Source organism: Budorcas taxicolor, chromosome 3 (assembly GCF_023091745.1).
Source record: "Budorcas taxicolor isolate Tak-1 chromosome 3, Takin1.1, whole genome shotgun sequence".
NCBI lineage: Eukaryota > Metazoa > Chordata > Mammalia > Artiodactyla > Bovidae > Budorcas > Budorcas taxicolor.
The window spans coordinates 56,586,340-57,139,707 of record NC_068912.1 but is presented as its reverse complement, the minus strand read 5'-3'; the positions used below and the strand labels follow the sequence as shown (position 1 = coordinate 57,139,707).

The following is a 553,368-nucleotide window of genomic DNA, read 5'->3' as shown; positions in this document are numbered from 1 at the left end:
GCCATTTGAAAAATATTTATGAATCCACAACAGAAATAATTTTATGATAGAATTATTTAGGTTTCATTTTTATTATGAAAGAATACTTCATATTAACAAAACCTATAATAAAAAAAGACTATAAGATAATTTTTCAATGAGCTATGATCCAAAGCAGTAAGGAGGTAAAATTTGTTTCTTATCATTGATTAAAAGTGACCTATCAAAGCTTTGATCCTAGGCATGAAACGACCATTAGATAAGAATAATTTACTTTTGTATGTATTATGGAACATCACTAAAGGCCCATTCATATTCTGAGGCCATTATTAAATCCTAAGGATATCACCAAGACACTTTATCAAGGCAGGGATTTGTTTTGACTGCTGTATCCTCAGAATCTAGAATAGTATTTGACACATAATATACATTTAATAAATATTTGTGAAACAAATTAATGAAAGCCTGACTGGTACCATCTTGTTAATTTCCCCACAGCATTTCAGGAAATTAACTGTATCCTGTCAATAGAATTTATAAACTACTTAATAAGATGTAAATTAAACTATTATTATAGTTTATTATAGCACCATTTTATTATTATAGTTTTAGTAAATAGTAAATTAAACTATTTATTATAGTTTATTATAGTGCTATAGTTTATTAATAAATAGTAAATTAAACTATTATAGTTTATTATAGCACTATAGTTTATTAATAAATAGTAAGTTAAACTATTTATTATAGTTTATTATAGCACTAGTATGATATTTTTCCTGAGGGAGAAAGAGACAAAGAGAATAACAGTTTTATTAAAGGAAAATCCTTTGTTTATAGACAAGAATATTTTAAAAACTTTGAATATCTGAAAGGAGGAAGCTATTTGATACACTGGAAAAGTCAGGAAAAATTACACTGACAAACCAAATCCACATTAATATGTAAAAAAAATAACATATATGACCAAGTTGAATTTATCCTAAGAATCCAAAGATGGTTTAATATTAGAAAATCAATGTAATTTATCACATTGATAGATTTAAAAGGAAAACTATATTATTTCAACACACATATAAAAGCATAATTCAACTACCATTCTTTTTTTTAATTAATTTAATTTGAGGCTAATTACTTTATAATATTGTAGTTTTTGCCATACATTGGCATGAATAAGCCATAGGTGTATATTTGTTGCCCATCCTGAACCCCCTCCCACCTCCTTCCCCATTCCATCCCTCAGGGTCATCCCAGTGCACCAGCCCTGAGCACCCTGTCTCATGCATCGAACTTGGACTAGCGATCCATTTCACATATGATAATATACATTCAGCCACTATTCTTCATTAAAATTAAAACTTTTGAAAACTTTATTAACCTGATTCTATGAATGGTAATGTCCAACCTGATCATTTAAAAAAATTTTTAAAGGGGCCATTAAATCTCCAGGCTTCCCAGGTGGCACAGTGGTAAAAAATCCACCTACCAATGCAGGAGACACAATAGACGCAGGTGTGGTCCTCATTCAGGAAGATCCCCTGCAGCAGGAAATGGCAACCTGATCCAGTATTCTTGCCTGGAAAATTCCAGGGACAGAGATACAGGGCATGGGGCTGCAAAGAGTCAGACAGAAATGAGCGACTGAGCACATGCACGCGCACGTTGAATGTCAAGCACGGACGAGAAAACAGACACAAAAGAGGGAGGACTCTAAACTCCAGGGAAAACACATCACTGGAGAGTCTATAAATTATAAAAAATTTTTGTTGATTGTGAAGATCTAAATGGTCAAATTATAATTTATTCTATCTACTTGGCCACTATACTGAGAAATTATTTACAGACCTTTAACAGTCACTGAGGAAAGCAAGATTCCTATGATGCAGCTGAAAAAAAAAAAAAAAAGAAGATGCAATTGGGAAGAAAGATACAAAACTGTAATTACTTTCAGGTGACACAGAAAATTCAATAGAATTAACAAATAATTAAAACTAATAGAATTCTGTTAAGTTACCAGACACAAGATCAATTATAAAAATCAAGAGCAGCAGTCTACTACCATCCTCCCAAGAAAAAAGCTGAATAACTAAAATCAACAATTGCTCTTAGGTCCATCAAAGAATTAATCACTATCTGCTATTCCATTAATTGAAAAGACACGTATACACAATGGAATATTATTCAGCTATAAAAAGGACTTCATTTGACTCCGTTCTAATAAGGTGAATGAACCTAGAGCCTATGATACAGAGTGAAGTCAGAAAGACAAATATTCCATGTATATGGAATCCAGAAAGACGGTACTGATGAAACTATCTGCAGGGTAGCAATACAGATGCAGACATAGAGAACAGACTTGTGGACACAGTGGAGGAAGAAGAAGGTGGAACAAATTGAGACAGTAGCATTGAAACATATACATTACCATGTGTGAAATTAGATAGCCAGTGGAAATTTGCTGTATAACACAGGGAGCTCAAATCCGGTGCTCTGTGAGAATCCAGAGGAGTGGGATGGGGTGGGAGGTGGGAGGGAGATTGAAAAGAGAAGGGATACAAATATACCTATGACTGATTCATGTTGATACACGGCAGAAACCAATACAATATTGTAAAGCAATTATCTTTCAATTAAAAATAAATAAATTTTTAAACCTGGAAAGACAGACAAATACAGAGAATCACAGTTAAAACAGAAACCCAGGAGTTGAACCTTGACCCTGACGGCTCAGACAGTAAAGAGTCTGCCTGCAATGTGGGAGATCCAGGTTCGATCCCTGGGTCAGGAAGATCCCCTGGAGAAGGAAATGGCAACACACTCCAGTATTCTTGCCTGGGAAATCCCATGGATGGAGGAGCCTGGCAGACTACAGTCCATGGGATCGCAAAGAGTCGGACACAACTGAGTGATTTCACTTTCTTTTTTTCACTGAAGCCAATACCAGTAAAAATACAAACTATAAATGATGATCTGACAGAGGACCAGTGTGGCTTAAGTTTAAGAGTTTAAAACTCTAAGGGGCCTTTGAGGAACCTCTACACTTTGTTGAATTTTTGCTCCAGGAGCCCCACCATGTTCTCAAACAGAGAACTGGAGAAAAATTCCTTCAGACTTTTCGCAAGGAAAGAAGGAAACTGAATCATTTTGAAACTGCCCAGAGCATTTCTGTTTTCCTTAACAAAAAGCTGTCCTCAAGGGAAACAGTGTTACCTAACTATCCAGCTTAGGTTTTACAGGATCGTAAGCAACTTTCAAGGAGACGGCAATGGCACCCCACTCCAGTACTCTTGCCTGGAAAATCCCGTGGACAGAGGAGCCTGGTAGGCTGCAGTCCAGGGAGTCAGACACGACTGAGCGACTTCACTTTCACTTTTTACTTTCATGCTTTGGAGAAGGAAACGGCAACCCACTCCAGTGTTCTTGCTTGGAGAATCACAGGGATGGAGGAGCCTAGTGGGCTGCCGTCTATGGGGTCGCACAGAGTCGAACATGACTGAAGCGACTTAGCAGCAGCAGCAGCAGCAAGCAACTTTCAGGGAGAGAAATATTTAACACCAATCTCCCATATACCACAATGCAGGGAGAAGAAAATACCCAAATCCAACCCCAACTACCCTACCACATAGAGGAAGAGAAGTACCAAACTCCAGAGCCATTTCGTTGTTTCTGTCTTATCAAAGGAAGAAAATCTATAAAACATGTGTGAACGTCACAGCTCAGAGAATAAGCACACTACAAGAATGAAACCTAATTATAAGACTATAAAGTGTTTTCCCTTCCCTACACCTTACCATCACATTAATAAGGCTGCAGTATAATAACAGAAGGTTAGAGATAAAAGAATTGGAAACCTCAAAACCAATAAAGAAAGAGTTACTGCTGCTGCTGCTGCTAAGTCGCTTCAGTCGTGTCTGACTCTGTGCGACCCCATAGACAGCAGCCCACCAGGCTCGCCCGTCCCCGGGATTCTCCAGGCAAGAACACTGGAGTGGGTTGCCATCTCCTTCTCCAATGCATGAAAGCGAAAAGTGAAAGTGAAGTCACTCAGTCATGTCTGACTCCCAGCGACCCCATGGACTGCAGCCCACCAGGCTCCTCCGTCCATGGGACTTCCCAGGCAAGAGTGCTGGAGTGGGGTGCCATCTACTCACAAACATAACAGCTATGGAAAGTCACTAATTAAAAACTAGGTAAAGAGCTGCAGGAAGTCCAAAACATTCTAGAAGAGAAAACTAGGCACTAGAGGAAATTTTTGTCTCTGACACCTAAAGCTACACCCTTAGTAGGCACACCCCACTAGTCAGATAGCACAAAACCTTTAGATGAAAGGCCTATTTACCTCAGTTCCTTCCACCCAACACATAATCTGTGATTTTCAACCAAAAATTACAAGGCATGATAAAGGCAAAAAGCACAGTCTAAAATCAACAAAAATAAACAAACAAAACATTAGACCCAGATTTAAATATAGCGGAAACTTTAGAATCATCAGATCAAGAATTTAAAGTAACTATGATTAATCTCCTAGGGCTCTAATACAAAAAGTATACAACACACAAGAAGATGTAAGCAGAGACATGTAAACCCTAAAAAAGAATCAAAATTAAATGCTAAAATCAAAAACCCCATAACAGAAATAAAGAATGCCTTTGATGGACTGATCAATAGACTGGACATGGCCAATAAAAGAATCAGTAAGTTTGAAGATGTGTCAATAGAAAGTACCCAAACTGAAAAGCAAAGAGCAAAAATGGAATAGAATATCCAACAACTATGTGACAAATATAAAAAGAGCAACATACGTTCAACAGGAGGAGCAAGAGAAAGAGAAAAGAAGAAAAGAAATGATGAATAATGGCTGACAATTTTAATTAATTTTGACAATCCAAAATTAATGACAAATATCAACCACAGATTAAGGAAACTCAGTGAACACCAAGAGTGACAAATTCCAAAAAATCTACACGTAGGCATATCATTATGCCTCATTAGACTCATCAGAAAAGACCCTGATGCTGGGAAAGATTGAAGGCAGGAGAAGAAGGCGGCAAGAGAGAATGAGATGGTTGGATGGCATCACCAACTGAATGGACATGAGTTTGAGCTCCAGGAGATGGTGAAGGACAGGGAAGCCTGGCAGGCTGCAGTCCATGGGGTCACAAAGAGTCAGACATGACTGAGCGACTGAACAACAGCCATATCATATTCAAACTGAAGAAAATAAAGACAAAAAAATCTTGAAACAAGCTGGAAATCAACAACATCTTACCTATAAAGTAACAGGATAAGAATTCTCTTCAGAAGCCCTGCAAGCAATAAGAGAGTAGAGTGATACATTTAAAAGTGTTGAAAGAGAAACCACCAACCCAGAATTCCCTGTCCAGCAAAATTATCTTTCAAAAACAAAGGATATTGTTTTGTATATGTATGTTAGAGATGTTCTAATTTTCTTCTTGTACAAGTAGCAGTCCAAAAATAAACTCAAAATGGATTAAAGACCTAAATGTAAAATTGGATAGTATAAAACTCTTAGATGAAAGCATAGGCAGAACACTCTTAGACATAAATTGAAGCAATTTTTTTTGGATCCATCTCCTAAAGCAAAAGAAAGCAAAAGCAAAAATAGACAAATGGGACCTAATTAAATTCAAAAGCTTTTGCACAGCAAAGGAAACCATGGACAAAACAACAAAAAAGACAACAACAAAAATGTACTGAATGGAAGAAGATATTTGCAAATGATATGACTGATAAGGGGTTAATAGTCAACAGATTTAAAGAGCTCACACAAGTCAACACACACACACAAAAAAACAATTCAATTAAAAAATAGGCAGAAGAACTGAATAGGCATTTTTCCAAGGAGAAAATGCAGAGGGCCAATAAATACATGGAAAGATGCTCAACATTGCTAATCAATCACAAAAATGCAAATCAAAACCACAATAAGACATCACCCCAAACTCATCAGCATGGCTATAATCAAAAAAAAAAAAAAACCCACAAATAAATGCTGGCAAGGATGTGGAGAAAGGAGAACACTCACACACTGTTGGTGGGAAAATAAATTGGAGCAGACACTGTGGAAAAAAACATGGAGGTTTCCCAAAAAACTAAAAACAGAGCCATTGTATGACACAGCAATTCTACTCCTGGGTATATATTCAAAAAAAAACAAAAACACTTATTTTAAAAGATATATGCATCCTGATGTTCACATCAGTGTTATTCACATTTGCCAAAGTATGAAAGCAACCTAAGTGTTCATCAATGGGTGAACGAAGAAAGAGGTGGTGCATACATACATACACTCCATGGAATAAACAAAGCCATAAAAGACAATGAAATTTTGCCATTTGCAGCAGCATGGATGGGCTTGGAGGGCATGATGTTAACATGAAATAAGTCAGACAAACAAAAACAAATACTGTATGATATTCATATGTGGACTCTCAAAAATACAACAAACTGGTGAATAAAACAAAAAAGAAGCAAACTCACAGACATAGAGAACAAATCAGTGGTTATTAGTGGGAGCGGGAAGAGGGTGAGGCAATATAGGAGTAGTAAGACATTAAATAAAACATATATGTAAAACTTTTGAAACTTGTAACGCATTATAGAATTTAAAGGCTCTTTCATTCCAAACAAAAAACATAAAAGTGAATAAATACTTTATCAAAAAAAAACAGAAGGAATTAGTCTCCAACAGACCTGTCTTACAATAAATGTTAAGTGAAATTTTGTGGTAGTCATCTTTAAGCTGAAGCAGGAAATGGCAACCCACTCCAGTACTCTTGCCTGGAGAATCCCATGGACGGAGGAGCCTGGTAGGCTGCAGTACATGGGGTCTCGAAGAGTCAGACATGACTGAGTGACTTCACTTTCACTTTTCACTTTCATACACTGGAGAAGGAAATGGCAACCCACTGAGTGTTCTTGCCTGGAGAATCCCAGGGATGGAGGAGCCTGGTGGGCTGCCATCTATGGGGTCGCACACAGTCAGACACGACTGAAGTGACTTAGCAGCAGCAACAGCAGCATCTTTTAAGACTGATCTTCAATGATTCTTCCTCTCTTAAGTCCACAAATCTTCAAATCAAAAGAAACTGTACTCAAAAAACTGTACTTAAGAAATATACCCAAGAAGCCTCATGACCTCTGGACCTAATTTAGATGAGATTCTGTACTTCAAGTTGATTCTGTAGTGGGATGAGGTTAGGAGAGTCTTGTGAGGAGGGTGAGTCTATTTTGCATGCTGTTGTTCAATCGCTAAATCCTCTCTGACTCTTTGCGACCCCATGGACTGCAGCATGCCAGGCTCCTCTGTCCTCTGCTGTCTCCCAGAGTTTGCTCAAATTCATGTCCATTGATTCAGTGATGCTGTCTAACCATCTCATCCTCTGCTGCCTCCTTCTCCTTTTGCCTTCCATCTTTCCCAGCATCTAGGTCTTTTCCAATGAGTCGGCTCCACACATCAGGGGCCAAAGTACTGGGGCTTCAGTTTCAGCATCAGTCCTTCCAATGAATATCCAGGGTTGATTTCCTTTAGGATTGACTGGTTTGATCTCCTTGCAGTCCAAGGGACTCTCAAGCATCTTTTCCAACATCATAACTCAAATGCATCAATTCTTCAGTGCTCAGCTTTCTTTATGGTCCAACTCACAACTGTACATGACTACTGGAAAAACCATAGCTTTGACTGGACTGACCTTTGTCAGCAAAGTGATATCTCTGCTCTTTAATACGTTGTCTAGGTTTATCATAGCTTTCCTTCCAAAGAGTATGCATCTTTTAATTTCATGACTGTAGTCACCATCCACAGTGATTTTGGAGCCCAAGAAAATAAAGTCTATCATTGTTTCCAATTTTTCCCCCTTCTATTTGCCATGAAGTGATGGGACCAGATGCCATGATCTTAGTTTTTTGGATGTTGAGTTTCAAGCCAGATTTTTTTACTGTCCTCTTTCACCTTCATCAAGAGGCTCTGGAGTTCCTCTTCACTTTCTGATATTAGAGGGGTATCATTTGCATATCTGAGGTTGTTATTTCTCCTGGCAATCTTGATTCCAGCTTGTGCTTCATCCAGCCCAGTGTTTCTCATGATGTACTCTGCATATAAGTTAAATAAGCAGGGTGACAACATACAGCCTTGTCATACTCATTTTCCAATTTGGAACCAGTCATTTGTTTCATGTCCGGTTCTAACTATTGCTTTTTGACCCACATACAGGCTTCATAGGACACAAGTAAAGTGGTCTGGTATTCCTATCTCTTTAAGAATTTTCCACAGTTCATTGTGACCCACACACTCAAAGGCTTTGGGGTAATCATTGAAGCAGAAGTAGATGTTTTCCCGGAATTCCCTTGCTTTCTCTATGATCCAACAAATGCTGGCAATTCAACTTCTGGTCCTCTACCTCTTAGAAAACCAGCTTGTACATCTGGACTTTCTCAGTTCACATACTGCTGAGGCCAAGCTTGCAGGATTTTGAGCATAACCTTGCTAGCATGTGAAATGAGTGTAACTGTATGGTTGTTTGAACATTCCTTGGCATTGCCCCTCTTTGGGACTGGAATGAAAACTGATCTTCTCCAGTCCTGAAGACACTGCTAAGTTTTCGAAATTTGCTGACACGTGTGGGGATATTAATAACTGGCAGCCAGAGGGTGGACTGTGGTACACAGCCTCCAGTATGACCTTCCTGATGTAGTCCCCTCCCACACTGAGGAGAGCTGTCTTGTGCAATCAATAGGATATTGTAGGAATGTTGTTATTTGACTTCTGAAACTAGGATACAAATAACATTGCAACTTCTACCTTGCTATCTCCTGGATTACTTGCTCTAGCATACATCAGCCTCCATGTTGTAACCATACTCAAGAAACTCTATCACAAGACTGATGTGACAAGAAGCTGATGCTGCCAACTTGTAAGCACCAACTTGACAGCTATGTGAGTGAACCTACTTGGAGAGGAATCTCCCAGCCACAAACATTTAGATGACTGTGGCCCCTGTTGACATCTTGGTTGCAATCTTATGACAGACCTCAAGCCAGAATCATTCAACTAAGCTGCTTTTGCATTCCTGATCCACAGAGCTAAGAGATTTATTTATTTAAAACTATTTTATTGTTGTTTTATCCACTAAGTTATGGAGTAATGCATTTTATGGCAATACATAACTAAATCAGATTTCAGTAAAAAATTCTAGATTTAACAAGCACATCATCCAAATTAGATGAAACAAAAGTTCATGAAAAACTAATCTAATTTTGAAAAAGTAAAATGAAAGAATTTCTGTCCTAGATATTAAAACAATTCACAAAGTTATGGTAATAAATGTAGCATTGAAATTGCACAGAAACAAATAAACAGGGACTTTGCTGGTGGTCCAGGGGTGAAGAATTCCCCTGTCCACACAGGGGACACAGGTTTGATTCCTTATCTGGAAAAATTCCACATTCTGTGGGGCAACTAAGCCCATGTTCCACAACTACTGAACCTGTGCTCCACAGCCTGTGTGCCACAATTACTGAAGCCCACATGCCATAGAGCCCATGGTATTCAACAAGAAAGCCACCACAGTGAGAAGCCCACACCCCGCAACTAGAGTAGCCCCCGCTCACTACAGCTGAGAACGCCTGCATGCTGTACTGAAGATCCAGAGCAGCCAAAAACAAATAAATATTTTTAAATTAAAAAAATACATAATGTAACAAAATGGAAAGTTCAGAACTGGAAATTGAGATCTGATAAAGGTAGTGCCATAAATCAACAGAGAAAAAATGGAGTGCATTCCAGATAGTGTTAGGAAAAATAGCTCAATACATTCAGAAGAATAAAGAAAAAATTCCCCGATTTATGCCATACATATGGAGCATGCAGTAGGCACAGAGGAATCAAATCTGGAATAAAGTCTCAAATGTAAAAGGCAAATTTTTAAAGCTAATAGAAGAAAATAAAAGGCAATATCTGAATAATTTATAGGGTTAAAAAGACATTTTAAGCAAGACCTAAAAGCACCAAACTGTTTTTTTAAATGGGATTATATACATAAAAACAGAGAACTTCTGCTCACAAAAGATGTCATAAGCAAAACTGACAGCTGACAGATCAAAAAAGGCATTTTCAATGTTTAAAACATGCTAAGGAATTAATATATGATATTTATAAGCTGCAAATGATACGAAAAAAACAGGAAACCTCAACAGAAAAACAGCCAATGTATATAAGTAGGCAATGGCAAAACCAATACAATATTGTAAAGTAAAAAAAAAAATAGTAATAAAATTAAATTAAAAGGAAGCCCAGTGGCAAATAAGTATATAAATCTGAGAAACATACTAGAATCAGAGAAATGCCAGTTGGAACACTGATATACACCTTAACATTCATCAAATTAATAAAAATCAGACAACAGCAATTGTAGGTAAGAAACTAGAGAAACAAGATTTCTCATTTTCTAATAGCAGGAGTAAAACTGAAGCAGTATTATGGGGAAAATATCTGATGGAATTTAATAAATTCAATACATAACTTATCTCATGTTCCAGCAATCACATACCCTGTATAAACATTAAAGAAACCAGCATATAAACCAAAAAGCAACCCAAGATATTTATCATAGTGCTATTTTATAGTTGCAGAAAGTTGAGAAAGTTACTTTAGGTGCTTATCTCTGAAGGAATGGATAAGTAAATGCAAATGGTTTACTGGGAAATCTGAAATATTATATATTACCAATATACTATATTACACTTAAAAACAATACAGAAGATGTATATATACAGCAACAAAATAGATCTTATACAGTGTTGAGTGAAAAAAAAGTTGAAACAAAGCAATAGCTACCTATTATATAAAACAATATCATTTATATAAATTAATACATAGATACACACACAAAATAATACTTTATTATACCAAGACATATAACAAATATATTAAGTAAAAAGAGGGGCAGGAGAAATGGAACAGAGTTGTAGATAATGAAAATAAAAATAAATAAAATGATACAGTAGGGGACTCATGGATAAAGTATCATCAACTGAGAAGAATTATTAATCAGATCGCATGTACACCCGTGGTGGATTCATGTCAATGTATGGCAAAACCAATACAGTATTGTAAAGTAAAATAAAGTAAAAATAAAAATTAAAAAAAAGAATTATTAATCAAATTTTATATCTGTTTCAAATGAAACGAACAAACTAGTCATAATAAAATGCTAGAATAATAAAGTAAAACTAATAATAATAAAAAATAAACACTTATCAATGCAATTCATCATATTAACAAATTAAAGGAGAAAAATACTAAGTATCCCAACAAATGCAGAAAACATATTTGATATATTCAACTATTAATACTTATTCATAATTTTTAAAAGCAAAAATTTGGAGAACTGGGATGTAAAAGAAACTTTACCAAGTATCTGGGCAATTCTATACCAAGCATCAAAATTTATAGAAAACATTGGAAGTATTCAGATTAAAGTCAGGAATGCAACAAGATACCTGCTAGCATCACTCCTAGTCCGTATTATACTGGAGGCCCTAACCAACACAAAAAGATAAGATAATGAATAAGTGTATTTTAAAGTGACAAAAGTATCATTATTTGAAAATAATAATTATTTTCATAGGAAGATACAACCAAAACTATAGGAACATGAGCACTCAATGTATAAAATTCAATAATTACACTTTGCCAACAAAGACCCATCTTAGTCAAAGATATGGTTTTTCCAGTAGTCATGTATGGATATGAGAGTTGGACCATAAAGAAGGCTGAGCACTGAAGAACTGATGCTTTTGAACGGTGGTGTTGGAGAAGACTCTTGAGAGTCCCTTGGACAGCAAGGAGATCAAACCAGTCAATCCTAAAGGAAATTAATCCTGAACATTCATTGGAAGGACTGACGCTAAAGCTGAAGCTCCAATACTTTGGCCACCTGATGCGTAGAGCCAACTCATTTGAAAAGACCCTGACGCTGGGAAAGATTGAACGCAGGAGGAGAAGGGGATGACAGAGGATGTGATGGTTGGATGGCATCACTGATTCAATGGACTTGAGTTCGAGCATACTCCAGGAGATGGTAAAGGATAGGGAAGCCTGGCGTGCTGCATTCCACGTAGTCGCAAAGAGTTAGATATGACATTAGAAACTTAATAACAACAAATTACTAATAATTATTAAAAAGCTGAATAAATGAAGAAATACATCACAATCATATATTAAAATATTCAATGCTAAGATTTCAATTATTTGAATTTTAATTACAAAAAATTAAGATAGTAAAAAAAACAATTTAAAGACACTGAAGGTTTATGACAAATTAAGAGGCAAGCAGATTCAATTCAAAAGAATTGAATTGAATTTCAGATTCGATTAAAAAGGGGAAAAAAAAGAAAGAAAAAAATCAACACTTCAACAATTGTACCAGAATGGGCAAAGGATATGAATTGTCAATATATGGAGAAGAAAAATTAAAAGGCCAGTAACCTTAGGAAAAGAATCTCAATCTCAAAGTCAACCAAAGAAGTGCAGATTTTAAAAATAAAAAGATACTATTTCCACCCAATAATATCCATCAAGTTTTCATGAAAAAAAAAAATGCAGACATTTATAGATAGATCTCTTAAAGAAACTTACATTTGTGTTCTAGAATACACAAAGACATTCACAACAGCATAATTTTTAAGAGTGAAAGTGGAAGCAATCTAACTGTCCCCCTGTAGCAGAATAGACAAACAAAATGTGATGTATTTGTGAGACAGGCCTATCTCACGACAGCAAAAAGGAAGTTCTTGGTTCACATACTGTTGAAGCCTAGCTTGGAGGATTTTGAGCATTACCTTGCTGGCATCTGAAATGAGCACAACTGTATGGTAGTTTGAACATTCATTTATTTAGTTGTCATACAGACAAATCCTGAATTCCAAGCAGCAACAAATGTTAAGTGAAAGTGAAGTCGCTCAGTCATGACTGACTCTTTGCAACCTCATGGACTGTAGCCTACCAGGCTCCTCCATCTATGGAATTTTCCAGGCAAGAGTACTGGAGTGGGTTGCCATTTCCTTCTCCAGGGGATCTTCCCGACCCAGGATTTGTAACCGGGTCTCCCACATTGCAGACAGATGCTTTACCATCTGAGCCACCAGGGAAGCTTAAGTCCCCCATTGTTAAAATGTCTGTTTTTTATAAATATTTATTTTTACAGCCCTGGGATTTCTTTGGAAGGAATGATGCTAAAGCTGAAACTCCAGTACTTTGGCCACCTCATGTGAAGAGTTGACTCATCGGAAAAGACTTTGATGTTGGGAGGGATTGGGGGCAGGAGGAGAAGGGGACGACAGAGGATGAGATGGCTGGATGGCATCACTGACTCGATGGACGTGAATCTGAGTGAACCCCAGGAGTTGGTGATGGACAGGGAGGCCTGGCGTGCTGCGATTCATGGGGTCGCAGAGTCGGACACGGCTGAGCGACTGAACTGAACTGAACTGATTTTTACAAATAATTATGATATGTTATTCTATGTCTTTTGGAGTTCTTAAGAATAGTTACTCGACCTCTTTAAACTCCATTTTTTGAAAGGGGTTAGTAATACTATTTATTCTGCAAGATTTTGTAATCAATTAAGATTACTTTGCCAACAAAGGTCCATCTAGTCAAGGCTATGGTTTTTCCAGTGGTCATGTATGGATGTGAGAGTTGGACTGTGAAGAAAGTTGAGTGCCGAAGAATTGATGCTTTTGAACTGTGGTGTTGGAGAATACTCTTGAGAGTCCCTTGGACTGCAAGGAGATACAACCAGTCCATCCTAAAGGAGATCAGTTCTGGGTATTCATTGGAAGGACTGATGATGAAGCTGAAATTCCCATACTTTGGCCACCTGATACAAAGAGCTGACTCATTTGAAAAGACCCTGATGCTGGGAAAGATTGAGGGCAGGAGGAGAAGGGGATGACAGAGGATAAGATGGTTGGATGGCATCACCAACTCAATGGACATGAGTTTGGGTAAACTCCGGGAGTTGGTGATGGACAGGGCGGCCTGGCATGCTGCAGTTCATGGGGTTGCAAAGAGTCGGACACGACTAAGCAATTGAACCAAACTGAACTGAACTGGCATGTAGTTGGTGCTAAAAAATATCAGGAGTTGTTATTACCTTATTATTATATTTCATAAGTATTTTATTATTGGTAGAGTTCTTTGATAAAGAATCCAAAATCTCTTTAACCCTCTACAACACAAGAGAATTATATCCTCAGTACTCAATATACAAGCATGGAGCATCCACATCTCAAATTCAAAAGTATTCACAAAATATTATCCTTCATTAAATTTAAAATATGGGACTCTAACAGCTCAGTTGAACACTGGAAGCATGCTCAATACTTGATGCTCTTAGCAATTAATATTCTGGGTTAGGCTGACATCTAGTGGACATCTGTGCATTCATGCATGCTAAGTCACTTAAATTATGTCTGACTTTGCAACCCTATAAACTGCAGCCTGCCAGACTCCTCTGTCCATGGGATTCTCCGGGCAAGAATATTGGAGTGAGTCGTCATGCACTTCTCCAAGGGATCTTCACAACCCAAGGATTGAACTTGTGTCTCCTGCACCGCAGGTGAATTCTTGACCACTGAGCCACCAGGAAAGCCCTGTGGACATCTGTGGACATCTGTAGCCATCTAAAACATTTAAAACACATAGTTTTTTAAAAACCTAACAGCATTCCATTAAATAAAATACCAACATCTAACGTGAGTGAGTCACTCAGTTGTGTCAACTCTTTGCGACCCCATGGATTATAGCCTGCCAGGCTCCTCTGTTCATGGAATTCTCCAAGCAAGAATACTGGAGTGGGTTGCCATTTCCTTCTCCTGGGGATCTTCCTGACAATGTAAATGTTTAAAATGAAAAAGGAAAATCAACTTTGGTACTGTCTGTCAGGAACTAATCTAAATGCTTCCCCAAACATCTCATTCATTTGTTCAAAATGAGTATTTATTACCTGCAATTAATATGTGCTAGACACTTATTATAAAGACTTTTTTATACCAATAGCTTATTTTATTTTACTTTTTAAAAACTTTTTATTTGTATTGGTGGATAGCCAATTAACAATGTTGTTAACAATATTGTTAAGATAATAGATGTGAAACATTTTAGGTTTCTAGCTTCAATTCTATGGTTTTTCCAGTAGTCATGTATGGATGTGAGTTGGACTATAAAAAAAAGCTTGGCGCCATAGAACTGATGCTTTTGAACTGTAGTGTTGGAGAAGACTCTTGAGAGTCCCTTGGACTGCAAGGAGACCAAACCAGTCAATCCTAAAGGAGATCAGTCCTGAACATACATTGGAAGCCCTGATGATGAAGCTGAAGCTCCAATACTTTGGCCACCTGATGTGAAGAACTGACTCATTAGAAAAGACCCTGATGCTGGAAAGATTGAAGGCAGGAGGGGAAGGGGACAACAGAGGATGAGATAGTTGGATGGCCTCACCGTCTGATTTTGAGCACGCTCCGGGAGTTTGTGATGGACAGGAAAGCCTGGCATGCTGCAGTCCATGGGGTCCCAAAGAGTTGGACACAACTGAGCGACTGAACTGAACTGAGCTTCAATTCTATTGATCTGACTGACTAGATAAACCAGGAAAAATCATGCAATATCTGCAGGATGGGTTATAGATTTTGTTCTTTATTCTAACAATACTGCTGCTGCTGCTGCTAAGTCGCGTCAGTCGTGTCCTACTCTGTGCGACCCCATAGACGGCAGCCCAACAGGCTCCTCTGTCCCTGGGATTCTCCAGGCAAGAACACTGGAGTGGGTTGCCATTTCCTTCTCCAATGCATGAAACAGAAACCACTAAAGGCTTGCAATCAAGTGAGTGACTTTTTAAAAATTATTTATTTTTATTTTTGGCTGTCCTGGGTCTTTGCTGCTGCACATTGGTTTTCTCCAGTTTCAGCAAGCGGGGGCTACTCTTTGTGGTGCACGGGCTTCTCATTGCAGTGGCTTCCCTTGTTGTACAGTGCAGACTCTAGGCACACGGGCTTCAGTAGCTGCAGCACGCAGGCTCAGTAGTTGCGGGATGTGGGCTCTAGGGCACGCACTCTTCAGGAGTTGCGGCACATGGGCCCAGTTGCTCTGCAGCATGTGGAATCTTCCCAAACGAGGGGTTGAACCTGCGTCCCCTGCACTGGTTGGTGAAGTCTTAATCACTGTACCACCGAGGAGGTCCAAGTGAGTAACATCATTAGAACCTGAATTTTATGATATTTATGAGACAACTGGGAAGTTGCCAACTGAGCAGGCATTTGCCAAGATTACGGAATTACTATTAATTTTGTTTTAGATATGATAATGGTATTGTGGTTACATTTAACAAAAAAAAAAAAGAGTTCTTATCTTTTTGAAGAACTACATGCCTAAATACTACTGGAAGAAATGAAAATAAAACTGAAAGTCATCTGTGTATATATAGATGTATATCAGTGGAAGCAATCACTATGGCATTAAGTGAGAAGAATAGAAGAATAAAGATGATGTCTTGAGGAACTTCATCTCTATTAAAGATAAAGAGATGAGGATGAGTAAGAAAACCAAAGAGTATCTACTTGAGAAGGAAAATCAGAGGAGTGTTATGTCATGGAAACCAAATGAAGAGAAGTTTCAAGAAGGCAACAATGTACATTAAGTACTTTGTGTCCAACTCTTCTTGATCCTATGCACCATAGTCCACCAGGCTCCTCTGTTCATAGGATTCTCAAGGCAAGAATACTGGAGTGGGTTGCCATTTCTTTCTCCAGGGGACCAAACCCACATCTCTTAAGTCTCCTTCATTTGCAGGCGGTTTCTTTACCACTAGCGCCACCTGGGGAGCCCTAACAATGCCTGGTATATGATAAATGTTCAAGAAATACTACATTTATTATAATGATGAATAAGAAGGAAGTAGCGTGAAATAATAAGTAATTGTAAAAGGTCAAGACAGAAATCACTGGTGACCTTGAGAAAATTGTTTGTAGAATGGGAGGAGAGGAGCTACATTAGAGTGGTTTCAGAGGTAAATAGGAGGTATAGACTTTGAGACACTACTTGGAGATAATTCTTTGAAGATGTTTGACTGAAGAAGATAATTCAGTTCAGCTCAGTTGCTCAATCACGTCTGACTATTTGGGACCCCATGGACGGCAGCACGCCAGGCTTCCCTGTCCATCACAAACTCCTGGAGCTTGCTCAAACTCAGTCAGTAATGCCATCCAAGTATCTCATCCACTGTTGTCCCCTTCCCCTCCTGCCTTCAATCTTTCCAGCATCAGGGTCTTTTCTAATGAGTCAGTTCTTTGCATCTGATGGCCAACATATTGGAGCTTTAGCATCATCATAAGTCATTCCAATGAATATTTAGGACTGATTTCTTTTACAATTGACTGGTTTGATTTCCTTGCTGTCCAAGGGACTCTCAAGAGTCTTCTTCAACACCACAGTTCAAAAGCATCAAGAGAAATAGGATTGTGAGAGTGAAAAAAGGCAGTATTTGGTTTTGAAGCAATTAGGTGGACTAGGAATTTAAAGAAGGAGAGATTTAAGCATGTTTAAATATTGGAAAGGAACTTGTAGAAACGGAGAAAATGAAAATACAGGACAGACAGGGGTAAATATATGGGCTCTAAACAGGTGGGAGAGGTAAGATCCAGAATATATAAGGAAAAGACTGAACTTCGATGGGCAGAGGAACATCTCTCACTGTAACAGGAGGGGAGAAATGACAGGAATAGATGCAAGCAGGCTGGAAAAGATGTTTTCATTCTCCTTTCTCTTAAACAATTCTCTGAAGCATATTCAAGGGGCTTCCAGTACCCAGCTCTGTGGACTTTCCTGTTCTCATTTTCTCATGCAGTATTTTATATTGTAGATCATTCATTTCTTAAAACTCCATCCTCTCTTTTAAAACATATTTCAAGTAAGCCAAAAAATGTCTAAAAAATGTAATGAATGCCCATATACACTTAAACAGATACAAATGAAACTCCAATTCCATTCTCTTCCCTTCTCTCACAGAAAAACACTAGTTTGAATTAGGTATTTTCATTCCCATGCTTGTTTTTATAATTTTACCACTTATATGTACTGCATATGATACATATATAACATATGTGAATATGTCTTTAAACAATGTACAGTTAATGTGGATATTTTAGTTTTTCAGTGACAAACCCTGAGAAGCAAATTTTCTCAATCTTTGTCTGAAAGGTTACATTACTTGGAACTATAGATAGTTTAGTTACATATTAAATTCTAAGTTTATTGGTTTTTCCTCAGCTCCTTGAAGATACTGTTTAATTAACTTCTGGCTTCCACACTATGCTTGAGAAATCTGTTGTTGTTCTACTGCTAATCCAATAGTTATTTGCAAGTAATTTATCTCTTATATCTGATTCCTTTCTAGATTTTATCTTTGTTTTTGCAGTATTCCAATTTATCACAGTGTGCCTAGAGTATACTTCTTTTTATTTTGCTTAAGGCTCGTGATTATTAGCTTTGAGACATTATTTCATCAATTCTTTGAAAGTTTTGAAATTATCAACCATTATCTCATCAAATTTGTCTCTCACTTTCTTATCTCGCTTGCTGGGAATCTTACTGAATAACATATTGAACTCTCATCCTAACTTCATTTTCCTTTTATTATTTTTTTTAGTTATTTTTGACTGTACTGGGTCTTCATTGCTGCATCAGGCTTTCTCTAGTTGTGATGAGTCGGGGCTGCTCTCTAGCTATGGTGTGCTGGCTTTTCATTGCAGTGGCTTCTCTTGTGGCAGAGGACAGACTCTAGGGCACACGGGTTTCAGTAGCTGCGATGCGCAGGCTCAGTTGTGCTATATAAGCTTAGTTGCTCCCCAGCACATGGAATCCTCCCAGACCAGGGATTGAACTGCATCTCCTGCATTGCAAGGCGGACTCTCAACCACTGGACCACAAAAGAAGTCCCTCTCATTTTTCTTAATTCATACTTTCCATTCCCTACTTCTTCATACTTCCCTTCTGTATAATTTTCTCAGAGATACCTTCATTTACTAGAGCTTCCCATCTGCCTGCAATGCAGGAGGCACATTCAATCCGTGGGTTGGGAAGATGCTCTGGAAAAGAAAACGGCAACCCACTCCAGTATTCTTACCTGAAAAATCCCATGGAACCTGATGAACGTGATGGGCTACAGTCCATGGTGTCACAAAAGAATCAGACATCACTTAGTGCCTAAAAAACAACAATCTTCATTTACTAATATATCTTCATAAGCTATTAATCAGTCCATAGGATTTTTAATGACTGCATTTTGAATTTCCAAATGTTCTATTATTTTTTAAAAATCTGTCCTTATTTCCACAGTGTCTTATTCTTTTCAAGTTTTAACCATCCTTTCCTTCTCACTATATATCCCTTAGTGGAAATCTTATCTATCACATCTATGCAAATACTCCAACAAAGGTACCTTTAAACTAGTGTGCTTACCCAAGCTTCAGTTACATATTTCCAGCTGCCTTCTAAGCATTATTAGATATCTCCTGTCTCATGCTGTGAGGTTTACCTGACTACTCCATGTGTAGTAGAGTAATAATGTATCCTTTCTGTGACTTTCTGTAACACTCACCTGTTCCATTCAATTAATAGTTGGCATCACACAGCCTCACAGTGTAGATTTCCTTTGCATGTGAACAAAACTAGACTATATGCCCTCAGAGAACAAGGATCGCATTCCCTGCCTCTGAGCAAGACTTCTGGATATCCTTAATTCTAGCACAACCACTTAAATGCATTCAAAACTAGACTTTCTTAGATTTGACTTTCCATAGGGAGGCCTGGCATGCTACAGTCCATGGACTCGCAAAGAGTCAGACATGACTTAGTGACTGAATAACAACAATATCTTATGTGTGCCTGTCCTTTGATAGAAGGTGAAAGTGAAAGTGAAGTCACTCAGTTGTGTCTGACTCCGTGGACTATAGCCTGCCAGGCTTCTTCCTTCCAGGATTTTCCAGGCAAGAATACTGGAGTGGGTTGCTGTTTCCTTCTGCAGGGTATCTTCCCAACCCAGGGATCAAACCTAGGTCTCCTGCACTTTAGGCAGACTCTACAGTCTGAGCCACCAGGGAAGCCCTGTCCTTTGTTAGAAAGCACAGTTTTGTATTGGCTGGTGTCCTCTACTGAATTTACCAAGGGATTGCTTATAATAGGTGTTCGTTAATTGATCTGATTGGTAACCAACAGGTTAGTTGCCGTTTAGTCGCTAAGTCATGTCTGACTCCTGCGACCCCATCGACTATAGCCTGCCAGGCTCCTCTGTCCCTGGAATTCTACAGGTAAGAATACTGGAGTGGGTTGCCATTTCCTTCTCCAGGGGATCTTCCCAATCCGGGAACTGAACCCGGGTCTCCTGCATTGCAGGCAGATTCTTTTTGACTGAGCTATGAGGGAAGTGTAGGAAAGGAAGCAACAGGTAAGTAGATCATTTTGAAATTTTCCTTGAGAGTTAAAGAGTTAAAACTTACACCTTTGTACTTGGTGATGTTGTCTCCTTACTCTCATATCTCAAAGCATCAGTGAATAACTGATACGTACCTTTCAGTATACAAAGCTTATTGCAAGAATGAGTCATATTAACCTAAATTACAACAACGTGGGCCAACCTGTTATTTCACTCTTTCTTTTAGTCTTTATCCCAAGTCATGAAATATTACCATTAACTAAAGTATAAAATAAAACTATAATCAAGCTTTTATTTTATAGTGGAATGAGTAGTTTTTCCAGTGAAAACATAGGCTTAAAGACCAATATATTTCTAGAAACTCTTTGAAAGAGTAACATTGCTATTAGCCTAGGACTTTCACTCAGGAACAACAACTGTGGTGAATTAAATTATTCCAAGATCCTAAGCATGATAAGAAAGAAATGTTATTTTGAACTGAGGGAGTTTTGACTTTTTGGCTAACATCCATGGCAAGTTACATGGATTGTGTCAGAAGCTAGTCTGTTTTTTTATTTCACTTGAAATATAATGCAGATTTACTCATCATATTAATCCTTAAATAGGAAATACTAGACAAAATTAATTAGGTAGCTTACTCTCACATATTAAATATTTGAGAAGAAATGAGTTATTTTCTTTTTTTCCTCCCTCTCTTTTAGACAATGTATACATTTCTGTTGTAAAACACTAAAGCAGTTTAAGTAAATACAATATAGTTTAATGTTAAAGTTCCTCTTTATCTTCCCAGTCCCTTCCTCTGTCTCTGTCTCTGTGTACCAGTCTGTACCAGTATAGGTGTATAAATTTTTATGTATATGTATATTATCTTATAATAAATAAGTGGAATCATACGGTAAGTATAATATATGACTTGCTTTTTTCTCTTAATATAATTGAGACTTTTTTCCATTTTAGTACATATTTATCATCATTCTTTCAACAAGCGCATAATATTCCAAATTATGAATGTATTATAAGTCATAAAACTATTTTTCCTTCAGTTCAGTCACTCAGTCGTGTCTGACTCTTTGCAATCCCATGAGCCACAGCCTGCCAGGCCTCCCTGTCCATCAGCAACTCCCAGAGTTCACCCAAACCCATATCCATTGAGTTGGTGATGCCATCCAACTATCTTCATCTTTTGTCGTCCCCTTCTCCTCCTGCCCTCAATCTTTCCCAGCATCAGGGTCTTTCCAAATGAGTCAGCTCTTTGCATCAGGTGGCCAAAGTACTGGAGTTTCAGCTTTAGCATCAGTCATTCCAATGAACACCCAGGACCGATCTCCTTTAGGATGGACTGGTTGGACCTCCTTGAAGTCCAAGGGACTCTCAAGAGTCTTCTCCAACACCACAGTTCAAAAAGCATCAATTCTTCTGTGCTCAGCTTTCTTTATAGTCCAACTCTCACATCCATACATGACTACTGGAAAAACCACAGCCTTGACTAGATGGATCTTTGTTGGCAAAGTAATGTCTCTGCTTAGGTTAGTCATAACTTTCAAGGAGTAAGCGTCTTTTAATTTCATGGCTGCAATCACCATCTGCAGTGATTTTGGAGCCCCCCAAAATAAAGTCAGCTACTCTTTCCACTGTTTTCCCATCTATTTGCCATGAAGTGATGGGACCGGATGCCATGATCTTAGTTTTCTGAATGTTGAGCTTTAAGCCAACTTTTTCACTCTCCTCTTTCACTTTCATCAAGAGGCTCTTTAGTTCTTCTTCACTTTCTGCTGTAAGGGTGGTGTCATCTGCATATTTTTCCTTACTGATTAATATTTAAATTGTTTCCAGCTTTTTAGTATTAAAAATAGTATTACAAAAAAAAAACTTTGTATACCTATCTCTGTACAAACATGTCTTTGGATAGATCCCTACAGGTAGAATTGCTGAGCCCAAGGGTTTACATATTTTAAATTTTGATAAATATGCAAATGATCATTCCAATGTCTTCATCATGAATGTATACTTCCTTCAACAGTATGTAAGAGGGCTTGTTTTTCTACATACTACAGTGACACTGAACTGTCCATTAGTGCTGACTTTCCATTTAACCCTCTACTGAAAAGTAGAAATAATAAAAGCAGTATAAATTTGAGGGAAACAAAGAAAAAGTGAAAAAAAAAATGAGTTCTCATTGTCTCATCATTTACATAATTAAGGTAATAGACAATGTCTAAGACTGAAACAGGTGGTCAAAGGAGGGGGAAAAAAACTCATACAAAATGACCCCAGTGACTCCAAGAGGGGTTTTTTAGGATCTAATACCTGTTGTGGAAAAAAAAAATGAAGTTTAGCTATTCATTTTTCACTACAGTTTTTTGTTTCCATTAAATTCAAGTAAATTTAATTTATTACCTTTTATAACTCTTTCTCTTTTTTTAATTTTTCCTTCAGGGTCTCTCTCAACTCACTCTACATCTATATTTATATAGAAAGAGATTTTCTCCAAATGTTGACATTGGCTATTTCTGGGTGGTTATTTTGGGTTGGTGGTTGCTTTCTTCTGTCCATTTGAATACTTTAATGAGTATGCATCACATTTATTAAATCAATAAAATACTACTCTAAAATCAAAAAATTAAAATATACACAAAATGTTATATATGTGTCTGCATACACACATACACACATGCTGAAAATCCAAGCAGTAAAGAAAGACACAAAATGAAAAGTGAAAACTATCAATCCTTCCCACTCCTTACTATACTGTACCTTTTCCCCAAAGATAACCACTGTGGAAAGTTTCTTAAAATTCTTATTATTTAAAAACTGTGCACATGCAATGTACTTATATATACATAACATTCTTTTTTTATATACAAAGACTCACACACTGCTCCACACCTTGTTCTTTTTAGTATTATATCTTAGAAATCTTTCTATATCAGCAGTTTGAGATATATGTGTTCACTGCTGGTCCTTGCAGTCACATTCACATAGTATTGACAACACTCCATGGATAAAGAATTCTGGCAGACCAATGGAAGCTTCCAACCGCTGACACTGAAAATGATGAGAGAAGGAAAGGGCAACCTACAGTTCCTCTTCCTTTCAGTCCTTCCTTATTCATCATTAACCCATTGGTAGAATGTATATAAATCAAGAAATGAATTTTAAAAATTGAGTTAGATTTGTACAGCATCTCCATGATTTCAGTAAGAATGAAACAGAAATGAACACACTTAGAAGTACAAATTGTGTAATTTCAATAATTATATGCATGTTAAATGTTCTTATATTTGCATTTTAAAACTGCCATTGTACAATATGAAGATACAAGGTAAAATTCATGCTAACAATCTAAAATTTTATTTATTCTTTGCTTAGAATGACATTAAGTAGCAAATTAAAAATACTATGAAAGTTGAAAAATCACAGAAAGAAAACCTTAATTTTACTTTAGTACCTTGGGCACTTTTCTCCTATTTCTTGAACAAGGGTTATGTTGCTGGCCCTGTTTAATAGTCTAAAAACAGAGAAAGTTGCAGTGTAGCAGAAAGAAAACAGGAGACTTTTAGTTCTTGCCCCACAGAAGCACGGCAGATATTGACAGTTGCTTGTCCTACAAATATTCTCCTCTTTTTTCTTGGTAACAGTACCCCCATCTTGTTCAGCATGACAATGTGCCTTGTATTTTTTAAAATGGGTATCTTTCAACAGCACACACTGCATTTACCAAATTCTATTGCTTTTACAAGGAATCGAATGATCCATGTCTAGTCAAAGAGATATAAATAAAGTTTACTAGATGAGGCTTATGAAAAAGAAATTTTCTTGATTTAAAAAGAGAGAGACAGAGAGAGAAAGTAGACTCCACTGGCAAGTACCTTTTGACTTCACCTTTCTTCTTTTTTCAGCCATTAGTATGATGCCTAGATATATAGGAACCATCCTGAGACATGGGGCTAAAAGCCACATGCTAAGAATAGCAAAATAGAAACACAAAAAGCTGCCAATCTCTGAATTTCTTATTAGGTGAAAAAATATATCCCTATTTTTTGTATCCAGGTTTCTGTAACTTGAGCAGAACAGTCAACCGTTAACTAATATAGGCAGATTAGATAACATGAAAGTTCTTCCATTACAAACACCCAGCAATGTTAGGTAAAGTGAAAAAAATATTTTAATATGTATTTGAGTTTACAAAAAAAGACAGAAATATTTAAGTGTCAGATAAAGAAAGAAGTGAGCACTGTAGCTGTGAGCATACAATGCGACCCTGTCTTGAGTGGGAAGGCGGTTGAGAAAGGTCCTTGAATCTTTAATTTCATGTGGTATCTGGAGAAAAGAACTGGGTACAAGCAGAAACCAGAAACTATGAGCCCCTCCTCATGCTCTCTCCCCATAAAAAGATCTGGGAAGTTCTGTACCCTCAGTGAAAAAGTCAACCCTCAGCACAGCAAGATGACAAGGAAGATTTTCTATCATGGAACGAGCTCTGAAAAGGGGGTTGGGGGAAGGTCTCCCAAGATAATTTATAATCATGATTTGTGTTCCCACTGATAGAGTTTCAAACTTAGGATATCTGAATGATCTTGGAACTTTTAAGTCCAGAAAGAAATTCAGATAAAAATTGGTCACTGCAAAATTTTTTGTAAGTTCAAAATGGTTTCATTTTTTTTAATGTTTTCAAAAAGAGGATGGGTTCAAGATGGCAATACAGACTACAGCTGCATACAGAATAATTCCCTCTTAAAAAAAAAAAAGAGGAGGCTAGCTGACGATGACTACATATCAGGCAAATGAGAAAAAAAAACACACTGAAATGGATACGAGAGGCTAGGACACAATCTCACCATAAACCTCACCCCAAGCACACAACCCAGAATCAGGAGGGAATTCAAACCCAGAGCTTCTTACTGAGGAGCAAAGGATTTAAACCCCGCATCCAGCATCCCAGTTTTTAAGACCTGTACCTGACAGATGCGCTCTCAAACATCTAGATTTGAAAACAAACTGGGCTTGCATCCACTGAAACCAGAAGACTCAGAAACGACTTTTTAAAGGCTCGAGTGCTAGGGCTCATCCTGCCCAGGGCCCAGATCAGAGATAGTTGGCAACAAAGTGAAAGAGCCTCACCCTACTTATGTTAAAACAACAGTCTGATGGATAGGAATCTAATTTAACTCTCACATATAGGAGACTGCTGAAATGTTCCCTGGGGACACAGACTGGGGCATGGTCTTTGTACTCTCCCCCTTGCTCCAGCCAATGGACACAATCTCTCTTTTTCTTTTTCCAGTGGGTACCATATCTATACTCCCCAACTCTGCCTCACTACAATCAGTGGGCACCACATTCATGTTTCTATAAAGAAAGCTGAGAGCCAAAGAATCGATGCTTTTGAACTGTGGTATTGGAGAAGACTCTTGAGAGTCCCTTGGACTGCAAGGAGATCAAACCAGTCAATCCTAAAGGAGATCAGTCCTGAATATTATTGGAAGGACTGATGCTGAAGCTGAAACTCTAATATTCTGACCAACTGATGCGAAGAACTGACTCATTAGAAAAGACCCTGATGCTGGAAAGATTGAAGGCAGGAGGAGAAGGGGACGAGGATGAGCTGGTTGGATGGCATCACCGACTTGACAGACATGAAACGAGCAAGCTCCAAGAATTGGTGATGGGCAGGGAAGCCTGGCATGCTGCAGTCCATGGGGTTGCAAAGAGTCGGACATAACTGAGTGACTGAACTGAACTGACATTCATGTTGCTCCTCTAGAGTGCTCCAGAGTATCAGTATCTCCAATGAAAGTGAAAGAAAGTGAAGTCGCTTAGTCATGTCCAGCTCTTTGCGACCCCATGGACTATAGTCTACCAGGCTTCTTCGTCCATGGGATTTCCCAGGCAAGAGTACTAGAGTGGGTTGCCATTTCCTTCTCCAGGGGATCTTCCTAACCCAGGGATCGAACCCAGGTTTCCCACATTGCAGGCAGATGCTTTACCCTCTAAGTCACCAGGGAACCCCAGAAGGGAGTGTTTATACAGTCTGTGACCCTAATACTGCCCAGGAGATGCCCCTTGATTGCTGGCTCTGGAGGACAGGGGAGTCTGTGTTCCTGGGCCTGACGGGACTATAACAATTAGAGAGACAGTTGTAGGAAGGCTACCACCCCAGTGTACTGTTCAGACAGCAGATACTCCCAGTCTGTGAAAGACTATTTGCTAGTCCAGAATCTTTATCCTGAGGGGCAGGCTTCTGGCTTGACACGTATCTAGTGACCTAAGAAAGTGTTCTCAGGGATTACAAACTGCTGGATAGAATCTTTGCATAATCCCTCTTGCCTTACTCCAAATAACCACTATCTCCCAGAATGGAATATCTACTTTTGTCAGGCACCCCAATTTTTGCAGCTTCTACACAGGACATCTCTGCGTGGCCCGGCTCTGGTGGCCAGTGAGGCATATGCTTGCAGGTCCCACAAGTACTGTTATCAACAGAAAACGAGTTCTGAAACAGATACCGCCGCCCAGAGCACAGGAAGAGACAACAGACACAGACGCTTAATCTCTCTGTGAAACAGGCCTACTAGTGAATCATCACAAATGGCGCCTTAGAAGCAGGCTTCCTCTAGTTAAACACACAGGACTGCAATCCCTTCCACAGACCTCAGAGGGCAAGTGCTATCTTTGCACTCTCCCTCCGCCGAATGCCAGACTGCTAGTATCTCCTGAAGGGGAACTCTCACACATATCTGCTCCCCTGGTTTTTATGTCTAGTACCCTCGTTTTTAAGGTTGCTGTCCAGGTGACATCCCTTGACTCCTTGCCTCTTGCGGTCAGCAGGCTTGTATTCCTAGGTCCCATAGGACTGTGACAATCAGAGACACCGTTCCTGATAGGCTACCACCCTCAAGGCACTACACAGACAACAGGCTGAAAGACATCCCCAGTCTTTGTGAAAGAGTTCTATTTTCTTATCATGGAGCTGTGGCCAGATGGGCAAGCTTCAGGTCTGGCACACACCTCAGGGCCTATGGAGCTACTCTCAGAGAACACAGGCCAGAGGATGCCATCTTTATGTCCTGCCTCCGACTCACTGTGTCTCACCAGTATCTCTTAAACAAGAGCGTATACACTTGTCTAGAGCCCTGATTTTTATGACTGCCATCCAGGGAAATGCCTAGTTCTAGTGACCTAGTTCTAGTGACCAGTGGGGCTTATGCTTGTGGTCCCACAGGACTGGATATATTTGCATACTTTAAAAGCTGCTGTCTATGACAGTCTGGCTTCCAATCCGCCTGAATCTACATGCTGACCACAATCCTCCCCTTTGGGACATTGATAAGTGCTGGCATACCCTCTTCTACTGAGAACTATTAAAAATAGGCTCCTTGGATAATTACAAAGGTTTGAGAGAAAACCAAGACTTCCAGAGGGAAGCACCCTCGAGCAGAGTTGAATGATCAAGTTCATCTCCTACACAAAGCCACTATTTCTAGAATGGGAGAGGTAGTTGTTTCAGCTGATGCATAGAAGCCAATAAAGAGATTTAATAAAGAAACAGAGAAATGTGTTCCATACCACACAACAAAATAAAACCTCAGAAGAAAATTTTAATGAAACTTACCTGATAAGTACCTTTAAGTAAACTTTAAGTAAGTTACCTTTAAGTAAGTTACCTGATAAAGCATTCACACGATGGTCATAAAGATGCTCACCAAATTTTAGAGAAGAATGGATGAACACAGTGAGAACTTCAAAAAAGATTACAAAGTTGACAGCAGAATTGACAGCACTGAAGAATACAATAACTGAACTGAAAAATAAACTGGTAGAGTTAAGCAGCAGACTAGATGAAGCAGAAGGAAAGATAAACTTGTGTCAACGTGAACACAAGTCACTCAATCAGAAGAATTCACCCCATCAGAACACGAGAAAGAAAAAAGAACGACCTAAAAAGGTGAAGAAAACGTAAGAGACTTACGAGACAACATCAAGCAGATTAACACTCACACTATAAGGGTCCTAAAGGAAGGAGAGAGAAAAAAGGGCAGAAAAATTATATGAAGAAATAATGACTAAAAACTTCCCTAACCTGGAGAAGGAACCAGATATCCAGACCTAGGAAACTCAGAGAGTTCCAAATATGATGAACCCAAAGAGACCCACACCAAGGGACATTATTATTGAAACATCAAAAGTTAAAAGACAAGGAGAGAATCTTAAAAGCAGAAAGAAAAAAATAAGTTGTTATACACAAGAGAACCCCTGTAAGACTTTGAGCTGATTTTTCAGTACTAAATTTGCAGGCCAAAGGAAGTGGCACAGGATATTCAAAGCATGGAAAGAAAAAAACTAACAACCAAGAATACTCTATTCAGAAAATGTATTATTCAGAATTAAAGGAGAGATAAAGAATTTTTCAGACAAGTAAAAGCTAAAGAAGTTCTTCATCAATAAATCAAATTCACAGAAATGTTAAAGGGACATTCTTAAGCTGGGGAAAAAAGGGTACTAACTAGTAACATGAAAACATGAAAGAATAAGTCTCAGTAGAAGAGTAAATACATAGTAAAGGTACTGTATTAACAACGTATAAAGCCATTATAAAGGTTTAAAGACAGAAGCAGTAAAAATAACTATAACTAAAATAATTAGTTATGGGAGACACAAGATAAAAAGATGGCAATTTCACATTAAAAACATAAAATGGGGAGAGAGAAGAGTAAAAATGCAGAACATTAGAATGCAATCAAGTTTAAATTACTTACTTAAGAAAGATGGCTATTGATATAAGTTGTTATATGTAAGCCTCCTGATAACTACAAAACAAAATCATATAATAGATACACAAAAGAGATAGAGAAATAAATATCACTAAAGAAACTCATCAAACCACAAAAGAAGAGAGCAAGAGAAGAATAAAGGCACAGAGAGGAACTACAAAATAGCTAGAAAACAATTAACTAAATGCAATAAGGACATCCCTATCAATAATTTCTTTAAATGTAAATTACTTAATTCTCTAGTCAAAAGACATAGAGTGGATAAATGGGTTAAAAAAAATAAAGATCCATATTATGCTGCTTGCAAGAGACTCACTTCAGATGTTAGGACACACAGACTGAAAGTGAAAACATGAAAAAAGATATTCCATGAAAATGAACACCAAATGAAACCTTCAGTAGTATACTCATAACAAACAAAACAGACTTTAAAACAAAGACTATAAAAAGAGGCAAGGTAGGATATTACATAATGATAAAGAAGTCAATCCAAAAGGAAGATATAATATTTGTAAATATTTATGTATTCAACATAGGAGCACCTAAATGTAAATTAATAGCCCTAAAGGGCTTCCCTGATAGCTCAGTTGGTAAAGAATCCACCTGCAATGCAGGAGACCTGGTTCGATTCCTGGGTGGGGAAGATCCACTAGAGAAGGGATAGGGCTACCCATCCCGGTATTCTTAGGCTTCCCTTGTGGCTCAGCTGGTAAAGAATCTGCCTGCAATGCGGGAGACCTGGGCTGGATCCCTGGGTTCGGAAGATCCTCTGGAAAAGGAAAAGGTTACCCACTCCAGTATTCTGGCCTGAAGAATTCCATGGACTATATAGTCCATGGGGTCACAAAGAGCTGGACACGACTGAGTGACTTTCACTTGTAAAGGAGAAAGAGTCAGCAATACAATGGTGGAGAACTTCAATATAATACTCCATTTACATCATTGGACAGATCATCCACACAGAAAAAAATAGAATAAAAAATCAGCCCTTCAGTTCAGTTCAGTCCTCAGTTGTGCCCGACTCTTCGCGACCCCATGAATTGCAGCATGACAGGCCTTCCTGTCCATCACCATCTCCCGGAGTTCACCCAAACTCATGTCCATCGAGTTGGTGATGCCATCCAGCCATCTCATCCTCTATCGTCCCCTTCTCCTCCTGTCCCCAATCCCTCCCGACATCGGGGTCTTTTCCAATGAGTCAACTCTTCACATCAGGTGGCCAAAGTACTGGAGTTTTAGCTTTAGCATCAGTCTTTCCAAAGAACACCCAGGGCTGATCTCCTTCAGAATGGACAGGTTGGATCTCCTTGCAGTCCAAGGAACTCTCGAGAGTCTTCTCCAACACAACAGTTCAAAAGCATCAATTCTTCGGCGCTCAGCCTTCTTCACAGTCCAACTCTCACATCCATACATGATCACTGGAAAAACCATAGCCTTGACTAGAAGGACCTTTGTTGGCAAAGTAATGCCTCTGCTTTTGAATATGCTATCTAGGTTGGTCATAACTTTTCTTCCAAGGAGTAAGCGACTTTTAATTTCATGGCTGCAGTCACCATCTGCAGTGATTTTGGAGCCAAAAAATACCGTCTGACACTGTTTCCACTATTTCCCCATCTATTTCCCATGAAGTGATGGGACTAGATGCCATGATCTTCATTTTCTGAATGTTGAGCTTTAAGCCAACTTTTTCACTCTCCTCTTTCACTTTCATCAAGAGGCTTTTTAGTTCCTCTTCACTTTCTGCTATAAGGGTGGTGTCATCTGCATATCTGAGGTTATCGATATTTCTCCCAGCAATCTTGATTCCAGCTTGTGCTTCTTCCAGCCCAGCATTTCTCATGATGTACTCTGCATATAAGTTAAATAAGCAGGGTGACAATATACAGCCTTGACGTACTCCTTTTCCTATTTGGAACCAGTCTGTTGTTCCATGTCCAGTTCTAACTGTTGCTTCCTGTATCTGCATATAGGTTTCTGAAGAGCCAGGTCACATTGTCTGGTATTCCCATCTCTTTCAGAATTTTCCACAGTTTATTGTGATCCACACAGTCAAAGGCTTTGGCATAGTCAATAAAGCAGAAATAGATGTTTTTCTGGAACTCTCTTGCTTTTTCCATGATCCAGAGGATGCTGGCAATTTGATCCCTGGTTCCTCTGCCTTTTCTAAAACCAGCTTGAACATCTGGAAGTTCACAGTTCATGTATTGCTGAAGCCTGGCTTGGAGAATTTTGAGCATTACTTCACTAGCATGTGAGATGAGTGCAATTGTGCAGTAGTTGGAGCATTCTTCGGCATTGCCTTTCTTTGGGATTGGAATGAAAACTGACCTTTTCAAGTCCTGTGGCCACTGCTGAGTTTTCCAAATTTGCTGGCATATTGAGTGCAGCACTTTCACAGCATCATCTTCCAGGCTTTGAAATAGATCAACTGGAATTCCATCACCTCCACTAGCTTTGTTCGTAGTGATGCTTTCTAAGGCCCACTTGACTTCACATTCCAGGATGTCTGGCTCTAGATGAGTGATCACACCATCATGATTATCTGGGTCGTGAAGATCTTTTTTGTACAGTTTTCTGTGTATCCTTGCCACCTCTTCTTAATATCTTCTGCTTCTGTTAGGTCTATACCATTTCTGTCCTTTATCGAGCCCATCTTTGCATGAAATGTTCCCTTGGTATCTCCAGTTTTCTTGGAAAGATCTCTAGTCTTTCCCATTCTGTTGTTTTCCTCTATTTCTTTGCATTGATCGCTGAAGAAGGCTTTCTTATCTCTCCTTGCTATTCTTTGGAACTCTGCATTCAGATGCTTATATCTTTCCTTTTCTCCTTGGCTTTTCACTTATCTTCTTTTCACAGCTATTTGTAAGGCCTCCCCAGAAAGCCATTTCGCTTTTTTGCATTTCTTTTCCATGGGGATGGTCTTGATCCCTGTCTCCTGTACAATGTCACGAACCTCCATCCATAGTTCATCAGGCACTCTATCTATCAGATCTAGTCCCTTAAATCTATTTCTCACTTCCACTGTATAATCATAAGGGATTTGATTTAGGTCATACCTGAATGGTCTAGTGGTGAAGGACACTACCTAATGCAATTTATCCAAGGATGCAAGTATAGTTCAACATCCACAAATCAATCAATGTGATATACCACATTAACAAAATAAAAAATAAAATATGATCATCTCATTAGATGCACAGAAAGCATCTGACAATATCCAATACCCATTTATGATTTAAAAAACAAAGTGGGTTAAAGAGAATATACCTTAACACAACAAAGGTCATATATAAGAAGCCCATAGCTAACTTCATACTCAATAATGAACAGCTGGAAGCATCTCCTCTAAGATCAGGAAAAAAAATAAGAATGCCCACTCTTTCCACTTTATTCAACATAGTATTAGAGGTTCTGGCCAGAGAAATTTGGCAACAAATAGAAATAAAAGGTATGCAAGTTAGAAAGTAGGAAGGAAATTATCACTATTTGCACATCACACGATATAATATGATGTGATATGATACATAAAAAAGCCTAAAGACTCCACCAAAAAAACTGTTAGAACTAAAAAAAAGTAAAATCAGAAAAGTTGCAGAGTACAAAATCACTATACAATAACCTGTTAAGTTTTTATGCAGTAATAACAAACTAGCAGAAAGAGAAATGAAGAAAGCATTGAAAATAATAAAATTCCTAGGAACAAATTTAATCAGGGAGGTGAAAGACATGTATATTTAAAACTACAAGACATTAGTGAAATAAATTGAAGGTACAAATATGTAAAAAGATATATCATGCTCAAGAATTGGATGAATCAATATTATTAAAATGTCCATACTACCCAAAACAAGCTACAGATTTAACATAATCCCTATCAAAATTCCAATCACTAGAGAAGTTCTTTCAACATTTGTTAAATAGCTGCTTTGGTGGTGCTGAATTCTCTTAATTTTTTCATATCTATAAAACTTTTGATTTCCCGAACAAATTTGAATGAGATCCTTGCTAGGTCGAGTAATCTTGGTTTTTGGTTTTTCACTTTCTTCACTTTAAGTCTATCCTGCCATTCCCTTCTAGCCTGCAGAGTTTCTGCCGAAAGATCAGCTGTTAACCTTATGGGGGTTCCCTTGTACGTTATTTATTGTTTTCCCCTTGCTGCTTTTAGTAATTTTTCCTTGTGTTTTTGTTAGTTTGACTACTATGTCTCTTGGTGTATTTTTTAATGTATGGTATTGGCAGACACATAAACCAGTAAAACAGAACACAGCACCCAGAAATAAACAGATATATATGGTCAAATAATTCATGACAAAGAAAGCAAAAATATACAATGAAGAAAAGACAGTCTCTTTTAATAAATGGTGTTTGGAAAACTGGACAGTAACATGCAAAAGAATGAAATTGGACCATTATCTTAAACTACATACAAAACTTTACTCAAATGGATTAAAGACTTGAACCTAAGACCTGAAATCATAAAACTCCTGCAAGAAAACATACATGGTAAGTTCCTTGACATAGGTCTTAGAGATTTTTTTGAATCTGTAGCCAAAAGCAAAAGCAACTAAAGCAAAAATAAACAAATGGGACTACACAAAATAATCTTTTGCACAGCAAAGGAAATCACCTCAACCTACTGGACAAATATTTGCAAATGATATATCTGATACGTAGTTAATATCTAAAATATATAAAGAATTCAAACTATGAATAGCAAAAAAACAAATAATCCAATTTTTTAAATGAGCTGAAGATATGAATAGACATTTTTTCCCTGAAAAGATGCTCAACATCACTAAACATCAAGGAAATTCAAATCAAAATCACCGTGAAATATTACCTCATACCTTCAAAATGACTATTATTAAAAAAGACAACAAATAGCAGGTACTGGTGAGAATGTGGAGAAAAGGAAACCCTCATGCACAGTTAGTGGGAATGTAAATTGATACAGCACTATGGAAAACAGTAAGGAGATTCTTCAAAACAAATTAAAAATAGAATTACCATATGACCTAACCATTTCACCTCTCAGTATTTATCCAAAGACAACAAAAACTCTAACTCAAAAAGATATCTGCACCCCATGTTCATTAGAGCACTATTTACCATAGCCAAGATACAGAAACAACCTGTGTCCATCAACGGATGAATGGAATAAAGAAAACATGGTGTGTGTGTGTGTGTGTGTGTGTGTGTGTGATGGAATATTATATAGTCACAAAAAGAATGAAATCTTACCATTTGTGACAACATGGATAGAATTGAGGATATTATGCTAAAGGAAGTGAGACAGAGAAAGACAAATGTTAGTATATGATCTCACTTATGTGTGGAATCTAAACAGAAAAAACAAACAAACAAACAAACTACCTCACAGATACTGAGCACTTATTGGTGGTTGTCAGAGAGGGAAGGGAGCAAGAAGAAATAGGTGATGGGAGTCAGAATATATAAGCTTTCTGTTATAAAATAAACACAACCTGGGAATGTAATTACAGCCTGCTGACTATAGTTACTCAATAATACTGTATTCAATATTTGAAAGTTGCTAAGACAGTAGATCTTTAAAGCTCTCATCCCAAGGAAAAAAAAAATATTTTTCACTACATAAGGTGATGATATTAAGTAGAATAATTCTGGTGACCATTTCACAATGTACACAAATAGTAACTCTTTACATTGTACACTTGAAATTAATATTTGCTGCTGTTGTTTAGTGTGCTTGTGGTTGTGCTCAGGCATGACCAACTCTTTGCGGCCCCATGGACTATAGCCCTCTATCCTCTGCCCATGGAATTTTCTAGCCAAGAAGACTAGAGTGGGGTGCACTTCCTACTCCAGAGGGTCTCCCCGACCCAGAGATCTAACACTAGTCTCCTGCATTGGCAGATGGATTCTTTACCACTAGCACCACCTGGGAAGTCCAAAATAATGTTAAATGTCAATTACACCTCAATTTTAAAAGAGAGGATAAAGACAAGAAATAGTTCAGAGGGAAAATACTGCCAGCACTCAATCAATCAGATGTGGGAAATAAGAGGAAATAAATGGGTTCAGATTTCTACCTTAGGTGATTCAGTGCATATAATTCAACTAAAGTTACAGGAAACTCAAGAAAAAAAGTAACTTTAAAAAAAGTAAACTGCAACAGGCTCAGTACTGGAAATACTGAATCTGTAGCTGGAAATTTAGATTGGGGAGAGGAGTCACAAAAGAACTGTATAAATCTTGATTTGATTACTTTATTCATTTCAGAAAGTATTTGAGAATCCACTATGCTTCCAGAAATGTAGACCATAAAAATATAAAACTGATCAAAAAATGGTTGCTGCTCAGAAGAAGAGAAACGAAATCTATCTGTAGGCAGAAGTACAAACTGCTGGACCAAGTTCTCAAAGGATGATATGTACATTCTCAACTTTGGCCACACATTTAGAATCACCTGGGGAACTTCTGATCATCCCAATGCCCAGTCCACACTCTGGGGTTGTGATCTGGGCATCAGTAGCTGCTTAAATTCTCCAGGTGATACCAATATGCAATCAAAAGTTCTCAGAAGAGAACACCTAGGATACTTCCTTTGAAATATTTGGCAGTATTTGCAGGAGGAGTGTGAAGAAGGATAAGAGGTAGAAATAAGAGAATTTTGTTGAAGGAGCTCCCTCCATATAGCTTCATGATATACAAAGTATCAAAGGCTAAAAATAAGAGTATATGAGAATAAGGCAGGCATGTTAGGAGACTGGCAAAGTTTTGCAGTAGGCTCTGCAGAATATGTGAAAAAGTTACTTAGAAAGAAGTAGAAGCGTTTAAGCAGTTATAAAAGTTCAATGGAAGTAAGTCATGAGTTGATATTAGCATTCATCTACAAGGTTGTATAATTCTTCTCCCTAATGATGCTTGGCAGTCTGTGAGCATGTACAGAGAAAACATTCATCCAGGACTGTTGATTGATAGGTTAGAAGAATAAAGGGAACTGAGAAGGCTGGTGAAAGTTAAAAATAGGACAAATAAGAATTAAGCATGTGATTGTAGGACTTGATGATGACGATTACATACTTAAATGAGTAAAGAAGTCAGAGATCAAAGGAGGAAAGGAGGGGGAGTTTTGGTCAAACCAAGATTTCCAAATGCAGGACTTCAAAATAACAGAGTACAGAGCAAATATGGCAATAGATACCTAATCAGTCTTGCTACTTGTCTTAGCCTCCTCTCCAACCCACTATCTACACTGCCTGAAACCTGGTATTTCTAAGTTTAAAGTCTGATCATCTCTCCCCACCCTCATGCCTCAATCCACCAGATGAACTCAATCAAAAGCCAGTTCAAGAAGTCTTATCACCTCTCCTATCCTGCTAAGTTAATACCCACTTCCTCTACACTTTCTCCCTTTGCTCAATCTTAAACAAGTTTTTATAGTTTTCCTTCACACACTTTTTTTATTTATAAGTCTGGTTCCCCCACTAGATTCTGAGTTCCATGAAAGCTCCAATCAAGTGTTATCATCTTTTAAGCCAAATTTCAACAATCTTACTGATAAATTCAACAAGTAGAGGTATGCTGCTGCTGCTGCTAAGTTGCTTCAGTCGTGTCCGACTCTGTGCGACCCCATAGACGGAAGCCCACCAGGCTCCCCCGACCCTGGTATTCTCCAGGCAAGAACACTGGAGTGGGTTGCCATTTCCTTCTCCAGTGCATGAAAGTGAAAAGTGAAAGTGAAGTTGCTCAGTCGTGTCCAACCCTTAGCGACCCCATGGACTGCAGCCTACCAGGCTCCTCCGTCCATGGGATTTTCCAGGCAAGAGTACTGGAGTGGGGTGCCATTGCCTTCTCCAGTAGAGGTATAGATTCTGGCATTTCTTGTTTGCTTATGCTTGTATCAACACTTTTAATGATGATGTATTTGAGGAAACTCTTTAGGCTCCTTGTCTACTACTGTGAAGTTTTATTTAAATAGATAATCTGCAAAGACATGGAACCAGTCACATGTATTATGTGACCATATTAGTAAATAAACTACTAATTACAACTCCTTCAAGTTGTGGAATTCCCACTCTTCCCGTAAGATATTTCATTTACAATTTGTGACATGTGTCTATCTGATAAATGCAAGGTGGGAACACCAGTGTCAACCCATATTTTTAAAAAAGTAATGAGACAAAATTTTCTGTTTATTAGATTAAAATATATACAAACCAAACTTCTAATGTATATTTTTGCACACCAGTGGATCATCTTGCATACCCCATGAAGTTTGGATATCATTGGTCTAAACATAAGGTAATGAACTATCTGCCAGCCACTACAAAAAAAAATTAAAATACATATCATACTACCTAAAACGTCATTTTTATAAAGATTTTTTTCATTTTCAAGCTGAAAATTTTGAGGAGAATTTCAGATATTCAGCACTTTGTATTAACTTTCAAAGACTGCTTTCCTAATACCTTGAACTATTGGAGTAAGAAGTTACTATGGGGGATAGAAAAAGAAAGCGTTAAAAGGTGATCTAAAACCCTTACAGAAAAACCAAGCCTCCAAATTAAAATTCAGGTTACTAGGTACAGCTGGAAGTGAACATTTAAAAGCACTCTGGACTCCCCTTGGCATTTCAACATACTTATAACTACTTGTTCAATTTCTGTCTCATGGGATTAGTTATAAGCTCCCATGAGAGCAAGGGCTATCTGCCTTGTTGCCCGTTATATTCCCAGTCATACGAACAGTGCCACATGCACACAGTAGACGTTCAAAAAATATTTACTAAATCAGTGAATGAAATGGTACATCTGAAGTTTCAATTAAGAAACTAATCCATGAGAACAATAACAAAAAAATAAGTGCTAAACCTTGAGATTTCAGGTATTCATTCTTATAGCAAATCCATCAGAAGTGTCAGCAAAACAGAATGAGAAAGTCCAGGAGATAGCAGAAAAACCATGAAACAATAAGGTCCTGGAAAGGGGTGTGTTTGTTATTGGGAAGGGGCTGGGTACAGTCACTGTGGAAGTTTGAGAAAAGGCTGTTTGATTTATCAGGAAGATAACTGACAACTTCAGGAATTCTGTTAAGGAATAGTTACGGAAGTGGAAACCAACTACATGGAATTAGGTAGGAAATTCTAAGATGGTAAGGAAATAGAAACACCACACTAGTCTTATAAATTCACCAGTGAAACTAGAGAAACAGTATTATAGACGGCTCAACAGGAACAAATGAAGATTGTTTTTTCAAGTCAGCATATCTACAAGTTTGAGGAAGAGAATTCAGAGTTTTTTCCTCTCATGGTGAAGGCGGGTGGTGTTGAGATCACTTTGTAGAAATAGAGAATATGACAAAACATACTTACTGGGAAGAAAGACATCTGCAAAAAGATATGGTGTTTTCCATGTAAAAGTCTAAATTGGACAATAAATAACAAAATTCCTGATTATATACTTCCTTTCCCATGTTTCTGGCAAGGTAAGTTGAGAAGAAAGAGAGATGGAGTAGATTTATTCTTTTGTAGTTATCTTAGTAAGAAGTGTCTGTTTCTGTTATCACCACAAAGAATACAACTATTTGTATGCTATCTACTCTTCCTTGTAATACTTTGGAACGAATCTTTGTGCCTTTAACACAGCCACTACTGCTCTGACTGCTGTTTCAGTAAAACACTAAGCATGAATGTGAACTCATTTCATTGCCTGCTGGGCCTGCATTTTTCCAGCTCTAATGTAACACAAGGACACTGCGACACACACAAGAACAGCCTTTTCTTCGAAATACTAACGTCTCTGCCTCCATTCTTGCACCTGTTTCAATCAGTTCAAGCATACTCTGTATCCTTAAAGCTGCTTTAGAAGATACTTGGAATTGCAGGGTTTTGAACAGATTCCACATCATATTCCCATTAGTTATTAAAATTCACATCATATTCTCATTAGTTATTAACATTCTCCTCGCTAAATCGTTAAGCAGTATTCTATCTCACTCACCATCTTCTTTGCGTCCTCTATCCCGCAGTTGGTGTCTTGGGCGCCGTATTATGCACCAAGTAGGCACCTAGTGTTGATTCTGTAGTCCAGCGTGTCCACGGTCACTCAGTCACAAAGCTCTTGTGGAAGCACATAGAAACAGAACTGGCCCCGGGGATGGGAGTTGTCCCTGAAAGTTGTCGAGTAACCGAACTGAGAGCTTTCTGAGGACAGGGACAATCTTGTTCAGCACGGTGTCTGCAGCACAGGATTCAGTTCTGGTACAAGATGGATAGTCGATAATGCTGAATAAATGAAAAACGGGTTCGGTGGCAACATTTAACTTCAACTCTATGCTGCAAACATTAGCCGCGTGCCATCCAGGCGTCAGGGAACCAGTAGGGCGCGGGTGCTTCAAGATGACAGGGAACTGTTGGTTCTAATTTCACATACTGTCATTCTATGCTACAATTTCCATATTTTCACTTAAGACAAAACGGGGAGTTTGGGTTCTCTCTGCTCGCGGTTCCCAGGGCCTTAAGTACAAACACCGAGCGCCACAGCGCCCGGAGGCGCGCCCCTAGCAACGAACGCGACCCTGCCCCCAGCGGAACTGGCGGAGCTCCGGGCGCGGTCAGCCGCGGCGCTCCTGAAGGGGTCGCTGTTCCCGCGATAACCTCTATAAAGGCCCCGCCCCGAGGCCCGCTCTCGCTTCCTCTGTTGCGGACCCGGCCCAGAGAGGCCCGGACGCTGCTCTGTCTTGCAAGCCCACCGCGAAGCCCGCCGACGTTAGCGGCATCTCTCCGGGCGGCACAGGCCCTGGGTCTCGGCCGCTGCCGCCTGGACTCGCGGCCGGCTTCGAGGCGGTTGTTCTCTCCCCTCGCCCCACCCTCTCTCTCCCCCTTCACGGAAACGACAGCTGCGGCGGCGGGGCTGGCGCCGCCTCCCTCCACCTACCACGTCTGCCCCCGCCACTCTCGCCCGGCGCCCCAGCCCGGCCGCGGCGCCTCCATCTCCCCGCTAGGTCAGCCGGCTGCTCCGCCCGGCTGACGCCCAGGATGAACATCATGGACTTCAACGTGAAGAAGCTGGCGGCCGACGCGGGCACCTTCCTCAGTCGTGCAGTGCAGGTACCGCGGCGGGAAGAAAGGGTGGCGACGCCCGGGAGGGACAGGGAGGGGTCGCCCGAGACAGCCGCGCCCTCTGCACCCGGCTTCGCCGACCGCCCGACTGGCCTGCGGCGGCCGGAGGCCCGGGTGATGGGCGCGGCCTTGTGCCCCTCTGGGCCTGGCGGCCGTTTTCCTCCCCCTTCTTGCCCAACCGCCGGTGCCGGGGAAGCGAGGCGGAGTGGGGACAGGGCCCGGAGCGTCCTCCCTTCTCCGGAGGCCACCTTGAGTTCGGCCTCGGGCCGGGGCACAGCACCGCCGGCCTTTCTGACCTCACGGCGCCGCTGCTCGTGTGCCCTCCCTCCCCGGGCGGGCGGGGGCTTTGCGAGTCCGCGGGGTGGTGGAGACCGTTCTTGCACCACCCCCACCTTTTCATTTCGTCTCCCTCTCTCCTCGCCAAGTCCAAGAAGGAAGTTTCCTTTTCCTGCCCATCAACCCAGGGAGCTGCCAACGCAGTTCCCTGCCGTCCTCTCACCCTGAGAGGAAGGTTCCCGGTCTTGGCTGTCCGTGGCAGAAATGGAGATCGCCAGTTGGCGTCCAGACTTTGCCAGAGCCACAGAGCTTGGGGGCTTTCCCACTCACTTTCGAAATGGGAAGCGCTGACCGTAGGGCGGTGAGCGAGAAGATTCATGTTGTGCTTATAGTCACAGGGACATTTTTCAAGTAACACTTTAAAGGGGAAAGTTGACTGTCTCATCGTATTCAAAAATAAAAGAAGTGTCGGTACTAGGGAACTTGGACAGTTTTCCAGTCATCACCCACATTATGCCAACTAAGTTAAATCTACGAACAGATGTAAATTTCACCACAACACGGGACATAAACAGTCTGGTGTTTTAAGTTAATGACAGTCACAGTAGCAACAAGATTCTCTTTTGTAAAGGAAAAACAAAAATAGTTTTCTTACGTAACATGCCAAGTTGAAATGTAAATCATGTGTATTGCATTATTACTTTCTTTGTCCCCTTTACTCCAGTTTTATTGACATAGTTGATCTTACATTGCACCGTTTTTGGCAAAAAATGGTAGAACTAGAGCAGGGTAATGGCTGCCTATATTGTGAGCTTTTGGTGGTGTTTTAATGCTGATTCCCTGTGATTCTAGGTGCTGAATGCAGATTTGGCACTACCTAATGCCACTCTTTTCAGTACAGCTAGAGGGACTTCCCTTGCTGTCCGGTAGCTGAGACTACATGCTTCGATTGCAGGGAGCACAGGTTAGATTCCTGGTCAGGGAACTAAGATCCCACACTCTCCAGCAGCCATACATACATATTTCTAGATATGTTTTCAGGTACATAATCTGAACTTCTTAAATAGGACATATATATTACAAATTGATTTAAATAATTGATAGACTTGATTTTAAAAATCTGGCAAAGCTCTCAAGATGTACTTTCCAAATAACGAGTTTCAGTTACTTGTTTCAGATTTTCTAGGAAGAAGTTTTAAAATTCTAATCTGTTATCAAATAATTTTCAGTCTTAAATGCTTAAGTGCTTAGTGCATGCCTGTGTGTCACTACTATTTTGGACACTAGTGTTTCATAATCAACATAATGTCTGTGCTCCTGGAGCTTATTGTCTAACAGGAAAAAACAAACTAGTAAATACATCAGGCGGTGATGTAGAAACAGGCCAATAGGTTTAGTTAGGTTAAGGGCAGGGGTAGTGGTTGTTGCCGAGATGGTAAGGGCAAGCCTTTCTATTTCTAATAGGTTCAAATGCAAAAAGACCTCAAGAAAGTGACAGATCCAATTTTTTTTGGAATAAAAACATTTCAGGCAGAGGTCGCAAGTGTAGAATCTGAGGTTGCAGGGCTATTAGGGAGACTAGTTAAGGAGCTGTGGCCATAGGACAGGCAAAAGGTGATAGAACTTAAATAAGAATGATAGCAGGGGAGATTCAAAACCTAACCAGTATTACATATTATATTGACTCTGAAGTATGAGAGAAAGATGAGTCAAGGATGACTCTGAGGTTTTGGCTTGAGCCATTTACTAAGGGAAAAATTTCAGGAGGAGCAGGCTCCTTTGATACGTCTTTTTATTTTAAGTCTGTGTCTGTTAGAGGTACATTTTTAAATGTTTATAAACTATCATGTCTGAGAATTGCTTTAAAATGTTTCAGAAGAAGGAAGGGTGGGTAGTTGAAACAACAATGGCAAACGGTTCATACTGGGTTATGGGTTCATGAGATGTTACTATACTATTATACTTCTATGTTTGACGTTTTCTGCAGTTTTTTAAAATATGTAGGAAATAAAGATGGTTCCAAAATGTAATGTGCAATTTGGAGTGCTGTGTGTAGTTTTCAACAAAACATGCTTTCTCATTTTGGTATTTAGTCAATAACTGAGTTCCTACTCTAAATTGAGTTGACATCACTGTAGTGTCAAAGTGCCAGATTTAATGCTAAGAATAGCGTAAGAGCTAGGCCAGTTACTCAGTATAAGCAATAAGAACAGTCGGGATGGAATTTAGCTTTGATATTTCTAAATAATTCTGTTTAAATCAAATTACACCTTAAGGAATAGGCCATTCTCTGGTTAGACAACTGCCATATTTCATTTTATGTACAAATTCTAACTTAACAATTAAACATGTTCCCTATTTTAAAACATAAAATCAGACTATTTAAGTATATAAATGAGTCCCATCATTCAACTCTCACTCTTTTAAAATATGTTTATATACATCAGTTCAGTTCAGTCACTCAGTCGTGTCCGACTCTGTGACCCCATGAATCGCAGTACACCAGGCCTCCCTGTCCATCAGCAACTCCCAGAGTTTACCCAAACTCATGTCCATTGAGTTGGTGATGCCATCCAGCCATCTCATCCTCTGTCGTCCCCTTCTCCTCCTGCCCTGATCCCTCCCAGCATCAAGGTCTTTTCCAATGAGTCAGCTCTTCACATGAGGTGGCCAAAGTATTGGAGTTTCAGCTTCAGCATCAGTCCTTCCAATGAACACCCAGGACTGATCTTCAGAATGGACTGGTTGGATAAGGTAAATGTATAAATGAATAGGGGTATATCATTCCCTAACAGTCCATTTGGGTGTTTTTGTTGTTCGTAATGCCTTCAGTAGAATACAAAAGGATCAGGTAATTTATCCTTGATACATTGGTAAAGTGTTTTGAAAGCCATTAAAATCCTATCTTTTCAGTCCAGATTCCTTAATTGAGAATTAAATACTTCCTTCCAGCCTTGCCTTTTCTCTTCTCATGTAAAACACTGTATTTCCATCAAATTGTTTTTTAATTTCAAAAATATCTTGTACTTTTCTAACTCTAGATTTTTGTTCATACAGTTAAATTCATCTTGAATGCCCTCCACTCCCTTTCTGTAACCTTTCCTTGCCTCAGAATACAACTTCAAGTCCATCTCAGACCGCAAGAACTTGATGTGAATACCTGTGGCAATTCCTGTGTCATTCTTAAATTTTGTATGATGTAAATTTTTTTTCTTCTAATGAATTATTATGTAGGGTCTCTAAGATGTCTAAAATTTTGTTACTCTGGCTTTCATGTCAGTAATAAGATCCTATGACCTGAGGAGTCAACTCTCCTTATTCCCCTCTCACAGTATTCAGCATGATTTGTTTTGTTTTGTTTTAATTTTTATGTCATTTTAGCCAAGCAAATAGTACCTATATGCGAAGTTTACTTTTTGAATCATTTAACATGTTAAATAATTGTTTTCATTAGTATTTTTCTAACATTATATGTGCTGACCTTGGGGTTGATTTAATGCTAATCTAAAATATTAAACTCATTAGTTGAGCCTATATTTATTGAGTACCTCCTTGCTAAGTCGCTTCAGTCGTGTCCGACTCTGTGCGGCCCCATAGACGGCAGTCCACCAAGCTCCCCCATCCCTGGGATTCTCCAGGCAAGAACACTGGAGTGGGTTGCCATTTCCTTCTCCAATGCATGAAAGTGAAAAATGAAAGTGAAGACGCTCAGTCGTGTCCGACTCTTAGCAACCCCATGGACTGCAGCCTACCAGGCTCCTCCGTCCATGGGATTTTCCAGGCAAGAGTACTGGAGTGGGTGCCATCGCCTTCTCCAGAGTATCTCCTTAGTACTTGATACTGAAGAATACAAAGATAAATGACACCCCCTGTTACTGCCCTCAAGGACTTCATAATCTACTTTCAATTTGTCATAATTATTCTTTGTAGTAAATTTCCATTTTGTAAATTATTGTTCTTAATTTGATAAATCTTTCAAATGGGTACATTTTTAATTCAGAATTGATACTGAAGCAAAAAATTTTGCTCACCATCCTTAAATGATATATATTCTTTATATCTGTATAATATTTTAATACTAAATTACTAAAGGAAGAGAGTTCATTTTCTAACTTTTTTTTAACTGCTAAAGTTGCACTATAAAATTCACAAACACCAGCTGTTTTCTGATGAGGAAAAAGTCTCTAAACTTTAGCTGTAACTCTAACCTTTATCTTCCATCTAATTTAGCAAGCACAATAGTGTATCTAAGCTGGAGATATGAAGATAAATTCTGATGCTAGTCTCCACCAACTCCTTTCAAATCCTATGTGGAAGGAATTCTACTCTCTCTCATTCCATTTCTTTTTTTTAATTAATTCTGAAATTCCATTTCTTTTTTTTAATTAATTCTGAAATTCCATTTCTTTTTTTTAAATTTATTTTAATTGGAGGCTAATTACAGTATTGTAGTGGTTTTTGCCATACATTTACATGAATCAGCCATGGGTGTACATGTGTTCCCCATCCTGAACTCCCCTCCCACCTCCCTCCCCATCCCATCCCTCTAGGTCATCCCAGTACACTGGCCCTGAGCACCCTATCTCATGCATAGAACCTGGACTGGCGATCTGTTTCACATATGATAATATACATGTTTCAATGCTATTCTCTCAAATCATCCCACCTTCGCCTTCTCCCACAGAGTCCAAAAGTCTGTTCTTTACATCTGTGTCTCTTTTGCTGTCTCGCATATATGGTCATCATTACCATCTTCCTGAATTCCATATATATGCATTACATTTCATTTATAGAATTTAAATTACAGTAACTTTATTATGTCTCTGAAATTCTACTAAATACACTGCATTCAAAGGCCATACATTTTCTCATTCTGTAAAAACTGCGTGTTTAGTGTTACCCAAAACTGTGTTCACATGCTTTGGTGCAGTTGTCACTAATTTAGTAAACAACTAGATAGAAGATGGTTTGTTAACCTGATATTAAAATAATTATGTATGAGCTTATGTATCAGCTACACTTAAAATTACCTGAGGAATCTTTAAAGGCTGCTCCTCAGTCCAGTTAAATTAGAATCCTCGGGACTCGATTTGACATCAGTGTTTTTGAGAGCTCCCTTGATTCCAAAGAGCAGCCAAAATTAAGAACCAATTGAGAAGTATCTAGTTTAAAGTTCACCACTACATTCAGAGTGTGTGTTATACACTTGCCTCCAAGAACTTTAGATTTCTTTTAAACAATTACTTTACCCAGAGAATTGATGGTTAGTGTTTATGTTAGTAGATGTCTTTGATCACACAGCATTTTTATTTGTCCTTTTTTCTCTCTAAATCGGAGCATAGAATCCAGGCTCCTTATTTCATACTGTAGGCTATTTGTCTGTGCTAGTAAAGGAAGGATCACAGTACCTGGCATAATGTGGCTGACTCAAAGACAATCCTTTTCTTAAAGCAGTGTTTAGAGAAAATATATAAAAAGAGAGGGTTGAACTTTCTCGAGTCATTTTACTGTGTTACTAATGAAATATTATGAAAGAATACTATATCATATTACATTTTAGAGAACATGATGTTTGAATTTCTATGATTCTTTTGCTTTCTGACTTTCACTGTAGCTTGTTTTTCACAGAAGTTTTTGATTATTAAATGGTACTGTTATACACTCATTGAAATATTAATACGTGCTTAAAATCAAATGTGGTTTGCAATGAACAGCTATCATCACTGACTACAAAGTCAGTAATGATTTTGGACTTAGGGATTTTGAAAACTGAAATTTTTAGGGTAAAATTTAAAATGTTTAATAATTAGGAAAGGGATCTTTCTTAAAAAAAAAAAAAAAAAAGTCCTGTCCTTCTGATAAAGATACCATCATAATTTGAATGCTGAAGCTCCAATAATTCAGCCAGCTGATGAGAAGAGCTGACTCATTGGAAAAGACCCTGATGCTGAGAAAGATTGAAGGCAAAAGAGGGCAACAGGGGGTGAGATGGTTAAATAGCATCACTAATTCAATGGACATGAATCTGACCAAACTCTGGGAGACGGTGAAGGATAGGGAAGCCCAGCTTGCTCTAGTCCATGGGGTTGCAAAGAGTCCAACACGACTTGGCGACTGAACAACAGCAACAACAAGATCATAAAATTCTTCAGGGCAAGAACCATGTTATATACTAAATACATATTTCACATACAGTCGAAGAAAAAAATATGTATCCTCCATAAATATCTTGGATTAATAATTCTTCTTAATTTAGTTGATGTGTAACTCATCATTTTCTATAGTTAATGTATTCTTTAAAATGTTTTAGAGGAAATTTTATGTACTAAATATTGTACTATTTTGTTATTGTAATGTCATACCTTGTGATTAACAATGGAAAAAAAAAATCCTTAAGTCCCCACAATGATAAAAATTAAGGGAAATATGTCTTTTACAGTTGTATGTTTAAATAATAAAATTTAAATTTTTGTAATTTCAGCTTAAATATGTGATGGCATTAGCAATGCTCTTATGTCCCTTTTCCTCCCCCTTATTTTATTTATTTTAGCTAGAGTTAAACTTATCCTTAATTTGATTATGATTGAATATTATGTAGGAAGGAGAGGTAAGCTATAGGATACGGCTCACCAGAGTGCTATGAACAAAGAAACAAACAAGGAAGCACAGAATGTGTTTAGGTAATGTGATAGAAAATATCAGTTGCTTGAAATCAAGTATTTTACTGAGAGGGTAGCTCATAGTATAATAAGACTATGATTCAAACAGATATGAGATGAAATCCCAGCTCTGACAGTTTAGGGCAAAATTATAAACCATTCTCAATTTCTTCACTTAATTTATGATTCTTCCCTGTGTAACAAGAATTTTTTTTTTTTGAGTGCTTGATTCAAAATGCAGAGCAACTGTTTTTCACTCTCAGAGAAAAGCAAGAAAACATCAGAATTTATTACTGGTAGTTAAATTCAAGGTCCTTCCCATAGAACTACTGTTTTCTAAACAGGCTTCCTATAATCAAACTGTCTGACTCATACTTAAAGGTTCCATAAATTCAGTCAGTCACTGGATCAAGAAACAATAGGACCACCTGTGTTGGTCCTCTGTCTACCATCTTTTTATCTTAGTATCCTTATTGTCAAATTATGTATGTACTTGTTAGTTGTCTTTCTTCTCTGTTAATATTTAAGTTTCTTTAAAGACAAAGCTTGTCTGTTTTCTGGCTGTTGAAACCCATGTGCTTAGAATAATGCCTAGCATATACCTGGGTGTGTAAAAAATATTTGTTGAAAGAATGAAAGGAATGAACAAATACAATATTAGATATACCTGCTTACTACGGAGCTAAGTGGAGAATTTTTTTCTACTGATAGATCATCCTTTATGAATTGATGTTCACTTGGGCGTATTCCTTTCCCTCCTATTGGTTGCTTCATCTGTGAGATAATCTATTTAACCATGGGAGGTAGATTTCTAATATGTAAAATTTTAATGTATACCTTTGGCAGATCTGTTGCTTGGAATCTTCCGGGATCTATAAAAAACACCAGCATCTCTCTTAGATTGCGTCATTACCTAGCTGACCCTGGGGTCAGGGTTTTGATTTTTTCCCAGTGCCTCTCCTATCCTCAGTTACGGTGCCCTGCAACTGTACGAGCCTAGGCAGTTGCTTTGGAATTACGGTCTGCCCTGCTGTTCTCAGTTCCACCCAGGGGCTGGCTACAGGCCAGTCTTTAAAAGACCTAAAGTTTTACAAAAGCTATTGCAGCTATTTCTAGGCCGTGAATAAGACCTTTAGCGAGGGTGTACCAGAAGTCTAAGAATAACATTCTAAAGGACCTTTGAGCTAAAAATGCTGACTGATAATCAGTTGAAATCAGTATTAGACCAAGAAGGATGCTGAAAGAAACAGATAATAAAATTCAGAAAAATGGAACTACAGAAGATATTTTGAGAAGTGAGAGGGGGGAAAAGTGAACATTAAATTTTATTGCACAGAAATGTGTGCTGTGTGCTTAGTCGCTCAGTCATGTCAAGCTCTGCAACCCCATAGACTGCAGCCCACCAGGCTTCTCTGTCCATGGGGATTCTCCAGGCAAGAATATTGGAGTGGGTTGCCATGCCCTCCTCCAGGGGATCTTCCCAACCCAGGGATCCAACCCAGACCTCCCGCATTGCAGGCACATTCTTTACTGTCTGAGCCACCAGAGAAGAGTCATGACTAATGAGTACAGAGTTAGTGATAGTGATATACTTGTGTTTTGATGGAAAACCACATATTCTAGAGAAAAACTATTCATGATAAACAGCCTGAGTCATTGCTTCTAGTATTTAATTAAATGTGTCCAGAAGTCTCCATAAAATCTACACAGAAATACTTTTTACCTCTTTGTTATTGTATGGGCAGTGCTGCCTTTCCTCAGAAACAAATATATTCAAGATAATAAAAATTGATATGTTGAGTCTATTTAACTACATTTATGATCCTAAAAAAGATGCCTCTGTAGTATGAATTGGGCTTCCCTGATAGCTCAGTTGGTAAAGAATCCACCTGCAATGTAGGATGTTCCAAGCGTTAGTCCATAAGTCAATTGCTGGAACATATCTTCAGGAAACAAGTTAAATGATGGTTTTCCAGAACATCCCATAGAAGCCTGTCTAACTAGATGTGGTTAAAATGCCAATGATACAAAGCCACATTAAACATAATAGCCCTTTTTAAATTCAAAATAATAATTACCAGGCACTGAACAACGTGATGTTACGTACATAGCCTTACTTAAATTCTTAAAGCACTTCAAGATATGTATTGTGTCTCTTTTACAATGAAAGATACCTGAGGAAAAAAATTTTCAAAAGCTTGCTTAGGTCACATAGTTAGCAGTATAGTCAGGATTTGAATTCAGATCCAGCTGGCTCAAAAATGTTTACTCATTATGATTGGTTATTCTACCTTTATATGTAAGAAATATTTATATACTTTATTTATATACAAAATAGTATGGCAAATTTTCTATCATTCACACCATACATTTTAGCAGAACTGAGAATATGTATTAACTATGAGATATGATCATCCTAAGTGCCTTAGGGTATCCTAAGAGGTATGGATATATTACCAGAGGGGCAAAAAACAGCCTTCATATGCAACAGTTTAAGAGCATTTGTATGTCCAGTATTGTTTGGATTTGAGTTTTCTTTTTAATTACTGATATAGATTCCTAAAATGTATTTGGGGTATATTTAATTTTTTTTATTATACAATCAATAACAGTTCACAGAAGAAAAGCTTGGCCAGGCAGAGAAGACAGAATTGGATGCTCACTTAGAGAACCTCCTTAGCAAAGCTGAATGTACCAAAATATGGACAGAAAAAATAATGAAACAAACTGAAGTGTTATTGCAGCCAAATCCAAGTAAGAAACTTTTTACCTTTTGTCTACATTATTGACTAATCCTATTAAAAGATACTGTTAATAGGTTTTTTAATGTGTTTTTTAAAAAAGTTTTAATGGCTATTGGAAAACATTTTCCGGTTATGGCTTTGAGGTCTATGTTATTTTGTATGTGTGTTTTTGGTAAAGAGGGTGATAAACACTTCATTGGGTATCCTCTAAGAAAGTGACAGATTATGTTTTTAAGGCCTTTGGAGAATCCTCTTGAAATTTCAGGCAGCAGCTTTGAATTTTAAGAGTTATGAAAGCCTGTGAAGATAATCTTCCTTCCTCATTCAGGGGAGAACTGCCCCTATATAATTAAGAAGAAAATGCCCCTATATAATTAAGGGAAAATTACATAGAAACTTAAGCAGTTACCAACTATTTATGTTTAAGTTTTACGTTTTAACACAAATTACTCCATTTGATTTTCAGACAACTCCGTAAGACTTTTCAGATCACCTAACTCAATAACCTGGCAAATAAAATGCACAATGATTGTTTTAACTGAAATTCACAAGTTAGCATTTTGTTCAATGTAGCATAACTAATTAAAAGTAGAACTTGAACTAGAACCAGGTGTATTGACGGGGAGCTTTACAGATCAAAACTAAAGGACAAAATCAACAGCAACAGTTCCTGCTTCCCTTTTCCCTTTCCCCAGTGTTATTGTGACCATGTTGTGAAATGCTATAAACTTTCTTTCAGATACTACCTCCAAGCTTTAAACTTTGTTGCTGTTATATAAACCTCAAGCACTATATTGCTCAGACTCTTTGCGACCCCCATGGACTGCCCACTAGGCTCCTCTATCCATGGAATTTCCCTGCCATCTCCCTCTCTGGGGCGTCTTCCAGACCCAGGGAATGAACCCACATCTCCTGCATTGCGGGTGGATTCTATAATGCTGAGCCGCTGGGGAAGCCCAAGGACTATACTAAATACTAATAATACTGTGCCATTTTAATTAAATTGGTGGTGACTTTAATCCTTTTACTCTTTGAGGCCTATTGTCTTTAGACACTGTGTGTTATATCTTCCTTACTTAAGGCTAGTTAAATAATATACCATGGCACCTAAAGCAGTAGACATTTTTCCTCTTGTTTTTTGCTCTAGCCATAGTTCCTCCAGTATATAGTCTATCCTACAGCATGTTTTTGTGGTTGGCAAATAATGTCACCAACAATGCTGGAAAGGATGTCAGTAGAAAGAATTACCGTAGCTCACATAATTTATTTCAGTGTTTAGTAACAGTTGTTTTTGTGTTTTATTTTGTGCTCTCATTATAAAGTTACACAGATTTTAAGTGGTTAGACCGAATCTTTTTTCTGTAAGCCTTGTTATTTTTAGCATATGATTTTCCAGAACCTAGGATTTTTTAGAAGTGTACATTGCATTATAGTGGAATTGCCTGCATTTCTTGTTAAGATTTTATTAGGACTTTGATACCCAAATGAAATATTTATTTATAATACACCAGTTGTTTTTGAACTGAATGAAATCAACATGGGATTCAGCTTTAAATTTTTGACCAAGTGGGTAAACAGGTGGCAAAGATATGAATCACTCTCACAGTCAGAAAATGAAATTCTGAGATTTAGTTAACATTTTCTAAGGGGTTTTGTTTTCAACTGACTCATTTTGGTTTTAACTAATTTAAAGGTTTTTAAATTCTTACTTAAAAACTCTTCTGATGCTGCACCAGAGTCTACCACAAATCCAAGTATTATTCCAACAGCATATTTTGTGTATTAAAATGAACACTTTTGCCAACTTCTGAAGTGTTTCTGTTACTGGTTCAACTCATTTTTGAAATTTTCAGTACACTGTGTGAAACTTGTGGAGGAATTATGTGAGGTGCTTAGAAGGAACCTATTTAACTTCTTTGGGGATCATAATTTTAATTTATATTTAAGCATTTTTTTCTGGAAACTTTCACTTTTTTCTGATTTTTCTCTGAAATATCTCACTGTTGTTAGCAATGTAAATGTGAATTTCTTAAATATGATAACCAAGTGTTTACTCAGATTTTAATGATATTTTTTTCCTTTTCCTTTATGCTAACTCCTATTACTGCTCTTAACCTTTTGTGTTTTAAACTTATTTTTAATGATAAAATCTTTTGAATGAATACATGCTCAGATATTTATATACTTTAAACATAATTAAATAAAATTAAGCCAAAAAATCGTATTGCTGATCTCTGTAGACTAGTCCAAGTGTGGACTATTCTACTCCTTAAACTCCTAATATTTAACCTCTAAGAGGGAGATTGAGCATATAAGCAAACTAAAGCACAGTAACAGTGGCAGAAGTATACAACTCTTCAATTTCTCTAGGTACCTTATATCCATATTTTTATAGCTGGAAATCCCTGATTTTAAAATTGTAAGCACATATTCAAAAATTAAAAGTTAGACACTATATGAATGGGTCTCAGGCAGCTTCACTAGATATTAAGTGAATACCAACCCTTTCTGAAACTTAAAATCCCATAAAATATTTATAATAGCCTTGAAAAATGAAAGCGTTAGTCACTCAGTCATGTTTGAGTCTCTGCAACCCCGTGGATTATAGCCCACCAGGCTCCTCGGTCCATGGGATTGTCCAGGCTAGAATACTGGAGTGAGTTGCCATTTCCTTCTCCTGGGGATCTTCCTGACCTAGGAAGTGAACCCAGGTTTACTGCATTATAAGCAGATTCTGTACTGTCTGAGCTACCAGGGAAACGCACTTCATTTTAAAATGTTTTTGTGCCAAAATATTTTATCATATTTTTAAAATGTAAGTTTCTTAGAGTTATATAATACTCTAAAATGCAAATGAAAAATTATATATTAAGATAGGTACTTGAAAGCATACTAATTTCTTACTTATTTTACAAAGTGATAAATGGCTAGTAGGGGAACAACAGTCTTTTAGATAGCTTTTTGAAATCATTGGTAATTTAAACTTTTTTTCTAGATGCCAGGATAGAAGAATTTGTTTATGAGAAACTGGATAGAAAAGCGCCAAGTCGTATAAACAACCCAGAACTTTTGGGACAATATATGATTGATGCAGGGACTGAGTTTGGTCCTGGAACAGCATATGGTAAGTGAAAGGCAAATGTCTGCTAAGAGATATCTTTTCTTTTAGATCTTTACTTACTTAGAGACATCATTAACATTTACCCAGTATTAGTGGAATCAGTTTTAACTTCAAATATTTTGTGTTAAAATTTTAGATGAAGTGATAAACATAACCACCAAATATATACAGTATGACTTAATATATTTAACCATATATTCTGAGAATTCACATTATCTTTTTAGGTCTGAATAGGTATTCCCATTGAATCTTACAACTCCTTTGCTATACTTCTTGTGATATATTGCAGTTTCTGTTTGTGTCTCCTCGAGTTGATTTTTCTTTTTAAAGCTTTCCTGAGGACTTATTTCTATAATGTGCATAGCACAAACTAAGTGTTTGAACTAGTGCTTTTATTACACAAGTAATGTCAATACCACAAAAATGTTAACAGTGGGTATCTCTGAATGCTTGTCAAGACTTCTGTGAGAAATTGGTCTTTATTTGGATGGTGAAATGCTAGGTAAATTAAGTGATTTTCTACATATATAGTCCTGATTTAGGCATGCATGTGTGCCAGGTCACTTCAGTCATATCTGACTCTGTGTGACCCTGTAGACTGTAGCCCACTAGACTCCTCTGTCCATAGAATTTTCCAGATGAGAATACCCCAGTGGGCCGCCAAACTGCCCTCCAGGGCATCTTCCTGACTCAGGAATCGAACCTGTCTCTTACGTCTCCTGCATTGGCAGGCAGGTTCTTTACCGCTAGCACCTCCTGAGAAAGCCGCCTGATTTATAAGAGCACATAAATTCTGAGACTAAATGAACTTAGTTTTAGTAGTCCTTATGTCAGAAGGACCTGAGTACTAAGTAATGAATGCTGGTAATCCATGAACTAGCTTGCAGATGTACAACTTTGAAATTTTTTTACACTATGTTCTTCAAAATACAGTTCTTTCAGAAGTCTGAAAATGCTTTAGATTCTATAGTTTTACTTCTAAATTTTAACTGTAAATTTCAGGAAAACTTTATATATATATATATATATATATATAGAGAGAGAGAGAGAGAGAGAGAGAGAGAGAGAGAGATCAGATTTGTTAATTGCCTTCTTATGCCAAACTCAGTTAGGTGCAGGGGTCATAAAGGTACATGGAGGACCCAGCTGTTTCCTTCACCAAGCTAAACATTCGAAAGCCTTCTAAATTTTTTTTCCCTGCTTAACCTGTTTTTACCTCTAATAATTCCATTGAATGTACCCTGATTATTGGAATTGGGCTTTTTGAATCTATTTGTTAGTAATTAATAATAGCTAGCAATTGAATAGGAATTGGGCTAAGCACTGTATAAATATTATTTTAGTAAATCCTCACTTAAATCCTACTTGTAAATTCTGTTATCTCTGTGAGAGGTTACATAATTCATCTATGATCACACAGAGCTAGTAATTCAAATGTAGATCTGTATCCAGAAATTGAGCTCTTAACTACATGTTATATTATTACCTTCCTTACAAATTAGATCTAATGTCATCCAAACAAAGGAATTAAGATCCACAGAACTAAAGCTTATTAGAGGTAGATTAGTCCTACTTCCAGTTAGAACCTACTTCCAGTTCTAACCTTCCAGTTAGAATCTTGGGGTTCTCTTTTTCTCTATTTTCCACTGAATTTGTCCTGTTTAAATACTAGGCAGTGTGTGCTGCTGAACAGATTTTTTTTTAACTTAAGATACAAATGTATACTATTATTTATAGACACTTGAAATAAGTGCATAAATATAGGAACAGAAGAATTTTTACCTGGTCTACTTATTAACATATTTTAAGAATTATACTTTTATAAGCATATCTGTACTATTTGAGCTGTGACCATAGATATTTTTAAGTGTATCTGTCCTCTTTTGTCCCATTGGTAGAGTTAGTACAATTAACTGTGATATGATAAAAAATTTATCTTTGTCATTTTCACTTACATATTTATAATCTTAAATTTACTTTCAAAATAAAACTACCTTTTATGTGTGTGTGTGTTCAGTCGCTCAGTCATGTCTGACTCTTTGTGACCCCGTGAACTGTAGCCCACCAGACTCCTTCTGTCCATGGAATTTTCCAGGCAAGAATCGTGGAGCAGGTTGCCGTTTCCTACTCCGGTGGATCTTCCTGACCCACAGTTTGAGCATGCGTCTCTTACATCTCCTGTACTGGCAGGTGGATGCTTTACCACTGCATCACCTAGGAAGTCCAAAACTATCTTACCTACAGTTAATTTTATTTGATTTTTACTTAAGTAAACAAGTAACAACTAACTTTAAGGCAGATCAAATAGCTGATTTATCTTAACGTGATTTTCTGACATTACCACACGGTATTTAAAAAAAAAAAACAAAAACAACTTTTTTTCCATTGCAGGTAACGCCCTTATTAAATGTGGAGAAACACAAAAACGAATTGGAACAGCAGACAGAGAGCTGATTCAAACTTCAGCCTTAAATTTTCTCACTCCGTTAAGAAACTTTATAGAAGGCGATTACAAAACAATTGCTGTGAGTTGGAAAATGTTCATTTTTTTAGTAAAACAATTTTGGTATATACTTACAGGTAAAAACTTACAGTTTTTAATGAGCAGTTGCACTCTTAATGACTTTGTAGATAATAGCAGATTAGAAGAATTAAATAATCAGAAGAACTAAATAATCTAGCAAGATGTATAGTCCAACAGAATACAAAACTAACCAAAATAGAGGATTATTAATGATACAGACTCCACTTCTTTGTCCCTGTAGTGTTATTGAGATGTCTTCACATCCATTCTTGTTCGTTACCAGCACTGAAATCTATATAGAAGTTCCTGGAATAATTATTAAAATGTGGCACAAATTATTGTCATAGTATAGCCATACATTTAAACTGGGAGCCAGAAAGAATCATAATGACTAGAAGCTATATTGCTGGCTATTAGACTTCCTGTCTTTTTGTATCCCTAGAAATCTATTATCTTCTTTTAACACAGGTGTGTTTTATTTCTGAAATATAAGAAAAAAATCACTTCCCAAACCTAATCTATTAGTCTAATATTTTTTTAGTTTAAGTTGTGTTTTAAATGATGGAGAGTAGTGTCCTAGGTGGATATTTTTTTCCTAAGATTGTTATTGTAAATACTACTTCAAACTTAATTTTCATATTTCTTATTATAGAAACTCAGTATGTTTACAGTGAATCTGTGTATAAAAAGTGTTTGGCCTGAGACAAAGGAAAAATCACAAAGATGAAATATGATTGAAAAGATAGTATATTGTCAACAGGATGAAATTTGATGTGTGGAATCTAAGAATTAACAAAGCAAACAGTAAATTCTTATAAACTAGTATATTATGAAGAAGCTTGACATTCCCCTGAGGAATTCTAAGATACCAGACTAACACTTGTTCATGACTCATTCTAAATAAATGTGAAATTCTGTTTTCGGAGTAGCAGAGTTGCTTTTGGTGCTACAGCACAGAGTTGCAAGGAGCCTTGCCCTAGGGCTTCTACCTTCTTCATCTTAGGCACTTCCTAGATTATCTGTAACAGGCTGAACAGTTTCTCAAGCTGAGCACTACTAACATTTTAGTTCAAATAATTCTTTGTTGTAAGAACTGTACTATGTTGTAAGATATGTAGCTGCGTCTCTTGGCTTCTACCCAGTGGATGCCAGTAACATCCGTCCCCAAATTATGACAACCAAGAAGACATTGCCAAACATTCCTCAACGAAGTGCAAAATCACAGAATATTAAAACTAATATTCCTTTGTTTCAACCATCACCTGCCGTCTTTCCCAGATATCTAGAATGTCTCTGTCGTTTTTCGATTGCAGATAGTGAGAAAATGGAGTCTGACACCTGAAAGGTCACTTAATGGCCCATTTTGTAATCATAGATCTTTGTTCATCAGATGATTGTTTAATGGGAGAATAGTCCTTTAAAAGTGTGTGCTCTTAGTGGATTTCTAACATCATTAGGCTTTATTTTCTTTCCTATATTTATAGAAAGAGAGGAAACTATTACAAAATAAGAGACTGGATTTGGATGCTGCAAAAACAAGACTAAAAAAAGCAAAAGCTGCCGAAACTAGAGCATCAGTAAGTACTGTTTTGTTTTGTTTTTAAATAAAAAAACATTTTAGGTTAATAACTTTTAAGTCTTGTAAAAGATTTCACTTATATATTATGCAAGCTATAGTCTATCATTAAGACTAGAATAGGACTTTAGGATATTATTTTTGTATTTTTTAAACTTTTCAAGACTTAATACATTAAATCAGTGACAATAATCATATCAAGAGATGTCAGTATTCTTACTTTAGCAATCCACTTGTTGCTAAAAAAAAAAATAAAAATTATAAGAGCTGCTAAAAAGCTGTGTCATATTTTGCAAATAACCAGTGGTAATGGAAATAAGTCTTTTGGAGATAGATTTATTATATTTGAAAGAGAAAAATAGATAGTAATTAAGATGAGAATGTGTCAAGTTTGAGAATGCTTATGTGTACCTTAAAAATTAGATATGACTGCCTTTCCACACGTGATTCAAACTGACTGAAGGAATTGTCACCAAGAATAGTTCCAAAAACATTCAGACAATGGCAGCATGGACTCCCAGGTGGCTGTTTTGAAGGAGAGGACTCCCATTTAGATAAATAAGTTCTGGTATATTTTTCATAAAACCAACTTCAGAGTGGTCTTTTGGGACTGAATGGATATATGTTAAATAAAATAGTTCAGTGATTTTATATATATATGTGAAGATATATAGGTAGCTATATATGTAAAACTTTCTTTAAAGATTTTATTTATAAAGCCTCTAATTTAATATTGTTTATGTCTCTTCCAGAGTTTGGAGAGATTAATCAGACTTGAATTAGAGCACCTTTAGGATAGTACAATATAAACAAGTTTGAATTTATTAGATGACGCTAACAGGCTCATTCTTAACGAGCAAAGGGATATGTTTTGTTAAGAGACGTGACATTCCCAGCACCTTCTGTTCCCAACTCCTACCACTGCTGTCATCAAGAGTCACTGCCTTAGGAGCATATTACCAAGGTGCTGGTGGAAGTCTGTTGTGGCTCTCTTGTTTTGGAAAAGACTTGGTTTAGAGTGAAATTTAAAACTAGTGACTTGGTGTTGGAGAGTGATGTCTTACAAGATTTACCCCAGCAGTTTGTATGAACAGAATAAATTATTCTTTTCTAGACAGTTGCCCTTTAAAGATTCTTAATTAGCTACTGCTGAAGAACTATCTTTGACAAGACATTAATTTCAAAATCACTGGCTAGTTCACCTCAGAATTTACATGACCTCATCATAAAGAATAGCCTAACTTCCCTGAACAAGCATTTTGCAGAATCAGAACTTTAAATACCAGAGATGGCAAGAGACTCTAAAATAGGATATTAATCTCTAAAGTTGCTGATAATAAACTTAGATAGTAAAATATGAATTGGTTTTTAAGATACTAATTTCATAATCAGAAAAAATGTTAAATAAGGATTATTTGGAATTAAATGTTTGAACAGAATATCTTTATTTGAAATGCCTTTATGTGCCTAGTGATAATGGAATAACTATTGTCAAATGTCAGCACAAAACTTTCTTTAACAAGCACCACTACAAGATAACAGTAGTCTACTTTTTACTTGCAAAAGTTCCAGAAAGTTGATTGTTTCAACAGTACACAAGGTCCTATGATTATTCTAAATTATTTTATCACTGTTATTAAACTGTATATTTCCTTTTGATATATCCAGAAAAGATGTTGATAATATCTCTCTGCATTGTATTGTTGAGAACAAAATTTTTTCAGAGAATTTAGATTTAAAAATAAGATTATACAAATGACGTTTTCAACAATTTCATTTGTACACAGCTTTTCTAGAATTTATATAATGCATGAAACAAAATTTAACTGTAGCTAAATATTTAAAATATTAGTCTAGACAAAAATTCCCATTTCCTGATTTTAGTTGTATTCTTTCCCTCTAGATAACTAACTTGCTTTTCTTCAAACTTTATTAGCAGTAAGTCTGAAATACTTTGGAAAGGAAAGGCCCTCTTAGTTTGTTATCACATAAAGCCTTAAGGCATGCCTATATTTTGTGATCTTTTTTTTTCCTTTCCCTGTATTTCTCTTCCCTTTACTTGAAGAATAGAGAAAAAATGAAACCACTAGGAGTTTGTTTTGCTTTTTTTTATTCTTTTCCTTTGACACATTTCATGCTTCCTAGTTGATGGCTGGGGAGATTACTCTAACCTCAGACTTTCTTTGATTTTACTTCCTTGTATAAATTTGCTCAGATTGTTTTGTGACCAGTTGCTCTGTAAGTAAGGTTTGAGACCTGTGCATATCAGCACTTTTTTAAAAATTTGTTTCCTAGTTTCTTGTGACCTGTTTTTAAATTCTAGATTTACTTAATGCTAATTTTGTGCAAGTTGCTTTGCTGAGAAGGAGTTAGTATATAAATAGTGCAAAATCTCTACTACCCTCAGTTTACAATCTAGCATAGTAGATTGAATTTTTTGGTCATTTAGTCTTATCAGTAAATATTTATGCCTGTATTCAATATTGTGACCTTACTAACCTGCTTTATTACTTAGTATGTTGAAGAATGGTAAAGCAATATCAAAGACATTTCTCAAAAATACACCAACAAGCAGAAAAGAGAAAACCTCCCTGAATATTTTACAGTTAACAAAAGTACAGCTTTGAAAATAGTATAAAGAGGAGCAAAAACAAATAACTTCTGCATCTAAGTGATAAGGCACTGACATTATTAATCTAATTTTAGTCTGTATAAGCTTTTAAAAAAATCATTTTAGAGTGTTGTTAATGGAAAGAAAAAAATCATCTGGTTTCAAAGCTCTCTGATACTGAGAGGTTTAGACATCTGTCTGCTACTTTTGGGTATCCAAACATGATGGAAAATACATTATCACTAACATAATATAGCAAATATGTCCCTCTGTCCATCTAACCATTTCCACAGCAGTCCAGTTCACTTCATTTGCTTAGTCGTGTCCAACTCTTTGTGACCCCATGGACTGCAGCACACCAGGCTTCCCTGTCCATCACCAACTCCCGGAGCTTGCTCAAACTCATGACCATCAAGTCGGTGATGCCATCCAACCACCTCATCCTTTGTCGTCACCTTCTCCTCCCTCCTTCAATCTTTCCCAGCATCAGGGTCTTTTCAAATGAGTCAGTTCTTCACATCAGGTGACCAAAGTAGTGGAGCTTCAGCTGCAGCATCAGTCCTTCCCATGAACATTCAGGGCTAATTTCCTTTAGGATTGACTAGTTTGATCTCCTTGAAGTCTAAGAACTCTAAAGAGTCTTCTCCAACACCACAGTTGAAAAGCATCAATTCCACAATTTCTACAGCAGTCTGTGCCTTTACTCTAAAAACCAAGTGAATTTGTAGAACCATCATATAATCTTAACTTTAATGTAAACATATTACAATTTAAAGTTTATTACAAATACAACGATTGACTTGCCTTTCATATTTCTTCAGGGTATGCCAAGACCTGGCTGAGGCTGATTGAAAGAGAATGTGATTGAAGGCATCATACACTAATAAAATAGGAATGATCTTTGAATAGGGAAATTGTGGGTAGGCAGAAGGACTTTAACAGGTGAAAATTTGATAAAACTTTAGGTGATTGTGGCAGCTTTTAAAATAATTCATCTTCGCCAAATAATTCCAATTCAAACTCAAGCATCAACCATGTTTTTTTATCTTTGGAAACTTGAATCTTTTGAAAAAAAATTGAATAGGTATCATAATATGAAAGGATGTGTTCTAATTGCCAATCCAGCTATACCAAATTCAGATTTTAGAGTCTGAATTTATACATAAATATATAGTACCTTTTATTACACAATAAAAGATGTTAATTTTATGTTAATTGACATAGATATTAAAAGATATTAATTGACAAAACAAAATTTACTTAGTTGGATATTTAAGTAGAAGACCATTTTATCAGCTCTTAATACTTGTTTGTGTGTTGTGCAGAAGTAACTTGTTTCACTTTGTTCATTGGTATAATGTGTTCTTTGTCTCTTACCTATGCACTTAAGCAACTAAACTCAGCACGCCTTGAAGGAGATAACGTTATGGTAAATTTCTCTTACATGCTCAACCTCCTGCATGTAAAATGGCTGAAGGTTTGTTGGCCTACTGTGTTTTCTACATCTTGAATAAAGTGCCTTCTCTTGCTATTGTCTACATGTAAAAGTCTAAAGTAGTTGAAGCAATGCATTCATGAGTCTAACAGAAATTACAGAGAATGCTAGCTGAAGTAATACTGGAACTTGAAGAACAGAAGTTATGTGTTCTAGTTGACAAATTCAGCTAGACAAAACTCATGTTCTAGGGTCTGAATTTATACATAAATATATATTGCCTTTTATACACAATAAAAGATGCTAATTTTTTATGTTGACTGACTTAGATATTCAAAGATATTAATTGACAAAGAAAATTAACAAAATTTACTTAACTTAGAGAAAAGTATAAGGTATACAAATTTACTTTGCTTCACAGTACCTTCAGTGTTTACTTTAATTTTCCCTCTAACTCAACACAGAATTAATTTCTTCTTTGTAATTCCAGGCCAAAACAAACCCTAGTAGTTCAGGTATTTCTGTAGTGTTGAGGACTGTGCAAGCAGGCTCAGTCACTTCCGTCGTGTCTAGCTCTCTGTGACACCATGGACTGTAGCCTGCTGTCCTTGGGATTCTCCAGGCAAGAGCACTGGAGTGGTGGGTTGCCATTTCCTCCTCCAGGGGATCTTTCTGACCCAGGGATCAAACACGTCTCCTGCAGCTCCTGCGTTGCAGGAAGATTCAAAACCGCTGAGCCATGTGTCAATTCACTTAGGAGAGTTGCTGAATAGTGATAGCTTTGAATTAGTAATGAGAATTATTCTATAGTATCCTGAATATTTTATTGAGCTTGATTTGAGGAAATTTTTGAGATGTTAAGCATATTTAATTTTTTAGCAAGAGAGAAATTAGTAAAATCTAAACATTGTCCCAAAACTCATAAATGTTAGCCAGTAAAGATTTACAGGTGCAGTGTTTGTCGTAATACTCCTGGGTATATTACTGCCATAGAAGTAGATGGAATCCACAGTTAAGTAGTAAGTAATTAGCAGTGTTTATTTGTTAAATCAGTTGACTACTTTTATTTCATTAGCACTGTACTACAAGGAGGGAGGAAAATATGTAATAGAAAAGATTATTATACAGATTTTGTTCTTTAAACTACTGCAATTATTGAAGCCCCAGCTAAATTAGGGCTCTCCTTAGATAGCAAGAGAATGCATTCATTTATTTCCATTGTCCTATTTATATGTAGGTAAATGAGAAGTATGAGACTGTTTCACTCAAAGTCATTTTAAACATTTTAAATCATGCTAAACAGTTATCAAGACTGTTTCATTTATTAGGCATTTGTTTTACTACTTGTGTCATCTACTTACAAGATATGTTTAACTCTGGTAACTTTAAGTTCATCATACCCCAAGTTTATTTTGTCTCCCCTCATGGCTCTGTCAACATTTTGTGTCCATTTATCCTTGCTTTATTTTAACTTCCTAAAATTGCAGAATTTTGAACCTAAATGAGAAATTAGAAATCATATACTCTAAATGTCTCATTTTACTGATGAGAATACTAGAACTGAGAGGCGTTAAATATTCCCAGTTTTGGAAACCTGTTATTAATTTAGAATTAGTATAAGACTCAAACATCAATACTATTAATACATACGAAGGCATACTTTCACAGTATATTAAGCTTTATTGATTTAACTATTACTGTTTAATCTGTTAATGTGACTCTGGAAAAAGTATGCCACGTGAATTAAAATATTTACATTTTTCTATACTAAGCTGTAGAAAATGTTAAATTCCAACTTTCTTTCATGCTCTATATTTTTCTCTAATTTTTAATGCTGGCTAGATTTGGGCAGAGGAAGTGACAAAAGTAAGTAAATTATTAAACTACGAAATTATGAAACAAGAGTTTAAATGTCATTCTTTCAGTAAATCTATATTGGGCAACAACTATGGGGCTAATCACAGTCTTTGTTAGTATGTCTTATAAAGTCTGAAAATTATTATGGAAAGCTCAGATCTGTTTGGCTAGTAGTAGTTCCACAGAGTAGTATAACAGTGCTTCAGAGATGTTGTTTGTACACACTCTGATAAATATCAGGTATCTGTTATATTAAGTGTAATCCTTACAGTGCCTTGCCAGAAGATAGTTCTTAAATACATGGTTTATTCATATGATAATTTTGTGAATTATAGTTTACACTATGTCTGTATCTTCAGAGAAGTGAATATATCATGTCACACAAATGAATTTTCAAGGTAACTGAAGCTTGTTTTCTTCAGCTCGAAAGATAATTTTTCTGTCATTCTAGTTGAAAATATTCATAAAAAATTAAATACAGGATAACATATATTTAACTTTGCTTACAGTTAGGCTTATTATGGACATGCTGTGTGTACTGTGCAACAGTTGGATTCTTTGTTTTTGAAGTATGTTGTCTCCTCCTTCATTGTCCGACTGTCACTTTTAGACACTGTCCATATTAGCATTATTGCCCGTCTCTCTACTTCTGCTACCATTTCTAGTCTTCTCTTGGTTAGGAAAGCAAATAAGCTAGTTTAAGGAATAAAATTATGACTCGTGCAGATTTATTTCAAGTGCTATTTGAGGTCTTCAGAAGCATTTTTCATTTCTCATGTTTAGAATGAGGACAGTCCTGGAGATAGAGCCCAGGTGTTAATTGGGCCCCTGGCTATTAAATAGTTTTATAAACTTAAACTTATTTTCTGACTTTATAGGATTGCTGACTATGCAGTCTTGTTTCAGGCATAGGTTATGGAGCATGACTTGGAAATCCAATGTGAAATTCTTGACTAACACCCATGCCCTCACTCCCTTTCATGGAATCCATTCATCAGCTTAGTTATGGTCACACCCTGGCCTCTCATCTCTTTCTGAACCTCTAGCATGAAAAGAGGACAGAATAACATGGAAGAGAAAGTAGTTTGGTCAAGAAAGGGTCTCTTCCACTTTGGTTAGCATACAGGTACATCAAAAAATTTTTGCAGATTTGATCTTGCAGTCTACAAATCTGGGAAATGGTTGATACAGTATCAAGAAACTCATGAAAAAAATATTTACATTATTATGCTTGTATATGTTTAAAAAGTTTAAAATAACATCAAAATGAATTTCCAAAAATATTATTCTTCTCACTTCTGTCATTTTTATAATTTAAAAATGTGTAATTTTAAAATTTCATATTCCTGGAATATATTAAGGTTTAAGCCCCTAGAAAAAGTAGATAACACTGACCAAGATTTCATAGCAAATGCCTTAGAAGCTTGACCAGAATTTCTGGCTTAAAATAATTAACCCAGTCCTGATATAACTAACCAACACATTCTTGCCCTATTTCCAGTTTATATCCTAAAAGAACTCTCCTTGCTTCTCTCACCCAAGCTATGCTTTAGATCAGTTAGTCCAGTAACAGTAATTCTAAGCAGTAGAAGATCTTTTCCCTAGAACTCTATCCTACTTATACAATTAAGTTGGAGAATGAGATCCTCTGGAGGATAGAATAAAAACTCTCAACTCATTGTCTCTCTCTAAACCCTTTTTCGGTCTCTTAATAATATGGATTATTTTCTTCCTAAGTAAATTATTTGTGCTAAACCTAATTTCAGTTACCTCAACCTCTCTAATTAATTATTATAATAAATTACATTTGTCAGAAGTAGAGATGGTTTGGGACGTTGGACTGTGTGCAGCTACCCCAAACATATGCTGCAACTTGTTCAAGAAACACGATTTGTTTCCTTGCTGTCATTTACCTTTTCTAAAATATAAAGTGTAGATTGTACAGAAGAATGACTTCCTAGCCTTAATAATATGGTGCTTTATTCACAAATAATTAAATTTTGTTAAAACATAGGAGACTGATTCTTTGTCCTTACTAAGATCATTTTTTTTAATTCAGTGTTTTTAGCTTTAAAACATTATTTCCATTTCAGACTCAAGCTTCCTAGTCACTTTTAATCTGCTACCTAGCTTACTTACACCTTGTATAGAAACATTACCATTTATTTAGTAGACTTTCCTGCCATTTCCACTAAAGGCTGTCAGATTGTACTTTCATAGTCAAACCTATGTGGAATAAGCCTCATTTATTTCTGAAGTGCATTTATTATTTGTTTGCTTTGGTTCTATCTGTCAAAACCTCTCGACCAAATAGAAAAGTAAATGGTGCAAATGTAACACTGAAGTAATTGGTTTTCCTTAACACTTCTTTTAGGAAGAGCATTGACTTTTTTATTCTTCTGTGACATTTTTCTGCTACATACTGGAAGCTTATTACTTCAGCCCTGTTATCAAAGTACCATGTAGTCTGGTTTTGGTCAAGTAAATTTAATTTTATCTCAACTCACTGAATAATTCAAGCTTATCTCCATAAGTCTCCTCTAGTGGTCAAGTCTTAGTCCTCTCCGCCATGTCTTTTAGCAATGGGGTAAGAATGATGGCACCAACTGATACCTCTTTTGCAGCTACTTCCTTGCTGACTGCTTCACTGGGTTAACTATTGTCACCAAAGAGGGTAAAGGGGAGGGTGTGAAAGGGAAAGAGTTTGCACCTTGTCTTTATCCTTACTACAGTCTTGGAAAATACTGTAATTATTTGGTTGGGGGAGTAAGCAATTTATCCTGGAGAGGTAGTAGAAAATATTATAATGATATTGTCACCAGTGCTAATTCCCCATGGGGAATAAGCTAACTATTTTGAATGATCTATAAGATTTTTTTTTTCCTCTTCATTCTCACTACCGACCAACTCTGACTAAAGATCTGTGAGGATTTTTTTTACCAGTACATACTATTTTTAGATTTTATTTTTTTAAGCAACTTGTTTTGTCCCAGCACTAAACCTATATTGGATAGTTAAAGCTGGTAATGGTGTGCTGTTGTACACATCTCTTTCTAGCTCTGAGGTCACTGACTTCATCTTGGTAGCTTGATATCAGCTGTGGTGGAAGTATTGATACCATTTAAACTCAGCACATTAGAGAATCTCCCCTCCCTTCCCCTCGCTTCCCTCACCCCACCCCAACCCCCCCAGTAAAGAGCCAGTTACTAGTACACCATTGATTAAAGGTCACTCATAACTTGCAAAAAAATCCTAGCATATCTTATAGATAGTATTTCTGCTTAAAACATATTTTATGCAAAGTTTGGAAAGAAAGCCGTAAAAGACATTTATGTAGGACAAAGAATCCTTTGAAGGAACCTTAGAACTATGTCCCTAGAATCAAGTATATGCTTGATAACTAAACAAAAGAAGTTAAAATCCTCATTTCATTGTGAAGTTTTTTTCATTTGAGAATGAAACCTATATTTAACTTCCAAGTAAAGTAACTATAGTAGTAACTGAGAATTTTTTGAAATATTTTATACATGTAAACTGGTAATCTTAAGGTTTCATGAAACATTAAAATTTACCAGAGTTTATACTAGAAAATGTATGAAAATATATTGACTGTCCCATAGTTTTCCTAGGCTTATATGTTTATGTCATTAACCTTTGACATTGATTCTTTTGAGTTAAGTACCAGTAAGGAATCAGTTCTTTCTAGATTAAGTAATATAGAAGAAATAAGGTCTAGAAACCAAGGGACTAGTTTAGGTACAAAGTACAATCAGGGAATTGCTAGACTTTGGGGTTTGTTTGGGGAATTTTTAACTGTCTAAATGAATGTGCATAGCATGGACTAAGCCCTCTAATGAGATTCTAAAACTGTGTTACAATTTAAGTCTGAACAGGAATTAAGAATAACTCAAAGTGAATTTGATCGTCAGGCAGAGATTACCAGACTTCTGCTGGAGGGAATCAGCAGTACACACGTGAGTGTTCATTCCTTGGAAATTCATTTAGAACAGAAAGCTTTGATAGTCTTAGGGAAATTCTTGGAGTAGAAACTGAACTTCCTTTTTAGTCACTTATCAAGATACGTAAATTGTAGCATTTTTCAAGATATATGAAGAAATATTTTAAGTTTTTTTTACACCTCATCACCTAGTTTTCTCACCATCATCAAATCCATTTGTTTTTTGGTTGTTTGTTTTATTTTTTTTTGGCTAAATAGTTTACTCTATACTGCAGCAAAATGCTAGATACTGATGATTCACCCTGAGTACAGTGGTGTACTCTGTCTCCCCTTAGCATTTGCCACTTGCAGATTATAGAGCTAAGAAGTGACTGTAAACTTTCCTTTACAGGCCCATCACCTTCGCTGTCTGAATGACTTTGTAGAAGCCCAGATGACTTACTACGCACAGTGTTACCAATACATGTTAGACCTTCAGAAACAACTGGGAAGGTGGTAATTTCCTTTTCATATGTGAAATTCCTGATAAGAGAGGAAATTTGGATTTTTTTTCATTTGAACTAATAATAGAGGTGAAAATAGTATTAAAGGCTTTTATTAGCTTACTTAAAAATCAGATTTTTTTTTTTTTTTTAAGGAAAGTGTTTATCACACTTCTGAAATAAAAACGTTTTGAACTCCTGGCACAAAAGAATGTTAACAGGGATGAGAAGATAATTTAAGAGGAATACCTTTTTATTGCTATGTAAAGAGAGCTTAAAAGCATTTGAAGTTCACTTTTCTCCTGTATACCTTTGGAGGTAGTTGAGGAAAATGAAATTATTGACTTTTAGTTGCCCTTAGAGATAAACTAATTTATATTTCATTACTTGTTCACCGTTTAAAAAGAAAAGGTTTTAGAGTGTTCTATAAGACTTCACACCCATTGATATCATTGAGTGTGGTATTATTCTTTATAGCACACATGTAAAGCACATAGCCCAATCATTTATTAAACATTTATGGAACACCTGTCATATCCAAGCACTGTTCTGTACTCTAGGATTACATCAGCAAACAAAACAGGCAAAATTGCTTATGTTCGTAGAACTCACATTATAAGGTGACACTGCAAATAAAATGGCATTCAGGACAGACATCATCTCTGCTCTCACAACAAAGTCTAGGTAGAAGTACAGGCCATAGGTGGACAGGCCATGTGATAAGTAGAAAGATAGAGAAGTTCAGATTACTGTAAGGGACATCTAACTGTGACTCAAGTGAGTCTAGCAAAGATTCACAGATAAAAGTATTTTAGTAGGAATAATCTAGATGAAGAAAAGGGCAGGGAAGAAGGTTCTAGGCAAAGGGGGAATATGTATATGGAAGAGCCAGAGGAAAGAGAGTGTGGCAAGCTCAGGGAACTGACAGTAGTTCATTGTGGGTTGGATCACAGTGTTCAAGTTAAAAATGGGGTAGGAGCTCTTCCAGGGACAGTATCAAGAGGCACTAAGAATGGTCTAGCATTTGACATACCGCATTGTAGACTGTCCTACAGTACCCCTCTAAGGAAACCAGGCTGTCCCAAATCCCTGGTAATAGAATTATCTTTATAGTAAGAAGGTTGGGAAAGCAGCAGAATCTACATGTGGAATATGTCCAGGCCAACTTCGAGGAATTTGCTGTGACCTAAAGTTCTTATCAGGTTGTCTAAAATGAAGAAATATATCAGCTGGGCTTATGGTGGTTCCCTGTATGCTATATGTATCCATGACAGGACCAAGCACACTGTCCTTATTGAGCAGAAAATCATTGTGAAAGTGTTGAAAGCACAGAGTCAGAAAGTTAAATTTTAAAATGAAGCTTTTTTGAGTAATAAAAAAATCAAGAAGCCTTAAAAAAAAATGGGGTAGTAGATGAGGCTGACAAAACATGGTCCACTAGAGAAGGAAATGGCAGACCAGTTCAGTATTCTTGCCTTGAGAACCCCATGAACAGTGTGAAAAGGCAAAAAGATAGGACACTGAAAGATGAATTCCCCAGGTCATTGAAAGTGAAGTTGCTCATTCGTGTCTGACTCTTTGTGACCCCATGGACTGTAGCCTACCAGGCTCCTCTGTCCATGGGGTTTCCAGGCGAGAATACTGGAGTGATTTGGAGAACAGTGGAGAAATAACTCCAAAAAGAATGAAGAGAAGGAGCCAAACCAAAAACACCACCCAGCTGTAGATGTGACTGGTAATGGAAGTAACATCCGGTGCTGTAAAGAATAGTATTGCACAGGAACCTGGAATGTTAGGTCCATGAATCAAGGTAAATGAGACGTGGTCAGACAGGAGCTGGCAACAGTGAACACTGACAATGACATTTTAGGAATCTGTGAACTAAAATGGACTGGAATTAGTGAATTTAACTGAGATGACCGTATATCCACTATTCTGGGTAAGAAATCCTTAGAAGAAATGGAGTAGCCCTCATAGACAACAAAAGAGTCTGAAATGCGGTACTTAGATGCAATCTGAAAAACGACAGAATGATCTCTGTTCGTTTCCAAGGCAAACCATTCAGTATCACAGTAATCCAAGTCTATGCCCCATCCAGTAATGCTGAAGAAGCTGAAGTTGAATGGTTCTATGAAGACCTACAAGGCATTCTAGAACTAACACCCCAAAAAGATGTCCTTTTCATAATAGGGGACTGAAATAAATGCAAAAGTAGGAAGACAGATTCCAAGAGTAACAGACAAATTTGGCCTTGGGGTACAAAATGAAGCAGGGCAAAGGCTAACAAGAGTTTTGCCAAGAGAATGCACTGGTCAAAGCAAGTACCCTCTTCCAACAACACAAGAGATGACTCTACACATGGACATCACCAGATGGTCAATATCAAAATCAGATTGATTATATTCTTTGCCGCCGAAGATGGAGAAGCTTTATACAGTCAGTGAAAACAAGACCGGGAGCTGACCGTGGCTCAGATCATGAACTCCTTCTTGCCAAATTCAGACTTAAATTGAAGAAAGTAGGAAAACCACTAGACCATTCAGGTATGACCTAAATCAAATCCCTTACGATTTTATACAGTGGAGGTGAGAATTAGATTCAAGGGACTAGCTCTCATAGAGTGCCTGAAGAACTATGGATGGAGGTTCATGACATTGTACAGGAGACAGGGATCAAGACCATCCCCAAGAAAAAGAAATATAAATAAGCCATATGGCTGCCTGAAGAGGCCTTACAAATAGCTATGAAAAGAAGAAAAGTAAAAGCAAAGGAGAAAAGGAAAGATATACCCATTTGAATGCAGAGTTCCAGAGAAAAGGAGAGATCAGAAAGCCTTCATCCGTGATCAGTGCAAAGAAATAGAGGAAAACAATAGAATTGGAAAGACTAGAGGTCTCTTGAAGGAAATTAGCAGTACCAAGGGAACATTTCATGCAAAGATGGGCACAATAAAGGACAGAAATGGTATGGACCTAACAGAAGCAGAAGATATTAAGAAGAGGTGGCAAGAATGCAAAGAACTATACAAAAAAGATCTTCATGACCCAGATAACCACAATGGTGTGATCACTCACCTAGAGCCAGGCATCCTGAAATGTGAGGTCAAGTGGGCCTTAGGAAGCATCACTACAAGCAAAGCTGGTGGAGGTGATGGAATTCCTGTTGAGCTATTTCAAATCCTAAAAGATGATACTGGTGACTGCAGCCATGAAATTAAAAGACACTTTCTCCTTTGAAGAAAAGCTATGACCAACCTAGACAGCATATTAAAAAGCAGAGACATTACTTTGGCAACAAAAATCTGTCTAGTCAAAGCTATGGTTTTTCCAGTGGTCATGTATGGATGTGAGAGTTGGACTATAAAGAAAGCTGAGCACCTAAGAATTGATGCTTTTGAACTGTGGTATTGGAGAAGTCTCTTGAGACTCCTCTGGACTGCAAGGAGATCCAACCAGTCAATCCTAAAGGAAATCAGTCCTGAATAGTCATTGGAAGGACTGATCTTGAAGCTGAAACTCCAATACTTTGGCCACCTGATGAGAACAACTGACTGATTTGAAAAGACCCTGATGCTGGGAAAGATTGAAGGCAGGAAGAGAAGGGGACGACAGAGGATTAGATGGATGGACGGCATCACCAACTTGATGGACATGAGCTTGAGTAAACTGGAGTTGGTAATGGACAGGGAAGCTTGGCATGCTGTAGTCCATGGCGTCACAGAGTCAGACACAGCTGAGCGACTGAACTGAGATGAGGTTAGAATGATGAAGCAGTGTCATTTCATGAACACCCTTTAAGTAATGAGGAGTTTGAGATTTACATAATGAGCAACCATGAAAGCAGGGGAGGGATATATAACATTTGAAAGACGAATATCAAGAGAAGGAATAAGGAGAAAAAATTAAAAAGCCTCATCACTTTGATTTTCCTTTCTGCATATTAATCCTTCAAAACTAGGCATAGAACAAAATTAGTCACTTCCACAGAACCAATTTTAAGCCCAAGGAGATTAGTACTTCCTGTTCATATTGTCCTGATGTTCTAGCAGTGCAGCATAGGGGTTGCGGTTAAAATCATTCATCCTTGCATTCTCCTTCAGTTCAGTCCAGTCGCTCAGTCGTGTCTGACTCTTTGCGACCCTATGAATCACAGCACGCCAGGCCTCCCTATCCATCACCAACTCCCAGAGTTCACTCAGACTCGCATCCATCGAGTCAGTGATGCCATCCAGCCATCTCATCCTCTGTCGTCCCCTTCTTCTCCTGCCCCTAATCCCTCCCAGCATCAAAGTCTTTTCCAATGAGTCAACTCTTCGCATAAGATGGCCAAAGTAGTCTTGTACGGATGTGAGAGTTGGACTGTGAAGAAGGCTGAGCGCCGAGGAATTGATGCTTTTGAACTGTGGTGTTGGAGAAGACTCTTGAGAGTCCCTTGGAATGCAGGGAGATCCAACCAGTCCATTCTGAAGGAGATGAGCCGTGGGATTTCTTTGGAAGGAATGATGCTAAAGCTGAAACTCCAGTACTTTGGCCACCTCATGCATTCTCCTTAAAGCCATTCAAATGCTTGGAACTCAGCCATTCAGACAAAATCTAGTCATTGATGCTCTGAGATAGGTACTATTATTATCCACATACAGATAAGGAATCAGAAGAACTGGTTATAAGATTAGTAAATATATTTTATTTTTAATAGTGGGAAAGTTTACGTATTGAGCTACAGTGGCAGGAGGTCTAGAGTTTTTTTTCTTTTTTCTTAATTAAGCAGTAGTAGTTCTTAGAAGGTGAAGATGGTCTTTCTGGGTTTTTCTGTTTGGTGTTTTGTTGTTTTTCTTTTTACGTTAATTCCCCAAAATTAACATCAGTAGAACTCAGTGGCTAAACAAAGGTTAGTTATTCTGGTAAGTTTGAAAGTAAAATTCCATGGTAAAACATTTTAAAAATCCTGTCTAGATATACAAACACATCTGTGTGGAGAAAGCATATCTTTTTCTTTTTCCTCCGGAAATGTATATATAGGCTGCATTCACTGAGGAACGGATGCTTGGAAATGTATTCTTAACTTCAGAGTGAAACTGAATTAGAAATTAGTTCTTTTTATCATTAGAACCCTTTTACCCATCAGAGAAACATTTGCTTGTAATTTTTAAAAGCACTATTCTAGACATCAAGGATAGAGTATAAACAAAATAGATCATATTCCTGCCTTCATGGAACCTACATTCTGTTTAGGGGTAGAGGGGCATAGAAAATCAATATGTTTTATCAGTTACATAGTATATTAGGAAGCGATAAGTGCACTGGAGAAAAATACAGCAGGGAAGTAGAGATTTACATAGTCAGGGAAGACAGATGTGAAAGATGTGAGAAAATAAAGCACACGGGCATCTTAGAGATGCTCCAGGAGAGGAAGTACAAAACTCAAGCAGGAACATAGCTGTATGTCCAGGTAGCAAAATAGAGTTTAGCTAAAGATTAATCAAGGAAACAGGGAGCTAGGCTTTGGAAACCACTCTTTGTGGACTTTGACCTTTACTTGGAGATAAAGTCTGGAGGATTTTGAGCTGAAGAGGGACACAGTTTGATTTAGCTTTTAACAAGATCATTCTTGCTGCTCTGTTGAGTATAGATGTTAGAGGGCAAGAGTGTGAGCTGACAGACCTATTGGGAGCCTATTGCAATAACTTGGTAATAATCCAATCAGAAGATGATGGAAGCTTGGATGGGGGATTGTGATAGATATGGTAGAAGTGCTCAAACCCTGGGTGTGTTTTTAAAGGTAAAGACAGCAAGGGTTTGCTGATATATGTTCTATACATGAGACCTAGAGGTGTCAAGAATTAACTGCAGGTGTTGGCCTGAGAAACTGAAAGAATTGGCGTTTTGGTTCATTAAAATGGGGAATACCCCAGGAGGAACAGGTTGGGTGTGGAGAAGGCATGTCAGGTATATCAGGAGCCCAGTTTTAGACATGTTAAGTTTGAGAAATGAAACATTCAAGTGGAGATAATCAGTTTTAGGATATGCAAGTCTGGATATTGGTGGGGGAGTGAAGTAGATAAATTAGACATTTGTCATTATATCAAGGATATTTAAATCTGTGAGACCAGATGAGATTACCAAGGGAGTAAGTAGAGAGAGGGGCTTCCTTGGTAGCTCGCTGGTAAAGAATGCACTTGCAATGCAGGAGACCCCAGTTTGATTCCTGGGTCAGAAAGATCCCCTAGAGAAGGGATAGACTACCTACTTCATTACTCATGGGCTTCCCTGGTGGCTCAGATGGTAAAGAATCTGCCTGCAGTGTGGGAGATCTGGGTTCAATGCCTGGGTTGGGAAGATCCTCTGGAGGAGGGCATGGCAATCCACTCCAATATTCTTGCCTGGAGAATCCCCATGGACAGAAGTTCCTGGCTGGCTGCAGTCCATGGGGTCGCAAAGAGTCGGACACGACTGAGGACTAAGCACAGCACAGCATGAGTAGAGAGAGAAAAAAGACCAGGGGCTGAGCCGTGCGGTACTCCAACAAAGAGCCGAGGAACAAGCTAAGGAGAATGGTAAGGAGTGAGCAGTGAGGTAAGATGTGAGCCACGTGTGTGGCCTCGGGTTAAGCTGTAAAAGGTGAGAGGAGTGTTACTGTGATCTCTAGACAGATCAAGGGAAAAGAGGGCTGTTAGTAGACCTTTGGGTTTAGAACATTGAAGTCATTGCTGACCTGGATGAGTAGCTTTAATGGAACAGTGTGGGCAAAAGCTTGTGTGTCAGTGGAAAGAAAGAAACTGTTGACATTAAGTTTAGATGAGTCTTTGAAGGAGTCCTACTGTAAAGAGGAATAGAGAAGTGAAGCACTAGCCAGAGGAGGAAGTAGAGTCTAGCCCATTTTTGTCTTGTTTTTTTAAGATAGGAGAAATAAAAGCACAGTTATAATCTGATAAGAATGATACAGTAAATGGAGAAAATACATTATTGAAAAGAAAGGGGAGAATTGGTAGTGTGATAACCTTGAGAGGCAATTTTATACACAGGTGGAAAAATTAACCTTAAAATAATCTTAGGGGCATAGATATAGCTCATCTGTAGTAGGAGGAAAGATGACCAAAAGTGTAGAAGTTTCCTGATTGTTTTTTTCTCCTCTTAGATAAAAAGGAAGCAGTTCATCAGCTGATTATAAAGGTTAAGGGAGAATTGCTGAAATTTTGCAGATGTATAAAGGGGCATGAAAAGTCATCCGGAGAATGTTAAGTGGATAGATTTTAAAGGAATGTAGTGTAGTTGCTAGGCAGTGTTGTGGACCCACTTGTTCCTACTTAACTCACTGAGTGTGAGACTAGACTATGATTTTGTATTTTTTCATGTCAGAGATACATGGATACTGAATAGATAATTAGGGAAATCTTTACCAAATGAGTAGTATGAAGTAAAGGACATGGGATTTGAAGGTACGTGCAAGGGTCGGTGATTCTGATAATTTACCTTGGACACAAATGGCATGCTGGTAGGGTAATAGATGGGAGATCTATGGTAGGACTATAGAGCTGAGATCAGTTCAGTTCAGTTCAGTCACTCAGTTGTGTCCACCTCTTTGCAACCCCATGGACTGCAGCACACCAGGCCTCTCTGTCCATCACCAACTCCAGGAGTTTACCAAACTCATGTCCATCAAGTCGGTGATGCCATCCAACCATCTCCTCCTCTGTTGTCCTCTTCTCCTCCTGCCTTCAATCTTTCCCAGCATCAGGGTCTTTTCCAGTGAGTCAGCTCTTCACATCAGGTGGCCAGAGTATTGGAGTTTCAGTTTCAACATCAGTCCTTCCAGTGAATGCTCAAGACTGATCTCCTTTAGGATGGACTGGTTGGATCTCCTTGCAGTCCAAGGGACTCTCAAGAGTCTTCTCCAACACCACAGTTCAAAAGCATCAATTCTTCTGTGCTCAGCTTTCTTTATAGTCCAACTCTCACATCCATACATGACCACTGGAAAAACCATAGCCTTGACTAGACCCTTGTTGACAAAGTAATGTCTCTGCTTTTTAACATGCTGTCTAGGTTGGTCATAACTTTCCTTCCAAGGAGTAAGTGTCTTTTAATTTCATGGCTGCAGTCACCATCTGCAGTGATTTTGGAGCCCCCAAAATAAAGTCTGACACTGTTTCCACTGTTTCCCCATCTATTTGCCATGAAGTGATGGGACTGGATGCCATGATCTTAGTTTTCTGAATGTTGAGTTCTAAGCCAACTTTTTCACTCTTCCCTTTCACTTTCATCAAGAGGCTCTTTAGTTCTTCTTTACTTTCTGCCATAAGGGTGGTGTCATTTGAATATCTGAGGTTATTGATATTTCTCCCAGCAATCTTGATTCCAGCTTGGAATCTGAGATAGGCTTGTTGAAATGAGAGTACTAGGGGAAAAGATGATGGTCAGAGAATGGAATGTTGGGAAATATGGTTATTATAAGGGTTATAGTTTTTGGAATTGATAAAAGTCTAGATGAGGCATTGGTAATGGATAGCTGAATTCGGGTCAGACACAGAATCACTAGGAGAGAAGAGCCCATGGATCTGATAGGCCCATGGATCTGATTGTTAATTAGACTAACAATTATTTGAACAAATAATATTGTTAATATTGTTCAAATAATTCTTAGAATCACCAAGAATTAAGATATACTGGCAGTGAGCCAGAAACTAAAATTTAGAGATAAAGGGCAAAAAAAAAAGACACCTGTAGATGATTGCAACAAGAGATAGTTGAATAATGTGAAATTCAAAAATTTGGTAGGAGTAATCTTGGTGAGGGAGAGGATTATAGGAATGGAAATGAGCATGCAACTCCTGCAGCTTCCACCTCTAGGCTCAATGATACATGGAGTGTGGGAGATAAACACAAGCATCAGACGGTGAAAGGAAGGTTTAGAGAAGAGGTTAAGGATAAAGAAAATTTTGCTGACTGATTTCCAGATGGCACAGGAGTCATAAAGAAGAAAACTGTATTTTATGAAGAGATTAATTTCACCTACCTTTACCGATGAAGCATTTTATATTTTAACTAGTGATACCACTTTAATGGCAAAAAGTAAAGAGAAGCTAAAGAGCCTCTTGATTAAAGTGAAAGAGGAGTGTGGAAAAGCTGGCTTACAACTCAACTCTCAAAAAATGAAGATCATGGCACCTCGTCTTATCACTTCATGGCAAATAGATGAGGAAAAAGTGGAAACTGTGTCAGATTACATATTCTTGGGCTCCAAAATCAACGTGGATGGTGACTGCAGCCACGAAATTAAAAGATGCTTGCTCCTTGGAAGAAAAGCTATAACAAACCTAGACAGTGTATTAAAAAGCACAGACATCACTTTGCTGACAAAGGTCCTTATAGTCAGATCTATGCTGTTTCTATTTGTAATGTATGGATGTGAGAGTTGGACCATAAAGAAGGCTGAGCACTGAAGAATTGATACTTTAGAACTGTGGTGTTGGAAAAGACTCTTTAGAGTCCCTTGGACAGCAAGAAGATCAAATGAGACTAATCCTGAAGGAAATCAACCCTGATTATTCATTGGAAGAACTGATGCTGAAGCTAAAGCTCCAATACTTTGGCCACCTGATGTGAAGAGCCAACTCATTTGAAAAGACCCTGATGCTGGGAAAGATTGAGGGCAAGAGGAGAAGAGGATGACAGAGGATGAGGTTGTTGGATGGCATCACTGACTCAATGGACATGAGTTTGAGCAAACTCAGGGAGATAGTGATGGAGAAGAAAATGGCAACCCACTCTAGTATTCTTGCCTGGAAAATCTCATGGAACAAGGAGTCTGGTAGGCTACAGTCCATGGGGTCGCAAGGAGTTAGATACAACTGAGCGACTTCACTTTCACTTTCAGGGAGATAGTGAAGGACAGGGACACCTGGCATGCTGCAGTTCATGGGGATCCCAAAGAATCAGACACAACTTAGCAACTGAACAACAACAATGAATTTTAATAGGATTATTTTCAACCTTACAGGTGGTTGGATTAGAATTATTATAGGCCAGCCATGTTATGTTTTTTTCTATTTAGTATTATGGAAGAACAGTAAGCTTAAAATAAACTGAAAATTCTAATTATCTTTAAAGTATTTGTAAGCACATTGATAAAAAGATTTCACTAATTTCTAATAAAACTTCCATTTTTCCCCTAAAAAACAAGAAGAATTTGTGATATCTGCCCTATTCTTCCGTTGAGTCTTCATTATGTTATCAGTCATAACATATTATTTGAATGTCTGTCCCTTCACCTGTCTACAATCCATAAAAAAATGGTATAGTTTCACGTTTATATCTCAGCTTGTTCTAGTGATGCTGGACAAGGAGATACTCAGTAAATATTCGAATGAACAGAAAAATGTGAAAATCTATTTTATGAAAAAGAGTTGTTAGTCAAATATTTCTCAAAGAATTAACTTGAAAACTTTAATCTGTGGTAGTATCTGACATTTAGGTAAGTTTTTCATTTGTTTTTTTATTTAAAAATTCGTAAAGGAAGGAAAAGGTTAATAAAACAGTAGAAAATTGAAGTATTATGAATCATTTTTCTGGAGAAAAATAGATATGTTTCTTTAAACTTTTTAAAGTTTATACTTGTAAAGATGACTTTGAAACAGACTTTCAAGGATTTTATATTTAAAAATAACCTGCATTTTCTCTAATGTAATTGACCCAAAAGGGGTAATGAGATAGCACACTTTATCATTAAAATATTAGCATCTTTTAAATCTTCAGCCAGTGGAGGTTGGTAGAAGGTAAATACTGCCACCAGGTGGTGATATACAGAAACTTTGGTCCTGTATACATAATTGGCAATTTCTTTTCAACAGTTTTCCATCCAGTTATCATTCTAACAACAACCAGACTTCTGTGGCACCTGTACCATCTGCTTCATCGAATGTGGTTGGTTCCTCTGCCTTGACTTCAACAAGTAGCCTAGTAATCACCTCTCCTTCCAACCTCACTGACCTGAAGGAGTGCAGTGGCAGCCGGAGGGCCAGGGTTCTGTATGATTATGATGCTGCAAACAGTGCTGAATTATCCCTTCTGGCAGATGAGGTGAGTAATGCGGATGTAAAAAGAAAACTATCATAGATTGACTTAACCTTCCAGTATAACAAAATGCAAATTCATCATTGCTTATTTAGAAATAGTTTATTATGAATGTTTTCATAGATTGCAGATTGTGTTAATATTCTGTAAATTTTTAACTACTATTTTTTAACAAAATAGAACATCACAGAACTATTTAAAGCTTTTAACTGCTAAATAATTAGATTTCTAAAACTGCCTCTGATAAAACCCTTTATCTTTCACATTGATGATAATGTTTATGATGTGATAATGGTGTTTGTTTATGGTAATATTTAAATTTTCATAGTGAATAATTTACAATTTAAACAAATTAAATCTGATTAGTTTTTTGTATATTTATTAATATAGTTAATAACTGGAAATGTTTTATTTTGTAGGTAATCACTGTTTTCAGTGTCGTTGGAATGGATTCAGACTGGCTGATGGGTGAAAGGGGAAACCAGAAGGGCAGGGTGCCAATTACCTACTTAGAACTGCTCAATTAAATAGGTGGACTGTGGAAAGATACCATATTTATATACAGTTAACTCTTAATAAAGCAGGTTTAAGTATCTTTCATGTTAATGTCTTAAGAAACTGAAAAGAAAATACCAACCATCAGAAACTGGCCTTTCTGCCAATAAAACTGCATGGTAAATATTTCATTACAAAAGTTATGTTAGAGCTTTCATGCCAAGAATGTTTTGTTACAAAATTCTCTTTCTACTGAGGTTTCACTAATCCATACCTTCTACTTTTGAACCCCAAGTTAAAGCAGAAGAACTGTTTTCTACTGGAATTTTCATTAATGGCAAGCTTTTTGTTTTATGTAAAATAAATTTATTGTGAATTGGTATCAGTGACTCATTTATTAGGTATAATTAATAGCCAAAGAATAAAGTTAAAATTTGTTTTTAACTTGGTTTAAAAAGAGCTCTAGGATATAAACCTCTTTTGTGAAAAATATAATGTTTCTGAATGTTTTCATAAACAAAAACTTAGTTATACTATGTTTACCTTATTTTCTAGCAGTTATTGAATGATGACAATATTCTATTTCAGTGAGTTATTTTGAGGGCTTTTTATTAAATACTACTGAATGATTTCTTCTGAGAATAACTAGTCCTCAAGAAGTTTTACCATATTTCTCTAGTACATTTGCAGTTAAGGTTCTAAATCATCTGGGACAAACTCAATTCACTGAACAATGTTTCTAAGGTTGTTCAGTTGGCACCATTTAATCCATAATCAGAATTGGATGTGTTAAGATATTGTAGTACAGTAAAGAGAATTTGTTATTCAACAACAAATCCTTATAAAAATATGGATTTGCACAGCTGTGTTTGTTATAGAGTAAATTGTATGCAAACAATATACTTTTGGTTACTTTAAGCCTACAAATAAAACTTTAAAAATTTACTAATGACCTTAGGTTATCCTAATCAGGCTCTCTAGTTCACACACTAATGAAACAATTAGTAATATACTTGGAATCAGAAAATTGCTGTGTGGGCTATTGCTATGAATCAGCAGATTGTTTCCATGTCAGGACTTCTCCTCTCATTTTCATTCATTCATCAAACATTTGTTGGGTGCTGGGCACTATGCTGATCAGCTTGGAATACGACCCTGACCAAGATGCACCAAATTCTTCCCCTTACAGATCTTAAAGACTGGTAGGGGATACAGAAAAATAAGTAAGCAATGGCCATATAACAGAGTCGGTGTCATGATAGAAGGAAAATGTGATACTGTGTTTTGGAGCTTTGGGAGTCACCTAATTCAGATTTGGATAGTGGGAGATGATTTGGAGAGGAAGTGTTCCAGGCAGAGCAAAAAGTTACGCCAGGCCTGGAGTTGAGAGAATGTAGCACATTCTGTCAGCTCAGAGTGGTTCAGTCTGGCTTACATGTTAAGTATAAAGGTGTAGTTAATTTCTTTAGGAAATGTTAATGTGTCAAAATGGTATGTTTTGGTACTTTGAAAAATGAATATTCAGCACAAAAGATGTTTTAAAATGGTATTTAAGAGTTCTTAATGAGAACTTGGTGAACATGTTGATAATTCAGTTTACAGTCCAAATTTTAACAGTAGTTGTTACATTTCTATTCTGTGAGACAAATTTCTCTGCAGTTTTATAGTTGTAAAAGATGATTTGATTCACCCTGTGAATTTCCATACTGTTAATCCACAGAGCTGCTCACGCTGGTTAGTTAGCCATAAAACCACTTGAGTGAAGCTTTCTCCCCCAGAAAGGAAGCTCGAAGGCCAGCCCAGGGCACCATCTATTATGTAAATCCAGATTTAGGCATTAGAAGATCATACAAAAAGATCAAGTCAGCTTTAATAGCAACTGTAAATTAGGCTTATGGGAAGTAGAGTAGTAAAAGGGAAAGAATATGAGCAGTGAAGGAAAATTGTCCTGGGTTCAAATCCAGTCTTCTTCACATACTATGCTCTTTGAGCTTCAGCTCAGATGTCATGTAAACTGCCATTTCCTTGGTAGTAATGTGGGGATAATAATTATGCCACCTTAAGGTTATTGTGAGGATTTTATAGCCAAAAAAAAGTTTTAAAAATAGTAATATCTATAAAATCTATACCTGTAGATTTTATAACTATCTTGTATGTTAGATAATTTGGGGGGAAAAGCTTGGCACACTGTAGAAATGTGCTGTAAAGATTTTTCCCCTTGTTAGCTTCTGTAGCTTCCTGACTGTTGGCCTTGTTTACAGCTGTGAATCAGAGATTCATCTTCTATGTCCATGCTCTGTTCTGTTCCTTACTGATTGTATCTGGCACCCTGTTTAAATCAGATCAAGATCTAGGTTTAACCTTGCCATGGTCAGTGTACATTTTTATCAGAACCTTCTGCTTTGCATCAAATGAATGTTGCTTACCGTAACCCAATAATGTACAGTAGCCTTCAGTAATGTTAGAGTTCAAAGGTTTATTTGTGCCTTTGTCCACCACAAATCCAGCACAATATGTAAATTTGTTTTTATGTTTATTGTTTTTTATTTTAATGGAGTTTTGTTTGGTTCTTTGGAGTCTTTTGGATTTGTTTTATTTTGGTTTGGGCTTTTTTTATAAGGTCATAGGTTTAATTTTTACTCAGGTAAAGGTCTGTAGGTTCTTAGGCGTGGAAGAAAACCTTGGGAAGCCTATTAATTCATGGTGCAATTGAGAATTACTTAATCTCTGTGGCCCTGAGCTTAATCTAAAGATACAGAAATGTGAAGGATGCATGTATAAATGAAACAGTAAACTTGGAAATAATCGTAGGCTCTTTTTACAAACAGAAGTAACTGATTATCTCTTTTATTTGTCCTGAAGGTAATTAACCTAAAAGGTCATTGCATTAAATTGTTTTTGTGGTGCTGATCAGAAGAATTCATATTGTAGGAGACTAGGTCCTAGAAATGGGAATGTGCCTCAGTCTGAATAATGTGAGAAGTAAGAAACCTGAGGCCAGAGTCATTAGTGGGTTAGAGTTCATCCTCATAGTCTGCTGTTCTCCACCAGAACAAAGGAACAGGATGTAAATAGAGGGGCTGGTCTTAGGAGGACATGCAGAAGATGAAGGAGCACAGGGCAAGAAGGAACAGCTTTATTTACCCAGGAAGGTCCAGCTTGCCTCCATGCTTTTTTGAAATGATTCCTTAAAAATACCTTCCCTAGCCCCGGAACACCTGAAAGTTTGAAATATGTTGCCAAAGTATGTAGCACTCTTTGCAATATGACCTACAGCCAGCTTTACCTCAGGGGCTTCCCAGGTGGCGCTAGTGGTAAAGAACCTGCCTGCCCATGCGGGAGACATCAGAGGCAAGGGTTCAATCCCGGGGTTGGGACGATTCCTTAGAGGAGTGCACGGTAACCCACTCCGGTACTTTTGCCTGACAAGCTACATTCCATATGGTTGCAAAGAGTCGCACACAACTGTAGCGACTTAGCACAGCACAACTTTGCCTCAACCCCTTCTCCAGATGATTAAGTGGCTCTTCCCTCATGGTGAGACTCAAATGGGGGTGTGGTGTTTGTCCACAGCACACCTGCCCTTTCTCCCACATTATCCTAATGGGAAACTGTTCAGTAGGGAAGTGGTTCTCAGTGTGAGACCCCCCAGGACAGGCAATATCAGCATCACCAAGGAATTTGCTAAAAATGTTAATTTGTATGTCCAAGTACCTTTTTTGATACTTGTTGTCTTCAAGGGGCTATACAACTAGTCTTAGTTCTCCATGTAACATTTTTAAATACATTTCAAGACAAAAACTGAATTCTGATCCTTCCTGTGTTCTAGTACTAATTGTAATTAGTTACTTTCAATTATTTGTTTAGTATGTATGTATCTGTCAGTCTGGAATGTAGGCTTCTGAGATTGAGACTATTAATTCTTTTGATCACAGTTAAATTCCCAACTCTCAGCATGAGACCTGGCATATAGTATATACTCAATATTTGTCAAAGAAAGGAAAAAATGCAACTCTTAAGCCTTATCCAAGTTCCACTGAAACCGACTCTAGGAGTAGGACCCAGCATTCTGTCTTTACAAGTCATTTAGGTGATTGTTACCCTCCTAAGTTTGAGACCCACTTGAGTAGAATAAAAATAATGTGCCTTTTACCTTCAGGCTTGCTAACTGACATCACTTGAAAATTCTCCCTGCTTTTTGTATACCAACAACATTTATCTCAAGTGTAGAGGAGCCTTGCTCTGGGCTGTATTACAAGTGGGTGTGAAGGTATAAGGTATGCTTCATATAAGAAAGAACAATACCACTTAGAATGCCTGTACTTGATTGATGTGAAGGGTTTCTAGGGATGGTTGTGTTTGTCTGAAGAAGGGTAAGCATTACCACCACCCACATTTCCACTCTGCACAGTCACAGTTTGACATCAAAGCATTAAAGTCATATCAGACTAACATGTACATCCTGGTGCTCGGGCTGCTAAGCTCTGCTCTCCCTATTTTAAAGGAGATCTTCTAAGAATCGTAACTGCTTTTTTTAAAAATACAAGTCATAAATGCATTGGTAAAAAAGGAGGGAAAAGGTATATAAAGATAAAAATCACTTACAATTCCATCATCCAGGGAGAGCTACTGTTATCTAGGTGTATAGACTTAGAGATTCTTCTGTGCTTTTGTAGATTTTTTTACTTGGGATCAAGTTGTACATACTGTTTTGTATCTTTTTTTTGACTTGACAGTGCCATGACTATCTTGCCATGTCAAAATATGTTTCTATATCTTTTTTAATGGCTGCATGGTATTTCATCTCCTGTGCCACATTTTATTAAACTACTGTTTTTAGGTTGTTTCCAATTTTTCAACTAATAAACTGCTTTAAAGGACATTGTGTTGTTAAATCTTTTATCTTAATATTTCCTTAAGGAGAATACCTGAAGGTGGAAATGCTATTGTAGAGTATGCCCGTTTATAAAAGCTTTTGTCACTGCCACTTTGGCCCCTAGAAACCTGTATGCAGGTCAGGAAGCAACAGTTAGAACTGGACATGGAACAACAGACTGGTTCCAAATAGGAAAAGGGATACGTCAAGGCTGTATATTGTCACCCTGCTTATTTAACTTATATGCAGAATCGTGAGAAACACTGGACTGGAAGAAGCACGAGCTGGAATCAAGATTGCCGGGAGAAATATCAATAACCTCACATATGCAGATGACACCACCCTTATGGCAGAAAGTGAAGAGGAACTAAAAAGCCTCTTGATGAAAGTGAAAGAGGAGAGTGAAAAAGTTGGCTTAAAGCGCAACATTCAGAAAACGAAGATCATGGCATCTGGTCCCATCACTTCATGGGAAATAGATGGGGAAACAGTGGAAACAGTGTCAGACTTTATTTTGGGGGGCTCCAAAATCATTGCAGATGGTGATTGCAGCCATGAAATTAAAAGACACTTACTCCTTGGAAGAAAAGTTATGACCAACCTAGATAGCATATTCAAAAGGAGAGACATTACTTTGCCGACTAAGGTCCGTCTAGTCAAGGCTATGGTTTTTCCAGTGGTCATGTATGGATATGAGAGTTGGACTGCGAAGAAGGCTGAGCGCCGAAGAATTGATGCTTTTGAACTGTGGTGTTGGAGAAGACTCTTGAGAGTCCCTTGGACTGCAAGGAGATCCAACCAGTCCATTCTGAAGGAGATCAGCCCTGGGATTTCTTTGGAAGGAATGATGCTAAAGCTGAAACTCCAGTACTTTGGCCACCTCATGCAAAGAGTTGACTCATTGGAAAAGACTTTGATGCTGGGAGGGATTGGGGGCAGGAGGAGAAGGGGATGACAGAGGATGAGATGGCTGGATGGCATCACTGACTCAATGGACGTGAGTCTGAATTCTGGGATGGACAGGGAGGCCTGGCGTGCTGCAATTCATGGGCTCGCAAGGAGTCGGACACGACTGAGCGACTGAGCTGAACTGAAGAGAACTTAAGAGGGGGTATAAGGGAGGAAGCCTCCATGGGAAGCTTCAGGTTCGTGAGAGAACAAATTAAGTGACTGTGAGGTGAAAGAAGAAAGGCTACTACTATCAGCAACTTTTCTGAAAGCCTGATGCACTAGGATTCTCGGTACATGTTCCTGCCTAATTCCATGTTCTGGTGAAGTGGTATGAAACGCTGTAAGGTTGTCCCAACAACCATATGCTTTGATGCCTCTTTGCCTTTTGTATATAGCTTCCTTTATTCAGCTCTACCTGAAGACCTTCACATTAAGAGTAATTTAAAGGCTCCCTCTGCTATGAAGATATGCTGGATTCCCTCAGGCAGAATTATTCACATTTATGAATGTAACTCAACCATAACTTAGCTGTGCTCAAGGGCAGGGACTTTGTGTCCCCTAACTCAGCACACCTAACTTTCAGCAACCTGAAGGTAGCTGCTAAAAGCATTCTAATTTCAACAAATGATCTGGTAATGACTCATACTTGGTGCTGTTACATGTTTTGCCCTAAGAAACATTGCCCTCTTTGGATAGCAGTATCATAGAAAATGCACATCTACTTTTCTCTGAAAGCAAATCGATCAATCATTATTTCCCATTGATTCAGTTTGGTTCCTTTTATACATTGTTCATCACTGCTGTATATTTAGCAAAACAACAGTTTATTAGCTATATCTATGTTAGTTGCTCAGTCATGTCCAACTCTGCAATCCCATGGACTGTAGCCTGCCAGGCTCCTCTGTCCATGGAATTCTCCAGGGATCTTCCCGGCCCAGGGATTGAACCCAGGTCTGCATTCTCTGGTGGCTCAGATGGTAAAGCTATATCATCTATATTTCATGTTAAATTGGGAGAAGTCACCTCACATTAGGACTGGATTATTTGTTAATACATCATTAAGCTTTTCTATGTAAACATCTACTGTAAAATAGGTTAATGTTCCTTTCTTTCTCCTCTCTACCTCTTTTCTACCCTCCCTTTTTTCCATTTCTGTACATGTTCCCTCTTCTTTCAAAATGGTTATATGGATAGGAAAATGTACACCAAATAACAGAAGAAAGGTATATAAATATACAAAGGAAAAATGGTAACATGCTCAATAAAGTATAATAAAAAATCTTGCTCAATTGCTATTCATGAGTGGCAAATCTGACTCAGACTCCAGCAACCAAAGAAGGATGAATCAAACTTCAAATTGTCCATTCACATATGTTGGGTTGGCCAAAAAATTCATTTTGGTTTTTCTGTAAGCTGTTACATAAAAACCTGAACAAAGTTTCTGGTCAGCACTATGGAATCACGCTGGCCGCTCAGAGCATGCCATTCATAAATGGGGTACTGAAGACAACATTAAGCACAAAGCAGAATTAACTTCAGAGGCCATAACTCTTGCCTCGTTTCAGGGATTAAACATTACATGACTTCTGTATTGCAGTCTCCATCAATCTGAAAGTGAAATAATAAATGATTCACTTTACACCCTGAAATAGAGTGATTCTAAGATTTCACTTTTCAAATTATCAGAAAGTGGAGGGTTCCCCTTCTCTACATATTTCTAGCAATCTCTGGGGATATTTATGTCCATAAATCAATCCTCTTCTATCTGCTGGTGGGGAGGGAACTCAGGGGTCACCTCCCAGCCTCATTCCAGGACAGTTTGACCCTCCACCCCATCTCATACTCCTATCCCAGTTGTCTTGAAAGTTTTCTGTGCCCACTGCAGCGAAGCTGAGTTTTAGTGGGATGATTGTAAGGTGGTAGAATTGGAAGATCACTAATGGCCTCTGAGGTAGCCTTCTACAGAAGTGGGTTTGGAATGCTGTTTTAGTTAATTCCGTTGTTAGCTGGGCTTACCCCGTAGCTCAACTGGGAAAGAGACCCTGGTTTGGTTCCTGGGTCAGCAAGAGTTTCTGGAGAAGGGACAGGCTACCCACTCCAGTATTCTTGGACTTCCCTGGTGGCTCAGTTGGTAAAGAATCCACCTGCAATGCTGGAGACCTGGGCTTGATCCCGGGGTTGGGAAGATCCCTTGGAGAAAGGAACGGCTACCCACTCTAGTATTCTGGCCTGGAGAACCCATGGACAATACTGTCCATGGGGTCATAAAGAGTCTGACATGACTAAGCGACTTTCACTTTCATGGTAGGCAGTAAAGTTGATCTTCATGACTCAAAGACTTCACCAGTTACACAATAGAGCTCTTTTCCTCACCTGTACAATCACATGCTGACAAGAATCTTCCCCAGACACCTATGCTTCTCACCAACGCCTAACCATCCCTTTCGTCAATACTGTCTACAGTCCCTAGTGCCTGATCACTGCTTTCTCAGATGGAAATGGAAGTCGGAGTACTATGACATAATGAGATGCCATTTCTCTATGTTCATTAGAGGGTATCTCAAAGCATAAGTCCCTAAGCACGAGATCACTCTCAAATTATACACAGAATCCAATTCTGTCAGAACAGCCCCAATAAAGAAGACTAATGAAGGCAAATTCCATGATTGGACACATTGTTCAGCTGGACCCAAGATTCCCCTTTGTCCCCCAGCCTAGGACATAAAGGATATGTTCACTAGTCTAGTTATTTCTGTCTTCCTGATAAATTTCCTCTAGGGGTCATGTGACTCTGCCCAACAGTCTGGTTTTAATGAGAACCATCTCACAGCTTCCACACTTTTTAATGTATCTGAACCTCAATATTGGGAGAAATCAAGTCCTATCCTACTATTCTGCCCAGAAAGAAAGTCTTACTGAAAAACCACCTGGCACAGAAATTAAGATTACAGACTTTGAAATCAAAGAGGCAAGTTTTCAAATCCCAACTCTGCCAATTATTAGCTATGTGTTAATCAAATTACATAACCTCAATTCCTGTTTCTTCATTTATCAAATACAGATTGAAACAACTACCTGCTATGTTTATGGCAAACAGTAGTTCTTGAACACCCAAACCAACAGAATCAGCATCACCTAGGAATTTATTAGAGATGTAAATTCCCAGATCCCTACCAAATTAGAAACAACTGGTATTTTAACAAGCCCTCAGGTGATGTGTTGCAAGCTGAACTTGGGGGACCACTGGTTGTGAGGATTAAATGAAACAGTGCATGACTTAAACTGAGTAAGTAGCACATGAAAGTGAAAGTCACTCAGTCGTGTCTGACTCTGCAATCCCATGGACTATTCAGTCCATGGAATTCTCCAGGTCAGAAAACTGGAGTGGAGAGCCACTCCCTTCTCCAGGGATCTTCCTAACCCAGGAATCGAAACGGGGTCTCCTGCATTGCAGGCGGATTCTTTACCAGCTGAGCTACCAGGGAAGGCACACATAGTATATTCTTAATAATTTCTATCATCATCATCATCGCTATCAGTATCTCTAAAGTAATGAGTATACATAACCTTCAGGCAAAACTCCATATATATTTCTCATTGTCAAGCTTTTCATAAGACATTGGCAGCTAAAGGTTAGAAGTTAAGTTCTCCTATGAGATTAAGAGTACAAATCCCTTTTTAGCCAATCACATAAAAAATGAGTTGAAATTGCTTTTACGAAAAATTAACCAACTGAAAATCTGTAGAGAAAGTGACTTACGGTGCAAAAAGGAGCCCTTGGAGAAAGGGTGAAGCTTTTCCTCGGAAAACAGTCCACTGTATACTTACACCTGTAAAAAAACGAGACACTGAAGCTCCATGATCATTTTGACCTGGAAGTCTTCAAAGCATCTATACCAATTGCATGTTATGGTTATGAAACAGTTTCAATAATGCACTTATAAAATGGCTATTTTATTCCATGAAACTTTCTGAGGAGTGAAATTTGTTTCATAGTGTAACCCTGAGAAACTAAATGAATTTACCTTCTTGTAGGGTGTGTTCAGTTCAGTTCAGTCGCTCAGTCATGTCCGACTCTGCGACCCCATGAATCGCAGCATAGGGTGTGTCAGATATAAACAAATTGCCTGTTCCAGGAGACTAAAACAATTGCGGTTTTAGAATAGTTCATCATAAGCCATTCTTTCTGAGAGCATTTAGATAGCATCCAGTAGAAATTAAATTTGTGGTTATGTCCTCAGCCAAATTATCCACTTGACCTCAAAGGCTCACAATTTTCTCATCTGTCAACTGAAAGGATTAAACCAGATGATCCCTAAAGTTCTCAAGCTCTGCATCCATCCTAAAAAGCTCTAATCAAGGCAAAGTTGCTCATGGATTAATAGTAACTAATGATAAACCCCAAATTAGTCATTAAGTTATATGCATACACAGTCTATTAGCAAATAGCCAATGCGTTTATTGGTTTTTGTTTTTTTTTTGTAGAGAACAAAACTCTTCCATCTGACTTTTCTAGAAAAAAATGGAATGATAACTTGCGAGAGTTTCCTTTGGAAATCCCTCTCTAGCCAGACTCACAGACCTAACTGACCTAGACCCCAGAGAGAATGCATTCACTCATGTTCAGGCTCTCCAAAGGGTGCTATGAACAAACACGAGCAGTGACACTCACAGTCTTAAGCAGTATTGAGTTTTTCATCCCTTGGAAAAAACTGCTGACATTTATTTAAGCAGTTTATGTACATTTCCTTCTTTAAACCTGGGAGGAACATAGGTATTTTATTTTTTAATTCTTATTTTTTAATTGGTAGAAAATTGCTTTACAATGTTGTATTGTTGTTTACCATAAATACATATCAATCAATCAATATTATATTATTATTATATATTATATCCCCTTCCTCTTAAGCCTCCCCCACTTTCCCATGCCACCCAGATAGCAAGTGGGAAGTTGCTGTATAACACAGGAAGCCCCGCCTGGCACTCTGTGATAAACATAGGTATTTTTCACCCCATTTCACAGATGAGAAAACAGTGTGGAGAGCCACTGAGCCAGAAAGGGGCAGATCTTGGTCTCATTCCTTGTCTTCTCAACTCCGAAGCCCAAGCTCTTAATCAGTGTGTAACACAGACATCAATTTTTTTATATGTGCCCCAAAATATGGTCAATGGTCCATTATTTCCTACACTCCTTCCGAGTAACTTTTCTTGAGGTAGAAAAAAAAATGTTCCTAAAATAAAGTACCTATAAATTACTGCTTGAACAACTTAAGAAAAAAATCTACAAAGTTTATCATAAGCCAAGTAGGGATTTTTCAGCCCCACTACTATCACAGCTGTAAGTGCAGAGAAATCAGCCTTGGCTTAAACCAGATGTTCTCAAAGTGTGGTCGCCAGCATCTCTGGGAGTGGGACCCAGCCCTCTTGAGCTTCAACAAACTCTCTAGGGGATTGTGAGGCACCTGTTTCAATAAAGCAGAGAAATTAAAACTACTTTGTTGTCTTTCACTTTAAAGCTTACTTAACTGCAGAAACAATAAATGACGGTCCTCAAAATATTACTGCAAGCTACTAAATTAAGCTGAAATGCAATACCATTTTACTGACTCTTTCCAGTTAAATAGGCCATTACTAACGAGTAATCTGATGAGGAAGTGAAACTTTTTAGAGCACCATGTTGCCAAGGATAGGAGGAAAGAGCCTACAGATTGGAAGAGGCTGTTCCAAAATTCAGCCATAAGGGAATATGCTCTACAAATTTGTCTCTTATCAAGGTAACAAATCTATAAAATGCTTTTTGTTCTTTCTAGTCAGAGTCTTCGTTTCCTCCAAAAAGATTATACACCCTGTTTGGCAGGACAAGAGCACGCCATTTTAAAAAAAACAAAAAAGTGTCATTCTTTGCTGTTTACAGTAAGCCAGTCACTGTATAGAGCATTTTATACACATTCTCTAAGTTCACTCTTGCAATAACACTATAAGGTGGAGCTGGTTGTCTTCACTCTGCAGATGAGAAAACCAAAGTTTAGGTAAAGATATTAAGTTGTGAATGTGCTATGCTCTTTCCAAGGTCTCCTAGTCACTGCTGCGGCTGCTGCTAAGTCGCTTCAGTCGTGTCTGACTCTGAGCAACCCCATAGACGGCAGCCCACCAGGCTCCCCCATCCCTGGAATTCTCTAGGCAAGAACACTGGAGTGGGTTGCCATTTCCTTTTCCAATGCATGAAAGTGAAAGGTCAAAGTGAAGTTGCTCAGTCGTGTCCGACTCTTAGCAGCGACCCCATGGACTGCAGCCTACCAGGCTCCTCCGTCCATGGGATTTTCCAGGCAAGAGTACTGGAGTGGGGAGACAGTAAATTCCCTAAGCTGCATCTCCTTTTTCCTCTCCTTTCCCTAGCACTAATCCTTTCTTAAGGGTTAAATAAAGGAAAAATATTAGTACTAACTCGGAAACTTGGTCAACTCTTAACAACCAGGTGTCTACCTTAGAAACCCACCTAGCGGGACTTCCCTGTTGGGCCAATGATTAAGATGTCTCCTTCCAGAGGGTGTGAAGAGAAGAGAACCATCTTGCACTGTTGTTGGGAATATAAATTGGTACAACCACTATGGAAAACAGTATGGCAGTTCCTTAAAAACCCCAAAATAGAGCTACCAAATGACCGTGCAATTCTACTCCTGGGCATATACCCAGAGAAAAGCATGATCTGAAAGGATGTATGCACCCTGATATTCATCGCAGTGCCATTTACAATAGCCAAGATATATAAGCAACCTAAATGTCCATTGACAGAGGAATGGGTAAAGATGTGGTACATATAAATAATAGAATATTACTCAGCCATTAAAATAATGAAATAATGCCATTTGCAGCAACATGGATGGGCCTAGAGAGTATCACACTGAGTGAACTAAATCAGACAGAGAAGGAGAAATATCATGACATACCTTATACGTGGAAATGACTTTCCCTTGTAGCTCAGTCAGTAAAGAATCTGCCTGCAGTGCAGGAGACCCGAGTTCAATCCCTGGGTTGGGAAGATCCCCTGGAGAAGGAAATGGCAACCCACTCCAGTATCCTTGCCTGGAAAATCTCATGGACAGTAGAGCCTGGGGGGCTGCAGTCATGGGGTCGCAAAGAGTCGGGCACGACTGGGCTGCTAACACATACTTACTTATACTGGAATCTAAAAAGAAACGATGCAAATGAATTTACAAAACAGAAAGAGACTCACAGACTTAGAAAATGATCTTATGGTTTTCGGGGGAGAAGGAGTAGTTAGGGACTTTGGGAAGGTCATGTACACACTGCTGTATTTGAAATGGATAACAGAGATCTATGGTGTAGCACATGGAACTCTGCTCAATGTTATGTGCCAGCCTGGATGGGAGGGGTGGTTTGGTGGAGAACAGATACATGTATATATATGACTGAGTCCCTTCACTGTTCACCTGAAACTACCAAAACATTGTTAATTAGCCATAACCCATTACAAAATAAAAAGTTTTTTAAAAAAAAGATTTATCCTTCCAACACAAGGGGTGCAGAGGGTATGGGTTTGATTACTGGTCAGAGAGCTAAGATCAGGTATGCCTCCAGGTCAAAAAACAATAAAACAGCAGCAATATTGTAACAAACTCAATAAAGACTTTAAAAATGGTCCACGTCAAAAAAAAAAATCTTAAAAAAAATTGAAGAAACCCACTTGGCTGCAGCAGAAAGACCCCTGTCCATCTGTAGTCACTTGCTTCATTGCAGTAGCTTCATGTCACTGATCACACGGACCATAGTCATGGGCAGGTGGCCGGCAGCAATATCTTTCTTGGCCTTCATCATCCCTTTCCCAGCTTCCCCTCTTCCAGAAGTCCTATCAGCAGAGACCTTGCAACTTCACCAAAAAAAATGATATAAGGAAGTTTGTAAATCTTCCTCCATGTTAGGCACTATGCTGAAAGCAACTTACACCTGTATCTCACTTGAACAACCTGTGAGATAGGTACCACTCTTATCTCCATTTTACAAAAGGGGAAATGCAGGCTTTTCCATCACATGGCTGATGGAGTGGCAGAGCCTGGTCTTTCGCCCAGGGCTCCCTAATTCCAAAAGTCTTACTCTTGACTTCCACTGTGTTCACTTCTCACTTCACACTGAGTGTTCGCCCAGTGAACAACGACACTGCTGCGTCTAACCAATATTTAAAATGGATAGGAATCAAGGTTTATCCTTTCTGTAACCCAGGCAGAATGCAGCTTTTCAAACGCAGCCAAACAAACTAATGAAGCACAGTTTGGTGGTTCCTACTCAGCAAATGCTTTCCCTTCCTTCCTGCTCCTTAACCTGTTGTGGTGCCACCGTTTTGACATCTCCAATGGGCTGAGAAGCCCCCACTCTCAGGGTTTGTAGGAGCCTTGCTAGTCTCATTAGGTGGAAGAAATGAGTCCCTCTCTTATTCAGTCCCCAGACTACTCAGCTCACCTCAGTAACTGGGCTTTCCAAAAAGTCTCTGAAACGCAGAACACAGTATATATTATAAACAGTGATGAGAGTCCCAAATTAGTGTACCCTTTAGCCTAAATATAATGTGCCTGAAATAGTATGAATGGTTAGAGCAGCCCAGAGAAACATAAGGTTGCTGGAGACCCCCAAATTATTTGATCCCAGAGTTTTTCAAGCCCCTTAAGTCCCAGGACAGTGGCAAGTACACAACAGGAAGGAATAATAGCTAGTACTTATTGAGCATTTACCAAGTATCTGAGGCTGCTCCAAGTGCATTATTTCATTTGACCTTCTCAGCACATTTAGACAGGAGGCTGGTTATTAACCTCAGGAAACTGAGGCACAGAGAACCCGAGTGACTTTCCAAGGCTACAGAGGACAGAAGCTGTAGCAGCAAGACTACAGTCCAGACAGTCTGGATCCAAAACCAGTGTGACCTACCGGTGTGCCGTGCTACTGGGGAGAGGCTGAGCCAGGGCTCTGCTGTGGAGGCAGCTGCCCTGACGCACACGGGAAATCACACAAGCAAGCAGGGCGGGAGGGGCTGGCAGGGAGCGAGTCCCTCCACGGAGGTGGGAAACGGTGATCAGAACAAGCACATGAGCTTCTGTGCTTCAGGGAAAGAAGGGGTTGGCAATGCAGCCCCAAGAGGGGTGGAGAACAGGTGGCTCTTCTCTCCACAGTGTCTGCTGCTGCTCTGCGCCATCAGTTCAGTTCAGTCGCTCAGTCATGTCTGACTCTTTGCGACCCCATGAATCGCAGCACACGAGGCCTTCCTGTCCATCACCAACTCCCGGAGTTCACTCAAACTCACGTCCATCCAGTCGGTGATGCCATTCAGCCATCTCATCCTCTGTCGTCCCCTTCTCCTCCTGCCCCCAATCCCTCCCAGCATCAGAGTCTTTTCCAATGAGTCAGCTCTTTGCGTGAGGTGGCCAGAGTACTGGAGTTTCAGCTTTACCATCATTCCTTCCAAAGAACACCCAGGGCTGATCTCCTTCAGAATGGACTGGTTGGATCTCCTCGCAGTGGGCAAATTCAACTGTTGTGGTTATTGTTTAGTTGCTCAGTTGTATCTGACTCTTTTTCACGACCCCTTGGACTGTAGCCTACCAGGCTCCTCTATCTATGGGATTTCCGAGCAAAAATACTGGAGTGGGTTGCCATTTCCTTCTCTAGGAAATCTTCCCAACCCAGGGATACGAACTCGCATCTCCTGCATTGCTGGCAGATTCTTTACCCCTAAGCCACCAGGGAAACCCATGCAAGTTTGTTACTGATCTGTAAAATAAGCACAGTAACAGTTCCCACCTCTAGAGTCTTTGTGGAAATTAATTGAGAACATTCACCAAAGAACTCTGAACAGTGCCTAGCACCCACTCACTGAACGTGTCCTCTTCTAATTATGACCATTATCATTACAGCATAATATCATTCAACTCTGAAGAAAATCCCAAACACACTGGAAAGCCCTGCTCAGTAACATCCCAAAGTCAGGCTTGAGGGCAAAGAGGTTTTGCCCCTAAATGTGAGGTAGTGCTGACTGGCAGCTGCAGGCCTGGCCTCCCTCTCCCACCTCTGCTAAGAAGGTCGGAACTCCAGTCTCCTTTCCCACAGATCTCTTACCAGCATCACCACTGAGAGGCACAGTGAATTGGCTTGAGTCTGTCCTCTTGTCTCTGCCCTTGTGCTCGCAGGGGTCAGGGCTAAGAAGCTGAGGGATGGAGCAATGCCGGGTGGCGAGAGGAAGATGGCAAATAGGCTCGGGATAATCAGGCTGGAGAACAGGCCGTAATTTACCCTGAAATGGTCTCTAACGGTGATGGACTCCGGGGAGGGAAGAGAGCGGAAAAGAGAAGGGAAAACAGATGCCCCTTGAAGCACTCCATCAAAAACCTAATGAACCATACTTTATGAACACAATGGTGTTTTATGATATACCCTGGAATTCTTTAAAATGTCTCGGTCCAAAGCCAGCTCTCGCTGCTTCTTTCCTCTCCATTGTCAGGAGGAGGGTTGTTATCTTTGCCACCACTGACGTTATTTTTCAATTGGCAAATATAAAATAAAACCAAGCTGGATGAATCTCAAAATTTGGTTTTGCCATTCCCTGTTATAGATTAGTTGAGGAGGCTTTTGGAAGACACAACAGAGACATTATATGTAAATCAATAACAATTTTTCTTTTGTATTCAGACCATGAATACCAACTAGCTAATTTTCATGACATCTCTATAAGATAAGTGAGCTTTATTATACTGTTCCAACTCAGCATTTTAATCAGCCTGGGCAATTTTACTTTAATTTATCTCTTTGAAATGATTTTTGCCAGCACCCTACATTTTTATCAGATATCCTTGTCATAGGCGGATACAGCTGGCATGGGCAGTTAAGTGCTGCAGAATGGGGCAGACTGATGAGGAGGGAGAATCAAACAAGGCATTGGCATGGGATGGTTGATGGATGTGGATATTTCGAGGGACCGGATGAGAGCCAATATCACAGCTGAAAGTGTCAGGAAGAACAGTCTAGTTGATGCCAGTACCATCTACAAAGGTGCTAGCACAGATAAAAGGAGGGAGCCCAGGCCACAGTCATAATATGAAATACAGGGCATTTGACAGACATTTAGGATTGTTTGCAAAACTATGTGTACCCCTTCCTCTCAGTTCCATGGGAGGAGTGTATTTCTTTATCCCAGTGTTTAGTCTTGGTCATTTGACCTGCTTTGTCCAATGGGATGCTAGCAGGTGCACGAGCAGAAGCTTGTAATATGTTTGCACAGTGGGGCTTCTGCCAGGCAGCAGGACGGCCTGCCATGGGCACTAGTTCAGACAGGTTGAGAGACTGGTGGAGCAGACTAGGACCACACCTATGACTGAGCAAGCTGAGGCAGGCAAATACACATTGTTGAGTATATTATTCATAGCAATTTCTTTGAGGCTTCTAGGCTTTCACAAGGGCCATCTCCTGTCCCTGAATTGTTCTTACCCATGTTCTTCTGATGAAAGGCTAATGCCTTCTCATCCTTCCAGTCTCAGAGACCCCACCCTGACTCTCCTCCCATCTAAATGGTGTCCCTCTTAATTCTTCCTAAATGTACCTGGTTATTTTCCCTCATCAAACTTACCACAATTTATCAGTTGAATGTTTGTCTCCTCTTACATTCCTTATAAGCAAAGAACATACTTTAGACATTTAGTTCTAGCACAGTCCCTAGCATAGAGTAGGTACTTTGTGAATATCTGTGAGATGAAATATACCAAGCACAGTGCTGTGGGGTGATGCTATAACTGCTGCAGTGATGAATACAGGGCTTTCGCTCCCAGGGGCTTTGAATCTAGCCAGGCCATCAGCCATTGCACAGTGAGGGGCTAGAGCTACTTAATCCCTTTCTGCCTGTGGTCAGATTGAGAGATTGAGACAAGGAGTCTGCTTAGCCATTGCTGCATAACAAATTATACCAAAACCTAGTAACTTAAAGGAACAATTTTTTTTCAAGTTTCCTTTTTATTTGGAGAAAGCCTGGCTAGACAGATCTGATTTGGCCTCTCTCATGAGATTGTACTGAGATGCGTAGGTGGAGTAGCTGGGCTGGCCAGCTATCTTTGTTCATGTAGTATCAGGTTTGTTCATGTGGGACCTCTTTGTACACAAGTTTGGGCTTCCTCACAGGATGATAGCCTCAAGGTATTTGTACAACTTTCATGGTGGCTCACGGCTCTAGTGAAAGTTTTCCAGCAAGCAAGGCAGAAGCTCTGTATCAACTTTTCTTTTTAATTATGGTAAAAAATATTTAAATTTTTCATCTTAACTATTTTTGAGAATACAGTTCTGTAGTGTTAAGTATATTCACATTGTTGTACAAACCACCTCCAGAACATTTTCATCTTGCATAAGTGAAACTCCACACTCATTAAAGATTTCATGATTTTCTTCTCCCTGCAGCCCTTGACAACCATCATCCTACTTTCTATTCTATGAATTTGATTATTCTAGGTACTTCATGTAAGTCCTTCTTTTTAAGGCTAAATAATATTCCATTGTATAAAAGTACCACATTTTGTTTATCCATTCCTTAGTTGATGGACACTTGGGTTGTTCCCACTTCTTGGATATTGGGAAGAATGTTAGTGAGAACAGGGGTATGCAAATAGCTGTCAGGGTCCCAACTGGCTTCATCACCTTTTATGACTTAGCCACAGAAGTCAAATAACATCATTTTTTCCAGTGTCATAAACCCACCCATTCAGAGGGAGAGAGCACAGTCCCCAGCTCTTGATGAGAGAATGAGAGGAGTATTGACATCACATTATAAGGCGAGCATGTGGAGGGAGAAATCTTTTATAACCATCTTCGGAGACTACAACCTGCCTCACAAGACCCCAGTTAGAAATAGAAGAGTCAGAGGAGAGAGGATTGGGGAAAGGTCTTCTGTGGAGAGAGAAAAGTTGCAGAAGTTGACATGGCAGATATCTACTGCACCAGTGAAGGTCATCAGGAAAGACCCCAGCGACAACTAGCCTTCATCCTGTATGTCCCTCTCTGCTAGAATGTAAACTCCAAAAGGACAGAGACTTTGTCATTTTGTTTCCTTCTGTATACCAGAGTCTAACATGGTGCCTGACACATGGTGGGCATGCAGTACAATTTTATTAAATGAATGGTTTAAAGAAAGAGGATAATGTAACTTGAGGTCTGTGTTTTCAAGTGGAATGAGAATTGTCTGACCATGTAAAATTCTAGTCTTCCCCTTACCACCTGGGTGGCCTACTGTTTAAAAAGGGGAAGGAGTGGATTGCAAGGTGGTTGATGCTGAAACTCAGTCAGTATGACCATGGTAAATAGAAAGGGGGGGTTCAAGTCACAGAATCACTAGAGGGCTCCTCAAAACTTGTGTGGTCCAACTCCTTCATTTAACAGAGGAAGAAGCTGAGTTCCAGAAGTGTGCAGTGCCAACACTAAAAGTGTGAAGCTCAAGTCCCTCAACTCATCCTAAACTATTAGTCAGAACTCAAGGTTGCAAGTGATAGAAATGTGTCTCCACAGCAGTACATCCTCTGTGCCACAGCTGCCCTGTGATGGACAGTCTCACCTCACATGTACCCCTGCCTTTCTCTGTTTTTCTATCTCAAGACTTTCTCTAAAACCACAGGAGCCTACTCTGCCCACCTAGTTTCTCCTGGAAGAAGGAGTTTAGTTGAAGCCCCTAGAGACAACTCTCAACTAAAAGGGAATGGGAGCCATTGGACAGATGTCCCAACTTCCTATCTGGTAGATGGACAATTCTGGAAGCTGTTCTGTAGGCTTCAGTGGTCCCTGCAGAGTTGAGCCCCTATTGCCTAAAGCAGTAACTTCACAGTTCATTGCCTGTTCCCTTCTCCCAGGGCAATCTCTGTCCCCACAGGGAATTATTTAGAATCACTTCCCAAATAACTACACTCTCTACAGAAGTTCCTGGAAAAGGAAATAGCAACCCACTCCAGTACTCTCGCTGGGATAATCAACAGTAACAGACAGAGGACCATGGGGTTGCAGAATCAGACACAACTTGGCACACACGCTGTATATGTTTGACTTGGGCTGTGCTTTTGGAGAAATTTAAATTAGGAAACCAAGCTATAATTGATAATAGCCAAAAAATTGGATATGTCTTAGTTATATGACGATTGATCCTAAGTGACACTTGACTCCAGGACCATCTGCCCCCTTAAAGTTGTGGTCTGACCGTGGCCCTGAGGACAAGAAACCTTAAGAATTATGAGGTTTGGTGGTCAGAGTTGGGGCCCACCTGTGCTTTTCGCCCTTCCAGCTGGAGAGAGAGCCCTGAATTCATTTCCAAATGGCCTGTCTCCCCCTGGCCATGTAAAATGCCCTCTCCTTCCCTTCTACTATTCAGCTCCATCTTTTCTTCAGGTATATAGCATGCACATTACATACCTAGACCTACATCTCCATCTGTCCTGAGCCTGAACCCTCCGCTAGAGTGGAAGCTCCATGTGGCCAGGGACTTTGTTTTGTCTACTACTGTATAACCAACACCTGTAAGAGTGGTACCTTGCATACAGTAGGCACACAATAAATACAAATGAACTGCATACAATTCCATGAGAGGATTAAGTCCTAATGTCCCACCATCCACTCTTTGAATTAACTTCTCTCCCATGCATCAGGAATGGCACTGGCGATATATCATCCTTGGAATGAGAAAATATTTGAGAAAACAGTCATTCAAATCACTTGTGTGTTGTGGTTCAAATGAGGAAAACTGGTTGAGAAAATTTAGTTCATGACTGAATGTAAGGATGAAAAGTCTCACTTCCTCTAAGTTGCCTCCTCTGACCATCCCATTTCAGAGTTAATAGTTAATGATATGTCAGCAAAATTAACAGATCGTTGAATTTCCACACAGTTTTGGTAATTCTGCTCGCATCTATTAAGTATGTCATGGGGTAGAAATGGTTAAGATTGAAAGACCCCTGCTTAATGACCGGTGTGCACTTAGAAGACAGACACACAGCCATCCCAGTAAGGCGACGTTGGGGACCCTGTAGTTAATGGCTCTGTAAGCAGATCCAGCCTTTTAAAGGTTTCACAAAAGCCACATACACAATTGAGGCTGCAGTTTTGAGTACTGTCTGGTCCTGATAAGGCTGGCTGGGAACACCCTGTTCTATCCTTTCCCCAAATCAAATGCTCTTTGAGAGCCGGCCAAGCATTTGAGACCAACCAAGCAGTACTAAGTGCATTATCTTGTCTAAGCAAAGCATGAGAAATAAATTAAGATCCATGCTGACCTCACCAGCTTGAAAAAAATCTCTGCTTTTACCTAATGTCTGGTCAGTGCCCTAAAGAGGATCTTCTTCCTTCCCTTAAAATTGCATTTAGGTTCAGTTCTTTTGCAATAAGTCCCATTTTACAAGGACACTTGTTTCAACTTTCTTCAGTCATTTATAAACCAAGCACCAGAAAGTGCAATGGGATTATCATAATTAACTTAGGGTCCAATAGGATATTTCTGGAGAAGGCAATGGCACCCTACTCCAGTACTCTTGCCTGGAAAATCCCATGGATGGAGGAGCTTGGTGGGCTGTAGTCCATGGGGTCGCTAAGTCGGGCACTACTGAGCAACTTCACTTTCACTTTTCACTTTCATGCACTGGAGAAGGAAATGGCAACCCACTCCAGTGTTCTTGCCTGGAGAATCCCAGGGACAGAGGAGCCTGGTGGGCTGCCGTCTATGAGGTCACACGGAGTCGGACACGACTGAAGCGACTTAGCAGCAGCAGCAGCAGCAGCAATAATCGCGAGATCTCAATGCTGGATGCACTTTTGTGGACCCTTCTATCACCAGCAGTGATGAAACACATCTGTTCTTGCTCAGGCTTTATCTTCCACTGTTCCTTGAAGAGACACGCGCATTCCGATGTTGGCTGTTACAAAGGTGAATCCCCAGGGGTTGGGAGCCTGCCGAGCAGACCCCGCTTGGAGTTTTGACACTGAATGCTGCGTGACCTTACATGAGTCACTAAACTTCCCTACTACATAATTTCTTCCCAAAGAAAGGAAACATGTTACACTGATAAGGAGTCCGGTATGGGTAATGAACAACTGAGTGTTTGATGTATTGAGATTTTATGTAAGAATCAAGTGTGGCTACTCCATTGCCTTCCAGCCATAGTCCTGTTCAAAGCTTTCCTGCATCAATAATTTGAGGGCCTACAATGCCACCTGGGCTTTTCTAGTGGCTCAGAGGGTAAAGAATCTGCCTGCAATGCGAGAGACACAGGTTTGATCCCTGGGTTGGGAAGATCCCTTGGAGAAGGGAATGGCTACCCACTCCAGTATTCTTTTCCAGTGTTCTTGCCTGGACAATTTCATTGACAGAGGATCCTGGCAGGCTATAGTCCAGGGGGTCACAAAGAATTAGACACAACTGAGTGACTAAAATTTTCATGCCAGTACATGTAATGGAGAGGAAAATGACATATAAACATGAAAAGCAAAATAAATTCACGACTGTATTAGAATGGGAGTTCAAATTTCTATTCCTTATCCAAGACCCCAACAACATCCTTCCTAATTACCTCCTTAGGTATCTAAGGTAAACTGTTCATTACACAGCATGGCATCTTGTACTATCATCTGCCTTTTCAGTCCCCTCTAACTAGACTGTCACCTTCAAAAAGAAAGGGCTATACCCCATTCATTTCTTTATCTTCACTCCCTAGAGTAGCTCCTATAGGTATGCAATGTTAGTGCCTAAGTAAATGAATAGCATGAATGAATCAATGCCCAATACAGACCATACATTCTAAGAGAGATGTGTTAGCACTGTGGTGGGAGAAGTCCAGGAAGAGGATCCAAAAGCCCTAGGTGCAAATCATCAAGCTGTCTTTCTATGAATGTCTGTCTCTGGGCTCTCTGAGCCTCCATGTCCACATCTGAAAAATGAGTATGCTAATACCCAAACAAAACAGGGTTCTTTTGGTAATTAGATGGGATAACATAGGTAAAGCCCTGATCAACAAATTTTAGGTCTCTTATCCTGTGTCCCTTTTTTCTAAGTTCAAGGGAGAGAGCCAAGATGCAACTGAGATGTCAAGATTAAAAGAAGTAAGAGATTTTAAACAACAGGAGTAGATGAATTCTCAAGGAGGAAGAGGGACAAAGAGGCTGATGGCAACACTCAAAAAAATACCCACAATTATGGGGCATGGTGTTAAAGAAAAAATTATTCTGACACTTGTTAAAATGATAAGGAAGCTCAAAAAAAATAGAAAATAGATCTGTCAAAACTTTTTAAAGGTATTGATTCAGATTTCCAGCCTTCGAGTTACCACTCCCAAGTTTTTGTCACCTAAAAATTGTCATGACTTCTGTGTCTGCATACCTTTGATATTTAAAGGGATAGCACTACACTAGAAACAGGAACCCAGTTAACTCCTCATTAATACTTCCACCTTGGGACATTTTTAACTGCTCAGAATTAATCTAAACACAAATCCACTCAATTGAGCTTCCTGAGGGCAAGAACTGTGCCTATATGTCTATATAATCCTATCATCTAGCCCAGGGGTGGGCAGACAGCTGTATCCAATCCACATGTCTCTCCCAAAATCCTTCAGGAAGTCTTGCTGCTACTAAGTCGCTTCAGTTGTGTCCGACTCTATGCGACCCCATAGATGGCAGCCCACCAGGCTCCCCCGTCCCTGGGATTCTCTAGGCAAGAACACTGGAGTGGGTTGCCATTTCCTTCTCCAATGCATGAAACTGAAAAGTCAAAGTGAAGTCGCTCAGTCACGTCCAACCCTCAGCAACCCCATGGACTGCAGCCTTCCAGGCCTCTCCGTCCATGGGATTTTCCAGGCAAGAGTACTGGAGTGGGGTGCCATTGCCTTCTCCAAGTTGGGAAGTCTTACCCAACTCCAAAATCTCCATCTACTTGGAAGTCTGCACCTTCCCATGGTCTGTAGCCAATCTCTTTAACAAAGGCATCATTTGTTCCTGCCATGTTCATCCTGGCTCAGAATGGTGCCACTTTCTTCTCTTAGTCTTCACAAAACTTCTGTTTAATCATCATTCTAGGATCCTGTGAAACTTACAAGGAATCTAAGACTCATAGACATAGACACCTAAGAAATATGTTTTAAGAACTAGCTTTACTTCTAGGCATTATATAACCCAAGCTTTTCTGGGATTTCTTTGCTTTCCTTGTTTCCCCAACAGCATTCAGGATGGGCCTAATCCCGTCATTCCTCGCAGCTGCCTGCTGATCCTGAGCTTCCCCCCGTGTCTGAAGGCAAGGCAGTGGCCTGTGGGCAGCTAGAACAGGGCATGTGTAGGGAACAGAGTCCACAGTGCACATAGCATCCTTGTCAGTGGAGTCCTCAATCTGCCAAGTCCTTCCTTGGGGTCGGGTAATGTGTGCATGAGCAGGAACAGTGGTTTCACAACCCCTCCATCCCTACTTCTGGGCTCTGCCCAGCACTATCCCCACGCACTGCATAGTGACCAGGAACAGCCCTGGGTTCCACATGGACCTTCTGAATCTCACACCCTAAACAGAGCTCACAAAGCCAGGAGCTGAGGCGGGCACTTTGGCCAGTGCTCCATCAGGCCTCTTTGGGCAGGTTCTTGGGGCCTGACTTAGAATTTCAGGCTCATTCTGGAGGCCTGCTTGGTATAGTCAGGGAGTGACTTTTTTCAGGACACAGGCTCCCCCTGGTTTCTCTTTAGGAAGTATAAACAACCAACCTCCTGTTACTCATCAGGTATATAAGCCATCAGAACTGACATGTATGCAGGGCTTCAGTTCATCACACTTTTTCCACACAGATACAAAAATTTGCACAATAATTTTCATTTCAGATGCAAAAACTACTGCACTGCAAAGTCAACTGACCTCTCCACAACCACCCCATGGGTAAGGGGCCAAGGGATAAACTCTGGTCTGTTTGGCTCCTTATGCCTTGCTCTCCCCATCATCCTACCTGAATTACTGTTCATTCCTGAAATACTTCGGAGAAGGCAATGGCAACCCACTCCAGTACTCTGGCCTGGAAAATCCCATGGACGGAGGAACCTGGTAGGCTGCAGTCCATGGGGTCACTGCCCATGGGGTCGCTGCTAAGAGTCGGACACGACTGAACGACTTCACTTTGACTTTTCAGTTTCATGCATTGGAGAAGGAAATGGCAACCCACTCCAGTGTTCTTGCCTGGAGAATCCCAGGGACGGGGGAGCCTGGTGGGCTGCCATCTATGGGGTCGCACAGAGTCGGACACGACTGAAGTGACTTAGCAGCAGCAGCAACAAATACTTATTGGGCCCTATGGATACCAGGATCCAGGCTTAGTGCCAGGAAATACTAGTGAGCAACCTGTAGACATTTCAATTACACAGGGAAGATAGGGAAGTAGGAAGTAAACAAATACCTTCTACTGTTACATGTATTAAGAACAATTGCCACATAGTGGTCAAAAGTTTAAGCTCTGAACCAGATACCTGGGTTTGAATTTATAGCTGTGTGATCTTAGGGAAGTTAATTAACCTTTCTACATTTCGATTCTTTGCCATAAATTAGGGATGATATAGGCTTCCCTTGTGGCTCAGCTAGGAAAGAATCCGCCTGCAATGTGGGAGACCTGGGTTCGATCCCTGGGTTGAGAAGATCCCCTGGAGAAGGGAAAGGCTACACACTCCAGTATTCTGGCCTGGAGAGTTCCATGGACTGTATAGTTAATGGGGTCGCAAAGAGTCGGACACGACTGAGCAACTTTCACTTTCACCTCAGGGATGATATAGATCTTACAAATTTGGAGGACTAAATGAGTTTATGCATGTGAAGTGCTCATTATTTGTGCCCAATAAATATTAACCGTGATAACAGGGAACTCTGAAAAACGGGGTCTTAACCTATAGGGATGGGTATGGGGCAAGGGCCCTTGAGGGTTAATAAAAGTTTCCTGAAATAAATGGCCTTTAAAATAAAGCCTTAATGATGAGCCCGGTAGGCTATAGTCCACAGGATTCCAGACAGGCACGGCTGAAGTGACTTAGCACGCACACACACACACAAGGCTTGCAGGGCTGAGGACTTGAGAAAGAGACAGACAGACAGACAGAGAGAATGTTAGGAGACTGGGGGCAGGGGAAGGGAGGAGATGGAGCAGGCGAAGAGAACAGCACACGGGCAGGAGTCATCGGACTGCAAACTGAGCCGAGAGCCGACTTACCTCGTGACTGGCCCCAGGCCAGACATACGAAAATATTTGTCAGAGGAAAGGATGGGGAGTTATCAGGGAGAGAAATTCTAAGGCTTTTAGCCCTGTCCAATCAATCATTCAATCAATTCCTCTCTCTCACTCTCATTCTTTCAGCAACACGTAATGGAATGAGTACCAAACCCCAAGGAAAACCCTTGGCTGATGCTCTGGTTCAGCCTCCTGTACTGATCCTGGTGGTTCCACCTCACTTCCGGGCTTCAGATTCCTTCTTTATGAAAAACAGCAGCAATTTCAACCTTCAGTGCTGTGGATTCACTTTAATAAAATATAAACATTGCATGAACCTACTCAAGTTGAATTCCCAGCTTTGCTACTGTGTGACCTAGAGTAAACTCCTTAATCACTGTGAACCTCAGTTTTCTTATCTGTAAAGTGGGGATGATAAGAATAATGTCCCATAGGGTTCTCCCCCAACTTTTGATTTTGAAAATTAAACCTATAAAAAGTTTAAAGAATATTTTTATAACCTTTGTATAGGTTCACCAAGAGTCAATGTTTTGTCATAAATTTGCTCATTCGTGTTGTGTGCTGCAGACATCATAACACTTTCCTCTTAAATATTTCAACACACAACTCCTAGGAGCAAGGACATTATTCTATATACTTACCATACAATTATCACACCTAAGACATTTATCATTGATTTTATGTAAGTAGTACATAATCCAGATTTCCTCATTACACACAAAATGATTTTTATGGTTTAAAAAAAATTCAAAATCGATCAAGCTTTATGCATTTCATTGACTACCATACCTCTTTTCTTCAAGCACTCTCTCTGCTTTTTTCTTGCAGGGGCATGGGGAGGGACTTTTATGACATTACTATTTTTCAAATATTCATACTATGTGTTTTCAGATTGTCCCTGGATTTGTTTCTTTCCTCATGTTTAGATTCAGGTTAAACATTTTTTAAAATATTGCATAGGTTATGAATTGATTTAAGCAAAATGGCAGAACAGGAAGCCCCAGATTTTGTCCCTCAATAGAGATTCTGACTCAACAACAATATATAGTCAAAAAAGCCTGTATGAAAACTCTGGAAACCAGTTTGGAAGTAAGGTAAGTTCTGAGGTAAGTTCTAAACCAAGAAGAGCAACATCAAAATGACTAAGAAAAGCTAATTTAAACTGCATCAACTGGTCTAGTGATGCTAAACCCCCTCAGCTTTCATTTATCTGGGAAGCTCCCTTGTAGGTGATAAGTTGCTTCTTGAGAAAGTGACTCGTCACATAAGGGAGCTCCCTTAAAATTATGAACAGATTTCTCAGCAGAAATATTTCAGGCCAGAAGGGAGTGAAATGACATATTCAAAGGGCTGAAATTATAAACAACTGCCAACAAAGAAGGAGAAGGCAATGGCAACCCACTCCAATACTCTTGCCTGGAAAATCCCATGGGTGGAGGAGCCTGGTAGGCTGCAGTCCATGGGGTTGCTAGGAGTCGGAAACGATAGGAGCGACTTCACTTTCACTTTTCACTGTCATGCATTGGAGAAGGAAATGGCAACCCACTCCAGTATTCTTGCCTGGAGAATCCCAGGGACGGGGGAGCCTGGTGAGCTGCCGTCTATGAGGTTGCACAGAGTCGGACACGACTGAAGCGACTTAGCAGCAGCAGCAGCCAATAAAGAATACTGTATCTGGTAAAACTATCCTTTAAAATTAAAGGAGAAATATTTTCCTAGATAAACAAAAGCTAAGGTATTCACCATCACATGATCTGCCTTTACATGAATTGCTAAAGGGAGTCCTTCAAGTTGAAATAAAAGGATGCTAGATGGCAGCATGAAAGTGTAGGGAAATAGAAAGCTCTCTGGTAAAGATAAATATACGGACAAATATAGAATATTAGAGTACTATCAGGGTGGGCCATAAATCACTTTTAATCCACATCTAGAATTTAAAAGATAAATGCACACCTATTTTAGTCCATCCAAAAATTTAAAAACTGACCATACCAATTATTGATGAGGATATAGAAGAACTGGGACCTCATACACTCCTGAGGTGAGAGAGGGATGTAAATAGTACAACCCCTTTGGCAATATATTTAAAAGTTAAATATAAGCCATGTAACTCAACCATTTCACTCCTAGATATTTACTTGAGATAAAGTGTATGTCTACACTAAGACTGATACATAGATGTCCATAGTAGATTTAGTATAATAACCCCAAACTGGAAACAACCCAAATGTCTATCAATAGATGAATAGGCAAATTGTGATCTAGCCCTGAATGGAATACTACTCAGCAATAAAAAGAATGAACACCATACCACAGCATGGATAGCATGCTCAGTGCAAGAAGCTGGGTTAAAAAGAGCACTTAAGTCATAAAACTCTAGGGAATCCAAAACAATCTTTAGCGACAGAAAGCAGCTATGGTTACAGGGGGATGGGGACAATGGAGTGGGGAAGGGCTGGCCATAGAAAGGAAGGCTGACAAAGAGATTAGGAAGAAACTTTTGGAGCTGACAATCCTGATGGTGGTGATGGATTTTCACAAACATATACATATGTCAAAATTTATCAAACTGTACAGTTTAACCATGCTCAGTTTTTTTGTATGTCAATTCAGTAATGCTGTTCTTTTTTCAAAATGAAAAATTTTTAGAGGGCTTTCACTATTTCTGTTGGGCTTCACTGTGCTTTTCTTTTTGCCTGATACGTAATTTATTAGGCATCGCAGCAGGAATCAATCCACAGCTCCTTTTCTCTGCTGGTATTGCCCTCGGTAGTTAGTAACCAGAGTTCCAGAGACCTGCTTCCACCAGCAGAGTACATTTCAACAGCTGCCAGTGGGTGGAGACTGTCCAAGCCCTTTGCAACTGCTCAAACAGCTGAGGGAGTCTGGGGGAGGGGGAGGAAGGGAAGGGACAGGGCAGGAGTTGGTGAGGGGGATGGGGTGACTAGTGTACACCTGCCACAGATTGCTGGCCTGAAACCCCGCCCCTACTCAGGGTCAGATAGGGATGACTTATGCACCATAATGAGGCAGAAAACCTGTCTTTGATGGCATTCCGGCTCCTTCTGTCTCCTGTCCTATCGGCCTCTTAGACTGTATAACCTTTTGGGAAGCCCTCTGTATTTCTCTGTCTGCCATTGTCTGAAACTTACTTGCTGATAGGGGCTGGTCAGCAAGCCTGTCTCTTTGTTTCTTAAAGCTGAAGAAACAGGATCTTTGACCTCTGCTTGGAAGCACTATAAACAAAGGCCTTCTTGACTGCCAGTAAGTTCAAAATGCTCATTAAGCAAGAAGTTTGTTGGCCAGTGGTTGAAATGACATCATGCTTCCTCCTGGAATTCAACTAGAGATAAAAATCAGGTCATTCCATTTACAAAGAGAGAATGCGCCCGTCTCCTGCCAGCATTCAGAGACTCTGGCTTTCAAAGAGAACTCTGAAGAGAGGAGCCCGTTTGAGCTCAGGCTTTGAGAATGTCTCTTACACTACCTCCTCTTAATTCCTGAACCTATGCAAAGGTTTTCCACTCCAAATCCCCTGGTGTGGAAGAGCAGAGGGTGCTCCTTGCTCATTTTTTCCGAGTTTGCAAATGGAGTGTTTCAGGTGGATCTTGTTAGCTGATAATGGGACCACCGTTCAGGGCTCTCTAACAACAGAGTGGAAAGAAGAACATCTTTGTCTTTTTTACATCATTAATCACAATTTGATATGGGAAGGGAAAAAAAGTATCCTGACCTTAAAGAAGTCCATTCAGATTCTTTTAAGACAAAACCAAAAGAAGTGCAATTTTCAGAGGCTGGTGATATACACCCTGTGTTATTTATTTACTTTTAGGCCTCTATAGAGATTTTACTGGCTCATGAATGGAGTAGCATGCAAGGTAGCACAGTACAAGGTAGTACATCCAAGGAGCTGTAGAAGCTGAAACACTTTTATAGACAGAACGGAGTAGCAAGAAGGAAGTTTTACTAGTCCCCAGCCCACCCACCCCCCAAAAAAGTAGTGGATTGATTATTACCAGGTTACTTTCCTTTAGGGGAGGACAGGAATCTTTCAAGCAAATTATCTAGTGCACTGATTTGGTGGTTCCTGATTGATTGGTTTAAGATTCCATTTCTGGGAGATGCTGAAACTAAGTTTCGGTTTGGTGTCATAAGGTTTAGCATAACTGACTCCGTTTGGGTCTATTGTCTTGTTTTTAAAACTAGTATAATTGATGTTTTCACAGAGATCCTTTGCCAGTAAGGGAAATCTGGGGACAGTATATCTGTAACCAACGTCCAGATCTAGAATTTACAGATAATTTCACCAAATATGGACTTCCCTGTAGCTCAGACAGTAAACAATCCGCCTGCAATGCAGGTGACCCGAGTTCGATCCCTGGATCTGGAAGATCCTCTGGAGAAGGGAATGTCAATCCACTCTTGGTGGAGAATCCCATAGAGGACTACAGTACATGGGGTCCCAAAGAGTAGGACATGACTGAGCGACTAACACTTCTCACCAAAATATTAGATACACTTAATACAAATTAAAACAGAAAAGACCAATACCTAGAATAGGGGAAGTTTGTTTTTGATAGCCTATGTTCCATTTTTTAAACTCTATATTGAAATGTGCATTATCTCTTATTTTTAAAATGTCTTAATAACATATTTTGGTCCCAAACAAGTAAACTTAAAATTTTAAAATACATTAAAACACATATATTTTACAACTTACTGATCTAATAAGAATACTGCATTCATTAATCCATAGATCGCTTATGAAAAACCTTAAAATTCTCCTGTTGTTCAGAAAAATGATTCTAAACTTGGAAATAAGTAAAAAAAAAAAATTGAGTGACATTTTGATCATGCTCAGGCATTTTCTAATAAGTCCATCTGATGTGTAACATTATTTGACTTACTATTACTGCTGGGAAGGAAGACATTTTCCTCTACCCTCCTAGGTTCTTCTGGCTGGTCTGAGAATTAAATTGACATGAGACAGATAAACAGGAGAAAATCAAGCAAAAGTTTAATAACATGGATACATGAGAGAGACCCAGGAGAAGCTAGTAACTTGCCCAAATGGCCAAAGCCCTCACCTTAAATACCTTCTTCAGCTAAAGACAAAAGAGGATGTTAGGAGCAGAGTTTGACCATCAAAGGGGAGAAAGGCAATTTTATGGAGATTATGAAGGAGGAAACAGAGCAGGCTCTTGAAAGCAGAACTCCATCTTGGGCTAGACTGTGGACTTTCAGCTATGTGTCCAGTATCTATGAAAACGACATACCAACTAGAAAACCAGGCCCCCTGGATGGAAGAACGCCAGGGCTCATACCTAGATTCTCCATTGACTAAAAGAATACCCTAATTATCTGTGAAACCAAATGGAATCATAAATTCTATTATGCTTATTGGGGTATGACCACAGGCCTATTGAAAATTGTCCACTGTTAACTACCTAGGCTTAAGGCATATGAATCACGGGCTAGCTTTGATTGTATCTCTCTCTTCCTTTGTTCAGACTAGTTTCAGGGAATTTGGGGAGGTGGGTTTGGGCACATACACTTAGGGTATATAAAGTTTTCACAAAAACTGGTTGGGGTCCTTGGCTAAGAGGAGACTCTGCCTTGGGCCCGCCGGTGTAATAAACTGCACTCCACTATCTGCATTGTCCTTCTGAGTGAGTTTGTTTCCTGGAACGTGTGGCTACAACAATTAAAAAGCGTATGTTTGGCAAACAAATATTTGCTAGGTTATGCAGAGACAATGGGATGCAGAAAGAAATTTTAGCAAACAGACTTTGCTAGGTTCCTCCCTATAGTTATAACTATATACACAGAACCTAGTTCACACTGTAGTTACCTATGATAATAGCTTACTTCCTGGAATAGGTATTCTACCTACCTTCTTTTAGGTGGTTACGAGGAAGATCAAAGATCCCTGAGTCTTTGGGGCCTTAAAAATTATCAGCCAAAATTAATCCTCATACCAAAGAGACAGAATTTGTGATGACAAATTTTGCCTCCCTGTACAACCAATTGACTGGTGTCTCAGACCTCTTAGAAATCTGTAAAGTCAGAGTTTTCTATTTCTGTAGAAAATCTGATGCTATGATGATATTTGTTCCTCTGGTTGATAATACAACTCAAGGGTTAGGGTGTTATGGCCCTGCTGCAGGATTAACTAATTTTACATCTAATTTAGCCATCTATTCAGCATTCCTTTTTCTACTGTCGATATATCATTACACTGAGTCAGCTTTATTATTCTGCCATAAATGAATTAAATAAAACCTTGACACAAGTTATCAATTGTATGAGAGTTATCTTTCTAACAGTGTGAAAAGTATGCTTTGGTACTCAATCAGCATTTAACAGAATTTGCAATAGTGGAACAATCCCGTTTTAAACAAACTGCTTGTCTGGGTTGGGATCCCCCAGAAGTAGACCTTAGACAAGAATTTGAGCACAGTGGCTTATCTTGGAGGTACGAGGACCACTGAAAAGGAAGTGAGGAAGTGACTCAGACAATTGAAGTGAAGGGGCTCAGAACATGCCACCCTGATACATGCTGCTTTGGCAGATGGATTATTTTGAGCTGAAGGCAATCAAGACCCAGCAGACTCAATAGAAGTGTTTTAAGACCCAGCAAACTCAATAGAAGTGTTTTACCTCCTCTTAACACAGGGTTGCTTTCTTTCTTTTTTTTTTTTTCACTTAAGAGACATCTGTAAAGCCAGGCAAACTTTATTTATCATGCATTTCCTCCTCTCGCCTTCCAGAGAATTGCCTCCTGCCCCAGCAGCCCCTCACAAGTTCAAACCCCTTTCCCTACCTCAGGATGACTTGTGAAGCTCTGGTGCGAGGGTAAGTAATTTTAAAACATTCCCCTGTTAATCTGTCTTTTAAATTCTTAGACAAGCCACAGAACCTAGAAGGTTAGAAGGGGGAATTTTTCCTCCCCCACATAAGGCAGCTAACAGCAGTTTGTTGAAAGATAAGCTGCTGCTGCTGCTGCTGAGTCACGTCAGTCGTGTCCGACTCTGTGCGACCCCAGAGACAGCAGCCCACCAGGCTCTCCTGTCCCTGGGATTCTGCAGGCAAGAACATTGGAGTGGGTTGCCATTTCCTTCTCCAATGCATGAAAGTAAAAAGTGAAAGTGAAGTCGCTCAGTCGTACCCGACTCTTAGCGACCCCATGGACTGCAGCCCACCAGGCTCCTCCATCCATGGGATTTTCCAGGCAAGAGTACTGGAATGGGGTGCCATCGCCTTCTCCATGAAAGATAAGCAGAAGCATATTAAAGATTTCAAGAATTTATCTGGGCAAAAATTGATTTGAATTCAATAGTGCCAAAACAGAAGTGGTTAGGAGTACTTCACTGACAGGAACTAGGGGAAAGACTTCTACAGAGAAAAGACAAAAGCGAAGCAAAGAAATTATTTGATTTGGTATAGCTTAAATTGTATTATTTGGAAAAGCCTAATTAACTATTTGGGCTTCACTAGTGGCTCAATGCGGTAAAGAATCCACCTGCCAATGCAGGAGACTCAGGTTTGATCCCTGGGTTGGGAAGATTCCCTGGAGGAAGAAATTGCAACCCACTCCAATATTCTTGCCTGGGAAATCTCATGGACAGAAGAGCCTGGATGGCTATAGCCCGTGGAATCCCAAAAGAGTTGGACATGACTTAGCAAATATACACCTATTAACTATTTGTGATTAGTTGCCCCTAGTTTCATATTCTTGGCCTTGAGGCATTATAGACTGAGGTTTTGTTTGGCTTATATACACTTTTAAAGCCTTAGCATCACCTCAGTCTAATGGCCTACTTGTTTGATTAGTTTGAGAGTAGATCATTATGTCTGCTACCATTGTGGGTGATGTTGGAGCTTAATCCCACAAGGAAACTGTATAGAACATGGTGTCAGAAGTATCCTACCCAAAGAAGATGGAACTGGAGTATTTACACACCAATCCCTGAGTCATTTACTGAGGTCTGTTCCTGAATAGTACTAATTCTCCAGTACTTCCTGCCTGCTCAGTGGCAGCTCATCTCAGTTTTGGAGAAAGTTCTCAGGCATAAAGAGATAGATAAAGGCATTTGGAAATCTTGAAGTTTACTGAAATAGTAGAGTCCAGGGGATGTAGGCAGGGCACTCAAGGATTTTTTCTGACTTATAGAAAAAGCATTTCCACTTATCATGGAATAGAACATAAATTAAATGCACCAACTTCTTCATTCTTGTAACCTGAGTGGAAGTTTCTGATCAAATATTTTATCGTCAGTTTTTTCACAAAGTATACAGGATTTTTCGTAATTAAGCAAAGTCCTTTACAAAGTGTTATCCTAAATTACTTTTTAAAATTATTGACTTAGTGTGGCTTTTACAAAACTAATAAATATTATTTATTTTAGGAGAGTCTTTAAAAACAAATAGAAGACTATGTATCCCACCATCAGATTTATAAAAGGAAATGGTCTATGTAGCCTGATAGGTAGGAAATGTCCTTGTGAACTTAGGGAACTTTATCTGTGGTCCAGCTCAGGCATAAGGAAGATTCACACTGAGGCCACACTGGCAAGGTAGTGTGTCCTGTGGACCCAGAGAGTGAATAAAACCGCCACAATAGAGACATGGGAACAAAATAATAAAATGCTTAAATATTTGCCCAGTGTGTTTTCTATTTGTTTTCTTGACCCCAGATTGATTGATCGTCTGGTTCAATGACCATGCCTCCAGTCTAGAAAATAATGTTTCTTTACAGTTTTGCCCAAATTACAAGGACAGAAATGAACTTCCACCCCACCCTCCTTGCATTCATTCACACACATGCACACAAGCACACAGACACAGAAGCAGGAATTCAGTTCTTCCCCTTAGGTCTCCTCCTACTCTCCCCAGATATTTCTCAAAGGGGATTCCATGTGGGCTCCTGAAACACTCTAACAGCTGCATCCCCCCAACAGCAGCGCCAGGTTTTTCCTGCTTGGCTCCCACCCCATTTCCTATGAACAGCTGTCACCTGGTCCTTGTCCCCTTCTCATGCCTCACAAAGACTCACTGGAAGATAATCCTTTCTGTTTGTTTCAGTCAGAGACCAATCAGGATGGAGATCCATGCCATTCACCCCACCTCTCCCTGCTCCTCCTCTGGCCTTGCCCTGATCCATAACACTTCTCTCCTTCCTGAGTTACAATGCTGAAGTTCCCCGGCACATCAAGGAACATAAACATTTACAAATGATGATGGGAGACAATAACATTAATCTATCTCTTCTGGTACAGACCTACAGCTGGAATTTACTAGCCAGTCCTCCAATCTAGCATCACTGATTACCAAAGCAACAAGCAATATCTGAACTAGAGGTAACAGCTCCAGTTTATCTGATCTCTATGTTGCTATTACTCAGCAAACATCCTAATATAAACCAGTTTTGTTGTTTAAGCACTAAGTCATGTCCAACTCTTTTGCAATCCCATGAACTAAAGCCCACCAGGCTCCTCTGTCCATGGGATTTCCCAGACAAGAATATTGGAGTGGATTGCCATTTTCTTCTCCAGGGGATCTTCCTGACCCTGGGATCAAACCCATGTCTCCTACATTGCAGGTAGATTCTTTACTGCTGAGCCACCAGGGAAGCCCCAATATAAACCAGGCACTGTGCTCTTGTGGGTCTCCTAAATTGCACACAATTTTTTCTTCATTCTCCCAATTGCTATTTCAGTTCATACTACCATCACCCTGCTCACCTAATTATCACTCACCCAAACCTAATATATTCTCCATATTGTTGCTCAAATAATTTTCTAACATAAACATCTGATCATGTCCTTCATTTCTCTTTGAAAATCTGTAACGCTTTCCTGCTGAACTGGCAGTTAAGTCCTAAGACAGTAAAAAGCTTACAAGACTCTTGATGATCTAACTTCTGCTCGTGCAGAAGTCTCCTATCTCTGGCCTCCCTGTGATACTCCCCAGACATGCTGGGTTCCCTCTACTCAGTATTCTCTCTGCTACAAGAATATTCTCTTCCCACACCCTCTTTCCTTTTCCCATTCCCGCAAGGCATAGAAATTTCAGCCTATACATGATGTCCCCTTGGAAGCTTCCTTTGACCCAAGGCTGATTCCTGCTGCGGTTGACTCCTTTGGAGGTATCAAATCAACCCATGAGCCATGCTTTCTTTTCTGAGCACTGGCACCTCCCTCATTATTTACAGTCAGTGGCTCCTACCAGCCATGTTTCTACCCTCACCCTGCTAAATTAGACCAGGACCCTCACCTAAGTGGGTGCATAAGTTTCTCTGCCACATGAACTTGAAATAAGGACTTAGAGACAGGCATCTAGTCTCTTGGTAAGCGAGCAGTTTGCAAACTCGGGAGCAAAATATGGGGTGGTTATATTTCTCTGTGAGAACAGGAAAGCAGGAGGCCCAGCTGCAGCGAAAAAAAAGAAAGAATGCAGCCAAGCTTCAAAGTAAGAGTACTTGTGAGGCCCAGTGGTTTTCCAGCTCCTGCTTCTACTACCATCTGACATGCCTCTACACCTTATTACAAAATTCCTCTTTTGCTTAAGAAAGCACTCAGTTGTGTTTTGTTTCTCATAACCAAAGAGTATTAGCTAATCTATTCTCCCTGTGCTTATTTATCATACTCCTCAATTGCCTGTTCACTATTTTGCATCCTTCATCAAATTTGTAACCCCATTAGAGGTGAAGACTATGTTTCATTCGTTGTTATTATACTCCAAATAGAAAGCTTAATATATTAGTTTTCACAAACTTTTTTTTGAATCATGGTAATAATCAGTCCATTCTGAAGGAGATCAACCCTGGGATTTCTTTGGAAGGAATGATGCTAAAGCTGAAACTCCAGTACTTTGGCCACCTCATGCGAAGAGTTGACTCATTGGAAAAGACTGTGATGCTGGGAGGGATTGGGGGCAGGAGGAGAAGGGGACGACAGAGGATGAGATGGCTGGATGGCATCACTGACTCAATGGACGTGAGTCTGAGTGAACTCCAGGAGTTGGTGATGGACAGGGAGGCCTGGTGTGCTACGATTCATGGGCTTGCAAAGAGTCGGACACGACTGAGCGATTGAACTGAACTGAATAACTAATACTTCAGTTCAATTGCTCAGTCATGTCCGACTCTGTGACCCCATGGACTGCAGCACACCAGGCCTCCCTGTCCATCACCAACTCCCAGAGCTTGCTCAAACTCATGTCCATCAAGCTGGTGATGCCATCCAACCATCTCATTTCTGTCTTTCCCTTCTCCTCCTGCCTTCAATTTTTCCCAGCATCAGGGTCTTTTCCAATGAGTCAGTTCTTTGCATCAGGTGGCCAAAATATTGGAGTTTCAGCTTCAGCATCAGTCCTTCTAATGAATATTCAGGATTGATTTCCTTTAGGATTGACTGATTTGATCTCCTAGCTGTCCAAGGGGCTCTTAATAGTCCTCTCCAACACCACAGTTCAGACGCATCAATTCTTCGGTGCTCAGCTTTCTTTATAGTCCAACTCTCACATCCATGCATGGCCACTGGAAAAACCATAGCTCTAGGGCTTCCCAAGTGGTGCTAATGGTAGAGGACCTGGCTGCCAATGCAGGAGACATAAGAGACGTGAGTTCCATCCTTCGATCCCTTGGTCTTAAGATCCCCTGGAGGAGGGCACGGCAACCCACTCCAGTCTTCTTGCCCGGGAAATCCTATGGACAGAGGAGCCTGGCGGGCTATAGTGCATAGAGTTGCAGAGTCAGACACAACTGAAGTGACTGAGCACACACACACACACACACACAAAATAACTAATACTTATTGTGTGTTGTATGCCCTAAGAAGTAATTACTGTTTTTATACTTATTTTACAGATTAGAAAATGAAGGTATGGAAAGATTAAGTTACTAGCCCACGATCACAAAGGTGCTAAGTGGCTAACTATACAAGTCTATACAGTGTGGCTCCAGAGACCATGCTTTCAATCACTGGGTCACAAAGATCACCAGAAATAAGGCAAAGGGGAAGACAGGGCTCAGTGCCTGTGCTTCAGCAGTTTATAGAACTGTTTTCAGTCTTTCTGTGGTTTGTCACATTTTCCAGTGACACCCATTTTGTACCTACGTGGTTATTGCGTACATTCCTCTCCTGTCTACTACTATTTATCCCATAAATGTCTCCTCTCCTCAGCTATGTAGGAAGTTCTTTGAGGGCAAGGACTGAGACTTAATGTCTTATTATTGCCCCACTTTGATTAAGACTTTTATTTCCAAATTAGAGAATAACCTAACAAAAACTGGTTTAAACAATCAACGGATTTTATTTAGTCTCAACTTCAAAAGGTCCAAAGGTAGGTCTGACTTTGGTTAAGGCTTGATCCAAGATTCAGCCATGTCACCAAGGTCCCTTTCCTTCCTTCATCTTGTCTTCTGTGAAAGAGGGCTTCTGTAGTGGCCCCAAATATCTGCCAACAGCAGTTTCGACTGCTTGCTTTCCTTACTCGTGTCTAGCAGAGAAGAGAAAGCATTATTTGTTTTGCGTGAGCGAAGTTGCTCAGTTGTGTCTGACTCTTTGTGACCCCATGGACTGTAGCCTGCCAGGCTCCTCCATCCAGGTAATTTTCAAAGCAAGCATATTGGACTGGGTTGCCATTTCCTTCTCCAGGGGATCTTCCCAACCCAAGGATTGAACCCAGGTGTCCCGCACTGCAGGCAGACTCTACCATCTGAGCCACCAGGGAAGCCCCTATTTGTTTTAATATCCCTAACAAATTCTTATAATTTAATCTAAAGGGATTAAATAATTCCAATAATCACTGAATCAATTATTGTGGCTCTGAGTGTGCGTGAGAGAGAGTGAGAGAAAGGGAGAGAGAGCAAGAGAGGGCTAACTGGTTTAGCCTTGCTCACCAACTGAGTCACATGAAATGAGCTCCTAGAATCATGTGGGGTGCCCAAACCAAACTGGAGGGTGTTGAGAAGAGAAAGGCAGGGATTGAGTTTACAGCTCCTCTCTCCATTGCTCCTCAGAGAATCTCAGGGTCGGAAGGGACTTCGAAAGCTGTCCAGTACAGCCTCTCTTATGATGCTTCTTCCCGAAACAGTCCTTTTCAGACTTTGAGGACACAGGTATTTGGATCCAGACCCTGGGGGCAGATCCACGACCTGGTCCAAGTTCATTTAAGCAAACGTAACCTAGCCTCTCTTCTCCTTAGCAACGCTTTCCATATTTGCAGCCCACTGCCCTGCTTCCCTTCAGCTATTCCAAGTAGCGGAGTTTTATGATCCTTCACCACCTGTTTGGTTTGCTCAGCCCCCGGGGAAAGCTTTATGTTGGGAGGGAGATTTCCCCTCCTACTGCTCTGGGCCCAGCTCTTTTTGGCGGCAGGGAGATTGTTTCTTGTTGCTGTGGCCCATGAAGATTTGACTGGGGTGATTGGTGTTCCTAACAAAACATAACAGGGCTGGTAAGTGTCAAGTTCTCAAAAGCGTATCTGTGGCTATTTTCCCCTTGGAATCATATTTTTGCTCTCTGGAGGAAAGGGACGATGTGGTCACAGTTCTGTCTTTAGTGGATGTCCCGGAACGAACAGAAATGCCTAGCTGCTGGGGAGTGTAATCTGAGCAAGGAAATCCATGTGTGGCCTTAAGAGCCATTTGCAGAGGGCATGAGTGTAAACACATACTCCTTTAAGTTCAAAAGCCCAACGTGGTCCTCAATTTGCTTCAAAGGACTGTATCCCTTCCCATGAGATTTTCCCCAGCTGCAGGCAAAGAGAAGGGGAAATTGAAAGCTCAGATGTGAGCACAGTGCAGCCAGGGACAGCACCAGCTCACCAGGAGAGGGACAGCTGTGCTCTGTGAATCGGGGCTGCTGGGACATCCCATGAGATTCTGCTGCTGGATGCTAAACTTCTTTTGGTTCAGGCAAGAAGAGAGGAGAATGGGCACTTCATCACATGAAAGGAGACATCAGGGGAGGTTTGTTTTTTTTGAAGCACCAATGCTTCTTTGCTTTAAAAAATTGAAATATGACTGTTGAAGACAAGAGCAAGGTTCCAGTTGAAAAACTGGGCAGCAGCAGGCAGGGGCCTCTCATTTTCTGTCTGGAAAGCCGGGGAAAAGGGCCTTCTCTCCCAGCCCTGAGCATCTCTTGCTTACACTGGCTTTTTGAAGGGGACACTTAGGAATGTCAGTGTGCTGCTTGGGCTTCAAAACCCAAATTGTTCTATGTTGAAGCAAACAGAGCTCTGTTTGGGGGAGGCACTGGTGCCCAAGCTGAGCCCCTACTTTTCTTGAGAGTAGAAACTTGGAGGATCTCTGGGTTCATCAGTGATACCTTTCTCATTAGCCCCGCCTCACTTGGTTAAGACCCCCTCCTCCAAAGAACCTTCACTTACCATTCTACATACCTATTTTTCTCTCTCTGTATTTAGCATCTTAGCATCTGAATCATCTTTTCTAATTATCTCTCCCCATAAAACCTGAAGGAAAGGGCAGATATTTACTGAGCACTCTCTATGGACCAAGCATAGGGCTGGGTACTGTGCATCCACATAGCTCTGTGTGATATTTCCTCTTGTCCTGTTTCACAGATGAGGAACATTTAAGCTGCTCACCCCAATCTCAGAGCTAAAGGTATGGAGCCAGGATTTTTACTCAACCTCTAGGACATTTTTCTCCACTGCATCAGCAAGAATAGTCTCACATTTTTATATTCTCTTCAGCATGTGTTAGGTATGGAATAATACTCATCATTGCTAATTAACTACACATTTACCATGCCTATTTGAAATCTCGGATTGGTAGCTAACCAAGAGTATTTATAAATGGAAGAGGATTAGCTGTATTCTTCTTAATGGCTAATGATATTTTGTACTTCATTCCACATTATTTACCTAGATAAGTTTGTATTCCTGCCCATGATTCCTACCAACCTAGCCTATTCCAATACCATAGATTAAGATAACAAATCTTTATGACTTCCACCCCCAGTCTCTGCCTTCTCGTATGCCTTTTTTTCAGCTCTTCTCTCTGAGGGATAGAAATAATTCTCAACTATCCTACCCTGCAAAGGAAGGGTAGACAGTAATTGCGACAATGTCAATAGTCACCCACCGTGTGTGTGTGTGTGTGTGTGTGTGTGTGTGTGTAGCTGCAATATATGAAGCAGTTATTATGAGCCATACTAGGGGCCTCTCCTGATCTTTACGACTGAGGTAGGTACTCAGTCGTAAACAGTACGACTGCTCAGTTTACCAGCTGCAGAACCTGAGGCTCAGAAGATCTTATCTTACTCAAGCTCACATAGCTCGGAAAAGGCCTCACCAAGATTCAGGCCCAGGCCTGTCCCATTCCTGAGCCATGCTCTTAACCACTGTGCGTGGTGGCCTCATTTCCTGTAGGTGGTGGTGATCAACCCTTTCAGAGGAAAGACATTGAGAAGGGTCAAAGATAAAGCGAAATAAAACAAACAGGGGAGGTTGACAGACAGCATATTTGAGATGGAGAGAATGTAGGAAAACATTTCCCATGTGTAAAAATATAAAATTACTTTCTGAATATTAAGCCTTGTACAAACAGTTTCGTGACACCAGTGACTGATAGAAAATACATTAACATGGAGAACAGACAGCAAGTTAATAATCTGAATCTTAAAGAGGCTTTTTTTTTCTGACAGCTCAGAATTGTTTTATAAATTTTTAAGAAATGTTAATAGGTGTCTGACATGAACGATGAAAGGGGAACTATTTAGGATTACAAAATGAATTAAAGCTTTAAAATGTCTCTACACAACTATAAGTAGAAGTAAAACTGCTAAAATTGGAATATTGAATTGGGAAATTGCTACTTCAAAAAACAGTGAGGAAGATCTGAAAGCCACCCCTCTACAAAGAAAATGCTTTTAACTGGGCCGGGCCTGGAAGGTAGCATCTAAACTTAAGCTCAAGGCACTGAGAGATAATGCAGGCTGAGCCTCTTGAAAGACACTGGGATTTGTGCAAAGAGCGGGAAGCAGTCTCTTGGCCGGCTGCTGTGAGTTCTTCTTTCTTTCTCTCCTCCCGTCACTCCTTGGCCTCTCCCTTCCTTCTAGAAGTATGCTTTCTGCTGAGTTGCTGAGGGCATTCACTGCTTCTCACCAGCATGCTCTCTCCTTCATCATATATTTAATACTGTTTTCCAAAATTACCACCTTGTAAACTGAACTGAAATGTAGTACTTTTGAAATCATACTTCTCCATTGAAAAGTACTCATGATGGTAAGTACTTGATGATAACTTCACTCTTCAGAGAATAATGGAATGAGCTTGGGAAAATGGTTATAGCACAGGGTGTCCACTTTCTTCATCTGTAGCAAACCCCTACAATGGAGAAACACCACCAACACTGAGAACTTCATTCTGTAATTTAGACTAGGAGAAATAAACTCTTCCAACTATCCATGTTTCACAGGAAAACATCTTAGAGTAGTTTACTTTTTATTTGAGGGAAGAAGACAGGGGTTCCTCGACAGGTTTGAACTCACTGGGAGGTGCAAAAATGCAGATATTTATTAAATATTTTTATTTTTCATTCATCAAATGAGCGACAAGTAAGGAACAAAATAAAGGATTCATTTTAATCACTTGGGCCACATGAGAATGGAGGGGTTTGGTCTCTTCGTGCTCAAAGGCTCATATTTTCTTCTCCTGCACCTGGAGATGTTGCTGGTAAATAGAAAAGGATTGACTCTGGCCTGGATGCCCTTCGATGACTCCCAGCATATACAGTGGCCAACTCTACCCTCCCTCTCTTAAAAATCCAAGCCCAGTGCTGCCTTCTCTGTGGGAACTCCAGAGGCTCTTGTCACCCAGCCTCACAGGCATGGAGGGTGGGCACTTTTGGGGTGTGATATAAACCAACTGCAACTTTTTGCCACCTGAAGCCTGTTCTGCCCTTTCTTTTACTGAGTCGCCAGCACTGCCTTTTAAACTCTGACTCTTTGCCAACTTCTTTGTTGAGGCAGAACTATCTCATCTCATCGCTGTTTTCAGGGCTGTTTTTTCCCTTATTCTGATCCCCCGGCAGGCCCCAACCAAACCACATCTGTTATCTCATGGAGGGTAAGTTGACAGTGAGCTCCAAGAGTCAACAGTGCGATGGGGTCGTCACAAGAGCAGATGTCCTCATAGTTATCAAAGCACCAGTCTTGGAGTCAAAGAGCCAGACAGAAACCCCTGCTCTGCTATTTACTTTCTGTGTGAATTCTGCCAGATTACTCACTCTTTGTATTCAGGGTGTTTATTTTTAAAATGAGGATAGTAAGTAATACCTGCCTTACAGGCTTGGGGTAAGAATACAAGGAGCTCATTCAGTTAGCACAATGCTTAGCATATAAGAAAAACTCAAATGATAACAATTATTATTGTTGTTGCTGTTGTTTTGTATTATTATTACATGTACTATTTAGGTTCTAGATTCCAGAGTAAGGGAAGTGATGACAGTGGGGTGGAAAAAGCACTGGACTGGCTCAGGAGATGGTTCTAGTTGCTGTACAAGAAGGGAATCTCATCAGACAGAGTCCTGGCAAGACACAGATGGTGCACTCAAAGGCTGAATTAAAGAAGGTTTCATGGAGAGAGTACTAACAGAGGTATGGAGCAAAGTGAAGTGAATCAACAGGAGCCCGTGAAGTATCAGGGACTCACAGAGGCAGGAAGCTGTTGCCACCCACAACCTGAAGCTGTGAGAGCTGGCACCCTGGAAGAGAAACCATCCCACAAGAGCTGTGGTGGTGGAGGAATCCAGGCAATACCAAACCCCACCCAACAGGATGGAGCCAAGGAACGCATTCCAGGCTTCTCCTTCCTCCCTACCTCCAATCCCCTCTGGTGCCCCATGTTAGCTGAATCCATCAGGAACCCACAGGGCACAGGAGCCAACGTGATGGGCAGAGCAGACAGAGGAGGATGGAGAATGAGTGCAGAGGGACAAGCAGGGAATAACCAGCCCAACAGGTTTATAGTTTCATAAGGCTCAGAAAGCCCCTCTCTGCATGGGCCAGATCAACCTGGCCTAGGTGATTGGTCTAAGGAGGTGCAGTGGCCTAGTGATGATGCCCTGACTCCACCAGGAAAAGTAGGAGCCCAGCCTGCTGATCTAGAGTCAGGAGATGAGGACCCCAGATCCTTGGGGTGGGAACTATGACTCTGACAATGATCTGAGAGGCAGCTTCAAAAAAGTAAAACCGAAACTACAAATCAGGCCAATGGTCCAGCAGAGGTATCGTCCTGAAGAGCTGAGTAGAGAGTCAGAATCCTAAGAACAGGAAAAAGGAAAGCCCTTGGGTGACTGGATTGATGATGAAGTTTGAAATGGAGGTCCTTGCTGGATCTGGGGGGTTTCTGAGATGCTGAAATGCAATCTTCTAGCTCTTCCAGGGCCCCTTGGCCTGGGTTCATTTTGTTTATTGATTAATCCATCTTTTTCAATAAGTGTTTATTGATTAGCTTATCTATTCTAGGCAGGACACCAGGTACTAAGGATAGAACAGTGAGTAGGACATAAATCCTGTCTTGAAGGAATTCACATCTAGTGGGTCAACAGCCAATCACAACACAGAATGGATGATGACTGGTCCTGAGGGATCACAGAAGAGGGATCCCCACCCTAAATTGAGTGGGTGGAGAAAGTTTCCCAGGGAGGGGACATCTAGGCTGACTCTGAAGGCTGAGTTAGCCAGAGAGGACAGAGTGAGATGGAGAGGTGGGGACAGCTAGAAGAAGCTTCTGTATACACCGGGAATTGTTACTAACTCAGAGTGGACAGATGGGGAGTGACAGCCAACAGTGGTAGCCAAAGAAGTTCATAGGCAGTGAAATGACATGATTGGATTTGGATTTCAGTACTATCATTCTCGTTTCAGGGGTAAAGAGCAGGTATTCAGGTAGAGCCAGTGGGCAAGAGTGGACAGACCCCAGTCCATTTAGGGAAGACCTGGTGGGACTGGATGACTGTATACAATCTATTATATTTATCAAATCTATCTAATCCCTCCTCCCACCATACAGCATCTATCTACAGTTCCTGTAATGGTGTTCCTCAGAGCACTGTTTCTCAAAGTGTGGCCCACAGACCAGCTCAGGTTCACAAACTGTAAACAATCCCTAAGTACAGAAATGGAGACCGTTTAGAAACTTTCAAAAGCAATGCTGTGTCTTTCAATCTAATAATTAAAATATCTGGGGTTTATCTTCTATGTCTGCTTTTAAAATCTCCACTTTGCTAGTGATTTATTTTTCTTGTATTTTACAAAAGTATTAGTCAGCAAAGGATGAAAAGTTTAAAAACAAATACAAAACTCAAAGCTAGTCTTTCAGCAGTAGTTTGAGAAGCACCATCTCAGAGCATACTGGGAAAATCAGAAGAGCTCCATGGCTCTCAGATTTGGCTGCCCATTTTAATCTCCTGAGGGGTTTTAAAAAGTGCAGATCATAGAACCACTTCCAGGGATATGATAAAATTCATCTGGGGCAGTGGAATTTTAGGAAATTCCCTAGGTGATTCTAACGTGCACCAAGGTGGAGTCACTGAGCTTAGGCTCCCTGGTGTTCTTGGCTCACCCTCACAAGCCTACAGGAGGACCAAGCCTGGGGACAGTGGTTCTCAGCCCTGGCTGCACAGAGAAATCATTGGGCCAGTTGTGAATGAACTTGTGGTTGGCCCCTCCTGAACCAACTAACTTGGGGTCTTTGCAGGTGGTTCTTGGACACTAGGATTTTAATGAAATGATTCTGAGCAGCCAGGGTTGAGAACCACTGGGTTAGAAAGTCTGGTTGCAGATGAGACAGTTAATACCAGGGAGGTAGGTTCATTGCTCTCCCCAGGGCCTGGAGTCAGAAGCAGCCCTTGGATTTCAAATCTTACTTTCTCTGGGTCTATACAGCCATACAGCCATGGCTGAAGCTGGGATGTTGGGGGCTTGGTGGGTGGGCTCATCACAGAGACCAGTGGTCAACTGAGAGGTCCTGGCACAAAAAGCAACCTGAATTCTCGAGCTCATCTCCCTTCCTGCTCTCCTGGCTGATGTTATCATTTCTGGGAGGCAGCACCACTTAGGCTGTTTTCCACTGAACCAGAGTGACCCCTGAAAGGCAGGTTTTCTGAGAGACGGAAAAGCATGGCTCTTTCTGCCCAAAGTTGTAGCCCTTTGTGCTGAGCAACCACTCTGAGCACTGACAGCAGCTGTGCTTCAGCACAAACCCTCACTTTCAAGGCGCCTCTGAAAGGGTCCAGCTGTTTATTTCATCAGTCACTGAAAAGGATGCCTTTAACTTGAGGAAAGCACAAATGCATTAGAACTTCATCTCTGAGAGGAAATCAGAGGGGAGAAGCAAACACTGTGTAGTTAAGACTGTCTTTGACATTTGCTGGTAGAAGCTGGGAACAAATAATTACAGCCATTTAAAAGCTGCTAGCAGGAGAATGAAGGGACAGGCCTGGCATGAAGGAATTTGCCTCTTATGTTGGTGCAAGGCTAGGTATGACAGCAGTTATTTCTCACAACAAGACTCTGGAACATTCCATTGTTTTGCCTGTGCCAACATCCATTCTATCAAATACTTTGGGACAGTGACATTTGAAGTTGTCTTGAGATATGACTTTGTACTGAAATTCTTATTTTTGAAAATCTGTTTGAAATAACTAAATAGACTCCAAAACTAAAGAAATATTTCACAAAAGTTTAGTAAAAGAGAAGATATCTCCTTCCCCCAGGGAACTCATCCTTGGAGGGAAAAACGTTGTGCAGGGGTGGGAAGCACGTTTATTTAAGGTGTCAAATTTTAGTTTATGGTTAAAAAAAGTCGAAGATGATAAGATGATTTGAGCAACGTAGACAGTGGTAATTGCTTAGGCAATTAGAACACTTGGTTGTATTATAAATTGTTTAATAGTTATAATTTTGTTATTGTTGCTTTATATGAAAATCATTTATTCAAAAGCATATTAAGTATTTATTTATGTGCTTGCTAGGCATTGTGTTAGGCCCTGGGGATTCAGTCCATAGTGAGCAAGGCAGACATGATCGTTGTCTCAGTTCAGTTCAGTCGCTCAGTCGTGTCTGACTCCTTGCAATCCCATGAACCACAACATGCGAGGCCTACCTCTCCATCACCAACTCGCAGAGTTCACCCAAACGCATGTCCATTGAGTCGGTGATGCCATCCAGCCATCTCATCCTCTGTCGTCCCCTTCTCCTCCTGCCCTCAATCTTTCCCAGCATCAGGGTCTTTTCAAATGAGTCAGGTCTTTGCATGAGGTGGCCAAAGTACTGGAGTTTCAGCTTCAACATCAGTCCTTCCAATGAACACCCAGGACTGATTTCCTTCAGAATGGACTGGTTGGATCTCCTTGCAGTCCAAGGGACTCTCAAGAGTCTTCTCCAACACCACAGTTCAAAAGCATCAATTCTTCGGCGCTCAGCTTTCTTCACAGTCCAACTCTCACATCCATACATGACCACAGGAACAACCATAGCCTTGACTAGATGGACCTTTGTTGGCAAAGTAATGTCTCTGCTTTTCAATATGCTGTCTAGGTTGGTCATAACTTTTCTTCCAAGGAGTAAGCGTCTTTTAATTTCATGGCTGCTGTCACCATCTGCAGTGATTTTGGAGCCCAGAAAAATAAAGTCAGCCACTGTTTCCCCATCTATTTGTCATGAAGTGATGGGACCAGATGCCATGATCTTAGTTTTCTGAATGTTAAGCTTTAAGCTAACTTTTTCACTCTCCTCTTTCACTTTCATCGAGAGGCTTTTTAGTTCCTCTTCACTTTCTGCCATAAGGGTGGTGTCATCTGCATATCTGAGGTTATTGATATTTCTCCTGGCAATCTTGATTCCAGATTGTGCTTCCGCCAGCCCAGCGTTTCTCGTGATGTACTCTGCATAGAAGTTAAATTAGCAGGGTGACAATATACAGCCTTGACATACTCCTTTTCCTATTTGGAACTAGTCTGTTGTTCCATTGTCTACATGGAATTTAAATTTTAGCGGAGAAAATTACCATTAAACAAACAAATAATTACAACAGTGATAAATAGTTCTATTAAAAATGTACATGATTTTCTCTTCTTTCATTTCCTTCTTTTCCCTTAAAAAAATATAATATATATATTATATATATATTGCCTGTCTGCCTTTCTTCCCTTCTTTCTTCCTTAAAAAGCCATTCAGTTCAGTTCAGTTCAGTTCAGTCGCTCAGTCGTGTCTGACTCTTTGCAATCCCATGAATCGGAGCACACCAGGCCTCCCTGTCCATCACCAACTCCCAGAGTTCACTCAAACTCATGTCCATCGAGTGGGTGATGCTATCCAGCCATCTCATCCTCTGTCATCCCATTAGATAGGCCCAAACAAGGCAGTCAGTCAGAGTGGAGAAGGCAGCCTGAGCTGGGGTAGACAGGGACAGCACACAGCTGAATTAAAAAGCATTTACACAGGAAGATCAAGCAGATAAGTAAATGGGCTGAGGGTAAGTGAGGGATCATGCTCATGCTCAAGAATTTGCAACTGTTTATGACCCCAGAGACTGTAGTCTGCCAGGCTCCTCTGTCCATAGGATTTCCCAGGCAAGAATACTGGGGCAAGCTGCCATCTCCCTCTCCAGGGGATCTTCCTGAGCCAAGGATAGAATCCATGTCTTCTTCATCAGCGGGTGGGTTCTTTACCACTGAGCCACCTGGGAAGCCAAAGTGAGGGTTACTCAGAGGGTGATTCCAAATCAGTTTTCTCACAAAGATGGCAGCAATATAGAAAGAAGAAAACCTAAAATGAACCTGTGGTGGTAAAGTAGAGTTGCAGGTGTCTCTACAAACTCTTGGTTTTCAACACATACAGAGAAAGGAATAGAGAGGGGTGGGGGTGTGTGTGACTGTGTGTGACTCTGTGTGCATGTACACGTTTCCTAGTTCTGTCAATTGAAAGGAATTGGGAGCAGTGATTCCCTAGTAGCAATGAGCACATGTAGTGCCCAGATCTTGGTTTCCAAACACTTTTCTCCACTAAAAGGAACCAGGGCTCCTTGGAGAATGGCTGACTCCAGGAGTGAGCAAAGAAGTGAAAAGATGAGCCTAAACTATCTTCTGACACAAAGGAAGAAAGTGCTCAAAGAATGACAAGAAATATTAAAAGGGCATGAAAGGGGGCTTGAAGGAGCTTCCACTGGCCAAGTCTGAGATAATTCAACACCAAAAAAATGCCAATAGTAATGGATCATAATCTTTTGAACAAAATAAGGAACCTATGAGTCCACATTGATATAAATGAATGAATGAAAAGGATAAATAAATGGAGAGAGGAGAAAGCTCCCCTCATAGTAGAAAGCCAATTACTAAATGTAAAATGAATGATAGTAGTAGAAAACCGTCATCTGGCAATCATTAATCAGGCAAGAAACATCAAAGGATGCTAAAACTAGTTGGTGGAAGTAGGTTAAGTAACAGAAGTTTTCATGGTCTCAAAGTATCTTTCCAAGAAAAAGATTAGTAACCGTGGAAGGCAGTATAATAGTCCCTGAAAGATGCTCAGATACTATCCTGGAAGCTGTGGATACGTTTCCTTACCTGGTGAAAGGGACTTTGCAGGTGTGATGAAGGTGATGATCTTAATCTGGGGAGTTCATCCAGGTGGGCCCAGTGGAATCACAAGGGTCCTTATAAATGAAAGAGAGAGGCAGGGGAGTCAGAGAGGGGGGTGTGATGACAGAGCAGAGGTCCGAGTTAGAGGAAGGCTTGAAGATGCTAAGCTGCTAGCTTTGAGGACGGGAAGAAGGACCACAAGCCAAGGCATGCAGGTGGCCTACAAAATCTGGAAAAAGCAAGGAAACAGAGCCTCCCTTAAAGCCTCCAGAATTAACACAGCCCTGTGACACTGATTTTAACTCAGTGAGACCGGTCAGCCTTCTGACTTCTAAAACTATAACATAATACATGTGTATTGTTTTAAATCATGAAGTTTGTGGTAATTTGTTACAGAAGCAATAGAAAACTGACATAGTCACAAAGGGAAATAAAGAAACGTCATAACAGAGGAATCAGACAGATACTATCTGAATGAAAGTGATTAAAATTTACACTGTCATAAACAAATAGTGTACCATCTGTGTTCCGTCAGATATGAGACAATGAAAAAACAGCATGTGCTCTGTTTTGGCTCAAAATGCATAAGCTGGGTTTTATCATGAGACAGCATCAGACAACCCAAACTGAGGGACGTTCTACAAAATGAATGTAGATTTCACTTTTTAAAAATGCTGTATGGTCAAGCCGGTCCAGATGGCTGTTCTCTTGCTCTCTGTACTTTCCCTGCTCGACTAGTCCCTGTTTCACCTACACTCTGCTCACACGAACGTGCTTGCCCCTTGCCCCTGCGGCCAGAACAGCTCCACCTGCTTGTTTACTAAAGGGAAAGCGCTGCCCCTTGTGATGGTTGTTAACTTGAGGGGCTATGAAGCAGGTGCCCCAGCTGCTGGCCTCCCTGGAAACTTATGGGTCGACTTGATGTCAGTTCCCCCTATAAATAGTAGCCTCCTTTTCTCCCAGGTAGCACAGCTGTCACGTCCTGACTGTTTTCTGCCACACACGATGCGGTTTCACCCCAGGACTTTGCTTCAGGCATGTTAGGACCCCCATCTATTAAACCACAGATGTCTCTGTCACTGTCTTTGGGCTCTATCTTTGGTCTTGAAGCTGGGCAGCTACAAGACTTGCAGGCCTGCGGGTGCAACCTGGCCATTGGTGAGCCAGTCAAGAGGCCAAGGAAACTCCTGTGGGGGCTGAGAAGTCAGGAAATAAGGACAAGAAACAGAAAGTTGTGCAGGTCACCCTGAGGTGATTGGCCACTAGCCTGTGGGGCCTGTGGCGGTTGAACACCAGGAGAGATGTTTTCCTCTTCCGTTATATTGATGATACTCTATAAACCTTCGTCTCTTTCCAATTTAAACCATGCTCACGGCTCATCTGACGGCATGAGGGTGGCTGGTGAATACAGACAAAATGAAAGGACTTGGATTACCTACAAAATACAAGGATACCCACCACTCCTAAACAGTTACAGACTCAGGCTTTAGGGATGTTAACTCAGGGACAGGCTTGCAAATTGGACGTGGCCAGTTACTTGGTGGCTCAGACGGTAAAGAATCTGCCTGAAATGTAGGAAAGCAGTGGTTTGATCCCTGGCTCGGGAAGAAAATGGCAACCCACTTCAGCATTCTTGCCTGAAGAATCACATGAGCAGAGGAGCTTGTTGGGCTACAATCCATGGAGTCACAAAGAGTCGGGCACGATTGAGCACCTAAGCACACACACAGTTACCTGGAAGGGTTTGCTTGGGGCCTGTGGTAACTATGGTAACAGAGAAATAACAGAGTGCCCTTGGACTTCTGTCCTCAGCTCTGGAAGGTTGCAGTGTGATGGAACAGCCGCAGTTTGCACCCTACAGTGCCTTCCAACAGGCAGAAGATGTCACAACAGGAGTACCCGAGCCATCAGGCAACCAGAAGAACCAGTGTTCAGGCTCTAGTGTTAACAGCTGTGCATGACACACAGGGCACCCATCGGTACTGACAGTGACCAAGGATCCCAGTTTGCCAGCCATGAAGGCCATTCCCATTGGGAATGGGCTGATAAAAAGTCATATACTAGTGTTTCCACCTGCCTCACCACCCTGCTGCTCCCAGACTAATGGGAAGGATGAAGGGGCTACTTCAACAACAGCTGAGGCCCCCAACATATGGGCACACGCCAGGAGCAATTGTCCCAGTGCTTGCGCCATGTTAACCCAGAGGCAACCAGCCCACGCCATCAACTTCAACTGCTGCCCACCAAAGGACCACTGCCAACTGTGGGTCAGGGCAACAAGTCACTTTTACCCTGGCCACAGGGTCTACACAGAGGGGAACACACCACAGAAAGGCCCTGGGGCTGGCAGGTAAGTCCCCGTTGGTTTGGGTTTGCTTCTTCATGGGGAATAGGATTAGAAAGAGACTTAACATGTTTCACCTATATTCTACCTGGCCCGTCTGAGACTCCAAAGGTAACTAATCCGGGCCCCTACTGGAGACAGGCACCACTGTACTGTGGTCTGTTGTTAAGCCACCTCTCCTTGATTCGGCCCTGGCTGTGGGCACTGAGGGTGGACAGGCAGGACGGTGCTGCTGGCCAGGACAAAGCCCATGGGCAGGGGTGGTATGACCTAGAATGCTGTTACTGCTTGAAGTCTGGCTAATGGTTACAATCTTCCCTGTACTGTGCCTGTTAAATGTCTCCATTTCATCACTAGTCTGATCAGAGGCTTGACTAGGATTTGAGGATTCAGGGATAACAGTGGCATCACTGTGAAATGAGTTTGCGAGGTCAGTAAGACACCCTTGTTATCCTCCTCTGGGCTTCCATGAAAAAAATTGACCCAACAAGCACCTGGCTCCAAAGTTTGCCCATCTTTTTACTCTCTAGCTGTCTGTCTCTGTACTGCATTTGTGGTATCTGGGTTGCAGTGCACCTCTACATACCTGAGCCCAGGGATAGCATGGAAAAGGGGCAGACCAAGACGGCAAGGGGATGTAGGGGTGGAAAGCATGGTCAGGTCACTCGAGATGACTGTTCTCTTGCTCTCTGCTCATTTCCTGCTCTGCCAGTTCCTGCTTCACTCACATGACTATCTAGCCTCTTAATTACAGGGCTTAATCAGTAACTGGTTACATGCTTGCCCCCTGTGCTAGCTGCTGGTTTCCCCTCATAACAGATGAACCAACCTGACGTCAATTCACCTATAAATAGTAGTCCCCTTCTCCCCCAAGAAGCAGAGATTGCTGCCATGCCCTGCCTGCTGTCTGCTGACCATGGTGGGATGTTGCTCCAGCACCCTTCGCTTTGGACATGTAAGATCCCTTATCCAAAAAGCCACTGATGTCCCTGTCACTGTCTCTGGGCTCTTTCTTTGGTCTTGAGTCTGGGCAACTACAAGGATTGTAGGCCAGGGACTGCACCCCAACAGATGCCAAGGTTATAAAAGTCAAAAAGTGAGGAATGTTCCAGATTGAAAGATACCAAGAGAACACGACATGAGGAACAGCACCTGTCTTTGGATTAAGTCCATTGTTGCAGAGGAACCTCTGAGACAACTGGGAAAACTTGAACGGAGTCTCTGGGAGACCTGGGAGAAGGATATAGAAGACTTTTCTGAGTGTGGCTGTTTTACCAAACGTTCCTGTAAAGGATTGTTATGGTAATTCAAGTCTCATGGATGAAACAGTGTCAGGTTGGTGGGAGATGGAGATGGGTATAAAACATGTGGCTCTGGACAAGATGGCATACTTGTAGGATAGGAGGAGAGTTAGTGGAGGGGTTTCACCAGTACAGTGAAATGGAAACTCACTTCTACGTTCCTGAGTGGAAATCAACCACCAACAGTCTTTGCCTGAGCATCTTAGCTTTGAACCAAGGTCCACAGACTTGTCACGTTGGTCTGTCTGCTAAATTCACCTCTGGGGTAGCCCCTGAAGGTGTTTTGGGAAGCAGTTGTGAGAGACAGTTGGAGCCTCATTTGCTGCTGCTGCTGGGGCTAAGTCGCTTCAGTCATGTCTGACTCTGCGACCCCATGGACTGCAGCCCACCAGGCTCCCCCGTCCCTAGGATTCTCCAGGCAAGGACACTGGAGTGGGTTGCCATTTCCTTCTCCAATGCATGAAAGTGAAAAGTGAAAGGGAAGGCGCTCAGTCGTGTCCGACTCCCAGCGACCCCATGCACCGCACCCTCATTTGGAAACCTTGAAAACATGGGTGTGATGACTGGATTTGGCCAGCAGATGGCAGCATGCAATTTCGGGGAAAGAATGCAAGACAACCCCAGCTGGGAGGTCCAACTGCGGCTTCACTGTCAGCCAGCTGAGGGCAAAGGCCTGCCGGCTCAGTGAGTTGTTGGCCTTCTCTGAATTAAAGGGCTCCTGCCAGACAAAACCTCAGGCAAGCCAATCTCACTCTGGAAATAATGGGAGAAAGAGAAGGAAAATCAAAAGAAAGTCTTCATTGTGTTCTTAAAGAAAGAAGGCTTTATTTCATTCTAACAATGCAAAAAAGGAAAGAGAGAAGCCATAATTTAACAGACCCTGAATCAGACTCCTTGAGGGTCCCAAACCTTAAAAGGAAAGAGTTGTACTCACAAGTCATGGGGCCTAAAGTGACATCAAGTATTTAGATAATAATAAAAATGAAGCTTTGATTTTTATCTGTAAAACAGGGATGGAGAGTTGAGAATTGTATGAATATCTGTGGTGTTTAGAGCAGGGACTGGTACAAGTAAGTATTCAATAGAAATCAACTCAATTATGATTTTCTGAACACTTACTATGGGCCAGGGATTGGACTGTTTCATGCTATATCCTGATTTCTTATACTATACTTGTACTATATATTTTATCTCAATTGTTTAAATTTAAAGCTTAGGAAACTTGTCATTTAAACATTTACTGACTGCCTCCTAGGGCCACTGTGGATTCTGCAGAGATAAGGACAGACCTGTCCTTCAAGAACCAACTCTAGGGACTTCCATGGTGGTCCAGTGGTTAAGAATCCACCTTGCAACACAGGGGATCAGGGTTCAATCCCTGGTCAGAGAACTAAGATCCCACATGCCGAGGAGCAACTAAGCTGGAGTGCCACAACTACTGATCAGGAGTCCATGTGCTGCAACGAAAGATCCCACATGATGCAACTAAGATCCAGTGCAGCCACATAAATAAATATTTTAAAAACCCAGCAGATTGAAAAAGAAAAAGAACCAACTCTACAGGTGGGTGCATAGAGCTAGTTAGGAAAAGAGTGAAAATTTAAAACCAAGACTGATTCAAAAACCTGCTTCTACTACCTTCCATAATAAAGAGACCTAACTTTTACAGATGCCTATTGTAACAGACACTTTACCTGTTCAATTTTCATATTGACCCAAACGAGGTAGCAATTGTCATCACTGTTTTACAAATGCTGCTGCTGCTAAGTCGCTTCAGTCGTGTCCGACTCTGTGCGACCCCATGGACGGCAGCCCACCAGGCTCCGCCATCCCTGGGATTCTCCAGGCAAGAGCACTGGAATGGGTTGCCATTTCCTTCTCCAATGCATGAGGAAATATTAAATGAATTCCTCAGTGGCCATAGTGATAAGGAGCAGTCAAGCTTTATGTACTTGAAGCCCATCTTCTTTGCATGGCAATACACTCTAGATGATTCCAAGGATCAGAAGAGATCTATACCAGCATCACCTCATTCTGTCCAAATGTGAATTCCAACACTGACAGGTCATGAAATCAGAAAGGTATCTCGGGGGTAAGGATCCTCACGTCTTCAGATTCAGGTGTTTTTTGTTTGCTTGCTTGGCTTTTGTTTTTTCTTTTGCATGTTGGTGAAACAGCTTTGGGCTTCCCTGGTGTCTCAGACAGTGAAGAATCCACCTGTGATGCAGGAGATCTTAGCAGCACGATTCAGAATTGAAAGATCCAAAACTGACACTTTGCTCTTTCATGAGCTGCACCATTTTAAAGCAAGTCATTTAGACTTTCTGGTACTCAGTTTCCTCATGGAAGATAATATGTATGACATTGGAAAACTAAAGATTCAGTAAGATAGTTTATGTAAAACCGCTTTGTACAGCCTAAAAGGAAATTGAAGAATTACGTCAATCCTTGTCAAAAATTTTTCCTGTGAAATCTAGTTCAAGACTTGCTATTCAACATCCTTTGTCCTGGATTCAAACTATCTTCCTAGTCTTAACCCTTATGTTTTTAAGTAGACATAGGAATTCTAGTTTAAACTGGCTCAAGAGATAAAGGGAATTCATTGATGTCGTAATTAACTGGCTAATGGATTACTCACAGATTGTTTCAGCTTCAGGAGTAAATTGATCAGAAATGAGGTTTTATCTTTCTACCTTTGGGATGCCTTTCAGCTGTGCTGGCTCCATTCTTAGTCAAGCTCTGCCCTCACGGTCACGAGCTGGTTGCAGCAGCTCCTGTCTCTACATCCTCTTAATTTCAAATCCAGTGGAAAGAGACTTTACAGTTAAATTCTGGATAAAACTCTGTCACTTTCAACACAGGTCTTGCCTCTGATTCTCACTGGTCCAAATTGAGTTACATGCCCATCATTGAATCAGTCACTCTGGGGCTAGATTATGCTGACTAACTGAACCCAGTTGGGACCCGCATTAGAAGCTGAAGGTTGTCAATCTCTTACTACTAATGAGATGGAGAAGGAAATGGCAACCCACTTCAGTATTCTTGCCTGGAGAATCCCATGGACAGAGGAGCCTGGTGGGCTACAGTCCCCAGGGTTGCAAAGAGTGGGACACGACTGAGCGACTTCACTTCACTAATGAGATAACTACAGGGAGGGGTTATTCTCAAAATACAATATGTCATATTATTTCCAGTAGAAAAAGGATGAATAATTGTGGCTGAGTGGCAAAAACAGAATTCTCACATGTCTGCAGTAGTCGGATTGAACTATTATATGGTGTCTGAAGCACATCCTGTAATTTCTGGCCGACGGGCCTATGGTCATGTTGTTCTCTTCATCTAGAACATTCCTCCAAGCTCTATCAACCAATTTCTCCTTGGTTTTCACAATTCTTAGTTTCTTTTTTTAATTTTTTCTATTGATTTTTTTCTTTTTTAGTCTCTGCTTCATTTATTTCTGCTCTGATTTTTATGATTTAGTTCCTTCTACTAACTTTGGGTTTTGCTTGTTCTTTCTCTGGTTCCTTTAGGTATAAAGTTAGGTTGATGAGATTTTTCTTATTTCCTGAGGCAAGCTTGCATTGCTATAAGCTTTGCTCTTAGAACTGCTTTTGCTGTATCCTGAGAGGGTGTGGGGATGCCAGGCCACTGTTGGGAGGGGCCGGGTCCCTGGTGCTAATAGATTAAAGAGAGTATTCCTCCCTGGCGCTAATAGATTAAAGAGAGTATTCCAAAATGGCTGTTTCAAGTACCAGTGTTACTGTGATTAAATATGCTCCCCAAAAGGGCTGCCACCAGCATCTCCATCCCCAGGGGGTGTCCCAGTTGCCTCCTGTCTCCCTAGGAGGCTCCCTGAGATTAGCAAGTAGATCTGAATAAACCTCCTTTCAAACTATTGCCTCTGCTCTGAGACTTACAGCATGTGAGCTTTTGAATGAATCCTTTAAGAGTGAAATCTCTGTTTCTTTTAGCTTTCTAGATCTTCTGACTGTAAATCCCATTGGCTGTCGAAGCCAGGCATTCTCATTTGTTCCCTTTGGGGCCCCTGGGCCAGGGAGGCTGATGTGGAGCTCAATTTCTTTGCTCCTTGGAGAGGACCTCTGTGATTGTGATATTCTCCCCATATGTGGGTCACTGACTCGGGGGTATGAGTCTTGACCATGCCACATCTCTGCCCCTCCTACATGTTTCATTGTTGTTTTCTTTATATCTTTGGTCTTGGAAAATCTTTTATGCTAGTACTTTAGATGGTTTTCAAAGCATTTGTAGTCTTGGTGTGTCCATGGGAGGAAATGAGTTCTGCTTCTTCCTACTTTGCCATCCTGACCGCCTTTCCCAGTGAGGAATACTTAAAGAAGGAAATACTTACAACAGTTTCTACATAACCAGACATACTATCATTATAACAAGACTCCAAGGAATGGCAAGGTGCCCCAGGGCTAGTGACAGCAAGGAACCGTTACTGCTCTTAGATAGGATTGGGGCAGAGAATGAAACAGTTTCCCAAACCCATACAGCGCTGATGGAGGGAGTTACCCAGCAAGAGCTGTAATCTTTGAACCTAGCTACGGAAAAGACTTTGATGCTGAGAGGGATTGGGGGCAGGAGGAGAAGGGGATGACAGAGGATGAGATGGCTGGATGGCATCACCGACTCGATGGACGTGAATCTGAGTGAACTCCGGGAGTTGGTGATGGACAGGGAGGCCTGGCGTGCTGCAATTCATGGGGTCGCAAAGAGTCGGACATGACTGAGCAAATGAACTGAACTGAACTGAACTGAGCCAGGCGAATCTGTACCCCGACCTCTCTCTCCTTTCATCCCTTTTCCACTACTTTCCTACTGGCTGAACCCAACAGGAAGTCAAAGCACAGAAAACCTGTTGATGTAGTCCATCCACACAGGTCAGCCTCCCGGGACACAAGCAGGTAGAGAGAGGTACAAGAACAGGCAGAAAGTATTGACATATCTTAAAGGTCTTTTAGTCCCATGATTAATTTTTTTTTTTTTTTTGCAACAGGAATGTTTATTCTTTACAAATTAGACTTAAGAAGAAGCCAAATGAAAAGTGATGGAGATTATGAGATTGGGGAAGTGTGGAGAGACAGCTGGTCAAATGTCCCTCACTCTCTATGGCAAACTCTAGGGCACTGCCACAAAAGCCCCCCTGCCAGTAGAACATAGTTTGAAAGTCACTGATAGTATAAGCTGTTCATTTTTACAGATGAGGAAACTGAAATTCCAAAAGCTAAGTAACTTGCTAAAAGTCATCCGGCGAGTTAATGGCAGAGCTGAGTTCACTAGAACTTGGGCCCTTTGGTCGCAAGCTCAGTGCTCAAGCACTATTCCGGCACAGGGTGGGTGAGTAGGGAATTCCCAGAAAAGCAACACTATAGGGGTGGGGAGGCAGGCAGCATAATTCAAGCTCACAGTTAGACAGCTCTAGGTTCCAATCCTGACTGTGAAACTTTGAAGCCAACTTATTATTAAATCTCTTATCCTTTATTTTCCTCATTGGTAAACTGGAAATAAAAATGCCTAGTGTTTATAGCTGTTGAGAGGATAAACAAGATAATATTTAATCCTCAGTATAGTATCTGGCACTGAAACCTCATCAATAACAGCTGGTTGCTATTCATAGTAACTCCGTTTAAGGGTTTCTAAAATCATGTAGATAGCTCATTGACATACTCTAAGAAATGTCCAGGCTCAGAATGTGACCAACCAGGGAAAAGGCTCATAATGGACATTTGTAGATTTTCACCTTCCTTGGGAAGAATGCTTGGGGTGACTGATCCAACTCCAGCACCAGGATGGTGTGACTCAAGCCTACGCCAATCAGCGAAAAGTCCATCCTCGAAACCATACGGCATCAATCCAAGGATGGGTACCTTACCCAACTTGTCAGTTTAGGGTAAACCCTAGGATTTTGGCAAGAGTTACTGGGAAAGAAGTGCTCTTCTCAACTAGGACTGTTAGCAGAAAGGAATGATATCAGCATGGGGACACTGGACACATACGAAGCCATCTCAGAGTAGGGTCAAAGGGAAGACCTTAGAGAATCCTGGGGACATCGCCTGGGCTCCTAGGTAGATCAGGGGCTAGCAAACTTTTTCTAGAAAGAGCCATGTAATACTTTAGGTTTTTCTGGCTGTAAGGTCTCTCTTGTGAGTGCTCAGTACGCTGTTGTAGCTTGAAAGAACCATGAACAATATGCAAAAGAACAATCACGGCTGTACCAGTAAAACTTTATTTACAAAAACAGGCAATGAGTTACAGTTTGCCAGCTCCTACCCAAACCATACCTAAAGCCAGACAACCTTAGGACTTCTCAGTTAGGTTTGCCATTAAATTCCCTTTTTGGCTTAGTTTGAGTAGATTTCTCTCACTATAGTGGGAAAAGTCCTCATACAAATTTCCATTTGATAAAATATGATCTTTATCTAGTAGGTCACAGATGCCCTAATGGTAGAGAAACTGGTCATTTCTGTCAAGAAATAGAAGCGTTTAGGAGAAAAAAAAAATCCCTTTGTAAGTCCATTCTGCAGGGTCATGTGCTATTGCCACAGAAGTTGGATTTTAACTGGTGTTTATCTCCTCCTTGTCACAAAGGAGAAACAAGTACTCGTATGAATCTTTACCTTAGAGCATGTGGTCCACAAGAGACCAAAATACTCACTTGTCTGCAGAACAAAATGATCCCAGAGGCTGACACACACAAATACTCAAGAACCCTGTAGAAGAGCTCTTATTCAGTTCATGTAAAAATGAGAGCTAGGGTTTGTTTTGTGGAGGGGAAGAACTGGATCTTTAGAAAAGTCAGGCCCAGATGTTCCTGTTGAGGGAATTTATCACCCTTTGGAAATGACCTTAAGGAAGATCTCGTGTTTCTTGGGTCAGAGCAGCTTGTTCTATCTTTTCTGACTTCTTACTGTTACTCAGACTTTCCTGGAGGTAAGCTGACTTATTTGAAAGCTGAACCCTGCAGTCCTGATCTCAAAAGATTAAGTGGAGCTCCTTCTGGCAAGTTGCAGATATTATAAGTAAGTGTCCACTTGAGGGCTTTCAGTCTTCACTGAACAACTCAGTGTGTTAGGAATAGCAAAGAACTTAACAGTCAACTATGTCTTTTCCTGAAAATTGAATGAGTATCACCAGTGTGGGATATATTCAAACACTAAGCTGTACAGAGCAAACTTGAAATTATATAGCTGTCAGAAGAAAGAGATTAGTTTAGTCAGTCTGAGCTTCTATAACAAAGCATTGAGACTGCGTGGCCAAACAACATAAGTTTATTTCTCACGGTTCTGGAGGCTAAGAAGTTCAAGACCAGCAGATCTGGTGTCTGGTGAGAGCTGGCTTTCTGTCTCACAGATGGCCATCTTCTTGTTGTGTCTTCATGTGGTAAAAGCTCTTTCAGGGCTCTCTTCAGTTCAGTTCAGTCGCTCAGTCGTGTCCGACTCTGTGCGACCCCATGAACTGCAGCACGCCAGGCCTCCCTGTACATCACCAACTCCCAGAGTTCACTCAGACTCACGTCCATCGAGTCAGTGATGCCATCTAGCCATCTCATCCTCTGTCGTCCCCTTCTCCTCCTGCCCCCAATTCCTCCCAGCATCATTTTCCAATGAGTCAACTCTTTGCATGAGGTGGCCAAAGTACTGGAGTTTCAGCTTTAGCATCATTCCTTCCAAAGAAATCCCAGGGCTGATCTCCTTCACAATGGACTGGTTGGATCTCCTTGCAGTCCAAGGGACTCTCAAGAGTCTTCTCCAACACCACAGTTCAAAAGCATCAGTTCTTCGGCGCTCAGCCTTCTTCACAGTCCAACTTTCACATCCGTACATGACCACAGGAAAAACCATAGCCTTGACTAGACGGACCTTAGTCGGCAAAGTAATGTCTCTGCTTTTAAATATGCTGTCTAGGTTGGTCATAACTTTTCTTCCAAGGAGTAAGCATGTTTTAATTTCATGGCTGCAATCACCATCTGCAGTGATTTTGGAGCCCCCAAAAATAAAGTCTGACACTGTTTCCACTGTTTCCCCATCTATTTGTCATGAAGTGATGGGACCAGATGCCATGATCTTCGTTTTCTGAATGTTGAGCTTTAAGCCAACTTTTTCACTCTCCACTTTCCCTTTCATCAAGAGGCTTTTTAGTTCCTCTTCACTTTCTGCCATAAGGGTGGTGTCATCTGCATATCTGAGGTTATTGATATTTCTCCTTGGAAGGGCACTAATCCTATTCACCAGGGCTCTACCCTCGTCTCCTAATACCTTCATCTCCTAATACCATAACACTGGGGGACAGGATTTCAACATATGAATTTGGGGTGGGGAAACACAAACATTCAGTCCATCACAGAGATGAGTGTGGGTTTGAGAATTTTGGAGAGGAAGAGTGAGGACATACTGGGTAGAAAGTGTAGAAAGTATTACTGGGACAAAGACGTGCTCCTGTAAATGAACACTCCATTTACTTTAACAACTGTTTGTGAAGCACCTCCCTTGTGCCAGACACTCAACTCCGCTTTGTGAATACAATAGTAATAATAAGCACAGGGTCTTTGTTCTTGTGGCACTTACACTAGTGGACTGTGCAGGATACACAGTGTAAGGAGACAGAATTTATTCCTATCAATTGTTAGAGACAAAGTGGGAAGGAAACAACAGGCCAGGTGAGCTGGAGGAAGATGGAAATGGAGTGACTGTTTCAAGAGAGGACTCGATGAAAATGCGTGGCATTTTAATCTATAAGATGCAGAGAGGATTGAGGTGGGGAAATGGTGGCCAAGTGTAGGAGGGTGATGGGAAGACTGAACTTTGGCCTTGTGCTTCTTCCTGTGTCTCATTTTATCTGTTACCTTGACAACCTGGATCCTCTTTCATTTCAAACTACGAGTAGGGACTGTTTCACTTGTTCAGAATCTTGCACAATGAGGACCAGTGATTCTTGAGCTGAGTTGAACTGGCACTGCTGAGCTGATGCCAAGATACTATGGAGAAGCAACTCTCTCTTCTTAGTCTCTGCGCTCAAGAGGAATTCCTCTGGAGTCTTGGTAGCAGCTTCAACAAACATGAAAATTACTGTATAAGACTGTGTATCATTTCAAGAACTTTCTCAAGAAAATGCTGTTATTTTTAAAATGTCTGTTCTGAGTGTACAAGAAAATGTACAATAATCAGATTCTTCTTTAAAACAAGTTTTCTCATAGAAAATTGAACTTCAGTGAGAAAGAATGTTAAAGAAATAAGTATTTATGGTGCTAAGCCCAAGAGAATAGAGTTTTCCAAACCATGCAGGCAGAGCGTAAAAAACAAAGAGCTCTGGGTAGAGAAGGTGAGGGCTTCCTTTCAGCCGGGCTGTGCTATTCCCTCCTGAGTTGTGCACAAGTGTCATGTGGTGGCATAAACCCTGGGTGGATGACCCAGGCGGGAGAGAACACCTCTGTACTGTGGAGGCGACAATTCTAAGTTAGAGAAATAGAAAAGGGCCCTTTGGAAAACTTACAGTAAATGATGTCATTGTCACTTAGCAAAATGTTTGCCTCATATTAAGAAATTTGAGTGAGCCTCTGAGGAATTTTGTTTTACAGATTAAAAACAAATCAGGCTTTCTGCCTGTGTACGCCGCCGAGAAAGCATCGCTGAAGTTCCCCCATCCCGCCTCCACTGCTTTCATGTCTGAGTCAGAGTCCCCCAAAGAGCCTGAACAGCTGCGGGAGCTCTTCATCAGAGGACTGAGCTTTGAAACAACTGATGAGGGTCTGAGGAGCCATTTTGAGCAATGGGGAGGGCTCACAGGCCGTGTGGTAATGAGCGACCCAAACGCCAAGCGCCCCGGAGGCTTCGGGTTTGTCACACACGCCTCGGAGGAGGCGAAAGGAAGGCCGCACAAGGCGGACGGAAGAGCTGTGGAACCCAAGAGGGCCGTCTCGAGAGAGCATTTTCAAAGACCTGGTGCCCACTTACCTGTGAAAGAGGTTTTTGTTGGTGGCATTAAAGACGCTGAAGAGCATCACCTGAGAGATTATTTTGAGCAGTATGGGAAACTGAAGTGACTGAAAGAGCATCACCTGAGAGATTATTTGAGCAGTATGGGAAACTGAAGTGACTGAAATCACGGCTGACCGAGGCTGTGCTGTCGTGCTCTTTGATGACCGTGACTCCGTAGGCAAGACTGTCGCTCAGAAACACCGCACTGCGAACGGCCACAGCTGTGAAGTGAGAAAGGCCCTGTCTGAGCAAGCGATGGCTACTGCTTCAGCCAGCCAGAGGGGTCGAAGTGGTTCTGAAGACTTCGGTAGCGGTCGTGGAGGTGGTTTGGATGGGAGCGACAAGTTTGGTCCTGGGGGAAACGTCAGCGGTCGAGGTGGCTTTGGTGGCAGCCGTGGTGGCGGCGGATATGGTGGCAGTGGGGATGGATATAATGGATTTGGTAATGACGGAAGCAGTTTTGGAGGTGGAGGAAGCTACAATGATTTTGGCAGTTACAACAATCAATCTTCAAATTTTGGACCCATGAAAGGAGGAAACTTTGGAGGAAGAAGTTCTGGCCCCTATGGTGGTGGAGGTCAATACTTTGCCAAACCATGAAATGAAGGTGGTTATGGTGGCTCCAGCAGCGGCAGGAGCTATGGCAGTGGCGGAAGGTTTTAATTACTGCCAGGAAACAAAGCTTAGCAGGAGAGGAGAGCCAGAGAAGTGACAGGGCAGCTACAGGTTACAACAGATTTGTGAACTCAGCCAAGCACAGTGGTGGCAGGGCCTAGCTGCTACAAAGAAGACACCTTTTAGACAACACTCATGTGTATGGGCAAAAAACTCGAGGACTGTACTTGTGACTAATTGTATAACACGTTATTTTAGTTTCTGTTCTGTGGAAAGTATAAACCATTCCAACAAAAGGTTTTAATGTAGATTTTTCTTTTTGCACCCATGCTGTTGATTTCTAAATGTAATAGTCTGATCATGATGCAGAATAAATGTCTTTTTTTTTTTTAATGTGCTGTGTAAAATTAGTTTACTCTGAAGCTATTTTGGTAAACTACCCCAACAGTGTGAAGTAAGAATTCCTTCAGGGTGATGCCAGGTTCCATTTGAAATTTATTTACAACCTGCTTTCATGGAGAAGCTGTTGTCTTCAGAACCTTGGTGTTGTTGAACTGACAGTTACTGTGTTGTAACCTGTGTTGTTCACCATTAAGACAGTCACCCATGCAAAGTAATGGGTTTTTTTTTTTTTTGAATATTAATGATTGTTGGCACATCCTATGCAATATATCTAAACTGAACTATGGTACCAGATAAAGTTATAGGAATGAAGCTTGTGTATCATCCATTATGATGTGTAATCAATAGAAAATGCAATAACTTCTTGAAAAAAGAGAAAACAAATCAGGTTTGGGTGACTTATATAAGATCCCTGAACTCAAAGTCAGGAATGACTGTTGTTTTGTTATGTAAGGGTTACTGCTGCTGCTGCTAAGTTGCTTCAGTGGTGTCTGACTCTGTGTGACCCTATAGATGGCAGCCTACCAGGCTGCCCATCCCTGGGATTCTCCAGGCAAGAACACTGGAGTGGGTTGCCATTTCCTTCTCCAATGCATGAAAGTGAAAAGTGAAAGGGAAGTCGCTCAGTTGTGTCCGACTCTTCTCGACCCCATGGACTGCAGCCTACCAGGCTCCTCCATCCATGGGATTTCCCAGGCAAGAATACTGGAGTGGGGGCCATCACCTTCTCTGATATAGGGGTTAAGAGGTACACAAAACACCCTGTAAATGGGTACTATTCTCGGAGTCTTGGACAGGAAGACCTCGGTTCTGAGAACAGCTGTCATAAAACAGCTGTCCAGTCCAGTCCATGGAAAGGTTTTTGACCAAGATGGTTATTTAAAATTTTTTCAGCTGTGGGTGGTTTTATATGGAATATGCCTTTTCTCTTTGCCTGAGTTCTTATCACTTCCTGTTAATTGTATCTGACCTTGGTATTACCTGCCTAGCCTGGCCCCTAATGCCATTTAAATTACTAACACTGGGCAGAGAGAAGGGGCTGTGAGGGACAACTTGGAATTATTTGTGGGACAGGCAGAGAAGTAACTAATGAAGGAATCAAGAGAACTAAGAAAAAGTGGTGTGTTGAAAGCAAACGGTATTCTAAGACAGAAGTGAAATCAGTACAGAAAACTCAAACATTAATAGAATGAGAACAAAGGATTAGCAATTAGATTACTGTCCGAAGTGGGGCAAAACTAGATTATGATTGGCTTAAGCAATGCAAGGAATTGAACTCAGACTAGAGGCCAGTGTAGTTTTGACTAAAAAACTAATTATTCAGACTTAGAATCCAGCCTTCTCATCGATACACAGCAGTCATCACCAGACTTAGGTTTCTAGAGAACAAAATTTCATTGCATCTTGGCTACATTGTCATACTGACTGCGACTGATGGAAGGATCTTAACTAAGTCATTGGGGGAAATGAAAGAGATGCCAAGAATTAAACAGGTTAACTTCTTGGCACAAGGAAGCACCTAAGGTCTTGTAGAAGCCACTAATGCATTTTACATGATTGCTTAATTTCAGGAAATCCTGACTCATTGCCCCTATAGAGTAAGACGCAAAGGCTGATCTCAATTTACAATCCTGTAAACCAGTTTTGAGTAGAGCAGAAATTATTCTTGGCAGAAATACGTCTGTTTAGTGCCTATTTTGAGAATGTCTTGGTATGCGTGTGTTTTATTTTCTTTGAGAAAAAACAGACTTTATTTGGGATGTTCTGGGAATGATTAAGACTAAATGGGCAAGGGAATACCTCCTGGCTTAACATTTGAATGGGAAATGGGGATACCATCAACAAATCTATGCAGTCAGACAAATGAATCCTTGATAAATGGGCCAGATGAAGCTTGAATGAGAAAATGAGAAGTCAGAACCAGTTTGCTAAACCAGGGTGCCAGTGCTAGGTAATGTGAGAACCAGAATGCTACTAATAGTGTCACTGAAAGTTTAACCTCTTTCTGATTTAATCCTCATAATAATGTAGAGTATTCACAGTGGCTATTATTAACCGTTTCACAGATGAGAATAACATGAAAAAAAAAAAATTAGATAACTGAGCCAAACTCACATAGTAGGTTAGTGAAGAGGAAGGGCTAGATTCCAGGCAAGACCAGTGCCACTCTGGATCTCCTATCATCTCTTTTGCCTTCCTCAGCAACTACTCCAAACCTTCTTTACGAGTCTGTTGCTCACTCCTTCGTCTGCTCTCTGCAGTCCTGATGAATGGCCTTGGCCCCGGCATCACTGGAAGCGGAGGTCCCTGGACCGCCATCCTGTACTCCTACCGTGTAAGCCCTTGCCTTGTACGCCATCCTCATTGCTTGTCCTCCAGGCTCTCCCTTCTGCTCAAAGGCATGTCTCTCTACACATTGCCTCTCTTCATTTCACTTTTTCCCTGGCATTTTCCCCTCTGTTTATAACACACTCAATTTTCTCTCAGGCGAAAACAAACAACATATCCTTCAACTCTCAAATCCAATCTAGCTTCTTCCTCTCTCATTCAAATTTCTCCAAACAGTTAACTGTCTCTGTGTTCCGCTTCCCAATTTCTCTTCAGTGCACTTCTCCCCTCACCACCCTGAAATTTAGTTTCAGGCAGTGTTATGGGCTGAATTGAGTCCTTCCAATTATGACGAAATATGATGGAATCCTAACCCTCAGTGCCTCAGAATGCAATGAGGACCCAGAAGAGGCAAAGTTCTCTAATGTGCCCCAGTTCAGTTCAGTTCAGTCACTCAGTCGTGTCCAACTCTTTGCGACCCCATGAATCGCAGCACGCCAGGCCTCCCTGTCCATCACCAACTCCCGGAGTTCACCCAGAATCATGTCCATCGAGTCGGTGATGCCATCCAGCCATCTCATCCTCTGTTGTCCCTTTTTATCCTGCCCCCAATCCCTCCCAGCATCAGGGTCTTTTCCAATCAGTCATGTCTTTGCATGAGGTGGCCAGTGTACTCGGATTTCAGCTTTAGCATCATTCCTTCCAAAGAACACCCAGGACTGATCTCCTTTAGAATGGACTGGTGTGCCCCAGTGATCATGAAAAATCACGTGAGGCGAAAATACTCAAAAGAGAGGGCAGAGGGGCTACCTTCATAGAGAGCTGGCATCAGGGAACATGAGTCTGAAGCAAATGTATCATTTATTCCAAGAGACATCACATGAAGGGGAAACAAAAGTCAGACACCGATGGGAAAAAATGACAGGGAGTAAGAGAATCCCCAGGTGTCGATTTTCCCCTTCTTGGCTTCTCACTGAAAAGTACTATGATTCTAGTAAGTTATACATAATGGAAACCTGAAGATGCCACTTGCTTTGCTCTACATTGATACTGAGCTATTGAAAATAATTCAGAAGCAATACCTTCTCATTCTCAAATGCATCCACTTTAAAAAAAAAAAGGAGGTATTAGATGATATTTCTCCTAGTTTACAAATAACTCTGTAAAGTTAGGATAAAATGCCTGGCTACACTGAGGACAGATTATACCCATCCCTGTCCTAACAGGCAAGTAACTCTGTGGAGAAAGATTACACTGATTTGACAAGAAGTATTTCTTCCAGAGCAGGCTAATTTACTACTCCCTAACTTTCCCTTCTGTTTGCACATCAGTTACAAAACATTTTTCCCACTATTGTTTTGCCTTTCAGAAACTTCTGTACCAACTGACATCACTGTTTACACTCAAAAGATGACTTTCTTCTTCCTGACATCTGTTAAGTCTTTTCCTGTAAACAGTGTTAAATGATTCATTTAATCAACTTTGATGGTATATCCTGTATACAGTCAAACATAAACACAATCTCATGTGTTACCGCTAATGAGGAAAACACTACCACTTTGACGAAGGCGCTTTGGCTAGGTGGCTATGAGGAGGAGCCTGTCAAAATTCTGTTAAAACTGAAACGCTGTCAGTCTGACAATCTCTGAACATAGGTTGTATGTGCTTAATCGCTTCAGTTGTGTTCAGACTGTAGCCGTTTAGGCTTCTCTTGCCACGGGATTTTCCTGCTAGAATACTGGAATGGGTTGCCATGCCCTCCTCCAGGGGATCTTCTTGACCCAGGGATCGAACCTGAGTTTCCTGCATTGCAGGAGGATTCTAAAGAGCCTGTGTAGTCTAGACTTATGTTGACCCTTTCCTTGCAAATCTTTCTAAGTGAAAGTTAATCATTAATGCACAGAGAATTGCAAGAGGTATATTAGATTTCTCAAGGGAAACAATCAATGGAATCTTTTCCCTTCTCTATTTGTTTATGCACAGATATACAAATATTTAAAGCATTGAGTTTTGGGATGATTTGTAATGCAGCAATGGAAACTAGACCAAAAGAGCTTGGCTGGGATCTGGGCTGAGCTTTGGGATAAGATCGAGCTGATTCTGAATGGATAGGCAAGGGGTATAGCTGGATAAAGATTTCACTCTGTATGGGGAGAAACGGAAGAGTCCTGTATTGTTAGGCTACGATGAAGAGATATGAGTTTAAAGTAGATGAATTAGTCATTGTTCATAGGACTAGGTTAGGCAGGAAACACTGAGATCAGATCAGAGTCTGGGCTATAGGTCCAGATGTTCAAGCCAGGAAGGAATGGAAACACACTTCAGGCCCGGAGAATAGATTTCAGAATTTGGAATGGCAGCTAAAACAGTTTTGTTGAGTCATATAGGTATTTATGATGTGGGAGATCAGGTGAAACAGGAGCCACGGACATGGGTCAAAAGCTTGAATGTAGGTGAAACCGGGCACAAGACCTCTGGTACTAGTTACAGTGGAGGTGGTGACAGAAAGACTGCTATGGATATAGAGTCACATAGTTTCGAGGCTGGAGCTCCGTGTTCTTTCCTTGGAGCTAGAATTGACTTTAATGCTCAATTTAGAGGGGCAAGGTAGAACGCCGGGTGTGGTGTGGACTAATAGGACCCCCTATGAGTCTGTATAACTAGTGAATAGTCTAAGGATCCTTGAGTATAGATAACAAATAAAACATTGAAATCGCATAAAACTTAACATTTTAGCTTAGGGTTGTCTTTGTTGTTCTCAAAGCAAGTTGATGAGTGCTTTTAAAGTGTAAATTATACACCAGATGCCCCTAAAGAGGCTGTTAGTGCAGTAGGTAAAGCACTGAAGTGTTTACGTAGACATATTTTCTGAGTGTGCCCATGAGAGTTGATCTTACCAGATTCTGTCACTCCTGATTGAGGTGTTTTTCCTTTTCTGGTTTTATTCTAAAAGCAACTCAGAGTGCAACCAAAGTCGTAAGACAGCACAGACCCTCCTTGCCTACCTTCCCAACCTCACTTCCTACTATCCTCCTCTCAGGATCACGAGTTTCCAGACGTTCTGACTTCTTGCATGTGTGTGGAAGTGCCTGACTTCCTACAAAGTCTGGGTCTTGGCACGTACTCTTCCCTCTAAATGTAAGGCATTTCAAAGTATTCTTTTCTTAAATAGCTTCCATTTATATTTCAGGCCTTGGTTTAAATATCACATCCTCCGGAGGTCTCTGAACTACTCGCTAGTCTCCTTTGTAATTCTGAGTAACTTTTTTATTCATTGTTTGTACCATGATTGCAATGATATATCTGTACCTTTATTTAATGGTTGCCTCTCACACTGGAATGTGATTTCTAATAGATATGGGAACAGTTAAGTTTTTTTCATGACTGCAACTGGGGAAGAGAAAAATAAGCTAAAATCCAGTAAAGTGAGAGAAGGCACAAGAGGCAGGAAAAATTGAGAGATCTAAAGATTAAAAGAATTTCATTCTTTAATTCACTTTTAGTGGAGGGCATAGTGCTTATTAACACATCTTAATGTCCCCAGATGATAAGGGTGTAAAATGAGTACCCTTAATGAGAGATGAAGACTATAGATGTGCAATAATTAGAACTCTTGTACATTGCTGATGGGAATGTAAAATGGTGTAGCCACTTTAGAAGAGTTTGGCAGTTCCTCAAAAAGTTAAACATTGACAGTATATTACCCTACTCCCAGGTTATGTATCTAAGAAAAATGAAAACATCTCCACACCAACAGTGATACGTCAGTGTATAGAGCTGTGTTATTCATAATTACCACGAAGTGGAAACAACCCAGGTCTACCAAATAATGGATAAAATATGGTATATTCATATAAAGAACTGTTATGCAGCCACAAAAAGAACTGAAGGACTGATACATGCTGTAATATGAATGAATCTTGAAGACATACTAAATGAAAGAAATCAGACACAAAAGGCACATATTGTGATTCTGTTTATACAGAATGTCCAGAATAGGCAAATTCATAGAGAAATCCAGAGACAACCTGGATAGGTGTCTAGGACTGAGGTTGTTTGGGTGTGGGACTGACTACAGACAGGTACAGGATTTCTTTTTTGGAGTGATGAAAATCTTCTAAATTAGATTGTAGTGATGGCTGGATAACTCTGTAAATATACTAAAAAGCCAGTGAACTGCATACTCTAAGTAGGTGAATTTTAAATATGAAATATGTCTCAATAAAAATGTTAAATTAGTCAATCCTCATTACTCACAGTAGTTATTATGTGCTATAAAGTCACTGTAAGCACTTAACTGGTGAACACAAAACTATTGCTTTTAGGGGATACAGAGGGTTAGAATTCTGGAAGCCTCTGGTCACATTTTTGCTAACTTATCAGTACATTACTTTGCTTTGTGTTTTTGTTTAAAGACACCTTATTTAAAATACATTGCTTATTTAAAATATATTACTAACAATGAACTCATGGCCAACAGCACTGTAACTCAAGCCTGAACATAACTTACCTAAAACGAATTTTTTTCCCAGAAGGCACATCGCAGCTTTCTTGCACTTACTAGGAACACTAGACAGCACTTTAGTACTACGCTTGAGAGCCATTCTTGAGAGTGAAATCATCAACAAAAAGCCCCAAAATGCAAAATACGTGGCATTAAATCGACTGTGAAAAGGATGCTTGTTCACAGCATGAGCTGAAGCAAGGCAGAATGTCACTCTGTCTGACCTTGGCTGGGAATGTGTGCATTGGGGCACTCAAATTTTTCACTGCTTTCCACACATCCATGGCTGACTTCAAAAGTGCCAAGAGTATTGTGATTGGGTTACAATTAAATTTCAATGAGCAGGTGAATTTGCAAATACGGAATTTGTGAATAGGATCAACTTTAGCTTAGTCTTTCTACCAAAATGGTTTTTAAAAAACATTTTGAATTTTAAGATCTAAACTTCAGTCTTCTCATAATACTAGATAAAATGTTGTACGTATTCGTAGTCTGTTTCAAGACTAGCTAATAGGAAAGAACTAGTTTTAGAGGTCTCAGATCATTCTTAGTTTTATTCCTTTAGCATTTCTAGGTAATCATGTTTCATGCTACTGATTCCTGGGTTAAAGACCAGTTTGAAGGCAAAATGAAAATGTTTATTTTAATCAGCAAAAGTCTAATTTATCACAAACACATGCGATCTTCTCCTAGAAAAAGTTGTCTGTCACCACAGGATGTAATTAGAATATACTTTCATTGTTAAGGAAAAGAAATACTTACCTAGTTGTGCTCCTATCTGTAATCTGTACTCCTACTTTCTATATATTTGTAGACACGCTTTCACATGGTAGCTACTGCCAATTTTAATTTCCAAAGTTTTTCAGTTTGCTTTAAAAAATATTTTATGCATTTTATTAACTTTAATTTTAGATTGGCTTTCAAGTCTCAAATCCTCTTAAAACAGGAAATGTCAGCTTTTGCTCATAGCTCCTTAAGAGGCTTTTGCCAAATTCAGGAATTTAGAGACACATTTTAACTGCTTTACGTTATAAGTAACAAAATGTTGGCATGGGGAGCAAATTTATAAATATCAAGTGACTATTACATATCCATATCTGTGAACTTGAATAAGCTTAATCAAATGTCAAAATTTGGCTATAAAATGGTACTATTTTGGACCAGTATTTATATACCCTCTTCTTGGTAATCAAGATTTGTTTCTTTAAAAAGGTTTTAGCTGTTGATTGGAATTGGTGAAAAAGAGTTGGAACTGGCTAATTAACTCAAACTTCCCAATTAAAATAGTGGAGCTTGGTAGATAACACATTTATTCATCAACTCAAGAACTTAAAAGTTTTTCAAAGTTTAAGGTTCTTCAGTCTCTTTTGATCTCTAATAACAACTTGGATACAATAGAGTTTTCAGGCTTCTCAATGCCAGATAACTCATTTGACTGGCTCCTCCTGCTCAGAGAACAGTCCGATTAGGTTTCTGTGCCAACCCCAGAAGTTCTGAAGTTTCACCCTTTCTATCCAGCTATTTCTCTGTATGTGGCAGCAACTCCTCTCTTACTGGTTTTTCCCCACTTTCCACGATTGGCTTCACTTCATTTTTGTTCTGAAGTAATAACCACCATTTGTTGTTATTTACTTGTAAGTCATGTCCAACTCTTATGTGACCCCATAGACAGAAGCCCACCAGGCTCCTCTGTCCATGGGATTTCCCAGGCAACAATACTGGAGTGGGGTGCTATTTCATTCCCCAGGGCATCTTCCCGACCAGGGATTGAACTCCCGTCTCCCGCATTGGAAGACAGATTCTTTATCACTGAGCCACCAGGGAAGCCCAATAACCACCATTAGGGATTAGTATATTATCCAGGGCCTTGTACTATCAAAGTGATGGCTCTCCACATTACTATGGATGACCAAAAATAGACCACAGCTTGTATGCCAGGACTTACAGTATTTTTTCATTTTCTAGTTGGCTTTTAAAATGTGTTAAAATGACATGTCACAAAATGCCAGTAAAGATTAACAACTGACCTCTGTTAAATATTCTACAAACATTTCCTGGCAGAGCTGTCTTTAAAAGAATTTCAAATACCCTTCATTAAGACAGTTTAAGAATTTATTCTAAGATTGAGTTAATACAGTAAGATTTTAGACCACTTTAATTTAGTAAGAGGTGTAAGTGACCTGAAGTCATTTGGACGAATGCTGGTCTTAGTGAACCATCTTTAAGAAGTCACTTTCATCACACAAAAGACTAAGCAAAGTCATTTTTAATAGCTCATAAAAAAAGAGGTGGTATTTTAAGAGATATTCCTTATATAATAAGGTATTAATGAAAATGTGTTCATTTTAAGTGTTTTTTGGCTTGAAACAAAGATTTATATGAAAATAAAAATGTACTGAGAAATGTGTCATTTTTTAAACATGAAAGATTTCAAATTCAGATAGATTTTTGAAACTTTTTATTTATATTTTGGTCTTACAAATGATCATTTTTAAATTGACTTTTCCATAAGAATGTAAAGCACAAAAATCTGCTAAATATCAGGTCTACACAAATCCTCAGGAAGGTTTTCTGTGTAGTCTTCATTAATGCAAATCTTTGTGTGAATATTTCACTCTTACTGTAGATCTTGAATCTGTTTTGCAATAATGCAGCCATAAAGTTCTTATGCAGTGCATTCATTATAAACTATACATTTCTATTAAAAGGAAGGCTGGGTGATACAAAAATATGAGAGGATCTGGGGAACAGGCAATCTGTTGAGGCTCAGTATGTCTTACTTGCTTTCAAGATTTTTGTCGTTACTCTCAGAGAGCACACAGCACACGAAGCACAACAATCATCTCATTAACCTCCCTAATTTAGAAATCTGCTGTTCATGAAACTGACCAATTATCACAAACTATCACCTGCACAATTAACCACAAGTCTACTACCAGGCATTCTGTTACTAGTGGTATCAACAAAGGAAGGATGGAAACTTATAAAAAAGGGTTTTGTTAACTTCTTACCTATCATGGGCTGTGCTGCCGCTTGAACTTTTAATTAGATGTTTAATGCCTCACAGTAAAAGACTGACCAATGCAAGAAAGCAAAACTAAATTATTTTCTAGGTGCTATAGTATTTCACTGGACAAGGTAACAGAAGGATAGGACAAAATTTAAGATTTATATGCGTTCCAACTTCTCACTCAGGAATTCTTCTACACTGTCTGTGTTCCATTTGAGGATGCTTAGTTCTTCAGCAATGTTCCCACTGTCGTCCAAAAGCTTTAGCACAGGGTCTGAACCGCGAACATACTACAAAAGAGAGGAATATAATTTTCTGCTTAGGAGGAGTCTTTTCAAGCTTCAACCAAAATCCAAACCAATTCAACCTAGCTTAACTAAATGTAATAATAATAAGCTTCTAAACTCTTTTAGGGATTTCATAAAAAATAGGGGAAAAAACCCCACACTTTACTTTGAAGAGAAACACTTGCTGGTATCGAGACAGTTTTACTTGGGGTTTAAGCTTACTTTTGAATATAACAAGTGTTTATTGCATACATGAAGAGAATGATAATTAAGAGCAATGTTAAAAAAGACTGTGCCTACCAATTATCAGATAATTCTGCACTGGACTTTCATTTGATTTCTTAAACCAGAAAAAATTGATTTTGTTGTAAATAGTTTGTAATTTGGTTGAATTCCTAAAACTTCAGACCTACCTAAGTGGCGGGGTCCAATATTTCACCAGAAGGCTCTGAGGAATTCTTACTTTGGGTAAATGGGATAACAAACATGATCCCATTCATTAAGCGATCGATCTTCAATGCTAAATTAGGGACTACATAACTAGAATGTAGCAGTGATGATAAAGGGAGCTCTGAGAACTTCTCTTAGCAATTATGCTTCAGTTTTTCTAGGTTTTCTAGGGTTGTGAACTCAGGAGATGAAGACAAGCTCTGATGTGATTATTAGCATTGGGTATATTCTCAACCCATTTGTGGCCCTCTAAGCTAATGAAGCAATAACATTACTACTAAAAACTTTTGGATCAGGCTATCTACATAGACTGTGCTTAAAAACTTCATTTTTTAATTAAAAAAACCTCAGTCATAAAATTAGAAACTACATAGAACACAGCTGCAAAAATATTCAAATATTAAATCAAACCCAACAATGTATAAAGAATCATATGCCATGACCAATTTGGATTTGCTCCAAGTATACAAAGCTGGTGCAATATTTGAAAATGAATTAATGTAATCCACTATTACCAACAGGCTAAACAAGAAATCTTGTATCAACAGATGCACAGAAAGCATCCTGTCACATGCTACAACATGGATGAACCTCAAAGACATCACGCTAAAGTGAAATAAGCCAGTCATGAAAGGACAAATACTATATGATTTCATTAATATGAAGTATCTAAAGCAGTCAAAATCATAGAAACAAAGTTGGTTGCCATGGACTGGGGACAGGAGAGAGGGGAATTAGTATTTAATGGATATAGAGTTTCAGTTTGGCAAGACGAAAAAATTCTAGATCTACTGCACAACACTGTGAATATACTCAACACTACTGAACTGTACTCTTAACATTTAACTTACCATCTTAACTGCTTTTAAGTTTTTAATTTTTTGACTGAACAGCATGTGGGATCTCAGTTCCCTGACCAGAGACGAAACCTGTGTCCCCATGGGGTCTTAAGTGCTGGACCACCAGGGAAATTTCTTAAAAATTTTTTTTAACCGTAATTAAAATTTTAAACAGTGAGCAAAAGATCTCAGATTCACCACAGAAGATACACAGATGGCAAATAGCATGTGATATGATGCTCAGTTAAGAAAATGCAAATGAAAATGAGATAACAACACACTTATTAGAATGGCTAAAATTCAAACACTGACAATAACTAATGTTGATGAATGTGGATCAACAGGAACTCTCATCTATTATTAAGGGACTGCAGCATGATATAGCTACTTTGGAAAACAGTTTAGCTTTGTAAGAAGTGCCCAATAGTCTTGCTATGATTCAGTAATTGTGCTTCTAGGCAATTACTCATGTAAGATAAACTTATGTCTACATAAAAATGTACACAGCACTGTTACTTGCTAAAACCTGGAAGCGACCACCATGCCCTTCCATAGGTGAACAGAAAAACAAACCATGATATAACAGAATATTGTTCATGTTATTCAGCATTAGAAAGAAATGAGCTATCCAGCTACAGAAAAGACACAAAGGAAATGTAAATGTATATCAAGTGAAGTCTGAAATCTGAAAAAACTATCTACTGTATGATTCCAATTATATGATAACCCGGACCAGCCAAGACTACAGAGACAGTCAAAACGTCAGTGGTTGTCAGGTGTTTGGCAGGGGGTGGGATGTGGAGCACCGGGGAATTTTGGGAACAGTGAAACTTCTGTATGATACTATAATGGTGGATATATGACATTATGCATTTGGTAAAACTCCTAGAACTGTACAAAGAATTAAGTCCTAATGCAAACTATGAAATTCACTTAATAATGTATTAATATTGGTTCATCTGCAAATGTACATCAATGCAGGATGTTAATAAGGTAACTGGAAGATGGAGATGGGAGTATATGAGAACTCTAGAATAAATTTTTCTATAAACTTAAGATTGTTCTAAAAAATAAAAGTTAATTTAAAATGAGTAATTTTTTAATTAAAAAAAAAAAACGCTGGAAAAAAAGGATCACATTAAAATTACATTACCTTGATTTGCAGTCCTTTGAATAGTTTGGGTTTATCACTCCTGACGAAAGCTTAAAAGAAAAGAAAAATAGATTCAAATTGTTCACTTCCAGATACAAGTGACTATAAAGATCAATACAGAAAGGAGAAATAAATGCAACAAATAAAAAAATTAGATTCTTTTCTATATGGGAAAACCAAGGAAGTTAAAACACCTACAAGTAGAAAGACATCCCATTTTCTTCAATGGAAAGATGTCATTTCAAGTTAATAAAAATCCCAAATTACAATAGGATTTTAAGGGCTTGACAAAATGACAGCAAAACTCTGAGTATATAAGGGTAAATGTTTGAGAATAGAGCAGTTTAGAAAAAGTAAAATACGGGAGAATTTGTTCAACTGTTATTTAATATACTATGTGATACTTATTATCAGAATGGATAAGACAAAGAAACAGATTAGGAAATCTAGAGTTAAAAACACCTCTATTTTTATATATGGTAAAGCTATCAAGCCAGACAAAAAGAAAGAAAAAGATCATGTATGCATGCGTCTGGGAGTGTGTGTGTGTATTATGCAATAAATACTTTTGAATATCTATTGTATACCAGACAGCAGAGATAAAGCTATATAAAACAGACAGGACTCCTGCCCTTACGGAGTTTATAGTCTGGTGGGGAAGAAAGATGCTAAACAAGTAACCATATAACTGATAATCTGAATTGTGATTAAGTGTTAAAAAAAAGACTCGTGTTATTACCATGACATTTAACACAGACAACCTGGATAAACTAAAATTTTCCTACACATGATTCTAAAGAAAATTATTTATAGATGTGCCTCTATAAAAATGGAAACAGATATAGCAAAACACCACTGGAAACAAAGTTAAAAAAGTAAAGATGACAAATTGGGAAAAATTATTTCTGACAGTATATAAGAGGGCTCCTATTAATAATAATAGAAAATACTAGGTACTAGAATAACTAAGGACAGGAACATGTAATATACAAATACGCAAGTGGTCACTAAACATTTGAAATAAATGTTCAACCTCAGAAAATAATCCAAGAGCTGTCAAAACCATCAGGTAACCTTATTTGGAGTGGCAAAAATTAAAAAGAATATTTAAGGTTAGAGAGGGGGTAGAGAACATTTTGCTGAGGGTTAGCTGTGGGAGAAATATAAATGGATACATCCTTCCTGAAGGGTTTTTAGCAAAAAGAACCAGTCTTAAAAATGTGCCTACTCTTTTAGACCTGTAAGTATCTTTCTCAGAATTTCTTTATACTGAGGAAACAATGACACTATATAAGGCAAACACAGATACGAGGTCCTGCTAACCAAGTCTGGATCTGAAAATAATCTAAGTGTGTAAAAGGCTATTGGTTAAATAAATTAACATGGACCTCACTCACAAGTACATGTGTTTCATACACATCCAATCATTTAAAAATTGTATTAATCTATATTTAGTGATATAGACACAAATGCATATAAAGGTTTATAGATCAGTTTGTTTTCCATTGTTGAAAAAAAGACAGATACATTGTTTTTATATATTTACATTAATGTATTTATATATTTATCTGTAAATATATATTTGCAAAGGAAAAAGCTTGGAAGCATTCAAGGAAATTAAAAAAAAATTAAGTGAGAAAATAGAAAATACTTAGCAGAATACACCTAATAGTTCAAAACAATAACTACTATTTTAATAGGAGTTATATCTAGAGCACAGGGTTTGGGGAAGTTTTTAAGTAAATATCTTCCTTTTGGGGTTACTGTTGATCTACATTTTACCAAGTCTTTAGTAATGATCATATCTTAACTGTCCAAGTTAGAAAATTTTACAATATATTAAAAAATATACAAATAACCTGTTTCATTAAGATACCAGACAGTTCTTAATACCAGCTCTATAATGATTTGCATTAGTTTCCAATTAGATTTTATAGTGACAGGCATGCTTTTGAGAACTTATCTTTTTTTTTTTTTTTTAAACTTATGTGGCTGCACTGGGTCTTAGTTGTGGCGTGTGGGATCTAGTTTCCCGACCAGGGATCAAATCTGGGCCCCCTGAATTGGGAGTGCAGTTAGCCACTGGAGCGCCAGGGGAGTCCCAAGAACTTATTTTTTAAACTAAGAATCAACTAGCAATAGAACTGCAGACATGTTTCACTATGAAGATCTTTATATATGTGCATCTAGAACAACAAAACAAAAATTAATAAATACTTTTTCTTTTCAAGGTTTTGCAGAACTGTTGGAAGAGATTTAGATATCCCATCTTAATTTCCCCTACTATATTTAGTTCAAAATGAAATTGATTCTACTATTCTGGCTTATTAGAATGTCTTCTCTATTACCTTCATCCTTTCAGATTTGTCCAAATATTCCTGACTCCCCAAATGAAAATGAGCTGATGATATCCTGTGGGTTTTATACCATTCCTTTGGCAAATGGTATAATGCACACCTGTGCAAAGCATTATTTAACACGGTTTGTTCACAACTACAAAAAAAATATCTCTAGAGAAAAGAACTACTCAAATATATTTTTGTATTTATAACAAAAGCTATAACTTTGTCTTTAAGAAATTTTTAACAGGCTGGAATGAGGAATACATTTAAAAGAAATATTAAGATGAGTCACTTAATGACCCATGGAGAGTGAAATAATGACTATCGTCATCTGTTCTTTTCTCTTCTCTCTGCTACGTATAAATCCACAAGCTCCAAATTCTGAATGAAGGAAATATCCGTTAAATACACCGTAGTGGCAAAACACATTTTACAGGCGGTAAACTAAACTTTAAAAAGATAGTTGAATATTCACTATATACACACAGCACTAGGACAGACTATGTGAGAATATGAGACTTGCAAAACACATTCCAGAGTAACTTATTTTTCTACTTTACTTATTTAAAAATTTTTTTTCTTTTATTTATTTTTGGCTGCACTGGGTCTTTGCTGCTATGTACAGGCTTTCTCTAGCTGTGGAGAGCAGGGGCTCCTCTCTCCCTGTGGTGTGTGGGTTTCTCACAGTGGTGGCTACTCTTGTTGTGGAGCAAAAGCTCTTGGGTGCACATCAGAGTAGTGGCGTGTGGGCTCAGTAGTTGCTGGTGCTTGGGCTCAGTAGTTGGGGTACACAGCCTTTGTTGGCCCTGCAGCATGTAGGATGTTTCCAGACCAGGGACTGAACTGGTGTCCCCTGCACTGCACATTGATTCTTAACTATTGCATCACCAGGGAAGCCCTCTGCTGTTCCAAAAATAACTAAATTATATCAGTTTGAAGATTCCTAGAGATTAATTCAGTCACTATTTCAAGAAAATGTTCTTATGCCATTTAACTATTTGTCAATTACCAAGGCAGATTTGTAAATAACAATTTAAAGTGATCAAATATACAGAAATGATTAGAAAACAGGTTAAATGATTCAGTTTTGTTAAGATTCTTATCAGCATGGCATTTGTGCAGCTGCCTAGAAGTCAGGGTAAATATTTGCTACATACACTGCTTAGAAAGTCATAGGACTCTTCTTATAATCCAGAAGCTCTTTAAAGTTAACTGAAGAGTATTAAAAAATAAAAATCTATCTTCCAAAAGAGGTTAAGTGGGGATGAGGGGTAATAGGAAGGATATGTCTAGAAATAAAAAAAAGTTTGAACTATTATTTTTGAAATCATAAACAAGTGAAAATATAGAAACAAAATATACTTTGCTAGATATAATGATGTACCTTTGATCACATTAGAAGCAGTCATACAATGTACTCTACTGGTTTAAAGATTTAATAAATAAAGGCTTACAGCAGGTACAATTAAGATTTGTGAAGTGCCATACAAAGTTACCGGAGAAGGTGATGGCACCCCACTCCAGTACTCTTCCCTGGAAACTCCCATGGACAGAGGAGCCTGGTAGGCTGCAGTCCATGGGGTCACAAAGAGTCGGACACGACTGAGCAACTTCCCTTTCACTTTTCACTTTCATACATTGGAGACGGAAATGGCAACCCACTCCAGTGTTCTTGCCTGGAGAATCCCAGGGACGGGGGAGCCTGGTGGGCTGCCATCTATGTCTATGGGGCCGCACAGAGTCGGACACGACTGAAGTGACTTAGCAGATACAAAGTTACATGGAATGATAATTAGGTATTTTACTGTTGATTAGAAATAAGTACATTTGAATCAATATATATTCTAAATAAAAAAGTCATGTCATATCCAGAAACAACAATACAAAGAGAAGAGCACCAGCAACAACAAGAGAACTGAACTCTCAAGTGCGCTCGATGAAAACTACTGGGATCCATGTATTTCTAAAATAAGAAAATTTACTATTGTATACAAACTATCTGGAGCGCAAAATCATGACTTATTTTGGTCCTTCCAACAAGACAATTTAAAAGCATTTAAAAACATTCAGAGAATGGCAATTTAAATAATTAAAAGAATCTGAGAAGACTGGAGGTACAATAGCGAAGGCAAGACAAACTAAAAAGATTATCACTTTTCAGATCAGAATAAAAAAGTCAGAAAAGGACTACTGAAGAATATATATTCATAAAAGGTATTTAACCAACGTAAACATAGGCTTTCAACCAGATTTGTACTTGTCAAAAGTGGAACCTCCCCTGAATTGGATAACTTTAGTAAATACACTCATTCTTTCAATAAATATCTGAATTCCTCTTAATATGAGGTACAGTGTTAGGATGACTGGGAGTGTATTAGTGGTAAAAAATTTAAAAATTGAACTTTAAGGAATTCCTCCAGAAAAACCTCTATTTCTGCTTCACAGACTATGCTTAAAGCCTAGTGTGGATCACAACAAACTGAAAAATTCTTAAAGAGATGGGAATACCAGACCAACCTATTTTGCCTAGAGAAATACCAACAACCTCAGATATGCAGATGATACCACTCTAATGGCAGAAAGTGAAGAGGAACTAAAGAGCCTCTTGATGATGGTGAAATAGAAGAGCGGAAAAGCTGGCTTGAAATTCAGCATTCAAAAAACGAAGATCATGGCATCTGGTCCTGTCATTTAAAGGCAAATAGAAGGGGAAAAAGTGGAAGCAGTGATGGATTTTATTTTCTTGGGCTCCAAAATCACTGTGGATAGTGACTGAGGCTAGGAAATCCAAAGATGCTTGATCCTTGGAAGGGAAGCTATGACAAACCTAGACAGTGTAATAAAAAGCACAGACATCAGTTTACTGACAAAGGTCCGTATAGTCAAAGCTATGGCTTTTCCAGTAATTGTGTACGGATGTGAGAGTTGGACCATAAAGAAGGCTGAGTGTCGAAAAATGGAGATTTCTGAATTGTGGTGCTGGAGAAGACTCTTGAGAGTACCCTGGACTGCAAGGAGATCAAACCAGTCAAATCTAAAGGAAATCAACCCTGAACATTCACTGGAAGGACTGTTGCTAAAGCTGAGGCTCCAATACTTTGGCCACCTGATGTGAATAGCCAACTCACTAGACAGCTCCTGATGCTGGTAAAGACTGAAGACAAAAGGAGAAGGGGGTGGCAGAGGATGAAATGGCTAGATAGCATCACCAACTCAATGGGCATGAATTTGAGAAAACTCTGGGAGACAGTGGGAGATAGAGGAGCTGCAGTCCATGGGGTTGCAGAGAGTCAAACATGACTTAGCGACTGAACAACAAAGTCTGGTAGAGGCAGAAGACCAGCAAAGCAAATAAATACATTAAAATATTATGCGGGAAATGCTATGGAACACGATGCGGAGAGTGAAAAATTCTGTGCAAAAGTAATCCCCAAATAATGTTTGAACTGACTTTTGAATGAATAGGGGTTCATCACAAGAATGGGCAAAAAGCATAAGTCAGGAAGAACATACAGTGTGTGCAAAGACTTAGAGGTCAGAGTTCAGAGAACTGCAAGAGTTCTGCATATAAACTAAAGACATAAACCTAGAAAAGAGAGTCCATGTCATGATAGGTCTTGTTTATGATGCTGAGTTTGACATTTATTCTCTATGTGGTGGGGAACCACAGAGAATTTTAAATAAGAGGTTCACATAATCAAATCTGTCTTCTGGAAAAGGTCTTTTCAGTAGTTATGTAGGAGAGAGAATAGAAGTAAGAAAAGGGAAAAAAACAGGTAGGCCAGATAGGAAGTAACTAATTCTTTCAGATAAAGATGCTAAGGGCTGATTAAAATCACAGAATAGGCCAAAGGAGTAACATATGAAGGTTATTAAGGAGGAGGAAGAGACACAACTTGGTGACTAGCTGGGTATAAAGTATGCAAGAAATATTAATCATGAGTCTTGGGTTTCATGCTAATACTTTTGCTTGATGATACTGCCATTTGTGGAAATAGTGAAGACGACAGTGTAGTTTTAGAGAAGAGGATTAATTTAATTTTTGAATATGCTGGGTTTAAGGCCCCTCTACTAAAAATATAAAAAGGCAAAATGACTGTCTGAGAAGGCCTTACAAATAGCTGAGAAAAGAAGACAAGAAAAAGGCAAAGGAGAAAAGGAAAGATATATCCATTTAAATGCAGAGTTCCAAAGAATAGTACAGAGAGATAAGCAAGCCTTCCTCAGTAAACAATGTGGAAAAGATTAGGGATCTCTTTAAGAAAATTAGAGATAACCAAGGAAACACTTCATGCAAAGGTGGGCACAATAAAGGACAGAAATGGTATGGATCTAAAAGAAGCAGAAAGATATTAAGAAGAGGTGGCAAGAATACACAGAAGAGCTACAGAAAAAAGATCTTAACAACCCAGATAACCACGACGGTGTGATCACTCATCTAGTGCCAGACATCTTGGAGTGTGAAGTCAAGTGGGCCTTAGGAAGCATCACTAGGAACAAAGTTAGTGGAGATGATGGAATTCCTGCTGATCTATTTCAAATACTAAAAGATGATTCTGTGAAAGTGCTGTATTCAATATGCCAGCAAATATGGAAAACTCAGCAGTGGCCACAGGTCTGGAAAAGGTCAGTTTTCATTCCAATACCAAAGAAGGTCAATGCCAAAGATTGTTCAAACTACCACACAATTGCACTCATTTCACACGCTCACAAAGTAAGGCTCAAAATTCTCCAAATGAGGCTTCAACAGTAGGTAAACTGAGAACTTTCAGATGTACAAGCTGGATTTAGAAAAGGTAGAGGAACCATAGATTAAATTGCCGACATCCAATGGACTAAAGAAAAAGAAAGGGAATTCTAGAAAAACATCTACTTCTGCTAATTGACTACACTAAAGCCTTTGACTGTGTGGATCACAACAAACTGGAAAATTCCTCAAGAGATGGGAATACCAGACCACCTTACCTGCCTCCTGCAAAACCCACATGTAGGTGAAGAAGCAACAGAACTGGACATAGAACAGTAGACTGGTTGCCCCTTGGGAAAGGAGTATGTCAAGGCTGTATATTGTCACCTTGCTTTTTAACTTATATGCAGAGTATACAGTGTTAGTTGCACCTCAGTCGTGTCCATCTCTTTGCGACCCCACACACTACAGCCTACCAGGCTCCTCTGTGCATGGAGTTCTCCAGGCAAGAATACTGGAGTGGGTTGCCATTTCCTTCTCCAAGGGATCTACCTGACCCAGGGGTTGAACACAGCTCTCCTCCATTGCAGAAAGATTCTATACCATCTGAGCCACCAGGGAAGCCCCCAGGGTAACTGTATAATGGAATATTATTTAGCCATAAAAAGGAATGAAGTTCTGAAATACACTACAATATGATGAATCTTAAAAACACATTAAGTGAAAGAAGTCAGTCACAAAAGACCTCATATTATGATTCCATTTATCTGGAGTCAGAAAATCCACTGGAATAGAAAACAGGAATAGTGGAATAGTGGCCACCAGGGGCTGGGAAAGTGGAAATGAGAAATTTAAGTGTGTATCCTTCAAACTGTGTGCAAGACTGAATGGAGCTATCTTTCCTTGTTGAGGTCAGGATCCCTGTCTCTTCCACATGGAAGCACAAGAAAATAAACTCAAAATTTCTAAGAAATCGATCATTCTAGACCTCAATTATAAAGTAAAAAGCAGTTCTATTGTCAGCCCAGTATCTGCACCCACCAATCAGGCAGTCCTTTTCTCAGGAACCCCTTTGGATCACTTCAGCCTCTAAGATAATGAGGCTTCCAAAATATGGATTTTTAACAAATTCAAACAGTTGTACATCATGTGAAATGCTGGGTTGGATGAAGCACAAAGTGGAATCAAGACTGCTGGGAGTAATATCAATAACCTCAGATATGCAGATGACACCACCCTTTTGGCAGAAAGTGAAGAGGAACTAAAGAGCCTCTTGATGAAGGTAAAAGAGAAGAGTGAAAAGCCTGACTTAAAACTCAACATTTATAAAATGAAGAACATGGCATCCAGTCCCATCACTTCATGGCAAATAGATGGGGAAACAATGGAAACAGTGACAGACTTTATTTTCTTGGGCTCCAAAATCACTGCATATGGTGACTGTGGCTATGGAATTAAAAGATGCTTGCTCCTTGGAAGAAAAGCTATGACAAACCTAGATGATGTGTTAAAAAGCGGAGATGTTACTTTGCTGACAAGGTCTGTCTAGTCAAAGCTATGGTTTTTACAGTGATCATGTATGGATGTTGGACTATAAAGAAGGCTGAATGCTGAAGAATTGATGCTTTTGAGCTGTGGTGTTGGAGGAGACTCTTGAGAGTCCCTTGGACTGCAAGGAGATCCAACCAGTCAATCCTAAAGGAAATCAATCCTGAATATTCATTAGAAGGGCTGATGCTGAAGCACCAATCCTTTGGCCACCTTATGTGAAGAGCCAATTCATCAGAAAAGACCTTGATGCTGGGCAAGATTGAAGGCAGGAGAAGGGGATGACAGAGGACAAGATGGTTGGATGGAATCACTGACTCGATGGACGTGAATTTGAGCAAGCTCTGGGAGATGGTGAAGGACAGGGAAGCCTGGCATGGTGCAGTCCATTGGGGTGCAAAAAGTAGGACATGACTGAACAACTGAACAACAACTAAAAACGTAGGCCACAATCTATAGAACTGTTAGAAAAGCAGAATCTCAGGATACAAACCCAATTTACAGAATTATACTCTGCATTTTAACAAGACCCCTGGGTGACATATATGTATGTTGGTTTAAGATACTATGAGACCACCTAAGTGGAAATGTCAGTTCACTCTGAAGTGTGGTGATAAACAAAAGAACGGTTTGAGTTAAAGTCATAAATTGGGAGTCACCAGGTGAACACTGCAGCAGAAACCGAGGGAGTGGGACACTGTTTAAGAGAGTAAGAAAAAGGGAAAATAAGAACAAGACTGTGACTGACCCCAATATTTGAAGTTTGGGTGGTAGATGAGATGCCAAAAAAGGAGAATAAAAAAACTTGTTCACACAAGTGAAGGGAAGAGAGAGTCAAATGCTAGAAAGTCATTGTTATTCAATTCTCAAAACAGTCCAATAAGGTAGATATTAACTGATTTTATACCACCTATTAACCCATTTTATAAATGAGTAAATTGATGAAGCTAGTGCTAATCAATCGGTATTCCTTCCAGTAAACCTCAGAGATAACATAATCCTAGGCATCACTCAAGAAGTGAAAATATATTTGCTATCTCAGTTGTATATTATTTTAAAATTCCTTTCTGTATCCAAAGATTTATGAATCTAATACAGAGGCTGGCAAACTACAGTCCACAGGCCACACTGGCCTTCCTGCTTTTATAAATAAGGTTTTACTGGAACACAGCCATATGTATTCATTTAAATATTTTCTATGGCTGCTTCTGTACTACAAAAGCAAAGTTCAAAAGCTGCAATGGATATACTGTTGGCTTTAAAGCTGAAAAGTATTACTATCTGGTCTTTTAGAAAAAATGTTTGTTAAGACCTACAAAATCAGGGGAAATTTACATTTTTTGTTTTGGAGAGAGACAGACTGCAGACACAACCTTATCATGGTAAGACTCGTGCATAAGAAAGAAAACAGACTTAACATCATTGCTTTGATGCCACTTAAGTGATAAAACACAAGATCCAACATACAATGAGAAATTTGTATACATACAGACTTTCCTACTTAAACAACCATAACATGGAAAACCAGAGTATTTTAGGAGGTATATCTGGAATTAGCTAAGACATGATTTGGGACTTCTTTTCAGCCCATGAAACCTGAGTTGATTAATGTGGATAAGACATTTCAAATTTTTAATCCTTCTCTCTTCTAGAATAATTTAACATTATTTTTTCCTTCTGTTTCATGACATGGCCAATTAAAATTAAATAAACTTAAAAAATGTACTAGTTTCTCAGGGGCTCAGAAAATATTGATAATATGATTATATTAAATATGGCTATGGATTAAAGAATTATACAATCATTTTAATTTAAATTGGTTTGTACTAATTAAATATTTATACACAGAATTAAAAATTTAATGTTTCAAAAGGAAAAGACAGTATGACCACATATACCCACAAGTTTGATAATTTAACTATACATAAGAAATATATATATAATTAAGTTGTAATCCAAAGATTAATAAACTACACTCAATCTTTTAAAGACTGAACTAGCAGCTATAGAAATTATTATCATGGACATGATAAAACCTGACATCACAAATAGAAGCACTAACTGCAATCTACTCTTGACCTCATGAAAATCTGAGTCACAAAAAATTAAGACAAGTCAGTAAATATGAATAATCAATATAATTGAAAGGAAATGTCAAAATATTTTAGGAATAAGAATGATCACTTTATCATTCAGATAACTGACATTAAAAAAAGCTGAAACAACTCTGGTACAATTCTGAGTTTAAGTGTTCGAGGCAAAATTAATCCTAAGAGCAAGGAATTTTCTCCCCAAGTTGTTATATTCTGTGCTATATCAGAAGATGTTCTTATCCTATTAAAGAATGTATTTAATTAGATATGCATCTGCTCTGGGTCTCAAATAAAATATCCCCAAGTCAAATTGTTTGATTACATTTCTGTGCCAAAAGGAACAATATTTTATTATAAATAATTCTAGGCCAGCAATAAAGGGCATGTGTTAACATGGGCAATTTTACATAATACTAAACCCCAAAATTCTCTTGCTATTGAGTAAACAAGTCAAGAAACCACAGGAAAGGCAGCAAAAACAAAAACAGAATGAGGTATACAAATATAGATAGCACTTATGCATTTTCATTAAAAAAAAAAAAAAAAACTTCATTACCTTCATAAAACTGATTTTCAAGTGACATGCAAGGATGGAATAGAAAATGTCCAAGTCTTTTTGGAGATACAAATCTCCATTACTGTTTGCTGTCAACCAAAAGAATACACTTTCACAATTATCCTTTCACATACTTATCTTTAATTCCTGTGAAGATACACTTGTATGATTTCCTTTCTTCTACACCTCAAGTTTTATGGTATTTAATTTTCTTCTTGATTATTTTTATACTAGAGTTAATTTTACACACCTTGGACTTGAGGGAACCTCCCCAATTTTCATCCACAGACTTCAAGAATAGCTCCTGCATACAGCTGCAAAAGAAAAAACAGAAGTTTAAAAGACCAGTATAAATTTTTAAAATGTAGCTATAAAATAAATATAAAATTTCATAGTATAAACATTCCAGTTAAGCAGATATATATATCAAACAAACATCAGAAGAGAAAATGAAGGCCTAAGGGTATTAAGCAGTAGAGGTATTCAAGCCCTTCTTGGAGTACACTCAAACTTATTAAAAAAGACTGAGGAAGATATGAAGACTTGACAATGGACTTGAATAGGTAAGCTGTTCTAGGAAGTTTTTAACAAAATTTTAAAGATTTCCTAGTTTTTCTTTTAAGGATGCTAAGATGAATCCGGCTTCCCTGGTGGCTCAGAGGATAAAGCGTCTGCCTACAATGCAGGAGACCAGGGTTTGATCCCTGGTTTGGGAAGATCCCCTGGAGAAGGAAATGGCAACCCGCTCCAGTATTCTTGCCTGGAGAATCCCAGGGACGGAGGAGCCTGGTGGGCTACAGTCTACAGGGTTGCAAAGAGTCAGACACTACTGAGCGACTTCAGACACACAGACACACAGACACACGCACGCACGCACACACGGTGAATCCAGGTATGTATCCATCATCTATTCAACAAAAATATTTAATGAGAATTCCTTTTGGTTGCCTTTAAAATTAAGTGAACAATGTTTTAAAATTAAATAATACAAAACTCCAATCAATACCTTTAAAAAGTAATTAGAGTACTATGTAAAGATATTACTGAAAACTCAGTAAAATCTCATTATAAAGAACTTAAATGCAAATATTTCCCTTAATGAAATTCAGCTGAAATGAATTCAAAGGTAAATGTTGCTTTATTATCTACATATTCTCTTTAGAATAAAAAGCTTATTATAAAAAACTCAAATGCAATGATTTTATTGCAATGAATTCAGTTGAAATGGATTTAATAGTAAATATCACTTTTTTGTAGCTGTAGAGCATTGTACATTCTTCTGGTAGTGACTTGGGGATGCTGTGACTCTAAGACAGGCAATTATAAGAACATACTACATCCATTTTACTTCTTAGCTTTTAGTCATTTTTTTTTAGTTGTAGGTCCAAGAGCTAAAGATAAATTTTACTTTTCAAGTTCTAAAACAGCACAGAAATCATGTGTGCTATGAATTCTTTTTTCAGACACTAAAAAATAAAAGCACAGAACAGAAATTTAAAAAAATCACCTTAATTCCAACTCCTCCTAACATAATGACTTTAAAAAAACATTCTGGTGATTCTGGGTTGGATCAATAAAGTTCTTAAATTTTTGAGAGGCACAGCTACTGAGAGTCTGAATTTGTTTTCATTCACACTACTCATGGACTGTCTGAAACACTGATGGATTTCAGATTAAGAACTCTGATAATCTCTAAGATTCTTAAACAAGATTTAGTTAATCTTGGTTAGCTAATCCCATACCCCAAATCTTTAAAAGTATAAGGCCGTATTACCAATGAGCTCATAAGAAGATTCTAACACCACTAATCAATAAAGAAATTAAACGAAAACCACAATAAGATACCACTTCACACTCATTAGAAGCTATTATAAAAAAAGCAAAACAAGTGATTGAGTAGGATGTGGAGAAAATGGAATCCTTGTGCACTGCTGTTGGGAATGTAAAGTGGTACAGCCACTATGGAAAACAGAATGGTGGTTCCTTTAAAACTTAAAATAGAATTATATGATCCAGCAATTTCACTTCTAGGTATATACCCAAAAGAATTGAAAGCAGGGGCTGGCATAGTTATTTGTGTTATTATTCACAATAACCAAAAGGTGGAAGCAACCTAAATGTCTACTGACAGATGAATGGCTAACCAAAATGCAGTATACATACATACAAAGGAAGGAAATTAGGACACATGCTGCAACAGGGATGAAAACGGAAAGCATTGTCCAATGATAAGGCCGCCAACAAAGGTATAAATACTATAGGACTGCACTTTTATGAGGTACTTTGAATAGTCAAATTCAGAGACAGAGAGTAGAATGGTGGTTCTCAGAGGTTGGTGGGTGGTGGTATGGAGGAATTATTGTTTAATAACTGTTTCATGTTAGGAAGAAGTTTTGGTGATAAATGGTGATGAAGCTTGGACAACAACATGAATGCACTTGATGTCACTGAATCGAACACTTAAAAACAGTTAAAATACTTAATTTTATGTACACTTTACCATAATTTAAAAAATACGGCTATATACAAAATTGGTTATTAGATTTATCTTCTGTTTCCAAGTTTATGATCCCTTGGAAACTCTTAAGTGGAGATTCCATTACCTTATATGATGGCATTCCTCTATACCATTGTTTCCCTAAATTCTTCATATCATTACACAGCGAAAACAGTAACAACTGTTTGGAGCACTGTAAAAGGAAGTTGCTGGTTAGAATTGGAGATGACTAGCCGGAGAAGCCGGTGGCACCCCACTCCAGTACTCTTGCCTGGAAAATCCCAAGGACAAAGGAGCCTGGTAGGCTGTCGTCCATGGGGTCGCAAACAGTCGGACATGACTGACCGACTTCAGTTTCCCTTTTCACTTTCATGCATTGGAGAAGGAAATGGCAACCCACTCCAGTGTTCTTGCCTAAAGAATCCCAGGGACGGGGAGCCTGGTGGGCTGCCGTCTATCAGGTCCAAGAGTCGCACACGACTGAAGTGACTTAACAGCAGCAGCAGCAGCCTGGGGGCCTCTGCTCACTTGAGCTCCCATTTGGTTATCCCAAACGACTGAAGGATCCTAGCACTCTTGTAATCCATTTTCTGCACCATAAAACATGAACTGATTAATGAAAAATATGAGAAACGTATTTTTAAATGACTACACAAGCTCAGATGTGAGCTTCTCAAGGAAAGTTTCAAATGCTTAAAGCATTAATTTGTGATGCTAGTTTGGCATTTTAAGAATTTGCAGTGTTCATAGGAAAATATGTTTTTCGTGGCAAATAAATGCAGTAAATTAACTACAAATTGTGGTAAATTTTCAATGCCTTATAATCATAAGAATCTTTGGCAACACATACATTCACATACAAAGAAATATATGCTACTCAGAGTTTATCAAGGGTATGAAGTATGAAAGGGGTAAAAAAAGTTAAAATTTGAAACTTCCCTGAATTTCACCTTTAGCATTTTTACTTTTTAAAGTAACATAAACATATAAAAACTGACGTTCAAACATTTGTGGAAAAACACCAGTTGAAGAAAAATCAAAGAAGCAAGTTATATAACTTCTATATAGCAAGTTTTTATTTTGCTTATATTACCAACACCAAGTTGGTAGGCCGCTCTTCTATATGCATTAAAGAGAAGCCTTATTTGCACCGATAATCTAACTCTAGACACTATTCCATTAGGATTATATTACACTGGCCCAAATAATTTAAATGGAAATATACAGACACCTTTAGAAAAATATGAAAATGATGCACAAAACTTCATTTCCCCTTTTGGCATCCATACCTATTTCCATATTACTTATTGCCACTTTTCCTAAATTTCTGATAGCATCCTCCAAATGGGAAGTGGAAATATCTAACTACTTCAGCCCTATAACTAATTCACCTTATTTGTAACAGGATTTTTGAATATTCCAATTTCCCTTTCATTTAAAAAATAACTGATTTTTATTATTCTTAAAATAAATTTCAGCTTTGCAGTTAAATAATTTTTTGCAATTTAAATATATTTTGAGCATTACCAAGACTATTACTTATAAGCTACCAATTTAAATTCTGTACATTTCATATATTTTCCTAATATTTTGAGACAATGTACTTCCTTCACTGTTGAAAGACTTCCCTGGTAATTTATTTACTGTTGTAATATACTGATTTCTTTCCTACCTGACCAACCTCTTGTTACAAAATTTTAGTTAGAGCCTATAATGAGGTTTCTCATATCAAAAAACAGCCTAAATCTTTATTTGTGGTGATAACTTTGCCACAATTAAAGTTTTACTATGTAGCTATAAAATGGATCAGATTAACAGTAAGACAAAAAAATCAATCTATGCTATTTTCTACCAGATAGCTAGATTCCTAGGTAAGTTAAGGCAACATATGTGAGTTTTGTAAAATTTCCAAAGAATTTTTAAAAAGTATTACATTAACTTTTACTGCCACCATCATACCACCACCAACCATTACAACAAATCTATAAACCTTGTCCAAGTCAGAAATATTTTGCTACTTCTCAACACTAAATACTTAATACTTTTGTTGGTGATGGTATCAATGGCTCTGAAGAAACATTACAGTGAGAAACAAGTTATTAAAAATAAGTCAGTATCAAATTTTCATACAGCATGGTATTGTTAAATTAAACAAGGAGGCTATCACACAGAGGTGGTTCTAGGACATGAGTGACTTATGTAACCAAACCAAAACCTAAGCCTATAAATGCTTTAAACTTAAGAAATAAAAGCTAAAATTCAGTTCAGTTCAGTTGCTCAGTCGTGTCCGACTATGCAACCCCATGAACTGCAGCACGCCAGGCCTCCCTGTCCATCACCAGCTCCTGGAGTTCACTCAAACTCATGTCAATCGAGTCGGTGATGCCATCCAGCCATCTCATCCTCTGTCATCCCCTTCTCCTCCTGCCCCCAATCCCTCCCAGCATCACAGTCTTTTCCAATGAGTCAACTCTTCACATTAGGTGGCCAAAGTACTGGAGCTTCAGCTTTAGCATCATTCCTTCCAAAGAACACCCAGGGCTGATCTCCTTGCAGTCCAAGGGACTCTCAAGAGTCTTCTCCAACACCTCAGTTCAAAAGCATCAATTCTTTGGCGCTCAGCTTTCTTTATAGTCCAACTCTCACATCCATACATGACTACTAGAAAAACCATAGCCTTGACTACATGGACCTTTGTTGACAAAGTAATGTCTCTACTATTTAATATGCTATCTATGTTGGTCGGAAGAATCATTTGCGGCCATACATTTTTATTTTTGAAATCCTCTTTTATTTAAAGCAGAACTTTAGAAAAAAAACGAAAAAAACTGAAAGTAGCACTGATGAAAATGACTTAATGTTAGGTTAGCCAAAGGAAAAGCTTTGACCGCTAAACAGAATTCAGATCGGAGCAGCAACTATTTTATTGGTCTTGTGAAGCCCTGAAAGAAAGTGTAAGTGAAAGTGTTAGTTGCTCAGTCCTGTCCACCTCTTTGTGACCCCACAGACTGTAGCCCACCAGGCTCCTCTATCTATGCGGATTCCCCAGGCAAGAATACTAGCAGTAGGTTGCCACTCCCTTTTCCAGGGGATCTTCTTGACCCAGGGATGGAACCCAAGTCTCCCTCATTGCAGGTGGCAGATTCTTTACTGTCTTAAGCCACCAGGGAAGTCTCTTCTGAAGGCTTGCCTGCTCTTAATTAAAATGTAGGAGTTTAAAAATAAGGAAGCATGGCTATAAAATGATGAAATCTAAGTATTATAATATTTAGAGATCTTAAATGAAAAAACTATTATGACAACATTTAAGTATATGCGACCCACTCTTAATTATATCACTAGTGGTAAAGAACCTCCCTGCCAATGCAGGAGATGAAAGAGATATGAGTTCAATCCTTGGGTCAAGAAGATCCCCTAGAGAAGGGCACTGCAACCCACTCCAGTATTCTTGTCTGGAGAATCCCATAGACAGAGGAGCCTGGTGGGCTACAGTCCATAGGGTCACACACAGTCAGACATGACTGAAGTAACCTAGTAAACACAAATGTTGTTTCTTAAAGTCAACTTTACTCATTTCACATACATCTGCAGAGGAAAAATATATTAAGCAGAAGTTATTTTTTTTTAAAGCAAAATTTAGTCACTTAATTCTCAGAGAAAATGTTTACAACTAAAACTATGTCTAGGGATCTGCTGATGTTATGAATTTTAATTCATTATTTATCAAAGTCATTCCTATATTTTCTAATATTTTTTAAAGTGCCTGTAATGCTAGAAACAAAAAGTTACAACTACACATGCGCAAATAACTAGAGTACTAAATATTTGCGATCTTATATAAGCTTTTGTCAAGGTATCAGTTTAAGTTACCCTAAGTGTATAAGGCAAACGGTATATTTATTAACACTTTCATACACACTCTGACTGATGGCATTCTTGTATAGGAACAATGAACGAATACAAAGGATTAGGGAAATAAGTTGGGTTTTACAATTTTATCAAACCAACCTGGTAAATATAATGCTCTAAAATCATATGCCTGAGATCAAACTATTCATTTTTAGGTGCTTTCTACCAAACTCCGCAAAAATATAAAACAATGACTGTGTCTAAGGAAGCTTCCCCTAAGTTAAAAACAAGCTAGGTAACATCTACCTTAAATTAGGCTCTGAAGAAAATAAGAGTATGCTGAGGGAGTCTTTTCATAAAGATACAATCACTGTTCCACTAAAAAGCTCAACGAAAATGTACACACACAAAAAAAGTTTCTCTGACATCACCACAATCTAAATTAGACCATTCTAACTACGAAATCTGAGGAAAAGAACAAGGCGTCTTTCAATATTGTGATAAGAAACAAAATTTGCATATACACCTAAAACAAGGAGGATTTCATCACCAAGAAGTTAAGACTGTAACGATCAGATTTCCACCTAGAAGCAAATATATTCACAGATATAGAGCACACACATTCCCATACACACTTCAGCTATAAGTATGAATAATTCAGGGTATAGTTTGGAAACAATATATTCAATTCTACTAATACCTAGGGAATATCACACAATGTAAAGAATAATGACACAATGCCACTATATTTCCTGAGGCCAAAATATCCAGAGCATGGTAAAAATGACCCTAAGCTTGAATATCTTAAAGGTAAACAGTTTTAAAAACAAAACCAACTAGCTCCTTGGTAATATGTATAAATAAAGAAAATGGCAAACAATTTAGTGTAAGTACTCAATTAAAAAATATCAATGTATGTATAAAAAAATTCAATAATAATAAAAAATTAATTTTTGCTCCTAAGTGTTTGAAAAGTATAACCTATATTTCTGTTAATCTGAAAATCTGAGATTGAGATCCTGTTAAAAACAGTTCAATATCCATTCAATAGTCTCAAAAATTGAACATAAATGTGCCAAAATGACTCTGAGGTAGTTATGTCTAGGAAATGTGGCTGTAAGACAGCCTGGAGATAGATTATCAATTACTTTAAGGATTTATTTCCCTTTTAAATATTACAATCTGCAAATGTGACAGAATGTTTTAACATGCTTAGAAGCAGATCCTGATTTGTAAATATCTAAAAAAAAAATTAACTACACTTATTTTTCATATTAAAGATAACGCAGGAAAAGCTGCTTTTCAAAAGAAAATTCAATTCTTTGTGTGTTTCCATTACCATCCAACAGTGAACACCACTGTCATAAAAAAGGAGGCAATTATTATCATGTGCAAGAAAGATTACAATTATCTGAAATAAAAAATAAGAGCGGCTCAAATGAAATGATTTCTATTAAAATTAATCATCTAATGTATTTTCACTTTAAAAACAGATACCAAAAGAGCTGCAATAATTCAAAAGTTAAACAGTATACAAAAATGAAGAGCAACAATGTGAAATTAGAACAAAAGAAACTAGGCCAGTCTACACATTTTTACTTTTTGCTTACTCTCTGAAGAGTATACTATCTATCTATTTTAGAACTTATTATGGTAGCGAGATAAAATTCATGGCCTGCTACAGTACAACTTAACACGTCTATCTTCAAAAAGAAAACTGAAAAGGCAGTTTGGAACTAAGGGATGTATACTTTACTAAAAATTATCCTCTGTCACTGTCTCTTTTCCCATCCACCATCATTGCCTTTAGGGGCTACCTTGTTCAGTTCAGTTGCTGAGTTGTGTCCGACTCTTTGCGACCCCATGAATCGCAGCATGCCAGGTATCCGTCCATCACCAACACCCGGAGTTCACTCAGACTCACGTCCATCGAGTCAGTAATGCCATCCAGCCATCTCATCCTCTGTCGTCCCCTTCTCCTCCTGCCTCCAATCCCTCCCAGCATCAGTCTTTTCCAATGAGTCAACTCTTTGCATGAGGTGGCCAAAGTACTGGAGTTTCAGCTTTAGCACCATTCCTTCCAAAGAAATCCCAGGGCTGATCTTCAGAATGGACTGACTGGATCTCCTTGCAGTCCAAGGGACTCTCAAGAGTCTTCTCCAACACCACAGTTCAAAAGCATCAATTCTTCTGCGCTCAGCCTTCTTCACAGTCCAACTCTCACATCCATACATGACCACTGGAAAAACCATAGCTCGAAGGAATTCTTTCGTAGCCTTGTGTTGAGGTTAGCAGTTTCTGAGATAAAAACACTGGAAAGTGTCCTCACTCTTCCCTTCCACATTTCAATCCAGTTAGTCAATAAATCCTGTAGTTTCTTATTGCCTAAATCTATTTCAGATCTGTCCCTTCTCCATTTTTACTACAGTGTGTTAGCTTAAGCTCCTTCCTGCATCTTTCCTTTGGAAGCTGGCATCCTAAGTTCTTTCTCTGCCAATGGTACTCCTCTCTGCTCTGTCAACTATCATTCACAACACCAACAAAAGTTATTAAAACACAAATCTGATGTCAGTTTACTGTTTATAGTCCTTAACTGTCATCACCTGCCTATAGGGTAGAGTTCAAACTTCTTATCAAGACACACAGGCCCTACTTACGTACCTATTCTTCTCTCTCTTCATAATAAGCTCTCTGATTCATCTTAGATGGCCATCTCTCTCATGATGACTCTGTTCCTTTTCAAATACTTTTCCTTCTGCTAGAGATGACCTTCTCCTAATCACTTTCCAACTTATCATAAGCATCAACTTCTACATAAGCAAGGGGTAATGTTTACCTGACCTGGCAAATGGTTATATCCTTTCTTCTGTGGTGCTTTTATACCATTTGTTTACAGAACTTATCTCTGTGAATTCTTACTGTTTTTAGTTCTTCTGTTGGTCACTTCCATAGTGATTAACATGGTTGTATTTATAGTTCTTGATTATGCCAATTTTAAGAAATTTATTGATTCCCCTCCTCCTGATTTTTAATTTCTAATTTTTTTTTAGCAGTTACATTATTGGATATTATGTTTTATCCCAAGAGAATATCCTGCCAAATGCATTCCAGTAGTCCAATTTCTAAGTCTATTTCTTCGAGTCCTCTAGGACAGTGACTATTGTCTTATTTCGGCAAAATATCTTATTTTGTCTTATTCTCAGAGCCTACAGTATGAAGTAATATTTAACAAAGTTTATTAATATTAAACAAAGTTTATTTTGACTCTGAAGTAGGTATGTCTAAAAGAAATGCAGTTATAAGACAGCCTGGAAATTGATTATGATTATCTTAAGGGTTTATTTTCCCTATAAATATTACAATCTGTAAATGTGACAGAATGTTTTAACATGCTTAGACAGAAGCTGATTCTGATTTGTAAATAACTAAGAAAACTGACCACATTTATTTTTCATATTAAAGGCAGATGAAATGCCCCATATAGAAAATATAAAAAATAAATTTAAACTATTTTCAGTTTAACTGAATAACTGCACAAAAGAAACTTTTAAACTTTTCTTACACAAATATATGACATACATGTTTATTGTCACTTGTTAGCTGTATGACTTTAGGCAAGATCTCGTCTCAAACCTAGCTATGAAATGGAGATGATAATGATACTTCTCATTGAGTTGTTGTAAGGATTATATTAAGTTACTTCATATAAAGGCTTTGAAGAGCACCTTCATATAATAAGAACTTAATGAATGTCTGAAGCTATTATTAATTACTGATTTCTTACACTCAATTTGAACTGTTGCTAAACAGTTTAAAAAAAAAGAGAAAACTGTCTGAACAGTGTTTTTATATTAGAATAACCTGTTGAATTAAATTTGTTTCCTTTGAAGAAATCAGTTCATAGATTTGATGCTACACACACTACAAAAGTGAATCTATTTTAAGCAACGGTGAAATCTCTTTAGTGACTACAATTTCACACACAGTTAGCTTAACCTCCATTTCATCCTTCTATGCTTTACACATCAGTAGCATTCAGCTTCTGATAGGCTAAAGCTTAAAATTTGCGACTGTTTTGAATAATGCTGTTTAAGCTGACTTCTAAATTACTCTAAAGTTGGCTACAGAATTTCATGTATTATTTCTTAGTAAAAAGAGCCTTATTCAAGGGTGAAAACTTATGAAATATTGTAAGCTAAAGGCTGAGGATTCAGAAACATAAAAAAAATAGTACTGAACTTCAAAAAGCATAAAACACTGGGAGAAAGTAAGTCAGACATCAGATACAATATAATGGAGTTAACTGCAAATCACAGGCATGGTTAAGTGCTTTGGAAATGCAGTGGTGGTTGGTGGTTTAGTTGCTAAGTCATGTCTATCTCTTGCAACTCCATGGACTGTAGCCCGCCAGCTTCCTCTGTCTGTGGGATTCTCCAGGTAAGAATACTGGAGTGGGTTGCCATTTCTTTCTCCAGGGGATCTTCCTGACCCAGGAATCGAAACCAGGTCTCCTGCATTGCAGGCAAATTCTTTATTGACAGAGCTTTGAGGGAAGACCTAGGTGTAGCTTAATGTAACTTGGAAGTGGCAGTGGTGGTGGCTAAAGAGGAGAAATTGGGTAAGACTTCCCAGCAAAGGGGACACTTGAGCTAAATCTTTAAAACAGCTTAAGTAGAAGTGGTTTACTCTAGTAATTGAGGGGAAAAACCAGTCTGTTCTTTACCTAAGAGCACCTCATCCATCTGCTCCCTGGTATAACTTCTCACATAGCTACTGGGTCAGCTTCTGTGGCAGTTCTTACATTATTCCATAATCCTGGCTAATAACTGGTTAGTGACCCAACCTGAGCTAGTAACAACCCTTGTCTAAAATACTTCAAAAACGTAACAGGAGAAGAATTAGTCCTTTTCTTGTGGGAAAAGTTGTAAAATACAACAAGCAAGAACTGGCAGTTGTATGTTTTCCACCACAAGCAAAGAGTCAGTCAGTAGTAAACAGTTCCTTCCATTCCATTAAGATTCTATGTACTAAAAGCAGAAGTCACTTACACTACTTAGTAAATGTTAACAGCACCAAGATTTAAACATTTTTCTTTCATTAGTTTACCGTTTTTTTACTTCAAGTTACAAATTAGTATGCAGGCTTTCCTGGTGGCTCAGAGGTAAAGAATCCACCTGCCAATGCAGGAGACATGGGTTCGATCCCTGGAGAAGAAAAATGGCAACCCTCTCCAGTCTTCTTGCCTGGGAAATCTTGTGGACAGAGGGGCCTGACGGGCTACAGTCCATGGGATCGCAAAAGAGTTGAATATGACTTAGTGACTAAACAACAACAAATTAGTATGCTCTTAATAATTCAGTCAATATCCTTATGAGTGTTTATAAATTGTACTTAAGTACACAGTTATGAGCAAAAGTAGTTAAAACAGTAGTAAATGAGCTAACCAAAAAATCTTGTTCTAGTCATATTTGTGATGTTTACTTAGGTCCTTTACGATCAAAAGTGAGGGAGAAACAAGACCAAACACAAACAATATATAGGAATATCTACTTGCAGAATAAGGCATTTAGAAGATATTTTCTGCATTTATTGGGAATACATTTTTTAAAAGCAAATTTTATGTTTTTGCCTATCAAAGGCTAAATTTAGCTTGACTGAGTGTATGCATTTGAAAAATGATTAGCTTTATCCCTGAACAGACCTATAAAGCACGCAACTAAGACAGAACCAAAATGAGTATTCAGGTAACGTTTATTTATTATAAATTGCCAAGACAGTCTTGCAAATAAACTACAAATTTCCTCTTCTACAAAATTTATATTCCCAATGATTTACACACAGCCATGTTTAATTATTTTTAATATTTTTGACATAAGGTACTAGTCTATAACGCAAATTCAATCCCCAAATCTGGAATATCTCCTGGAAAAGGAAACAGCAACCCACTTCAGTAACCTTGCCTAGGAAACCTCATGGACAGAGGAGCCTGGTGGGCTATAATCAATGGGGTCTCAAGAGTCAGACATGACTTATATAAAACAACAAACAAACTCACAAAATTTGTGAGAAGAATTACTGAGAAAGGACAATTAAGTAAAAACAGCTTTTATATGCACTTAGTTTATAGTTTAGGCATATTTGATATCAGTCAAAGGCTAGACTTTCTTAGCTTACCCTTGATTACAAAGGGGGTGTGCGATAAAGATTTCTTTTAAAACACCCCTTGTTGTTCAACCCATCTCAGTTTGGTGTCTCAGGAAATAATTATTGTTGGCTGAGTGGTTGTACAGACCATAGAATAACAGCTTAAAGATGAGAGGATGAGTCACACTGTAGCCACTTGTCTCATATGAATGTAACACTGAAGACACCGAACAGAAAACAAGGAAGGGGCCTACTAATTAGGTCCTATGTCTTAAGTCTATTTAAAATCAAGTTTTAAAAATCTGTTTAGATTTTACTTACTTGCAATAAAGACTAACTTTTATATATGGGAATCTTCTAAACATTAAAATATATTATGGGTATATGTGAACCAAGAAAATGAAAGCCACTGTAGACATGGAAGCCACATCTGGGACACAGGAATTTCAGGTTTTCAGCTGAGAAATCAAGCTTAACTTTCGGTTGAATACTGACGTTAAAGCGTGTCTGCTTGTTTTTCTTACTAACCTATAAAACTGTACTCATTGTTAGAAATAAACCTTTACTATCTAATAATGAGAAGATACTATTTGAAAGCTTTACAAACCATAGTGCCTCAAACAGGATTCAATAAGTAAAACTGAAAGAATATTAAAAGGAAACAAAGCAAAGAGATGTTGACATTTTTTCTCAAACACAGGGACTTCATTAATTCAGCTTGATTTGGATGATATAAGTGACCTTTTCATGATAATTTTTAAATTAATCTACAGGTCTAATGAAAAGATTTAAAAATTGAGCAAGTTTACTGTTAATTTGAATAGTGGGTAAAACCATAGCAGATTTTACTGGATACCTAGTGTTGGTTGTCTTTAGAAGTTAAAGGTGAGAGTAGGTATCAGGAAATATTAGTAACAGGTGTGCAAATTAATAGACCATATTCTTTAGTTAACCATACAACTTACTGTTGACAATTATGCGCATGTAATAGGTGCTTTACTTTCATCTCTAATTTCATTGTAAGACTGGGTTCTTATTGTGACTGAATAAAAACATCTAGTTAATTATTCTTTGGCTTCATGTGGCCAAAAGGAAGGAAGACTGGACAGCACAGCCATGGTAGGATGGTCTGTTGGTCTACAACCATACTTTTCCACCTCATTTGCTTTGACTGATCTAATGCCCCAAGCAAGAAATCAGTTGAGTTTCTAAAACTACAAAATGTAGAAGCTAATGACTTCTTTGTAGTTAGGTTCATTAGGCAATTTAACATTTTACCTCATCTCAACTAAATCATCTAATGGAAGAGATACTAGAAAGCAGTACCTTTTTAGTTTCAAATTGTGCTTCTTCCTGACAGCACCCTCTACAGTCAGGATCCAGCTGCAGAAGGTTGAACTGTCCAAGCAAATCACAGGAGCTGCAGAGCAAGTTGCTGGAGAAACCTAACTCTCTGCAAGACTCTGAGGAAAACTCTGCTCCCAATGCAGAGACCTGAAAACAAAAAATAAGGGGGAAAAAAGTCATTTTTACGTTACAAAGCTTCCAAAAAGAACACGCTAGAGTTGTCAAAATCTAACACACATACTAGAGACTTACTGAAACGCCTCATTTGGAGACAATTTTTAAATTATTTTTAAACTCTATAACCTTATGAGTCTTTGGTTCTTCCCATCTCCCCCCATTTTTTTTTTTTCTTAAAAACTTGTCATATTGCAGCTTGGCTAAAACATGGATTCACAAAAAAGATCATATATTATTTCTTTGTGATATACATACATATATATCTTGAAGAAAAATGAATTTTCATTTCAAGAACTTAGGATCTGCTTGCCCTCTCCTCCTTCTGCTATGCATCTCCTAAATGTTCCCCATTTCTATTTTTAGTTCTCTCTTTGCATATTTTCCATGGAGAACTATGTCTTTTCCATGGCTTCAAATATCCATTTATTAAAAAGTCTCATCTTTTTTCTTAAGTGTCAAGCTTCCAACATCTTCTCATTTAGACATATAGACACTGCAAATTCAAATTCTCCAACAGTGAAACATCTTTTAAAAATCTATTCCTTCCAATGTATTCATATTCAGAATATCTTAGCAAAATGGTCCCATTTTCCCTGACTACCCACTTGTCCAGGTCAGTCAACCTAGACTGCACATTCTTCACCATTCTTAGAACCAAAAAAAGCAGAGACATTACTTTGTCAATAAAGGTCCATCTAGTCAAGGCTATGGTTTTTCCTGTGGTCATGTATGGTTGTGAGAGTTGGACTGTGAAGAAAGCTGAGCACCGAAGAATTGATGCTTTTGAACTGTGGTGTTGGAGAAGACTCTTGAGAGTCCCTTGGACTGCAAGGAGATCCAACCAGTCCATCCTAAGGGAAATCAGCCCTGGGTGTTCTGGAAGGACTGATGTTGAAGCTGAAACTCCAATATTTTGGTCACCTGATGCGAAGAGTTGACTCATTGGAAAAGACCCTGATGCTAGGGAAGACTGAGGGCCGGAGGAGGGGACAACAGAGGATGAGATGGCTGGATAGCATCACTGACTTGACTTGATGGACATGGGTTTGGGTGAACTCCGGGAGTTGATGGACAGGGAGGCCTGGCGTGCTGCGGTTCATGGGGTCGCAAAGAGTTGGACGTGACTGAGTGACTGAACTGAACTGAGAACCAATCAATTAAGTTTTGACAATTCAAAGAGCTCTCAAGCCTCAAGTCTCTCAAAGAACTCTCGAATCTTTTCCTGCCTCAGTGGCTTAAATGGTCAGCTAGTCCTACTTCTCATTACACCTCCAATCCCATTCTACTTTTCAGCTATAATGGATTCCTATAGTACCTAAAAATACAAAACCCTTACTCAGACATATATTTATTTGCTCATCTTTTTTTTTGCTAGGCTCTCTTATACCTTTCCACCTTGTTAAATTCTACTTAATCCAAGAACTTGATCAGTATCAGTTTTCTTAGGAAGCCTTCTCTGAGAAAAAGCAGATTTCAATCTTTAGCCACTATCTTTTCTAAGAAATTTATGTATAGCTGTAAAACAGCACACTCATGACACTGTAAACCTATGACTGTTTGATTATGAACTCTGTGAACTCTTTTAAGGGCAAGCATTAAGTTATTTCTTTGCATTTCCAGCACTTGGCTTTCCAGGTGGCACTAGCGGTAAAGAATTTGCCTGCCAATGTAGGAGACTTAAGAGATGGGAGTTTGATCCCAGGGTCAAAGATCCCCTGGAGGACGGCATGGCAACACACTCCGGTATTCTTGCCTGGAGAACACCATGGACAGAGGAGTCTGGTAAGCTACGGTCCATAACGTTGCAAAGAGTCAGACATGACTAAAGAGACTTAGCATGCAGGCACATGCTAGTGCTCAGGTGTTTTAAGCAGATGATTTGGTCAAAACCACAGACTCAAGTAGGGGGAATTTCAGATTGACTGTAACGCGTTGATCTCCTAGACAAAGAGTCTGCAAATTTTATGTAAAGGGTCCCATAGTAATTGTGTTAGGCTTGGGTGGCTATTGGAGAAGGAAATGGCAACCCACTCCAGTATTCTTGCCTGGAGAATTCCACGGACGGAGGAGACTGGTGGGCTACAGTCCACGCGGTCACAAAGAGTGGGACATGACTGAGCGACTTCACTTCCACTTGGGTGGCTATATAGTTTCTGTTAGAACTACTCAACTCAGCTACTGTAGCACAAAATCAGTCACAGACAGTAATAAATGAATGTGTGTCTGTGTTCCAATAAAACCTCACTTACAAAAACAAGGATTGCTGGATTTGGCCCACCAGCTAACTAAACAAGTTGATAAAACCAAATGGCATATCTCATTGTAAAAAAAACTTTAACTATTGCTGGCATACTCCTCCAAAATGCTAATCATCCCACTGGCCTTAAATTAAGTCAACATCCTAATTTGATACCTTATACAAACATCCTTTACCTTATGTAAGTAACAGGGGACAGTATATATCATAATGTATCAAAATAGATCAAGTGTACCAGTCTAGCCAGAGGGACCTAAGACCCTTGCTCCTATACTAATACTTTGAATACAGTTTATTTACTTGTAAAGTGATCTGCTTGATCTATTTCACAGGTTAATTTCTATTTCTCCAAAGATGGCCACACCAAAATATATACATCATCCCAAATGTGACTGGCAGGGGCTTGTGACTATTCTGACAAACACAGTGTCAAGAAGTGATAAATTATGTGATTTCTGAAGGTAGGCCATAAAAAAGGAAGCCATCTCTGCTTGATTAGGGCTTGCAGGTGCCGTGTCTCTGTTTCTCTAAAATACTCACCTTTTAGCCACCATGCTTGTAAGATAGCCTAAACTACAGAGAGAATGTGGAGAGGCCCATGCAGAGAACAGCTGAGGCCTCCAGCTGACAAAGAGCATCAACTACTAGATGTGTGAGTAAAAAGCCTTCACACTTTACTCTTTAGTCTCAGGCTGAGGTCTGAGACACCGTGGAACACACGGTCACGCTGTCGTGCCTGTCTGAATTGTTAACCCAAAGAATCTGGGTTAAAATAAACAGGTGAGCTGTTTTGTAGCCATGGTAACTAAAACAGGCAATAAAAGCGAAATCACTATGAAACAGTGAACTGCTAAACAAATGTAAGAAACTGTTACCAAAGCATGTTTTACAAAACAAGCATCTCTAATGAAAACTCATGGGATCGTAATCCTTGGTTTTATTCTGGCATTGACTGAGCACCTACTGACAGGTAGAGTGAACATGTGAAACGTATTTGAGTCTGATGACATCCTGATTCAAATACCAACTCAGAGCAACCTTACTCCTGAACAGGAATAATTACCACTTACTTCACTTCACAGAGTTTGGCTTCCCTGGCGGCTCAGAGGTTAAAGCGTCTGCCTGCAATGCGGGAGATGTGGGTTCGATTCCTGGGTCGGGAAGATCCCCTGGAGAAGGAAATGGCAACCCACTCCAGTATTCTTGCCTGGAGAACCCCATGGATGGAGGAGCCCGGTGGGCTACAATCCACAGGGTTGCAAAGAGTCGGATACGACTCAGCGACTTCACTTCACTGCACAGAGTTTGGAGGATTAAAGGAGAAAAAGTACAGAAAGCATGTAGTATCCTGTCCAGTACACAGTGAGTACTTAATAAATGTTAGAATGATTCCTTCCACTGTGAAAACAAAAACACTCTATATTTAAATCATTATAATAGACATGGGTTAGAGATAAGTGTAGGGGAGATAGAAGGTATCGTCAATTTCATGAATGAATCTTTTTTCCTACCATAATTCATTTTTTGCAGACTTGAGGCTTTGACTCAAATAAGAACATCAGAACATATTTTAAAGCACTTTATGACAAAATGCTAAATAATAGAGGAGAGTTCAACTACAAATTACACCCACCCATCTTTTTATTACATAAAACTAACTGAATAGCATTTAAATGTACACAGTAAGGTCAAATATTACATTTTATTTTTTGTTTTACTGTTATTATTACTATTTTTGGCTCTGCCACAGTGCTTATGGAATCTTAGTTCTCCAACCAAGGACTGAACCGCGCCCTTGGCAGTGAAAGCACGGAGGCCTGGATAACCAGGGAATTCCACTAAATTTTATAATTAGCCACTCTTGTAAGAAAGACATGGATTTTAAGGACTGGGTGGGATAACCCTGACTGGGTAACTACTTAACAGTTTACAACTTTCTCCAATTTTAAGTAGGATTGACAGGCTGAGAGACTATGCGTTATTCATTTATTTTTCTGGTGTTATTGAGTTCTTTAAAAACATGAGGGTTGTTGGTGGAGAAACTGTAATAACTATAATGCAACATTACCCCTTTGGGCAAAAGTCTGGTATTGCTATACATTTTACTACACTTACACATTCACATGATTAGTTGTCTCTTTACTCAGAAAACTCACAGGGTTCTCACATAGTAATTCTGAAAAGACTCAAATCTGAGATAAAAGTAAATACATGGGTTTACAGATTAGCCCCAAGAAAATAAGTATCAGAAACATTATGACAAGCCATAATGACAAGCTCTTACAAGGCACCAGATACTTTGTAAAGTGTTGCTAAACACTTCACATCATTATTTCATTTAATCTTATCCTCCTATGAAAGAGGAGGTATTATCCTTACCTTAGAAAAGAAAGTGAAGTCCCTCAGTTGTGTCTGACTCTTTGTGACTCCATGGACAGTAGCCTGCACCAGGCTCCTCCGTCCATGGGATTTTCTAGGCAAGAGTACTGGAGTGGGTTGCTACTTTCTTCTCCAGGTAATCTTCCCAACCCACGACCCAGGGACTGAACCCAGGTTTCCCACATTGTACACAGACGCGAAAGGCACCAGCGAAGGTATAAATGAGACTAAAGGAAATCAACAACAGAAACTGCTCAACAGACACATAGAATCATGAGAAATCATTATTTTAAGCCACTATAGGGGGTGCTTACACAGCCACAGATAATCAAACAGTTAAAGAGATAATGAGATTGGAAGAAGTCAACTTGAAATGTTACTCTTTATCTTTTCGTGGTGGTGAATACAAATTATCGAAGACTGACAAAAAATTCTTGAGTACAAAGTTTAGATAGGGGTCTTCCAATAATTTCTAAGGCACCAAATGACTGAATGAAGTATTATAAAGTTAAGGAGAAGAATCCACCTTTTATGTAAGGCTGTAAAAGTAAACAGGCAAGATCTTTAAACGCCTTAATGAAAGAAAAGCCCACGTGTTTGTGGAGGCCTTCCATATAGACCCTCAATCCTCCAAACCTTGAATAAATTAATCAAACCAGATTTCTAGGAGAATACTCAGCAGACTCAATACAGAGAACACTTGAAAAATTAGGCTGATAAAAGACACCTGTAAAAACTCCAAGTATGATGCCTATTAAAAAGTTTTATTATTCACAGTTGAACGAACTAAAAACTTATAATAAGTCGTTAGTGAGTGAACAGGAATATAAGTCGAAACTAGCCTCTTCCCATTCAAATATAAAGAAGCTATCTCTTCTGTTAATGGATAAAAACGAAAAAAAAAAAAAAAACTTGGTTAGACAACGATCGATTTTAAGCGAGATGAAAGCTATCATTTTAGAAAATCAATTTCAAGAATAAATTATGTTTTAGTATGGCGTAGTTCCTTTTATTGCAACAGAGTTGTTTAAAAACCACAAATGATACTGAGGTGTACCCAGCGGCCTGTGAGTGCCAGAGAACAGAGGTAAAAGACTAAGAGTGACTTACAGGGACCACAAACAAATGACAGAAAGAAGTAAAAAGGAAGTGTACCCTGGACCAAAGACTTGAGGGCTTTCCTCTAAGACTTGAAAGGAAGCTTTGTCATAAGGACGACGGTTCCTTGCATTTCTGCCAATTTAAAAACAATCTTCATTTCTTTGCAAAACTTAGTGCCTTTCCCGCCCCTCACCCCTCGCTTTTACGGTGTGTCTTACAGACTGTATTCAAGAAAGTCTCAGGTCAGAAAAAGGAACTGCTAGAAACCCAGGGCGGGGAAAGATAATCTTCAAACGCGGAATAAAGCCACGTCGCACGCCAGCAGCAGCAACCGCTGGGGGAGCCCACCCGTTTCAGCTGTGTTTCCCAAAAGCGACTGAATATTCCGTCTTCCTTAGCGCAATCCCTGTCGCTCGCCCTGGGGCTGCAGCAGAGGTGACCTCCACTCACCGTTTGAAGCACGGTCGCCAGCAGCAGTCGCAGCCCAAACGCCGGGCCAAGCCATCCATCCGGCCGGCCCGCCATCTCTGCCATCTTCCGTAGGTCTCCGGCTGCCCAGAAGACCCCTCTGCTAGGGGCGTCTACTCCAGTGCCTGATCCAAAACAGGCAGCTAAAGGCCGCTGCCATCAAGTCTCTTATTCTGAGGAGACGGGCATTAACTACGGGCATATGTAAGCTTAAAGGTGAGCAAAAACTTTACACTTGATGTAAATATGAAGTCACTGGGTCCTTTCGATAACTCACATCAGGCATCTCCCTAAACTCCTCAAATCTGTGCTTCCCGGGCTCCTTTTCATTCACATTTCCTTAAGCAGTCAAGAAGCCCCGCCTTCGCCAGTTTCGGCCTGCCTCCTTCTCCAAGTTAACCCAATCGAATGCCGATTTGGTTGACACCTACGGCAAAAGAAACCAACCGTGACACGCACCAAGAGCGAAGCGCTGGAGTTCTTCGGGCCAATAAGCTCAACCGAAAGGGAGTAGAGGGCGGAGCCTCTGGTTGCCGAGCAGCGTACGTGGAGGCGTGCGCGTGGAGGCGGAGAGGGATGGGTAAGGGGCGGGGCCGAGGGCGGCGCAGCCGCAGCCGCAGCGCTGGCGGAGAAGCGCGCGGCCGCGAGCGAAGGAGGGAGGGAAGGAAGGAAGAGAAGGAGGCGGTTAGGCAGGCGGGCGCGGGGGTCGGGGACTGAGGCAGTAGAAGGAGGCGAGAGCCCGGCAGCTGCTTCGCTCTGTGTTTGCTGCACGGGCTTTTGGAGGGAGTCGGCCGTGGAGTCGGTCGAGGAGAAGCGGGCACCGGCGGTGTTGCTGCTGGCGCCTGGGGGCGGGGGACTGGGGACGCGAGAAGGGGGGTCGCTGCGGTGGTTCTCTCGCTGTCGCGCTCTTCTTGCCTTTCTCCCGGCTCCGTGGGCTCCTCCCGGCGTCTCCCTCGCCCCCGGGACCCCGATCCCCGCCCCCCGCGGTATGTCTTGATCCCGAGCAGCGGGTTTCATGGGGCTCCTCAGGATTATGATGCCGCCCAAGTTGCAGCTGCTGGCGGTGGTGGCCTTCGCGGTGGCGATGCTCTTCTTGGAGAACCAGATCCAGAAACTGGAGGAGTCCCGGTCGAAGCTAGGTGAGGAGCCAGGTCACTCCGGGCTGAGTGGTGTGTGGAAGGGGCCAGGCTGGGGAGGCACTGCAAGCCGAGCAAGTGGGCGTTTATCTAACCTGATATCTGGCTTGGAGGCTGGAGGCTGAAAGAGAACACAAGCCGAATTCATTTGGTGTGAATTAAGCTTGGGTGGTATGCTGGGCTCACGAGGTCAAGGGGCAGAGGTTGCAAGGTTGGACTTTCCCGAGCCAAAGGGATACCCTGAACTAGGCATTTCACGGGGAGAAAGCAAGAGAATATCGAATTCGTTGGGGAGTCAGTACTGACAGTTGGAGGAGACCGTAACGGTCAGGCTTGCCTGTTCTCTTGGAAGTCATACTGAAAGCTCCAGCAGTGTCAGGCAAGGGGTTTTCTAATTTGAGATGTGGGCACCTGGATACTGAATCTTTTGGGAATGGGGAGGTTCGCGAAGGGACAGATGGGCTGAAATGGAGGGGAGATACTGGAATGATGGTGTGTAAAAGAAATACATTGTAGTGAGTTGCACTCGTGCTGGGGGCAGCAAGGGACCGCGCAACTGACGAGAGAAATAGACTGTCCAGGTAGGACAGGAAAGCAAATAAAAAGCTCCCAAGAGGTTCTGAAACGAGGTAACCAGGCATTTAAATTCTTTTTTAGCGGCGCTAAACTGGTATTTTGAGCTTAAGGAAGGAGTTGTATGTGCATGTTGCTTCCCGGCAATGTTGGTGTAGTGAATTTAGAAGGGGAGGAAACGTTGAGGGGGAATTGCTATAATGAGATTTAAAGTTACGAAAGGAAGAGTGCAGCAAGTTTACCGTATGGCTAAGTACCTTAAAGAGTTAACAGTTGTTACTTTAATTGGGGGAGTGATCTGAAGTACAAAATGTTGGGAGTGTGCTGTTGTGAAAGACCAGACGAATGCACAGATAAGTACTTTCCAGATCAGTAAGGAACTGTGGCATTTGGGAAGAGTGAATGGGGAGGGAGTGTTAAAAGAATGTCAGCAGTACATTTTGATTTTAAAATGTACATGGCACTTAAAAATCAGCCCAAGAGATTGTAATTTGGATGTGGAAAATAATGTTTAGTAAGTGTACTTTATACACTTTAACTGCCGCATCCTTTAAAATAAGTTTCGAAATGCAAAGGATAAAATAGGAGCTTTATAATTTAGACTCAGAAGTAACGTATGCTGCTGTGATGATTAATGTTTTGGAAAAATCTATCAAAATAAGTGTAATATTACAAATAGTAGCTAGCCATTTGCAATTTTGATACTTTGAAAAAAGCACTGGAGACAATTTTAAAGTGCAGTTTATCAAAGAACATCAAATAAATTAACAAGTGCAAATAAATTTGAAGATAGGGATAATTCCACTCTTCAACTCTAAGGTAAAACTTGCCCTGTATAGTTTTGAACAGATACCAAATTTATTTTCTATGATTTTATTAATATGTATAGTATACGATGGAAAAATATTCACTTAAAATTTTCAAGGTTGGCCAATATACTCTTTTTGTTTGTACCTGATTAGCAGCATTCATGGTCATATTCTAGTCTGGTTAATGATCCAGCTTTACAGAAAGAAAAGACTCCTCCTCAAGAAAGTTGAAAGTTATATTAAATTAAAATTTATATTTATTCTTTGTTGTATTGCTCTTTGAATTTCTTATACATATTATGCTGGGTTGGGATAACTTCAAATTTTAATTTTCCTTCCTTGTCTAACATTTTTTCCCATAATAATTTAAATTGTTTTCTATAGGCACAACCTGAATGATTTTTAAAATGTAGGAAGCCAGAGGTAGTGGCTCGGTAGATAACATGTTTAAGACTTTTTACAAGAAAGAAACTCTTACATTTTGTTAGAAATAGTAAATATGGAATAAATGAAATAATTCTTGAAAAGGAGCCTCGTAGAAAAAGCTGCTGCTGCTGCTAAGTCGCTTCAGTCGTGTCCAACTCTGTGTGACCCCATAGACGGCAGCCCAGTAAGGCTCTTCTGTCCCTGGGATTCTCCAGGCAAGAATACTGGAGTGGGTTGCCATTTCCTTCTCCAATGTACAAAAAGCTAGAAGGAGCTAATAACAGAGATGTGGAATTGAGTGAGTGATAGTTGCTAAGTCATATTTGACTCTTTGAGACCCCATGGACTGTAAACCTGCCACACTCTTCTGTCCATGGAATGCTCCAAGCAAGAGTACTGGAGTGGTTGCCATCTTCTTTTCCAGATGTAAAATTATAACAAATAAAATGTATAGCTTCACATCAGCAGTCTTTTGACTTAAAAAAAGTCTTATGAAATGGCCTGTATTAAAGCAGATGTCAGTAATCTTCCTTAGGAAAGGAACACAGAAGGAGACATATTTTGACAATCAGACTCTGTACTAGACCCTTTCATATTTGCTGTTCTTATTTGATCTTCCAAGAACACCATAGAAAGCCATTTTTACAGATGCGGGAACAAGTTCAAAAGTTATATAAGTTGACTACATACCTAATAAGTGGCAAAGTCAGTATTGGAACCCAGGTATGTCTGATTTCAAATCAAGTTCCCCTTTAATTATACCAGGCTGCATGGGACTTTATATTGACATTACACTAAGATGTAGTGGTTTGAATAGAATTTTTAAACTAGCACCAATGTTTAATTGCATTTATTGCTAAGAATGAATATCATTCTTAGAAAATTCAATTTCTGACACAAAGGAATTAGGTTAGTGTAATGTCTGTTGCTTGTTTACACCCATGTAATGAACATAATTATATTATCTAATGAAAGGACTGAAATAGCTTACTTTTGCTACGGGGGGAAAAAAAAGATTGTCGTTTTCTGTATGTGTAAAATCACAAACAATAAAAGCATTTTTATTTTGCCATCAGAAAAACTTACACAGTTTTCACTTTTCAGAAACTTTTGTTGTGTCATCTGTCACACAGAATTTTGACTTAAAGTGTTGTCAAATTTATTACATTTTGCATTTATGGCTTAAAAAAAACCTTGAACATCATTAAGTATATCAATAGGAATTCCTAAAAACCAGTGTCTCATAATAGAGTTATTTTTTTTTCCAATGAATATTGAATGACAGTATACGTAATACTGGCTTTGCATCTTGCTTTTCTCATTTAATGTCACAGAACATCTTTCCAGGTCAAAAAATATAAATTTGACTTACTCATTCTAATAGCTGTATAACATTCCACAGTATGCATGAGTCATAAATTCTTAAGCCATTATGTCAATAATGAACATTCAGTTTATCCCCCTTAAATGCTTTTTTTTAAACTGTTTTATTTCTTGGTATTATAAAACAGTGTTACAAGAAACATGCTTATATTAGTTTATTTAATTCTTTATTTGTTGGTACTATTTTCAGTAGGATAAATTCTAATAAGGGATTACTGAGACAAAAGATATGTATATATATTGTAGTTTAACATTTTAAAATCTGTTACTTCCCTGAAAATTTATTTCCCAAGGGTTATAATACTCTGTACTGTCAGCATACACACAAGTGCAGGATATTGTCAGCTTTTAATTTTTGCTAGCTTTTAATTTTTTTCTAAAGCTGTGAAATGGTATGTTGTATCAATTTATGTTTCCTTGACTTCTAATTAAGTTGAACATAATTTACTTGTTCATTTTCATGTCTGTTGGGTAGTATTTCATCTTACCAATTTTAGGGTTTAAAAAGGATGTTAGATGTAGTAATCATTTATCTGTCTTGCATCTGTTTTTCTCCAGGTCTGTCATTTGTCCCTTGACTTTATGGTGTATGGAGGTTAAAAATTTTATGCAGTCAAATCTCTCAGTTTAGGCAAGTAGGTGCCTTACATTGCTTGAGGAGTCTTCCCCCAACCAAGATTATGTTATTATTCTCTATATTTTGTTAGTGTTTTACAGCTTATATGTTTATGTTTAGCTCTTTAAAGCATCATATGTTTATTGTAATTTCTCTCAGTGAATGGCCACTTATGGCAAATATTATATTAATAATTCATCTTTTTTTCCCTCCTTTCTATGTTACAGTTCTTGTTTTAGTCACATATTAAGTTTTCATATTTCTTGGATAAATTTTGGACTCCATTATGATTTTCCACTAATCAGATTCTTTTGGTCTTAGGGACTCATATATAGGCTTCAAGGCATCTATGAATTCCCTGAAATTATATACATATCTTTTATCAGATTTGCAAAGGAGTACACAATCCCCTTAATGGTAAGAATCACTGATTTGCAGTAAATGGTTTATATTTAATGGAGTGAGTGTGTTTTTTGTTTTTAATATTAACTTATTACAACATGCAACTCTTGAGTTAAATTTAGGATGCAAGCATATTAATATTAATGTGGGTGTTATATTACAAACTTATTAATGTGGGTATTACATTGAGAAAAGTATTAAAATCTATACAAACTTAATTTTTCTAATGAGGTATAGAAAATAACATGGAGTCAAAATGAAAATTTGCTTAGGTTACTGCTTAGTTACTTAGCTGTTAGAACTCTGGTTGTCAGAATTTGTTGCCTTTTCTCAGTAGTTATTTCTGAATGTCAAGAGCACACTATTGTTACTTTTGACTGATGGAACAGTCAGTGAAATTTTTGTTATATAAATATCAGAATTATGTGGTTGATAACTTTATTTTTTATAGGACCTAAGTATTTAAAATAATATTTTTTGTTCATATGCTTGTAAGACCACTAAATAAACGAATGCTTTAGGACCTAATGTTTTCAATGAAGGCAGTAACTCAGAATGGATTATGTAGCTGTCTTCATTGGTCAAATGTATGTTAATCTTTTATGTTCTTGAAACTCTCCTTAACTAAGAACCAGCTTTCAGGGCCAAGCTTGGGACTTATCTCTTTGGAATTTGGTAGGTTTTACAAGTGCCACTGTTTTTTTTTGTTTAGTCGCTAAGTTGTGTCTGACGCTTTGTAACCGCATGGGCTATAGCCTACCGGGCTCCTCTGTCCATGGGATTTCCCAAGCAAAAATACTGGAGTGGGTTGCCATTTTCTTCTCCAGGGGATCTTCCCGATCCAGGCATTGAAACTATGTCTCCCAATTGGCAGGCAGTTTCTTTACCACTGAGCCATCAGGAAAGCCCACCTGAAACCATACATACTTATAAAATGTTCCCAAGAATGATAGATTTCTCTAGTTATAAAATTGTTTGCAAAGTTTACATTAGTTACTGTTTAGAGGACTTAACAGTTTAATTGGAATGCTGTTATTCTAGAATTGCTAATTGGTGTCTCACTTATTAGTCCCAGATAGGATATCTAGTGCCATAGAGTAGTCAGTCAACTGAAATGGTTGATTTCAATTAAAGTGATACTAGGCTGTCTCTCTACCTCTCTAAGCCTTCTAAGAGCTTTTTGGGCACTTAGTGGAATTGAAATAATAAATATTCAAACACTGCTCTCCAGATGACTACTTTTGAGAGATGTTTCTATAGATGGACTTTATAATCATGGTTCACTATAGTCCAGTTATTTATAATTATCTGGCCAACTATTAGTAACTGTGTTTATGTACTTTGTCATTCTGCCTATTAATTATAGATTAACTGCCTATTGGACCACTTGTGCACCTGATCCTGTTTCCTCATCTACTTAAAGGTGTGGTTCCAGAAGTTTTCCCTCATTCTCCTGTAGTCATCATTTGCTCCCTTTCTGCTGGATTCTTCTCATTAGCATGTAAACAAGCTATTATTTCTCCCAACCAAAAACAAAATGATATTTTTCTCTTGACTCCTCTTGCTCAGCCAATGTCTGTTTCATATTTCAGCTTCCCTTAGCAGTAAAACTTAAAAATTGTCTATTTTCACTGTTGCTAATTGCCACAATCACCAGTGACTTCCCTAAGTCCTACAGGTTTTGATCTTCATCTTACTTGACCAGTCAGCAGAATTTGACACAGTTGATCACTTCCTCCTTTTGACCAATTTTCTTCACTTGGCTTCCAGTATATCATACTCTCGGCTTTCTTCCCCCCTCAGTGGGTCATTTCTCTGTCTCTTGTGTTAGCTTCTTTTTTAGCGTTCGCTTCAACCCCTTTGACATAAGAATACCAAAGGGCTGAGTCCTTGAAACTCCTCTTTACTCTTCCTTAGTTGGTGACCTATGTGCTGACAACTTATGTATTTCTAGTTGAGACTTGTTTCCTAAACATTAGATTTGTGTAGATTCATGTACTTGAGTTGCCCACTTGAACAATTAATAGACTTAAATTCAGTGTGGTCAAAACGAATCTTCTGATGTTTCTGTTCAGTGCCTCAGTACCCCCCTATACCCCCCAATAATTTTATCTGACCTTTATTTCAGTTGATAGCAGCTCTATCCTTCCATTTGCTAGTTAACTTGACTTTTCTTTTTCCTCACACTCTACATCTAATCTTTCAGAAATATCTTGTTAGCTTTACCTTCAAAATATTTCTAGAATATGACTACTACTCAGCACTTCCACTCTTATCACCTAATTCAGGATACTGTAGTCTCTTCCCTGGATTACTGCCATGTCTTAACTAGTCTGTTTGATTCTGCACTTGGCCTCCCTACAGACTATTCTTAATATAACAGCTTGGTGAGCCTTTTGAAATGTAAAAAAATCATGTCACTCCTCTGCATAAAGCTCTTTAGAAGCTTCTTGAATTAGAGTAATGATAGCTGTTTTTAAAACAAAGTCCACAGTTTTATTGGCTAAACATAGTAAATGACTCTTTTCCCCATCATGTTTTAGGTGATCATTTTGGTGGATGCTTTTCCTCTTCATGAGTTATTCAAGGTCTTGGGTACTTTCTGTTACTAGTTATGCCATCCTCTGGTTTGGAGTTCTCTGCTGTCAGCCTGGGGAAGAAGCAAGAGAAAGGTGAGGCGGTGCCCCTTTCTCAACTTTTTTGACCTCTTTTACCCTCAGTCTATTGATGAGGTTTTGTTGTTGTTTTAGTTGCTGAGTCTTGTCTGACTCTATTATGACCCCATGGACTGGCCCACCAGGCTCCTCAGTCCATGGGATTTCCCAGGCAAGAATGCTGGAGTGGGTTGCCATTTCCTTCTCCGAGGGATCTTTGCACACCAGGGATGGAACCTGTATCTCCGGCACTGGCAGGCAGCTTCTTTCCCACAGAGCCACCAGGGAAGCCATGGGTGAGGACTAGTTATAATCTCCATGCAAAGGTGGTGGGGGGAATGGAAAATGGGTTTTTCAGTTGGCAGTCACTTTAACATTTGTGGCTATGTACTGTGGAAGATGGGGGCACACAGTTGAATCCTTTGAATCCTTTCAAGTATTTTGTGACTCAGAATATAAACTGCCTTGATTAATGTTCTTTGTGAACATGAGAAATGTATATTCCGTTATTACAGGGTGGAGTATGCTATAACTATCAGGTCGAGTTGTTCCAGTCTTCCATATCTTCTGTATCCTTGATTGTCTTTCTGCCTACTCCTTTCATCAGTTATATAGAGAGGGATTTTGAAGTCTCTGGTGGTGACTGTGGGTTTATTTCTCTTTAGAGTTCTGTTACTTTTTGCTTCATGTGTTTTGAACTACTGTGAGTAGTTGCATGAATGTTAGGACTGTCATATCTTCTTGATTAATTAACCCCTTTTTCATTATGAGATGATGCTCTTTATCCTTAGTGATATTCTTTGCTCTGAAACCTACTTGGTCTGTTATTGGTCACTTCAGTTTTGATTAGTTTTAGCATAGTGTATCTTTTCCATTCTTTTAGTATAATATTAATCTGTTTGTGTCTTTTTCCGCCCTTCATGGATCCCTCCTTGTGATGAAGAGGCTTACGTAACTCCGTGAGGCTATGAACCATGCCAAGCAGGGCCACCCAGGATGGATGGGTCATGGTACAGTGTTCTGACTAAATGTGATCTACTGGAGGAGGGAATAACAAACCACCCCAGTATACTTGCCATGAGAACCGCATGAACTGTATAAAAGGCCAGAAAGATATGACACCAAAAGAAGAATCCCCCAGGTCTGAATTTGTCCAGTATACTACTGGGGAAGAGCGAAGGAGAATTACCAATAGCCCCAGAATGAATGAAGCGGCTGGGCCAAAGCAGATACGACACTCAGTTGTGGATGTGTCTGGTGATAAAAGTAAAATCCTATGCTGCAAAGAACAGTATTGTATAGGAACCTGGAATGTTAGGTCCATGACTCAAGGAAAATTGGACGTGGTCAGACAGATGATAAAAATAAACATCAGCATCCTAGGAATCAGCAAACTAAAATGGATAGGAATGGTCGAATTTAATTCAGATGACCATTATATCTACTACTGTGGGCAAGAATCCCATAAATGAGATGGAGTAGCTCTCGTAAGCAACAAGAATCCAAAATAAACAGTACTTGGTTCAACCTCAGAAATAACAGAATGATCTTAGTTCATTTCCAAGGCAAGCCATTCAATATCACAGTAATCCAAGTCTATGCCCATACCACTGATGCCAGAGAAGCTGAAGTTGATCAGTTCTGTGAAGACCTAGAAGACCTCCTAGAACTAACACCTAAAAAAGATGTTCTGTTCATCTTTGGGGACTGGAATGCATAAGTACGAAGTCAAGATACACCTGGAGTAACAGGCAAGTTTGTCCTTGGAGAACAAAATGAAGCAGGGCAAAGTTTAACTGAATTCTGCCAAGAGAATGTACTAGTCATAGCAAATACCCTTTTTCATACAACACAAGAGATGACTGTACACATGGACATCACCAAATGGTCAATACCGAAATAAAATTGATTATGTTCTTTGTAGCCTAAGATGGAGAAGTTTTATACTAGTCAGCAAAAACAAAACCTGGAGCTGACTGTAGCTCAGATCATCAGCTTGTCATGGCAAAATTCAAGCTTAAACTAAAGAAAACCAGGAAAAACACTAGGCCAGCCAGGTATGACTTCTATCAAATTCCAGATGAATTTGTAGTAGCAGTAATGAATAGATTCAAGGGACTAGATCTGATTAACAATGTGCCTGAGGAACTATAAACAGAGGTCCATATTATTGTGTAGCAGGTGGCTAACAAAACCATCCCAAAGAAACGCAGGAAGGCAAAGTGGTTATCTGAGGAGGCTTTACAAGTAGCTGAAGAATGAAGAGAAGCGAAAAGCAAGGGAGAGAGGGAAAGGCACATCCAATTAAATGCAGAGTTCCAGAAAAAAGCTGGAAGAGACAAGAGGGGCTTCTTCAATGAACAGTGCTTAATAATAAAACAACAAAGGGGAAAGACTAGATATCTCTTCAGGAAAATTGAAAACCTCAGGGAAGCATTCTGCCCAAAGATGGGCACGATAAAGGATCAAAATGGTAGAGACCTACTAGACGCTGAAGAAATCAAGAAGAGATGGAAAGAATACACAAAAGAACTATATAAAAAAAGATCTTAATGATCCGAATTATTATGATGGTATGGTTAGTTACCCAAAGCCAGAGATTGTGGAGTGCAAACTCAAGTGGACCTTAAGAAGCACTGCTGTCAATAAAGCTAGTGCATGTGATGAAATTTCTGCAGAACAATTCAGATCCCTAAAGGATAATGCCATCAAAGTTTTGCATTCCTTATGTCAGCAAATCTGGAAGACCCAGCAGTGGCCACAGAACTGGAAATTGTTGATCCTCATCCCAGTCCCCAAGAAGGATAGTACCAAAGAATGTGCTAACCATCGGACAGTTGTACTCATCTCCCATGCTAGTAAGGTCATGCTTAAAATCTTGCATGCTAGGTTTCAGTGTTACGTGAACTGAGAACTTCCAGATGTCCAAGCTGGGTTTAGGAAAGGAAGAGGAACTAGAGATCAAATTGCCAACATTCACTGGATTATAGAGAAAATGGAAATTTCAGAAAAATACCTGTCTTTGTTTCTGACTGTGCTAAAGCCTTTGACTATGTGGATCATGACAAACTGTGGAAAGCTCTTAGATGGGAATACGAGACCATTTTACCTGTCTACTGAGAAACCTGTGTGTGGGTAAAGAAGCAGCAGTTAGAACCCAGTATGGAACAACTAATTGGTTCAAGATTGAGAAAGGAGTATGACAGGGCTATCTGCTGTCACTGTTTGTTTAACCTATATGCTGGGCACATCATGAGAAATGCTAGGCTGAAAGAGTTACAAGCTGGAATCAAAATAGGTGGGAGAAAAATCAGCAACCTCAGATAATGCTGGTGATACCACTCTTAATAACAGAAAGAGAAGAGGAACTAAAGAGCCTCTCGATGAAAGTGAAAGAGGAGAGTGAAAGAGCTGGCTTAAGACTAAATATTAAAAAAAACTAAGATCATGCATCTGGCCCCTTTTGCTTAGTCACTCAGTTGTGTCCAACTCTTTGCGACTCCATGGACTGTAGCCTGCCAGGCGCCTCTGTCCGTGGGGATTCTCCAGGCAAGAAGACTGGAGTGGGTTGCCATGCCCTCCTCCAGGTAATCTTCCTAACCCAGGGATTGAACCCAGCTCTCCCTCATTGCAGGCAGATTCTTTACTGATTGAGCCACCAGGGAAACCCGCTGGCCCCATTACTACATGGCAGATAGAAGGGGAAGAGGTGGAAGTAGTGACAGAAAGGTGGAAGATTTCCTCTTCTTGGGCTCCAAAATGATTGCAGATGGTGACTGCTGCCATGAAATCAGAAGATCATTGCTTCTTGTCAGGAAAGTGATGACAAACCTAGACAGTGTGTTGAAAAGCAGTGGTATTACTCTGCTGACTAAGGTCCATGTAGTCAAGGCTGTGGTCTTCCCAGTGGTCACGTATGGTTGTGAGAACTGGACCATAAAGGTAGAATGCCAAAAAATTGATGCCTTTGAACTGTGGTGCTGGAGAAGACTCCTGAAAGTCCCTTGGACAGCAAGGAGTTCAAACCTGTTAATCTTAAGGGAGATCAACCCTGAATATTCACTGGAAGGACTGATGCTGAAGCACCAGTATTTTGTCTGAGGCTCTAGTATTTTGGTCATCTGATGTGAACAGATGACTCATTGGAAAAGTCCCTGATGCTGGGAAAGACTGAGGGCAGGAGGAGAAGAGGGCGTCAGAGGATGAGATGGCTGGATGGCATCACTGATGCAGTGAACGTGAACTTGGGCAAACTCCAGACGGACAGGGATACCTGACATGCTGCAGTCCATGGGGTCACAAAGAGTTGGACATGCCTGGGCAACTGAACAACAACAAAGCATGATACATTGTTATTTTTAAGCAATCAGTTATCTTTTAAAAAGATTGAAACATTTTTTAGAGAACTTACTCATACATGCCTCATTCCTGATGCTTTCCGTTCCTTTGTGGAGGTGCAGATTTCCATCTGGTACTCTTTTCCTTCATCCTCAAGGGTGTCTTTGGAAATTACTTGTACTGAAAGTCTGCTTGGTGATGAACTCTTTTTGCTTTTGTATGTCTAAAAGGTATGTATTTACCTTAATGTTTATAAGAAATTTTTGTTAGGTATAGAATTGTAGGTTGACATTTTTTTCTTTCAGTACTTTAAAGCTGTTGCTCCATTGTCTTTTGGCCTGCATTCTGTGTGATGAGAAGTCTGTCATTGTTCTTATCTTTGTTCAGCTGTTCATAATATCTTTTCTTTTGACTGCCTGTAAGATTTTCACTTGGTTTTAAGTAATTATGGTAAGCCTTGCTGTCATTTCTTGATTTTTTTCTTGTGCTCTGGGTTTGTTCAGCTTATTGGACTTGTGCGTTTATAATTTTCATTAAATTTGGAAAAATTTGGCCATAGCTATTAAATACTTCATATAATTTTTATGTACTTCTTTTCCTTCAAAAATTCAAGTCACATATATATATATATATAGTCTACATTTAGTTGTCAGTGTTTGATGACATTTTACTTATTTTTCCCAGTCTTTGTGCTTTTTGGTATTTTTTAATTACTTTGTCTTCAATCCACCAATCCTTCCTTCTGTGTATGTAATTCTGCTTTTAATTCCATTCAGTGTATTTTTCATTTCAGTTATTTTTTCCGTTTCTAGAAGTTCATTTTGGATCTTTAAAAACAACAGCAACAAAGAACTTCTGTTTGTCTCTTTAACATGCTTTTACTTTATTTTGTTGAACACATGACATATTGTTATAATGACTCTTTTGATGTTGTTTACTGATTCTATCATCTGTGTCTTTTCTCGATATTTTTCTGTTGGTTTGCTTTTTTCTTCATTGTGGACCATATTTTCCTTCTTTTTTATATGCTTGGTATTTAGGTGTTGGATATCTTCAGATTCTTAAACATACTCGTAAGCCTTGATTTGGGACACATTCAAGTTTCCTAGAAACAAACAGTTTGATCTTTCTAGGGTTGCTTTTATGTTTGTTAGATGGGATCAGAATATATGATTAACTTTGCGCTACCACTGAGGCAGTAAGCTTGCAGTTCCTTTCAGAGTACTCCACCCAGTACCCTGTGTATTTTATTTCCCCACTCTGGCTAGTGGGAATGCTGCTTGAGTGAACCCCAGAAAATTTTCCACCTGTGTCTTTTGGGTGGCCTCGGTTAGTTTCTTCACGCATATGCACTGATTGGTACTTGGCTGAAAATTCTCTTCTTGCAGCTTTGTCATCTTTAGTATTCTGCCCAGCATAAGCCAGCTGCCTTGGCCTCCCTGGACTCCCAATCCTGGCCCCTTAACTCACGGAGACTTTTGGGCTCTGAGATCCCCTTCTCTGTACTCTAGCCTGGAAACTCTCTTTGGAGAGGCATATGACTCACTTCATTTCCTTTCTCTCTTGCAGTGACCCCCATCCTGTACAGATTTCCTGTCTAGTGACCAGCATCTGAAAGCCTTTTGTTATATATTTTATGTATTTCAGTTGTTTCAGGTGGGAGGATAAATCCCCTGTTACTCCATCTTGGCTGGAAATGGAAGCCAGGTGGCCTAGTTATCTCTGATTGTGTGTCCCTAGGTTGACTTAGGGGAAGGTAATAAAGTTGGATAAATTGAATTATATTTGACAACTAAAACTAATATTATAAATTTAAGGGTGAAATAATGTTTTATTTTTTCTCTATTTCCTCAATTTCTAGCATGGTATTGCACACAGGCCCTTAGTAAATTGTTTGTTCCAAGTTAGAGGCAAGTCTTATTCACAATGGCTGGATCTCGTCACATCCCCATTGAAGTTTCAAGTGGATGTCAGTTAATTCTTTTGCTTGTTATCAATTTTACTCTAACTTCAAGAAACCAGTTCTTACTGCATCCCTTTAGATACAGCTGAGTCCAGTGGAGGCTCTTTCAAACTGGGCAGTGAAGTCTCTGACTCTGGAAGAGCTTTCTATTTTTCCTGTCAGTGTGCTTCTGGAACTAATTGGTCATATCTTTGCTGGGGTGGGTGGATGTATAGTCCTCTTCACAGGCTTCTTTTTTGTATTCCTGTTGTAATACCCCGATTGCAAGCAAAACAGTAGAGAAGGAAATTTTAAGGGACGTTGATGCCAGTAGTAACTGTAATCATTGTGTGTGCACAGTTGCTCAATCATGTCTCTTTGCGACCCCAGGAACTATAGCGCCCCCAGACTCCACTGTTGATGGGATTACCCAGGCAAGAATATTGAAGTGGGTTGCCATTCCTTCTCCAGGGGACCTTCCTGACCCAGGGATCAAACCCACATCTCCTGCATTAGCAGGATTCTTTACCACTAGCACCACTTGGGAAGCCTGGTCATTATGTTGCATCAACAGAAAATGGACCTAGTTTACCTTAAGATGAACATTATTATTATAGTTACCAGATTTTCAACTTTGCATGAAATAATTCTTGCTAAAGGTAGTTAGGTTGTACCAAATCCCTATGGGTACTATAAAATATCAGGGACAACCATTTTTTTTTTTAACTGAAGAAAAATTGCTTTATTGTTATGTTATTATTATGTTAGTTTCTGCTGTACAACAGTGTGAATCAGTTGTAAGGATACATAAATCCCCTCCCTCTTGAGCCTCTCTTCCACCCCTCCACCCCCAATCCCCCCCATCATCACAGAGCACCAAGCTGAGCTCCCTGCACTATCCGACAGCTTCCCACCAGCTATCTGTTTTACCCATGGTAGCATATATGTGTCAATGCTATCTTCTCAATTCCTCCCAAGCTCTCCTTCCCCTGCTGTGAGGAACAACCACTTTTAATTGAAATTGTTGGATTCTCCTTTTGGGAGATAGTGGTTTGAAAATTTGACAATCAATTTGGTACTTATGTAGCAATTTAAAACTGGATTTAGAGGGAAAGAAATGCCCATTTTTATAAATTCCAGTAGAATTTAGAAGTCATCCATTGTCACCTTATCACATAGCACCTTATATGTTTCCATTATTTATTTCTGAAGTTTGTAACATAGCTGAAAATAAGTGACTTGTACAGTTAAGCACACAGAAATGAATTTAGAGACTCATCATATGTTGTCTAAGTTGGAAAATACCTTAAAATTTTGCTCAGTATGGTTATGGAATGAAGCAAAGGGCTATGCAGGTGCAGACTAGCTCTTGGCATATTTATTTCTAATTATATATTATGCTTGAGTTGGTTAATGAATGTAATTTAGGGCTGTTATTGGTTCATTGATAACATCCTCCTGTTATATATTCTCTTTATGCTTTGAAGCAAAAGAGTATAGGAAATGAACTGATCAATGTAGTTCTTTTTCGTGGTAAATTAAGTCAAAAGGTTAGTATCCCAGTCACCATATTTGTCTTTAAACAATGACTCTTGTATTAAGGTTTCTGTTGCTATTGTGCTTTCAAAATAATACCTTGTTACAGTATACTTTTAGTTAATGGTAACTTAAAAAAAATAGTCTTTAAAAAAAAAAAGCTAGTTGCACAGCATAAACATTGTAACTAAAATCATAATTCAAAAAATTCTTCAATAAAGAGAGTTGTGGGACTTCACTGATGGTCCAATGGTTAAGACTTCGCCTTCCAATGCAGCTGGTATGAGTTCAGTCCCTTGTTGGGGAACTAAGATTCCACATTTTGGGGGGCCAAAAATCTAAAACATAAAAAACAGGAGCAGTATTGTAACAAATTCAATAAAGACTTTAAAAATGGTCCACATCAAAAAAAAAAACAAACCAGAGTTGTAAATTCTGTCTATTGTTTTTTTTTTTTTTTTAATTTCCCAAACAGCTTGGTGATTAATTAGGACTATTTATGGTTCTTTAGATTTCTAAGATACGTAACATAAAGGGACAATATCTTAAAAATTTAGTGATAAATATATTTTGGGTATTTAGAGGAATATTGGAGCTTTGAGTAAATTAAGTTGTTGGAGTTAAATAAAATAAATAAAATCTTCCTTCAACCTTGTATTTGTTAGTAATTTCAGCTTTGCCTGTGTCTTACTGAAACTAGTTCAGCAATCAGTTTTGACACAGTGGTTCTTAAATATGACTGAGAAATTCGTGATTATTTTGTATTTGAATGTTAGAAAGCTGCTTCTAGTTGCCAGCATTTTTTAATTTCATCATATACACCCATATCTGTAATAAAATGTTGCATGTTCCCAATCTGGCGAAAAACCAACTCGGTTCAATTGTTTCCTCCAAAGAAGAGCTGATTAGAAAGACTGACTTGATGGATCTTACGGTATGTTTTTGTAGACAACTTCTTCATTTTGTTGAAGAGGAAAGAATAAAAACCATTCATTTTTGTCCTCTAGAACATAAATGTCTTCTTTTCATGTTTTGAAGGTTAAAACAGAAAGAAAGCAAACTTGTGATGCTATTTTAGTGTCTCAAAATAGGTTTCCCAGTGAGGAAAATTAGGGGTATGTATGACTTTTGCTTCTGAACCTGGGAGTTGTTAGTGATGATAGTTTTATTTGGCTCGGGATGAATCTGTCCAGGAACCTGTCTGATCCATGAGATGTCATTATGTGCTGTTTTTCTTTTGCCCTTGGTTGGAACTCTGTGACTAATTAAGCCTGTGACTAGTTATAATCTAGTCTTGAACATGACCACTTCCCTTTGGTCTTTTTTTTAAAAATTGTTTAGATCTTTCCCTGCTTTGCCCTTGAACCAGTGTTTCTTATATGGTTTTCTCCCTTTCCCTACCAATGGCAAGTGATCATGATCTCTAAACCTACTGTATCGGACTGTGTACTGAGCATATTTTAAGTGTTTTATAAATATAGAACTTATTTAATATGAAGGATGCTTATTCTACTATCCTCAGAGTTACTAGGAAGAACAGTTAATCCTCAAAGGGTATAAAGAATATGGAAAGGTTTGTAAACTATAAAAACTACAATTTAAGTTGTTATTAATAGTGATAATAGTACATTTGCTTGCTCTTTGATGTTGTCTTTTGGTTGAATGTAGTTTCGACTTTACATTTCTTCGTGCTGTAGGCTTATCTCAAAGGATTACACTTGTCTGATAACGGTTCAGATAAATGATGATGTTACATGAGTTATAGATTTGACATTCAGTTTAGCTGTTCATTTCTTTTCTCTCTTAGGATGAAGTAAAAATCACTATCAGTTCATATCATTATTTTCTCTTAAAGGTATAAGTCTGTTTACTTTCATATAAATTATAGAAAAGCCCTGTCCTTTTAACATGACCAGACTTCCTTCCCTCTTTCTTACTGATCCTTGCCAACTTTGCTGTTTAAAGGTACTTTTTTAAAAAGAATGTTAATTAAATTTGGATTGTGAGAGGAATTTCCGTGTGTGTGTGTGTGTGTGTGTGTGTGTGTATGCATGCACATATATGTATAGAATTACCCCTTAGATTCTAAGTACTTTTCTTTTTGAAAAGCATTAATGATCAAACTAGTGAAGGAAAAAAAATGTATTTTTCCACTATGGAAGAAGTTTTTTGTGGTAGTTCCTTTATTGTCAGTTTTCCCACAGTGATTCATTGTCATCGTCTCAAATAGAGGGAAAACACCTGTTTTGTATCCTTAATTTTAACTTAGGAATTTCAATTTTTTCTTTTTTCTTTTCACTCAGATGTAGAATAGAATAGAAAAGGTTGTAGTTTTATACTAATTGCTGGGATTATGAGAATCCCAAAGAACAGAATTCCTGGCTCCTACACAGCTTCAAAGGTTTTTTTTATCTTAACTCAGGTCAACATTATTTGCCACTCTGCGATCAGAAAATCTTGTAGGCCTTTGTGATAGAGGTTGTGAGAAACAAACTCTAGTGCAATCACCTCTTTGATCATATATTATTGCTTTTTCTTTTTTTCTTGCATTAGCATGCTATTCTTAAGTATTGGTCAACATTGCTGAAGGTTTGATATAAAATTGTGATATACAAGTTCATGAATAAGCAGTGATTTTTGATTTGCATATTATAGTAGCTTTTATGTTTATGAAACATAAGACTTTTAATTTTACTAATTGGCAGTGAAAATATTTTGACCGAGATGCTGCATTTGTTAGGGGCTCTATTTACTTACATTTTAGCTGTACCTTTAAGACTTAATTTATTTCTTAGTGAGTTTGCCAATCCCGAATTGAGGATGATAGAATTAAAGAACTCCATAAACCTTTTGCATTTCACCTAACCTTCCCCTATCCTCATATGGTGTTACTCTCTTTTAAAAATGTTCTTTGAGAAGAGAGGTAATTCTAAATAAGAATACTAAGTCGTACTTAAATAGTGTTGAATATAGTTAAATGTTTGCAGTTGATTTTCTAAATTTGAGTTATATTATACACTTTTCCCACATTTATTATTCATTTATCTTGTCCTGAAAAATTGTTGAGATTTCCAGATGTACATGTGATACAGAATGAGGGAAGAGGGCAGAATGAAGTAGGTGAGGTATTTGTTTAAATATTAACTGCCATTTTAGGTTTCTTAGCCCATTTTCTTTTGGACAGTTCGGGAAAATTAGGAGTCTAGTCATGAGAACTGAGACCAGGATATTGTAGCAGAAATTATTTGTAATAATGCTGTTCTTACTGGGAAGCGCCAACTACAATTTAAGTTTGTTTCCAGTGTAAAATCCATCAATGTAGAACTTTACATATTGATTATTAATTACATTTTGACAGAGAATTTGAAACCATGTAATAATTTGAAGAGAAGTTTGTTTATGATATATAAGTAATCTTTTTCTTTGATGGTTTTTAATTTAAGAAAATCTGATAAAGTCATTTATGGCTGATTAATGTAGCTGCTTAAATAAGAAAAATGTGGATTGAGTTGACATTTCTGAACTACAGCATTCATGTGTGATTTAAAGTAAGTGCTGTTAGATTAATATTAAAGTCTAATGTGAAATTGCCAAAGCTTTAATTAAAGATAGTTTTAAAGAGAGCTGGTATCTTTTTTCCCCCCCAAGCATTCTTCTGGTAGTCCATGGTATAGTACATAAAATTAAACCCATTTATTTTATATTCAAAGCAATCGATCCTTCATGTTCTCCCTAGATGCTTTGTTATAAAAAATGTAATAAGACTATTTTCATAATTTCCCCTAGATAGCAGTTGGCTTTTTAATTTGCTTCATAGTATTTTTATGTATGCAATAACTTTTGTTTTGAGATAGTCAGAATCATTTATCTTTTGGGTTTTTTGCCTTTAGTTATATGTCTTAAAATGACCCGTGTGTGAGTGGAAATCTAAAAACCATTGTTAATTTTCAGTTTGTTCAGATTTTTTCCTGTTGTGAGAATGGTGGTAATGATTTATAAGCACTTACATGTCAGACCAGAAACCTTTAGTAATATTTTATAAATTGTGATGTAATTTTATTCACTTATTTGTTGGCTTTTATTTTTCAGTCCATTCTTTTTGGATTTTAAGTTTGTAAGGGTGTAAGGAATATGGTATGCTTCCGGGCCATCGTTACACTGCTTTATCTTAATAATTTTTGTGTTAGGGTTATACTACTTTCAGTTCTTAACAGCCTTTTAGTTTTTAGGGTTAATCCTTCCTTTATGGTTCTTTATTTTATATGTCTATTTATTATTCCAGTTGAACCTCTGAATCATTTTATTAAGTAAAAGAAAAAAGCATCAGTACTATAAGCAAAACTGCTTAAGATTAATAATATGATTAGAATGATAGAATTATGTTTGGACTTCCCCATCTGGAAAGTTATTTCTTTGTTTAGTCAGGTCTTCTTTTACATTTTGGAAGTTTCTACATTTTTTTAGCATGTTATTTCTGGGAAAGGGGTTAAATTTTTAACCATGGTTGCAGTCTTCAGCAGTTTTCTTAATTCTATGTCATTCTTATATTTGTCCTTGTCAGGTTGCCTTTCCTGTTAGCTTGTGCCTATGTATCCCTTTCAAATCTGAGCTGATCAGTTAGTTTTAGTAGCTGTATTGCTTTCTTTGGGCACTTTTGTCTACTGCTTTAGCATTCACTGATACCTTCTCTTCTGTCTTTCTCTATTTATTTCAGATACTTCATTAGGTAGAAGCTGTGAATACCACACTTGTGCTTCTAGATCTTAATGTGGTAAATCCTTTAAGAATGCATTTTGTTTTTGTCGTTAACCTCTTCCACATTTATACTCAAACAGCAGTCATTCTCTGACATACACCTAGGTCACTTGTTAAATGATTTTAGCTTTGTATTCCTTATACTGAGCTGTTGCTCAGTAATCTTCTGTTACTCTGAAATCTTCTGGAAGGAAAGGTAAGATTGTATGTTGATTTCTTCTAGTCAGATGAAAGGTACATTGGTGGAACAGTGTGTCTAAAGTGTATTCTGTTTTATTTTTAAAGATAGACTGTATGTACAGACATCTTTTTTTCAGAAGTTCTGCACTAAGTTAATAAGAAACTGGGTGTGCTTATTTACTTGTAAACAGCTTGAAAATTCGAAATTAAAGTGTATATAGACTTGTATGGGAATGGGATATCTTCTAGATTTGATTAGTGCACTGTTGCTTAATTTTTTAATGAGAATCTTTTTTCTTAATAGTTAAAATATCAATCATTTTCAGTTAAGTTGCTGTGAATAATTCTTGTCCATTTCTCTTCAGTTTTTCATTCTCTTCCCTATTGAGTTCTTTATACTTGCTCTCTTTCAGCAGGGCTTTTTTTTTTTTTGGAAAGCGACGACTCCCTGCATAGCTTTTGTGGTACCCCAGTTATGAAAAACAGTGGGATAAATGTTCACATGTTATAACTTCCCTTTTTTTGGCTGAGGTGGGGTGGATTAGTAAGACCAAACAGAACAGCGGAACAGTGAATGTTGGCAAGTTTTCAGATTTTTGTTTTTTTGGTCTCAGTCACCTTGGCTCAGTTAAGTAACTGCTTATGAGTTGAGTTTTTCAGTCTTAGAAATAAGGAGTTGAGAATAATGTGTGGGTAACTGATTAGTTTCCATGTCACAAAGATGTTGGATGGCTTGATTCTTAGGGAGTCTAGGAAATGTCGGAAGAGTATAAATGTGGTGTACCATACAACAGAGTAGAGGCTGGTAGAAGATACTTTCTTTAAAGAAGAAACTGCATTTGAATTTCTATATGGTTTTTTCCTTCTAATACTAGTTAGTACCTGAATATATGTAAAACTTAAGTGTTGGTTTTTTAAATATATATATATATATGTATAAAATTGTGAGTGTTTATGCAAGTAGATTCAATTGAAATTTCTTGCTGTTTAAAATGTGTAGGAGGGCTTCTTGAGGTTTGCTTTCAGATATGATGTTTTCTCACTGAAAGGGATGGATTTTCATCATTATCGCTTGGACTTTTATTTTCTTTAAGGACAGGCGTGTATAAGCCTTAGGAAAAATACATGTTTCATCTCTCACTTATTTCAGGGTATAGACTAGTTGCAGGTGTGTGCAATCATCAGTTGTATAGAAAAGTGTTTTCATCCCACTTCTGTGGCTTATCTCTTGTATCTGATGGATTTGCTGTGTTTGTTTTTGTGATGGAAAGTTCACTTGACCTCAAGTACAGCAGGATCATATGCACAAAAGTTCCTGTCTGTTGTACCACAAAAAAAGCAGACTGCTTAGTTTTTTTTGCTCCATATCATGTGTGTTTGTGATTTAGTGGGGTACCAAAATCAGGTTTGTAATGTTAGAATCTTAGAGTTGTGGTTCTCAACCTTAATTACTTGTGGGAATTACCTTGGAAACATTAAAAATGCTGATACCTGGGTGCCACCCTTCCAAGTTTCATTTGATTGGTTTGGGGTGTGGCCTGGGCCTCAGTTCCCTCAGTGATGTGATTCTCTTGTGCAAATCAGATTGATAAGGTTGAAAGACTCTATTCTAGGGACTCATTCTGAACCTACTCAGTTCAAATATAATAGCTTTTTGTCATTTTTTTAAGCTCCTCAGAATTCTTGTCATAGTTATAACACTAATATGAATATTTTAAATTATGTTTTTGAGTTTACCACGGTCATCTTAAAATTGGCATTGTTACTGCCTAAATTTTGAACGTTGGTTACCAGATTTGATCAAAAGACCAGAAGGCTTAACAGTTAACTTTAATAGTTAATTGTTATTTCCTTCAAACTATAAGAAATAACAATATATGCTGATAAATAACTGTTTTCTTGGTCAGCCCCATAACTTATATAATTCAGGGAGATGAATAAAATCCCAGTTAGTCCATTTACTGCTGGCATTATTTTTTTCACAGGATTTTGTAAATACACCGTGTGTATTCTAGTCGTTTTTCCCTCAGTCTCAAAATCTGACAGATTTTTGAAGTTATGTGTGTGAACATTACTAAAAAAGATTCATCATTCTAATAATTACTGCTTACTAAAGGTATGTGTTAAAGAACTTCTTTAGGTAACTTCTCATATTATTTTCAGATTCAGTAGGCTATAGTAGAAAGTCCAATTAGATTTAAAGTTATATTTAATGTTCTATTCAGAGTAATTGATGTCACTTGGGTAAAGGTTGTTGGCAGTCTTATTTCAGCATATTTGGCTATGAGAAAATTAAACTGAAATTCTCATATGATTTTGGAAAATGATGACTATTAAAAACACATCAAAAGGTAGAAAAGCTCCTCCCAGGATAATCAAAAGTTTGTGGCCCAAACATCTGTGATCTGCTGTAGAACTGGAAAGAAAATGATATTAAAGATAATTTCAGAAGCCTCTCCAAAGACAGTTACTGATACAGGTAATTCTTGGCAAAATAATGTCATAATTTGTATTTGGATGCCTGTTTTCTGGAATCTTTCCTGCTCCGCACTCCCAAGGTTTACCTTCCTATGAAATGTGTAATATTCCCAAGCTATGTCTTCTTTCCCTTTGACCAGAATTGCTTATAGCTATAAAGTTTTCTGTGGGTCGGGGGGGGTGGGGGGTGGGAAGCAGTGCATGGGAGAGGTAGAACAGGTGAGTTGAGAGACAAAGTAAGTTTTATAATTTCCCTCCCAACCATATACTTAATTTATAGCCTGTGTACACACCACTTGGATTTATGAAAACAGTAATATATATTCACATTCATAATAAAGCTTTAGAGATAGGTCAAAGCCTCTGGTACTTTTCACTGAACTTATTTCCCTCTGTTCTTCTGTACAGATAACCACTGTGTGGGGTTTATCTTTTCCAGAAATATTTTTATAAACCAAATATTTTCATAAATCTCAAGTAATAAAAGAGATAAAATTTAGAAGAGAAATGTTTATGAGCGGAAACTTGATACCCCACTGGAGGTTATTAATTAGTGATGAAACCAATTCTGCATATAAACGTTTTTCATCTTTTTGTATATGAACATTTAGTACTGATTGTTTAAAGACTTTCCTGTTAAAAAATTGTGAAAGCTTGAGAACCTAAACTTTAAGGAGACACACAGGATTAATTCTACTTTGTTAAAATCTACTAATGTGTGTCAAAATGTGATTATGGCTTGTTGACAAGGAACATTGGATGAACAGAATCTAGTGTTTATGAGAGTAGCTTGTTGGCAGGCACAATTAACGGTGCCCACACCACTGAAACCAGCCAACTCTTTTATCTTTAGTAAATTCTCTGTCAAATAAGAGATCAATCCCTTTAAATTTTAGATAATGAATAGAATTCATTTAGACTTTAATTTACAGTGCACAGTTAAAATAGGTTATTGTTGATTGGATTATCTTGGTTCTACATGCTGTCCTGTCTGGTTCACATGAAAGGACTGAAGTAATGCTAGAGAGGGTGGAACAAAGATTGAACATCTTTTTAAAGTTCAGTATAAGAGTAAATTATTTTAGAAATAATGGAAATATTTTGTATTATTTATAAGAGAATCAAGTGCTTTTGTGAGGGCTATATTTCTGGGCACTAATTTAGGTATTTATTTGTGGGAAATGGAAAATGGAAAAGGATCTGTATATGGGCTGAAGACAGAGATTTCCTACTTCAGGCTGGGGCAGTGATTAGCTCCCACTCTCTCCACACCCCTCCCATTCATCTCAGAAGAATGAGCTTTTCTCCACTGATAAGGTAAGATTAGTGTCATACTCTATTTAAAACAGCAGCAAAATAACCTTTCTCTTATTCCACTCTTCCTGCCCTCCCAGCTGGTTTCCCTTCTAAACTCTACTTTGACTTGAAAACTGGGAGTGATCCTTGACTTTTTCCCAGTATATACAGTCAGTCATCAAACTTTGTGGCTTCTACTTCTTTGCCTTTTCTAGTCTTATATTTTAGCCTTACATTTTATAATAAGCAAGAGATGTTTGAGGTTTCTTCCAGCTTTAAAATACTATGGTGACCCTTAATATCTAAAATTAACTGTTAAAGTATAGTATTAAAAACTTTTTAAAGAAATATTAATAATAACTGAATAAAAACTACAGATTTTAGATCAGATTCCTCTTAATATTATCCTAAAATGTCAGAATAAAAACATTTAGAAATTTGTGCTTAGTGTGAGTCTTAGTGTTAAAATTACATATGAATCATTGAATATCAGTAGAGGTTAAATGTTTAATATTGAGCTTTACATCTAACTTTTTCTGAAGAAACAACAAGTTCTTACTGAATATGAAGAGTAAATTTAGTATCTTAATCAGTCAGCATCGAGGTAGGTGGGACTAGACTTTTCAGCCACTGATGCTGAGATAACCTGGTATGTTCAGTTCAGTTCAGCTCAGTTGCTCAGTCGTGTCCTATTCTTTGCCACTCCATGAACCGTAGCACGCCAGGCCTCCCTGTGCAACATCAGCTCCCGGAGTTTACCCAAACCCATGTCCACTGAGTCAGTGATGCCATCCAACCATCTCATCCTCTGTCGTCCCCTTCTCCTCCTGCCCTCAATCTTTCCCATCATCAGGGTCTTTTCAAATGAGTCAGTTCTTCGCATGACGTGGCCAAAGTATTGGAGTTTCAGCTTCAACATCAGTCCTTCTTGTGAACACCCAGGACTGATTTCCTTTAGGAGGGACTGGCTGGATCTCCTTGCAGTCCAAGGGACTCTCAAGAGTCTTCTCCAACACCACAGTTCAAAAGCATCAATTCTTCGGCGCTCAGCTTTCTTCACAGTCCAACTCTCACATCCATACATGACCACAGGAAAAACCATAGCCTCGACTAAATGAATCTTTGTTGACAAAGTAACGTCTCTGCTTTTTAATATGCTGTCTAGGTTGGTCATAACTTTGCTTCCAAGGAGTAAGCGTCTTTTAATTTCATGGCTGCAGTCACCATCTGCAGTGATTTTGGGACCCAAAGAAATAAAGTCAGCCACTGTTGTCCCTGTTTCCCCATCTATTTCCCATGAAGTGATGGGACCGGATGCCATGGTCTTTGTTTTCTGAATGTGGAGCTTTAAGCCAACTTTTTCACTCTCCTCTTTCACTTTCATCAAGAGGCTCTTTAGTTCTTCTTCACTTTCTGTCACAAGGGTGGTGTCATCTGCTTATCTAAGGTTATTGATATTTCTCCTGGCAATCTTGATTCCAGCTTGTGCTTCTTTCAGCCCAGTGTTTCTCATGATGTACTCTGTGTATAAGTTAAATAAGCAGGGTGACAATATACAGCCTTGACGCACTCCTTTTCCTATTTGGAACCAGTCTGTTGTTCCATGTCCAGTTCTAACTGTTGCTTCCTGACCTGTTAGCAGGTTTCTCAAGAGGCAGGTCAGGTAGTCTGGTATTCCCATCTCTTTCAGAATTTTCCACAGTTTATTGTGATCCACACAGTCAAAGGCTTTGGCATAGTCAAGAAAGCAGAAATAGATGTTTTTCTGGAACTGTCTTGCTTTTTCCGTGATCTAGCAGATGTTGGCAATTTGATCTCTGGTTCCTCTGCCTTTTCTAAAACCATCTTGAACATCTGGAAGTTCATGATTCACGTATTGCTGAAGCCTGGCTTGGAAAATTTTGAGCATTACTTTACTATCGTTTGAGATGAGTGCAATTTTGTGGTAGTTTGAGCATTCTTTGGTATTCCCTTTCTTTGGGATTGGAATGAAAACTGACCTTTTCCAGTCCTGTGGCCACTGCTAAGTTTTCCAAATTTGCTGACATATTGAGTGCAGCACTTTCACAGTGTCATCTTTTAGGGTTTGAAATAGCTTAACTGGAATTCTATCACCTCCACTAGCTTTGTTCGTAGTGATGCTTTCTAAGGCCCACTTGACTTCACATTCCTGGATGTCTGGCTCTAGGTGAGTGTGAGTGATCACACCATCGGTTTGTACCCAGTGATAACAATTTTAATTCAAACCTTTTATTTCTGAAGACTTCTTACAAAAGATATCAAAAGTTACTTTGAAAGATTTACTGTTGTCATTTCTTTTGGGAGGATCCTAAATTATGAAAAGAGTCTCTCTAGGTTGGCCTTAATGCAAATATTAGAAAATTAAGAAAAAAATTTTAGTGGAAGGATATGTCTGGGAGAGATTATAGGAAACATAAACAAAATTTTGAGGTTAGGTACCTTCTGAGGTTTTGACTTTTGAGGTAGGGAGTAAAGTTGAGTATATAAATCAAAACAGTGCCAGAATGACATAACTTTGACTCAGCGATTTAAAAAGTGAAACATTATTAAAAATTGATTTTTAAAAAAATGTGGGAAGCATACTTGCTTGAGCACTCTTGTGAGGCTTTCTCTCCAGCATAGGTATTAGGAACCACGCAAAACAATATTTTTAATTCCCCAGGCTTTTTTCACAAATTCATTAATTCCAGTAGTCATGAAGCAACTCCTGTCTGTATTCTGGACATTCTGGATATTCTGCTGTCTTTGCCCTGCTTTCAATATAAGTTTAGTTTCACAGTGAAGATTTTTTTCTTTTAGCCGATTTGTAATGTTTGAGTTGATAGTTTCTACTTTCTACAAAGCCAGCACCTGTTCTTATAGTCATCTAAATTTTCTTAGGGGTTAGTAATATGTTTCCCTTTGAGCCCCAGCTGCAAGCACCCAGGGGTCTGACTGACTTTCTGAAAGGAGTAGGTATTTGAAGTTCTCTTGAAAGGGAATGGGATTTGATCAGTAGTTCTAAGAATGGATAAGAATTTGCCAGGGAAAATTCAGGCAGATCAAAGGTATGAACATAAGGCACCTAAGGTATATTCAACACTTGAGATGTGATATGGCATGTTAAAAATGTTCAATTTTGTTAGGAAATAGTGGGATACAAGCGGGAGGTTAAAGGAAAAGATCATGGAATATCACACATTTCATTTAATAATATTACCTATCATTTATTGAACATTTAAATATGTCCAAGTTTGCTAGGCCATTTATGAAATAGTCTAATTTAATTCTTACGAACAGTCCTGTGTTGGCTTTTAACTAGGTTGAAAAGGCTCAAACAGCTAATAAGTTAGATTTGAATCTACATCTCTCTTAAAATATGCTGCCATCTTAGTACTCTGCAGGTAAAATTGCCTTGCAGTGACCTGTAGATTTTATACAAGAATTTTGCAACATCTTGAACTTCTTATAGACTAGATGACATATTGGCCTTAGGGAAGAACCATGATTATTAAAATGCCTAGCTTCAGAAGAACTTCAAATATACACTGCTACACTGCTTCACATATACACTGCTACAAGAACATGAACATGAATTGATGTCCCACAAAAGGAGACTGTTTTGGATAACAAAATACCCTCTTGGTAGCCAAGACTCTTAAAAAAACAAACAAACAAAAAAACAAGAAAATCTGAGACAAGTGGTCAGACTGGTATGTTCAGGGATACCCTCATTTGTCTATCCACAAATATTTGACAGTTTAGGTCTGGGCTCAAAAGGATCAGGTTTTTTTTTTTTTCTATAGCCACTCATTTTATTTTTTATTTTATTTTTTTTAAATTTTAAAATCTTTAATTCTTACATGTGTTCCCAAACATGAACCCCCCTCCCACCTCCCTCCCCATAGCATCTCTGTGGGTCATCCCCATGCACCAGCCCCAAGCATGCTGTATCCTGCGTCAGACATAGACTAGCGATTCAATTCTTACATGATAGTATACATGATAGAATGCCATTCTCCCATATCATCCCACCCTCTCCCTCTCCCTCTGAGTCCAAAAGTCTGTTATATACAGCTGCATCTTTTTTCCTGTCTTGCATACAGGGTCGTCATTGCCATCTTTCTAAATTCCATATATATGTGTTAGTATACTGTATTGGTGTTTTTCTTTCTGGCTTACTTCACTCTGTATAATCGGCTCCAGTTTCATCCATCTCATCAGAACTGATTCAAATGAATTCTTTTTAATGGCTGAGTAATACTCCATTGTGTATATGTACCACAGCTTTCTTATCCATTCATCTGCTGATGGACATCTAGGTTGTTTCCATGTCCTGGCTATTATAAACAGTGCTGCGATGAACATTGGGGTACATGTGTCTCTTTCAATTCTGGTTTCCTCGGTGTGTATGCCCAGCAGTGGGATTGCTGGGTCATAAGGCAGTTCTATTTGCAGTTTTTTAAGGAATCTCCACACTGTTCTCCATAGTGGCTGTACTAGTTTGCATTCCCACCAACAGTGTAGGAGGGTTCCCTTTTCTCCACACCCTCTCCAGCATTTATTGCTTGCAGATTTTTGGATCGCAGCCATTCTGACTGGTGTGAAGTGGTACCTCATTGTGGTTTTGATTTGCATTTCTCTGATAATGAGTGATGTTGAGCATCTTTTCATGTGTTTGTTAGCCATCCGTATGTCTTCTTTGGAAAAATGTCTATTTAGTTCTTTGGCCCATTTTTTGATTGGGTCGTTTATTTTTCTGGAATTGAGCTGCATAAGTTGCTTGTATATTTTTGAGATTAGTTGTTTGTCAGTTGCTTCATTTGCTATTATTTTCTCCCATTCAGAAGGCTGTCTTTTCACCTTGCTGATATTTTCCTTTGTTGTGCAGAAGCTTTTAATTTTAATTAGATCCCATTTGTTTATTTTTGCTTTTATTTCCAGAATTCTGGGAGGTGGATCATAGAGGATCCTGCTGTGATTTATGTCTGAGAGTGTTTTGCCTATGTTCTCCTCTAGGAGTTTTATAGTTTCTGGTCTTACATTTAGATCTTCAATCCATTTTGAGTTTATTTTTGTGTGCGTTGTTAGAAAGTGATCTAGTTTCATTGTTTTACAAGTGGTTGACCAGTTTTCCCAGCACCACTTGTTAAAGAGATTGTCTTTACTCCATTGTATATTCTTGCCTCCTTTGTCAAAGATAAGGTGTCCATATGTGTGTGGATTTATCTCTGGGCTTTCTATTTTGTTCCATTGATCTGTATGTCTGTCTTTGTGCCAGTACCATACTGTTTTGATGACTGTGGCTTTGTAGTAGAGCCTGAAGTCAGGCAAGTTGATTCCTCCAGTTCCATTCTTCTTTCTCAAGATTGCTTTGGCAATTCGAGGTTTTTTGTATTTCCATACAAATCTTGAAATTATTTGTTCTAGTTCTGTGAAAAATATGGCTGGTAGCTTGATAGGGATTGCATTGAATTTGTAAATTGCTTTGGGTAGTATACTCATTTTCACTATATTGATTCTTCCGATCCATGAACATGGTATATTTCTCCATCTATTAGTGTCCTCTTTGATTTCTTTCATCAGTGTTTTATAGTTTTCTATATATAGGTCTTTAGTTTCTTTGGGTAGATATATTCCTAAGTATTTTATTCTTTTCGTTGCAATGGTGAATGGAATTGTTTCCTTAATTTCTTTTTCTACTTTCTCATTATTGGTGTATAGGAATGCAAGGGATTTCTGTGTGTTGATTTTATATCCTGCAACTTTACTATATTCATTGATGAGCTCTAGTAATTTTCTGGTGGAGTCTTTAGGGTTTTCCATGTAGAGGATCATGTCATCTGCAAACAGTGAGAGTTTTACTTCTTCTTTTCCAATTTGGATTCCTTTTATTTCTTTTTCTGCTCTGATTGCTGTAGCCAAAACTTCCAGAACTATGTTGAATAGTAGCGGTGAAAGTGGACACCCTTGTCTTATTCCTGACTTTAGCGGAAATGCTTTCAATTTTTCACCATTGAGGATAATGTTTGCTGTGGGTTTGTCATATATAGCTTTTATTATGTTGAGGTATGTTCCTTCTATTCCTGCTTTCTGGAGAGTTTTTATCATAAATGGATGTTGAATTTTGTCAAAGGCCTTCTCTGCATCTATTGAGATAATCATATGGTTTTTATTTTTCAATTTGTTAATGTGGTGAGTTACATTGATTGATTTGCGGATATTGAAGAATCCTTGCATCCCTGGGATAAAGCCCACTTGGTCATGGTGTATGATTTTTTTAATGTGTTGTTGGATTCTGATTGCTAGAATTTTGTTGAGGATTTTTGCATCTATGTTCATCAGTGATATTGGCCTGTAGTTTTCTTTTTTTGTGACATCTTTGTCAGGTTTTGGTATTAGGGTGATGGTGGCCTCATAGAATGAGTTTGGAAGTTTACCTTCCTCTGCAATTTTCTGGAAGAGTTTGAGTAGGATAGGTGTTAGCTCTTCTCGAAATTTTTGGTAGAATTCAGCTGTGAAGCCGTCTGGACCTGGGCTTTTGTTTGCTGGAAGATTTCTGATTACAGTTTCAATTTCCGTGCTTGTGATGGGTCTGTTAAGATTTTCTATTTCTTCCTGGTTCAGTTTTGGAAAATTGTACTTTTCTAAGAATTTGTCCATTTCTTCCACGTTGTCCATTTTATTGGCATACAACTGCTGATAGTAGTCTCTTATGATCCTTTGTATTTCTGTGTTGTCTGTTGTGAGCTCTCCATTTTCATTTCTAATTTTATTGATTTGATTTTTCTCCCTTTGCTTCTTGATGAGTCTGGCTAGTGGTTTGTCAATTTTATTTATCCTTTCAAAGAACCAGCTTTTGGCTTTGTTGATTTTTGCTATGGTCTCTTGTTTCTTTTGCATTTATTTCTGCCCTAATTTTTAAGATTTCTTTCCTTCTACTAACTCTGGGGTTCTCCAGTTCTTCCTTTTCTAGTTGCTTTAGTTGTAGAGTTAGGTTATTTATTTGACTTTTTTCTTGTTTCTTGAGGTATGCCTGTATTGCTATGAACTTTCCTCTTAGCACTGCTTTTATAGTGTCCCACAGGTTTTGGGTTGTTGTGTTTTCATTAGTTTCTATGCATATTTTGATTTCTTTTTTGATTTCTTCTGTGATTTGTTGGTTATTCAGAAGTGTGTTGTTCAACCTCCATATGTTGGAATTTTTAGTAGTTTTTCTCCTGTAATTGAGATCTAATCTTAATGCATTATGGTCAGAAAAGATGCTGGGAATGATTTCAATTTTTTTGAATTTATTAAGTTTAGATTTATGGCCCAGGATGTGATCTATTCTGGAGAAGTTTCCATGAGCACTTGAAAAAAAGGTGAAATTCATTGTTTTGGGGTGAAATGTCCTATAGATATCAATTAGGTCTAATTGATCTAATGTATCATTTAAAGTTTGCGTTTCTTTGTTAATTTTCTGTTTAGTTGATCTGTCCATAGGTGTGAGTGGGGTATTAAAGTCTCCCACTATTATTGTGTTATTGTTGATTTCCCCTTTCATACTTGTTAGCATTTGTCTTACATATTGCGGTGCTCCTATGTTGGGTGCATATATATTTATGATTGTTATATCTTCTTCTTGGATTGATCCTTTGATCATTATGTAGTGGCCTTCTTTGTCTCTTTTCACAGCCTTTGTTTAGTGTGTCTAACTACCTCTTAGCTCCATGAATTTAGAGCTGACTTGTATGTATTTGTTTTGTTTTCTAACCTAGAGTTAGCATTGTTTGTATATTAAAGGGATGTCAAACTGTATTTGTTATTGTTGTTCTAATAGGTGAATATCTTCCATTGAATCACAGCAATTTTAGTAACTGGTAGCATGTGAGTTAAAGAATTTTACAGGTGAAGGGATCTTAGTAATTGTCCAGTGGAGTCTTCTTAAACAGATAAGGCAAACGAAGCATGGGAACAAGATGATGTGACTGAAGTTAGTTATTCATTTAATGCTGGTAGAACTAGAACTACAACTACTTTTATCAAATTGTACTACCTCCAGTGTTTATAAGAGGGTGTTGTGTAGATTGTCACCGTAATGATAGAAGTCTCTTACTGTTTATGAGGGTGGACTCCTAAAGCATTGGTTTTACCTGGGTGAGATGTAGGTTGCTATATATCAGACTCTTCTGGGTATCTTTCACAAAGTGCATATATTGACTGCTCTTTGAATACCACTTGGCTAGAGAGTCCATCATATCAAGAGCATCTTTAATCATTGAGCATATCTCTGTGGCTAGAAAAATGGAAAATATTACCGTGTTTTGGAAGTAGGTATCTAGAAAACAGGTAGCTGAATAATCTAATGGTACCTTTATAGACAGATACCATAAAATTATCCTTTCCAGTGCTCATACAAGACATTTGATTGGATTATCATATATTGCTGGAGTCCAGCTCCAGCAGCCAGGGATTCAACCTGAAGGGAGGGATGGTGTCGGCAAGTAACAGCACATTCTCTCAGTTTTCTTGGACTGCACAGTTAATTCAAGTTTAAGATTTTGTTTTATACTTTTACAAAAGCATTAGGTCAGAGGTTTGATATTTTCAGTTCCCCCTCACCCAGATTTATTATCTCCGTAAATCATTGTTGCCCCTCAAACAGTTCCTGCTTCAGTGATTCTCTGGGAATCAGCTTTACCATCTGTTATCTACTTCCTCTTATGTGTCCTAGAGTTAACTTGTGATTACATTGTAACTCATGCTACATTCCTCAGTTTATTTCTTATCTTTCTAAATCCTGTTTGCCCCTAACATCCTGAGCTCACTATCTCTTAAAAAGGCTTCTAGTTCTAGTATCTCTAAAATTCCTAACCTCTATAAGCTATAGTAAAATATGCTAACATTACAACATTCGTTAAATCTTTAACTTCTAACTATTTTAATTATTTCTAAGCCCTAAATTCAGTAAACTCCTTTGCCATAAACATTTTCCTCATGAATAGGCTTCAGATAGCAATCCCTCCCATGGCCTCAAGCTGTGGCCTATGTGCTCATCCTGAACACTCTTTTGTAAAAGTGCTTAAACAAATGTCAATGATTAACTTTATGGATTATTCTCTGAGCACAGCTGCAGGCTTTGTGCCTTCTCATGCTCCTCTCAAGAACAATAAGCACCTTAATATTCCTTTTCAGTCAACTCAGCCGAGGAGAGGAGAAAACAAGTCAGAATCACAAGGCCTAACTCCTTCATCCCGGTTCATGCCTGCGGGACAAAGAGAGGGGTTTGGGGCCGTGCCTCCATTTTGTCAGTAATGCCTAACTTGGCTCCCGACAATATATGTTCTGAAAAACTAAGAAAAAAAATTAGACTTGTGAGACCTTTGACTTTTCCACATGATTACTTTTATGGATATACAGATTCTGAGATTTCATTGTAAACCAACAAATTAGCCTGCCAGAGTTTCATGGAAGCTGGTAAGAAGACGTGAGTATTAGCGTTTTTGCACGAGTTTGCTGAGCTCCACCTGCCATAGGTGACATGAAGTAGGCTGGATGACATCTGCACATGAAGTGGGTTGCATTATTGGAGAGGAGCCCTGAACTTAGGGAGCACAAATTTTGCTTTAGAGAAAGGCACTCTGTCTTCCAAGACTATTAAAAAAAATAAAGTTTCAGAAGTGTGACCTCTTTATTTATTTATTTTTGTTGTTGTTGTTGTTGACTTTCTTTTTATTTGAAGAGATACTTTTGTTGTTTGCATGTTACATGCCCTTGTAACTATAATAACCAGAAAGTTAACTCTGTTAGTTTTGATGAAGGGTGTTCTGGTTAATTGGATTTTCTTTTAAAATATTCACTTTCCTTTATTTCAAGAGAGCACACCTGATTCCTTTATCTGCCCTCTCTCTTTCTATCTTGGAACAGTTTCCCTCTGTGTTGTTTTGTTTTATTTCAGCAAATACTTGTGTGCCTGTCATGGACCAGATACTTGTATGCTAGCAGGGTATATACAATAGAAGATTGCATGTCCTCTAACCAGAATTGTTACATGCCACCTATTTCTGTTTTTATTTAATCCTCACACCAGTCCTACACCAGCTGAGGGAAGGAGACTTATAGGCTAAAGGTTTAGAATGGTTTTCCTGGGAGAATGAAAAACGTTCAAGGAGTTTGGAGAAGACAGATAATAGGCAAAGAGTATTTCAAGAAGAGTAATACATGTGAAGGTCCAGGAGAGAGAGAGAGAAGGTAGAATAGTGAGTACTTCATGATACTGATACTCACTTTTTTTTTTTTAAGAGTTTCAAATTCAAACCTGTTGAGGTCTTTGCAAATTGTATTCTGTTAGGGAGTGAGGTTTTGCTTTTATGGATCTCAGTGGGTTGTGCTTGTCACATATGAAACCTTTCATGCAGACTCTTAAAATCTCTCTTTTGGGAGGGGAGAATGGGGAAGGGGGAGAGATTTCACTATATATCTTTTAGTGTTAGAATGCTGCAGTATTAAAGTATGAGTTTTTGGATAAGATTGCTTATGAGTTTGCTGTTTAAAGGATAGTTTTCATTCCTGTGTAGTTGTAGATCAGTTACAGAATTTTCAAAATAGCTTTATTCAGTCAGACCTCTATATTTGCCTGTTGACCAGAATTGTGGTTTGTTTTTCATTTGAAAGGCTTATCACTTGCTCCAGATACAGTGTGGTTCATATTCTAAAGTTATCCATGACATTAGAAATTAAATAAAGTTTCCCTATGCCATTTTTTTTAAATCAGGCTAGTAAAGAGCCTGTTGGACTATAGTCCATGGCTTGCAGAGTCAGACATGACTTAGTGACTAAGCAACAGTAAAGGTGTTGCTAACTTTTTTAAAACTTCTAGCTGTTAGAGGTTTTCAGTAGCTATTGATTTCTTGCAACTAATGCTTTTAATGTAGTATTAAAACTTCTAGCATATTAAAAAGTGATTGAGTTAACAGTTTAGCTGACCCTAGTTTTTCTAAGTGTATTTTGTTAAAAGAGAACTCTGCTCTTATTACAGGGTTAATTTAATCATAAAACCTTTCTCAGAAAGGTGTACTCTCAATTAGAGGGTCATCGTGAGGATTAAATGAAGATGTGTATAAATTCCCTTATGTAATATAAAAAGTTCCCAAATGATAGTTACTATTACTCTTGCCATTTATTGTTTTTTAAAAGTTTGCGTTGCATGTGTTTGGGTTTAAGTGGCAAATGTGATAAAAAGTTGAGAGATTGGGCTTCCCAGATGGCACTAGTGGTAAAGAACTTGTGGAGACATGAGAGATGTGAGTTAAAACCTTGGGTCAGGAAGATCCCCTGGAGGAGGGCATGGCAACCCACTCCAGTATTCTTGCCTGGAGAATCCCCATGGACAGAGGAGCCTGGCGGGCTTCAGTCCTTGGGGTGGCAAAGAGTTGGACACGACTGAAGCAACTTCGCATGCACGCATACTGTCTAATACAGTACATTAGCCACATATGGTAATTTAAATTTAATGTTAAATTGTTTTTTGCTCCGACTAACCACATTTCACGTGCTTGATAGCTGCATGTGGCTAGTAGCCAATATTAATGGTGTAGAACATTTTCATTGTTGCAGAGAGTTGTACTGAATGGTGCTCTTCTAATAGTGGTTTTCAGTATTGTTTTTTTCTGCCAGTTAGTTGAACCCTTTATTCATGAGATTTTAAACAGAATTCCATATAAAAGGTAGTAAGATGCAGAGATGCTCTTCAGGAGATTTAAGAATCACTCCACTACTTCACTGAACCTCTCCTTGGCCCTCAAAACACAGGTTACATAGTTGGAAAGTGGTTATTTATTTATTTTTTAATCCAACTAATAAATATGTCAGGAATTATAGAATAATCTATATAAGTAGAATATGCACTACAGAAATAATTGATTCGGATAAGATGGTGAAACCACTGGGTGAAAGATTGTTAGGATAGGATATGGAGAAATTTTACTGGTTACCAAATGATTAAACTTAACATTGTAGCATGATCTGATGTTATATGCATTTTGATGTGATGCACCAAGAAGACTAAAACTTCACTTGTGTGAAATTTCTGACAGTTTTTTAAAATGATAATTTAATGAAGAAAAAAAAGGAAGGGAATCCAAGTAGGGGATCTTCTCCAGAACAATTGGTAAATATTGGTAAAAATATTCTTGAAAAAATATTAGTACCATGAAAGATTAAATAAATAGGGGAACTAAAGGAGACTGAAGAGACACTACTGTGTTGTGTGCTGAGCCCATTTTATATTGGATTGGAAGATAAAACATAAAGGACAAATTTGGACTGATTGGACAAATTTGAGAATGGATGGTAATAATAATAGATTTTAATATTATAATGACTGTGGAAGAAAATGCTCTTGGAGGAGTACATATGGACATATTTAGGGGTGAAATGTCTTGAAATATGCAACCAACTTGAAAATGGTTCAGCCAAAAAGAAAAATAGTGTGTATGTATAAAAAGAGAAAGCAAATGTGGTAGAATATTCACAGTTGGTCAGTGTGGAATACTCAACCTTTTTGTAATGGTCAGAGAGTTTTTTCACTACCACCCCTAACCCAGGAACTAATTTTGCCCTTTTGGGGTCATATTTCCCCCACTGATACTGAATGATCTCGATGAAGGCTGTAAGGGTGCTCATCATCATATTTTCTTAAACCTTTTTTTTTTTAGGTTTGAATTTTTTAAAAATATTAAGTTGGAGTATAAAGGGTTGTTTCTTATTTTGTCTGTTTAGCAGACAATTCTAGGGAATTCCCCTCTGTCTTTTCTGCTTTGTGATAGCAATGGAATGGATTTGTGAAGTTTCAGTAATCCCAGGGATACGAGAGCCTGATAGGCTGCCGTCTGTGGGGTCGCACAGAGTCAGACACGACTGAAGCGACTTAGCAGCAGCAGCAGTAGTCCTTTCAGTGGAAAGTGGTACTGAACTGAACCTCAGATGAGTTGAAAGTTGATTCAAGCAGTGAGTAGGAAGACAGGCATTTCAGGCAAAGAAACTATACATAAAAGTATTTTAGTTTATATGTTACATATATGTTTATATCTAGTTTATATGTTTTGGTGTTTCACCAGAATTTATTCACAGTAGATTATTCAGATTTGTTCTTTCCTTTTAGGGCAAATTGCAGTGCATGTAAGAAGTATTTGTACGTCAGTTCTCTAAATAGCACTTTCCAGTGACTTCAGATGCTCGGAGTCTCAACAGGTAGGCAGCTGCAGGTAGAATCAATTAGGGGTTGCCAGTTTCAGCCTTTTTAACATTTTGTTGCCCACCTAGATTCAGATATGTTATGTTTTGTAGCAAATAATATTTGGGTAAGGTTCTGAATTGGGATTTTAAGATAAAAATACATTTATTTCAAGATAATGTCTCCATGAATACTTGGTCAATAGGCTTGCTATATTGGTTAGTTATACATTATTAAACTAATTATAAATATCTTATATACTTTAAGTAAACAGTATGTGTTTAATCCCCCTTCTCTAGGAAATTGATTCATCAGTAGGATTGGCTGTATCAAAGACCTAGCCTGTATTTTTCTGCTGCTTCTTATGTATGTTGAAAGGCATTTTCAGGCTTCCTCCATGGATATCTTAATGGAAAATAAAACAGATGAAAAAGGAATATGGTTTTAGGATCAGGGTACAATATAAATTAGAAAGTTAAGACTATAGTAACAGAACACATGTTAGAATTCTTGAACATTTGCTAAAGCCAAGCTGGAAAAAAATTTTTTTGAGTTAAAATTTACTTACAGTAAAATGTATAAATCTTAAATGTACAGCTTGAGGATTTGGGGCTGGAAATTTGATTCTGAAAATTTCCTTCTATCTGAAGCCAAAAATAAATAGCACTAGTTCCTTGGAGGGGGCAGAATGTTTCCTTGTGCATATTTCTGAAAGAAACTTCTTGAATGAAATCTCATAAAGGGAGTATTGAGTGATGTGGGTGGGTTTCACAAAGCTCTTGTCTTGCATCATCCTTAGTGAAAGCTGATGTCATGATTCTTAGGTGTAATTTTTATTGGGGGTGAAGGTTTGGGACCTAAATAAGTAGTCCTTATTCAAAAATAAAACTTAGAGCATATCAAGAAATGGTTGATACATCTCTCTCTCTTCTGTATGTTTGTATACATACATACACGCACATGCATGCTCATATATGTATGTATAAAGGTTTGTATAATATTATTATATATACATATTATATATATATATAATTTCACTAAATCTCTTTGTTGATAAGAATTGGGCAGGGAAAGAGCTTGAGTACAATTATTTTGGGTTATCAACTAGAAGTAAATTTATTGCTTTAAGAAATAAATACATAAGTAGATAATTTCCTTTTCTGGAAATTCAAAATTTTACAATTTCCCTTTTGAATCCAAAGTTGTCCCACATTCAGAGGAAAGTAGGCTATTAGAGAATCTGCAGGTGAAGCCAGGATTGTTCTGAGAGAACCATTCTTTGTCTGATTTAGTGTCCTCAAAGTTCTTTAAAACATAGATGGCCTAGATATTTCTGGCTGGAAGATATTTCAAACAAATATTCCCAGTTGGTCATCATAGCTGTAGAATAAATGTCAGTAATGCTCCCATAAAAATCTGGTGTTGAGCACTGTGATCCTACTGAAAGAGAATTGGTGGTAAAAGGAAATTTTTTTCCTTCAGATTATCTTCTTTTGATGCCTTTACTTCCTGTCAGTTTCTGTGATCCTACTTTTTGTTCTGCTGTCTTGAGTTATGATTTGGGGGGAAAAAAAAAACAAAAAACTGTCCTTTAGGTGGAAAGGATTGGTGTCTTTACAGAATGCCACAACGATTTTCCTACAAGGAAAAATACCTTTTTTTTTTTTTGGTGGTATTTTAGTGGAAAATTAAAGAGATGGGAATACCAGACCACCTTACGTGCCTCCTGAGAAATCTGTATGCAGGTCAAGAAGCAACAGTTAGAACTGGACATGGAACAACAGACTGATTCCAGATTGGGAAAGGAGTATGTCAAGGCTGTATATTATCACCCTGCTTATTTAACTTATATGCAGAGTGCATCATGAGAAATGCCAGACCGGATGAAGCACAAGCTGGAATCAAGATTTCTGGGAGAAATATCAATAACCTCAGATATGCAGATGACACCACCCTTATGGCAGAAAGTGAAGACGAGCTAAAGAGCCTTTTGATAAAAGTGACAGAGAACAGTGAAAAAGTTGGCTTAAAACTCAACATTGAGAAAACGAAGATCATGGCATCTGGTCCCATCCCTTCATGGGAAATAGATGGGGAAACAGTGGAAACAGTTGAGAGATTATTTTTGGGGGCTCCAAAATCACTGCAGATGGTGATTGCAGCCATGAAATTAAAAGATGCTTGCCCCTTGAAAGAAAAGCTGTAACCAACCTAGACAGCGTATTAAAAAGCAGAGACATTACTTTGCTGACAAAGGTCTGTCTAGTCAAAGCTATGGTTTTTTCCACTGGTCGTGTATGGATGTGAGAGTTGGACTATAAAGAAAGCTGAGATCCAAAGAATTGACGCTTTTGAACTGTGGTGTTGGAGAAGACTCTTGAGAGTCCTTTGGACTGCAAGCAGATCCAACCAGTCCATCCTAAAGGAAATCAGTCAGAAATATTCCTAAATATTCCTAAAGGAAATATTTAGGAAATATTCCTAAAGGAAATATTTAGGAAATATTCCTAAAGGAATATTCATTGGAAGGACTGATGTTGAATCTGAAAGTCTAATACTTTGGCCAGTTGATGCGAAGAACTGACCCCTTGCAAAAGACCCTGATGCTGGGCAAGATTGAAGGCTGGAGGAGAAGGGAACAACAGAGGATGAGATGGTTGGATGGCATCACTGATTCGATGGACATGAGTTTGAGCAGACTTCGGGAGTTGATGATGGACAGGGAAGCCTTGCGTGCTGCACTGCATGGGGTTGAAAAGAGTTGGACACAGCTGAGCAGCTGAACTGAAACTGTAGTATTCACCTCCCTTGTAAATTATCCTGGTTATACTGCTGCATGGTTTTTTCTTTTTATGCTTTAAGTAACATTTTCTTGTTAGTTGAGGCCTCCAGATAGCTCAGTTGGTAAAGAATCCTCCTGCAATACAGGAGACCCTGGTTCAGTTATTGGGTCTGGAAAATCCCCTGGAGAAGGTATAGGCTACCCATTCTAGTATTCTTGGGCTTCCCTTGTGGCTCAGCTGGTAAAGAATGCGCCTGCATGTGGGAGACCTGGGTTCGATCCTTGGGTTGGGAGAAGGGAAAGGCTTACTCACTCCAGTATTTGGCCTGGAGAAATTCATGGACTTTATAGTCCTTAGAGTCACCCATATATCTTCACTAATTGAATTTGAGGGATTACTGAATGTATTCAGAAAGTATAGAATAGAACTTCTCATCCTTGAATCTTTGGACAGTAAAAATGAATTATATTTAACTTTGAAATCATTTATGATATTGTTATTTGAAATTAAAGATGAATAATGCTGTGAAAAGATCTACCACATTTTGTTTTGTTATGAAAGGGATATTAACCTAAATTAACAAGAGTTGTAGGTTACAAGTTGTATGTACAAAGTGAATCTTTAGGTGATAAATTATGAACATTTATAGTTTAAGTTTTTGAGTAAATTTTGTCATCTTAAAAATCAGTGACAAATTGTGAAAGAAAAAGATTCCTGACTTTTATTCAAATGCTTTCCTTGGATTACATTAATTTGAAAACCTTATAAGGGTAAGTAATTAATTGGCCCATTTTACAGAGAAGAAAGCTGTCTCTCATTGGATAAATGGCCCACAGTCACACACCTAGTAAGTGATGGAATCAAGATTTAAATCTTAATCACTCTGTGATGCTTCTCAAAATTTGTAGTTGACGGTATTACGATACGTTACTTCCTACCTTTTTTCTGACACTGAATTGTCAAGGTATCTGCTCTTTCATTTACTCTACTTTTACTTTCTAACCCCAAATATTTTCATTTTAATGATGATAAAATCTAGAGGAAATACAAGAAATGTTAAGAGTTAAATATATTAGGTTAAAACACCATATCTGTGTATATTAGCTGGGTGACCATGGGCCAAGGTACTAACTGATTTGATTCACTTCTGTAAAAAATTATAATAAGGAACTAATAAGGTGCTTCTTATTGGTTTCTTATTAATAACTCAGTGTTTGTTGAAAAGATTACAAGTATACTATTATTAGAACTGTTGCCTTGAGGATATTAAAGGTTTAAAAATAGGCAACAGCTATTGCCTTCACATTTCTAACTGAAAAATGAAGTATTTTGTAAAACCTCTTTGATTGTATTAAACATTCAAGGAAAACAGTTAATATCAGTTCTCTACAATCTCTTCCAGAAAACAGAAATAGAGGGAATATTTCCTTATTTAATGATGCCAGCATTATCCTAATAACAAGACTATAAAGATTTTAAAGGAAAACTATAGACCAATATCTCTTAATGAATATTGATGTGAAAATCCTGAAATTAGCAAGTTGAATTTAAAAGTGTTTAAAAAATTGTATGCCATGATCAAGTGGGATTTATTCCAATTGTACAAGGCTGGTTCAACATTTAAAATGCAGTTTATGTAATCTGTTACTATTAACAGGCTAAATGAGAAAAAAATCATAAGATCATATCAAGAATTGCAGAGAAAACTCTTGATAAAAACCAGTACCCATTCATGATAGAAACTCTCAGCAAACTAGGAATGAGAGAAATTTTCTTTGACAAAGCATATCAGCAAAAATTCCTACAGATTATAGCATATTTACTAGTGAGATAGATGCTTTCCTATTAAGATCAGAAAAAGGACCATGATGTTCTGACTACTACTATTCAGCATCATCCTGGAATACCTAGCTAATGTGATGGGGCAGAAAAGGAAATAAAAAATGTGCAGATTGAGAAGGAGTAAATAAAACATTTACAGATGGTATAATGGTCTATATAGAAAATATCAAGAAAATCTTCTGGAAATAAGTGATTATGGCAGTGTTGCAGAGTATAAATTTCATATACAAAAGTTTATTGTTTTCTTACATAGTAACAGTGAACAATTTAAATTTGATGTTAAATAAGCAGTGTCATTTACGTTATCACAAAAAAATAGAAAAAAATTTAAGTAGGTATATATCTAGCAATTGGAATTTGAAGTTAAAAAGTGAACATCATTTACATTAGCAGCCCCAAATTTGAAATTCTTTATATAAATATTATTTAACAAATCATGTACAAGATCTGTATGAGGGAAAATGATAAAATTCTGATGAAAAAGATCTAAATAAATAGAAAGATATTCTATGTTCATGGTTAGGAAGACTCGGTAGTTAAGGTATCATTTCCTCTTCACTTGATATTTATCGTTGTTTAGTCACTAAGTCACGTCCAACTCTTTTGTGACCTCATTGACGAAACCTGCCAGGCTCTTCTCTCCATGGAATTTTCCAGGCAAGAATACAGGAATGGGTTGCAATTTCCTTCTCCTTCTTCAGGGGATCTTCCCAACCCATGGGTTGAACCTTCGTTTCCTGCATTGGCAGATGGGTTCTTTACCACTGGGCCACTTAGATTCAGTGTAATCACAATCTAAATCCCATGAAATTGTTTTGTGGATATTGACAAACTGATTCTCAGTTTATGTGGAGAGAAGACCCAAAATAGCAAACACAGTATTAAAGATGAACAAAGTTGGAGGACTGACACTACTGGATTTCAAGACTTACTGTAAAGCTGTGGTAACCATGACAATATAGTATTTGGTGAAAACAATAGATAAGCAAATCAATGAAACAAAATAGCTCAGAAATGGACTCACATAAATATAGTCAATTGATATTTGAGAAAGGAGCTATTTCAGTGGAAAAGGACAGTCTTTTCAAAAAATGATGTTGAAACAACAGGATATTCTGATACGAAAAAAAAAAAAAAAGTCTGTACACAGATCTTACATCTTTCACAAAAATTACCTCAGTGTGAATCATAGACCTAAATGTTAAGTACAAAACTGTAAAGCTCCCTGAAGATGATAAAGGAGAAAATCTTAGACTACCATAGGTTTGGTGATGGCTTTTAGAGACAACACCAAAAGCAGAATCTATGAAAGAAAAAATTGAGAACATGGACTTAATTAAAATGAAAAACTAATGGTCTGTGAAAGATACTGTTAAGAGATTGAAAACACAGTTTTTGCAACGTGCATATATGATAAAGGACTGGTACCCAAAATATACTAAGAACCTTTAAAATTCAACAGTAAGCAAATGAGCAGTTCAGTTCAGTTGCTCGGTCATGTCCAACTCTTTGCGACCCCATGAACCGCAGTACGCCAGGCCTCCCTATCCATTACCAACCGCCGGAGTCCACCCAAACCCATGTCCGTTGTGTCAGTAATGCCATCCAACCATCCCATCCTCTGTCGTCCCCTTCTCCTGCCCTCAATCTTTCCCAGCATCAGGGTCTTTTCAAATGAGTCAGCTCTCCGCATCAGGTGGCCAAAGTATTGGAGTTTCAGCTTCAACATCAGTCCCTCCAGTGAACACCTAGGACTGATCTCCTTTAGGGAGGACTGATTTGATCTCCTTGCAGGCCAAGGGACTCTCGAGAGTCTTCTCCAACACCACAGTTCAAAAGCATCAGTTCTGTGCTCAGCTTTCTTTATAATCCAACTCTCGCATCCATACATGACTACTGGGAAAACCATAGCCTTAACTAGACGGACCTTTGTTGGCAAAGTAACGTCTCTGCTTTTTAATATGCTGTCTAGGTTGGTCATAACTTTCCTTCCAGGGAGCACACGTCTTTTAATTTCATGGCTGCAGTCACAATCCACAGTGATTTTGGAGCCCAGCAACCCAGTACTGAATGAAAAAATTTTCTGAATGATTTTCTCATCAAAAAAGATGTACAAATGACAAGCAGATGAAAAGATGCTTAACAGCATATATCATTGCTGCTGCTGCTGCTGCTGCTGAGTTGCTTCAGTTGTGTCCAACTCTGTGCGACCCCATAGACAGCAGCCCACCAGGCTCCGCCATCCCTGAGATTCTCCAGGCAAGAATACTGGAGTGGGTTGACATTTCCTTCTCCATTGCAGGAAAGTGAAAAGTGAGAGTGAAGTTGCTCAGTCTTGTCCGACTCTTAGCAACCCTATGGACTGTAACCTACCAGGCTCCTCTGTCCATGGGATTTTCCAGGCCAGAGTACTGGAGTGGGTTGCCATTGCCTTCCCTGCATGTCATTAGGAATTTGTAAATTATAAGAAAAGTTCACCACTGTAAACCTACGAGAATTATGAAAATTCAAAACAGTGATAGTAGGACTTTGCTGGTGGTACAGTGGATAAGAAGAATCCACCTGCCAATTCAGGAGACGGGGGTTTGGTCCCTGGTCTGGGAAGATTCCACATGCCATGGCGCAACTAAGCCCGTGCACCACCGCTTCTGAGCCCATGCTCTAGACCTGCAAGCTTCTACTGCTGACGCCAGTGCACGCAGAGCCTGTGCTCTGCAACAGGAGAAGCCCTCACACTGTAAGGAAGAGTGAACCCCACTTGCTGCAACTAAGAGAGCCTGTGTACAGCAACAAAGACTCAGTGCAGCCAAAAGGAAAAGAGAAAAAGAAAACCACTGACAACAGCAAATGTTGGTGAGGATATGGAGCAACAGGAACTCTCATTTATTGCTAGTGAGAATGCAAAATGGTACAGACATTTTGAAGGGCACTTTGGTGCTTTCTTTCAAAACTAAACATGTATTCATACCATATGATCTGGTAATCACACTCTTTGGTATTTAACTCAGATGTGTTGAAAACTTACGTCTACACAAAAACCTGCATATGATTGTTTATAACAACTTTATTAATCAAAACTTGGAAGCAACCAAAATGTCCTTCAATAAGTGGATGGAAAAACCAACTGTGGTACATCTACCTAATGGAATATTGCCTAATATTCCAATATACAGTATAAAAAGAAATCAGCTATCAAGCCATGAGAAGACATGGAGGAACCTTATATTTAGCATAAAATCAGTTAATTAAAAATAATCTCCTTGGACTGTACAAGCTACACAGTGAACCTTGGGTAAATCCAACAGTGTGAAAAGTAGTGAAAGTGTTAGTTGCTCGATCGTATCCATCTCTTTTCGACCCCATGGATGGCAGCCCACCAGGCTCCTCTGTTCATGGATTCTTCGGGCAAGAATGCTGGATTGGATGGCCATTTACTTCTTCAAGGGATCTTCCTGACCCAGGGTTGGAACTCATTTCTCCTGCTTTGCAAGGAAATTCTTTACCATCTGAGCCACCAGGGAGGCCCAAATCCAACAGTGTAAATGATTCTTAAAAATGTAATGTTGAATGTAAGAAAGCAAGGAAGAATTCTTAAAATATGGTGAAATCGTACTATGTTGTTTTAGGATGGGTGCATAGATGATAAAACTAAAGCAAACCAGGCAGTTATTATTAAAAATCAGGATACATTTTATCTTTAGAGAAGGGAGATATAAGGAGGAACACTTGAAAGGATTCTGTGGTACTCTTTCCCACTTCGGTGGTGTATTACACAGTTGTTCATAACACTTTACATTATACATATGGTTTTTCTTGAGATATATATTTTTTATTGAAGTGAAATTTCCAATTATTCATTTTAAAGTATACAATTCAGTAGTATTTAGTGTGTTTATAATGTGCAACCAACAGCTGTCTCGTTTCAAAATTATTTTATCTCATAAAAACACCCCATAAAAACATATCCATTAGGTGATTACTCTTATGCACCCCTTTTGCCCAAACCCCTTGTAACCTGCAATCTGATTTTTGTCTCTGTGCATTTGTCCATTCTGAATATATCATAAAAAAGAATCACACAGTATGTGACCTTACCTTGTCAGACTTCTTTCACTTACCATGTTTTTGAGATTTATCCAAGTTGTGACATGTATCCACACTTCATTCCGTTTTATAGCTGAGTAATATTCCCTTGTATATACATTCCACAATTTGCTGATCCATTAATTCATTGAGGAGCATCTAGCTTTCTACTCAGATAATTTTATATTTAATAAATATATTAAATTCATAACTCTGATATAAACATTTGAAGCTTTTAGTTTTCCACACTATACTGTATGTATGATATACAAGACAATGAAAAAGTAAGGAAAGGAGAAAGATCTTATTGGGACCATATTACTGTATCATCAAGATATAAAGATGAATTAAGCATAAATTTTGCTTCCAAGATTTTTAAATGTAATTAAGCATGTAGCATTTTATTGTAGAATTACAAAAGCAGTAATAGTGCACATTTTAAAGAATTGAGGCTCAAAAGAGATCTTCATGACCCAGATAATCATGATGGTGTGATCACTTACCTAGAGCCAGACATCCTGGACTGTGAAGTCAAGTGGGCCTTAGGAAGCATCACTATGAACAAAGCTAGTGGAGGTGATGGAATTCCAGTTGAGCTATTTCAAATCCTAAAAGATGATGTTGTGAAAGTGCTGCACTCAATATCCCAGCAAATATGGAAAACTTAGCAGTGGCCACAGGACTGGAAAAGGTCAGTTTTCATTCCAATCCCAAAGAAAGGCAATGCCACAGAGTGCTCAAACTACCACACAATTGCACTCATCTAAGACACTAGTAAAGTAATGCTCAAAATTCTCCAAGCCAGGAGAATTTTGGAATCTCCAAAATGGCTTGGAATCTGCAAGCCATTCTTTCTTCCAAATGGGCCAAGTGGGCCTTAGAAATCAAGTGGGCCTTAGGAAGCATCACTGAACAAAGCTAGTGGAGGTGATGGAATTCCAGTTGAGCTATTTCAAATCTTGAAAGATGATGCTGTGAAAATGCTGCACTCTCATATGCCAGCAAATTGGGAAAACTTTGGTTTGCTAATATTATATTGAGACTTTTTGCTTCTGTGTTTATCAGTGATACTGACCTGTAATTTCCCTTTCTCATGGTGTCTTTGTCTGGTTTTGATATCAGGGTAATGCTGACCTTTGAAAATGAGGTTGGAGGCGTTCCTTCCTCTTCCATTTTTAGGGAATAATATAAGAAGGATACATATTTACTCTTATTTAGTGTTTGGTAGAGTTCACCTGTGGGCTGGCTGCCTGGTCCTGAATTTTTTGTTGGGAGTTTTTAAATTACTCATTTAGTTTCATTGCTGGTAATTGGTTTATTCAGGTTATATATATATATATATTTTTTTTTTCTTTTAATGATTCAGTCTTGGAAGATTGTCCTTTTCTATACATTTATCCATTTCTTTTAGGTTGTCCAGTTCATTGGGATATGACTGTGACTAGCAGCCAAGAGTTAGACATGACTGAGCGACTTCACTTTCACTTTTCACTTTCATGCATTGGAGAAGGAAATGGCAACCCACTCCAGTGTTCTTGCATGGAGACTCCTTGGGACGGGGGAGCCTGATGGGCTGCTGTCTGTGGGGTCGCACAGAGTCAAGACATGACTGACGCGACTTAGCAGCAACAGCAGTCCCTTACGAGTCTTTGTATTTCTGTGGTATCAGTTGTAACTTCTCCTCTTTCACTTCTGATTTTATTTATTTGGATCCTTTCTTTTCTCACCAGGGGAGCTGGGGAGTGTTGCATCCACCACTGGAGCTCTATAGTTTCCTTGATGTGGCGAGATAGTGCTACATCACTACAGGGAGTATCTCCACACACCCCCTCCACACCCCCACCTCTCCAGCTGAAGTTTTTAGATTTGAAAAACTACTCTCCTTCTCATACAGTCTTGGCACCTTTTAAAACTGCTCTCAGGGCATGAGAGCCTTTTAAGAGGAGATTTTCAGTTTCCTATAGTACTTTGAGACCCTGGGTATCAGCATCTGGTTTTCTAAGCCAGACATTTTAGAAGTTTGTCTGTCTGGTATAGATCCCAGCAACTGGGGTGCCTGATGTGTTGTGCCAACCCTTCACCCCTCTGGGGGAAGTGCCCGCCTAATGAGATCCCTTATTGCTGTGTGTAGCCACAGATGAAAGGGTTTTGGCAAGAGTGTTTCTGTGCTGCTCTTACCCATTTTGATGCGGTCCTCTATCCTTTCTTGTAGCATAGGTGTTCATCTAGTTCTCAATTTCTTTTCATAGAGTATCAGTCCATGTGTGTGTGCTCAGTCACTTCAGTCATGCCTGACTCTTTGCGACCCTATGGACTGTAGCCTGCCAGGCTCCTCTGTCCATGGGGATTCTCCAAGTAAGAATACTGGAGTGAGTTGTCATGCCTTCCTCCAGCGGATCTTCCCGACCCAGGGATCGAACCCATGTTTCTTAGGTCTCCTGCTTTGGCAGGCAGGCTCTTTATCTCTAGTGCCACCTGGTTATGTCTGTAGGAGGAAGTAAGTTCAGGTTCTAACCACGTCACCATCTTGAACCCCCAGTCTGTTGCTTTTATTGTTACATGGTTAGTAGGAGAGATATGAATACTAATATCTTAATATATAAAGGATGAAAAACTCTACCGTGTGCTTAAAGCTGCTTTTTTTATCAGTCATGATGGATTTATACTGATACATTCACACTAGAACCCCTTTGGAATGCCATATATTTGTAGTATTACTGATAGTGTTTGTAAAGTTTTAAATGAACTAAATAGCTAAGGTTCTGTGAGTCTGGGTCATACTTTAATAGATTCCCTTAATCTCAGTCTCATTTCAGAAAGAATTGTATGCATTCTTCAGTGATACAGTAAGATAATGTAAATGGCTAAGGAAATTTGGGTAACTGGAGCATAAAGTATGTAAGTAGTTATAAGGATGAAATGATATTCAAAAATGTATGCCATGACATGCAACCTTAAAAGACTCAGAAAAAAAGACTTAAAAGCCCCGAGTTTTCTAATGGCCAGTGAAAAGAGGGATTAGTGTTTAAAAGAGAAGTGGTGGGTTTTTTGGCCAAAAAATACTTCAGTTCAGTCCAGTCGCTCAGTTGTGTCCGACTCTTGGCGACCCCATGAATTGCAGTACACCAGGCCTCCCTGTCCATCACCAACTCCCGGGGTTCACTCAGATTCACGTCCATTGAGTCCGTGATGCCATCCAGCCATCTCATCCTCTGTCGTCCCCTTCTCCTCCTGTCCCCAATCCCTCCCAGCATCAGAGTCTTTTCCAGTGAGTCAACTCTTCGCATGAGGTGGCTAAAGTACTGGAGCTTCAGCTTTAGCATCATTCCTTCCAAAGAAATCCCAGGGCTGATCTCCTTCAAAATGGATTGGTTGGATCTCCTTGCAGTCCAAGGGACTCTCAAGAGTCTTCTCCAACACAACAGTTCAAAAGCATCAATTCTTTTAAGGGTCTAAATAGTTAAGTGCCTAAATTAGAACAGCTACTTGTTCTGTAGAAGAGGATTATGAAATCACACATTGCTAAAGGTCATAAGTTTTGTAGTTTCAGTTTTTAAAAAATTGGAGTATAGTTGTTTTATACTGTTGTGTCAGTTTCTGCTGTAGAGCAAAGTGAATAAATCATACATATACATATCTCCAGGCTTCCCTTCATCTGCCTGCGATGCAGGAGACCCCCGTTTGATTCCTGGGTCAGGAGGATTCCCTGGAGAAGGGATAGGCTACCCACTCCAGTGTTCTTGGGCTTCCCTGGTGGCTCAGGAGGTAAACGAATCCGCCTGCACTACGGGAGACCTGGGTTTGATCCCTGGGTTGGGAAGATCCCCTGGAGGAGGGCATGGCCACCCACTTCAGTATTCTTACCTTGAGAATCCCCAAGGACAGAGGAGCCTGGCACACCAGGCTGCAGTCTATGGGTTGCAAAGAGTCGAACAACACCCTGTGCCTAAGCATAGCACAGCATACATATATCCAGGCTTCCCAGGTATTGCTAGTGATAAAGAATCTACCTGCTAATGCAGGAGACAAGAGATGTGGGTTTGAGCCCTGAGAGGGCATGGTAACTTACTCCATTATTCTTTGCCTGGAGAGTCTTATGGACAGAGGAGTCTGATGGGCCACCGTCCATAGGGTTGCAAAGAGTCAGACATGAAGCTACTGAGCACGCACCTACATATATCCCCTCTTTTTTGGATTTCCTTCCCATTTAGGTCACCACAGAGCTTTGAAGAGTTCTCTGTGCTATACAGTAAGTTCTCATTAGCTGTTTATTGTATACATAATGGTGTATATATGTCAATCCGATCTCCCAATTCATCCCACTGTGCCCTTCCACTTGTTACCCAGAAGTTTGTTCTCTATATCTGTGTCTCTATGCTTTGCAAATAAGATCATCTATTAGTATATGTAGTTTCAATTTTAAAATGAAGATATATTTTTATTGTGGGTCACTCTGACATCTCATATTGGTTCTTTATGTTATGCTTCCAATATTGTTTTTAAGCTACTTGTTTTATGCTAAATCTATTGTATTTTTGTGAATACCGAAGCCATCTCTCATGATTCACACTGTTTCTCAGTTCAGTTGGGGTTGTTATTGTTGACGATGGAGGCTTCAAGAGACTGTTCTAACTTGTGCCTTCTTATTTTGGAGAATTTCCTTCTGCTTGCCAGTGACTCTAATCTTAGCCTCTTTATCCATTGTTTGGCCTTTTTGTGCTAGGTACTTCTTTAACATTTTCAGGCTTTTTTTTTTGTTCTTTCAGCTCACTTTGTTTGCTGGCTTATCTCTGCTTGACTCCTTACTGCTCAGCAGTTCTCACTTGAGGCATGGCATTTCTCCTTAAACCTGTGAATCTCTGAGGGGTCTTTCTCTGAGGAAGGCGCCTTAGTACTTAGTTTAACATATGTGGCTTTCCAAAATAGCTCCTCACTGCCCTCTTCTGGCTGTGGCTTTAGTTTGTCATTGAGCATGCTTTAGTTTTTAATCCTTAGAATTCTAGCAATATTTTGGATAGATTAGTGGTTCTCAAGATTAGTTGCACATTAGAATCACTTTGGGAAGTTTTTAGAAAAAAGTACCAGTTCCTGGGCTTCACTTGTGAAGATTTTGGTTTAATTGATTTTGAGGGTGTGTTTGGCAGGGCTGGGTGTTGGTGTTTCTGGGTCTTGTTTCTAATTCTTTAAAGCAGTCGTCAACATTTTTGGCACCAGGGACTGATTTTGTGGAAGACAATTTTTCCACAGACTGAGATGGGGGTTAGGGATGGTGTGGATGGTTTTGAGATGATTCAAGTGCTTACATTGAGTTTATACCACTGATCTGATAGGAAGCGGAGCTCAGGTAATGTGAGCAATAGGGAGTGGCTGTAAATACAGATGAAACACCTTCTGCTGTGCAGCCCAGTTCCTAAGAAGCCAGGGACTTGTACCAATCTGTGACCCGGCAGTTGTGAACCCTTGCTTCCGATGATTAAAATCTCTGGCTAGTGATTAAAATCTAACCACTGGAATAGATGCCCCTTGGAATCCTTTACAACTTGAACTACTTAGATATAGTCCTTATGTTTTTAGGTATCATAGTGGATTAAAGAATTTAAATTGAGGAATGTAGGTCTTCAGAAGAGGCATGGATTAGATAAGGATATGATGTGGATAAGACTTTATAAGATCTGTATAATATCTCCTAATACTAGAAGAAGTTTTGGAGTGTACTCTCTTCTATCATTTTCCTGCATTAAGATTCATATCTCAATTTTCACTTCCTTTTTTCTGTCTCAGGGGTTCAGCCTGAGGCTTCTGTCTGGATTTGGCCATTGGAAGATACTCATAAGTGTGGGGGGAACCCTTATACTTCTTAGTTGGGTTAGAAACCTGATGGGAAATATATATTTATTACAACTTCTTAAATGAAATTTGTAGTTAAATACCAGTTGTAATTAGCATCTTATTAATAATGTCTTCTCCAGTAATTACATTGTTAAGAATACTTTTGGTATCTCTTGTTTTCACATTTCAGCCCATGGTACAAAGTTCTCTTATCTGTTAAATCTCTATTACTAAACTTAAATTTGGGTTATTTTTTTAAATAATAGAATGTATTTAACTTTTTAGGGATTTAGGATTAGCACTCTAGTGTAAAAGGGAGTTATTTGAATAAGAACCTCTTTTTTTTTTCCAGAGGAAGATTATAGTAAAATTTATTGGTTTATTTGTTAAAGCATATACTGAGAACTTATCTAATTGATTCTTTTGATTTTTTTTTTAACCATTAGGGTCCTTGAAAATACAGTACTAGAGGTAACATTTTAGTGTTAGCGAACACTTGTGACATTTGCTAAGTTTATTAATATGATTATAGTTCTTATTTTAATCCTCAAATAAGTTTTAGGATCTTTAGGTTTTTTTAAGTGGCATATTGATGGTGACTGCAGCCATGAAATTAAAAGATGCTTACTCCTTGGACGAAAAGTTATGACCAACCTAGATAGCATATTGAAAAGCAGAGATATTACTTTGCCAACAAAGGTCCGTCTAGTCAAGGCAATGGTTTTTCCAGTGGTCATGTATGGATGTGAGAGTTGGACTATGAAGAAAGCTGAGCACCGAAGAATTGATGCTTTTGAACTGTGGTATTGGAGAAGACTCTTGAGAGTCCCTTGGACTGCGAGGAGATCCAACCAGTCCATTCTGAAGGCGATCAGCCCTGGGATTTCTTTGGAAGGAATGATGCTAAAGCTGAAACTCCAGTACTTTGGCCACCTCATGCAAAGAGTTGACTCATTGGAAAAGACTGTGATGCTGGGAGGGATTGGGGGCAGGAGGAGAAGGGGACGACAGAGGATGAGATGGCTGGATGGCATCACCGACTCGATGGATGTGAGTCTGAGTGAACTCTGGGAGTTGGTGATGGACAGGGAGGCCTGGCGTGCTGCAATTCATGGGGTCGCAAAGAGTCAGACATGACTGAGCTACTGAACTGAACTAACTAACTCATCAGTATGTGACCATTTTACTGTGTTTCTTTTACTGTGGGATTCATTTATTCAGATGTAACCTTTGCATGATACCCAAAGCAAATATATGCATTTGGTAGCAGAGTTTGTGAAGTCCCGGCAAGAACAGTGGATATTTGAATGGTTTTTGCTTAGGTCATCTTCAGCTTACCTGTTTCTTTTGTCTTTGAAACATATGTGGTTTCTCTGTTTCTGTGGGTTGTGTAAATGTCTTTGATGTCTTTGGTTTGCTTTAAAAAAAAAAAAGCAAAACTCAAACATTTTGCTGCTATATTTTAAGATTTAAGAAATCATATATTTGGAAATTCAGTTTCAAACCTGTTAAAAATAAGTGTAAACTAATTTTAATCTCCTCATTGCATAGAGGCATGAATATGAAATCATTAGTACCATTCAGCTAATAGTATAGAAAAATGGGTTTTTTGATGAAGAAATTGAATACAGATATTACCATCAAATTTCTCTTTGTATCAGTTTCACATAAATAAGTTTTATCCAAATATATGATTTTTTGAATATGTGTATCCTTTAGGTAGACATGTCTATTTTTCATGGTTGCTGACAGAAAATACTGAAAAACTCAGGTAAATTATCTCCTCCCCCAGACCCTCACTATTTAAAGTTCTGGTTCTCAACCTTGGTTCCACCTAGGATTACTGGAGAAATTGATAAAAATATTATGCCTAAGCCCTGTTCTCAGAGATTCTGATTTAATTGGACTAGGCTAAGGATGACTTTTAAGCTAGAATTCTGGGGTTGGGAACTGGGTGCTGGTATTTTTGAAAGCTTTCCAGGGGCTTCCCCAGAGGCTTTGTTTTAAAGAGTCTGCCGGCCAGTGCAGGAGGCAAGGGTTCAGGCCCTGGTCTGGGGAGATCCCCACATTCCGCTTAGCAACTGGGCCTGTGTGCCGCAGCTGTTGAGCCTGTGCTCTGGAGCCTGGGAACCGCAGCTGCTGAGTCCGTGCGTCCTAGGGCTGCTGATGCTCCACAGCAGGAGAAGCCGCCACACGAGCAGTGCACTGCAACTAGAGCCCTTGCTTGCTGCAACTAGAGAAGAGCCCATGCACCAAGGAAGACCCAGCACAGCCAAAAATAGATAAATGAAAAATTATTAAAATAAAAAAGCTTTCCAGATGAGTTTTAGTATTCAGCCAAGATTAAGCACTATTAACAGTTGTTATAAAATTTGTTGATCATATCAGAGTTCTATGAAAGATCTCTGTATATTATTTTTCTTTGTTTTGAGTGAACATTTGGAATCGATGTTTCAGGCAAAGATTAAAAACAAAGCACAAGCTCTCCAGAGTATTGACTTTGTAGTCCAATCCAGCTAAGATAGTAACCTAAATTTTTTGCAGTTAGTCTCATGGCCTAATGGGAGTTTTGGTTCTGGAATCACATGGGCTTAAATCTTGGTTCCTTCCCTTTCTAGGCATTTGATTTAGGGTAAAATATTTTATCACTTCACCTCTAAAATGGAGAAAATAAAACTACTTCCATTATGGAGTTATGGATTAAATGAATTGACATATGTGAAGCACTTAAAACAGTGCCTGGAACTTAGTAAGCATTTGAAAATTATTAGCCATGGTGATTGTGATGGTATTGATGGTGATAATTATTAGTTTTGATTACAGTTTTAACTATTAATCATCCTCTATTTTTAGACATATTATTTCCAAGTTTTAAAAATTATAAATAATGCTGATAACCATTTTCATAAATGTTTTTATTTAGTTGAAGTATAGTTGATTTACAACGGTGTGCCAGTCTGCTGTTCAGCAAAGTGACTCAGTTATACACATATATCCATTCTTTTAAAATATTCCTCTCCATTATGGTTTATCCCAGGATACTGAGTATAGTTCCCTGTGCTGTACATTAAGACTTTGTTGTACCAGACTCCCAGTCCATCCCGCTGTCTTCATCTTCCCCCTTGGCAATCACAAGTCTGTTCTTTGTGTTCATGAGTCTCTTTCTGTTTTACAGATAGGTTCATTTGTGCCATATTGTAGATTCCACGTATAAGTAATACCATATGATGTTTGTCTTTCTCTCTCTGACTTCGTTTAGTATGATAATCTCTAGTATGTATGTTGCTGCAGTTGGCATTATTTTTTTCTTTTTTATGACTGAGTACTGTACGGACAGAGGAGTCTGGTGGGCTCCAGTCTGAGGGATCGCAAAGAGTTAGACACGACTGAATGACTAACAGTAAAAGTATTCTATTGTACATATGTACCATATCTTTATCCATTCATCTGTTGATGGACGTTTAGGTTATTTCCACATTTTGGCTATTGTGAACAATGCTGCTGTGAACATAGGGGTGCATGTATCTTTGTGAATTATAGTTTTGTCTGGATATATTCCCAGGAGTGGGGTTGCTGTATCATATGGTAATTCTATTTTTAATTTTCTGAGGAACCTCCATACTGTTTTCGATAGTGGCTGTACCAATTTATATTCCCACCAACAGTGTAAGAGGGTTCTCTTTTCTCCGTGCCTTCTCCAACATTTGTTACGTGTAGACTTTTTAGCGATGGCCATTCTGACCACCTCATTGTAGCTTTGATTTGCATTTCTCTAATAATTAGTGATGTTGAGCATCTTTTCTTGTGCCTACTGGCCATCTGTATGTCTTCCATGGAGAAATGTCAATTAAGGTCTGCCCATTTTTTAATTTGTTTTTTGTTGTTGTTTAGTTGTGTGAGCTGTTTGTATATTTTGAAGATTAAGCCCGTGTCTGTTGCATCATTTGCAAATATTTTCTACCATTCTCCAAGTTATCTTCATTTTTTTATGGCTTTCTTCACTGTGCAAAATCTTGTAAGTTTGATTATGTCCCATTTATTTATTTTTGTTTTTATTTCTATTGCCTTGGGAAACTGAGCTAAGAAAACATTGATAAGATTTATATCAGAGAATGTTTTCCCTATGCTCTATTAAGTCTTTAAGCCATTTTTAGTTTATTTTTGTGCATGCTATCAGTGTTCTCACTTCATTGATTTACATGCAGCTGTCCAGCTTTACCAGCACCACTGTTAAAGAGAGGTGTTCTCATTTTATAGTCTTGCCTGCTTTGTCAGTTTGGATACCTTTTATTTATTTTTCTTGTCTGATTGCTGGGGCTAGGACTTCAATATGAAAAGTGGTTAGGAGTGGGGATCCTTGTCTTTTTCCAGATTTTATTAGTTTTTCATTGTGGAGTATTATATTGGCTGTGGGTTTATGATAAATGGCTTTTATTATGTTGAGATATGTTCCCTCTATTCCTACTTTTATCATGAACAGATGTTGAATTTTGTTAAATGCTTTTTCTACATCTTTTGAGATGATCATATGGTTTTTGACTTTTGTCAATGTAGTGTATTACATTGAATGATTTGTGTATGTTAAACAGTCCTTGTGAACCTGAGATGAATTCCACTTGGTCGTGGTGTATGCTCTTTTTAAAAATATGTTGTTGGATTTGGTTTGCTAATATTTTGTTGAGAATTTTTGTGTCTATATTCATCAAAGATACTGGTCTGTAGTTTTGTGTGTGTGTGATGTGTTTATCTGGTTTTGGTATCAGGTGATGGTGGCTTCATAGAATGTCTCGAAGAATGCTCCCTTCTCTTCAGTCTTTTGAAAGATTTTAAGAAAAATTGGTGTAAGTTCTTTCGATGTTTGGTAAAATTTGGCAAATTTTTTTTTTGTGAAGCCATCTGGTCCTGGATTTTTGTTTGTAGAAAGTTTTTTGTTGTTGTTGTTACAGATTCTACATCATTTCTAGTGATCAGTCTGTTTAAACTGTCTGTTGTTTCTTCATTTAATTTCAGTGGATTGTATGTTTCTAGAAAATTGTCCATTTCTTCTAGGTTGTCAAATTTGTTGGCATATAATCGTTCATAGCATTCTCTTTCGTTTTTTGTTTTTGCATTTCTGAGATATCTGAGATTTCTTCTTTTATTTCTTATTTTCTTTATTTGGGTTCTCACTTTTCTTCTCGGTGAGCCTTGTCATAGTTTTGCCAATTTTGCTTACCCCTTCAAAGAACCAGCTCTTGGTTTTGTTGATTTTTTTCTATATATTTTTTTAATCTCTTATTTATTTCTTCCCTGATCTTCAGTATTTCATTCATTCTGCTGACTTTAGGTTTTGTTTGTTCTTCTTTTTCTAATTCTTTTAGGTGGTAACTTAGGTTATTTACTTGAGATTTTTCTTGTTGTTTGATGATGAAAGCCTATATCACTGTGACCATCCCTCCAAGAACTGCTTTTACTGTGTCCATGGATTTTGTATGGCTGTGTTTTAATTGTTGTTTGACTTGAGGTATTTTTTAATTTCTTTTTTGGTTTCCGTGTTGAAATATTGGTTTTTTAGTGGCATGTTATTTAGTTTCCATGTTTTTCTTGTTTCTTTCCTGTGGTTGGTTTCTAGTTTCACGCGATTGTGGTCAGAGAAGATGCTTGAAATAATTTCTATACTCTTAAATTTGTTGAGGTTAGATTTGTGCCCTAGGATGTGGTCAATCCTAGAGAATGTTCCATCTGCATTTGAAAAGAATGCATGTTCTGCCTTTTTTTTTTTGAATGTAGAGGCCTAAAAACATCAATTAAGTCTAACTGTTCTATTGTATCATTTAGGACCTCTGCTGCCTTATTGATTCTGTCTAGAAGATCTGTCCATTGATAGGAGTCGAGTGTTGAGGTCTCCCGCTATTTTTTCTCCCTTTTTGTCTGTTAGTATTTGTTTTATGTATTTGAATGCTCCTGTATTAGGTACATATATGTTGATGGGTATAAAATATTTTTCTTGTATTGATCCTTTAACATTAGTTTCCTTTTTTAATCTTTCTCTATATCCTTGGCTTTATTGTCATAAATTTTTGTAAATTTCTCCAATTCCTTGAAGTAGTATTAACTCATTAATCTTATTTGATAAATTAGGGTTGGGAGTAAACATTAAAAGGAACTTCTGAGAACTATCTCTCATGAAAATTATTTGTTAAGTTGATGTGGTTATTTTTATTCCAGGTTTGAGTTTTATGTGGGGACACTAATTGGTCTTTAGAAAAATATAACAACAGTGTCTTTTTATAATATAAAAAATTTCACTTATTTTGAAAGTGAAGGTGTTAGTTGCTCAGTCAGGTCCAACTCTTTTGACCATGGACTATAGCCTGCCAGGCTCCTCTGTCCATGGAATTCTCTAGGCCAAAATACTGGAATGTATAGCCTTTCCTTTCTCCAGGGGTTCTTTCCTACTCAGCAGTCAAACCCAGGTCTCCTGTGTCACAGGCAGATTCTTTATTTACCATCTGAGCCACCAGAGAAGCCCTTACTTTATCTACCAATTAAAAAAAAAAATCACTAGTCTGTATTAAAGAGCTCGTGCCAAACATAGTTCCAGGCCTTTTGCTTGTGTTATTACATTGATATTTACATAAGAAGTGTTTACAGATGAAGAAACTAAGGTATAGAGAAGTGAAATAATTTCCTCCAGATTATGCAGCTGATACAAGGTCAGCCAGGACCTAAAGGTCAGTTTGATTTCATATTTTGTACTCCAGAATCACAAGTATAAAGGGCATTTTTCTTACTTGACTCACAACAATTTTATTTTGATTATGAGGTTTTTGTCTTAAAGGCCTGCTCATAAACAAAGTTACATTAATCTATTAGGTTTAAAATTGTCTTTCAGCTTTAAAATTTTCTTTAATTCTATATCCAGTTACAAGTATCTAGTTAGGTTCCTCTGAGATCTTAAGTAGTATTTCTTTTAAGAATGAATTTTCTTTCTGAAGGAAACCTCTGAATTGTCTAATGGAGCCCATTTCTCTAATTCTAGCTTGCTGTAGAAGCTTTATAAACAATTGTGTGTGTGTACAAAGATTCCAGGTTGAGGGAATGTTGCAGCTGCAAGTCATTCCTTCTCAGTTAATTTCATATAACTCTTTTCACTTCCAAGATTGAGATGATTTAATGGTGTTTTTTTCTTTAGATTGTCATAATAGTGTTATATTTTAAAACATTATAAACAAGTAGATTAATTATATAGATATTATCAAAATTTAGAATTATGATCAGGTGGAGGAGCTAATTTTATAAATTATAAGCATAATCTGATAAATTTTTCTTTGTTTAGTTGGCTTTAGGTTTTTAGCTCTAACAGTTATTAAATCGGTTTACTAACAAGACTGACAGATAAAATCTTTTAATTAAGAGTATTTATTTATGGGTATGTGATACACAGGAAAGGAAATATAATAAATATAATCAATAATACTGTAATTTGTCTGGTGACAGGTAACTAGACTTATCTTCGTGATCATTTTGTAATGTATAAAAATACTGAATCACTGTGTTGCACACCTGAATCTAATATAGTATTAGATAATTCAGAAAAAGAGAGTGTTTAAAGAGACAACATTAATATTTTATAATAGAATGATTAAGTCTTATTTAGGTTATTTGTTCTACCAGTGGACATTTTATAATTAATAATGTATTAATGTAGAATTATATCAATCATATTTATGATTAATACAATTTCCTGTGTAAGCAGTCTAAATACTGAGAATAAGTTGAAAGAAATATAGGTCAATTAAATGCCATTTAGTATTTACATGTTTCTCTTTTATGGAAAAGACCCTAACATAGCTTCCCTGGATCACTTGAGTAGATTCCTGATGTAAACTTGGCTAATTGCATTTTCTTACTCAGGGATTATTTATAAAACTAACTTTATTGATTCATTTAGTCAGCAAAAGTTTATTGAGGGCCCATTATATGACACACATTGTTTTAATTGCTAGAGATATAATGGTAGAAAACCTGTTCCTGTCTTCCTGAAACAAATAGATTGTGGTTTGACATAGAGATGGTGGATCCAAGAGGGAAGGCCTGTAGGCTACTAAGTTCTACAGAGCTGCCCTGGATCTTCCATACTAAAGCCTGATGATTTAATTCTTCAGTTCTGGGCACTACTCCAGTCTCCTTCCAACTTTCCTATAAAGCTGACTGACAGCCTCTCTCCCAATCTTATTTTCAATTTCTTCAGATTTTTTTTTTTTTTTTTTAATCAAAAGAGCTTAACTAATACACAGACCAGGTGGGGTTTATGATAGAATCAACTTTGGTCAGATGTCTGCTCCTAGACCCACCAGACTCCTAGCCATGAAGAGGTGGGATTTTAATACAAATGGTAGCATCTTTACAGTTTCAACCTAGGGAAATGGGCATTTCATAGCAGGAAGTTTGCACTGTTTTGTTCTCTGTAGACAAAGCAATGTTTCTAACAGTGTATATTCATCATAGATGTTGTACTTGGCTGTGACTTCCAAAGTTTATTCCATAGGATCATGTTTTTATTAAGAACTTGTGGAATTTGTGCAAAGAGAAGATCTAGTACTTAATAGTCTGAGGTTGAATTGTTTGTTCTTGAGAGACTAAAAAGACAAAAATATTCTGGTCTTAAGATATGAAAACTATACTTTTCAGAGTAACTGATTTTGTGTTTTGGACTAGTTCTTTCAAAATTTGGGGCTTCAACTTTTTGTATTTGTCATAGCTCACTATTATATCACAAATAGCTTAAGGGTAGTCACTGTCACTACAGTCTTTGCTATCTTACATAGAGATGATGTTCAATAAATCTTGACATGATTTGAGTTGTACAAAAATTGACCATATATATTATAGTTTCATCATAGGTTTGGTTTAAATGTATTCATTATTGCAAGATTTTGAAGTATGTTGAACTGTGATCATTATTGAGGCTTCAAAGAACAAAAGAGCTTTATGTGGGGTCTTAAGAATTGCATTTTGAGACATGGATTTGGGCAAAACCGAAAGTGTATTCTGAGAAAGACAAAGAATTGGGCTTATAAAGACAAAACCCCTAAGTTTGCTAAAGTTGCCTGATGAGATTTTTGATTGACTGTGATGCAAGTCAGGAAATATTTGTCCTTAAGGAATCATGATGAGTTATTTTGGGTTAGGGGTCTGATAAGTAGATAGGCTGTCATGAGTTACTTTAGAGTGAGGATCTGGTGAGTATCTTGAGGACAGTGAATGGTTAAAGATCAGATTCTGTCCAGACTGAGATGTGCATAACTCACACTTTCTCATTGCCTCCTGGCTCCATTGTAGAGAGCTCTCTTGGCAATATCCACCCCATTTTTTATGTTCCTTTCACAAGTTGCAGGAAAATATTCAAGGTCCCTCCTTTGTTAACTTTTTATTTTGAAAGAAAAGTTGCAAAAATAGTGGCAGAGTTTCTATGTGTCACCAACTTCATCTGGTGTAAACATTTTGCATAAGGATTGTATAGTTATCAAAATTAGGAAATTAACCTTGGCGCAATATTGTTAAAACTTACAGGCCTTATTTGAATTTCACTTGTTTTTCCATTAGTGCCCTTTTTCAGATCAGGATCCAATTCAGGATCCCACATTGGATTTAGTTGTTATTTCATCCATATTATCCTGCGGTCTGCAGTAGTTACTCAGATTTTCTTTGTCTTTCATGACCTCGATTTAGTTTGTCCAGTGTTTTCTCATGACTTGTTGTTGTTCAGTGGCTAAGTCTTGTCCGACTCTGTGCAACCCCATGGACTGTAGCTCGCCTGGCCTCCACTCTCTTCTGGAGTTTGCTCAAATTCATGTCCATTGAGTTGGTGATGGTATTTACCATCTCATCCTCTGCCTCCTTCTTCTCCTCCTGCCTTCAGTCTTTCCCGGCATAAGGGTCTTTTCCAGTGACTCAGCTGTTCGCATCAGGTTGCCAAAGTATTGGAGTGTCAGCATCAGTCCTTCCAATGAATATTCAGAGTTGATTTCCTTTGGGTTTGAGTGGTTTGATCTCCTTGTTGTCCAAGGGACTCTCAGGAGTCTTCTGTAGAACCACAATTCGAAAGCATCAATTCTTCAGTGCTTAGCTTTCTTGATGGTCCAACTCTCACATCCATACATGACTGCTGGAAAAACCATAGCTTTGACTATACACATCATTGTTGGCAAAGTAATATCTCTGCTTTTTAATATTCTGTCTAGGTTTGTCATAGCTTTCCTTCTAAGGATCAAGTGTCTTTTAATTTCATGGCTGCAGTCATTGTCTGCAGTGATTTTGGAGTCCCCAAAAATAAAATTTGTCACTGCTTCTAGTTTTCCCCTTCTATCTGCCATGAAGTGATGGGGCTGGATGCCATGATCTTTATTTTTTTAATGTTGAGTTTCAAGCCAGTTTTTTCTCATGATTAGACTGAAGTTATTTATTTTCCAAGAATCTAGAAATGATGTGTGCCTTTTATCTTGGTATTCATGAAGTTAGTATGGCTTATTTACTGACAAAAATGATGTGTGTCTTTGTCCATGGTGTGTGCTTTTTATCGTGTTCGTGAAGGCAGTATATCTTTCTTACTAGTAGTGTCCATCTTGATCCTTTGGTTACAGTGGTCTCTGCTGGGTTCCTCCACTGGAAAGTTACTGTCTCTCCCATTGTTGTTAATAAATTTCTTGGGAGATACTTAAATAACCTCCAAGGACTCTTTATCTTTCTCTTTTCCCTTTAAACAGTGATTGAGACCTACTGCTTTATCATTCAAAATAGACCTTTGTTTTTCTTGAGTTCCACGGTCAGGTCAGTTTCCTTTGATTCATTTTTCAGAGGCAAGGTATGCAAAAATGCTAGGAATGCAAAAATGAAGACTATTGATTTCAAATCCTCATTTTGAATCTTGGAGTTATGTGAAACTGTGCAAGTTGCTTAACTTCACTGAGCCACATATTATCTCACAGAATTAATAATGGGAATAAATATGAAATTCTAGAAAAGGCAAAACTAATCTGTACTGATAGTGTATAGAGTGCCTGGGGCCATGAGTGAGAAATTGATCTCTGAGCAGACTGAGGAAGCTTTTTAAGGTACGGAAATAGGTTATATCTTAATTACTTTTCCAAAACTCATCCTACTGTATATTTTTCTTAAGTGGATTCCAAGTCCTTAGGATCTTCTTTGGTTTTCATTGACTCCAAAGCCTTTGGTTTTCTTAGAATCTTCAAGTTGATTATTCAGTGGGGGTATTATTGATTAAGAGGTTAAATTGACTGAAATAAACTTCTTGAGACTCTTTGAGTACAGAATTTTATCCTTACCTTTGCAACTCCAGAACTGCGTGGATCCTGACAGGATCCCAGAACTTCTTATTTTGTAACCTGTAAGTTTTTAAGATTGATTTTGTTGGTTTACCTCTGTGTATATGTGTGTATGTATGAAGTATATTTATTTATACACATATAAGGAGGCTGAGAGCTGAAGAATTGGTAACTTTTGAATTCTGGTGCTGGAGAAGACTCTTGAGAGTCCCTTGGACTGCAGGGAGATCAAACCAGTCAATCTAAAGGAAATCAATCCTGAATATTCATTGGAAGGACTGCTGCTAAAGCTGAAGCTCCAGTACTTTGGCCACCTGATGCAAACAGCCAACTCATTTGAAAAGACCCTGATGCTGGGAAAGATTGAGGGCAGGTGGAGAAGGGGGTGACAACGGATGAGATGGTTGGATGGCATGACTGACTCCATGGACATATGTTTGAGCAAACTCCAGAAGATAGTGAAGGACAGGGAAGCCTGGTGTGCTGCAGTCCATGGAGTCACAAAGAGTCAGACACAATTTAGTGACTAAACAACAAAGTGTTTGTGTGTATGTGTGTGTGTATGTACACCTTACATTTAATTTATTCTCTCCCACAGTACTTAAAGACTTTGATGGAGAAATTTTTACATGTGTACTTTAAAATCTTGCTGCTTTCCATATAATTTAAAAATCATATCCTATGGAAAGGAGATCAGTGTTTTGTAATTCTGGCTTTTCTTATTTCTTACTAGGAAAGGAAGGAGTCCTGTTGGGATTGGTGGTGTTCAAAATGCTAATTAGCCGTGTACAAAAGGCAACTTGCTTTTGTTTTTCCCAACTGAAGTAAACTTGGTTGGTAACTCTTCCCCTAGAAAGATCAAAGGCTGAAAGGATAAGCACAAACAGTGACATACAGTTTTTTTAGATAGTAATACATTTAAATAGAAACTCCGAACCTGTAATAAGCTACTAAATAATAGACTGCTTCAAGACAAGGACAGAGCTTTTGACTCACACTTGTAGTCAGTGTTTAATGAAAACTTTTTTGATGATATGAAGATGGCCTTGAACTGTGCTGGATAAATTACAAATATGTATTCTGCTTAAATTTGAAGAAAAAAAAATTCAGGATTGGGTTTTTAACACAGTTTTTTCTGAGATTTAGGTTCATTTGTAAGTTACTGAATATTTTATACCTTCTGCCAAAATTGTGTTGTTGTTTTTTAAATGTAACTTATGACAATAAGTAAATCTTTATGGAAGTATTATTGGTAGAGAAATCTTACAAATTTTGTTCCCAGATTATATTCCTGTAGGAACCTTACTATTTTAGGGTATGATAAAAGGGCTAATAGATAAAAAATACCATGCTTCACTAGCTGTTTCTACAGGCTGTATATTTTGATCAAATACTTTGGAGGATTTAAATAGCTCTCATGAGATGTAGTTTGCAAACCAAAACTTAAAATGCCATGTTAGATTTATTTGTGTTGTCCTGATTCTCTAGAATAAAACCAAAATACACTTATCAAAGAGATTGGACTCTAAGAATGTAATTTAAATATCTGTATTTGAAACATCGTTTGGCATGATATGTTTTAAGCTTCTGTTTCTGTTCAGTAACCAATAATTGTTATACATACTAAGTTGGAAATCCTCCTGGTGATAGATTTTGATTGAGAACTTGTCATTGTAGCAGCTGCTTTAGACCTCATTTATATTTAAATAGGAGAAAGTGATCTGTTTAGAATTTTAAAAGTTGTTGCCATGGCAAAGTAACTTGCTATCTCATCTTTTATCTTTGCCATTGAAGAGATCTATCTGGCTGCTCATTCCCAGGAGTGGAAAGGATGAAGTGTTGTGTTGGAAAGCTTTTATTAGGACAATGATGAAGGCTTCCGCACACAACTGAGCGACTGAACTGAACTGAACTGAAGTCTTCCTAATGGGATATAAGTTAGAGACACTAAAGCTTTCTGAAACCATTGGCTCTGTTAGGTATAATTAGAATTGATTCTTCTCAATTAAAACAGGCAAGATAATGCTAGAACATTTTTAAAGGAGAAAAATGTGAGCCTAATTTAACATTACTTTTGATTAACTCAGTGAATAACATACCAAAATTATCTGTTATGAAAAGGGTTTTATTTGAATGAGTATTATTTTTAGAGCATGAGACAGCATTGATCTTTATAAAATTGTGTATCCATACTTTTTTTTAAAGAAAGTGACAATGCCTCTTGTGCCCATGGCCACCTGTTCACTTGAAAGCCATATATCATAATCTGGCTGTTGCGAGTGATTTTTGAAGACCAACTGAGTATTTGGTTTTGTGTTACTTCTTTCTTATAGAAAATATAGTAATTTAACTCTTGCCAGACTAATAATTATCTGCCCAAACCAAAACCTAGTCTTTTTCTTGTTCTTGATGATGTAGAATTGCTGGAGAAAATCTCACTTTATTGTGTGCCTCTGAAAGTAACATTTTTTTATTTTGGAAGTCTTTCCTGGCAAATGACTGTTTGCTATTTGCCATTACCTTTAATTTGTGTGATTTTGACTCTTAATATGCAGATTGAGCTATGTGCAGTGTCTAAGTGCATCTTGAGGCTAACAGACCAAATTAACCTTTGATTAATTTGAAGTAAATATTTTGCATTATACTGACTTAGCAGCCTTTTTGTTTTTGCTTTTTTAAGTGTCGGCTTTGTTAATTTGACAAATTAGTCTCTTAACATTGTCTTAAATATTAACAGTTCTCCAAATAATCACTTGTACATAACCCAGAGTTTATGAAATCTTATTAATTTCACTGGTCATATCCTCATACATACTTAAAGAGTGATGAAAAACTTAAATAATTGCTTCTAAACTAGAAAAGCACAAATTATTTGTGATATATATCTCAGATTTTATATACTCAATACACAAAATATACACAATTGCATAAATTTAAAAAATTAGTACATATATAGTAAAATGGATAAAATTCTTGTTACCATGGGGCTTAACAGCTTTAAAACATACTACATATTTGTAATGCCATGTCCAGAGAAAGTACAGCTATTGGAGTGACATTTGCTGAGACAGAATTATGATTTCTTGGTTATCTGAGCATGTGAAAGACCGTCTAATAAAATATCAAAAGTCTTGTATTTAAATGCGGATATTCACTTAATACTTATAAAACGTTTCAAATGGGAAGGCCCTTTAATCTCAAGCCTAAAAGAAAGCCAGGATAGTGTCATCAGTTTATCAAGTTTTGTCTCCATTCTCTTGGTCATTTGGATAGTTATACATTGGTGCAAAAGTAGTTGTGGTTTTGCATTGTTGAGCTTTGCTGTTTCATATTGGAATACATTCCTAAGGAAGTATGGTTATGTTATACATCATATTAATGCTCATTTCTCACTGTGTTTTTTTGCTAATGACTTATTACTTGCTGTTTATATTTATTTTAGACTAGGGAAATGATGTTAGACAAAAAGCAAATTTTGAGTGATTTTCTTATTTGAGTTCAAAATGGGTCATAAAACAGCAGAGACAGTTTGCAACATCAGCAATGTATTTGGTCCAGAAACTGCTGATGAACATATAGTGTAGTGGTGGTTCAAGAAGTTTTGTAAAGAAGATGAGAGCCTTGAAGATGAGCTCAGTGGCTGGCCAGCAGAAGCTGACGGTGACCAACTGAGAGGATTACTGAAGCTTATCCTCTTACAACTGCATGAGAAGTTGCCCAAGAACTCAGTGTCAGCCATCCTATGGTCTTTTGTCAATAGAAGCAAATTGGAAAGGTGAAAATGCTTGATAAGTGGGTGCCTCATGAACTGATTGCAAATCAAAAGAATTGTCATTTTGAAGTGTCATCTTCTTTTTTTCTGTGCAACAACAAACGATTTCTCAGTCGGATGGTGACATGCGACGAAAAGTGGACTATATAGGACCCACACGACCAGCTCAGTGGTTGGACCAAGAAGAAGCTCCAAAGCACTTCCCAAAGCCAAACTTGCACCAAAAAAAAGGTCATGGTCAGTGTTAGGTAGTATGATGCCTATCTGATCCACTACAGCTTTCTGAATCCCAGCAAAACTGTTACGTCTGAAAAGAGTATAAATTGGGGAGAGGTACCAAAAACTGCAATGCCTGCAGCCAGCATTGCTCAGCAGAAAGGGCCCAATTCTTCTCCATGACAACATCAACCATTGCTTCAACAGTTGAATGAACTGGGCTATGAAGTTTTGCCGTATCTGCTATAATCACTGACCTCTCACCAACCACCGTTTCTTTAAGTATATCGATAACTTTTTGTGGAAAAATGCTTCCACAGCCAGCAGAATGCTGAAAATTTTTTCCAAGAGTTTGGTCGAATCCTGAAGCATGGATTTTTATGCTACAAAAGTAAAACTTATTTCTTATTGGTAAAAATGTGTTGATTTTAATGGTTCTTATTTTTATTAATAAAAAACACATCTTTATGATGTGTTTGAGCCTAGTTATAATGATTTAAAATTCATGGTCTGAAACTGCAGTTACTGTTTTGGCGGCCTATATTCATTTGAGACAATGAATATAGTAGTTGAAGGTAACACTAATTTCCTGTTTTTGAGACATGTAGAAATGTAGAAGTATACATCAGAAATTGAAAAGTAACTGAAGAAAAGTTCAGAGCATTGTGTTCATACACACATAAAAGCTCATAAAAATCTTTGAGAACTCTATATTCTAGAATTTTTAGAGAATTTTAAGAATTTACTAATTATGACATACCTTGTATGTTTTAATAAATATTGTTGGTCAGTGTCAAAGGGTGGAGCAAATTCCAATGTGCTTGTACTAGATTTTACTCTGATAGGTGAGGGCTTCCCTGGTGGCTCAGAGGGTAAAGCGTCTGTCTGCAATGCAGGAGACCTGGGTTCGATCCCTGGGTCAGGAAGATCCCCTGGAGAAGGGAATGGCAACCCACTCCAGTACTCTTGCCTGGAAAATCCCATGGACAGAGAAGCCTGGTAGACTACAGTCTATGCTTCTACTAGATTTTACTCTGATAGGTAGGGAATACCTGATATTATTAATAAAGGGCAGTTTTCTATTCTGGTTTCTTCTTTTTAGGTCTAGAATATCAGTTGTGAAATCCTTGAGAAATATTCTTTTTCTTACATGCTATTGGATTAGCCTAAAAAATCATTGTTTCTTCTGTACCAACTTATGGAAAAATATGAACAAACCTTTTGGCCAACCCAATATTTCCATATAATATATGATATTAAAAAGAAATGACAGGCCTCAAATGAAGTCACTTGTGCTAACCCCCATGTCAGCAAACCAAAACCTACCTAACCTAATTGCAGTTATAAGCCTCCCCCAGGAATGTAATCTTAACTGGTCAGTTTGGAACCTTCTGGTTAGCCTGAGTGAGATAATCTGCTACATTGCCCTTTTTCGTTCTTCCTAGGTGGATTACCTAAGTCTGAAATGATCCACTGTGTTCCTCTTCTGCCTTTTGTGTAACTCCTTGGAGTACCTTTCTGTTTGATAGATAGAATGCTACCTTGTGTAGAAATAAAATTCAACCAAGTAATAATCGTTTTATTAGGCACGTGATAATTACCAGGCACTGCTTGAACATGTGCCCTTTAAATTTGTAAAAGTAGATATTACATGTGTGAAAACTGGAGCCTTAGCCATGCTGTATTTTCTGAAGTCACAAGTTAATATTAATGTGTTTCAGGTTTGAAAAAATGGTTACTAAGAAACCAAAGATAGAATTTCCAATAAGGCCTACAATTAGATATATTCATAGAATTCTGATTTATTCATAGAATGTTGCATCCCCTCCACTCACATTGAAATCAGAAGAGTGGAAGTAAGGTAATTGATTAGGGCTTGAAAACAAAGAAAAATGAAAGATTAAGCTATCCTCATGGGGCTTCCCAGGTAGCACAGTGGTAAAGAATCTGACTACCCATGCAGGAGACTCAGGAGATGTGTGTTTGATCTTTCAGCTGGAAAGATCCCCTAGAGTAAGAAATGGCAATTCACTCCAGTATCTGGAAAATTCCACGGACAGAACAGCCTGGCAGACTACAGCTTATAGGGTTGCAGAGTCCGGACGCGACCGAGCACATGCACACAGGATATGCTGAGCTTAATCCTGTTTTCTTATGGAGTTTTAGTAGCTTTATTTGAGTTAAATGTGTACACCATTTTTACAGATAATAGTTTAATGGAATGTGATTAAATTATTTATTAAGTATCCATGAGCATTTACAGGAAATTAAAAGATGTATAAGACTCCCACAGTTTCCCATATGTTGATATCCATTTACTCTGTCTTACTAGTATCCTTAATTATCAGTTAAATTATTTTACCTATATATTGGATTGGCCAGAAAGTTGGTTTGATGTTATGAAAAAGCCTGAATGGATTTTCTGGCCGGCCTAATATTTTTTGTGTGGAGATAGTTATCAAAATGGTCATTGAAAGATAGGTATATAGAGACACCCCTGTCTTAGCTTTGTCCATTAATTCATATTGTAAATTGGCATTCTGGTTTATAAATCAGGTTCCTCTGTGTTTGCTTAGTATGAATTAGTTCCTCAAAGTTGTTCTTGGTTCATCTTAAGCTGATTTTGTTTTTGCTCCAGTCCCCTTTAGATAAAGGTGTTGGAATTTGTTTATTTAGACATATTTTGCAGTGTTGTTTTTGATATTTCTGGTCAAATAGTTTGTAAAAGTATATGCATTTTATGTACACTTTTGACATTAAATGATCCCAACTCCAGTCTTGGTACATATTTACAATTGATTTTTTAAGTGTGTTTGAGGTTAAATTTCCTCTAAATAAATAAATAAAACATCCTACATTGTTTGCTTGATACAGTATCTGAGACTCTCAGTCATGCTAGCTTAGGGAAACTTTATCTGTAAAAGAACACACTTTCAAGAGCGAAAGCTTCCAAAACCTTTTATAATATTTTATCTCGTGTTTGTTTCCCCTTACTCTGCCTTAAGTCATACTACTACTAATGGGTTTAACATCCATTACCACATGTAGTGACACATTTTTTTTTCTTGTGATAACGTTTAAGATCTACTCTTAAGTAACTTTCAAATATACAATATAGTATTGTTAACTATAGTCAACATGGCTTCCCCAGGACTTAATTATTTTATAACTAAAAGTTTGTGCCTCTTGATTTGCACTTTTACCCATTTCACTTACTCTCTCTACCACAGCTTAATAATTTTGATCTGTAGCAGCCAAACAAATTGATCATTTCTGTTTACCTAGAAGGCAGGAACTGACATTTGTGTGTATGTGTTTGTTTTTTAAAGAAAGTAACACAAATCATTCAACCTTTATAAAATCATCTTAAATTTAAGGACTTTGCCTTGGCATGTTGAGGTGTGCATTACCTGTTTGTAATGTGTTGATAAATTTAGCTTTATTTCTTCAAAACTGAAAATCCCCTCCCAGATTTTTCAGAACAACCCTAATTTCATACAGAGATTATTATCTCTGAAGTATTTACTGAATATTATTTCACTTCTTAATTTATTTTTACTGAGTGGTTCATTTAATATGTGATTTAAGTTTTATATCATTTAATGGGTTTTAAAAATGACTATGTAAATATGTATGCAAATTCATAAAACAAAAATTCTATCTTGGTCCATGTTTGTTACAGTTATTTTAGCTACATACTTGGTCAATTTTAGGGTTGAATTAGTTTCACCAGATTATTATCTTGCTGTTAAATAATTTTCCATCCTAAGTACATTGATACTCAGCAAGTCTTCTGATTCTCTTTCCTGTGGTAGGCATAATAATGGTACCCCAAGGATGTCTGCCCTAATCTCTGGAATTTGTTTACATGGCATAGAGAAATTAAGAGGAATTAAGGTAGGAGGTGAAATTAAGGTTGTTATCAACAGACTTTAAAATAGGGAGAGTATCCTGGGTTATATAGGTGGGCCCAGTATTGGGAAGTCCTAGTATAAACACAAAGATCCTTAAATGTAAGATGGAGGCGGAAGTGTTACTGTCAGAATTGTGCCATGTGAGAAAGACTTAATGTCTATTGCTGGCTTTGGAGATAAAACTGGGCCATGAGCCAAGGATTGAGAGCAACCTCTAGAAGTTGGAAAAGGCAAGAAAATGATTCTCTGGAGCCTCAGGACTCTAGAAAGAAACACAGTCCTGTGACACCTTGATTTTCACCCATTGGGACTAGTTTTGGACTTCTCATCTCCAGAACTGTAAGATAATAAATCTGTGTTGTCTTAAGCCACTATATTTAATGGTACTTTGTTATGGGATCTGCAGAAAAATAATACATCTGAGTCCAGTGACTTACACTTTTTGTTACTCACAGTAGGCCTAGTTAGAGACTCCTTATTCTCCTCTAGACTACTTTTTTTCTGTCAACCTGATAGTCCTTTGATTCTCTTCTGTTATTAGGATTATATTGGCCAGGGTACTTAGTCTCAGACAGAAGAATCCAATGCAGCTAACTTTTAGCACAGACAAATTTTTGAAAGACTGTCATATAAGCAGTTGTTGGGAGGGCTATAGGAACAGGCTGAGCTTCCAGGAAGGGCTCTCAGAACCACACTGCAGAATGAGACAGTCTAAAGAGCTGCTACCTTTGTTTGATCTGAAAGCCACAGAATCTGGAGGCTGTTCATGGCATCTGGTCCCATCACTTCATGGCAAATAGATGGGGAAACAATGGAAACAGTGACAGACTTTATTTTCTCGGGCTCCAAAATCACTGCTGATGGCCATCACAGCCATGAAATTAAAAGATGCTTCCTCCTTGGAAGAAAAGCTATTGACCTATTAGGTATTGTCATACCAAGACAGCATATTAAAAAGCAGAGACATTACTTTGCCAACAAATGTTGTATAGTCAAAGCTATGGTTTTTCCAGTAGTCATGAATGGATGTGCAAGTTGGACCATAAAGAAGGCAGAGCACTGAAGAATTGATGCTTTTGGACTGAGGTGTTAAAGACTCTTGAGAGTCCCTTGAACTGTGAGGGGATCAAACCAGTCAGTCCTAAAGAAAATCTACCCTGAGTGTTCATTGGAAGGACTGCTGCTGAAGCCGAAGCTCCAATACTTTGGCCACCTGATGTGAAAAACTGACCCATTGAAAAAGACCCTAATGCTGGGAAAGATTGAAGGTAGGAGAGAATGGGACAACAAAGGATGAGATGGTTGGATGGCATCACCAACTCAGTGGACATGAGTCTGAGAAAGCTCTGGGAGATGGTGAAGGACAGAGAAGCCTGGTGTGCTGCAGTCCGCACGGGTTGCAAAGAGTCGGACGTGACTGAGAGGCTGAACAACAAGGACTGCTGTGGCATTTTTCCTCTGCCGTGATCTAAATCTTACTGTGACCCACATTGCCATTAACTGTCTGACCCTACCATTACCTTTCTGATTTCATCTACTGTTCTTTTGTCACCATTCACTTTAGTCTAGAAACATTGTCTTCTTACTGTTCCTAGACCATATCAGGCATGCTCCTGGTATGGGGCATTTGCTCTTCTTTCCCCCTGGAACCTTTGGATGATTTACTTCCTCACCTTCAACTCTGGTTAAATGACACTATTGTAGGAAGACTTTCCCTGCCTATCCAGTTTAAACTTGCAATCCTAACCTATCTGAATACATCCAATCCTTTTAGCTATGTTTTTCTCCTTAATATTTATCACCACTTACTATACTTCCCTGGTGGTTCAGACGGTAAAGCGTCTGTCTACAATGCGGGAGACCCTGGTTCGATCCCTGGGTTGGGAAGATCCCCTGGAGAAGGAAATGGCAATCCACTCCAGGACTATTGCCTGGAAAATCCCATGGACAGAGGAGCCTGGTAGGCTACAGCTCATGGGGTTGCAAAGAGTCGGACATGACTGAGCGACTTCACTTTCACTTTCACTATACTATGTAATTTACTCATTTGGATAGAAAAAAATTGTCTGCTTCATCTCAATAGAGAAATTACTTTTCTCTGTTGACATATCCCTGAGAGTGACTGTAAGTGCTGAAACATTATGGATGCTTAAATATTTATTGAAGAAATGAGTACATGTTCCTGAAAATGCTTTTGGTTTTGCAGGTACTGGAAAGACTATTCAGTATGCCCCCCTTTTTTTTGTCTCTTGAGTTTCTTTGATTCTAAATAAGATTTACACTGAATGTAGCTTTAATAATCTTTAATCTCTAGATTAAATGATTATTATCATGAAATATAAATAGCTTACTGGAGTGTTCCTTTGTGCTACAGGAATTATTTTCAGTTTTACTTATACTACTGTATTTACTGTTACATGTATGTTTCATGCACATCTAAATCTTTCAATTTAACAGAATATGAGGTAACTTTTCAGTCTTTGCACACAGTTATTAGTATTGTATAAATTCTAATGTTCATTGTGGATACAATAGAAATCTTTTTACTGATGTGATTTGTCCAAAAATATGATAGAACAGCTGACCTTAAATTCTAAAAGGTATTATTTATTTTTGCAGACGGACCATTATTATTAGGTGCAGATATCTTAAAAATTGTTTGCTTAGCCCATAGGTAAAAAAACAAACAATGCTTGACTTTTATTTCATGGTAGACATGTGAAATGAACTCGCTGTTTACCCAAAGGTCCATTATCCAGATGTAGGTGTTTAAAAAAAAAACCAGAACCTCTCTTTCATGTTCCTGTTATCTGGCTTTATGTGTTTGTTAGCATTTCGTGACTGACTATTTGCAATCCCACGAACTGTAGCCTGCAAGGCTACTCTGTCCATGGAATTTTCCAGGCAGGAATACTGGAGTGTGTTGCCATTTCCTACTCCAGGGATCCTGGGATGCCCTCCAGGGATGCCATTTCCTACTTCCTTACCCAGGAATCAAACCCATATCTCCTACATCTCCTGCATTGGCAGAGAAATTCTTTACCACTGTGCCATCTGGGAAGCCCATCAGTGAGTAGTAATTAGGGCTTAGATTAGTTTTACAACTTCTTAGGAGCTGAAGTAAAGTCTGTGACTGCTAAATTAGAAGATGATGATGCGGATTAGATAATTTTGTTGTATATTTCAGTTTTTTCAATTATACTGTATTATCACAGATACTTAATTGAGTAGATTGTAAGAAATACCAGTGCTTTCTCCTTGGTTCTATATTAAAATTCAACTCTCAAATAAAAGTGATGATAGTGGACATATTTGTGTTGCTTCTGAGCTAAGAGGGAATGCTTTCAGCTTTTCGTTGTTGAATATGATGTTAGCTGTGTGTTTGTCTTATATGACCTTATTATGTTGAGAAATGTTCCCTCTGTGACCACTTTTTGGAGAGTTTTCTTGTTTTAATCAAAAATTGATGTTGCATATTATCAGAAGCTTTTCTGAGGGGATCACATTTTTTATTCTTCATTTTATTAATATTGTGTATCACATTGATTGATTTGTGGATATTGAAAAATCTTTGCATCTCTAGGATAAATTTCACTTGATCATTTCAATGTATTGGATTTAGTTTGCTAGTACATTGTTGAGACGTTTTGCATTCATGTTCACTAGTAGTATTGGCTGTCCTAGCCACAGCAATCAAAGAAGAAAACAAAAGGAATACAAAGAAGTAAAAATTATCTATCGCTGTTTGTAGGTGGAATGATACTACACTAAGAAAATCCTAAGGATGCTACCAGAAAACTCCTAGAGCTTATCAATGAATTCAGTGAAGTTGCAGGATACAAAATTAATAAACAAAATTTAGTTGTATTTCTTTACACTAACACTGCAGTATCAGAAAGAAAAAGAAACAATTTCATTCACCATCCCATGAAGAACAGCTAGAAATAAAGCTACCTAAGGAGGTGAACCGTGAACTTCCAGATGTTCAAGCTGGTTTTAGAAAAGGCAGAGGAACCAGAGATCAAATTGCCAATATCCATTGGATCATCGAAAAACCAAGAGAGGTCCAGAAAAACATCTATTTTCTGCTTTATTGACTATGCCAAAGCCTTTGTGTGGATCACAATAAACTGTGGAAAATTCTGAAAGAGATGGGAATACCAGACCACCTGACCTGCCTCTTGAGAAACCTATATGCAAGTCAGGAAGCAACAGTTAGAACTGGACATGGAGCAACAGACTGGTTCCAAATAGGAAAAGGAGTCCGTCAAGGCTGTATATTGTCACCCTGCTTATTTAACTTCTATGTAGAGTACATCATGAGAAACACTGGGCTGGATGAAGCACAGGCTGGAATCAAGATTGCCGGGAGAAATATCAATAACCTCAGATATGCAGATGACACCACCCTTATGGCAGGAAGTGAAGAGGAACTAAAAAGCTTCTTTGATGAAAGTGAAAGAGAGTGAAAAAGTTGGCTTAAAGCTCAACATTCAGAAGACGAAGATCATGGCATCTGTTCCCATCACTTCATGAGAAATAGATGGGGAAAGAGTGGAAACAGTGTCAGACTTTATTTTTTTGGGCTCCAAAATCACTGCAGGTGGTGATTGCAGCCATGAAATTATAAGATGCTTACTCCTTGGAAGGAAAGTTATGACCAACCTAGATAGCATATTCAAAAGCAGAGACATTACTTTGCCAACAAAGGTCTGTCTAGTCAAGGCTATGGTTTTTCCAGTGGTCATGTATGGATGTGAAAGTTGGACTGTGAAGAAAGCTGAACGCCGAAGAATTGATGCTTTTGAACTGTGGTGTTGGAGAAGACTCTTGAGAGTCCCATGGACTGCAAGGAGATCCAACCAGTCCATTGTGAAGGAGATCAGCCCTGGGATTTCTTTGGAAGGACTGATGCTAAAGCTGAAACTCCAGTACTTTGGCCACCTCATGTAAAGAGTTAACTCGTTGGAAAAGACTCTGATTCTGGGAGGGATTGTGGGCAGGAGGAAAAGGGGATGACAGGATGAGATGGCTGGCTGGCATCACCGACTCAATGGACGTGAGTCTGAGTGAACTCCGGGAGTTGGTGATGGACAAGGAGGCCTGGCGTGCTGCAATTCATGGGGTTGCAAAGAGTCAGACACGACTGAACTGAACTGAAGGAGGTAAAAGGCCTATATTCCAAAAACTATAAGACATTGATGAAAGAAATTGTAGACAACACAAACAGAAAGGTATACCGTATTCTTGTATTGGAAGAATCAGTATTGTTAAAGTTACCATACTACCCAAGGTACCCAAGGTACTTACTTTACAGAGTCAATGTAATCCCTATTAAATTACCAATGACATTTGTCACAGAGCAATAGCAAAAAAATTTTTAATTTATATTGAAACACAGAAGACCCTGAATAGCCAAAACAATTTTGAGAGAAAAGAATGGTACTGGAAGAATCATGCTCCCTGACTTGAGATTATACTACAGAGCTAGAGTAATCAAAACCATATGGTACAGGCACAAAAATAGATGCATAGATAAGTGGAACAAGATAGAAAGCCCAGAAATAAACCCATGCACTTATGGTCAATCTACCACAAAGGAGGCAAGAATATACAGTGGAGAAAAGACAGTCTCTTTAATAAATTGTGCTGGGAAAAGTGGATAGCTACATGTAAAAGAATGAAGTTAGAACATTCTTTTACAACATATACAAAAATTAAAAGACAAAGACCTAAATGTAAGACCGGATAGTATAAAAATCTTAGAGGAAAACATACGCAGAACACTCTTTGACATAAATCACAGCAAGATCTTTCTTGATGCACCTTCTCAAGTAGTGGAAATAAAAGCAAAAATAAACAAATGGGGCTTACTAAACTGAAAAGCTTTTGAACAGCAAAGGAAGCCATAAACAAAAACAAAAAGACAAGCTATGTACTGGGAGAAAATATTTGCAAACAATGTGACTGACAAAGGCTTAATTTCCTAAATATACAAATGCTCTTACAGCTCACTATCCATGAAAATAAGAACAAAAAGACAACAAACAAAAATACACAAACCCAATCAATAAATGTCCAGAAGACCAAAATCAACATTTCCCCAAAGAAGATATAAAGATGGCCAAGAGGCATGTGAAAAGACTCTTAACATCACTAGGTATTAAAGAAATGCAAATCAAAACTACAATGAGGTATCACCTCACACCGGTCAGAATGGCCAACATTCAAAAATCTACAAATAATAAATGCTGGTGAGGTTGTGGGGAGGATAGAACTCTCCTACACTGTTGGTGGGAGTGTAAATTGGTTCAGTCACTATGGAGAAGAGTATGGAGGTTCCTTAAAAAACTAAAAATAGATTTGCCATATAATCCAGCAGTCCCACTACTAGGCATATCTAGGAAAGATATATGCACCCTTGTGTTTATTGCAGTAGTATTTACAACAGCCAAGACATGGAAGCCACTTAAATATCTATTGACAGGTAACTGGAGAAGGAAGATGTGGTGTATGTGTGTTTATGTAGGTATACATATATATGTGCATGCATATATACAATGGAATACTATTCAGACAAAAAATAATGCAATAATGCCATTTGCAGCAACGTGAATGAACCTAGAAATTATCCTAATAGTGAAGAAAGAGAAAGATAAATATCATATCACTTATATGTAGAATCTAAAAATGCTACCTATGAATTTATTTATAGTACAAAAGTAGACTCATAGACTTAGAAAAGCAACCTTATGATTACCACAGAGGAAAGGCGGATAGGGGGAAATTAGGAGTTTTGGATTAACAGATACTACTGTATATAAAATAACAACAAGGATCTAGTGTATAGTACATGGAACTATAGTCAGTGTCTTGTAATGGTGTATAATGGAAAAGAATTTATAAAAGAATAGAACATATTTATAACTCAGTCACTTTGCTGTACACCTGGAACTAATACAACATTGCACATTAACTAAAAACAATCTTTTTTGTCCTTTATGTGTATTCTCTGGTAGAAGGAACAGTCTGCTTTATCCTGTTTGTTTTGCTAAATGTTGTTTACCCTGTAAGCAGTACTGATCTTTATAAACCAGGAGAATTAATGGTACGGAACAGGTTTATTCCAGATCTCCCTAAATCACCTACATGGACCAAATATTTAAGCATTCAATATCAATATATATTTCCCATACTAGTAAGAGAAGAAAAGAGCACCAACTGTCTTTCCCTTGTTTCCATCACTATTTTGAAGAAGAGTGATATTAACCTGAACAATATCTCCACATAGGTATGGCTTATGATATATAAAGAAAGCTTGAACCATGATTTGACTGTATCAGGGCTCCTGTGAGGAATCATGGGGGGATCTCAAGGGTTATTCATATAAGATACACTGAAATTGATAGATCTACTTCATATTACTTGGAGTCCATACACTGACACAAAAGGTCCTGTTGGTAATTTATGCAGCCATACTTTGGAGAAGGCAATGGCACCCCACTCCAGTACTCTTGACTGGAAAATCCCATGGATGGAGGAGCCTGGTAGGCTGACGTCTATGGGGTTGCACAGAGCCGAACACAACTGAAGTGACTTAGCAGTAGCAGCAGCCATACTTAGATCTAAAAACCAAGAAGAGTGTTTGAGGGATGGAGTGGAGGAGAGGGGAAAGTGGTTTTTGCCCCTGTATCTGCTACATGCTTATCTAGTGTGTGCTCAGTCACTTCAGTTGTGTCCAACTGTAGCCCACCAGACTCCTCTGTCCATGGGATTCTCCAGGCAAGAATACTGACGTGTATCTAGTACTCAGACCAAAATTGTTTTCCCTTGTGAAAATACAGGAGTGTTTTGTTTTGTTTTGTTTGCTTCTATTTATATATCTACTAGAACATACTATTTTAAAATTTTGTGTTCTTGTCTTTATTTCTTAATTAAAAGTTGGTTATATACCCTCTTTTTAGGGGCTTATAAATGCAGTCTTACTAATGTATATGCTTACTCTTTGATCCATCTGGATTCTATATAAATCATGTCCTTGTATATTAACAGTACTTAAACACACACACAACTACATTGAAATTTACAGTTTATAAATGTAGTGTTTTAAGAACTATGTTAAGGAAAGACCTTAGTCCCATTTCTGTGTGAATTATATTACCTGTGAAGCATCATTGCACATTTATATAAATGTACATTTGCCAAATTATACCAAGTGGGAAAACTTAATCATTTCATGATCATATAATCTATTCAATATGATAGCATTTTCTCCTGATGCAATTTGGTAAACTGGTGTTCATACAGATGTAAAGTAACATTCCACAGAATAGGCAGTTTTATCTTTTTTCAGTGCTCTTCAGTTGGGTGTATGTGAATGATGTGTGGAGAACTGGATGAGCTACATGTTTTCTCTTCAGTATGGGCAACAGAATTCCTTTGCTTTATTACATCTTGAGGACCCATAGTGAGCACAGCTCCAGATTGACTGTTGGCCAATTCTAGAGTACTAAAGTACTTATGATGATAGGAACTGTAATGTGAGATTGAAATTTTCAAGACAAAGTATCTCCCACACCCCTTTTTGGAGAATTCAGTTTCTTTAAAAATCGTTTAATAGTAGTGCTGATTTCAGGGGAATAATGTGAAAGTGCCCTGTAATCTGACTGTGACATGTATGAGTTTGTGTTGGGGTTGCAATGATTAAGCCTAATGCCAGGACAAGTAAAGCTGATGCTTTGGACTCTATTTTTGATTACAAAGTGTAAGCTGTATTGTTTCTTGAGGAATTAACAAACTGACAGTGCACACATTTCTTAGCACTCTGATGTGCAGTATTTTGTTCGTGTATATTCAGTTAATGTAAAGTATGTACTTTTGTTAAATGAATTTTTCTGGAATTCTCTTAACTGAGTAAGGGTACTTAGAATAGGAATGTGAATATTTCAAATTTTAATGATTGGTTTTTTGGGGGGTGGGGGGAGCAACACTTCCTTGGTGTTAATATTGTCTCTTTAGTCATGTCTGAGTTTCTCCAGGCAAGAATACTGGAGTGGGTTGCCATACACTTTTCCAGGGATTTTCCCAACCCAAGGATAGAAACCGTCTCTTATGTCTCCTGCATTGCCATCTGGGAAACCCTCTCAAACCATAGAGCTGTCTACAAAAGTAGGCTCCTGCTTAAGACACTCTTGACTGCAGAAGCAGACACATACCTGGGCACACCAGCTCTGCACACAGCTCCAAGGCCACATGGGTTCAGGCGCTGGATCCCTTCTTCATGGGGGACCAGCCTGACCAACTACCATGGGCAGACTTAGAGAACATTGCAGGAGGGAGTCTCCTGGGGAGAGGACATGCATCCTGACCAAGCAGGTCCATGTACAAGGTTTACTGGCCTAGAGCCAGACCTGGGCTCCCAGAGCCGCCTCCCCAAAGTTGGGGGGTCTCTCTGAGTGTCCACCTGGCAAATCTACCTGCCACCTCCCTCAGTAGAAATGGGAGCCAGCTCTCTAGGGAGTCTTAATGCACACAGCCACTTGGGGGGATGAGAAAGGAAGCCCCCAGCAGCCGGGCAGTGGGAGGTGGGGGTGGGCTCAGGATCTCAAATTGAGTCTGGGGGCCCTGTGGCTGCTACCCAGACTCAGAAAGCCAGGATCACATGGCAGCGGCCCTCTAGATTAACCATACTAATTCAGAATGAAGAGTAAAGCTAGTTACTCCTTATGCTTTTTAAAACATAAGAGGTGCTATGTGTATTAAAAACAGTAAGTTTATATTTGATAAAGGTTGTAGGAGGTTTTCCTCTCAGCTCTGGCATCTTATTATTACCCTTGGAGATGAAAGAGTCCAAACCTTACCGGTATATTTAACTGTTGAAGTTCTTGTTTCCTGACTGGGAAATTAAAAAAAGAAATTACAATTGATTTTATAATTTTTTTAAAAAATCAATTTAAATATAAAAACTTAAATCTATTATAAGCCTTTTACCCTAAGCAGTAGCATCTCTATATAAAAATAGCTACTCTTAAACTTTGTGTGTGATTACCTTGGTGTTTAAGAGTTCCAGTGAGTATTAATCTGTTTACCAGTACATGATATATAGTAATTCACAGTCTTGATACTTGAAATCTTTTAAAAACACCAACATAATGTTTTATTTATCTCTGTATTTAGCAGTTCTTTGGCAGACATAGAGATAACATGGAGAGTAAGATAGAGGGGATTAGGTTTGGCTGTTTGGGAATCAGCTGTTAGCAATTAGTTTGTCTAAAGAGAGAACTGAAATGGTATACCTAGTCTAGGTTATTGATTTAACATGTTCCTTTAATATATATTGGAACAACTATAGTATATCAGTAATTGTGCTAGATACATTCTGGAGATACAGTACTAAACAGGATAAAAAGCTTCCATTCTGTTCAGGGGTAGCAAAAAAAAAGAGAATTTCATAGAGTAATAAGTGCTATGAAGGAAACAGCAGAGGATGGAGAGTGATAAGGATTAGGGGAGTCTTTTAATTCAGTGCTCATGGATGGTCTCACTGAAAATGTGATAATTAAGGTGATGAGAGGGCACTGGTGATGTCTAGCTTCTTAAAATGGTGAGCTAAATTATTTAGATCAACTTTTTCAGTGAAATTAAAGAAATGCTGGATAAAGCATATTTTTAAATGCTTTAAAAATACTTAAGCTCTAAAAATATAGCCAGCCACTTTTTGCGTAGCATCCTATAACTTAATAGGACTGGATGCTGAGCAGACAAGGAGAATAAAGAGAAAAAACAACTTTTAAAGAAATAACTGAGAAGTATGGCCACAGACTGCCTTTCATACATGTGTGTGTTCCAAGTACATGTCGCCCAACTTGGCTGGAAATGGTCCAATCTTCTGGTGTCCCCTAAAGCAAAATTTAACTTCTGTAGCTGAAGCACGTTATCTTACAGTAAACCCCTACAAATACATTTTCAAGCAACAAGTGAAAGATAAGGCAAATGAAGAAACAGACAATTGAATGGAAGCAGTGGAAATGAACAGCAGAAGCAGAACTTCATAGACTGCAGATACTGAAATTATTAGACACAGAATTAAAACAACAATGCTTACAAGTTATGGCATATCTGCATGGAAACCATGAAAAGCAGCACAGCATATTTGTAAAGGAACCAAACTAAATTTTTAGAAATGAAAAACACAGTAAAAAGATAGTGAGCCGTCTGGTTCTGGCATTGTCAGTTAGCTTGTATCTAGTGAACCCTCCTATTGAAACCATTATGAAAGTTGGGCCGTGTCTGTAAGACAACCAGTTGAAGGCCGTGGAGAGCAACCAGTGTGAGCTGGACTTGGGTGGGGAACTATGATTCCTGAGAAAAGGAAAGCTTTTGAAGTGATTTCTGTATCTGGTTTTTTCCTTGAAGGAATTTTCCAATTCTCAGTGCTGGATAGAACTCAAACAGAAGTGGCAGTTTTACTGGGCTAAGGTTACAAAGAAGCTGGGGTCTGAGACCAAATGCTAGAGATGAGAGAAGTACAGAGAACTGAACATTCTACATAAAGTACCCACATATAAACTCCCTCAAGTGTAGTAGTTTAATAACTACTAGACCTAGGGCAGGACTCCAGACATCAGACAATGTTGACTGTGAGGATACAGAGCTAAGCCGAAGTTTCTACAACCTTGGGGGAGACGTATTTGGATTCAAGTCCATCAAAAACTAATAAGAAGCACACTTAAGCCATTAGCTAATATATGTGTGTGAAACTATATTCATCTGTGTGAATATAGTTTAAGAGCTAATGAATTTGTTTAAAGAAATACAAAAACAGGCCAGACATTGTGATCTTTTATCTTATAAAATATAGAAGAGTTAAGCTGTGTCCCAAATGCAAATGCTGGTTTGAGTAGTGTATGAAACAAAACACCCTTCAGTCATAACTGTGCATTATCTCAACAGTACGGTGTATGATGGGCCTACTGACCTTTCATTTGCTGTACCCAGTTGCTCCAGAAAGTGAGAAGTAGAGGTCAAGAATACCACTGTGTTGGTCTATATATAAGTCTTTAAGTCATGTTTTTAAAAATCTAGCTAAGTTTCCAATTTATCTTTCTTCTCATATGCAACCTACTTTTAAATGCTTGAGAAGATTTGCTGTAAGCACTAAAATGTCCTCAGGATTGACCAGCACAGTTAATGCATGACCAGATGCATTCAGCATTCACAGGAACATACAGCATCCAGGAGCATGTTTTTTTTACAGGTCAATGAATTTTCTACAGAGCTGTTGCTGAGAATTAGTTTTTAAAGTACCTTCTCTAATATGCTTGTCTAAGTCAGTAAGTCTCTTGTACTAGAAAATTTCCAGGCAATACATAAAGCAAAACACTAAATAAATAGTTACTTTCTCAAGTGACATAATGTCTCTCTTTTACTTACTGTGTCACAGAAGCACTAAAGTCATTCCTGTTTTTTTTTGAAAAGGATTTATTGATTTATTGTTTCTTTTAAAAATAAGATTGATTTTATTGGGTCTTGGGTCTTGAATTTTCTTAGGGTTTTTTTTCTTTACTTGCATACATGCAAACAAATTTAATACAGCTTTTAAAAAGTGTTCTTTCTAATTATAATTAATTTTTGCCATGTTTCAAACATCTTGTATTGAACTTTAAAGTGAAATTCACCAAGTATTTTATTGCTTTCTCAAAAATCTAATCTCTTGGTCGATTTTTAGAAATTCACCTGCTGCTGCTAAGTCACTTCAGTCATGTCCGACTCTGTGTGACCCCATAGACGACAGCCCACTAGGCCACTCTGTCCCTGGGATTCTCCAGGCAAGAATACTGGAGTGGGTTGCCATTTCCTTCTCCAACGCATCAAAGTGAAAAGTCAAAGTGAAGTTGCTCAGTCGTGCCCGACTCTTAGCGACCCCAGAGACTGCACCCTACCAGGCTTCTCCATCCATGGGATTTTCCAGGCAAGAGTACTGGAGTGGGTTGACATTGCCTTCTCCGGAAATTCGCCTAAAACTTTGCTATTTAAACTGTGGTCCTTGGAATGGCATTCTGTGGCCATCACCTGGAAGCATATTAGACATGTAGAATCTTGGGCCCTACCCTAGATTTACTGATTTGTAATCTGTATTTTGATAAGCTCCAGTGATATCTATATACATTAAAGTTGGAGAAGCACTGATCTAAAAGCTTATTTCCTAATGTTTATATTTAATCCATCCAAGTCTTAAAGGTAAAGAGCCGTATACAAAGCACAATTAAAAATCAAGGTATTTTAAAAGCTTTCAAGGGTATCTTGGAGGCTGATATGATCTGTACTTTTTAGAAAATTATAATTTTTTCCTAGTGATTGTCCTGTATCATTTTATTATGCCTTTTTTTTTCCTTATCTAGTCTCACATGTTTAGCTCTCAGCTCTTTGCCATACTTTTTAAACTAATAATCAGCCCTATCTTTTTCACCTGGGCTCTTACATTTCTGACATTCATCATGTCCTAAATAGATGTATCACCATCCTTCTCAAACTATGCTTTCTTTCTTAACTTGCTTTTGTTAATTACCTATCTGTATCAGACCCACTGAAGTCTCCTGTTTTCTGAATCTCTTCATAGCTTTCTTGTGTTCAGTGATTTCCCCCCTTTCTTTATTGCTATAACCCCTTTTATCCCTTCTATAGAGATGGAGATGGAATTCACGTCTTCAACATAGCTCCCTGTTTCTGTATTGCTTCTGTTATTGTTCAGTTGCTCAGTCATGTGTAACTCTTTGCAACCCCATGGACTGCAGCATGCCAGGCTTCCCTGTCCTTCACCATCTCCCAGAGTTTGCTCAAACTAATGTCCATTGAGTCAATGATGCCATCCAACCATCTCATCCTCTGCTGCCCCCTTCTGCCTGCAATCTTTCCCAGCATCAGGGTCTTTTTCCAATGAGTTGGCTCTTCAGACCAGGTGGTCAGAGTATTGAAACTAGCTTCAGCGTCAGTCCTTCAGTGAATATTCAGGGTTGATTTTCTTTAGGATTAACTGGTTGGTCTTCTTGCTCTCCAAGTGACTCTCAAGAATCTTTTTCAGCACCATAGTTGGAAAGCATCAATTCTTCAGCACTCAGCCTTCTTTATGGTCCAACTCTCACATCCATACATGACTACTGGGAAAACCATAGCTTTGACTATACGGATCTTTGTCAGCAAAGTGATGTCTGTGTTTTTTAATACGCCATCTAGGTTTGTCATAGCTTTTCTTCCAAGGAGCAAGCGTCTTTTAATTTCATGGCTGCAGTCACCATCTGCAGTGATTTTGGAGCCCAAGAAAATAAAATCTGTCACTGTTTTTATTGTTTCCCCATCTACTTGCCATGAAGTGATGGGACTGGATGCCATGATGTTCATTTTTTTGAATGTTGAGTTTTAAGCCAGCTTTTTCACTCTCCTCTTTCACCTTCATCAAGAGGCTTTTTAGTTCCTCTTTGCATTTTGCCATTAGAGTGGTGTCATCTGTATATCTGAAGTTATTGATGTTTCTCCTGGCAATCCTGATTCTAGCTTGTGGTTCATCCAGCCCTATATTTTGCATGAAGTACTTTGCATATAAATTAAATAAGCAGGGTGACAATATACACCCTTGTATAAGTAAAGTTTCTGGCGGAAACCAGTATTTGGAATGCACCTTTTTAAATTAAAAAAAAATTATTCTTGATCATTTAGTTGAAAATAGTATGCTAGCAAGTCTGTCTTACCAGTTGATGACTGGATATTAATTTTTAAGTTTCTGTCTTTTACAGTTAACAAGGTTTCCATGTTATGCAGTAACTAACTCTTAACACATTTTGACTCACCAAAAACTAAAATTAACTGAAAACCCCTGAAATAGAATGGTTCTTATGAAGCAAATAATCAGTGCCCTCACCTTTAGGTACCTAAGAAGAATAATTAATATTTCCATAAGATTGCTTAGCATAAAATGGAGAGACAGTTATTTCTTAAGGCTGAATAAGATTATACGGAAAGTGGAAACTAACACATACTAAATTTAAACACAATTTGGGGATAGACGTTAAAGATCCTGACTGCTTTATTTTATATTAAAGAAAACTGAGACAGGAGTTAAATGTTTGCCTCTGTTCCCTTGTGGTTCAGATGGTAAAGAATCTCTTCGTAATGCAGGAGACCTGGGTTCGATCCCTGGGTCAGGAAGATCCTCTGGAGGAGGAAATGACAACCCACTCCAGTATCCTTGCCTGGGAAATTCCATGGACAGAGGAATTCCTGGCGGGCTGCAGTCCATGGGGTTGCAAAGAGTTGGGCACGACTGAGCGACTTAACATTTCACATTTCACATGCCAAAATAGTATGCAGAGCACATCTCTCAGCTTTTGGGTTTCAGTCTAAACTCCAGAAACTTGAGAATATAAAGTTTCCAAATTACGTTCACTTTCAATTTGGAATAAACAGTTAGCTTTTGGGTTAAATGACAACATTTGGCATCAGACTGTGCACGTGGGTAGTTTTAACATGAAGACTTCATGTTCTAAAAGATGATCCAAGAGTAGGAGGTACTTAGTAGTTTGAGGTTAATGGATTGTTGGGGACATCTAAAACTGTGCTGAAAATCTTCTAAGATTTTGCCAAGTTTGACTCTACATTTTTCCCCCGTCTTTTTTTTATGTATGGCAAACATTTAATCTCTTACAGCTTTTGTATACTTCAACTGTATAATAGCACAGTGCAAATATATTCAATTTTGTCTTGGGAAAATACTCCCCTGTTTTCTGGGTTAGAGCTGCTGGAATAATTTTAACAATTTTACCCTCTGTTGTTTTTTATTGAAGATGAGCCCCGTACTACTGGTGGCTCATGTGGTAAAGGATTCACCTGCAGTGCAGGAGACCCAGGTTCAATCTCTGAGTCAGGAGTACCCCTGGAGAAGTGAATGGCTACCTGCTGCAGTATTCTTGCCTAGAGAATTCCATGGACAGAAGAGCCTGACGGGCTATAGTCCATGGACAAGACTGAGTGACTTTCACTTTTCACTACTATTTTAAAGATATTTAAAATAACAGTAACTCAGAGTCAGAATTAATATCTGCAATATATTGGTTTCCAGAGTTTTTTTCCTTTCTTGTTACTGGGTTTTTGGTGGTTTTTTTTTTCGCTCAAGGTAGGTCAGCCTTTATTAGTGGGGTGGGTGGGTTGTGGGGACAGTTCCCATATGAGCATAGGACACTGTGAAGAAGAAAAGCTTCAGCCCCAGCTGGGGAGGGGATTTCTGCAGTCGACATCAGCACAAGCCTGAATCACAGTAACTCCCACATGAAGATGGTCATCCAGATCCTCCACCACCTAGACATATGGAGGGCCAAGGCAGTGAGGGGTTCCCACTGAGCTGTACATAGGAAGTTGGTTTCAGTTATAGTGGGGGAAATTTTCTGTTTTTATTCAAATGGGCATAACCCTGATAATCTTAACTATATTAATGTAGGGAATGGGAAAAATAGATGAAAAGCTGAAGTAGGAATGTTTTTTAAAAGCTTAATTTCCTAAAATGTTCAAATGTTTATAGAGAGGACAATCAGGAAAAGAGGGTTGCTGTATATGAATACCTTTGGATTTACTATGAATAGGCTATTTCTCATAATATGTTGTTCATCTTTTTTGAACCAACTTCCTTTCTCTAAAACATAGTCATATAATCTCTGAGTTGAATTTTGTTAGTATTGTGAGTTTCAGATCTTTATTTCTTTTTGGAAAAAAATCAGTTTAGTGTTTGTTTTATACATCTTCCTTATCTTGTCCCTTTTTATATGGGTTCTCTGTCAGGAGGAAAAGGAGGAAACTTGAAACTAAATTTAATGTGACTTTAAATATTAAATGATTAAAGAAAAATCCAAAACAAGCTCTGAAAATTTAGAGGAGGAGCCTTTTAGAACTTTAGGCTTAGAATTAAAAAAAACCTGAAAACATAAAGTATAATTTAAAAAAGACTAAGGAAAGTTATTTATTCTGATATCAGTTCCTGTTTTCTTTTTATAATACTTCTAGATCTTTGGTAGGTGACAACTTTGTGGGTCGCTGTTATTCAGACTCTTAAATATTAAGTCTGTGTATCTCATTCAATCTCAGTAATATTTTTATTATATAAAATTCTTACTGTTTTCCTTGCTCTTTCAACAAAATATTAATTTCTTTTTCATTTTCCACTGAATACTTTGTGTGAAGTCCACTTTTTGGTCACCAAAGATCCAATTCTTGTCAGTGAGTACTGACAAGAATTCTTTTACTTCTTTTGGGAATAATTGCTCAGTAGACTGGAATGTAGACTAACTGCTCTTCAGACTTTTTAGTAGAGGAACTTTATAATTAAAATCTCTTATGGAGGGAATTCCCTGGTGGTCCAGTGGTTAAGAATCTTGCAACACAGGGGATACAGGTTTGATGCTTGGTCAGGAAACGAAGGTCCCAGATGCCACAGGGCAGCTGAGCCTGCGTGCTGCAACTAGGGAGCCCACATGCCTTAACTAAGACCAAACTAATTAACTAATTAAACTTTCCATGGATGCTTAGCGTGTATGAATGTAAGGTGCATAAGTATAGTATTGTCCTTTTGAAGTGGTAGCTGTAGAGGTGGACTTTGAGCCCTAAGAACTTGTGTAAGCAAAGATGAATGTGTGACCCAGGCTCCTTGGGCTCCATGAATCCCAGCCCAGATTGTGGAATGAATCTTGAGTTAGTGATGAGTCAGGTGAAGAAGGATCTTTGGCAAGGGAAAGCAAAATGTTGCTGCCTCAAGTTTTGAGGAAATACTTGGTTATGGTTGATTTCTTAGAAGTGGGACAGAGGTTAATCAAGAGCTGTTTATGATGTTTTATTTCTGTTTTGTGTTAGATATGAAATTAGTTGAGGAAAAAGTTCAGGAGAAAAAAACAGAATAATGTGTACCCAGTTTTGAAGATAGGAACACCATCAGTGTTTGTGCTAGATGAGATTTTATATGCAATTAACCAAAGTTTAAAAATAAGTTGTGAATGCATGCAGTATTCATGAATAAAAGCTAATTTTTTCTCTTCTCATGAAATAGCATGATAAAGTTAAGTAATGTGTGTATACATTACCATTGACCCATTTAATTGAAGTGCTTAGTGGTGCATATTCTAGTTTTGTTTTAGAACAAAGATAGTTTTGTGATTTCTTGTATGCTTGTCTTGGATTTTACTTGATGCTGTTACCTTTATAGACACTGTCAAGTATGTATTTGTGTTTTAGTCATCAGCCTTTTGTGTTTTTAGTGACAGAATTCTTAGTGTGGGGGAATATGTTTGTTTGTGCCACCAAACATAGTTTCCAAATAACTTTTTGTAGTTCATTTATTGATCAAAAAATATTTATTGAGTGTCAGCCGTAAACTGTGATTATATGTTATTATTGACTAAGGAAGTGGTTCTCTGTCAGAGGAGTACATCTTACAGCAAATATTGTTTACAAGCTTTTATAAAGGAATATTTACTTCTTATTGGAATCACTGTCATCTGAAGAATGACAAAATAGATGGGTGTATTCTGTGAATTACATACACAGTTTGACCTGAGAACATGTAAGAAAAAATATTCTAAATAGGAACCCCCCTCTGCAAGGGATTCAGGTGAACACTGGATGCTGTAGAGCTTCAAGTTTTTCAAAGAATATCAAGAGATGGAATAGGAGTTAAAAGCCACAGTTTACCTTCTCAGGTTTAGTCACTAAGTTGTGTCTGACTCTTGCTACCCCATAGACTAGCCTGCCAGGCTCCTCTGTCCATGGAATTTTCCAGGCAAGAATACTGGAGTGGGTTGCCATTTCCTTCTCCAGGGGATCTTCCCAACCCAGGGATCGAACTTGAGTCTCCGGCATTGCAGGCAGATTCTTTACTGTCTGAGCTTACCCTCTCAAGCAATATTGAAATTGACTCCATATTCTTTTTGATAGGTGGGCATCAGTCTTCTACTAAAAATTTCTGGAAACAGTAACATAAGTAAAGGATAATTAATTTTAATTTTAAGTAACTATCATGATTGGAAAATTCCTTATCAGTTGAGCTAAAGGTGTTTCTTATTTTCCATTCTTTGATCTCAGTTTTGACCTCTGGAGTTAGCAGTTTAATCCTGATCTAATCTGTCCTTCCATACGTGGCAGTTGACATGTTTGAAGGTAGTTATGTTCTTTCAGTAAGCTTTTTTTTTTTTTTTAACATCTAGTGTATTTCTTTTATCATAAAACTCAAATTTAGAATAATAATTTTATAATGTATGAATTCTCTTTTGCCCACTTAGAGGCAGACTTCCATATATGTTGGCTTTGTCGTTTTTCTTGAGCTTTTCATGTTTTATGTATTGATAGTTTGAGAATTTTGGGGGAGTATCTGATCCTGTAATTTTCCTAAATGTTCAAATAGATAAGTGCTGATAATTTTTTAGGCAAAGAAAGTATTTTAATCTATTTTTATGTATTTAAAAAAACTGACTTAAAAACTATTACATTTAGTGATACAGTGAGTATTAAGGTTTAATCTTTAAAAATTAATAAAAGTCAAAATTGAATGATATTAGAAATTCTGTGTTTAAATAGATGTCAGTGATTTATTCCAGTTGGCAAAATTTTAACAGTATACATAATTTTCTCTGTAGCAGTCTTTGTATTTAATAATTAGAGATTACATGAATATTTGTTTTTGTTAGTTTTCATTAATGAAGAAAACGAGGGAGAAAAGATTCTAGGAAGATGCAGAGTAACTATGAAGAGAAGAAAACCATGGTAACAAAATTGTGTTGAGGCAGTAATAGCAAAGTTCTATATATTTGCCTCTGATTTTTTTCCAGCATACTCAATCATAGATTGAACAATAGAAGTGAGATAAATATTTTTAATACTCTTCTTGTTATTATTTGTTGGGTATGTGAGATTTAGATTACTTCTGTTGTATGTTTAAGAGTTCTTTTGTTAGAACTGAGATGCTTCTAAATTTAATTAATGACCTATATTAGTTAGTTAATTGTAACTTAATTAGTGAACTATGTCACATGCCAATCTTTGTTCTCCTCTAGTCAGATTACTAAAATTTAGTGTGTTTGAAAGGATTCTTCTCCAGCAAAATACATTTTTATTAGGATATTTTAGTATGAATGTAACTACAGAGAAAGGTAGATTTCTAGTAACAATTTTGTGAGCAGTGAAAAGGTACATTACTGTTGCCTATACCTCTTCCCATATAAAGAAAAATATCTTCTTTATTTTTGAGTGAAGAGAAAGATGTATTTCCAGAGTCATTTTTATATAAAAATGTGATCTTTCATAATATTTTAAATATTAGATAAAACAGAAAGTCTTGTCTAATCTCTATTATTAAAATGAAATTTTAAATAAATAGTGTCATGGAATTCTTGTGAGTACTGACAAGTTTTGTAACAGGCTGTTCAGTGACCCAGTGAGATCTGGGGACGTGTTTACTGTTTTCCTTGTAAAGTTTTCTCTTACCTTAAAAGGTACCACTAATGCCTAGGGATAGTAGTGAATTAATGAAAAATGTAAACCCTGACTTAACACACTTAGCTTACTGCCAAAATATCCAGAAGACATTTAGTAATGCTGTGAGCCATAGGAGTTGCTGAGGTAGTTCACTTTTTATGGTATGGGCTTCCCTTGTGGCTCAGATGGTAAAGCGTCTGCCTGCAACGCGGGAGACCCGGGTTTGATTCCTGGATCGAGAAGATCCCCTGGAGAAGGAAATGGCAATCCACTCCAGCACTCTTGCCTGGAAAATCTCATGGACGGAAGAGCCTGATAGGCTACAGTCCATGGGGTCACAAAGAGTCGGACACGACTGAGCGACTTCACTTTCACTTTCACCCAGATATACAGGGAATCCCTAACTAAGGGCACAAATAATGCACGTATAGCATTAGCCTCAAGAGAGGCTAGTTTGCATATATAGGCAATGCCTGCCTTCTGATTGATTAGGCCTGTTACCATGAGATTGTATTTATTATAGGCAACACTTCAGTAATTCTTTGCACAAATGATTAATTGCAAAATGATTATTGATTTTAGTTAATTAGAAAGTTCAGGATGAAAATTCTGAATGGAATAGATTGAATCGTTTCATTATATTGAGTTACACAACTTGAAATTATTAAAACTTAAAATTACTACTTAAAGTTATGCTATGAATATTCTAAAAAAGTCTGAATGATTTTAATCAGTTCTAATAGTAACATATAGTAATCTGAAATGAATTTTCAGATATTTTGCTAAGAAAGATACTGGCTTAATCTCTTAATTAGCAGCATTTTTGTCCACCAGTGGCCTTTGAATTAAAGATGTTATTATTAATATGCTGTTGTATAATTTCTCTAGTCTTTTCATTGTGTTTTTGTCAGTATCTTTTTAACTCAAAAATTTTTTTTGCCTCTGTAGTGTATACTGAGTGAAATAGCAATCTTGTAAAAGAGAAAGCATTTTAAAGGAGGGGTTTTCAACTAAGTAGGTAATGCTGTTCTCTGCAGTAGGAAGGTTAAATTCTTTCCTAACAACATAAGAGCTTGTTGGTCAATAAATTCTGTATGAATTGTACCTAAATAGCCTCATAAGTGGAGAAGGAAATGGCACCCCACTCCAGTACTCTTGCCTGGAAAATCCCATGGACAGAGGAGCCTGGTAGGGCTGCAGTCCATGGGGTCTCTAAGAGTTGGACACGACTGAGCGACTTCACTTTCACTTTTCACTTTCATGCACTGGAGAAGGAAATGGCAACCCACTGCAGTGTTCTTGCCTAGAGAATCCCAGGGATGGGGGAGCTTGGTGGGCTGCTGTCTCTGGGGTCACACAGAGTTGGACACAACTGAAGTGACTTAGCAGCAGCAGCAGCCTCATAAGGGGCTTCCTTGGTGGCTTAGCGGTAAAGAATGTGCCTGCAGTGAGGGAGACCTGGGTTTGATCCCTGGGTTGGGAAGATCCCTTGGAGGAGGGCATGGCAGCAAGACTCTAGTATTTTTGCCTGGAGAATCCTCATGGACAGAGAAGCCTGGCGAGCTACAGTCCATGGAGTCGCAAAGAGTTGGACATGACTGAGTGACTAAGCACAGCACAGCGACCTCTTAATTTATATCCTTCAGCCCTTGGTCACACCAGAAGTTGATGGAAGTCATTTAGGAACTCAGATTCATCAGAATTTATGAGATTATTTTGTTCTAGCTTAAGAAAAAAGTTATATCTAGAATAGACTTTCATACACATAACTCTTACACACATATATCCATGTAAAATCCTCAGTACTCTTACACATATATTCATGTAAAATCCTAAGAGATACATTGTAAATGTATGTGCATCTTTCCATCTTTAGATCTTGTAGTTCTTGGTTTCCTGGCACATGAATAAAGAGATCTACCAAGTTTAATTTGTAGATCCTGCCAAGATTCCCACAAAGATGAGCTTGTACCTTTGGGTATTATAAAGAATACACAGAAGGACTTGAAGAAGTATGAGGCAGTTAGAGTGGTGCCCCTGTGCTGCCATCATAGCAAGTCTTGTTAAAATGTGATAGAAGAAACTACTTCTTCCATTTAACTTCTTGGCTGTTATGTTCCATTCAGTTTTTTGTTGTTTTTTAACCTCAAAATACTTGGCACTCATCTGACATCTCCAGTGACACACCAGCTACACAGTATTTTTTCCATTCTAAGCCTGTTGCACAGACTTTTCAGTGGTTTTTTTTTTTTTGAGTAGAAATGTTAATGGTGTGACAGTTTATCATTTATGCACAATGCTGCTGCTGCTGCTGCTGAGTCACTTCAGTCATGTCTGACTGCGTGACCCCATAGACTGCAGCCCACCAGGCTCCCCCGTCCCTGGGATTCTCCAGGCAAGAACACTGGAGTGGGTTGCCATTTCCTTCTCCAATGCATGAAAGTGAAAAGTGAAAGTGAAGTCGCTCAGTCGATGCACAACACTAATGCACGCCATATCCTCTTGGTGCCCATATCCTTGCTTCTCTTTCATTTAAACTTAATGCATAGAATTCTTCTTTAAATGCTATATTTAGGACTTTTTTGTATATACTTGTGCATCCATTTTTAAAGTCACCAACAATCTCAACTGTGTTATCTTTATTTTCAATAACATAAAATAGTATAAACCATTCTACCTTCTAACCTGATTTGCAAAATTAATCTAAGTAAAACTTGCTGCTTTAAGTTGTAGCACATAATGGCTAAAAACGGGACTCAGAATTCTGAATTGTGGAGAAAGGAAAATAATACTGTATCAGAAAAAGGGTTAGTTAAAACAGGCATTCTTGGGCCCTGCTTTAGGTCTACTTTTCCTAACAAGTGGTTTAAATCAAAGGTCTCCTGCATTAAATCTCAGAGAAACCAAGTCCACATATTTAAAATCTTCCATAGATAGAATCAGCATAATGGGGTGACTGAGAAAATAGACAAGTTCAATAAGTCTTATAGGGAAATCTATTTCATTATTTTTCTTTTCATAACCCATGCTTTTAAGGAAAAATAATGACAAATTGCAGGCATACACCATTTGTTAACCACTCATATTTGAAAATTGATAGTTAAGTTGTATCTAGCACTGAAACAAAAATAAATGTGATTGCTTCTGCCATGTTTTGGCAGAGCATTTATTTACTGTAATATTTTGAAATATAATTGCTGAGCAAAAATGACATGCTAATACCTTACTTAATTGCATTTACTGTACTATCAGTTATCTGTAAGCTACAACACAGTTCTTCAGTGAATTTTCTAATTCGGCAGTTAGTATCATTTTTGGCCCAGTACCTAAATTAATGTTTTGACAAGGCTTTAAAAAAGGTAAATAGGTGAATTTCTTAGGAAACAATGCAGAGTAAAATTAAAAAGACTGAATAGTTGTAATTTATGTTTGGCTGACTCTGCCTTAAGGTAAGGCAACACACGTTTATAGTGAAAATTTCTCGTAGCTAATGTTAATCTAGGTGCTAATTCTATTACTAGCCAAATGGAGGAGTTTCAGATTAGAAAACAGCTCTGTTCAATATTACTAATGTCCAGCTGCCTGGTACTACCAAACAGTTGAGTTCAGCATGTTCTGTGTGTTTACATTTTCCCATCCCCTTCAGTTCAGTTCAGTCTCTCAGTCATGTCCTACTCTTTGCAACCCCATGAACCGCAGCACGCCAGGCCTCCCTGTCCATCACCAACTCCCGGAGTCCACCCAAACCCATGTCCATTGAGTCGGTGATGCCATCCAACCATCTCATCCTCTGTTATCCCCTTCTCCTCCTGCCTTCAATCTTTCCCAGCATCAGGGTCTTTTCAAATGAATCAGCTGTCCGCATCAGGTGGCCAAAGTATTGGAGTTTCAGCTTCAACATCAGTCTTTCCAGTGAACACCCAGGACTGATCTCCTTTAGAATGGACTGGTTGGGTCTCCTTGCAGTCCAAGTGACTCTCAAGAGACTTCTCTAACACCACAGTTCAAAAGCATCAATTCTTTGGCGCTCAGGTTTCTTCACAGTCCAACTCTCACATCCATACATGACCATGGAAAAACCATAGCCTTGATTAGACGGACCTTTGTTGGCAAAGTAATATCTCTGCTTTTTAATATGCTGTCTAGGTTGGTCATAACTTTCTTTCCAAGGAGTAAACGGCTTTTAATTTCATGGCCGCAGTCACCATCTGCAGTGATTTTGGGACCCAAAAAAATAAAGTCAGCCACTATTTGCAATGAAGTGATGGGACTGGATGCCATGATCTTCGTTTTCTGAATGTTGAGCTTTAAGCCAACTTTTTCACTCTCCTCTTTCACTTTCATCAAGAGGCTCTTTAGTTCTTTACTTTCTGCCATAAAGGTGGTGTCATCTGCATACCTAAGGTTATTCCTGTCTCCCTACTCTCCCCAGCCACTGACCTTGTCCCTACTGTTTATGGTGGAGAGGTACAAAAATTTTTTTCAGCTTTTATAGATAATGACTTTTTTCTTAATTACTATTTATATTTTATAGACTAGAAATTAGGAAATATTAGTAAAATCAATGACACTGGTAAATGTAGAGAAATTAGTTTACAGAGCATATCATGTCATTCATATTCATACTGGTGACCTCTTCTGAGTTACTGCAAAAAAAAAAAAAAGCTGATAGTAATGCAGAAAAAATGTCCTTTTCCTCCTCTTTTCTTTTGCTAGAGTACCTTTCAGGAGATAAGGAACCAGTAGAGAAATTTAGATTAACCAATTACTTTGTATTGCACATTTTTATATCTCATGTTCTGCTCTTATATTCATATGGATATAATTTGAAAACATTTTGAAGTTCTAAACCTTTGCAGTAAGGTTTCTTGTATTTACTATTTAAAATAAAAGCACATAAAATAGACTTCCATGCTTTCACTTTGGTAAGAGTAATAGACATTTTCTTATTTTTGCTGTTAGGTATTTGTCTTTTGTATTGCCCTCCATAGGCCAACTTGCATTCTGCATAATACTTAGTTATATACTGTAGAATGTCATTGTGGTAATGTGAACTGATTTCAGTATATTGTGTGCATATTTAGATGAAATAGTCTGCCTAGTCCTGATCAGAAAGGAGGTATAGTTACATAATGCTAATCAAGCATTTGTTAGCATTTGGAAAGGTCAGTACTGTAATTTTAGTGGCTACATGTATTATCTGTCATACAAATTTAGCAACCAACTGTCTAAAATACAAATCACTCTACCCTGGAAATCGTCAGGGTTAATTATAAGCCCTTATTGTCCTTTAAAAAGCATACCTTATGGTACATCTTAATATATTTTGGGTCCCATTTCATTTGTTGATTGTGAAATTTTGCTTTTTAGTATACCAGAATAGTTCTGTGCATTCTTTTTTCATTTCCTCCACCTGGTTTGGGTATGTTGACTTTGTTATTTTTAATTTTAAAAATTATTTTTGAGTTTTGTTTGGTTTGCATTTATTTGGTTTAAAACCAACTGGTAGATTTCGGAAAGTTGTCTCTTTCAAAGGTGTTTTAAAAAGCAAAATCATTCATTCATTCAGCAGACTATTGACTGTTTACAATCTTTCAGGTCATAGGATGTTCTCTTGAGAAAGGTTGATTGATAAATACACAGTGTAAGTGCTATAGTAGAGGTTTGTACTAGTGATTTTATATGTAATGAAACCAGGTTCCATTTTAAACTGTTTTGAGAATTTGATAACATTATAATGGTGACCCATTCCTTAGACTGATTCATTAAGAACTTACCAACACAAGCGGTGAAACAGTATTCTCACAGTACAAGTTTTCAGTACATTTCTCTCGTAAATGGAAAGTGCTTCTTTTATCCACACAGATTAATGGGATTGTTGAGCTGAACGTTATCTCATCGGAACCAAGTCCAACAAAGCCTAAAGTGACTGGGACTTGGTATTGATTTTTTTCAGATCTTCTGCTCATCTTTTGCTAAAACAGATAGAAAACAGTGCTTTCGCTTCTTGATTAGTTTCTCAAGCAGTTTCCTAAGATTAGAAAAGAAATTTGGTCTCAAGATATTAGGTATAGACAGAAGGCAAAGTGGGAAATTTGTGATGGAGTAAACCTTAATAGGCCACATATTAAATAGATAGCTTTTTTCCTTTAAAAAAAATCCTTGATGATTTCTGTTGTCAGCACATTTCAGGTGTTGTGATTGTAATCATAAATGCTGTGTTTAGTTGCTACAGTAATTGAAACAATTGTTGGTTTACTTGGTGTATTCTTCTCTCTAAAATTAAATCATTAAATTCCAGTTCTCATTTTGCATCACTGCAGAATATCATCTAGTTAATCCAAAATATTAGTAGACATTAAAAAAATTTTGAGTAATTTTTTGTGATTTGTTTTACTTTTAAATGCTATTTTTAAACATTTATAACTTGCCTGAATACATAGGATTTGAGGCAACTTACAGGAGGAAACACTCTGAATTAGAAAAAAACATTAGAATAAAAGATAAAGAGAAAAGAGTCCACATATGTGCATTAATATATGATACTTATTTTTCTCTTTCCAACTCACCTCATTCTATATGACAGAGTCTAGGTCCACCAACACAGGGGAATGGAGGAGTGGGATGAATTGGGAGATAGGATTGACATATATACACTGCCATGTGTGAAATAGCTAGCTAGTGGGAGCCTGCTTAAAGAACAACTCAACTTGGTGCTCTGTGATGGCCTAGTGGGTGGGATGGGGAATGGGGGGAGGGGACATCCAATAGAGAGGGGATATGTGTATGCATATAGCTGATTCACATCATTGTACAGCAGAAATGAATACAACATTATAAATTATTACAATTATACTCCAGTAAAAGATAAAAGGAAAAGACTGAACATGTGTGTAAGCCACGAAGGCCACATTACTTAATGTAGAGAGATTTTAAGAAAATAAAAAAGGGGCCTAGAAATTTTAAAGTGGCTTTTGTGTTAATAAGTTATTAACAATGCTGTATTTTCTCCTTATAATTAGAAACATATCCTTAACAAGTATTTGCCACCTAATGAATGTAAAGGACCTTGGATTCCAGGATGTGGAATTACAAAATGATATTGAGAGAACGACAGGGTGTGTGTTAGTGTGCGTGTGTCTGTCTGTCTGATGTCCTGTATCTAGGGTTATATTAGCTACTTTGGGAGGGTTGGTACAGAAGATTGATGCGAGGTACAAAAAAAAATGAAATGCTAGCTGATCAGAATGTTAGTTCAACTAGAATATAGTATTATAAAGACTGGTAATTTTCACCTTTTTTATTAAGTAAACCAAAAATAACTAAGTATATTAAAAAAAAACCACATGGTTTTTTTGGCATGATATTAAAACTGAGATGCGAGATGTGATAAAATAATGGAACTCACAGATTAGAAATTATCAATATATGAATATTATTGAACTATTAATAATGTCTATAAATCTATGTAACTAACTTATAGATATAAGTTAAAGATATATAGAAATATAGATATGTCTTTATAGTTATACAGTGTACTTTTATATGTGTTGTCTTATTTAAGAGAATGTTGGATTTAGAATAGAGTTTGATAGTTTGTGTATGGTCCCAAGTTACTTTTTTTCTCTTTATCAGAGAATCCCTGCCAGCACTTAGGAATTCATATCCTCAAGCTTGATGATGGTTACTCTGTTCTCAATAAATCAAATTCTTGGCTTAGATACTGAAATAGTTTGTTTCTAAAAATTCCACAGAGGCCTTTGACTCTGCTCACTTAGATACCATCCAGAATCTGGGATATTTGTTCTTATCTCCTGCCTCCCACCCTCCCCTCACCCATGTCTTATTTATAGTTTCCTTATTTGTGGTTACTGCACAGTGAAAATGAGCCTCAAGCTCTTCTCAAGTGGAGAACTCTTATCAAGCAAAATAAATTTTCCTTCCCAGTTTCTCTCTGCTCACATTTTATGTATGCTTCCTTATTATGTATCCTAACTTACTTTAATAGTAACTGGACAAAGTCTCCATTCTGGATAGTAGTATTTCCACTCTGGAAGTTGTGTTTGCTCACAGTTTTTCTTCTAGTGAAATTATACACTTTAGTTCTAGCAACCTTGAACCACCTGTTAGTAGTAAGCCTACAGCAGGCTCTTTGCCTTTTCCTGAGATAGTTTGTAGATACTCCGACAGATACGTCATCAACATTGTAGTTGGTTTTTATATTTGTTTTTTGTGATTTTAAAAATACATGAGATTTATTCTCTAAACCTGTTAAATGTGAAGTACATATTTATAACTATGATAACAATGTTGTATAGTAGATCTCTCATCTTGCATAGCTGAAACTCTGTACCCGTTAAACAACAGCTCCCGTTTCCTTCTCTCCCTAGTCCCTGTCCTTCTCCATTCTACTTTCTGCTTTTATGAGTTTGACTACTTTAGGTTCTTCATATAGGTGGAATCATGAAGTATTTGTCCTTCTGTGGCTGGCTTATTTCATAGAGCATAATGTCCTCCAAGTTCATCCATTTTATTGTATGTATAGGGTTTCCCTTTTTAAGGCCAAATAATATTTCATTATTTATATATGCGATGAATATATATCACGTTTCCTTTGTCTATTCATTCATCAGTGGAATCAAAGGGCATTCAGGTTGTTTCCACTCTCAGATATTGTGAATCATATTACAGTGAGTATGGAAGTGCTAATATCTCTTTGAGATCCTTACTTCAGTTCTTTTGGTTAAATACCCAGAAGTAGAATTGCTGAATCATTATGGTACTTCTGTATTTAATTTTCTGAGGAATCTTCATACTGTCTTCCATAGAGGCTGCACCATTTTACATTCTCAATCAGCAGTGCAAAAGGGTTCCAATTTCTTGACATATTCATCAGCATTAAAAAAAAGCCATACTAACAGGTATGAGGTAACATTGTTTTATTGTCGTTTTTGATTTGCATTTCCCTGATGATGAGTGATATTTAACATTTTTTCTGATACATCTTATGTCTTTTGTATGCCATTTGCATATCTCTTTTGGAGAAATATGTATTCAAGTCTTTTGCCCATTTGCAAATATTTTCTTCCATTATTCTGTAGATTGTCTTTTATTTTGTTGTTTCTGTGCTATGCAGATTCTTTTTAGTTTGATGTCATCCTCCTCTATTTTTGCTTTTGTTTCCTATGCTTTTCGTGTGATATCCGAGAAATAATTGCCAAGACTGTTGCCATGAAACTTCTTGCCTTATATTTTCTTCTAGTTTCATGTCTCACATTTAAGTCTTTAATACATTTTGAGTTGATTTTTCTGCATGTGTAAAATAAAGATCCAGTTTTATTCTTTTACATGTTGATAATCCAGTTTTCCTGGCACAATTTGTTAAAGAAACTATCCTTCCCTATTCTGTAATCCTAGCATTCTTGGATCATTCGGCTGTATATGTGTGCTCTATTTCTGGGCTTACAGTTCTTTTCCATTAGTTTATATGTCTGTCTTTACGCCAATACCATCCTGTTCTAATTAGTTTTAGAATACGTTTTGAGATTGGGAGATGTGAGTCCTCCAGCTTTGTTCTTCTTTTTCATGTTTGTTTTGGCTATTGGGCGTTCTATTGGGAGCTATTTGGGTGATTCCATATAAATTTTAGAATTGCTTTTTCTATTTCTGTAAAAAATGCCGTTGGGGTTTTGATAGGGATTGACTTGAATTTGTAAATCACTGAGTCATTTTAATAATATAAAGTTTTCCAGTTCATGAACATGGGATGTCTCTCCATTAATTTGTGTCGTCTTTAGTTTTTTTCCAACACTGTTTTGTAGTTGTCAATGTACAAGTCTTTTTGCTTCTTGGTTAAAAGTTGGGCAAGACAGAAGTGAGTTCCTCAAGTTTTCTTTCTATAAAGTCAGAACCTTGGATGCACACTCCATCTCCCACCCTTACCCCCAACCAGGAGAAATTCCAAGCCAGGGTATTCTCCTGAGCCTAATCTGTTCTGACTTGGTGGAGGAACTGTTGTTGGTACAGTGAAGCTTTCCTTTTACCCGTTTTGCTGCAATTGTTCTTGGCTTCGTGCTGCCTGGGGTACTGCAACTTCTAAACTGGAATTTGGAAATCTTAGAAAGGTATTTTGGTCTTTATGTTGTTGCTAAACTGGTGTTTCTACCAAGGAGAAAGAAGTGGACACAAAAAAACTGGAAGTGGTTGTTTGGGGCTTGATTACTGAGAGCTTTGTTTGTGAACCTAAGGAGTTTGGACTTAGGACATTGAGAAGTCTTTTAAAAATAGTATAAAATAATAACCACCCTCACTTTCTCTGTTCATAAAATTCTATCTCCCTTGTGGAACATGAACAACAATTAACAATTAATGCATACTGCATTTAGGGGAACCAATTGCAACATCGAAGTTGGAGATGAAAAAAAAAAATGAGACCATAAGCTAAAAAATAAAAAAAATGGAAGGTAAAAAGTTGAGACCATGTCAGTGGCCTTGAGGATGGAAAGATAGGCTTTGACACAGATTTCTGGGATGAAGCCAAGAATTAATAGCCAAATCAAAGTGGGAAGTGGGAGATACTAAAAAAGCACCCTAAAATGAAGGATAAAAAAGCAACAAAGTAAAAAGTAGATTTTTAAAATAGCAGATAGACACAACAGAAAAACTCAGTTCTCTTGCTTCCTCTAATTCTCAAATTGTATAGTCTTCATGCTAAAAGAAAACAAAATGAAATGAATTAATATTTGAGCCAAACTTAATTGAATTATATGCTTGCTAAGCCTAAAAGCATTTATTATATTACAATGCCATCCTGCCTGGCTCTGCTCTTTAAAGTTCCTGCAGACATCTACTTGTGTCTCACTCCCCATAGTTACTGCATCTAAGACAGTAGATGGGATGAAATACAGAATGAGTTCCAAAGCTACAAAGAAAAAAGTCTTGTCCTGTGAAATTTGTTATTTATTTATAGTTCAGAGGTTATTTTCATAGGGAAATTGCGTTTAATAAAGAGTATCAGCTCACCCAGAAAACTAACTACTCTTGACGTTAATTATACAAGATAGACAGAAACCAGGAAATTTTATCTTAGACTTATATCTTAGCTCTTTTCCCTTTATCATCTTGAACAAGTTCCTAAACCTCTCCATGGTACAATTTTTTCATCTATAAGAACAGTACCTACTTTGTAGTGTTATTGTTAATATCTTTAAGGGAATTTTTAGGCAGGATACTGTCCTGGTGATAACCAAGTGAAATAAAGAATTACCCTCCTAAAAGTATATTAGGATGTGTGGAAATAGTGACAGTCTGATAACCTAGGTATTTTTTCAGGCTTCTTCAAATCTATTCTAGAGATATATTCTTATTAATGAACAACAAATCATTCTGAATGTAAAACAGAGATCCTGAACTTTTTCTTTTTGTTAAGTCAGCAGGGCACCCATTCCATTATATTTTTGTTTAGTTATTAACGTTTACTTTTTACAAAAATTATATCCCTAGTGTTCTTAATACTATTTGAAAGATTTAATTCTATAAACATGTTCTTTCATTTCTCAATTCGTTCAACAGTAATAGAATTGGGGCATTATTTTATAGGACAGCCATCTGTCTTATCTAGCAAAATCAGCATAATTTAAATCTTAATATGATACTGAGCACCTCTATCAGGGTTGACAAGAAATTTTCTTACTTGGTAACAGTACCATCCAAAGCCAAAAGTAGTTTATCAAAATGACAGATTTAGGTCTCGAGTATGGGCTTGGAGGAATTGATGCTGTAACTTTCGTCTTTATACCTGATTTTGAAGTTGCAAGTAGCATACCTGGGACATCTGAATTTATATTTTTAGTGGCTAGGAAGGGCTCACTTGAATTCTTTCTTAATTTGTGTTTTGTGTCTACATAATAACATAATTGTCAAGGTGTTCCCTCAGTGCATGTGCAGTGCATTTATTCATAACTGATTCTTACCTCTCCACAGTGTTGTCTTGCAGTGCTTTCAGAGAATAGAAACTGCCGGTGATGGTTGGATGGTTTCCACATTTCTCTTCTTCATTTGGGGATTTCTCCCCTATCATAGTCTACCTTTTTATTGACACTAGTATTGAAATAATAAATTTTTCTATTAGTGTCAACATTCTGTAACTCAGCAATACCTTCCTTTGGTATCATTGTTTTTTTTTTGTTAGGTAATTTCTGGAAGGGCATTTGGAAGAAAATGCCTAAGGTGTCCCATCTTATTCTAAGTTAAATTGCCTGGTTTGGAGTGATACAGTTTTGAATTTGAAAATTCAAAGCCATGAGGAGTCATTTAGCTCTTTTTCTCAGTGAGAATGTAGGTTTTTCTCGTTATTACATCTTTATTTAACTCAGAATGTGCCAGCGTACTCCAGATAGAACCAGTTAAAAAATAGAAGGTACCATTTTAGAGAATCTTAGCTTCTCGTTGGTGATACTTAATCTTGAAGTCATTACCTTTCATCTCTCATTATAAACTTGGATGGGAGAAGTCAGTTTTAGGGCAGATGGTATAATGCAATTGCATTCCAAATTAATCAGTCAATTAATTAACAGATTCATCATTCTTTCTTACCCTCTTTTTGTTCTTTCCTCTCCCCCTCACTTCCTCTCACTTTTTCCTGTCCTCCTCTACTTCCCTCTTCCCTCTCTTCAGTAGAATTCTTTTTTGAATAAAATATTATAGAAACACAGCAAAATCTATTCGTTTACACTGTCCATTTCAGAGAATAATACGGCGTATACGCTATTGGCACGTAAGGGAATGATGTCGGTACAATATGGAAGTAGAATTGTTTTATAGTGGTATTTCCCAGCACGTCCAAATTGTAGCAGTTGAATAAAAAACAGACCAAATGTTGAAAGCTGCAGCCCATTCAATTCTCATTCTGCCTATTGGTTCTGTTTGAAAACACACTCTATCTTAGAAGTATTTATTTTCTGTGTTTCACAATTTTCGTTCACTTTGCCCCTTTTTCCATAACCCAACTGTTTCTTATATCCCCTTCTGTCAAGCACTCTTTACTTCTGTTTTACAAATAATGCTGTATATTTACTAAAGTGATTACTTACTAGGAACTTAACACATCTTTTTATTAGAGTTGTTGTGCCTCTTAGTTCTCTGGTTCAATTTGCATAGGTTTTGAGTGGCCTGTACTAACCCTGCTTTTCCTCCAAGTCCAATTATTTATAATGTGTGATTTTGCAGAATGCAAGGCTTTTCCTGGGAGCTATAGTCTGCCCTCCTTATCTATGGGCTCTGCATCTGTGTGCATTCAGCCAACCAAGGATGGGAAAGACGTCTGGAAAAAAAAATTCCAGAAAGTTCCAAAAAGCAAACTTGCATTTGCAGCATGCTGGCAACTATTTGCATGATATTTACATTGCTCTAGTTATTATAACGTCCCTGGGCTTCCCTGGTGGCTCAGAAGGTAAAGCCTCTGCCTGCAATGCAAGAGACTCAGGTTCGATCCCTGGGTCAGGAAGATCCCTTGGAGGAGAAAATGGCAACCCATTCCAGTATTCTTGCTTGGAGAATCTCATGGATGGAGGAGCCTGGTAGGCTGCAGTCCATGGGGTCGCAAAGAGTCAGACATGACTGAGCGACTTCATTTCACTTCAGTTATTGTAAGTAAGCTAGAGATGATTTAAGGTCTTTAGAAGGATGTGCATAGGTTATATGCTAATATACCATGGCATTTTACATGGTGGACTTGAACATCCTCGGGTTTTGATATCTAGGGGGGTCTAGGAACCAATCTGCCAAGGCTGTTGAGGGAAGACCTCATTACCTTGTATTAATAGCTTGAGTGCTTGTATATAAACATAGAAAGAAATGGCTCCAATTTACAAAGAGGACTAGAATCCAACCTTGTCTTCTCTCACTATTTGCCCCATACCAACATGCCCTTTTTGGCTTTTTAGGTCAACTTCTGTATAACTCTGAAGAAGATAATTGATGGGTCAGATGGTAAAGAGTCTGCCTGCAATGCAGGAGACCTGGGTTCGATCCCTGGGTGGGAAAGATCCCTTGGAGAAGGAAATGGCAACTCATTCCAGTATTCTTGCCTGGAAAATCACATGGACGGAGGAGCCTGACGGGCGGTTCATGGGGTCACAGAGTTTTACACGATTGAGCAACTAACACTTTCACTTTTACACTTTTGTCTCAAGAATAGGCAACCCATCTTCCTTCTAGGCACTCTAAAGACTCTCCTTAGATACATTTGGGTTACTTAGAGAATACATACTTGGGCCAGATCATCCTGGTGTTCTATTAAATTACTGAGCTAAGCCTCAGTTTTACACTTGCCACTTTTTTTTTAAGTCTTTGGAAGAACCAGCTTTGTGAATCCCTTTATTTGCCTGAAAACTATTGTTGAGGACATTGTTCATTATATAATTTCACATATGAAAATCTTTAAGAGTTTATTTGGGAGGAAATCATCTTCTTTCAGAATACTTTTGAGACAAGGTATGTGTTGGTGTAAAGATGGTGGAGATTTTTGATTGCCAATTTAGTTTCTTTCATGGTTATCATTTTTCGTTTTTCTTTTCTCAGGTTTTCTTTCTTTGACAAAGGAGGTGGAGATGTCAGTTTTTGCCACATTTTCTAGATACTTGGTCATTTCACGTGATATGTTGTATTTAAGGTGTCTACAAGTCTGAAATTTAGGAAAGAAGTTAGCCTGGAGGTCAAGATTTAGTCATCAGCGTGGGAGTGAATAAAGTTTCTAAGCCAAGATTCTAAAATTGGGAGTGAAAAGAACCAGGAACAAAATTTTCATTAGTGGGTTCTATGTCTTCTTCTCTGTTTTAAATTATCATTTTATTCATTTGTATCTTAGAGTTGAACCATTATAACCATTATATCCTAGAGTTGTATCCTAGTGTTACACCTACTCGGCAAGGAGAATATTCTAAACATTAACTACTCTTGCTTGGCTGTGCTTGGCAAAAGGGAATGGAAACTACGTCAGCAAAAGGTTTCAGTGAGACCTGGCAAAAACAGTTCTTTGCATAGTAACTAGATATAAGATACATGTTTTTGTTCGTTTGTTTGTTTGTTTAACTAGTGTATCCTTTCCCCTGTCTTAGCCTAAGTTTCAGAGGGAAAACAGGCTCCAAGTCAGAAACTTCAGATTTTGTATTTTGTATTTTATTAATCTGTCCCACTCAAATGCTGCTGCTGCTAAGTCGCTTCAGTCGTGTCCAACTCTGCGCGACCCCATAGACGGCAACCCACCAGGCTTTCCCGTCCCTGGGAGTCTCTGGGCAAGAATACTGGAGTGGGTTGCCATTTCCTTCTCTAATGCATGAAAGTGAAAGTGAAGTCGCTCAGTCGTGTCCGACTCCTAGCGACCCCATGGACTGCAGCCTACCAGGCTCCTCTGTCCATGGGATTCCCCAGGCAAGAGTACTAGAGTGGGGTGCCATTGCCTTCTCCCCAATCAAATGAGTCAAATATGGATGGTTGTTCCTTCATTATTAGGGAAATTGAGGTTCAAGGAATGAATTCTGTCTAAGGTTTCCCACCCTTGACTCTTTCACTTACGTGTTTAATTTTAGTTTTCAAGGTGAAATGTACAGCAGTTTGGAATTCTAGCTGAGTGCTACACTCATCAATTTGTTACCTCTCAACTCTATAGTTACCCTTCATTGACTGATCTGGAGAAAATGAGGTCAACCCTTGAGATGTTTTTCCTTTGCCTGCCAGCACAGTGTCAGGTTTTGTCAGGTTGAAGGTGCTGGCACAGTCATGCTGAAGGAGGAAGGGGTCTTTCCATGGTTCTGGAGTGCTTGCAGCTTCCCTGACTTCTGCAGTACGTGATGTCAGCAACACCTAGTAACCAGGAGCTCCTTCCTGCACGCTGCAACACTCCGACCTCTGCACACCTGGCTGTTTAGTGGCGGAGTTCCTCTGCTGCTACTGTTGTTGCAGTAACAGTGTTGACTTCTGCAGTACATGCAGCCAGCAGCTTCTGGGTGGTTTCACAATGGACTGCTTACTGTAAGGCACCTCCCCATGAATGGCTTTCGTTATTCCGACAATAGATCTTAGGAAGCCATGGGATGTGGGGTTATTTTCTGATCTCTCTATTTCAGTCCTGGGGGTAGTGGTTGCTCCTTATATCTGTTACGTTTATATTCATTTATGTTTTCTTTACTTCCTAGTAGTCAGTCTGCTGTGTGAACTTATGTTGTGTGGTTAATAGTTTAGATGTTCATCTACCAATGAGTTTTAAAAAACCCTCCATGGAATTAAAATCACTTGGTATTATATAGTACTGGGCATAAATTTATTAATTTTTTTGTGATTTTATAAAGTAGGTTGTAAGTATCATCTCTCTATTTCTAAAGAAATTAAAGCTCTAAAGTTCGAAGAGTATTCCTTAATACCTTTGGATATTTCTTAACTTAATGATAACTTCACTAGAACACATTCAATCTGTCACTTGATCTGTTTAAACTGTTGTACACAATACCAGGCGTATATCTCCTCTTTCCTTCCCTGAGCCCTGCTGCCACACCTCACAATCTTGACTAACTTTGTGAGGTATACTTTAATATTTTCTTTTTCCTTGAAAGCCACAGTTCATTAAGTCGAAAGCATTTATATTCTTATGTCACATTAGCACGTCTTTAGCTTACTAGATAGTATTTTGTTTTCGGTTGATTGCAAATGTTGATTTCTGTTTTTTCAGTTTACAAAACTATATGACAGGAAATCAGTAGCTAAATATCACTTTATGATTTCCATCTGTTCAAGTACAATAGTGTTTATAGCACAGTCCAGATTGCAGTGTGATAGAAATGTCCTATTATAGCAGATAGACTTTTAAATGATCATTATATATTCTAATGAGAAAACATTTTTAAGCAAGTACTTCACTTAATTTCAAAGCAGAGTAACTGAATGCTACAATTTGATGACAGCATCTGCTATTCAGTGTATGTGTGTGCTGTCAACAATAAAACCTTTTTTCTGACTTCCATAGAAATTGATCAGTTTGCTCACATGGATACTAATAATGGAAGCTCAACAGTCAGGGAGACAAAGTTCTTTTGAATATCTTAAAAAATTTTTTTCTATTATTATGGAGAGTATCATACATTATTTTGTGTGGCTTAACTCTGGGGGTGGGGCTGTTGTTTTGAGGTGTTTATTATTATTTTTGCTAAATTTTATTCTGAGAGTATGTTCACATTTTTAAAATAGAAGTCATTTTCCTTATCACATGGAACTATAGCCGTTTCAAATCTCTTTGACTGGAAAATTGAGGGGCAGAAGAAAGATGAAAACAATGGTCCTTATTGTGTCATAAAGTGTTGGGCAGTTCCATGGTGTTTAGTTCTCACAGAGTGTGTTTGCCTCTAGTCCACTGTTACAAATGTGTCTCCTGTTCTCCGGTCTGATCAGCAGCTCTCTGGTCATTTACGAATTTTTTTCCTCCTCCACTAGATGCAGTGCTGAAGTGAATCAATGTGCTATAGCACTCTTAATCACAACACAGCACTCAGTTTCCTGAGTTTCAAACTTTTCAGATACTGTAGTTCTTAGTTTGATTAATTTTTAATTGGCCCTTGTTTTATTGTCTGCGTTAATTTACTAGGGCTGCCACAGCAAATTCCCTCAATTTGGGTGGCTTAAACACAGGAATTTTTTTTCTTACAGCTCTGGAGGTTAGAACTGAGATAAAGGTGTTAGCAGCATTGATTTTTTTCCCTGAGGTCTCTCCCCTCATCTTTACAATATCTGTCTTTTCCCTCTGTCTTCAGGAAGTGCTTGTCTGTGTCCTAATCTCCTCTTTTTAAAGAGATCCCAGTCAACTTGAATTAGGGCCCACCCAGATGACCTCATTGGGAGAAGGCAGTGGCACCCAACTCCAGTAGTCTTGCCTGGAGAATCCCATGGACAAAGGAGCCTGGTAGGCTGCAGTCCGTGGGGTCGCTAAGAGTCAGACAGACTGAGTGACTTAACTTTCACGTTTTACCTTCATGTATTGGAGAAGGAAATGGCAACCCACTCCAGTGTTCTTGCCTGGAGAATCCCAGGGACAGGGGAGCCTGGTAGGCTGCCGTCTATGGGGTCGCACTGTTAAACACAACTGAAGTGACTTAGCAGATGACCTCATTATACCTTAATTACTTCTTTCAAAACTCTTATCTTGAGAGTCCCTTGCAAGGAGATCAAAAAAGTCAATCCTAAAGGAAATCAGTCCTGTATATTCATTGCAAGGACTGATGCTGAAACTTCAATACTTTGGCCACCTGATGGGAAGAACTGACTCATTGAAAGACCCTGATGCTGGGAAAGACTGAAGGCAGGAAGAGAAGGGGACAACAGGATACGATGGTTGGATGGCATCACCAACTTGATAGGCATGAGTTTGAGCAAGCTCTGGGAGTTGGTGATGGACAGGGAAGCCTGGCATGTGGCAGTCCGTGTGGTTGCAAAGAGTCGGACACGACTGAGTGACTGAACTGAACAAGCCCAGTCACATTCTTAGGTACTGAGGTTAGAACTTCAACTTACAAATTTCAGGGGTGAAAGGAGACAGCTCTTTCTTCTGCCTTCTCTGCTGTTCTACACTGCTGATCCCAGGTGTGTGAGTTTGTCCACACAAGCCAGTTTTCTAACTCCAGACACCAACTGGGTGTTGTAAAATTCAGTTATGATACTGATTACCTGGAGTTAGCATCAGTCATACAAGTCTGCTTCCACTCACCTTCTTCTTGCCAGTCAAAAGTTCACTTGTCACTACCCATGCTGCTAACCAAGCATCTGTAGATTAAAGCTTCCCACACCCACTCCTCAGGTTTGATAATTTGCTAGAATGGCTCACAGAACTCAGAAAATGTTGACTTACTTGATTATTGGTTTATTAGAAAAAGGTATAATTCAGGAAAGCCAAATGAAAGAGATGGATAGAGTAAGGTACAGGGGAGGCATATGGAGTTTCCATGCCCTCTTCAGGTGCGCCAGCCACCCAGCACCTCCATGTGTTCAGCAATCTGGCAGGTCACCAAAACCCCTTTGGTTAGGTTTTTGTTTGTTTTAATGTAGACCTCATTCCATGGGTATGAGTGATTAAATCATTGGCAGTTACCTCCAGCCCTCCCCAGATTCCCCTGACAACCAGGCACCCATCCTGAGGTTGCCTAGGTGCTTTCCAAAAAGCACCTCATTAACAAATACTCAAATGTGGTTTTAAAGGGTTTATTATGAATAACGTAAGAGACTCTTTTCGCCTTTATGGCTCTGAAGCTGTTTCAGAAATAGAGGACAAAAGACCAAATGTTTTAACAAAAGAAGCTCCTTTCATCCTTTTCACTTAGGGAATTATAAGGGTTTTAGGAGCTCTGGCCAGGAGCTGGGGTGAAGACCAAATATTTACAGTTAACTCTTGAATAACATGGGGCTTCCCTCGTGGCTCAGATCCCTGGTTGGGAAGACCCTCTGGAGAAGGGAATGGCTACCCAGTCCAGTATTCTTGTCTGGAGAAGAGTAAGTATTTTTGCCTGGACAGAGAAGCCTGGTGGGCTATAGTCTGTGGGGTTGCAAAGAGTTGGACATGACTGAATGACTAACAGTTTCACTTTTCACTTGAACACATGTATTTGAACCTAGCGGGTCCACTTATATGGCAGTTTTTTTCCAGTAGTGAATGATAAAACACTACAGAATTCATGGTTGGTTGGACCATAGATGCAGAACTGAGAATACAGAGGAACCACAGAAAAGAAAGGCCAACTTTGTGTTATATGTGCATTTTCAACTGCACAAGGATCAGTGTCCCTAATCTCCATGTTGTTAAAGGGTTGATTGGATTTAAATTTATCATATATAAATTATATTATCACAGGGAGGACACAGTTCAGCCCATAACAAGATTTTAGACTTCATACAAATGAAGTGTGACAATAAACAGTTTTGAGTATCATTCTGTAAAGATACACCCAAGAGTTTTCCCCTCCCCCACAAGCCCCAGCTTTAATATTAGGTTCCACAGTTTTGAGTATCATTCTGTAAAGACACACCCAGGAGTTTTCCCCTCCCCCACAAGCCCCAGCTTTAATATTAGGTTCCACAGTTTTGAGTATCATTCTGTAAAGACACACCCAGGAGTTTTCCCCTCCCCCACAAGCCCCAGCTTTAATATTAGGTTCCACAGTTTTGAGTATCATTCTGTAAAGACACACCCAAGAGTTTTCCCCTCCCCAACAAGCCCCAGCTTTAATATCAAGGTCCTTTGTTTCCTAACTGCAGCTTGCTGCCCGTTTAGGGTGGCTTTATTCCCCCCTCCCTCCCAAATACTGGCTAGGAAGTTAATTAAGGGGTAATTTAAAGGATTTAGTGGAGAGTTTGCCTGAAGGTGTCCACTGATTTGTTTTTAGTAGCATGTTCTTTCATTACCTACAAATAGATTCCTTGTAGGCCCATCCTACCAGCCTTACAGATATGTCCTCCTCCCATTCCTAGCATACTTGTTTTGAGTCTGCAGGAAGCACACAATCTAGACCTTGTTCAGAGACTACATGATACTGAGTCCTCCTTTCACCCAAGAATTGCTTGCTCTACAAAAATTCCAACTTCTTTGATGAATCCATATTTGGGATAATGAAGAATTATAGCCTTATAAGCGAGAGTACTCAGCTTGCTTGTCACATTCATAATTTTCAAACAACAACAAAAATCTGAAGTTGATAGTTGGCATATTATTTTTGTGTAAATGGTGATAAAGATCCATCAACTCCATATATTTCAACCAAAAGTTGTCTTTTCACTTACACCAGTAAGAAAATGGTGTCCTCTTTCATATAATATGTGGAGTGCAAGATCATAGAACTGTCCATAGATAACACAGTTTTGTGCTTTGAGATAAACAGTATTTCCAAAATTCTTTGAAAGATTAGAAAGGAAAAATAGTAGAATGACTAAAGTCAGTAGGTCTGTTTTACAGAGATTATTTTAATTTGATGAACTAGTTTCATTAAGTAAATAACATATTTTTATTTGTTGAAGATAATTTTTCTTCATACTAAAAATATAATTTAAATGCAAGCTAACTCTAAGATACTTTTTGTGTGTTTGCATGCTCACTCAGTCGTGTCCGACTCTGTAACCCTATGGACTGTAGCCCTCCAGGCTGTTCTGTCCATGGGATTTTCCTGTCAAGAATTCTGGAGTGGGTGGGTGCCTATCATATTATTGAGTTGGCCAAAAAGTTCCCTCTGATTTTTCCATGTTACAGAAAACCCCAAAAAATTTGCCAACCCAATAAGATTTAAAATATTTCCATTACACCACTTTAATGGAAAATTAGACACCCTCGTACATTGTTATGAGAGTGTGCAGTCAGGTTTTCCATAATTTGGCATGTGTTCCTAAAAATCACTGCACTAGGCAAACAGGGCTTGCAACAAAATGTGTCTTAGTTATGTCTCTTTAACAGCTTACATGATACCTAGTTCTTCCTAGGTACAAAATAAGGATATGTTGAATGGAATCAGTGAGTGGGTCTTTAAGCATGCATGTCTATAAGAAAATTTGATATACAAAATTACAAATGTAAAACAGACTGAGGATGTAAAGTATTCACTGTTTTCTTCAAACAGTGGGCATTCTCTTATACTTAGGGCATTATTCTGTTTCCAGGGCTTTGGGGTCATACTACAGGGCCCTATCCTTCTTTGAGAAACTAAGTGGTGAAGAGCCACTGGAGAAATTAGAGAAAGAGAAAACAGGACAAAGGACAGAAGTGTTAAATCTTTAATATTTTAAGAGATGTCATTAGTAGGCATTAATTTAAGTTCAGTGTTTCTCCAAAGGACAAAAATATGGTTAATGGATATAGAAGATAGAGGAAGACAGATTTCAGACTAACTTGCTAATAGCTATTAACAACTGAAAGAGCATGGTTATAAAGGCATTTGGTAGTAAAAGTTGATACAAAGATTCCTGTCAGAATTAATGGTAAAAAGGAGAGATTTATAGTCCTTTTTTATCATCAAGAAGATTAAAATCTGAATTTGAATGCTGTGCTACTATTATAAGCTTGGGCAAAAAGTAACTTTTAAAATTCCTCATTTATGAAACAAGTATAATATATCTTAGAACAGTGCTATAAGGATTAAGAAAAGGTAAAGTACCCAACACCATGTTATATTGAGCTCTCAATTAGGGGTCACCATTGTCATTAAAATAGGAACTCTTTTCAAATGTCAGCAAATTTGGAAAACTAGCAGTGGCCACAGGACTGGAAAAGGTCAGTTTTCATTCCAATCCCAAAGAAAGGCAATGCCAAAGAATGCTCAAACTACTGCACAATTGCACTCATCTCACATGCTGGTGGGTAATGTTCACATTCTCCAAGCAAGGCTTCAGCAGTACATGAACTGTGAACTTCCAGATGTTCAAGCTGGATTTAGAAAAGGCAGAGGAACCAGAGACCAATAGCCAACATCCACTGGATCACTGAAAAAGCAAGAGAGTTCCAGAAAAACATCTATTTCTGTTTTATTGACTATGCCAAAGCCTTTGTGTGGATCACAATAAACTGTGGAAAATTCTGAAAGAGATGAGAATACCAGAGCACCTGACCTGCCTCTTGAGAAACCTATATGCAGGTCAGGAAGCAACAGTTAGAACTGGACATGGAACAACAGACTGGTTCCAAATAGGAAAAGGAGTGCGTCAAGGCTGTATATTGTCACCCTGCTAATTTAACTTCTATGCAGAGTACATCATGAAAAACACTGGGCTGGAGGAAGCACAGGCTGGAATCAAGATTGCCGGGAGAAATATCAATCACCTCAGATATGCAGATGACACCACCCTTATGGCAGAAAGTGAAGAAGAACTAAAGAGCCTCTTGATGAAAGTGAAAGAGGAGAATGAAAAAGTTGGCTTAAAGCTCAACATTCGGAAAATGAAGATCATGGCATCTGGTCCCATCACTTCATGGGAAATAGATGGGGAAACAGTGGAAATAGTGTCAGAGTTTATTTTTGTGGGCTCCAAAATCACTGCAGGCGGTGATTGCAGCCATGAAATTAAAAGACGCTTACTCCTTGGAAGGAAAGTTATGAGCAACCTAGATAGCATCTTGAAAAGCAGAGACATTACTTTGCCAACAAAGGTCCATCTAGTCAAGGCTATGGTTTTTCCAGTGGTCATGTATGGATGTGAGAGTTGGACTGTAAAGAGGGCTGAGTGCCGAAGAATTGATGCTTTTGAACTGCGGTGTTGGAGAAGACTCTTGAGAGTCTCTTGGACTGCAAGGAGATCCAACTAGTCCATCCTAAGGGAAATCGGTCCTGGGTGTTCATTGGAAAGACTGATGTTAAAGCTGAAACTTCCAGAATTTTGGCCACCTGATGTGAAGAGCTGACTCATTAGAAAAGACCCTGATGCTGGGAAAGATTGAAGGCAGGAGGGAAAGGGGACGACAGAGGATGAGATGGTTAGATGGCATCACCGACTCAATGGACATGAGTTTGGGTAGACTCTGGGAGTTGGTGATGGACAGGGAGTCCTGGCATGCTGCGGTTCGTGGGGTTGCAAAGAGTTGGACATGACTGAGCAACTGAACTGTACTGAACTTTTCAATACAGTGTTATTTTATACTGTTTGGTTTCTAAGGTTAGTTTGGTATTTTTGAAAAAAGTCCTTTTTTTTCCCAGATACTGGTATCCATAGCTGATGTGCTGATATAATTAAGATACACAGCTCTGTTACAACTAGTCCTCTCTGATAAATTTCAGTTAGTTGTACAGTTCCCATTGAAGCCACTGTTGTTTGTTAACCCTTCCTTGTCATTAAGATATGTTCTTGTCTATAAGGAATATTTTCAGTTGTTCTAAAACAACTTACTAATGTTTTTTTTTTAAATTTTTCCTAAGTAACAGAAGTTAATTTATATCTTGAGGAAGATATTAATTCTTCAAGTGACCTAAATTTAACCATCTAATACTTATACATTGTTATTCCTTACTTTATTAATAAGAAAGCAGAAAGTTAATGTTTTTGTTCCCATAGTATCCTGAATATAAAATGGTGCTGTAATAATTGTAACTGATCTTATGTATGGGATATAGTGGAAAGTGTCTTGTATTGAATGTTGGTCCTTTGATTCTCTGTTCTTGTAAACTAAGAATAAGTTTTTTGTTTCTCTAAGCTTCTGTTTTCATCTGTAGAATGAAATGAGTCTAGATCAGCAGAAATATACCCCCATGGGCTTGGTTATGCCCCAGCTGTAAACCAAAACCCAGTAAGTCAGTCAGAATCTCTGAAGGTGAATCCTAGGTGTTCACGTTTTCTAAAGTTTCCCAAATAATTCTCACGTGGAGCCTGGGTTAAGATCTACTGAACTAGATGATCTCAAAGACAGTGCTACTGAGTGTGGTTCACAGACTCTCTGCCAGTCTTTGAACTATTTACTACCAGTCCACAAGGATATGTGGAGCTTGTGCCAGAATGCAAATCAGCTAAAGCATGAGTACACTATTTAATTTGGCTGATTTTTTTTTTTTTTGTAGAAGACTTGATTAAAGAAGTAGTGAATTTAATTTACACTCATGCACAAGGTCCTTATTTGGTCTCAGGTGGGCACTTTTAGTAGCACTTCTGTAAGATCTTTCCTAGTTCTTTATTCTGTTACTGAATACTTAATATAAATTTGTTTAAAATTTACTGATTTAAACTGCGATTGACAGAGGAGAGTGAAAAAGTTGGCTTAAAGCTCAACATTCAGAAGACGAAGATCATGGCATCTGGTCCCATCACTTCATGGGAAACAGATGGGTAAACAGTCGAAACAGTGTCAGACTTTATTTTTGGGGGCTCCAAAATCACTGCAGATGGTGACTGCAGCCATGAAATTAAAAGACGCTTACTCCTTGGAAGAAAAGTTATGACCAACCTAGGTAGTATATTCAAAAGCAGAGACGTTACTTTGCCGACTAAGGTCCGTCTAGTCAAGGCTATGGTTTTCCCAGTGGTCATGTATGGATGTGAGAGTTGGACTGTGAAGAAGGCTGAGTGCCGAAGAATTGATGCTTTTGAACTGTGGTGTTGGAGAAGACTCTTGAGAGTCCCTTGGACTGCAAGGAGATCCAGCCAGTCCATTGTGAAGGAGATCAGCCCTGGGATTTCTTTGGAAGGAATGATGCTGAAGCTGAAGCTCCAGTACTTTGGCCACCTCATGCAAAGAGTTGACTCATTGGAAAAGACTGATGCTAGGAGGGATTGGGGGCAGGAGGAGAAGGGGACGACAGAGGATGAAATGGCTGGATGGCATCACAGACTCGATGGACGTGAGTCTGAGTGAACTCCGGGGGATGGTGATGGACAGGGAGGCTGGCATGCTGCGATTCATGGTGTTGCAAAGAGTCGGACACGGCTGAGCGACTGAACTGAACTGAAATATTATTTAAGATGATTATGAACAGAAGACTATTGCTTAGCTAGTGGAGGTGACAAAGTTTGAAAGGTTAAAAATGTGTGACCATTTTTTAAAGAACACATGAGAAAGTTTAGGTGTTGGTCAGAAATGGCAACCCACTCCAGTATTCTTACCTGGAAAATCCCATGGACGGAGGTGCCTGGTAGGTTACGATCCATGGGATTGCAAAGAGTTTGTCACAACTGAGCAACTTCACTTTCACTTTCTTTCACTTTTCTTCTAAGATGGAAAATGTTCCACTGTACCACCATGATATTATAATTCCAATATTTTATGGCATAGTTTACTGCTTCAGTTGCACCATTTTTCTTTTATGGTTACAAGAGATAATTGAATTACATATGGTTAATTATTTAAAATGATTGCAAAGCAGTTTTAAAATGTAAAAAAGCCCTATTTAAATAAGACTCCAGTAATGATAGCTGGAGAAAATTAAGAAAATAATTGCTCTTAAATGTATTAGTTAATCAGTAAACATTGTTCTGCAAATAGCTCATACCAAAGGGTTTGTTCATGAGTGGATTGAGAGTATCAGGCTTATGAGAATATTTTCAGTATCATAAACATTTAAATTGATTATATGATATAGAAGCTTATAAATTTATAAACTTCTTTGTTTTTGAAGATAGCATTATAAATAGTATTGGATGAAAATTAATCTTTTTTGAAATAACTGTGCTATTTAGGTTCTCTTTCCCTGCCCTGCATATGTTAAAAGTCAAAAATGGGCTTGAATATTAAAATGCTAATTTAATTGAAGGTCTAATTTTAACTGCTAACTTTTAAGACAAAGTTAAGACATCTTTATTTATGTTATTGATAAATTTGAGGCTTTCTTTTTTGTTATTTTGATCCTTTTATAGATTATTATAACAAATTATTTTATCTTAGAGCAAATATTCATAGGTTATTCTATATTGGCAGTGACAGCTTTTAGTGGCAGAGGTTAATTTCCAAAGTAAGAATTATTCTCTTTATTCATGGTCCTGCTTACTGTTTATCTAGTGTGGGTTCTTATTTTTAATAAAAAATGCATTTGGCTTTTCTTTTCCTTTTATTGCCTTTTTTTTTCAATTATTTTGACAGTGAAAGTAGTCCCAATAACAGATATTCTTGGCCTAAAAAGCTATGAAATGTATATATGAAAGGCCAGTATAATTAAGCTTTGAATAGGCTCCAGATTAACTCCCACAGATTTTCTGGATGAACAGCTGGTTCAATTTGACCATCTGTGATTACTGCCCTTTATAAAAATAATTTCCTTCCTTTCATCTGACTCATTCCCAATCTTTGCTTTTTTTCTAATCCATTTAATGTGTTGTAAACCCAGTCTTCTAATCATGATTGAGCCTCTGGGTTGAAAAATAATGATAAATGCCATTATTTAAATGTTTTAATAAATTGTGGAAGCTGAGATTATATATATTTTTGAATTATTATGGACATTTACGAGATATACATAATAGTAAGATTAATCCCTATACCACTAAGCTATCACAACTAATCAGCTCACACAGAATCTTGCTTCTTCTGTACCTCCCCCACTGTAGCATATCTCAGACGTCATATCATTTTATCCATAAATATTCCTGATGACTGATAGAAAATTGGCGAACTAGAATGGATGAAGTCCAAAAACCCCCTTGGGTACTCAGAAGTAATAGGTAATAAAGAATTTTTGCTAGAAGGGAATATGAGTTTTCTGCTGGAGTTCCAAGACTGTCACACAGTTACTGCTCAGACTCTTCATATCAGAATGAAATGCCCTCCCAGTAGCTCCACAGTAGAACGCTGAACTTATCTTCTTTCTCTGACTCTTCAATGCAATTTTAATTTAAAATGGTTAATTTTTTAGTTTGTATAATGCCATTATTGTACTCTGTTAGTGGACTTACAATTCCTTATAATGAATAGCAATATTCAGTACCACAGTGAGCAATTATGAGCTTAAGTCTAACAAAGAAGTGGAAAAGTGGTTTATCAGTTGAGACATAGTAGCTGAACAGATTGTTTTACCTGTCTAGTGAGTAGTATTTGGCAAATATAAAAGGATTAGCTTTCAAAGATAAAGAGGTAGTTCTTAATCTTGATCAAAGTAAAAATTGAGTAGACCACCTACCCTTTAATTTGTTTGAAAGTGTTAAAACAAAAATTGAATTTATGGTAATAACAGCTTAATGTGGTACCAGTGAAGGTCATAGTAAATTATGCCATGATAAATGAAAATGTAAATTCTTTATATTTCAAATGTTAGTATTACAGGAAAATAGCCAATATACATAATATACTGGGAGACGAATTATTCAGGAGCAGTTACACATTTTTTTTCATACATCTCCTGTGTGTCCACCATTAATTATAGGCACCTTATAAGCTGTACATTTCATCATAACCTTGCAAGTTTGCTGCTGCTTGTATTTTACAGGTGAGGAGTATGAGTATGACCCTGTTACTCAATTAATACTTTTTGTGTAAATCTTCATCTTCCCACAGGATGTAAAATTCAACTTCCAGTACTGTTGTAAAACAGATTGTTCAGGAAAGTGAATATCTTACATTTGTAGCACAGTTGGTTTAATTGGGAAGATAAGAAATACATTCACAATATAGTTGATATTTAAGATGGGCTTTGAAAGATCAGTAAGTTTCTAATAGCTGTCAGAGGGAGGATATTCCAAGTGGAGTGAATACTGAGCAAAGGCCCAAAGATGTGAAAACATAGACTAGGTGATGGAGACTGAATAGTTTGGCTGGAAGATTTATTTAGGGAAGAAGTGGGAGATAATACAGGGATTAAGTACTTAGATATTTAATTTTTTGTAGAATTTTATTTTTAATTCAGTTGATGAACTAACTGTAAAATTATCTTAGATTGTTTAATCTTGAATATTTGTTTTGCAAACTCCTTGAAAACAAATCTTATTTGCAGAATGAGTGAGTGAATGAATGAATGCTGACCTATAGTTTTTAAGGAAAACCTTGGATATATATTCAATATGTGTTTTAAACTGCAGTGAAGTATGTGATTTTTGAGAGATTTTTATCTGAATGGTTAAATTGAAAGGTTTTGATTCTAAAAAGATAAGCTCCAGTTATCTAGAAAATCCACTTATATATGTCACTTCATTTCCCAACAATATTTGTTAGATGAAGTATTACTCATTTTGGTAATTGAAATGTTTTTCCTATTCCAGTGAAATGAATAATATAAATGTATTTGTTTCCCTTATTGTCTAATTTAATCACATTCATGGATACACTGACATTTTCTTTATGAGCTTTAAACTTTTGCTTTTTTGTCATTTGAATGTGCTCATTTTCTAGTTGTAAAAGAGGTACCTGAATGTTTGCTAATTATATTATATTGTGATTTGTAAATGTCTTGGAGATAGTTCGTTTTTGCTTCAAAATGAAAAATATCTCCCTGTGATGTGTAATAACCATTGAAGATTGCTAAGTTGGTTTGAGTTGGGTAACTGTTATAATTAACTCACTGTATCTTGCTTTTGAAAAACACAAGTTAAAAGGGAATCTCTTCTTTCCATTTATTCTGCATGTTTGTATGAATAAATGTGGTCTGATAAATAAGTTGTCTTCAGTATTTTTCTCTTAACATTTTAGAAATTAAAAGAATACAGAAAAGTACAAAGGAGATAAATCACTGCTGTGAGAATTATCGGATATTAACAGGTATATTTACTTCTAGACTTTTAGATATAGCTACATTTTTAAAAATATTTCTTAAAATACATGTAATTTCAAATAGAGCTGAAGTTTAATTTGACACCATCCCAGTTCTCATCTGTTCCTCTTTTGTGTATGTGCTAAGTCTCTTCAGTCATATCTGACTCTTTGCAACCCAGTGGACTGTAGTCACCAGGCTCCTCTGTCCCTGGCATTCTCCAGGCAAGAATTCTGAATTGGGTTGCCATGCCCTCCTCCTGGAGAAGGCAGTGGTACCCCACTCCAGTACTCTTGCCTGGAAAATCCCATGGACAGAGGAGCCTGGTGGGCTGCAGTCCATGGGGTCGCTAAGAGTCGGACACGACTGAGCGACTTCACTTTCACTTTGACTTTAATGCATTGGAGAAGGAAATGGCAACCCACTCCAATGTTCTTGCCTGGAGAATCCCAGGCACAAGGGAGCCTGGTGGGCTGCCGTCTGTGGGGTCGCACAGAGTCAGACACGACTGAAGCGACTTAGCAGCAGCAGCAGCAGCAGCAGCAGCAGCCCTCCTCCAGGAAATCTTCCCAACCCAAGAACTGAACTTGCATCTCTTACATCTCCTGCATTGGCAGGCGGGTTCTTTACCACTAGTGCCTCCTGGGAAACATTTCTCGTACAGAACTAACATAACTGCTATATATGGGATGTATATTCATCTAGTATATTTTGGTAAATATTTTTATTCTTACATATGTAACCATAGGAAAAATAGTTTTATTTATTTGCAGAGATGTTTATCATAGTGCATTGTGATTCTGTAGTTTGCATTTTTCACTCAATAGTTTTAACATCTAGCCACGTTGATATTTCTAAATCTAGTTTTTTTAACTACTGTGTAGCATATATGCACTTATTTATTCTGCTAATGGACTTTTGGCTTCTATCTAGTTTTTTTAAAACAAATTATAAGCAGTTCAGCTGTCAATATTATGATTCATGTTTCTCTGTACACACAAGCAAATGCTTTTCTAGTAGGTACCTAGAAATAAAATGGCTTGGTATTGGGCTTACGTTGTTATTTTGCCAAATTGCCCTCAGAGTGATAGTACCAGTTTTTACTCACAACATATTATGTGTCTTTGTGTGTATGTGTGTAATTTTTATTTTTAGTAAAATCGAGATCCTATTGTCTCTGTTCTTTTTGTGGGTTCTTTTTTCATTTAACATTTTATTGGGAGCTTCTTTCTTGGTCAGTATTCTATTCATTCATCTATTAGAATTTTATTTTGGATATTTTTATGGGAGAAGAATGCAATGAAAAACTATAGAATTAGTGATCAATATATTTTAACCAATGGAATTTTACCTATTAATAGCCACAGACTTAACTATACTCCCTCATAACATTGCAGTTTAAAAAACTGTCAGATTGTTTGCTTAGGTCATGGTCATCCATTTGATCAAGATGGCTTTGGTCTCTTCTTTGAAAATATGCTGTGTCCTTAACACTCAGCGGTTATCTCATAATGAGTCTTTTACTACTAAGAAAAATAGTGAAATGTATCAGTGAATGTACAGATGAGCAAAGTCCATCACCCATATCAATGAAATAATTAAGTGTAATGAGATATTTGATAGTTCATGTATTTTATTTTGAGTTTGGGGTCCCATCCTGGAAACTCAACATAAATGTATGTAATTTATTTACTCTTATATATTATTCGAACATCTACCATTTGGGTTACTGTCATGACATTATTTCGAAATTAAATGTCAAGTGAAAATAAGTTGAATAAAAGTAATTGCAAGTTAGAAGGTGGAAGCTAAGATTATTGTACGTGACATATTCTGAAAGTTCAGTTCAGCCTTTCAGTCTTGTCTGACTCAACCACATGGACTACAGCACACCAGGCTTCCCTGTCCATCACCAACTCCTGGGGCTTGCTCAGACTCATATCCATTGAATCCGTGATGCCATCCAACCATCTCCTCCTCTGTTGTCCCTTTCTACTCCTGCCTTCAGTCTTTCCCAGCATCAGGGTCTTTTCTAATGAGTCAGTTCTTCACTTCAGGTGGCCAAAGTGTTGGAGCTTCAGCTTCAACATCAAAATATTCCAGTGAATATTCAGTACTGATTTCCTCTAGGATTGATTGGTTTGATTCCCTTGTAGTCCAAGGGACTCTCAAGAGTCTTCCCAACACCATAGTTCAAAAGCATCAATTCTTCAGCGCTCAGCTTTATGATCCAACTCTCACATTCATACATGACCACTGGAAAAACCATAGCTTTGACTCGAAGGACCTTAGTTGGCAAAGTAATGTATCTGTTTTTGAATATACTGTCTAGGTTGGTCATAACTTTCCTTCCAAGGAGTAAGTGTCTTTTAATTTCATGGCTCAGTCATCACCTGCAGTGATTTTGGAGCCCAGAAAAATAAAGTCTGTCACTGTTTCCATTGTTTCCACCTCTATTTGCATGAAGTGATGGGACTGGATGCCATGTTCTTAGTTTTCTGAATGTTGAGCTTTAAGCCAACTTTTTCACTCTCCTCTTTCACTTTCATCAAGAGGCTCTTTAGTTCCACTTCATGTTCTGGAAAATATGGTAAAAACTAGGGCTAGGAAAGGTCATAGAGATTATCTAACCCTAACCCTCCATTTTATAGATTAGGAAAAATTCTGTTGAAAGGTGTCAGCCAAACATGTTGGGGAAAAAGTTTCAATAAAGACTTTAGTTCTCATTATTGTTCTTTAGCATCTGAAAAATTCCATAACTTAATGTACCAGTTGTTATTAGAATATTTTTTATGGCCAAAGAAAAGAGACCAGCTAAATGTTCATCATTAAGGTTGATTGAATAAATTATGATATGTCTACACTGAAATGCTTTGCTGCTTAAAATAAAAAATAAAGGAACAAGGAAGATCTCTATTTGGGAAAATCTTTAAGATATATTTACATTTAAAAGAAACAAAGGCAAGGTATATATTCTAATATTGGTGTCAAAGAGAGATATTTAGTTGTTCTAGCTTGTATATACATAAAATGATCTCGGAAAGGATAACAAATAATAGTGGTTACATATTGTGAAGGGTGGAAATTGGGTGGATAGATACAGGACCTCTTGAGACTTTTTGTTGCATAGTCTTTTGAAAAATACTTCTGTATGTTTGAATCACTTGAATATATTGCTTTTTTCCTTTCCTAGTAATGTATAAATTTAACATAATTCCAGTTACATACAGTTGTAAATTGTTTTTAATTTTCTGATGGATAAAATATTTGGTAAGAATAATCATGAACCTTTTTTTAACCCTCATGGCAAAAAAGTGTACAGTATATTATTGTTAATTATAATTGTTCACTATAAGCATAATTTTACACCTGATCTCTCCTAGGACGTTTTTTTTTAATCTTGTATAACTGAAATAAGACTTACTGAACAGCGGCTCCCCATTTCCTCTGCCTCGAATTCCCTGGCAACCACCATTCTCTTTTCCTTCCTACCAGTTTGACTACTTTAGATGTCTCATGTAAGTGGAGTCATGTAGTGTTTGTCCTTCTGTGACTGTTTGTCCTTTATTTTATTTAGTGTAACATCCTCCAGGTTCATCCATGTTGTCACATATGACAGGGTTTCCTTTTTTCATGGCTAAATAGTCTTCCTGTGTGGGTGGGTTTTGGTGTGTGTTTACCACACATCCTCTGTTTTTCTGTCTTTGGACATTCAGGTTGTTTCTACCTCTTGGGCATTGTGAATCATGTTGCAATGATCATGGGAATACAGGTGTCTTTTTTTCCATCCCGATTTCAATTCCTTTGGATAAATACCCAGAAGTGGGGTTGTTGGAACATACAGCGTTTCCGTATTTTTCTGAAGAACCTCTATACTATTTTCCATAAGTGGCTACATCACCAACAGAGCACAAGAGTTCCATTTTCTCCACATCTTCGTCAACACTTATTATTTTCTAGATTTTTTTTTCTTCATAATGTTTATTCTATCAGGTGTGGATACCTCATTGTGGCTTTGACTTCCTTTTCCCTCATGATGAATAATGTTGAATGTCTTTTCCTATACCTGTTGGTAATTTGTATGTCTTTTTTGGAAAAATGTGTACTCAAGTCCTTTGCCCATTTTGTATTTTTGGTGTTGAGTTAGAGGAGTTCCTCATAAATTATGGGTAATAATTCCTTATCAGATACATGGTTTGCAAATACTTCCCCCTATTCTAGGTCATATTCCTTCGCTGTGTGGAAGTTGTTTAGTTTGATGTTGTCCTGCTTGTCTCTTTTTGTCTTTGTTTCTGTGCTTTTGCTATTATATACAAGAAGTCATTGCCAGGACCATGAAGATTTTTCATATGTTTTTTTTTCTAGGAGTTTTATGATTTTAATTCTTATATTGAAGTCTATAATCCATTTTGAGTTGCTATCTCTTTTTATAGCACTTATTTTAAAAATAGGTATGGAAAGTCCATTTTCTTTTTATGCTTTTAATATTTTGGGGTAGTTAGATTTTTAGCTATGCTAAATAGAGAAGAAGTGCTGTCTTGCATTGCCCACTAAACACATAAGACTTTTTCTTTCAAAACAAATTAACTTCCTGATAAAGAGAGTTTGTATAGTATTTAGTTTTGCTGGAGTATCAAAATGGTAAATATATTGAAATTATGTATTTATGTAGTCGTCACTGCATAGATTCAAATGGGCTATATTTTATAATACGGTATGTTTGGTAATATGTTAAATAAAATAGTGTAAAAAGGATATGATTAATAGGAATTTCCTTCCCAGATTTTTTTTTAAAGCTTAATGCCACATGAAAAATTAAATAACTACATGTTTGCTAAAAGCAAGTCTGAAATGTGCTGTCTTCATGGTGGCCATTTAAACTGGAGGTGAAGGAATTCCCTGGTGGCCAAAAAAAAACCCAAAAAATTGAAGGTTAAGAGGAATCATGTTATTATTTCATTCTCCTCCTTCCCCCTACCCCTTTCAAGATTAAATTTTGCCCATGGAATAGCAGACCCATTTTGTATAAGGGTATGCATGTAACAAATTTTTCCATATAGAAAACAGTTCCATTAATTATGTCATCAACTCAAAATATGCTAAAAGAGAAAGAAATGATATGAGAAAGGCAGTATCTGTATGATAATTTAAGTACTGCTTTGTGGAAAGACAGGCTTATGGGAAGGGATAATAACCTGGATCTGTATCCTTATAATTAATTCTGTTTCCCATTGATGATTCTGCATAGAAAGCAAGAAATTCTGAAAATCTGAGAACTCTTAAACCGTTAAGGTTAGCCTTGTATATAGTCTATGTGGTTAATTTATAGGTGACCCTAAGTTAAACCTTTAATTTGAACCATTTTATGAGATCAAATAAAAGTGCTTAAATGACTGATTTAATCAACATAATTTTTATTCTAAATTTATTATATTTAGATTCATTTTTTTCCTCCTATTCGAAGAACCAACTAACAGCAATTTGATATTTACTATACCCTAAAGTAGTCAGATGTATAAGTAAATAAAGACATATTCTGTGTTGTTAGTCTGTATCCTGTGTTGTGTGTGATCACTTGGAACCAACATGATATCCTTTTCATTGAAAAAAGTGGCTGTGTATGTTTATATGCTTAAAAACTGCTTTTAAAAAGGATGTTATGAAATGTATCAGGTCTTCGTTTCTATATATCAGCTTTACTATCTATCAACAAATGTGTATATATAGCCACAAAATGCATGAATGGAAATGTATTTCTTTAAATTTTAGTTGGTGACTATATTTGTGCTATAATACATTCTGTGAGAATAAATTTTCTTTGGATTCCAAAAGTAATATTTATTTTAGAAAACTTGGAAATAGCTGAAAAGCACCCTTGTATTTTTAAGTCTTAGAACAACTTAGGTAAAATGCTTTAAAATTTATGTAGCACCATTGAAAATTGGGCTTAGAAAAGATATTTGGTAAACAATCAACAGGCAAAAACACTCAGCAGGAGAAGCAGTATTAATAGCACTATTCAGTCATATAATTTTGAAATGTGGCATTACTTTTGTTATGTGGAACTAGAACTAAGAAAATAAAGAGCAGTTAAAGTCATTGCCCACATTTTTGGACATTACAGCTCTACTTGTTCTTAACTTTCTAGTTGACACCATTATCATTGCTGTCATCTTTTTTGTATTTATTTTATTGATTTCCAAGAATGCAAACTTAGAAAAGTAGGAGCTAGATACCAGGCATGAAATTTCAGAATATACTTAGGTCTTACAGAAGTGAGAAATGTTTTTGAAGCTGCATCTAAAAATCTCCACATAGGTAATTGTTTGTACTGTTCTCCTTTGAAATGGGAAATGCTTTGATTATTGCCAAAGGTTGTTATTTGAGTAGTGGCAATCTTTTGGTTGTCTTAGTCTCTCTAAGAAGCTATTTGTATAAATTTGAATAAGCTGAGGTAATAAATCAGAATAAAGAGAAATAATAGGTCAGGTCAGGTCTTTTTTTAAAGGAAGCAATTATTTGTTGCCTATGGTGTCTTCATCAGGAATCCAATTTGTAGCTTTCCTTAATCCATATTATCTTTGATTCCTATTGTTCAACTCAAGAAGGGAAAAGAGTGACTTTCTTTGTCCCTCAGTACAGATAGACATCAATATGTATATCCTTGGTGTGTGTACTTTTCAAAGCCTGTACCAGCTGCAACTGTTCGAAATAAAAGTTTTCAATAATAGGGGGAAACTATCATGTTGGTAAAGTTAAGGGAAAAAAGGCAATATATGAAAGTGTTCATGTTATGATCACTATTTAAAAGTATGGAAAAAAGACAGTAAAGAAATGTTAGCAGATATTCATAGGGTTACATTTGGATGGGGAGATTATATGTTATTTTTCCTCTTCTTTCTGATGCTATAAATCTGTCTTTTCCAGGAGTTTGTTACCTTTTCCATTAAATAAAAGTGAATTCAAAAGGCCCTAGGAACCCTTCTTATTCAATGAGAATAAGCCCCTATGTTCTGTTTGATGCATGTGAGAATTGTACCTTAATTGTTTTAAGTCAAAATATATGTGTGCATTTGTTTAAATATGGGTCTACTTATAAGAGTTTTAGAAAGCATGTCTGTAATAATTTATATCCACTTTGAGCTTCTATAAAATGTAGTAAAGAAAATTAAGACGTTAGCAAAGCAGTCTAGATCTCTAGATTTTTTTTTTTCAAGTCTTTTGTGTTGTCTTGTTAATATCTTATCTAAGAGCAATTTCTGCTGGGTCTTCCCACTCTTCCAACTTGATTTTTACAAAAGCAACAACTCTCTCGTTTTTTGCATGCATGTAGCATTGATTTTGATGCTTTTGAACTGTGGTATTGGAGAAGACTCTTGAGAGTCCCTTGGACTGCAAGGAGATCCAACCAGTCCATTCTGAAGGAGATCAGCCCTGGGATTTCTTTGGAGGGAATGATGCTAAAGCTGAAACTCCAGTACTTTGGCCACCTCATGCGAAGAGTTGACTCATTGGAAAAGACTCTGATGCTGGGAGGGATTGAGGGCAGGAAGAGAAGGGGACGACAGAGGATGAGATGGCTGGATGGCATCACTGACTCGATCGACGTGAATGTGAGTGAACTCTGGGAGTTGGTGATGGACAGGGAGGCCTGGCGTGCTGCGATTCATGGGGTCGCAAAGAGTTAGACACGACTGAGCGACTGAACTGAACTGAATCATTGATTTATGCAATTACACAAATATAACTGGTGTAAAATAATTTGGGAACAAACAGTTGACTGAAAGGTGAACTTTATGAAACTAACACCTTTGTTGTTCATTACTCTCTATATCATATTAATGTTATACAGTATGTATTCATTGTGGGGGAGGGAGACAAGGTCTGGCTGCTTTAACTTAGTGTGATGATACTGAGATTTATACATGGTGTATTTATATATGAATAAGTCTTTCCTTTTTATTGAGTAGTAAACCATTGTATGAATAAACCTCCATTTGTTTAGTCATTTACTTGCTGATGGACATATTGGTGCTTCCCATAAAGGTGAATGTTTGGACACGACTTAAATGAATAGATATGTTGGTATTTATTTTCCTTGGGTAAATACCTAGGCATGGAACGACTAGGTTTTATTGTTAGGTGTATGTTTAGCTTTTAAAAAAACTGTCAAACTTTTCTAGAGTGGTGGTCCTATTTTGTATTCCCACCAGCAGTTCATAAGCATTCCAGTTTCTACACATTCTTGTGAAGATATGATATTGTCAGTTTCTAATTTTTGCTCATTCTGTATGTGTGGTATGTCATTGTGCTTTTAATAATTTTCCATAATGATGAGGAATTTCGAACGTCTTTTCACATTGTTATCTGCATTCTGTAGTTCTTCTTTGAGGAAGTGTCCAAGTCTTTTATCCATTAAAAAACTACATTGGTTGTTTTCTATATATACTAGATGCAGGGCTTTTCTTTGCCATATATTTTGTAAATGCGATCTCCCATTCTGTGGCTTTCCTTCTGATTTTTGTGTCTTTTAATTTCAGGGAAGTTGAGTATATTGATTTTTGCTTTTGTAGTTCTTGTGGTGGTTTTTTTTTTTTTTTTTGGTCAAACCCAAAATTGCTAGGATTATGTTTCCTTTAGAAGTTTTATTATTTTAGTTCTTACATTTAGGTCTATGATCCATTTTGAATTCCTTCTTGAGTATGATATAAGGTAAGATGGAAGGTTCCTTTTAATTTTTTTTAATGTATGGCTATCAAGCTATTCTGATACCTTTTTTGACAAAAATGATAGGTTCTATTAAATTGTTATACTAAATAACTTTGTCAAAAATCAGTTGAGCATATATGTGTGGTTGTATTTCTGGATTTACTATTCTGTTTTGATTTTGATGTTTGTCTTTACACCAGTATCATACCATTTTGATTACTGTAACTTGATAATAAGTCTTGAGATAAAGTAGTAGAAATCCTCCAGTTCTGTTCTTTAGTAAACTTGTTCTGGCTATTTTAGATCCTTTGCATTTGTATAAAGATTATAGAATTAGACCAGATATTTATACCAAAAAAGCCTGCTAGGTTTTGATTGGAATTTTATGACATCTTTATGTACATTTGGGAAGAATTGCCTCTTAACAACAGTCTTTCACCTGTGAACATGATGTACTTTTCTATTTAGGTCTTATTTACTTTTCTTTCTCAGCACTGTTGTATAATTTTTACTGTAGAGGTCTTCCATATCTTTTTGAGAATTTGTCCTTGTTAAAATACTGTTTCAAGTGGTCTTTAAATTTTTTTAAAATTTCTGATTAGTATATAGAAATAAGTTAATTTGTGTATACTGATTTTGTCTTGCTAAACTCAAATATTAACTCTAGTAGGTTTTCTGTACACTTTGTAGGGGTTTCTACACAGACAAGCATGCTGTGATAAAAGACAGTTTTACTTCTTGCTCCCTAATCTGTGTGCCTTATTAATTAATTACTTTTTCTTTCCTTACTGAATTGGCTAAAGTTTGTAGTCCAGTGTTGCACAAAAGAGGTGAGAGTAGACATTTTTGCCTTATTTGCATTCCTAGGGGAAAACATATAGTCTTTCCATAAAGAATGATGTTGGCTGTGGGTTTTTTAAAGATACTCTGTTATAATTTTGAGGAAATTTTCTCCTATTCCTAGTTTGCTGAGATTTTTATCATGAATGGGTGTTGGATTTTGTTGAACATTTTCTTTGTATATATTAAGGTGTTTTTTTCTTTTTTTAGCTTGTTAATATGGTGAATTTCATTGACTTTTGAATGTTAAACCAACCATATGTTTCTGAGATAAACTGTATAGATGATAATTACCTTTCTATATATTGTATTCACCTCTCTAAACTTTGTTAACTTTTGCCTCTGTGTTTATAAGGGATTTGGTCCCTAGTGTTGTAATATCTGTCTCATTTTGCTATCAGAGTAAGGCTGGCTGCATAGAATGGGTTCGGAAGTGTTCTCTTCAGTTTTCTTTGAGTGTGTGTGGACTGGTATTTTTCTTTAATGTTTGGTAAGATTTTCTAGTGAAGCCACCTGGGCCTATTGTTTTTTCTGTTGGAAACCTTTTTTACTTTGTTTTGTGGGAGGGTTTTTATCTTCAAATTTAATTTCTTTAGTATATAAAAGGTTATTCAGTTTAGTTATCTATTGAGTGAGCTTTGTTAAATTTTGATTTTCAAGGGATTTAGCCATTTCTTCTAAGTTGTCGAGTATATTGGCATAGAATTGTTATATAATATACCCCACTTTCTGTTGTGACTTCTCCTTTTTCCTGATATTCATAATTGTGTCTTTTCTCTTTTTTTGTATTTAACTAGAGGTTTATCAATTTTTATTGTATTTGCTGAAATAACCAGCTTTGGTTTTATTGATTTTTCTCTGTGTTGTTTTTATGTTTTCCATTTCAGTGATTTCTGCTTTTGTTTACTCTTCTTTTTCTATTTTCTTAGGGTGAGGCCTAATCCATTGATATTGACCTTCTATTGTAATATCATATCATAGTCTTAGTTTTTCTCTAAGTACTGCTTTAGTTATATCTTACAAATTTTGGTATATTTCATGTTTATTAGGTTCAGAATGCTTTTCTAATTTCCTTTTAGATTTTTCCTTTGTCCTGTAGGTTGTTGTTGTTTAGTCGCCCAGTCGTGTCCAACTCTGTGATCCCATGGACTGCAGCATGCCAGCACTCTCTGTCCCTAACCGTCTCCTGGAGTTTGCCCAAGTTCATGTTCATTGGATCGGTAATGCCATCCAGGTATCTTATCCTCTGACACCCTCTTCTCCTTCTGCCCTGAATCTTTCCCAGCATCAGGGTCTTTTCCAATGAGTCATCTCTTCCCATCAGATGACCAAAATGCTGGAGCTTCAGCTTTGGCATCAGTCCTTCCAGTGAATATTCAGGGTTGATCTCCCTTAAGACTGACTGATTTGATCTCCTTGCTGTCCAAGGAACTTTCAGGAGTCTTTATGGACCACTGCCTTGTGGCAAAGAGGCTTACATAACTCAGTGAAGCCCTGAACTATGCTGTGCAGGGCCACCCAAGATGGATGGGTCATAGCAGAGAGTTCTGACAAAATGTGAAGGTACACCACCCCAATATATTTGCCCGAACCTCATGAACTGTGTAAAAGGTCCTGAGGATTACTTGAAGTATATTATTTAGTCCAAATGTTTGTGGGCTTTTAAAATGTCTTTTCTGTTATTGATCGTTTAATTCTGGAGTAATCAGGGAGGATACTTTGTATGACTTGAATCTTTCACATATATTAAGTATTGTTTTACGACTCATAAACTTGCACTTGAAAAGAATGTATATCAGTCTTCTCTATTGTTCTATAAAGGCCAGTTGACCCCAAATTAATTGATAGTATTGTTCAAGTTTTCTGTATCTTTACTGATTTTCTGACTACGTATTCAATTAGTTATTGAGAGAATAATGGTGATATCACTGATTGTACCTGTGGATTTGTCTGTTTTGAGTTTTTGTGTGGTTTGAAACTCTCTTATAGATGCACGAATATTTAAGATTGTTATTCTATTGACCTCTTTCTTATTATGAAATAATCTTTTTTATTCCTAGAAATATTTTTTCTCTGAAATCCATTTTGTGTTAATACGGTCAGTCCAGTACTCTTTTGAATTTTGTTAACATGATATATTTTCCCCCATTTCTTAAGTTCGTTTATTTCTTTCATCTTAAAATGAGTTTTTTGTAGGCAGGATATAGTTGAATCATACTTTTTTTATCCAGTCTGAAAATATCTGTCTTTTCATTGGGGTGTATAGGTCATTTACAGATATTAATTTTTGTAGTTATAAATAAGGATTTAAGAATTATAATTATCACATCTTATAATGTAGCCTTGTTTCAAAATTTTAATTTTCCTTAAACTACCTTGTTTTTAGACTTATTATTTCCAGTTTATCTTAGGCCTCTGCTGCACCTCCCTATAGCCCTGGCAAAAAAAAAGCCAAAATGGAGAAACTAACTGGAACTAACTCAAAATGGAGAAACTAACTAACTGTAAGAAATACAGTGGCCTCCAAAGATGAGAATTGATGCTATGGGGAATTCTTCCCTAATGTCTTAATTATGTACGAAATGGAGAATGATACTTATAGACTCATAAACCAGAGTTAACAAAAATGTGTTGGCTAGGTTCCAGTGTTGTTCTAGGATACCTTGTAATGTCTCCAGTTGCTTTATCTTTCATGTCATTGAGACTCATTTCACCCGGGAGCTTTTTAAAAATATTTATTCCTAGTACTTTCCCAGACATGCAGAAGCTATTATGCCCTGGATTCTATTTAAGATAACTTAACTCTTCTTATGACTTTTGGCTTCATCTAGACTTGAAAATTACAGTCCTACCGTGTTATTTAACTCCTTTAATCTTCAGCTTCCATGCTCCTTATCCTCTCTCACATAGTCCTGACACCATTAGAGGAAAAAAACTCTGAGGATAAGATTTGACAGACTGAGACTGTCAAACCAATAGCAAAAAGTGTGATATGTATGGAGCTTCAGCTTTGACCATGCTGTGTGTAACATTGATTGCTATGTTCAGTTCGGTTCAGTCAGTTCAGTCGCTCAGTCATGTCCGACTCTTTGCGACCCCGTGAATCGCAGCACGCCAGGCCTCCCTGTCCATCACCATCTCCCGGAGTTCACTCAGACTCAGGTCCATCGAGTTGGTGATGCCATCCAGCCATCTCATCCCCTGTCGTCCCCTTTTCCTCCTGCCCCCAATTCCTCCCAGCATCAGTCTTTTCCAGTGAGTCAACTCTTCGCATAAGGTGGCCAAAGTACTGAAGTTTCAGCTTTATCGTCATTTCTTCCAAAGAACACCCAGGGCTGATCTCCTTTAGAATGGACTGATTAGATCTCCTTGCAGTCCAAGTGACTCTCAAGAGTCTTCTCCAACACCACAGTTCAGAAGCATCAGGGTTCAAATCATCATATCACATTCTCACTTCTTTTAAAAAGTAGTACTTTCTTAGATTGCTTAGTGAAGAACTCTTATCTTCTGTATCCATTAATTTAATAACACATGACACCACCCTTATAGAAGAAAGTAAAGAACTAAAAAGCATCTTGAGGAAAGTGAAAGAGGAGAGTGAAAAAGTTGGCTTAAAGTTCAACATTCAGAAAACAAAGATCATGGTATCTGGTCCCATCACTTCATGGGAAATAGATGGGGAAACAGTGGAAACAGTGCTGACTTTATTTTTCTGGGCTCCATAATCACTGCAGTTGGTGATTGCAGCCATGAAATTAAAAGACGCTTACTCCTTGCAAGGAAAGCTATGACCAACCTAGATAGCATATTCAAAAGCAGAGATATTACTTTGCCAACAAAGGTCTATCTAGTCAAGACTGTGGTTTTTCCAGTAGTCATATATGGATGTAAGAGTTGGACTGTGAAGAAAGCGGAGTGCTGAAGAATTGATGCTTTTGAACTGTGGTGTTGGAGAAGACTCTTGAGAGTCCCTTGGACTGCAAGGAGATCCAACCAGTCCATTCTAAAGGAGATCAGTCCTGGGTGTTCTTTGGAAGGAATGATGCTAAAGCTGAAACTTCAGTACTTTGGCCACCTCATGCGAAGAGTTGACTCATTGGAAAAGACTGTGATGCTGGGAGGGAGTGGGGGCAGGAGGAGAACGGGACGACTGAGGATGAGATGGCTGGATGGCATCACTGACTCGATGGACGTGAGTCTGAGTGAACTCCGGGAGTTGGTGATGGACAGGGAGGCCTGGCGTGCTGCGATTCATGGGGTTGCAAAGAGTCAGACACGACTGAGCAACTGAACTGAACTGAACTGATCCTGTTTTAATTAAGCAAATTTATGTAATATCTATTCTATTCTGGGTAATGGTTATCACCATTTTTTTCCAGAAAGAAGGTAGCTTTTATAAAAAAAAAACTCTTTGAAGGAGATGGGACACCCACCCAGCCTACCAGAACCAATGCCATGAGTTAGAGGGTAAAACATGTCTTGACTGGAGCATTCTCACAACTAGTTTCTACCAGGAAATTGAGTAGCATTATACAGAGCGTGGCCCACTGGAGCAGGGAATGGCAAGCCACTTCAGTATTCTTGCCTTGAGAACCCCATGAACAGTATGAAAAGGCAAAAGGATAGGATACCAAAAGAGGAACTTCCCAGGTCATTAGGTGCCCAATATGCTACTGGAGATCAGTGGAGAAATAACTCCAGAAAGAATGAAGGGATGGAGCCAAAGCAAAAACAATACCCAGCTGTGGATGTGACTGGTGATAGAAGCAAGATCCGATGCTGTAAAGAGCAATATTGCATAGGAACCTGGAATGTCAGGTCCATGAATCAGGGCAAATTGGAAGTGGTCAAACGAGATGGCAAGGGTGAACGTCGACATTCTAGGAATCAGCAAACTAAAATGGACTGGAATGGGTGAATTTAACTCAGATGACCGTTGTATCTGCTACTGCGGGCAGAAATCCCTCAGAAGAAGTGGAGTAGCCATCATGGTCAACAAAAGAGTCTGAAATGCAGTACTTGGATGCAATCTCAAAAACGACAGAATGATCTCTGTTCGTCTCCAAGGCAAACCATTCAGTATCACAGTAATCCAAGTCTATGCCCCAACCAGTAACACTGAAGAAGCTGAAGTTGAACGGTTTTATGAAGACCTACAAGACCTTTTAGAACTAACACCCAAAAAAGATGTCCTTTTCATTATAGGGGACTGGAATGCAAAAGTAGGAAGTCAAGAAACACCTGGAGTAACAGGCAAATTTGGCCTTGGAATGAGGAATGAAGCAGGGCAAAGACTAATAGAGTTTTGCCAAGAAAATGCACTGGCCATCGCAAACACCCTCCTCCAACCACACAAGAGAAGACCCTACACATGGACATCACCAGATGGTCAACACCAAAATCAAGTTGATTATATTCTATGCAGCCAAAGATGGAGAAGCTCTATACAGTCAACAAAAACAAGACCAGGAGCTGACTGTGGCTCAGATCATGAACTCCTTATTACCAAATTCAGACTTAAATTGAAGAAAGTAGGGAAAACCGCTAGACCATTCAGGTATGACCTAAATCAAATCCCTTATGATTATACAGTGGAAGTGAGAAATAGATTTAAGGGCCTAGATCTGATAGATAGAGTGCCTGATGAACTATGGACAGAGGTTCGTGACATTGTACAAGAGACAGGGATCAAGACCATCCCCATAGAAAAGAAATGCAAAAAAGCAAAATGGCTGTCTGGGGAGGCCTTACAAATAGCTGTGAAAAGAAGAGAGGTGAAAAGCAAAGGAGAAAAGGAAAGATATAAGCATCTGAATGCAGAGTTCCCAAGAATAGCAAGGAGAGATAAGAAAGCCTTCCTCAGCGATCAATGCAAAGAAATAGAGGAAAACAACAGAATGGGAAATACTAGAGATCTCTTCAAGAAAATTAGAGATACCAAGGGAACATTTCATGCAAAGATGGGCTTGATAAAGGACAGAAATGGTCTGGACCTAACAGAAGCAGAAGATATTAAGAAGAGGTGGCAAGAATACATGGAAGAACTGTACAAAAAAGATGTTCATGACCCAGATAATCATGATGATGTGATCACTAATCTAGAACCAGACATCTTGGAAAGTGAAGTCAAGTGGGCCTTAGAAATCATCACTACGAACAAAACTAGTGGAGGTGATGGCATTCCGGTTGAGCTGTTTCAAATCCTGAAAGATGATGCTGTGAAAGTGCTGCACTCAATATGCCAGCAAATTTGGAAAACTCGGCAGTGGCCACAGGACTGGAAAAGGTCAGTTTTCATTCCAATTCCAAAGAAAGGAAATGCAAAGAATGCTCAAACTACCGTACAGTTGCACTCATCTCACATGCTAGTAAGGTAATGCTCAAAATTCTTCAAGCCAGGCTTCAGCAATATGTGAACCGTGAACTCCCTGATGTTCAACCTGGTTTTAGAAAAGGCAGAGGAACCAGAGATCAAATTTCCAACATCCGCTGGATCATGGAAAAAGCAAGAGAGTTCCAGAAAAACATCTATTTCTGCTTTCTTGACTATGCCAAAGCCTTTGACTGTGTGGATCACAATAAACTGTGGAAAATTCTGAAAGAGATGGGAATACCGAATCACCTAACCTGCCTCTTGAGAAATCTGTATGCAGGTCAGGAAGCAACAGTTAGAACTGGACATGGAACAACAGACTGTTTCCAAATAGGAAAAGGAGTACATCAAGGCTGTATATTGTCACCCTGCTTATTTAACTTCTCTGCAGAGTACATCATGAGAAACGCTGGACTGGAAGAAACACAAGCTGGAATCAAGATTGCCGGGAGAAATATCAATAACCTCACGTATGCAGATGACACCACCCTTATGGCAGAAAGTGAAGAGCAGCTAAAAAGCCTCTTGATGAAAGTGAAAGAGGAGAGTGAAAAAGTTGGCTTAAAGCTCAACATTCAGAAAACTAAGATCATGGCATCTGGTCCCATCACTTCATTAGAAATAGATGGGGAAAAAGTGGAAACAGTGTCAAGACTTTATTTTGGGGGGCTCCAAAATCACTGCAGATAGTGATTGCAGCCATGAAATTAAAAGATGCTTACTCCTTGGAAGGAAAGTTTTGACCAACCTAGATAGTATATTCAAAAGCAGAGACATTACTTTGCTGACTAAGGTCCTTCTAGTCAAGGCTATGGTTTTTCCAGTGGTCATGTACGGATGTCAGAGTTGGACTGTGAAGAAGGCTAAGCACCGAAGAATTGATGCTTTTGAACTGTGGTGTTGGAGAAGACTCTCTTGAGAGTCCCTTGGACTGCAAGGAGATCCAACCAGTCCATTGTGAAGATCAGCCCTGGGATTTCTTTGGAAGGAATGATGCTAAAGCTGAAACTCCAGTACTTTGGCCACCTCATGAGAAGAGTTGACTCATTGGAAAAGACTGTGATGCTGGGAGGGATTGGGGGAAGGAGGAGAAGGGGATGACAGAGGATGAGATGGCTGGATGGCATCACTGACTCGATGGATGTGAGTCTGAGTGAACTCCGGGAGATGGTGATGGGCTGTGCTGCGATTCATGGGGTCACAAAGAGTTGGACACGACTGAGCTACTGAACTGAACTGAACTGATTTTCTCATATTTAAACTACTTAAAATTAGTGTAAATTCCAAATTAATAGAGACACTAATTAATTAGTCACATAGTAAAAAAGACTGTTTTCTCCACCTATCTTAATAAACCAGTAGAAATATTCTCTAGAGTATTCATTCTCAAAGTATTCCTGGACCATCATGTCAGCATCACCTGGGAACTTGATATGAAATTATTGCACCCTGAATTAACAACTGGAGATGGTAGGGAATCTGGAATCTGTATTTTAACAAACCCTGCAAGTGATCCTGATGCTTGCTCAAATTCAAAACCACTGCTCTGAATATGATATATATCAAGCTCCAGTGAAATAATGGCAGGTTTTCAGCATCACTAATTCTCATTTTCAAACAGCTGCTGCGTAGGTTTTAGCTAATGATCTCCAAGCCCAGCTGGAGTTGATGCCTAGTTACTCCATATTCTTTTTACTTACTAGTCAATGGAGCACCAGGTGCAGCTGTTGAAGTGTGAGAATAATTCAGCTTTGTTGACAATATTGGCATTTCTTTCTTGATTTTGAAAATGCTTTCATCTTTTTGGTATGGTGTTTATTTCAACAATCAAAGGACATCTATTTTAATAGCAGTTTAAACTTCTGCTAGAAGTTGAGGAAGTCTCTGAATCTTCCTGCCAGTTTAATATCAAAATTAATATCTTAGTTGAATTACAAAGCTTATAAAGTAAATTTGTTGCTTGAGGGAAAACAAGTGATAATACTTGTTGCCCAGTAGAAAATTTGAGAAAACTTGTATTTGTCACTATGAGCTTCCCAGTACTGAGTATTTTGATGAGATTGAGGGGGGGAGTTGTATAATTAGACATATTGGCTTTGGTGGATCTGTGTAACTCCATAAACCAGTATTTTTTAATTGATCGTACAAGGTAGATCAATATACAGTGTATAGAAAGTTTACTAACATGGGTCATCACTTTACAACTAGCCTTTAGAAGTAACACTTGTTGAGTTTTAGTGTAGTGTTAGACAATTACCAGAAAATATTAAAATAATCCCTTTTCAGCTGTTGTGCATTGTGCTCAGTCATGTGCAACTCTTTGCAGCCCCATGGACTGTACCCCTGGGCTCCTTGTCCGTGGGATTTTCCAGACAAAAAGACTAGAGCTGGTTTCCTTCTCCAGTTTCCAGCTGTGGATCTGTACAAAATCTGTGTGTCTGATTGCTTCATAGACTCCAGCCCAAATACTATGTGGTAATATTTTGAATGGGAAAGCAGTTATGAGAATCCAGTTATCTTCCATTGTTAGACATATAAAAATAAATGCAAAAAAGTTAAAAAGTCACTCTTTTTACTAAATTTTGTTTTTTGGAAAATAGTATTTTCACAGAACTGTCATTTTTGCTAACATGCTTTCTTATATTACTATTTTTAAATTAATAAATATTTTCAAGTTTCATAGTTTTTATTTCTCATATGATATTGGTAGATCTAACCTACGCTAATGAAAACTCTTTGGAGTCCCTAATTTTTAAGTGTATAAAGAAGGTTCTGAGCTTAGTGAGTTTGAGAATTATTGACTTTGACGTTACAGTTCATATCCCAGTATGGTGATTAAGACGCTGGGTTTTGGCCTCTGCCGACTGTTGTCTGCCTCATGTTTTACTTTGTCCCTACCCATTCTTTCATATTGTAAACTTATCAAGAACCACTTTTAGGATCTGAATGCATCATGCAGTATTATTATACCTCCAAGGGTTTTGCTCAAGTTTTTCTCTCTGCCTAGAATGCCTTTCTTTTTCTAATCAGGAGGTACTTCCTTTCTCAATCTTCTTTGTGAATCCTTTCTTTTTTTTTTGTGAATCCTTTCTTAAGCATCCCATTTTTGGGATCCCCATTGCATCTTATAAAATTTTACTATAATGCCATGCCACCAAACTCCAGGATTAGGCTTATCTCCATCCAGGACCAGATGAATTATAAATTAATAGGTTCTTTGTAAATATTAATGGAATTAGTTAATGAGTCTAGCGTGAAGAACTAGGTTGTAAATTATCACAATATTCTCATTACTTAAAGCATAAAGTATAGTATCAATCTTCTCATTATCTGAATTTTTGCCATAATCATAAGAGGTACATACTTAGTCTTTCTCAAGGTAGGCATGAGTTTGGGCAAACTCTGGGAGATGGTGTAGGACAGGGAAGCCTGGCATGCTGCAGTCCATAGAGTTGCAAAGAGTTGGACACTATTGAACAACACTGAATAAGACGGAATTATGGAAAGAGTATGTCAGCATTCCACTCTTTCTTCTTAGTTAATTGTCACCAGCCTGCTTCTATCTTTATTTTTGCTCTATCCTACCTTGTTAGAGGCTCAGTGGAGAGAATCCTTCAAAAGAATCTGTATGCTAGCAGGCAGGCTTCCCCAGTGGGCTCAGCAGGTAAAGAATTTGCCTGTAATGTGGGAGGCACCAGAGACGTGGATTGGATTCCTGGGTCAGGAGTATCCAACAGAGAAAGAAATGGCAACCCGCTCCAGTACTTTTGCCTGAAAAACCCCATAGACAGAGGAGCCAGTGGGCTACAGTCCGGGGGATTGGAAAGAGTCAGACACGACTGAGCAACTAAGCACAGGTATTTCCCTAGTGGTAACCGATGCCTGATGTCCTATGGTTTCAGCTCTCATCAGTGCAGAAATCCTATCTACGTCTTTTGGTGGGTCCTCATGAAGCGCCTCTGGGGCTTTTCCTCTAGGATCAGTAAAGAATCTGCCTGCAATGTTGGAGACCTGGGTTCGATTCTTGGGTGGGGAAGATCCCCTGGAGAAGGGTTTGGCTACCTACTCCAGTATTCTTGCCCGGGAATCCCTTGAGCAGAGGAGCCTGGTATGTTACAGTCCATGGGGTCACAAAGGGTTGGACCCGAGTGAGCAACTAAGACACATGAAGCCTCTAGATGAGTACCTCTGGAGATTGATAGCTTCAGTTCAGTTGCTCAGTCGTGTCCGACTCTTTGCGACCCCATGAATCGCAGCACACCAGGCCTCCCTGTCCATCACCAACTCCCGGAGTTCACTCATACTCACATCCATCGAGTTGGTGATGCCATCCAGCCATCTCATCCTCTGTCATCCCCTTCTCCTCCTGCCCCCAATCCCTCCCAGCATCAGTCTTTTCCAATGAGTCAACTCTTCTCATGAGGTGGCCAAAGTACTGGAGTTTCAGCTTTAGCATCATTCCTTCCGAAGAAATCCCAGGGCTGATCTCCTTCAGATTGATAGCTTACCCCCCCCCCAAACTGCACATATCTTTTCTTTGCACTGCTAGTTATTTAAAAAGCTCATTCCGTCTTGAGACATAGTCTATCTTGTCTTCTAGAGTGATTCTGTAGAAAGGATGCCTCCATTTCATAATAACTTTTCAAATATTTCAAGATAGCTTCAGTACATTTATGGAATTTCTCCTCTCTACTTAAGTGTTTTGGGTGTTTTAAAAGCAGTTTTTTTGTGTGGCATGTGTTATCTAGCTCTTTTCCATCCTGAATGTACTCTATTCTTTGTGTATGCCTGAAATGATACATAATAATACATGTGTGACATAAATTTCCTAGGAACAGTGCCTTCCTGTGATTTAAGACAGTAATGACTACATTTTGGTTAGGCTTTGGTATCACTGAAGTTTTGGGTTCTGACTCTGTTCCTCAAAACTCTTAACTAATCTGACACTACGTTTCCATATTTTTACCTTATAAGTAGTAGATATAGGGTTACTTTAAGAATTAAATGAAGTAATACATGTTTAAACACATAGCAGCATTGCTTCTGGCCCATAATAAAGGCTCAATAAGTGGAACATATGTTACTTTGATAATTGTATGCTTATCAATATAGCCTAAAATTGTCATAGTTTTTTTTTTAGCTGTTTTACACTACTGTTGTTAAATAATTTTTAATTTATTTTTAATTGGAGTGTAATTGCTTTACAGTGCTGTGTTGATTTCTGCTATACAACAGTTACTTTGCCGACAAAGGTCCCTCTAGTAAAACTATGGTTTTTCCCGTAGTCGTGTATGGATGTGAGAGTTGGATTATAAAGAAAGCTGAGCACTGAAGAATTGATGCTTTTGAACTGTGGTGTTAGAGAAGACTTAGGAGTCCCTTTGACTGCAGGAAGATCAAATCAGTCAGTCCTAAAGGAAAGCTATCCTGAATATTCATTGGAAGGACTGATGCTGAAGCTGAAGCCCCAATACTTTGGCCACCTGATGTGAAGAGCTGACTCATTGGAAAAGACCTTGATGCTGGGAAAGACTGAGGGCAGGAGGAGAAGGGAATTACAGAGGATGAGATAATTGGATGGTGTCACCGACTCCATGGACATGAATTTGAGCAAGCTCTGGGAGTTGGCGATAGACAGGGAAGCCTGCTGTGCTACATACAGTTCATGAGTCACAAAGAGTTAGACACGACTGAGCTGAGTCCAGTTAGACCGGACTGAACTGAACGCAGCAGTATGGATCAGCCAGTATACATATGTCCCCTTTCTCTTGAACCTCCTTCCCACCACATCCCACCCCTCTAGGTTGTCACAGAACACTTGGTTAAATAATTTTATAAACAAATTTTCCTAGTGTGTTACTTGTCAACTTAGTCACTCTGCAGGCCTTTATGGCTTCCCAAAGGATCCATCTCTATATTTTGAAACCCAGTATCTTTTCAAGGCTCAACTTATCCAGTGTGTCTTTCTCCATAAGTTTTTTACCCCAATTCTTGGTTTCAGAATTAGTTTGTTCTCTGTTATGGCATTTATTTGATTTTGTATAAGATGTAAATTTAAAATATGAATAGAGTACTTGAGAAGTGTATAAAAAGGTATGAGGGATGTTTGAGATGTCTTGGTAAAACTTGAGAAAAGGGAAAAGAATATTGGTTGGAATCCCCATTTCCTGTCAGAATATTCATTTCAAGTGACTGAAATATGTACAGAATGAAGTCATCTCACCCATGATTTTTAACTATAATATTCTATATTTTAAAAATGGATACTTGCAAGAAAAGTGGTGCTTTTATATAGTATCCTGCTGTATTTAGTTATGCAACCCTACTCCTTCCTCTTATTGAAGGAGATTAAATCTCAGATGACAGGTATAATGTGGAGCACAGGCTCTAGAGTCGGATTGACCTGAGACCATATCCTGACATTAGTATTCAGCTTACGATCAGTTAACTTCTTTGAGAATCAGTTTCCTCATCTAGATGAGAATAATAATATGGCCTCTTAGGGTTGTTTTAAGAATCAGAACTTGAGATAATGCATATAAAATACTTAACACAGAGTATGCATATAAAGAATGATACATTTAAGACACATAGTGAGAATTCAGTGTTAGCTATTAGCAATATTATATTTCATATAGGTGTTAATGCATTTTTCAGATTGGTAATATAAAGGAAGGTTGTTATAAGAATTTAACATTTTAAAATTTGCATAATACCTGTAAAAAACCAGCCAGTATAAATGAGCCATATTCTTTTAACTTAGTAACCTTAGCAATAAAAAGAAAATAATTATATTGGTAGTTATCAGATTGTTGGGATATTTATCAGCTACTTTATTCTTACCTTATTCTTATTGCCTTATTCTTATTTGTATTAACTTATTCTACCTTATTCTTACCTAATAGATCCTCTTAAGAACATTAACCAATAAATTTTTAGTCATAATTCATTAGTGAGATGAAATTTGGGAAGAAAATTTAATTTTTATTTTATAATATATTTTCATTAATCTTGAGTCAATATATAATTAATGCACAAACAATAAATATGTAAGGCATGTATTTACAAGGGTCTAGAAGAGTCCTTGTATATAGGGACACAGGTCTTTTTACCCCTTATATATGTTTATTCGTAAGTATTTTATTCTTTTCAGTGTAATTGTAAATAAGATTGTTTCTTTGACTTTTCTTTCTGATAGTTCGTTGATAGTTCGTTGGTAGGGTATAGAAGTGCAAGTGATTTCTATATACTAATTTTGTATTCTGCAACTTTACCAGATTCATTGTTGAACTCAAGTAGTTTTCTTTAGGGTTTTCTATGCATAGTATTATATGTCATCTGCAGTCAGTGACAGTTTTACTTTCCAATTTAGATTCCTCTTATTTTTCTTGTCTGATTGCTATGGCAGTGGCTAGAACTTCTAATACTGTGTTGAATAAAAGTGGGGAGAGTGGGCATCTTTGTATTATTCCTAATGTTTGAGGAAATGCTTTCAATTTTTCACTGTTGAGTGCAATGTTAGCTGTGGGCTTATGTATGGCCTTTATTATGTTGAGGTATATTCTCTATGCCAACTTTCTGGAGAGTTGTTTTTTTGTTTTTGTTTTTCTAAAATCATAAACGGGTGTTGAATTTTGTCAAAATCTTTTTCTGCACCTATTGAGATGATTATATAGTTTTTATTCTTCAGTTTGTTAGTGTCCACATTAGTTTATTTGTGGCTGTTGAACCATTCTTGCATACCTGATATGAAGTCCATTTGATCATGAAGTATGATCATTTTAATGTATTTTGTATTTGTTCTGCCAATATTTGTTGAGGATTTTTGCATCTAAGTACATCAGTGATTCTGGCCTATAATTTTCATTTCTTGTGATACCTTTATCTGGTTTTGGTATCAGGGTGTTGCTGGCCTCATAGAATGAGTTTGGAAACATTCCTTCCTCTGCAGTTTCTTGAAATAGTTTAGGAAGGATAGATGAAGCTGGTCCTAATGCTAAAGCAGGCTTGCTGGTGTGGGTCTCAGAGTATTCTGGGGATTTTGCCTGCCTACTGGTGGTCAAAGCTGGGTCTCTGTCTCTGGCAGTGAAGCTCTGGAAGGTCTGGTGCCTTCACACTGGTATGTGCAGCTGCGTTCTGGGCCCTGTGGTGGCTAGGTTCATGTTCAGGGACTGCTATGGGCTCAGGGGTGTTAAGGTGCCCGTCTGCTGGTGGGTGGAGCCATGTCCCACTTGGTTAGTTGCTTGGCCTGAGGAGTTCCAGCACTTGTGGTTGCTGGGGGGTGGAGGGAGCTGGGTCTTGACATTAATAAGCTAGAGGGAGTATTCCAGAATGGCGCTTGTCAACACCAGTGTCCCCATGGTAGGACAGGCTCCCCAAAATGGCTGCCACCAGTGTCTTTGCCTCAGCGTGAGCTCCAGTTGCCTCCTGCTTCTCTGGGACCCTCTCCAAGATCAGCAGGTGCGTCTGACCCAGGCTCCTCACTGCCATCAGCCCCGGTTCCAACAACAGACAAGATTTTGTGTCTGCCCTTTCAGAATGGAGTCTATATTTCCCACAGTCTTCTGAGTCTCCTGAAAATAAGCATCACTGATCTTCAAAGCCAGATACTCTGGGGGCTCATCTTTCTGGTACACGACTCTGGGCTACAGAGCCCATTGTGGGGCACAGACCCCTTATTCCCTGGGGGAGAACCTCTGCAGTTGTAACAGTTCTACCGTTTGTGGGTCACCCAACCCAAGGGTTGAGGTTTTGACTCGTCTACAACTCCACCTCTCCTGTCCATCTCCGTTATGGTTCCTTCTTTATACCTTTAGTGCAGAAGATCTTTTCTGGTAGGTTCAGATCTTTTTCATCAATCTGTAAGTAGTTGTAATTTTGATGTGCTTATGAGGGGAAGTAAGCTCAGGGTCTTTGCTGTCTTGGGAATTCCTCTTATTTTATTTTCATTTTTATTCACTTATGTATTTAAGTTTCCTTGATATTTCTTTCAGTTTTGTTTTCTGTTTTTCTTCTTGCCTCTTTTCTTTTCTCTTCATTCCTATAAATTACTTTTACACTTACTAAAAGTTACAGTTTGATTTATCCATAGTGTTTTTGAGTTTAAAACACTTGGAGTGTGTTTCTGAGTGTACAGCATTTTTTTCATGGTTGCTTTATGTGTTACATCATATAAATATCACTTGTCACAGTTTACTGGTGTCATCAGTTTACCAATTCAGGTGAAGTGTAGAAACTACCTCTATTTACATACTTTCATTATCTGCCACTTACAACACAATTGTACTAAATATTTCTTCTGCATACATTTAAAATCATATCACACAATGTTATAATTTTTGCCTTATATGTCAAACATATTTTTGAAAACACAAGAAGGACAGTTTATTGTATTTACCCATATATTTATTCTTTCTATTTTTTTGTTCCCTTTTTTTCCCTTGTGTTTTAAGATTTCTTTTATTTTTTTTTCCTATCTAGAAAACGTCATTAATCACAGTGGCAATAAATCATTGAAGGTTTCTTTCATATGAGAATATCTTGCGCCCCTGCATTCTCGAGGGTGATTTTCTCTGGGTTTAGGGTTATTTTATTTCACCACGTGAAAACCTGGGCCACCTCCTCCTGGCTCTTTGACCTCTGATGAGAAATCTGCAGTTACTCCAGTTTTTTCTATAATAGGCTTCATTTTCTCGGGCTAATTTCAAGCCCTTTTTTCTTCATTTTTAGTTTCCAGAAGCTTAATTATGATATGTCTTGTCTTGGATGTCTTTGGTGTATGCCATTTGGAGTTTGTTCAGCATCTTAAATCTTTGCCTCCTGTCAGATGTCAGGTTTTCAGCAATATTTCTTTAAGAACTCTTTCAGCCCTGCTTTCTTTCTCCTTTCCTTCCAAGACTCTGTGACCCCAATTTTAGATATTGTTGTTATATCCCACAGTTCCCCAAGGTTCTGTTGCTTTATTCTCCCTATTATATTCTCTCATTGTTATTCTGATTGGATAATTTCTTTTGTTCCATGCTCCAGTTCACTAAATTTCCTTCCTTTCCATTCTACTGTTGATCCCATTCACTGAGCTTTTTATTTGGGTTTTTTTTTCTTCTTTGAGTTCTAAAATTTCCATTTAGTTATTTATGTATTCTATTTCATTACTGAGCTTATTTTCTGAGGCCTTCTATTTTTTCATTTGGTTCAAGCTTGTTTTTGAAAGCATTTTTATCATGACTGGTTTAAATCTTGTGACAATTCTAACATCGCTGTCCTTTTTATATTATCATTTCTTATCTCTATTCATTGAGTTTGAGATCTTGTTGGTTCTTAATATGCTGAGTACAATTTGATTGAAACATGAATATTTTTATATTATGTTGTGAGACTTTGGATCTTTTTTCCTTCGGTTGAATAAAATATTCTTTAAATTCTATAGTGTTTTGCAGTTTTCGAAAGTTTCACACACATGATGTCATATAATCCACAATAGCCCTTTTCTCCCCCAACACCTGTATTGCCCCTCCCCTTTCCCTCTTATCACTGGTATCCACTAGTTTGTTCTCTGTATTTGTGGGTACTCTGAATCTTATTTAAAAATACCTTTTGTTTTTGTTGACTTTTTCCAATACTGCTCTGGCAAGGGAAGGGGTTGCTGCTTTGTTACTGCAAAGTGGAGGTAGAAGTTCAGGTTCCCAGATAGGCCGCCATCAACACCCGGTGAGCTCATTGTCACCTTGGGCAGGGATGGGAGCGGCCTCATTACTCTGAGTGATGGTGAGCATCCTGATTCTCTACTAGGTCTCCTCGGACAGCACCAAGTGGGGAGGTGAGGTGGCCTCTCATCACTCCTGTGTGGAAGCGGACATTCTGGTTCCTTGCTTGGTCTTCACTGACACTGCACAGGTGCCTTGTTACCTGTTGCCTAGGGTAAAAGTCCTGGCTCCCTCCCTTGTCTTCTCTGACACCATTCCACCAGAGATCCTGGGTACCTGATTACAGCCTTGTGAGGGTAGAAGTCTAGGCTAGCTGCTTGGCCTGTGAGAATGGAAGTGGGGCCACAGTTTTTTCTGTGGTGTTTAGCTAGAGTAGAGTGATTATTGTCCAAAAGTTTTTTGTCTTTCCATGCTGTCCTTTTCTTGGTGTTCTGGCAGGGCTTTTGTTGGACGTCTTTTTATGTATGCCTGCTCCTGGGTTGCCAGCTTCTGCTACTCCAAGACTGAGATATATAAGGCTAAAGAAAACTTAAGGAACTCACCATGTTGTTCCTTGAATCTTAAGGGCTCTAACTAGTCTGTTTTCTTCTCTCCAACTGTTACTTAACGTTTGTCGTATATATAATGTCCAGGGTTTTAGTTGTACTTCATGAGAGGAATAGCAAAAACATAAGTTTACACCATCTTCCTTGAAGTAGAAGGTGGTCTCAGCTCCTTTCTATAGAATGATCCAGTTAAACATATGTGTAAGTTTTTTTTAAGTAATTAATTTATTTAATTTTTACTGTGCTGGGTCTTTGTGGCTGCACACAGGCTTTCTCTAGCTGAAGCAAGTGGGAGCAGCTCTCTAGTTGTGGACTGCAGGCTCCTCACTGTGGTACTTCCTTGTTGTGGAGCATGGACTCTGGGGTGTGTGGGCTTCAGTGGTTGTGGCACACGAGCTCAGTAGTTACCCTGTGGTATGTGGACTCTTCCGGACCAGGGATCAAACTCATATCCCCTGCATTGGCAGGTGGAATCCTAACCGCTGGACCACCAGGGAAGTCCACTTGTAAGTTTTAAGGACAACACGTGTGTCTCTTGCTCACTGCCTGGAAACCACATAAGAAAGCATTTACTAGTGTTGAGAGTCCAGCCTTTAATCATCCATATTGGAATTTATTTTGTCAGTCCCCATGGTGATTGAATTCAGGGAAACTGACTCAGGCTAAACATATTCATAAGAAAATGATGTATACAATTGGACAACCAATTTGTTTAATTCATAGTAATTACTACATCCTACTTCCATGAAGATCAGATAGTGTCTGACTAGACAGTTCATTCACAGTAAGTGGTGCTGGAAAAGAAATCAGTTAGCCTTTTATTCTTTTGGTGCACCTTTGTTGCTTCCTACTTCTCACTGTGTGCACATTTTATGGGGAACAAATTATACTTCAGAACAGTACTTGGGGATTTACACAACTGAGGATTTATCCCTAGAAAGTGCAAAGGATACACTTTAACTCAGGTGTTTGGTAGCTCCAAGCTCTTAGTTCCTGTCTGGCTCCGCAAAAGGCATAATTACCAGGGAGTTCCGACATGGCAAATGTGACAAGGCACCCTCCCTGTGGACATTTCTCTAATCGTCACTGCCAATTTCCTCTATAATTACTTTTTGCCTGCAATTCTAATTTTGTGAGTAACCTCTTGTTTTCGATATATATACTAATACCTTTAGGCAGTTTACTATCAGGCCTTGATGTCTGTGAACCTTTTTTTTTTTTGAAAATAATTAACTTGGGATCATGGAGCCACCTGCCCATGGTTGGGCTCTAGGAGGAAGCTCTGAAATGTACACATCAGCCGTTCTGGGGACCAGATCTATTGCTTTCATCATATCCTCAAAGGACCACAAAAATCATCATGAGCCACTATTGCTTGGACAGTTTTGAGCATTGCTTTCATAGCATGTGAGATGAGTTCCATGATGCAGTAGGTAGTTTGAGCATTCTTTGGCATTGCCTTTCTTTGGGATTGGAATGAAAACTGACCTTTTCCAGTCCTGTGGTCACTGCTGAGTTTTCCAAATTTGCTGGCATATTGAGCGTAGCACTTTCACAGCATCATCTTTTAGGAGTTGAAATAGCTCAACTGGAATTCTATCACCTCCACTAGCTTTGTTCGTGGAGATGCTTCCTAAAGCCCACTTGACTTCACATTTCAAGATATCTGGCTTTAGGTGAATGATCACACCATCGTGGTTATCTGGGTCATGAAGATCTTTTTTGTATAATTCTTCCGTGTATTCTTGCCACCTCTTCTTAATATCTTTTGCTTCTGTTAGGTCCATACTGTTTCTGTCCTTTATTGTGCGCATCTTTGCATGAAAGGTTTCCTTGGTATCTCTAATTTTCCTGAAGATCTCTAGTCTTTTTTTTAAGGAAATGTCAAATATATAGCTCATAAACTTTAATACACATAATGAACCAAGAATAATGATTAATTCTAAAAACATGCTAGTATCATACTCTATATAGAGTTTTAGCACCTTAAAAAAATTTTTTTAATCCCTAAACTAAATAATAACTTCTTTTAAAGAATAGCAAAATCTGTTTCTTTTCCAAATACTGAGTTCAGAAAAACTAGTGAAAGCATTCAGCATTATTGGTGGTTGTTGTAGCCATTAAAAGTAAAGGTAATTTCATATATTATCTGGGCTGCTGTAGGAAATAACCTCTTAAACTTCTGTCAGCACTTAAATGTCAGCAGTACTGTTTTATTTCCCATAGTGGAAAAGGGAGAGTGAGGACATAACAATACCGTAATAGTTTTGGATTGTGGTGACAGTTTGGGGTTGCTTAGAAGATACAATTCCTTTAAAATTCTTGACTATACTTATATTCTTAGGCTTTCCATAAATACATGCTGAATTTAGTGAGAGAACTTGCAAATCCTGTGTAGATGCTTGAGCATCATACATTACCTCGATTACAGATTCATTTGTAAACTACCATAAATTTTGAAAAATATTGTGCATTCTGAACATGCGGTATGTGGTTCTTAAAAGTCTGTCCAGGTTTCTTTTTCTGTTTCTTCTTAGCCTTTTTCTATTGATTGTCTTTTTTTCTTGTTCCTTAAATGTTGATATTTCCTAAGATTCTAAGATTAAATTCTCTTTACATGCTATATGTTCTGTAATATCTGTGTAGTCTCGTCATTCCTATGGTTTCCCAGATGTCTTTCTTCTACATGAATGTTTATTCTCAAGCACTTGAGCTGTGTGCCCAGTTATCTACATCTCCTGGGTATCCTAGGCAGTCCAACAATATGTTCCACATTAAGCTCATCTTGTTTTCTCCATATTCCCAACCAACTCTCCCCCATGAGAAAAGATATGTGTATATGCATAGTATATATTCATATGTGTGCTTCTCTTCCTGTTTTGGAAAGCCCACTGCTAGTAGGGCTTCCCTGAATGCTCAGTGGGTGAAGAATCTACCTGCAGCTCAGGAGACATAGGGAACGTGGGGTCGATCCTTGGGTCAGGAAAATCCCCTGGAGGAGGAAATGGCAACCCACTCCAGTATTCTTGCCTGGAAAGCCCATGAACAGAGGAGCCTGGTGGGCTTCAGTCCATGCAGAGTCAGACATGACTTAGCAACTAAACCACCACCAGTAAGCAGCAGGCTTGGAACTTCAAGTCTTCTGAAGGTGAATCCTCAGCTCAGAGCATGCTTTATAATGTAGTGGCCATATCTTCTGAATCAAAATTTAAGATGCATAGTCAAACAATATTTGAAGCCTGAACTTGTTACTGTAATTATACCACATTGCTTTTTTATGTCATTTTACTAAATTGTTGCCAGTATGGTAGATACTAATACACATAAAATGTAAAATTGTAATTATGTGTACGTATGAGATGTGCATTATGAGGTATATATACATTCATCATGTGTGTATGTGTGAGGTTTGACTTAGTTAGGGAGATTGGATGATGCTTCCCTTGCAAGTGATGATTAAATTGAATGTGAGGTTTGAGGAGTTCACTAGGCAGAATTGGGGTAGAGGGAGAATGAATGAGAGTTCCAGGCAGGGTAAGGTAGCTTGCACAGAGATCTGGTGGTAGGAGGGTGCATACTGTGTGAGCAGTTGTCTTTGTGCAGAGTAATTTGCAGTCTTGTTACCCCTCTCCCCATTTCTTCCCATATTCCTGTTTCTTAATTCTAAAGAATATTTGAAGTTGAAGCTTATATTAAATAGAGAATAGTATGGCTCAGGAAACTCAAAACAGGGACTGTGTATCAACCTAGAGGGGTGGGATGGGGAGGGAGGTTCCAAAGGGAGGGGAAATATGTATACCTGTGACTGATTCATGTTGAGGTTTGACAGAAAACAGTTCTGTAAAGCAGTTATCTTTCCATTAAAAAATAAATAATAAAAAAAATTTTTAATGTAACTTTCTTTTCAAACTGCTTGGTGAACAGTCATTTGAATTAGAGACACCATGGAGTTTAATTAATAAACATAGCCAGGATTTATCTGTAGTTTAAAACACCAAAATGAAAAAGGTTTTATGATACCATCTTTCCTCTTGTTACCTAAAATCACACAAGGATTCATAATCACTGCCATAGTACATTCTGATAAGGCAGGGAGTTATTACATCCTACATACTTCCCAGGTGGTGCAGTGGAAGGAATCCACCTGCCAATGCAAGAGACACAAGAGATGCAGGTTGGATCCCTGGATGGGGAATTCCCCACTCCATTTCCCTTGGAGTAGGAAATGGCAACCCACTCCAGTAGTCTTGCCTAGAGAATTCCATGGACAGAGGAGCCTGGCAGGCTACAGTCCAAGGGATTGCAAAGAGTCAGACACAACTGAGCTCACACACAACTACATCCTAGGTAATAAATTTCTAAATCATTGCCTAAATTATAAGTGATTTTATTTTCTAAGTGTATTTTTACTGTGAAGTTTAGTATTCCATGTAACCTGTCTTTATGTGTTTGAGAATTAATACAGGCTATAAAAATTCTGTTGGAATGAAAAGTGTATTTTGAACTACATGGAAGAACTCTAATCTCTTGTATTCTAAACTCAGTGACTGTTTTTTCTTCTGTTCTTCATATGTATGAGTATTATCTCTCCAAGATAATTCTGAAGTTTTGGTTCTTAAAACATTTCTTTAGTGGTTCTTAACCCCATTCTTGAGTAGGAGAACTATGTTCCAGGAATAGGGAATTATTTTCAGTGTTTTACAACTTCCTTTATAGTGTCTTTCAAAACTAAGTTCATATTTGTCTTTGCAGAAAGGGCTATTGCACGACATGAAGTTCGAGAGATTGAGCAGCGACATACCATGGATGGCCCTCGGCAAGATGTAGCTTTAGATGAGGAAGACGACATGGTGATCATTTATAACAGAGTCCCCAAAACTGCAAGCACCTCTTTTACCAATATTGCCTATGACCTGTGTGCAAAGAATAAATACCATGTTCTTCACATCAACACTACCAAAAATAATCCAGTGATGTCACTGCAAGATCAGGTAAATACCACTTGGATTAATAATGTTTTCTGACACTAACTCAAGTTTTGTATTTCAAGAAGATAAAGCATTTTAAGGGATATGTATGCTGAGCCCAGTGGATTGTAAGTTTCCTGGAGAAATGGATCAACCAAACTTCTCTATAGTTTTACATTCTTCACAGTATTTAGTACATTTCCTTGCCTACAATATGTATTGAAATACTTGTGAAATAAATGAATTAACAGCTTGAATTTTTGAAGAGAAACTTGATACTCTTCAGTATGCTAGCCCTTTAAAACTGTGAAATATTTTTAGCAGATGCCCTGCAATAAAAATCATTATATTGTCTCAATTCATCACTGAGAAATCTTTATTTGATGAATACTTGTATTCTATATGGTTCAGTTTTGTGACTAGACTCCTGAATTTAATCTTACCTTCTTTCATGTAAGTATTAGGCATAAACTTCTGGAGAACAGGGGTTATGACTTGTATTTTTAATATAATCTTGCCTTTCAAGTTATTGAGAATCTTTTTAAAAAATTTTTTATCAGAGTATAGTTGATTTACAATGTTGTGTTAATTCCTGTTGTTCAACAAAATGAATCAGTTACACATTTACATGTATACACTCTTTTTAAGATTCTGATCCCATGTAGGTCATTACAGAGTATTGCGTAGAGTTCCCTGTGCTCTACATAGGTTCTTACTAGTTACCTATTTTAGATATATAGTAGTATGTTTTGTGTCTGTCCTAATCTCCCAATTTATCCCTTCTCTCCTTACCTCCTGGTGACCGTAAACTTGTTTTCCACATCTATAACTCTTCCTGTTGTGTAATTAAGTTAATTTGTATTCTTTTATAAAAAGTGCTGCAGTGAACATTGGGGTGCAGTATCTTTCAGGTTGTTAAGAATCTTTAGATAAACAGATGGATAGATAATTTATGAAATGGTTTTAAGAAAAGTAGAGGAAGTTATCTCAGAAACTGAAACTGACTCCCCTCTTTAGCAGTAGCTTCAGATATTTTCTTTACACCTGGAGTTCTTACTATAAGTATAGTTCTTTCCACAGATATTAAAGGGAATAGGAATTGAGCCCCATGATAAGAAAAGATAATATTTGAAAATACTATGTAGGATCAAGTACCATATTGGGGTAGCTTATTAGACAGGTATTTGTGATAGTCATGTAGTTAAAATGTATTTATCTGTTTGAAAATAGCTGACCTTATTTTATTGTCACAGAATTGCTGTTATCCCACTATTTAGCATAGCTTTAATCCTCTCATTGAAATAAGAGAATAACATTGACACACGGTTAGGTACGCTTTCTTACTAGAGAGCTATTTGTAAAGGCTAATTATATATGGCATATCATGTCCCCATATAATTCTTGGCTCTTTGCAGTATCCTCAATTACTCTCTTCTATAGAACCAAAAATCTACACTCATCAGCCAAATCAAATAACTCTTTTGTAAATGAGAAGAAACATGAGCTTATTTAGCTAAGTGGGTCATAAAAACTATTCATTATGTAATTTTGTATATCTCAAGGGCAAGTGTCCTAAATTATCTAATTTTATACAGTGTGTGCTGCTAAGTCGCTTCAGTCGTGTCCGACTCTGTGCAACCCCATACATGGCAGCCCACCAGGCTCCCCCGTCCCTGGGATTCTCCAGGCAAGAACACTGGAGTGGGTTGCCATTTCCTTCAATGCATGAAAGTGAAAAGTGAAAGTGAAGTTGCTCAGTCGTGTCCGACTCTTAGCGACCCCATGGACTGCAGCCTACCAGGCTCCTCCGTCCATGGGATTTACTAGGCAAGAGTACTGGAGTGGGGTGCCATCGCCTTCTCCGATTCAGTGTGTAGTAGATTTTAAATCTGCATGATTACTTTTCAGAATATTTCTTGGTTTACAAGGAGCATTTCTTAATACTCACATAATATTTTACATTTCTTCAGTAATATTGTTTAGAAAAATAGAGTTAATTTGTTCAAATTTTTCTTTGCCACCCCGTGGACTGTAGCCCATCAGGCTCCTCTGCCCATGGGATTCTCCAGGCAAGAATACTGGAGTGGGTTGCCATTTCCTTCTCCAGGGGATCTTCCCAACCCAGGGATTGAACCCGGGTCTCCTGCATTGCAGACAAACGTTTTACCGTCTGAGCCACCAAGGAAGCCCATATAACACTACAACATGGATTTGCTTGTTTTCTCAGGACGAGGTCCAAGTTAAACATTTTGGTTATACATTTTGGCGAGAACACAACTTGATGTTTTCTTTGAATAGTTCTCATAGTTCCTGCAACTATGTTTTATGTTTCCTAGTAAATTATAAAAAAGCTCTTTGAAAAACGTAGCCTTGTTTTTCATTTCTTTGGTAATTCCCCAAGGAATGTAGCATAATCTCAGTATACATCACATGCACAATAAAGGAAACTTGAAAGCAGAGCTGAGGAGTGTGTCTGCTGCTGTTGCTGCTAAGTCACTTCAGTCGTGTCCAGCTCTGAATACGCGTTAACTGTTACATAGGGAATGCTTTTATATCAAACCAGAAATACTCTGTCTTTACCTCTAAGATTTTTGAGAAGAATGATTAAGCAGATAAAAAGTTTAGCAAAGTCTCCCATGCAAAAATGAATCTAGGAAAGAGCTGGGGATATTAAAGGCAAATATTAAGCAGACTGGACTGCTGAGGTTGGAAGATGAAAGAACGGAAGGCACAATCATCTATTATATCCCTGAATATTTTTACGAGTAAATTGGGCTTTAAATAGAAGATCAGGACAACAGCAGATTTAATAAAACCCTCATTTTTTAAGTCTCACTTGAGTTAGATACTGATTAGAAACTATTTCTCAGAGAAGAAAGAAGAGCAAAATAGGTCATTTATTAATTTTTTTTAATAATAGGGCAGTTCAGAACAGTTCACAAGGACAATAAAAATATGGTATTAAAATCAAGTATTATACAAGGTGATTTTCAGGAAATATTTTTGAAATTATTTTCAAGGTATCTAATATTATAATTCAAAAGTTTACATTTAGAGGAAGCTTATACTAGGTTGAAAGTAAAATTAAAATGCTCTCTAATATGTCATGCAAAGGGAAAGGAAATAGCACCTATGACTTGTTTGAAGAACTGTTTCTAGTCAGAAGAAAGCGTCAGTTAAAAAAAAATTAGATACGGTGTATTAGAGAACATTTTGTATATTAAGCCACCCCTACCTAATTAACTACAGATACTGAACTACCAGCTGACATTCTGAAGTATGTCAGCTGGTGATCAAGGCTATTCTTCCACTCTGGCCCCCACAAATACATTTTAAGTGTTGTTCATTATGTAACCCCTTTGCCTTTAAGGTAGTGTCTGTGCATCTCTTTTGCTGCATAAACACACACACACACACACACACACGACAAGCTATTAAAAGGAAAACAGAAGTTTTATCTCATCTAAATGCAACTGGAAAAATGTACCAGTACATGATGCCTATAAATGTCTTACGCAGTAAGCTTTGGCAGATTTATATTTCATGGGCCGGGGATGGGGGGAAGGTCTAAGTCATTATCAGATATATCATAGCTATAAGACAACTTTCTAACACTGGACACAACTATGAGAACTATTCAAAGAAAACATCAAGTTGTGTTCTCACCAAAATATATAACCAAAATGTTTAACTTGGACCTCATCCTGAGAAAACAAGCAAATCCATGTTGTAGAATGTTATATAGAACATATACATCTAGGACAACTGTCCTGAACTATTAGTGTCAATGTCATAACAACCGAAAAGGGCAGGGGGGAAGGGGAGTGATGGGCTAGAGGAGACTAAGGAGACATGAAAACCAAGTGTGATTCATGACCCATGATTGGATGCTTGAACAAAAATGTCTGCTACTTTGATTCAGAAAAAAATTAAGTGTGTCTGTACATAGAGAGAGGGGAGGAAAGAAAGAGATAAACAGAAGTGGCAAAATGTTACCAGTGACTCTTGGTGAAGAATGTACAAATATTGGCTACTATTCTTTCAACTTTTCTGTAGTTTAATAAGAGTTTTTCAGAATTAAGAGGTTGGGATAAGAGAAACAGAACAAGGAGATTAGGAGGTAATCATTTGAGAATATAAGGCACGAAAGGACTTAAGTGCTAAGTATGAGGTAGATTCAGCCATGTAGGTTATGTTTTTGAGATGGGCTTTACTCTGTTAATGGACAGGAATCAGCAGGAGACAGGTAATCGGTTCCTCTAGTTGGAAAATGAAGTTGACTCTAGTACATAAAAGTATCTTTATATTACGGAACATCTTGTCTCTAAAGTAACAAATAGGCTTAAATGGCATCATCTTTTATGATTCTTCTTTATTCTTGTCTGCTCTCATATATTTATTTGAGATAAATAAATCTCTGATCTGATCTGGTCTGATCATATTTAACCCCTTTCTGGAATTATCCAGAATTTGTATTCTCTTACAGGACAGTATAGTATTTTTTTTAAATTTACTGTTAAACCAACGTCTGGCTATTTGCATTAAAGCATACGGTTTTATATTAATAGTCGCAAATACTGATTTTTCAGAACAACACTTTAGGTGAATGCTGCTCAACTTAGAATGTGTATACTGAACACCAGTTGAAGTACAGTTTTTTATTCAGAAGGACTGAGATAAAGCCTGATACTTGAATTTCTGAGAAGCTTCCTATTAATGCCAAAACTGATATTTCTGGTCCTTGACCCACAGTTTGAATAGCAAAGATCTAGAACATGATTCTCAGTGAGGTGATGGAATCATACAAGATGCGTATTATAATCTTCCCATGATGGTGAGTTACTTATCTTTAAATTAGCATTCCTACCTCCCCAACAAAATCTAAATTCCTTACCTGGGCCAACAGGTCCTCCTTCTTGATCAGACACTTGCCCATTGGCTATTGCTTCCATCTTTTATTTGCTGGCCACACTGAACTTTTGATTCATTGAATGCACCAAGCGTTTACCGCTTCAGGGCCTCTGTACTTAACATTTCCTCTTAGAATGCACTTCTCTTGGCCTCACAGTTGGCTTTATATTATCTGTTAAGGTTTCAGCTTATTGACATCCTCATAGCAAAACCTTAGTTGGCCATCCTTTGTATTAAATACTTCTTTCAGGTTACTAGGTACCATTATTCTTTCACTATCTTTCCTATTACTGATTTATTTATTTCCTGTCATTTTCTCTATTATAATTTAAGTTTCTTAAGGGCAGGGACCTTGTCTGTCTTGTTCACTTTGTATCCCTGGGCTTAGAACCATACCTAGAACATAGTTCAGTTCAGTCACTCAGTTGTGCCCAACTCTTTGCGACCCTTTGGATTGCAGCATGCCAGGCCTCCCTGTCCATCACCAACTACCAGAGTTTACTTAAACTCATGTCCATTGAGTTGGTGATGCGATCCAACCATCTTATCCTCTGTCGTTGCCTTCTCCTCCTGCCTTCCAATCTTTCCCAGCATCAGGGTCTTTTCCAATGAGTCAGCTCTTCGCAAGAGGTGGCCAAAGTATTGGAGTTTCAGCTTCAGCCTCTGTCCTTCCAATGAATATTCAAGACTGATTTCCTCTAGGATGGACTGGTTGGATTTCCTTGCAGTCCAAGAGACTCTCAAGAGTCTTCTCCAACACCACAGTTCAAAAGCATCAATTCTTCAGCGCTCAGCTTTCTTTATAGTCCAACTCACATCCATACATGACTACTGGAAAAACCATAGCCTTGACTAGACAGACTTTTGTTGGCAAAGTAACGTCTCTGCTTTTTAATATGCTGTCTAGGTTGGTCGTAACTTTTCTTCCAAGAAGTAAGAGTCTTTTAATTTCATGGCTGCAGTCACCATCTGCAGTGATTTTGGAGCCCAAGAAAATAAGTCTGCCACTGTTCCACTCTTCCCCGTCTATTTGCCATGAACTGAGGGGACCAGATGCTATGATCTTAGTTTTCTGAATGTTGCATTTTAACCCAACTTTTTCACTCTGCTCTTTCACTTTCATCAAGTGGCTCTTTAGTTCTTCTTTGTTTTTTCTGCCATAAGGCTGGTGTCATCTGCATATTTGAGGTTATTGATATTTCTCCCAGCAATCTTCATTCCAGCTTGTGCTTCATCCAGCCCAGTATTTCTTGTGATGTACTCTGCATATAAGTTAAATAAGCAGGGTGACAGTATGCAGCCTTGATGTACTCCTTTCCCTATTTGGAACCAGTCTGTTGTTCCATGTCCAGTTCTAACTGTTGCTTCTTGACCTGCATACAGATTTCTCAAGAGGCAGGTCAGGTGGTCTGATATTCCCATCTGTTTAAGAATTTTCCACAGTTTATTGTGATCCACACAGTCAAAGGCTTTGGCATAGTCAATAAAGCAGAAATAGATGTTTTTCTGGAACTCTCTTGGTTTTTGGTGATCCAGCGGATGTTGGCAATTTCATCTCTGTTACCTCTGCCTTTTCTAATATCAACTTGAACATCTGGAAGTTCACGGTTCATGTACTGTTGAAGCCTGGCTTGGAGAATTTTGAGCGTTGCTTTACTAGCATGTGAGATGAATGCAGTTGTTTGGTAGTTTGAGCATTCTTTGGCATTGCCTTTTCTGGAGAAGGAAATGGCAACCCACTCCAGTATTCTTGCCTGGAGAATCCCATGGATGGAGGAGCTTGGTGGGCTACAGTCCACGGGTCGCAAAGAGTCAGGCACGACTGAGCGACTTCACTTTCACTTTCTTTGGGATTGGAATGAAAACTGACCTTTTCCAATCCTGTGGCCACTGCTGAGTTTTCCAAATTTGCTGGCATATTGAGTGCAGCACTTTCACAGCATCATCTTTCAGGATTTGAAATACTTCAACTGGAATTCCATCACCTCCACTAGCTTTGTTCGTAGTGATGCTTCCTAAGGCCCACTTGACTTGACATTCCAGGGTTGTTTGTAGTGATGCTTCCTAAGGCCCACTTGACTTCACATTCCAGGATGTCTGGCTCTAGGTGAGTGATCATACTATCATGATTGTCTGGGTGGTGAAGATCTTTCTTGTATAGTTCTTCTGTTTATTCTTGCCACCTCTTCTTAATATCTTCTGCTTCTGTTAGGTCCATACCATTTCTCTCCTTTATGGTGCCCATCGTGGCATGAAATGTTCCCTTGGTATCTCTGATTTTCTTGAAGAGATCTCTAGTCTTTCCCATTCTGTTGTAGATAGTCCATATCGTATTGTATGTATTGTAGATACATAGTAGATACTCCGTAATTTTTTGTTGAATGAATAAATGAACAAATGAACCTGCCTAGGTTCTGAAGGTAATTCTTAGCTGAGCTTGATGCCTTGGTGGTAAATCCTGGCAGAAGGAGTACCTCTGATTGATAGTAGTAGGATTGAACAACACAGTTCTGAGCTTTAGTACAGATAGTTTACTATGTTCTTTTGCTGCTGAACCTTTCTTATATGGTATCCAATTATTACTCATTTTTTCTCTGCATAGAAAACTTCCTCTCCAATTTAGTCTCATAAAACTACCCACGGCTGTACAGTGAATGTTTATTTTAAGTATATGCATGAGTAGGAGTTTGGTATATATAATTACCCAAGTTAATAGTAATGTTCACTCAATAGATAGTAATTACAAAGTTGGAATTTGACCAGGATGTTCAGGATGACATTCCTACTTTTAGATAGTGAAAACAAGTTCTTTTGTGATCACATTTAATCATAATGTTGAGATTACTCTTATTAAGAATATAAATCTAGATATACTGTTAGTGAGAGGGTGCTTTCTCAGCTTTTCCTATTGCACTGGTTCAATTCTGGTTCAGCTAGCAAATAAATCACAACACCACTCGCTACATTGCTTGTGTTTTCCCGAAAGGCCTCTTCTGATTACCTGCTAGCCTAACTCTGCTTAAGAGTTATAAAATCTGACAAAAATCACAGTTTAAAATTTGCTCCAGGCTAGCCATAAAACATCTCTTTTTCCTGTGTTGTATCTAACTACTATTTCTGAAATACCTTCTTGATAGCCTTTTGCAGAGTATGGAAATTCTCTTTGAATAAAGTTGCTATGGTGACTTTATTTCTTTTCCCCAAGAGTTTTCAGTGTTTTCAGATTCAGCCTCATTTGACACTATTAGTTTAGCTCCTTTTTGCCCCTCTCTTTATCTTTCATTAGTGCCAAGTATCGTAGTCAGTAAGAATCCGTAAAATGAACTGAGTAGAAGCTTGCCCACCTGATCTACATCTCCCCTTACTATCTCCTCCTCCCTGTCCCAGAGCTTTATCTCACAGTCTTGGGCAGAATGCACCACTGTAGAGGAAAACCAGAAGAAAAACTGAAAGGCAAGTGGAAGAGAAGAGACGAGAACACAGAGAGTGACAGGGCAGGGCCTGCAGCTAGACTGATGAAAGGGCGTAAGCGAATATGACCGATGAGAGGCAGGGAAAATTCTGGAGAACTCAGAGGATAAAAATTAAATGTGGCTAAATTAATACTTTGAAAGGAAAACTTTTAAAAAGTATGTTCTTCAGAGGGCATTAATTAGGTTTTTATGTCCTGGGAGATTACTTTTGAAAAGGAGATTAGGATGGTGTAGAATTTCAGTCATACATAAATGACACTTCTAAATGCTCAGACTTTTCTCCAGATTAGTGTGAACCACCACTTTAACCTTATTGACAGTATTTGTTTACTTAGCACTTTTTGCTTCCCTCTGAAGGGAAGGTAAATCTCAGCTCAGCATCTTTGAATTTATTGCAAATCAGCCACAGCTTTATTAATGAGATTTTAACAGATTGCCTTAGTTAAATGTTGATGAGATGAAAGAAAAAAATACATTCACATATATATTAAGTTTGTAGCTTTCAGTATTCTCTTAGTTGGAGATTAGAGGAAGATTCTGTGTGTTTGGAGACTAGCAATAGTAGAGTGTAGAGAATTCCCAGATGGTCTGTGCTCCCAATGCAGGGGGCATGGGTTCGATCCCTGGTTAGGAACTAAGATCCCACATGCTATGCAACATGGCCAAAAAATAAAAAAATTTAAAAAAAAAAAAAAAAAGACTGTAGAGAATTTAGTAACATACCTGAATATGCCTCAGAATGTATTTGGTATAATAAGATTTAAAATCCTACATTTAGCCTGGGTCTCTTAGTTTTGACCAGCATTGTTCAGCAACCCTTGAGGTTACCCAGGACAATAAAAGGCAAGACTAAGTCAGTGGCCATTGTCGAAAAATGATTTGGAAGTTGAGATTATAATGAATGTAAGCAGGAAAATAAACAGTTGAGAGAGATATATCAACAGAGCTTTGAGATTTTGGAGATTTGAATGTCTGGATCTCAGGGATTTCCTGAGCATTGGACAGAACCTGAAATTCTCAGTGTCCTAGTCTGTTGATCAGTATTATGATGTCAAAGATATCTGTCTGCTCCTCTTTTAAGTCTTCTGGTCCCTGGACCTCTCCAACCTTGTTTAAATTGGACAATAATAGATTAAAGAAATTAGCCAGTGGTATAGAAGGATGCTGCTGCTGCTGCTGCTAAGTCGCTTCAGTTGTGTCCGACTCTGTGCGACCCTATAGACGGAAGCCCACCAGGCTCCTCTGTTCCTGGGATTCTCCAGGCAAGAACACTGGAGTGGGTTGCCATTTCCTTCTCCATGCATGAAAGTGAAAAATGAAAGTGAAGTCACTGAGTCGTGTCCAACTCTCAGCGACTCCATGGACTGCAGCACACCAGGCTCCTCTGTCCATGGGATTTTCCAGGCAAGAGTACTGGAGTGGGGTGCCATTGCCTTCTCTGATAGAAGGATGATTGGACCCAAAATCGGAGCTATGTGGTTCTTGGACTTCAGTTTCTGTAACATAAAGAGTACAAAATATCCTAGGCCCCTTCTACCTCTAAAATGCTGATTCTGCAAACAGGAAAGTTTGAGATCGGTGACAGCAGTGGATGCCTCTTGCCTTGTTCTGTTCTGCCTTCACCAGACTCCCCTGAGTCCAATGGAGGCACAGCCCTTTTATTTATTTTATTACTTTCTGTGTTTCTTGGAATGCTTTGGTTCCAGAGTGCTTCAGGCATCACTGTGTGGGCAGATGGAGGAGACTGAGTAGGCGGGGGCATTTCACTCCCACCCCCCATTCTGTTTTATATGTTGTGGTAGCTTATGTGTGTGTGTGTGTGTGTGTGTGTGTGTGTGTATTATCTGTATATGTGATAACATTTATACCACTGTTTTAGTTCAGCATACTTTTTTTTTTTCCATATCATGAAAGCAATAACTGAGAGAGTATATCCTTGTTAAAGAGCCTCTATAGACCTCAGGCCTCTTTTGCAGGCAGTACAGAACGAGCTTCATGTTGATAAAACCAAGAGCTAGGTCCTGGGTCCACACATGCTAAAGGCTTGCTCCTCAGTGTCACCTGCTGACCTGGCCATACTGTGGAAACTTTTTAGAAGTGCAGAATCTTGGGCCCCACTCCAGACCTACGGAGTCAGAATCTGCATTTTAACAAGAGATGTTAAAATGCAGATGATTCATTTGCACACTGAGTTTGGGAAGCCCAGTAGCAGTCCAGGTCTCATCCAGCTTCCAGGGCTCTTCACCTCACATTACAGAACACACAGCAGATGGAGTGTGTCTTTAGGAGAATTTAGTTTGATCTTGACCATCCTTTGGAAGGGTGGAGGGAAATAGGACACTTGAAGTTTATACGTGTCTTTCATCCCAGTGTACTATGATGCTCTAACATTTGGCTTATATAACAGTGTTTTCTTAGGTTTCAATCTGTCATTCGCTTTCATTTCCCTCTTATACCATCACATCCATTTAAATCTCAGCTTCTGAAGAGCTCAGCTGTAAGTATCTTAAGCACCCTTGAACCACCATCTCCCATTCCTAGTCTCTTTGCCTTGTATTTCTTCCTCATTTGGGACTGAAATACTGAAAATGATTTTCACAGAACCAAAAGCTTGTATAATTTACCATTAAGTAGAAATTATAAGGGTTTTTCATATTCAACATGTAAACTTTTTTAAGGATTCAGTTTATGGATTAAGTAGTATTTTATTTTCTATTTCTTTTTCATTTGCCATTGATATTTTTATTCTATTTGATATCTTGAAGAACAAATAGGAAAGAACCTGAAATCTCAAGTCACATGTTTATTTGGCTCATTCGTTTTGGTGGGGACAATTAATATCTGCTGAAATATAATTGTGTATTCTCTAATACAACATAATTTTGTTATCTACATCCAATTTTCAGATTTTAATAATGTGTGTGTATGTGTAAAATAATAACATAGGGTTCTTTTCATTTCCCCTCCAAAAACTCCATTGTTTCTAACTCCATTGTTAGTATTTGAGTTATAAATTGAGTTATAAATCCTCCTTCCAGAATCTTCCATCTTGCCTTAGTTCACATCCTCCGACATAAGGCTGCTTCCACAGTTTCCCTACTCTGTTCCTACCAGTGGGCCTTATCCAGGAGCCATCATTCATGGCTGTTAATTTATTGACTAACCTGGTAAGAAGTGCTCCAGAATATCACCATGTAACTAACTATTATAAAGTGTAAGTGAAGGACTGATGAATTGTCAGAAGTAGGCGATTGACAGTTCTGTGTCAGGGGCTGAGGTCGCAGCTTACAGGGGCTTTCCCTGCAGAGGGTGGTGGGCCGCCACCCCCAGCCATCCCCACACTGTCTCTAGTCTCCAGAAGAGATTCTTAACCACTTGCTGTTGATCCTGCAGAGATTTGATTATCAGAAATTTATATTATTTTTCTTTGAAGAATTATGTATCATAATTCTTATAATTCTGTTTTGTAGCTGGTTTATCAAGTTCTGTATTAACCAGTTCTTGAAACTTTAATATTTATACTTAAATTGTATTAACTAATATTTTGTATACTTTTAATTCTAGTAGATTAAAATACTAGTATTTAGATATTTTTAAAAATTTACCTTTTAGCTTTTGTATCAACAAGTTGATGATATCTGCTCAGCCATATGATATCTGCTCTTAGTGGTTTAAAGTCTTCTGATACTCATCTTTTCTTCACTCATTTGGTTTTAGGATTAGTTGATATTTGTTTTATTTGTTAGTCATTATAAATGTGAATTTTTATGAATAACGAGCCTCTAGGAAGAAGAGATTTGCATAGACTATCCCCATATTGAATTGCTACCTGCTTCAGCTTGTGTGTTTGTATACCCTCCCCCCACCATATAAATGTACTCACTGTACAGTATTGTAAATGGTTGCATTGTGCAATTTTGTTTTCAAGATCCTCTTTCGCTCTTTTCTAAGAGTGGTGACAGTAGCTTCTCTATGATGCATTAGTAATTACAGGTCACACTATGCTTTTCTTAGTTGAAGACTGTATTTCAAACTCCATAATTGTCAAAGTGGTGTGATCAGCTTTAAATGCCTAAATAAAAAGCATTTTGCTATCACAAAATTTTATTTTCTTTAAATTGTACTTAAGTAATGAGTATGTTCTCCTTTTTTAGGTGCGCTTTGTAAAGAATATAACTTCCTGGAAAGAGATGAAACCAGGGTTTTATCATGGGCACATTTCTTATTTGGATTTTGCAAAGTAAGTTATACCCAAAATTATACACAAAAGAATGCTTTGTACTTTAGCAACCTAAAAAGGGATAAAGTTATTAAATAATTGTGATTTTGATTTTTAAGAGTACTGGCTTGTGTTTGCCGCTTTAGATATGGAATTTAAATATACCTTCTAGTGTTTTACTGCCCTCTAGTGTTCATAAATTGATGATTGTCATATTAATTTTAGAAATTTAAGGTAGATCAATTTAGGTAATGCCCTTTAAAGTTATTTATCATTATATTTCTGCTTCATTTGCAATCAAATACCACTATTTTAGGAGAGTTCCAAGTTTTAACCTAGAAGCCAGTTGAATTACGACTTACCACATCATTGACTGAGAACAGAGAAAGCAAAGAAGCCATTATTCACTTATTCATAACCTGAAGTGTCTGTTTCTCAGCCAAGACACACTTCCCCTTTGACTACCTTGTTTTAGCTTTACAATTGAGATATAAAAAGACTTTTTTTTAAAGTGATTTTTCTTTATAGTGATTTGCCTGAAACTGGACATAAATAACTCTAATTTTCCATGTTTTTGGGGAAGCATAGGATCAAGGTATTCCTGTCATAACTCTTTCAAGAAAAGTTAATAAATTATAGGCCTTTGTACAGTATCCAAGCACTATGTGCCTCCCCCTAGAGTTTGTGCCACAGTAAGTACTAATCAGAAGACTGATTAAAAGGAATATTCTAAATATGTATAGTTTGGTGAATCTATTTAAATATTTTTTTGTAGCACATAGAGTATTATTGTTGGAAAACCTCAAATGCAAATCTTTCCCCTAATAAAACTATTCCAAAAGCATTAAAAATGTTTTTAAATACTATTTTTTGTTATGTGGACCATTTTTAATGTCTTTATTGAACTTGTTAGAGTATTGCATCTGTTTTATTTTTTTGGCTGTGAAGCACATGGAATCTTGCTTTCCAGATCAGGGATTGAACCCACATTGGAAGGCAAAGTCGTAGCCACTGGACTGACTGCCAGGGAAGTCCCCTACTTTTAAATTGTTTAATCTTAGATGTGTTTGCTCAGTCATTTCTTTAGCAATCATGACTTCAGAGCAATATATCCCCTTGTATTTGACAACTTCAAAGAGCATTCTGTGTAAAATCCAAAAGTTAAATTGATGTCCCACTATCATTTCAACTTTTCAAATTTGAAAAGAAAAACAGTTGAATGAAATGTTACAGATTCACATTGATAATAAATCTTAACTTTCTTGGAAAGCAGGTAATTGAAAGGAGTCTCCCAAATGTTACACACATGAAACAGTATATTCTCTTTTCTAGTTCCTCCTACAGCACTCAGGATCTTTCAGTAAAATATTAGCTTTAAAGTTAGATGTGCATGTTTCTGTAAATTATTCATGCAGCAGTATTGAAAACATTTTATAGGCAGCTTTAAAATAAACTAATTATTTTTCTTTGCAAAGGGACTGAACCAATTTCATAAACTTCATTCATATGCATATTCCCTCAGGGTTGCATTATCTTTCAATTGAATGTTTGTTACCCTTTCACGTAAATGATTTTTTCCCCCCACACATAGCTTGGCTTCATACTTGAGGTTTTCATTATTAAAATAATATTGAGCACTTTTGCTTTTGGCAAAAGTCTTCGAATGAAGCTCTGGTGTATGCTAGGATTCTTACAGTTGAAAAAATACAGAGTTCTTGGAAAGATTAATCTCATGTATTAAATACTGATATGAACATTTAAGGATTTGAATATTTTCATAATATGTTTCATTTTATTGGAAGCAAAAAGTATTGTGAAAAATTTTGATAGACCTTTACAAGATTTTAAACACATACCTTAAGAAAATCAACTAGAGAAAATGTATTTTGATGTATATAGTCACAAACTATTTTAGATATAACTAGTATCTTTTAAAATGATTTTTAGTTTGACTGTCATACTCACCACAAGTAAGGAAGAGAGGAAAGAAACATCACCTTACCAGTTTTTAAAATACTTTATTCTTTAAAACGTATTCTTGACCGGTGTAGTACCTTGTGGAGTCCATTAAAATACTTGCCTTCAAGAAAAAAGTCAAATTCGATGAAAGAAATATGTAATCACATAGCTTTTCAATTGCCTTAGCAGAAACACTAAAAAGAGTACAAACCCAGGAAACCTAGGCAGTAAGATGGACAAATAAAAATTGAAAAGTGCTTTCTAATTTAGACTGATCACAAGAAGCGCACATTTTATTTTTAAACCCATATCTGCTCAAGCTATATTTTGGTTATGTTTATCTGGTTTTGTTTAGAACTTTAGAATAAGAACAGAAATATCTTATTGTTATAGTTGTGTTCCTGTCCTGTCTTGTCTTAACCTTATCTCATTCCTTTTTGTCTTAATCCTATTCTTATATTTTTAAGCACATTTCCTAGTTCTTCTTTCCATTTTTCTATTTAGTGTTTAATTACTGTTTTTAATTGGGGGACAAACCATTTTAAAATAATGTAAAATAATTATGAATTTAGAAATTTTCCAGTGGAAAGAAAATTGTATAGATTAAGACATTTTCAAAATGTCCTAGGTTACATACAGGCAGTATAAAGTTGAACAAGTTGGAGTTCTTATTCTCAGTGAGTTCACTGAAGCCCCCTTTTTTTCCCTATAATTATCAGTTCATTTTGGTTCATTATAAACAGTGAAAATATTCAGATTATTCTCTGTTTAAAATTCATACCACTCGTTTATCAGCAATATCTACTACTCCCACTTAGATTTTCTTCATATTTTGCAAAGAAAAATATTTGAACATCTTTCAAAAGCCTTTTTCAGACTATTTTCCTTTATCAAGAATAATGTCCAGCTGAAACTAATGCTGGTTTTGATCAGACGCTGCTGAGAATTTTTTTTTTTTATGATCTAGCTACCTAGGGTCATATGTCATCATCCGGGCTCAGAAAGATATTTGGACATTTTTTTAAATACAGCAGTCAGTTTTACTCAGGCCCATGTAGGTGTGTGCCGCCTTTGTTGGTCATCCCCAGGAATGAGTATGGGCTGTCGTCACCATCATTTTGGTTTCACTGTATCACCCCAGTTGTCTTTTTTACAACAACTGAGATGAATCAGTAAAGAAGCAGGTATGTCAGGATAAGAAACAAATAATTAAATGCTTCACTAGAGGGTAATAAAATGTTAGTATTTTAGGCCAAGAGTTTATAATATATAGATTCTGTGCGATTGTCCCTTTTGCCTTGTATTTCTCTGCTGAACCAGTTGAAGTTTGTACCACTTTCTACATCTTTTAGCAAAGCTGTCACAACACTGTAGAAACATTTTAAAAATTATTTTAATCATTCTAAGTAATATGTGAGAGTTGCCTTTTTACTGCTCTTATATTCTAGCTCTTTCTGTGACATCGATCCTGTAGATGTTAAGAAGAAATCTCTCAGGTCAGCCGTACCATGCCAAGTCACTTCAGTCGTGTTAAACTCTTTGTGACCCTGTAGTCAGATCTGCAGTTAAATCTCCCTTAGTTCCTTCCTAGCTCAGCAGTCTCAGACACATGACTTTAGATCTTCAGTTTCCCGTTTGTGAAATGAGGATAATTAACTACTTTATGGGTGGTTGTGAGTATTAAAATGTTAAGAAGCAGTTCGTTTGTGACTCACTCAGAGCCATGTTAGCCAGTCCCTTAAAACTCTGACTTTGTTCAGTTACTGTGATGTCTTACTGGTGTTTTCTTCTCCCTTTTTGAGTTTGTGCTGATCCTCCGTATTCCCAGCTCCTAATCAGGAATTGCCCAAGATTCTGTCTTTGCCTCCAATATTGTCATTTGAGAAGTTTATCCATTTTTATTTATCAAAGCGTCCAAAGAAGAAACTTCAGAGTCATTTTGAATCACCCTTTTCTTTGCCACATGGGTCTAGCCAGTCACCGAGTCTTTGTGGATGGCTTCATAGTGTCCTGCTTTTGATGCTCATCCAGTTGGGTGCTTGTGTCAGTGGTTAGTTCCTTTCTGGGGAGTAAGGCTGGAGGCAGAACAATTTCTGTCCACCCACCAGTATCTGGATACTTGGGTTTTTTCCAGCTTTTGCTGATTATGAGTAAAGTTGCCAGAACATTTGCTATAGGTTTTATGTGGACACGGTGTCTTCATTTCTCTTGTGTAAAACCTAGAAGTGAGATTGCTAGATTGTAAGACACTGCTAAGCAGTTTTCCCAGTGACTTTATTATTTTGCTGTGTATCCTCACTATCATTTGGTAGTGTTAGATCACCCCTCCTATTTTAAAAAAATTGCCCCATTTTAATAGATGAATGCTCATTTCAAGAAATAGTTATTTAAAAAATCTTTTGTTCTTCATATCATTGTCAGTGGGACCAATAAATACCAACAGGTTATTCACTATTTTTGAAACAAGGAAATGGGAATTTACTGTGGCAGATTTTGGAGGTTTCTAGGAATGCTTTAGGGATAAGAGAGTCCAGAATAAACAGGTACAGTCCTCCCTTGTTATTTACAGTTTCCACATCTGCGAATTCATCTAACTGCAGATCAACTGTGTATCAGTGTCACTTGTGTGAGACTGCTACTTAACTTGAAATGTTAAATCTAGTGTGAAGCAGAAATCTCAAAGTGTAATAACTTCATGAAGACTCTTGAGCCCTCCTTCAGCTTCATCATCTTCTAGTTGTCAAGGTTCCTTTCAAATGTTCTGAGTGTGCACTTTTTCTTTTAACTATTCTTGATGTTCATTCATCTGTCCAGGCTATATAGAGTGTGGGTGTAAAGAAATGTTCCTGGTTTGTCTTCCTTATTGTTATACCATGTATGCTACACACGGACATCCCCAGATGGTCAACATCGAAATCAGATTGATTATGTTCTATGCAGCCAAAGATGGAGAAGCTCTATACAGTCAACAAAAACAAGACCGGAAGCTGACTGTGGCTCAGATCATGAACTTCTTATGACCAAATTCAGACTCAAATTGAACAAAGTAGGGAAAACTGCTAGACCATTCAGGTATGACCTAAATCAAATTCCTTATGATTATACAGTGGAAGTGAGAAATAGATTTAAGGGCCTAGATCTGATAGATAGAGTGCCTGATGAACTATGGAATGAGGTTCGTGACATTGTACAGGAGACAGGGATCAAGACCATCCCCATAGAAAAGAAATGCAAAAAAGCAAAATGGCTGTCTAGGGAGGCCTTACAAATAGCTGTGAAAAGAAGGTATGTCAAAAGCAAAGGAGAAAAGAAAAGATAGGAGCATCTGAATGCAGAGTTCCCAAGAATAGCAAGGAGAGATAAGAAAGCCTTCCTCAGCGATGAATGCAAAGAAATAGAGGAAAAAAATAGAATGGGAAAGACTAGAGATCTCTTCAAGAAAATTCGAGATACCAAGGGAACATTTCATGCAAAGATGGGCTCGATAAAGGACAGAAATGGTCTGGACCTAACAGAGGCAGAAGATATTAAGAAAAGGTGGCAAGAATACACGGAAGAACTGTACGAAAAAGATCTTCACGACCCAGATAATCATGATGATGTGATCACTAATCTAGAACCAGACATCTTGGAATGTGAAGTCAAGTGGGCCTTAGAAAGCATCATTATGAACAAAGCTAGTGGAGGTGATGGCATTCCAGTTGAGCTGTTTCAAATCCTGAAAGATGATGCTGTGAAAGTGCTGCACTCAATATGCCAGCAAATTTGGAAAACTCGGCAGTGGCCACAGGACTGGAAAAGGTCAGTTTTCATTCCAGTTCCAAAGAAAGGCAATGCCAAAGAATGCTCAAACTACTGCACAATTGCACTCATCTCGCATGCTAGTAAAGTAATGCTCAAAATTCTCCAAGCCAGGCTTCAGCAATACATGAACCTTGAACTCCCTGATGTTCAAGCTGGTTTTAGAAAAGTCAGAGGAACCAGAGATCAAATTGCCAACATCCACTGGATCATGGAAAAAGCAAGAGAGTTCCAGAAAACATCTATTTCTGTTTTATTGACTATGCCAAAGCCTTTGACTGTGTGGATCACAATCAACTGTGGAAAATTATGAAAGAGATGGGGATACCAGACCACCTAACCTGCCTCTTGAGAAATCTGTATACAGGTCAGGAAGCAACAGTTAGAACTGGACATGGAACAACAGACTGGTTCCAAATAGGAAAAAGAGTACGTCAAGGCTGTATATTGTCACCCTGCTTATTTAACTTCTCTGCAGAGTACATCATGAGAAACGCTGGACTGGAAGAAACACAAGCTGGAATCAAGATTGCCGGAAGAAATATCAATAACCTCAGATATGCAGATGACACCACCCTTATGGCAGAAAGTGAAGAGGAACTAAAAAGCCTCTTGATGAAAGTGAAAGAGGAGAGCAAAAAAGTTTGCTTAAAGCTCAACATTCAGAAAACGAAGATCATGGCATCTGGTCCCATCACTTCATGGGAAATAGATGGGGAAAAAGTGGAAACAGTGTCAGACTTTATTTCGGGGGGCTCCAAAATTACTGCAGATAGTGACTGCAGCCATGAGACTAAAAGACGCTTACTCCTTGGAAGGAAAGTTATGACCAACCTAGACAGCATATTCAAAAGCAGAGACATTACTTTGCCGACTAAGGTCCGTCTAGTCAAGGCTATGGTTTTTTCTGTGGTCATGTACGGATGTGAGAGTTGGACTGTGAAGAAGGCTGAGCGCCAAAAGAATTGATACTTTTGAACTGTGGTGTTGGAGAAGACTCTTGAGAGTCCTTTGGAGTGCAAGGAGATCCAACCAGTCCATTGTCAAGGAGATCCACCCTGGGCTTTCTTTGGAAGGAATGATGCTAAAGCTGAAACTCCAGTACTTTGACCACCTCATGCGAAGAGTTGACTCATTGGAAAAGACTGTGATGCTGGGAGAGATTGGGGTCAGGAGGAGCGGGGGACGACAGAGGATGAGATGGCTGGATGGCATCACTGACTCGATGGACGTGAGTCCGAGTGAACTCTGGGAGATGGTGATGAACAGGGAGGCCTGGCGTGCTGTGATTCATGGGGTCGCCAAGAGTCAGACACGACTGAGCGACTGAACTGAAACTGAACTGTATGCTAATACAGTCAGAATAAGGTTTCTTACCAACTTGCTGCTCAGATTAGATTTTTTCCCTTTTGATCATCATTTAACATGACAGATTCTTACGAAATATGTTCTTCTCTTCCTAGAAAGATTACGTTCTCATGGGTCAATAATAGTTAAGTTTCCTGGAGTGAAGATGAGTTTTCCACTGTTCCGTCTGAGCTCTCCTGAGGAATTGCTCAGATGACTGGCCAGGGTTAAAGCTGAGTCTACAACTACAGAATGGGTTTTTCCACTGGTATAAAACTGCCTGGTTGGCCAGAGACGTAAACGTACAAACTTGTTTCCTAACTGGTTGAGCTGAATGGCCCAGTGCTGTTTTATCATGCCTGTTTTCAGTTATAATTCTTTGCTTCCATGTCTACATGCCCATACTCTCACTTATTAAAATAACTCTTATCCATTTTCAGAATAAGTTCACATAGATTATCTCATTAAGAATTATGTTTCACACAGATAAATGCCACCTAAAGCAATGCCCCAGAAGTCATTTCCCAGACAGCAAGAAGAATTTTGTCAAATGCCATATCCCTCTTTCACTTCTACTTGGTAAGAATCACCATCTGTTCCACATTTCAGGGACTAGGAGAAAAGAGGAGGCATTGGTAGAAGATATTCTGGGAGGAGGTAATTCCCAAGGGGATAGCTAGCTCAGGTGGATGAGTGGCTAATAATAGAGATGATAAAGGAGGTGTCCAGGGAATCTCACAATCTAAGAATGGAGTCATTGCCCCACTGTCCTGCCCTTTCCTGTTATAAGACTCTTGGCGCTCTCAATTAAGGTAGCAGGTATGTATCCCTAATGCCTCCCAACCCTCTTCTCACTGGTGAGTACACTGTTCCGCAGAAAGGCCTTTATAAGTAGCCAATTCACAACAGTTCATTCGCCTAATTCTAATATCCAACACCTGTCTGACATCATGCTAAACATGAATGATAAAGCTATGAAGCAGAGAGAAAGTCTTCTTCCCTTATGGAGCTTCTGCTCTGATACCTAATTTGACAATGCCATAATATTTGCAATAATACTGTTTCCTTTTCTAAAAATTGTGAGAAAAATTTTACTGTATTGTTGATTTTATAGGTTTATGAGTTGTTCATTGAAAAAATATACCCCAAGCTCTGATCAACCAATTCACAAATTAATAGAATAATGTTTTACCAAAAAGTTCTCTGTTCAGTCCAGTTCAGTCACTCAGTTATGCCCAGCCCTTTGCAACCTCATGGGCTGCAGCATACCAGGCTTCCCTGTCCATCACCAACTCCCAGAGCTTGCTGAAACTCAGGTCCGTCAAGTCAGTGATGCCATCCAACTATCTCATCCTCTGTCATCCCCTTTTCCTCCCGCCTTCAATCTTTCCCAGCATCAGGGTCTTTTCAAATGAGTCAGTTCTTCACATCCAGTGGCCAAAGTATTGGAGTTTCAGTTTCAGCATCAGTCCTTCCAATGAATATTTGAGACTGATTTCCTTTAGGATTGACTGGTTTGATCTCCTTGCAGTCCAAGGGACTCTCAAGAGTCTTCTCCAATGCCACAGTTCAAAAAGCATCAATTCTTCCAGAAAAACTGTAACTTTGACTAGATGGACCTTTGTTGGCAATGTAATGTCTGCTTTTTAATATGCTGTCTAGGTTGGTCATAGCTTTTATTCTAAGGAGCAAGCGTCTTTTAATTTTCATGGCTGCAGTTACCATCTGCAGTGATTTTGGAGCCCAAGAAAATAAAGTCTATCACTGTTTCCATTGTTTACCCATCTATTTGCATGAAGTGATGGGACCAGATACCATGATCTTAGTTTTTTGAATGTTGATTTTTAAGCCAACTTTTTCACTCTGCTCTTTCACTTTCATCAAGAGGCTCTAAAGTTCTCTGTAGTTTTTGGTATTTCCATATGTACAAAGGATTTTAATGACTTAGACAAATGGCTGTTTGAGAAAAAGGACTGGAATTCAACAGTGTTGACCCCTTTTTACACACAAAGCATTTCTTATAGAATCCAACCTGTTTGTAAATTAGCAATGTCCTGTTCAGTTACTTTTCAATAATTCAGAGGCTGAGAGAAGCAAGTTCTATCTCGGCATCTTACTTTTTTCTCTTCTCTGGTCTCTTTTCACTACTTATTTGCTAAGAATTAGTATAAAATATTTATAGAATGTTTGTGTGTGTGTATAAGACATTGTAACAGGCAAAAGTAAGCGGGAAATGTGAAACTGGTTAGGTTAGGTATGTGCTTTTTCGGTGCCTTTAAAAAAAGATTTTAGTAAGAAGGGAAATTTAATTTACAAGTCCATGGAGTCCCAAAGAGCTGGCCATGAGTGAGGGACTGGGCATGCACACACATTGTTGATTACAATTACCATGCTGTACCTTAGATTCCATATCATGACACTTCTCTGCTGACTCAGGCTCTCTCCTGATGCTTATAGTGCCCTACAAGGCCCACGTGGTCTACACTTCCCCCACCATCACCCCCATTTCTCTCCACTCTTATGCTCTGTCATGACCCCCTTCCTGATGCTGCCTCAGCCATTTTGACCTCCTTGTTGATTCTCAAAAATGCCCAGCACTTAGCTGCTTTAGGGCCTCCCTGCTTGGAAGTCTTATCTTCCTGAAGCACTTTCTCCCAGATATCGACGGGGCTGTCTTCTCATCACATAATCATAGTGCTGTGGTGGTTTAGTCTTGTCCGATTCTTGCAACCCCATGGACTGCAGCCTGCCATGCTTCTCTGTCCATAGGATTCTCCAGGCAAGAATACTGGAGTGGGTTGCCATTTCCTTCCCCAAAGGATCTTCCTGCCCCAGGGATTGAACCAGGATTGAACCTGGATCTCCTGCATTGCAGGCAGATTCTTACTGACTTAGCTATGAGGGAAGCCAAATACAAAAAAAAGGTAATAATAGTGCTGCCTCCCTGGAAAACCCTAGTTTGAATTGTACTGTCCCCCCTTCTCCCTGTTCTCTTTCACTGCATCATTTGTCTCCTTAGTATTTTTACCATTAAGATATTTACTTATTTATTAGTTTACATTCTGTCTCTCCCAAGTAGAATGTTAACTTTGGCAAGACGAGGAATTTTGTCTTTTTTTTTCCCCATTATTGTTTTCTTAATATTAAAATAGTTCCTGGCAAGTATTAGATACACAAAAAAGTACTTTTTGAATGAATTAATAAAAAGAATAGGGAAATGCAAATAGCATTCTAGTTAAGGAAGACAATGAGCAAAGGCGTGTATTGAGAACTAGAAGTATGATATATTGGTGGGAGGGATTGGGGGCAGGAGGAGAAGGGGACGACAGAGGATGAGATGGCTGGATGGCATCACTGACTCAATGGACGTGAGTCTGAGTGAACTCCAGGAGTTGGTGATGGACAGGGAGGCCTAGTGTGCTGCGATTCATGGGGTCGCAAAGAGTCGGACACGACTGAGCGACTGAACTGAATTGAACTGAGAAGAGGTGGACCTAATTATAACTGATAGATGATTTCTTATTTGTGGAGAGTTGAAAATAAAGTTGGATCAATAAGGTGGGTCCCAAGACATAAGGCAAGCAGATGTTAACAGCCAAGCAAAGGAGTTTGGGTTTGATGTCAACATAAACAGTGGTATCTCAGGTTCCTAAGGAGAATGATCTAATCAGTGGTGTTTTAGGAAATATCAGTTGAAAATTGGCATGAAGGTAAATTGAAAGGGAGAGAGATTGGATGCAAGAAAACTATTATTATTAGTTACAAAGGCACCAATTATCGCAGTACTCTAAGCAAGAGGCCTGCGAAGAGGACAGTTGTGACAGGAAAGAAAGTGATGAAGACAGATCAAATCTGTGGAAAACCTACAAAAGAAAAGTCAGAAGAACTTGGTGATTGTGTTAAAAAATGAAGAATAAAGGAAAGTGGAGAGTTGGGGTAACACTGAAGTTCAAGGTTGAGATAAGTGAGGATATGAGAACAGGAACCAGCGAGACAATTCTAGGGTCTACAAGGAATGCTAAAGTAAACATCCTCTGTGTTCCATCAACTCTCTTCATTCCCTAAGGAATGAATAATGCTGAGGACTTAATGTCTTTCACTTCTATCTAGTTTTTAAAATTAGCACCACAGAGGATAAGCTCAAATGGTCACTTGTATGGATTTCTGCTGTGTCCATAAATAACAGTTACCTAGTTTGGTGGGCCAGCAATGAGAACTCACTGCTCTATAAAATTGAAATGTTTTATGTAATTCTTGCTAATAAAATTTAAGACTATCTGTCATTCAATTGTCTCCCCTCTCCTGTATCTTCATTTGTGATTTTAAAATTCTTACTACTTTATTGTAAGATGAATAGTCATGAAATATTTCTGAATCTCCACAGACTCTATTTAAATTAATTCATATTTTTTCCATACGGAATTAATACCTCAAACTTATAATTTCAGGACATCCCAGACAGAATGAAAGTGTTGATTTCACCATTTAAATTTTATTCTGTTTCAGATTTGGAGTGAAGAAAAAGCCTATTTACATTAATGTCATAAGGGATCCTATTGAGAGGCTAGTTTCTTACTATTACTTTCTGAGATTTGGAGATGATTATAGACCAGGATTAAGAAGACGAAAACAAGGAGACAAAAAGGTAGTATTTTAGCCTCAGAATTTTTATGAAGATAATTGGTTATGAATTGCATGCAAAGAACAGTGAATGCTTTTGAAATTTATTAGTAATTGTAAATATATTACTTGCTTATTGTGGAACATTTCAAAAGAACCAAAAAAAGTATAAAGAAGCAAAAATAAAACTATTTTGGAGTGTATATTTTGTCCTTTTAGAAAGTATTTTACTTTTGTTTCAGAGCTGAATATTTGTTTTATTATAGTCCTATTAACAGTTTTCTGTGAGCTTACTATAGCTGTTCATGAATATGACATATTTGATATATACTTTGATTCTCTAAATCTTGATGTTAGAAGTTGACACTGATTTGTGTTCATCTGTCTGGGGACCCTGTTTTGTGAAAACAGCTATTTTTTCCAGGCAAGATGAAAACTGTAGCTCAACAGAGTTCTTACTTAGCAGGTTCAGATTTGAGTTGTCTTCTATTGAAGTGAGTCCTCCAGAGCAGCCCCAGACTTGCTTTCCTAAGAAACCAAACTCTGTCACTTTTTTGGTGGAACACATTTGTTAGGACCACCCTGCTCACAGGGTTGCCCAACACATGGGAGATGCAGTCTGACAGAGCCTGCAACCACCCTCTCCTGCCTCATTTTCTCCCCTGAAGCGCCCAGTGCCTCAGCGTGAAATGTCACATTCCTCCAAATGTATTAATCCTTTTATACTTTTTGTACACGTTTTGTTCCCTGTGTTTAGAATGTGTCTCCTTCACTCTGGAAAACTCTTTGTCCACCTTTAAGATCCAGCTCAAGTGTAACCTCTTTCATAAAGTCTTTTCTAACAGATAGCCATGTCCTGTTTAAAGCTCCCAGAGCACTCCATCGGAGAAGGCAATGGCACCCCACTCCAGTACTCTTGCCTGGAAAATCCCATGGACAGAGGAGCCTGGTAGGCTGCAGTCCATGGGGTCGCTAAGAGTCGGACACGACTGAGCGACTTCACTTTCACTTTTCACTTTCATGCATTGGAGAAGGAAATGGCAGCCCACTGCAGTGTTCTTGCCTGGAGGATCCCAGGGACGGGGGAGCCTGGTGGGCTGCCATCTATGGGGTCACACAGAGTCAGACATGACTGAAGCGACTTAGCAGCAGCAGCAGAGCACTCCATTCATGTCACTATTTTTTAAATATTTATTTTGTGATACTTGAATTATTTGTTTACATATATGTCTTCTCCAGAATGCTGTGAACTTCCAGAAGCAGAAACTATACTTCATTCACCTTTGTTGACACCACATCTACTATGGCTCTTAGGTCGTCTGTAAACACTTAGCAAGTGGCTCAGTGAGGGAATTCTGCACCTTTTAAACCTAGTGTTGCATAGCAGTGATGCTGGATACTTGATGTATTATAGTAATTAACATCCAACAATTAATGTTTTCCTAAGTTAGCAGTGCCCTCTGTTGCATAAGAAGGCAGTGGAATTTTTTTGTTTTATATTTACCTTTTCTTTTTTTAGAATTTGCTATTTCTTTCCTTGGTCTCAAAGCTTTAGGCAGAAGGTACTTATCCAAACAGTACCCTATTTTTCCAATGGACACTGGAAAAAAAAAAAATCTCTTACTGTTATTTAATCTTTCTAGAAAAAATACATACTTATGTTACTAGGGAAAGTCTGCACAATTTTGTAAACTCTAGTAATATAACTCTTTTATGACCTAGTACTTCAAAATTTATCAGTAGTTATTTCTAAATTCACTTCAATGCCAACTGCTTCGTTTTTTTTTTTTAATTTTAGCCCCATCATTTATACTAGCTCTTACTCAGTAATTGTCAGTATCCATCTCCCTCCTTCAACTAAAGGAATGTTAATGTTGGTAAGGAAAAGATTCACAGTCACAGTCACAGGTTCTTACATCCACCATTTGTCATGTCAGCTCTGGATACCATGGTTTTGTGGTTGCTATCCTATTTCATTTGGGGAATTAGGTAATACTACTACTTAATATAGCCAACAATAATAGCTCACATCTATTGAGTGCTTATTGTATATCAAGTTCTTTTTTAAGCCACATACCATGTATCATTTCAGATGGTCCATACAATAATTTTATGGGGTAGTTGCTGTTTTTTCTCCATACCTTTTAAATATTAGAGCAGTAGGGCCTACAGATAGGCCTTTATCTAAGCAGAAATCAAGAGGGAGCTCACTCTCAACTTCCAATTTTCTGTAGAAAATGTGAAGCAAGATATTTGTAGAAAAGGGTTTGAATGTAAATGCCATCACTACCAAGCATCAAATTTTGTGTAATTATTGACCTTCAATTATAGGAATTACATATTTAAACTAATAATCTAAATAATCTAGTTGTTTAAGTGAAGAAGGTGATTATAACTTTGTTTCTCTAGTATGCTGAACTGAGTTTTGTGGGAGAGGAAGAGATCTGGACTAGAGTGTTTTTATTTCATTTGTTTGTTTTTATTTTGTATTTTAAGACCTTGAAGTTTTATCAGAGTAAAACATTTATATATAGAAAATTTCATTTCTGAAATGTGGCCCAAATGTTTAGGAGAAGGCTGATAAATGTTAGCAAACCAATGGGAAGATTCTGGTGGCCAGCATTTGAGTGACTGTCAACATCTGTGATGTGATCTGAGTAGAGAAGCCCAAGGGCTAGCGTCACTGTTGGAGTCAGTGACGCAGTTCATCTTGATTAAGACCTCGGTGGATTTACTCTCGTTTTACATAGTAAAGATGGTTTTGAGTTGTGTTACCTTGATTTCTCTCACTTGGTTTACTTTTTTCATCACATATTTATAAAGAAATAGCAGAGGGACTTCCCTTGCAATCCAGTGGTTAAGGCTCTGCTTCCAATGCAGGGAATGTGGATTCAACACCTGGTTAGGGAACTGGGATCCCACACACGCTGTGGCTTAAAAAATAAATGAATGATAAAAGAAATAGGACTTCTGTTGTACACTAAGATCTGGCACACTCATGTATGTTCACCAATTTCTGATTGTTTATAGTTACTTTTTAAATATATCTTCCTTGTTATTGGCCTTCTTTGTGTTGTTTCTTTTAAGTTGGTAGGAGTGAAACACCTCTGCCAAATGATAAGAAGGAACTATAAAGGAGGCAAAACCCAAACTATTTTTCCACTTTTATATTGTCTAATGAAATGTGTGGTAGGTGAATTAGGGTAAATGCTAAGCTTTTAAAACAAAGAAATTCAGATGTTTAGATAGATTTTTTTCTGTCATACATAAAGCCTAAAGGTGAGGGGCCCAGGATCTTAGAGCAGCTTAGCTCTGCACTGTCATTCAAGGAGTGAGGTTCCTGCCATATTGTTACTCTGCTGCCCTTCAGGGGCTTGCCCTTATGTGCTTGGTTAAATTGGGGGTCACCACAGCATCTGCCTTCTAGCTCGTGGGAAGGAGGAAAGTAGGGGCCCACCAGTTTCCTTTTAACTAAGTGACCCAGAACTTGCTCACATTATTTCTGCCCCCAGCTGACTGGCAAAACTTAGTCAAATGGCTTTAGGAGAAGTTAAACATTGTGACTGAAAGAAGGGAAGAGTGGATTTTGGTGGTAAATCTGTCTCCCAGAGTTGGCTAGCAGATTTTAAAATGAAGTGAAGTGAAGTCGCTCAGTCGTGTCCAACTCTCTGCAACCCCATGGACTGTAGCCTACCAGGCTCCTCCATCCATGGGATTTTCCAGGCAAGAATACTGGAGTGGGTTGCTATTTCCTTCTCCAGGAGATCTTCCTGATCCAGGGATTGAACCCCGGTCTCCTGCATTGTAGGCAGACGCTTTACCGGCTGAGCCACAAGGGAAACTTTTTAGCAGATTTTAAGCTACTGGCCAAAAGTAAACTTGATTCTTCATCAGCACATTTGCTTTGTCTGAAAAACAAATACTTTCAGCAGTTTAGAACACAGGAAGTAGGAGTTGGCTAACTTGAGAACTTGGATTAAAATAGCAGTCCCACATACTTACTCATTAATCAGTTTTGATTCTAACAGTGGGTATTTAAATTCCCAAATTTGTCTATATAGTGATTCTCTGGAAACTTTTAATACTGCAACCTCTTTTAATACCCTAATTTATTACATTTAAATAAAATCTTTCTAATGTCTTTGAATTTTACACACACAGAATGGTGGTACAGTTTGTGAGTTCACCCACAATCACCTTAGTAATTCATTTCTTTTTTTATATGAGACTATTCAGACAGAGGTATAATGAAGCCAAGCACCTCTTCTGAGTTTCAGAGGCACCATACTGTGATTTGGGATTCATTTAAAATTGAATAGGCATGGAATCAGAAACCTTCTGATATATCACCACTTGGTTTATTGGAACCTGGAACATGGTAGAGATAGATACATAGGTTTTGTTTTTATGAGCTACAAGTTGGCATAAAGGATAATAAAACCACTTTTTAGAAAGTGACTTAGACCAGCAAATTTAAATAGACCATCTGGTAAATTTCAGAAATAATATGATAGCCATGGAAATGGGGTTGATTGAGTCTTAAGTATAAAACTGAGATGTTTTCATTTAAAAAAATACAGTGATGGGGTGTGTGTGTGTGTGTGTGTATGGGGGAAGGGAAATCCTAAGATAATTTTGGAGAACTTTAAGGAACTGTCAGAATGCTTTATGAAAAAATGTTACCACCCGTCTTCATCTCAACCAGAATTGTGCCTTTAAACCTCACGCAAAATCTCCGAAGTGCAGTCTTCCCCAGCCATTTACAAATATTGATTGTGCAAACAACTAGTGTAACAATATATTGTATGCTATGGAGGACACAAATCCATACTGCATGATCCCTCCAGGAAGTTTTTCTGTAGTTTGGAAGAGTGAACATAATATTTTTTTTTCAAAGTACATGAAACAAGTTCTTTAGATAAAGATGTCTATATAGATATACATACCTGATCCTAATAGTTGATCCTATTACAAGGCAGTATATAATTAATTTACATGAGTTTAAAAGAATGAGTGACCTGAGGCCAGAGTAGTTATTGGAAAGATAGCGTGTTGTATATTAGATTAGTAGAGGAAAGCACTTTGAGAGGAAGAAAATGTATTTAGCAAACATATATAGATCTGCAGGAACATATGACTTGCTTGAGAAATTGTAGAACAGGTTAATCTGGTAAAGAAGTTATACATAGAGATAAGACTAGCACATTGAAGTCAGAGTATGAAGCACTCTTTAAAGCCAGGATAAGGAGTTTGTGTCTTCTTTCTTTGAATATATTAGAAGCTGTTGACGTTTTCTGAGTAGAAGATGTAAAAGTGACTACTTAGACTATCTGGTGGTCTAAGAGCAGATTGAAGGAAGAGAGGAAACAGAACCTGATTAGAAAGTGATTGTAAGGATGGAGAAATGGCATTGTGAGATCCTGATGAAAGTATGATTGGGGGAAAAAAAAGATGGAAAGACATTACCTCAAGAAAGTTAAGTGAAGTAGAGGAAAAATTAAGAAATGTTCTGAGATCTTGAGTCTGAATTACAAGGGGCAATGTTGTTGTATTGCCAGAAATACAAAATATGAGGTAATACTGGAAACTCAATGAAAAGGCACACTAGGTATCAGAAAGTATGTAAGAAGTGATTCATCTAGGGGTACAGATTTGGAAAGCTTCTGCCTGGAAATCATAAAGTAGTCCAAGGAAGTGTGAATAAGCTAAGGAAGGGTGTGGGTAAGAAAAGACATCTGAATTTCTGAATTTGGTAAAGGACCAAAACATGCCTTAAAAGAAGATAATGATAGTACTTTCAGAAAGGTACAGAGAAGCAACAAAAAACCCAAAAGGGCAGTGTTCAAAGAAATAGACAAATGCTATGGAGGTCAAGGAGAATAAGAACCAATAAAGCATTGTATTTGACTGTTAGGGAGGACAGGTGGGGAGAGAGACAGACAGACATGGATACATCCCATTTATTGAATGGTTATAATGAGCCAGCCGGTCTTTGTGGTAGATTGTTTTACATCCATCATTTTATTTCTTCTTCAAAATAAGACTATGTCCTTGGTTTTTAGATGAGGAGATGAACACAAAACTTAAGTTTTCTGGTTCAAAATTCAAGCCCAAGTCATAAAACTTTTTCCTATATCATGGTAAAGGCCATCTGTAAAAGAAATGGGCAAGTCAATTGCAGACTGTAGTTTGCTGTTGCCTCTTAAATGTTGCCAGAATAAAGATAATTATCCCACTATTTCTCTATTCATAGTCAGATCTAAGGATTTGGCGTCCTATTCTGAATAGAGTTTTGGTTGAAAGGGACCTTTGAATTTATCTAACTTTATATGAAATGTATTAGAAAGTGAGGTTTAGAGGCCGTAATGACTTACTCAAGATAAGGTCAAAGCTGGTTCTGGAAACTCAGAAGTCTGGACTCTGGATGCATTCTCTTTCTACTCTTTCATACTCTCCTCTCAGAAGTAACAGGTGGTATTTATAGACAACTACTGCAACAGCCTGAGCTCCTAAGTTTGGCATCGTAACATCATTTCAGATAGATAAAGCCTACTGTGAAAATGCCTGTGACAGATAGTAGTAAGTTCTCAAGAAAGTGAAGCTGATTTAATTTTAGACCCATAACCCGTGAGTCTCTTTCCCTTTTCATTAGTTTGTATGTGTGCTCAGTCATGTCCAGCTCTTTGCAACCACCTGGACTGTAGCCCACCAAGCTCCTCTTGTCCAGGCAAGAATACTGGAGTGGGTTGCCATTTCTTACCCCAAGGGATCTTCCTGACCCAGAGATCAAACCCACATCTTTTGCGTTTTGGGAAGCCCTTTAATTAATTTAGTCAGATGCATTTGGGAGGGGGCCATATCAGTCATAAGTATCTGGGGTCACTTTTGCTTGTACAATGATGTTTTTGTTCGTTTTAATGAGGAAAGAGGGAAAGACTTAAGTGTAGTTCTACTTTATATTATTTTCAAATAATTATTTCCTGAAGAGTATCTTGAGGCTTATTTAATTTACTTTGGTAAGGGGATAGAAAATATAAATACACAGATTCAACATAAACCAGTACTTAATTTCAAGGACAAGTTATTATCTGAGGATGTTCCATTCTTATGGTAAAAGAATTCTTAGAAACATTGGTGTGAAACAAAAATATGAGAAAAGCCATATTTAACTTGCTCAGTGTCTCAAGTATGTTTTGTAACCTATCACTTTAAGTCACTATCTCATCCAGCTCTGCTGCCATTGATTTAATAACTTACCACATTAAGATAATTGATAGGTGAAGCTCGGGTTTATGGCTCACATGTTCTGCTCTGTATTTTTTCCAGACCTTTGATGAATGTGTAGCTGAGGGAGGCTCAGACTGTGCTCCAGAGAAGCTCTGGCTTCAAATCCCCTTCTTCTGTGGCCACAGCTCGGAATGCTGGTAGGGAGATAAAGTTAGCGTTAATCAATAATCTACTTATTTTTCTCCATAATCTGTATTTCACAAAGGTGCGTGCATTAATCAAGGGCTCAGTGTAAGGAAGTTCATGAAAGACCAGACCAAAAATAACATGTAATTAAGTAATAACCTAGTTTTTTAGTTACCTTAAAAAGATTCTTCATGTATAAGATGCTTGCCATGATTTCTCAGATGCTGGTTTTTAAAGATTTTTGGTATTATGTATATTGCTATATTCTAGCAGTGTTCTTAATTAGAAGTCAGGAGTCCTTTCATAAACCTCGTTTTCTCCTAAGCTTGTTGTTTTAGCCACCCATTTTAGATCAAGAAGAGGCTTAGTGGGTAAATTATTTACCTGGTTTTACTGTTAAACTGATTTGACTTTGAGAGAAGCCAAGGTAAAATAAAAATGTTTTATCTTTAATAGAGTTGATTTCTTCAGGATGTGCTGAGTTTTCAGTTTATAAAAATAATGGTATGTATTTATTTGTTCTAGTCCATCATTTTAATAGGAAAAGTAGAAAAACAAGAAACACATGCAGTTAGTGTCTTCCTTAAAACCATGAGAGACGCAAGGAATGCCTTCTGTTCTTTCCATCATCGTTTGAAATGTAGCGTTCGGTCACTGTGAACCTTAAGGTCTACTCAGTATCAACACATAATAGAGTTGACCCTTTGAACAACACAAGTTTGAACTTTGAGGGCCCACTTAAGCACAGATTTTTTTTTTTTTTTTAATATGTGTTACAGTAGTGCATGATCTGTAGTCATGCACTACGAATCCTTACATATAAAGCTGGGGATATGGAGAGCTGACTGTAAGTTATACACAGACTTTCAACTGGGGAGTGGGGGATTGGGTCTGATTGGCACCCATAAACCCTCTTGTTCAAAGGTCAACTATAATAATATAAGAAGACTTGGATGCTTCGAAAGAATGTCTTCTCAATTTTTAATCATTTCCTTACAACAGGAATCAGTAAATTACAACCTGGACACCAAATTTGGCCCATAACCTGTTTTTATAAATAGTTTTTTTGAAAGACAACCATATCTGTTTATTGTCTGTGGCTGTTTTCGCACTGCAGAAGCAGAATTAGGTAATTGTGACCAAGACCATATGACCTGTGCAGCCATCTTGGGCTTTACTGTCTGGCTCTTCATAGGAAAAGCTTGCCACCCCCACCTTCGAACAATAATATATTTTTCTGTTGAGTGTTACTGAGATTTTAATTGAACTTCTTTAGGGACCTTAGAAATCAGCTTGTTTACTTCTCCAACCAGCCACAGTCCCTTAGCCATGCAGTGTGGAATCTTAGTTCCACAACCAGGGATTAAACCTTTGCCCTGTGCAGAGAAAGAACAGAGTCCTAGCTGGACCTCAAGGGAATTCACAAGAGTTGTATTTTTTTTTTGTTTTTTTTTTCCTGGCTGTATCCTGTGGCTTGGGGAATCTTAGTTGCCCAACCAGGGATCAAATCTGTGCCCCCTGCAGTGGAAATGTGGAGTCTTATCCACTGGATCACCAGAGAAGTTCCCACCCCAGCTTTTTAATGGCTGAGAAAACAAGTTTAGAAGGGTGAAAGACACTTGCTCAATATAGTACTACTTAAAGGCAGAGCTTGGAATCAGGATTAGGAAATGTCAATGCTGAAAAGAATCCAAAGGCATAGTTTATTTAGGGCCAAATTGCTATTAACAGTCAGTAGCTGACAATGTGAAAATTAAAAGATCTGTAGCAGAGCCATTTCTTAAAAAAACATAAATTCATAAATTAAATGAAGATAACCACTACACAAAATTGCTTAGACCTTCCTAGAGAGCTCTTAAAATGAGTGAAGTTTAGAGTACAGTTGACCCTTGAGCAAGGCAGGTGTTAATTCCAGTATAACTTACAGTTGGCCTTTTGTATTCATGATTCCTTGGATCTGCAAATTCAACCAACCATGGTTCATATGGTATTATAATATCTACTATTGAAAGATATTTGCATATAAGTGAACCTGTGCAGGTCAAACCCATGTTGTTCAAGTGTCAACTGTAAACAAAGATTAGATGCACTCATACCTAAATCAGATAGGAGGACACATAAATATACATATTTTTTAACTGTTCATATTGTGTCGCCTAGTAAAATTTGAATTAGCCCTGCATGGTTCAGCAGAAATTGGAGACAGGCAAAGGAAATTAAGAACAGGTGTACCTCCTGAAGGACATTAATAAAAGGGCATTAAGGCTTTGAATGAACACATGTTTATCTGTTTTTTCCATAATATACAGTGTCAAAGTCATCAAAAATACTTAGCATATTTTACAACCAGGTTTTTTATTCTTTTTCTTTGGTTTTAGGAATGTGGGAAGCAGGTGGGCTATGGATCAAGCCAAGTATAACCTGATTAATGAATACTTTCTGGTGGGAGTAACTGAAGAGCTTGAAGATTTTATCATGTTACTGGAGGCAGCTCTACCCCGGTTCTTCAGGGGTGCTGCAGAACTCTATCGTACAGGTATATAAAGGATGGGTTTTGTTTTTGTTTTTTTTAAGCTGACTTTAACTTTGCCACTTGCAAAATATGTATTATTTGAAATCTATTGAGTAAAACTCCAGAAAGGCAGGTACATTGTCCATTTCTCCTCACCATTTTCAATACAGAACAATACATGGCACACAGATGGTGTTCACTAAATATCTTTTGAATGAATAAATGTGCATGAGATGATAATTAAAAGGCATTGTGGGTATAGTGGAAAGATACAGACTATAGTGCCAGCCTTAGAAATTGAGTGATACTCAGTAATGATGGCCGTGCATTCCACCCTTTAGACGTGTCTGGTGCCATTTAGGTAGGGGCAGGATCGGAAGACTGAATCATGTTGGTAATGAACCTGTGCTCTTGTCTGTTACAATGCTCCTAAAAGTATGTTTCAGTAGCCTTGACGGTATTAAAAATCTGAAGGTGACTGTGCTGGTCCAGTCTAATCCTTATTTTTTTCCCATATTCTTTGGTGATATACAGAGGGACTCTTTTTTTTCTAGAGTATGCATATGCCCTAGCTTTTAATACGTAGGTATACAGAATAGAGGTTATGAGAAATCAGTCCAAAGTTTGAAAATAGATATTTTATATCTTTAAAAACAAACTAGTCAGAACACCAAGCATTTGAGAGTATAAAATGTACAGTGACCATCTATACTTTACCAAGTGGCAGTTCTTACTTTTATTATTTGACATCTCATTAAATCTCTAACGAGGATAAAGATTTGTCTTATGAAGGAACAAATCACTGATTAGGACACTGTTTTTGCCTGAATGATTTTAAGAGGAAACAGTTATGTTACCTGCCTTCCATATGTCATCTCTTAAAATAAACAGGCATTAATTTTTATGTGTGTTCTCAGAATTTATTTATCTTTTCTCTTTTGCCTTTGTAAGTAGGAAAGAAATCTCATCTTAGGAAAACCACAGAGAAGAAACTCCCTACTAAACAAACCATTGCAAAACTACAGCAGTCTGACATTTGGAAAATGGAGAATGAGTTCTATGAGTTTGCACTAGAGCAGTTCCAGTTCATCAGAGCCCATGCTGTCCGAGAAAAAGATGGAGACCTCTACATCCTTGCACAGAACTTTTTCTATGAAAAGATTTACCCTAAATCGAACTGAGTATAAGGCGTGACAGTTAGATTCTTGAACTACAACTCCAACCTTGTCTTTACCTTAGTTCTCAGCTCCACAACTTGGATTGTTGATGGGTATATAAGACACTTTGTGTTAGGATACAGACAGTGACGTCAAGGAAGTAGATTCTGGCTGATACGTCAGTGGTCCAGGAAGTTTAAGTTTCAGCCTATTTTTTTCTGGTTAAATTTTGGTGGGAGTTATAACCTCCTGCCTGGACAAAACCTACACATCACCTAAAACAAATACCTAGCAGGTCTAATTGAAGGCTAGATGCAGCTACAGAAAAGTTCTGATACTCTGTTTTTGATAAAGCATCTTTTTCAACTAACCATCAATGAAGATGAACCCATCTGCTTCTTTGCCTGGAGGTTTGGGCTGTACTCCTCTACTGGCTAGTGTTATTAACTGTTTGGCAGTGTGTGCTTTGGTTTCAAATGTTTGATCATGGTTGCTAAAAATGTTTTTGCTGTAGTTGGAATTGCCCATATTTATGTGGGTCATTTTAATTTTCTTTTAAAAGATGATTATTGGTGTTAAAAACTAATTTAAATCATTATTAATACTGTAAAAAGAAAGCAGTATTTCTTATTCCTGTCTCCCCAGTATCTAAGATTGGGGAAACACTTCAGAGAATGTTGACATTGCCTAAAGTTCTTTTTTTTTTTTTCCACAAAAATATTTTCCTTTAAGAAAGATTTTTTTCATCATGTTTAATGGGAAAAAACTAATATGTAATATAAACAGTCCGGTAGGGAAATTTTGACTGTTTATCTTTTAGATCATATATTTTTTCCTCAAAATCTGTACATATTCTTGTGATGTTTTCAAAAGTAGGTCCTGATACAGATTGTCTCATCTGTGGGTCCTAGAGGAGACACTCTATGGGATCCAGGTTCAAATTCAGCAGCAGCTTCTTCTGGTTCTTCAGTTATATTCTGATCTCTGCCTGCCTTTCATTAGTTCTGTCTAGTTTAATTGCCAATGACTTTCTAACCTTTAGTTCTCCCAGGTAGAGTTGCTTATGTTTTCCCAATTCTGCTTTTAATTAGAAACTTCTTAAAAGGTTTCCATCTTGGAGAGTTCAGATTCCAAGTCTTTAATTCTGAGTTCCATCTGACTTCTTCGGTTCAGTCACTCAGTCGTGTCCAACTCTTTGCGACCCCATGGACTGCAGCACGCCAGGCCTCCCTGTCCATCACCAACTCCCGGAGACTGCTCAAACTCATGACCATCGAGTCAGTGATGTTATCCAACCATCTCATCCTCTGTTGTCCCCTTCTCCTCCCGCCTTCAATCTTTTCCACCATCAGGGTCTTTTCCAATGAATCAGTTCTTCACATCAGGCGGTCAGAGTATTGGAACTTCAGCATCAGTCCTTCCAGTTAATATTCAGGACTGATTTCCTTTAGGATTGACTAATTCCTTTAGGATTCCTTTAGGATTGTTGAATTCCTTTAGTATTTCCTTTAGGATCTGACTTCTTATTCAAGCATTATTCTAATTTCATGATTGCTCTAAGTTTTCTTGAGATGCTGCTTGTATCTACAAAAATAGGTTGACTTCTTTTAGATTGCTGCTAAGTCACTTCAGTCGTGTCTGACTCTGTGCGACCCCATAGACAGCAGCCCACCAGGCTCCCCTGTCCCTGGGATTCTCTAGGCGAGAACAGCGGAGTGGGTTGCCATTTCCTTTTCCAATGCATGAAAGTGAAAGTGAAGTCGCTCAGTTGTGCCTGACTCTTAGCGACCCCATGGACTGCAGCCCACCAGGCTCCTTCGTCCATGGATTTTCCAGGCAAGAGTACTGGCCTATCTTGCTCTTTCTTCAGTCTGCTGTTTATACTGCTCTGCTTGACTGTGTTCTATCATATTCATTTCTATATGACTTTTGAGGTTCACTACTTCTTGGTTCCAGCTTCTTTTTATTCTTTTCTAGTTTTTCACATTTCTTTTGCATTACTTTCATGGATAATAACTCCTGTTGAAGAACTTGACTCTTTGCATCAGGTGCAGACATTTTGAAGATGCAGTTTCTAGCTCTGCTGTAAGATCATCAGTCGAACTTGTACTTAACAGGTTTTTCTGAAGCTGTTCAATTTTGCTTGCTTGCTTTTTGACCCGTGGTTTTAAACTTGCATTTTCAATTTCAAGCTTTTGGATGTGATCCTGTGTTTTCTCAGCACATCTCAGGGCCTCTGTATGTTGATCCTGTGCTTTTTGCATCTGACTTGTGAGTTGACATAATGTCTTTAAATCCTGTGGCTCATCTTCTAAGTTAGCACAATAACGTGAGTCACCTCCAGTGAATCCTCTGACATAGACTCGAGTTCATTTCCTTATTAGCCATTTCTATCTCCTTTTGTTTGGCAAGATCAGGATTCCATCCTGTAAGATCCTTGCATTCCATTCTCGAGAAGGCTGCTTCTGATATCATTTCGCAGCTTTACAGCCTGATTCAGATTATTTCTCACAGCCTTAGTTTTATTTCTGATTAAGCTTCCCTTGTGGCTCAGAGGTTAAAGCGTCTGCCTGGAATGCGGGAGACCCAGATTTGATCCCTGGGTTGGGAAGATCCCCTGGAGAAGGAAATGGCAACCCATTCCAGTACTCTTGCCTGGAGAATCCCATGGAGGGAGGAGCCTGGTAGGCTTCAGTCCATGGGGTCGCAAAGAGTCGGACACGACTGAGCGACTTCACTTAGTTTTATTTCTAGTGCTCTGAGAGTGAATTCAAGTTGTTTTATTTCAACTTTTTACCATATCTTACCAATCTTCTTTTCTTCTTAACTGCTCCCTAATTTTTTCATAGGACATACCAGACTTCTCTTCTCTTCTTGCTCTAAGGTGAACTCAAGCTGAGGAGCTGTCGTTCCCACTCCACTTTCTGTTGCTCTGTGATTTCACTTCTTTTGTTTCTTGACAGCTGTTTCTGTAGCCCTCTAACCTTACTTTCCATTTTAATTTTTCCTCTAAGTAGTTCACAGTGGCTTTTTTAAAGTTCTATTAATCTTTCATAGAAAGAATTGCACCCCGAATTTTCAGCAAGCTAACAGAATCTTTACACCCCATGCCAAATTGTTCACGTAGCAACACAGAATTCAACTCGCCATCCTTGGAAGCGGTTTCAGATGACTGAATTAAGTCATCAAGGTCATCCACAGAATTCGTTTGTTCTTCGACCTTGTTCTGTTCACTAGATATTTTCTTTGCAGGCTTGCATTATCCTGATCCACTTTACTTAAAATACTGTCATCATTCACATGCAGCAGACCACCAGTCAGTGAATCGGTCATTTCAAACATTGGTGTGAAGTGATGTCGCTCAGTCGTGTCCAACTCTTTGCAACCCCATGGACTATAGCCTACCAGGCTTCTCCGTCCATAGCATTTCCCAGGCAAAGATACTGGAGTGGGTTGCCATTTCCTTCTCCAGGAGATCTTCCTGACCCAGGGATCGAACCTGGGTCTCCCGCATTGTAGGCAGATGCTTTATCCTCTGAGCTACATGCCCTCTAATCACACATTATTTTGGTGTCCATTTTTCATTGTCCTTTTTCTTTACTTCCTTCATATGCATGCTAGGATCGCTGCTATCAGAATCTTCATTCTCTGTAGCAGGAAACAGCTGGTTGCTATTTTTTTCTACTCTTTCTCTGCTGAATGAATCCAGTCTTCAGCAGCATCACATACGTTGTCAGATACTTGCATTTCACTACTTTTGTTCTGCTGCTTTTCTTCTTCAACCTTGGTTTTAAACTCTTAAGACTTTATCATCTGATGTAGGCCATAAATCAACACCAGGTTGGTTTGTTGGAAAACCTGCTTAAAGAGTCTTCCTCAGAAATCTCATCCACTGAGTTGCTATTTTCAGAAGGTATCTCTTTTCTTTATAGTCAGTAATCAGTTGGTGAATAATAACACCACTGATAACAGCACATTCTTCAGCAGTCCATCCAAAGACATCCAACACTGTGCTGAAGAAGACTGACTGCATTTGACTCATAACTGACAGCAAACATGAGGGCTGTTCTTTTCTTCTTATCAAACACATGTATATTTGCTTCTTTCTTTACTAAAAACTCCCCCATTTGCTGTTTCCTTTCACTTATACAGTGGTGTGAGGTCATCCTTGTTCCTGGCTTCTGTTGTTGGTGTCGTATGAAAGCAGCTCTGCTGCAAGTGACATATTCTGGCAAAACGCAGCATAGTGGAGAGCAGTGCTGCTGCTGACATTGGTGACATTTGGGTCGGCGCCATGTTCCAGCAAAATAGTTGCAAACTCCTCCACTTGGCATTCTACAGCCTTCATCAGCACTGTCCTCTTTTCATTGTCACAGAGTGAGTTAGGTATTTTCTCTCCAGGAGGAGAGTTACCCTCGCTGAATGACCATTGGCACAGGCCAGGTGGAGGGCAGTCCTGTTCATCTTGTCCCCATCATTCATGTCATTATATCCGAGCTGTACTTTGGCTACATTGCCTATGCTTTCAGCTTTGAGGATTTTTCCGAGGTCCTTCTCTTAGATGTGGTACCTGGGCCTCGTGTCTTCTTGGACCTCCCAGTCATTGGAGAAGGTTTCCAGCTGCTGCCCTTGCAAACAATTTGAAGGCTGGAAAACATCTTTCTGTTCTCTTGCATGTCTACAAAGATAGCATCTTGGAAATTGACTCCATGAGGCTAGAGGTTATATTCCTCATCCATCCTGAGGAAGAAGAAATAAGAGTAATCCTGGACCATGGTGTGGGCGTGACAGGAGAAGTAGCGCTGGCCAGTGAGCTGGAGCCTGGAGCCTGCGGGCACCTGGAGCATGCTGCCCCACACCTGGTTGCACAGCATCTTGATCTGGGCCCACTAGAAGAGCCCCGTGTACTGCTAGGGCAGGTAGGTAGCTATACGGGCCATGCTGCTCCTGGTACAGCGCCAGCACCTTGGTGTACACAGTGATCTCGGCCAGCTTGGTGCAGCAGCCCTTGCTCAGGGGTCTCCCCTCAGAGGGCAGCTGGCAGCTGCTGGAGGCCCCAGGCCAACCAGCCAGGCAGAGCCAGGCAAGCAGCAGCGGGTGCAGCATGCTGGCGGCTGCAGTGGCGGGGGGTGGGTGATGGGACTGGCAGGGTGAGTGTTGCACCCGGCACGCTAGCTGGGGCCCCAGAAGCACAGTCCTGGGCACTCCGCTCCGTGCTGCTCTCTCCTCCACCACCGGGATCCACCCTGCCTAAAGTTTTAGTTAAGGCTTCCACATACTAATATCAAAAAAGTAAATTTAGTGTTTGTTTCTCCATGGGTTATTTGTAAAGCTGTAAACAGATATCGGTGACCCCATATTATATCTCCATTAGTGAGCTGTGGTATGGGTAGGATTTTCCTACTTCTGTACTTTTCCTTGTAGACTATTTTTACTAAGGTGCTGTATAATGTGTTTTAAAGCATTGCATTTACAAAAAAAAAAAAAGGAAAATGCTGTAAATATTGCATATTTTATGTATTTGGACCAAAAGGTTATAAGTAATTAGACAAGTGATTTTGCACCAATTTTATTACGTCAAGTAAAACCATCAGATCTACTGTTCTTATACTTCTCATTTAACTTTACTGTTAAGACATCACTGAAATGAACTTCAGTAGCCTTTCAATTTTGATACGAAGTACATTATTGATAATTGGGGGCAGTAGTTATAGTGGAAAGAGTACTGGACGAAGAGTCGGAAATGTTGATTTCTTGACTTGCTCTGCCACTTGTCAGCTGTGTGACCTTGGGCAAGTCACTTAACCTCTCTCTGCCTCAGTTTCCTCATCTTGAAATGAGGATAAAATACCTGCTGTACCTACCTCACAGGGGTGTTGTGAGGATTAAATGAGATGGCATGTGAAAGCACTTTGAAAATTGTAATGTGCGATATAAATGTAAGGTATTATGGAAACATCTTTAACATATAGTTTCATGTCATTGGTTTTTTAACAAAGAAAAGAGAAAAGTTCACTTATAAGCTGGTTGAAGAAAAGTTCATCTTGATATGAGTTTGTGTTTAATAAATATCTTCTCAGTGTTTTATCTTCCCTGTTTCAACAACTATTGAAAATTGAAACACCTGTGAACTCTTACAGATTCATGAGCAGCTGCTTGAGTTCAGGAGGTTGTTCCCTGTTTGCAAAAAGATTTCATTAGCTGACTCAGGGCAGAGGAAAATTTGCTCTTCAAATGTGGAAGACTTTTCTGTTTTTATTTTACATTACCATTCAGAAATGGTAGCTATTTTATACCTCTGGTTTTTAAGGTATATTTTGCAGAATTTGATTTCCCTTGTGCATTCTTTATTTTCTTCCACTTCTTGGAGTAGCAAAGGTAAAGAATTTTGGAAACATTTTCTAAAAGGGTAACCTTTAATATGTTTAGTTTAAATAAATATCCCCTAACAAGGCCTCACCAGACTATGTTAAGCATTTCAGGCAGCTTGCTTTAAAGGTTGTTGATTGTATGGGAGGAGGAGAGAGTGCAAGTTATCAAAAGACATTTTGGACAAATTTAAAGAAAAGCTAAAAGAAGTTGACAGGAAAAGTCATTGTAACACCCTTCCCTCCCCACCCCCCGGCCCTTCCCCCCGATAATGGAACAATATTAAGAGTATATCAACAGGCATACTTTTCTTTTTTGACTTTTTTGTGAATTTAATATCTTTTGCAGGCATTTGTTGAAAATATATACAAATGATTTCCTTGCCCAAAAGTAAAATACCGCCTTGGGATGGGGCATCTGACATTTATCTGCTAAGGAACCCTAGGATACAGGTTATTCTCTGTGTCCCAATAAAACTTAATTGCTGAAACAGGTGACAGGCCAAATATGGACCATGGGTTGCACTTTGCCAACCCCTGAGGCAGGTTATTATTTATAGAGAAATCACTTTTGAATCTGTACCCTACTGGCCTAAAAGAGTTTATATACTTCCAAAACAGCTCCTAACTTATATCCAAAGAATAGCTTTCTGATCCAGGCAGTCTCTCCCACAGATTCATAAACTTTCATAACTTGGATTGCTTCCAGGTGGGCAGGTTTTCTTTCCTAGTTTAGCTGTTCAGAATAGGGGCATTTATGCTATCATCTTTCAGGGTGGGTGAGAAGTATCCTTCCTGGAGACTGAGAAAGGGTTAGATTTAATCCCATGTGGTCTAATATAGTCCTAGGAGCCTGACAAGTGCAGAGTCCTTATAATACCTAACTTTATAATCAAATAAACAGAACCACTGAGATGGTAATGTATTTTTTTAAAATGGCAAGTGTGATTTTTCTTTTTCAGCCTCTGCGCTTTTTTCAGTATTTTGAAAATAGGGGAAAATTTTTTTTTATACAATACAATAGCAAATTAACCACTTTGAATTTTAAAAGATAATGTTATGTGTGTATGTGTGTGTATATATCTATCTATGTTTATTTCCTAAAAGAGGGAAAAGTACCTTTTCGTTCAACTTGTATCAACTCCTGTTTTCTAATTGCTGTGAAATGGCAACTATTGATAAATTATTGTGACTTTTAAAATTTAATGGAAAGGACATATTTTGGTTTTACCCAGCTTTAATCTGTAAAGTATCACTTAAATATATCTGACAAGAATGCATAAAGTATTGCATGGGGATTACTTTTCTATCATCCATATGCATTTGTGCAACTTTGAACATACTGGGTGCTTCTGAATTCCTGATGATTGGATTTAAATGACTGAAAATCAGAGAAAGCTTACTGACTTTTAAACTTTGCATTTTATTTTCTATTTTTAAAATTCAGTTAATGCCTATAATTTGAAGTCCAGTGTTGCTCTTTCTCAATATATGTCCTATCAGAGATTCCTAAAATTGTGAGTCCCATCCGTGATTTACAAACAGTATTTTGATATTGCAGGTGATTTGCTCATTGTATTTGAATAGTTAGAAAGAAAATAGTTTGTAGACAATGATTCTCTTTTTCTAATAAAATGAAATAAAAATTCTAAAAGCACTAGAGAATTGAACTAAAGGCTGGTTCCCAAATGCATAGCTGGTATTTTAATTTCTATTCAAATTCTACATAGAGAACATCTGTGTAAACCATCTCTCTGGTTTTTCCCATTGATCATTCTCAAACACACCTATGGCCCTAAAATCCTTTATTATGAGAGGCACCCGGTATTGTAACCTTTTATGAAGTTTGTTTTTTAAGAGGTCCAGGTGCTTCTACTTCATAAGTTGAAAATGTGCCTCTTCATAACTTAGTGCTGTTTGCTTTGAGAGGAAGTAAGGCAATTGCTGTTAAATTTTTGCATCCATTCACCCTATGCAAAGCTGCTGGATGATATCAACTAAACTGCTGCTCAGGCAGCCTTTGGAGGGGGAAAGCACCCCATTTGAGACGTACTGCCAATTCAACTCCTCTCGAGTGGAGCTTGCTTTCTGATTTACTGGAGAGGGAATTGTAAAGATAGAAATGGGCAATCAGTTCATCAGCTTTATCCTGTAATTTAAGTTCATGCAGCTTTGTGACCTTTGCAGTACTATTTATAAAAAGGACCCTGATGGTGATGATCTCTTTTAAAACCCATTACTGGTAAGCCTATGGTTTAGACACATTGGTGCTGTCTATCTGATTTTCAGACAGCTTCTAAAGCTTTCTACTGAGACTCAGGTGTGTGAGCATCTCTAAAGCAGTGTCGAATGTAATTTTGGCAAACATGGATTGTATATTTTGACTTTCAGTTTATAATACACAAGACAGCTGAAGAAGAGTGCCTTTTCCCCCTCACAATCCACGTTGGAAGATGCTTGCTCCTTCCTCTGTCTCTGCTTTCTCTTTTTCTCCCCCTCTGCTGTTCACTTGATTCATTTACACAATACTGTTTCCAAGTTGAAACCATTTTGTCACATCTGTTGGAGAGATAATCACTCCTTTTCCTTAACATTCGGCCAGCTCTCTGTTGTTCAAGTGTTTCAGTTGATTACCTGATGAAAAAGCTATAAAATAAACACTCAGTGGGAAGGGGAAAAATGGTTTGGTGTCCTGTTTTAATATTTTCTTCCATGGCCTTGATGCTGAAAGAGATTTTTCCAAGTGGAGTGCGTGTGCAGTGTCATGAACTTAACCTTCACATATCACTGCCAGCAGAGAGGTACGTGTCCTCCCTGGTCTGTCATGATTTGGGGGTTTATTTGTGACTTGCAAGCTGACAGGCCTTTGCTGCTTTTTGTCTTGTACTTCATTCAGTTCAGTTCAGTCGCTCAGTCGTGTCGGACTCTTTGCAACCCCATGAATCGCAGCACGCCAGGCCTCCCTGTCCATCACCAACTCCGGGAGTTCACTCAGACTCAAGTCCATCAAGTCAGTGGTGCCATCCAGCCATCTCATCCTCTGTCGTCCCCTTCTCCTCCTGCCCCCAATCCCTCCCAGCATCAGGGTCTTTTCCAATGAGTCAACTCTTCGCATGAGGTGGCCAAAGTACTGGAGTTTCAGCTTTAGCATCATTCCTTCCAAAGAAATCCCATTTCAGTACTTCATTACTGGTACTGAAATTTCAGACAGAAAATTTACAAGGTATACTTAGGATATATGCATAACTAGAAGGAAAAAGGGCTGTCAGAATAAAAAGGGAATTTGAAAGAAAAAGTTAATCTGGTTAACATTTTCTGCACAGTTTAGACGTGTCTGTAATATTTCTTTGAGAATACCCATGTCTGCTGATTCTCTTTCACTCTTGAAGGAGAGACTCTCAATTAACAGTTTTCCTGTTCTCAGCCCTGGCTCAGTTGTTCCAAGCAAGTATTGTATGATACTGGGTTGAGTAAATACCCAATTCAGTAATACATTGTCTAAACAGGGAATTTGGTCTTCACTCACAGAGGCAGAACAGGGAGCATGAATTTGAGAGTCAAATGGACCTGCGTTTAGCAGTGTAGCTAATCAATGAAGAGAACAGTATTTTTGTTGTAAAGGTTGGAAAAGGAAGATATAAAGTGCTGGCCAGGGCAGACCAATAACTGGTAGGGCTTTTATGTACTGGGTTAGAATATTGTCAAGAAGTTGACAATATTGCCCTTCTGACCCTGCAGAATACTAGTATTGTGGCTTTAGAGAAAATGTGTTTATAAATGTTTTATAAATACTGCTGAATTTTACTTTTTTATTGACAGCCCACTAATGCCTCTTTTTTTTGAACTTATATCCTATAGCATAGCTAGTATTGATTATGATACCTGCTGTTGTTTACATCTACAAATTTTCTGTGAGAAAAGGGGGGTTGCTGATTGTCCTAAAGGAGAACTTGCTCGTTCCAGAAATGGCTGTTCACATATTATTCTTGAACAGTGTGGACTGTAAAGTAGCACATACATAAAACTCAGGATACCTGGAGTAATTTGCGTTCTTTGGCATTCTTTCAACAGAAAGGAAACTATCCTCCAAGAAGAGAGCACATTTGCCTTGGCTATAAATTCATTAATCATTTTAGAATTCCACATTTTTAGGATATCTGAAAAATAAACTATGAATCTAAACGGACATATTTTCACCACACTCTTACCATCACGAGCTCTTTCTTAAAGCAGCAGTTGAACTTACTGAATTTTCTTCCAGTAGTGACAGGTGCCACAATACAAATTCCAAGCCACTGTCCCTTTGTTTTCTTGCTGTGAAGGCATCTGCCCACCAGTTGCCCTACCTTGCCTCCATTATACCCTGTCTCACCTTTGTTACCACAGAGCCCACGGGTGGCACCTTGCAGCAAAACACAATAACAGCATCAACAACAAAATTGACTTAAAATCGCAAATTTTTCTCTTTCTACTTCAGGAATAACCAGTTGAACAAATTTAAATAAATAAATAAACGTTATACAGTCACAGTTCTCTTTGTGCATTACTATATTTCTTCTAGTAGCATGAAACTAAAAGTTTAAAAACATGTCAAGGGCCTATGTAAAGTAAAATGGATTTCTAGATAATACATTTAGTTTGTAAGACCTGTGAGGAGACACAACAGGAAAAAATATCTTTTTTCCATCTTTCACCTGTTCCCGTACTATGAGAGATAATACTAAGCCCCTTGAATAGATTATTTTTTGGTCTGAAAACAATGACAGTAGGGATTCGTGAAAAGATAATCCTGAAGAGTTGGCTAGTTGTTCCCCTCTCCACGCCTTTTGGTCGTGTTCATTCAAAACCAGATGACCAGCTTGGTGAGATCACCATATGGTTTTTTTAAACTTTAGTATCTATGCTTTTTACATTGAAAACTGAGGTCTCAGACTTCATTTGATTTTCCATACATCCATATGAGTCAGTGCCTGCCTCCTTTCCCCCTAGTCCTTCATCATATACATACTGCTTCTGGAGATTCTCCTAGCCTGACAAGTAAAAAGAAGCAATCACAAGGTATAGAGAATTCTACGGCTAGCTGTGAGAAGGAGGCAGTTTGTATGGTTAGAATATGGGCTCTGGAGCACCACCGCTTACTAGCTAACTGATCTTGAACAAATTAACCTCCCTACATCTGAATCTTTTCTGTAAAATGGGACTAACACTTATCAACAGTTAGTTTGAGGATTAGTGAGATATGTATAAACTTAGTACTTGGTTCCTGTTATATAGTAAGCTCTAAAGAAGAGCTAACATTACCTGCTAGGATAAATAAGAAAGCAAGAGAGGAGAAACATCTATTCGGACATACTGTCACGGTGTGCATCCGTGAAGTCATTCATTGACCTGTGCGCGCGACCTGAGGAACATGAAAGATGAACAAAACAGGCATGACTTTTGTTTGTTGATAAGAGACGAGGTGAAGAAATGCCAAGCATCGTGCAAAGGTCTCTTTCCTTACTAAGAAACCACCACCTTTTGTTGTTAAGGATTCATAGAGAAGGGCATGGCAGCCCACTCGGGTATTCTTGCCTGGAGAATCCCAGGGAGAGGAGCCTGGCGGGCTACAGACCACAGGGTCGCACAGAGTTGGACACGACTGAGCACGGCACTGCACAAGGAGTCATAACCCACCTCTCTCCCCCAGACCTTTCAATATGCTTAACGGCTTCATCTCTTAGTTTTAGCCTTGAAATAGTAGAAGCACCGCATTGCCCAAGCAGTCAAGTTCTAAACATGCAGTACCTATTACTTCACTCTAAAATGCACTTTCGTCTTGATCTCTGTGACAGGCTTCATTTCATGACACATCTGTCCTCCCACTTCTCTAGATCCCTAGTTGGGTTTGTGGGTTAAAATGCTAAGGTTTTACTCTGGGAGGCACTGTTGATCTTTGTTGTAATTTTTGGTTCTATTATATCTTAATTCCAAAGTCATTTCAACAGTGAGAAAGACAAAGCAGTGCTTTATTTGTAGTCTCAATCTAAAAAATGGGTTGTATTCTCAGAATTTATTATAAGCCAGCTGTTTGAAATCCATGTGGAACCAACATGTGGGCCAGCCTAACCCACAAAAGTTAAATATTAATGGAGTTATCCCTTCTTTAGAGCAGAGGAATCTGAGGGTAGTGTTCTATTGGGGAACTTAAAATTGAGTTTTTCTGCCATTTTCCCCAATGAGATTTTTCAGTCTTGAGCCCTAAAGCTGAGTGGTTCATATTTTAACCTGTGGGGCTTGTTAAGCAGAGGATGAAGCAATCACTTTTGAGTTTTGAAAAATGGATGCAACAATGTAGACAATGTGCTCTCTGGCTGAAAGCTGGGGACACAGAACCTCTGAGGAGGTTACTGCAGTTGTCAAAGGAAGTGGTGATAACGTTAGGGAGAAGCAGATGGATCTCAGGGACAGAGGACCCAGCACTTGGTGACAGATGGGATGTGATTAGTAAATGGAGAGAGGGGGCAATATTTGGGTTTGCAAAACACTGTGTCTATACAGATGCTCAACATCCTTTGCCTTTGCCCCAGCTATGCAGTGGTGGTGGTTTTCCATCTAAAAGTTTATAAAATAGACCAGTGTCTGTCCAGAGAAGCTAGGACCACAGACAGGATTCACTGTCTCACTAGTAAGTACTTCATTCCCGTGCCTCTTGGATCAGATTTTGTGACCTGGGTTAGGGTTTGGCAAAGAACTTCCTTCAAACACCCTACTGCCCTGTGGTTTGATGTCAGACATCTAGTGAAACACGCCAATCAACTTCAGCCTCGTCTCCTATGACTTCCCTAAAGCTGAAGCTTCAAAATTAAAGTCATGCCTAGAGATGTTTCACATCATTAGTGCTTGAGAGAGTTTACAGGGAAACAGAATTTTAGGGTTTCAGTCAAAGGTTTGGGCAACTGGATTGCTAGACCTGTCAGCCGATTGGTGATGCTGGAAAAGAAACAGGATGAGCCTGAAGAACAGACTGACTGCCCAGACTTTCTGCTAAGTACTACCTCTCCCCACCCCTCCCAGTAAACAGGAAACATAATGACATGTATTTTGAACTGTAAGAACGTTAAGAAATTCCTCTGTCTCAGCAGTCCACTGAGAGGCTGGAGTCGGGCAGATTCAAGACATTATTCTGAGATTCTAGAACCACGGTTTCGCTCTTTCTCCCTCTCTCCTTTCTTTCCAGAGTTTAGGTAGAAAGTTGACGTCAAAGAAAGTCTGACACTAAATCAATCTGTGGTTTTTTAAAAGATTGTGCCTTTTTAAAGGAGCAAGTTGCATCTTTAACCTGTATCTAGTTGTTAGAATCTGGCAAAGACAGACCTACAGTCCCCATGTGATCTGGCATCCAAACTTTGGTTTTATTTCACAAATATGGGCCAATTTGGCCTGAGTCAGGGTATTTCACATTGTATCCCTAGAGATTTACTTACAGTGTTTGTGACAATAACATTTAATCTGTATCTGTTTTACAGATTCTGGGTGTTCCCTTAATAACACAGTGAGACAGATATTTTTTTTAAAAATGTAGAGTGTTTTTAGAGTCTTACATGTTAGAAACTGTTTTTTAAGCATCTCTCAAAACTGACTGGTGAAGTATATGTTTTCTGGGTAACAGAGCTCACCAGTGATTTGAAGTGAGCTTCCATTTGAAGTGAGCAGCGCCTTTCTGAAAATGGCTGAGGGGAAATAAGTGACATTTTTATTCAACCAAGAGTAACCGGAGACTTATTTTTCTTCCTTTAAAAGTAATTTAAATTCTCCAGGGGATTGGTAATTAGGTCTCCTGGCAGAGCATGGTTATCTGATCAGACTGTCATGCCCGTAAACACTGAAAATATAGGACGTTGGTTCGTTCATAGTGTTTTTAAGGGAGGTGATGAGCTTTCAACTGCTTTCTTGCTCTTTCTCACTCTTTCTCTCTTTGTCTCTCAAATGGGGGCTTTTCAAACTTTAGACAAGAGCAATGTTGAAAAAATGGGCCGGTTATATTTTGCTTCTCTGTCTCCACCAGGCTAATGGCTCCCTATTTGATCATTTAAACACTGGTCCAAATCCAGATGGAATTAGATGCCCCTTACTGCAGTCAGACAGTCTGTAACGTTTGATACGGATCTTCTGAGTGGACAAGATGAGATTAGATTGGTCTCTCTGGGAGCCAACACTATTCATTTTGTAAGAAAAGTTAGCCTGGAGGCCTGAGGACTGCCAAGAGCAAAGGAGAAACAGAGCCCAGTCTTTTCCTCTTATCAAGATCCACAGTTGGTTCCACATTAAGCCATGGCACACTCGATGGTAAAAGGATTTGAATAATGAATTGGGTCAGAAGCCAAGAAGGAGGTCTCTGCCACCCACGACTGGAATATGAATTTCATGTGTTGTAACTTTATTACCATTTTTTGTTTAACATATGACAGAGACCGAAATGTCTGGCATGGAGTCAGTGGCTATTTTTACTTATTGGGGTTTTTTTCATTTAATATCTATTGAGCCCCACAATATGCCAGTCCCTGCACTACCAACCTCCATGGACTATGAAATTTAACCCTTAGAATAATCCTCATGTTTAATCCTTGACAATTGTATAGAATGTTATAGTTTATAAGGCACTTTCATATTTATCTTCACATAACACTGTCACCTCGGAGAAGGCAGTGGCACCCCACTCCAGTACTCTAGCCTGGAAAATCCCATGGATGGAGGAGCCTGGTGGGCTGCAGTCCATGGGGTCGCTAGGAGTCGGACACGTCTGAGCGACTTCACTTTCACTTTTCACTTTCATGCATTGGAGAAGGAAATGGCAACCCACTCCAGTGTTCTTGCCTGGAGAATCCCAGGGATGGGGGAGCCTGGTGGGCTGCCGTCTCTGGGGTCGCACAGAGTCGGACACGACTGAAGCGACTTAGCAGCAGCAACACTGTCACCTAAAAGATGGGTATCATTGTCTTCATTTTACAACTGAGGGGACTGACATGGTAAGAGGAAGAGGGCCTAACCCGTCCGCCATGAGTCTTGCTTCACCAGACTCTGATGTCTTTCCTGCTATGTTCCTGTCTCTCTAAGCAAACAAAGGCTCTGATAAACAGTGGCAGTGGTTCTTAGAGTGTAGTCCTATCCCTGGACCAGCAGCATTAGTATCACCTGGAAGCTTGTTGAAAGGCTAATGCTTTAACTCCAGAACCTTCTGAGCAGGGTCAGTGATCTGTATGCTAACAAGCCCTCCAGGTGGTTCTGACACTGACTAAAGTTCAAGACCCATTGGACTAGAGCACTGGTCCAAAGATGAAAGGGCAAGCTCACCCAGGTTAACCTGTATAAGACCTCCCATAATAAACGGTTGTGAGCCAGAATGTTGTCTGGCTCCAACGTTGTCTGTTTTGGGGTTCCTTATTGTAGTCTGAGGCTTCCCAGGTGGCTCAGTAGTAAAGAATCCACCTGTCAAGCAGGAGATATGGGTTCCATTCCTGGGTCGGGAAGATCCCCTGAAGGAGGGAATGGCAACCCACTCCAGTATTCTTGCCTGGAGAATTCCATGGATAGAGAAGCCTGGCAGACTATAGTCTATGGGGTTGCGAAGAGTTGGACATGACTTAGCAACTATAACAACTATAGTCTATCTTAGATATTCCATTTTGGTAAATTCCTTTCTGAAATATCCTTGGGAGACAGGCAGTTCAATAAGAAGATAAAGGTCTCTGGATGTCTTGTGGAGTAAGGCACAAAGACTGCCCCGTCTAGTGAGTTTTTGTTCTCTGAATGAGATGAACAGGAGGGATGGTCCTCAAAATGATTACTAGAATGTCCAAATCAGGATATCCAGAAATATACCAGAAGGTCCAAAATTCCTATCCAGAGTAAGCGTTTTGCACCTGGGTCTTTCCTAGCCCAAGTTCCTCGTTCACTCCCAATACTGCACTGTGATGGAATTAATGGCAGCAGGGCTCCTTGCTCCCTGCCATGCAATATTTGTGCAGCTATGGCTTGAGGCAGTATCTGGGTACCTGCAGCTACTTGGAAATCCCTAGTGCTTTCCTCATCAGCTGAGATCCATAGCCTGTGGGCCCATGTAGACTCTTCCAGCTGTGTGGAGTAAACAAAAGCACCCACCTATTTCTCATGAATTTCATCTGCATTTTTTTTCCTCCTTTAAGCAAGAGCCCAATCCAAGGCTTACACCATAGCTCAAAGATCTTCCAGGAGCTCAGAACTGAGCCCCACCCTGCATAGCAAGGCTATTCCTTCCACAGGCTCTAGAGACAGGCAAAGCGGCAGATTGAGCCCTTAGGTGCAATGTGCTCTCTTCAACATGTTCTTTTTGAAAGAAGAAAACTGCTGTCCCTGTACAGAGCACCTCTGTGCTGGCACTCAGTGCTTTGCATGTGTGGTTTCATCCTATCGAAACTCCAAGGAAGATACTGCTATTAGCCCTGTTTTACAGATGAGGGACATGAGGCTCGCAGAGGTCCACTTTCCCACAGTCACACGACCGGGAGGTGGTGAAGGTAGGATTCAAATCCAGGTCTGACGGCAAATTTCCAGCCTCAACCATCGTGTGACACAGGCTGTGACAGATGGGACGGCAGGGGAGGGGCTCTGTTTTGAAAGTCTTGCCACATGTCTATTTCAGCCTCTTTCCTACAGTCTCACAGGGCTTGGCACCAGGAGAAGTGGGACCCTGGAGCTATGGCACAGCCCATGTGGGCTACAGCTGCGGTTGTAACTCAGCAAAGGCCGCCTCCACCGGGGAGGCTCGAAACTAGGAGCTGGGAGAAGCACGCTCAGCCCACTTTCGTGCTTTGAAATGCTTCCTCCGAGTTTCTGTTTCTTGATATCTCATACCCTGGTCAATAAATGGTAGTTTTTGTGTTGTTTTTTTTTTGACAATCACTTTCTCAATTTATTATTGTGTTCAAAATAATTTCTAGTTACAATAATAACAGATCAGTATTTGAAGTTAACCATGGCAGAGGGTTTCTATTAATCTGCTAGGTAATTTTTCATTTCATTTTTTATTTTTAACAACAAAAACATTTTGTATTGGGGCATAGCTAATTAACAATGTTGTGATAGTTTCAGGTGAACAGTGAAGGGACTCAGCCATACATATGCATGTATCCATTCTCCCCCAAACCCCAGTCCCATCCAGGCTGGGACAACATTGAGCACATAACATTGAGCAGAGTTCCATGTGCTCTACAATAGGTTTTTGTTGCTTATTAATTTTAAATATAGCAGTGTGTACATCATCTTCCCAACATCTTTAACTGTCCCTTCCCGCTCCCCTCCACCCCCACAACAATGATTTCATTTTCTAAGTTTGTGACTCTCTTTCTGTTTTGTAAGTCATTTGTAAATAAATGGTAGTTTTTTGTTCTTACTATTTAGTAGGAAGCAGATTCCCAGATTCAGTGTTAGGAAAATCACTGTAGGTGCTGTAGGTCTGCCTTTATTTTTTTTAAAGTGTTTTGTTTGTTTGTTTTTGGCTGTGCTGGGTCTTAGTTGCAGCACGAGGGATCTTTAGTTGTGGTGAAGGGAAAAAACAACTAGGCAAGACGGTGGTGGTCAGGCTCTCTCACCCCATGTCCTCTCATTCTCTCCGTATGTTTTGTAAATATGATGTACAGCTGAGATCATTTATAGCACTGGGCATATGGACCTGTCTAAGCACCACCTGAAAACTCCCTAATGTTGTGTTGCAGCATCAAACATTAGAGAATAAAGTATGTCTGCCTTGCTGCTGTGGAAAAAAAGAATGTCTGCAGTTCTTATGGCTCCAGCGTCCTCTTCCAGCTTCTTCCTATCTGCCTCCTAGCTTGTGCCTTTCCCACCCTGGATTCAGTGATCTGCAAGACGTGTGGCATGCTAACTCTCAGTTGTGACATGTGAGAATCTAGTTCCCCGACCAGGGATCAAACCTGGGCTCCCTGCATTGGGAGCGTTGATTCCTAGCCACGGGACCACCAAGGAAGTTCCTTGGTCTGCCTTTTAACGTGCAGGCTGGTCCCAGTCCTGGGTTCCTGGGCCAGCCTGGGGCCTCTTAAGAGTTCTTCTAGGTTCTCTGGTTCTGACTGGGACCCCAAGTGCAAACCTTGCCTTTGCCCAACAGCCATGATGGCAGGAGGTGGTCCAGGCTGCTCTGGGGAGGTGGGAGGTGGAAGTTGCTAAATCTTGCTCCAGTTGCTACTTGGAGCGAGCGTGGTCCATATCCAACCTGGGGACCCAGCAAAGTCTGGTTGTCCCAGCGTCTCTGCCCCCTCCCACACTCTCTCCCTTTACATACCCAGGGCCTTTCTGCAAAGATGGGTGTGGAGATATCCAGGGCTAGTGAGCCTAGCCCTCTCAGAGTGGGCAGAGCTGGAAATCTGCAGTGCATACAAGTCCTGAAGCCAAAGGACTAAAACCTCTTCTTTGTGGGAGTCTGGCACCATGGGGAAGGGAGGGGGCACCTTGGCAAGTGTGCCAAGAATTCACTTGGTAGATGGTACCTGCTCTGAACTCTCCAGAGATCTGAGAATCTGGTTATATCCCCTATTACAGCTTCTCCCATGCCACTGTGCAGTTCACCCCCTCACCCCAACTCCAACATTTCCTTTGTGTATCAGGGAGGTTTTCCAGCGCCTCCCCGGCTGACAGATCAGCCATATGAGTCAGCCTGCGCCTCCCATTTAGTCACTTAGGCCCCTGGAGTCCGGGTGGCCCAGGCCTAATGCCAAACCCACTACTACTAATAGCAATACAATTATAATGGCTTTTATTCTTAAATTTCCTTTCTTCCAGGAGCCTCAAGTTCTTTCACAAATGCAAGAATTTTGCTGCAGGCCAAAAAATAGAAACTGAGAGAAAACATGCACCTTATTCCAATTCTATTTCTCCTTCAAGGCTTTGTATAGTTGCTTTGAAGGTGGATGTTAAAAATTTATAAACTTGAGTGGGTGGGGAGGGTATGGATGGGGAAAGGAAACCTGAGGCTTCTCATGGCCTCAGACCCCACCTGCTTTTCCATCTTCTCTTTCTAGGGCTTGGCAGCTCCAAGACCTTGGAACTCCATGTGGACGGTCTAGCGGGCTTGGTCTTGGGAGAGGAGATGAAGTTCAGTGTGATCATGTTTGCCTCTGGTGCCTCCAGGGCCCAGCTTATTGTTGTGCGGCTTAAGACAAGTAAAGAACTAGGAGCCAGACAACATCACTTCCAGTCCTAACTACCCCTCTTTCTCACCGGGGCAGGGGGTGTGGGTGGTTCGGGCAACACTTACCAGGTTTTGTTTCTTGTCTGTTGGTTTGGGGGAGAATACTAGCTAACTGTCAAGATTTGATCTGGTTCAAACTTATTCTCTACATCAATGACAAAACTGTCTTCCACAATTTGCTCCTTCCCTCAAAATATCTCAGCACTTCCTGCCACTGTGGGAAGGGGTTTCAGCTTCTGTAAAGAAGCATGTAGGACCTTCTACTACATGTCTGCTATGAGCCTCTTTCTCAGCCTTGTTTAACTCTGGCGCTCTCTCATAACCTGGGCACACGAGACCACTCAAACACACTTTCATGTTTTTGACCAGTTTCTTTTCTTCTTAATTCTATATGGAAATCCTTCTCACCATTCAAGGCCTGGATCAAATAGCATTCCTGGGGGTTAGCATTGATTCTTCCTGCCACTATACCTGCACAACCCACTGGTTGTGCCTGTTTAGTAACAGTGATATGTGAAGCACACACTTTGGAATGAGACAGACCTGTTGTGTTGAGGGAGGAAAGGAAGAGGCAGAGCTGACTCCATCCTGAAAAAGAAGGAAACTCCATCTTGCACTTTCAGTGAGCTTTGGACTGTGTGCCTGGTAGCAATGGGGATAACATACCCATGGCTGAACTGGCCTCCTGGAATGATAAACACCAGATTCCATACCAAGATTTCCCATCGCCAGAAAGAATGTAATAATCTCCTTGTAGTCGGTCACCTTTGTAATCTTTATGGCTCCCATTGGTGTAGGCTACAATGTATAACCAGCTGACCCTTCTGATTATGAATCATGGCTGTAACCTGACTGTATCTCCCTTTAACACTTTCCAGGCTAGGTTTAAGGAATTTGGGGATGTAGGCTTGAGCAGTGGAGAAGGAAATTGCAACCCACTCCAGTATTCTTGCCTGGAGAATCCCAGGGACAGAGGAGCCTAGTGGGCTGCCAACTATGGGGTTGCACAGAGTCAAACACAACTGAAGCAACTTAGCAGCAGCAGCAGCAGGCTTGAGCAGTACCTTTAGGTATATAGTTCAGTTCAGTGGCTCAGTCAGGCCTACTCTTTGTGACACCATGAACCACAGCACACGAGGCCTCCCTATCCATCACCAACTGCTGGAGTCTACCCAAACCCATGCAAATGGAAATCACAAGAAAGCTGGAGTAGCAATACTCATACCAGACAAAATGGACGTCAAAAGAAAGACTGTGATAAGAGACAAAGAAGGACACTCAGTTCAGTTGCTCAGTCGTGTCCAACTCTTTGTGACCCCATGAACTGCAGCACACCATCACCAACTCCCGGAGTCCACCCAAACCCATGTTCATTGAGTCGGTGATGGTATGCAACCATCTCATCCTCTGTCTTCCCCTTCTCCTCCTGCCCTCAATCTTTCTCAGCATCATGGTCTATTCAAATGAGTCAGCTCTTCACATGAGGTGGCCAAAATATTGGAGTTTCACCTTCAACATCAGTCCTTCCAATAAACACCCAGGACTGACCTCCTTCAGGATGGACTGATTGGATCTCCTTGCAGTCCAAGAGACTCTCAAGAGTCTTCTCCAACACCACAGTTCAAAAGCATCAATTCTTTGATGCTCAGCTTTCTTTATAGTCCAACTCTCACATCCATACATGACTACTGGAAAAACCATAGCCTTGACTAGACAGACCTTTGTTGACAAAGTAATGTCTCTGCTTTTGAATATGCTGTCTAGGTTGGTCATAACTTTCCTTCCAAGGAGTAAGTGTCTTTTAATTTCATGGCTGCAGTCACCATCTGCAGTGATTTTGGAGCCCAAAAAAATAAAGTCAGCCACTGTTTCCACTGTTTCCCCATCTATTTGCCATGAAGTGATGGGACCAGATGCCATGATCTTCGTTTTCTGAATGTTGAACTTTAAGCCAACTTTTTCACTCTCCTCTTTCACTTTCATCAAGAGGCTCTTTAGTTCTTCTTCACTTTCTGCCATAAGGGTGGTGTCATCTGCATATTTGAGGTTATTGATATTTCTCCCAGCAATCTTGATTCCAGCTTGTGCTTCTTCCAGCCCAGTGTTTTTCATGATGTACTCGGCATATAAGTTAAATAAGCAGGGTGACGATATACAGCCTTGAGGTACTTCTTTTCCTGTTTGGAACCAGTCTGTTGTTCCATGTCCAGTTCTAACTGTTGCTTCCTGACCTGCATACAGGTTTCTCAAGAGGCAGGTCAGGTGGTCTGGTATTCCCATCTCTTTCAGAAGTTTCCACAGTTTATTGTGATCCACACAGTCAAAGGCTTTGGCATAGTCAATAAAACAGAAATAGATATTTTTCTGGAACTCTCTTGCTTTTTCGACGACCCAGTGGATGTTGGCAATTTGATCTCTGGTTCCTCTGACTTTTCTAAAACCAGCTTGAACATCTGGAAGTTCATGGTTCATGTATTGCTGAAGCCTGGCTTGGAGAATTTTGAGCATTACTTTACTAGTGTGTGAGATGAGTGCAATTGTGCGGTAGTTTGAGCATTCTTTGGCATTGCCTTTCTTTAGAATTGGAATGAAAACTGACCTTTTCCAGTTCTGTGGCCACTGCTGAGTTTTCCAAATTTGCTGACATATTGACATATTGCTGACATTTGCTGCAGCACTTTCACAGCATCATCTTTTAGGATTTGAAATACTTTAACTGGAATTCCATCACCTCCACTAGCTTTGTTCATAGTGATGCTTCCTAAGGTCCACTTGACTTCACATTCCAGGATGTGTGGCTCTAGGTGAGTGTGAGTGATCACACCGTCGTGATTATCTGGGCCATGAAGATCTTTTTTGTACAGTTCTTCTGTGTATTCTTGCCACCTCTTCTTAAGGTTTTCACAAAAGTCAGTCGGGATCCTTGGCTAAGAGCAAGCTCTGCCTTGTAATAAACTTTACTCCACTATTTGCCTTGTCATTCTGAGTGAGTTTGTTTCCCAGAACGTGTGGCTACAACAGTGTGACTTTTGGAAAATCATAAATCATTAAGTTTCCTTGTGCTACAAAGAATAAAACCAAAGCCTACCTTAACTGGCGGGCTGCAGTCCATGGGGTCCCAAAGAGCCGGACACGAGCAAGTGAGCAACAGGAGCAAACTTCCCTTACAGTAGTGCTGTGAGGGCTGAACGAAGTCATGTCTCTAGAATCACTGGGAGGAGAAAATCGTGGGTGAACTGAAGGCCTGATGTTTCCTAATGTTGCGTTCCAGGTGCTGTCAGCCTGCCCGTGTTGCCCACTGAGTGGTCAGCTCAGTCAGGCCTTGCTGGCCATCTCGGCCCTGAGGCCATGCAACTCCAACATTGCGTCTCGTGCACAGTGGGCGTTCAGCAGACATTTCAGACACTGATAAAGCACTTGATTTCTTTGTTCCTCAGTTTCTCTCTCTAACCAATAGTGACAATGAGTAACCAAAAAGAACATTCTAGACTCTGAAGAAAACCTCCCGAAGCACTCCTCCCAGGACGGAGCCTGTTGTTAATTGGAAAATAAATGGCTCTCAGCTGAACAGACTTCTCCTTTCATGGGGCCCCCTGCAAGGCAGTGGCTGTTGGGGAGAGAGTTACACCTCCTTTGAGGATAATAATGACTGCCCCAAACTCCTTTGGAAGAATGTTGGAAGATAAATGAGATAATCCACCTGACAGCTTTGTGAGCTCTTATGAAAAAGATACCCTTGAAATATAGGATACAGGTGTGTCTGGCTTTGGTTTGTGAATTGGGGGGATTTTATGAAAATCTGCACCTACAAAACAGACAAATTAAGGGGTGAAAATTAGCATCACAAACAGCCTCTTGGCTTAAAAGACTCACAGCAGGATCCCTTTAAATAGCCAGCTCCCCTAGTGTATTTAAAATATGACTCAATTTGTAAAGAATTTGATTTACATATACCCAGTGAGGAACGCGTCTACGCACAGAAGGGGAGGCACATATGTTTTTTGTAATAAAGATTGATAACTGTGGGGCTTTAAAAATATAAAATATTTCTTTCTTCTCATGATCTTTAATCATGCAGTTAACACTTACATGGCTAGGAAGCTGCTCTGAAATCTGCAGATGTGGCTGTGGAGGTTGGGACAGACTCTTTGGAGCATGCTTCCCGGGGAGAGCAGGTGGGGACGGGCTCAGCTGATGCCAATGGAAATAGAGTGAGAACTGGCTGGAGCTCACATCTGAATGTGACATGCTGTTCCTAATTGGGTTAAAGGCTTCCCAACTTAATAGAAGATTAGAAAAATCACCAAACAATGAATCTTTAATGTCTGAAAAAGTAAAAATCAGCCTTATGTAGAGGAGGGATCATATATAGCAGATGCAGAAGCCAGTAGGTATGAGTGAGCTCATTGTTCAAATGTCTTCTTTTGGAGAGAGAGAGAGAGAGCACGCGCACGCGAGAGTGAGTGAGTGTGTGTGTGTGCGCGCGCACGCGCGCGTGCATTCGTTCCAGCCTATGCTTGGCAGGGTTGAGTGAAGTATGTTAGTGGGAATAATGACCTCCCAAAGATGTCCATGCCCTAACCCCCAGTGCCTGTGAATGTGTGATGCTACATAGCAAGGGAGAATTAAGATTGCAGATGGAATTAAGGTTGCTTATCACTTGACCTTAAAATCAAGAGATTAGCCTGAATTAGTCAGGTGGGCCCAGTGTAATCACAAGACTTCTTAAAAGATGGAAGAGGAAGAAAAATCATTGTCAGGGGATGCAATGTGAAAAAAACCTCAACTTGCTGTTTCTGGATTTGTCAGAAGGGGGCCAAAGAATATGAGCAGCCTCTAGAGGCTAAAAAGGCGAGAAAATGGATTCCAGAGAGAAACGCAGCTTTGACGACACCTTGATTTTAGCCCAGTGAGACCTGCTTCAGCCATCTGACTTCAAGAACTGTAAAATTATAAATCTCTGTTATGTCACTGTGTTCGTGGTAATTAGATTCAGCAGCCATAGAGGACTAATATGGGGGTGGGAAGGGACTGGGATAGGGTGGTTCTCTAGCTCACTGGGCCCCTCCTGCTGAGGAGGTAGGAGATGTACAAAACCTCTGAGTGATTTTGTGAACTTAGACAAAACGTTCAGTGGCTACAAGTCCCTGTGCCTAGTACCACATTCTACCCAAGAGGTAAGAGGCAGGGGGAAATGGGAACACTCTGGGCTGGCCCTTGAATCATCCTGTGCTCCACAGAAGCAGGGAAAAGACCTAGACTTCCTTCTGCTGCTGCTGACTCTTCCAGTTAACTTCCTATTTGCAGACCAGCCCTTTAAAGCCGATGGCACATACATGAACAAGTCCAAGTTCTTCCTTTGTTTCTAGGCCCTTCTTGACCTCAGACTCTTCCTCTCCAAACAGAGCCCGGGTTCTAGTACACTAACCCTCTCAGAACTCCTCATGTCTCTCAACCCCATCTTTCCTCCCAGAGCAGGCAGGTGTGGCTGGCTGGCCTAACAGCCTAGGAAGCTCATTCCTAGTGGAGGGACAGCGAACACCAGTCTGCCTTTGAGATCTGCTGAACCACAAGGAGACTGCACTTCACTCTGTGCGTGCCTCCCCCCTCAACCCCTATGGCAAATGAACTTCAGTGGCTCCATTACTGAGCATCTGACTGGTGGTTGGGTGGGGAAGGGGAGTAAGATCAACTCAAAGAAAAAGGAGTAGGAAGACTCCTTTGGTTATAAACTCAGCTGCATCACCCCAGCCAGCTTTTCCAGCAATAGAGCTGATGTTTTGATCCCTCAACTGGTTCTAAACCTACCAGGCAGAAGGGTACAATTAATTGACCCCAACACTTGCTCATGAGCAGAGTCTCTTTGAGAGACTCAGAGTTCTGAATTCCAACATCATCTCATGGGGAGAGAAATATGAGGGTGAATCTCTGCTCATTACCAAGTGTGTGATGTGCAGCGAATTAACTTCTCTTTCATTTTCTTCGTCTCTAGAATATAGTTTATAATAGAGCCTGGCTCACGGAATTGTAAGGATTAAATGAGATGATCCTGTAATAGTCACTAGTTTATAGGAATGGTAGGAGAAAGCAACTACTACTGTTACCATTAATTTTGTTGTTATAAAAGGATGGTAAAACAGACCCTTTCTGTGATAGTTTCAACTTAAGGGTCAATTTCTTCAGTTTTTCGTAGTGAGGTGCTGGCCACCAAAGCAGAACGTGCAAAGATGACCCAGAACTGGTGCTCCAACAGGTCCCAAAGACCAGAGGAGTTGCATGGAAGGGTGGCCTGGAGTTGTCTTCCAGGACTAAGAGGAACTTCTGGAGAATCAGTGGGACCCGATAAGAGAATGGGTGGGGAAGGGTCTGCAGAGCATCAGAGGCTGGAGGTGTCCATAAGCATCTGGGCAGAGGAGGACTCAGGGTCTGGGTTAGCAGAACTTCAGGAGAGGACCAAGCTGTGAAGTCTGCCAAAGCCAGAACCCCTCTCTCTACCTCCAATCTTGAAGTTACATCCAGCTTGGGAAAGAAATTACAGAACCACCCTCACCCTCGGTCACAGATGACCACGCCCAACCCAGGGGCAGTTCCCCTCCTAACCCCTTCCTGCCTGCCCATCTTTCACTCTCAAAGAGCCCTTGACCCCTTAGCCCCACCTCCACCCCATCTCCCAACACTGGAAGCAGGAGGGGAGAAGTGAGTTGGTGTTTTCAATTGTTAGGTGGAACTGGACATGTTGATTCCTGGACTGTGTCTCTTCCTGTGATTAGAAGTGACCAGAAACTTATCTCAGCTGAAAGGAAAAGCTCTAGGGCGCCTGAGATTTCACAGGGATGCAGGGGACAATAGCCCATAGTGTTGGCCTAAATAGGTAGCAAGGCAGGAACAAATACAAGTATTTTCTAATGACACTCTGTATTTCTTACTTGTTAAAGATACTGATAATGTTATTCATACTGTCCTCTTCACTGTTTTTTATTTCTAGCTCCATGGACAGCCAGACAAGCTCTTTTCAATGAGAGCTTCCACCTCCTACATTGTTCAAGCTCCTACCTTAAAAAAAAATACGTATTTATTTATTTTTGGCTGCACTGGATTTTTGTTGCTGTGGGAGGGCTTCCTCTAGTTGCCAAGAGCAGGAGCTGCTCTCTCGTTGCGGTGCACCGGCTTCTCGTTGCGGTGCACTGGCTTCTCGTTGCGGTGCACCGGCTTCTCGTTGCGGTGCACTGGCTTCTCGTTGCGGTGGCTTCTCTTGCTGGGGAGCACAGGCTCTAAGCTTGTGGGCTTCAGGAGTTGCAGCCTATGGGCTCAGTAGCTGTGGTGCATCAGCTCAGTTGACCGGAGGCATGTGGGATCCTCCCGGATCAGGGGTTGAATCTGTATCTCCTGCACTGGCAGGTGGACTCCTAATCACTGGACCACCAGCAAAGCCCCGAAGCTCCTACTTGGTGAACTTCCTTGCATCTCATGAAAACGCTTAGGAATTATTCCAAACTGCCAATTTCAGGCCTCAACTAGAGGCTGAAGCTGCTGGAGGTCCTGCTCCAAAAGGCCAAGAGAAGAAGGAGAAAGGAAAAGGAAGAGTTCAAAACCAAACCAAACCACAAAATAGCAGCTCTTCCTGTGGAAATGTAGTGCTTTCCCCCTTATTTTAATAATATAATTATCAAGGTTATCCAAATATTCATTACTGGAGTCCCTGTAGTTAGAAGATTGTGGAGGCACATGAAAGCCATAACACAAAAATATTTGTTCATGGACATCCACCATAAATTCCACGAAGCCCTTTTTGGTTCAGTCTTCTGATGACTGGGATATCATAAACATCTGACAGGACAATGCAAGCTATGCAAATGTATTTCAAAGTCAAATTTCAAATCTTGCAAAAGATCAAGAAGAATGAAGTTGGAAAATTGCTCAAATCATAGCAACGAAAAATAGGGGCATGAGGTGTACCAGTTAACAACAGCAAAAATTAAGAGTCAGCAGAGATAGTGACCCCAGAGACACTTCAAAGGGAAACATACACCTATCAACCATTATGAGAAGCCTTTGGGAAAACTCATGAACACTTGCATATTTTTGTATAAATGTCCCTTCAAGTAAGATTGGCCACAAAAGTAAAATACAAAGCCAAGAAGGCAGTGCTATTGTACAAGTATTTTGAAATTTTTTCCCCAAAATGAATGGCTCGTTTTTTTCAGTCTAAGATTGTGTATTTGTAATTATAACTGAAATTGCCTTCAGTATAAGATTTTAAAAGCTTAATTTCATAATTTTGAGTTTTATTTTTCAAGTTCAAGCCCCAAACAACCCTTTCCCCCACCTGTTTGTTGTGAATGTTCTCTCTTAAGTAGTTTCCTATTAAGAGGTTGTCCCAGAGTTATACAGTAATGAAGACTTTCTGCTCCTAAAACCCCAGTCTGAAGTACATTCTTTGCATCTGGAGAGCTTCTCTGAGGTCAGAACCAAGGGAGACACTTGACTGACTCCTGCATGACCCAGAGAGTCACTATGGGGAGTCTCAGGAATCCCCACTATGAGATTTTAAGTGACACGCACAAAACGTATATCCCTTGTATTAATATTATTATTTTTTAATGTCTGTTATTTGCATCTTCTCTGCCTGGAAACCAAACTTCCTCCCTGTTCAGTGAAATACCAGGTGCTGGTCTTCCCCGCTGGAGGCCCCTTCCTGGCCTCCCAGCCCCTGACCAGCCTTAGCCTTGAAGGCCTCTGAGGCAGAAGGAGGATTCCAGCCCCAAAGAAATGACGAAACACCGGACGCCCAGCTTTCCAGCCTCTGAGTGTTGCAGGAGGTGGGCATGGGGGAGGGGTTGCTTCCAGACTTTCTTGGTGGAGGGTGGGAAGAGACTTTCTCCTGTCTCTGGACCCCGCCTCCCTCCATCCGCTCCTCAGCGGTTTGGGATTCCCTGAGAAGAGAAATGATGAAAGGGGGTTTCCCACATGCTCCAGTTCTGCTAACCACTGCTTCTTCAGCTGACACCTACGCCCTCTCCCACTCAGGACCCAGATGAGTCAGGTTCTTCTCTTCCTTGGGCTGGAGGGAGGTAGGGGAAGCTTTGACTGCCCCCTAGAGGTCACGGTGTGTCCTGCACAGTCTAAAGGGCATGCGGCCTCTGCCCAACTTTGTGACCTCACCCACCTGAGAAGAGAGCCCCAATCTAGAGCCACAGCTCAAGTGTGCAATGTCAGTTCCATTTCAGTCCCCATTCTGCTAGGCGGCAGACACTTATGGTTACTTCTAGATCGTTTTCTAGCCTTGGCGATTGTGTCCCTATTCTGGATGGTTTCTTAGCATAGACGGTGGTGGTGGTGGTGACGGTGACAGGACGTGGAGAGAAGGGGCCTCTGTCCCAGGTCATCTGTCCATGCCGTCCTCCCAAGATCCCCCTCTGTTCCCGGTCACTGACCCAGTAGGTTGGCAGCTGCACTGAGTCACTCCCTGTAGCAAGACCTGTACAGAACTGACTCCTTTCTGCTACTTCCCGCCTCTTTTGAGGAACTGGAGGGATTCTGCCTCCTTCCCATAGAGCTCCTGAGCTGTGGGGCTCCAGGGAGCAGTCACAATCCTCTCCATCTGTGGGCTCCAGGAATCACTCAGTTGCCGCTGCGCATGCAGGGCTGAGGGAGGGGCAGTTCCCCTGCAATGTTGCTATTCTGGGCCATCAGGGGAAGGGCAGAGGTGTCCTCTGTTCTGTTCCTGAACCACTCTGGTTTCCTTCATTCTCATCCTGCATCTCAGAGGCAGGACCCTCGTCAAGGTCTTATTTTCCCTCTGCTCTCCTTGTCCCCTGTCCAGTCTGGGGACTTGATCATCTCACCGTGGGTTTCACTGAATCTTTTATATTTTCACATTTGAGTCTTAAAACCTAAACATTTGGATCTTGGTTGCCCTAGTTCCACTAGGACAACCTTCCTTCAGGATAGGAATGCCTCCTGGCCCACTGCCAAATGTGGGAGAGTCGCCGTGAAACGGAAGTAGTAACTAGTGTTTTTATTAACACAGCATCCACCTACACAACAGACGGACACATACCACGGGCCATGCAAATACAGACCTGTGCTGTGGAAAAGCAGAGCCTGTGCTTCACGAATATACAATTACAGGCTGTAAAGCCTAGAGTATTCCATTTTGTTGGTAATTTAAACCTGTAGGTACACCTCCTTGGCCCAACTCAAAATATAGATGTTTTTTCCCTTTTGAGTCGGTCACTGGGCAGTTTCAGCTTTCTGTGAACATTCATTTGGAAAAGAATCTCAGCTTGTTGTGAATAGCTAAGTTTATTCAACATATAAATCTCTTAAAACCCATGCACTTAAATGCTTGTGGTTGTGTGGGATATTATCAGTGTCAGGGATGAGCAGAGTTGAAGGCATTTGGGGTCAGTCTACTTTCTTTAAATCTTCTCCAAACATTTTAGGTTTGGCAAAACCTGAATTGCATTTTGCCAAAACCCTGTGCCTGTAATTTGTAAGCCCCTGTGTATTTTCAGGGAAATGTAGTCCATATGTTTCTGATTGATTTACACTTAACTCATCTAAACGTTGTTTTGCTAGTGTTATTTGATGTCCAGAGGGCCTCAGAGCCTGTTTATGTCTGTCTAAGCTGCTTCTTCCCCCATGAGACTTGGGAAGAATCTGTTTTGCCAAGAGTAAACTAAGTTGAACAGGGCAGTGCCCCTCCAACAGCCCCCACCCTGATCCTCCACATTTGGATCAGACTAGGGTTGCGTCTAAAATACAGATCTGAGGAAGCTGCATGGGGCTTTGAAGCTGACCAGACACTCAACACTGCACTAAGAGGAATCAGAGCCCAAAGTCTCCCCACTGGGCAGCACGACCAATAACACTAGCATCGAGACCAGCACTAGGCCAGGCCAACTTTCCAGCCTGGCCTGTCCCGAACGGCACTGGCGCTCAGCTGCCACCAGCCAAACACCCTATCTCAATGGTCTCTTCTATTAGGACACGTTCTTGGAAGCTTCACTGAGAGGAGCAGGGAACAGTGAATAAAAGCTATCAACTCTCTTGCTAGATCTGAGATAATATTGTAGAGCAAGGCTGTGGTTTTCAAACAAAACAAACAAAAGAAATCCTCAACGAGCGTCCCACATGACTGAAACTTAATTTTAATAGTCTGCATTTGCTTCGCAAATGAGTCCAAAAATTACCAAGCCACAAACACTGAAAGCAATCTTACCCACTGCCAGAAGAAATACACTGGGCAGAAGAAATCAGGCCAGCCTTCTTCTGCTCCACTGTGGTGGAAGTGGGGTGAGGTGCTGAAACTTAGATGGCACCCCACACTTTTGGTAACACGATAACTAGAAATGGTGACATAGTGCAATTCTATGCATGATTCATGGTTGAGGGACATAGCACTTTATTTTGGAGGAAGAGGTTTAATGTGCATTTCGGTCATGTTCAAGTGAAGTATATTTGGAATGAAGATATTAGATAAAGAGGAGTTGGTGGCTCCATAAAATACCATGATGGGTAAGCAACTCTCTAGGCAGAGTTGCATCTCTGAGATTACTATGGCATTGACTTGGAGGTCAGCCTGAGATGCTCCTATTTCTTGTCGGACTCTGAAAGAATCTGGGAAGCCTAGGTTCTAGGTAAAGAGGATACTGGTATAGCAATTAACTGGGGGACACTAGGCTGACCCTGAAATGTGGGAGCAAGTTAGAGGCTAAGGACAAAGACAGCTCAGACACTCTACCTCCAGGGTTTGAGTATTTTGTTTTATTTTGTGCTGTCTTTTGTTGTTGTTTACTGATTAAGTTGTGTCTGACTCTTGCAACCCCCTGAACTGTAGCCCTCCAGGCTCTTCTGTCCATGGGATTTCCCAGGCAAGAATACTGGAGTGGATTGCATTGTCTTGAAGCTTTCAAAAAATCTTGATCACTGTTGTAGGTTGGTCTTGATTATGTTCTGGTTTAGCAGAGGGCCTGTGTTTATGCTGCAGGGGATCCAGAGGGAACGGGCCACAGTCAAGAGCAACATGACAAGTGACAAACAGGCCTGAACTCAAAAACATGGACATATTCCTGGGAGATTCTCAGAAATACTTGAGATAGGAAGGACTCTTTGAGACTGGCTTTGCAACCTCTGGCATGAATGCTGAATTAAAAGCAGAGAAGCCTTAAAGGCTGGAGAAGCCGGGGACATCAGCTGCCTGGGCTGCAGCTTCTCTTGGAGCCAACGGCGTGCTTGTCTGGACTGGGTGTGACCCCTCAGGCCCGACTGTAGTTTCATCAACCACACTGCAGCCTGGGAAATCCAACTACGTTAACATGCTGGGACATAGACCCTTGCAAACTTACAGGCTCCTTCGGTGGCTCTCTAAGGAGAAACTTCTTCCTGATCTTAGATTAGAAGTAGTTTAACTTCTCCTTAGGGCCTGGTTGCATTTTATTTGTTTATTTGCTTTTTCTTTTTTTTTCATTTCTAAGTTATAAAATTTTACATGACTGACTTCGGTTGTGTCCAACTCATTGTGCCTCTATGGACTGTAGCCTGCCAGGCTCCTCTGTCCATGGGATTCTCCAGGCAAGAATACTGGAGTGGGTCTCCATTCCCTTCTCCAGAGGATCTTCCTAACCCAGGGATTGAACCCGTGTCTCCTGCAGCTCCTGAATTGCAGGAGGATTCCTACCACTGAGCCACTGGGGAAGCCCTATAAAATTTAAAAAATGTGGCAAAATACACTTAACATAGCATTTGCCATCTTAACCTTTTTTAGGTTTACAGTTCAGTGGCATTAAGTACGTTCATCATGTCATGCAACCATGACCACTGTCCATCTTGTAACTGTTTCCTTCTTCCCAGACTGCAGCCCTGTGCCCATTACCCATTAACTTCCTGTTTCCTTCTCCCCCAGCCACTGGAAACCACCATTCTGCTTTCTGTCTGGATGAATCTGACTACTTCAGGTAACTCATCAGTGGAATCATACAGTATTTATCCTCTTGTGACTCGCTTATTTCAAAGGCCTGGTTTGTTTTTCTCTTATTATGGTCACTGAATTCTCTAAAAAATTGGATCCTCCCTACGCCCACCCTCAACTATTTGTTTGATCATAGCAGCTAGAAAACAAGGTCAAATCTATGCCTGAATGGGATTTTTGTTAGAGTTTCATCTTTTATTCCACTTTCTTTTTATTTCTAACCTACTTGTAGTTTATCATACATGGATTCTAGTGAAAGTGTCTCCAGTCCACTTTGAAACTAGGAAGGGCATACATTTAAAATACCCACAAGTAGGTGATGGAAAAATTTAGGGGATCGGACCAAACCCCTCAGTGAAGTCCGGTCTCCAGACCAGCAGGATGCTAGTCCATGTGATTGGGTCCATCCTGCAGAGATGTGCATGGTGATACAGCCTCCGGGAGCTTGGCAGGCCACTGCTGGTCTCTTCAGCCACTCCCTCTTCTCTGAAGTCAGTGCATTCAGGCCATGGCTTCAAAGCTCAAGACCTTTTTTTAAAAAACAGATGTGCAAGCACTTGCACCACCTGCCTCCCTCAGGGACTCCACTTAGCACTTTCTCTCAAAAGTGAAAGCTTTGCATGCTGGTGTAGGCTAGCCTCTTGGACAGGGGTGCAGAGGAAGTTAGGGGGTAGGCTTAGGGCTGAGCCTGGGGTTGGAGATGAGGGGTATGGCTTGAAGGAAGGAATGTCAAAGCTTCTTATTTAAAGCTAATGCTACCAAGTTAGGATCTGAGTTATTTTTATTGGAGTTATATTTCCATATGAGAGATTTGTTGGCTCTGAGAAGTCTGTTTCTTTTGGCTCATCCTGGGCCCTCCTCATAAGCCTGAACCAGTGTGGACAGGGTCCACAGGGCTTCTCCTTATAACCTTCACCACCTTCAAACCTCCTTGATACACATTGTCTAACTTCAAGGAGGTTATCCATGCAGGCCATAAGCAGGACCAGTCTCCCCAGGCTGTAAGGGTTGAAGGGGGGAGTCTGTGGTCAGAAGACCCCCAAACCCCTCTCTGCCACTCATCAGCTGTGTGGCAAGTCACTTCACCTCTCTGAAACTCCATCTGCTCCTCTGCAAACTGCGGACAGTAATCTCTTTTCCTCTGAACTATCGTCAGATTAAAAACACCCTTAATAACATGTTACTATTGTAATAATTCTTCTGGAGAACAACTGTTTATTTTACATGATCACCTAAATTTTTAGGTGGCACCCAGCTCTTCTGCACCGATTTTATCTTTGTCTCGTGACCTAATTTTTTTTAAGTCTCAGAGTTAGTGCTAATCCTCGAAAGGTTTTCTGGACCACTGGGTTCCAAACCTGGCTGCACATGCAGAGCTTTGAAAGACATATAATGTGGACACTAAGGAACCAGTGTTTTTATGTTGCTTTCCTAGTGGTTTGGCTTTGTCCACAGATGGGGTTTGAGTTGCTCTTGCCCTGATCCTCCCTCTGATACCAGGCAAGGATCTTGTTCTTTGTTTCCAGGTGAGTGGAAACCACTTTCCCATCCTATTCTCTGTAAGAACTGGTGATTACCAGGCACCCATTCCTCTGTCTCCCAGCCTGTAGCTCTCCCCTCCTTCGGGAGGTGAGTTCAGCCCTTTGTCTCTCCTTGTGATTCTCTGGGGCTCCACTCTAACTCCAGCCCTTCCTTGCTTCCCCACACTTTCTCGCATCTGGAGTTTGGGTTTATTTTTCTTCCTGCCTAACTACTTCTAATATACTAAGTCAATAAACAGATTCTCTGTGGTTACATATGGCAAACAGCTGAAATTTACAGTTGAGGGTAAAATTTCCTCATTTAGGGGGGAAAAATCATTTCACAGATTTAAAAAGTGGTCATTCTGATCTCTAGAGCAAATAAAAGTGTTTTATAACCTTCCACAAAAGCTTATGCCTTGATTAAATTTTTATTATGAATTATTAATTAGAACAAGGAAACACACAGTCCTAAACTTTTGCTTAAATTTGCTCCAGATTGAGATACAAACCCAAAGGTGGCAAGAAACCCTGAAGGGGAGGTTTAATGATGAGCGACTCACATAAACTATCCGAGCACTTTCATCTGCCAAAGGCTGCAAACCAGTCAGTAAACCAGCCCACGTGGCCAGGCCCCAGCAGAGGCCAGTAATGAACCCAGAATCTTCAGCTGTCCTCCTGGGTTCTGTGTTTGGGTTTCATGGGGGTGTTGGGACTTTGGACCCATACGCTATTCACTTCATGAGTGCTGTGATTAGAGTGGTGGGGAGTGGTAGCAGGCAGAGTAGAAAGGCAGCCTGGTGTCTGAGAGTTTGAGTCAGAGGTCAGGGGAAGCAGTCATCATGCTCAAGGTTGAGTGATGAACTCAACGAGGGCCACCCAATACAGCTGTGCAGGTGGCCTGGAGACAGGGGTCAGGGGAACAGCAATTCAGCTCATGTTCTCCTTGCCAAGCTTTGCCCCTTGCTGTAGGGCTGTGTCCACCCAGAGGAAGAGGCGTCTTTTTCTGATTTGAACAAGGGAGTCATACGCTGGTCAAGCCTTGCTTGGAGGCAGATAGTATACTATGGGGTGGATAGGAGGGGTGGTCCTGCCTTCTTCCAGAAGAGGCACCTTTTTCTTAGAATACAGAGGGGTGGTTTGGGCACGTGGTGACTTCAGATTTAACCAATAGATGTTAGGGATGCGACCATGAACCAGTGTCTGTCTTCAAGGAGCTCACAGTAACTCAGGGAAGAGGACAGCAGAGTAGAACAACACAGTGGTGACAAATGAGGTCCTAGAGGTCTCTGCACATGACCACCCAACCAGATGGAACTGGACAGGAGAGAATCAGGGAAGCTCTCTTGAGGACGATGTCTCAACGAGTCTTGAAAAGTGGAAGAGGGTTGAGAACGGGGCTGCGAAGAGTGGAAAGGTACTGCAGATAAAGACAATGCATCACGGAGGCAACGGAGGGTGGAGAGAGGTCTTCCTGACCAGAAGGAAGGGACGCTCTCAAAGAAGACATGGTGACGCTGGGAGGCTCCCCACCATGTGTAGCTGTGCTTCAAGCCATTGTCAAATATGAGAATCTTCTCAAAGAAGAGGTGAGACCCATTCCCTCTCCCCACTGGCCAAGGTTGGAAGGCTTGGGCAAACTGCCAAGTCCCTGACACTGTGCTTGGCACTTGATGTGTCGCGAGGCTAGTTTCTTCCCCTTCACCATTTCCTCCTGCCCATTCATTTTCAATACAAAAACAGGGGTAAAAGACATAAAGGTGTTGCCAGTGGTAAAGAATCCCCTTGCCAATGAAGGAGATGCAAGAGAGTCAGGCTCTATCCCTGGATCGGGAAGATCCCCTGGAGTAGGAAATGGCAACCCACTCCAGCATTCTTGCCTGGAAGATTCCGTGGACAGAGAAGCCTGGTGGGCTACAGTCCATGGGGCAGCACAAAGGTCAGACAAGACTAAGCACGCATGCACACAGGTGTTTTTACTCAAAGGGGAGCTAACAAAGACGTGAAACAGAGGGTAATCACTTGGCTTTTTGGAGATGGGCAGCCCCCAGGGATTCTGTGTCCCCACCTCTGAGCTGGCTTCTGAGAGCATGTTGAGGTTGCAGCAAGCAGCTGGCCTCCTTGGATTAACCACTAGGGAGGACGAGAGGAAAGGACAGCTCTTCAGCAGCCCAGGAAGAAAAGTGTTATCTGGCTATCTTTAGGGGCTCACCATCTCTCTGTGTGGCTTTCTAGGCTTCCAGTCATGCATAGAGAAGAGTCTGCACAGAGCCTTTGTGGCATGAGTTTGTCTCTTGTTTATCCTGAATTCAGCGCTCATGGAAAGTGGCATGTTGACAGCACTGCTTCCCAGCATGACATCACATAAATAAGTTTGAAGATACTGCTTTATAAGAACTCTGTAAAGATAAGAGAAATGGTAGGAAGAATTGAAGGATGTTGTTTCTTCCCCAATATCTGCCATGAATCACTGCTCACAGGGAAGACAGAGAACAGAGGCACTGGGGCCCCAGGCCCCAGAGGGCAGGAGGGCATCACTTTGGTGTGAGGCTGGGCTGAGGAGGAGGTGAGGGGCTGTGAGGAGGCGTGAAGAGTGGGGGGGCACTCTTCCTGGTGGCACTTTCCTGGCATCTAGTTTTGTAATCCTCTGTACTGAGTAACTCCATCAGAGTGTTGCATCCACTCATTAACTAGCACCTAATAAACACTTATGGTGAGGGCAGCACAGTGGGGGAGCTCTGAGAGAAGACCCTTCTGTCACTACAAAGGAATGACCTCAACACCCTGGGATTCCTCTTTCCAGAAAAAGGCAGTTCACTTCTCCCTCAGCATCCTGGGGGACTGGTTCCAAGACTCCTGTGGATACCAAATATGTGACTATCCAAACCCTGGGATGCTCAAGTCTCTCATATAAAATGGAGTGATATTTGCAAATAACCTACACACATCTTCCTGTATAATTTAAGTCATCTCTAGATTACTTATGATACCTGGTACAACATAAATGCTATGTAAATACTTGTGACAAATTCAGGTTTTGTTTTTCCAAACTTTTTGAAATTTTTTTTTTTCCCAAATGCTTTTGATCCACGGTTGGTTGAATTTATGGATGCAGAAGACTGACAGCACTTTTTCCCTCTCCCCTCGTACAAGCACAGGGAAAATCAGTTCAGTTCAGTCACTCAGTCATGTCCAAGTCCTAGCGACCCCATGGACTGCAGCACGCCAGGCTTGCCTGTTGATCATCAACTCCCAGAGCTTGCTCAAACTCATGTCCATCAAGTCTGTGATGCCACCCAGCCATCTCATCCTCTGTCGTCCGCTTCTCCTCCTGCCTTCAATCTTTCTCAGCATCAGGGTCTTTTCCAATGAGTCAGTTCTTATCAGGTGGCCAAAGTATTGGAGTTTCAGCTTTAGCATCAGTCTTTCCAATGAATATTCAGGACTGGTTTCCTTTAGAATTGACTGCTTTGATCTCCTTGTAGTCCAAGGGTTTCTCAAAAGTCTTCTTCAACACTGCAGTTCAAAAGCATCAATTCTTCGGCACAGGGAAAATATGGCACACGATTAGGGAGAAAAGACTCCTGAGAAAACAGTGCTTTATTCTTTTCTTATAAAAGTTCTTTCCTGGAATGTAGCTCAAATACAGGTCCCCAAGGGTTTCTCAGGTGGCTCAGTGGTAAAGAATCTGCCTGCCAATACAGGAAATGCAGGTTCGATCCCTGGGTCAAGAAGATCCCCTGGAGAAGGAAATGGCAACTCACTCCAGTATTCTTGCCTGAAAAATTCCATGGACAGAGGAGCCTGGTGGGCTACAGTCCATCGGGTTGCATAGAGTTGAACATGACTGAGCAACTGAACGGTGAGCATGCAATGGACACACAGATGCAGATGGATCCCCGAAAGGTCCCTGCAGGATTTTTTTTTTTTGTAAGAGATAGTGTCAGGTCAGGGCTTTAGGGCAGGTGATAAAGACTTTTGGTGGCTGCCCTGCTGAGCCCATTGCTTCCCTAATGGGAGCCTCTTCTTCAGGGCTGGGTGCGAGGGAGGTGGTTCTGAGGGTGGGGCTGTCTCAGCACCTGACCCCCAGTGATCTTGTTTGAGGAAGACTCCAGCCAAGGCCCAGCAGAATATTCTGGAAGCTGAGGAGTCTGCTGGTGGGAAGGTAGAAGAGTGGAAGGAGGGAATGGGCAGTAGATGCCTCACTTCTTAAAGACAGATGGAAAATAAAAGGTGTGTCCACAGCCCATGGAAAGTGCTTGATGGTCCTCTCTGCAGGGCTTCTTTGTGAGGTGATGCTCTCCCAGAGCCAGTCGGAATGAGTTTGAGGATGGAGGGATGTAACCAGGGAATGAGAGAGGAATGTCAGGAAATGAGTCGAGGCTGGGAAGGGAACTGAGAAAGACTGTAAGTGAGGGACATGGTACTTCAGTGAAGACTGTGACCTCTAAAACCCTAAAGGGTACCGGCTGGTTTGATTCTGGCCCATGAAGTGGCTCAATAGGGTCTTAGAAATTATTTAGCTTTAAGCTCTCAGTTCATAGTTGAGGAAACAGATCCAGAGTAGTCTGAACTTGCCGTTGGTCACATGGTAAGTCTGTGGCCCTGTAGGGCCCAAGATCTAAGCTGCAGTTCCTGGTCTTATCTTTGCTGGGGACATTTGAAGTTGCTTTAGCTTGCCCCTCTGAGGTAGGGGGAAAGCCCATGAAGAAAACTTTGACCTCGGAGTCAGATGATCTTGGGTTGGGGTTCCTACTTAACCAACATGTTTCCCCAGCCTTTCCAGACAAGGACAGAGCCCCAACCCCTGGTTTTCAGGCTGGTGACCAGCCAAAGGTCAGTGGGGAGAGGGGGTTTAAAGCTGATTTGGACCCTTTTACGTGTCTCTCCCTTTGTTCTTTTCGAGGTGGCAGTTACTGGGCAACATAAGTCTTGAGGATGAGATAACCTATCTCAGATAGGAAGGGTTTATCTCTGAGGTTATTGCAAATATGCCTGACTCCTTAATCTAGTTCTGTCCAGATCTGAACTGGTAGCCAGATAAACTGTTTGCTGCCTGATTTCATGTATTTATCAAGTCTAAACAGTGATCAGAGGCAATTATCCTCCCCCAGAGGCCAGGGGCTCAAGAGCTAAGCAGTGCCCTGCAGGCCTGGCTTTTGCTACAGACCCATAAGCTGTCACTCCAGCCCCTGCAGATTTTCTCTGCTTTCCCCACAATCCTAAATTTCAAAGGAGGTTTGATGTTCTAACAGGTCTGTTTTGGTGTTCTCTTGCCCATAACTGAGAATAAAATCCCATGGTTTTTATAGGTGGATGAATCTTTTTTAAAGCCCCTTTTGTTACCACCATGGGGTTTGTGAGCACTAAAAGTGGGTTTTAAAGGACTAGAGAGACCTTAGATCAGAATTTGCTGATTGTGGAAGGGACCAACTGACACTAGGCACAGCCCCTTCATTCTGTAGATGGGAAGCCAAAGCATAGAGGGATTCAATGCTTTATGTAAAAGGAATGTGCTCTTTAGAGTTGGGTAGACCTGAGCTTGAAGCTTGGCTTTGACACTGACCTGCTCTTTCACCTTGGGTAACCTCCTGGAGCCCCTAACTGCCTCATCTATCATGTGGAGGTAACAACTCAGACCTCATAGCATCGTTGTGAGAAGTAAAAACTGGTTGCTCCCTGGTCAAGGTCGCGCAGATAATTGCAGGCAGAACCAATATGAGAACCCTAGTATCCTGGCTCCCAGACCTGTCTTTTTTCCATTACACTGCAGGATTCTTTCTGGAGGTCTTCGATTGGCCATAAAATCAAAATAGTTCATTTTTGTCCCACCCAATTCAGTGTTTCTCAGAGGTAGCCCCTCCAGATGGTCTGAAGCTCAGTTCTTCTCCGGACTCTATACAATGACAGCATCTATATTTTTTTTCACAATGAATTAATAATTGACTTGCCATTGTATTTAGAGAAAACCAGATATCACCTCATGGATGTCTCATGGAGAGGGAGCGTCGTTTATTCCACTTATTCTGAAAATTTTTCTACTTAGTTTTGGAGGCAGCAGGAACAGGGATCTTGGGAAACTTTCTGCTTAGCCAGAGGATATTACTGGTCCACAGGAAGACCGGTCTAGTTCAAAGTCGGGGCCTAACGGTGACGATCCCAGGACTGGAGTCAGCCTGTGTTGCAGCCCTCGCCAGGCGTTGTCTCCGCCTCAGACACTAGGTGGCGCCAAAGACACATCCTCGCGGCGCAAGGCGCGGTCGCAGCTTGGGAGGACTCGCCTTGGCGCCGCGGAATTCTCCGGGTTTCCACGCAGGGTCAGGGTTCCTTCCGGCTGGCCACCTCTCGCCACAGTGTCCTCCCATCAAAAGGACGGCTACTTTCTGGGGAAAGGCCTAGGTTGTGCTGACCGGCGATGGGAGTCATTCCCCATTTGGTGTTAGGATCCTCCAGTTCAGCATTATAAACACCAAAGGGCTAAGCTTGTTTGTTCCTCATCCGTCGTCCCAACCCCACCTCCCCCACCCCCGCCCCTCCTGTGTCATTAACGGTTCATTTGCTTTGAGTGGCATCGTTACGAAGGTTGGGGGCGCTAAATATACCTCCCCATCTTTCTATTTTTAAAAGGCTGCAGACGTGACACAAATTATGCTCGCATGACGGGCGCCTCCGAGTTGGCCTAGAGAGGTTGCCGTGGGGACTGTGGAGCAGGAGGGGGTCTGCCTGGCGAGGGTGTCACGTTGCCCTTCAGCCACGTGCGTCCTGTACCCGTCTCCTCCGGCCCTGCCGCCGCGAGCGCCCCCTGGAGGCTGGCGGGGGAGTCGGGCACGGGCGCGGCCTCCACTTCTCCGTTCCCTTTCTCGGGATGCTGCAGAGATTCCCAGTGGCCTCTCAAATCGCGACAAAGTTTCCCCACTTTAAACGCAACTGCAGTCCTTTCACGTCCCGGTCTGCATCGTCCTTTCCACCTCTACCCGTTTCCTCTGCCCCATCCAGACAAATGGCTTCCCGGCCCCACCGGGTTCCCCACTGGTCCCGGCTCCCCCTTGCGCCTCCAGGTCTCGGTTCCTCCTCCAAGGACCCCGTCGCGGGTCTTGACCCCCTGGGCACTGATCCAGGCGGGATTCGGGGCTCTTCCCCTCACCATGGCGTCCCTCCATTCCAGAGAATCAGGAATTAAGCCACATTTGGTCCCTTTCATTTCTACTCAAGGCAGAAAGCACACTTCAGGTATTTTTTGTGTGTGTGCTAGGACCATCAGATCTGGTAGTGATTTGAGGATAAGGGTAGTTTTCTTTCTTTTCTTCTGCCCCAGAAGTTGCCTTTTGAACTAGTAAGTACAGTGCCCTAGGAGGAGTGCAGGCCTGGAAAGCTGATGGCAATTTCAACTACATTAAGCTTCAGCGGTGAGTCCAAATGGACGCTAGACAGAGCGTGAAGAGTTGGCAGAAGAAAAAGGGAAAGAGAGGACCAGGAGGGGTTACAGGAGCAAAGGCCCCGTGTTTGCAGGTCTTAGGATGTCGAAATCCTACCGCTGGCTCTGAGAGCCTTGGCATCGTGGGTAAATTACTTCTTGATCCTTGGTTTCCTGGCCTGTAAAATGGGAATACTCCGGCCTACCTCATAGAGCAGTGGTGAAGATTATGAACTAATATGTAGACAAAGTGCCCTCTGGGCAGATAAAGAAGGCTAAAATATGATAGCTGGTAGCATAATCAAATTGAAGCCATTGCTTTAGTTTCTAACCAAACTGACTTTACAGACATCCAGAAGTATCTGCTTTTCTCCTCTTGTTTGGGATAAGGAGTAACTTTCCCTGAATTTTGAGTGTATTCCTTTGTTTTATGGGCTATGATGTCCTCTCCTTGCTAGAAAGGAAGGGAGGGTAACAGGCTCCCTACCCCTCAAGACTCTTGAAGAGGAATTTCTGATGTAGCCATGCCACTGGGAATAAATGATGTAACTTGGGGGCATGTCAGTTTACTCAAGTGTACCATGGGGTTTTCACATAGGCCTCTCCCTTCCAGAAAATATTTTGGGACACCAATATTGGTGTACCATCTAATGGGAATGTTCCCACGTGTGGCAGCAAGTCCATGTCTTAGCTTCTGGTAAAAGTCGGGGTTTGTAAACTGAGCTCATTTATGAATAAATAATACAAACATGATTGATGCAGCTAGCTGTCCTCTACTGCTTGTGACTCAGTTTATTCATGCTCTGCAAAAGATGGCTCCTTTGCTCACTGGCAGCCTTAAACAGTGTTTCATTAAAACTGGCTTCACGATTATTAAAAGACAGCCCCATCAAAAGCTATACATTCCTTCTGTATGTCTGTATACATGGAGCCGTATATATGACGTACATTTCTAAGTGTGTGTATGCACCTGCATGTGTGTATGTGTACATATGTATTTGTGTGGATATATGCTTAGTAATTTAATTAAATGGCATAAATTCTTGGGGAAAATACCCAGGAACTGGCTCCCTTTCTGTTGCTAGATCAGAGTAGAGGCCAGTTCCTGAGGGCGTGACGTCGGTGGCTTCTCACTGACTCCACGGTAGACTCCACAGAGCGCTGTCCCAGTGTTGAGAGTCACAGTCTTAGGACAGGCAAGTTTTGACTTGCTCTGCTCTCAGGACGTCCCTTTTCTTCTCAGCAGTGTTGAGGGGCTTGGGCTGGGAAGTGTTGGGGGGAAAGTGTCCTTGCAAAAAGAGACATGGCCCTCCAGGCTTTCGTTTCTGGGGCTGGCTGTCTAGCTTTCCTAATGAGCAAATATGTTCTCTTTAAGGAAACAAACAAAGCAAAAACATCTATTCATCTGGATTTTATTTGTTTGTTTTAAATACAAACAAAAGGAGAGAGGAGACGTGGTTATTTCTGCAGCAACTATTTCAAATGCAAGTTATTCCATCGCTCCAGGTGTTCCGATGGTGTTTGTCACCGTAGTACCCACGGGGCTAGTTTCGACCATTATACGGTAAGGCTTTCTTTCTTTCCAAAATTCCCAGCGTTCCTTTAAGGCCCATTTAGCTGCGGGTTTTGTTTATTCTCCCAGCAATCAGCATTTAAAATAAGATAAACAAGCATTTTTCCTGGTCTGTGAATCCCCACCGACCAGCCTCCACCTGCACACCTGAAGTCAATGGGTCCAATTGAATTTCTTGGTAACCCATATCCCCTTCAGAGACTGGCTCCCTCCATATACCAAGCTGGAAATAGAGAGCTTAAGCAGGGCACAAATGTAATTTTAAGAATTGCTAATGATGCTAGGAATCTGCAGTGCAATTAGCATCATTGAATTTGGCGCTCCTCCGAAGGCACAGAACTCCTTGCCATCCTGCAGTGGCAGCAGCGGCAAGCGCCTCCTCGCATGCCTGGGCAGCCGGGGGTGCTGGCAGCCGCTTTGCACCCAAGTAGGAGCATTTGGTTAGGCTTCCTCTCTCTCTCTCTCAGCTATTGACTCCTTTGTCTCTTTTCTGACTTGCAGAGGGATGGATATGTGCATTCGTTATATTCTTAGCACTCAGTCCCCCAGCGCGCACGTGTGTTCATGCTAAGTCACTTCAGTCATGTCCAACCCTTTGCGACCCCATGGACTGTAGCCTGCCAGGCTCCTCTGTCCATGGGATTCTCCAGGCAAAAATACTGGAGTGGGTTGCTGTGCCTTCCGCCAGGGGATCTTTCTGACCCAGTGATCAAACCCACATCTCTTATGTTTCCTGCGTTGGCAGGTGAGTTCTTTATCACTAGTGCCACCTGGGAAGCCCTCAATCCCCCAGTGGAGTCACTCTGTTTTCTAGGTAAGTGGGGTCCCTGCTTTGTGAATTCACTTTGCTCCCTTGGATTTCAGTGCTCCAGTTCAACCAGTGTTCCCCCTGTCCTGGAACCCCAGTAATTCTGAAGCTGTTCATTGGCACCTCACATCTTAGTGGTTGGGGCACCCTCCGACCCCACGTAACCACTGTAAGATATACCCTCTCTTTCTCTTTCCTTCTCTAACTTCCCTTTTTTTGCTGCTCTCTAAGGTTCAGAGGTAGCAGAAGAGTTAAACGTAGCGATAGGAACGGAGCCAGAAGAAGAGAGGGAATGAGAAAGCAGAAAAAGAGAAAATGAATGATTGGATTAAAAATAAACCTTTACTTTTTCATGAGGAAATTACTTCTGCTCTCAGGAAAAATAGTGTGGGCCAGGCATGGAAACCGTGTTAGCTGGCTTAGAGGTTGCTGAATGCAGAATTTGATCTTGGTGGGTCTGTTCAGTTTAGCAAAGGTTTTGGCTCTGGGGATCCTCTTTCAGATACGGAGGCCCAAATCAGAAGCACATAGAGGGGAGCTGTTCTTCCCAGATTCCAGATGTGTCTGTGAGACAACACATTCTGGGGCAAATTGATTTCACCCTGGGGAAACTGGAGATTTTTCAAAGTTATGTCTGCAGAGCCAGCTAATGCAATTCCCCATTAGTGCATTAAAGTGTGCCCTTATTAATTCAAACATAAAGGCAACAAAATAAGCTGTTAAATTTAAAATATAATACATATATAATGAGGAGAATGTGTGAAAGCCTTATTCAAATGAAAATACAGGAGTGTTTGAACTACTGAGGTATCTTTTGTATTGAATTATGAGCATATGTAATAGATTTAATTATTAATTTCCCCATTGTTCTATGCACACAGACAGGGTTCAAGGCACAGTCATTCTCTGGCTTTCATAGATCTAATTTGTATAATTATTGCCTGAATAAAGAATTGCTCCAATTCCTAGCTCTCTTTCTTTCTTCCCCCTTTCTAAATACTATTTCAATGCCGCATTCCAAAAGGGGAACACCTGCCACTTCTTCAAAGTCAGCTGATCATTTGGAATGATGGACGGCACGGCTGCCGATGACGTTCCCCTTTCAAGTCTCTTTGTCTAAGTGAATTATCGTGCATCCTTTTAATTTTATTGAACAAATTACATTTGTCAAGGTCTATCTTTGTAAATAAATGATAACTAGAGACACATGGATGCGTATTTCTGCTGTTCAAGGGCTCTTGCTCCATTTCTGGAAGCCAGATGAACATGGAACAAAGGAGAAACTTTCCTCTAAAAGCAATTATCTTTCTGCATTCCCATCAGTATAATCATATTGCAGGGAATTTTAAGAAGCTGTAGAAGTAGAATTGAATGCTTAAAACTGTGTTTGCTGAATTGCTATGCAAAAGCTGAGCAGGCTGTATCACATCACACGAAATAGTCTGACTCTCTTCTGGGCACATGTCTCCAAGTTCAGAGTGGGCCGGAGGCTGGGGACAGTGTGAAGAGGGGCTGTCGGGGGGGGGTAGGTCAGATTTAGGGGTTCATGTGTTTCTTGAAAGGAATGTTTAATGACATTTCTAAACACTGAGGGCTGTAAGCAAGCAGACTGGAGATATACACAATGAAAGTACCCATTTCTGGTCTATTTGGAAAGCTTCTGATTTGCCATTTGCCCTCTACCTGGAGCAGAAACCTACAAGCTCATTAACTAATCCATTAATGGTGGTGAAATAAGAAGGGGATTCTTCACGAAATCATGGGAGAAGCACATACGTTGCCCCCCAAAGCAAGTGAGCAGCTGGTTTAGAGAGATATTGAATGTGGTTTGTGTGGCTACTGTGTCAATACTGCATGTCAACAAGGATCATTTCTTCATCACTGTCTCCCCCAGACTTTAGTGAAGTAAACTGTATTGTCTCATCATTGATGGCTATCCATCAGGCTCATCTCTCCCCTTCCCAATTTTTACCAAACTACCTGATGGATATTCAGGTTTGGTGGGGGAGCGCCTGTGTGAAATGAAGATGGAACATGCCAGAACCATGGGCTGGCTTAGGACTGGGCTGGCAGGCTTTAAGTTACTAGACAACTGAATGGATAACATTTTAGAGATCCTGAAAAAAGAAACCCAGAGGCAGAGATAACCTTATATTTTCAAAGAGAGATGGGTACTGTAATGACCTATATGGGAAAATAATTTATATAAAAAGGAATGAACATATATATATATGTATACTTGATTCACTTTGCTGTACATCTGAAACTAATACAACATTGTAAATCAATTATACTCCAATAAAAAATTAAAAAACAAAATAAAAACAGGTGGGTAAAAGGGTGGGTTAAAAGCCAGGAAATAACATTTCTCATTCACAAGAGATTATGGAGCTGTGGAAGGAGCATGGGCCTGGTGGTTGGAATTAGGAGCAGGTGTTCATTGGAAGGACTGATGCTAAAGCTGAAACTACAATACTTTGGCCATCTCATGTGAAGAGTTGACTCATTGGAAAAGACCCTGATGCTGGGAGGGACTGGGGGCAGAAGGAGAAGGGGAAGACAGAGGATGAGACGGCTGGATGGCATCACCGACTCGATGGACATGAGTCTGGGTGAACTCCGGGAGTTGGTGATGGATAGGGAGGCCTGGTGTGCTGCGATTCGTGGGGTTGCAAAGAGTTGGACACAACTGAGCGAATGAACTGACTTGACTCGGCCTCCTGCAACTATTGGAGGGGTCTGGACCAGATGATCCGATAACCTATGTTGAGATTCTTGGTCCAAGACCATGAACTCCATTGTATGGGGCATGGATCTCCATGGGAAAGTGGCGGAGGGAAGATCCAAGTACTGGGCCTGAGTAACTAGAGCTTTATGAATATGTTGAAAAGGAAAAATGATTTATTTGCTCAACAAATGAGTCAAGTGTTTTCTGTCTCCAATTTCTGTGGCTGAGGTTTGGTTTGGCAAGAGCTGAAATCCAAGGGATCACTGAAAGTAACATGGTCAGAAAGTGGTAGGTCTATAAAATAGGCTGAAAATGGTACCGTGGGCATCTTTGTGATGGAAAAGACTCTTCTCTCAGGAGAAGACATAAGACTGACTGGCATGTGACTTGTGTCATTCAGAGCATCTCACCAAGCAGGCGGTGAAGGGGATGGGCGGAGAGAGCAGCATGTCTGAGTTAGTAATGAATTCAGTCCCCCTGCAAAGTTCCTGGTGCTGGAATAGAATGTTACCTCAGACATAGTCCCTGTTTTTGGAACCAGGTTGCATAAGCCTGATGGGGAGAGGTCAGGTAGGAACATCACTGATTATCGGACAGAACGATAAGGGCCACGGCAAGGTTCTGGTGGCGGGGGAGGGGGTGGTGGTGTGCTATGTGAGCACAGAAGAGGGGCACCGACTAAGCCTGGTGGGGCTGGAGGTGGTCAGCAAAAGTCATGAAAAACAGTGAAGCTTGAGTAGAACAGAAAAAGTGGGGGGAAGGGGAGTGGTAATGGAGGGAAGGATATGTGAGGACCAGTGACAGAAAGCAGCCAGGCATGTTCAGGAAGCTGCTAATACTCCAAGATGACTAAGAAGGAGGGTGCGAGTGGGCGAGTGGAAGAGGATGTACCAGACAAGGAAGAGTATGGAGTCCTTGCCAGGAGGCAGCATTTTATGCCGCACATTATAGGAAAGCATTGAAGGAGTCTCACAGCTGAGTGAGACGATCAGGCTTGGGAAGGCTCACATGGGGAGTCAGGACAAGCCATTGGGGTCCAGTGAGAAAAGAGAAGTGAGAGCTCCTATTCAAAGCCAAGAAAAAGTTGTGCTGCCAAAGGTACTAAAGTATAGAGCTTTCCCCCTTTACTCAGTAGTCTCTCAACTTGTCATGCTGTTTTTTAGAAATTTGCCATTTAATGTCACCTTCTGCAGGCACAGAGATGCTTGTGTGGAAAGTGCAGACCCTCCCGGGAGCCTGGGGCCCTCTCTCCCAAGACTTTGGACACTGATGGCCCACTGGTGGCTGGGCGTCTCCCTGAGGAGCTGCTAGGTGCTGTGGCCACCTAGGGGTGAGAAAGTGAAGCCGGCGTCTCCCCTGCCCAGGGACCAGTGCCCCCAGTGGTACTGTGATGTGTATGTCGGGATTCTCTAGGCCTCTGGGCCTGAGGTGGTCACAAGGCTTACCTGCGCTATTGTTGTGTTTGTAGCTCAGTCGTATCCGACTCCTGGCAACCCCGTGGACTGTAGCCTGCCAGGCTCCTCAGTCCGTGGAATTCTCCAGGCAAGAATACTGAAGTGGGTAGTCATTCCCTTCTCTGGGGATCTTCCCAACTCAGGGGTTGAACCTGCGTCTCCTGCATTGCAAGCAGATTCTTTACTGTCTGAGCCACCAGGGAAGCGCTGCCTGGGACAACAGACCATAACTGGGGGCTTAGGGCACTGGCTCATCTGGGCCAGCCCTTCTGCCACCTCTCAGCCGCTCACTCACCTGCCAAAGGCACTGTGGCAGTGTCAGCCTAGGGTGGAGATAGCTATCACCACGTCCACCCCTGGATACCAAAAGGCATGCTGGCTCAACCCTGCCCCTCCTCACAACTATGCCCGGGTGGCAGAGCTGGCAGTGGTCACTGGGAGGGCTTAGGGAGAAGGGAGGTGGGGCAGAGACTAGGGTGCCAGGTGAGTGAGTGGCTGAGAGGTGGCAGAAGGGCTGGCCCAGATGAGCCAGTGCCCTAAGCCCCCAATTATGGTCTGTTGTCCCATGGACTTCACTTCCAAAACACTAATTTATTAAGAATTTCAAGATGGCAACCACAGAGCATTGAACCTCAAATGTGGCCTCCTTCTGTGAAGCTGTAGTGCTCACTTACCCATGAAGCTTACTGGCAGCAAAGGGCTATAGCAGAGCCAGGCTCAAGGCAGGAAACCCATTAGGGAGGGACCAGAGCTGTCTGGGTGATGAGTCATGTGAACCACAGTGAAGGCAGTGGTGGGAATGGAGAGGAAGTGGAGATGGGGAACCCTAGGAGCACGGAGGTGGGCAAGTCAGTGGGATACAGGCTAACTTCCAGATTTCAAGTGTGGGCAATGGAACTTTATAAAATACATTCATCTTTTATCTTTTATAAAATACATTAAACTTTTATCATTTAATCCCCAAAATAGTCCTGTGGAATGTATATTTTCATTACTTCCATTTTGTGGTGGGGAAATAGCTCAGAGAAATAAGGTAATTTACCCAAGTGCCTCCAGTCAGAAGACTTGGGACTCAAGCCAAGGAATCTTCTTTCCATTGCATATTCTATCCACTATAACATTAGGCCTCTCTGCTGCTCTAGATGACTCTGAACTGGCTTTTCGGTTCATTCGTTCATTCATTCGTTGCTTCATTGAGCAAATACTTATTTTTATTAAAAGCGTTTATTGAATTTTGTTACAATATTACTTCTGTTTTTTATGTTTCTTGTTTTTTTTTTTTTGACTGTGAGAAGTGTGGGATCTTAGTTACCTGACCAGGAATGAAACCTGTACCCCCTGCATTGGAAGACAAAGTCTTAGCCACTAGACCATCAGGGATGTCTCCAGCACATACTCATTAAGTGACCGCAGTGTGCCAGGTGCTCATCTGGGAGCTGGAGATGCGTTGATAAGCAAGCCAGACAAGGCCTCTGCTCTCATGGAGCACACATTCAAGCAGGCTCGGGTGCCAAATTTAATCAGAGATTCCCATGGGGCTTTGAAGGCTTGTAGAAGCCATTGTTTATTTTTCTCTTCTGTTTCTTGTCTGGGTTTCTAATGAATTAGAGTTTGATTAGCTGCAACAGAGCAATCATGACAACAGGGTGGGGAATAAAGTGTCCTTTCAACCACCCCTATCCAAAAGCTCTGTATAATCAGAAAAATCAAACCCTATTGCTTGTCATCTCCACCTGGGTTGTCAGAGGTCTGTCCCATTCTATACGTAAATAACTATGTTGTTTTGTTCCTTCACTAAAAGAATATATTATCTGTTTCAAATAACAAAATAAATCTCAGGCTAGGAGACTGGATAATCCTGTTGAAGGATAAATTTCACGGTATTAAATTGTTGCTGAGCCAATAGCAACGGTTCTGAATACTGTTCAGATGACTCAACAGCATGGGTCAGGAAGGCACCTAATTGGCTGGTGACTCAGCCTGTGCCTACGCATTGCACCGTAGAAGACTGCAGGAAGGCGTGTGGTGAGTGGTACTAGGATGAACCAGTTTTCTGTCTTGGTGTACGGCCCCTGAACTAGAATGGCTGCCAGATGGCACAGGTGCAGGGACATGAGCATTCAGAGTGTGATGCAATTAAAGGAAGTTTGGAGACTGAAATCCTTTTAAGGGCCATGCTTTATCTGATAGGAAACAACATTATAAAAAGATTAATTACCGAGTAGTAGTCATGGAGAACCAAAATCATATTCTCGCAGGAGAACTTTCTGAGCCTTATGATGTCTCTGCGGCTTGTGAGAGACTCTAGGGGACACAAAAACCTGGGATCTCAGTAGGTGCAAGCAGTCTGTCCACTCCACGATGTCTTGGCATGCTCCTTGGGTTCTGAGTTGATGGCCAAGAGGGGGTTGCAGGAATAAGTATAGGGGTTGGTCTTAGAAGGCCTCACTGATTGTAGGTCTGAGGAGACGATGAATCAAACCAGGAGGCCTGCTGCAGACCCAGAGGCACAAAGGGGTCTGAAGACCATCCAGGAACTAGGCAGCCCTCTTTTGGGCATGCCGTCATCCTTCTGGGTCCGCCTTCTTGTGTGCCTGCTGCATGATGCAGGCCTCTTCCTTCCCTGCTCTGTGGCATTGCTGTGTTTTCTCCTAGCCCCTCTCTGTAGGAACAGAAGCTTCCACTTAGCTAACACCTCAACATATGAAGTTTAAGTGCTTATCAGAACATTTTATTATTGCCTGAGTGTTCGTGAAGCAGCTTACCTTAGACTCCAGCTGGCTTCAAGAGGTTTGTGCCTGCCTTGTATTCCAGAAAAATCATGCCATGGGCCCAGCACATTCCTCACGCACTTCCCCACCCTTCCCCTGCCTCTCTCTCTCTAAGGAGTGCAATGCCACACCTGAGAAGTCCATGAGGGATCTTAATTTCAACCTTTGTGCCACTGCATGGCCAATTTAAGGAGGGATATCATCCCTTTAAAATTTGTTTTTAAGTTGTATGTTACATGGATGGACTGTCCGCCAGGGTCAGGCATTGAGCACATAACTAGGCAAGTGAGGCTTTTCATGTTGCTTTGTCAAGTGAGAAACCTCAGGGACAACGCTCTGGCTCCTTCCCGAGATGCTTCCTGATGTCAAATTCTTAACTCCCTTCAGCAGCCAGGCCTCTGTGTCTGCATTCGGGTTGCCATCAGGGTGTGATAATTTGGTCTTCCCAAGGAAAGTATATTCATTTACTAACATCTTGTTAAAACTATTTAAATAGGTATACCAGTGTTTAGTAGTAATACTACGTTAAAAAGTCATAAATCTTGAGCAAATTTGACCATTTATGATGCATCTTCAGAGACCCATATTAGTTTGTGTCAATGTTTAAGGGGGCAGGTGGAGAATTAAACATCAAAAAGACTTGATATAATAATAATAATAAAACCATGACAGTTTCTGTTACCATTTTCTCTTTGTACCTAATATAGTACATGTAACATAAAAACTAATGTGTGTAATAAGCTAGATAGGTAGATTAAACATACTAGAATAAAGAACTCTATGATAACAAACCACAGGGCATAGTCATAATAAGTGAGATAAATTTCATTCATGAAGAGATTTTGATTTTTGCCCTTTGTAAGAGAACTGTAAGATAGGGGCAGCATCTAATCTTGAGTTGGGTAGATAGTGATGAGTGGCGAATCATGAACAATTAAAAAATCTATCTGTGGCTACATGTGGTGCGCTTTAAGTCACCTTGTTGCTTTGGACTGCAGGGGCAGAGGAAGCCGTTGTGGTGAAACAGACTGAAAACCAGAAGATGCCAAGCTCTCACATTCCTTTCTCCAATCTCGCTTCTTCCCTCCAGTTGCTCTGAGACCTAAGATTCCTTTCCCAAAGTTTTTCAGAGCTACAAAGTCCCCAAGGGGACTGAGTCTTGCCAGCCTCCTCACGCAGCGAGTGACGCTGGCCTGCTGCTCCCTGTTGGAGGGGGTGCGGGTCCTGGGAGAGGCCTGGCTGCTGCCCTCTCAGACATCCTGGTGACCTGTGGTCCAGTGATGATGAGGCCCAGGGACAGGGTGGCTGTCGTCTTGGTGGCCGGGCTTCTCTGAGGCCCCGGGGATTTGGAGTCACAGCAGCCAAGAAGAGAACAGCCATGCTAGGTGTCTGGAGGGTCCTTGGATGGCAGCGTGATGAGAAAACCCACGTCAGGAGGAGCTGGCAAGGAGGGAAGAGTGGTCCCGCCACCCCAGGACTCGAGGAGTGGTGCTCAGCCGAAGGTGTGTTTCCACCTGATTGGAGTGCAGGGTCTGTGGTGAGAGCTGGTGGGCCAGGCAATATGTGCCCTTTGCAAGTCATCCTTCTGAAAACATGCTCCTCTCAGAGCCCTTTACCCTCAAGTGTGGCCTTGACTATGTAAATCTAAACTATTCCGACGGTATACTGATGGCACAGCACCATGTTTATTTTGAGTGTTGCCTTTCAGTCTCCTACAGATTCTCTGCATTTGCTGCAAAATGTTTTCCTATAAGCATTCTGAGAGAGATGGGAATACCAGACCACCTGACCTGCCTCTTGAGAAATCTGTATGCAGGTCAAGAAGCAACAGTTAGAACTGGACATGGAACAACAGACTGGTTCCAAATAGGAAAAGGAGTACATCAAGGCTGTATATTGTCACTCTGCTTGTTTAACTTATATGCATGAGAAACGCTGGACTGGAAGAGACACAAGCTGGAATCAAGACTGCCGAGAGAAATATCAATAAGATCAGATATGCAGATGACAGCACCCTTATGGCAGAAAGTGAAGAGGAACTCAAAAGCCTCTTGATGAGGGTGAAAGAGGAGAGCAAAAAAGTTAGCTTAAAGCTCAACATTCAGAAAATGAAGATCATGGCATCTGGTCCCATCACTTCATGGGAAATAGATGGGGAAACAGTGGAAACAGTGTTAGACTTTATTTTTGGGGGCTCCAAAATCACTGCAGATGGTGACTGCAGCCATGAAATTAAAAGGTGCTTACTCCTTGGAAGAAAAGTTATGACCAACCTAGACAGCATATTCAAAAGCAGAGATATTACTTTGCTGACTAAGGTCCGTCTAGTCAAGGCTATGGTTTTTTCCAGTAGTCATGTATGGATGTGAGAGTTGGACTGTGAAGAAGGCTAAGCGCCGAAGAATTGATGCTTTTGAACTGTGGTATTGGAGAAGACTCTTGAGAGTCCCTTGGACTACAAGGAGATCCAACCAGTCCATTCTGAAGGAGATCAGCCCTGGGATTTCTTTGGAAGGAATGATGCTAAAGCTGAAGCTCCAGTACTTTGGCCAACTCATGTGAAGAGCTGACTCATTGGAAAAGACTCTGATGCTGGGAGGGATTGGGGGCAGGAGGAGAAGGGGACGACAGAGCATGAGATGGCTGGATGGCATCACTGACTCGATGGACGTGAGTCTGAGTGAACTCCGGGAGTTGGTGATGGACAGGGAGGACTGGCGTGCTGTGATTCATGGGGTCGCAAAGAGTCGGACATGACTGATCGACTGAACTGAACTGCATTGACAAGTGCAATGGCATGAATTATTATTAATTTTTTCTCCCTCAGGTCTTCTCTGTGTCACGTCCTGTAAAGTGATGATTATGATGGGGGTCAGAGTGACGAGGATGGTAGCCACAAATTTTACATAATGCTGATGACTTTTCAAACATTGACTCATTTAATCTTCATAAAACCCCTCTTATTATTTCCATTTTATAGATGAGGAAATAGAGGCACAGAAGTTTAGTGACATAAGGTCACATTCTGGTACGTACTGGAGCTAGGATTCAAATCCATTCTCTAACTTTGATGTCTATTGTTCTTAAACACTTTGCAATAGTGCACTCCACCTGCTTCTTATATGGTACAGGAGCACACATTAAAACTATTATTTAAAATGTCCAAAGGTTGTGGAAACTAGTGTCAGTCATAAAGTATTCCTATCCCTGCATGGATGCATTTAGACATTTATTGACCCCCTACCACCTGCCAGACCACCATGCTGGGGATAAGACTAAGACAGACATGAGGTTACAATCTTTCTGAAAAGTTAACAAATTAAACAAGAATCACAGTGATGTGCGATGAAGATTATACTTAATGAAGTATAAAATAGCAATAGCTATATTTATTATTTTATTATATATGGCTAGGCAATGTTCTCAGTTTTTAATGGATTTTCTCATTTAATCTTGACTGCAACCTATTTTATCCCCATTTTATAGATGAGAAAGTAGAGGTGCAGCAAGGTTGTGTAACTTCTGAGTGATGCAGTTGTTTAATAGTGGAACCAAGACCACAGGAGAACATATCTGGAGGGAAACGCAGCCTGGGAATTAGAGAACCTGGTTCCAGTCAGCTGGTAAGCAGTGCTCATTGAGATAACCCTAAATGGGGGGCCCTGCATTCATTCAGTCATTCAGAAGCATTTATGAGGCATTGTCATAGGCGAAACATCAAGGGAGGGGGTAGTGGTTGATGTAGCAAGAGATGGTTAATGTAGTGTTTGCAGTTAAGAAGATGTAGTCCAGTAGCTAATGCTGTATTAAGCACTTGAGGATATAAAACATAAGAATTGCTCCTTGGTCTCAAGTTGATAGCATTCTAAGAGAGGAGTGGAGGCAGGCAAGTTGGCTTATGCGATGGTGTGGAGTTTGGCCTTAAGAAGGGGAAAGCTGTACCTCTGACCCAGATTTCAGTACACTCGAGCTACGTGACTATAAACAAATTATAGTCTTCTAGAACATTAGAAACTAAGAGGTCAGAACCCTCATTTTACAGCTGAAAGTTGTTACAAGCTAGAAAAATGTTTGAAAACTGACAAATTCTGTGATTCCAGCCTGGAATACTGTATGAATCTTAACTTGCAAATGATTGTTCAATTTTTCAATACATAAATAACATACTTGGCAGGGGCATTGGTGATCTGCTAGTATGGAAATGCAGTAAGTTGTTCTCCTTATTCACAGGTTCCAGAGGGGTTCCGGATTGTTCAGTTCAATTCAGTCACTCAGTCGTATCCAACTCTTTGCGACCCCATGGACTGCAGCATGCCAGGCTTCCCTGTCCATCACCAACTCCTGGAGCTTGCTCAAACTCTTGTCCATCGAGTCAGTGATGCCATCCAACCATCTCATCCCCTGTCATCCGCTTCTCCTCCCACCTTCAATCTTTCCCAGCATCAGGGTCTTTTCCAATGAGTCAGTTATCGCAAGAGGTGGCAAAGTATTGGAGTTTCAGCTTCAGCATTAGTCCTTCCAATGAATATTCAGGACTGATTTCCTTTCGGATTGACTGGTTGGATCTCCTTGCAGTCCAAGACTCTCAAGAGTCTTCTCCAACACCACAGTTCAAAAGCGTCAGTTCTTCAGCGCTCAACTTTCTTTATAGTCCAACTCTCAATCCATACATGACTACTGGTAAAACCATAGATTTGACTAGGTGGACCTTTGTTGGCAAAGTAATGTCTCTACTTTTAAATATGCTATCTAGGTTGGTCATAGCTTTTCTTCCAAGGAGCAAGCGTCTTTTACTTTCATGGCTACAGTCACCATTGGCAGTGATTTTGGAGCCCCCCAAAATAAAGTCTGACACTGTTTCCACTGTTTCCCCATCTATTTGCCATGAAGTGATGAGACCAGATACCATGATCTTAGTTTTCTGAATGTTGAGTTTTAAGCCAACTTTTTCACTCTCCTCTTTCACTTTCATCAAGAGGCTGTTTAGTTATTCTTCACTTTCTGCCATAAGGGTGGTGTCATCTGCATATCTGAGGTTATTGATATTTCTTCTGGCAATCTTGATTCCAGCTTGTGCTTCATCCAGCTCAGTGTTTCTCATGATGTACTCCGCATGTAAGTTAAATAAGCAGGGTGACAGTATACAGCCTTGATGTACTCCTTTCCTGGTTTGGAACCAGTCTGTTGTTCCATGTCCAATTCTAACTGTTGCTTCTTGACCTGCATACAGATTTCTCAAGAGGTGGGTCAGGTGGTCTAACATTCCCATCTCTTTCAGAATTTCCCAGTTTGTTGTGATCCACACAGTCAAAGTCTTTCAATAAAGCAGAAATAGATGTTTTTCTGGACCTCTCTTCCTTTTTCAATGATCCAGTGAACGTTGGTGATTTGATCTCTGGTTCCTCTGCCTTTTTAAAATCCAGCTTGAATATCTGGGAGTTCTTGGTTCACATACCGTTGAAGCCTGGCCTGGAGAATTTTGAGCATTACTTTGCTAGCATGTGAGATGAGTGCAATTTTGTGGTAGTTTGAACATTCTTTGGCATTGCCTTTCTTTGAGATTGGAATGAAAACTGACCTTTTCCAGTCCTGTGGCCACTGCTGAGTATTCCAAAGTTGCTGGCATAAAGAGTGCAGCACTTTCATAGCATCGTCTTTTAGCACTTGAAATAGCTCAACTGGAATTCCATCACTTCCACTAGCTTTGTAGTGATGCTTCCTAAGGCCCACTTGACTTCACAGTCCAGGATGTCTGGCTCTAGGTGAGTGACCACACCATCATGGTTATCTGGGTCATGAAGATCTTTTTTGTATAGTTCTTCTGTGTATTCTCGCCACCTCTTAATATCTTTTGCTTCTGTTAGGTCCATACTGTTTCTGTCCTTTATCGTGCCCATCTTTGCATGAAATGTTCCCTTGGTATCTCTAATTTTCTTCAAGAGATCTCCAATCTTTCCCATTCTATTGTTTTCCTCTATTTCTTTGCATCGATCACTGAGGAAGGCCTTCTTATCTCTCCTTGCTATTCTTTGGAACTCTGCATTCAAATGGGTGTATGTTTCCTTTTTTCCTTTGCCTTTTACTTCTCTTCTTTTCGCAGCTATTTGTAAGGCCTCCTTAGACAACCATTTTTCCTTTTTGCATTTCTTTTTCTTGGGGATGGTCTTGATCACTGCCTCCTGTACACATCCTCCTATGCAGGATGAACCTGCATCCATAGTTCTTCAGGCACTCTATCAGTAATAATCCCTTGACTCTGTTTGTCACTTCCACTGTATAATTGTAAGGGATTTGATTTAGGTCATACCTGAATGGTCTAGTGGTTTTCCATACTTTCTTCCATTTAAGTCTGAATTTGGCAATAAGGAGTTCCTGATCTGAGCCACAGTCAGCTCCCGATCTTGTTTTTGCTGATTGTATAGAGCGTCTCCATCTTTGGCTGCAAAGAATATAATCAGTCTGACTTCCGTATTGACCATCTGGTGATGTCCATGTGTAGGGTCATCTCTTGTGTTGTTGGAAGAGGGTGTTTGCTATGACCAGTGCATTTTCTTGGCAAAACGCTATTAGCCTTTGCCCTCCTTCATTTTGTACCTCAAGGCCAAATTTGCCTGTTACTCCAGGTATCTCTTGATTTCCTACTTTTGCATTCCAGTCCCCTATAATGAAAAGGACATCTTTTTTGGGTGTTAGTTCTAGAAGGTCTTGTAGGTCTTCATAGAACTGTTCATCTGCAACTTCTTCAGCATTACTGGTTGGGGCATGGATTTGTATTACTGTGATATTGAATGGTTTGCCTTGGAAACAAACAGATATCATTCTGTTATTTTTGAGACTGTGTCCAAGTACTGCATTTTGGACTCTTTTGTTGACTATGAGGGCTACTCCATTTCTTCTAAGGGATTCTTGCCTGCAATGGTAGATATAATGGTCACCTGAGTTAAATTCACCCATTCCGGTCCATTTTAGTTCACTGATTCCTAAAATGTCAATGTTCACTCTTGCCATCTCCTGTTTGACCAAGTCCAATTTACCTTGATTCATGGACCTAACATTTCAGGTTTTTATGCAATATTGTTCTTTATAGCATCGGACTTTACTTCCATCACCAGTCACATCCACAACTTGGGTGTTGTTTTTGTTTTGGCTGTGTCTCTTCATTCTCTCTGGAGTTATTTCTCCACTGATCTCCAGGAGCATATTGGGCTCCTACTGACCTGGGAGTTCATCTTTCAGTTGCCTATCCTTTTGCCTTTTCATACTGTTCATGGGGTTCTCAAGGCAGGAATACTGAAGTGGTTTGCCATTCCCTTCTCCATGGGGACTGTACTATGCCATTTTAAATAAGGGACTTGAGCACCTGTAGATTTTGGTATCCGCAAGGGGGTCAGGGGTCTTGGAACCAACCCTCCACAGATATGGAAGGACAACTATACCACAAAACCTTCCTAGAGTCAGGAAGGGGAACCTTTAAAGAAAGACAGTGAAGCACTGCAGAAAACACAAAGGAGATATTCCCAGCACTTGGGGAAAACTCGGGTGGGAACTTGGAGGTGGCATGAAGGAAGTGGTGAGGCTGCTGGAAGTATTATTGGCTGGGGTGAAGGAGGGCTGCAAGAAATAGTGTGGGGCCAATGGACAGCATTTGGGAAGCTTGGGAAAGAAGAGGAGGAAGAACAGGAGGAATGTTTCCCTAAGCGTAAGCCTTTCTCTATTCATTAACACCAGACTCATGCCTTATGCTCATTATCTGCATAAAGGTGTCTCGGGCTTTCTGTATTATGCTTGGTTGCTTGCAGAAATGGATAAAGAGTGTCTGAAATAGGCATACATCAGAGATTTGTGGGTTCAGTTTCAGACCACCTCAATAAAGTGACTACTGCAATAAAGCAAGTCACATGAATTTTTTCCCAGTACATATCAAAGTTAGGTTTACACTATATTATAGTCTATTAAGTGTACAATAGCATTATGTCTAAAAAGAAGTGTATACCTTAATTTTAAAAGTTTATTGTTACAAATGCTAACCATCATCTAACAACACAGGGTTTCCACAAACCTTCGATTTGTAAAAACCTCAATATTTGCAAAGCACAATAATGTGAAGCACAATAAAATGAGGTCTGTCTCATTCTGCCTCACGATTCAGGAAACTGTGGTAGAGATGAGGCCTCCAAAGCCTCCTACCTGGACTAGAATTTCTATCATCTACTTGCACAACCAACCTGCACCATTCATCTGGAGCCTTTATTTCTTCAGCCACATTACACTTTAAAAAAATTATTTATTATTTCTGGTTTCACTAGGTCTTCATCACTGTGCATGGGCTTTCTCTATCTGCAGCGAATAGGGGCTAATCTTTGTTGCTGTGCACAGGCTCCTCGTTGCAGTGGCCTCTCTTATTGTGGAGCACAGGCTCTAGGCACGTGGGCTTCAGTAGCTGTGGTACACAGGCTCAGTAGTTGTGGCTCCCTGGCCTTAAAGTGCAGGCTCAGTAGTTGGTGCACGGGTTTAGTTGCTCCATGATATGTGGGATCTTCCTGGATCAGAGATCAAACCCATGTCCCCTGCATTGGCAGGTGGATTCCTATCCACAGGCCACCAGGGAAGCCTCCAGAGTTTTCAACTGGGTGCTGCTCACCTGCTGGAGCTGAGGACAAGAATGAAGAGAGAAAGAAGTTTCCTCTTTCCTTTTTTTTTAATTTTTAAAATATTAATTTATTTAATTGGAGTCTAGTTACTTTACAATATTGTGGTGGTTTTTATCATACATTGACATGAATCAGCCACAGGTGTACACGTGTCCCCCGATCCTTTTTCCTTTTAAACAGTGACTCTATGCTGAGCATCATTGATAGTGGAGATGGAATAAAGAGGAGGGAATGGGGGAAGGAAGGTGAAGATGCATATAGAAGGTGCCAGGGCCAGCTGCTCCTCTGGTTGATGCTGCTTTAAAAGCTGTGCTGGTCATTTGTGCGTCATTCAGGTCTGGACTGGACATGATTTTTTTTCTCTCCTGTTCTTTTTGCGACACAAAAGCCACTATGGCTCTGATTCCAAGCACAGTCAATGAGCAGCTACCAAGCTGGGCAGGGGGCGGGCCCCACAAGTTATCTGTCCTAAGAATGGCATCTTGGCAATACTCCTCTGTCTGTGCCAGTCGGGGAGGAATGGATAGAAGGTCCAGCACATACAACTGATTCCGAGGGCAACGAGGAGAAGGTGGTTTCTTCTGGAGGACTTCGCCTTAAGCCTTGAATATATTCTCTGAAGAGTAGAACCTAGGTGTTTCCTCAGGCTGCCAGGGCATTTCAGTGTTATCTGAGAAGTACACAATAGCTATTTGCGGAGATAACAATTACACCAGGCTTGGCATCTGAAGTCTTAGGTCTGAGACCCGGCTCTTTAACTTCCTAGCTACGGCTGAGTTGCCTGCTTCCCAGCATAGTAATGAAGGGCAAATGAGAAACGTTATGACAACACTTTAGAAAACAGTAAGGCTGTGCAAATATTTGTTGGTTTGTTATTGTTACCTAGCAATACTAAGGGATTGCCCTTGTCTAGGTTCCAGGTAAATAGCCAGGGTCTGTGTAACTGAAAGCTTTGCAGGTTCAATTACAACTAAAAGGGTGAAATTAGATGATAGAGACTCTAATACGGGCTTCATCAAGAAGGCATAGAATAACACAATGAGCAGACCACACACAATTTTTCTGAACAGTTGCTTTGGGTGGTTAACACTAACTCCTTCTCACCAGAGCCTGGGTGAGAAAGACTGTATTTTATAGATTGTATTTAATCCCTCCCGCATCCTCAGCTAGCGTCCCAGGTGGCACAGTGGTAAAGAATCCGTCTGCCAGTGCAGGAGACACAAGACACACTGATTTGATCCCTGGGTTTGGAAGATCCCTCGGAGTAGGCAATGGCAACCCCCTCCACTGTCCTTGCCTGGAAAATTCCACGGACAGAGGAGCCTGGTGGGCTACCGTCCATGAGGTTGCAACACTTAGTTGGACGCTGAGCACGCATGCCCACCACCATGCACTGAGCTAGCTAGCCCACCGCCAGCATTTTGCCTTGGGCATTCCTGGAGGCTCGGCCCCCTACTAGCTCCTTCTCCTCCTATGGGTTTAGCCACACGTGCTTCTTGAGAGTTGTCCCGCCTCAGTGGTCTTGCTCGCCTTTGTCTACCGGGCCTGGTCCCAGCAGCTGACCCTTTGCTCAGTTTCAGTTCCTGTCTCCATCCTCTCCTTGGACTCCATGTTTCAGAGTCCCCCTTGCTTCCCAGGGCCCACTGCCCCCACATTTCCCCACCTGAGTGGGGAGGTGGGCGACTTGAGTTCCACCTTCCCACCCTGGGGTAGGCTGCCTTCTGTCGGAGCGCATCTTTCCCAGCATTTGGACAGAAGGTCTTTTCATGGTGTTGGGCGTTTACTACCTGCACTTTCCGATGAGCAGGGCACTCCACTGCCTGTGTCTGTTCTTCAGCTCCTGCGACTCTTCCGTGGTTAACTGATTAGTCATGCCGAAGCTCCCCCAGATTCTTACTACATTTTGCTGAGAACAGGGAGTCGCTTCTTTCTGTCTGGGAGGGGACCTCTGAGTCTCAGCCCTGGGTGCTTTTCTTAGGCTGCAGATCACTGCTGGGGTCCCGCCAACCCTACACCATCTTCTTAATGCTGTCTCCTGTATCTTCCTAAAACAGATTTTTCCATGACCACTTGGGCCTAAGAATCAGTTTTAAGCTCCCAGATTGTCCCAAGAAACTCACCTTGACTCCAAGGATAACTTTTTACCTGTTAGGCTACGTCAGCCTTCTACCTTTGCCTCTGTTTATGATCCCTTTGGTCTCTGCTGAGCACTGGAGATGTGGCTTCCATCTCAGGGCTCACCTCACCAGTTCCAGAGATCCCAGTGCTTCCAGTGCCAGGGACTGGATCTGCTTATCCTGTCTGTCATTCCCATGGTTGGAGCTGGGAAGAAAGAGCTTCTGGGCAAGATGCCACTAGCAGCCTGTGTCCCTAAGAACAACAGACCCGTTTTCTCTCTGGTAGTTCAGAAATCTACTTCTCTCACAGCTGTGTGAAAAGAAGCCAAATGCCCATTCTTAATGTGCAACAACTGAGGCTCACATGCAAACTGCTGTTATCTCAGTGGGAGAGCAATTTGCAACCATTTAAAATCCTTTCAATCTTCCCTGCTCCTCAGTGTATGGTTATACACGCACCAGTCCATATTTATTAGTGCAGATGGTGAGAGTCTCATCATTGAAAGGGCTTAGAGCATAGGGGGAAATGGATTTTTGGCCTCACTCTGGCCTTATAAACAAGAAGGCTTGAATGATTTTAGGTTCCTGATTCTTGCCTCAAAAGAGCACAGTTTGCTTCTCTCCAAACACAAGAGGTTGTAAATTGGTAATTCATCTCCACCAAAGGCCACATGATGAGCAACTGTAGAAGTATTTTTTTCCTTGTTGTGCAAAAGAGGAACCCGACATCTGAGTGTGGGTTCCAGCTGGTATTTGCCTTTGACCGTTTGCAGCCCAAATGCAAACTGTCTTGGCGAATCCTGGCTCCATGTACCTCCTGCCCTTCACCTGCATTACCTCCGGGGCTATCACAAGGGGAGAAGTCAGCTCAGCATTTCCATGTGACTTCTCAAAAAATTTTTTGTGTGTGTGCAGCTAAAAAATAAATCAGTTCTAATAAAAACATTTATACTATATTCTTTATTGTCAGCTAATCCTGCCTGAACTCATTAAATGGCAGTGTGTGGGTTATTTGCTGTCAGTGAAATTATCAAAGGCATTTTTCAGCTGGAGCACCAGGAAAACATATACTTCAATGCCAACTAAAACAATAATGAGGAAATGTTATGATCAGTCTTGACCAGATGACCCTGCCCATTTTAGATTAGTTCTTAATTTCAGCACAAGGGTCATCCTGTGAATTCTTACAATAAGTCACTGCTCACCACTCACATGAAAAAGATGTGACTTATTAGAAAACTCACTGTACTCATTGCAGTTAATGAGATGTGGAAAGCTTTGTAATTTGATTTGCTGGGCCATATGCTGTAAAGGGATACTGCTGATTTCATTCCTCCGTATTTAATTTAAGCAGTATGCAATACCTTCTTCATATAGCTACTTATATCATAAAAATTAACTTGGGGTATAAAAAATACACCATTGTGGGGTTTATTACTTGGTGTGGTTCAGTTTCAAGTGTTTTTCATGGAAACATCTGTAAGTAATGTGTGTGGGTCTAATTTTAAATCCCGCCAAATTTTTTCCATTTAACATTTGGTTTAACTGACAAGCTTTACAGAAGTGGTTTTCAGAGCTGTTGGTAACAGATACATACAGTATTCCCAAGGCCATAGCATTTTTTTTTAAAGGAAGATAACAGTAATGCAAAGCTTTTTTTAAAACAACCTTTTTTTACATGTCAGCATGTACAAGCTAGCAATTTAGAATGCAGTCACTTCTATCCTGTCAAGGACTGAAATCTGAGAAATGGGCCAATGCCTACCCTCCCGGGTAGCCACCAGAAAAACAAACAAATAAACCAACCAACCATGCTCTATTTTCCTTCTAATTAAAAAACAAAACAAAACCCCTCACTTTATTCTAAGGGGGCACCAACAGTGGGTGCCTGATCCAAGGGCCTGATCAAAGCTGATCTGTAAAACCATAAAGCAGAGCCTCTCTTTTCTTCATGTGGTGAGGTCGAGAAAAAAACGACAACCTCGAGTTAAATTTGAACTTCATAAACAACAACGATTTCAGTATAAATCTGTTCCCCCGGCGCCCAGTATTTTTGCTGGCTAAATCCGGTAACGCTACCACCAGGGTCAGAAGTGTTTGCTGACTCCATTCTATTCACGGGCACGGAAGCTTTATTTCAGGTTGCTTGATTTCGGTGGCTGACGAAATGAAACAGCTCGACCGGCAGGCGGGACAGCCGAAGCCATAAATACCCCCACTCCGGACCTGGGCCGGAAGCGCGCTCCCTTCCTATCCTGGCTGCGCGGAGATGCTGACTCAGCGCCGGGGCAGGCACGAGGCGGGGACCCCCAGGAACATAATTAAACCGTTTCCAGGCCTGACTCTCAAATAAAATGCTGCGTGGGAAGGGAAACTTGAGGGGGAAGTTAAACAACAAATGGAGAGGTGTGGAGTGAAACCTCAGGGAAACTGTTGGTTTTGCTTCAAGGGAATTGAATTGTGAAACTTGCAGTTGTGAAATTTCACTCAGTCGATTCTGGTGAGAACCGAAGTTTGTTTTAATTGTCAATTAAAACTCCTGGTGCCTGGGTCCTGGGGATCTAGCTAGGTAGGGAACCAAGGGGCGGCGAGAGTGGGAGCCGGTGAAGGTCCGATGACAGGGCCGGCCACTGGGGGTCAGGATAAGCTTGCAGAGTGCCCCTGCCGCCGGCTGAACTTTCTCCGGAGGAGATACCCTGCCGGCCCCAAGAAACTCAAGGCCTGCGGAGAAGGTGGGGAGAGACGCACCTTAGGTGTCCCTGAAGCCCGTCGTGTCCTCTTTGGAGGCTGGCCTGGCAGCCCATTTGTAAGGTAGATCTAGGCCCCCACACACGTTGGGCCCCACTGTCGGGCACTATATTGCCTTTATGAGAGTCAAGCAGGCTTGCCGTTGACAACACTCTGATAACAAAAGAGGTGTGGCCTTGTTGAAGATGTTATGCAAAAGGAAATGATTCCTTTGAACATTAGAACAAGCCAGAAAGGTCCAGCCCTGGGTTTTCTGCCTTATGATTTGTTTTTTTGAACTTAAGAAAAAAACCCAAAAAAACAGAAAAACCAGAAAGGAGAAACCACCTCAAATGTTCAACCAAGCTTTAATTTTTGTTTATTGCTGCTTTTTTCTTCAAATCAAGTTTGCCTTCTCATTAACCCTAGATACAGCCACAGAAAATTCGATTCCCCTCACTGAGGGATTAACGACGGAGAAGAGTGTGGGGCTGGGGAAACCTTGAGAGTCTTGAGATCAACGAGTCTGAAATGTTTGAAAGAAAAAAAAAGCTTCAGTGGTTTAAGAGCTTCGCTAAGACATTTTAAAGAAAAAATAAAAATTGCCCTTATTAAAGAGCTTTGGTGATCCAAATACATGTCCATTTTCTTTTGTCAATAAGATACCTGATTCATTCTGTGCATCGTAATGCTTAATAGAAATGCTAGAATTCCTATTCAATCCACAAACGAGTCTTATAGCCAACTCTATGATTTTTGCAAAGACCAATTTTTTGTTAAAGCTTCACGTTTCTGTTCCTTTTGGTGATGGTACACTGAAGAAAAACCCAATGCATTTCTTAGTACCTGAATGAGAGAGGAAAATGGCCCACATCTTTCAACTGGGCCCAAATGTTTGGGTGGCAGGCCTGCTTGAATTGGGAGTGATGTTTAGAGCTGATCTATTTTGAATATCCATTAATTCACTCATTCAACCAGCATCTCCTAAGCACTCATCATATCTGGTGCAATGTCTTGTATTAGAATCATGGTCTCACCTTCCAGGAGCTCGCTGGCTGGTCAGGAAGCAGACAATGTGAGGAGAGACAGAAGTTATTCTACTGTATTGGAAAAGGCCCTCATCTTGTCCTCTGTTTCTCATCTAGAAGATGAGAAATAACCAGGTCGGTCAGCATGGTTTAATAAACAAGTGGTAACACCACTTGACAGTAACGACCAAAATCCAGTTTAGTTTGCTAATATCCATCCTTCCTGGCCGACTGCTTCCTTTTACTAGGGGTCCATCTTATTCTTCCAGTGACCCAAAGTGCCCTTTGAAACCACGCCCTCTGCCTTCAAACCACTGGGATCAAATGGGGATGTGGGCAGAAAGTAAGCTGAGCACTTGTACTCTCTGACTTTGTAACCAGCTGTTGAATAGCTTGACATGGCTTTACTGTGAGAGTGAGGAAACCACTGTTCTTTTCCTTCTGGAATGAAGAGAAGCCAGAAGTTTATTTAATCTTTTCTAGGCAACTTATTTTATTGCATTTTTAATTTCCTCTCTTGCATTAACATGACCCTTTTCACTGGCTTCCCACGCCTGGTGCTTAATTACTTATCATTAGCAATGTACACGGGGGCCTTGCTGCATATTTATAAATGTGATCATTAGTACATGGAAAGACAAAGGCTTCTTTAAGACTGTCATTAGTTATTCTGTTTTCATGGAAATGTTCATTAGGAGAAACTACCCACCTGGTTAAATAATTATAATTAAAAATTGGTAGTTTCCTTTGCATTTCGAGCTTGCTGTTTGTTTCGTCTGTTTGTACGTAGCTAAACAAGTCATATTTGGCCAGTATTCTATCCTTCATTTTCACAAAAATCTTCAACAAATACAGACTCTTTGTTATTAACCTATAGGTGGTGACTGATTTGCAGAGTGACAAATATAATTTTTGTAATGCAGCAGTTATTTCCAAACCCATTAACCAGCCATGGAATGGTGATTCAGTGAATAGCATTAAGGATCTCTGGTTGATTTCATTTTCTGGTCTTCTGTCAATGGTGCAAATTGAACTCCAGGTTTCTAACTGAACTATGTAAAGGGTCTCCTTTAGCTTCTCAACCATGGAGACACCAGGCTGGGTGGCCACCTTTCCCTTGCATGTGCCAGGCAAGACAAGTGGCAGTTGAATGGCTTGAATGCTTGTGTGTCAGCATTCGACTCTTAAGTTCTGGACTAGGGGTAACCACAGCAGTGTTCTAGCTGGGGCCAAGCCAATGCCTAAGCAAATAGAGTCCACAAGGAGTCTTCAAATTGCTAGCAAATGGCCATGAGGCCCATACGTGGTTACGTGTCAGCTGAGCTGAAACAAATGAGGTGACAGAAACACAAGAAAGGAAGCCCGGTCATGCTGCTGCCCACTCCCCTCTGCCCAGACTGGTCCTCAGCAAGCCACCACCCCGAACTGATGAGAATATGCCAGTGATAAACCACAACTGTGGGAAATGCTGGGTGGAGGCATAAATATCATCTGTAAACAATTAGGCAGCCACTGCTCATTCAGTGCCGTTTTGAGAAGCTAAGGAAGTCTGCAATCAGTTATATCTCCAATTACCATAAAAATATATTAGCCATTCATTCATTTATTAATGATTCATCAGTTAACCACATATAATGAGCAAATAATTAGCAGTGCTGTACGGTTGCCAAAATTGAAGAAGTGTTGGCATTTTAAAGATGAAAGGTTGCATTTATGCAAAAGTCTGGTGATGATAAAGTTAATATGGAAGATAATTATAAAAGTGGCTGTCTTATATTACAGGCTGAGGTACTACACAAGTTGCCTAATTGAACCGAAATTAATATTCTTCCGAAGCCTGTGTGTTGCCACACACAAACTGCTGAATTTCTCCTGAAGATCTCCCTTCAGTAAGGTGCACTGCACAATACAAGTTAATAAAATGCCAGACAGCTAGACTGTGTTCTTTGTTTGCTTGGTTCAGGGCCTCATGGAAAACAATAAATTGCATTCATGTCAGCTGAGGCCCATCCCTTTGCTAATTACCGTTTGGTGCTGAAATGACTTCTGTGAAATTGGGAGCATGAGGAAACATACAGCCATACAAGGGAGGCTTTTCAGAGTTTTGCAGTAAATGTGAGATAGGCCTCAGGCACACAGATGTTAAAACAGTGAATTCCCCCACAGATTACACTAATGGAAACCCTGTCAGGGTAAGTCAAATCCGGGTCTGTGGTCAAAATCTAATTAAGGTTTCTGTACTTAAAAAGAATATGAATGCCTGGGGGTGGTGATGAATGTATAAGAAACTCACTTGTTTGTAAAATTGTTAGCATGAATAGTAAGTATCGTGGGGCTGTTACCTGCCATGTAACACCTGTTTTCTGAGTCGCTCTCGACTTTTGCTGGATGGATCAGGGATGGTGGTTTCAGAGGTCAGTGAATCCTGCCCAGGCTGCAGTGACCTCTCATCTTTGGGGCCTGGTGCAAGGCAGGGTTTGAGGTCATGGATGAAAGTGGATCCTTAGAAGTCACCCTGGAATTCCAGAGGATTTTTTGCTTTGCCACATGAAAACCACACCAGATGATCCTGCCCAACTGCCTGGCGCCACTGAGGAAATAGTTCCTATGAAGGGTGTGGGGCTGGCCAAGTCTCCTCTCTGGGGAAACAAAGGGTCGTCTGCTGCCGGGGTGCGCCCTCCAGCCCGGCCGCCCTGCCTCCCGAACAGCTGCAATGGGCAGGCGCGGCCCTGATTCTAATAGAGGAAATGAATTTATAATGCTGCAGTCTCTTCATTTTCACCATGCACAAATTTCCCCTTAAATACTTAAAAACAACACTCCGAGCTGGATATACCTTAAATTTCGAATAAATGAAACCTTAATCCAGTCTGTTGCTGAGTCTGAGTTGTTATTAAAGAAATAAATTTGAAACAGCAAGTGGTTTGAGAATTTTTGAATTTAATTATTTAAATCTACTTAGGGTAACTCTCACACGCTATTTCAGTTTCCCATTGAGAACATGAATTCTGGGAAAGGTATCCCACGCAGGGCCCTGGAAATATTAACTTTCATGTACAACTGTGGGCTCAGCTGTGCCACCCTCCTCCCCCAAAATGCGAAAGAAAGAAACTTGGAAATTCTTTTTATTTTTTCCTTCTGTAAATTTTAGCTAAGTGATAGAGGACTTATTTTTCAAAGAATAAAGGAAGCCAGGTCCTCTTCTTTCAGTTTCTCAGGCCTTCTTCAGTTGCATTGCTTGTGTGTCATCACCTGAAGATCTTTAGCAAGCAGGTTTACACAGTCATTGGTTGAGCAAAGTTAGGGAGCAAAAGGTAAAGAGAGATGATGAGCTGTTCTATTGAAATGGCCAGCAACCTCATTAGGGTTATTTTGGCCAAGTGAGTGTCTGGGGCCTGATATTTGACAGTTGAGAAAATGACGACTCTTCTGATGAGTCCTAAGAGTGATGTCCTAAGGATTCTTGGGGCGGAGCTCCTGGCCCTTTCGGTGCCACTTGGCTCCTGAGGCTTGGAGAGTCATGATCAGGGTCCCTGGCGCCATTGCCTTTGTTAGTAAGAGATATCTGCTGATATTAGCAGTCCAGTTTTTTAAAGCATCCATGTTGGGAAAGGGGAAGGGGAGAAGGTGCAAGACTCAGGCACAAATGTATGACTTTACCTTTTTCTCCAGTTTCCCAGGATTTTGGTATGACACAGGATAGGTTTGCTGGGACCCTGTGAGGAGGGTTAAATTACCTATACCTGTGAAGAATCTCGCTGGAGTGTGGTCTTTCCTCCCTTAGTGAGATCCCAAAGCCCGAGTCAGAAAGAAGCCCAGCATCTGACTTATTCCTATTTTCTGCTGGCCACTTGTTATTAATCGGAACTGCCAAGTCCTACACCCAACCCAGACTAACAAGAGGACATTGACTTGGAGGGATTTTTAGATGCAGAATTCTGTTTTTCTGTTCAATATAAACATCTTCAAAGAAGCTGAAACCTTGGAGAAAAAAGCAAATCTTAGTGTGGGGCGCAGCCTTAGCCTTGACATTGTACCCAATAACTGCAAAGGACTATGGAAATTCAGTGTCCAGAGGATGAGTGAATGTTTTACCCACTAAAAGAAAAGGCACAGGAGCACTAGACAGGGGTTTCTATGGGCAGTAAGGGCCAGTGGTTAGCCCTGGCTCAGAATCAAGGGTTTCTGGGTTTATGTTTTTAATGACTGTAGCATAGTCTTAAAACTAATTCCTAGTATTTAATTTTTATGAAATCTATACATATTTATGGAAGAACTCCTCCTTTCCAGGCACAGTGCTGGGCCCTAAGACTTCAGAGAGGAAAAGCCATTGTTCCTGCTCTTGGGGGCTCTCATATCTGCTGAGGGGGTGTGGTGGGGGCAGGCACTCAAACAGCATGAAGCTGACTCCACGTAGCCAAATTTCCGCATCATTACAATGCCTGGCATGTAGGAGCCCAATAAACGTTTGCTTAATGAAAGGATCTGTCAAGAGGGGAGTGTCATGTTCCTTGTCTTTCTATTGTGATTTATAGCACTAGCGTTTATAATTCATTTTATGCCCCTCTATGCTATATAAGTACAAATTATTAAATATCATCATCATAAACTAGGGTCTTAAACACCAGTTATATTTTCCTATGAAGTTAGTGACATTTAGATTCTTTTGTTGGGCAGATGGTGTTATATTGCACCTGTTGGAAAAGTAGGCATTTTGGGGAGGGACATTAATTCAGAGCTATTTATAATACAAGAAAATACTGGGGTTCTTAATAAATAAGTTTTTATGGCTTCCCAAGGAAGTAACACAGATCCTAGCCTTGTTGGTTGCTCAGTCGTGTCAGATTTTTGCGACCCCATGGACTGTAACCCACTAGGCTCCTCTGTCCATGGAATTCTCCATGCAAGAATGATAGAGTGGGCTGTATTCCGTTCTCCAGGGGATTTTCCTGACCCAGTGATTGAACCCATGTCTCCTGCATCTCCTGCATTGCTGGCAGATTCTTTACTGTCTGAGCCACCAGGGAAACCTTAAATTAGTATTTTCTACGAGACTCTAACTCTTTGAATTGGAGCTTCTGAAACTGAAAGATCGTTTTTTCTCAAAGCTCTACTCTACATTTCCTCTTCATTTCTGGTTTTCTCTTTCACTCTCAGGATTGACTTTTAATTCCAATTTGTTCTCAGCCTTCTTCTCCACAAGTCTCTCTCCTTTGTGTCTGTCTCCATCATTCTCCTTTTCCCTCTCCTGCCAAGATATTTCATTCCTCAGGGATGCTCCTTACACCACTATGGAGCCCAACTCTACTATGATCTGTTGGGCTGTATGGAGCAGCTGTTTCAGCCTGGATTTCTGAGCTTTCATAACCCACCTACTCCCAGTCCACCCTGGGCAGAAAGCACTACAAGAGCCAGGCTGCCTTCCTCATCATCCCACGAATGTCATGTTTGTTTCTTGGGCCTCTGCTCATGTTCATGTCTTATCTGGAGGTGTCTCTTCCTGTTGCACCTTTCTACATGTCATATATCTATTGACCATCTCCTATTTGAACTTATTCTTTTTTCTTTCCTTGATCTTTACCTCTTCTAAACTTCTATTGCTCTTTCTGTTCTATCCTATAGTTTAGTCTTGGCTTCCCATATAAACCCAAAGCTTCTTGTAGCTATAAGAAGCTACAGTATTTATTATGTACTGGGCTGTGTATTAAGGTGTGTGTGTGTGTTAGTCGCTCAGTCAAGTCTGACTCTTTGCGACCCCATGGACTATAGCCTGCCAGGTGCCTCTGTTCATGGAATTCTCTAAGCAAGGATACTGGAGTGGATAGTCATTCCTTTCTCCAGGGGATTTTTCCCAACCTAGGGATCAAACCCGGGTCTCTTGCACTACAGGGGATCCTTTACCATCTGAGCTACCAGGGAATTAAGGTACATTAAGCCCCCTGTATGAAAGTTCAGTTCAGTTCAGTTCAGTTGCTCAGTCGTGTCTGACTCTGTGACCCCATGAATTGCAGCACGCCAGGCCTCCCTCTCCATCACCAATTCCCAGAGTTCACTCAAGTCAGTGATGCCATCCAGCCATCTCATCCTCTGTCGTCCCCTTTTCCTCCTGCCCCCAATCCCTCCCAGCATCAGAGTCTGTTCCAATGAGTCAACTCTTCGCATGAGGTGGCCAAAGTACTGGAGCTTCAGCTTTAGCATCATTCCCTCCAAAAGACACCCAGGGCTGATCTCCTTCAGAATGGACTGGTTGGATCTCCTTGTAGTCCAAGGGACTCTCAAGAGTCTTCTCCAACACCACAGTTCAAAAGCATCAATTCTTCAGCGCTCAGTTTTCTTCACAGTCCAATTCTCACATCCATACATGACCACTGGGAAAACCATAGCCTTGACTAGATGGACCTTAGTCGGCAAAGTAATGTCTCTGCTTTTCAATATGCTGTCTAGGTTGGTCATAACTTTCTTTCCAAAGAGTAAGCGTCTTTCAATTTCATGGCTGCAGTCACCATCCACAGTGATTTTGGAGCCCAAAAAAATAAAGTCTGACACTGTTTCCACTGTTGCCCTATTTCCCATCAAGTGATGGGACCAGATGACATGAGCTTAGTTTTCTGAATGTTGAGCTTTAAGCCAACATTTTTCACTCTCCTCTTTCACTCTCATCAAGAGGCTTTTTAGTTCCTCTTCACTTTCTACCATAAGGGTGGTGTCATCTGCATATCTGAGGTTATTGATATTTCTCCCAGCAATCTTGATTCCAGCTTGTGCTTCTTCCAGCCCAGCGTTTCTCATGATGTACTCTGTATTAAAGTACATTGCATTATTATATCATTTAATCTTTATGACAATCCTGTGATGTAGGCATGATTGTTATTTTCATTTTACAAAGGCCCAGAAATCACGAGTGACTTACCCAGGTCATACAGTTAATAAGAGGTAAAGCTGGGTTATCTGGTGGATCAGTGGTAAAAAGTCTGCTTGCCAATGCAAGAGACATGGGTTTGATCCCCGGGTCAGGAAAATCCCCCGGAGAAGGAAATGGCAACCCATTTCAGTATTCTTGCCTGGAAAATTAAATGGACAGAGGAGCCTGGTAGGCTCCTGTCCATGGGGTCACAAAAGAGTCAGACATAACTTACCAACTAAACAACAACAATAGCTTTCTTCTAAAGCAGAGACATTATTTTGCCAACAAAGGTCCGTCTAGTCAAGGCTATGGTTTTTCCAGTAGTCATGCATGGATGTGAGAGTTGGACTGTGAAGACAGCTGAGCGCGGAAGAATTGATGTTTTTGAACTGTGGTATTGGAGAAGACTCTTGAGAGTCCCTTGGACTGCAAGGAGATCCAACGAGTCCATTCTAAAGGAGATCAGTCCTGGGTGTTCTTTGGAGGGAATGATGCTAAAGCTGAAACTCCAGTACTTTGGCCACTTCATGCGAAGAGCTAACTCATTGGAAAAGACTCTGATGCTGGGAGGGATTGAGGGGCAGGAGAAGAAGGGGACGACAGAGGATGAGATGGCTGGATGGCATCACTGACTTGATGCACGTGAGTCTGAGTAAACTCCGGGAGTTGGCGATAGACAGGGAGGCCCGGCGTGCTGCGATTCATGGGGTCACAAACAGTCAGACATGACTGAGTGACTGAACTGAACTGAACTGAACTGATAGTCAGTACACCGAACCACCCAGATCCCCCTTGGAATGGAAGGACTTACCCCTCAAATTGGTAGGAGTGCTGCTGGCTAATAATCCTCAGTTGTCAGCCTTCTGCTATCTACCTTTTCTTAAGGGAGTCTCCTTATTCAATGTCACACCCCTTTGCTGGTGTCACCTGCATCAGAATGCTGTTTTTCAGGGGTATAAAGGACTGTCCATCTCACCTCAACTTGGGACAACTCCAATGTGCAAATGAGCTTCAGAAGTCTGAAGCTGGCTGAGGTGATGCTAAGATGGAATTCTGGAGCTTGACTACCTGCTGTTGAAGACCATAAGATTAGTGGAGTTCCAAGGAAGGTTGAACGCTCATCTAGGCAGGTGTGCTGTGAGACACCAAGTTCCTGATTGGGAAGCAACAGGACCTTGAGATAAGAGATTGTGACATCTGAATTGCTGTGCTTGACATCTCAAGTCTCTAGATTCCCCTGAATATTATGGGCCCACAGAAGGGGCCCCCTCTTCTCTGCTGAAGACTAACACTGATCCTCTGTTGTTTGATGACAAGACAAATGGAATTCCTTCTCTTGAAGATCTGCCTCCATGTCCTCTTTCTCGACAGCCAGACTAATAAATAGGGGAAATCACAACATTGCTGGCTGGGGAAGTGCTGATCTTACTAGGGGAGGAAAGGTCCCGTACCTGGAAGGAACTGCAGGATCTAGGCAACAATGCTGGCAGGATCCAGGACACTACCTAAGGGACTGGGTTCTGGGAGTACTGGATCAAAGTGGGTGGAATATGAAGTTATATTAAAGAGGATTTATCAATATGGGAGGACTCTCCTGGGATACAGGACATCAACAAGGGTCCTGGGATACCTTACTGTTTTCTTAAGACTGCTCTCATATGCCTGAAGAAAGTAACAGTCCACATAAAGCGAAGTAGAAATGAGTTATTATGGTAGTGGGAGAAAGGATTAAAAAGGCTCAGAGAAATGGGCTTGGCAAAGCAGCAATACCACAGAAGGTCAGAAATCTCACCCAAATATGTTCATTGGGAGGTTCCAGAGGACAGACTATACAGATTTTGAAGAGCAGTTCCTGGTGTGCTCTGGGACTCTGCATATTAATCTTCAAATGACTACGAGGCTAGAACTGTCTCTCATGAACTGTTTTCTGAACTGAACAGAAACAGATCACAATGGACAGTTAATAGATTCACCAAAGTTGGGTGGGGAAGGCTAGAGGGAATCCATTGCAAGATGGAAAGGGTGCATTTAGGATTGGACATGAGCAGGGCCAGAGGGCACAAGTAACTGCACGATCAGGTGGCCCAGACCCCAAGTCATCACCGGCCACCATTGCACTGCCTCTCTCTCAGTGCACACTGTGGCTGCGTGGGGTCCTTTGTGACCAGTTGATGGAGAAAGAATGTAAGAAGCTGAGCTTGGTTCATGAATGTGTTGTCCTGATATGTAACTGCAAGCGGAAATGGACTGCTGCTGTACTAAAGCCCTACTCAGGAGTGACCTTCAAGTCACCAATCAGTGGAAATTCTCTTTATAAGTGTAGCTTCAAATGGTATACCTTATCCACTATGTGGGGAAAGAATATAGATAAACTCATATGCAGTGGCAAATGGCTTGGCTGAATAGTTGGGGGTCAGAAGGAAGGAAGATTAGAAGACAAGGAAGTCTGGGGAAGAGGCATTCCTGTGGAAATGGGCATGAGGTGTGAAGATCTTTGAATCACAGGTTAACTTTCACCAGAGAGCATTTAACACAGAAGAGGTCTTGTTAAATAAACAAGATAGAATGGTTAGATCAGTTGACATCAGCCGGCCACTGCCATCGATCAGCCCAGGCCTGGCACAATGGATGCATAAATGGAATGGGGTTCGCCTTACTGCCTGCAGAGCCCCAGCTTGCACCGCCATCTGCATCTGAGGGCTCAGAGTATTTGATCCATTGAGTGGATACCACATCTCGTTGGGTCACACTAAATAGCCCACTTTATGGCAAAGGAGATGCACCAGAGGGTACAATGCTGTGGGATCTACTCATCTTATCTCACATAGCACCAGCAAGAAGAAGCTGGAGTGATGGAATGGCCTGTTGAAGACAAAGCTGTGGCACCAGCTTGGGGATGGTGTCTGTGAGTCTGCACTGTCCTCTAGGATTCAGTGTATGTTCTCAATCAATGACCATCATATGGAGCTGTGCCCCAGATGGAAGAAAATATACATCCAGGAACCAAGGGGTGAAAGTAGGGATGGCTCTGCTTCCCGTTACTCCCAATAAACCAGGTAGGGAATTTACACTTCCCTTCCCCACAGTTCTGGGCTCAGCAGGCTTAGAGATCTTGGTTTCCAAAAGAAAAACACTTCCATCAGGGAACACAGTAAGAGTCCCATTGAATTCTAAGCTATGGCTACTGACTGAGCGTTTCTGATTTCATGAGCCAAGGGACCACCATCTCAGCACAGGATTTGACCCTGACCAAGAAGTAGGACTGTACTAATACAACAGGGGCAGGGAGATCTATGTTTTACCACCCAGGGGAACCATCTGAGGCTTTGGGTATTCTCTTGCCCAATTTTGATGATAAATGAACAAAATGCAGCAACCTGGCCTGAGAAGAGAAGATCCTTGAAGGATGAGGGTGCTGAGGATAAAGGGAATCTAAAATGGTTGTTGAAAGAGGGAGACAAGGGTATCGGTTGTCATCGTGACTGAGTGTAGCTGTAGCTTGCCTCAGCTGCAGCAGGGGCTGGGCTGGCGAGGGGGTGGATGTTGCTACTCTCAGGGGCTCCATTTCTTTGTCTTTCAGGCTGTCTGAGTGTCCAGTCACAATCGGTGCTTCCATTTCTGACACACCAGGTTAGGCTGTGGGATGGCATCTGCCCTCTCTTCATAGGCTTTTCAATTATTTGAAGCCTATTATTCATCCACTGAGCATTTATTACACTTCTACTATGTCTTCGGCTTTGTTCTTTGTATAGCGATCGAGAAAATGAGGAAGAGAAATAAGACGTAACTCTCGCCCTTAAGAAACTCACAGTCAGTGGAGGAAAAAGACACTGAACCAAACTAGTATAAATACTACAGTGAATGGAGTAGTAGAGATGAGCGTAAAGGAAAAATGCCTCATCCAGCTCGGTGGTCAGAGCGGAAGGAGAAAGTAACGCAAAAGTTTCCAGGAGTGGATGCGTGAGCTTAGGGTTATAAAATAGGGAAGATCAGGGTGCAGTGAAAGACTTCCAGGCAGAGCAAAGGTGAAGAGTAACGTAGCTGGATGTTGCTAGAGCACAGAGGACAAGGCCAGGGAAAGCAGTGATCAAGTCGTGGAGGCTCTTGTATTCCATGCTGAGCAACATAAACGTATCCTGTGGATGACATGGAGACATTGACAGGATCTCAGTGGGAAATGGGGTTCTAATGCCTCCTCAGTCTTTTCCATATCCTGTTTGCAGCTGCCCCTCTTCCCAGAAATCCGGCTGCTTGAGTGTCTTTTGGTCACTGTACATGACACCTTACAAAATTATTTTATTCTGCAGCAGATCTTAGTTCTGGCAGATACTAGTGAATTCGGCTTTTATTTTTTAAATTTATTTTTCTTTTTATAGAATTATTGTTGCTGTACAATATTATATGTCACAGGTGTACAATATAGTTATTCACAATTTTTGAAGATTATACTCTGTTTATAGCTATTGTAAAATATTGGCTATATTCCCCGTATTGTACAATATGTCCCTGTAGCTTATTTTACACCTAATAGTTTGTACCTCTTAATCCCCTCTGTTTATATTCTCCCTTCCCTGTTCTCTCTCCCCACTGGAAACCACTAGTTTATTCTCTACACCTGTGAGTCTCTACATCTGCTTCTTTTATGTTATATTCACGTTTGTTATACTTTTTAGATTCCACATATAAGTGGCATCATATAGTATTTGTCTTTCTCTGTCTAACTTATTTCACTTAGCATAATGCCCTCCAAGTCTATACATGTTGCTGTAAATGGCAAAATTTCTTTCTTTTTTTATATTTAAGTACTATTCTATATATATATAGTAGAATATATATATATACACAACAGAAGACTGGTGATATATATATATATCTCACATCTTCTTTATCCAGTCACCTATTGATGGACACTTAAGTTGCTTCCGTATCTTGGCAATCATAAATAATACTGCTATGAAGACTGTGGCATATCTATTCAGGTAACTTTTTAAAAATATTTTTTTCTCTCTTTATTCTGAGTATTTTTTGCATCTATTGAGATGATTGTATGGTTTTTATGCTTCAATTTGCTGATATGATGTATCACATTGGTTGATTGATTTTTAGATATTGAAAAATCCTTGTATGCCTGGGATGAATCCCACTTGATCATGGTATGTAATCTTTTAATGTATTGTTGGATACAGATTGCTAGAATTTTGTTGAGGATTTTTGCATCCATGTTCATCAGTGACATTGGCCTGTACTTGTGTGTGTGTGTGTGTGTGTGTGTGTGTGGTATCTCTGTCTGGTTTTGGTGTCAAGGTGATGGTGGCCTCATAAAATGAATTTGGAAGTTTTCCTTCCTTATGAATATTTTAAAAAATGTTTTTTTCAAGTGGCTTTTAAAAAGACATCCTCAAGATCACTTTCTGTCGGTAGGGTCTGTAGCAGTGGAGTTGCTGATGCCTTTTCAGCTATTCTAGATTGCTGAAAGTTGCCCCATTTCCTCCGAATTATTTAAAACAAGAAATACCTAAAGGCATGGCAGGGGAAGTCCATGACTGATTACAGGCCCAGAGTTCTGGGAGAACATTGTTGGTACTCTGAGATAACTGTCCAGAAACTCCTCACATTGTTGGTGCTTGGAAAGGCCTCATTGGTGTGGACTACTTCGCTGAGTTAGTAAAACTCTCTGATGATCATTCTAAAGATAGAGAACCCGCAAGAGAATATGACTCAATCCTAGTCACAAAACCCAAGATTTCAGCATCCCGAAGAAGCTTAAAGAAGGTGATGAATTCTAAATGTCGAGAAAGATCATCATGTATTAGGAAATAAGAAGACAGGTGAACTATTTTGGCAACAAGCTCCAGATCAAATTAAAAGTCAACACTGAATTCCAGACAGAATCCAACGTTTTATGTAGATGAACTCAAATCTGTGGTAGAGGTCACCTTTGGCTTCTTGGTTATTCTACTCACTAAGAACCATATAGAACACAAAATCATGAATTGGAATACTCAACAATGAGTTTAAGAAATACAACCAGGCTACTGGTATGAAAACCTACTTGCTTGCAAAAATGGTTTATTTTTTGAAAAATTATGTTACTAGGATGAGCCACTTGGACCAGCTGTCCCAAATTAGGGATCCATAAAGACCTCTATAACTGAACAGTTTGTATCATGGGTCAGTACTTGGTCTTCTCTCATTTCCCATCTAAATCACATAGTGTGTGTGCATGCTAAGTTGCTTCATTCATGTCTGACTCTGTGCAAGCCTATGGACTGTAGACTGCCAGGCTCCTCTTTCCATATAGATTCTGCAGGCAACAATACTGGAGTGGGTTGCCATGCCCTCCTCCAGGGGATCTTCCGGACCCAGATATCGAACCAGTCTCTCTCTGTCTCCTGAATTGGCAGGTGGGTTCTTTATCACTGGCACCACCTGGGAAGCCCAGAACACATAGATCTAACACCAAATGGTTTTCCAACACAGGCCAAGGTGTCAACTTACACATGGCACACAGAGACTCAAGTTTGATACCAGGCATTGTAACAGAAGTATGGAGTACCCTTTAAAAATTAGGTAGCACTCTGATGTAGCAAAGATTGGGAAAGACAACAGCAAATGGCCAGGGCTGCAACTGAAGTCATTCTCTTGTGAGTAGCTTTTTGTGAACAAAACCCCTGGTATGAATTGAATGTGGGAGAAGATTTACTAAGTGGTTTCTTCTTAACCTATTACATCTTCTGTTAGGTTTAATTCAAATGCTATAGATCTGCATAAAAATGGTCACATTTCCAAATGGCTGGAAGAACTGAGTGGAAAGTCCTCTAGGGCTCTCTGGTTTCCAACCGTCTCTGTCCCCGCCTTCACCCAATTGCTACTCTCTCCCCTGCAAAATCCCCTTTCAGTCCCTAGTAAATTGGACTCTTTAATCCCAGTATAATTTCCAGCCTGTTTCTATTAGAAGCTGGGTGTTTCCCACAGTGATTTACTTGGTTGCCCTGCCCAGAAGGGACCAAAGACATCAGCTACCACTGACTCTTGCTGATTGGACTGAAAGATGAACAGAAAGAGGCAATGAGTGCCGCCTGGTTCCCAAAAGACGTTAGACTGAAAGAAGCAAGCTTTCCTGGGGGAGGAAAGGACAGTTTAAACATAGTGTTAACATTGACCCAGATGGATTTTATTTTTTTTAAGTCTCAAATCTGACAGACCAGTTTTATCCATTTTTGAATTATAAAAAAAGAGGTAGAGACCTGAAGTTTTCAGACCCAGCTGTGCTACCAAATTTAGGACATGGTTTTCTTTACCTGAAACATTATGCACTGTAGGATGATGCAGTGATCTCTAAGTTTTCTTTTACCTTGAAAATTCATGAAAAAGAATCACATATGGCCACCCTGGATGGCAATATTGCTACTGTATGTTTTCTTTAAACAGAGTCTCAAATCCATTCAATATGAAGTAGATTAGTAATAGGAACCAGAGACTCTGAAGAGGCCACCCTCATATACAGGGAATTTACTGTCTTGCCCTGTGTATTTTGTGTTTATTTCTGCTGACTCCTAGGTGGGGGTTGATTCTAGGGAAGTAACACTTATTAGAATCCAAGTGGAGGGAAAAAGTTTCTCCCTCATCTCTCTTTCCCAAACAATCTAGCTTAGTTCATCATCTTGTGTTGACATTACTTATGAATGCTAATGAGCTCATAAATGCTAATTAATAACTCCATGTGCTTCTATTTATTGGCAAATATAGAGATCCAGGTGCAGCGTAGACCTGGCCCCAAACACAGTACCTCTCTCCATCTCTGAGCTGAGAATAGGGGTAGGATGATTCCTGCAGTACTGCTGAAGTCGGGGGCCTTTACACATCTTTTAATACATGCAGGAACTATGATTAAAGTCTCACAAAATTATTGGCTTCTGATTTCTCGCAGAGGAAAGAAACTGGGGTAAAATCCAGCAAACAGCAAGGCTAGGTTGGACTCTCAATCTCTAGGGAGGGTCAAAGCTCAGTGGTGGACAGGGCACCCTCCCCAGCATGCCCTGGAGGCACTGCCACCTTGGCGCCGAGTGGGAGATGCTGAGAGCGCCACATGGAGGAACAGAGGGAAGGGCAATGGGGCTTTGGGGGCAGCACTCAGCACCTTTGTTCTCTTACAAATGCAGCTGCCCTGTCCCCTCAACACCAACTTTTGCTCTAAAATCCTCACAGTGCTATCGTGTAGTTACTATTTATTACTACTCCTATTTGAGCATTTGGTAGACTGAGGCAGCAGGGTGGTGTCACTTAGCCAAGCTCACACAATAAATCAGTAGCCAAGCCAGGATTTGAACATGGCCTTCACCTTGAAGGGGGCTTCCCTGGTGGCTCAGACAGTAAAGAATCTGCCTGCAATGTGAGAGACTCAGGTTTGACATCTGAGTTGGGAAGATCCCCTGGAGAAGGGAATGGCTACCCACTCCAGTATTCTTGCCTGGAGAATTCCATGGACAGAAGAGCCTGGCGGGCTACAATCAGTGAGGTTGCAAAGAGTTGTACACAACTGAGCTACTAACATTTTCACTTTTACTTCATCACCTTAAAGGAAACCTGTTTCTAGACCGCAGCCTGGGGTGCAGTCCCAGGGCTACTGGGCTACTGGGGACCCGGACGCTGGGGGCAGTCCTCCTCAGGTGGCTCTGGAGTCAGAGCCTTGCTCCCTAGAGGCCCTGCATCCCCTGCCTATTCAGGGCCAGTTTTCCTTCCAGCCTGAAGGGCTGGGGATTGGACCCACTTCCTCTTCCCAGATGTAATTGCTTTTGACCTCCAGAGCCTCTCCTGACTTGGGAACCACCCTTTCCCCTTCAGTGCTCCCCAGTCCTCTCCCTTCTCCGGGCCTGCTGGAGAGTCACTGTTGAATCGACTTGGGACCTCCGCCTCTTAGGGAGGAGCTGTGCCCCCTCCAGGGGAGAGGAGCCGAGGCTGAACACCCACATCCTGATAGATCCAGGCTACCCAGTGGTGTAAACTCATAGTGTAAGCTATGAGCATCTCCAGAATAGTGGAACTTCTCTTTGTGAAGAAAGAGAAGACCTTTATAAACCCCACGCTGTTTTCAAAGAGGCTTTCTGGGTGGCACGGCACAGTCAAAAGCTTGAGAGGCAGCAGGAGAATCACTAACTCTGAGCCAGTGCAACGGGCTTTTGAAGGGTGGGGCGTGGGAGGCAGGAGAGGAAGTTCCCCACAGCCCCTGTCTCCGTGGGTGTGATGAACATGTGGGTAGTTGACACCTCTGCTGCGGGGCTCCTGGGTCCCCACTCCTGGCCTCATGGCGCTGGTGGGAGGGGGCCCCACCAGCCCCCAGCAGTCTCTCCAGGGATAATTGCTCATGTCTGTTTCTTCTCTTTCCCAGGCCTTGGAGAGTGTTCCAGGAAGGGACCTGCTACAGTATGATGACCTGCAAAGGCAGCCCTCCCACCTACATTTCAAACTCCAAGTCAGCCGTGTCAGTCTGAAGCAGGGCTGAGGATGATAATGGGTCAAATGCAATTAGCAGCCGAGAGCATTGTGCATTGCCATCTGATTTAATTTTTTGCCCATCAGATTCCAAGAATCTTAGTGCTTAAAAGCAACTGAACAATTGCTCTATTGTGCTGAAATAAAGCCCAGTTAATTCAAAAATCAATTGCACCACCAGGTGGGGAACACACTGGCCCCAAACAGATGGGGTCGAAAACTCCCCCAAAATGCAGTCTTGCTAAATTAAAAACTTGATCCAGGAGTGGAACAAATAGGGAGCCATGAATGGAATGGAGTCAGGTCCACTCAGGCGAATTCTTTCTTCTCCCCTTCTTTTCCCTTCCTTTTAAAAAAGAAAAATGTGCCATTCCATGTCTATCAGTGTCAGCGTCTGTGCAGAGCTTAGCAGTTCAGTGTCTTGCTTTAATTAGTCTGAAAATTAAAGGGCAACTCTGGGCCAATGTGAGTGATTATGAAAATAAAATACATGTACATCCCATGCAATCCTCTCCTTTAATTAATAGTCTTGTAAACTGTACGGCTCACTTTAAGGCGGTCTCACAGTATAACAAGTCTATTTAAATATCCACTTAATACTTAACAAAATGTGAGGGACATACTGTAGCATACGGTCCCTTCTCAGGTTTCACTGTCTGAAATTTTTCAAAGCTGACCCAAGTCAACCTGAAAAATGTTTAACACCCTAGGCTTGAACACAAGAAACTCTGTGATGAACAGACATTCAATTACATTTTTTAAAAGTGAGAAGCATTTTTGTAAAATAGAGACTCTGGAAACTAATTGGCAGCCACGAAACTTGTGAGCGAAGGCCAGATCTTGTGGGGAACTTTTACTACAGTAACACGACTCAAAGAAAATGTGAATAAAAGGCATCTTTGTTTCCCAGTCAAATTAGCTGATTAAGAAATAAAACATCTTAACGTGTTTTTAAATGTAGAATTAATTATTTATATGAAAAAATTAAAGGCAGGTTATGTGAAATTCTACTCGGTGTGTGAAGTGAATGGGGCAGGAAGAGTAATCCTTATAGACTCATCTTAGGTCATGAAGACAAAACTTAAGGCAAGCTGAATATTAAGAGCTTTGTCAGAAAAAAATTGCATTCAGATCACAAGTTGTGCTTCCCATTTTGATTTTCAAAGTGCAGATTCGTTATGGTACACATGAAAAAATGTGATTCAGAACAAGAAAACTGCTTTATAGAGGCTGTGTCCTGACAATTGAGGGGAAGAAGAAAATACAGCTATACAAAGAGCAACGCTTACTTCTGAGAGAATACAGGTCTTTTTCTCTAAGGAACCCAAAGAAGGATTCACAGGAAGAATTTGAACAGGCCGCTCTTTATTTTGCTAATGGGTGAGTTTGGAACTCAGGAAAACAAGAAAACCTAAGTTACTTGTTAGGCTCAGAAAAGAAGTAGGCAGGTGACCTTTGACATCTTAGGCCTCCTCGTCTCAGTCCAAGTCCTCTGGCCCTGACCTCTTAACATTCCAATATCCTGAAGCCAGGCCCTGCCTGAGCCAAGGTTGCAAATTATCTCTGAGACGTGGATAAACACCCACTGAGTCAGTGTTTTTCAAGGTGTGGTCTAGGGACCACCTGCACTGGGGTTACCTGGAGAATTTTCAAAAATATAGGTTCCTGGGCCCCAGGAATTACTGGACCAGAGGAACGAGGTTCAGAATTTTACCTTTTGAACACATTGCCCAGGACTCTAGAAGGATGCTGAAGTCTGAGAATCACCATGCCAGAGGCCACTTAGAGAGACCAGAGGAGTAAACTTCCCGACGTTTCTTTAATGGATTCCCTTTAGTGAAAGGCATTAACTAAAATGCGAAAGCCTGTCCACAAATCCTTCACTAAACAAAAAAAGTCCTCCAGCCATTTTCTCCATTTCTCATGGCATCTCTTCACAGAGGGAGTATAGGAAGGCTTTGTCCTTTAAAATAAGTTCAGTTAGTACTTGAAAAGTCGTTTGGCAGGAGATGAGGGATGAGACAAAGGGGGAAGATTAATGACGAACAGAATCAGAGTCCTTGCTAAAATAAAAATGGATTCACACCCAACTTCTTATGAAGGCTAAGACATATGGCAGCTCATGTGGGAAGCGAGCGTGTTTAGTAGAAAGAGGTCCTGCTGCAGAGCTGTGTGATATAGGGGACAGCTTTCTCAGCCAAAAACAGAACATCACATGCTCTGGGAGATGCACCGTCTCTCTGATGTGATGAGAGGCTGACTTTCTAAAACTTGAGCAAACTCCGTCCGAATGGCTTTAATAAGTTTAATGAGCTTCTCAGAGTTGAGATGATCAGGTTTTGGGGTTTAGATCTTGGTTTTGCTCTTATCTGATGCGTGGCCTGACAGCCAATCATTTTCTGTGACTGTTTATGGAAGCCACTGATAGCTGAAGTTTCCTCATTTGTAAAGTGGAAGTCACAATCCTCCATCATTTCTGAGAACTGGAAGGAGGAAAGTGCCGGCCACTAGGAATCGTGTCTGAGTTTCAACTACAAACCATAGACTTTTGAGAGATTTTAGCAGGAAAATGCCAGGACATACCTGGAGGATGTTTTTGTTTCCCTTTCTGTTTTTTAAAGGGAGAAAGAGCAATCATTTGTACTTTGTGACCTGTTATGCACCAACCTTAAAGCAGCAAGGACCGGACTCCATTAATTACTAGGGCTCATTCAAAGTTATAAATACACAGATATACAAAAGATATTTACAAATATGGCTTATTATGCTTACAGTAGCAACAACAGGAGTTCAGTTTTAGTCCATGGAAAATTGCTGCTTAATAAGAACTTTCCCAAACCCATGTCCCCTTTGAGATAAAAATTTCCACACTAAGTTTCATCACCCTACTAGAATTTCCTTTGGAATGTTTGTGCTAAATTCCTTTCTCCCTGATTGAAATATACAAAACAAAATCTAGCTTCAAGACTTAAAAAGTAATGCACTGAAATGCACAGATATATAGAGACAGTGGGCTGAGGGAAGCAGCAGAGAGTTGGGGAAATGAATTAAACTCCCCAATAATTAAGAAATGATTTACTTGGCACATTCAGAATTTGGATTGCTTGAACAGTAGGGCAGTGTATAACTTCATTATGTGCCATGGGCAACCCCAGCACCGACTCAGTTTTGCTGCAAGAAGCCTTTTTTATTTTTTCAGTATTTCCTGACTTGGTATGTGCAGTTGTGAACTTAATTAACACACTAGTGATTCTGTACCCTCAGGGAAAAATGGTAAATTTTGTAAAATATAAACAGAAAAAAGAGAAAGTTTCTTTCCTTTCTGTTCATAGTTGTTTTTATTCCTTCTTTTATGTTATGCATTAGGAAAACATGAAAGGCACATGCTTTGTAGAGCCCATTTCTGGACCCCACTAAGGCACGATATTGAGGAACTCCTCTAAATCACTCTTGTATCTTATAGACCAGTGGTCCCCAGCCTTTTTGGCACCAGGGACCAATTTCATGGAAGACATTTTTCCTGTGGACTGGAGGAGAAGGGATGGTTTCAGGATGATTCAAGCGCATTACATTTACCATGTACTTTATTTCTATGATTTTATACTAGCTCCACATCATATCATCAGGCATTAGGTCCCAGAAGTTGGGGACCCCTGTTATGGACCATCCTAGCTGCTTTTGGATGAGAGAAAGCAGGGATAATAGGTAGCAAAAATTAGCTCTTTCGATGATAGCACTGCATCTTATGCCTTTTTTTTTTTTTAAATATTGCTCTCATATGGAAGTAGCTTGAACAATTCCCTTTTGAATCAGGCCCTATAAATTTGATCAACATCATTATTTTCTTGAGGCAAGTTTAAACCAATAAAGTTGTCCAGCTTTGTCCCTCTTCTCTCCCACTCACCCTCTTAAAAAAACCAGGGAGAGTCACAACTTTGGCGTGGAGCTTGAGTGTGAAGCTCTGGTACAGAAAAGTCTATGGAAAGATGACATTTATAGATGAGTATATATATTTAATTTCTTGTGTGCGAGTGTGTATGTGGATATATTTCTGCTTCTGTTCATCGAGAATACAACATCATAATTCAGGACATTTTGCTTTATCCAATGAAGAGTTTTTTTCAGCTCTCTTTAATTGGTAATTTAATTACAGAGCTAATTAGGAACAGAGTGGGTGTTGGGATTACAATGAGTGTCTCTAACTGGAAATTCTTACCACTTACAAAGCAAGGAAGTTTTTAAATTATGGAACACTTAAATAATGGATTAATAAGTCAGTAAATACAACTGGATGAGGACAGATCATTCACATACCTGTCAATTGGCAAAACTGAATGGTGTGATCTCTCTAAAAGAGATTATTACTAGCCTCTGCTTCTCACCTGTTCATAGAGGAAAGAAAAGAAAGTTTCTGTCTCTGCCTCAGTTTCCCTACTCCTCTGCCCACTGCAACTGACACCTTTGTTCCAGGGCAGCACGGTAGTATTTGGAGGTAGTTGAAGCATGGACGGGGGCACAGGGGTTTTTAGCACAGACCAGGTGGTCCTTTGGGTCTGGTCTTGGGTTCATGAGACAGAGAGGGCTGTAGCTGAGTGATATAAACCCATGCCCTGCCTGTCCCACCCATGAAATGAGGCACTATGAGGGCTGAGCTTGGTGTGAGTGCAGGGTGGGGAATAACTAATAATTGACCCAGAACAGAGACTTTGTATGTGGAAAAGACTTGTTGCTGATCTGTTTAGGGGAAACAATCATTTGTTCATTCATCAAACATTTAGGAATGATGTGTGGGTGGCTACTACCCTGTAAAGAATCCTCACACAAAATAAAAACACCAAATGTAAATACACTGTCTCTTTGAATGCAAAATACAGAGAATTCCCTACAGGACAAATTCCACAAATGTCTCAAAAAAAAAAAAAAAAAAAAAGGCTAGATCAGAATTTTATCTCTTGGGCCTCCTTATTGGGAAGGTTTCATATGGAAAGGTGGGGAGCCAGAGAGGCCACAAGTCTGTGGGGAAAATGCTAAAGGCGATCCAGGTCCAGAGGATAATTTGGATGGATTACAGATTCATAGCTCTCTGCAGTATCTGCAGGGGAAGGTGTGTGTGACAGGGGAGAAAGGAAGAACAAGAGACCATTGGGGCTAAATCCACAGATAATCCTAAACCTGGTTTCAGCCAACAGCCTGACTCAGGTTCATTTTCCCCAAACTCTGGACCAGAATTACTGTTGTCAACTAAACTGATTGGAGCTTTGCTGGTTTCCTTCTGCTGCAAGTGGCATGGCCAAGAAAGGCCTCAATGGGCCAGGTCAGGAAGAGGCACAAAGGAAACTAAGGGTTCTGACCGGTTCACAAACCAGCTGTGACCCCGCCCTCCTCCACTCCCAGCAAAGAGCAGCTTGCAAATGAAGCAGGAAAGAACAGTTAGCTTCCCCCAAACAAAGGATTACTTGCTGAAGGAGAACTTAAAAAAAAAAAACTATTTAATTTAAATATGCCCTTTTTGAACTAATAAAATCATTGGGCAACTGACCCTTCCCTAGGTCTCGGCAACCCTAAATTTTTTTTTATAAAATTTTAAATTGGAGGATAATTTCTCTACAATGTTGTGTTGGTTTCTTTCATATAAAAACATGAATCAGCCATAGGTGTACATACGTCCTCTCCCTCTTGAATCTCCCTCCGACTCCTCTAGGTTGTCACAGAGCAGCGGGTTGAGCTTCCTGTGTTATACAGCAGCTTCCCATATGAAGGAGTACTTTTATGAGCCCAAGGTTTTAGAACTATGGTCAGTTTCTCCTCGTTCCCCAAAAGAAAGAACTTCCTGATGTTTTTTTTTTTTTTACACTCTCACCCTAAATAACTCTTTTTGTGCTAAAGCTTCCACATGTTGGGCTAAGAAGGATAGATTCCTTATAGTTTTATTTGTTTGTTCTCTGCCTTGCTTCAAAAATGATTTAGGCTGAGATGTCTCATGCTATCCAGCACAAAGGAAAGGAGATTATGACCACCCAAATGGACAGAGGCTCAAAAGAAATAAATCAAAAAAGGTTCACCCTTAAATATTATCTTTTCATTAAATTATTTAGTTCACAGTTTCATCAGAACATTCTTTCATTTATTTAATAAATCCACCAATATCTATTGAGGACTTATGATGGGTAAGGGTCATATAATTTTAATCCAGACCCAATTCTTTCTGAGTTTCTAGTCAGACTGGAGAGGTGGTGTGTGCACAAATATTATGTTACTTGACAGAGGATAATAAATTCCATGTGTGAATGGCAGAGTCAGGAGAAAGCAAGCTGTCTTGCAGCTGAGCTAATCAAGAAAGTCTTCATGGAAGGAGAGGGTGGGGCTCAGGTTGGGTCATAGGTTAGGGAGGAATCTGATAGACAGGGTTGAGGGCAGGGCATTCTGGACACAGGCTTACATTTACTGAACACTTACTTTTTGCCAAGAACTGTGGTAAGTACTTTATATGCATCCAACTCATTTAATTTTCACTACGACCCAAAGAATGTTTATTTTTCCCCAATGCAAGTTGTAACAATAATTAAGCTTTGTTAGGCATTTAGTATGTCTCAGGCATTTTGGCTAAGTGGTTTACATGGATGGATGAAGTCTTTTATTCTTCAAAGCAGCTCTTCGAAGAGGGTACTTTTATTTTTATTATTCTCATTTTACAGATGAGGATGTCAAGGCACAGAGAGGTATGTAACTTGCCCAAGTTTACCCAGCAAGTGAGGGGCAGAGCTGTAACTCCAGGGCCCTCCTTCATTTTTAATTCTGTCCTCCTATTTCCCATAGGAAAAGCCACAGAAACAGGACGACCTAATGAAAATGTCTAAAAATTCACTATTGACATTTGTTGGGAATATGTTTGCAAAACTCACACAAATTGAAACATTTTAATAGTGACCGACCTAGGAAAACATTTAAATTTTATGCTTAACAACCCATGTTGAAACAGAGGTAAACAATAATTTTCAACTCCTGACTTCTTGTCTCTGCTGAGTTACAGAGCTGTGGTGAGTAGTAGAAGCTCTGGAGGTGGGGGTGGAGGGAGCGGGGAGAAGAGAAAGGGTGGGTGTAGGGGAGATGTTTGAGCAGCATGTCTCTAGCGATGGCCCAAGTCATGTCTTTCCCCAGAGCACCGACCTCATTCAGATTATTTGAGGAAGTCTTTTTGCTGAATGTGCTGATGCAGAAGGGGTGGAACTGGATGGTCAGAGGAGTATGTCTGGCCATGTTGCCTCTAGAATGGAGCTTGTCATGTCTACAGCCACCTGGGTATGTGGTCACTCCTCAGATTTCAGTCCTATAAGAATGATCTTGATAGCTCATTTGTTCTAAGAGTGACATGAGAGGTGAAGGATTCAAATAGCACCCTTAAAGGGTAAATGTTATTTGTAATTTTGTCTAAAGGTCCTTGCCTAGCATTCTATAGCTTTCAAAGTGGTTTCCCTTGGGCTCTATCACTGGACCCCACAGACTTAGCAGAGAGAACAGGGCAATTGACAGATAAGGAAATGAGGCTGAGAAACTTAAGTCAGTGGACAAGGACACAGGTCTCAGGATTGGGCCCAGCGCTCTGCCTCTGGTACAGACTCGTTCTCTGATGGTCACTACGTTCAGTGAGCTCCTCCCTGCTCTGATGAGCAGGGCCTGGGTGATCAAGAGGCGGACAAGTAGGGAGTTTAAACTTGACACAAGCTGAAATTCTGGGGGAGAAAAATGGCCAGCCTCCTCCAGGTGGAGCAGGAGAGGGAGACTAGAACAATAGAAAGAATTCAGAACAGAGAGGTACTAGCTTCATTTTTTTTTTAATGGGGAAACATCATATTCAAAGTCTTGGAGAGAAAACCCTAAACAGAATCCCTGAACCTAAGATCTTAATCACCTTGGAGGGAAGGAATCTCAGTGGAAAAGGAAACTAACATCCGTGTGTTCATTGGACAAACCTTTTCACAGGCACTGCTCTGGAACCAGACACCCAGATGAACGAAGGTCTTATTCTTTTCAGAAGCCATGGTGAGAGTGAGGGTGGGTAGAGAGACAAGGGACAGCATAGGACAGACTAGAGGAACTCTGTGAAGGAGCCAGGAGAGGACAGAGGAGGGGCACCAGCTACTCCAGGGGACCGACCCTGTGCCAGCATTTTCTAGATGCCTTTATGTAGGATACTTCAGAGCAGCCTCACATCCGGTGATGTAGGCATCACCACCCAATCTTCAGAAGAGAAAATGAGGCTTACTGAGGCTGAGAAACTTGCTTCAGATGACATGATGATAAAGGGGAGAGGAAGATTGAAACACGTTTGACTCCAAAGCTTACACTGTTAAAACGTCCACATTCTGAGTGAGCAAAGTGATGATCATTTTTATCTATTCCACTTGTGAATAGTGTGACCTATTTTCTCTGTGTCTAGGGAGAACAGAAATGGCATAGGAGTGGGCTTTGGGTCAAAGGTGAGCAGATGCATGGCAGAATGGGGGTTTCCTTGCATTCCTTTCATTGCATGGAAGTTCTGACAACTAACTAGTAAATTTTGCTGATCTTTGATCCCAAATCTCTGAGTGGCAAACCAAGAGTCCCAGAAAAGAGAACTCACTGTTGTGCTGAGCCGTGCTTTCTTTCTACCCCTGCTCAGCTTTTTAACTACTTCTCTAAGGGGATCTGTTGACCTGAGTATTTTAAGAAGAAAAATGTTCATTGGCTTGGTGACCTTCACGGACAAGACATGACCAGTTGTGTCCCAGTTGTTTTCCAGGAGGCCTGTGTTGGGCAGGCCGTGAGTTTCCTGGGCTTACCCCACACCCAGCATCTGGAGCCCCATGGCTGGGGCGGCAGTGTGCAGAGAAACTGCTAACAGACACCTGGCCGCCTGAGCCTGGGCACTGCGGGGGTTAACTTCAAAACGGCTTCCCACCCTTGGATAATTATTTCATCAGAAATGAAACCTCTGGTGTTCTCTGGCCTCATTTTGATACCTGCCATCCTTCCTTTCCCTCTTTGGAGTCCTATAGTAATGTCATTAAAGTCCCTGGAAAATGTCAGCCGAAACCAAGGTTTCTGTCGGTTATAACCTATGAAAAATGTATTGGATTTAATATGTTTGGTTTGGGAAATCAGTTTTTGTCCACTATAACCAATTGTCCATAATAACCATGTCTGTTGTAAGTGGCATGCACTGTAATAACCCTCATATAAAGGGTAAAATGAAAGACAAACCGTTTCAGATGGTAGCTGGAGCCGTATCAATATAGATCACTGCCTACGTATATCAAATGATTGATGGCCATTTTTAAGGCTTTTTCAATTCAATGCCAGTGCTGTCTAACGGCAGTAAAGCACACAGTATTTGCTGATACCCTTCCTGATAAACCGGCTGGTTGCAAGTGAGAACAACTTAAGGAGTGAAAAGGCTCTGGGAGCCATCTCTTTCAAATGATCCACTCTCAGTGTCCTGGTGGGAGGACAGTCCTCACTGCAGGAGACGCAGTCGGCTGGAAGCAGGCAGCAGATCGGCAGCAGGACCTGTGTCCAGGTCCCGGAAGGGGGGCCACCTCCCCAGAGCTGTCCTCACCGCTGGTAAGGAGAGATTGAGATGTGACTTTGAGGGAGAGGACCATTTTGGCTTCCTTTGCCTAAGGATGGCAAACACATATGTGTACCATGCGGAGCTTGTTATATTTGTTTATTCATTTAATCCTCAGATAAATCCCATGACTTCTGAACTCCCATTAGCCCCATTTTCACAGTTGGGGAAGTGGAGGCACACAGAGGCTAAGTCCCTTGCCCAGGATAGCAGTTAGTGAGCGACTCAGCTCAGAATCACACCAGGTCCCCTGGATCTGGAGTCTGAGCATTTTAGCCTCTAGGCTGTTCCATCTTTCAGGTCACAGAAGTGTATATGAGCTCCCTTATAGGTGGAACCTAAGATAGCCAAACTGATAGAAGCAGAGAGTAGAAGGGTAGTTATCAGGGGCTGGGGGTAGGCGACACAGGAGGTGATGATCTAAGAGTCTAGAGTTTCAGTTATGCAAGATAAATAAGTTCTTGAGACCTACTACACAGCATAGCACCCATAGCTCTCAACACTGCATTGTAGACTGAACTCTTGCTAAGAGGGTAGATTATATGGTAAATGTTCTTGCCACCCACAGACAAAATACTAAGAACAATACAATGACGACTACTACTATTACTACTACTACTACTAATGGGTGCAGGAGAAAATTCAGGACGTAATGGATTAATCTATGACCTGGATAGTGGTGATGGTTTTACAGGTCTTCGCTTATCTCCAAACCCACTGAATTGGTATATATTAAATGTAAGCAGACTTGTACATGTCAGGCTTACTTTAATAGAGTGCTTTTTCTTTTTAGAGTGTGTGGATATTTAACTGTGATTTCTTGGAGTAAATGTTGAAATCTCAAGAGGCTGTTTGTTGCTGACAACCATGCCCAGAAGCACCTGCTAATACCCTCATCTTGGTGGAGATGCCTTCACTTTTCTTCCAAGCCCTTCCGCAGCACCGCAGTGCCAGCTGACAACCTCACTCTCCCCCACGAACATGCACCAAATGTGACTGTTCAGACCAGGCACACATGCCCCCACACATACATGCCCTCATACACACACACACACACACACACACACACACACACACACACACACACACATCCTCTCACCCACATGCCCACAGGAACCTGCCCCTCTCCTGCAGGATGTATTCATATTTACTGTAAACAAGTATTTGCATAATTGCCTTTGAATGTAAGTCTCTCAGAACAGCCCATACACTCCTGGAGGCAGAGATCATTTGTCTCATTCATGGCTGCCCCTCCATTATAGCTTGACAATGAGCTTGGCACGCAGGAGGGCTCAGGAATTGCTAAAGAATCAGTAACATGAGTGAAATTCTGGAAACTTCTGAATTTCAATAATTCAGAAATGCAATTCAAAATTCTGAAATTCAGTACTGGAAGGAAAGAAAATATTTTATCTGTCTTTCCTGTCCTTTATCCAGAATGAGAAATGTGATAAATCTTATTGAAAGGATTAGTTTCCTTAAAATATCCACGCCTTTGTTAAGGAAATGAAACTTCACAAATGCCAGAACTCGCCAACATAATTTAAGTGCAACTTTCATAAGTATCTGAATTCCAGATAACACTTGCACACACACGCATGTTCACGCGCACCCAGTGTGTGCCCCGTTAAACCCACCATGCCCACACAGCTGCTTTCATGTCCTCTGTGAAGCTTCCTTCCTCCTGGGGAGCAGGCATCAAAGGGGTTACCCCCTGTCTCTGAGGAATCCTCCTGACGTTCACTTGCTTTGGGAACACATGCGGACACTCACAGTTTAGCACATGGGCCCTGTCTTTTCAGCTGTCTTTTAATCTTTGATAAATTGAACAAGCGTGGAGAACTTGCCGGTGACAACCAGCTCGGCTAAGACTGCAGGGATGAAAACCATGTCAGTGGAGTCCCTGAAAGTCCTCCAGTGTGCTTGAAGCATATAAAGAGAACACTTGATCCCGGCTATCAAAGGGTGCAGAAAGATCAAGAAGAATCAAATCTGATGGTGTGCCAGAAAACACCTGCAACAGAAGGTCATTACTTCCCCTCGTTAAAACAGCCTCAGTTCTGGGGCCTGATCTGAAGCTTAATTGAAATGTTTCAAACAGTGGATCATAAGGAAGATGAGGCATCCCCTGTCCATTTCATGACCTTTTCTAAGAAAGGCAGATTGGTAATAAGGCAAAAAAAAAACACAACCCCTGAGCGATTGCCTGAAGACAGCCAAGCCTCTTAATGATATGAGCTGCAACACCTTTCTTGGCAAGGAGGATCTGCCCAGGGTGCGGAGCCAAGGAAGCCTCCACGAGAGGGCAAGAGGACATGGGCCTTGGCCTCCCAGACACTCCCCTGGATCTGCTTCCCCATCCCCATTTCTGTGACCTTCCCTTTTCTGAACAAGAACAGAGGGATACCAGATGCAACACTACCTCTGGGATAATAATCGTCCGTTGTTCCAAACGTTATTCTTGTGGTGTAGAGGGTCCATCACCCCATCACGCTCCTTTCATAATCTTTCTATCTAGCTTGTGTCATCACACATGACCCCGTTGATAGTGGAAGATGAGGAAGGCCCTCCAGGTCCGCAGAGGATGGGACCGTAGCAGGAGGGGACGCTGGCAGGAGATAACTCAACTCAGACCTTATCAATTTTTCTGTATCCTGAAAAAAAAATCACAATGCTGCTGCCACTTATGCTTTTCACATGATAATAAATTGCAAGTCACATTTGCCCAGAGATTTAAATGCCGTCTGGCTCTCTTCCCCTTTTTTGGGTGTGATTATCTGCCCTGGCGATGAAGTCCAAGTCTGAAGTCCTGTGATTATCTCAACCTCCAGCTGGCGCATTGTGAAAGTCACTGTTTTGGGGATATTGTTGCAGCTGTAGATAGGAAAGCTTTACAGAAGTTTCTAATCCCATATTCATCTCTGCTTTGGATTCACCTGTCCTAACCTGCTGCAGGGTTTCACTTTCTTAGGTGATTGCTCAGATGCTTCTCTTTGGGAACCCTCTCAGACCTTGTCCTGTAAGGTCTGGTCCACAGCATCAGTACGTGTTAGAAATGCAGAGTTCCAGGCCCCACCCTAGACTTGCTGATCAGATCTGTGGCTTAACCAGATCCCCAGGTGATTCAGATGCAGATTAAGGTTTGAGACAGATCTTAGGAAGAAGGCTTCCCAGGTGGTAGAGTGGTAAAGAATCTGCCTGCCAATGCAGAAGGCACAAGAGATAGTTTTGATTCCTGGGTCCAGAATGATCCCCGAGAGGAGGAAATGGCAACCTGCTCCAGTATTCTTGCCTGGAAAATTCCATGGACAGAGAAGCTTGGTGGGCTACTGTCCATGGGGCTGCAAAGAGTTAGACACAACTAAACATACAGAGACTTCACTTTAGGAAGGAGAAACTTTCTTGGTTGGGTGGGTTTGAGAAATCATGCTGAACATTCCTGGGCACAGAACACCTTTCTAAGATGAGATTTAGTTAACTCAGTGCTGAGCGGGCCCAGAGGGATGCTCTGTTTCTCTCATACAGTTCTAATGAGAAAGGGTTAATAAGTTCTTCAACAGCTGGAGCTATTTTGCAATCAAGGACCAACATAAAAAGACAGCAGGCCAGGCACAAAGGCCAGCCTGCCAGAGCTGTTGGATTAGAGCTCCTGAGAGAGCCTCAGAGAAAGTACTAGTCGTGACTTCTGACTTTATTAAACTTTGTGTGGTGGCAAAGTTTGTTTGAACTTCACTAAATCCTCCAAATAAAAGACTAGCTTCAACCATCTGGTTCTCTAGGATGAAATAATATAATTCAGGACATGCAATTATCAATAATTGTTTTAGGACAGTTAAGAATGGAAACTCTTAGTCCCACCTGCTCTGTTTCCCCCTTGAAAGTATTTTTTCCACTAAACCTTTTGAATGGAAAGTTGAACCAGGAAAGTTTTTTTATATCTTGCTTTGGGTGTTGATTCTATCTCATTTAATCCTAGTATAACTTTGCCTTGAGAATGCAAATTTGCTCCCCCTGAACAAATATACAATCTACCTAGATTTTTTTTTTTAACTTTGCTTTCATTATTGTCTGCATTTATGTTATCTTTAAATTGGTCCTTCATTCTTTTCTTCCTGACTTTCAGTCCCATGATATTTTGGGGTTCTCTTAATATGCAACACTTTCCCAAAACATTTTCCTATTTTTCTTTCCTATTAGCCTTCCAAACCAGATACACTGAAAAAGCATTTACTGAAATGTCAAAAAGGATTCTTCTATTGAGATATATTCTAATGTCATTTTATATAATTTTGAAAACAAGAAACCCAGTTTTCAATCTGTAGCCCTTACTTCCCCAGACTCCAGAGTTTTGGGGTCACTTTCTCAAGTACATCTTCTCTGGAGGTTTTCTATGACTATGAGTAAGAACAGAGCCTTATTTTGAGCTCTAAGTTCAGAGTTCCTGGATGATCTCAGGGGAATTCCTGTCATCTGCCAAGTGCATTTTTCTTACCCGAAAAGTGAGGTAAGTGCCATCTCCTTATCTTCAGGAAAGTGAGAAGGCTAATGAGGGGGCAATGAAGTCTTCAAGCTTGTTCTCTACAGAGACAGGTGCCCTGAACCTAACCTGCTTCCTGTAGAATCCACACTACCCTTTGTGATCCATCTCCTCTATCTCATCAACTGGTCTCACTGAACCAGGCGCCTGAACACCAAAGGCCGTTTAGCCCTGTCTGTGAGTGCTCTTCCTTCTGTGGGATAAGCTTTCCCCCTTGCCTGCATTAGACCTCTTTCAACATTTCCATCCCCTTTTTTGAGCAGCCCTCCCTGATTTTCCCCAGGTCAAGTTCACTACCCCTTCCTTGGTAACCTCCACTGTTCACTATACAATTCTTCATCACTGAATCTATCACCTACATTGTATATTTACCTACATTGTGCATTTTTTCCCAAAGGTATTATTCTGCCTTCTCAACTAAACATGAGCTTTTAGAGTCAAATATTGTGACTGATTCATGGTGGTGTTCTCAGGACTTGGTTTGACAGTTTGGCAAATGGTTATAGAATAAGTGAATGCATGGCTTTCTAGACCAGGCTGCATTTGATTACTATAAAGAGAGTTTTGTATAGGACTCTTTGGTCACAAGCAACAGAAACAAACTTGAACCTCATTATGCAAAAAGGAGAGAATTTGTTATGAGTTCCAGGATGTCTCATGGAACCCAAGTGTAGGAATGCAGCCAGACTCTAGGGCAAGAATGGAACTAGATTTTTTTTTTTTTTTAAAAGAAACTGTTTTCCATCAACTGAATTTTCATTGTAAGAGTTTGTGGAAAAACAGTTCAAGACCACTTAGCAATTTTTCTTACCCATTCAGTGGCCTGAGCAGTGGAGCTGCAGGCCAGTCTGCAGTGGCAGGCTGAGCGAGGAACTGCTGAACAGGTGCAGAAGACACCTGCAAGCCTTCAGACCAGTCCACCCCCTCAGGCTGAGCAGCAGTGAACTCTGGAGCTGGAGTGGGACATCCACCCTGAAGTTCCTCCTTGGTCACAGCCTTCTCAGCCAGCACCTGCTCTTCCTTTTCAGTCTGCTCAGGATCTCTGTAGAAGCAGAGATCAGGCATGACCTCCCACGGGTGTTCACAGGAGATGGCACCCACACGTGTGCAGGACTTCCCAAATGAGCATCCACCACATTAGACCCACTAAGTGAGCTCCCTTCCTAGGATCTTGCAACAGGATACATCAAGTTAGTTTGAAAACAGAAAGATCAAGTAATGCCTGAGAAGAGTAAGAAGTACCGGGAAAAAGCAGAAGAAAGCACAGGCTATTTTTTAAATGTCTTCATCTCTCCTTAAAGCTCTCATGTTAAAATTATACTTTTATAGCAAGTATTACTATCAAACTCCATTCTTTAGGCCAGAGACCCTCGAGGTGCTAGCGAAAAACTCGCTCCCATTTAGCACACTACCTATACTTGTGAGTTCATCGGCCAGTGGCTTCAACGCCGAGCTCTAACAATGTGCAGATGGAGCTAGAAACTTAAAAAGGTTGCTTTATTTCTCATTTCTGCTCTTATGTATTCATTTGCCACCTCCTTCTCCTCCTCTTCCTCCCTCTCTCTTTCTTTCCCTCTTTCTCTCTCCCTCTCCCACAAACTCCCTATGGGTTTATTGTTTTCTCAGATCACATGAAGAAACTATATGTTATATATCTAGGCACCTATAGAGTCTAATAAATATTCTCCTGGTTTCAGCTCCAAATACCCAGTAAGAGAACCTGGTTGACCCAACTGGGGTCAAATGTGTACCTGTGGACTAATCATCTGTAGCCAAGAACAGCAGAAATTCCAAGAAAATAGGGCAAAAATAGACACCTCCAAATGTGTCCATGAAAATGATATAATCAGCTAGCAATTTAAATGCCAAACTGGAGATGAGTTTAAATGATTAAACTACATTGTAAAACACTATATTTAATGACTTTTCAGCCTCATGCCACAATAGATTCTATTAAAACATGTGCCTCTGAAATTAATTTTCATAGACTTTTGGAGTCCTTATAGTTTTTAATGTGGCTGTTTGTGTTGTTCTTTAAGTCCCTGATAATCAACTCCGATATTTCTCTAGAAAAATATGAAGCAATATGCCACTTAAGACATATGTTTCTCAGTTATTTAATATGTAGTGTGGCAACTGTAGGTGTCTGGTATTCCTAGAGCTTTTTCAGTTCTGCTCTCATTTAAGATTCATGCAAAACCTTCAATCAAGTCAGGTCACTAGGAGATATTAGTTGTGATAGAAGAAAATGTGGAGGCTTTATTGACACACTGAATTTCAATGCTTGTTTCTAAAGGGGAAAAACATGTCTTTGTCAACAAATTGCATTTCATTTTCTTTCCAAGTCTGTTATTCTGTTGGCTTCCACAAAGTTAAATCTGGGTAAAAGGGGGCTGTCTTTATCCTTGTTCTCCATAGGTTGGGGAACTGAGGATGGATTAACCATTGTAGACAGGATGTCAAAAAGCCTTCTGAGTCTGGGGACCAGCTCACAGTGTGTTTGGAACTGGGTTGGACAATCTCCCAACAAGTAAAAATTACAGTTTCAAAAATAGAAGGGCTATCTTGAAAGGTGAGCTGGAGCAACTATGGGGAGGTTTTCCTTTGGAACTTTGCCTTCTTGTAGCATGCTAGAGGAGTAAATGAGGATTTACATACCTTTGATGTCTGTTATTTTAGATTACTGTCAGCGAATGCCCATTCTTCTTCAGTGATGGCAACTGGATTTTCTAACAAAGAAATATTATCTTACATGTAGCTTCTCAGGTGTGAAATAATTATTATTGACAACCCACCAGAATTAAGACTGGGAAGAGACTTACGCTTTAGTCAGTAGATATTGTGAGCCTATAGTAATAATAGGATTTCCCTGGCGGCTCAGATGGTAAAGCGTCTGCCTACAGTGCGGGAGACCTGGGTTCGATCCCTGGGTCAGGAACATCCTCTGGAGAAGGAAATGGTAACCCACTCCAGTACTCTTGCCTGGAAAATCCCATGGACAGAGGAGTGTAGTAGGCTACAGTCCATGGGGCTGCAAAGAGTCGGACACGACTGAGTGACTTCACTTCATAGTAATAACAATATTAACATTAATAATAGCACCAACACATTTCTAATAGTACTTTATGACTTAGAGATGTCCTAATGATATAGTGACTGTGAAAGCATTTTGTCTTCAGTGATAAAAATATAAAGTTTTTATATTACAACCAATCTTTTTGAGTCATTTAAGTTCTTATATGTTGTGGGTGGTTATGAAAATTTGGAAGCAATGAAGACATTCGTCATTGCTTCAGGGAGGCTTAATTTTATCTGAGGAGGCAAGATTATTACTATGAGACAAATAGAAAAAAAGACAACACTAACGTGTATGATATGGTTTCTAAGAGAGAGGGAATCAAAGAGGTGTAGAACAAAAGTTCCATTAGGTCAGGGAATATTTTTTACTCACCACTGTATCTCTATCACCTAAAACAATGCCTGGAATATAGTAAGTGTTCAACAAATATTGGATGATTGTTAATGAATGAGGATGGACTTAAGCATCACATTAAGATGGATATAATTTGAAAGTAAATGGAGAACAGAGGGAATTCTAGATAATAGGAAAACACCATATGTAGAAAATGAGCAATGAGTATTCTTTGGAGGAAAAACCACTGAAAGATGGATTGTTTTGCAGTGGCCACAGAATGGCTCATAAACTGAAAAGAGCAGATGCAGGAAGAACAAAAGGGAACCTGTCAAAATTACCCTATATCTAGTCCACCACAATACTCCGTTGACTTGGTCTACCAATTTCTCTCCATCTCCGCTATCTCTGTAGCTTCTCTCAGTCTTCTCTCACCTGAACACTGCAACAGCTTCCCAAACATCCATTTACATCCACTCTTGCCCTGCCCCATACATACTGGAGACACCACAACCGGAATGGTCTTCACAAAATTAAAATCTGATCACATTGTTTTTCTGCTTCTCACTGCTCTTAAGATAAAGGTAAATAGCTTGGTCGCTATGACCTTATGTGGCCTTGTCTTGGCCTGCCTGACCAGCATAATTCTGAATCACTGTGCTCCTCACTCTTGTAGTTTTCCCTGCAATATTCTTCTCTGACTCTTTTGAATGTACCATGCTCCCTCCCAAATCAGGGCCTTTGCATATACTCTTCATTCTGTCTGGCAGACTCTTCTTACCACGCTTCTTCCTTTGGGCATAACTCAAGTCATTTTCTTGGGGAATCATTCACAAACTTCTCTAGTATATGCCAAATCCTGTTATTTTATTACATGTTTTCAGACTCTGATATGCATTTCATTACCATGATCCAAAGTGAAGTTGCTCAGTCGTGTCTGACTCTTTGCGACGCCATGGACTGTAGCCTACCAGGCTCCTCCGTCCATGAGATTTTCCAGGCAAGAATACTGGAGTGGGTTGCCATTCCCTTCTCTAGGAGATCTTCCCGACCCAGGGATTGAACCCGGGTCTCCCGCACTGTAGGCAGATAGATGCTTTACCATCTGAGTCACCAGGGAAGAATAATTATTTCCATGACACTCTTACTCCTCTGTTAGACCATAGACTCCATGAGGGAAGGACTATATCTTTTTTGCCCACCATTATATTCTCAATGTCTGTCTCAGTTCCTGGAATTCAACAAATATTGGTTGAGTGAGTAAGTAAATAAATAAGTGAATAAGGGTCTGAATAGTAATGGTGGCACTAGACATGGGAAGCATGGGGTCAACGCAGGCAGCTCAGGGGATAGAATTAGCATGGAAAAGAACATGGTGTTCATGTCAGAAAACCAGGGTTTAAGTCCCGACTTTTCCATCAATTGACATAAATTATTTTGGACCAGTTCCTTAGCTATTTTTAGTCTCTATTTCCTAATCTTTAAATGGGAAACTGTACCACTTGTCCCCAAAGGGTAGCAAAGAATGAATGAGAGAAGGTACACGAAAGTGCTTTGTAACCTACAAAGCTCTTCACGAATATATCTGTTTTATAGCCAGAAATGACCTTAGAATCTTATCTGAACTCTGGCTTTATAGATAAGGAAAAAGAGACGAGAGGTTAAAGGACTTTTCCAAGATCACTTCTCTGCTTCGTAAAAATACTAATGATGGTAATGATTTTGATATTAACATTGCTTGAGCACTTGCTTTATACTAATCACTCTACCAACGTAATCCTTCCTTACCTAACCACTGCTATAAAGCTATCCCACGGAGATGATTTCTATTTTATAATTAAGGGCACCTGTTGAAGAGTCAGGGACGCACAGATGAGGTGGGATGAGACCTCACGAGTCCTGGCTTCTTGTGTGGCCATGGGTTGTTCAATTCTCTTATCGTGGGGAGGAAAAGGGAGAGTTAGACATGTCTCCTAGTTTCTAGCTTGATTTGACCACTCTCTGAGTTAGATGAGAAACTCAAGGTGGGAAAAAATGAGTTTTCTTTTTGTGATGATAAAATTGTGATATTTTAATAGGACCAATTGTAAATGAAATTACTGAAGTTTCCAGAGTAAGAAACAAAATCCTTGGGATTTTTTAACTGGTATTTCAAGTTCTTGTGAGGATTTTATTTCCACGTATGGAAGAGAAGAATGGAAGTGTTTATTATTGTGAAGTTCTTTTACAAGACATGTTGAAATGTGAAATTCATAATTTTATTGCCGTGTTCAGTATGACATGCAAATAGGTCTTGATTATGAGTTAAACAAAGCAAAGTGTGTTATTTTTAACCACTCATTTTTATCGTGACACTGCAGTTATTGCTGCCAGCTTCCCCAAGGCAGGAAGGTGTGCTCCATCTCTCTCTGGTTTTCTTTCCCTCCCTCCTACCCTTCTCTCATCCTTTGTTCCTCTCTCCTCTGTCCTTCCTTCCCTTTTCTCCCATTCCTTCTTGTGGTATTTTACCCAGTCAAATTTTATTCACCAGAATACGTACAAGAAACAGCTATAAGTGCTTTTCCCTCATAGGTTGTCTCTGAAGCATATGGTGTCTTTGCTGCCCTGCATGTTAGTAGCCTGACAGCTTATTCACCCAACAAATATCTGTTGAGTTCACTTACTTTGAACAGTGATTGAAGAGGAAGGCAAAGGGCAAGGAAAATGAAGGGGATGAAGCAGACAACAGGGTCAGACTGGAGAGATGATGATCTGCCCCCCGCCCCCTCAAACTACTACCATACAGAGCATTGCTAGAACCCCTGGCCTCTGGTTTTCCACTAGTATCCTCAGTGATAATGGTTAGACCTTATTCTCAGGGCCCAGGCAGTGTTCTAAGTACCTTTGAATTCTCAAAATGACTTTATATCACGAGCCTATTACAACTGTGAGTGTGCGTGCTCAGTGACTTCAGTCATTCCGACTCTTTGCGACCCCATGGACTGCAGCCTACCAGGCTCCTCTGTCCATGGGATTCTCCAGGCAAGAACACTGGAGTGGGTTGCCATGCCCTCCTCCAGGGGACATTCCTGACCCAGGAATCGAACCCCCATCTCTTGTGTTGAGGCAAATTCTTTACCGCTGAGCTTCCACAGAAGCCCCTATTACAACTGCTGCTGCTGCTGCTAAGTCGCTTCAGTTGTGTCCGACTCTGTGCGACCCCATAGACGGCAGCCCACCAGGCTCCCCCGTCCCTGGGATTCTCCAGGCAAGAACACTGGAGTGGGTTGCCATTTCCTTCTCCAATGCATGAAAGTGAAAAGTGAAAGTGAAGTTGCTTGGTCGTGTCCGACTCTTCGCAACCCCATGGACTGCAGCCTACCAGGCTCCTCCATCCATGGGGTTTTCCAGGCAAGAGTTCTGGAGTGGGGTGCCATTGCCTTCTCCGCCTATTACAACTACTATGTATCAAATGAACACACATGGAACAGAGGCACAGAGGAATTAAGCAATTTACTTAAGTGGCCCAGCTAACAAATGTGGGGGAGAAATTTGAACCCCAAACCCATACTTGTGACATTGCTTAATGTGGGTACAAACCGCATTCCTGAACATTGAGAATATACTGGTCCTTTTTTCAGAGAGAGAATCCAAGGAAAGTAGGAGAGATTGGAAGTCCAAACCCTGGCTGAATAAAACTGCTAACCTAGCCCTGGTGTTTAAAGTGACTGTCATTCTAAGTAGCTTCTCTTTCCCAGGCTTTGAGACAGTCTGTCATAAGCCACCTGTACCTTCGACCTGGAAATGGGCATGTTTGTTACTCACTCAGCCTTTGATTGGAATGAGTGATGTGCAGAGGTGGCTATTGGGTGGCTTCCACCTACCACATTCTGTGGCTACATTTATGGTCATGTTTGTGCATTAGTGTTTTCTGCTTAGCTAAATTGTGCACATTGCATTTAAGGCCAGGTTTGGCTTGTTTAAAAACATCCAAATTGGGATTAAGTATTCAAACTGTAATCTCTTTAGTAAGCGTCTGTCCACTGGATTTGTATGACATAAAGTGGGTTACTGAAATACTGTAACTTTAATATTTTTTATCCTCTATGCAGAAATGACTCTTAAATGAATTTAGAAACTAGGAAAGACATTGGACAGATACCAAAGAACAGAGCAGATCTCATTATTTTTCAGGCCAGTTATAGCAGAGCCCACATCTGTGTAGGCTTCTCCATCCAAATTCTTTCCTTTAAGCAGTAATACACTGTGCTCCTCGGTACAGGATAGTAAATTCCCTGGGGGTTTCTAATATCTCCTCTTTCTCTGTTTGTAATGGTGTTGTTCTAAGCTGATACGTTTCCCCTTATTCTTTACCCTCGAGCTGCTAGAGAATTTGTACCATCCAAATCTAGAATATTTCCAGGAATGCGGGGGGCAGGTGGAGTGGGCTGGGGGTTAGGAAGGGGGATTTGAAATCTACCCATTTGTATCTAATTGAAAAGTGTGCAGCTCTAGTTAGTATTCTGCAAATATTGAATATGAATAATCAGATAAGACACTTACTGGTATAAAGAAACCAATAAATTTTATTTTTGTGGTACATTAAAATAAAATTCAGATAAAAATTTTAAATCATAGCATATCCAGAATAACCATTTGATAGCTATATATAAATCTACTTTAGAGATATGCAAGCACAAATTATGGAATGCCAGAGCGCGTTGATTTAGGCTGCTTTTTCTCTAATATAAATAATGCAGAGTGCTGCAAATATTCAAGTACACTTAACTGAACATAATTAAAATATTGGAATATATTTTAAAAATAAATAATTAAGTAGTTAGAAGTATCTGCAATACTAATTCAAAGTGATATTCATATGATGATTATATTATGCAGTTTACCCAGTACTTTTGCTTTAAAGTACAACAATAAAATTTGCATTTAATAAAAATCTTGATTCTGTAATATTTGAGAAAATGGGAAGATTCTATTTCAAGTACAAAACACAACCCTTGCCTCTCTGATCCATCGACAGATGGACTGAGAACAGACATTTTTGGCTAAGCGGAGCAATGTGCCTGCGGAGAGACTGCTTACTCCCATCATCATGGTTTTAAATGCTGTGTCAGGAGTTTTGTTTGCCTGTCTCCTGTTCTAGATTTTCGACTCCTGTGGGGTAAGTGACCTATGTATCTCTGTACACCCAGTGTTGGGTATAACGCTGGTGAGTAGTAGGTGTTTAATGAGTGAGTGTGTGCATGCTCAGTCGTGTCCGACTCTTTGCCACCCCATAGTCTATAGCCCTCCAGACTTCTCTGTTCATGGGATTTCCCAAGCAAGAATACTGGAATGGGTTGCCATTTTCTCCTCCCAGGGATGTTCTCGACCCAGAAACTGACCCAAGTCTCCTGCATTGGCAGGGAGATTCTTTACCACTGAGCCACCTGGGAAGCCCTGGGGTTTTCATCAGTTCAGTCAGTTCAGTCCCTCAGTCGTGTCCGACTCTTTGCAACCCCATGAACCGCAGCACGCCAGGCCTCCCTATCCATCACCAACTCCTGGAGTTCACTCAGACTCACGTCCATTGAGTCAGTGATGCCATCCAGCCATCTCATGCTCTGTCATCCCCTTCTCCTCCTGTCCCCAATCCCTCCCAGGATCAGAGTCTGTTCCAATGAATCAACTCTTCACAGAAGGTGGCCAAAGTACTGGAGTTTCAGCTTCAGCATCATTCCCTCCAAAGAAATCCCAGGGCTGATCTCCTTCAGAATGGACTGGTTGGATCTCCTTGCAGTCCAAGGGACTCTCAAGAGTCTTCTCCAACACCACAGTTCAAAAGCATCAATTCTTCGGTGCTCAGATTTCTTCACAGTCCAACTCTCACATCCATACATGACTACTGGAAAAAACCATCGCCTTGACTAGACGGACCTTAGTTGGCAAAGTAATGTCTCTGCTTTTCAATATGCTGTCTAGGTTGGTCATAACTTTGCTTCCAAGGAGTAAGCGTCTTTTAATTTCATGGCTGCAGTCACCATCTGCAGTGATTTTGGAGCCCAAAAAAATAACGTCTGACACTGTTTCCACTGTTTCCCCATCTATGTCCCATGAAATGATGGGACCAGATGCCATGATCTTCATTTTCTGAATGTTGAGCTTTAAGCCAACTTTTTCACTTTCCTCTTTCACTTTCATCAAGAGGCTTTTGAGTTCCTCTTCACTTTCTGCCATAAGGGTGGTATCATCTGCATATCTGAGGTTATTGATATTTCTCCTGGCAATCTTGATTTCAGCTTGTGCTTCTTCCAGCCCAGCGTTTCTCATGATATACTCTGCATATAAGTTAAATAAGCAGAGTGACAATATACAGCCTTGACGTACTCCTTTTCCTATTTGGAACCAGTCTGTTGTTCCATGTCCAGTTCTAACTGTTGCTTCCTCACCTGCATATAGGTTTCTCAAGAGGCAGGTCAGGTGGTCTGGTATTCCCATCTCTTTCATAATTTTCCACAGTTGATTGTGATCCACACAGTCAAAGGCTTTGGCATAGTCAATAAAGCAGAAATAGATGTTTTCTGGAACTCTCTTGCTTTTTCGATGATCCAGCAGATGTTGGCAATTTGATCTCTGGTTCCTCTGCCTTTTCTAAAACCAGCTTGAACATCTGGAATTTCACAGTTCATGTATTGCTGAAGCCTGGCTTGGAGAATTTTGAGATACTGTTAAATTAATGAATCAAAGAGCGAACGTTTCTACCCTTGCTCTCTGTACTCAGCACAGTAGCACCCAGGCATGCTTCTGCTCAGGAATTTCCTCTGCATGGGATGCCCTTCTCCCAGATATAGGCGGAGCTCACTGCCTCTCCTTCACACCTTTGTTCAAATGTCATCTCTTCCAGGAGGCCTCCTTTGACTAGTGTTTTTAAATAAAATTGCCCCCCACACCTCAATACACACTTTCTAGCTCCCTTTGTATCACTATGAGATGTTGTGTAATTTACTTGCTTATTTGGGTATTCTTATTCACTCTAAGAAAATGCAAACTTCATAGAGGTCAGGATTTTCTATTTGTTCACTGCTGTATCCGCAGCCCACAGAACAGTGTTTCATTCCCAGTAGGTGCTCAGTAATAATTTATTGCATGAATGAATAAGTGAATGAATGAGTTACAGATGGGGAAAAAGGGTTACCCTAAAGGTCTTAGGTCATATAATGAGTATGATTGTATGATATGTTCAATATTTTTAGGCTCAAGAATAGTATCAGACACACTTGAGTATCTTTCTGTTTCACTGGCCATTTGATGGCTCCTCAAGTGCAGATGGAAACTGGATGTGTTCATTCACTTAAAATGCTTGCCCACTGTCCAATGTTCAGTGCGTGTCCATTGATTCTGTGATCTCCTCTGGAGATCTGAGTCTGCTCTGAATCCTTGGCCCAGATGGATAACATTTTAGTCTTTTATTAGGGCCAGTATGGTTTCTGAGCTTTCCTGGGAACTTTGCTAGGTAGCTCCCTCCCTCAGATGTTCAATGCCCTTGTCCTTGCCTTTTATCATTGCCCACTTCCAAACTCCTTACGGCCTTGGGTATCATCATAGTATCATTCTCACCCAACACCTCACAGGTCCAGGAACACAAAGGCCAGTCAGAAATTCTGGACCTGTTGCCTTTGCTTGATGTAGGGCAATATGGTAGATTACAGATGGCTTCAAATTCCTTGCCATCCGCTTTTTTTGAGAGGTGATGTTGCATCTAAGCTGGTTTTGTGACTGGCTTTCATCAACAGAATATGGTGGTCATGATGTTCACTGGCAGCTTCTACCTCTCCTTCAAAGCCCTGTCATGTAAGAAGTCTGGCTTTCATGCTGGACAGACCGTGCAGAGAGAGGGGCCCTAAAGCTACACAGAATGCAGCTAGGCCTACCTGCATCCCAGCTGTCTCTAGCCTTCCAGCCGCTCCCAGCTAGGCACCAGTCATGTGAATGAGGTATCTCGAAGGTTCCAGCCTGTCAGCCATCTAAGAGACCCAAGTGAGACCAGCAGAAGAACTAACTGAGCCCTAGTCAACCCTCAGAATTGTTAGAAATAGTGAATTATTGTTTTAAGCAACTCTATTTTAGGGTAGTTTCTTACACAGTAATAGATAACTGAAATAGACAAGTTAAAAACCTCTTTGGGCCTTTATTTTCTTATCTAAAAAATGGAAACAATAATCTCTATTCATGAGGTTGTATATAAAGCACCTAAGACAGTGCCTGAGAGACAGAATTATTCAGTAAATATCAGTTTCCTTTCTCTCCCCTCCCCTGGATGAGGCCTTAAGCTCCAGGCATATCTCCAGTTTCATCAGTCATCACAACTTCCCTTTCTCTGTCTAGCCCATTTCCTTTCACGAGTTATTTTGGATAAGACAGCTTTATAAACTCATCCTAGAGAATATGGACAATAGCTTCATTTGTTGGTGCTTCAGGGATATTTGCGTTTCAGAGGAGGCTCTGGTAAAGCACAAATCTCTTTCTCAAGGATTGAAATTTTAGCAGCAAATTTCAGCCCCAGTGATGAAGGACTAGCACTGGAGTGTGAGAGGGGAGTTTGGGGGAAAGTTCTGTTGGAACTCCTCCTGCTTTCTTGTTTTAAAGTCTTTAGCCTTAGGAAAACAGCCCACCTCAAGACTCAGCTGTGCTCAAGGCCAGGACAGCTCGTAAGTTTCTTGCATTCTGTAACCATGTCAGTTTTACTGTCAGGCATCTCTGCTTCTCTTATTCTTTCCTTAGTTTTAAACCCTCCATAGTCTGTTCATTTTTACAAAGGCTACAGAACTGGGTAGGAAGGCAAACTCCACTGGCATTTACCCCTCAAGTCTTCAGCTGTAAAGCCAACAGTTTTGGAGAAAAGAAGACGGGAATGGCAGAGACTGGGTTCAGAAAATGACCCCCCTAAGCCCTGGCTGGTTAGTTTATTTTTTTCGAGAGATCTTGTCTGCTCAGTAACCACAGATTTTGTTCAGGGATAGATACAAGTTCTGTTTTAGAGAACACATGTAAAGATTTCCATTCCCACCCTCATTTTTATTATAAAATTAATATAACTATAGTAGAAAAAAACTTTCTCTACTTCCAAAAGGAAAAAGTTTCCTTGAGAAAGATCGATATTTATTTTCAAGTTAAGTCAATGCTATTCAAATCTAATATGATTGTGTAGAAACAGAATATTTCCAACATTGATTCTTTCTTTTGTTGGTGTAGGACAATGCATAACAGGCAGATGAAATTCTTAGAAAATACCACAAACTTCAGGAGCTTTTTTTCATTCAAAAATTTTAACAGGGCAAATAGTCATGATGATTGAGGAGAGTAGAATGGTGAAAGGGTAGAGAACAAGATAATAAAATTAAAAATGTTAGATTGAAAAAACAAAGTGTAAAAGGTCTGGATAATGTACCAACTACATGATTGATCAAAGTATAACTATAAACTGGATATGTCGAAAAGCAGGTTTTTATATTTGTGCACAATAGAGAAAGGGGTATAATAGATATGTTGTCTAAGTTCACTTCAAATTACAGAAGAATGTTTTGGTTTTGAAATCATTGTTGAGATCAAGCTATTAGGCTAAGAAAGAGAAATATTTTATTGTTCCCTTCCAAACTTTGGTTAATTGAATTTGTAATGGTTTGGCAGTGTGCGCATGGTGAAGATTGATTGCTTTCTCTTCAATTTTATTGTCATCTTGCAAATAGGTGCTGTAGCCTTTTCATTTCCTTGCCTCGAGCAATGTAAAAATCTTTTCCTCTCATCAGAGAGGTGGTGAGGAAGTGTGATAAAATTAGGGTACCTGGGTTTAAGAGCTGGGATAAGTCAGTTTCTTGAAACCTCCACTTCATCACCTATAATGTGGGAATAAAATCTTGTCCAAACCTATCCCAGTGAGATAATGCCTGCACCATGAGGATATAATGCTCTTGAATTGGGGAGAGTCTAACCATGAGAACCATCCTGTAACTGGTCATTGGCCCTGTTATTACATTAATTTGGAAGGATGTCAGATGGCAGCTGGCCATGTAAAGTGGTCTGGCCCTTCTAAGAGCTTTCATTCTGCCATACAGCCTAATGAGGGTAGGCTATCCAGCCAGTGATGGGTTCTCCTTACAGTGAGAGTGAGTAATTCCAATTTGGTGGATGAAACAATCTTTGGCAAAAACAGATATTTCAAAAGAGAATTCTTTTGGTTCTGTGGATTGTGAAAAGCACATATCCAAATCTTTTAAAATTAATTATTTTAAATTAGAAGATTAATACAAACAAATATTAAGAATTGTAGAAAGGGAGTAATATAAAATAACAAGTGCCCCATAGAAACTGTTGAAAGTTTCTCTCTTTAACTCTTATCATAGTTACCATTACAATTTCTGCCTATTGATGTACCAATTTTGAGTAACATCTATTGGTTTCTTATTATGGGATATGAAGTATTAAGTGCAATTGCAAAAATCACTGATTTTCCATCTTAAACTACATTCTCAGTTTTTGTTAGTTATATTTAGTTATTACAAATGTAATAAGAATAACTTTGTAATGATGCTGTTGCTGAAACTCCAGTACTTTGGCCACCTCATGCGAAGAGTTGACTCATTGGAAAAGACTCTGATGCTGGGAGGGATTGGGAGCAGGAGGAGAAGGGGACAACAGAGGATGAGATGGCTGGATGGCATCACTGACTTGATGGACGTGAGTCTGAGTGAACTCCGGGAGTTGGTGATGGACAGGGAGGCCTGGTGTGCTGTGATTCATGGGGTCGCAAAGAGTCAGACACGACTGAGCGACTGAACTGAACTAATTTATTTCCTGCTGTGAAAAATTAACAGTTTACTTACACCCTCTATAGTTCTTCCCTTTTCTCCCAATTTGACTATGTCATTTTCACATTGTTAAAGTTTATATTAGTATTTTGTTTTATGATTATAATGTTTTCTGTATTTAACTTGTAATTTGATTAACAAAACTTAACACCAATATGAAAGTCCAGTGATTATGCAAATATTATTCACTGCAGTCCAAGGAGTCTATGGGTAGACCTAAAGAAAGAAACAAATTCTGTGTCACCAGCCTATTTCCCTCAATAGAGAACTTTCTGAGTGTGTTGAGGTCAGATGGATTATTTGTAAATGTCTTTTTAGCTCTATTTATTTCCTTTGGTTCTACTGAACTTCTTTTAACTCACACACAGTCATTTCTTTGATTCTTTCTTCTTCTTCTTTTGGTTTGTTTTCTTGGAAATTCTTGTGAGTATTTTTCTTGTAGGATTCACGTTTGTAGGTGCAAATGTTTTAGCTTTTTTTTTTTTTAAAGCAAAACTCTTGTTCCCTTTCTCTAAATAGTGTGGTTGGATAAATAGCTCTAGGTTTAAAATAATTTTTCTTGCATAATAATTTCTTCTTTAAATTCATTACCATATTTATCTCTAGCATGAAGTGTTGCTGATAAAAATCTAACATCAATCCAGCCTTAATTTTGTTGTGAGTAGCCTATTGTTTTCTCTCTGGAAGTCTGAGCTTTTTTTTCTTTATTCTTAGATTTCTGACATTTCATTAGGATGCCTCTCTAAATAGGTTTCTATCTTTTTTCCCCACTCATACTGCTCATTGTTACTTGATCTTTTAAATCTAAAGATTCATATCTTCCCTTCTTTTCAGAGAATTTTCTTGTATTATGTCTTTGGTTATCTTCTCTCTTTTGCCGTTCCTGTTTTATGCTTTTAGAATTTCCATTAGCCAGTTCCATTAGCCTGATCCCAAAAATCTTTACGTTTTTCATATTTGCTCACCTATCCTTTTGTGCCATATTTTGAGAGATACCCTGGGGTTTTTCAGATCTCCATTTTTTATCTATAACACATTCAATTATGAAAATTGTCCACTATATTTCTTATTTAGACTTTATGCTTTTCTATTTAAAGAATTCCTTTTTTTGTGTCTGAAGACTTTAAGAAGAACAGCACCTTGTTTTTACTATCAGATACATTGTCCACTTGAATCTCTTCTGAAACTAATTGAATTTTAAAAAAAAATATTGTCTTTAATTTTCTGAATAATCTCTGTTCCCAGTGAGGCAAATTGCTTTTCCTTTTTTAAATAGTCACCTTTAATATTTAATAATCCTTATAAAGTGCTTCCACATATATTCCTAGGAGTCCATTAGTCCTCTAAGAGAATTTTAAAATCTGGTTTTCACTTTAATAATAATCTTTTGAAATATTAATTGCAGATTCTGAAGCATTGAGTATGACAAGCAGTGTCAGAACCTGAATTTGCATTTGTGTTTATACTGTGGTATCCATGCTGTGTGGCAACATGAGCCTTGTGCATGCATGATGACTTGCTCAGGCGTAACAGTCTGGGAAGGACTGAATCCTCACGTGGTGCCTGGGCACTGGTTTGAGAAACATGGCTTCAACATATTTCACTTATGGATAAGATGGCTATATCATTTATTATCCAAATTGGGACATTTTCGAGCGTGAAAAGAAAAATTAGTAATTGTGTGAGGATTGCAACATAAATCGGAATTGTCTGGGCAACCCAGAGTGCTTGGCCATCTTACTCCAAGATGAGCAGTTTTACTTTTCATAGTCTTCTCTCTGGCAGCTGTTACCGGGGTCCACGGTTGTCTCTGCCTCTGCTCTGTCTCTGCTGCACTCCTCAGCCCGCATCCAGGGCCCCTCTCTAGGCAGATCCCTCCCCCCCGCCTCCCCTCCCCCAACCCCGGAGAACTATTCTCCAGGCTGTACCCAGAAGGCAGAGGCATTAATTGTTAGCTGATATGCAGGCATGGGGAGTGGGAGGGGGTGTTGCCTCATTGGTTCAGCTGTTCCAAGTGTACTTCTTCTAATTAATTGCTCTTATGATTTCTCACTCCCCACCCTTCCATCTCCCCTTCGCTCCAGCTTTGCATTTGTTGACTCTGAGTTTGGAATTTGTCCAGGACTTCTTTGTAGCGCCTCACTTCCGGTTTCACTGTCATTCTAGTCCCGTGTGCTTTCTATCTTCCAGGAGTGCCTCCATTTCTAGTCCCTGGATGTTGCTTTCTACTCTTCCAAGACAGTTTTGATTTAGTATTTTAAAGCATCTTATTTTTAGAGTTTCTATAGGATCTTTGGAGGAAGGGGAGGCAGGTAACTGTGCTCAGAACATCATCATGAACCTTAGCTCCTTGTTCTATGATTTTTGAATTTGAATCTAAATATGGATGTATCTGCTCTCCTGAGTATATACACACCTCAGTAAACAATGAGGTAACACTAGAAGGAAGGATCCATTTAGGAGACTACCACCTTTTGTATTCTTTCCTTTCCTAAATAAACTCCTAGCCCAACACTTTATGAAGGGATCAATTCTCAGGAGCAAACTTTCTCTTTTTTTGACTGTTTCATGGGGCACGAGGGATCCTAGTTCCCCAACCAGGGATTGAACCTGTGTCCCCTGCCTTGGAAGCGCAGTGTCTTAACCACGGAACCATCAGTGAAGTCCCCCAAGGGAGAACTATCTTAACTGAAACTCTACTCCAGTTCACTGTATTCATAGCTCATACCTATCCTGAATTTAAAGAGTGAATAGTTAAACTGTATAAAATAGAGGATCATTTTTTCTAATGTTCTTTGGATATGGGAGAGAAGAGTCAGAGATTGAAAAAAAAATTAAATATGTGTTGAGAAACAACTATAGTCTTGGACTCAGTGGTGTAGGGGACAGAAACAGTTACAACAGAAGACTTCTTTCCTCCACAAGCCCACTATCCTGCAGAGCTGAAAATATATGCAGGGAGAGTTAGAGGACTACAGAGAGCACATCACATGTCAGTATCTAAGGGACATGTCAGGGCCTGGAGGTTCACAGAAGGCAGCTTCTGGCTGGGAGACACAGTCTGACCTCTGAAGAAAGAGTAGGAGTTGGATTAGTGAAGAGAAAGTGAGCAATCTAGGTGAAAAGGACATCATGGCCAGGAGGCAGGAGGCTGCTGTGTGCAGTGCTTGGTGGATGATTCCATGACATGAGCACAGACTATCCACATTTTATCACAGAGAGAAAGACTTAGTAAGAGAGCTGACCTCGTGGAAGTTCTCAAATGCTAGGTTGGGTATTTGAACTTTAGCTCACCCAGAAAACTTGGAGAAAAACTATTTGATTATGGTTGTGTGTGAGAAGATACATGTGTTTAAGAAATGTTAATGAGGCAAAGCTGTGAAGGGTAGGGAGAAAATGATGGTGACAGAAAGATTGCTGGTAGTTACTCATATCAATGATATTAATAAAAAGTTAACATTTTAGATATAATGTTAACTGAGGCTTTGGGAAGTAAAACGGATGACAGTATCAGCAGTTATTTAGCAGCAAGATATACATAGTGATAGATTAAAATTTTTAATGAATTTAAAAGTGAAAATAAATCTTAAAGTTTAATCTCAAAATTCCTTGTGAATGCCCTGAACATTTTAAGACTGAGGAATATGGCTTTCTCCTATCGTTTTCAATAGGATTCAAAAGGAACTTATTATTGAAAGATACAGTGTGTTTTTGTGTGTCTGTGTGTATGTGTGTGTGTTTGGCCAAAATCACATTAATATAATGAAACACCACAGAGTATGATCACTACATTCATTGTGTCATGGTGCCTAATTTATTAGAAAAAGATTACAGACTTTTGGCAGATGACAGGAAAATGAGTAAGTCTCACATTTAAAAATGGATTTTTATTATAGTCTCCTCTTTGTCTTTGTTGAGCCAATTGCTGTGGGGGTTACATGGAGATAAAGAAAGGGTTTTCCTTCTTGAAGAGTTTACTATCTAGCAGGGGTATAAAAGCCAATTTTACTGTAAGTGAGTAGAGTGAGTATAAGTATTAGTCTTGCTAAATAGAATCACTAAAACACTGACGGCTCTAGTGGAAAAGAGGAAAAAGAGCAGAGGAAAAGAGAAAGATGGTCTCTGCCTTCAGGGAGGCTGTCATTTCACCAGAGATGTTGGACACCAATATCCACAAAATTAGATTGCATTGTACAGCCACAGTAAGATGATGAGGGCCTGTAAGGGGGACAGGAAGTGCATGAGATGCTGAGAGAGGTTACTGAGGATTCCAAACGTCAGGAAGCACTGGGGCAGGCCTTGAAGAAAGGGCAGGGTGTGGGTGGATAGACATGAAGTCCAGTGCAAGGATCAGTGAGGAGACCCACTGGCTGCTTTGGAGGTTGAGGTAGACAGAAGGGGAGCACAGGTGGGAATGGCAGATTAATGCCAGCTGGTGGAAGGCTTGCATGTCCACTGATTTTAGATTTTACCTTGAAAGCAATGAAGAGCCACGAATGGCTTTTGAGTATTAGGAGGGGTGAGATAATGAACCAGTCATGTTAGCGCATAATTTGGCAGGGCTTGCAAGAAGATCCAAGCCAACCACAGAACCACAGAAGGCCAGAGACACCTGATCAAGACCTGGGCTAGATTACTTCACTCGTATGACAGTCTCTAGGTTCATCCACATCACAACGGACTCAATTTCATTCCTTTTGATGGCTGAGTAATATTCCATTATTTATATGTACCATATCTTCTTTCTCCATTCATCTGTTGCTGGACATCTAGATTGCTTCCATGTTCTGCCTGTTGTAAATAGTGCTGCATGTACATTAGGGTACATGTGTTTTTTTCAGTTATGGATTTCTCAGTGGTAGGATTTTTGAGTCATAATACATATATATAGAATCTAGAAAATGGTGCTGATGAACCTACTTGCAGGGCAGGAACAGAGACATAGAGAATGGATTTGTGGATGCAGCAAGGGAAGGAGTGGGTAGGTTGAATTTAGAGAGTAGCATTGATTTATATACACTGCTGCTGCTGCCAAGTCGCTTCAGTCATGTCCGACTCTGTGCGACCCCATAGACGGAAGCCCACCAGGCTGCTCCGTCCCTGGGATTCTAGCATGTATAAAATATTTAATAGCTGCAGTATACCACAGGGAGCTCAGCTTGGTGCTCTGTGATGACCTAGAGAGGTGGAATGGCGAGGTGGGAGGGAGGTTTAAGAGGGAGGGAATCGGTCAGTCAGTCAGTTCAGTCACTCAGTCGTGTTTGACTCTTTGCAGCCCCATGGACTGCAATATGCCAGGTCTCCCTGTCCATCACCAACTCCCAGAGTTTATTCAAACTCATGTCCATCGAGTCAGTGATGCCATCCAGCCATTTCATCCCCTGTCATCCCCTTCTCCTCCCACCTTCAATCTTTCCTAGCATCAGGGTCTTTTCCGATGAGTCAGTTCTTTGCATCAGGTGGCCCAAGTATTGGAGTTTCAGCTTCAGCTTCAGTCCTTCCAATGAATATACAGGACTGATTTCCTTTAGGATGGACTGGTTGGATCTCCTTGCAGTCCAAGGAACTCTCAAGAGTCTTCTCCAACACCAGAGTTCAAAAGCATCAATTCTTCAGTGCTCAGCTTTCTTTATAGTCCAACCCTCACATCCATACATGACCACTGGAAAAACCATAGCCTTGACGAGATGGACATTTGTTGGAAAATTATGTCTCTGCTTTTTAATATGCTGTCTCAGTTCAGTTCAGTTCAGTTCAGCAGCTCAGTTGTGTCCGACTCTTTGCAACCCCATGAATCATAGCATGCCAGGCCTCCCTGTCCATCACCAACTCCCAGAGTTTACCCAAACTCATGTGCATAGAGTCGGTGATGCCATCCAGCCATCTCATCCTCTGTCGTCCCCTTTTCCTCCTGCCCCCAATCCCTCCCAGCATCAGAGTCTGTTCCAATGAGTCAACTCTTCGCATGAGGTGGCCAAAGTACTGGAGTTTCAGCTTTAGCATCATTCCTTTCAAAGTACACCCAGGACTGATCTCCTTTAGAATGGACTGATTGGATCTTTTTGCAGTCCAAGGGACTCTCAAGAGTCTTCTCCAACACCACAGTTCAAAAGCATCAATTCTTCGGTACTTAGCTTTCTTCACAGTCCAACTCTCACATCCATACATGACCACTGGAAAAATCATAGCCTTGACTAGATGGACCTTTCTTGGCAAAATAATGTCTTTGCTTTTCAATATGCTATCTAGGTTGGTCATAACTTTCCTTCCAAGGAGTAAGCGTCTTTTAATTTCATGGCTGCAGTCACCATCCGCAGTGATTTTGAAGCCCCAAAAAATAAAGTCTGACACTGTTTCCACTGTTTCCCCATCTATGTCCCATGAAGTGATGGGACCGGATGCCATGATCTTCGTTTTCTGAATGTTGAGCTTTAAGCCAACTTTTTCACTCTCCTCTTTCACTTGCATTAAGAGGCTTTTTAGTTCCTCTTCACTTTCTGCCATAAGGGTGGTGTCATCTGCATATCTGAAGTTATTGATATTTCTCCCAGCAATCTTGATTCCAGCTTGTGCTTCTTCCAGGTGTCTAGGTTGGTCATAACTTTCCTTCCAAGGAGTAAGCATCTTTTAATTTCATGGCTGCAGTCACCATCTGTAGTGATTTCAGAGCCCCCCAAAATAAAGTCTGTCACTGATACATGTATACATATGGTTGATTCATGGTGTTGTACAGCAGAAGCTAACACATTGTAGCAATATAGTCCAATAAATATGTTGTTAAATGAAAAAACAAAAGGCCCGGGCAGTAGCAGGGATGATCAGAAAGATTGGAAGGGAGATCTTTTGTGAAGACAAGGCACAGGAACTTGAATTCCTCATTGTGAAGAGGGAAGGAGGAGGCTGAGCAGGACTGCAGGTCAGTTAGTCAGAACAGACACTTGTTACCCCAAGAATGGGCTCTCCCACCACAATCCTTGCTCTGGAGGGTTCATCCATACTCATCCTCGGGGGAAATGTGCTTTTGGTGCCACAGTGACAACAGCAGCATTGATGGAGGACAGCGATGGATGACAAAAGTGATTATGCAGTGATGCCTGACAATTGATTCACTCTAAGTTACACCTTCCGTGTCAATATGCAGAACTGGCTTGACGGAATTCAGTGAAAAGAACACCTGAATTGAGGAAGACAACACATTTTCTGGTGTGTCAGCATGACACCAAGGACCCTGCTTAAATGCTTCCACTTAAAAAAAACAAGTTACCCAGGCAAATCAGAATAGTCAGCTGGTAGAATGCCAAGCTAATGAGGTCAGTTTACTGTTGCTACCATGATATGGGTCAGTTAGCTCCCCAGACTCTTTCCCCAGAGTGGTTTGGATCAACAAGTGTGTGTCCTGGATCTATAAATGCCTGATAGTGTACCAATGCTGTGTGTGTTAGTCACTCAGTCGTGTCCGACTCTTTGCTACCCCGTGAACTGTAGCCCGCCAGGCTTCTCTGTCCATGGAATTCTCCAGGCAAGAATACTGGAGTAGATTGCCATTCCCTTCCCCAGAAGGTCTTCCCGACTGAGGGACTGAACCCCAGTCTCCTGCATCACAGGCAGATTCTTTACCTGGGGATACTGAAATGGATACAACAATCCCAGTCTTAGAGTGTCAGACCCGTGGGGATGAGCACAGGCTTGGGAGGCAGATGTTCTCTTTTCAAATCGCAGCTTTTCCATTTACTAGTTTTAAGACTTTAAAACTAGTTTTGAGATTTTAAACTTGTTGACCCTCAACTTTCTTACCTGTAAAATGGAGATAATAGTACTTGGGTCGATTGTAAGGATGAAAAGAGATATTTATGTGTAAAGTACTTATTATTATTTAAAAAAAATCTTTTGGCTACGCTGCATGGCAAGTGGGATCTTAGTTCCATGATCAGGGATTGAACCAGCACCCCCTGCATTGGCAGCGTGGAGTCTTAACCACTGGACCCCCAGGGAAGTCCCTAGGTGTAAGGTATTTAACACAGTGATTGACACATAATAAGTGTTCTATAAACGATGCCTATTTATCACATAACAGGGAAAGTGCCGTCCCTGAGGGATGTACACAATACTGTAGAAACATAAAGACAGGACATTTAGCCCAGCTTCAGTGAACTCATGGTAGGTTGCCTGGAGACGATGACTCGAGCTGGTGTTAGAAAAGCAGGAATGAGCAGGGAAAGAGGGGAGAGGAATTCCAGAGAGAGGGGCCAGCTGTGCCTCCTACCAAGTACTCCACCAGCTCAGGGCCACTTTAGTGCACCGTGGAAAAGACAGCTCCAAAAAAGAGTTTTGCTGGGAGTGAGTCTGACTTTCATCCTGAATTTTTAAAACCCATAGGGCACAGCCTGTGATCCCTGTTAGGTTTCACACACTTGTTTGTACACAGTAAATCCAGCAGCTCTGTGCTAGATCCCATTTTCTGAAAACCACAAACCAGCCCTTGTCTGTCTTTTTTCACTCATTCTCATCAAGCATGACTCCTGAGGGTCAGAGGAAGCCCGTGACTGTTGTCCTAGGGAATGCCCTCCACTTCCCTGAAGTAGTTTTCGAAACCGGAAATAGGGCAATTAGTAAAACGTCCTGGTGCTTACAGGGGATGGCTTTCTTTCTTCCCTGAAAGCATCCTTTCTTTCATGCACTGTTATTGATGCCCAAGATGGTTTCTTTGAGACTGCCTTGTTATACCCGAGTTCCAGATGGGGCAATTAAAGACGGACAGGTCGTTATTATAGCTACCTTTGGAAATAGAATTTACAGCACTAACTTGTCCTTTTTGATTCTCCCCCAGTAGAGCTCCCCCCCTTCACCTTGGAGGACAGTGAGCCTTGGCAGTGGAGGGAGCAGTGTGCCCGGCTGGCTTCTGCAGGGGCCACGGTGTCCCTCTGGATGAAAGGCTCAGCGGAACTCTAAGTCATTATCGTGATCAAGGACGAAGGAACAGTTTCAGCGTGTAAATGCAGATGCTCTCTTGGTTTCTGTGATAGATGTGTTCCCAGTGCCAGTGCAGCAGTGTGTTGAATTCTTTTTAAAATCTGAAAGACCTGCAGGCTCTCCTCTCCTTTTCTTAAATCCATTTCCCTGTTGAGATGAAAAATGTAATACTTTTCAGCTTACTTTAGACTTTCTTCAAAAGTATTTCTGGAAAAGGATCCTTCATGTGGAGCATATGAAAACTGTCAGAGGATGGGAGAGAGCGAGGTTTTAAAAACACACTAATGGACAGCCATTATGCCGTGGGGAATTCCCCCAGAGAGCAGAAAAATGCAGGCTGGGGAGGTCGGGGGGAGACAGAGCATAGATTCCCAGGATTCAAGGAAGAACATAGTCTAGAGACACTAAAAAACCTGGATGCGTAATGAGATGGGAAAATAATACTGGCCAAGATAAAGATTGCCAAGGTTCACCTTGGGAGAGAGCAAAATAGAAGTTTGAAGCCTCACCAATTGAGTTCAAATGCTGCCGTTTCCTCTTGCTAGCTGTGGCATCAAACACATTGCTTTCCATGTGACTCAGTTTCCTTGCCTATAACATAGCCATAGAAATAACTTCTGCATAGGGTTGTTGTGATAATTAAATGGGGTGATGTATGTCTAGTGTTCACTTTATTCTCTGGTAAGAGTAAGTGCTCAATAAATGCTATTTATTATCACTATTACCATTAGTGTTATTATCATGGACACAAGGGCATAGACAGCTTCATAGCCTGCTTTTGAGACAGTGGCCAGTCCTGCTTTTCCTCTGGGAGTTTATGTGTGCGTGTTTTCTCTCTCGATAGCAGTGGATTCACACATTGAATCCCATTCCTGGGGTTTCCTTGTTTACATCCCTGTTCCTCCTCCTTGAATGTCTGCCATGGCACTGGACTCCTCATGGAGCTCACTCGCAAGCAGAGGGCTGTGTTCTGGTAGCAACTTGGGTCCCAAGAGGAGGTCTGGTGACTCATTTCCATCTCATCATGAGTTGCCTGTCTCCTACGCTAGGGCTGGAAGGCAGTGGACTGGAGGGTTGTGCTATGAGCAAATCTGAATCATGGAGAGAATGTGAAGGAAAATGAGGAGCAGTTGAAAAATACTCCATAGGAAAGAAATGGTAAGCTTCATGGTTTCTTTTGCACTTTTCCAACTCAACCTCTAGAAAAGGTGTCATAAACCTCTGCAGGAGTGACTAAGGGCTGGGACAAAGGCAAGCCTGTTACAGACATCCCTGTAACTCCAGAAGCAAATCTCTTTTTTTCCCCTCCTAAATAACTCCAGAACATTACATGGCATTAACAAGTTTCCCAGGACAGGAACTTCTAGTTTATTACTTGCTCACATTGTCATCAGAAATTAATTTTGTCCCTGAAAGACAAATTGGCTGGTAGCTTATGAAGTTAAATGGAAAGAACAAGTGCGCATCTGTTTCTTCTGCATTTTGTCTCCTTGGTGTCTTACATATAAATGAATCAGAGTGTTCAAACTTAAATTAAGATCTTTGGCTAGATAAACAGTTAAAACTGGTTCCCATAGCTACCTCTCACACATAGCTGTGATTGCATTATAATCCCCTAGTAATCAGCTCTAAATGAAAGAAAGATGATAAGGGTGCTCTTTTCAGTTTTCAGGACTGATTTTTATTAGCTCTCAATCAGTCCGGGACTGCTCTGTCTTTCATCACATTGTGGTAGTGTTTGTAGAATCATTAGAGTAATAAAGTGTAAATCTTACTGAGGTGCATTATTCTTGAGGTGTTTTATATAAGGAAAACTCTGAAGATTACACTGGCTGGTACAAGAAAGATTTGTTTCTGAGACGAAAGTAAGACTGTAATGTATGCTAGATTCATTTATTCTTTACCCGAGTCAAAACCTGATGAATTATCCAGCCTAGGTAAAACAACCACCAGAAAAACCTCTTGGACTTAGGCAGCCAAGTATTACCATAATATAGATTTGCATGCATTTAGCCATTTCCTCATTTGCCTTGTTATCCTGCTCCCACACTCTTCCAGTGTAAAGCCCTCCCATTAAAGACGCATTACCCACAAAACCGCAAGCTTTGCTATTCCCAATGTGATTTCTTTCGCAAACCAGTGTAATCCAATAAAACATCATGTCGCACCAACATTGAAGTATTTATTGCAGAATACATTGCAGCTTAAAAAAGTGCACTTGCCCCCCTCCTTTCTCGTATATCACAGAGTGACCCGCCCCTTCAACCTCATTTGGGTTGGAGATCACAAATGGAGAAAAGTGGCCATCGACGAGCCTCCCCTGCACCCACTTTGGATTTTTCTAGGCCTATCCAAGAGATGGTAGCAAGGAAAGGCAATGGCTCTGACTTTCCCCAAGTGTTGGAGGATTTTTCACAGATTTCGCAGGTGTGCTCCACATTTGCAATTAACAGAATACTTAATCCTGACGTGCTTTTCCTTTCCCAAAGGCTTTATTATGGCTGGAATATGTTACAATGCATCATACACGAAGGTACCCATAAAAATGCCTGCTTGTTTTAAACGTGGGATTTTATTCATTTTATGTTTATATTAGGCCGAAAGTGTCCCTATATTTTAGCGACAGACATTTACACTTATCCATGGGGTGAGAAACAATATCATGCAGTGGTATGTAGCCTCTGCAAGAGTTTATAGAAATGTGGTGGCTTCATATTTAATTTTAAGTTACTGTTTTTTAAGGAAAGGTTTTGCCTGAGATAATTATTACAGTTTTCATGCTTACAAGGCAATTATGTGCATCTCCACAACCAGCAGAGTTGTCTGTAAGATTCAGGTAACTGGAAATTCAGGTAGTGGCATGGTGAAGATTTTCCCCAGGTATCTTTTCGGTTGCTATCATTATATGTAAAAATATGGGTAGGATTAGACCTGCAGACAGAGTTTTTAGAGACCAACAAGAAGAAAGCATTTGATTAGGGTGGTTCTGGATGATAAAGGAAATCTCATTTTCAGACTTTTTTTTTAACCCTTAGTCCTGAATCCATTTTAAATGTAAAATGTACATTTTACATTTTAAAATATTTAAAAAGCCTGAGTTTAAGTGCTGGTTCCCTCTTCTTCTTTTTTAAAAGAAAGCAAATAAAATATTTTGCTGATGATGGCGCTTCTCGTATGTGTTTGCATGTTGGTACTTAAATGCAATATGTCTGGAAGATGTTGCTATTTCACACTACGCGCACAAGAAAGAGTAAATTGTAGGTCCTGATTATCAACAGATAACAAGACATACTGTATATAAATAAATGCTCAGCATCAAAACCCATTATTGGATTAGCTATATAATCATGTCTCAGGCTGTAAGTCTGTGCTGACAAATGAACACTTTTCATTTGGCTCAAGGTCCTCATCAGCAACGGAACTAATTTTACATTCTCACCCATTAAGTGAATAAGATGTGGAAAAAGCTGTCTGCTTTTTGAAGTGTAAATTTGCTGCTACAGGCTGTGCAGACCAAAGCGCTTTTGAAGCAGGCAAATGAGATCATCTCTAGGGACATGTGAACCTCACAAAGTTTAGGTCATTTCTGTCGAAGGGACGAAGTGTGTGTGTGTGTGTTCTTGTGGTTTAGGTGGCCGTGCACTTTGGGCTGTGTGGGTGTTCTGGATAGTGTGGATGGTGAAACCCGGGAGAGCACAGGGAGTGCTGTCTTTATCTTCTCCAGAAACCAAGGACTCCTAAAATCTGTGAAGAGCCTAAGATGGAACAATCTGGGGTTGGCACTAGCCCGTCAGTATCCCCATCCCTCTGTCACCCTTGAGAAAGGACATCAAAGCCTCTGAGCTTCCAGTTCTGAATGTCTTGTAGGGCTGAACTGCTCCATGGAGGTGCCAAGATAAGATGCTGGTACTGCTGGGGCTGGCTGGGGAGCAAGATGAGCCAGGAGGAGGAAACTCCCTACTTCAACCATTCTGAGTGATTTTAAATATGCTATATGCTGATGACTTCACATTTATATCTGTAGCACAGACTTCTTTGTACTCCACATTCTTGTATGCAACTGCCTACTTGGTCTATCTACTTGGATGGTTTGTACATATCTCAAACTTAACATATCCAAAATAAAACTATGGGGCTCTATCCCAAAATGTGTCTCTATTCCCCAATTCCTCCTCATCTCATAAATTTCATCACCATCTTTTTCTTGCTAAAGCCAGAAACTTAAGCATTATCCTCGATTCACCCCTTTCCCTCACCAGTGAAATGCAATCTACCAGCAGTCATCCTGGTTTGATCAACAGAATATACCCTAAATCTCCTTGGACTCCTAGGCCAGGTAGAAGTCACCTCTCACCTTGACAACAATGACACTGCCTCTCCAACTTTCCTCTCTAACCACCCCTCCAACCTTTGCTTTAACCACCTTTTCTCCTCATTAACGCTGAGCAGAGAGTAACTGGAAAATATGTGTGTTATGGGTTGAATTGTACTTCTGCCTCCAGTAATTGTATGTTGACGTCTTAAACCTCAGTACCTCAGAATGAGATCTGATTTGGAAGTAGAGTAATTGCATGTATCATTAAATAAGATGAGGTCATACTGGAGTATGGAGTGGGTGCTTATCCAATATGACTAGCGTCCTCATAGAAAGAATGCCATGAGAGCAAGGAATAGACCGAGGGAAGATGATGTGAAGACACAAGGAGAAACCATCCATAAGGAATGCCAGAGATTGCCAGCGAACCACCAGAAGCTTCGAGAGGCATGAAACAGGCCTTCCCTCCCAGCCTTAGAAGAAATCGAGCCTATGGACACCTTGATCTCAGACATCTAGCCTCTAGAACCATGAGACAATGAATTTCTGTTATTTAATAAGCTACTCAGTCTGTGGTGCTTTGTTATGGCAGTCCTAGCAGACAAATGCTGTGTGCAATCATGTCCCTCTACTACTTAAAGCCCCTGCAAATGGTTTCCCATTTTATTTAGATTCAAATTCCAGTTCCTCATCCTGACCTACAGAATTCTTTACAATCCTCTACGCCTCCAGGCTCATTTCCCCCAGGTTTCCTTCACCAGCTTCAGCCACACCAGCTGTTGTTCTATTCCTCAGTCATACCCAGCTTCTCCTATTTTCATGGCCATTGCACAGGCTGAAGTGCTTGTGCTTGACTTGAAGTGCTTGCCTGCTTCTCAGTTCTGATTGCATGGCTGACACCTGAACCTTCAGGTCTTAACTTATATGTCACCCCTCCTACCTCTGCTGTCATTCTCTGCCTTGGCTCCAATTTTCTTTTATAATTACTTATCATTATGTATAAGGCTTCCCTTGTGGCTTGGCAGTAAAGAATCCCCCTACCAATGCAGGAGACATGGGTTTGATCCCTGGGTCAGGAAGATCTGCTGGAGAAGGAAATGGCAACCCACTCCAGTACTTTTGCCTGGAAAATCCCATGAACTATAGTCCATGGGGTCGCAAAAAATCAGACATGATTCAGCGACTAAACAACAACACAATTATGATATATACACTTACTGTATATTTGTATAGATGCTCTTTTATGAATCTAGACTATAACGTTCAGGTCACATCAGTCTGGTTCATCAGTGTAAGGCCAGTGCCTAACATAGCACCTGACACACTCTGGGTGTTCAATGCACATTTGTTCAGTGAATGAATGTATACAGTTACTTAGAGAAGCATCTTTTCCCTAAGTCTTGTGGCTGATGAGGTGTGTTTCACATAAGCCTTTATCCTTTGGTTACTGCTTGAAAAAGGGTAATTATTACATAAGAAACATCCACTGGTGTCTCTCCATGCTGGTAATGTTTAGATTACTTCATATCCTCAAGATTATCTGTCTAGAAGTAGAAGAACTGATCAAAAATTTAGGTGAAAGGATATGGTAGGAAAAATGGGCTGTGAGTCAGGTCTTTGCCCATTAATTGCATCATGAAGTTTGTGAATCCTCTCCCAGAAAGAGCATTGCCTTGGCAGGCCAAAGAGTACATTGCTTTATAGAAATACTCTGTGATCTCAGCTTTTGCCAAGTTGAAAAATAGGAAGTTGTGTGGGTGAGTGTGGGGGAGACTGTTAGCTATCCACCAGAATCTGTTCTCTTTTCTTGCTGGGCACAAAATTAAATGACATTTCCCAGCCTCCCTTGCAGTTAGGTGTGGTCATGTGACTGAGTTCTCTCCAGTGATACATGAGCAGAAATGACAGATGTGATTTCCAGGCCTATGGCTCTGGAAACCTGCCTTGTGCACTGTCCATGATCATTTCTCTCTGGTTTGTGGAACTGTCAATGCCCAGGGCAACTCTAGAAAACATGGTTGAAAATGCAAAATGACCATTAGGCTGGGTCTCATTGACCACGTGGAGAAGTCCTTCCCTGCAGACCTGAACTGAGCAGGTAATCCTAGCAAGTTGTCTGTATGATGTCACTGAAGTTTTGGGGTCTTCCTGTAACTGTATGCTAGTCAACCCTCACAGTATCATGTCACTTTCTTTAAGAAGCTGACACTTGTGAAAGGGGTGAAACTAGCACTAATGCTGTTGGTTAAAGGAGCAGGGATGTGAATGAACTGTTAGACACAAGCAAGAGTCCCTTCTCTCTCATGAGGCAACCAAGCCATGGGAACTAAACATTTGATCTCTGATGGGGGAACTAAGATCCCGCATGCTGCATGGCCTGGCCAAAACACCAAACCAAAACCCAAAACTCGTTCTTCAAACATTCTGTAAACTGAAGGAGGTTAAGGAAAAAGATGGAGTCTGTGAATTACCTACACAGTTGTCCCAGCAGCTATTGCTGTGACACTGTGTTACTCTAGGTTATTCCCATTTCTGGCCATGACCCCTCCTGAGGGCATGGAAAAGACTCTGAAACTAATAACAGAGAGACAAAGTTGAAACCAAGAGCAGGAAGAAGCACTCCGGACCTGAAAGGGGAAGAAAAACGCAAATTCTGAAGGGGCACTCAGCCACTTGAATAACTTCTCAGCTGTCATATCTGCAAGGAAGATGATGACTGTCCCAGTCCAGGGCTTGGTACATTTTATGATGAATGTTGGAAAAATAAATAAATAAGCTATTCCATTTGAACCCCAAAAACCTTATGAGGAGATAAAATTTTACTGTAGACAGTGTTGTTTGCTTGTTGGGGCCAAAACCATTCCTGTTCCATTTATTATTTTTTTTTCTCCTTCTTGGTCTGTGGAAGGCTGTACTTTCCAGTCCTCATGCGGTTAAGTGGGGTCATTGGCTGGTTCTGGACAAAGAAGTGTGCATGAAAGTAACACAGCAGGAAAGATCTCTGCAAATTTTCTCTGCTGCTGCAGCCAGTCCTAGGGCCCTATGCTGTGGATCCTCTGGCCCTCACTGACTTGCACTGGGTATATAATATGAGCAAGAAATAAGATTTTCTTGGATTAAGCATCACATGTCTTATATTCCAGCAGAACCTGCACAACCTACCTGGAACAGGTCAGCAGCCTCCTCCTTTTCTCTTTACGTGGCGAGAAGCTCAAAACTTGCCAGCTCTTCTCCAGAGGTCATCTGCTTCAGGAGAGCTGGGTCCTCTCCTTGCCTCAGGGGTGAAATGGATGTGGTCCAAACTGATCAGGGTCATCTTAACTCCTCATCAATGATTACTTAAGTTATAGGCTTGTAAGCCACATCTGGCCAATGTGGTGTCTGGGGAAACTCTGATAGGTGTTTTGATGGGAAATTTTTCTTCAATTTTAAATCAAGAGACAAGAATGCTTCCTTTTCATGCCTGAAAGCATTATTTGGGGAGGATATGGAGCTGCTATAACCATCTTGTGGCCAAAGGGGAGATGTCAACACATTGAAGACAAATGCCTGGAGATGAAGAGGGATCCTCTTTAGACTATTTTTGTTTGAATATTCTGTTCTTGTATCTCAAAGCATCCAACAGATTATCTCCATTTTATTGAAGCTGAAAATGAAGTTTAAAGAGTATAAATGATTCACCTAAAGTCTCTTGGCTTGTGGGCAGAAATCAGGTCTTTTAACTTTGAGTCTTCTCTTTACGCTGTTTAAGGAACAATGGCATAGGTTCTGTCATCAGCCAACCCAATTAATTGGGGATAGCTACTTAGAGAGTTGTGCTGAGAAGTTTTTAAGATCATATCCAGTAAGAAAAAGGGTTTGGATTGATTAATAATTTTATGAGTAAAAGATAGGAAAGTAGCACACTTTTCTCCCCATCATTGTAATAAATCATGTAATTCTGGATTAACTTTATGGAGGGGGGAGTTGTGTATCAGTTATCAGTTGCTGGCTAACAAATTACCCCCAAATTTAGTAACTTAGAAAAACTAAACCATGGGTGCAAATTAGCTGAGTGCTGCTGTCAGATTTCTCAGGGGTTGCACTCACTCAGGCTCTCTGGTTGCACTAAGGCTGCCGTCTAATCTATAGTCTTGACTAGGAGAGGACCAGCTTTCACGCTCATTCCTGTGGTTATTGGTAGGATTCTGCTCCTCCTGCGCCATAGGACAGAGGGCCTCAGTTTTTTAATGGCTATGCTCAGGTCTCTGTTGCCTGGGTCTAATCATAGGGCAGCTTATCCTAGGGTGGCTGGCTTTCCCGAGTCGACAAGCAAGTGAGAGTGCATCCAAGAGAGAAGAAACAGACTTTTAGTAACCCAATTTTGGGTTTTACATCTCATTGTTTATGTAGATTTTATTCCTTCTAAGTGGACCCATAAGTTCAGCCCACAGTCAAGGAGAGGGAATTACACAAAGGAGTGAATATTGGGAGGCAGGGATTAGGAGGCAGTTATTTTCAAGGCTGCCTACCTACCACAAGGGATAAATTTTTAAAAAGCACATGAAATTACTTTTTCTGTTACCATTTCTGTAATTGTTATGGTTAACTACTTGGCCTCAAGCATTGTGGTTTTTTTCTTCTCAAAGTTCTAGTGTTTCTCTGTGGGTTCAAGCAATACCATGAGGGGCTATCATATGTCCCCTTTCCATGTCAAGGGATAAGCACATAGTAATAATTTAAAATAATATTAATTATAATAATTAATAATATTAGAAAAGTCCCACAGCACAGTGAATGCCATTGATGTTAGCCTTTCTGCTCTTACTTCTTCTCCCCAATCCTGGTCACATGACACACGTGCCTGTCTGGAAATTGAACAGCACTCTCTCTCTCTGACACTCTTGTCTCCTCCCCATGCATGACCCAGGGCTACCTTTAAATCCAGTCTACTCCTGAAAATGTGCCTGCTGGTGGAGGGCACGTGGAAAAAGTACGGAAGGGAACTCATTCTCTGGGCAACGTCTGACACTGACACACGTTAGTGAGAGAAAGAATATTTCAAGGATTCTGGAAAAAGACAAGATCAGAGATAGAATGGGTTAATATTTTGAAGGAGTTGAACTGTCATGGGGCTGTGACTAGTCTAGCAGGCTGGGTGAGACCAGAGGATAACTGGACTTTTAATAAAGGGAAGCAGATTCAATTAATCATGACAAGAAAATGAGCGAGGAGTGCTTTTCCATTGTTATTTAATAAGAAAACTGTGTAATTAAGTGATAAAAATAGTTTTTGTAAGAAGCAGGCAGTTAAATAGTTTATAAAGCCAGTCAGGCCAAGTCCTCAGCATCCCTGTTAGCAATCAGAATGCTTTTTATATGGTGTCTTTCTTTGGAAACGCACGGCCATCTCTCCACAGACATTACCTCATTTGCTTCCCAGCCTAATGAATGCTTTATGGCTGAGAAATGATGCAGGAGGCAAGTAAGATGGAAGAGAGGGAGAAACTGAGGCATGGGAGGGGAAGGTGGGAAGTGGGGGCCTCTGTGGTGTTCCCAGGAAGCTTCTATAAGCAGTACTTAGCTTTAATCATTTCTAACTTCCTGCCTCTTAATTGTGTTTTGGACATTAGCTAATGAATTCAAATGAAACAATTGCTTCTCTCTTCTAAGAGCTGCAGAGAGGAACCTGGGCTGTGTATTATGGCTGATATGATACTATTCTTCTGAATCGGAGGTGGGGGTGGAAAGAGATCCTGGCATTTGCCATCTGGTAAGCCTGTCTTTAATCCTCAGTAAAGTAATGGAATGGAGATGAAGAAAAAAATTGCGAAAGAATCAAGAGCATAATGCCACCATGAGCAAGCAGCTGTCTGGATTTTTAAAGAGCAAATTCCATGAGACAAATTTAATTGCATTTTTTAATAGAATTAAGGGAAAAAAAAAAAAAAAAACAACCTCCACAACATTAGTGGGTTGAAGGAAATGAAATGGATGTATCCTGAAATCTCACTTCAAAGATGAATTCTACCAGGCTGATATTGAGGTCTGTCTCATGGATTGAAACCCGGTTGGAAGGCCATGTGAGCAGCCGGTGGGCGGCCCTGGTCCGGCTGGGAGATGGCGTCCAATGGCATGCTTCTGGCAGGCTCTGAGATGGGCTGGTATCTACAGAGCATCATTATTAATGACTTGCAGGAGGTGACAAGCAGAACTTTAATTAAACATGCACATGTGGCCAAGTGGGAACTTGGCGGCGAAAACATGAGAGGCAGGCACATAATACCCAGGTACTTGTTTTTCAGCTTCTGTGATCTGGCCTGCAGGAAGTGTCTTGACTTTGGTTCCCCTCCTTTCTCCCTGCTGTCTTGGGCTTAAACCAGATTTGTGCATGGTGTCACAGGGGAAGTGGCAGGGAGGTGCCTTTGGAGCAGGCTCATGAATCCTCTTGCCAAACACCAGGGTGTGTACTAGCTGCACCTCTAGCTGGATGCTCTGAAAACAGAAACTTACAAAAATTAATACCGATATTAGCAGAGTAATGAAGCAGCTGCAAATCTGGTTCACAAATGTCTCACCCCATTTCACGGCATGTTTACATCTGTAAAGGGGAGAACACGCAGGAGATACAGGGATGGGTAGCATCTCCTCTGAATCATCTTCAGGGCAGCCTGTTGGTCCGTGATTTTTTCCTAGGACAAGCCTGGGTGGTTTGACGTCTGAAGACATTCAGGCTTTTGAAATGATGTGGCTTGCCCCCCATGCTAAAGAAGACCATGCTGATAAGTGAAGTTCAAGCATTGCAGAGTTTCACATTCAATCAACATTTATTGTCTTCTTGAAATATCATCCCTAATAATTCCACTGGCTTGGCTGGTAGCTTCGTCACAACTGAATGTTGGCACTGCCTCTATTGAAACTTACATTTATCTGAAAATGCCTCTGTCGCCAAAGTAGAAAGATGGTTCCAGGAGAATGCAAGCTCTCTGCTCAGAGATATCAAGTACTGTGTGTTCTGAGATGGTAGATTATCTTTGTGCTTTATTTAATTTGAGAGCCATTATCCAAACTCTCTGTAGACAGGGAGAGTTCTGTAATGGCAAAGGTGATTTACCCTGTGTCCTTCTGAGACTGTACTGTGGCTAGTGAGTGCAGGTGTGCAAGTGCTTAGGAAGAGGGATAAAAATACCACTACCGCCCAACAGCAATAGCATGACCTCCAGTATTCACTGACTGCTGATGCGCACTATCTAATTGAGTACATATAACAATGCTATGGAGATAAGGATTTTTATTGTCCTTATTTTAAAATGAGAAAAATGGATCAAGATTGAGATGAAAGCTTTGAGAGTACAGAGTAAACTCCAGAGAGCAAAGCCTATAGAAGGCAGAACTGACCCGAGTCTTAAGCCCATTGCTCCAGCTTTGGAACCATTACCTAACATTGACCTAGGGTTACTTTGGCAGGGGATTTGATGGCTGGATAATAATGGATCTGGAGTCCAAGATCAAGACACTGGCATATTACCCTTTAATTATCTATTTAATATTTTCTTAGATGAGTGGCTGAGATTTCCCTGAAGGATGGGCAGAAATGAAGGACCCTTAGTGGTAGCATCTTGCCTCTTTCTCACTCTCAGGAACCATTTAGTTCTGGCCCCAGACTTGCATAATCCACCCAGGAAAGCAAAAGTTCTGAGCTGGCCAGACCCATCTTTCTGAGAGGGCAATTCAGTGACCCTCTGGTTACTTAAGCACATCCCTTTTTGAATATTATTTCCCACCTCTGGGAGCTTATTGAATCATTTGTTCCAGTGATATATAGCATGCTACCTTAGAGGATTTCTGAGAAGCTCAGTGATCATTACATGTACAGAGATCTTTTTTTAGATCCAAGTGTTAATTTAGAAATTTTATAGATCAATGCCCTAAATTGCTATCCTTCTGGGACAGCCAGAGTCATCTATTTGACCTCTGAATAGGATGGCAGGAAGCAGGTTTCTAGGGTTGAAGAGAGTGGATAAAAAGCTTAAGATCCGGGCAAAGGATATCTCAATGGTGACAAAAGCACTTTTGACCTTAAAGCTGTAACTGGAAATTTTAGGTTACATACTATGGGGAGATCATCAGATTTTTCCCCCAAGTTCTCAGTTATAAATTTTTATTTTGCAGGGATAGACCCATCCCAGATGTCTTTTAAAAGTGACTTAGCCCTCCAACTTCAAGGATGAATCTAATTTTTCACCTTGGTACCTGGGTGGCCTCATGACTTGCTTGTAACCAATTGGATGCAATGGAATTGATACCAGGTGATCTTCAAGATTTGGTTGGACAAAGCCTGAAGCTTCTCTAAGGCCTTCTGAAGCTGCTGACATTGCATAAGGAGGGCTCTTAGAGAGAGCCCTACTTGCTGTTTGCTGGCAGTCTCTCCCTTTCTTATTCTTTGGCTCCTGGCATCTAAGCCATTCTTTTACTATTCCCCAGCTCCTATGTTTTTGCATTCATCCCCTCCTCCTTTTCATCCCCCTGGATTTTCTTACTCTTGTGCACTCTCCTGACATGTGCAGAATAGGGAAGATGAAAGGAAAGGGGCTAATGTGAAGAGCGATTGCCCCAAGGAGCGGGGGAGGGTATGCTGAAAACTTTACTACATGGTGACATTTTCTCTCCTGACAAGACTTGGAGCTAAGTGGGATTCTTTTAATTTTTCAGATGAGGAGACTGAGGCTCAGAAGAGTGAATTAACTTGCTGAAGTTCACCTAGCAGGTAAGTGTTGGACCTAAGTATGTTCTTCAGTTCAGTTCAGTTGCTCAGTCGTGTCCAACTCTTTCTGATCCCATGAATCGTAGCACACCAGGCCTCCCTGTCCATCACCAACTCCTGGAGTTTACCCAAACTCCATCGAGTCAGTGATGCCATCCAGCCATCTCATCCTCTGTTGTCCCCTTCTCCTCCTGCCCCCAATCCCTCCCAGCATCAGTCTTTTCCAATGAGTCAACTCTTCACATGAGGTGGCCAAAGTATTGGAGTTTTAGCTTCAGCATCAGTCCTTCCAACGAACACCCAGGACTGATCTCCTTTAGAATGGACTCGTTGGACCTCCTTGCAGTCCAAGGGATTCTCAAGAGTCTTCTCCAACACCACAGTTCAAAAGCATCAATTCTTTGGTGCTCAGCTTTCCTTATAGTCCAACTCTCACATCCATACATGACTACTGGAAAAACCATAGCCTTGACTAGACGGACTTTTGTTGGCAAGGTAATGTCTCTGCTTTTCAATATGCTATCTAGGTTGGTCATAACTTTCCTTCCAAGGAGTAAGCGTCTTTTAATTTCATGGCTGCAGTCACCATCTGCAGTGATTTTGGAGCCCCCAAAAATAAAGTCTGACACTGTTTCCACTCTGTCCCTATCTATTTCCCATGAAGTGATGGGACCAGATGCCATGATCTTCATTTTCTGAATGTTGAGCTTTAAGCCAACTTTTTCACTCTCCTCTTTCACTTTCATCAAGAGGCTTTTTAGTTCCTCTTCACTTTCTGCCATAAAGGTGGTGTTATCTGCATATCTGAGGTTATTGGTATTTCTCCCAGCAATCTTGATTCCAGCTTGTGCTTCCTCCAGACCAGTATTTCTTATGATGTACTCTGAATATAAGTTAAATAAGCAGGGTGACAATATACAGCCTTGATGTACTCCTTTTCCTATTTGGAACCAGTCTGTTGTTCCATGTCCAGTTCTAACTGTTGCTTCCTGACCTGCATATAGGTTTCTCAAGAGGCAGGTCAGGTGCTCTGGTATTCCCATCTCTTTCAGAATTTTCCACAGTTGATTGTGACCCACACAGTCAAAGGCTTTGGCATAGTCAATAAAGCAGAAATAGATGTATGTTCTTAGAACTGTGTAATTCAAGAAACTGTTGTATCTCCATTGGTGCTGTGACTTAATGGGGGGAAACCTTAACAATTTATGGTCTACAATCATGTTTTGGTTACCTAGGAAACCATAGTGTGTATCCTTCCACAGTAAGGCTTTGGTGACTTCAGCAAATCCTCTGGTGTCTTTGTAAAGTCCAGAGTTAAATGAACAGCAGAGAACAGAATTTCCAGGTTTTGGTATCAACATAAACCTGAACCTCATGGTATCTTATCTTGGCAGTCAAGTTTCTGGTGATCACAACAGGCAAGTCTACAAGTGCTTTCTTTCTTTCTATCTGCAGAAGAAAAGAATATCTATCACAAACTTAAAATATAAGGTATCAAAATGGCAATGCCCAGTAGATAGATTTAGATGTCCAGTAAATAATTGTTGAAGAAATAAATTATTAGTATTAAAACTTTTGCATTCTTTTTTAGGATATCCAATGTTTTAGTTTCAACAGTATATCCCACCATATGCGTGTGTGTGTGTGTGTGTGTGTGTGTGTGTGTGTGTGTGTACATGCCAGGGGATGAGGATGTGAAGGTCAGGGGTAGCTGTGATGGTCCAGAATGGTGTAAAATGTTGTACAACCCCATGTATGAAAATCATGGTATCATTCTAGACCTCAGCGTGCTCATTTGCAAAGTGAAGATGAGATCCCTTCAGTTCTGTATATGACCATCTTGGTTCTTAGCATTGAGACCCAGATGTGTTTTTATTAAATGCTCAGCCTGGGAAACTGGCAGCAAGAATGCTGAATTTAATCATACAGTAGGGATTTTTAATCCAAACATTATTTATCCAGTACTAATCAAAAATACAATGAAAGGATTTAAAAAATAAAAAGAAAACTGAGAAACTGCCAGACTATAAAACAAGCTCTTTTCCTCTTTAGCTCTCACAGACTCATTCTAACATCTGTGGGATTTACAGGTGTTAAAAATGCCCCTGAAAGGAGTCTCTTTATTTCCTGGGGTGATGGAGATATATTGATAATTACAGGGGGAAATTAGTTTTTTTAAATAAAACAATTAAAAGAGCTTAGTGTTTAAGGGAAGAAGAATATAATTTTCCTTTATTTTATCTACCATTAAATGGATGGCACAAGCTATTAGATAAGTTTAATCAAGGTCGATTTTCAAATAGGATTCATATTTATGTGAATCGTCAGAGAATAGGGTGGTAAACTTCTGGGCCAGTGCACACACACATATGTATACTCATACACACCCACACATACACACCTTAGGGGTTTGTTTCTTTAAAAATAAGGAAAACACAAATGGTGACAAGAAGTGACAGTGTGTGGGATCACAGGAATACAGGGAGTAAAGAGTAAGCCCTGCTTCTCGTTAAGAGGCTATCCTAGACTTAGCAGGAATATTATCTAATATTTCCTCTTCTTCAAGTTGTAAGTGCATTTGTGAACATCAATATGTGAGGTCTAGGGGCTTCCCTGGTGGCTCAGTGGTAAAGAATCCACTTGCCAATGCAGGAGACACAGGTTCAATCCCTGATCTAGGAAGATCTCACATGCTGTGATGCAACTAAGCCCTTCCACCACAACTACTGAGCTTGTGCTCTGGAGGCTGGGAGCCGCAGCTACTGAAGCCCGTGAAGACCGAAAGCCCGTTCTCCACAAGAGAAGCCACTGCAGCTAGAGAGTGTCCCTTGTTTCACACAACTAGAGAATACTCCTTGCCTCGACGAAGACTTATCACAGACAAAAAAAAAAAATGACATCTGGACACATCTGATGATTTGAGTGTCATAGTCAAGAGATGTGCTGGAGGCCCTCACGTGGCTCCTGAAGGGCCCCATCTCTCTCCAGCCCTGTGCTCTGTGATGTCATTGTGGTGGTTTGAAAGAGGCCACGGTGAGATTATTGGCACCATGGAAGTCAGCTGGTGCTACAAATCAGACTCTCGCTACCCACCCCCTCCATCTGGTTATAATTTAATTATAATGAGTGGTGTATATTTATCAACACACCATTGGTCATAGTTAAATAAAACCTACAACAAAATTAATGAGACATGCGACTTTTACTATTGCTTGCAATGATAATTAAACGTAAATGAGTCACATACATTCATATACGTAACCAGCTGCCATATACTGAGCTCCACTTTGTGTCAGGCCTGTGCCTTCCAGACTGTCTTTAGCCCCCAGATGATCCCTGTAAGGCAGGTGTTACTATCTTCATTTGATAGGTGAAGAAACGGAGACTCCCACAATTGCCTTTGGTCACACAGCTAGTTAGCTGCTGAATCAGGATCAAGCTCACACTCCCTGCCCACAGTGAGCGAGCTCATGTGTTGCTGAGATCAGCTCGTGAAGCTTCAGGGAACATATGATGCTGAAGGAAACGAGCACTCTGAAGCCTTTTGTAAGATTCCAGAGTCCCAAAGTTCAGAGACTGAGCTGTCAAATGTTTCATTTCTGCAGCAGGGCCTGCCCATGGCTCAGGAGCAATGGATGAGAAGACTCTGGTGGTCCAAGAGGCCCAGATTTCCACATACACTCGGGGTGGGTCTTCATGGGTCTCCATAGAGCTGAGAAGTAGTCCTGGGGAAGCCTAGTTTTAGTGAGGGCTTTTCTTGCTGCCCTGGCCTTGATGTCCTTATCACCAATGTTTTCCCATAGACCTCCAACCACTGATTTTTCTTCCCCTTGAACTTTCCTCCCTTCTCTTCTTTATTTTGCATCAGTGCAGCTCAAGTCTTCATCTGCCTTTTCAGTCCCTGCCTGTCTTCCCTCCCTATGATTTAAGTTCATCTTTGCTCCCAACAGCATCTCAGCAAAACACAACTTCTTTCCATTTTTGGAATAATCCCAGGGTTTCCAAGGGTAGCAGGGCAGGTAAAATTTTATTATTTTAATAAACTGGCAATGCAATTTCTTTGAGAGGAGAAGTATCTTCGGCTCAAGAAGTGCCTTAATGGCTGCTCAGGAGGCGGTCTCTTTCCCCTGCAGGTGCCAAGGGAGGGGAAGCTGCTTCGTGTGATAAATGGAAAAGAGTTTGGAGCTGGGTGAATGGAATGTGGGAGCTGGTGAGGATGAGCAGAAGTGGGAGGAGGGAGAGTGAGTGTTATAAACTTGTGAAATGGTTGGGTGAAGAGTTTTTACATTTTGATTATGGAAAATGAAGAAGGCACTGGATTCCATGCCAGGGTTGATGTATGTGGCATAGAGGCAGCTAGTTAAGGTGGAGCCACAGAATTGTTGAGTTGGTTCATGGACAGTTTTCTTCATACCTAAAAAGCTCTGAGGGGCATGTGGGTTACCCTCATTTCCAATAGCTCACGGCTTCTCCAGACCAACTCAGCCTGCACTGGTCTTGATGGACATCCAGCATTCTATTCTCCCATCTCATCATTCTTCTCCTTGGGTCATGTGCAGACTAGGGGAATCTAGCTGGTAGTATGGGAGTGCTGAGTTACTAGGGGGAAGGAGATTAGGAAAGACAGAGAACCAAGAGGCAGAAGGGAGGCAGGGTCCAAGAAAAGAGGGCAAGCATTAAAGAAAAGAGAAACTCTGTTTCATAAACCTTGCTCTACCAAATGGAGTAAAGCAAAACAAATGCACACCCCAAGCTAAAGCTTACACAAAATAGAAACTTATACCCTCCTCCCACTGAAAGCCACGTCACCGCAGCAAGAAAATCCCACCTTCTAGATGGCGGTAAAGTGAGGTCGGAACAGGCAACAACAGTACAATCTTGGGGGCCTGGTTGCCTGGAGTACAAATGATAATGTAAGATGGCACGCTGGGCCAACAGAAAGTGGCCGTGGGAATAGTTTGTGCCTTTCTTGGTTATTCTCAGGTGCGTGCTATTAAGAATCGCTGTCTTAATTTCTGTCCCTGACTGTGAACCTGAAACTGGAAGGCCCTTTAAAATAGGCCTTTATGAGTGCTGTGGAGGGATGGTAAAGGCATGGGAATCCTGTCCATGGCTGCTGTCACAAAGAAAGAATGGGAGATCACTTTTCAAGTCCTGGCTGACGGATTTGGAACTGGGTAGCTGATTGTAAAAATTGATGTTATGAGTGCTTGGGATATAAGCAGAACACCTCCAATTCTTGGTGGATAGAAGCACAATAGTCCTTTTTTTTTTTTTAACTTGCCTTAGTCACTGAAGGTGATCTCCTAAATTCCAGAAAATTGTTACCAACTGTCAGAATGTGGGTACCATAGCCTTTAGTCAGAAAAATAACCCGAAATAGTAAGAAAACATTTCAACCTCCACCAAAGAGAAAAACAAAGACATTCAGCTAAATTACTCAGACTTTAAAAACACATCACCATTCCTCACTTGGTTTTAGGGTAATAGTAGAAATTCTAGCAAAGGTCATTCTCAAGTACACAATTGTATAAACTTGTCTTGTGAATGGAAGGTTTGGAATTTAGGCAGCCCACCCTGGGGACTGTGTTTATGATCAAATTCAAGAGCTTGCTGTGTGTCTGCTATGTTGCAGCGGCTTTTACCCTGCCTGGCCTCTCTGTCTACTGGGTGTATGTGTTTGTGTGTGCCCAGTTGTGTCTGGTTCTTTGTGACCCACTCCTCTGTCCATGGAATTTTCCAGGCAAGAATCCTGGAGAGCGTTGCCATTTCCAGGGGATATTACTGATCCAGAGATTGAACCCACATCTCTTGCATTGGCAGACAGCTTCTTTCCACTGCGGCACCTGGGAAAATCTAAATCAGTGAAAATAGAGCCATGTCTTTACCGTGTCTGTGAGCCAGAAAGAAGAATATTTCCACTGACTAAGAATAAATTTTACAGAAATTCAAAGATTTATTGGACTGCCATTCACTAGACATAAAATTGGGATTGTGATAGCCTCTACCTCGTAGGGTCATTGGGAGAATCAAATATGATCAGGTTCATAAAACTTTAGCCCAGAGCCTGGCACACCGTATACACTCAGGAAATGGTACTAGAACTTTTGTTAATAAGTGATGGGAAATTTCCATGGTGTTGGAAATTTACAAATGAATAGAACCCAGTCCTTCCTTTAAGAATTGCACAGAGGAGGCAGTAGAGGAAGACAGGCCAGCAGATAATTATGACATATGCTGCTGCTAAGTCACTTCAGTCGTGTCCAACTCTGTGCGACCCCATAGATGGCAGCCTACCAGGCTCCTCCGCCCATGGGATTTTCCAGGCAAGAGTTCTGGAGTGGGTTACCATTGCAACATATAGCACATAGTAAATACGATGTATAATAAATAATAAGAGGATGTATTGGACACAACTTCAGGGGAAGCTTCAGTGCTTTGAAATGGAGAATCATTAAGGGCCAAAGACCATCTATTTGCCTTAAGCCTGTGAATGTGAAAGACTAGGTCCTAGGAAGGCCAGCTCCGTCACTCTGCTGTCCTAATGATGGATGGGGATTTGTGAGCAATTGAATTGGACCTCTGCCATTACTATCGATTGTTGGGATAGATGTCTCAGTCGGAGCTAGTGGGCCACAGTCTGGGTCAGTGGTCACACTGACACAGGTTTATGACCTGTCCTAAACCTCTCATGTGCCTTGCCCCATGTCCATCTGCCCAGAACCTAGGATCAAGCTGGCATAAAGAATTTGGGAAAATGAAGATTGAATTAAGTGACCTCAGATCTAAGCCAGCTGTCACTGGAAGCTCTTCTTTTTGAAGAGGGAATTTTTTTTTTTTCATTTCCAAATCTTTGGAGGCAGTTGAGTTAAGACATAGAGGTGGAAATGAAATGCATGGTGATTTAAATGGAAAACCCTACTGCCCCACTCTTTGACCCTGAGCAAGTTGCTTACCTACTCTGAACCTCAGTTCCCTTGTCCACAAAACGGGGAAAATGAGACTGACCTCATTAGGATTGGGGTGTTTTGTTCTTATTAACAGCTTTTATTGGGATATAATTTACATACTATAAAATTTACCCTTTTAAAGTGATTTCAGTGTTTTTTAGTATATGTAACAGTATGCAATTATCAGCACTGTCTAGTTCTAGAATATTTTCATCACCCCCAAAAGACACCCATACATATTAGCAGTCACTTCCCACTTCTCCTTTTGTCTAGCTCCTGCAAACACCAATCTACTGTCTATCTCTATGGGTTGGTCTATAAGCAGATTCCTTACCGTCTGAGCTACAGGGAAGATCCATTCTAGACATTGCATATAAATGAAGTCATACAACGTATGGTCTTTTGTCCCTGGCTTCTTTTACTTAATATAACATGTTCAAGATTGATCTATTTTGTAGCATCTATTGATACTTTATTCTTTTTTTAAAAATTTATGCATACTCTCCCATTGTATGAATATACTACATTTCGTGTACCTATTCATCTGATATGTTGATAGACATTTGGCTTGCTTCCATTTTTTGGCTATTATAAACAGTACTATGGACATTCATGTATAGTTTTGTGTGGTCATATGTCTTAATTTCTCTTGGCTATATGCTTAGGAGTAGAATTGCTGGATCATATGAAAAATCTATGCTTAACTTTTTGAAGACTTGCCTAATTGTTTTCCAAAGCAGTTGTACCATTTTGTAATTGCACCAGCAATAAATGAGGGCTCTAATTTCTTCACATTCTTAACAACACTTGTTATTATGTGCCCTTTTGATTTTAGCGTCTTGGGTGTGAAATGGTATCACATTATAATTTTGATTTGCATCTTTCTAATGACTCATGATGTTGAACATCTTTTCATGCATTTATTGGTCATCTATATATATATATTCCTTGGAGAAAATGCTTTGCTGAGATTTTTCTTTGGGTTCTTCTTTTATTGTTGCATTTTAAGAGTTCTTTATATGTTCTAGGTAAGAGTCCTTCGGGAGATATGATTTGCAAATATATTTTTCCTAGTCTATGGGTTGCCTTTTCCCTTCCTTGATGGTGTGATTTTAAGCACAAAGGCTTTTAGTTTTGGTGAAGTTTATTTTATCTATATTTTCTTTTGTAACTTGCATTTTTGATGTCAAATTTAAGAAACCACTGCTTAACCCTAGGTCATGAAGATTTACTTCTGCTTTGCTTCTAAGAGTGTTATAGTTTAGCTTTACATTTAGGTATTTAATCTATTTTGATTTTTTCTGTAGGTGTGAGATAGGGGTCTACATTTATTCTTTTGCATATATAAATGGATGTCCAGTTGTCCTAACATCATTTGTTGGAAACACCATTCTTTCCCTGTTTAACTATTGACACCCTCTTCAATAGGTTTTGAAAAATAATGACATAATCTAAGTAAAGTTTCTGATATATAGCAAGTTTCAATACATGGTAGCTATTATTATTTTTATTGCTTTTATCAGGCTATTGAGTAAATTCCTAAGCAAAATAAGATAGTTGAAAGTTCCTCTTTACTAGAAATTCCAGCAAATAGGATAAAAGAGAGCAAGAAACTGCAATTAGCGTGAAATCTTCTATGTAAGGTTTGCAAATAATACTTCTACTAATAGTAATGATCATTGTAGTGACTCACATATACTAGTACTTCCCATGCACTGACACTTCATTTCAATTAAGTCAGTAAGTTCTCACAACAATAGTATGAGATAGGTACTATTTTAATCTTTTATTCAGATAAGGAAACATGGCCTTAGAATGGTTAAGGTGCTTCTTCAAGGTCACACAAGTAGTGAGCCCCCAAGTGGATATTTGAATTCTGTCTGTGATGGGAATTGGCCTTAGGAGATATGATTGAGAGTCTTGTCAGAATAAGAAAAACATATTGGGTTGGGTAAAAATTTTATTTGGGTTTTTCTGTAGGATGTTATGGAAAAACTCAAATGAACTTTTTGGTCAACCTAATGGAATCGCATGTACATTGACTAACATGGAAAGAAGGTGGTTAAGAGAGTTAGAGTCTCTGAATTCAAATCTCAGCTCAGCCACTTAAAAAGCTGCATGATCTCAGGCATCTCAAATTCTTCAACATAAAATAGGGCTAATTATGCTTATCTCATAGTCTTATTGTGGAGAATAAATGAGTTAATACACATAAAGTATTTAGAAGAGTGTCCAACATATAGGAAGTGCTCAAAAATTGTCAGCTGTGATGATGATAGAAAGCTGTAAACCAGATCCCAAGCTTTCTTTCCAGAATGACCCCTACTGTCAGGCCAGCTTCGTGAGTGTGCAACCTGTATAGCCATATAAGACATTGCTCTCAGAAGGACCCTGAAATTTGTTCAATGCTCTGTTGTCACCATCTTGAAATTTTTGATTATTTTTGAATTTGGGAAGGGCGTGGGGGGAGAGCTGTCTCCCTTCTCCCCCTTCGTCCACTGATGCCTGACAGTTCATGCAGGGGCATCTCTTTTACATACACACACACACACACACACACAAACACTTCAGAACCTCCTTGACTGCTATGAACTCCAGTGGATCTCAAAGTGGAAGATAGTGCTATTCAGGTTAATTACTGTCAGTGAGGCCAACACACACCCACTTGACATTCCTGATTTATTGCCTAAAAGTGACTGCAATGCATAGTGGGCCCCAAATCCTGCCTCTATTATTGGACTGAAAACCTCCATTGACTTAAGCTGGCAGCCTGCACCACTAATTGAGGACAGAATTTGGCCCCACGGGTTTTATATAGAACATTTTTCTTTATTTCTTGTTTTCATGGGTGTGTATTGTGGGCTGGGGATTATTTTTATGTTTTTCCACTTCCTGATTAGTTTTAGGACTTGTTTATTTGGAGACTGCTTTAATAAATGTGCACAGCAGGGTGAGTTAGTAACAAGGTTGGTGTATTTAACCAGGAACCACCTTTTTTTCAGTTTGGTGTTTGGTGTTTAACTTCAGGGCACAGTTGCTCCATTTCAGCACCAAGTCTCTGCCAGAGCCCACCTATCCTTGCTCTGGATGCCGTGATGCTTTAACTTCAGGGCAAGGCTCAGCTCCCATGTGGAACTCCACTGTCATGCATCACCAGGGCACTTTTAAAGTGTTATTGAATTTTAATAACATTTTCCTCTCTGTTTCCTCTGCTAAACTGCGGGGCCCAGAGGGCAGGGACTTGCTCATCAAGGTCATTTCAGTGCCTAGCATGACTCCTGTCCCCAACACCTTCAATCAAGAAACATTTTCTGAGCATCTATTATGTGCCTGATATAATAAGAGGTGTGACAAGATTGATGAGGTCCCTGCTTCAAGAAGGGCTTACACTCTATGAGTGAGTCACAGGGATAGCTCAGCAAATAACTGCAGAGTAAGATTTTTTTAGATTTAGAGTTTTGGTTTTATTTTTTAAAATTCTTTTCCATTATGGCTTATCACAGGATATTGAATATAGTTCCCTGTGCTATACAGTAGGACCATGTAGTTTATCCATTCTATATATAGTAGCTTGCATCTGCTAGTCCCAAATTCCAAATCCATCCTTTCCCCAAAGATTGTTATTAAAAATAAACGTGGAGGGTGCAGTAGAATGATTGAGTGTGTGTATGTGTATGTGTGTGGTTGGTGGTCAGGGAAGGGTTCTCAGTGGAGGTGGCTTCTTAGCTGAGACCTGAAGGCAAGAAGGAACCAGCTAGGGGTTTCATGGTGACTCAGTGCTGAAGAGTCTGTCTGCCAATGCAGGAGACAGGGGTTCAATCACTATCGAAGATCCCTACGCGGGAAGATCCCTACGTGGGAAGATCCCTACGCGGGAAGATCCCTACGCGGGAAGATCCCTACGCGGGAAGATCCCTACGCGGGAAGATCCCTACGGCACAAAGCAACTAAGCCCGTGTGCCACAGAGCCAATGCTCCACAGCAAGGGAAGCCACCGCAATGAGAAGCTAGTGGACTGCAACTAGAGAGTAGCCCTTACTCATTGCAACCAGAGAAAAACCCATGCAGCAGTGAAGACCCAGAGCAGACAAAAGTAAATAAATAAATTTATATATAAAGAATGGGCTTCCATTGTGGCTCAGTTGGTAGAGAATCCTCCTGCAATGCAAGAGATTGTCAGCAATGCAGGAGATGCAGGTTCAATCCCTGGGTCGGGAAGATCCCTTGGAGAAGGAAATGGCAACCCACTCCAGTATTCTTTCCTGGGAAATCCTATGGATGGAGGAAGCTGGTGGGCTACAGTCCATAGGGTCACAAAGAGTTGGACACAACTTGGTGGCTAAACCACATGTATAAAGAAGGAACCAGCCACAATGTTGTGTGGCTGCCTGGATGGGAGTGGAGTTAGGGGGAGAATGGATACTTGTATATATATGTTCAAGTCCCTTTCCTGTTCACCGGAAACTCCCACAACATTGTTAATTAGCTATACTGCAATATAGGATAAAAAGTTTAAAAAAAAAAAAAGGAAGGAACCAGCCATATGCAGATGATCACTGCAGGAAGAGGCGGCGTCTGAGACAAAGGCCCCCGAGTGGAAGGCAGCTGAGTTCGAGGGGCAGAGCACAGTGACCATGAGGACCTTGGTAAGAAACGGCCTGATTAGGGAGGCTTGTCCCAGACGGTGTTACTCTGAAAAGGATCTTATTCTAAGGTCGGCGGACACCTTAGGAAAGACACACCCAAATTACATTTTCAGGGAGCACTCCTTGGTGTTTTGTGTAGAAGAAGGTGGTGGAAGGTGAGTGGAGGGGGCAGGTTTGGAAGCAGGAAGACCAGTTAGGGGGCTTTTGTGTTCACTGTTGAACTGACTGGGCTTTTCCCCCAGAAAGACGTTGCTGAGGCTGGTAGCGAGAAGTAGAAGTGAGGACAGATCAGGGTTCACCCACCCCTCAATCTGAGAGCCCATATTGAGGTGGCGCTCCGGTTGCTTGGGTCCTCGTGTCTCTCTTTACAGTGGACTTCAGAATCCCCACATTGCATCCCTGGGAGGATGCTGACGGGATGGGATTTTGTGGAACTGAGGAGCCCGGCTGGGAACGGAGAGGGAGGAGTCACACCCCCAGGGGATGACTTCACTTTGGAAGAAAACTGAAGAAAGGAAGGCACTTCCAAGCAGAATGGCAGTGTGGCAAATGGAAGCTGGTGGCGAGAAGGGACAGTGTGTTTAATAGAGGGTGCATTGCGGTGGGATCAGCAGTGTGGTGCTGGGACTGCGAGGGCCGCGCAGTGGAACTTATTTAAAGAGGCTGTTGTAAAAGTCTCCCAGCCAGTTAATTAGCAGTTTTTGTTATGTCAGGAACTCCTCAAGTGAAAGCAGAAAGAAACCATTCATGAGTAGGTTCCAGTTCTGTAGTTTAATGGGACAAGTTAAAAAAAATTTAAAAACTGATAAAATGATTTAGTCCGTGGCTGGATTGAACCTCTTCACAAGAAAAGCTGAAGTCACATACCACACTCCACCTTCTCCTAAAGAAGCCATTGAGATGGCCGCAGACTTCACTGGACCAGTGATCCATTCTGTCGGCATATAACTCAGGCACCCACAGAGAACTGACCAGGTGGAGGAAACAACCTATGAACATGACCTGGGTGAGCACGGCAACCCAGACAGGCTTTCTGAAGCCCATGCCCAAAGGTGAAAAACAAAGAACATAAACAACGTGTGCATGGAACTGGAAGACTCCTGTGAGCAGGTTCCCTCTGTCTTGTGATCCAAGAGCAAGCTTGTGGAAAAAGAAATGGAAAAAAAACCAAACTTGTGTGTTCAACTAAAGACAACTGTGGAAGGGTTAGAAAGTGCAGACACAGGAGCATAAAGGAGGGGGGAGAATTTCTTTTGTTTTTATTTATTGAAACCTCAGTTAACAAGTATCATTGTGTATACTGGATACACCTGAGAGAAGACAAGGCTGACTCAGCATTTAAGACATTCTAGACTAGAAGACATTCATTTGTGTCTGCTGCTGCTGCTAAGTTGCTTCAGTCGTGTCCGACTCTGTGCGACCCCATAGACGGCAGCCCACCAAACTCCCCTGTCCCTGAGATTCTCCAGGCAAGAACACTGGAGTGGGTTGCCATTTCCTTCTCCAATGCAGTTGTGTCTAGAGTTTTGCAAAGCTCTTCTCCACCTGGGTTAGTTAAGTCAAGTCTGTCTGGGGGAGTCTGGAAGCCCCAGCGTGGATGGCTGGACTGGTGATTGGAGAGAGCATCACACATGGAGGTGGCCTGCAGATTTTATCAATACTTACGGCCAGCATTGGAATCAAATAGATTTACGTTCTGATCCTGGTTCTGGTACTTATAGGAGTGTGCTATTGGCCATTTATATTATCTTCTAATCTATCAAATGCAGATAATACAAAGGCAATCTGGGCTGCCTGTGGCAGTCTTCATCTATTGAAAATCTTAGGGTTTTTTGCCTACCCCAGACATTGGCCTAATATTAACAATTGTGTTTCATGTAATAGAATACTTAGATGATTCCACTGACCATCCTAAAGTCCCCCTATTATCACATGCCTTGGTCAGTAACTTAGGTGAAGTAGGTTTTCCTTATTTATGGTTTAAACTCAGTTGAAGCACAGGAAGGTTTCAAAACAGCTATAGTAACTAAAATATCATTTATAAGGCCTTGTTTTCCCTTAGTATGTTTTATAGTTACTAACAATATATTTTCCAACAATCCTACGAAGTTGGTTGTTTATACTTTCATTCTGATTTTCTCAAATAAGCAAGTAGTAGGCCCTTAGGAAGACACATTTGAGTATTTTGATGAATGGCTGAATCCTGCAGACCATCGTGGCCCAACCAGGACTGTGATGGGCTATCCAGCTTATAAGGTCATTGTCACACCTGCGTCTGGTACATACCCTCAGGCCTCTTCACTACATCCTCCTCAAAGAGGCAGTATTCCGGTCCAAAAATGATCATGGTTTCACTGTGTCCAAAGCAAGCAGTCCCTCATCTAAATTAAGGTTATGTAACAGCAACAGAGAGAACAAGGTGATGGATGAACATAGTGAGGGGTGGACTTCCCAGGCTTTGTCAGTTGTCTTGACAATTGTACATACTGATGTGTACATACTGGCTTGCGTGATTTAAACCTAGGAAGTTAGTTTTGTATGGATATTTCCTCTTTCACTTTACATCTCCAGGGTAGGATGTATCAGTCGGCTCAGCTTATAGCCAGAGGAGACCAGCTGTCAGATAAAGTCTAGCAACTAGCTGGATTTGCTCCTGAGCATCTTCAAAGAGAATAGAGTCCACACTTGATGCCTCAATTTCTTTCCCTCCTCCTTACTCTTCACTCCCCAGCTGCTACTAAATTCACCAGCAACTCCTTACCGCCCAGTCTTGTGGACCATGTTTGGCTCTTGCCTTATCTGACCTTTCTGAGGAGTGTTAGTCTGCCAGCAAACTTTCCTTTAGTTTCTCTGTTGGTTTCTCCTGATTGCCTTCCCTCTTGGCCTCCCCTCAGCCCGGTGTCAAGCTCCTCAGGTCTCTGAGCTCAGCCCTGTTCTCTTCTCCTTCTGCACGCTCTAGGATACTCAGTATTAACGTGACTTCAAGCCCCCAAGTATCATGAATCTGTGCTTCCAGCATGACTCGCCCAGATGTGGTTTATCCAACTATCAGATCCCACCTTAGCCACTCACCCCTGTGTCTTCTCATTGCCAACAGTGACAGTTCTTCTGTAATCTCAAATTAATGTACTTACCCTGGGCCCCCTTGGCTTCCCAGGTGGTGCCTGGCAAAGAATCTGTCTGTCACTGCAGGAGACACAAGAGAGGCCAGTTCAATCCCTGGGTCGGGAAGATCCCCTGGAGTGGTAAATGGCAACCCACTCCAGTATTCTTGCCTGAAGAATCCCGTGGACAGAGGAGCCTGACGGGCTACAGTCCATGGGAGTCACAAAGACTCAGATGTGACTGAACACAGCACAATTTATAGTTACCTGGGCCCCCACCTCCAATCTCTCTAGCTCATTGTTTACGCACCCCAGCCTGAGCAATCCCTTGACCACCAGGACCATAATCTATCAATTCTTCCATATTTGCACTCGTCTCCTTACTGGCTTAGACTCCATACTCAATCAAGATAATCATATTACCCTGTATACTGTTGATGCCCTTGCCCTTCTCTCATTTGCTCAGATGTCTTTGGTGAAAACACAATCTTGGTTAAATCAAGCTCTCTTCCTCCTCCACTTGTGCAGCTGAATCTGACTAGAAAAAAACACACAGCCACGTGGACTGGTCGCACTTTAAATTCATGACCGTGAACCTTTAGTGGGTTCTTAATGCTGCCAGGCAATCACTCTATTAGTTCCTGGTCCTTTTATTTTCTCAGTTAACTGATTTCCTCCTCCTGTACTCACTCTCAGCTAATGACCTTGCCTCCCACTCTACTGAGAAAATTGATGTCATCAGAAGAGAGAGTCCACAAACTCCCACCCCACATCCCCACACCTATGACCATCTGTACCCACAGACTTGGCCTTGAAGGTTGCTGTCTTTTGTGAAGCCTTCCTAGGAAGGCTTCCCTGGGCTCCCAGAACGCCTTGTGTATGACTTTTGCAGGGGAAGAGACTGTCTTCGTCTTTGTTGTGGACCGAGTGCCTCCGCAGTGCTTGGCACTGTGTGGTGAGTACATGCTTAGTTCTCTAGTAGAGCTTACTAGTGAGAGAGATGGTGGCTACTCTCCAGCAAATATCCCATGCACAGCTCATGTTCATGCTTCTCAGACCTTGCCAGGCTCCTGACTTCTGCAACTTTTTTCTCCGTCTGAGGCCCCTTCAACTTCTGCAGACTTACACTTGCACTCCCACCACCAAGCTCCTAAAATCATGTTGACCACAGTAGAAGGGATGAAAGGAGCTCCTTTCTATCAGCTTTGAGTCAAAGTAACACCACCCGTATCCCTTGTGTCCAAGTTCTGAAGACTGCTCTTTTACCTTTTTTCAAAGATCCAGTCCCCACCCTCAGTTCTCTTTTAGCTGTTCAGAAATAACTATTGAATGATTAAAGGAAATGCATTTCTGCTAACATTCTCATGGCTGGACATGTATTACTGCATCTGACTATCAGACAGATTGCAACATGTAGTTTAACTATGTGCCCAGGAATAAGAGGAGAGCAGAGGCAGTGAGATGAACCAGAGTCCTTTCTATATCCTCTCTGGATAGCTATTAATGTTTTTCCAAGGAGCAGTAATTTGTTAATAGCTAAGGTACGGCTTTAATTCGCTGTCTGACTTACTCTGCTGGTAAACTGGGATGGAGCTCATGGAATCACAAGGACTAATTTGGACCTATGAAGTTAGATCAAGCCATTTCCCCCTATACCCATGGATCCATACAGTCCTTTAGATACCATGATGTTAATGACTAAAGAAGACATAAAGCATAAGGCCTCTTTACTGTACCTGCTATTTCTTCCAAGGACAAGTTTGGGGTAGAGAGAAAAAGTATCTCACTTTTACTTTGTTTTTCCATTTTGTAAAATTGAGATATAGTTGATTTATAATATTATATAAGTTGTACGTATAAAACCGGAGAAGGCAATGGCACCCCACTCCAGTACTCTTGCCTGGAAAATCCCGTGGATGGAGGAGCCTGGAAGGCTGCAGTCCATGGGGTCGCTGAGGGTCGGACACGACTGAGCGACTTCACTTTCACTTCTCATTGTCATGCATTGGAGAAGGAAATGGCAACCCACTCCAGTGTTCTTGCCTGGAGAATCCCAGGGACGGGGGAGCCTGGTGGGCTGCCGTCTGTGGGGTCCCACAGAGTCAGACATGACTGAAGCGACTTAGCAGCAGCAGCAGGTATAAAACAGTGGTTGACAATTTTTAAAGGTAATACTCCAGTTGTAGAATCTGCCTGCAATGAGGGAGACCCAGGTTCAATCCCTGGGTTGGGAAGATGCCTTGGAGAAGAGAATGGCTACTTACTCCTGTGTTCTTGCCTGGAGAATTCCATGGACAGAGGGGCCTGGCAGGCTATAGTCCATGGGGCTGCAAAGAGTTGGAAATGACTAAACGACTAACACACAGTACACCTGGTTATATTTATTATAAAATATTGGCTATATTACCTGTGTTGTACAATATATATTTGTGGCTTATTTATTTTATACATAGTAGTTTAGTTTGTGCCTCTCAATCCCCCACATCTATCTTGTCCCTCCCCTTTTCCCTCCCTTCAACGTAGCTGCTAGTTTGTTCTCTGTGAGTCTATTTTTCCTTATATTCACTAGTTTGTTTTATTTTTTAGATTCTACAGATGAGTGATATCATACAGTATTGGAGAAGGAAACGTCAACCCACCCCAGTATTCTTGCCTGGAGAATCCCAGGGACGGAGGAGCCTGGTGGGCTGCCGTCTATGTGGTTGCACAGAGTCGGACACGACTGAAACGACTTAGCAGCAGCAGCAGGATACAGTATTTGTCTTTGTCTGGTTTATTTTACTAATCATAATACCCTCCAAGTCCATCCATTTTGTTGCAAGTGGAAAATTTCATTCTAATGGCTGAACAATATTCCATTATGTGTGTATATGTATAAACACATATATCACATTTTTTTTATCCATTCATCTAGCAATGAAGGATATAGAGTTTCCCTATCTTGGCTACTGTAAAAAATACTATGAACATTGGGATGCATATATCTTTTTAAATTAATGTTTTCATTTTCTTCAGATATAAACTCAAGAGTGGAATTGTTGGATCAAATGATAGTTCTGTTTTTAGCTTTTTGAGGCAATTCCATACGATTTCCACAGTGGCTGCACCAATTTACATTCCCATCAACAGTGCACAGAATTCCCTTTTCTACACATCCTCACCAACATTTGTTGTTTATGGTCTTTTTGATGATAAACATTCTGGCAGATGTGAGGAGATATCTCATTGTGGTTTTGATTTGTATTTCTCTGAGGAGTAATGGTGTTGAGTATCTTTGCATGTTCCTATCAGCCATCTCTATATCTTCTTTGGAAAAATGTCTATTCAGGTATTTTACCAATTTTTAAATGAGGATTTTTGATGTTGAGTTGTGTGAGCTGTTTATATGTTTTGTATTTTGACCCTTATTGGTCATATCATTTGCAAATATTTTCTCTCATTAAGTAGGTTGTCTACTCCTTTCGTGAATGGTTTCCTTTGCTGTGCAAAAGCTTTTAAGTTTAATTAGGTCCCACTAGTTTGTCTTTGCTTTTGCTCTCTCTCTTTTGTTTTCATTTATATACCTTGATTCCTGGTGAATTTGCCCACTCTTTGGGCATGTGTTTACTGGCCATTTGTGTTCTTTCTGTGGAATGTCTGCTTATAGTCTTTGTCTATATTTGGCGTGTTTGTCTTTTCCATTTTGAACAACAACCCTTTGGTGACAGACCACTTGGTGGAACTAGACACTTGTCTGGAAGACAGAACTACTGGGTTTTGCAATTTCCCTATCTATGGAATTAGGCTTCCTTGGTGCTTCAGCTGGTCAAGAATCCACCTGCAATGCAGGAGACCCTGGTTCAATTCCTGGGTCTGAAAGATCCCCTGGAGAAGGGATGGGCTACCCACTCCAGTATTCTTGGACTTCCCTTGTGGCTCAGCTGGTAAAGAATCCACCTGCAATGTGGGAGACCTGAGTTCAATTCCTGGGTTTGGAAGATCCCCCGGAGAAGGGAAAGCCTACTCACTCCAGTATCATGGCCTGGAGAATTCCAGGGACTGTATAGTCCATGGGGTCATAAAGAGTGGGACACTTTTTGTGACTTTCACTTTCAAGATGAGATTAATGTTAGGTGGATCCATAATCCATTTTAGTGGGTCAAAATAGTTAAGTATTAGCCGTGTCAGACAGTTCAACCTGTAGACCTTATCTTGCCTCTCTCATGAAGAGTTTAGGAGACTCAAATGAGTTGAGTGTGCAAATACTTTATGAGCAACAAGTGTCAATCAAAGTAAGGTATTCACTCAGAATCCATAGCATTTGCCTACAGTATCTGGTTTATTTCTCACCACACACCTGATAAGTAAATATTCTTTCCTCATGTAGCAGATGAAAAACCATCTCTGCCAGTTTGTTACATAGCTCACAAGGAGCAGGGCCAGATGTTAGCCTGGGCTGTCTGGCCCCCTGGCCCATGATCTTTCTATTGTGTTACCCTGCTTCCCTCCAAGTCCTTTGTAAAGGCAGGTCAACTAACATCTGCCCTAGCATAATTTACTTGCATAGCACACAAAGCAAGGACATTAGCCAAAGCTGTGCAGACACAGCTTGAATCAGCATGGTAACTGACCAACTCTCATTAACAACATAAAGAACAGTATTGAGTTGTGATTATCTTTCAAAATGATTGTATTTTATAGACAAGCAATTCTGGGCTCCTATAGGTGTGTTTGGTTTGTAGGGCTAAAGGTTATAGTGATTTGAAATGGCTATCTTGAGTAATTCCTTAGGTCATTCTCATTTATAGTTGCTTGGGTTATGACAAGACAGATTCACAGCCCTTATAATGATGCTTCTAGAATTGTCAACTTTCCAAAGATGTATCACATACTTCCTAGTCCCTTACCTCTCCATCTGGGCATGTGAGAATAAACAAAACCCCTGGAAGGATAATATTTCTAGAAATATGAGGAAAAAGTTAATTTCTTCATTTTATATCCAGATGTTTTCCAGCAGGAAGGAAAATCTCCATAGAATGCAAGTTTCCCAAACAAATAAAACTTCCAAAAGAATTTTCCTTTTAGCAGATCTCATTGTATTACTTGCAAACTAGCTGGTGAATAAAAGATGCTTTGAAGTTTGCATAGTCAATTAAATGTGTATCTGAGGGATAAGAAAACACATTCATAACCTGTTAATAGGTATTTTTTCCCCTTGATCATCTCCTATGCTTAATCTTTATATGTAAGACTTAGGTAACCAAAGCAGAAATTAAAATTTATAAGAAAAAAAAAAATCCTGGGCCAGAAACTGTGGAGATGCCAAAATGAAGGAGTCTCAGTCCTTGACCTAAGTGGTCTTGAAAATCAGGAAAGGGATTAAGTCAATGGTAGAAATTTGTAAATTGATACAGGAGCAACAAACAAAATGCTGTGGGAACTGAAGTGGGAAGAGGTCATATCTGTCTGGGGAGACCAGAGCAGACTCTGAAGAAGAGGTGGCATATGGGATGGGAAGGCTGGGAAGAATGAGGTTGGAGGTAGAGGGTTCCAGGTAAAGGACACAGAAGAAGCAGTTAAGGGGTCCCAGTTGGCAGAGCAGTTGTCTGGCTAGGGTGGTAGGTGGAGGGGAAAGTGGGAGCTCAAGCTGGAGGAGGGACCGCTTGGAAAATGACCCCCGTGGGGATGCCTAATTCCCTTTGTTTTTTCCACATTCCCAGTGCCTGCTATGGGGTCTTCACAGAGGTGCATCAGGATATTGGTAAACTCAACAATGGGGCAAAGGGAGGAATTAAAGAAAGAAGACCCCTTTATTAAGGAGGTGAAAGTCTTTCAGGTTTGTGGCGGCACATTCTTTTGTCTGATTCATTCTCTAGACCATTTGTAAGTTGGTATATTTATCTCCTAGTACAATAGAAGGTCTCTTTTCAGACCAGTAGTTGGTTACCTGAAAAAATCAGTTAGAGAGAGTTATAGACAAACATACATTTATACCTTGAATGTTTTAATTTTATCTTAACATGATAAATGTACTTTTAAGTACCTTTTTTTTTTTTTTTTTTTTAACAATATCTAGGGCCAAGGCTCTTCCTTTGAATAGAAGTACGCCAACTGGAGTTCTCCCACCATTTTCTATGGGTCACGCCCACAACCCAATAGCTGTGATTTCCGGCTGAGGTTCCTTCAAAGTGTGACACCAATTGAAAGACCCCTGTGTAGCATTCTGAATCAGAACCATTGTGGACTTTTATTCTTTTGCCCCAGTCCTTTACATTTGTCTTGCCCATACCTCATTAGGCAGTAATTCTTTTTAGTAACTGCCCTTACCACTTCTTTCCAGATAATTCTACTTCGTTTTCATAGAAACAACCTTTTTTTTTCTGGGTTCATATTTCATCAGGTTACATAATAATGACCACAATTACATAATTACATCAACAAAGAAATCTGAAGTGAGGAGTCTAAGAAATAGCACAACTGATTCTTGAGATGCACCTGATTCACATTGCGGAGTAGAAATGCACAGGTGAACTGGAGTGGCCTCTGCCGTGATAGTGTTCGAGGGCCCAGGGCCTCCATCAGTGTCCTCCACTGGGACCAGAGAGTGCCTTTGAGTTGGGGAGCTGGATTCTCTTGAACTGGGTGAACTCTGAGGGTTGCGTTCTCGCTTCTTACTACAGAGCACTGAAACCTCAGCCATGCCTGATGTGTGTCTTGCAAACTCAACAATGAGCCGATCTGCCTTGGAGGTCACCCAGGGTGCCTAATCTGAGAAATGCCAAGGAGAGGCAGATCTCCCACTTTGACTTATCACAGGGTCCAATGGGGTGAACCTCACAGCTGGTGTTGGAGTGAAGCTCCAGGGTATGTAATTGTTTTAACATAAATCAGTCCAAAGTGGGGAGGAAGGCTCTTGGGGATCATGGAACAGTGCTTGGCATGTTGCTAATACGTATTAAATAGCTCCAAATAAAAATGGACATGGCTTTCTGCTACACTAGGCAGATTGCTTGACTCTCTGGGAGTTGTTGTTGGAGGAGAAAAATGAAGGCTTCCAAGACTCTGGCTGGTGTCCTAGCAAAATTCTCTTTCACTTGTTGAGGGGATGGGTTCCCTGCAGGAAGGAAGGTAAGCAGGCCCACCTGCTCATGCCAGGCCAAAGCCCCAAACCCTGGTGATTCTTGACCCACTCGGAACAGACACACAGTGACCTCCTAAGGAGAGGTGTGTGGTGGGGTTCAGGAGCTAGCCATCCTATCCTTTCGAACTGACCATATAACCTAAAAAAAAGAAAAATCCTTTGATCCCTGAATGCCTGCTCATTTTTTTTCAGGTAAACTGAAAGGATTTGTGAAAGTCATAGTTTATCACACTACAGTCCATGGGTTTCTTAAGGCATCAATCACTCAGTTCATTCTGGGGCAAGCTTGGTGCACGCATCTCCCTTCCCACCCTCTCTTCACTTGAAGGAACTGAGTGTGAGATGCCTGATCCCTGTCTCCCCATTGATCCACCCACCCGGGGTTAATTAGTGCCTCTGCCCTTGAAAATGATCCTGCCCCTCGAGATTGCCCTTGGGGCCTGAAGATCACTGCCTAGAAGAATATGGTGAGTCAGGGAGCTGGAAGGCTGAGGGGTTTTTGTTTGTTGGTTTTTTCATCTTCTGACTACGCCTACTGCTCCCTTACCCTTCTTTAAACACCCAGCACCTCAGTCTGCTGGAGTCTCCCATTGTTAAGCAGAGGTGTAGAGCCTCTCACTACAGAGCAGCCACAGCCTTTCTCTGATCACGTTCACGTCTGAAGTCAGGTGGCAGGACAGGCAAAACAGGAACCCAGTTCAGCCGGTGCCTCCAGGAGCCCAGGCTGTGATTCATCCCCTGGAGCTGGGAGAGACCTCAAACAAGCTGCCTAGTGAGTCAGCTGATGCAACGCACTGTTACAGTGTGTGAAGTGCACTGCCTTTGAGATGAGCAAAGCAAAACTTGGGCAAACAAAAAATGATTTCTTTCCAACAAATAGATGGTGTTTAAATCTGATAAGGAACAAGCGAACCTGTAGTTAGTACAGGCTCAGGCCCAGAAAAAGATTTAGAATGTGTTTCTGGAAGTTGTATAAAAGAAAGCTTTCTTTAGAGCCACCTTTGAAAGTTGGGGTTGGAGTGAGGAAGGGGTGGGAAGCAGAGACACAAGCTTGGGGATGGGGTTCTGAGGACTGGCAGGGCTGGAGGGCCCAGGGCAGCGAGGACCGGGCGGCATTGCCATCTGGCTGGGGTTTCATGTGCTTTGGAAAGTAAGCTGGTGTTCTGAAGGCAAGGCAAGAAGGTACCCAGTGCCAGGGAACAGAGTAAATGAGAACTTGTCTCTAGGCCACGAATTCTGGAATTTCCCATAATTAACATTCCAGCTGAACATTCAAAAGGCCCAGGCCTCTGGTAGGCCTATAAATTAAAATAGGATAAAGTATTTAGAGTCTAGTTATGAGGGTAATGGTCTGGGAAACCTTAGCATTTGTCATCCATGAATTGTGACTCAGTGTTTGCACCTGTCAAGTGGCAATAGATTTAGAAATTTAAAAAAACATTAATGCTGATGGGGATCTTAGGGTTAATCTGCTCTAAATCCTTTATTTTAGTGAAAAGGATCCTGAAGCCAGAAAGGTGAAGCTTATTACTGTAATAACATTAATATTAATAATATTAATAGTATGACTGTGCTGAATGCCTAGTGTGGAAATTCATTATCAATACAAATTCTTCCTGAAAAGTTATTGGTACTACCCCTACATTACAGAGAAGTAAACTGAGACTTTTTGCTACCCCATGGACTGTAGCCCACCAGGCTCCTTCATCCATTTCTAGGCAAGAGTACTGGAGTGGGTTGCCATTTCCTTCTCCAGGGGATCTTCCCAACCCAGGGGTCGAACCCGGGTCTCCTGCAATTCAGGCAGATGCTTTACCCTCTGAGCCATCAGGGAATCCCTAAATTGAGACTTACAGAGGTTGAGCATCTTGTCAGGGTCATATGGCTAGCAGTGGGCTTAAGATCAAGTCTAGTGGATTCTAGATTCCAAGGTCTTAGAGAAGTAGTCCATAGCTGCTTATGTAGAAAATGTTTCTTTTTCATATCTCAAGAGTCGGGAGAGGGTCAGAAAGGTGAGATGTAAGAGAGATAATGGTGGCTTTTTAAACAACTTATGCTGCTTTGTCTGACAATAAGGATAACTGAGGAAAAGTGCTGACTACGTGTTAGATGCTATATTAAGTTGTTTACCGGAATTACACCAATCATTGAATCTCACCCCTCTGAGACAGGTGATGTTATTATTGCTATTTTGTCAGATTTGTAATCTGAGGTGCAGAGTTGAGTCAAGGTCACAGAGGTAGTAAATGATAGAGTCAGAATTTGAAGCACAGTCCTAACCTTTATGAGAGCATATGTCTGCTGCTGCTGCTGCTAAGTCACGTCAGTCGTGTCCGACTCTGTGCGACCCAATAGACGGCAGCCCACCAGGCTCCCCAGTCCCTGGGATTTTCCAGGCAAGAGTACTGGCGTGGGTTGCCGGTGCCTTCTCCAGCATATGTCTGACATGTCTGCTATTGATATTTGCTTCCACAAAAATACCATAACATGGCAATTTATGTTTATTATGATGACCTTGATCATTAAAGACAGATTAAAACGTAATCACATCTTTGTTGGGAAATGCAGTCTTTGTACTCAAGTGTTTTGGAGATGGGTGGTTCATCTAGCCTCCAGATAACATTTCTGTATTAATATCTAAAATCCTGAGCATTCACCCACAAGGATCTATTTGCTTAGGTTGAAGGGATTGACCAGCTGCAGTTCACCCTTGTCCTGCCCCTTTCTTTTCAGAACTGGAAGGAAATCCTGTCCTGCTATTAGTCCCAGACTTCTCCTCAGTTTGAATGGTTGTATTAGAAGACATCTTGCAGATGGGACATATGTGAGTTTTTCTGAAATAGTGGCATCCATTGGGATTCAAAGGTATAGAATGAAATTACTTAAAATAGAAGTTCTTTTCCAAATGATTTCATGTCTAAGACCTAAATTATTCATTTGAGAAATTAACCAGTTTAGATTGCAGAAGTTACCGTAGGTTTTTTTTTTTTTTCATTCTCTTTTGCCTCTAATGGATAATTTTAAGGAATTGGCTTTTGTATTAAGAAGATAAAACATGAGTTGACAAAATTGTCATCTGATTTTACCACCCAATGAAAGGGCTGTTAGAAAAAGGGTTGTCTGATAAGTCTTAGATCCCAAGATGCTTGAGGGCAGGAGCTATATGCTAACATATATGCTCTTCTCTTTTTCTGTTTAATGCAGAACCTTGCACAACTGGACACTACACACTTTCCTGTTAAATGATATGTGGGAGTTGGTTTGAGAAGCAAAAGCCCCAGCTAGAGCATTGCCCTCCTCCTGGGCCTTTGTGTTGGCTGTCTGCCTACATCTGGTCCTGGGCTGGATGGTCATCCCCAAAGGATGTGGATATGGGTGGACTGGGTTAGTAAAGCTGGTAATGTGATGATGCATTTTCTGGCTTCTGAGTGTCGTGTGCATTTTATTGCTCCTATCTGAAGGCAGTGCCCTGCTTCTGGAATGAGGCCCACTGAGTCATACCAGAGCTCTCAGCTTTTCCTCTTATGTGGTAATACCTATATCTGAGCATGAAATTGGTCCCAGGTGTGTCTATCCATGGTCTCTAAGCCCATGAATAACCCCAGTCTTTTGTTTATTTACTCATTCAATTTTTCTACCTATCCTCAACTTTGTAAAAAAAAACAAATCACTCCTTCACACTTTATTAGCAACCTATGTCCCCTTCCTTCTTCTTCACTTTGTTTTTACATTTTCTAAGGGGAAGTATTGTGTTAAAATTGTCATAGCTATGATTTATTGTCTTCTGTGTATCTGGATCTATGCTTGGGACTTTAAATGAAAAATTATTTGTAAGAATTGTCATCACTGAACTTATTATATGAAAGGTCCTGTGCTAAGTGCTTTACAGACTTCATTTAATCTTTGTAACAAGCTTATGAGTAGTATTATTAAATCTGTTTTATAAATGAGAAGATGGAGGATCAGTGAAGTTAACTAACTTGCTCAAAGTTATCCGCAGAAGGCAATGACAACCCGCTCCAGTACTCTTGCCTGGAAAATCCCATGGATGGAGGAGCCTGATAGGCTGCAGTCCGTGGGGTCACGAAGAGTCGGACATGACTGAGTGACTTCACTTTCACTTTTCTCTTCCATGCATTGGAGAAGGAAATGGCAACCCACTCCAGTGTTCTTGCCTGGAGAATCCCAGGGACGGGGGAGCCTGATGGGCTGCCGTCTATGGGGTCGCATGGAGTTGGACACGGCTGAAGCGACTTAGCAGCAGCAGCAGCAGCAAAATTACCCAGATAGTTACAGGCAGCACCTAGAATCAGGTAGTCCAATGCTGTACACCATACTCTTAACCACTGCAATTATGTAGCTTCCCCTTAAATCTGTGATCGTCCATATTCCTCATAATCATCCCTTCAGGTCAGTATATTACTGTATGTATCTAATAAGGTCCATTTTGTGATCTCAGGTCTGTTTGCTTCTAAAGTCTACACTCTTTCCACTCTCCAGATGCCTTTGAGAAAGATAGACTCTGAATTACCCACCATCACCTACTCATTTGCTTCCTTCTCAGGAACAGAGAGACAGGCAGAATTACTCATGCCACATGTAATGCCCAAGCAAGTCCCATGGTTTAGTACATTGGTTTACCAACTTCTTTAACCTTAGTATTTTTTCTTCAGATTTTATATGGTAACTCAGTTTGTACAAGAGTCCCAGATAGAGCTATTATGTCTGAACTAAGGATGTTGAACCAGTGCCCTTCCTGTACCCACTGCTCTGCCTCCATGAGCCCTGGTTTCTTCAGCTCCTTCGTCAAAATTTGAAGGACACTGGAAAGCACAGCTGCAATGTCACTGATCTCATCCTAAGTCAGGAACACATGGCAACCATCCCCAAGTGGGTAGTTATTTGTCCTATCTCTGCATTTATTAGGCATTACATTACTCCAGAACGTCAATGATTTTGAAAAGTATTGTTGTTATCCCAGCCAAAGACCCATTTTCTATGCTCACCTTTCTATAGATATCATTAAAAGAAATTTCTTGGCAAGATCAAATTAATAAGCACTCATCTTGTGCCTATCAGTCCCCAGAATCCAAAATTCAATATGACAAGATAACTTCAGTTATGATTTAAATATATTTTTCTCCGTTTTCTGAGTGACTTAAATCCAGTCAGTTAGGGCCACTCCAAGACTGTAGTAAAACAACCTCCCTCAGGAACTCAAGCACCCAAGCCATAGACACATCATAAACATAGGTTACTCTAGGGTTTACTAAGCAACTGGAACAAACCACTGCTCACTTTCTTCCTACAGACAACTCAGAGGACATGTCACTCATGAACCTCAGTTTCTGGATTCCTTTGTACAAAACCAAAAGAGATCATAGATAACTCACTGCAAAATTCTCATGCAAAATTTAGAGTATCATGAAGACACATGTGAAGTTTTCTGGCTGCATCTACTATCTTTAACATTTTATTATCAAATTAATTTTCTGAATTTGACCTCCAGAGATAATGATGGGACAATCTGGCCCTTCTGAAGTGAAGGAGGTGGGAAAGATTTCGTATACATCTTTTAGGTTATGAGTCTATGGGATTGTGGCAAAGTATCCTATGTGTTCACAAATCCCACATCTTTGTCTTTTAGCCACACACCTATGCATTTCCAAGCCTGCTGTGCAGTAGTGGGTGTGCATGCCTTCTCAGTCACTCAGTCATGTCCAGTTCTTTGCAAGCCCATGAATTGCAGCTCGTCAGGCTCCTCTGTCCATGGGATTTCCCAGCCAAGAATACTGGAGTGGGTTGCCATTTTCTTCTCCAGGGGATCTTCCTGACCCAGGAATCAAACCCGAGTCTCCTGCATTGGCAGGTATACTCTACAGAGTCACCTGGGAAGCCTGCTGTGCAGTTAGGTGTCATCATATCACTGAGTTCTGGCCTATAGATATTGACAGAAGTGATGTGTGCCATTTCTAGGCTGACCCATAAAATAACCCTACACACCCTCAGTGGTTTCTTCTCTTATATGTTCTGGCTAAGGGGAAAGGATGCTGAGAGTTTAGAAGAGGGTGGAACCAGAGGATGGAAAAAGTCTGAGTCTCCCAAAGACTATACAGAGCAAACCCTCCCTCACCAACCTGCACTGGACTGAAATGAGTGAGAAACAAAATTTTATTGTGCAAAGCCTCTGAGATTTGGGGAATGCCTGTTACAGGACTTAGTTTACTCCAGCTAACACAGAGGTATATTGAAAAGAGCATAAGAATTAGAGTCAGACAATTCTGGGTTCTACACAAACTTTTCCACTTACCAGCTGTGTGACCTTGCGTAAATTACTTAACCTCTCAGAGTTTCAACTTCATTTGTAAAATGGGAATATAATAACACTTACCTCATAGGATTGTGGGAGAATGCTATGAAAACATATGTGTATAGTGTCTGTTACATAGCAGGTGTAGCAAGATTACAAATTTACTCACATGATCCAATTGTACAAAGAAAGTGTAATTTCTTTATTTCTCTATAACTGACTGAATTTTTTTCAAGAACCTTCAGCCCTGGGGTAAGCAGGGAAACAAACGTGAACTTTAAATGAGCCAATTAACAATATGTCAATCTCCTTTGGTTTAAAATGATCTCTTTCAGGTAAATGCTCAGGTTTTCAAAATCTTCTTCCTCAAGCTGGGAGATGGGGAAGTTTCCTCTGTTGCCATAGCAATGGGGCGTGGTCCCAGCGGTCTTCACGCAGGCCCTTGGCTGCTCTCTGAGTCTTCACCGGCCTCCTCAGCTCTCGTCTTTGGCCTGTATTGTTAGTGCTTGCTCAGCTGGCGTCTGCTCTTGGAAACCTGAGACTCTTCTCTCTTAGCTTGGTATTGGCCTGAGGGCCTCTCTTTGGACCCAGCTGTGTAGCCCTCCAAGGTTTGGCTGTGATTCCCCCCTTGCTTACTGGCCTGGCTACCCTTGTCCACAGGGCCATTTTTCTCTACCCTGAGGACTCCTCTGGTGAACTAACTGCCTCATAAGTCAGTCACTTTCAGTTCCTTCTGTAGAGCATCCAGGAACTTTTGGACACTTTCTATACAAGGAGGGAAACTCCAGGAAACATAGTTCAGTTCAGTTCAGTTCAGTTCACTCGCTCAGTCATGTCCGACTCTTTGTGACTCCATGAATCGCAGCACGCCAGTCCTCCCTGTCCATCACCAACTCTCAGAGTTCACTCAGACTCACATCCATCGAGTCGGTGATGCCATCCAGCCATCTCATCCTCTGTTGTCCCCTTCTCCTCCTGCCCCCAATTCCTCCCAGCATCAGAGTCTTTTCCAATGAGTCAACTCTTTGCATGAGGTGGCCAAGGTACTGGAGTTTCAGCTTCAGCATCATTCCTTCCAACTCTGTCCCTCTCAAAGCTTAACCAAGATTTTGCTCTGCTATGGTCATCATATGCTGGCATGGGGTGGGGGCCATACTCTGCAAGATAATCCCTCCTGGGAGATTCAGACAAAGGCCTCTGCTTTTGGTATTTGTGGCTGACAGACTCTAGGGTGACCTCCTATGATCCCTACCTCCTAGGTTTCATGCCCTTGTATAACCTCCTCTTCTTGCATGTGGGTGGGCAGCCCTGTGATTGTGTTTCATATATAAAACTTCATCTTGCTGGCAGATCATTCTACAGGCTTTTCTTGCTGACCTGATGAAATGGCCATGTTGATAATGGCAGGGAATTATAGATGAACTCTAGGAATTGTGGGTGAATTCTAGAATCTGATGGGCTGGAGGGTCTATAAAGGTCAATAAGAAGCAAGAATCCTAAGTGAATTCCTCCTCAGAAAGTCTTCAGATGAGAACACAGCTTTGTGACATCTTGATTACAGCCTTGTGGCCTTAAGGAAAGACCCTGTGGGATAATAAACGTGCGTGATTTAAGCTGCTAAGTTTGTAGTAATTTGTGCAGCAGTGACTAACTGTGAAGAACTTTGGCTCAGAGAAACTGTTCATGGCATGCGTGACTCATCATATATCCTCTCTCTTTGTCCCCTTATGCTTGCCACAACCCACAGGGGGATAGAAGGACAGATTTTAATTTTCCTTTTCACTCTGGTGGGAGGACCCTTCTTTCTCCCCCTCTCCGCAACACACAGCATTACTTCCTCCTGCCTGAAGTGACATTCATTTTTCTCTACATCCTTTGTGATCAAGATACAGAGTGGCTGCGATGAAACATAGTTTAGAAGCAGAGGTAAACGGTATACAGAGGATTGATGTCTTAAAAATATTATCCTCTGACATAGATCATTATATATAGTTTCCTCACCTTTAGACTCAGTTGATATGAACCTCATTGTTTTCCAGGTCAGAAAGTTACTCAAACCATCTTTTACCCTAACTTTCTCTTGAGTTTTTCCCTATCTCAAACTTCTCTTGGCATGAAGGAGGCTGTCAAAGCTGGGTGACCACCCACTGATATAAATATGGCTTGCTATAAATGCTCAGAGAGTCTGGTTTCCCATGGGAATGCATCTGTTGGAAAGATCATCAGGATAAGCAACTATCTAGTTTGGGTTCATGGGCCACAGTCTTGGGGTATTAGAGCTGAAGAAGTATAAAGTCCAAACATTCTCATTTTATAGAAAAAGGAAATTGAGGCCCAGGGAAGTGAAATGACTTGCAAACCCCATCCTGTTGGTTATTCCAAAGCTGGAACCAGAATATGAGCATTCCTATAAGCAGTCTATGCACCAGTTAAGATATCATGTACAACTACAAATACGTGTGCAGCGGAAAATTCTTTATGAAGCAACTTTTGTCAGAGTGGATTATTTTTTTAGGTCCACTTTCTCAAGACCTCTTCTTTTTGCAAGAATTAAGTTTTTATCCTTTTCTGTTGTTAAAAGAAATCTTCCCAGGAAAAGTCAAAGAATAGCTGCTTTCCTCTGAGCTGCTGAATGGTGATAACAGCTGTAGGAATTCGTCCCCTCACACTCCAGGGAGTGAGCCATGGGGCATTTACAGATTTGGGTTCCAGTGGGGTTGTCTAGACCTGGGCAGTCTGCTAACCTTGGCCGGAGATAGAATTTTTAAACAGTGCTTTTATGTATAGTCTCTTCTCTCTCTCTTTTTTCCTCTTAAGAAGGGGAGCTAGACTTTATTTTTTCTTTTTAGCCTTGAGTTTCTGACAAAGCCCTGGAAATATGAATACAGCCTTTGTGAAAATGAGTGAGAATCTTCTTTTAAAACAATTCTTTTATCATTGTTATTCATTTTGCAGAGATTCTTTTCACTCATAGAACTAGCAAACAGTTTGGGTCATAGAGAATAACCTTTTGAAAGCATGTTGTTATTTTATTCTTAATTCTCCTAAGAGACCACCCTGCAAACGAGTAGCTTGAGACATTGCAAAGGCTGCTTTGTTTTATCCTTTCCGGGTCCTAACAACAGTGGGTTTATGACATCAGCGTGGTGCCACTTTCTGGTTTTATGTGAGATGGTGTGGTGTGGGCGTAAGACCTCTGGTTGTGGAGTCAGACAGACCAGGGTTCAGAGCTCTGTGAACTGAGGTGACTTATTTTGCTACTTTGTCTTAGTTTCCTCCAGTGTAAAGTGAAGGAGGAATAATAGTGCTTGGCTCATGTGTGTGTGCTCAGCATGGACTGTAACCCACCAGGCTCCTCTGCCCATGGGATTTTCCATGCAAGAATACTGGAGTGGGTCGCCATCTTCTCCTCCAGGGGATCTTCCCGACCCAGGGATGGAACCCAAGTCTCCTGTGTCTCCTGCATTGCAGACAGATTCAGTATTCTTGCCTGGAGAATTCCATGGACAGAGGAGCCTGGTGCGCTACATTCCATGGGGTCTCAAAGAGTCAGATGCTACGACTGGGTAACTAACACTTTCACTTTTCTTTACCACTGAGCTATAGCGGAATAGAATGTTAGGGACATTACGTGAAGAGAAGAAACACAGCATACCTAACACGGGGCCTGGCACATGGTCAGCACTGTCGTAAGGTGCAGGACCCCTTATTAGAATTCCAGTGCATATTGGATTGTTCATGTTCCCAGCTGGACTAAAGAGTCCATCAAAGAAGGAACTGTGTCTGTCTCGTTCATCATTATAGTCCCAACATCCATCTTAGTGCTTGATACATAGTAGGTACTCAGAATGTATTTTCATGCATAAATGAATGACTGAAACTGATAACTCTTGTTAGTGGTCTCTTGAGCTTGTGCCACACCCCAGCAGACCACATAGGCCAGCTGAGTCCTCTCAGCCACACCGTGTCCCATACACACACATAGATGTGGGCACCAGCTACTTCCAGGCTTCCTACCTGGGACAGATTTTGTTCACATTCAGGAATCTGAAGAGCCTTTCCTTCAGAATCTGGTGTTGCCTGGAGCTTACAGAAAATTATAACAGCCTGAGGTTTAAGAACAATATCTGAAGAGGAGCTAGAAAGACCAAATGTTAAAATAATTTCGTTAGAAAAACAAAATTTCCTATAACTTCGTTCTCAAAATTCAAAACCTAATGTGAACCCCTCATGAGTTCAATAATTTCCAAGGAAACTGAGGCTTTTAATGTTCCTGTTCCATTATAGATAATTTCCTTCTCATAGGAGGCCTCTAACAGCACTTGAGATAGAAATAAAAATAGTCCAAGGAGAGAGAGTGGGAGAAATAAAAAAGGAACATAAGATGGAGGCGAGATAGATCCCCAGGAGAAGGAGAGTTTTGTAAACAAGCTCTCTCTGAATGGTGATTGGATTCATCTTTGTATCACTAAGGCGCAGCGCAGAGAGTAGACATGTGAGCTGATCAGCACAATTCTTGAGCCAAAGGGGGTCTGAGGGGTGAAGTGATGGAGGGTGCGACTTAAAGTTAGAGCAGGAGAGACCACAATGGGCCAGTGTCTACTGCCTGGGCCAAGGAACAGAAGGAGGAAGACAGATGCTTGGAAGGAAAAAAGACAAGACGTTGGAGTGAGAGGCTCTTCTCCTTTTACTTCTTACTCTTTTGGTTTCTTTATTTAAGAAAAGCAACAAGGGAGAACTATCAAGAGCAGAAGATCCTAGAAGGAGTTGAAGGCGGAAGTGGGAGATAAGAATAAATTCCTTGTTCTACTTTCACTCTGATGATATTAACACTTGAGTCTAGTTCCCCACTGCCTCCTCCTCTTCCTAGTTATCTATGTTCACCTTTGTATCTCTCACTAGACTACAAGCAACTTGAGGGCAGAAAATTTTTTTCTTCCTCTTTGTACTCACCTGGGGAGTGCCTGGCTCATTTGTTGCTTGGTGAATTGAGTTGGCAAGAATAGTTGATGGTGTCTGTGAGTGGGTGCATTCATATAAGGAAACTCCATTATTCAATATAATGGAACAGTCAACCCTTTCCCCTCCCCTGGTTGCATTTGGGACATACACAGTAAAGAAAGGAACACTGTAAACTAAAGGGGGAAATTTTTGCACTTCCCCAGTGATGAAAGAAACCACCAGAGTAATTTAATCAAAGCAAGATACTGTAACATGTCGCCTCTTCTCTTATGGTTGTTAAAGGGAAACATACCTCTGAGGGAGACAAAGGGCACTCAGCAGTGTGCACTAGCTTTTCTCCAGCTACTAGTTCTTCTCTCAGACTGAGTTACCCTACAGGTAGAAGGTAATCCAATGTCTTCCAGTTGTAAAGTCCTATCTATTGTAGCCCATTTAATGTTAGGAACAGGTTAATGTCATGCCCGGGGATATGGTTAAAATATTTTAAAACCAGAATCACTAGGAGATGAGTGGGAGGATATGGAGAGGGAAAGAAAACCAGGGCAAGAGGACAGAAACAGAGGCATGAAAAAGACCAGGCAGTAGAGAATAATAGAGCTGCATTGCTCTTAACTGTGATGTGTATGACAGATCAAATCTACACTTCTGCATCTGAGGTGGGAAGATGTGGTTTCAGGTAAGTTGCAAGTTGGCCTTTTGAGTGATGGGGAAAGTGTAATCACATAATTCTATGCGAAATCAAGTTCTTAGCCTTTTCCAAAATATGGAGTCGCCTTTAAGAATCTGGATCTTGAAAGTTCTCATTAAAAGAAAAAAAGTTGCAACTGTGTATGGTGAGGGATGTTAACAGGACTTATTGTGGTGACCGTTTTCAATATATACAAATATCAAATCATTATGTTATACACTTGGAAATAATATAATGCTATGTCCATTATAGCTCAATTAAAAAACATCTGATGAAATATAGATCTTTTTTCCAGAAAAAACACAGACATCTACAATTTTACCTGCAATTTTGGAGGTTCACAGACTCCTGCAGTCCATTCACTAACTCTGTGGCAAGGTCCCTTCTGGCCAGTATAGTCTCAGCATCCTTTACGTCTTATCCAAGGTTCCAGCTTTCAGTTGCCATTTACCCCACAGCAAATGAGACCCAAGTGGTCCCTGTGTCTGGGTAGGGGGTCATCTGGTGTCTCTGCTCTGTATTTTTGGTGCAAAACACCTGGCCTTCCAGAAATAGGAATTGCTATTGATAACAAAGTTTGGGCTGAGGCAATCTGAAAGGGTTTTCTCTCAAAGCTCTATGGGTGACGAGTGGAAGGAGCACTCCACACACCACTGGGTTTCAGGAGTCTGTCAAGGGATATGTGGAGATTAGTGGCGAAGGGAGGGGAAGGAGGACATGCATGGAGTGCTGCTACTGTGTCCTGTCACACATCTGTTTTCGAGCCGTGATGTGCTTCAGACTAGAACAGTTAAGTATGGCAAAGGCTCAGGAATGCCAAACAGAATTCATCTTCCTTCCCAGTTCCTATAGACTGTGTGTTAGCTGGTTACATGGAGTCCCTCAGTGAATCACTCCTCCTAGTAGTCACACCATTGTGAAATCTTCCCTTTAATCGAGGCTGCTCCTCCGATATGCTTTGACCAGATACAGAGGAACCAGGAAGAGAAGGACTGAGGTTTCCCAGCTAATGGCCCAGCTGAACTGCCCCCAGAGAGCCAGCAGCAGCTGTCAGCACGAGTCATCATAAACATTCTAGCTAGTTAAGCTTTCAGATAACGCAACCCAAGCACCATGACATAGGGTAGAAGAAACATCTAGCTGGGCCTAGTCAGCCCCCAGAACAGTGAGGAACAAAAGAAATAGTTGTTATTTTAAGTCACTTCACTTTGAGGTGATTTGTTATTCAGCTGGGCTTCCCAGGTGGCTGCCTGCCAATGCAGGAGATGTAAGAAACGTGGATTCGATCCCTGGGTTGGGAAGATCTCTTGGAAGAGGGCATGGCAACCCACTCCTGTATTCTTGCCTGGAGAATCCCATGGACAGAGGAGCCTGGTGGGCTACGGTTTATGGGTCACAAAGAGCTGGACACAACTGGAGTGACTTAGCACGCACGCACATGCATTATACAGCTAAGGTAAGCCAAACAGGTTGCTATTCTCAGAATACTGTGTTAAGATGGATTTTTAGGTCATATCCAGACGGTTGGAAATATTCCATGACTGTTTGCCAATTTCTTATTGCGGCAGGAAGAAAGAGTGGAATCCTGTGTAAAAAAAGAGACTGGAATTATAAAATTACAACTTATATTATCTCAGTAGAGCTCAGAAGGAACACTTGGCAACTTTTTGTGAGAAAGTTGTGACTTAGAATAAAAATAAATAAAAACTTGGCTTTTCATTAGCTCTGAGATTTTCTGTGTTCTTAAATTTGGCTCTGTTAATTTCTGAAGAACTTTAAAGCAGGACAACAGACAGAAACTCAGTGAAAGGGTCATGCCTAGTAAGGCCTGAAGGATTATCACCAGGATTCACTCTTCTCTGTTTGCTACCTATTATCTCTCCCTCTAAGGTCAGGGATGTAAATAGCATGGAGGGTCCTTGGAATGGTTAGCATTCTTGCAGATTGTACTGGCCAAAGTCCAGTGTAGTATAGAGGTGCTGAAAATGTTTGTACAAACCTCACTTGCTCACTCACTAATTCATTTTAATTTGTCTACAGTTTTATGGTATGTATCTTTTTCTCTATGCCAAATATTTTTGCAGGGACTGCAAAGAAGTAAACAAGATATACGTTTTAAGTCGTGGTCCCTATCTTCAAGGAGCTCATGTTAAAGCAATCTGGACATTACAGCAGAATAAGAATAATATAGCCACAATAGAGGCTCTTGTTAGAAGAGTAAGCACTGTGTACCACTGTATCTCATGTAATCTTATAAAATTTTTAAATTAATTTTAATTTTTATAACAGCTTTATTAAGATTAATTCACATATCATATATCAATTCCTTTAAAGTGCATAACTCAGTGCTTTTAATATACTTATAGAATTATGTAATCATCATCACTATCGAATTCCAGAACATTTTGATCACCCCAAATACAAACACCTACCTATCAGCAATGACTCCCTATTCCTCTCACCCCTCTCACCCTGGCAACCACTACTTTACTGTACTTTGTGGATTTGCCTATCTGGTGAACATTTCAAACAAATAATTCAGTATGTGACCTTTTGTGTCTGTATTATTTCACTTAACATCTTTTCAAGATTCATCCATGTTGTAGCATCTATCGGTACTTTCTTTCTGTTGCAATGATATTCCATTGTATGGATATGCCACATTTGGCTTCTTCATCAGCTGATGGGCATGTATGTTGCTCTCCCTTGTTGACTATTATGAATAATGCTGCTATGAACATTGGCACAGGTTATTGTATGGAAATACATTTTTTATTCTAATGGATATTTATATAAAAGTTAAATTGTTGAGTCATGTGGTAACTATGCTTAATTTTTTGAAGAACTGCCCAACTATAACTGCCTGTCTTTTATTTTAGCCATCCTAGTGGATGTGATGGAGAAGGCGATGGCACCCCGCTCCAGTACTCTTGCCTGGAAAATCCCATGGACAGAGGAGCCTGGTAGGCTGTGATCCATGGGGTCAGGAAGAGTCAGACATGACTGAGCGACTTCCCTTTCACTTTTCACTTTCATGCATTGGAGGAAGGATATGGCAACCCACTCCAGTGTTCTTGCCTGGAGAATCCCAGGGACGGGGGAGCCTGGTGGGCTGCCGTCTATGGGGTCACACAGAGTCGGACACAACTGAAGTGACTTAGCAGCAGCAGCAGTGGATGTGAAGGTGCATCTCATTGTGGTTTTTACTTGTATTTCCTTAATAATTAATGATGTTAAGCCTCTTATGCTTAATGGCCATCTGTGTGTTTCTTTGGAGAAAGAAACATATTTAAATCCTCTATTTTAAAATTGGGTTATTTTTTATTATCCTTTTACTGTTCAGTTTTATGAGTTCTTTATATATTCTCTACAAATTCCTTATGAGGTATGTGATCTGCAAATATTTTCTCCTATTCTGTGGTTGTGTTCTTCCTTTGACAGTGTCCTTTGAAGCAAGGTGAAAATTCTTTAATTTTGATGTCATCCAATTTATCTATTTCTTCTTTTATCTCATGCTTTTGATGTCATTGAGAAATCATTTCCTAATGCAAGTCCATGAAGATTTCGTCCTATGTTCTCTTCTAAGAGTTTTATAGTTTACCTCTTATATTGAGGTCTAAGTTCCATTTTGAGTTAATTTTTATATATGATGTGAGGTAAGGGTTCAACTTCAGTTTTTCACATGTGGATATTCAGTTGTTTCAGGACCATTTGTTGAAAGATTATTTTTTGCTGTTGAATAGTCTTGGCATCCTTGTAGAAAATCAATTGACCATAAAAAATGTAAGGATTTATTTCCGGACTCTCAGTTCAATTCCACTGACCTATATGTCTTATGTCAGTCATTTAATCTTTATAACAGCTATATGAGGAAGGTACTACTAAAGGCTCAGACTCTGAGCACTTTACTTTCTTCAATATCTTGTAATTAATATGCAGCAAATAATCAAAGACTGGCTTTCCCTGGTGGCTCAGTGGTAAAGAATCTACCTGCCAATGCAGGGTTCGATCCCTGAGTTGGGAAGATCCCCTGGAGGAGGAAATGGCAACCCACAAGAATATTCTTGCCTGGGAACTCCCGTGGACAGAGAAGAATAGCAGGCTATAGTACGTGCGTGCATACTAGTTGCTCAGTTGTGTCTGACTCTTCGCAACCCTGTAGACTGCATCCTGCCAGGCTCCTCTGTCCATGGGATTCTCCAGTCAAGAATACTGGAGTGGTTTGCCGTGCCCTCCTCCAGTGGATCTTCCCAACCTAGGGATCGAACCCATGTCTCCTGCATTGCAGGCAGATTCTTTACTGTCTGAGAAGATCCCTTGGAAAAAGGATAGGCTATAGCACATGGGGTCACAAAAGAGTTGGCCACGACTTAGAAACTAAATAACCACGACAAAATAGACTGGAAAAGTAAGTTGAGGGTAGATCATGAAGGGTCTTGGCTGCATTGCCAAGGAGTTTGGGTTTTTTCTTGGAAGCAACTGGGAAATAATGGTAGGTTTTATACAAGGGAGTTAGGTATTCATGTAACTGGCAGCTCAGAGCAGGATGGATTAGAGTAGGAGGAAATAGAGGCAGAAAAACCAGATATAGAGTTCTTGTGAGTGAGATGATTATAAGAGCAGGGATGGAGAGAAGAGGGAAGTTATCTAGGATGCCTGATTGATAGGACTAGTGATTGATTTGGAGTGGGGGAGAGGAGCGAGGGAAGAAGGGAGAGGAAAAGAAGAGATAGAAATGAGAGGAGAGGGAAGAGAAGAGAAAAAGAAAGAAAAGAAGCAAACATTTTTGAAGGTCTAAGCCTTGTTAATCTATTTCCTTTTTCAGATGAGAAAATATATTCAGAAACTTAAAATATTGTTCAGTCCCAGATCTGCTGGTCAGTGGCTGAGATGGGTTTCAAATTCAGTCCTCTTTGACTCCCGAATCCCGTCTTTCCTCCTCACCACATTGTCAAGGATAAAAGTTCAGATTTTTGGTAGAGGTAGGAGGATGAGTATTGAGACCATCTGTAAAGAAAAAGAGAGAAAAGAAATGACTTTAATAGCAAGAGAGCAGAGATTCTTTCGGGGATGCATGATGTTTGAGGTTGCTGTATGACACCAGGGTGGCACACGAAGATGACCTACGTGTGATTAGACATATGAAACCAAAGCTCAGGAGAGGCACAGGCTTAAAATCCTATCCTAGGACTCACTTCCTACTTCTGAAATTTTGGGTGATACTATGGGAAGCAGCTGAGATTGTCCAAGGAACCAGTAGGAGTGTGAAGAGAAGAAAGACAAGGGAGGAAATGGTCTAGTGTATCGAAGACGAGAGATGACAGAGCCTGGGCATCTTCCTTGGTGGCTTGTACCCACAGAAATGTGGTTTCCAGGCCTTCGAGAGGCTTGAAAGACAGCAGTGAGGGGCCCTTTCTTTCCTGCAATGAGCACTCAATAAATGAGCATTATTGTTGTTGTTGTTATTACTTTGGTTATGATTATGCACAGAGCAAAACTCAGCAACTATTTTTCAAGAGTATATTTCATACAGTCCTCTTCAGAGGCAGGACTATGGGATAAAATAATTTCCTGTCCCTCCTGAGTCCAGAGCTCCATAATTCTCTCTACTATTGACTAGTGAATAAGAAATATCTTGAAATTTGATGCCTGGCACAGAAGCTATCATTATACTTCCAAATTTTATTGAGGAAATATTTGAATCCAAACAGAGACTTTCATTTTGTTGACTTTAAAGAAAGCTTCATTCATATTCACCCAACAAATATTCGTTTAGCACTTACTCGTATAAACAGTCCTATGATAAGTGCTATGGTAAAGCCCTGTAAATACAAAGTCTCTGTCCTCGGGCAGTTTGTAGTCTGGATAAGGGGAAGGATGAACATACCTGCAAATGGAGTGGGTAACTAACCAAAGTCAGCAAAGCAATTTATGGTTAAATTGTAGACAATACAAATTACAGAAGGAGGGAGGGGAAAGAGAGAGAGAGAAAGAGAGACAGAGACAGAGAGGCAGATAGACAGACACTGCAGAAACAAGCATGAAGCTAGCCTTGAGATTGGCTATGATTTGGCTAGTCAGAGTTGAGGCAAGTCCAGGAGGGAGAAAAGGGAGATCTCAGTAGAAAAGAGGAAGGAAAGACGGTTGAAGTGTGTGCCTATGAAAGCAAGAATGAGGTAGCCCGAGGGAAGCTGGGCACTGCAGAGGTGCAGCCTTGGGGGCAAATGTGTCCTCAGCTGCCCACTTGGCCTAGGTTCATCCTTTTACACGGGTGCCATCTTCTCCTCTGTAGAAAGTATTATTTATGGCACCTTGCTCTCATTCTAACCTTTTGAGATGCCTGTTTTGGAAGAAACATGGTTACCAGTTTCTCCCAACTATTGATGAAACCCATTCACTGCCACATACATGGGTCTTTACAGTTTTGTACATTATTCAGAAATGTACTTTTTACCATTATTGGAATGTCTCCCTTTCACTCCGTTTCCTAAAGGCATGAAGCCTGCTCAGGGTGCTGCCATGTTAGGAAGAAGAGGCAAGTGGTTCTGAGGACAATTGATGTTGAGAGGCTGATTTTTTCTCCCCACAGCTTCTGATTCCTCTCACTAGTGCTTTGATTGGGGATATAAAGTCCCGTAGAGGGGCCTGGGGCCTACTCTGTGCATTGTGTAGCTCCTGGATGGCCAAAGATGGGGCTGAGGGAAAGGTTTCTTAAATACCAAGCAACACTTGGAGGATTTATACACAAATGAGTCAGAAATATGGAGATTAAATTTTCGCTGAGATGCACATGAATTAAGGAGAAAAGTGTTTGAGGCAATTGAAAAAGAAATGCCACAAAACTTAAAGCATATGGAATATAATACAAGATGTCGGAGAAATCTCAAAACGGATGGGGTTTGGCCTAACTAGTCCTTGGAGCCCCTCCTCTTTTCACCAAAATCTCATCATTTCAAGAAATTAACATGACCTTAGAGACCAGCTGAAAAGGGTCCATCTCTCCAGGTTTGACTAGCTCATCCCCAGTCTAATTGTTCAGATTTTAATTTTTCTTTTTTTTTTTACCTTGTTCTGCGGTTCATGTCTAAATACTCGAAGATGTTTATATTGCATACATTCAGCTTTAATTGGCCCTTAAAAGAAGGTGTTGATTAGAATCTGCTCAACATCAACAGCTAGCTCACACAACATTCTGTAATTACTGTTTATTAATTTAGTTCAAGTGGCATAGTTGAAAGCCCTGTTCAGATGGGAGAAGTAAATTGTCACTGGTATTGAATATGTAAATGATGTGCATTGTAAATTTCCATAAAGAAATGTTTAAAGTTAAATGCTGTGCATATAAACCCTTCTGGTTTTATCTAACCTGGCCCTTGGAGTTGAATCAGGTTTTTACTCAGGAAGCAGAAGGCTCTAGAACCTGGTGGAGGTCCCCTTGGTGGGTCATTGCCCCAGGGTGGTACATCTCGCCTTGAGTTGTAAAATGAAATTTTGTAATCAAGTTTTGTTGTGTGTGTTCCCTTTTTCATGAAACAAGGCAACGCTAATGCGCTCTCTTTATCCTTGTTCATAAAGCCCTTCCATGGAGTCCCCAGCAGATTTTCTAAGGCTGTTTAGCAATCCAGCAAATTCCCCTGCTTCCCCAAGGAAGCTTCTAGATGCTGTCAGGTGGAATGCTGAAAACAACAGCAACTGAAGACAGCTTTTCTTTAGCAAATAGCTGAAATAAATTCCTATGGATGTGTGTGTGTGTGTGTGTGTGTGTGTGTGTGTGTGTGTGTGTGTTTTCTTCCCTCAGAATACCAAAAAAGATGGTGGAAACTGGGGCAAATTCTAAAGTCAGGATTGTTTCCTTGGGCCCAAACTTATCTCTGGGAGCTGTATTAAAGGCTCTGTGCAACTCTTCCCAGAACAGAGAGCATTTAATCTGGTTGGAATAAGTTTACGATATCAAAGATAGTCTTAGAGTCTTGCTGTAATAAGGTTGAATTAAGTGAAAATTTCCTTCAAGCATAAAGATGCAACCAAAACACTTTGCTTTCTTTCTGTACTAATGGTGCTTTGGGCAAATTACTTAATCTATCTGTTCCTTGGATTCCTTCGCTGTAAAATGGAGAACATAATAGTACCTACTTCACTGAGTGCATGCAAAGATTAAATGAGATAATGCCCCTTTAGTGCTTAAAACAGGGCCTGTCCATAATGTAGGGACAATAAATGTTAACTATTATTTGTCCCTGTAAAAGTATTTACATGGTTACAACTGGACCCCCAAATGCTTTTATACATTTGTAAAGAGATTCCTTTTCTAGAAATTTCTGATTGTTTTGGGAGAGTCTGAAATTTACAACTAATCAGAAAAGATGGTTTTAAAAAATTAGAGAAAAAAATCAAGGGGTTTTATAATCATGAAAATTCAATTATAATTTTTTTTTCTAAAGGTTGAAAAGAGTAGTTGAGGCAAAAAGTACATCTGGCTCTTCTGTCACCAAAGCCCACACATGCCCATTTGGGGGGCTTTCTGGCTTTGTACAAGGTTTTCAGCCCAGATGTTGGATGTTTTCAATTTTGTAGAATCTGACTATAAATGAACTAAAAAAAAAAAAAAAAATGGCCCAACTGTTACTGGGACTAATTATGATTAGTTCCAAAGAGATTGTGCATGCTTTCACTTTTCCTTTATGAAATGTTCCTGAACAAAGCTTTTTGATGGAAATAACCCTTTCAGAGGATACCTGACATTTTCAGTAATAATAATCCTCCCTCAGGTCCCTAGAGAGGAAGTAATGGGAAGGAAAGTGCTTTGGCAATGCCAGCTTGTGTATTTCCATGACCTTCCTCTGTTGTGGGTGGTAGGAATGACTCTCCCTATTTTACAGATGCTGAAACTGAGGCACTGAGACATAAAAGCAGGAGCATAAACATTCTAGAGCAAGTCACTGATAGAACCGGGGAGCCTACAGTCTTAGAATCTAACTGGATTGAATCCAATTGAGTTAGGAGCCATCCGCTTCCCTGATGACTCAGTGGTAAAGAATCTGCCTGCAATACAAAAGACTCAAGAGACGTGGGTTCGATCCCTGGGTCAGCAAGATCCCCTGGATGAGGGCACGGCCACCCACTCCAGTATTCTTGCCTGGAGAATCCCATGGATAGAGGAACCTAGTGGACTCAGTCCATGGGGTTGCAAAGAGTCAACTTATCATGCACACACATACTGAGGACACAGATGTTAACGAGAGCTCTTGTCAACCAGGTGAGCCTACCTTGATGGCTTGGATGTGTTTCAGCTAAGCTGTTTATGGCTATAAAGTAAGCTTCCATCAATGTTTGTTGAAAAGTTGGACCAATGGGCCCCCAAATTGCTCCCTTAAGTAGAGCTGAACATTTTTGACATGAGAGAGCTGAAAGTGGTTGCCCAGGCTCTGGCGGTTTTTAATCATTACAACTTCCACCCTGTTCCCATCTTATTAGTGTTTTGAGAAGTTGAGAAGAAAAATAGTACAGAGCTGAGAGGACGTTTGTAGTCCTTCCCACCTCTGGTGCTCATTCTGAGCAATCTTTCTTCAAGTCACTGGGAGCTCTGCCCAGTGTGGATTCTTAATACCCTTGGAATCTGGCTTTGCATCTCCCTGGGGTGACACCAAGCTGTATTCTCACAGACTGTAAATAAGTGACATTTCTTCCATTTGGTTTAGTTTCTTAAAATATTTTGTTTATTAATCTAATTACCCATTAATGCCTTCATTGCCTGTCAGGCGCAGACAGAGGAGGTGACAAAGGGTGAGTAGAGAGAAGGCTGGAGGACTCTCCCCTCAGGAAGACGGGGGCTCATGATGGGTGGGGGATGGGTAGACAGATGCAAACCAACAACCGTCACACAGGGGGTGTACCGTCATAAGGCAATGACAGATAGAATGGACATCTGATCTTGTCCTGTGGGGGATCTTAGGAGGAGTTTTGAAGAATGGATATAAATTAGACAGGAGAAAAGGCAGTGAGACGTTATTTCACACAGAAAGTACAGCTAGGGTGTGCAAAGGTGTGGGGATTGAGAGAGCTTGGCCTCCAGGGCACGGTGTGGAGTGAGCGTGGCTCTCATATAGGCTGCTCACCCTCACCCAAGTTGTCTACTGGCTATGCAGGTGGAGAAGGGTGGAAGCCAGACTCAGAAAGCTGCTTTATGCCAAGGAACATTTCTGTTGAGATTACAGGACATTACTGAAAGCTCTATATGACAGTGAATTGAGCATGACCATGTATAAGTCTTCCAGTTTGATAGAACCAATTGGTTTGCTACTTAACTGATGAAGTAAATCTGTGTATATTTATGTGTTTATGGGTCAGAAGAATAGAACCAATAGTGTGTGTGTGTGTGTGTGGTGTGTGTGGGGTGTGTGTGTGTGTGTGGTGTGTGTGGGGTGTGTGTGTGTGTGTGTGTGTGTGTGTGTGTATTTTAAGGAACTGGCTTACATGATTTGTTATTATGGAAGCTGGAAAGTTCAAAATCTGCAGAGTCAGCCAGTAGGCTGGAGACCAGGGAAGAGTCAACTCAGCAACTTAAAGGCCATCTGTTCATAGAATTCCCTCTTGGTCAGGAGAAGTCAGTCTTTTGTTTTCTTCAGGCCTTCAGCTGATTGGATAAGGCCTGCACACATTATAGAGGGCAATCTACTTTGCTCAAAGTCCACTGATTTTAACATTAATGTCATTCCAAAACAATCTTACGAAAACATGCAAAATAATGTTTGACCATATTTCTGACCACCATGGATCAACCAATTTGACACACATCACAAAGGGAGTGTGTGTATTCACATGGGTGTAATATTTCTATACCCCTATCTATTTTTCACAGAACTCCATGCATCTCATCTTGCTCGTCTCATCTTGGTTTATGCATCTGTCTCTATTCCAACAGCCTTGGAGGCCCAGAAAGCAGAAGTGTGGTGGGAATAGCATAGGTTTTCTTTGCATAAGTGACTTACCAGTGACTTGTTTGTACTTGGTACTCTGTAAGCACCTATAATATGGTTATGAATCAGATATAAACTTGGCTCATAGGGTAATGGGGGAGAAAAATGCATTCTCTGTGTGTGCTTAGTCACTCAGTTGTGCCCGACTCTTTGCAATCCCACGGACTGTAGCCCAACAGACT

At 39.8% G+C, this 553,368-nt stretch overlaps 3 protein-coding genes, 1 non-coding gene and 2 pseudogenes across 6 annotated transcripts; 3 read left to right on the top strand and 3 right to left on the bottom strand.

Moving 5' to 3' along the window:
• The first annotated feature begins 39,957 nt into the window (after positions 1-39,957).
• Positions 39,958-79,541, top strand: SH3GLB1 (SH3 domain containing GRB2 like, endophilin B1). Of its 3 annotated transcripts, XM_052636741.1 has the most exons (11): positions 39,958-40,346; positions 49,906-50,047; positions 53,033-53,161; positions 55,550-55,683; positions 57,167-57,259; positions 61,260-61,346; positions 63,147-63,170; positions 67,046-67,135; positions 67,511-67,611; positions 78,448-78,676; positions 79,090-79,541. In XM_052636741.1, the coding sequence occupies exons 1-11, from the start codon at positions 40,275-40,277 to the stop codon at positions 79,195-79,197; spliced, it is 1,209 nt and encodes a 402-aa protein (XP_052492701.1). In that variant the 5' UTR covers positions 39,958-40,274; the 3' UTR covers positions 79,198-79,541. The 3 variants fall into 3 exon arrangements, with proteins under 3 accessions (XP_052492701.1, XP_052492702.1, XP_052492703.1); XM_052636742.1 differs by lacking the exons at positions 61,260-61,346; positions 63,147-63,170 and having other exon boundaries at positions 67,511-67,614; XM_052636743.1 differs by lacking the exons at positions 61,260-61,346; positions 63,147-63,170 and having other exon boundaries at positions 39,964-40,346.
• Positions 79,542-142,124: 62,583 nt separating this feature from the next.
• On the top strand, positions 142,125-143,164 carry LOC128045292 (heterogeneous nuclear ribonucleoprotein A1-like; annotated as a pseudogene).
• A 9,637-nt stretch (positions 143,165-152,801) lies between these two features.
• On the bottom strand, positions 152,802-187,659 carry SELENOF (selenoprotein F). Its single transcript, XM_052637469.1, has 5 exons — positions 187,517-187,659; positions 181,132-181,299; positions 167,566-167,629; positions 156,090-156,139; positions 152,802-153,650 (listed from the first exon to the last, which is right to left on the bottom strand). Exons 1-5 carry the CDS (start codon positions 187,598-187,600, stop codon positions 153,519-153,521), a joined length of 498 nt encoding a protein of 165 aa, XP_052493429.1. The 5' UTR covers positions 187,601-187,659; the 3' UTR covers positions 152,802-153,518.
• Positions 187,660-188,549: 890 nt separating this feature from the next.
• On the top strand, positions 188,550-376,283 carry HS2ST1 (heparan sulfate 2-O-sulfotransferase 1). The gene is made up of 7 exons (XM_052637779.1): positions 188,550-188,673; positions 340,633-340,871; positions 353,386-353,471; positions 365,064-365,202; positions 372,504-372,601; positions 374,969-375,126; positions 376,057-376,283. The coding sequence occupies exons 1-7, from the start codon at positions 188,550-188,552 to the stop codon at positions 376,281-376,283; spliced, it is 1,071 nt and encodes a 356-aa protein (XP_052493739.1).
• Positions 376,284-377,229: 946 nt separating this feature from the next.
• LOC128045569 (ankyrin repeat domain-containing protein 26-like) lies at positions 377,230-381,365 on the bottom strand (annotated as a pseudogene).
• A 92,106-nt stretch (positions 381,366-473,471) lies between these two features.
• LOC128045863 (small nucleolar RNA SNORA62/SNORA6 family) lies at positions 473,472-473,620 on the bottom strand. The gene has a single exon (XR_008199194.1). It is a non-coding gene; the product is annotated as a small nucleolar RNA SNORA62/SNORA6 family (small nucleolar RNA).
• Positions 473,621-553,368: the final 79,748 nt, after the last annotated feature.

Bases quoted from the DNA above. Each gene is read 5' to 3' on its own strand.
- HS2ST1 (XM_052637779.1), top strand. From the start codon at position 188,550: ATGGGGCTCCTCAGGATTATGATGCCGCCCAAGTTGCAGCTGCTGGCG. The intron at 353,472-365,063 runs GTAAGTTATACC...ATTCTGTTTCAG, and splicing joins TCTTATTTGGATTTTGCAAA to ATTTGGAGTGAAGAAAAAGC. The intron at 372,602-374,968 runs GTAGGGAGATAA...CTTTGGTTTTAG, and splicing joins GGCCACAGCTCGGAATGCTG to GAATGTGGGAAGCAGGTGGG.
- SH3GLB1 (XM_052636741.1), top strand. From the start codon at position 40,275: ATGAACATCATGGACTTCAACGTGAAGAAGCTGGCGGCCGACGCGGGC. The intron at 40,347-49,905 runs GTACCGCGGCGG...AATCAATAACAG, and splicing joins TCCTCAGTCGTGCAGTGCAG to TTCACAGAAGAAAAGCTTGG. The intron at 55,684-57,166 runs GTGAGTTGGAAA...CTATATTTATAG, and splicing joins GCGATTACAAAACAATTGCT to AAAGAGAGGAAACTATTACA.